General features: G+C 35.9%; 1 protein-coding gene, 2 long non-coding RNA genes, 1 other non-coding gene and 1 pseudogene across 6 annotated transcripts in view; 2 read left to right on the top strand and 3 right to left on the bottom strand.

Annotated features, from left to right (window-relative positions):
* Positions 1-8,286, bottom strand: part of LOC122238402 — a 51,446-nt gene extending 43,160 nt beyond the window's left edge. The window contains exons 1-2 of one of the 2 annotated variants that reach the window (XR_006217316.1): positions 8,233-8,286; positions 628-674 (exon numbers count right to left, since the gene is read on the bottom strand). This is a non-coding gene — a long non-coding RNA (uncharacterized LOC122238402). The remainder of the gene's footprint in view (positions 1-627; positions 675-8,232) is intronic. The other variant, XR_006217317.1, reaches the window with a different exon arrangement.
* A 35,392-nt stretch (positions 8,287-43,678) lies between these two features.
* LOC122238870 lies at positions 43,679-43,779 on the bottom strand (annotated as a pseudogene).
* Positions 43,780-109,126: 65,347 nt separating this feature from the next.
* Positions 109,127-470,531, bottom strand: LOC102972589 (adhesion G protein-coupled receptor B3). 2 transcript variants are annotated; one of them, XM_042986617.1, is made up of 22 exons: positions 470,460-470,531; positions 453,527-453,595; positions 449,725-449,833; positions 422,088-422,237; positions 421,225-421,300; positions 407,338-407,440; positions 394,746-394,789; positions 271,338-271,464; positions 269,619-269,722; positions 265,586-265,688; positions 177,632-177,782; positions 175,030-175,099; positions 172,428-172,494; positions 169,840-169,925; positions 162,599-162,697; positions 162,105-162,276; positions 151,733-151,828; positions 150,273-150,312; positions 144,781-145,424; positions 133,955-133,990; positions 119,738-119,842; positions 109,127-109,690 (listed from the first exon to the last, which is right to left on the bottom strand). In XM_042986617.1, exons 3-22 carry the CDS (start codon positions 449,807-449,809, stop codon positions 109,502-109,504), a joined length of 2,547 nt encoding a protein of 848 aa, XP_042842551.1. In that variant the 5' UTR covers positions 449,810-449,833; positions 453,527-453,595; positions 470,460-470,531; the 3' UTR covers positions 109,127-109,501. The 2 variants fall into 2 exon arrangements, with proteins under 2 accessions (XP_042842551.1, XP_042842552.1); XM_042986618.1 differs by lacking the exons at positions 453,527-453,595; positions 470,460-470,531 and having other exon boundaries at positions 449,729-449,795.
* On the top strand, positions 152,898-159,279 carry LOC122238661. Its single transcript, XR_006217701.1, has 4 exons — positions 152,898-153,033; positions 153,800-153,863; positions 156,578-156,686; positions 158,766-159,279. It is a non-coding gene; the product is annotated as an uncharacterized LOC122238661 (long non-coding RNA).
* LOC122238955 lies at positions 348,122-348,261 on the top strand. The gene has a single exon (XR_006218092.1). It is a non-coding gene; the product is annotated as a small nucleolar RNA SNORA29 (small nucleolar RNA).
* Positions 470,532-576,716: the final 106,185 nt, after the last annotated feature.

The raw sequence follows: 576,716 nt of genomic DNA, 5'->3' as shown, positions 1-576,716 counted from the left end.
GTCCATTTACTCAATGTGATGCCATTATTTGAGAAACTGAGTATCCTAGTAATTATCAGGTGAGGCTGAATTTCGTTTGAGAATAGGAGTTACTATCATTCCTTTCATTTTCATTGCTAAAGTGATATGAGCTGGTATTTAGTCCAATTTTACAGTTTTGGATATATTTCTACTTGGTATGTAGGGTTATTAAAGATTCATTTTACCTGTAGTCTGCTCCAAAAGCATTTATGTTTTATTTTATCTCTGATCCCAGGCCATCTTGCATCTTAAATCCTTTTATTAGACTAGACATCACATCTCTTTGATTTCCCCCTTTGCTATTTATCAAATCATACTGCTTTATAAAAATATCCCCATGTAGTTTTATCTTACCCTCCCATCTCTCCACCCATCCCCATTGTGCTCAAGACTGACTACTTTTAGACCATCTGTTCTTTAGACAGAACACTGCTTCTGAACAGTGCTGCCTCCCTACCAGCAAATCTTGGAAACATCTTTTGTAGGCTTTCCAGTTTATCTGCAGGTGCTGAGAAATTCATATTTTATCATCCCCAAGGGTACAAATGCTATTCAGAAAACCCAACCGTCAACCAAACTTTGTGCTTAATTATTGCTGTCAGTCACCTGTCAGCAGAAATGGTGTGCTCATCTTTGGCTTTTCATCTATAAACCTAAGAATATGGAAGAAGACAATGAAGAGGATGAGGTTAAGGATAATGGCAGGCTAACTTGAGTCTTTACCTAGAGATCCCTGGATGTCCCCTTCCCACTCAAATCTTTCTCATCATCTCCTTGTGATTCTTACAGACTCCTGTGGTTCATATGTCTGCTTGCCTCCCCTGAAACCCAGGCCCTGCCTGGGTCCAACTCTCAAACCCCATAACATAGGTAGGAGGAAAGGAAGAACCATGTGCATCATCAGCTCTTTCTTTTATTATTATTATTATTATTATTATTATTATTATTATTTTATTATTGACATAGAACTGACATATAACTGTGTAAGTTTAAGGTATATAATGTGTTGATTTAATACATTTGTGTATTGCAATATGATTGCCACCATAGCATTTAGCCCAAACCTCCATCATGTCCCACAATTGTCATTTCTTTTCTGTGGTGAGAACATTTGAGATCTAGTTTCTTAGCAACTTTGAAGTGTATGACACAGTGCAGTTAACTATAATCAGTGCCAAGCATCAGATCCTTGGAACTTATTCATCCTCTAACTATAAGTTTGTATCTTTTGAACAACATCTCCCAAATTCTGCCTACTCCCGCACTCCCATTCCCTGGTAACCACCATTCTACTCTCCATCTCTACAAATACTGTATGATATCACTTACATGTGCAATCTAAAAAAATCAGCTCTTTTCTATGGCAGGAGAAGAGTTTTTATTTCCATTAAGAAAAAATTTCAAATGGGGTGGCCTCTTATTATTTATTTGTTAATAAACCACTTGTATTATGTGTTTTATTTATTTCTATCTCCTTTTCTCCAAGATCTTAGGGCAAACTCTGAAGGACTGACTTGGAAAATGAGAGAGACACCCACACTGTCATGCCTCAAATCCATGGTTCCTAAATCTGGCTGCACTCAAAATCATTTGGGAAAGTTTCTTTTTAATTATATGTTCTGAACCTCAACTAAGTTCCTAAAACTTACTGAATGTGAATGTCTGGGCTGGGGTTCAGGAATCCCACCAAACATTTCACCTCTGAGTGACGGTCAATGAATGTTTCTGAACTGCGTTCAAAAATCATATTGTTTGCCTACCTCAGAGCAAGGTTTGTGCTTCCTTTCTCCCGTATTTCTTTCTACAACCTCCTGTTTTGAGCTTTCCCATAAGTGGCCTCCAAACCTCTCCTTCTTCATTTCACATGATTATAGTAGGTAGAACAAGGAAATTAAAGCTAAAGTATAATTGCAAGGACAAACACAAATTAAAAATAAGAGGCCTGATTCTCCCTGTAGAAAATAAGGGAAGATCCCCATCCCTTTCCTTAGAGCATTTACTTTAAAAAACTCATAATTGTATGTTCTTTCTCCTCTCTTTAAAATTTTATAAATCCTTTTGAAAACTGCATAGGCCATTTGTAGGGATGTTTTTCTCAAGGACCCAGGAGTCAGTTCTTTGAAATGTAAACATCAAGGGAAATAGCACCCCTGTCTCTCGGTTTCCGTGGGAGGTCAAAGCCTAACTTTGGTGGGTGCCTTGCTCCAAGTTACAAAATGGCTTCCTGTCATAAAAATATGAAAGGCTTGTTTTTTCTCTGGTTAAAGCCAATTACCTAACTCGGATGGTCTCTTCAACTATCAGGTAAAGTTAGGAGAAACTGGGTGTGATAAATAGTGCTATCAAGTCCTCTTATTTAACGACTAGTTATTTATCTTGAAAACATACACAGAATGGGTTATGTCTGCTTAGCTTTATGAAAGGGTGAGATTTTGTTTTGTCTTTGCAATCCCCTCCCCCCAGCAGACTGCTTGTGATGCACATCACATGCTAATTTTATATTTAGCCAATAATAAAAGTGTTTTCTCTCTCTACTACCTTTGTGGAGAGGATTTCTGTGTTGGGAGAAGATTTTGTTTTTAATTCTGTTTCCCCAACATAATCAGTTAAGGGAGGGCTCATGAAGGAGAGAAGAGTGTTTACAGTGACTAAGATAAATTTCACTGATTGGAGTAGGCTCTGAAGAAGACAGGGAGAAGAAATAAGGGAAAATGGACTGTAATAAAGTATCTTGGAGCAGATGGGGCAGAAATGTAGAGGATATCTAAGTACACCTAAGAAGGGTGGTCATGTTAAAATAAAAGTCAGTGCATTTTGTTCCTATTTTCATAGTTAACTTAGGGTTGAGGTCTAAGAATGAAGCATCTGGAAGCTGTGGCTTTCCTCAAGGCAGGCTGAGCTTGGCTGAGGGCCTGAAAGGGGGGAAAAAGTAAGATTTCTGCCTCAAACCAAAGCTGATGGTAGCCATGCAAACAGTTATAACTTAATGACATATTCTTCTGAAGAAAAAGAAAATTTCTGACAAGCACTTCAAAAAAGTAACAACAACTGACAAAGAAATCAAGAAGATGAACAAAGTGTTCAGCAAAATTGGAAGAGTGAGTCTTTGGGGAGATGGATAGGAACACTTTAACAAAAACAAACAAAAGATTTGAGAGACACTCTGTTCCCATGCCGTCTGACAAGTTTCTGCCTCTTCCATTATCTCACTCCCCTCTGTTGATAGGCAACTGTCTGCTTCCCCAGGGGAGTTTGGCCAGAGAGCTACCTCAAATGCTAAGTGCAAAGAATTGGGAGCCAGCAACTTTCATGCACTCAAAAAATGAAGTTCTCATTCAATTTTCCTTTCAGCCGCTCATGATGCTTATCTGTAGGTAGGCTTTTGGCTGACGCTGGAATCAATTCATTTGTAAGAATGTTCTAAGAGCTCTGCTGTACTCTAATGTGAACAGACAGACAACATATCCCCGTTTAAGAACTGTGGGCTGGGTTGACATAAATGGCCCCATACCTTGTGGTTAAAGATTTAGTCTACCGTCTGCAGTTCCATAGGGAGCACACTGCCTGGATGTTGGTTCAGGTAACATTTGAGTTCTGACATTGGAGTCCTTGACAAGCTAGTACGTTTCTGTTTGCTTCGTGAACTGGGACAAGTATAAACATTATCTGATAAACTTTTTGTTTCTTAGTTTAAATATATATGTCTAAGGTGCTATTACTTAGGCAGAAGGTATGATAGTATAACTTCTGGGGCCTCAAAGCATCTAATAAATAATAAAAGCAAAAACTAAAAGTGGAATTAGACCCATTTATTTCAGTGAGAGCACAGCATATCTGTCCAATTTATCATACATAATGGTAATGTGCATTGTCTCATGATGGCTTTCTTAGGTAGCACATAACTCTTTGCCTAAATGCCCATCATATGCAGTTTTGTTTGACTTGCCCTGGGACAGATCTTTCTTTGGCTGGGCTTACATATTATGGTTCAGGTATCAGAAGACATTCTGAGTTTAAAGGATGAGAACCTATGATCTCATGAGTAAGTGTGGCTCACTTTTGCCCAAATTTATTCAAATAAATCCATCAGGTATTTTGTGGTTGTATACAGTGTGAGAAACCTGGAAATAAAAGTAAAACTAAATAATCCTAATCCTTTAAAAGTCTACACTCTCCTTTAGCATAATGGTTCAAAACACATGATTCAAAGAATGTAATACAGTATATACAATCTTAGTTGTTTGAATATATTGCACTTAATTTTAAGTCGTGAAAAAAAGCATGCCTCAGGATATGGATAGAACTTTAATTGCCTTGAATAGTTTGTAAAATGTGGTCAATGGAGGAGGAGAGAGTGGGCAGTCCAGCATGAGCTAGCAGCATTAGCAAAAGAATGGAGGTGTGGGAATAATCATAGCCAATTCAGCAAGTTATAAAGGTACTAGCTTCTCTGAAAAAAAAATTCCTATTGGAAAGCACATCACCTAGGATGAATCACAAGTGACAGACAAATCCTAATTAATGGAGGATCTTGTTTGACATAGAACTGTGTTTCTCATTCATGTAAAAATCCAGAGGTGTGTGGTCTAAGGATAGTGGAAACACTTTGATGTCAAGAACCCAGTATCTTTCCATTGTGTTGGTCCGCTATATATGAACTCCATGTCCAAAATCATCTTATAGCACATGTTGGCTTTCCCAGTTTTCCTGGCATCATTCTAGCTAGAAAGGAGGAGGCAAAGGGAAGAGAAGGGCATGTTCCTTCCTTTAAAGGTACTTCTTTCCTTTAAGGATTGCTTCCTGGAAGTTGCATACACAAGTCCAATGGATTCTCATGGATTCCTTTGCTTACACCAACATTCAGGGGAAGCTAAGACATGTAGTGTTCACTTCAGGCTAAACACACAGGTCATGTGTTCAGCTGAAAAAAAAAAGAGTGGTTTTATTGCTAGAGAAAGTAAGAATGGCGATGGGGAAGAACCATCAGTGCCACAGTAAGTGATGAGGAAAAAGGTAGAACACTTTGAGTCTAGATCAGGGCTCTGCAAAATTTTTTTTCTGTGAAGGAGTACATAATAAATATTTTAGGCTTTTTGAGCCATATAGTCTTTGGCATAACTATTTAACTCTGATGTAGACAGTGGTACAAAAGCAGCCATAGATAATAAGGATGATGGATGTGTTCTAATAAGTCCTGATTGACACAAAGCAGATTGAGAGTAAAATGTGGCCATGTACTGTAGTTTTCTGATTCCTGGCCTAGATTATAAATGTGATTTTTATCAATAAGAGTCTGAAAATTTCATGTGAAGGGCAATGTGAGGAAAGAGCATGCCATGGCAGAAGGACCACTGAGCTACTATTTGGGAGATCTTGGGTCCAGACCTAGCCAATGACAAATTAGATTTGCAAATTTGAGAACTTTTTTTTTGCCTCACAGAGTAACAATTCCCTCATTTTGATAATGAGAGGATTGAACAGAAACTCTCTGAAGTTACTTTCAATTCTAAAAGACAATGGAGATGGAATTAAGAAGTCTAGTTGGAAAAGTTTTGTAGGGATTCTGATGTGAAATGGTGAAGCTAGGGCAATAAACAGGAAAAATTTTAAAGGCATTTTAAAAGAAAAATAAACAGAAAACAGATGATGATTAATTAGATAAGGGGCTTAACGTTAGTCATAAAATGCCTGCCAGGTTTTGACCAGGGTGACTGAGGGAATGTTGGTCTCATATCAAACAAAGATAGACACATAGAAGGAGATTCCATCTCTAGTAAAAATCCCAAGAGATTTTTCTTCCCCAACCCAGCTTTTCCCTTTTATGTCAGGGATCAGCAAACTTTTTATGCAAAAAGCCAAACAGCAAAATATTTTAAGCTGTATGTCCCATACAGTCCCTGTCACAATGACTCCATTCTGCCCCTGTAGTGTGACAGCAGTCTTGGACAATATGTAAGCAAATGGGCTTGGCTGTATTTTAATAAAATTTTATTTACAGACACTGAAATTTAAATTTCATATAATGTTTATGTATCCCAAATTATTTTTCTTCTTTGATAGTTTTAACCATTAAAAATGTAAAAGCTAGTTTTAGCTTTTAGGCTCTACAAAAACATGTGATGGCCCAAGATTGGTTCCCATGAGCCATAATTTGCCTACTCCTGTTCTATGTGCAAGCAATTCTCTAGCAATATGACTTCAGACCTCTCAATACTATTACCTGGTTTGGGAGTCTGGAGAGAGAAACTGGGCATGTTTAGCTCTACCCCTTCTGTTCCCTTTGCTACACTCCATTCTGCTACACTCCATTCTGTTCCTCCAGAGAGGCTCTGCCAAATTTGGGGATGTGATACACCATGTATTAAGCAAAACTCTGGTCCAATACTAGGTACATGTGTTGATTTCTGGAGTTCAGTATTAAGAAATTCATGGTCTACAGACATCAACTACTTCCTTCAATTGAGATATATTTGGGTAATATTTTGACCTATAACATATTGATCTTATTGGGTTCAGAATTTGAACAGCAAGAGGGGAACTACTTATCACATTACCTCTAGGACCTTGAAAATTGATATCTGTTCCCAGGGATTAACAAATCATTGTTTCAGAGACTTCGTCACAGACATTACTAACTGGAAGAGTGCCTAGAACATATTAGTGCAAAAATGAATGAATGTGTAAATGCTAAAGCATGGGAAGGTCTAACTGGACACTTGGTATAGGATTCTGAATTGAGATGGGGGGACAGAAGTCAGCTGGGTGTGACCAAAACTGGGGCTATCCTCCTGCAGTTTTGAAACTGCCTAGCAGCTGATGCATATGGCTGTCAATACTTCTTAATTAAGTTATTAGGATTAACAGGAAAGACTGAGATGACTGAGAACTTGATTTAAACCATTAGACTCTTCCTATTACAGAAATATTGAATTCACTTTAGAGACATAAACAAAACTAATATATGCTTTTTAAATTTTGAGGGGTTGTTTGAGAAAAATAGTTAACTTCTTTTTAAGAAGAAGTGTGCCTTTGTACATCTCGGAGGCAAAGAAGGAAAATCCATGAATAAAGAGATTTATTTGGATTCCTAATTAATGCATATAAATACAACAGGCAAATTGACAGCAATTACTAAAATTGCCATTCAGATCTAAAACCTGAGTTAAAGGATTTTACATTTTAGCCTTTGTAAGCAATCTGGCTTCCTCTCTTCATTTACTCCCTCTTAAGGCTTCTTCTCTCTTCTAGATGAGTTGGTCTAGAAAAGACCTTGAACCTGTATCCCACTATGTGGCATCTGTGTGTACATAGTATTTCCCACACTTGGTATACTCCACCTCGACTCTTCAAATGAAACAACCCTTCCTTCAACATGCAGTCCAAGTTTCACATCCTTGAGGATGTCCTCCCGACTACCCCAACTCTGATTCATTTTCCCCTACTTTAAACTTATAGCATAAAAAAATCTATTCCATGTGTTCACCAAGATGGATGTTGTTAACATTCAAGACCTATGCCCACTGGGCATGCACAGATCTTGGCAAAACTATATAGGAGTGTTTTCTGGATCTACAGACTCATTTTGTTGCATAGTCTTTATAAAATTATTTAAATGCATTGAGTAGCTATTGACACACTGGTAATAATTTCTTTGTGCAGTTGGGCTTAATTAAAACAGATAGTGGCATATGTTCATTTTCCAGAGTTTTACTGTAACCCCATCCCTTTCTTCCTGTTTAAGAAAGCCTAGCTGAATACCAGTGAAAGTGAGGTTGGGTGTTAGGAGGTATTTAATTTATCTATTGCTGAGAAACAAGCCAGCCAAAATTTAATGGCTTAAAACAATTATTTAATTTTGCTCACATATCTGCAATTTGGGCATGGCTTAGTGGAATGAGCTCACTTGGTGACAGAAGAGGGTGATTCAATGGGGGTCTGGAAGGTCTGCTTCCTAGATGGCTTCCACACATGGCTGGCAAATTGATGCTGGCTGCTAGCTCGGCCAGAGCATGGAGACAAAGGTGTTAGTCCTTTCCATGTGAGCCTCTCCCTGAGCTGCCTGGGCTTTCACACAGGTGATAACTGGTTTCCAAAAGCAAGTATCCCAAGAAAACAAGGCAAAAAGCACACGGCATTTTTATGCCCTCGCCTCAGAAGTCACTTAATATTGATCTTCCCTAGTCTGTTGGTTAGGCAGTCTCAAAAACTTACCCAGGTTTAAGAGTAAGGAACATAAATGCGATTTCTTGTTAGTGTGTGGCAACATTCTAGAACAGGATGTGAGATAGGAGGTATTGTTACAGGCATCTTTGGAAAATACAATATGTCACAATGGAGATAGCTTTAAATGACATTAACAACTGATTGCAACACACTGGTATTTTAACATTTTAATAGAGAATCTGCTGACTTATAATTCTATGTTCCAGATTTAGTTTTAAATTTATCTTATTTTCTCATTACCTTATGTGTGTATATCTTAGACCCCAAGCTAGATTAAAGGTAAAGAACTATACCATGTCTTATAATTTTTTTTAATGTTTATTTATTTTTGAGAGAGGGAGAGGCAGAGTGCAAGCGGGGGAGGGGCAGAGAAAGAGAGGGAGACACAGAATCCTAAGTGGGCTCCAGGCTCCAAGCTGTCCACACACAGCCCAACGCGGGGCTCAAACTCATGAACCGTGAGATCATGACCTGAGCCCAAGTCGGACGCTCAACCGACTGAGCCACCCAGGTGCCCCGTGTTTCATAATTTTTAACTTTGGTAATCAAGAAATACTCATTGAGAGGTGAGCAGAGAAGGGTTTGTGCCATAAATTCTGTCTAAATAAAGAGATGAGACTGATGTTTTGTTTTGTTTTGTTTTTGTTTTCCACAATTAAAAAAATTTATTTAGATTTTTTAATTTATATCCAACTTAGTTAGCAAATAGTGCAACAATGATTTCAGGAGTAGATTTCCTAATGCCCTTTACCCATTTAGCCCATCCCCCCTCCCATAATCCATCTAGTAACCCTCTGTTTGTTCTCCATATTTAAGAGCCTCTTATGCTTTGTCCCCCTCCCTGTTTTTATATTATTTTTTGCTTCCCTTCCCTTATGTTCATCTGTTATATGTCTTAAAGTCCTCATGAGTTAAGTCATATGATACTTGTCTTTCTCTGACTAATTTCACTTAGCATAATACCCTCTATTTCCACCCATATAGTTGCAAATGGCAAGATTTCATTCTTTTTGATTGCTGAGTAATACTCCATTGCATATATATACATCTTCTTCTTTATCCATTCATCTGTCAATGGACATTTGGCCTCTTTCCATACTTTGGCTATTGTTGATAGTGCTGCTATAAACATTGGGATGCATGTGCCCCTTTGAAACAGCATACCTATATCCCTTGGATAAATACATAGTAGTGTAATTGCTGGGTTGTAGGGTAGTTCTATTTTTAATTTTTTGAGGAACCTCCACACTATTGTCTAGAGTGGTTGCACCAGCATGCATTCCCACCAGCAGTGCAAAAGAGATCCTCTTTCTCCCCATCCTCACCAACATCTGTTGTTGCCTGAGTTGTTAATGTTAGCCATTCTGATAGGTGTGAAATGGTATCTCATTGTGGTTTTGATTTTTATTTCCCTGATGATGAATGATGTTGTGCATTTTTTCATGTGTTGGTTGGCCATCTGGATGTCTTCTTTGGAGAAGTGTCTATTCATGTCTTTTTCCCATTTCTTCACTGGATTATTTGTTTTTTGGGTGTTGAGTTTGAGAAGTTCTTTATAGATTTTAGATACTAACCCTTTATCTGATATGTCATTTGCAAATATCTTCTCCCATTCTGTAGGTTGCCTTTTAGTTTTGCCAATTGTTTCCTTTGCGCTGCAGAAGATTTTTATTTTGATGAGGTCCCAATAGTTCATTTTTCCTTTTGTTTCCCTTGCCTCTGGTGACGTGTTGAGTAAGAAGCTGCTGCAGCCAAGATCAAAGAGGTTTTGCCTGCTTTCTCCTCAAGGAGTTTGATGGCTTCCTGTCTTACATTTAGGTCTTTCATCAATTTCGAATTTATTTTTGTGTATGGTGTAAGAAAGTGGTCCAGGTTCATTCTTCTGCATGTTGCTGTCTGGTTTTCCCAGCACCACTTGCTGAAGAGACTGTCTTTATTCCATTGGATACTCTTTCCTGCTTTGTCAAAGACTAGTTGGCCATATGTTTGTGGGTCCATTTCTGGGTTCTCTATTCTGTTCCATTGATCTCAGTGTCTGTTTTTGTGCTAAGAACCATACTGTCTTGGTGATTACAGCTTTGTAGTTCAGCTTGAAGTCTAGGATTGTGATACCTCCTGCTTTGGTTTTCTTTTTCAAGATCATTTTGGCTATTCAGGGTCTTTTCTGGCTCCTGTTTTCCAATTATAGGTTTATTTGTTCTAGCTCTGTGAAGAATGCTGGTGTTATATTTATAGGGATTGCATTGAATATGTAGATTGCTTTGGGTAGTGCCAACATTTTAGCAATATTCTTCCTATCCAGGAGCAAGGAATATTTTTCCATTTTTTTGTGTCTTTTTCAATTTCTTTCAAAAGCTTTCTATAGTTTTCAGTGTATAGATGTTTCACCTCTTTGGTTAGATTTATTCCTAGGTATTTTATGGTTTTGGTGTAATTGTAAATGGGATCACTTTCTTGATTTCTCTTTATGTTGCTTCATTGTTGGTACATAGGAACACAACCAACTTCTGTGCACTGATTTTATATCCTGCAACTTTGCTGAATTCATGGATCAGTTCTAGCAGTATTTTGGTGGAATCTTTTGGGTTTTCCATATGAAATATCATGTCATCTGCAAAGGGTGAAAGTTTGATCTCCTCCTGGATGATTTGGATGCCTTTATTTATTTCTTTGTGTTGTCTGATGGCTGAGCCTAAGACTTCCAATACTATGTTGAATAACAGTGGTGAGAGTGGACATCCCTGTCTCGTTCCTGACCTTAGGGGGAAAGCTCCCAGTTTTTCCCCATTGAGGATGATATTAGCGTTGGGTCATTCATATATGACTTTTATGATCTTGAGGTATGCTCCTTCTATCCCTACTTTCTTGAGGGTTTTGATCAAGAAAGGATGCTGTATTTTGTCAAATGCTTTCTCTGCATCTATTGAGAGGATCATATGGTTCTTGTCCTTTCTTTTATTGATGTGATGAATCACACTGATTGTTTTGCGGATATTGAACCAGCCCTGCATCCCAGGTATAAATCCCACTAGGTCATGATGAATAACTTTTTTAATGTATTGTTGGATCCAGTTGACTTGTTGAGGATTTTTGCATCCATGTTCATCAGGCAAATTTGTCTACAGTTCTCCTTTGTAGTGGGGTCTTTGTCTGGCTTTGGAATCAAGGTAACACTGGCTTCATAGAGTTTGGAAGTTTTCCTTCCATTTCTATTTTTTTGGAACAGCTTCAAGAGAACAGGTGTTAACTCTTCCTTAAATGTTTGGTAGAATTCCCCTGGAAAGCCATTGACCCTGGACTCTTGTTTTTTGGGAGATTTTTGATTATTCATTCGATTTCTGTACTGGTTATAGGTCTGTTCAAGTTTTCTATTTCTTTCTGTTTCAGTTTTGGTAGTTTATATGTTTCTAGGAATTTGTCTGTTTCTTCCAGATTGCCCATTTTATTGGTGTATAATTGCTGATAGTATTCTCTTATTACTGTTTTTATTTCTGCTGTGTTGGTTGTGACCTCTCCCCTTTCATTCTTGATTTCATTTATTTGGGTCCTTTCCTTTTTCTTTTTGATCAAACTGGCTAATGGTTTATCCATTTTGTTAATTCTTTCAAAGAACCAGCTTCTGGTTTCATTGATCTGTATTTTTGGTTTCGATAGCATTAGTTTCTGCTCTAATCTTTATTATTTCCTGTCTTCTGCTGCTTTGGGGTTTTATTTGCTGTTCTTTTTCCAGCTCTTTAAAGTGTAAGGTTAGGTTGTGTTATCTGAGACCTTTCTTCCTTCTTCAGGAAGGCCTGGATTGCTATATACTTTCCTCTTATGACTGCCTTTGCTACATCCCAGAGGTTTTGGGTTGTGGTGTTATCATTTTTATTGGCTTCCATATACTTTTTAATTTCCTCTTTAACTTCTTGGTTAGCCCATTCATTCTTTAGTGGGTGTTCTTCAGTCTCCAAGTATTTGTTACCTTTCCAAATTTTTTCTTGTGGTTGATTTCAAGTTACATAGCATGATCTGAAAATATTCACGGTATGATCTCGGTCTTTTTATACTTGTTGAGGGCTGATGTGTCCCAGTATGTGGTCTATTCTGGAGAAGGTTCCATGTGCACTGGAGAAGAATGTATATTCCTCTGCTTTAGGATAAAATGTTCTGAATATATCAGTTAAGTCCATCTGGTCCAGTGTGTCATACAAAGCCATTTTTTCCTCATTAATTTTCTGATTAGATGATCTGTCCATTGTTGTAAGTGGGGTGTTGAAGTCCCCTACTATTACAGTATTATTATCAATGAGTTTATGTTTTTGATTAATTGACATATATTTGGGTGCTCTCACATTTGGAGCATAAATGTTTATAATTGTTACGTCTTGTTGGTGGATAGACTCCTTAATTATGATATAATGCCCTTCTTCATCTCTTGTTACAGTCTTTATTTTAAAGTCTAGATTGTCTGATATGAGTATGGCTATTCCAGCTTTCTTTTGTTGACCTTTTGCATGATAGATGGTTCTCCATCTCCTCACTTTCAATATGAAGGTGTCTTGTAAACAGCATATAGATGGATCTTGTTTTCTTATCCATTCTGTTACCTTATGTCTTTTGATTGGAGCATTGAGTGCATTGACATTTAGAGTGAGTACTGAAAGATATGAATTTATTGTCATTATGTTTCTTATAGAGTTGGAGTTTCTGGTGTGTTCTCTGGTCCTTTCTAGTCTTTTTTTTTTTTTTAAATATGTATTTATTTTTGAGACAGAGAGAGACAGAGCATGAACAGGGGAGGGGCAGAGAGAGAGGGAGACACAGAATCTGAAACGGGCTCCAGGCTCTGAGCTGTCAGCACAGAGCCCGACGCGGGGCTCAAACTCGCGGACCGTGAGATCATGACCTGAGCCGAAGTCGGCCGCTTAACTGACTGAGCCACCCAGGCGCCCCTGGTCCTTTCTAGTCTTTGTTGCTTTTGGTATGTATGTATGTATGTATGTATGTATGTATGTATGTATGTATTTTTTCATCTTTTCTCCCCTCACAGAGTCCCCCTTAAAATTTCTTGCAGGGCTGGTTTAGTGGTCATGAAATCCTTTAATTTTTGTTTGGGAAAATTTTAATCTCTCCTTCTATTTTGATCACAGCCTTGCTGTATGAAAAATTCTTGACTGCATATTTTTCTGGTTCAGTACATAGAATATTACTGCCACTCCTTCTGGCTGCCAAGTTTCTGTGGATAGGTCTGCTGCAAACCTGGTTTGTCTTCCCTTGTAGGATAAGGACTTTTTTCCCCTTGCCACTTTCATGATTCTTTCCTTGTCTGAGTATTTTGTGAATCTGACTATGATATGCCTTGTTGATTGTTGGTTTTTATTGAATCTAGTGGGAGTCCTCTGTGCTTCCTGTAGTTTGATGTCTGTGTCTTTCCCTAGGTTAGGAAAGTTTTCTGTTATGAGTTGCTCACATAACACTTCTACCCCTTTTTCTCTCTCTTCCTCTTCTGGGACCTCTATGATTCTGATGTTGCTCCTTTTTAACGAGTCACTGATTTCTCTAATTCTTAAATCATGCTCTTTTGCCTTAGTCTCCCTCTTTTTTTCTGTTTGATTTTTCTCTATAAGTTTGTCCTCTATATTGCTGATTCTCTGTTCTGCCTCATCCATCCTTGCCGCTGCTGCATCCATCCGTGATTGCAGCTTAGTTATAGCATTTTAAATTTCATTCTGGCTATTTTTTACTTCTTTTATCTTGGCAGAAAGGGATTCTAATCTATCTTTGACTCCAGCTAGTATTCTTATTATCATGATTCTAAATTCTTGTTCAGACATTTTGCCTGTATCTGTGTTGGTTAAGACCCTGGCTGTCGTTTCTTCTTGCTCTTTCTTTTGGGGTGAATTCCTTCGTTTCATCATTTTGAAGGGAGAAAATGAATTAATGAGGTAAAAAAATAAAAGTAAAAATATTAAAATTAAAAAATTAAAATTAAGAAATTAAAAACAACACACACACACACAAATCATATAAATGATGCTAGATCCTAGGTGTGTTTTGGTGGGTGTTGAAAGCGACTTGATAGATTAGAGAAAAAAGGGAAAGAAAGAAAAAAAAGAAATCATTTGAAAATTTGAAAAAATGAATACACTGAAATAGAATAAGATGAAATGATGGAAGTAAAATAGAATTTGAAAAAAAAATTACACAAAAGTAAACAATACAGTAGAAAAAATTAAAGAGAAATATTTTTAATAAAAATTGAAAATAAAAATGTTTTTTTCTTTCTGTATTCAAGAAAAAGAAAAGAAACAAAAAATAGAAAAAAAAAAACGAAAATTGAATAGATTTACCAGTGAACAGACTGAAATACGATTGAAATTATTTCGTTTTCCCCTAGGAGTCAAACTATGGATTGCTCTATAGTCCGTAATCTAAGCAGGCAGGGACATTTGTGATCTGAAGAGTGAGTCTGGGCCAGCTGGAGGGGCTTAGTGTAACCGTTCCAATCTCCACTAGATGGAGCTGCTTAGCTCACTGGTGTGGATTGTTGTGGCGCTTGTAGGTGTGTATGTGCATGCGTGGGAAGGGTGAAAATGGCATATACCCAGCTACCTAGTCTCTAGTATCAGAACTCTGTTCTTCCCTATTAGCAATCATGCACCTGTCCTTTGTCTTTGGCTTCCATCCACTCCCGGCTTTTATACTGTCTGTGACCAAGTCCCAGGCAGCACATCCTTCCTGATTTCTATCTCAGATGCGGCTGTGTTTCCTGACCCCTTATTTCTGAGGGACTGCAGCTTTGACCTGTTCTGCCCCTCAGCGGGAGGGTCTCACTGAGCAATGGCTGATTGCCGGCCATACCCAGGAATGCTCGCAAGACCGTGCTGCTGCTGATGCCCAGAGACTGTGGCTGGGTGCCAGTCTACCCCAGAGAAATTCATGTGAAACTTGAACTCACCAGTCCACCCCAGAGAAAACAGCAGTGTTTCAGGGATTATGGAAAATCACAACACACATCTGGCACCAGGCTCCACCCCCAAGGAAATTTTTCCAGCAGCAGCAAATGTGGTTGTTCTCCTGGGTCCCCTGGGGCTTTTGCCTATGGGGGGTGGGTCACACTGCCTCTACCAGATGTCCTCCCAGCAGGGGAACTGCCTCTCCCCTTGTGGCCTGAAGACCCTTGGACTTCATTCAGTTCCTGGGGATTTGCCCTTCTCACCAGAGCACCACCGGGTATCAAGCTGCAGAGTTTCAGGCTCTGAACTCCCCCTGTTTATAGAGTCTTAATGAAATTTAAACCCTCTCCTTTCTCCCTTTTTAGTTCAGTCCCTGTGGCTGTTTCCACTTTTCCACTTTTTCTCCAGCTGCTTTTCCTGTATTCTCACCCTACCCCCTCTATCTCCATCCTCTCTCCACAAGCAAAAACAGCTCCCTGCCCTCTGTGGCTTCTCTCTCCCCCAGTTCACCTTTCCATGCCGTGTACCTGCTGAGTTCTGTGGTTCAGATTGTGCAGATTGTTGTGTTAATCCTCAGATCAGTTTTCTAGGTGTGCAGGATGGTTTAGTGTTGATCTGGCTGTATTTCATGGACATGAGACACAAAAAAACTTCCATGCTATTCTGCCATCTTGGCTCCTCCCGAGACTGATGTTTTAAACAAACCTGAATTAAACATCCAATTGAGTACTGTCAGTCATCTAGGGAGGTTCCACATTTTCCCAAGGTAAATGCTCTCACTGACAGCATTTTAAAATTATCATTACAACTTGTTTCATGGACTCTGGCCGATGCTTGAAGGTATGTGAAGTTTGAGAGCTGGAAGCTGGGACAGCAGCCGAAGTAGAATATCACTGAAAATCAATCCTAGCTTTGCCAACAGCCTGGCCCAGATGTACCATGGTTGGCTATTCAAGTCACACACCCACATTTACACATAGTAGAAATACATATCTCTCTATATATACAAACACATAGGTAAATCTTTCTAGATCAATCTAGATAGATTAATCATGAATCTGGTCCCTTCTCAGCTATCATCCTGGATGAAGCCTCTATTATCTCTCATCAGGGTACAGCATTCTCTCTCTTTGTTCTGTTTCCCCCTTTGCACCCTTATTATGGGTTTATACCATAGTAACAAGAATAGGCTTTTTAAAAATGTACATCAGAATTCTGATTTATGTTGCACTATGGATGAACCTTGAAAACATTGTGCTAAGTGAAAGAAACAAGACCCAAGTACGTATCTTGTAAGATTCCTGGTCCCTGCTCACTCTCTGGCCTCGCCATTCACCATCTTCTGCTTTTGCTTGGTGTAACTGTAGCCTACATTGTCTTCCTGTTGCTCTTTGAATATGTTCACAGTGTTCCTCAGGGCCGTTTCTCCTGTGTGCCCTTATTTGGGATACTTTTTTCCCCCCAGAATTTTCCATCATTTACTCTCTTATTTCCTTAGATATCTACTCAACTATTACCTTTACTGAGAGAACTTTCTTCCTCATTTAAGTACACTAAATACTCCACCCCTCAAATTTACAGTTGTTTTACTCTCCTCCCAGCTTTACTTTTTCATAAAAATAACCACTAACTGGCATCACATTATAAATGCTTTTTTGTTTATTTTCTGTCTCTCCAGAGTACAAACTCTCTAGGGTCAGGGGCCTTGTATGTCTTGCTCACTGCTGTATCCCCAGTGCCCAGAACAGTGCTTAAATGGATGAATGAATAAAAGAAAAATATGTTTTTTTATTTATGTAGTACAGTTGATCCTTGAACAACATGGTTTTGAATAGTGTTGGCATACTTCTATGTGGATTTCTTTCAATAAATACAGTGTAGTACTGTAAATATATTTTCTTTCTCTTATGATTTTCTTAATAATGTTTTTCTCTTTTCTCTAGATTACTTCACTGTAAGAATAGAGTATATAATATATATAATATACAAAATATGTGTTAATTGACAATTTATGTTGTTGGTAATGCTTTTGGTCAACAGTAGACTATTAATAGTTAAGATTTTGTAGAATCAAAACTCATATGCAGATTTTTATCTGTGTAGGGAGGTTGGTGCTCCTAACCTTTACATTGTTTAAAGGTCACCTGTACTTAAATAATTTAATAGGCCTGTAACATAGAGCCTCAAATAATCCAAGAATATATGCTCAAAATAATCCTGGAGGATTGTCAGGGATATATTATGTACCTTAAGTAGAATCACCAGTGACAAATAATTAATTTATATTATGTTCTCTTTTTTTTAATGTTTATTTATTTGAGAGAGAGACAGATCATGAGTGGGAGAGGAGCAGAGAGAGAAGGAGACACAGAATCCTAAGCAGGTTTCCAGGCTCTGAGCTGTCAGCATAGAGCCCAGTGCAGGGCTGGACCTCACGAGCCATGAGATAATGACCTGAGCAGAAGCCAGAAGTGCAACTGAGCCACCCAGTTGCTCTATTATGTTCTAATATATGGTTATAATTATTTGCAAACTCCATCTTTACTATCTGTTTACAATGTTCCAGTGACTGAGGTATAAGATTTTTATATTTATTATTTTATTCATTCCTAATAATAAACATAGAACTTACATAAAATATTCTCATCTTATAGATGAGAAAACTAAGATTTAAAGCTATGACCTGCCCAGTGTTACTTAGGTAGTGGCAGTTATTTGAACTCAAATGGCTACTCACTATAATAGCCATAAAATAGATGATGAAAATCAGGGGTCTCAAATATGACTGTGATTTGGAATCATTTGGGGAGTTAAAAAATGATCTTATATCTCAAACCTAGATCTATTTATTAAATTATTATTTTGAATTAATAACTAAAAAATTCTCTGACCCTATTTTTTTCTTATGTCCTTGCCTATTGAGTGACCTTTGCTACAAGTAAGGGCCCATAGATACCAGAACAATAAAAGTAATTTAAAGTTCCAAATGGATTTTTTTGAATTCAAAGCAGACACAATTATCAAAAAAAAAACCTCTTTAATGTGCTTTGGATTTCCAAAACAAAACCAAATCAACCCCACACTCTTGATTGAGAATATTTGGATCCATATCTGTGAAAGAAAGGTTATCAGATTTTGACTATAAGCAACAGACTGAAAAACAAATAAACAAGGAGCCTGTTCCTCCCACAGGGAGAAAAGACAAAAGCTCTCCAGGATTGGCTGCAAAAAGACTAACCCACACACTCTCTCACACCTCACCCCTTTCATGGAGTTGTCTCCTATCCTCTTAAATCGAAGCACAGAATTGGGGAAGCAGTAATGATCCAGCAGCGGTGGAGATGAATCCCAGTGTGACTATGCCCCCTGAGCCATTTGATGAAGCTGCCTAGTTGGGCAGAGGGAAGCAGTTATCAAAGTCAGGTGGCTTTTTTCTCTTTCTAAGCATCACTTAAAGATATTTTTAAGAAATTCTATGCTTTATTGTGATTTTATCTTGGAACTCTAAATTCCAAGCTAATCTCTTTCTTTCTCCTGTCTCTCTCTCTCTCTCTCTCTCTCTCTCTCTCTCTCTCTCTCTCTCTCTCTCTCTGTGTGTGTGTGTGTGTGTGTGTGTGTGTGTGTGTGTGTGTGTGTGTTTGATATCTTGGAATCATTAACTTCAGATGAAAATTACTTTAAATATAGACATAAAATAAATAAGGATTTGGTTTGTAATACTTCTCAGTCTGAGCCTGTTTTAACTCATAATTAATAATTGCATGTGGGGGATTGACTTCTAAGATAGTATTCATGCCTTTGTGTAATCCCCTCTTCTCAAGTCTGTGCTGGACCCAGTAACTTGTTTCTAAGACAGTGTATTAAAAGTGATGGGATGTCACTCCCACAATTGAGTTACCAAAGACTCTGACTCTCACCTTGGTAGGGTGTTCTCCTTGGCTAGAAGATTCTCTCTTGCATTCTTGGCTTTCTTACTTTGATGAAGTAAGCTATCATATGGAAGAGGCTCATGTGGAACAAAACCAAGGGTGGCCTCTGGCCAACAGCTAGCTAGGAAGGCCCACAGTCCAACAACTCACAGGAATTAATTCCTACAATTAACCATAAAAATAAGCGTGGAAGTGGATTCTTGCCCTCAGTGAGCCAGCACCCTGATTTTGCAGCCTGTGAGAGACCCTGAAGTAGGAGACACAACTAAACTACATCTGTTTTCCTGATCTACAGAAACTGTGAGATAATAACATTTTGTTGTTTTAAGCCACTATATTTTGGGGTGATTAGTTACACAACAATAGATGATGGCTATACTGTGATAACTAAAGCAAATCTTAATCCTAACATCTGCAAGAAAGGGAAATGAAACTTTCCTTTGGAAAATATAAATAGCCACCCTAAATCAGGTGATTGGTAAACAACTAGATATTTATTTTCCTTTGCATGACCTTCCATCTTTTCTTGAAAAATGGTTTATCAATGAAAAACTAGTCTTGGACTGAAAAAATAAAGTACAGTAAGTTTAGAAGTGCTGGTCTCCAGTATGAATTATTTCAAACTTTGTGCACTGAGCCCCATACTCAAGGTTTCTGAAGTACCAAGTTTGGGGAAATGTTTCCAAAAGCATTTTTTTTTGTTCTACACTGAATGATACACATTGATATTTCACCTCAGTGGTAATTCTGTCAATACGTCTAACATATATTATAATAAATGCTAATTAAGGAGAAAGCAATAAATGTAAGACCAACAGTGTAGTCTTGGGCCCTGATCACTTGAGTTAGTGTTGCATTAGATATGCACATATGCATGTGTGTGAGTGTGGAGTCTCTATAACAACAAGTATCTATCTATGTTTTGCAAAGATTTCATGGTAACTCTTCAGAAATTCTCCTGCCAATTCCATGTTGGAGGAAAGGCAATATAATAGATTCCCTCACCTCATTAGAGAATTAGAGTCCAGTGATATTAAAATAATGGTTGTCTAAAATGCCAGTTACGCATTATTTCCTGCAAATTTTCAGTCTCACAAATCAAGTTTGGGTTTGCCAATTAGGTTTTACTTGGTTTCCTTTGGTGTGATCAGAGATCACTTCTAATGTGACAAGTTGCATATGGAGGAGTTAAAAGCACTGAAAAAGCAAGAATAAATTAGTTTTTCACTGATGGTAGGCAGTAGCTTTCAGTGGTCTTTGCATCATACAGATGTTTAATAAATACAGACCCTTCATGGTTGGAAACATTCATCCTGGGCTATTTGGACCAGACTCATATTGTTTAACAGTCGTACTCTATGAACTAGATGTTTCCTGGGAGATAACTGTTATGAGTGAGTTATTAAGATAACCTCACAGGAAAAATAAAAAAGAATGATTGCTCTTCAATGATGACACTTTGTTTAATGGGGCAATATTTTTCCTTACAGAATCTATTGCTTTCTGGCTAAGGGTAATGAGAACGCAGGCAGAGCTATAGCCTGACATCAGTTATTTCCAAGGGTGTGAGGGGTGGGAAATCCCCCTCCCCCAACATTAAATGTAACTGACAGAATAAAGCTACTGCATTGAAATGGTTTACTATTTTTTGTTTTTGTTTTCACAGAAACAATATTCATAGTAAAATATAAATCAGCACAGAGGCTGGGCTAAGTTTCCGGAACTTGGTACAAAAAATATATATGAGAAAGATTAATATGACTTTGCATTATGTATGATTAAGTGCATATGTTTTCTTCAGCTCTCACAATAAACATTAATATTCACCTTTATAGTTATATCATTTATTAGATTTATTAATAACAGCTCATTTGGGGGAAATTTAGAGAATACAAAACATGCAAAATAGAACAAAAATGATCCATACTCTTACTGGGTAGAGATCTGTTATTTTCTGACATACACGTGTGTGTGTATGATTGTGCACATGCGTGTGTCCAGCTTTGTCATATACTAATATTGAGCAAATTACTAATCTCCATGTTTTTTGGCTTCTTCATCTCTAAAATGATGATACTAATAGCATTTTTCATAGAATTGTTGTGAAGATTAAATTTATACACATATAAAGCTTATTCTTATGGATATACAGCTTGATTCAAATTAAGATTATATTATGCAAGTAATTTTTTAAACTTTAGTGACATTTTAGGAAAATTATTTCTAGTTCATAAAATAGTCTTTTATGGTATGATTTTAAATGGTTAGACAGTATTTTGTCATATGAATGTATCACAATTTAACAAATTGCTTCTTGTTAGATATGTTATTTTTGTCATTATAAATATAACACCACAACCAACATCTTTTTATCTCCATGTTTACCACAGATCTGGTTCTTTCTTTAAAATAAAGGTATAGAGGGAATCAAATGATATTCATAAATCAAAGACTTTTTGTAAATATTGCTCACTTGCTCACCAACTAACACCTCAAAAGGGAAATCTGAGAGTTCCCTTTCCCTCAAACCCAAACAATATAAAAAATCCTCTTTAGTCTCCTTACTGCTTCAAAAAACAAACCAACACCAACACTTATAACTATTTTACATGAGAAAAAACAATATTTCAATTTCCATTTTTTATTACTAGTGAAGCCAATTTTTATGTGTTTATTGATCCTTTCTATTCTTTTGTTTTTGTTTTTGTTTTTTGTTTTGGTCTAGATGGTCTTCTATGAAATCTTTATTTACTTGTCATTAGATGTAAATTAATAGAGACTGATAAGTAAGGGAAAAGAAAGTATTTTCTTTCTGTAAGTTTGATTAAGGATACATAGCTAATGCCACAGAAACTTGCTACTCTTTTAAAACACAGGTAAATTAAGCTTCAGAAATTGGCAGCCTAACTAAAAGTTGACAAGGGTGATTAAATCAGCTGATATCTGCACTGATCTGGTTTAAGAAAAAAAATGTAAGTGAGGATTTACTGGACTTGCTTCCACACGAGGGCTCTCAATGCTGCTAAACTTCGTTTTTGGAGGAAACTTTTCTTTTTAGAGACATTAAACTAACATGAATGTTTTCTTAAAGTGAATTCCATCTTGATGATTAATACTTTAATTTTTAGGAATGTTCCACTCTTCCATGTGAAACAAAATGTAAAGCAAAATGTCACAGATGATGCGATTAACTGCAGAGAAAATCTAAGAGCAGCTACAAACTATTAGAACTGAGATATGAGATCAAGTTTGCTGATTGCAAAAATCATTACAGAAAAATTAAGTGGGGAAAAACAATTAGGATATGTCATTTTTAAAGCTTATTCAATATAGCAAAAAACATATATGGTATTATAAAATTTTTTTTTAACATTTATTTATTTTTGAGACAGAGAGAGACAGAGCATGAACAAGGGAGGGGCAGAGAGAGAGAGAGGGAGACACAGAATCTGAAACAGGCTCCAGGCTCTGAGCTGTCAGCACAGAGCCCGACGCGGGGCTTGAACTCATGGACCGTGAGATCATGACCTGAGCCGAAGTCGGACGCTTAACCGACCAAGCCACCCAGGTGCCCCTGGTATTTTAAAAGATAAACTGAAGTTGGGGCACCTGGGTGGCTCAGTCAGTTAAGCGGCCGATTCTTGGTTTCGGCTCAGGTCATAATCTCACGATTTGTGACATGGAGCCCTGCCTCGGGCTCTGCGATGATAGTGTGGAGACTGCTTGGGATTCTCTCTTTCCCTCTTCCTCTGCTCCTCCCCTGCTTGCTTTCTCCCTCTCTCTCTCAAAATACATAAATTAAAAAAAATTTTTAAATAAACTGAGGCACATTAACTTTTTCAAAAGTTTATTTGAGCATATTTGGATTGGAATTGCCCAACCAGAAGTGGTTAGGGGAGCTCCACCAACAGGAGTGAGGGGAGAGTTTATATTTTACATAGATGATACAGAAGCCAAGCAAGGAAATTATTTGATTGGCTGTAACTTAAGCAGTGCTCTTATTTGGGAAAGACTTATTTGGTTAAGTTTAAGTTTCATTCTCTCTCTGGCTTAGGTTTTGGTTATTATGTAGGCTACCAAAGCATTAGAATCACCCCAGTATAGTGGCCTCCTTGTTTAATTACTTTCACAGTATCTAGCAATAAATATAACAAAGTCATCCAGGTCTATTTTGGAGATAATTTTAAATCTTTACTGAAGATAGATCTAAATAAATGGAGAAAACAACTACATGTTGTGTGTGGAAAGACTCAACATTGTAACTGTTCTATTTTGCCTAATTTAATTAATCAGTTCAATTCCATTCTAATAAATCTTAGAAGTACTTTCTTAGAACCCGATAAAGTTATTCTACATTTGGATGGGGGAGTGAAAGGCAAAGAATAGCCAAGACAATTTTAAAGGAAATGAAGAAGAGGAGATAGAAGAATATTTATTCATCCTACCAGATTTCAAAACCTATAAAGTCATCATAATTAAAACAGTAGATATCAGTACCAGATTAGATAAACAGACCAAACTAAACAGAATTTAGAAATCTAAGATTAGACCTATTTTTGTAATAACTTACTAAAGGATGAGTTTGCACTAGAAATTAGTGGAGAAAGGATAACTATTCAAATTATGGTGCTGAGACAAAAATCATTATATGGAAAAAAGGAAAATAATACTCTCAACCTGTACTTTATTAACACAAAAATCTCAGGTATATTAAAGATATAAATATAAAAAAGCAAAATTCTACAACTTCCATGAGAAAAATAGGAACCAATCTTTATGATATCAGCATAATGAAGAGTTTCTTAAATAAGAAACAAAATGCACAAACCATGAATGAAAATACTGATCAATTTCTCTAGGTTAAAAGATACCATTGAGGGACGCCTAACTCAGTAGGTTAACCATACACTTCCGCTCAGGTCATGATCTCACAGTTCTTGAGTTCTAGCCCTGAATCAGGCTCTCTGCTGACAGCTCAGAGCCTGGAGCCTGCTTTGGATTCTGTGTCTCCCTCTCTCTCTGCCTCTCCCCTGCTCACACTCTGTCTCTCTCTCTCTCTTTCTCTCTCTCTCTCTCTCTCTCAAAAATAAAGAAACATTAAAGAAATTTTTTTAAAGATATCATTGAATATGAAGATAAATCACAGATTTGGAAAAAATACTTGCAAACCATAGATCTGACGAAGGATTGATATCCAAAACACATAAATAATACCTACCCCTCCCAAGAAAAGAAGCACATTTCTCTCTCTCTGTCTTTCTCAACCTCTTTCTCTTTGTGTGTGGGTATCTCTCGCTACCTACTTCCCTACCTACCTATGATTAATAGCAGAAAGCTGAATGGCTAATAAACACACAAAAATATGTTCAACCTCACCAGTTAGGGATCCATTCACCAGTTGGGATCTATTCAGGAAACATGAATCATAACAGTTTTGAAGAGAGAAATTTTAACATAAAAATAAACTAGTAAAGAATGGTTAACTATAAAAGAAACTAAAAAGAACTCTAGTGGTACAGAAGTTGCCAAGGCAGAAAGCAGTGATTATCTCTAAGCTGAGGGAGAATAAATGGGAAAGGAATTAAGTACTGAAAATACTCTGCCTTCCTTCTCTCCTTAAGCTGCCAATGGGAAAAAACTTACCAGAAGACGTGGACTTGGAACTAATTCATTTGAGCAACCAGGCAGGTGGCTGAGAAGCTTGCCAGAGGGCATGGGTAAGCTGAAGTCAGACCATGGAGGCCACTGAGGTGAGTGTATGCTACTAGGTCTCAGGCATGTTAATTTGCCAGCTGCTGTACTGAACAGGAAAAGCACACTGTATTGAGGAAGAGATGCCCCTCCCTCTCAGTATGGCTTAACACTCCACCCAGTGACCTCTACTGACAGAACCTAATGTAAAAGGACAAATATTTATAGGGTACATCTTTAGTATCACAGAGCAGGACACTAAAGCGTGGATTTCGAGATAAGAGTCAGTAAATTATTACTGGTACACTGGTAATCAGGAAAATGCATGTAAAATAACAAGGAGATACTACTGACAAAACAAACAGGTATGATAATACCAAATATTGTCAAGGATGTGGGGAAATGAGAACTATCATACATTGCTGGTGAGAAAGTAATCAGCAAAACTATTTTGAATAACAAATCTGTTCTTGAGCAAAGCTGAAGATGTGCATACCTTATAGCATGCAATGCTACTTCTAAGTACATACAGTGGAGGAGATCTTGCACTGCACATGTGTACGAGGAGACGTGTATGCTGAGATCTATTTCATACATATTTTTAATGATCCCAAATTGGGCACAACATAAATGTCTATCAGTAGGGGTATTATTAAATAAATTGTAGTGATTTTAGTGGTATTTTAACTACGCAGCAATGTAAGAGGATGAATTCTATCTATAGGTATCCACATTGATAATTTTCAAAAACAATGGTGACTTTAAAAAAAGGAAGTTGCAGGGGCGCCTGGGTGGGTCAGTAGGTTGAGTGTCCGGCTTCGGCTCAGGTCATGATCTCACGGTCTGTGAGTTCGAGCCCCGCGTCGGGCTCTGTGCTGACAGCTCAGAGCCTGGAGCCTGCTTCGGATTCTGTGTCTCCCTCTCTCTCTCCCCCTCCCCTGCTCATGCTCTGTCTCTCTCTGTCTCAAAAATAAATAAAAACATTAAAAAAATTTAAAAAAAAGGAAGTTGCAAAAGACTTATTTAATACGATATTATTTATATAAATTTTTAATACACACAAAGCATCCTCCATATGAAGGATTAGTAAACTTTTCTGTAAAGGGCCAAACAATAAATATTTTAGGCTTTATAGGCCATATGTAGTCTCCATTGCATATATGCCTCTTTTTTCTCCAAACCTTTAAGATACAAAAACTATTCTAACCCTTGGGCCATGTAGAATAGGCCATGTCTAGATTTGGTACACAGACTGTAGTTTGCCAACCTCTGCTCTATAGTGTTTATGGACATTGTATGTATATGAAAATGTGGGTGGAAAGGCTATAATAACAATGTCAAAATGGTGGCTACCTCTCAGGGGAAATGATAAAATCAAATTGGTAAATTATGGTAGAATGTTAATATTTTCTGGCTTCAGGAAGTGAATACATAATATTATCTCTCTTATGATCTTCTGTCTTTTCTGTATATTTAATATATTTCATAATTAAACATAACTTCAAAGAAAGCATAATGAAAACCCTGAGCATACATAACTTGCAGATTGAGACTAGTAAATTGCAGATATGATCTAGTTGAAATAGGCAACAGAATTGTTTTCTATTGATTTTTGTATCATTTATATAAATACCTATATTTAGAATTAAAGCTGTGGCTCTCATTTGTGATATCAGTTTGTAGTTGTTCTCCATAATGTTTAGGAGGAGATAAGGGAAAAACTGTTTAGGAAAACAAAACATTAAAAAGATAGATAGAAGTCTAGCTATAAAAGAGAAAATTACTTGAGGCAGATATTGACTTTGTGGTGAAAAAAGCTAAGGTAGGCAGAATATCAGAGAAACCAACCCTTTAAAATGATGGGTTTAAATTTTGAGGCATTAGCTTCATAAACATGCCCATATCATAGACTGGAGGGTAAGAAATTGTTCCCTATTCTTACCTTCTTATGGGGAAGCAGTAATATTTGAATTGAAGAGTAAAAGTCATGACAGATTTTATTTAACAGTCACAGCATCTACATTTAAAAATATGTTGGAATGCATTTGTTGTTTTGGTAATGATAAAATACAGGTCACAGAGAGCAAAGCTTTATAGAAACGCCAAGGAGACAGTCATAGTACTTTTTCAAGTTGTTGGAGTTCTTAGGTTTCTGTTATATCTTTGTTGAAGGTTACAGGGCATCCATTTCTTATGTGTAATGTAATGTAGTCTAACATTAAATCGAGCCATCTTTTAATTTTAACTTGCCTAACATCTTATTGTAACACTGCCAGGAAAGTAATTTTAAAAATATGATCAAACCAAAAATAGACGTCATTATACAAAGGCTAGTAAATGCTCAAGGAGGTCAAAAGCTCTTTAGAAGCATTAAGTAAAATTTGTAGCTCTCTAGAGAAGTAAATAAATATTATTTTCCTATGGAGCAGTAGTCTTGACCAAGAAGAGAATTGTGTTGTCATGAACCTTAGTTCAAAGTCAAATGGTGAGTCATTATCTAGGATGTACAGGAAATCTAGGATTCTCCTTCATATTCCCTTGAGAAGCTATTGTACAACTAAGACTGGAAATTCTAATTAAAGAAACACCAAGTCAAACAAGCAAACAAAAAAACCCACAAAGAAATAAAAAGACAAATGAAGCTTAGAACTAACTGTAACATTAATTTCATAATAAAGCACTTCATCAGTCATAGTGGTGTTCATCTAGCTTAACCACCTGTACCTACCTCTAGCTTTGATTTTCCTGAGTATAGTTTGATGATGATGGTTACTGCTAAGTACCTCATAGTCTTTCTACATTTATGACATGATGCATGGGAAACATCTTTAGCTTTGGGAGAGAAACTTGCTCTAGAAATGTGAAATTCATTTGGATGATAAAACAGGTAATGCCACTACTGATGTAAATGAATTGCTCATTACCAGCATGCACAAAGTTATGTTCATGGTAAAGTGAAAACCTGTCTTAATGAGAAAATTTAACAATTTACATACACACTTGTAGGATATGCTCTTCTAGAGCATTTAAAAATGTATATTGTTATATTTCAGGTTGAAAAGGTGTTTTTTTTTCAGGTTCTATGATACATGCATGGGTCATAATCATTCAGCACTATTGCTACTTAGCCATATATGTAATTAATATGTTGCAAAATTCTAGAGTTGGTAAAATAGAACAAGAGAAATATTAACAATAAGTTTTTGTTTAGCAATAAGATATTTCACAAGGCAGGGCGCCTGGGTGGTTCAGTTGGTTGAATGCCCAACCCTTGATCTTGATTCAGGTCATTTTCTCATGGTTCATGAGTTCAAGCCCCATGATGGGCTCTGCATTGATGGCAAGGGGTCTGCTTGATATTGTGTCTCCCTCTCTCTCTTCCTTCCCCACATGTGTGCATTCATGCACATGTTATGTCTCTGTCTCTCTCAAAATAAATAAAATTGAAGATATTTTACAAGGCTGTGATAAATGGTGATCACTTACTAAAGTTCATGAATCAGGTGATTTCATTATTAATATTATTAAACATTGAATCAGTAGATTCCAGTTGGAGACTTCATTCAGGGATTTGTTTTCTTAAAAAGGTATTACTATTGCTCCAACCATTTTAAAAACTAACCATAAAATCCAAAGAGTAAGTTGAAGAAAAGCATCTATATTAGAGTACAATATAGCATATTTCCCTACATAATTAATTTCATGGAATATTGCTGGGCTATCATGTTGCCTTGTCCAGCACTCCTGGTAATATTAGAGAGACAGGATAGCTGCACTTAGTGCAGTGTTATAATAATAAGTTTAATTAAGATAAAACAACAATAATTCCATGGTTTGACTATGAAATTGGCAACACTTCTTCCTCTGTGCTGCCAAAGTTATAATCTCATGAGTGTGTCTGTCAGCTGGTTTAGAAGAGCTGAATGAGGGGAGTTTTCCTTTCAGACTTCCTCGAGGAAAGTGTAGTTTCCTCTTGTTCAGCCAGTTTTCTTGTTTACTCAACACAATAACTTCTAAGACTCTCAGCACCAGTAAAGTCCATAGTCACCATCTCAACCTCATACCTATGTTGCTTCTGTAAAATCTAGACCCCTCTGACAATGAATGTTTAATGGCTTTTGCCACAGGATGGATAACTTCTCACTTTTGACCAGAAGGCTAAGAGGCCTTCACATGTGCAGATTTGTCACCTGGAGATGAGATTGAAGACAGTAGTAGATGTGTCATCCAACCTCAGCATTTTACTAATTTGCTGATTATTGGTGCACATGAACCTGTTCAGACTATAGTCTAGGGATGGTGGGCACAAACATGACCCTAAAATCTATTTTTGTAAAGACACATGGAATTAATTAGGTCCAGATTTATTCCCTTCTTGAGAATGCCCTCAAAGCAATCACTCACAAATGAATCTTAGCCTCTCTATAGTAACAAATTATCCCCAAATATATATTTCATATTTATTTAAATTTTGGTGGCTGTGACTCTGCTGCATATGTCATTCCAGGACCAAGGATTCAGGAGTAGCCCAAATTTAGGACATGCTGGTTTTGTGGCAAAAAGAAAAAGAAAAAGATATGAAGGAAACTCAGAAAGCCTCTTAGAGCTCAGATGCTTCATAAAAACTTGCTACTCAAGGTTTAGTCTGATGAACAGCAATTTCAACAGCACTTGGGGACTTTATTAAAAATACAGTATCTCAGGGCCCCACTACACATACTATATATGAACCTTTATTTTAACAAGATCTTCAAGTAATTCATAGACACATTAAAATTTGAGAAATATTGGTGTGCATCCTACTTCCTCAAGATCACTGACCAAAGCCCTTCACATGGCCAAACGCAACATGAATCAGGGAACCATGTAGGGAGAAACTGCACTGCAAAGGGCAGGGATAAATAACCTTTCAGGAAGACAGTAAAAAAAACTTGAAAAGAAACCCCAGAAAATAATCTATAGTCCCTAAAGCTGCTGCATATACTCAGTGAGACTATATCTTGAGGCAGCCTAATCATTGAACATAACTACTAACCTAATTTTCATCCATTGATTCTACTTTTTTCCTGAAGAAAGCTTCAACTCCTAATTTCATATAACTGTTATTCAACAAGTAAAATGCATTGCATATGCTCTTTACTCACCTGAGTATTATCCAAGTTTAAACAGATCTCCTTTCTTCAGCATTTTCCTTGGGTTGTCCAGCCTACTATTCTGGTATAGTAGCCAATATGAATAGCCAAGCCATTCAAGTGGGGTAAACTAGAATTGAATCTGACTCTTTAGTATCTGCCTAGCATAAAAAAATAATGAGGCGGTTTGGTCTTTCCTTATTAATATATAATATTTCTATAATATGCTTGCATCAGATTTGTGGTGGTTGTGCTATTCTTGTGAGATCCTAGTGTGATTGTGCCAACATCATAGAGCTTTTTCATATCAGCTGCTATCAAACCATTCCTTTTCCATTCTGCATCCAAGCAATTGATTATTTGAAGTTATTATTAGCACTTTATCTTAATTATTTTTTTTAATCTGCTGAATTTTCACCTGAATTTTTTAAAATTCCAGTATAGCTAGCATTCAATATTGTATTAGTTCCAGGTACACAATATAGTGATTCAACAATTCTATGTATTACTCAGTGGTTATCATGATAAGTGCATTCCTTAATCCCCATCACCTATTTTACCCATCTCCCACTCATCTCCCTATAGTTGAGTCTGTTTTTTGTGTCTCCTATTATCTTGATCATTTGTTTTGTTTCTTAAATTCCTCATATGAGTGAAATCATACAGTATTTGCCTTTCTTTGACTGACTTATTTCACTTTAGCATTCTACTCTCTACAGCCATCCATGGTGTTGAAAATGGCAAGATTTCATTATTTTTTATTGCTGAGGAATATCCATTGCGTGCACACACACACACACACACACACCCCACATCTTCTTTACCCATTCATCTGTTAATGGACACTTGGGTTGAATCCATAATTAGGCTATTGTAAAGAATACTGCAATAAACATAGGAGTGCATATATCTTTTCAAAATATTGTTTTCATATCATTTGGCTAAATACACACTAGTGGATTACTAGATCATATAGCAATTCTATTTTTAAGTTTTTCAGGAACCTCTATACTGTTTTATACAGAGGCTGCATCAGTTGCATTTCTACCAACAGTGCACAAGATTCCTTTTTCTCCACATCTTCAAAAACTCTTGTGTTTTTTTTTTTATTTTAGCCATTCATACAGGTGTGAGGTGATATCTCATTGCGGTTTGATTGCATTTCTCTGATGATGAGTGGTGTTGCATGTAGCTGTCTAATTTTCCCAAAACTATTTGTTGAAGAGACTGTCTTAACCCCATTGCATATTCTTGATTCACTTGTCAAAGGTTAGTTTGACCATATAATTGTGGGTTTGTTTCTGCACTGTCTATTCTGTTCCACTGATCTCTGTGTCTACCTCGTGCCGGTACTATACTGTTTTCGTTACTACAGCTCTGTGGTGTATCTGGAAATCTGGGATTGTGTTACTTTCAGTTATGTTCTTCTTTTTCAAGATTGTTTGGCTACTCAGGGTCTTTTGTGGTTCCATACAAATTTTAGGATTATTCTAGATCTATGAAAGTTGGTGTTGGTATTTTGATAGAGATTGCATTAAACCTGTAGATTGCTTTTGGTAGTATGGATATTAAAACAACATTCGTTCTTCTGATCCATGGGCATCAGATATCTTTCCATTTGTTTGTGTCATCTCCAACTGTTTCATTAATGTTTAAAGTTTTCAGAGTACAGGTCTTTCACCTCCTTGGTTCAATTTATTCCTAGGTATTTTATTCTTGTTGGTGTAGTTGTCATTGGGATTGTCTTCTTAGTTTCCTTTTCTGCTTACTTCATTATTAGTGTATAGAAATGCAACAAATTGCTGTATATTAATTTTGTATCCTTTGACCTTACTGAATTCATTTATCAGTTCTAGTAGTTTTTGGTGGGATCTTTAGTGTTTTCTGTATATAGTATCGTGTCATGTGTAAGTAGTGAAAGTTTTACTTCCTCCTTACCAATTTGGATGTCTTTTTTTTTTTTTCTTCTTGTCTGGCTGCTGTGGCTAGGACTTCTAGTATTATGTTGAATAAAAGTTGTGAGAATGGACATCCTTGTCTTATTCCTGGCCCTAGGGTAAAAACTCAGTTTTTCACCATCAAGGATGATGTTAGGTGATCATTTTTTTTTTTTTTGAGAAAGAGAGAGAGAAAGAGAGAGACACTGTGAGTGGGGGGAGGGGCTGAAGGAGAGAGTATCTTAAGCAGGCTCCATGCCTAGTGCAGAGCCCAACGTGGGGTTTAGTCTCACGATTGATAACATCACCTGAGTGGAAATCAAGAGTCGGTTGCTTAACCAACTCAGCCACCCAGGTCCCCTCATATATCACCTTTATTAGGATATGTTCCCTGTAAACCTACCTTGTTGAAGGTGTTTATTGTGAATGGGTGTTTACTTTTCCAAGTGCTTTTTCTGCATCAAGTAGACTTGAAAAGCTTTATTTGTGCCCCCATCTGTTGTTTGCTAGTCAGGTCTTTGAAGACTGGAGACCTATGTTCTACATTCCTTCCAAGATTTTCTCATTCCCTCATTATTGAAATGGACCCAAACTGTCTTAGAGAGTTTGACAAGACTTATGGAGCCCTTATCTTAAACCATTGCTACTGATTCTCAGAGGAGATAGATACAATATTATTATCTGGAGGAACCAAGAATTCTTTGCTTTCGCATCAATCTTGAAAGATGAGGCTGAAAAATCAAAATATGGGCTTTATGAGTTTTGTCAAAATCTCTGGGACAGTTTGGATTCATCCTCATAACATGGATAGAGGCATCTGGGAGAGACTTTTCTTGTAGCTCAGGTCACTGTACATATAAAACCAAGTAATTAATGGGAGAGACTGAGAGTTGCAGCTACTTTGGTATAATATGTAATCCTTTATTGATGTGTTGAGATATTGAGGCATCAGTGTCTGAAAATTTCCAAATTAGATGGGAAGACCTATAAGAATAGACTTCAAAAGAACACTTGCAAAATCTAAAAGGCATAAGATTCCATTAAATAAACAGATAGATTAAGATCATACAAAATCACAAATTACTTTTTAGAATATGTAGTGGGTAGGAGGAAGAACATACTAAGATTTTAAATGCTGTTTGTTTCTCCACCTGATCTTTTTTAGAAAATCCTGACCATCTCTGCTAAAAAAAAAAAAAAAAGTATATCCTCCAATAAGGTTTGCATAACATCTGAATATCTGGACTCTTTGTATTTTTTAGTAGTTTTAAATTAACAGCAATATTGAGCATAAAGTACATTTACCTCTTGTCCCTACACCAGCACATCCTTCCCCACCATCATGATTTAGTTCTTCCTTGCATGAGTGGCAGTAAGAATCCGCAGCTGGTGTCTGAATATTCCCTTAAATATTGTATCCTAGTAATCTTTCACAAGGTGCATATTTACCTTCCATGGGCCAAATCTCACACTGTTTTTAACTGGTGATTGTTTCTTTTCTTCTGAATTAAATTCCTTTATTCTCTTACCTCTTTATACTGCCTGTGATTCCCTCTATTCTATTGGAATCATTTTCTTCTGCCTTTCTTCCCTCAAATGGTAGGACCTCTTGTTTTTGTGATGTGCATGATAACTGATGATAGGATTATTATCACTAATGATTGTGCTGGATTATAATAATATCAATTATGCATATTGGTACATACCATTTACAGGTGTTTGCTCTGTGCCAGGTACTATATGAAGCACCTAAGAAATATTATCTCATTTAAATCCTAGCATCAACTCTGAGGCGTAGGTATTATTATCTTCATTGACAGATGAGGCAAACGAGGGAGAGAGGCTTAGTTAGTGATTTTATCAATGGTAAAAGACATACTACACAAGAGAAAAACCTTTTAATGCACTTTCTATGCTGATCAGACAGTGCAATTTGGTCTCCTCACTGTAATATCTTATTTTTGATATGACTATGCTTGTACATGTCATGAGAGGAACATTTATTTCTTTAGCTGACATGTACCTTACAATTACTCTATGAAGACACTTGTGCTTACTGCCCTGGACCAGATTTCAGACCTATATACAGTGACAATCTCTTTACCATAATTAATCCATATCAAATAGACCTCTGTTGAACAGCTGAAAATCATTTTCTTTCAATTTCAGGGGACAGTATCCATTCAAACAGAAGTTTCAGAGAGTTCACATTTCTTTAAAGGGATAGAAAATACATTTGGTTTAACTGCTCACATAGTACTATATTCTTTGCCCCTTCACAGTTTAATCTCTAAAGCTGCCTACCACAAAAGACTGGTCTCTATTGTATAGTGGTTAGGTGTGTAGGCTCTCGAGGTAGTCTCACTCACCTAGTACCTGGTTTCATCACTGCCTATGAAACTTGGGCAGATTACTAAACTTTTCTAACTCTCAGTTGCTTCCTCTAGTAAGTGGAAATCATGATTGAGCCTGTCTTGTAAAATTGTGTGGATTAAATAATCTATGTAAAGCATTAAGTGCAGGACCTTACACATGGGGAAGCACTCAATATATATTAGAACGTATCATCATTATTAATAATAATAAAAATATGTCTATACTCCTTTATGTACAGCATAGTCATTAAAAGCATGGGCTCCAGGGGCAGGTCCACATTTGCCAGCTATGTGACATGAGGAAATCTCCTTCACTTACCTGACCCCTAACTTTCTCATCAGTGTAATGGACATACTAAGAATACATACTCCATAAGATAGTTAAAAATGTTTTGAATTAGATAATATACGTTAAGTACTTGCTTAAAAACTGAATAACTATTGCTATTATTATTCTTTTCATAAAGATTTCCTCCCTAGATGTATCTATTTGTGATGGTTTTCTCCTATAAATATATAAAGGGCATACTATTTATTACAACAGATATCACATGCTGAGTTGCATGGTTTATCTTGTTATAGGAATATACTTCCCTCCATCTAGATTGTAAGTCCCCCCATGAAAGGTATTGTTAACATTGTCATCCACATAAGCTACCCTATTCATATCTCCATTTAAAGTAGATTTGCATATGATTGACTGTGGGATGCACATACTATATGGATGCTTGAGTGAGTCATAAATCATTCATTCAACACAGATATTGAGGCACTGTGTGCCTCATCAACACAGGCACTGTGTGCCTGGCACTATTTTCGGCTCTGGAGTTATCACAACAAATAAAGAGGTTTCATTTCAAGAAAGAGGTTTTGTGTATTTCCTTCTGTGACAATTTGGGGTTGAGAACATGCTGGTGAAAGATGAAAGTGGAAAGATACAGCTGGAAAATTTTTGATGTTGAGATGGTTAGATAGATCATAAGGAGGTCAGGATGTTGATTATGTTACAGGGACGCCTGAGGTATTATTCTTTTGAGTCATGAACTGCTGTACCATGTTCCCTTTAGCAGCTTGGTTTTTGCTTCCCTGTCTCATTACTGCAATTCTGCCCCCGGCCCTGCCTTTCCCCTGTGTCCATCACTCATGCCTATAACACTTATTGGACTTTTCTCTGTGACTCGGATGTTTGCTTAAATTGTGTCTCTTCTTTGATATTTATCTGATATTTTTATGTGGCACATAGAGAACAGTTTATCCATTTAAGGTTGGTAATAATTGATCAGAGGTAATCAATAAAAGAAAGTGGAGGCAAGGGTAATCAAATCTGCATATACTGTTTCTGTTTATGTAATAACCATCTGTGTGGTTTATGAAGATTAATCTGTGCTTAAAGTGCCAAATAAAGTGCACAGTACTACATGTAGATCATTTATATTCTCTCGGTGTTGTTTTATAGGGAATAGGGGTGGAGAGGATAGATTACAAGGTAATGAGATCTTCATCTGAAATGTAAGCCTCTGGTGAGGCAGAGATTTAAAAAAAGCTTTTCTACTTGTTGCAATTGTAAGAAATCCAGTATCAGAGATGCTCTATTTTACTCATGAGATTTTGGGGCAAATGTGGTCCACGACTGTGATTCTGTCTTCCTCTGATTTTATCATATTCTCTCACTCATCCAGCAGCATCTGTTTCCTAAGTTATGTTTCATTCATTTCTTTATATCCCGGTGTACTGAGATATGACATTCAAAGATCTATTTAATACTTCCTGGGGAAGTTAATAGTGCTGAATGACATCTTTTTGGTCACTCTGATACATTTAATGGCAGAAACAGGACAGGAAGAACTGCTTTTCTCAGTTCTGACTTAGTCTCTATACATCCTTTTGACCCATCACAAAAGGAATGAATCTTAAAAAGGCTTCTTTCCTAACCCACCTCTACTCCTTCTGAACCTAAATAATATCCCTGAAAGGAAAAATCCAATGCTTTTTGTGTGTGTATATTTCTTGAAGCTAAAACTCTGCCTAATGTATAATCTTGAAATTGTTCCATGAGACTCACAGAAATCTTAGACAAAATCATCAAGCCAGGCAACTTAATTTAATAATGAAAATAAGATAAAAATGAGGTGGAGTGACTGCGTATTAAACATATACTACATTCAAGTCTAGCACTCAGTAAGTTATCAGATATTTTCAGCATAGCCAAGACCACCAGCTCATCGAAAGTCTTTTAAAAATTATGGATTAATGTAAGGTCATGCCCTGAGGGTAGGATGGGGTGGGTGCAATCTTGGCAAGTACTGGGAATCTTTCTGTTCTGTAGTTAACTTTGAAGAGTCAAGACTGAAGATAGTCCATCAGATTTGAAAAACCTAGTTGGTTCTTAGATTGAGACTGAGATGCTGACTGAATTGTCTGGTAATAAAAATATCTCTGTGATAACTGATTTTTAAAAGTTTGGTTTGTGTATTTTATGTTATTTTAAGGCAACGATTTAGAACGTTTTTGGTACTAAAAAATATGTTTCAAAAGAAAAATTCTATTTTATTTTGTGTTTTATTTTTTAAAACTTTATTTTTCTCAGAACAGTTTTGGTTCACAGCAGAGTTGAAAGTTATACAGTTATACAGTTGCGGTATTATATTAGTTTCCGGTCTTTGTTCATTTGTTTTCTTTCTTCAGTTCCACATATGAGTGAAATCATATGGTATTTGTGCTTCTCTGACTTATTTCACTTATCATTATGTCCTCTGGATCCATCCACGTTGTTGCAAATGGCAAGATTTCATTCTTTTTTATGGCTCAGTAATATTTTGTTGTGTACATATGTCACATCTTCTTTATCCATTCATCTATCAAGGGGTGCTTGGTTGCTTCTATAATTTGCCTATTGTAAATAATGCTGCAATAAACATAAGGGGACATATATCTTTTCAAATAAGTATTTTGATTTTATTTGGGTAAATACTCTAGTAGAATTACTGAATCATGTGGTAATTTGATTTTTAAGTATTTGAAGAACTCTACAATGCTTTCCACAGTAGCTGTACCAGTTTGTATTTCCACCAAGAGTATAGAAGGGTTCCTTTTGTTTCCCCCCAGTCCTCATCAACCCTTTTGTTTCTTGTGCTTTTGATTTTAGCCATTCTGACAGGTGTGAGGTGATATCTCATTGTGGTTTTGATTTGTATTTCCCTGATTATGAGTGACGTTGAGCACCTTTCATGTATCTGTCAACCATCTGTGTGTCTTCTCTGGAAAAGTGTCCATTCATGACTTCTGCCCATTCTTCAGTTGGATTATTCATTTTTGAGGTGTTGAGTTTTACATATTCTTTATATATTTAGGATGTTAATCCTTTATTGGATATTTCATTTGCAAATATCTTCTCCCATTCTGTAGGTTGTCTTTTAGTTTTGTTGATGGTTTCCTTTGCTGTGCAGAAACTTTTTATTTTGAAGTAGTTGCAATAGTTTATTTTTGCTTTTGTTTCCCTTGTTAAAGGAAACATATCTAGAACAATGTTGTTGCCACATCCAGTGTCGGAGAAGTTACTGTCTGTGCTCTCTTCTAGGATTTTTATGATTTTAGGTCTCACATTTAGGATTTTAATCCATTTGGCGTTTATTTTTGTGTATGGTGTAAGAAAGTGGTCCAGATTCATTCTTTTGCATGTAGCTGTCCAATTTTCCCAAAACTATTTGTTGAAGAGACTGTCTTATCCCCATTGCATATTCTTGATTCACTCATCAAAAGTTAGTTTGACCATATAATTGTGGGTTTGTTTCTGCGCTGTCTATTCTGTTCCACTGATCTCTGTGTCTACCTCGTGCCGGTAGTATACTGTTTTGGTTACTACAGCTCTGTGGTGTATCTGGAAATCTGGGATTGTGTTACTTTCAGTTATATTCTTCTTTTTCAGGATTATTTGGCTATTCAGGGTCTTTTGTGGTTCCATACAAATTTTAGGATTATTTGTTCTAGATCTATGAAAGTTGGTGTTGGTATTTTGATAGAGATTGCATTAAACCTGTAGATTGCTTTTGGTAGTATGGATATTATAACATTTGTTCTTCTGATCCATGGGCACCAGATATCTTTCCATTTGTTTGTGTCATCTCCAACTGTTTTATTAATGTTTTAAAGTTTTCAGAGTACAGGTCTTTCACCTCCTTGGTTCAATTTATTCCTAGGTATTTTATTCTTGTTGGTGTAGTTGTCATTGGGATTGTCTTCTTAGTTTCCCTTTCTGCTTACTTCATTATTAGTGTATAGAAATGCAACAAATTGCTGTATATTAGTGTATAGAAATACAACAAATTAATTTTGTATCCTTTGACCTTACTGAATTCATTTATCAGTTCTAGTAGTTTTTGGTGGGGTCTTTATTGTTTTCTGTATATAGTATCATGTCATGTGTAAGTAGTGAAAGTTTTACTTCCTCCTTACCAATTTGGATGCATTTTATTTCTTTTTTCTTGTCTGGCTGCTGTGGCTAGGACTTCTAATAAAAGCTGTGAGATTGGACATCTTTGTCTTGTTTGTGATCTTAGGGGAAAAGTTGTCAGTTTTTCACCACTGAGGATGATGTTAGGTGGGTTTTTCATAGATGGTCTTTATTATGTTGAAGTATGTTCCCTCTAATTCTACTTGTCGAGAGAGTTTTTTTTATCCTGAATAGATGTTTTACTTTGTCAAATGATTTGTCTGCATCTACTGAACTACTCATTGGTTTTTATCCTTTGTCTAGTTAATGTGATGTATCATGTTGTTTGATTTGAAATATTGAACCCCCTTACATCCCTAGAATAAGTCCCACCATTCCATCATGGTGAATGCTTTTTTTTAATGTATTGTTGAATTCAGTTTGCTCATATTTTGTTGAGGAATTTTTCATCTATGTTCATGAGAAATATTGGACTGTAGTTTTCTTTTTTTGTAATGTGTTTGTCTTGTTTTGGTGTCAGGGTATTGCTGGCCTTGTATAATGGATTTGGAAGCTTTCTGTCCTCTTCTATTTTTTGGAATAGTTTGAGAAGAACAGGCATTAACTCTTCTTTATATGTTTGGTAACATTCACCTATGAAACTGTCTGGCCCTGGACTTTTGTGGGGTTTTTTGGGGAATTTTTTGATTACTGATTCAATTCCATTGCTAGTAATTGGTCTGTTTAAATTTCCTATTTCTTTTTGCCTTAGTTTTGGCAGGCTATATGTTTCTAGGAATTTATCCATTTCTTCTTGGTTGCCTAATTTGTTAGCATATAATTTTTTATTATATTTTCTTATTATCCTTTGTATTTCTGTGGTGTCATTGTTATTTCTCCTTTTTCATTTATAATTTTATTTATTTGAATCATTTCTCCTCCTCTCTCTCTCTCTTTTTTAGATGAGTCTGGCCAAAGGTTTATTAACTTTGTTGATATTTTCAAAGAACAAGCTCTGGGTTTCATTGATGTGTTCTATTGGCTTTTTTAGTCTCTATTTTATTTATTTGTGCTCTAATCTTTATTACTTCCTTTCATCTACTGGTTTGTGGTTTTGTTTGTTCTTCTTTTTCTAGTTCATTTTGCTGTAATATTAGGTTGTTTATATGAGATTATTCTTGCTTCTTGGGGTAGATCTGTATTACTGTAAACTTCCCATTTCAAACAGCCTGATGCATCCCAAAGATTTTGGACCATTGTGTTTTCATTTTCATTTTTTTTCATGTATTTTTTAAATTTCCTCTTTGATTTCTTGGCTTACCCATTTATTGTTTAGTAACATGTTATATACCTCCATGTAATGGTGTTCTTTCCAGATTTTTTCTTGTGATTGATTGGTAGTTTCACACCATTGTGTTTGGAAAAGGTGCATTACGTGATTTCAATCTTTTTGAATTTTTGAGACTTGTTTTGTGGCTGAACATGTGACCTCTTCTGGATAATATTCGATGTTTTCAATACATATTGAAAAAGTATGTATTCTACTGTTTTGGGGTAGAATATTCTGAATATATGTTAGATCCATCTGGTCCAACATATTGTTCAAAGCCACTGTTGCCTTATTGATTTTCTGTCTGAATGATCTATCCATTGATGTAAATGGAGTGTTAAAGTCCCCTCCTATATTTGCATTGCTACTGATTTTTCCCTTATGTATGCTAATAATTGCTTAAGTACAAAATTTTAAGTTGAACACTAAGTTACCAACAAAGGGCTACTCTGCCTGAGGTTTGGCCTCTCCTGCTTCTCATGACATACTCCAAGGCATATACAAACAACCTCTGTAGACAACAGTTAGAAAGCCACTATGCTAGAATTTAAATTTCTAACAGGCTACATAGGCCAGTGGTTGAAAGGACAGTCTCTGAAACCAGATGATCTGGTTTTAATTCTAGCCCTGGGATTTTCAGATCTTGTGAACTTGGGAACATCCTTCAACTTTCCCTGCTTCATTTCCTTTAACTCTAACATGAGTATGAAAATACTAATAACATAAGGTAGTATGAATTAAGTGAGATATTTTAAGGGTTCTTAACTGTTTATTGCTATGGACCCCATTGGTGCAATTGAAAATAACATTTTTATCCAATCAAAAAAAAAGATATACAGAATTATAGTAGAAACCAGCCAATCATGGGGCGCCTGGGTGGCTCCGTCGGTTGAGCGGCCGACTTCGGCTCAGGTCACGATCTTGCTGTCCGCGAGTTCAAGCCCCGCATCGGGCTCCATGCTGACAGCTCAGAGCCTGGAGCCTGTTTCAGAGTCTGTGTCTCCCTCTCTCTGACCCTCCCCCGTTCATGCTCTGTCTCTCTCTGTCTCAAAAATGAATAAACGTTAAAAAAAAAAATTAAAAAAAAAACAGCCAATCATTTTGAAATAGTTATCCAATTATTAAAGATCATATGATATAATAATATATGTAATTCTTTACACATTAAAAACAAGATCTGATGATGAGCATAATAACTCACAATTTCAATACAGTGATGAGCATAAACCATTATTTCAAGATATCAGTTGTAGGCGTAATGTATGATGAAATTTACACTGTGATTTATACTGAAGGAAATGCTAAATTTCTATTGAAAGAATTGCTAAATTTCAGTTAAAATTTAGTGAAAATAAATATGTAATTCCCATTCAAATTTATGAATTCCTAAATTTTATTGAACTCTGAATTAAGAACCCTTGTATTAGAGGGTTTAGCCACATATCTCATAGATTAGGGTTTAAGGCATATTTGTTGCTACGATTATTACCATCATCATCACCATTGTCATTATTACAGAAAGTAGGAATATATATTTGGAATTATTAGTGTATGAGTTATGTTTGAAGATTCTTAGGAGACACTAAAAATTAAAGTTGAGTATTCTGCTAACAATACGGAATGAAATATGACAGTATCAACTTTTATTAAAACTATCCAAGGATATTTTCTTAAAACCAAAATACCAAAGATTACAAATATCAACAATTAGGTGACCTGCTATATCTAAAGTGTTTTTCACTTATATCTGTTTTTCAGTTGTTTTTTTTTTTACTTTTCAGTGATAATTCTATGCTGTTGTACCCATGTCATCACTCATCTCCACATTTTGTCATACTGAATAGAATAATAATTTGGCTTTAAAAACTATCGAAAGTTGTATAAATCTCTTCAGAAGTTTCTTGAAGAGGGAGCAACGGCACAAATCTATGATCAATATCCAGTGAAACTTCCTAAAAACTTTTCTTATCCATCTTATCTCTCAAAGACCCATTTATGGGCATTCCTCCCACCAGTGAGTCCTGTATTCTCTAGTTCACATATCATAATGGTATAGCTCAATAAGTTGTTACAAACTTAACTTACCAACACCTAGATCAAGAAACAGAAGTCCCCTCTTGCTCTCCTTTGGCATTACCTGCCCCCAACAATAATATTACCTGACTTTTTAAAGTTTAGATTAAGTTTGCCTGTTTTTGTTCTTTTAGAAACATACCATACCCTTTAGTATGGATTAATTCAAGCAACATTATGTTTCTGAGTTGCATCCAAACTAATTCATGTAGTTGAAGTGCTAAATTGCTGAATAGAATTCCATTGTGTGAAAATACCACAATTTGTCAATTCTTCTTTATGAGCATTTAGATATTTTCCAGTTTGTAGCCATTAAAAATAGTGCTGTAATGAATATAACAGTTCTTATTCTTAGCTGAACACAGGAATGATTTCTGTTTGACATTCACCCATGAGTGGGATTATTTGGTCTAATCGTATAAGCTAATACACAGGATGGAATTATCAAATCAGGCCCACATGAATTACAGAGATCTTATTCCTTAGCAAATTTTATTAAATAATTTCAATTTGAAGGCAATTGACAATTTCAGAGAGAGCAGAGAGAGGTTTAGGACAACAAGGGTAGTTTCTTCAGGACCTGTCTTTGTCCAACATGTGGCTCAAAATAATAGATAAGATCTCTATGTTACATCTGCAAAGTCACTTCACACAGCAGAAGCATTTAAATTGTGAAGCCAGAGAGCTGTGTAGCTTAGGTGAAATTCTCCAGAGGGTCATTTCTTAGATGCCCTGGGTTCTTTTTCTATAGGTAATCCTTAACCAGGACTTCCTGACAAGGGCATTTCAGAGATAAGGTCACTTCTTTCTAGCAAATATCATTAGTCTATTTATCTATAAGTCCATTTATGAAGAATATTAGACTGGATGACCCAGGAGCCCTTCTCTCAAGGATGTTTTCTTGGTGTAGTGATTGCATGAAAACTCAGTTGTTTTAACTCCTTGCTCTCAGCATAGGCAGCTTTAACAGATACTGCCAGTTTTACAAAGTGGTTGTACTAATCTTCTAACAGTAGTATATGAGCATTATGATTGCTCTACATCCTCACTAACACCTATTTCCCATTGTTTTCCTTTTCTTTTTTTTAATGTTTACTTATTGTTGAGAGAGAGAGAGACACAGAGCACAAGCAGGGGAGGGGTAGAGAGAGAGGGAGACACAGAAACCGAAGCAGGCTCGTCTCTGAGCTCTCAGCGCAGAGCCTGATGTGGGGCTTTAACCTGCCCACTGTGAGATCTTGACCTGAGCTGAAGTGAGGCACTTAACCAACTGAGCCACCCAGGTGCCCCTGTTTTCCTTTTCTTGTTTATGATAGGTGTGTAGTGATATCTCTTTGTGGTTTTAACTTACCTTTCTGTGATGATTGATGAAGTTGAACTCATATCTTCATTGGTTTTTTTGGATATCCTCTTTTGCAAAGTATTTGTTCAGCAATTTTTGCCCATTTTGTACTGGATTTGTGTGTTCTTTTCCTATTGATCTATAAAGGTTTTTATATATTAATGATAGTTTTTTAAACATTCATCACCACGCATAGTTACAGAATTTAATTTTTTCTTGTGATGAGAACTTTTAAGATTTACTCCCTTAGAAACTTTCAAAAATATGGAATGCTTTATGAATTTGTGTGTCATCCTTGCACAGGGGTCATGCTAATCTTCTCTGTATTGTTCCAATTTTAGTGTGTGACCGAAATGAGCATGAGGATAGAATTTTTAAGATATACTATAATGAATAACTTTTCCCACTCCATGTGCTGCCTTTGTATTCTTGTTAGTATTTTTTGGTGAATAGAAATTCTTAATTTTATCGTCTAGTTTTCCATGTCTTTTTAAAATCTAAAGTGGCCTACTGACATTCCAATTTTCTTCATCCATTAGTCCTAATTTGGGAAATAAAGGACCCAGGGAAACCTGAGTGAAGATGATGCCTTAGAAGGGAAGGAAGAGGAGAACCATAAATGATTTTATGCTAATTTGACCATTTCACACAACCACATAATTTTTATTGTCACATCTTATGTTCTGAAGGGTTAGCCCTGTAGCCTTCTGACAGTTTTGGCATTAGAAGATCTGAGAATGTTTGTTTTTTTGTGGTTCAGCAGTATCTATTTGCTACTTTTGCTTCAAAATATATTGCCCAATCTCTACTTTCCACATCAGATAAACAGAAAGTGTGTGTGTGTGTGTGTTCTACCCAGCACTATAACCAAGTACATTCTATATCTGCTTTTGTTCCTTAGATACAAGGAATTTTTTTAGTTTTAGAGAAAAATGGACTTTATGACCAAGCTTCCACTTCAGCTCCTTCTAAATGTTTCACTTCTTTGAACAAAGCAAATACCATATGATTTCATTCATGTGTAATTTAAGAAATAAAACAGATGAACTTATGGGAGGGGAGAAAAGGAGAAGGAAACAAACCATAAGAGACTCTTAACAGTAGAGAACAAACTGAGGGTTGATGGAGGGAAGTGGGTGGGGGATGGGCCAGATGGGTGATGGGTATTAAGGAGGGCATTGAGCATTGGGTGTTGTATGTAAGTAATGAATCAGTGAATTCTGCTCCTCAAACCAATATTACACTGCATTTTAAATAATTAGAATTTAAATAAAATTTGAAAAGAAAAAAATAAGAACAAATATGTAACTATGTACTTGTTACTGTCAGGTTTTTGGATTAGCCATTCTAATAAGTATGTCGTGATATAGTCATTGTTGTTGTATAATTTGCAATTCTCAAATAACAAGTGATGTTAAGTGTATTTGCATGTGCTTATTTGTTATCTGTATATTCTCCACAGTGAGGTGTCCAGATCTCTTGCCCATTTTCTGATTGGGTTTCCTGTATTCTTGTTGTTAAGTGTTGAGTCTTTGTATGTTTTGAATACAAGTCTTTTATCAGATACATATTTTGCCTACATTATCACCCGGTCTAGGGCTTGTCTTCATTCTCTTAGTAGTGTCTTTCTCAGAGCAGACATTTTTAATTTTAATGAAAGGCAACAATTTTCTTTCATGGATATGCTTTTAGATATGCATCTAAAAGTATCTTACCAAGCCTAAGAACACCTAGAATTTCTCCTATGTTTTCTTCTAGATGTTTTAGGATTTTGCACTTTACGTTTAGGTCTATAATCCCTTTTGATATGATTCTTGTGAAAGGTATAAAGACTGTGTCTAAACTGTTCTTCTTTTTTTCAATATGGTGTCTAGTTATTCCAGCATCGTTTGTTGAAAAGACTCTCCCTTCTCCATTGAGTTGCCTTTACTTTTCTGTCAAAGATCATTTGACTATATCTGTGTGGGTCTGTTTCTGGGCTATTTTTAAAATAAGTAAAACTGAATATATCGAAAAGTTAAGTAGTCAAATCTTACTTATCCAATGGTTCATTTTACTTATAGGTTGTCCGTAGCTCTTTCACATTTTCCTCCAAGTGTCTCTGATTTGGAGCAATGCTCTTACTCAAATAAGACCTACTCAAATGGTTGGGAGTGGGGAAGAAAGAGAAAGAAAAAAAAATCCAAGATCCTTTTTTTCTGTTAGAAACATAAGGTGAACAGTGAGGAACGAGGTTGAGATAAAGTGAAGTGTTAGGATTGTGGAAATGAATTATATTCTTTCTCAGGCCCCTATTATCCCTAATTGAGTAGTCTATATAGAAAATAGGAGTGGAAAGAATTTGGTGGATGCTATTAAGGGAAAGACCTTGCAAAGTGTGAGATTCATTCTCTTCACCTTGTGAAATTTTTCACTTCATTCACAGTGGCTAACACAGTTTTCAAAGCCTTTATGTCATATTCATCACCAGAGAAGGCTTGGCCTATTCAATATTTGATAGTCTTAAAGACCTACTTCTGTAATAATTTGCCTTCACTAAAGAAGGGTTATACATTAGTATCTGGGATGTTATATCACAAAATCTTAATTTTTTTCTCCCTGCAGATTAGCAGGTGATATCCTTGGAGTGTCTTTCTGAAGAGTATAGTATAACCTAATTTGGAAGGCAAATAAAATGCCTTTACAAACTTTAATGCTAAATTGGCAATGTACAGTGCTTGACAAAGTATCATTCAGCACATTTTCTAAAAGAACTCTATATGTCAGTTGCCTATTGCTTTTTTCAAATGCCCCCAAATTTAGTGGTTTAAAATCACAATCTTGTATTATCTTTCATTGTGTCTTAAGCCAGGGATTTACTAAGGACTCAACCAGGAAGTTCTCCCTTAGGGTCTCCCCAACAGCTATGGTCATCTCAAAGCATGACTTAAGCTGGAGGATCTGCTGTAAGGTGGCTCACTCCAACTGTAAGCTGGCTGGTGATTTAATGGTGGCTATTGGTCTCAGAGACCTCAGCTCCTTCCACTGGTGTCTCTTCAATGGGTAGTTTGAACATCCTAATGGCATAGTGGCTGACTTCACACAGAATGAGCAATCCAAGAACCCAAACACCCAAAGTGGGACTTATAGTCTTTTTTTTTTATAACCTAGCCTTGAAATTCAGTCACTCACACTACATTTAATTGGTCAACAGTACCATGATTCAGCATGGGACAGTACTAAACAAGGGTATAAATAGTAGGAGGCATGGATCATCAAGGACAGCTTGGAGCCTCACTACTGCTCAAACTTCCATTTAATATATTTTAGAGGTATCTAATAATTTTTATCATTTTAAAATGTGTATATTTTAAATTACTTTTTCCCCCACAATAGCTCCTTAAGTGTAAACCTGTTGTTCACTATTTTTAATACTTCCAGAATTATTTCATGTTTCTGTAGTTGCAATAGTCTAATAATTTAAATTCTTGTTCTTCTCTAATATTCTTAAAAAGTTAAGGGGAAAATATTTCTCTATAATAGCAATGTGAAAATTTAGAGCCATCTACTAAAATCTAGTCCTGTGCCTTTTAAGGAGATAGTCTATATCGGTAGTTTGTGTGCAGTAAGTTTTAAGATTAGATACAGTTAAGCTATTATGGGTTCCACAAAGTTAAATACGCTTTGTTTTCTAGCTGTATTATTTCACAGCATTACCCTTCAATAAGTTACTTTTTCTGCAGATCTCCAAGAGAGGGAATAATCAACATTTCCCAAAGTTATTGGACGCCTTAACCTGAGGACATTTTGCATTTGCATTTCATGAAGCATAGTTTAGAAAGTATTAAATGTCTTATTTTGTCCACATCTTCTCCCTATTTAAATTTCAGTATTAACAGCAGTGTTTATGTTTGAATTTTTCTCCGTGCCTTTCTGAACTTTATTTCCCCTTGCTACAGCCATCATGTTTGCTTTTTAATGCAACTGTCACCCAACTACATACAAATCTTCAAACAATCTCCCAGTTTTTCTTAGGATAAAAACCAATCTCTTTAATAAGCCATTGCATAGTCTGGCCCCTTCACCTGTGCCCCTTTCTCTACATCCACACTGGCCTTTTCTCGGTGTCTAGTAATTGCTATGCTCTTCCCACACCAACAGATTTTCATTTGCTTTATCTTCTGCCGAGACTCCTCTTACCTTCCCTTTATACCTGATTAATTCCAACTGTTTTTTTTGTATCCAAGATCAAATTTTACTTGAAATTTCCCTCACTAATCTTACTCAGTGAAAGCCCCCAATTATAAGCATGTTACTTTGAAGTACCTTGTATTCATTTGTGTTATTATTTGATTACAGTTTGTCTCCCACAATAAATTGTAAGTTACATTCAGGCAAAGACTGATGTCCCAACTGGGGTTCCTCCATCTCCTAGATGCTGTACTGCTAATTAGCGCTAAGACATTAAGGTGCAGTGTTATGTTTTATATATTCATAATTTATGACAAAAATTATTACTATTTGCATCTCTTATTATAAAAAATATTCTCCTCATTTAGTAAAAGCATAGTATTTGTCACTTTCTTTAACAACAAGCAGCCACTTAATGAGAAAGAATGAAATATGGCTTTTTGTAGCAACGTGGATGGAACTGGAGAGTGTTATGCTAAGTGAAATAAGTCATACAGAGAAAGACAGATACCATATGTTTTCACTCTTATGTGGATCCTGAGAAACTTAACAGAAGACCATGGGGGAGGGGAAGGAAAAAAAAAGTTAGGGAGAGAGCCAAACTATAAGAGACTCTTAAAAACTGAGAACAAACTGAGGGTTGATGGGGGGTGGGAGGGAGGGGAGGGGAGGTGATGGGCATTGAAGAGGGCATCTTTTGGGATGAGCACTGGATGTTGTATGGAAACCAATTTGACAATAAATTTCATATTTAAAAAAAAAAAAAAACAAGCAGCCACTACTATCACAAGGTAAAAATGTAGCGAAAGCTCCTTGGAGCATTAGTAGTTAGACTGAAGCCAATCTTGAGATGAAGAATTCATGCTATTTGCATGCTATCTTCTTCAGTGAAGCCATCAAAGCAATCTTCTTCATTACCCCATTCTCAATACCAATATGTACTCATTCGATTAACTATGTTTAGGAAGCTATAAAACTTACAACATTTAGTAAACTTATAGCATTTAGTAAGAAAGTACAGCAAAAGGAGCTGCCATCCTATCCCACAGGAAACAGTGGATAGTCCCAGGAAAAAGAATATTTGAAATCTGAAGTAGAGCGTTATGAATGATGATGGTCTGGAAGGTGTAGAAATTGAATACAGTAGCAAACCTATTTCCAAGAAAAGTACCGCAAAAATCCTGGAAATAATCCAGTGGTTAAGCATTTTTGAGCTGGGTTGGCAGTTTCATTAGTGATTGAATAGAATCTGAAAGGCCTGGAGTGGTGGTGTGGAAGAAATGCAGCAATAGCAGAAAGTAATACCAAGTCAGGACTTCGATGTTACTGTTGGATTTCAGAATTGTTGAACTATAAAACTTGCCATGAGGAAGTGACTCATATGTGTTGCCCACTTTCATTTATATGCTCTTCTGGTGTTTTATTTCAAATAACCACAGTGTCTTACTTAAAGCAAAATCAAACTGTTCTTATAAATAGAGATACCAAGTTCTTGGAATTTATCTACTGTTGTGCCTGTGGTATTGAGCCAGTCATTATGAATCTCTCTGTTTCATACCAGAAGTAAGCACATTTATTTAAAAATTGCACTGGAGAAGGTTCTTAAAATTCTGTCAGATTTTGAAATGGAAATTTTATATATCACTTCTGTAAATGGTGACAATGAGACCATGTATGTATTTATGGAGGACCTATTAAATCTGACATTCTGCTGTATAGTTTACATAAGATATGTCTGTTATATTATTCAAATTATCATGTATAATTAATGCTATTGTTTTCAAGGTTAAGTATGCTATTTTGTTGATTTCATATACAAAGACAGCCTCTTTGTTTTTGTTCATTGATGCAAAGTCAATTATGATTTCCAGTACCTTTTCTCCCCACTAGATTCTAGTTATTCATTGCTGTGACATTTAAACTAGATTGGCCTACTCAGCAGCATTTCCTCCCTCTTCTATATGGCCTTCTTATATTACAGAAATAGTCTGGTACAAATTACACTTTGATACTCCCTTGCAGCTGGGGTTCTCTACATCTTTAGGTTCCTCCAAGCAGATACACCCACAGAAAACTTGGAGGCATAAATGAGCAGTAAGAGGGGGACAGTACCTTAAAGGCAGAGGGGTTCTTCTGGCTGTATGTTTGAGAAAACAACAAGGCCTGTGTCCTCGAGCAGAACAAATGAGGGGAGTGGATTGGCGATCATATCATGTAGGTCCTTGTAAGTGATTTTAGATACTTTGGTTTTATTTGAATGAGCCTGGAAGCCATTGGAAGATTTTGAACGAGAGACCTGTAAATGTAAATGACTTGCATTTTAAAGAGATTGCTTTAGCTGATAGATTGAAAAGAGGTTGTAATGTGGCAAGGTTGGAAACAGGAAGACCAGTTAGAAGATGATGATGGCTCCAGCTGGGTATTAGCAATGGTGGTGGTAGGTGTTTTCAGATCCTGTATATATTTTGAAGGAGTGTCAAGGGATTTCCCGGATTTTTCTCAGCCCAGATGAAGGATGACTCTTACACTGAAAGAGTAGAGTTGCCAAGTGTATCAAGGAGGAAAGAGCTCACCCCTATAAAATGCCATCCATAGGCAAAGGAGGATGAGGACTGAGAAATAATTGGCAGTGTGGATGTTATATGTGACGTAGACAAGAATAGTTTTGGTGAAGTTGAGCATCAAAGATACATTTAATAGTTTAAGAAAGAATGGGAAGAAGGCAAATGGAGACAGTGTAGACAATACTTTTAAGGAAGTTTGCTCTAGGAAGACAAAGCGATATAGTGCTTCCTGGCAGCAGTAAAAGAAACTTTTTTTTTTAGAGATAGGAGAAATAACCAGGCATTTATATATTAATATACTAGCAGATAAGATGTCTTAATGTAATAGAGACAGAAGAGAATTGAGAGAGAGATGTCCTTGAGTAGTAAAGAAGAGATGGAATCCAGTATTCATGTGGATGGCTTGGTTTTAGATGGATATAGGCATAGTTCATCTCTAGTAATAAGAAAGAAGGCAGAGCATATAGGTTATAGATGCAGGTTGGGATCTGGAAGTGCTCTTCTAATTGTTTCAATTTTACAGTGAGATAGGACCTAAGACCAACAGCTGAAAGTGAGTTTGGAAGAATTATTGGATCAATTAATAGGCAGGTGATGATGATATATGTCTCAGAAGGTTGGTTCAGGCTAAATCAAGTCTCCAGCCAGTGCCTTTGCAAGACTGGATATAGAGTAGGGGGAGGTGAGTAGAGAGAATTGAGTGTGAATTTTGCTAGGAAGGTACTAGTAAGAACTAGGCAGGACATCAGAACACCAATCAAGAAAACTAGGGCTCAGGGTAGGTAGTGATTGCAACAGTGGATGGGATCTGGAAAATACTCAGAAAAACAAGGCAAACAATGAGGGAGCACTGGATAAAGAAGAGAGTCTCAACTTTGTGTGTATGGGATGCAGAGAACCCACCCCAGGGAGAGCTATATCCTAGAAGAAAAATAAGCCCCCTTTCTACTTCTAATATTCTGCTCAAGTACAAGGCAGGCTGAATTGACATGTGGAAATGCTTTGTTGCTAGAGCTTGAGGTCACTGGAATAAATAGAAAATTGCAGAATTCAGCTTGTTTTTAGTCCATCTACATAATGCCAAATGGTGGATTCCTATCAATTATGTTAATGTTTTGTCCACACAAGCATGTAAATTAAAGCAAATAGTTGAATATTGGGCTTGTTCCAGCATGGTTCTGATATCAAAAGAAGACAGTAATTTCTAAGTGAAGCAGATAGTAATTCAAACAATTCAAATGTTTATGTATGCTGTAACATATTCTGTAGGAATATACTGTTATATTAGATGAGAAAGCTCTTGATAGAGAAGCAGAATATCCAAGATCACAAAGTGGTAAGTGATAGATTCGGAACTCAATTCTGATTTTTGATTAAATGAACATTTACTGACTTGCTATGTGCCAGACACCCTGCAGGGCAACTTGTTTGGTCTCATTTCCAGTCCAATGCCTTTTCTAAACAAACAAACAAACAAACAAACAAAAAGCAAAATTAAAAAGAAGGTTCAAGAAAGCTTCCATCACCAAAAGAACTATTTTTTTCTTCATGCCAGTTAATGTGAAATAATGCTCACACCTTATATTCATCAATAGATTCCTATTATTTTCACTAATAAGTGATTTCAACTTAAATCTGTAAACATTTTCATAAGAGTAGCTATCACTTTTTCTCATGCAGAATTCTAATGCCCATGTTGTAACTTTTTTTGCTTAAAATATCATCTTCTTAAGCAGTCTGCTATAAAATGAAGACTGTTTTCAATTTGTCAAAGAGGAAAAATGTTGGTGGTGTTGGTATCAGTGCAGTTAATATCAGTGAATTCATGCCCTGCCGTTTCTCCAATGAACACTCAGTTTTTGACTTCAGACTAGTGTGCTAACTAAGAGATGGTAAGAAGATTGCTCCCACTTTGCACCTGAATTCATCTTGTAGGCAGGTGTTTATAGCTACTTTAAATGAGTGTTCAGATAATATGGTGCATTTTGTCATCACTATGCCACAGCAAGTAATCAGACTTAAGAAAGAGATGTGTGCTTGAGGAAATCTGTCAATAAGTTGACAAAGTTGATCTTTATAAAGAGCTAATGGCTTGACTATTTAAATGCTTGCTTGGGAGAAGCATTATGAAGACAAAACTTCTAACAATGACTGTGGTAGTGCAAGCTAAAGCTCCAATTATTTACTGTACTAGTATTTTAAGATCAATATTCCTTTAATTTATACAGTTTAGAAGCAAGATGGGACTTTATGTAGCAGTATTTCACTCTACCATCTGGGGAAGGTTGTTTTTTAAGAATATATATGACTACTTGAAAATTCCATCATGATGTGTGAAACTTGGCATGGGTGATAATAAAATATATATATATTAAAGGTCTTTCTTTAGGAAACATGGGACTAGAAATTGGTATACTTGTTCTAAGTGTATTGATCAAGATCTCTGATTATCCTTTGCCGAACCTTGTTGCTTTTCTGAAACCTAAATGGCTTCTTAATAGACCAGTGCAAGTATGAATTGGCATAGTTACTTTAATAAAGCGCTAACATATTAGAGAAGATTCCAAAGAAATTTTCAGAGACTCTTATTTAAAAGCTGATTTGTGGTTAAAAATCCTAAACAAACTAGAATTGAGTGATCACTCAGTTCCATTGCTAAAGAAGATAATTTTCATTATTTAAAAAAAACACTTTTGGTGAGGCTGCCCTCACTGCTTCTACCTTCTACCTTCTATCTTTAAATTTTGCATATGATTTTACCTTAGCTTCATTCATTTTTTGAATGAACAGTACTTTCATATGTTTCAAAAATTAAAATGAATCAGAAGGTGTAAATTGAGACGTTTTGGTCCTTCTGTTTCCTTCCATCCCCAATAAAGGATATTTTCTTGATAATATTTGTAGGCCATCTCTAAGCTATCTGGGGATTCAGCCCTTCTCCTCAAAGGAAGAGCCATTACAAGTCAGTGCTAAGTGTACTTGCTAGTTTTTTCATTGAATAATCACCATAGTACACAGGCAAATTATAGAAAGTGTCAATGTTTCTCTTTTCCTCTTTGGTTTGTGTAGAGTCACAAATATATCCTCTCTAACAGTGGAGAAGTCCATCTCTCTGGATTTGTAAATATAACAAAATCAATGTGTACATGGGATGATTTAGTAGTTCAAAGGGAAAAGACAAATCAGACAAAATGGTCCCTATGGAACTGACTTATTCAAGAAAAATGATAATTAAGAAAAATCAAATGTGTCCACTCAACAAGATTCAAGGTGATCTTGCATTTATGTAAATAGAATTGGAAACTAGGAAAGCTTTATTTCTGGTAACTCATGATTACTGAATTTGAAAAAAACAATTGAGTCATTGGACTACATTAGATACCACAGAAAACTGGGGCAGGATCCAGTTTCTTGAGTTGTTTTTCTATCAGATAACACAGGGGGAAGAAAGTAAATGAATAGGATATAAACAGCATGGACAATAGATTTAGAAAATCATATTTGGCAAAGCAAAAGTAATATGAAAACAGAGAGGGAGAAAAATCATAAAAGATTCTTAAATACAGAAAACTGAGGGTTGCTGGCTGGGTGTTGGGTGGGGATTGGCTAAATGGGCAAGGAGCATTAAGGAGGACACTTTGTTGGGATAAGCACTGGGTGGTATGTGTAGGTGATGAATCACTAAATTCTAATCCTGAAATTATTATTAAAAAATGAATAAACATTAAAAAAAGAAATGTTTAAAAATGTTTCCCAAATGTGCTTGAATGTAACAGCTTTCTGAACACTTCTGTAAAATTTCTGTTTCCTGTGCCCCCTCCTCAAAGATGCTAGTCCAGTATGTTGGGATTTGTACTTTGGTATATCTATTTTTCAAAATAAAAACACTAAGTGATTTTAACGATATGGGTATTTTGGGAAACACTGCCACAAATGAAAAAATAAAAAACTAACTTCAAAAGAAAATTTAAAAACAAATACACACTTATTATTTCTGAAAGTTTAAAAAAGACTTATCTTTATAATAAATAGGTCCATAAAATACCAAGCAAAATTAATAAAAATTAATATATTCTACTGTAAATTAAATTTCAAAAATAAAGGGGAACTCCTTAAATATCCAATCAGAGGGGAACCTGGGTGGCTCAGTTGGTTGAGTGTTGGACTTTGGCTCAGGTCATGATCTCATGATTCGTGAGTTTGAGCCCTGCATTGGGCTCTGTGCTGACACCTCGCCACTTGGAGCCTACTTTGGATTCTGTGTCTCCCTCTCTCTCTCTGCCCCTAACCCGCTGACTCTCTCTCTCTCTCTCTCTCTCAAAAATAAACATTAAAAATTTTTAAAAACTAAATAAATGTCCATCAGAAAACCTTATAAAAGTCAAAAATCAGTTGTCCTACTTCTGCAAAACTAAATACCAGAAGATGAGGAAGAAATGTCAACACAGTTACGGTAGGAAGACTATATTCCCTGGAAAGCTGTTGTTCGTTGGAGGGATAAGAAAGACATTTGCAGATGAGCAGGTCAAAGCATTTTATCTGCTTACCTCTCCGGAAATTATTTTTAATTTTTTTAACGCTTATTTATTTATAACACTTATCTCTGTCGACGGAGAGACAGAGAGAGACAGTGCATGAGCAGGGGAGGGGTAGAGAGAGGGGGAGACACAGAATCTGAAGCAGGATCCAGGCTCTGAGCTGTCAGCACAGAGCCCATCAAAGGGCTCAAACTCATGAACCACGGGATCATGACCTGACCTGAGCCAAAGTCGGATGCTTAACCGACTGAGGCACCCTGGTGCCCTGTCTCTCCTGAAATTATTACACAAAGAAGAATTTTTATTAAAAATTAGAGGAAATCTCATAAAGGAGACACAAGAGGGAACCCTAAAATATGTGTATGAAATCAAATCCTTGGCTGATTCTTGGACTGCATGTGTGTGGAACAAGACTACCCATCTCAGGCCCTACCACCACTTGGCCCTATCTTTCCCTACCTGCTCCAGAGAAAAGCTGCATAGAGATTTTTAGCAGCTACCTGGATGCTGGGAAGATAGAGTTTGCAGTTTGATTCCTACTGATTTAATGGTGTTTGGAAAAGACCTCAGACTGTCCATGGAACCTGGAGGGTCATAGCTTAAGAGTAAGAACCATGTCTCAAGTGTAAGGGCAAAGTGAAATGCACCTGCTTTCACAAAGCCTGAAACCACACCTCCACACCCTCAAAATGATCCTCCACTAATTTAATTGTTTGTTGGAACAAAACTCAATACTCTTCAAAGGAAAATAACAGAGTTTTGTACTGGAATCCAAGTGGGGGAAGAATAGATCAAAAGAATGGAATAGCTTCTTTAAACAAAGCTAAACAAACATACTGTAGTAAGTTGTACTATATGCAGTTGCATTCAATGGCGCAGGAGGTAGCTGTGACTTAAAAAGCAGTGGCTTAAAAAGCCACTCGAGATAGCAGTGGCTAAAAAGTTCTACAGTGTATCATTTGCAATGTTTAGTATATAATAGAATAAATCTATGCATATGAAGAAACAGAATAATTCATAGTCAAGAGAAAAATACAATTAATAGAGACAGAACAGATCATTTATTTTTTAGTTTTTGGGTTTTTTTTACATTTATTTGTTTTTGAGAGACAGACAGAGTGTGAGCAGGGGAGGGGCAGAAAGAGAGGGAGACACAGAATCTGAAGCAGGCTCCAGGCTCTGAGCTGTCAGCACAGAGCCTGATGCGGGGCTCGAACCCACAGACCGTGAGATCATGACCTGAGCCGAAGTCAGGTGCTTAACTGACTAAGCCACCCAGGTGACCCCAGAAGAGATCATTTAGATGATGAAATTAGCTGACACTGATTTTAACATAACTATGGTTGAGTGCCTGGGTGGCTCAGTGGGTTAAGCGTCTGACTCTTGATCTTGGCTCAGGTCATGTTCTCATGGTTTGTGAGAGCAAGCGCTATGTTGGGCTCTGCACTGAGCATGGAAACTGCTTGGGATTCTCTCTCTACCTCTCTCAAAATAAATAAATAAACCTAAAAATAAATTAAAATAGCTATGGCTAATATCTTAAGGAATCTACAGGAAAAGATGGAAATAGTAGGAAGAAAATAAAAAATTTTCAAAGTGCCTGTGTGGCTCAGTCTTTAAGCACCTCACTTTGGCTCAGGTCATGATCTCATGGTTTGTGAGTTCAAGCCCCACTTCTGATGAGCCCCCCCTTCAGGTGAGCCCTGTTTTTCTCTCTCTCTCTTTCTCTTTCTCTGTCTCCCTCTTCGTCTCTCTAACTCTCACTCACTTGTGCCCTCTTTCTCTCTCAAAAAAGAAAAATAGAGAAAGTCTAAAAAATTTGTGACAGTCCTAGACCTAAAAAATATCTGAAACAACTTAACTGTATGTTATTAATAAACAGTATAGGAACAACTGTTTGAGAAGGGAAAAAAATTAGACTTCCCCTGACACTTTGCAGGCAATATGATTTATGTGTAAAAAATATGTAATTTTTATATCAAAATATTAAAGTATTTAAAGTGAAGCCATATTTTTAAATATAAGTAATATTTCCATTATTTTTCATTTCATAAAAGTTTTCTTTTTTTGAAGTTTTTATTTTAATCCCAGTTAGTTAACATAGCATTACATTAGTTTCAGGTGTACAATATAGTGATTCAACAGTTCCGTACCTCACCTGCTGCTCATCACAAGTGCACTCCTTAATCCCTCTCACCTATTTCACCCATCCCCCACTCTTCCCTCTGGTTACCATCAGTTCTCTATAATTAAGATTCTGTTTCTTGGTTCCTCTCCTTCTCCCTCTCTCTCCTTTCCCTATTTTGCTCATTTGTTTTTTTCTTAAATTACACAAATGAGTGAAATCATGTTATTTGTCTTTCTCTGACTTATTTCACTTAGCATTATAACTCTTTAGCTCTGACCATGTTGCAAATGACAAGATTTCAGTCTTTTTTTTTTATAGCTGAATACTATTCCATTGCACGTACACACACACACACACACACACACACCACATCAACTTTATCCACTCAGCAGTCTATGGACACTAGATACTTGGGCTGCTTCCATAATTTGGTTCTTGTAAATAATGTTGCTATAAACATAGTGATGCATGTATCCCTTTGAGTTAGTGTTTTTATATTCTTTGGGTAAATACCCAGTGACACAATTTTTGTATTGTGGGGTAGTTCTTTTTTTGAAACTATTTTCAACTTTTTGAAAATCCTCCATACTGTTTTCCACATTGACTGCACCAGTTTGCATTCCCACTAAGAGTGCATGAGGGTTCCTTTTCCTCCACATCTCCCAATACCGGTTGTGTCTTGTGTTTTTTATTTTAGCCATTCTTATAGGTGTGAGGTGATATCTCATTGTGGTTTTGATTCACATTTCCCTAATGATAAATTATGTTGAGCATCTTTTCGTATATCTGTTGGCCATCTGTATATCTTCTTTGGGAAATTGTCCATGTCTTCTGCCATTTTAAATTGTATTATTCATTTTTGGGTATTGAGTTTTATAAGTTCTTTATATATTTTTGATACTAATTCTTTATCACATATATCATTTGCAAATATCTTCTTCCATTTCATAGAGTGTCTTTTAGTTTTGTTGATTATTTCCTTTGCTGGGCAGAAGCTTTTTACTTTGATATAGTACCAATAGTTTACATATTTTTCTCTTTTTAAAATATAGTTTGTACATTGGTGCCATATTGAGGATGGCCTCCACCTCAAGATAGTTTTATTGTAAAATGAATATCCCCCAAATTAAAATACAAACAAGAAAAGGATCTTTAACATATGTGTACCATTTTTAATCTAAATTTACCAATTAATAGATCAAAGTTCTAATAGAAAACTTGGCAAAAGTAAAAAAAGAAAAACCCTTGTAAATGATGAAATACATATGGTGAAGAAATGTAGAAAATATTCAGTCTCAGAAGGAGGAAGAGATGCAACTGAAAACAAAGGAGATGACATTTTTTGCTTATCAGAATGGCAAGTTTATATAGTTTACAAAATAGGTTGACAGCAATGTGGGCAACTGGGCAAATATACTCTGTGGCTAGGATGCGAGCTAATACAACTTTTCTAGAAGGCATTTTGTGACATTATGTATAAAAATCACTAAATATGGTATTCTCTTTGACTTAACATTTTCATTGTAAAAATTTATCCAAAGGAAACAAGTATGTGAAGACAGATATTCAATAATACACATATATGTATATTTATAATGCAAAAAGAAGCAATCTAATTGCCAAAATAAAGACATCCATCAAGTTATACTTATTTAATGAGTAAAGCCATTAACAATTACATTCTAGATATATATTTCTTGCTAAGATATCTGCAATATGTTAAGTGAAGGAAAGCAGGTTTGAAATGCATAGTGGTATTATGCTTTTGCTAAAAAATGGCATTACACATATTCATATGCCTATGTGTTTGAACAGAAACAAATCTCAGATAATATGCATCAAAATAGTAAACAGTTATAAATGGGTGATGGAATTATAAATGATATTTTTAAATTGTTTATCTTGGGTTCCCTAATCAAAATGATGCAAGTTAAAGTTAGTTTCTGTAGATTTTATATACTGTTCCTATGTTCTGGGTATATTCCCTGTCATAAGCATGCTAAATAAATAAATACCCTTTAGCAAAATACCAATGTAACAATTAGCCCCACAGTTGAGTTGCACTTTGGGCTAAATAGGTTTCTGTGTGCTGGCATGTCCACCATGTATAATGTTGACAGTAGGAGCAAATGTATCTGAGAGTCCAAATAACATCCTTTGGAATAAAAAGTATCGTAGGATAGGAACTTCATGTTCTGTTCTTGTCACTCTGTCCCTTTGGCAATCACTTGCTCTTTGGGGCCATTATGAGTCTGAATAAACAAGAGACAATCTGTGTTCATACTTTGGCAAGTTTAATTTAGACAATCTGCAAATTTGAGAAAAATATTCCACCAGCTCCCTGTGAGCTCTTTTTACCCTCAAGTTGGCTAAAGCTCTTCTAGTCTTTCCACAGCCATGATTGGACTCAAACATGTGTACATAGACCTCTCAGTGCAATTTAGCATCGGCATCCAATGCAACTCAGTCAATTGTACGCCCTGGAGAGCTCCTTTTAGAATCGCATCTTTGGTTTCCTGGGTGATGTAGACATCTGCACTCATGTGAGAACAATACACAACTTTGTTACCAGAAGTGTAAGCTACTTGAGTTGTGTACAGGAAGGAAGAAAATCAGAACCTGCGCAGCATTTAGATTAAGCTTCTGGGGAAAAATGTGGAGAATTAAACTGGGAATATGCTCTAGGAGACTGAAATATTAAAGTTGAGTTGTTACAGTGTAATCAAAGCCCAGTGAATGAGTAAACTTCTTTCCTCTCTCCCAGGTTTGGAAATAAACCTCTAGAAGGAAACCACAGTCCCCTTTTAGCAATTTGTATTAAATTTTTTGTTGTTGCTGTTGTTACAGGTAGTCTTTGCACAGTAGTGTAGGAACACTGAATGGTTGTGTAAGCTGAAACCATGTATTGTGATCTTACTAATAAATGAAAACATTTATGATCTGTGACCACTAGAAATTGTTGCCAAACCATTAAAAAGCTCTTTTATTGTTTTAAGTATATAGGAAAATGCCTTTAAATATTAAAACTCCTATTTAATGGTGCTATTTAAAATATTAGAAACATTAATAATTAAAGTGTTTTATTTGTAAAAAAATTATCAAGGGTAGTTTAAGCAGTGATTGCCTTCTTGTTGTCATATAAATTCTAATACGAATTGAGCATCCTCTCATGTGTTGGCCAGTTGTCATACTCCTTTCTGAGTTTGGATCAGCTTTCAATATTTTATCCTTTGCTCTTTGAATGTTGTGAAATACCTCCAAGAATTCCTTTAGAAGGAAGTTTTCGCCAGAGTCACTTCCTCTGGCACACGATTGTCCTTTTTCTCACAACTACTTTCCTCATGTATGTCAACAGCTTCCACTTCACCTTCCCTGTGTCCTCTGGCTACTTTGAAGCCTCACCAATGGTGATAAGTGTCAACCTCCCCACAGTCAGCCAAGACTCCATTTGAGTTCCATTCAAATCTCTTTCCCGCTGTTACTTTGTTTTCTTTGCTGCACTTTCCTTTATATGGGCCATTTACCTCTTTGATTATCCACTTTTGTAATAAGTCACATAGATTTAAAACTGGGAAACAAGGGGGATAAACAAGCACGTGTTTTTTTATGAGTGAACTGCATGGGGATATCACTGACAGACTTTGAAAGAAGTGATGTGATTGGCCACTGATCATGAAGCACATCTGTTATTTACCTTTGTTTGTGCTCACAGTTGTTATAACATGGTAACTGAAATTTCAACAGCACAGTTAAATATTTATTTAGATAATAAAGGCATTATTTAACTGAGCTGTGCTAACTAGAATTCTTGCAAAGTGAGAATGGTTGGTACTAGATTAGAATTATGTCCTCAAAATGTAGATAAGAGAAGACAAAGTTCTTGGGGGAAACCAGAGCTTCTCAACTTTTGGCATCAAAACTCATCCAAACTACTTTATGTGTAAATGTGGGTGAAACAACAAATCATTTTTTATGGTACTACAATCCAAAAGACACAGTTGTATTAATAGAGACGATACATACAGCTGATGTGGACCAAAACTGACATTCAAAGTGAGTCTCTTGGCACAATTGTAGGGTTAGAAAAGAATTGTTTGTCTCTGGGTATCAGAGGGAGATAAGGAAAGTTGGAAAAGTTGGTGGAGTGGTTCTGAACATCATAAGAAAAGTAGACACACTCCAATTTCAACAAGGCAAAAATATTCCACAAGGGCCCCTCATTATTTAAGCCAATTACATTAAAATTTTCCCATGGTTTTATTTCTTTTGTGGCACAGTGAGTTCTTTTCCAGGGGTCTAAATATCCAGAAAAATAGAACATATTTTAAAAAAAGAAATGAATAGCATAATCTCTGGATGACTAACATAAAATTTGAAAGAAAAAAAGTTTCTAATAAGGCAAAGATTGTGTAGTGAACATGAAGACTTTTAAAAAGTGGGTTATGCTCATTAAATCAGTTAACAAAAACATTTTTTTATATTTTAGAATATGTAAGAATTTGTCAAAACAGCTTTTAGAAAAATAATAACATGATCAAGAATATTAAAATAGTGTCAATGGATCAGATCCTTGTTTTAACACATATTTGTGAATCTCCAGGACTAGAGATTATGAAAGGCAAGAATTCTGTGCAGCACAGAATTGTTAATGGCAGCTTATGAAAGATAGGGAAGCATGTAAACTTCCATATGAGGAGAGATGATCATAGAAAAATGTGTACATATAAGAGCAATAAGTAAAGTGATTATGAGAACAGTTAGGTAGGAATAAATTTGATTTAATCTTCAGTTTTTATTCTTTCCCAATGGTATTGCATTAGTAAATAAGCAGAATGTGGCTCTGCTTCTGAGGTTTGCTAGAATAATTGATAGAGTATCTTGTGAATTGGATTTATTTCCCAAACTGGGTTTAGCAGGCTTGAAGAAGAGCAGTTGGGAATATTGCAATCTGGCTGACAAATCAAACCCTGATGATAAATGTGAGTAGGTCCAGTTGGAGGTAGGAAGGAGCTGGTGGGGTGCCTCAGCAGTCACTATTAGATATGATCATAATTAGCATTTTTATTAGGGAATCTGAATAAGGAGTAAATATCAAGTTAATGAAACAGCTGAAAAATGAACTGGGAGCATTACTTTATAGCAATGGGTAATGTAATAAAATATAGGTAGGTGAAAACTGAAAAACTGTAAGAAAGAAAAGAAAAACAAAACAGAAATTTTGTTCAGTAAGATGATGAATCATTTCCACAAGGATTTTAATCTGAAATTCAATTATAAAGTACTCTAAAATTGCAAAATAATAATAACCAAAGTTCCCTGCATAGACAATAAACCTGGACTTTATAAGCTGTGATCAGGATTTTGTCATCCCCAGTAAATTATTTTCCATGCCTACACCCATATCTCATCTGTGGCAAGAGAACGCTGGAATGAAATGCCTGGGATTGGAGCCTCTGTGGCCAGAATATCATGCTTATTGTCACACAGACATGCAAATAGGCTTTGACAACAAAGCCCATAAATATTTCCATTGCTTATGAAGTAACATTGGACTCCCTTTTTTTAATCAGATGTAGTACATAAGCATAGATGTCCTAAGTGCAAATGGAGATTATGATTTAAGAATACTCTCTCAGGTTAAGCCCCGAAAAAGTGTTCTGATTAGGAGGAGCAAGGGTGCTACATAGCTAAAACAGAAAAATTCCAAAGGAATAGGCCCTTGCTTCTTTTCTCCTCCTCCTTTGTCCCTCTGTTGTGTTTTTCCCTCACACATCTGGATATTCAAAGAACATATGTGGTACTGGCCATTTTTAATCTCCAAACTCTCTTTTGCACTAAATTTTTTTTTGTTTTCTGATTAAATAAGTAAGCAGTGTTTCCTAGGCTTTTGATGGCAAAGCAAGGACCAGCTGGTGGTAGCTATAATTTAACACCAAAGCTCAAATACAAACATTTTTCTATTATTTAACATTGATACAATTGCTCCTATGTGCATTTGAAGACTGAACGGACAGGTAACTTTTTAAATTGAACAGCAAAGCTAATATAACCAATGAAAACCAAGTCAGAACCACAAATTCACTTGAAAAGTCTTCCCTAGGTTACTCTTTAACCTCCCCCCCTCCTCCAGGAAAAAGAATAGCATTATTGGCAAAGAATAGAAGTTAAGGGTAAATATTTTTCTGGTCTTGATGGGATAACTTTTCTTCAAATTTTATTTTGTACTCAAGTCAATCAAAATTGCAGTTATAAGAGCAATTATGTCTACTTTGCCTTAACAGCCAAGATACTCAAATCTACCCAAATCTAGTCTGTTCTGGTGTAAGACTTGTTCCGTTTTTTACCTCAGAATGTAAGTCTCCTCAGCAACCTGGAAATTCTTTGGTTGTCTCATTATTGCCTCTAAACAAAGGGTGCCCTTTCCATTTTGGAAGTCAATATAAAGAAAAAGTGAATCTTTTTTCTTTACAACTCTACTGGAATTAAAAAACAAAACTCCAAAAGTAACCAATCAAAACAACCAAGACCACCACCAGCAAAAACAGTAACAAGACTTCAGAAATTTTAAACAAAGGACACTTTCAAGTCAAGGCAGAAAATTTAATAGAAAGCACAAAGCAATTTCTCACTTATTCTTTTTAAAATTATTTTTTATTTTTTAAAAATTTTATTGAAGTATAGTTGACCTAAAATAGTGTATTTGTTTCAGATGTACAACATAGTGATTAGACAATGCTTTCCATTGTGCAATGCTCACCACAATAAATGTAATTAACATATGTCACCATATGATGATAATATGGTACTATTGGCTATATTTTTCATCTCTATGACTTATTTATTTTATAACTGAAAGTTTATACTTATTCCCCTTTACCTATTTCATCCATCTCCTGACCCCTCCCTTCTGACAGCCACCAGTTTGCTCTCTGGATATATGAGTCTGTTTCTGGTTTTGTTTATCCATTTGTTGTTGTTGGTGGTGGCTTGTTTGCTATTGCTGTTGTTATTTTAGATTCCACATATATGTGAAATCATATGGTATTTGTTTTTCACTGTCTAACTTATTTCACTTAGAATAAAGCCTCCAGGTCCCTCCATGTTGCTGCAAATGGCAAGATCTCATTCTCTTTATGGCTAAGTAAATATCCCTTTGTCTGTTATACACCACATCGTCCTTATCCCTCCATCTATTGATAGGCACTTAGGTTGCTTCCATACCTTGGCTATTGTAAATGATGCTGTAGTGAACATAGGGGTGCACATATCTTTTCAAATTAGCATTTTTGTTTTTCTAAATACCCAGTAGTGGAAATCTTGGAGGGTATTTCCATTTTTAACTTTTTGAGGAAACTCCATACTATTTTCCATAGTGGCTGCACAATTTACATTCCCAGTAATGGTGTGCAAGGGTTCTATTTTCTTCGCATCCTCACCAACACTTGTTATTTCTTTTCTTTTTGATATTAGCCACGCTGTCAGGTATGAGAGGATGTCTCATTGTGGTTTTGACTTGCATTTCCCTGATGATGAGTGATGTTGAACACATTTTCATTTGTCTATTGGCCATCTGTATGACTTCGCAAAAATGTCTACCCAGGTTCTCTGCCCATTTTTTTAACGGATTTTTTGGGTTATTTTGGTGTTGAGTTGTATCAGGTCTTTATATATTTTGGATATTAACCCCTTATTAGATAGATCATTTACAAATATTTTTACCCATTCAGTAGGTTGCCTTTTTGTTTTGTTGCTTGTTTCCTTTGCTGTGCATAAGCTTTTTATTTTGGCATACTCCCAATTGTTTCTTTTTGTTATTGTTTCCCTTGTCTGAGGAGACTGATCCCTTAAAATCCTGCTAAATGCAGTGTCCAAGAGTTCCTGCTCAGGTCTTGTCCTAGGACTTTTATGGTTTCAGACCTCCTATCTTTAATCTATTTTGAGTTTATTTTGTGTATGGTGTGAGAAAGTGGTTGAGTTTCACTCTCTTGTATGTGGCTATCCAGTTTTCCCAGCACCATTTATTAAAGAGATTGTCTTTCCCTCATTTGTATATTCTTGCCTCCTTTGTCATAGATTAATTGACCACGGGTTTATTTCTGGTCTTTCCATCCTATTCTATTGATCTATGTGGCTATTTTTGTATCAGGACTATACTGTATTGATTACTATAGCTTTGTAGTATACCTTGAAATACAATATCTCATTTATTCTTATAACCTCATGAGAGTACAGTATCATTGTTCCTACTTTGCAAATGGAGAATGGGAAGCACAGAGAAATTCAGAACTTGCCTAGAGACACACAGCCTGAGAAGAAGGTTTTGAAGAACCTACACTCAACCAGCTGTGCCCTACCCAGCTAGCTCCCTTTATGTCCCATTTTTGGTAACTCCATGCTCAAGAACTTAAACGTATCTCACTCATTTTGTAAATGAAGTTCAACAGTACATGTGGCCCAATGACAATTCAAGGTGGGACTCTTCAATGCTGGGTAAAGCAAGTTTATTTTGTTTTCAATTTTCTAGTTGCAATTGGATATCTTATAGCACTAACTGAGTACCTATGTTGTGCTGCCTAGTCCTTGGAGAGTAGGCAAATGGATAGGGAACTCTTTAGTGGACAGATTTATGTTAAAATATATTTGATGGAAAGGTTTTCTGCATTCTTTCTGCTGAAGAGAAGAGGCTGATTATAGACCTTAGTTACATCTGTAAAATCTCTTTCGAATATAACTTAACATCATCAGGGGTATGATATCCCATTCTATTAATAGTCGTGCTCATGCTCATGGTAGAGGGGTGTATTATACAAAGTACGTACAACAAGAATCAGGAATTTTGGAAGCCAGCTTAGAATTCTGCCCATCACCGAGTAAGAGAAGCTTCTGTGAAATTTTTGTTGCCTCACATACAATGAAGAAAAATTCAAGGGGCGCCTGGCTGGCTCAGTCGGTTGAGCGTCCCACTTCGGCTCAGGTCAGGATCTCACGGTTTGTGGCTTCCAGCCCCGCCTTGGGCTCTGTGCTGACAGCTCAGAGCCTGGAGCCTGCTTCAGATTCTGTGTCCCCCTCTCTCTATGCCCCTCCCCGCTCATGCTCTGTCTCTCAAAAGTGAAAAAAGATTAAAAAAATTAAAAAAAAAATTCAATAAAAACAAACACACAAAAAACCCAACCCTGATTATCTGTATACCAACAATTTTGAATTTTACCCAAACCCCGGGATTATGGAAAGTAACTATGGTTAAGAAATGCCCCACCCTTTTTAGTTTGGGAAAACTGCTAATGGAAAGTATCACCGTTCCCTCTATGAGTTAGATTAAGACTCAGGAATACCTCCTTTGTTTACCTCTGACAAGGCCAGATAAAGACCCTCTAAATTCCCAGTCTTTGCGTCATAAATGATTAGCTGAACTGTTTTGTCTCCACTAATCAATCGGAACAAAACACCCATTCATCTGATTTGATCAAAGTTAGTTAAACTTCTCTCCTTCCCTGAGAAGCCTGAACTTTGGCCCACCCTCAACCTGAATCCGCAAACTGCTTCTCCTAAGAATAGGCTCACCTCAGGGTAAAAGGTGAGCCTACTAATCTACTACTAATCTACTAATCTACTGTTCTATCACTGCACCCCCATCCCTCTCCTCCCCCCCCCCCCAACTCTCCTTTCCCCCTCTTCCCTATGTCAGGCTCTATCTAATCCTATTTATTCCTCCTATAAAAGAAAAGTCCCCTTCTGTGTAACTTTGAGAGGCTTCCCATCTTAGAGTTAGAGTGCCCTTCCTATTGCAACAGTCTCTTTTCCCCTCTTGAAATAATCCTTTCAAATACCATCTCTCCTTACCTAAATTCCAATTTGTGGGATTTTTTGTTTTTGTTTTTGTCCTGTTTTTTTTTTCTTGATACATCTGTGCCCTTCAAGGCAATATTCTATTCAACTAATGTCAGTGATTTTTTAAACCATTGCTCTGAAAGCAAGACAGTTATTCGTACATCTCACGCTGTTGTGTACTGAGACAATGACCCACGTGAGCCACGCAGAAATCTCCGCACAGCTATAGTTCCTTTCCTTGGATTAGTTAATTAAAATTAGCCTTCTCAGACTTCAGTAAATTTAATCTGGTTATCTTAAATTAACATTGAACTAAAATTAAAGTAAGAATTTTAAGGAAGAAAACTGCTAGGAAAGGTCACAACAGTTTTAAATTTGTGAGATTGTCTTAGATGTTGGCAGTGTGGTAAAACTAGTTTTATTTAGAGGCTAAGTCAGAATAAGAGATATCTTAATCCTTTGATTTGGTTGTGCCCTGGGATCTCTGTGAAATAAAGCAAACCTTATCAAATCCATGGTCTTCAAGTGAGGTCTTACAGTCTACTCTAGGAAATATTAGTCATACTACATTTTCATTTGGGATTTTTTAGATTCCTGTTGAGAGCAGTATGAAATTATAACTGATTTTTTAATATATTTTCAGAAATCAAAATGTTTTTTCTTTTCCCCATAGTAATTGATCATTATTGCTTTATTTAATGACCAACTCCGTCATGAGACACAAATAGAAGATGCCACAGTTAAAATTATAAGAAGACTAATTTGTTCTTTGATATTAGGTAGGTTTGAGGTTTTCAAAGCTTGAATTAATAAAACTCTTTGGAAAGGAAAATTAAGGAAATTTAAACCTTACCTTTCAAAGTCTCAACATTCTGTTCAAATTTTAAAGGCTCCATTTCTACCCAGGAGAGTTTAGAGATTTAAAAAGCAAGACAGGAATTAAAGCTTAGAATTAATGGAGTCAAGCAAGTTTTAAAATCTCCACTGGGCTGAATTCTCAGTAATAAACACTAGATTTTTAGATTTGAATAATGTCCATTACTATACAACATCTGTAATCTGGTCAAATTAACTTAAAGTGTATGTGGTGTCAAATCTGATCTATATCTGTAGCCACTAGCAAAGCAGAAAATCTGCTTGATTTAACATCTCCTATCTCATGTTAGCACAAATGTGGTGGTAATTTGATAAAGAATATGGGAAATCTGACTTAATGGCAATTAAGTGGATCTGTGTCAAGTCATGTTATAATCTTCATCTGTTTCTGTTTCTTTTCTAGCTCATAGCTCATGTTTGAGGACACTGAACAACACTTACTTGTAAGCTTATACAAAGGATTAATATGAAATTGTTTGGAATTTGAGTACTTGGAATTTGAGATTCTCTGAATCTCATTAAATCTATAAAATCAGATGGAAATTTTATTGATTAAAGCATTGAAATAGTAGCATAGTAGGATTTTTGGCACAATGGGACAAAGAAGAAATAAATTTTCTTCCTAAAATGTAATACTTCAGATACCATTTTAGAAGAAGCAGTAAAAGGTATCAATCTTGTCTAAATATTGAATTATTAGAATATCAACATTATGTTTTAATCTTATACCTATGGATAGATAACCATTATCAAGCAGAGTGTCATATAATGTTGAGAACTACCAAACAAGCTATTTTAAAACTTCCTTTTTTATTTCAAAATTTCTGCTTTTATTCATCATATTCTTCATGTCCATCCTAGAATAAGGAGTGAATTCTTTATTTCATATCCTCTTACTCCCTTGGGTACTTTCTGTGTTTATTAAATCCTATTCCACTGTCTCCTATCCATCTGCCTCTGGATATTTTCAAGCCATTAGTTTTCTCTTTTTCCTTCAAGGCCGATCTTTCCCTTGAAGGCCAATTTTTTCGTAAGTTTATATATGCCATTTACTCATTAGTTATGCAAAACTCTGTCCTCTGTGGTCTAGCTATTTCCCAACCATTAGTGACTGTCAAAATCTCTGCTGATTGCCTGGTTATCAAAGCCTTGAGAAAACAAAAAAAAAAAAAAAAAACAAAAACAAAACAACAACAACAACAAAAAAAAGAGTAGCCTCTGATATCCAAAAACATTCACAGCTAGGCCTTGCTTATTGCACACTAGTCTGACTCTCACAACTGGACCCTGTTGTTCTATTTCTGGACATAAACCATCTCAAAGAACCTCAATATCAGACAAAGTTACTCTAAAACCTTGATAAGGGGGAAAAAAGGTCACTGTGCAAACCTACAAAACAGCAAACACCCCCCCTTCTCTCCTATGAGTGACTACTATTTCTTTGACAACTACAGCTATATTCTCCCTCTGGTCTGCCATCCTTATAGATAAGATTTATCGAAATACCCAATCAGAGGGTTGGTTGTATGTGTATGTAAATAATGTGCATGCAGTCAGAGTAATCCATTTCCCCAACAACAATGTCATGTTTCCTTTCCATGTGGAGAAAACCCCTTGGTAGTGAGGAAGGAGAACGAAGCCAACAAGTTTTATAAAAGCAGGGTTAGATACGGAGTCAGTGTCCTTAGGTCTCCATTGAGAGTCTCATCTCAAGTGTTCCTGAGGCCCCATGTATCTGCCTTTGCCAGAGTTTGCTAGGAACAGTTCGGCTGTTCCTTAGATTCTGAGAATTTATTAGTTTATCTGATTTTCTTAGTTCCAGCTGGCTTTCTGTCACAGGGAAACTATTCTAAACTGATATTCTCTTTCCTCTGCTGGTGTCCATCCCAGTCTTTGGGGGCCAGAATGCTACAAAAGAAGGTACATTGTGTTTCTGGCAGGAGAATTGTAGAGGAGGGGTGTGTTTAAAAGACAGACTCTGCTGACCTTGACCATGATCTATAGTTTTTGTAAATATTCATTGTTATGTGTAGTTAAGACCTATACTAGGTCTTTCTATGATCCTCCAGACATTTTTTTAATTCTGGAAAAAACATTCTGAGTGAAAAATGCCTTTTGTTGAAAAGCACCATCCTTAGAGGAATTGTATGGGATGAACACAGTGTGAAAATGAATGGCACATAAACTTTGAAAAGGAAAAGAAGACACCAACATCTAGCTAAATAAACTATGTTCTGATTTGAATTTCCATTTTTTCTAAAGTAAAATACATTTAGTATTGAAGGTCACAGCTCTGCAATTTTCAGAGATAATAAACCTGAATCTTTGTAAATAAAAATAAATGAGCATCACTAACATGTTTTGTTTTGTTACCTTATTTCTTGCCCATCTAGAAAAAGATTTTTGTTAGTTCTAACAAGTGGCTAAACACAGGGGAAGGGCAAGCTATGGTTTTCACATTTAGTTCTAGGCAACTTCTCTTTGCAACTTCTCTTTACAACAATGTTATTGTTGTAATGAATTAGCTCTTTGAAGTTTCATGGTTTCTAGACAAAGCCCTACCAGAGACTCAGAAAAAAAGGACCAGAAGAAAGGATTTTTGATTTCTTGAAGTTAAAATGGCAACATGGTCAATTGGGTGTTAGAATGAAAGAGCGATAACCATGTAAAGAAATGTAGTTTCTTTTGATATTTCCATGTAATATGGTCTGCTAAGGAGTCCTGAAAGACACTGTTGATTTCTTGAATTATTCATTTAGGAAGTATTTATTGAGCACCTGTCCTATGCCATGGGTTATTTTAGGTATGACAAACAGAACATCCAAGGCATCTGCCCTCAAAGAGCTTATATTCTCTAGTAGACAGCAATACACTGAAAACTGAAGATATGGCTGGTCTTCATGCTAGCAAGTGGTTCTTATGAAAATGACCACTGGGGTACCTGGGTGGCTCAGTCGGTTAAGCGTCCGACTTCGGCTCAGGTCATGATCTCATGGTTTGTGAGTTCAAGCCCTGCATTGGGCTCTGTGCTGACAGCTCAGAGCCTGGAGCCTGCTCTGGATTCTGTGTCTCCCTTTCTCTCTGCCCTTCCCCTGCTTGTGTGTGCTCTCTCTCTCTGTCTCTCAAAAATAAATAAACATTAAAAACAAATTAAAAAAAAAAAAAGAAAATGACCACCATCTCTCTATTGCACAAGAAATCTGTATTGCCCACAATGGAAATACAAAAGCAGGCTTCACTTAAATGTTCCAGCAGAAGCAAGACCCTTGGATATGCTGTTATAACTGAATACCCATTTTGCGGATGTATCAAGGCCTGGTGATGTGGGTGAGGTCACCAGCTTTCTGTCTTCTAGTTATAAGGGACCTATGTAATTTATTTTCCAATGTAGGAATCCTTGCAAAGTGAGAGGAGACACTAGTAATAATTATGCTAGGACAACAAGCATAAAGTCAGCTCTTGTGCTGGACTAACTTGCCAACCTTCTCCTGATCCCTTATTCTTGTATGTTCACTCTGTTGATGGTAGCCATCTGGCTGGGCTGGGCTGGGCTGTCTTTAAACAGCCATCCTGTTCCCCTGGCAAGACTCTTGGGCTTCAGAAGAAGCTAGTTGACTCTGGGGATACACGGGAGATTACAACTTTAACTTCCCCTGTTTGCAGAGCTAGACAAAATTGGCAACAGGGAACCCTGGGTATTTTGATGCCTTCATCCCCCATTCCATAAGGAAGGAGATATTCTTTCCCCCTAATGACCAATCTTTATCAACTTAAAACAAGGATAAAGGGAGTTTTTGAATTTTTGGTTCTTGGGGCCTATAAGCTAAGAGTGAATTGTGTGCAAGCTCTCTACCGCGCTCCTGCTTGGTAGCTTAGCACACTGAAAAATTCCTAGGGCCGCCACCCCATTTGAGTGAGGTAAGATGACATGACTTATAAAGGCCTTTCAATTTCTAATCTTTATGATATAATATGTAATGCTTCATGAAAGTGACACTTTTACTAGACCAGGCAGTAAAACATGCAATCATTTTGCTTGACAAATGTTGCTGCAGTAGATTAAGGACTCTGGATGTATTGTTGTTATTTATTATTATTTAACTGGACTATGCTCCAATGGTATTGCTGTTGAGTGAGACACATTGTGTGTGTGCTTTAAGAAACATCTGTTGTGCAACTTAAAACTCCTATATATGTGAAAATTGGGGTCAGGAACAGGGTGGTGAAGATTTAGCGAGAATATTATAGTGCCTGGGGGTAATCTGGGGGTCATTTCATCTGATGAATTAACCTACATTTCCTTCTGGCCCCGTTTCTTCAGGCCTCTTTCTGGCACTTTTCCTTTGGAATTTTATGCTCCTTCCCACTAGTCTTCCCACTAGTCTTTGTACCACTTCCAGAATTGTCTGGAAGACCATATCTGTTTTGTTCTCTATTGAAGTCCCAATGCCTTGAAGCTTATGACACAGAAGTTATAAGTTATAAGCAATAAAAAATGTTCAGTAATTTATGTGACTCGATACTGTGCAGGATGTTAGCAACATTGAAACACAGAATTTGTTGGGGCACCTGGGTGACTCAGTTGGTTAAGTGTCCGACTTCAGCTCAGGTCATGATCTCGTGGTTCATGGGCTCGCTCTGTGCTGACAGTTACAAGCCTGGAGGCTGCTTCAGATTCTGTGTCTTCCTCTCTCTCAGATTCTGTGTCTCCCTCTCTTTCTGCCTTCACCCGCCTGTTCTCTCTCTTTCTCTCAAAAACAAATAAACATTAAAAATAAAACTAAAAAAAAAAAACACACAGAATTTGCCAAAATATGATCTATGCTTTTAGAAATTATTTGACCACACTGTTTTCTCATGGGCATACGTAATTTCAGTTAATATGTTTTCTTCTATACTTTGGATATTAAGCAAGATCTCTGTAATTTAATTGAGGTATATCTAGCAAACATTCCTAAAACATAAATCCTAAGCTATCATTTTAGTTTATCTTTTGACTTGAAAGACTTCCTTTGCAAGTCCCCATGCAAATAAACTTTTAACTGTAATAACCACCCCAGGCTGAGATTAGCTCCCCAGGGGCAGAACCTGAATTAGAGGAACAGGGTGTCGCCCTCAGTGGATGCCTCCAGTGTGCCCACAGGGGCCCACAGTAACGTTTCGCTTGGTTCCACAACACTCGAAAACCTGCAGCTTTGTGAAGAAAGACTCCACAGTAATCAATATGTAACATATTCAAGATTATAGAATTTGCAAAATAGCAACCGTAGGCATTATTTTTTCATTTTCGAATCCACAGCTGTTTTTTTGGGATAGCACCCATGGATCAAAGGGAGGGAAAAGATTTACTTCTTGTTTCAAATTAAGATGGTCATCATCAATTCTTAGAAAACTTATGGGGCGCCTGGGTGGCGCAGTCGGTTAAGCGTCCGACTTCAGCCAGGTCACGATCTCGCGGTCCGTGAGTTCGAGCCCCGCGTCAGGCTCTGGGCTGATGGCTGGGAGCCTGGAGCCTGTTTCCGATTCTGTGTCTCCCTCTCTCTCTGCCCCTCCCCCGTTCATGCTCTGTCTCTCTCTGTCCCAAAAATAAATAAAAAACGTTGAAAAAAAATTAAAAAAAAAAAAAAAAAAAAACTTGTAAGTGGAGGTATCAGTGCTGCATTGAAGTCTTATGTTATTAGTTTTTCTTTATATTTAACTTGTTTGAAAACTCAGTATCAGTAGTGAAGATGAGGTTTTGATAGATGGGATGAAGACTTGTTTTTGCCTTTGAAAAATGTGTTTACTCCTTGAGCACTCAAATTTTCCACGGCAGCACTGATAATTTAGAGAAAGTTGGCATTCCAGTTAGGTTTCTGGTTATGAAGGACAGAGCATAGGTAGTACCTGTGAACATCAGATTTTCCTGTCTGCTTCCAGAAGCACAGTTACTACTTTATAATTCAGTTGCCTTACTTAATCAGGAAAATGCTGTTAGGGTGTAAAAATTTCCTCTGTCCTACGGTGAATGCTCTGCAAAGCCAAACTATTCTAAATATGTACTGTTGATTCAATGGAAATATTAAAATGAAAATAAAAAGGTCAACCAACAGGTTACAAAGATGTTGAAAGCACTAGGTCGATGATGGTTTATAGAGAGTATAGGGAATTTTGGATGACATGGAAAATGTACCAAGGATAAGAAGGTATGCAAAATTAAAATTATGAATCACCCTTTCTGTCTGCATAAATTAATTTAGCTAATTAACATTATGAAATCCTGGGCTTGTTATATATTGACTGGAATGATGTAAGACTGCTTTCACCTGGCATTGTCACCATTGCCATTTAGATATTCTGTGTGTATTCAGCTTGCCTCTACTACATTTTATAGGCCCACATGTTCATCTTCCATCCAAATGTAACGCATCTAAAATGTGTCACCCAACTAGGAAGCAAAGAATGTCAAGCCTGAGCTCATCTCTGAGGACAAATTTCTTAGCTCTTCTGAAAAACAAACTAACAAACAAAAAACATAGAGTTCTATTTGAAACGGTGTGGTGCTATTATGGGCAAGTCATCTAAAATAGTAAATCATATTTCAGATCTGTTTATTAATGTAAGATGAAAGATAACACAACATGAAAAACAGTAATGTGAAATGTAAAATAAAGCACTCGCTACAGATCATTCCTTAACATGAAATCTCACTATTCTTCTGGCTCTAATATAAAGGTTTTAGCTTTTATTTTACTTTTGAAATTTATGCATGCCTCTCTACTCTTCAATCTGTCTTCTTCTATTTATATATTATCATATCATGGCAAGAGAAGATGCCAAGGATATGCAGAGGCCAAGCCCGCCCAGTTTGATATTCTAAAATACAGGTGAAAAATAACTCCTGATGATGTGCAAAAGAAAGGAATTCTGGTTCTAGGACAGAAAGCAGTCTTCTGCCACTTTTCTGCTACTTATTTCTTCTGGGCTTGCTTAAAATATGTAGTATTTATATTTTTGCAACAGCATAGCAAAATTCAGACATCAATGGTTAAGCTGTGCTGCAGAGATTTTATTTCTGCTTATTTCTTTTCTATATTGCGAGTTCTTTGTTAGGGTTGAATTTATCTATCTATCCATCCCTCCATCCCCACCACTTAGCAAAGTAGTACATACAAAGTCAGTACTCAAATTTTTTAATGGATCAGTGAATATGAGACATAAAGATGAGACTAAGAATGACTGAGACTAGGCAAGTGTAGATGACAGACAAAGGGATCTGTAAGTTTGCAACCCTTTACGCACATGTCTTGTCAATGTGAGTTGCCACAAACAGGAAGGTGTTAGTCCCCTTGCTCTCTCCCCTTCTACTATTTGTCTTCATAGAAAAATAAGGCACATTTGCTTCACTCTGTTTTTTTTTTCTTTTCCCAATTGTCTGCTGCCTGGGGGTTCTGACTCTTGCTCCAAAAGAAAGCATATTCTCCTGGCTTTTTTTTTTCTTCAGAAACTGTTCTTCTTATATTTTATCACAGTTACCATGACCCTGATCTGAGTGTGGTGGTCTCTCATGTTGAGGACTCAGGAGAGATCATGAACATATGTATACATCAAATTGCTGAACAAATCTACTTTTGCTCAAGTGTTCTCTGTAATCCATTTCCAATTAACGCTATCCTGTTTTTCCCCATATACTTTGTATTAGCAAAGGGTCACATTTGGAGTTTTTCTGTTTCACTGGAGAGTTATACTGACAAAAATATCACCTTGAATTCCTTAAGTTTAACCTTCTTGGCACCTATTTTCCAAAGGAAAGGTATGACATTTATTTAAATGTGTTTTTGTTCACATTTTATGCTATTTAAAAAAAATTTTTAGTGTTTATTTTTGAGAGAGAGACAGAGACAGAGCATGAGCAGAGGAGGGTTGGAGAGAGAGAGGGAGACACAGAATCCAAAATAGGCACCAGGCTCTGAGCTGTCAGCGGAGAGCTTGATGCAGGGCTTGAACTCATGAACCATGAGATCATGACCTGAGCCAAAGTCAGACGCTCAACTGACTGAGCCACCCAGGCACCCCTTATGCTCTTTTTATAAAAAACAACTTTATTCTAGCAAAATTGGCATACAACAAACTGCACATATTTTTTAATAAAATTTTTTTAAAGTTTACTTATTTTGAGAGAGACAGACAGATAAAGAGAGAGAGAGAGAGGGAGGGAGGGAGAGAGGGAGAGAGGGCACAAGTGGGACAGGGCAAAGAGAGAGGGAAAGAGAGAATCCCAAGCAGGCTCCACACTGTCAGCACAGAACCCAAAGCGGGGCTTGAACTCACAAACTGGGAAATCATGACCTGAACTGAAGTCAGACGCTTAACTGACTGAGCCACCCAGGCACCCCAAACTGCACATATTTAAAGTGTACAATAGGTTAAGTTTTGATATATGTATTATAGGAGAGGAAAAAAATTTCCTTTACCCTTCTAGGTTTTTTTGGCTGGTAGTTAAGTAAATTGACATTAATGGGAGAAAATAAAATTTAATATCGTTTATACACAAAGACATGAGAAGCTCAAAAATAGAGAGTTGAGGCTTATGAAGGAGTTGAGGTTGGTGGGGGTTAGCGGGTGGCGGGCGTGGGCTTCAAAGAAAGGAAGACAATTCACAGAAAGATGAGAAGAGGAGATGTTTGGGAAACAAATGTTTGTCATGCCTCAGGGAGACAATAAGATGCAGAGAGGAATTTGAACAGGCCCCACAAGCTCCCCCAACTTACCACACCCAGCCTGTATTCTGTGTAGTTATAGCTACTCTGGCGGTAGCTTTTTTTCTGGACCAGGCCCTCTATCTAAATTCTTTGAGGCAGTTTAGGGGGGAGATAAAAAGCTCTTCCTGAGTGTTTTGGGCCTTACTTGCCTTCTTCAGCTCAAAATAAACCACATGCCAAAGTGATACATTTCAGGGAGGCTCATTCTGAACCCCCTTGGTATTCACAGGTGAAAACCATCATTAAAATCAAGAGAATTGACATATCTGTCATCTGTGAATTGCATTTTGATCCCCGGGCCCATTCTCTTCCAGCCGTGAAAGAAGTGAGTTAAGGAGTAAACTGAGTTGTTTTTTGTTCTGTTTTGTTTTGTTTTTAGTTATTTTCTTTGTCTACTTCCATTCCTGGGATATTATTATAACTTATACAAATATTTTTTTTTTTTTTTTTTTTTTTTTTTTTTTTTTTACAGTTTAAGATAATTCTATTAGTCCTCCGTACAACATTGCTGAGGATTGCCTTTTTTTTTTTTTTAATAGCAAGGACAGTTAGTTGTCCCTGAGTATCCACACTTCTGCTTTCCCTTTATAATAGCTACCCTGAGTTTTAGCTGGATAGACACCTGTCTTCTCAATTAATAACCACATTCTCCAGTCTCCCTTGAAGTTAGGTGTGACCAGGTTCTGTCCCCGGGAATGCAGGCAGAGGCAGTAAGTGCAATTATCAGTTGTTCCCTCGAGGGAAGGAGTTTTTGTGCACTTTCTTTTTAGCCTTCTAATTGGCTAGAATGCATTTTAGACCATGAGATAGAAACTACAAGTTGAAGGTGGCAATAGAAACAGCAGAAACAACTGTATCAGCTCTGGACTTTTATGCCAAACTGTTATGTGAGAGAAAAATAACTTTCTCTCTTCTTTTAGAGGGTGTTACTTGGGGGCAGGGGTGCCTGGGTGGGTCAGTCATTAAGTATCTGACTTCGGCTCAGGTCATGATCTCGTGGTCGTGAGTTCCAGCCCCTGATCTTGTGGTCATGAGTTCAAGCCCCACGTCAGGCTCTGTGCTGATAGCTCAGAGCCTGGCACCTGCTTCCGATTCTGTGTGTGTGTCTCTCTCTGCCCCTCTCCCACTCTTGCTCTGTCTCTCTCTCTCGAAAATAAATAAAAATTTAAATTTTTTTAAAAATATGGTATTACTTGGGTGTTTTGATTACCAAACCCATATTTTAATTAGTATACTTCTGTTTTATAATTAGGGAGAACTTCAACACAGTGGATGAGTGAACAAAACTGTGCTTTGATCCATCTTATTACAATAATTATTCTAAAATAAACTCAAGGGTAGAGAATGGCTATTTGAAATCATTTCTAATGAGTTTACTAGAAACTCAGACATTTACTTAGGAAAATGTTTTAGCAAGATTGGCAACCTGAAATACTTACATAACTGCTGCTTTTCAGACATAAGTGTAGTTCCATGAAAGTCAGTTCCCAAGAATTGTCCTTTGGACAAATACTTGGCTAGATAGACTAGCCTCATCTATTATATACAGAACATTAATATTCTTATTTCTCTAGGCCATTGCTGCTTTACCTTCATTATAATGGCAGTTAGAAACTTTTCTAGAATGATAACAAGATTTGATTCGATACCATCAAGTAAATAGCCCAGCAGGATGCTTTTTCAGTGCTCTGCCAGGAAGGACTGAGTGTTAAACCTGTCATCATTTTATACTTTTTATATGCAGAAAGTCTAGTTTGACATTATCTCAGTGCCACAGCTGCACTGATTTTCCTTGCTACCCTCACACCCCTCAACACTTGGAGCCCCTTTATTATAATGGTAGATATTATGTAATGAAGGTAGTTTGGAAAGGCCATAACATACAGACGTTTACCGCTGCCGAATTGAAATATCAGGCTCAGCAGATGAACAGGTTGCCTAGCAACTGATACTGCAAGCTCCAGCGACTGCTCATGCCCACTGAGATTGACAAGGGAGCCATCACACGCTGTCCGTACCGTCCTGTTTAGCAATTCTGACCGTGAGACAACACCCCTCTCCCCCCCCCCCCCCCCCGCTAGGGAGGATGATTACTAGTAACATTTAAAGAACAAATACATATATAATATATATAAGATAGTTAGAAATCTTTCTTAGGAAAATGCCTATGTTGAGAGAGCGAATCTAGAGAATGAAGGAAGTAGAAAAATGAGTGGAAAAGAACAAGATAGAAAATGGACCTACTGCGGGTTTTGGCTTTCCAATTTATATTGAATTGCAGTTTATTTTGGCTGAGAGGCATGTCTAAGGCACGCATGACTAGGCATGTCCGAGAAAATTTGTCTTAGCATATAACAACCATGAAATGACTTTTGAATATTTGAGCAGGTGGAGCTCCATGTTTCTGTACTGTTTTATGTGCAGTCGTACTTGTTGTGTGTTGTGCTCAAATTGCCAAGCAGCCCCAATAGTCTGATTCAACAGTTCAAGTTTTCCTCCATGGGGGACAAGATTTTATTTTTTCTTATGGTCCAAATAATTAATTCCTATGAAGGATTCTTTTCTAGACTGTTTCACAGATACTATTTATTTTATGGAGTTTGTGAAATATGTAAACATGAAACACTGTTCAAAATGTATCTTTTTAAAAGAAATTCAAAGTCCTATTGTTGCCAGGACATCCTTTTGTGAAATGTGGAAGCCAGGAATTGACCTCTTGTTTCAAAGGAAAAGAAAGAGTTCATTTACAGATCTGTCATATTTTGGAGGAAAATCATCAATTATAACTTCTCATTTCAAATAAAAATAAATTCATATTTTTCTATAAATTTCATCTAGAAATTAATACTTTTATCCTCATGGATATACAGCACATACCTAGTTAACATAGTTTAAAAATATGTATACCTTCTGACAGAAATTCCACTAGTAGGAATTTATCTTAGAATAGGCTCCTGACATATGAAACATGTAGGGTTAAGGACTCTCAATGCAATATTGACTATAAGAGCAAAAACCTGGTAACTTAAATGCCCATTAATAGGATACTAGTGATAAAATTATCGTATGGCTATAAAATGGAGTGCTGGGGAATCATTATAAATAATGTGGATGCAAATTTTTGTTCGAAATATATCCGATATATTATTATGCAGACAAAATTTAAAGAAGATAATATAAAGAAAACCCCAGAGTAGATAAATATGTATGTAATGTGTGTGTGTGTGTGTGTGTGTGTGTGTGTGTGTGTGTGTGTGTGTAAACTGCTTTTATAGAAGTTATTTCTGGAGAAAATGCTTAGAGTACATTGGAAGATAGGGTAGGGAGGAATATTTTCCTGTTTACCATAAACTCTTGGGTCTTCTAAAAAAATCACAAGCATGTATTACTCCTCTAATAAAAAAATGCTAAAACACATATTGCTTAGTACCAATACTATCAAATATTTTATTTCTGCTTTGTGCAGACATGCAAACTGAAAAAAAAATCCTATCATTTTAGCACAGCATCTTCAGAATCATCTTGTCTTTAATAATCCTGTTAAGGAAAAGATTATAGATGGTGTCCCTAGGTCTTCCTTGGGTCTTATGTGTGTTTCTAGGGTCTTAACTAAATTAACATATGAACTTTCTGAATTACAGGCAATTATCTTTTGAAGTTGTGAGAAGAGTTAGGGGATTAGGAAGTAGCAAATGTAATACTGATCTTTCTTCCTCTCTTTGGAGCCCCAAAGCCAGTAATATAATTATCTTCTTTTAAGTCTATTTCATCCTCCAGTAAAATAATGAAACAAATATTAATAAAGTGGAGCTACAGAACTTGTGTCATCTCTTATACAAAGAGTATTTATGCAAGAATCCATAGAATAAATATTCGATTTGGGAGGACAGTGTGTGTCTGCCTTGGATGATGATGGCTTCCACATAACAACTTCCATGGAAACAGCTGAGATATTTACTAAAGAAAAGTGATGACTGACTTAGTTGCCAGGAAGTTGATGGTTTAAGAGAATATACAGATTTTATGAATGGTTTCCTGAACTAGGTCAAAAAGGAGATGGTTCAAATATAATCAGTTTGGTTTTTAATTATAGCAAATGGATCTGGCTTCTGTTTACCAAATATTTCTGAAAGGAAGGTTCAACTATGGAGCCTCCTAAGTAAATATGGCACACAACCTGTAGAAGGGTTAAGGGGGAATGTGTGAGTTACTTATGAACTTGCACAGTAACAGTACCGAATAAGCATGTCACCCTTGAGAAAAGGACCCCATTCAGCCATCTGGTCTCCTATTCGGATGGTCTATTTTGTTCTGGTTTGTCTATTTTTGCCTCAGTCATCTCAGATTTGATCATTTTAGGTATCTTCATCCTAAGGCAAACCCTCTGACAATTGCCTACACAAAATAACACTAAGTGTCTCAAGTCAGGAAGCTTATTGAGTTCAGAGATGAACTCAAATGAGCCCTTATCATCCTGGGTTTGTCCTTTCTTCTTATCCTGCACCATAGGGCTGACCAGTACAGCTCATCTTAATAGCGGCACCAGGAGACTGAAGAGAATATAATGTTTGTGCATGGTTTGTTTCATTTGTGTTTAATATTAACAAGTTGAACTTTAAAATAGTCATGATCTAAGGCACATTGGTCTAAAACTTGACTAAATCATGGAGGCTGGGTACTGGTATCTCATCTGTTGTTCTCAGCCTTCACCTCATCCTCTTTCTTAAAATGCAGGTTTTGAAGCCAGACAGATTTGGTCTAATATCTTGACCTTGTGACTGATTGGTTAACCTCTGGGTTTCCTCAGATTCCAGATCATTAATATGGGGATTCTAATAACAACACTGTTGGACTGCTTTGAGAATTAAATGAGATAATACTTGGTAATATGTCTTGACATAGTGATTGGTAGATATTAAGCAGCTGTATTTTCTCCTCCTCCATTAAGAAAAATATATATCCCTTTTTCCCCCAAAAATGAAGAAAAGAAAGTGAAGTAAGGGTATTTTGTATTGTCTAAACTATCTTTGAAATATTGATGTTGGCTATTTTACAAGTTTATAATTGACAGTGAGGTTGCCACTCTGTGACCAGCTCACTAAATAGCCCATTTTGCTCCCACTTCTGTGCAATTTCTTGTGTTCTTCTGTATAGTCCAAGCAAGCCTCCTGACTTCTACTCTTCTAAGTATGGGCCACCTCCTTCTCGTCTATGCTTTTATTCTTATCATTTTCCTTCCTGGAATGACTGTCTCCATTTTTTATCAACCCATCAAACTTACTCACTTTAAAAAGGTGTAGGTTAGGTTCCACCTAGTCTATGAGGCCTTTTTCTATATCCATTGACCTTTCCATTTCTTATACTCCTACAGAGGAAAAAGAGCAGGACTGAACTTTGCCTCTTAATTTTTTTTTTCCTACAGTACTGCTAGAGTTTGCTTGACATAACCTTCTCTCTTCTACCACAGAAACCCCCAGACCCCTGGCTTATATGTTTGTGTCCTTTCCCCTTCTATCTAATCTACCTGAAAAACTCATTCAAGATTTCTCTGTAGGTGCTCTTTCACCTTCTCAGCAAAGCTGTCCTGTGTTCTCACTGTCCCATGATGGTTGGTTCATTTCTCTGCTAGAGCACTTGCCTTGTTATAATGTGATGCTTTATGTGACAATACATCTGTCTCTTAGACTATAATGCAAGCCTCTTATGGGTAGGGGCTTTGTCTTATTCTTTTTATCCCTGGAGCTTCTAACTTAGAATATGCTTCATAAGAATGAAATAAATGAGTATGTCTATCAGGATTCTGTAATTGTGTTTTGTGCCCAACCCATTTCTGAAAGATCCTGAGTCCTAGACTTTCATAACCACCATAGTACCTACCATGTGATGGCACACAGTAGGTGTTCCATAAACACTTGTTTTTGGTGTTCTATCAATTCCTACCATTCATCACCAGATATGCATAAAAGGCAATCGATGGTTTCTTGTTAGAGACAGACTGTCCACAGGACAGGAGACCAGAGGGGACTTTTCATCTTTGGTTACATTATGTTTCATGCCTTGGCCCACAAGAGCCAGCAGCATTGAGGGGCCTGGCTTTTTTTTTCTCTACAATCACATTTTTGCTTTAACTTGTTGATATAAAGAAAGCAAGCCCTGCCTGTATTGTGGCACCATATATCTTATTTAACAAGAGGATAATAATATTATACCTAGATATAAAAAGGTAAAAGCTAATTAGAAATTGCAAACTATTCACATGTCTTTTTAAGAATTGCACATAATGTATACTTTTCCAAAAGCACTCAAAGTTATTATGTAGTTGAAACTCTATAAGAGAGAATAAAAGAATATCCTAATGTCTGTTCCTGGTTTTAGGAATAGCTTTGGGCAGTTTTAATATAGGATAGGGGCTTACTACACAAACTAACTCACATTCATTTCTTGCAATATCCAGGTTTCCCTGGATAAAATCACAAGGTCAATCAATGTCAAATGAATAAATGGATAATGTTGTTTTACTTATTTATTTTTTAAATGTTTATTTTTGAGAGAGAGAGAGAGAGAGAGAGAGAGAGAGCGCACACACACACACACACACACACACACACACACACAGGAGCGTGTGGGGGAGGGGCAGAGAGAGATGGAGACACAGAATCCGAACAGGCTCCAGGCTCTGAGCTGTCAGCATACAGCCTGATGTGGGGCTCAAACTCACTATTGTGAGATCATGACCTGAGCCAAAGGCAGACACTTAACTGACTGAGCCACCCAGGAACCCCAGAATAATGTCGTTTTAAATATCCCGGTACAGTCCTCCTACTAGGGACTACCTTAAGGTAGATTTTCTTGAGCATAAAAAGGTGTGCATTAACCAAATGTCATTGTAGAATACTTGCTCCTATTCTATCAGTGTCTCTGGACTACAAGTAGCTATGACCTTTCTTTCATGCACACTCTACTGTAGTAACTGATTTTTCCCCCACATAGATTATAAATTTTGTTTATATGTGAAATGTTACCCTGTCTTGGTTATTATTATGAAACCACCATAATTTAATTATGGTCAGAGATTCTGCAGCTCAGGAAATTGGATAGGACATAACAGTGATGGCTTGGCTCTGTTCCATGATGTCTAGAACCTCAGCTGGGAGGACTCAGGTTGGAGATTATTCGATAGCCAGGCACTGACTCATCTGGAGTTTCCTTCACTCACATGTCCTGGCTGGGTGACTCAAAGACCAAAATTAGCAATCAGTGTGGTGACAATATGGCCTCTCCACGTGGCTTGGTTTTCTCACAACATGGTGGCTTCAGCTTGGTCCAACTGATGTGATGGCTCAGGGCTCTAAGCACAAGCATCCTAGAAAACAAGCAAAAACTTACACTACTTTGTAATACCCTGCCTCAGATGTTGCATAGCTTCACCCCTGCTGTACAGTATTGATTGAAGTATGCACAAGCCTGTACAATTTCCGGGGGTAGGGACAGAGACCCCACCTCTCAACCAGAGGAATATCAAAGAATTTTGAGACTATTTCTTAAAATAACCACATTCTTATTTACAGAAACAGATCAACACATTATGTTGACCATAGAAAGTCTCTGAACATCAGTATCTACAACTACACCACTGAAGGCATAACTGTTGAGTATCTGCTTGTTGCCAGCCCTATATAAAATCCTGATATGCATCATTCTATTTAAGTATAGTACTTTCAAATTAGGCTTGAGAAAAGCAAACCTTAGAGTAGGTAGAGTAGACTGGAATTTAGAGGTGATTTGATTTAACCTTCCCACATGATACAGAAGCTGTCTATATTATCTTGCCTGTCTCAACTAGATTCCCTTTGGATACTTCTACCATAGGGAGCTTCCTTGTTTGTGAAGAGAACTATTTGCTCACAACTCTAAATACTATAATTGTGTTTCATTATACTGAGTCAAAAGATGCTTCTTCTTTGGTCCTGATTTTTTCCTCTTATAGCAATGCAAAATAAATATAATCCCTTTTTGTGTGATTGGTTCTTTTTAAACAGCTGTAGAAAACTAATATATGTCTTATGAGTTTTATTTTTTCTAGGCTATCTACAGAGCTTCAGACTTTAAGTCAAATATCTAAATGTCAGGACCTCTATGTTCCTAACTGTCTTCCCCTGAGTGCTTTCTGTTTGCCCATGTTCTTTTCAAAATGTAGTTCCAAAAGTAAATTCAGCATTCCGTGCTTAGGTTGATTACTGAGCAATTGGCTACAGTTGAAAATTACCTCCTCTGATATGGACAATATATTCTTGTTACTACAACCCAGTATTGTATTTGCTATTTAAATTAGTCATATCCTGGGGCACCTGGCTGGGTGGATGGGTCAGTCAGTTAAGGGTTGGACTTAAGCTCAGGTCATGATCTCAGGCTCATGATCTCATGAGTTTGAGCCCTGCATCGGGCTCTGTGCTCACAGCTCAGAGCTTGGAGCCTGCTTCAGATTCTGACTGTCTCTCTCTCTCTCTCTCTGCCCCTCCCCCACTCACACTCTGTCTCTGTCTCTGTCTCTCCAAAATAAATAAACATTAAAAAAATAAAAAAATACATTAGTCATATCCTAAAACTTGCTTAGCATTGCTCATGCTAAATAGCCTTGCCTAGTGATTGTGAAGCCTCAAAGTCAGATGGCTTGGTTTCAAATCTGGTCCATCATTTCTATCTATATGGACTTACACTAACTACTCTGGGCCTCAGTTTCCTAATCTGTAAAATGAGGATGATAATAGTGTTTCTGTGAACTAAAAAATGACACTGCAAATAAAGTATTTATCACTATACTTGGAACAAAATCTATGGTCAGTAAATACTGGATATTTTATTCAAGTAAACCCAGTTGACATGAGTCACTATTTAATCAGCCCCCTCTCTTCCTATAACACTTGTTCTTGTGCAGTGTTTTGAACATAAAGTGCATACCTTCAAATTATCCCTGTGTATTCCATTGGGTTAGCTTGGAAATAGCCTGCTGCATATTTTATTCACATTCTGTGTTTTATTATCTTAAGCATTCGCCCTGTATTGTGTCATCTGCTGAGCTATTTGATGTGCCTTCTCTTTGTCAAAGCCACTGATGAAATATTGAATATGATGAACAAAGGTAAAGAACCAAGCCAGTGGAAATGCTTTCTCTCTTTCTCCCACCATCCCACCTCCATACCCCTCCCTTACCCCATGCTACTCCTCGTCTTCTGAGAGATACTCCTGGAGTGTTCTGTCCAACCATTAATACCCTTACCAAATGGCCTGGCCTTGGACCTGTATTATTTCTTCCAGTTCTGAATCTCCTGGGCTCTGAACAGTCCTGGTACATTGAAGGCCCTGAAAATAAAAAAAAAAGAAAAAAGAAAAAATGAGCCAGCATTGCAGTCAAATTGTTATGGAAACCCAAAGGAGACAAGTACCAATTTTGGCCTTCAAGAATTAGGGAAGACTTGTCACAGGTAGTCATATTTGAGCTGGGCCTGAGAATCAGTAGCATTATAATTGGTGTTGGTGGTGTTTATGAAAGCAGTAATACAGTAATTCCAGCCCCAGAGGGAAAGCCTTGTGATTGTGATATGGCTCTGAGGGGGTAAAGGTTTTTTGTTTATATTTTGAAAACTTAGCCTTTGGTGATTAATTTGTTTTAATGTTTATTTATTTTTGAGACAGAGAGAGACAGAGCATGAATGGGGGAGGGTCAGAGAGAGAGGGAGACACAGAATCGAAAGCAGGCTCCAGGCTCTGAGCTGTCAACACAGAGCCCAACGCGGGGCTTGAACCCACAGACCGTGGGATCATGACGTGAGCTGAAGTCGGACGCTCAACCCATTGAGCCACCCAGGTGCCCCTGTGGTGATTAGAATATAGACGTGTGTGTGTGTGTGTGTGTGTGTGTGTGTGTGTGTGTGAGAGAGAGAGAGAGAAAAGAGGAAGGGAGGAAGAGAAAGAGGAAGTGAGAGGGTTGGAGATAATGCAGCTAGAAAAGTAGATCTCAATTCTTAAGGGCTTTGAAAGCTTTCTTAAAGAGCTGGCCTTCATCCAGTTGGCAGATTGGAACCATACAAGGTTTTCTAAAGTATGGCTGTGAAATGATTAGATTTTTGTTTTAGAAAGATAACGGCAGACAAGAATGGATAGGAGACTGAACTAGGGAGGTGGCAGAGAGGAAAGAAGTAATAGAATTGACTGATACAGGAGAATTTTGGAGGTAATATCAATAGGACTTTGTTGGCTGATGGAAAGGAGGAAGGGTACATGGGCAGAGAGGGATTCTGGTAACTCTGAGGCATGTAGATTGATTATTGTAAAGGCAAAGTTCTGGAACCCGTGCTATTTACCTGACTTGCTAACTCTTGGCAACAGAATCTTAACTACACTTATCAGGAGGGGTCTACATTATCCAGATGACTTCACCTATAACAACACCAACAGGCGGTCCTTCTTCAGGATTTTAAGAAGACAATAGAAGAATGAGTTGAAAATAAAAGAATTTACACTAGAAAATTAGAAATGAATACAGTTAAGTTCAATTGAGTCATGGGAAGTCGCTAAATAATAAGTAGCGACACTCAGTCACATCCAAGACTGGATCTTTTACAGTATGAAATGGTAAAAATCTTTAGTGAGAGGTGGTAAAAATTATTTTCTTCCAGGTTCTCTTGTCTTATTCTATGTTACTTGCTGTTTTTGTACCATACCAGAAAGTGCCACCAAGAAATTCATCTGTAATCACTCACACTTCACATTTAGCACACAACCATTATGATGATGCTCAGAGGTTCCTTATTTCATGCTTTATATTCAATATATGCTCTCAGTTATTAATCCTGAAATTTCTTCTTTTCCTGTGTAACTGGTCTGCTCCCTGCGCCTTCAACTTAACTATCTCTTCTTTGTTTTATCCTTGTGTTCTCTGTATTCCATTCCAAGGGGAGGAAGAAAGAAGAGTTGAGAAATAGTGAGTAGAGAATTAAGAAAGTATTCCTTCTTTTTTTCCACAGGCAGATTAACTTCCCTGTTGTGTCCAAATGAGAAACAGTTACCCCCACTGGCCTGCTATTTACACACTATAATGCTTCCTGTGTAATTGTATTAAAATGCTTCACAACCTCTTCTACTTCTGGGGTTTCACTGACTTGTTGGCTCCCCATGAATAGTTGTAGTTAGAGCCATGAATGTATATGAGCTATCCTGCAGATAGACAGATGTGGAGCCAGCAGAGACTTGACGATGGTCTCCTGGGAAACAACAAAAGAAGAACTGGCAGACGAGAGTTAGAAGGAAATTTTACTCTGGTAGTTGAGATTATCAATTCTACTCCTTTTTTCCCAAAATGCTCATAGGCCATTCATTTAATAATCTATTCTAGACTTCCGCTGGAGACTGATGTTAAGCTCACTGATCTATAGTTTTTGGAATTCCTGGGATGTTTGCCCATCTCACCCCTGGCACATTTCCCAGGCTCTGTTATCCCTCAGTGAATACACGGAGAGGCTCTGAGTTCACTGCTGCTTGTTCTTCAGCATTTCTACATACCATTCATCTGTTCCCTGAGGCTTGTGTCCACTTAAAGGGCTGGGTGCTCTATCATCACCTCCTTGCCCCTCTTGTGAAATTTAAATTCAGATTTTTTTTTTATTAATCTTAGAAGCAATCTCAACTCTATGCTGTGGAACAGGAAATGTTATGGGAAAATAAGTTCAAAAACTATGAAAAACAAATTTAAAAGGACATGTAACATAGACGTTCTTTGATCTACCTATATTAAATTTCACATGCCAAAGCTGATTAATTTGACAGAGAATGGAGTCTTTCTTTGAATCTGTTTAATGTTCTTTTAAAACATTATTCTGCTAACCTACTGATTTCTGTCACCTCTCCTCACCTTTAAAGTCTCATATAGATTTTACCTTTTTCTCAGGTCATCACTTTAGGCTGTTAGGACTAGGTCCAGTTGCCTATACTAGAAGCCCACCAAAACAATGCTTAACCCATCAAGACATTCATATTTCTCACAAGGGAAAGGAGCTTAGTGGCAGGCAAGGACTCTTATTGTGGTTCAAGTATCATCAGGGACCCATCTACCTTCTCTCTTGCTTCTCCTTTGTGTTTAGTGTTTGTTTTTACAGCCCATGATGGTTTTCAGTTACAGCCTTCATATTTCCATTACAGCCAGAAGGATGGAGTAGGTAGGGCAATCTTTCCTTTTAAACAGAGCTTTTAGAAGTCCCGTAAAATACAGTACTTCTATGTACATCACATAGCCACACACAGCTGCAAGAGTGGCTGGGAAATTGTAGTCCTTTAACGGGATAACACTATGATCAATTAAAAATCTAGGCTTTGTTTAAGAAAGAGAAGAAAAATAGATTTCTGGCAGGGAAAACCAGCTATCTTTGCCATATTGTCTTTCCTGAATTCATATTCTACTTATAAGGGATGCTATTTATTCAGGATTGATTTTAAGCAGCCTTGCTCTCCTGAACTTGAGGGTAATTTTTTTTAAACAATCATACTTTTTTCCATAAGCTGCCCAGCTTCATAACTACTTCTTAGCTCATCACAGGATGTTCTTGGATAGGTCAGTCTCTGATTTCCTCGACACTATTCAGTCAGTCTTTCGTGAGTCAGGGATATTGAAAGTGAGCAAGAGTCTCTTGATTTTTATATTAAGTTGTTGATGATCTGTGGTCTTTGAGAGGAAATAATTCCTGTTAGGATTTGGTAAACACTAGAGAACAAGTCATGAGAGAAGAGCAACTTTCAAAATCACACTTGTGGGTTCTCCTGTGTCTCCCATGAACCCTCGTTCCTACATGGAAAAGATATGCAGGGTGGGATGGCCCTGCCCAGCACCACACTCTTTCTCCTTCCTTTTTGGTTGTTTTGCCTCTAACACTATTAGGGCTCCCCTTCCTCTGCCCCTTTATTATTATGTTAGAGGTCACAGTTGGTAGGTCTTATCTCCTGACTCTGCTCTCTTGAAGGTGACATCTACTCTATAAGTTCAGTTGATACCTATGGGCAGATTGTTCACACATGTATTTCCCCAGTGCAGATAACTCTTCTCATTTGTAGACTGACTACTCATCTCCCTATGACACCTTCTGTTGAATATCCTGAAGCCATTTTGAATTTAATAAGCCCCAAATGAAATTCATAGACTCTAGCCTCTCCTTCTTTTATCCACCCTAAGACTTTCTTCAGGTGTTGTGTGTTCAGAGATTGTCACTACTATCCATCTGGTTGCAGAATCTAGACATCAGTGACCATTTTTGATACCTTTCTTTTCCTCCCTCCAGATACCCAACCCAATCTAAGTTCTTCTGATTTTACTAAGTAAAAATTAAATCCAATCACTTCTCTCCCTCTTTTTGGCCACCATCTTATCTCAGATGACTGTCACCTTTCACCTACTTTGCCATATCCTAATTTGTCTTTCCCAACTATCCCCACCACCCCAATTCACTCTCCAGTTCTGTCCAGAGTACTGTTTTCAAAAGGTAGATCAGAACACATCATGCCCTTGTTTAAAATACTTCAGAGTTCCTCATTTTTTCTTGGGCTAAAGAATTCCATAGAAAAATCTACAATGCTCCATTTGGTGTTGCCATTGCTAAGCCTCAAACTCTTGTGCATTCTTCAACACATGGCTTATTTGAACACTTCATTCTCTGTCTTACCCTTTCACCAGAAGGACTTGGCACATGCTGATCTCCCCACCTTCTGTTTTTCACCCATGTAACATGTAATGCCTCCTCAGAATATTGATGCTCAATTATTACTATTTACAGATGTGCTCTTGAACTTTGCAACCGGGTCAGAACCTCCTCTTCTGTGCTCTCATGGCACTGTGTACTAGCACTTCTTTTCTTCATAGCACTTTTTATTTTAGGAATTTCTGATTAACAGCAGTCTTCACCACAAGACTGAAAGCTCCACAAGGTCTGGGGACATATATGTTTTCACCATTGTGTCTCTACCTCTCAGAGAAGTTCTGGGCACACAGGAGACAATGACTATTTGTTGACTGAATGGGTCAGTCAGTCAACTTTAAGGTTAAGTCCTTTAGGGCATGGGTGAGGTTAAAGCAAATCTCCTAAACCTGGTGAGGCAGCATTGGCAGATGTATTTGGACTGGGCTTTGTGTGTATCTGTGGGCAACAGCATATTGGCTGCAGATTTTACTTGTCCACATGCAGTTGATGGTAACAGAGCTGACTCTAAGCCAAACTGTGAAGTTTTTTTGTGCCTTCTCTGTGTCCTTTGTTTCCCGTTTTGCTCCCTATTCTCAAAGCCTTTCCCTTATATTAAAACAGGAAAGCACCCGCCACTAGATATTTACACTTGTTTTCATCACTAGTCTTCACTTTCTGTGCCATTGTCTCCCCTTGGTATTGATCTTTACTTTGTCACCTTCAAAGTATGACATTTTTAGTATCTGTCTCCCTCTATTAAAACAAGTATGGGTCTGAGACTGGTCATTTTGCCTTTCCTTGCCCTCCATTTTTTAAAGCTTTATTCTAGGAGGGAGCTAGGATCTTACTGGGCCAGGAGCTGCTGGAAACACATTCTCAGGGCCTAAGGAGGGTGAGAAGAATGGGTCCTGTTATCACTGACTTCCCCTAGGACTCAGCTATCAGAACTGCTTAAGATGGTTTGCGTAGGATTTTTCCTGAACAAGAACACTTGGTCAAGTAGATGTGTATGATATGAGAAAATGGCCAGGTTTCAGTCTTTTGCATGTAGCTCTCCAGTTTTCCCAGCACCATTTATTAAAGGAACTGTCTCTTCTCCATTGTATATTCTTCCCTTCTTTGTCATAGATTAATTGGCCATATAAATATAGGTTTATTTTTCAGCTCTCTATTCTGTTCTTTTGATGTATGTGTCTATTTTTGTGCCAGTATGATACTGTTTTGATTACTATAGCTTTGTAGTATAGTTTGACATCTGGGGGTGTGATGCCTCCAGCTTTGTTGTTCTTTCTCAAGATTGCTTTGGCTATTCTGGGTCTGTATTTTATGTTTATTAAAGTTATATGTACACAAGTTGAAAAGTGAAATGATTCTGTAAGTCTTCCTATGAGAAATAGCAGACTCTTACCTGTTATGCCTATTTCCTATTCTTCATTCAAGCATATATTCAGCCCATATGTATTAAGCAACTTTATATGCCACACACTGCTCTAGATGCTTGGGATACATTAGTGAATAAAATAGACCAACATCCCCATCCACATAGACTTCTATCAGACTGGGGAGGCACAGACAAAAAAAATCATATCATAAATAAGTATATTATTTAGTATGTTAGATGTGGTAGGGACTGTGGGGGAGAAAATAGAGTACAGGAAAGGGAATCCTGAGCATGGGAAGGAGTTGCAGACAAAATTCTAAAATGGGCTTCATTGAGAAAGACCTGAGAGAATGAGACATTAAGGTGTGCAGATATCTGGGCAGATTGTGGTCTAGGCAGACCAGAGATCACAGAACAAAGAAGTAGGCAGCAATGACCGGTGTGCACTAGGAAACCTAGGAAGCTGGTATAGCGGAAACAGTGTCAGCAAAAGTAGAGGAAGAGATGAGAATAGGTAGTTAAGGAAGGAGTAAATCATGTAGAACACTGTGGGTCAGAACAACTTACAACTTAGAACTTTTGTAGCAGTTTCTCTTAAGCATATTTTGTAAAATACTAGTATTATAATACTTTTTTAGAATATTTGTTTAAGAAAGAGAGAGTGTGGGCATGCAGCGGGGGGGGGGGGGGGGTGGGGTGGGGGGAGGGGAGAGAGGGAGAGGGAGAGGGAGAGGGAGAGGGAGAGGGAGGGAGGGAGGGAGGGAGGGAGAGAGAGAGAGAGAGAGAGAGAGAGAGAAAGAAAGAATCCCAAGCAGGCTTCACACTGTCAGCCCAGAGCCCCATGTGGGGTTTCACAAACTGTGAAATTATGACCTGAGCTGAAATCGAGTTGGACGCTTAAGTGACTGAGTCACCCAGCACCCTTGATTTTTTTGTTTTTAAGAGATAATTTCTTCCCATTTTCAATGACCTGGTTTAACTCTTTCACCTCATCTTACCCACCATCAACACACATCACACCCCCTCCTTTTCCTAATATAGTTACATTGTAATTTTATTTATATCAAAATCAATGACTCCATTATTATAACCATGTAAATACTAGTCACAGTTGATATGTATAGTATACTTTCTCTTTTTCTTTTGATTTCTGGGGAGGTTTTGCTACCTCCATGGTTCTCAATGTGTGGTGTCTGGACCCTGAGGGTCCTTAGGTCCACCAATTCAAAACCGCTTTCACAATAATACCAAGACACTTGATATTTGCACATTAATGGTATTGTAAAATGGTGTATAGAAAAGTTACTACAACTTTGTAGTACCCTGCAACTTAACTTAGTTCATTTATTACTTCTAGTAGTTTTTTAATGGAGTCTTTAGGATTTTCTATGTGGAGTATCACATTGTCTGCAAATAGTGACAGTTTAAAGTCTTTTGATCATTACAGATGCCTCTTATTTCTTTTTCTTGTTTCTTGTTTGTAAAATGGTGTTTTAAAAATAGTGGTAAAACTTCTGGTGATTTTTAGTGCAAATAAAAGCAGTGACATCAAACTTACTAAAAGTCACTGTGTTATTCTTAGCCACAAAGCATTCTCAGTAGAAAAACAACAAAAACAAAAACAAAGCACAGCACCAATCCAGTTTCACATAAGAAGAGCATTAATGAATCAGTAAAAATTTTTAATTGTATTAAATCTCAACCCTTGAGTACAAGTCATTTTTAGTACTGTATGTGATGAAATAGGAAATACAGGTAAAGTGCCTCTGCTATCTACTGAAACATGATGGTTGTCTCAGGAAAAGCCACTTTGCAATAGAGTTATAAATGAATGAGCTACGTGTTTCATGGAGCAATATATTTACTTGAAAGAATAAATTACAAATATGCAGTCCCCTTGGGCATTTAGGAGAAACTTTCTTGAAATGAACAAAGTGAGTCGGTCACTTCAAGGAAACCAACTGACAGTATGTGCTGCCAATGATAACATTTGAGTTTTTAAATGAAATTAGAATTTTGGAAGACTTGTGCCTGCCACCATGAGCTTCATAGCTTCCCAACACTTAAAGACTTTTCTGATGAGATTGAGATGCATGAATGTGTTTTTTTGAAATTTTATAAATAAAGTGTTTTAACATTTAGAAGATTTGCATAACTCAGCCAATATTTTCCAAATGATCAAAGTGTGATGTTACAAAATTATGTAGAGTACAAGATCCATTCAAAGTATAGGATAGATCAATATATTTTAATGTAAAAGAATATGAAAAATTTATTAATATGGTTTCAAATTTGACATTGCAACTAACTTTTTTTTTTTTTAAAAAATACTTATTTTAAGAGAGAAGAGAGTGTGTGTGAGTGGGGGAGGGGCAGAGAGAGGGGGAGAAAAAGAATTCCAAGCAGGCTCCATGCTGTCAGCACAGAGCTCAATGAGGAGATCTATCACATGAATGATGAGATCATGACCTGAGTTGAAATCAAAAGTTGGACCCTTAACTCACTGAGCCACCCAGGCACCCCAGCAACTAACTTTTAAGATAATCCAGTTGCTGCCTTTTGGTAGTATCAAAGACTACCCGAACTATCTAAAAAAAATTATCAAAAGACTACTCCCTTTTCCAATCACATATGTGTGTGGAACTTGGTTTTTTCATACTTTCAACCCAAACAACATCCCACTGTACATTAAATACAGAAACAGATATGAGAATCCAACTTCTATTCAGCCATGCATTCAAGAAATCTGTAAAAAATATAGAAGTGCTATTCTTCTCACTAAAATTTATTTGGTTTTAAAAAATAGATTTATTCCTAAAATATATTATTTATGTTAATAGGTTATGGGTGTTATCTTGCCATTTTAAAATAAATGAATAAAATTTAAAATGAGGACCTTACATTTCCATATTTTGTATATTTTAAATATTTTTATAAAGAAAATTTGGGGGTAGTCAGTAACTTTTAAGAATGTATAGAAATCTTGGGGTGTCTGGGTGGCTCAGTTGGTTAAGCATCCAATTTCAGCTCAGGTCATGATCTCACAGCTCGTGGGTTCGAGCCCCGCATCAGGCTCTGTGCTGATGGCTCAGAACCTGGAGCCTGCTTTGGATTCTGTGTCTCCCTCTCTCTCTGCCCCTCCCCTGCTCATGCTCTGTCTCTGTCTCTCTCAAAAATAAATAAACATTAAAAAAAAAAGAATGTATAGAAGTCTTGAGCACAAGAGAAATTTGGGACCCACTGAGCTGCAGGATACGTAGGGATGGCTGTTCCCTCTTCATAGCCCTGCAGCCCTTGTTTCTACCCCCTAAGAACTTCGTACAAGACATGTTGGCTCTCTTGATGATACACAAAAGAAAGAGTACTTTAAGGTTCTTTAGCCATAAGAAGAACTTTTTGATTGCTAAGAAACCTGAAAATAGTTTGTGAATTGAGCAAAGTCCCCATCACTTTTGGCAACCACAGCTCCAAGCATTCTATACGGCTTCATATGGATCAAATACCTAGGACAGGTGTGTGTTGACTCCAAAACTAAAGCAAAGCAGGAAGTGAACAAATTTGCCAGAATGTTTTTTAACCTTTAATTATCCTTTAATTGTTTTTTTAAAAATATCTTTCTGTAGTACATGATAATTCAGAAATAATTTTCTTGTCAGCATGTTTTCTTTCTTATTTTTTTAAATACTTGAGTGATGATAAGGGGAACTTGGGTATATGCCAGGGAAAGTTTTGTTCTAAAATAAGTTGTGAAGCTAGCATTTTGAGTATTTAATTAACGTATTGGTTTTCGTTTGGAAATTGGAGAATTAAATTTGGGCCCACACTGGTCATAAAATTGTGGTCAAACAGTATCTATGAAGCTCTAACTTCAGTCATTTGATGAAAAGCAACTTGCCAGATGAAGACCACATTTTATAAAGGGCAAATATTCCTTAAATGTTTTGTCAGAGAACTAAATTGCTTTGTGATAATGGTTATGTATTCTCACATACTCAGTGCTGTTGACAGTGACATTAGGCAGAGTATCTGAATACAACAAGCCCTGTTCTATCTTAACAATTTAAATCATTCAAATACCCGTCCTTTATGTAAACTTAAAACATTCACTTATGGTTTAAAAAATCCATTACCTGAAAATCTTTTGAAGTGTTCCAGAAAGGTCTAGACTGCAGGTAAAGTGGCATGTTTTTTACATGGAAGGAGTGAGATTGAAGCTATCTTAATAATTATCATTACCTAGTTAGATAATGTTTATAAATGTAATCACCAGCCTTCATTGAGACAATAAAGAACTGAAGGGAATTTTCCACATTTCTGTAGCAGTTCAAGGTCCAGTACACCTGCTTATAGATGTATTTTCAAATAAACATTGGCAGATTTTTCTTTTTGTACAATGTTCTTTTTCTAAGGACTAAGTGATCCTTGTGTTTCTTTTAGAAATAATAGATCAAACTCTGAGGTCAACAAAACAGGGAATTGCTGCATAGTTTGCAAATGTTCCATTCTGTGGGGGGAACCTGGGGTTAATCATTGCACTGGAGGTGCTTTTCTAGAGTGCTCTTGACATGGTGTGGTAGGCAAAGCAAGGCTCACACTCAGGATCAGGAAAGGTTTGGAGATTGCTGCTATGACCCTACTGAGCGTCAAAGGTCTGGAGAGGAGAAAGTCAGGTTAGGCAGGGCTCAATTCACCAGGAGCTGACTTTAGGGAAAAAATAACCATTTACTGAACACTATTACTTTAAGTTAGAAAACCTTATTTGAGAAGCCAGATTCAGCTTGGAATCAAATGGAGAAGAGAACTTTTATAAATAAGGCAGAGTAAATCAGTGACTACACCTTGTAAGGATTTGTGTACCTTGTTATTAACTAATATCAGTGATATATTTCACTTCCTCATTGACATCCCAAAATACTCTTTTAGTTTTACTGATTATATCAGGAAATGAGTCTCTGAGCTGATAATCTATTTTTTAATCACTTAGTTCTTACTAGCTTTTGTTATCCTAGTGAGAAAAGAAAAAGATTTCTTTATTCTCAGAAAAAAAAAAGAGTAAATTATTGTTGCTGGTGGGTATTTATACTGGGCCAGGTGAATCTTACTGTACACTCCCTGGGGAAAGAAAGCATTTTCATATGACATTTCCTATCACATTATGTAACTAGGTTTTGTTCCCAAAACATCAATGGACTCCATCCTGTTTTCTGTGATGTGGTGTGCAATGATAGACAGAAAGTGCTAACTTAACTTTCCTTTTTTTCTTTTTTCTTTTCTTTTCTTTTCTTTTCTTTTCTTTTCTTTCAATAGAAACAAAAATTTGTCTTCTTTGTCATAGATTAGTTGACTATATAATAATGGGTTTATTTCTGGGCTTTCTATTTTGTTCCATGGATCTATGTGTCTGTTTTTGTGCCTGTACCATACTGTTTTTATTACTACAACTTTGCAGTATATCTTGAAATCTGGTATTGTGATACCTTCAGCTTTATTCTTCTTTCTCAGGATTGCTTGGCTATTCAGGTTTTTCTGTGGGTTCAGCATTATTCTAGTTTTGTGAAAAAATGTTGTTGGTATTTTGATAGAGATTGCATTGAATCTGTAGATTTCTTTGGGTGATATGGACATCTTAACAATATTAATTCTTAAATCCATGAGCAAAGAATATTTTTCCATATGTGTCACCTTCAGTTTCTTTTATCAGTGTTTTATAATTTTCAGAGTATAGGTCTTTCACTTCTTTGGTTAAGTTTATTCCTAGGTATTTCATTCTTTTTGGTGAAATTATAAATGGGATCATTTTCTTAATTTCTGTTTTTGCTAATTCATTATTAGTGTATAGAAATGTTACTGATTTCTGGGCACTAACTTTGTATCCTACAACTTTACTTAGTTCGTTTTTTAGTTACTTCTGGTAGTTTTTTAGTGGAGTCTTTAGGATTTTCTATGTATGGTATCACATTGTCTACAAATAGTGACAGTTTAACCCCTTTTTACCATTACAGATGCCTCTTATTTCTTTTTCTTGTTTTGAATCCTGTGGCTAGGACATCTAGTACTCTGTTGAATAAATGTGATGAGAGTAGATACCTTTGTCTTGTTCTTGATCTTAGAAGAAAAGCTCTGTTTGTCACCATTATGAAGTTAGCTGTTGGTTTTTCATATGGCCTTTATTATGTTGAGGTATGTTTCCTCTATCCCCACTTTAAGAGTTGTTATCATGAGTAGATGTTGAATCCTGTCAAATGACTTTTATACATCTACTGCGATTATCATATGATTTTTGCCTTTTGTTTTGTTGATGTGGTGTATATAATGGGACAGATGGTAGCTATACTTGTGGTGAACATAGCATGGTGTATAAACTTGTCTAATCACAAAGTTGTGTACCTGAAGCTAATATAACATTGTATGTCAACTATAATCAAATAAATTTAACAAAACCAATTTGCTAAAATGTTGTAAAAGCAAAAAATGTTGTCAATTTTCAAAGGCCTTCTTAATCAAACAGTAAAACAAGCCATGAATTTCTCCCTTCACACAAAAGCATGGAACACTTTTATATCACTTTAGTAATAAGGTAGCATCCATGAAGAAGGATTCATGTTCTAGGGAATTCTGCCACGGAATACAGAATCACATGGCTTCTTCACTGACATATATTTTCCCAATATTATCTTCATATATTTTGCTAATATGACTAATCCCAGTATTCTAAATTTTCTGGGTCAAAATCTTACATTGGAATCACAGACTCTTTAAGTTAGAGTAGACCTTAAGACATCATATTCAACACTCTCTCCTTCAGTTAGTAAAGTTATTAGCAGTCCTAATTTGCTGTCCCACTTCCTACACACCTAGAAAAATAATTATGTCCATGAACAAATCCCCTCTCCCCCCCCCCACTTTCCCTATTCTTACTTTCTTCTCCTCTGCCACATTTTCTTATCCAACAGATTTTCGTCTCTTAACCATAAGTAATCAGAACGTTTGTTCCTTTGGGCCTCTGAGAATAGTTGGCATTTGTTTTTACCACCAGTCAATAGCTGAAGCTGAATGAACTCTGGAAGATAAAGAATCTTAATCATTTATCAGTCCTTTGGCAAAATATAAAAATGGACTTCAAGCAGATTAAAAAACAGCATTAGTTTCTCTAGATACAATATTTCTGTGGTACCCTAAATATATTTCCCTCATGATTTAAACCATTTACTAGAGATCCAATTTTCCCCAGACAGATAGGTAAAAAATCTGTATTGGAAAAGAAATTAAGCTTTATTCATTGTTCATGGCAGCAACTGGAACACAGCTGGAAACCTCCTGGAAACCAGTTTTTACAAAGTACTCTATAGCTGAATAACCCTGTTGGTCTCTCCATATCTCATCTGCACCTCCATTACCTATCTACTTTTCTTTCCCTTACAATGCCTACCATGCTTGGCCATTCAGTGTACTTAAAATGCTTCTTGGCCTGTCTTTTTGCACAGTGTTTTACCCAAGGACTAGATGCTTTGTAATCCCCATGAGTCTTACATGCTTTTGGCTAGCAGAGAAGCACACATTTGTTTCCTTGTCCCCAACGTGCTTTTACATATGCCTTTTATATTTCTCCCAGTTTAGCTGTCAGTTCTCATTCTCATACTCCCTCCTTCTTCCCTCCCTCTGTCTCTCTTTCTCTTTCACCCCCATCCACCAGCTGCTAAAAATAAATGGTCATGTTTTTAATCCATTTATTGCTGAAAAACAGTGATTATCATGCAGAGTAGTAAATGGATATTCATTCTCTATATTTTTGAATGCATCTTTTCCACTTTTATAATTTTTTTCAACAGCAGAAAAACTTTGATATGTAGAAATTTGAAACTTATGTAAGGCTTATGTAAGTATAACCTGACAGGAGAAAGGGAATCATTTCTAAATGATTTTAATTTGTGTATATGTGGTTGTGAGTAGGAAGTAGAATGGATTGCTCAGCCTCCTTCACCCTCAACATAGCAACTGTTTCTGGGGCAGACCTTGCTTGACCAGAGGGTAGATGAGCATACACAGTTTTGCAGGAAAATGATGTAGGACTAGGCAGATGCCTGTCAATGCCTACTAGCTTTCCTTAGATGCATAAAGGAAGCAAGATTTCTTCTCACAATAAAATAATTTTCAAAGAATTTTCTTTTTGAGTGTCAAAATGATAAATTCTGAAAAATATCTACCATGCTAGAATTATAACTTTGGAAGTTAATTATACTAATTAAAAGAGGGTCGGGGAGGTCTCTGCACAGCTGTGGTGAAGTGAAGCATTTGAAATTGTGGACAAGGGCTAGCATCCGGCTATATAAACACATGGTTGTCATAATGTCGATGTTAACAGAAAAGATGTGCAACCTCAGCTCTGAGATGTCCCAGAAAACATATTGGGTAAACATATAGGCAGAGGGTCTCTGCTTGGGCTCTTCAGAAATCTGAATGCAATGTGGTTATTAACAACTTCTTGGCTATTCCACAAAAGCACTTAGAGAATTATTATTTTTAAAAATATATAAAAAACAATCTCTAGGGTATGATTCTCTTTTGACACCTTCATAAAAAAAGATTAAGAAAAAAGACCACACCCCTAATCACAATTCAAGTATTTTTAAAAGCCTAATAAAGTTTTCCATTAAATAAATGATCTACTCAGTCAAACTGTGCTGATGATAAATGCCTGGTCCCTGTTTAGGAGTCCATAGAATGAATTCCTACAAAGTGCCCTCTAGTTTGTTGCCAAACTTGGCAGTGATATTGTTTTTGACTCTTCCTCTGTGCCTTTCTGTGGCAAAAGAAAAGCACTTGACCCACCCTGCAGCTGGTGTCCCATCCCAAGCACCACTCCACCTAAGTCAATCAGCCTTGGTATAGTTTCATATGCACCTTCTCGTGTTTCCTTCTTTAAGGTGGTCTGGCAAATGAGCTTCCCAGTAAATGAGGACTCAGAGTGGTAAAAGTGCAGGGCTGATAGTTAACTGGAGAGTTTCAATATAAAGCATGGCAAATGGCATGCTTTAGCCTTGTACCTCTCCATGAGGAAAAGTGGGTCCAGTTATCACCTATCTGATGAATGACCAAAAATGAAATTGTGCAAATAAAGTGTTCTATCCAAAGTCTCCCATCAAACGGGCCATTTGATGTGGCTTATCTGTCTGGAGTTTGGATCTAAGGAACTCTGGAAGTGAAAAGGAAATGGATAGTTGCCAGAAAGCTGGCTACATTCCAAAATCATGACACAGAGTAAAGAAAAGTCCTCAGTGGAACAGCTTCATGGTGGAGGTTTGTTCCTGGTGGAGGTCATTTGACCGGAGTGATTTTTGGAAAAGGTGGCAGCTGAATCTGTCATCTGAAGTGATGAGATGACTGGACTCTGAAGAAGAAGGAGGCTCTGCCATGAATTTGCTCCACTTTGTTTTATGTTTATTTATTTATTTTGAGAGAGAAAGAAAGAACAGGAGCATAGAAAGGAGCAGAGAGAAAGGGAGAGAGAGAATCCCAAACAGGCTCCACACTGTCAGTGCAGAGCCCAATGCGGGGCTTGATCTCACAAACTGTGAGGCTTGATCTCACAAACTGTGAGATCATGACCTGAGACGAAATCTGACTGACTGAGCCACCTAGGTGCCCCAAATTTGCTCCATTCTTGATTCCGCTTTTCTGATCCATGGGTCACTGGGAAGTTTAGGCAGCAAAAGTTCTCACCACTTTCTTCCAGTGTTCAATTTCCCTCTATTCCCATGAAAGGGAAAATTGGTGAGGAGCTACCACAAAAAAGCCCTGGACAATCCCCACCACCTACCACTCAGGCTCAGACATGAGATATTAAAGATATTACATGGTCAGAGCTTGTACTGAAATATATCTAAAGCCATTCAAATTAATTTGCTTATATAATTCAAATGACAACTATGGATTATAAATCTGTAATGATATGAAACTATATCTGTAAACATTTCTGGCCAATTTGATATTTGTATCATTACAATTATTAAGCCTGCCCTGGGTTAATGCTGAAGAAAGTTATTGGCATAAATTTTTTAAGAACAACATGCTACTCCTCTCAAAATTGGAAATATTAATTGCTAGAAATTTTGTCCAAAATTTAAGACAGTTTGCTACAGGGAAAAATCACAAGTCTGGTCTTCTTGGGCCAATATTTGAGAGAATTCTAGTAAGCTTTGGATACAGCTAATCTTCCTTTGATGATTATTATGCTCTGTTTTACTTTTATGGGAACTGTATGAGGAGATAAAAACATAAATCCTAAGGCTATCTGTAGTTTTTTTTGTTTTGTTTTTACCTTTATGATACCCTGGATGATGATGTTTATACATAACATATGTCTTAATTTTATCTTGAGACCAGTTTGTGGTAATTGACTTTCCAAGGGTCAGAGAATTTACAGTGGGAAAAAAACCAGGCTGTGTCCTAGCTCCTTCTTCACATTAATGACTTGAGAGTACTTCTTGATGAACTATCTTACCATCCCTCTTCGCCAACTTATAGAACAGAAAGATATAAATAATCTCCTGTAGTACCCACTCTGAATATGACTTTATGCTCATGAGATAATATGGCCGTAAGTGATCTCTCACCCTCTGGTGTGATCATTATCTGCAAGCATGACTTTAAATGCACAATTTCAAAGCCCTAATTACAATTTTTAGTAAATATATAATTGAGTAATTAATACTAATTTGTTACCTTGGGTTATATTTCAATTGTAGTTTATCCTACAAGATTCACTGAAAATTAAATCACTTCCAAGTTAGATTTTCCATACATACAAAACTAAAAAAAAAAAAATTAATGAACATAATGTGGTTCAATAATCTGATGACAATATTCTCTAAGCATAAGTTATTATTTTGATGTTCTATGATGTAGAACTTTGGGATCTCAGTCTCTCATATGCCCTTGTGTTGAACCAAACCTAAATCTGTGTTTTGAGGAAGTTCTTGGTGGTTCTTCCTTGTACTATTTTGTGTCAGGGGGAGTGGTCTTCTGGATATCCATCCATATCTCCTTCATCCTACCCTTAATTCTGCCCTTAATTCATCCCAAATACTTGCCAGCAAGTTTCACCTTGAACTTCATGCTGCCGAAAAGTGATTCAATTTTCAGCAGAATTATTTGGAGCTTCAACTCTGGGGCTAAACTGTGAGGATGAATCATGGCTTTGCCATTTGTGATATTGGCAAAATTATGGACCTCAGTTTCTTTATTTGTAAAATGGAAATAATGACAGAACTTGCTTTAAAGGTTAATTTGTTGGCTTAAGTGGATATTTATAAATAGTTGTAAAGTTTCATAAGCACTAAGAAAGCTTAAAAGTATTACCCAAACCTCTGTTTTGAGAAATTTTATTTATGGGTAATTTCTTGAAGTAGAATGTTCTCTTTTTTATTCATCCATATCATGGGATAACTTTGTACTTGTAGCACAGTTTTTTCACTCTGTGAAAAACTGTTTTCAGTGATTGTATTTGGGCGTTAAGTATCTACTTGTATTAGGATTCTCCAAAGAAGCAGAACCAATAGGATGTGTGTATGTATGTGTGTGTGTATGTGAATATAGATTTATTTGAAGAAATTGAATCATTACTTGTGGGCCTGGCAAGTCTAAATCTGGAAGGCAGGCTGGCAGCTGGAGACCCATGGAAGAGTTGATATTGCAGCCCTAGTCTGAAGATTGTTTGGGGGAAGAATTTCTTTTTACTTGGGGGACCTCAGTCTTTTTCTCTTAAGACCATTAACTGATTTTGTGAGGCTCACCCACATTATGGAGGGTAATCTGCTTTACTCAAAGTCTGTCTAGTTAAATGTTAATCTCACTTGAAAAATACTTCACAGTGACACCTAGATTGGTGTTTGACCAATATCTAGATACTGTGGTCTAGTCAAGTTGAGACAAAAATTAACCATCGCATTTCCCTTTAGGAAAGAACATAAGAATCACCTTTATAGAGCTCAGAGGATTTATAAAGAGGTTATTGATAAAGAATTTAATATGTAATTCAGCATGTTTTATGAGAGGCACTTCTTGGTTGGTCTGCTTCTGTAGGGAAAATGCGGGTTTTTATCTTAGGAACACTGTGAACTACATAACTAACTGAGGTTTCCATGTGTACATTAGTCACTGGGTAGCTCAGAGCCATCACTTGGCACAGCTCCAGACAGCAGTCTAGGACCTTGAGGCATACATTTGAGGTACTAAATTAGTCTCTGTGTCACTTTGGTTGTCTTTGCTCATATTATTTATATATATAATCAGTGTCTTTTCCAAATGTTCCCATTACGTGCTCTTCTTTCTTTTCATTATAAATACATCAAGTTATTGTTATTCTATTTGTTGGTATGTGTGTCCCCCGAGATGCTAAGTCCCTTGAAATAGGGACCACATTTTGTTCACTGTTGAATCACCACTTCCTAATACAGTATGTAGATAGCAACCGGTTCTAAATAAGTATCTGTTGATTAAATACCGTATATATTTTATAAACACCTTAAATCTACTTCAGGATAAAGCACAGCATACTTACTACATAAAATTATCTTCCAATCTCTATAAAATGCACTAGGAATTTTAGAAATGCAATTCTAGATTTGAGAGAAAAAGAGGTACTAGATAATGCTAGACATTCATCTGGAAAGTTGACAAAACTCTGAACTAGTTAGAAGAATAGGATTGGAATGCTGACCTTCAATTCCGATCTTTGTGACTCTTCTCTTTGGTTGAAAATTACTTATTAAGGGGCACCTGGGTAGCTCAGTAGGTTGAGCATCTGATTTTGAGTCAGGTCATGATCTTGTAGTTTGTGAGTTCAAGCCTCACATAGGGCATGCTGCTGTCAGATTGTCAGCCTGGATTCTGCTTCAGATCCTCTGTCCCCCTCTTTGTCCCTCTTCTACTTGTGCTTTCACAAAAATAAATAAATATTTTTAAAAAATAGAAAAAGAAAATTGCTTATTAAAAGCAAGCTGGCCCCTCTTACTGGAGTTTCATGGTTTTGGTGAGGAGTAAGTTGTACTCACAGATACCCCTCAAAAGGCTTTAAGGCCTTTTACATAGGTGGTTGCTATCAGAAGAATCATTTCCACCATGAATTGCTTGTCTTTATGTAACACTAAGAAATGCTAGATGTATCTGGCTAGGTGTTTTGAGGTGACTTTAGTGGATGAAACTCATAGATGAGTCTTATCAATTTAGCTGGTTTTCAGGTGTTGATCTGTTAGTTTACCTATGATCAAGAAAGCCTAAATATTCCCCTTAGCTTAACTAAACTTTAGACAGGCTGCTTCACTCTAGACCACTAGCCTCTCAGACTAGAAAGTCATGTGGTATAAATGTACAAGCAGGAGTCCAAATCAAGAGATTGTTGGTAAGCTGAGATTAAAGAAAATTAGGTGTTCTTCCCTAGTTGGTAATATTTACCATTTTGACTTTGGAATTATTTTTGTTTAAAGAGCCATAGCTATTGTCTAACATGAGAAAATCCTTTATTAATCACTACTAGCTGAACATTAATTTTTGAAGAAGTCTTTTCATTTCAGTGGGCTTAGTTTCTTCCCCTATGACAGTGTTGAACTTTACCTGAGCCCTATGCGCTTGGAAAACAGCAATAGTCAGGGGGTCCCCGTAGCCTTTCATGTTCTGTGAAACAACTTACTGCAAAGATCCACCCTTCTGTCATTCGATAAGACTTTCAGATGAATCCCCTGTATACTTGTGACAAAGTCAGAAACAGACCCTCCAAATTCCTATTCGTTGTCTCAGAAATTACTAGGGCAATCATTTGTTCCCACTGACCAGTCTGAACAAACTACTGCTAACTTAACTTGACCAAACTTCAGTTAGGTGTCTTGCTTTCCACAGGCCCCTAAACCCTGGCCCATCCTTGAGTTTAAATAAGTACTGGAAGACTAGCCAAGCACTGGAAGGTGGAACAATCCCCCCTGACAATCTCTCCCAGAGTCGGCTGGCCACAGAGAAAGACACTTCTTGTTCAACTACCTGATCACACCATCTGCTCACCCTTCTTCCACATCTGGTTCTTTCTAGTCTTGTTGACTCTTCCCTGTAAAAGAAGAGTCCTTTCTGCCTGGCATCTGAGATGCTCCTAGATTTTACAGTTGGAGTGTTCTCCCTATTGCAATAGTCTTTACAAATGAAATTTCTCCTTACCTAAGTCTGAATTTGCTTCTTGACACCTGAATATAATTGCCATTTTCATTGACTAACCAAATTTCTTCTATCTCTACATTCTGTGATTCTCAGTTCTGTTGTTGCCAGCCCAGTTATGGATTTAACTACAGAAGTGTTTAGGGGAAGATGATTTTGTCATCCTAGAAAATTTTGTGCAGACTGACATGCTGAAGATATATTTGTTTTCATATTCTTCAGTGAAGTAATATTAATTTATAGAATTTAATTGATTTTGACATAGGTAACTTGAAAAAACTAAAACTTGTAACATTTTCCAAGAAGCTGAGAATGATTTAAAATTTACAATCTAAATTTTCTGAAGCAGTGGTTTATTGACTTCAACTTTTTAAAATTGTGACTGTATGTTTTTAGAGAGTTGTTTGAAGCCAGCCTGAAAGTTCAGGTTGGCCTCTCTCTTCTGTCTCCTGTTGCATATGTGCAAGTAATCACCAAACTAGTGAAACAACAACTACATTTGAAGAGGATTTGCAAGGTAAAGTGGGTGCAATAGAACCACACAATGGACTATAGAACCAAATCTATTTAAGATCGCCTGCTATTTTACTTAGCCATGCTTTTCTGCTACAATTAGCTACTGGCCTCACCACCCCCATGGCAGCTGATGATGCATGTTTTCTGTTTATGCCTCTACTACCAGCCTGAAGAACATCTCCATGGAATTTTTGGTTATTTGATTTGGGGACTTAATAATCTAGGAGGAACAGTAGAAACTTCATGGTACCATGAGAATGACCCCAGAGTAGAAGAAAGAGGATGTGGGCTCTAACACTATGTGTGTCATTTACTTATGGTGATCTTATGTTGCTTAACCTCTTCTGAGTCTGTTTCTATAGAATAATTAATTCCATCTTCATGTGACAATCTTAAGGGCAAAAAGACAGTATAGGGTAATAAGAGCTTTTAATATTGAAATATTTTTACTTTCACATTTGTATTTTCCATCTTTAGTAGATTGTGAGCTACCTAAAACAGAGGCCCTATATTCTTCCATCTAGCATAGAGGCAAACACGTCATAGTTATTCAGTAAACACTTTTGGATGAGCAACTTGCTGTGAATGCATGACTGGAAGCAATGCTAAAATAAACTCCGCCAACAATTCAACAGACATTTATTGTGTGAACATTATTGTGCTAGGTCCCTTAAGAGATACAAAAATGGATCAGACATGAATCCTGCCCTCTAGGCACTTACAGTCCACCAGAGGATATCAGAAATGTGTTTAAATAACAAGGTAGAAGTTTCTTTAAAAGTTCTAAGAGAGGTACAGAAGCATTGCCATAAGAGTTAACAGGAGAAATTATTTTTAGCTTGGAGAATCATGAGAACTTTCACGAAGATGAAATATGAGGTGTACCTTGAAGCATAGAAAAAATGTGGATGTGGGGGAAGGGGAAGGGCTACCTCTCCAAGGGCCCAAAGATCTTGGCAGGTCAAGAGTACAGTGGGCTCAGGACTCAGAGGGAATGGCCCAGGGCTGTCTAAGGGGACAGCTGCGAGGCAGTTTTGGCAGAGGACGCGGATGTGCGTGTGCAGTGGAAACTTAGAAGGAGTAGACTCAAAAGAGAGCTTCCTTAAAATTAAGATGACTTGATACTTATTGACCTGCCTGTACTTTTTCCCTTCTAGATTAAAAAACAAACAAAAAGCACCACTACAACTTGGCATCCCTCTTAGAGTAACAAATAAGTTACCCTAACATTTTCAAGTATGCAATTTCTGGTTAATTTTCATACAGTAATATTGAGTTACTAGAACTGGAGAAAAATAGAAGTGAAAAAAATGTAAGATTTCATTTTATGGCAGTGACTGTTGTAGCTTTACAAGAAATATTAGTCTAATATATTGAATTTGTTTTTTAAACATAGAATTTATGTTTTCAAATATACGCTTATTAAGGGTTTTTTCCAATCAAGATCTTACAGTTTGAAATGGGAAACTGCCTACATGGTTTTCATTCACTCAATGGGTCACTGAGATGGAGCTAAGCCTGAGTACACATATGTATATCTACACCTACACATAGGTCTGTACATATACATATATGTATATATATGTGTGTATTTATAGACACATGGATATAGGAAGAGAATGAGAAATTGACTAAATATTTCTATCACCAGAAAGTCATCTTATAAATTTAATAAGCATTTAATATTACAATTACATTATAATTGGCATGAAGTTTATTCTATAGAAAAATCACTCCTTAGTTATGTTATATTCTGATGTTGCTTTTATTTTTTAAAATATGGTTAAAAATATATTTTTAACATCTTTACATTGAGAACATTATAAGTATCTGACAGGAGTTCAGCCTGAGCTGGGCATTTTTAAGGCTCTAGCTTAGTGGTGCACTTGAGTGTTGAAGCACCTTTGTCTCTGCCTGGACTCATGGCCTTCAGGGCCGGGTCCCCCAGGTCATGGGTAGCCGGAGCCAGCTCACTTGGGATTCTGACAGACCACAGAAGACCATGCAGTTTAGGTTTAACGACAAACTAATCTAAATAAACATTCTCGGAAGTTTGAAGACCCCGATCTCCTTTCCACTCCCTATAGTTCCTCAGCCTGGAAGTCACAATCTCATCATCCGTTAAAAGGATGGCAAAATTGCTGAAATCCTTTGTGCCATGTTTCCTTTCATGAGACTTTGAGAAAGCAGGAGACATCACCGGTGTGGCTTTCCACAACAGAGGACACTGGGGGCCCTTTTGTAGTCAGCTCACCTCAGACTTCCCACTTTTCAAACCAGAGATAAAGTGTCTACCAAACACATCCACACCCCTTTTCCTTCCACTAGAGAATATACAGATAAGATTTTTTAAAAGTCCTGAATAAGTTCATTTTTTGTGTATGCTATGAAAAACTATAGTACAAGTAGTTTCTTTTGTGAAACATGCAATGGACTTCTTACTTCTAATAAACATTTTCCCTGTATTATGTTTTGTATGGCAACATACTGTGTCCTACCAGTAGTTGTCTTTTTGCCACAAAAATATAGAAAAAAACATAATATTTAGGTAAGAGTATGATGGCAGATTTCTGACAAGCCCCATTTACATGGTACATTGTTCCAAAGGATGTTTGAGTAGAAAATACAGAAGCACTATACAAACCTACTATTACATTTGAGAAATCATTAGCCTCAAAGGAGTAATAACGGTATGCTATTAAAACTGTGAATACATTTTCAGTATCTGTATTGAAAAAAAATTTATAAATATGTAAATTTCTGTTCAACAAATCCAAAATAAAATGCACTAAAAAACTGATATGTAGACAAAAGTTTATTTACACCATACAACATTTTAAATATTTTATACACAGTTGCAGCAGAGAAAGCTACTCAGAGCTTTCTAGAGAAAACTGCAATAATAAAGATGTGAAATATATTATTCATATAAAAGTGAGATTATTACTTTATTGCATTTAAAGCAATGAAGAATGTAGCTCAACAAACATTCATTTAATGACAAAAACTTTGCTTTTATATTATAAAGTAAAAAGTGTAGTAATGGCCAAACAGACTGTTATAAACTTTAAAAACTGCATAAATATATACATTGTGCTTCATGGTGAAGTTTTTTGAAAACTAAACCATATGAAGCGGTCACAACATGAATCGTTGCTTGAGGTTTATCTATAAAGATTACCTTACAAATCCATTCCACGGGTACTTACAACACAGGATGGTCAGAACTGTACACCTGGTCCTCTCTCCACTAGCCTCACTAGTGAGAAGTTCCCATACGCAAACACCACTGACACTTGGCACATGAAGGTCCTGACACAGCATAGTCACACTGTCCAGATAGAAATGTCAGGCTTCCCAAGTCTTAAGTGTCAGTGCAATAAATTTTTTTATGTCCACCTCAGTCCATTTTGACTTTGTTAAACTTCTGTTTGAAAGTCACCCTCCTGCACGTCCAGAGGCAAATTCAGACACTTCTCCCACTCTGCTGGCCTCAGTTCCAAAGCGTCCTTTGCCTCTGTATCTAAGACATTGATTGTGGTATAATGTTGGTATTCACTGGGGTTTTTGAAAGTGTCCCATGGATTCTTGTTTGGTGCTGGGTTTTCCTGTTGACAAGAGAGGAGAGGAAAGTCATTTATCTGATGACAAGGACTGCCACTTGTTGAAGTTCCCAGGAAGACAGCATGCTTGTGACCTTAATCCAGTTTGTATGATTCAGAGATGATTTGAAATTGTGGCCAGCTGCAGGAAATGGTTTTGATTTTAGTTTTCTTTCATTGAACAAACTGATGAACACCTTCTTTATGTTATTCTAAAATTTTCCACTAATCAAAGGAATGGAATAATTTTTGGAAGGCAAAGTAGATGATGTTTTGTTTTGAGTGTCTTGTGAGATGTCAGTATAGCTCTATACTCAGGTAGGAAGGAGCATTAGTGTTAAGACTAAATGTAGAAAATTTGGGGTGCCTGGGTGGCTCAGTTGGTTTAGCGTCCAACTTTTGATTTTGGCTCAGGTCATGATCTCACAGTTCATGGGATCAGGCCCCATATAGGGCTCTGTGCTATCAGCACGGAGCCTGCTTGGGATTCTCTCTCTTCCTCTTTATCTCAAAATAAATAAACATTTAGATGTAGAAAAATTAAGTATTTTGGCTGAAGCTTTGGTGAGATAAACAAAATTTGAGGATATGTAATGGGGCATATTATGTAATACGAAAAACAGTCCCCAAACTGGCCATAACTAAATTTCATTAACTTTGCTTAGTTACATACAGATCCAAATTCAAGAAATTATCCTTTTTTAGAATATTAAAATGCTACTGTGTCCCTTGTGTAATCTATTTTCTTCCCTGCTGTAAGTTCCCCACAACTTTCTATATATTTGGGTAGCACACTAATTTAGCAAAAATCATTCTTCCCTTCAAAGAGCACAGATTTTTAGAAAATATATCCAGCAATATAAGGGGTTTTAAATAATGTCCACAGGCCAGCCTTCATTATGTTTCATAGTACACACCCTCTTACTACCTAAGATTTAAGATCTGCTTAATTATGACTCCACTCAGACCTCCATGTTGTAGGGGCTCAATAAATATGAATAGACATTATTCAAAGTTTCTATAGCCTGATATTTTGCTAAGATTTAGCAGTGAACTTATTTTACATAGTGTTATTTAAATATTTCTGTAAAATGAGGGAATTTGAATGTGATAGACTAAGCTGAATAACATCAAAGAACAAGAAGGAAATCATGACTGAATTCTCTTTAGACCAAGTTAGACTACAACACTTAACCAGCTATAATTGTTGAATGTGTCCTTTATTCCTCCCCCTTCTACCCTAAATTCTAGCCTTCAACTGACTGTAATTAATTAGCAGGGGGAACATAAAACAGGTACTGGAATGATTATCTGGGTTCCCCTGACTATATTAAAAATCATTCTCAAGTATAGATCAACAGAAGAGACAAACTATAGAAATATTTATCATAACTAGAAATTAAATTATACCCTTCAATACATTAGATAGTTTTTAACACTTATTAGCCTTAATCATGAAGACATACAAGAAAATAGCTACTTGTTAAGACATGATAAAATTTTAATCTTTAGGATATGTGCACGGGATTAATTCTGATTTAGTCTATTATCCTAAAGTATTATGAACTGTATAGTCTTGTAACTCTTCCCTTCCCCCTCCTTCCTTGCTCCCTTCAACTAATATTTATCAGCTGCTCTGTGCTGGGCATCATATTAGACACTAGGGAGAATAAAGATGGAAAACCAACATGGTTCACTAGGAAGCTTAAGATTTAAAGCCTGACACGCGCAGATCCAAATTCCAGTTGTTCTGTTTCATATGAAGGTAATTCTGAGTAATTGACTTGGTTTCCATGAACCTCAACTTTAACGTTGGCAGAACAGAGATATACTTTGTATTGTGGGCCAAAGGAATTGGCAACATGTGCAGATTACCTATATAGTGGGGTTGCAAAAACAAAAAAGTTAAGGGGCCTAGCATAACACCCAGTATTTAATAAATGGTTACTATATATAATAATACTTACCATAAGGTGTTTATAGTTAAATGAAGGTATAAAATATATAGTTATATCTGTGTCTATAATCTAGGAAAAGTGTGGAAGGAGGGCAGATAAGGGTGGAGATAAGGCTTCCTTTTATGGAAAGCATATAAACCTTTCTGAGAAAAGTGACATTAGAATTGTCATAGAAGGATGAGCTTGGTCATAAAGACGTGTGATTGGAGGTTGGGTGGCTGAACAGGCATGCATACTGAGAAGTAAAAATCCAGAGAACATGCAAATAGGACCACTCTGAGAACAATTTATTTTAGTTGGAATGAAAAAGAACAGAATAACTAGGTAGAAGGTGAACTGAAAGCCAGATCATAAGGGACAATGTATTCCAGGGCACTCAATTTGGAATTTACTTTGTAGGCAATAGGGAATGGTTGAACATTTCAGGGCACTACAGTGACCTGAATAATCAGTCACTAATTGAAAGGTTCACTGATGTGAATTCTGCTGAATCAAGCCACAGCAAGGATTTATCCATCTTAGACAAAGGCTGTGTCTTAAAGGAGCTTTCTGGGAATCCTTAGTTTGACAAAGTTCAATTAGTTCAGTCCTAAAAAAATTCAAGGTATCAAGGTATTTGCTCATTTGCTTTGAAAACAGGGATTTCATTATGTTTGGAACAGATGCGATTTTCCATTTATATTTTGAAGATCAAGCACCATGGATCCATGAACTAAAATGATGAGTTTAAGACTTTGTCACAATGTCTAGACTCTAATTTCACTGTATTATTGCCAATATATGACTGATTGAATTTCTGAGAGGTTCTATTACTGGGTAATAATAAGGTTGGCTTTCTTATTCATCTCCTCTGGCCTCCCATGGTATTCCCAATTGTACTGTGGTTCTTGCCATTGTTCACAAATGTGTGGACACATTTATGTCCTTTAGGTCTGAGGCCCATACTGCTTTAGTTGTGAAGAGCTACTGTATCCAGCAGCAGAACTCAACCAAACAGAGAACCACACATAAAATATCAAAAAGTGAAGATAGCTTAAGGGACCTGTAGGACAACATCAAGTGAAACAACATTTCAAAGTGCTGAAAGCAAAAATCCCAACCAAGAATACAAAAATAGTAAAAATAATGACTACAGCAATTAGTTATGGAATACATACACACACAAATGTGAAATGTAACATCAAAAACATCAAATGTCGGGGGGAGGCAGTTAAAATGTAGAATTTTAGAATGTGTGCAAATTTAACTTGCTATTAATGTAGACTGGCACATATATAGGCTGATACGTGTAAGTCTCATGGTAACAACAAAGCTAAAACCTATAGTAGATATGTAAAATTAAAGACAAGCATCAAACCACAAGGGAAGGGAGCAAGAGAAGACAAAGGGAACAGAGAAGAACTATAAAAACAGGCGGAAAACAAATTATAAAAGTGGCAATTAAGTACATACCTATCTGTAATGACTTTAAATGTAAATAGACTAAATTCTTCCACCAAAAGACAGAGTGGCTGAATGGATAAAAAAACAAGACACATTTATGCTGCCTATAAGAGATTCACCTCTGTTTTAAGGATACACAGGCTAAAAGTGAAGGGATGAAAAAAGTTTCACGCAAATGGAAACCACGAAAAAACTGCGGTAGCTATACTTAAGTCAGACAAAATCAACTTTAAAACAAAGACTAATAAAACACAATGGGCATTACATAATGATAAAGGGGTCAATCCAAAAGAAGATATAAATTTGTATCTATGCACCCAACCTAGAAGCATGTAAATAAGTAAAGCATATATTACCACAGACCTAAAGGGAGAAATTGATAATGATACAATTATACTAGGGGACTATAACACCTCACTTATATTAATGATAGATCATGCAGAAAGAAAGTCAAACATCAGCCTCAAATGACCCATTAAAAATGGATTTAATAGATACATGCAGAATACCCATTCTTCTCAAGTGCTCATGGAACATTCTCCAGGATAGGTTATTTGTTAGGCCACAAAACAAGTCTCAATAAATTTAAGAAGACTGAAATCATCTTTTTAGAACACAATTGTATGAAACGGAAAATCAGTCACAAAAATAACATCAAAGAAATAAAATACCTTGAGACAAAAATTAATATAAAACATAATTTATGTGATACAGTAAATGCAGTTCTAAGAGTGAAGTTCACAGGGATACAGACCTACCTCAAGAAACAAGAAATATCTCAAACATTCTAACTTTACACCTTAAGGAATTAGAAAAAGAACAAAGCCCAAAGTTAGCAGAAAGAAGGAAATAAAGATCAGAGTGTAAATAAATGAAATAGAGATTAAAAAAGACAATAGTAAAACCGATGAAACAAAGAGCTTGTTCTAAGAAAAAAAGAGAAAGGGTTCAAATAAATAAAATCAGAAATAAAAGAGGAGATGTTATAACTAATATAAAAAAAACGATCATAAGAGATTACTATGAACAATTATATGCCAAATTGGACATAACAAATGTAACAAAATTGGACAGCCTAAAATAAATGAAAAAATTCCTAGAAACAGACAATTTTCCAAGACTGAATCATGAAGAAATAGAAAATGAATAGACTGATTACTAGCAAGGAGATTGAATCAGTAATCAAAAACCTCCCAACAAACAAAAGTCCAGGACCAGATGGCTTTACTGGTAAATTCTATCAAGTAATCAAAGATTTAATACCAATATTTCTCAAACTCTTCCAAAAAATTGAAGAAGAAGGAGCACTTCCAAACTCATGAGGCCAGTATTACCCTGATACCAAAACTAGAAAAGGATGCCACATAAAAGGAAATTACAGGCTATTATCCCTGATGAACACAGATGTAAAAACCCTCAACAAAATATTAGCGATATGAATTTTCAGCAATACATTAAAAAGATCATTAATATACCATGATCAAGTGTGCTTTATTCCAGAGACACAGATGGTTCAATGTCTGCAAATCAATGTTATACACCACATTAATGAAATGAAGGATAAAAATTATATAATCACTTCAATAGATGCAGAAAAAAACATCTAAAAAAATTCAACATCATTTCATAATAAAAACTCTTAACAAAGTGGTTATAGAATGAATGTACCACAACATAATAAAGGCTATATATGTCAAACCCACAGCCAACATTACACTTGGTGGTGAAAAGCTAACAGTTTTTCCTCTAAGATCAAGAACAAGACAAAGATGCCCACTCTTGCCACTTTTATTCAATACACTATTAGAAGTCCTAGCTGAAGCAATTAGGTAAGAAAAGGAAATAAATAACATCCACATTGGAAAAAAAACATAAAATTATGAGTAAAAAACTGTAAAGAGGTGCCTGGGTGGCTCAGTCAGTTGAGCACCCGACTTTGACTCAGGTCATGATCTCACAGTTTTTGAGTTCCAGCCCTGCATCAGGCTCACTGCACTCTGTGCTGAGCATACTTGGGATCCTCTGTCTCCCTCTCTCTCTGCCCCTTCCCTACTAGTGCCCTCTTTCTAAAAAAAAAAATAAATAAAATCGAAACGAAACAAAAAAAAACCCATAAAGAATCCACCAAAAAACTTACAACCAACAAATTCAGTAAAGTGGCAGGATACAAAATCAATACACAAAAATTTTTTGTGTTCTTGTACTCTAGCAACAAAGTATTAGAGAAATCAAGAAAACAATTCAATTTACAACTCCACCAAAAAGAATAAAGTATCTAGGAATAAATAGGGGTAAGAGGTAAAAGACTTACAAAGTGAAAACTATAAGAAATTGATGAGAGATATTATAGAAGACGCAAATAAATGGAAAGATATGCCATGCTCATGGACTGGAAGAATTAATATTGTGTAAATGTCATATTACCCAAAACAATCTATAGATTTGATATAATCCCTAACAAAAGAGCAATGACATTTTTCGCAGAAATAGAACAATTCTAAAATTTATATGGAACTACAAAAGATCCTAAATAGCTAAAGCAATCTGGAGTAAAAAGAACAAAGCTAGAGCCCTCATGCTCCCTGATTTCAAACTATATAGCAAAGCTATAGTAAGCAAAACAGTATAGTATTGGCATAAAAACAGACATATAGATTAATGGAACAGAATAAAGAGCTCTGAAATAAACCCATGCCTATATGTTCAATTAATTTACAACAAAAGAGGCAGGAATAGACAATGGGGGGAAGGACAGTCTCTTCAAGAAATGGTGTTGAAAGAACTGGACAGAGACATGTGAAATAAGTAAATTGGACTACTGTCTTCTACCATATACAAAAATTAACTCAAGATGAATTAAAAACTTGGAAGATAAGATTAAAAAGTATAAAACTCCAAGACAAAAACATTGGCAGAAAGCTTTTTGACACAGGTCTTGGCAACATTTTTTTTTTTTTTTTTGGATCTGACTCTAAAGGCAATGGTACGAAGTGGAAAAAATAAACAAATGGTACTACATCAAAATAAAAAGGTTCTGCAAAGCAAAGGAAACCATCAACTAAATAAAAAATTAACTGAATGGGAGAAGATATTTGCAAATAATACATATGATGAGGTATTAACATCCAAAATATATAAAGGACTCATACACTGAATAACAACAACAACAACAAAAAAATGGGCATAGATTCTGAATACATGTTTTTCTAGAGAATATACAGATGAATAATAGGTGAGGTGCTCAACATCACTAATCAGCAGGGAAATGCAAACCAAAACCACAATGAGGTATCTCATGCTTGTGAAAATGGCTATTATCAAAAAGACAAGAAATATAAAATGTTGGCAAGAATGTGGAGAAAAAGGAAAGCTTGTGCACTGTTGGTGGCAATGTCAATTGGTATAGCCACTGTGGAAAACACTGTGGAGGATCCTAAACTAAAAATAGAACCATCATATGATCCAGCAATTCCACTTCTGGGTCTTTATCTGAAGAAAATGAGAATACTGATTTGAAAAGACATTTTGCACCCTTATGTTCATTGCAACATTATTTACATAGCCAAGATATGGAAAACATCCCAAGTGTACAATTTATGGACAAATGGATAAAGAAGATGTATATATATACACACACATACATATAAACACACACACAGTGAAATACTACTCATAGAGAATGAAATTTTGCCTTTTGTGACAACATGTATAGACTAGAGGTCATTATGCTTATGCAATAAGTCAGACAGACAAATACCATATGATTTTGCCTATATGTACAATAAAAAAAATGAAGAAATAAAACAAAACTAATAAAAGAATAGCTTGGTTACCAGTGGGGAGGGGGTTTGGGAGAAAGCTGAAATGGGAAAAGGAGGTCAAAAGGTACACACTTCTAAGATAAGTCATGGAGATGTAATATACAGAATGGTGACAATAGTCAACAATATTGTATACTTCATACCTTTCTATGCTGATAGGAGGAAAGTAGATCAACTGTGTGACCATTTTGCATATATACAAATATCAAACCATTATGTTGTATGCCTGAAACTAATGCTGTTAATTGTCCCCCAATAAAAAAATTATAAACTCAATATAAGCCAACATACATGAAGCTTCCAACAATGCTAATTTTGGTCTTTGGCTGTATACACAGAAATGGAATGTTAGCTGAATATGAGAATTCAGGGCCAGCTGGACCACATCAGGGCCACCTGAGAATTTTCCATAGTTCATGGGTCCAGGAGCAGACTAGCTGTCACTTCTGGGCAAGTCCCTCCCTTCCTTCATCCGTCCATTTCTCTTTTCCTCCTTCCCTTTCTCTCTTCTTTCTTTCCTTCCTTCTTCCAACCTACCAATTCTGGGGACAAGGGAAAGAGAATATATTTATTCTATATTTTAAAAAAGCAAGAATTTGGAGAAGTTCCTTGGGGGAAAGACATCTTGCTGGTGAACAGTTTGTGAGACACACTCAAAATAAGAGAATTCTTTTAACACTGCCTTTTGTTTGTAGTGTTATTTAGATGTTGTCCTGCCTGGAAGCAGGGAAATGGACTAAATGGTCTTTTGGGTTCCCTTTGATTCCCCAAATTCTACATAATTACCATCATTTGCAGTGCTAGGCAGGTGTTGTGAGTTAGTAGCCAGAAAAAAAAAAAAGGAAAAGACTTTGAGATTTTTTGTTTTGAAAATGTCTTTCTGTATCCAATTATGCAATTTTTCATTAGCAATGTGCCACACGAATTATGACTGAATTAAGGATAATGAACTCACTCACATGTTCATTATTAATCAAAACTGAATAAGGAACTCTTTTTTTCTTCTGTTCTCATATTTAGGACAATAGTCAAGCAGCAATGACAACTCTATCCTTCCCACTCCTAACCTCCCAAATGATAAATATTTATAAATCTTTTCTAGAAAAGGCGTGCTGCTGCAGGGATGTAGTGTAATTAGGAGGCTATTTTGGTTGTCAGGAAACTGAGATACAGATATTTGTGCCATTAATGATTTAATACCCAGACCATACAACTAGGGGAAATTACAATCATATTATAGCAGTCAGCCAGCTGTAGCTGTTGCATAAGGCCTTCAGATTTGTAAACATAACCCTCTCCTTTTTTTTAAACAAATGACGTTTCTTCAATTTATTTCAATGTTAGCTTTCAATATTCCAAAATGAGTAGCTAATGTGTTTAGGTCTAATCTCAAGGGTGCAATTCTCATTTGCCTGGAAAACTAAAAATTGACGGCCCAATATTTGGAAGAGTAGATAAGAAAGAACCACTCATTACATATAGGTGTCTTCTATATGCCCAGGATTGTGTTGATGATAACAAATAATGCATGGTTCTTGCTGTATGGAGGAAAAATAGGTTGATATAAATGTGAATTATTTACAGACTAATTAAGAGTTAAGGTCTATTGTATTTCTTATAATCTTCATTTAACAAACACAGATGGAACTATCAGAAACATTCAATAAATTAAGAGCAGCTTTGTACTGATAAATTACCATGACCAGCATTGTACCAGTACTGAGAGGAATACAAGAAAAATAAAAGTATGTAAATTCTTGTTCTCATAAGCTGATGTTACTAATCAGGAAGCTAGGACTTAGATTCATAACACACTATAGAAGACTCACTAGAGTTAGAAGGTGATCAAACACCATGTCTCTTAGAGTTATTTATATACACCATATATATATTGGGAGGAGGGGGAGGGCTGCAAAGGTGTAAGGCAGAGCAAAAGCATTATTTTTGGAGTGAGGAACAGTGGAGTCAGATGGCAGTCAGGTAGAGCTGAATCTCAGCTTCTTAACCTAGCTGCTTTGGAAAGTGTTATGAGAACCAAAGAAGGCATTAATTAATTATTTATTTCTATGTTCAATGTAGGAAAAATTGAGCTGGGTCACTTGCTCAAGATCAGATAGTTCTTGGTTGAGCTTTTCACTGGTATACTGATTTCTGGACTCCCCATCCAGTGCTCTCACAAATAATTACATAGCCTTCTCTGGAGCTATCACTGTGTCACGCACATGGTAACTGCAAAATACCATTTGATGAATTCCTAATACTCAGATTGTAGTAGTGCAGATGAATGAGAAGAAAATGGTTCAATCAACAAAGTCTCCAATGTTGATGTGTTTCTCAAAATTCTTGTCATAAAACAAGTGAATCTCCTGGAGACAAACCCTAATACTTTGTTTCAGGTAACAGAGTGTATATTCATATATATGTATATATATGAATATATATACACATTTTATGTGTGTATACACACACATTTTATGACCTTAAAATGCCAGACATTCAAATGAAAATGGAAAAACTATTTGAGTATATGAATTAACTGACTTTTGATGATGAAAAAAGGTGAACCTAACACATTTTTGATGTATAACTATTTCCAATTAAGGCTTATAAATGAAAATGTTTAAAATATGAATAAAAATGTTTAAAGAGTATCATTCCTAATTCGTTTCTTAGTAAATACAAAATACAGTTCGGAGCATTATTTTTTTTTTCCTGTGTATGCCACTTTTGGGTTCACAAGACAATTAAAAGCTCCTGGAGAGCAAGGATAATAGCTGGCATGCCACATCATCAGTGTGGTGCCGGGCACTGATGAGGCAAAGTGTACTCACCATACTGCTTGTATTTGGTATATCCCGAAATCTGTCCAAAGTTTGAAATTTCTGATTCAGCTCCTGAAAGAGTTCCATATGCCTCTTCCTTGTATGCATGACCTTCTGCAAAAGAGAACAGAATCATTCTCATTTCTAATTTGATTTATACATTTTAAAACGAGCTTTAAGATGTTCACCTTAACTAATAAGGAAAATCAAGTTTGGCAGGAACCAGGAAGTCCCCAAAGACACCAAAAATGCAAATGAGTTGCAGCCAATCCTTGTTTCCTACTCAGCACTTCTTAAACATGAAGAATTGGCTTTATTTCCACTTACAAGATTACCAAAACATAGTTTTCTCTTGTGGGTGCATTAAAAATGTAGCAGTCATTCCTCTGTAAGATTTTCATCACTCAAAGTTAAAGCTGTTTTACAAAAAATTATAATATAAAAAAATGTTTAAAAATTTGGACTTGTAAAGCACCCAAGTCTCTCAATGTTTGTCATGGGAAATATTACTTTTTTTATGTTTTATTTCCATAAACACTAAAATCCTAGCCGGCTGTACTAAAGGGGGAGCAAACTCCCAGGCACTGCCTTTTAAGGCTGACTCAAAGCACTAAAGTGTCTGAAATATATGTGAAACCTAAAATCTTACACTTTCCTTGAATAATGATTGAGCTTTGCAGAAGGAAAATCTGACCCATAGGTTTCATATATTTGTTCACGAGATGGTACGGAATTTTAATGAAAGGACTCAGAGCATAAATTGTGTAGCTGATGAGCTTCTCAAATCACTGTTACAAATATCTTAATACTCTTCATCCCTGGTTACATCCTTGTCTCCCAACTTCATCGTAACTCAACAAATACAGTCCTAAATAAAAATGACCTCAGGGTAAGTATCATGCACTGAATCTTTCTCTATTACAGCGCAGCTTACAGAGGAGATAATAAATCCCTTGTATTTACAAGTGTTATTTTAAGGGAGAAAATACCTTCTTCAATTTTGGTTTTAAAAGTTAAAAATCAATATTTCAGTGATTTTCCAAGATTGTGACTCCATGTTTGCGTAAGATTTTATAGTATTGTAAAGCATGTGCTTCATAACTCACCATTTGCTCATATGGGTTTTGGAGGTGTATGATATTCATGCTTCAGCTATGGTTTGAACATGTGGTTTATTGTTTTAATTACCAAATATTTTCAAAAGGAAAAGAAATATATCTTTGGGGGAAGATCTATAATGCCTGGTTTTCTTCTAAAAAGACACTTGTAGAGAACACTATCTCCTTGAGAAAAAAAAAAGGCAAAAGAGAAATGCAAATTAAATCTTTAACATACTTGAAAAAGTCTTATTTTGTTATGCCAAATTTAATTTCCTATATTTAATGAATCTGTGTTAGGCAATACTTTGTTTAGCTAATTTGTTCTATTTTCATTAGCCTACTTTTATGAGAGAATTCCGACATTTTAAGTCTTGCTCTAACCGAATTATTTTCATCGTTGCTCCTCTTAGTTCTAGGAGTTGGCTGTTGACAAATCAGGTGGTTGAGGATGAGAACATGGCAACATTACTCATGATGAGGACATGAAACATAGCAAGCAATTACAGAGTGATTAACTTCCCATCAGTTTTGGGGAGAGTACAGGAAACAGATTTGCAGGATTTACAGAGAAACACCAGGCAAACATAATTTGACTAGCAATGGCTGATGGAGATTTATGAGAGGGAGGATTTGCGTAAGCAATTCAGTGGAGGGATTTTGAGGACCACGTAAACTGGCAAACATAATGAAATACATTCTATCCCTGGGGACTCAAATATTCCCTTGCAGTACCAGGGCCTAAGACACTGATTAAAATGCTGATTTGTGTTACAAGGAATACCTTTAAAACAAAACTATAGTCATCAGAATATTAACTGTGGCTCTAACACTACAAATAGTGTTTCTCATAATAATGAATCTTACCATGTAGCTATTATCTGCTAGGGTGCAGTAGGACTAAAGTCACGCTACTGACATTTCTCTAAAGATACTTTGTTCTGTCAGTTAATACATATTCATGAGCACCACAGATTGTGCTAGATGCTGAAGTAACAATGGTGCGCAAAATCCGGTACAGTCTCTCCCCTCTTACAGCTTGAGGTATGTAATGGAGGACATAGGCATTAATCACATAAGAACTCAAATACATGTTATTTTAGAACTGAGATAAGTAAAACAAATGGTGTGGCTATGAGAGTAAGTGATAGGGGAATTCGCTAAAATAAATGCAAGGGAGGCAGATTCCCAAATTTTTACATACTCTTTTTTAAGTTGAAAATTCTCAAATCAGTTATTCTTCATCTTGTTTGTTCTCTCTTCCATTTTATAAAATTCATAGAATTTCTAGTATAATTTTTAATCCTATGCCCTTTCCTCAGTGAGATTGTTTTCCAAAGACGAGAAACACATTTTCTTGTAAGATAATTGATGTTATTGGCACAGCTTCCTCATTTTAAGGTGGGCCTATGATGATTTTGTCTGTGCAGTCTCCATTTACCTTTCATCATGAGAGGACCCAACTTTGCACCAGGGAGTTATGCTTTGTCATGGTGGTGGAAATGTCAGTGGAGGTCCCTAATGTCTGCTGGCTAAGTCAGTTCATCCATATCCTTCCAACAAAGCTCTCTTTTGTTAGTCAAAGTCGCTCTATGTCTCTCGCAACCAAGTATTTCTATTGGATAAAGCATGTTTAATGAAGCAAAGTGTTAAATATATCCCACGGCAATTAGGATATGTTAATTGATAGGACTTTTTATAATCCTATTGACTGAATAGGCCACAGCTGATTCTGAACTGAGCGGATTTTATTTTGAGGAGCTATGTTGCTAGAACATACTCACAAATATATATGGTGGACTCAAATTTTATATAACCAAGAAACATTTGCAATGTTCTACATAGAATGATGGAAAGAAAAATTTGGATGCTGAAATCTGGGCCCCTTCCTACCTAGATACATTAATTGCAAATACATCCTCATGCCAGATAGTCATTCTAATTTGAAATTGTCACCTTGGCACAACCAGAAATCACCATACCAATGATGGCCTGATGGTTCTGACAGAAGTACCACATAAGAGCTGCCAATCAAGAGCTTACATATCTGTCATGGGCTCAGTTTGATTTCCATGCATGATTCCTTCTTGTTCACTGACTTAAGTACACCTTTCAGCTTTTGTAGTGGGGAAGCTTCCATTGATATGAAAGCCAGTATCACAGTGAATATTGGAGAGTTTCCAACCCAGCAATGTTTTGGGATAAAAACATGCTGTGGTTTTAGTTTCCATAAATAATAAGGGTTTCCCCTTATTTATTTGTCTGAATAATTATTTATCTGCAGCACACATGCCTTTGATGGTCTTAACCACCTAATTTGAAGTTTCTATACAATAAATTCTACTGGTCCATTTTAATGGCTACTTTTGGATTTTACTCACCTTAAGTGTCTATCTGTTCACTTTTTTTGTTCTTTTGTGACCCAAACACATCTTGTGTCCCAAAGAAATTGATTTCTGTGAAAAACTCAATTTTCTAAAAACCTTGTGAAGATGATAAAACTACACCTCATGTAGATTTTCTTTTTAAATAAAAAAAACATATTCTAATTGACACTATATATAAAATTCAGGTTGCTTTAGTTATAATACCTGCCAAATAACATAGGTATCTTTTGCAGTAAAGAGAAATGCTAGGTAACGCTCTCTCGCACTCGGGTTATTGTGACATGTTTTGAAGCTGTGTATGAACCCCCATCCTGAGAGGACCAGCAACCTAACTGCACAAAAGTATCTCCTGAAACTGCTTATTTCATAAAACTCTTATCTTTTATTTTATGTCTTGGTAACTCAAGGGAGGCTGCCTTAATTGTTTATATAAAAGAAAAAGTGATAGGTTGTAAAGTGCTTTCATGAAATTGCAGACATTAGACAAAAAAATCAGGGTGTGAACAAACCTGTATGTTTTGAACCTCTACCCTATCTCAGGCTCTCTTCTAGAATAAATACTTGGGACATGTCAAATCTAACAGCTCTGGGCCTGGACACACTTGAATTTAGATCTCAGTTCTATCACTTTCAAATTGTGTGGTCTGAGGCACAAAATGCCATCTCCTTGTAGCTCCAGTTTTAGTAGTCAGAATAACCTTATAGGGTTGTTCTGAAGAGTTAAAAAGGGATATAAATCATTTATCACTGGAGGACACAGGTTAGAGCTATGTAAGAAATGGTAGCCATTATTACCTTTCTCAATCCTCACAATAACCAGGAAGGTAGTAGTCATTATCACCCTTTGTTGATTAGGAGGAGACTGAAGTTCAGGTAGGCTAAGTAAAGCTCCCAAGCTTGCATCAGTGGTGAGACAGCTGGAACGCATTTTGAATCCAAAGTAAATTCTTTTTGTGTGCTGTTTAGAAACATTCCATATTCAGGGAGCACCCTCCTTTAGATTACTCAAATTTGTGATTATGCCCTATTCAGATAGAAAAGCGGGTGAAACAAACAAGGGTAGGTTTGGTGCTTTCTGTAGTAAGTCCATAAACTGGATATTGATCACCCTGCAACTGTCCCGTAAAGTACTGCAACTATGTTTTAAAGGGCTGATCTCCATATCTTGTCTCTGAACACCTTGTGGACATTTATCTTTGTATCCCTGACACCTAACACAGTGTTTGATATTTAGTAGGTGCTCAAGAAATGTCCACAGGATAAATGAAATTACTGTGACGGCATAGGTATACAGGCCAGGGAAGGTGCTTGTAACATAGAAGGCTATCTATCATAAATCTTGCCTTCTCTCCCTCCAGTTGAGGTCTCCCTGCTGAAGAGAAGACTTCTTTCATTGGCCCTGATGGAAACCCTGCCTGCTCATTCTGATGCTGTTGTGATCTCTTAGTTTCCATACAAGTGGAAATAAAGGGCCTGCAGGTGGGTTTGAAACAAACTACTTGGAGGTTTTCTTTTCCAAATTCAGAAGTGTGAATCACTAAGTCTAAACTACAGATAAGATAGGCATTTCTATATGTAGAATTTTAGAAACAGATTGTTAGAAAAAGTTGGAGAATCTCTCAACTATAAACTTTAGAGTAAGGGGCCTGGAAATCATGTGCTACAGAATTTAGACACTACTTTGCCTAAATTACCTTTTCTAGCCTTAGGAATATAGACACCTATACTGTCATTGTCCATATTTACTAGTATACTCCTATGGTTATTTTTCTTCTTTTTTGCATTGCATAGGAGTCCTCAATACAGAGTGGGCTGTTGAATACAGTCTGAAGTAAATGAAAACTAATGTTAAGGAAGCAACATACACTGCAGGAATTAATCTTGATTCTTGAAGTTGTGTTGTGAAAAGGGAATGATTTATATACCTTTCTCTGGCCAGAGCCCCAGAGTATCCCTAAGACAGAACCTGGAGCCCCATGGACTGCTTGACATTACTAGCATCTAGTTATGTTTCAAGCATGTTTCTCTTTGAATAAATAAATATTCAGGACTTAAATTAGACAAGGGATCTAAAAAAGAACTGAGTAAGGTCTATATCATTTTTTATTTTGTCACTGTCACTCAAGGATATACTTGGCTGCAGATATTTGCAACAGTTTATTTTAGTATTATAGAAAATATGGATGTAGCAAAGGACTGGGTTGCTCAAACATTTCCTCTCAAAGTGTACTGATTGCCTAACAGAGTGCACTTACTGCAGGGGATCAGTGACAAAGGAAATTGAAATGCTTTATATTTAGAACATAATATAATTTTTATCTTCTGTGCCATAGCTTAGTTGTGTTAACAATATAAAATTAATATAAAATATTTTATCTTACTTATGTTCCCCCAAATCTAAAAATTCAAGTCCCCACAATGATGGGCCATGATTATCCTGGACTGATGCCTTCTTGTGCTCTCTGCTCACCATGACTTCTCCCCAGTTTGAGAAGCATAGGTTTACTGGATGTGTGGAGTTCATTAGGAAATTCAAAGGAACATTCTAAGGTGTTTTTAAGAGGCTACATGTTTCCATGGAAGAATGTGTCAAGGTTGATCCTCATGTTTTTAGAAGGGAAGATAAAAATAAATACCTCTCCATCCATTTTATATGTAACATGGAAAGGATAATATTGTCTATTGCAGTTGAGATATTTGTAACTGCATTCCTAATCATTCCTTGAGATTTGCCCTCAACTCAAGACAGACAATTTAAACTACCTGCCTGATATTTCTGATTTACCATCTTATTAGGCACCTTAATCCCCAAGGTATTAGAATGCAACTTGGCTTAACTAGATGTCTGCTTGCTTTTCCTAGACCTGTCAATGTTACTACTGGAAACTCAGGCTCAGACCTGCAGGGTCCTCTTTTTTCTGATCCCCTATTTTCAGTTAAGGACCAAATTCCCCAGATCTGGACTCTACCATGTCCCTTCATTCCTTTCTTTTACTACCACCTCATTTTTCTTGCCTGGACTGGTCACTTCATAATTTGTATCTCAACTTCTCCATTCACCCTACTCCACGTTCTCCTTCCTATTACTGCCATAGTCATCTTTCTGAATTCCAGATCAGGGCAAGTCATTCCTCACTAAAAAGCAAACAGAACACAATAGAACAGAACACTTTAGCAGCTTTTAGTAATAAATTAGATAAAAATTCTTCGCTTTGGGTGCAAGCTCTTTACTATATGGTTTCTTAATTACTTTCTCTTTTTATCCATAGACCTCATGTTTCAGTGAATTATAATATGCTTCTGGTTTCTTGAGCATTCCATACTTTAGCCTTTAGCCAACTACCATTCATCTCCTTGAATTGTATATCATGTAAATATCCTTGAAGTCCAGTATGGCTGTCTTTGTTTACTCCATAGTAACTGGTCTCTGCTCCAAATCAGATATAGAGTTTGATAACTTTTTATTAAAGAAAACTAGACTAATTTCAATTTTATATCATTCTTTCCATAGTAATTTATTGAATATCTACTACTGTGAAAATGAATAAAGGAATCCTCATTCAAAATGGAGTGAGGAATCCATGAAGGGAGAGTTCTCATGCACCATGACTCATCACAGTCTGCGTACCCAGCAGAAAGAAGAAAGATTTCCTCTCAGCCTGGCAACAGCAAGCTGCCCAGACCTGCAGTCAATGAGAAGCTGCCACCACTTCAAACTCTTTTTCCTCCATAAAAAGATGCTCTCCCACTCTGTTATCTAGACTTGCTTATTGTTCACCATAGTTTGCATGTCCCAAATTGCAATTCCTTTGCTATTCCCAAATAAACTCATTTGCTGCTCAGTAATCTTTGTTGTTTGATTTTTAAGGTTGACATTACATGGTGTCAGAAGTGGAATCTGAAGAAGATGAACCCCTGAGGAACTAACAACGCCAGGCATGGTGTATGGTACCCACTTCAGCCTCTTGCACTCTCTCTGAGTCATCTTTTTCCTTTTGTTTTGGTAGGCCTCTTGTCAGAGACAAGCCTTCTTTTGGTTGAGCTCTATGATTTTATTCTTGAAGGTATCAGCCTTTTAGTGGCTACCCATTTTTTTGCCGAACCTCTGGTTTTAAAGTATGGAATCTAAATACTTTCCAGAGGGTCCTCTTTCTGGGACCCTGGCCAGTTTTGTGTTCAAAACTATGGCTGTTCCTCATGTACATTCTTAACCAAATGGACCAACTTAACCAAAGATAATTTAGAACTCCAGTGGCCGCTGTGGAGAACTGTTGACCTCACCGAACTTGTTTTTCCACAACCAGATTAGAGGACGACAGCTCTAAAATTAAACAGACTAAATAGGATGCCTATTTTAATTGGTGTGTGGAGTTTTCCAAACATATCCAAGAGTCTAAAATCACCTCTTTGCAAAATAAGATTTCTAAGTTAACCAAGAGAAACAAACAATTCAAAGTAGAGACAAGGGCTTCTGAGGTCACCTTTTCCCTTCTCTGTCCTCCTTGTCTCTATCTAGTACCAGCTTCCTCTTTCCTTCCCGTACCACTCCCACATCCTCTATACCTCCTACTTCCTTATCTACCAAACTATGGGTCATAATTGAAGAATTTACTTAACCCAGGGAGAATCCTTAAAATTGTTTATAAATGGATTACCTTCTGAGATTAGTGAATTAAAAAAAACAAAAACACCTTAAAGTATCTTCTAAGGTCTCTTTTTGCATTTATCTATGTGTTTATGAATGTCTATGTATGTACCTATTTCTCAGAAATACATATGTACGTATTATTATTTATTATTATGTACATACCTGTGTATGTACCTATTTCTCAGAAATAAATAGACACCAACCCAAATGTTTTTCAGGTTCACATGATTTGTAAAAATATTGGGTATAAAAGCTATTTTTAGCTTGTTAGTTCAATTAAAATGTGTGTCCTTGGAGTTCTCACCATTAAATATAAAACTTTTGCTCTACCTAGGTTTACTAAAAGTACAGTAAGTTCATGTTATTTCTTTTACAAAATTTGTGAGCAAGAAAATAGCTTAGGCTGATGGCTAGTCGTCTAATGTCTCATTAAGTTTTTTGGGTAATCTAAACATAATTGTTAAGAACAAGTAAATTAAAGTAAATTTAAGTAGGATAAAAAGGTTTTAAGTAAACTTTTTAGTTTCACTAATACATTTTGGTCACCTGAAACTTTAGTTTTGCTAAAGTTAAAATAAATGATAGATACTCATTGAATACTGCCATTATTTCTAAATAAGATAGAAAATGGAAAAATTACTGAACATAGGTTTATCCAATTTTGGTTTCTTTTTACAGAGAGACAAAAAGATATTTGGGTCTATAAATGAACATGCTTTGTGCCACACTGAAAAGTTATACTATGAAGAAGCATATGTTTCTAGAAATTTTGAGTTGTATTCATGAAACCACCAACCTACATGCTAATGTAAAAGTTCATAATTGCTTGCTTGCTTAGTTTTCACTAAAAAATAAGGTTTCTAAGGGTTAAGGATTCTAGTTAAGGTTTCTAAGTGTTAACAATTCTAGTTAACATATGTAATTAAAGCTACTAGAAATAATAAGGGAAACAACTCTGTATACAAAGAAAGGAGGGTATGTTTTTTGGTTAGAAAGGTATGAGGAAAAAAAGAAAAAGTATGAGGTGGAGATACATTTTTGTTGAGGGAAATAGAAAGGACAGACTAAGATGGACATAGAAAGTTGTAGAAGGTCTATAAAAATGAAATCTTGGGAAAAATTTTTATGTATGATCAAGCTAGATAAAATTTTTTATAAGGGTTTCAAAAACAAGCTTTAATATTAATAGGGTATTTATGTAAAATTAAACCTTAATTTTTCTTTGATAAAAGGACAAATTTTTCTTGGAATACTGGTCTGCTTTTAATAACAGATTGTAAAAAGGTTTCCTTTATCTTTAAAGTAATCTGGCTTTTAGGGGTACCTGGGTGGCTCAGTCGGTTGAGCGTCCAACTTCGGCTCAGGTCATGATCTCGCGGTCCGTGAGTTCAAGCCCCGTGTCGGGCTCTGTGCTGACAGCTCAGAGCCTGGAGCCTGTTTCAGATTCTGTGTCTCCCTCTCTCTGACCCTCCCCCGTTCATGCTCTGTCTCCTCTGTCTCAAAAATAAATAAACGTTAAAAAAATTTTTTTTAAAGTAATCTGGCTTTAAAAAAAAAAGGATTGTTTCATTAAAATAATTTTATGTATTTGCTGTCTTCATCAAGTCTTTGAGTATGTAAGTTTTTACTCAGAACAATGTGACTTTCTATATTTGCCTTTTAACATCTTCCCTTGTTACCATGGTTAAACGGATAACTAAGTATTGTTTCATAGACTTATGATCCTATTTAACCAAGTGTTTTAAAACCTTTTGATATTTTTGACAAACTTCCCAAAATCCAATTCTAAATAGTCTTTTTGACCTCGAACTAACTTTGAGTTTTCTAAGAGGTCCCTAACACAGATCTCAATACATTTGTTCTTTCTCCTTATAAAAAGAGAGAGGTTAAACCGATTAGGCTTATTTGGTATATTAAATTACATGAGAAACATTTTAAAATAAGTGATGATAAACCATCTTAGGTCATGTGATGCAGGTGAATGTGATTAATATAAGTATTATAGAAATTATACGAAATTTCTGAAAATCTGGTATCTTGGTATAATGTTATCAGTCATAATTCCAGTTATTATCTTAAAATCTTATACAGAAAACCAAATTTTCTCGTCAATTCCATTATTATGAACTTGCATCAGATCTTTAATAATGGGCATTTTAAGTCTTTTGTCATTTTCAGGGAGTTACAGTTTTACTCTAATGCTTTTACAAAAGTGAACCTACAGAAGTGATTTATCTTCAAAGAGACTCAGAGCTCAGAAAAAGTGCAGGTTTCTGATAACTTTGAGATCATAAAATTGAACTGGGTACAAATTTCCAGAACTAATGAAAAAACTGGATTCAAGCGGAACAATAACAACATGAGAGAATGAACTGAGGAGGATGATTATAATTTTTATGACTTCTAGTTTTGACACATTGTTGGTCCTTTACTGTTTTGTTTTCAACATTAAAAGGACACCTTCTTCTTTTTAAAATTACCTATGAAATAGAGCAATTTGATAAAATATAACTTGGTAAACAAAGATGTATCTACTTTTTCTCCCTACCTGGTCCCTTCAGAATTTGGATCACATGGCAATGCAGTTAGTTATTTGCATAAATTCAATGAGAATCTGTTCTCCTTGTAATAACAATTGGAAATATTGGCTATTTTACCAAGGCTCTGATTGTATTATTTTTGAGAGAGATGTGCATAGTCTCAGATTTGACAGGACAGTTTTTAAGAAACAAAGGCTGACTTTATGGAGCCAATAAAGCTCCTCAGAAAAATCACCCTGGCACCTTGCTTACAAGGTTCTAGCAAAGCAGTCTTGAAAAGATCTTATAGGGTCAATCACTATTCTTGCTACGCTTGTGGAAATAGGCCAAATGTAATGCAAACAAATTAGTTTTGCTGTGATTATCTTTGGTAAGAAAAAAAAAAGGGTAAGTATAGAAAGAAAAATTATGTTTGCACTTTTGTCTATATTAGATTCTAATCCTGTTAATAAACTGTTCTAGATGCTAAATTCTGGTTTTCTCAAATATCTGGCTATGACTCTAACATGTCTGATTTTTTTTTCCCCATGCTTCTGATTTGGAATGAATAAGAACAAAGACTGCCCTTTATCCTCCTTGAAAGGAACTATCCCAGGTCCTCCTCATTACCCAAATGATAGCCAGACTTCAGGGGCTCAATAATGGGGTATACATACACAGCTAAACATCTTGTCCTGTACAAACCCTGGAGATTTGCAAGAGAAGCAGCTGACATCAAAGCAGACTGCTTCCACTCAAGACCCTGATCAAGACTTCATACTTTAAACATAGTCTTTCTTTTTCCCCTGGCATTGGCCTGGAAAAATAAAATCTCCACCTATATCTCCCAGGCCATTGCTAAGGGGAGCAAACTCTGGAATTTAGAACAATTTTTTTTTTTTTAAGGCTAAGATCTTGGCCAAAGGGAGAGATGTGAAAATAAACAAAGGAATGGGGTTGGAATTCCTGAGTGGGGAGCTCTCTCATATACTACCAGTAGTTACAACTTTTGTGTTTCAACAGAAGGAATATTTCCCCTGGGCCCAGCAGCAGCAAGCTGTCCTTTCCTGCAGCCAGTGTGAAGGTGCCACCCCTTGGAACTCTCTTATTTTCCTCTAGTGAACTGTTGTTCAAAACAGTACCTCCCAACTTCTTTTCTCCTCTCCAGGCTTGCATGTCCTGAATTGCAATTCCCAAATAAACTTGCGTGCTGCTTGATAACCTTTGTTGTTTAATTTTTAAGTTTGACACTATATACCAGATCTCTGCTTGGAGCTGGGAATGCAAATCCAATAAAGGGTTTGGTCACAGAACAAAGGAGTATCACTACAGTGTTCTCTGTATCCTTTCCTGAAAGTAAGAATGGATGTTAAACCATTTTGGCTAGTCAACACTTTGCTCTATTTATTAAAAAAAATACAGTGTTGTCTTGGAGACTGGCAACATGAAAGGGCTTTTCTCCAGGTATAACACTTACCAGGCAATGATTTATGAGTTAAGAGAATATTGTTATTGTGTATAGACTCTGGGGAGTGTATGAGGCCTAAAGGGAAGATATTTTCAGGAGCCTAGGAGGCAAATCTGCTTGCCAGTGACAAAAATGCCTAAGTTGGCCACTGTGTGGGAAGGGAAGGCTTATGGGGTGGGAGTTGGGGGACTATCAAGTAGTTTGATATAAACAAAATTTATCAAGCCTGAATTAAAAGGGAGGGAGGCAAGTGAGGTTCTTCATCTAGGACAATCCACAAAGTACAAATATATCATACTAAAATATATCAGCATTTAAAGCCAGGAGTAATTTTTCTGAACACCATTTCTGAGATAACTGCCACATAACTGTAATTGCACATAGACTAAGGGGAGTGGCACTAAAAGGTTTGCAAAGAAAATGTACTATCTCAAAATGCCCCCACCCCACCCTCAAATTTTACACTTCTCACAATCATGCAATAACTACAGCAATTGAAGAGCTAACTATCTAGGGTTGTTGTGTTGCAACATCCTTCCATTTTCAGCAAATGTTTTGATAATACCATGGCTATACATTGAGATACTAAGCAGCAGGAAAAAAGCATCAGCTTAAGGAATCGTCTACCAGTTGCCACAGAGAATCTATGAAAAAGGAATAGGTTTTCTAATGCTCCAAGTGACACAATATGATTAGATTTCTTTTCAGAGCTTGTGATTACATAGCTTTGGTTGGTTGCACTGAGGCCTAATTGTAGATCTAGGTTTTTACTATATTTTGTCACTGATGCCTTGTGGGTTAATTTCCATCTCCTTTCCTTTGTACTAACATAACTTCGTGCTTTAAGGACAAAAATATATACACAATGATCTTCAATTTTGGGTTAACTAAAGAAAAAGGGGAAAAAAATGTCCCTTAAAAGGCAGTAAGAAATCTAAAACTGAAGATTGCTGAATGTTTTTTTCTTTGTAGCCTGAAACAAGATATAATGACGTTTATTATCCCATGCCAGGCTGCTACAACTGAGACACATCAGTAGGAAATTTGGCATATAGTCATTGAAGCCAGGTTATCATTACTTTGTTTCTTGAACTCTAAAAATTTCCTAAAAAAGACCAATTCTTTAAGGACTCTATTCAAGGTAAAACCAGAGCCTGTTTACCATTGTAGTAAATACAAACTGCTAAGTCTCACTTTTGATACCTGATTTATTGCTGAGCTACAACATTCATCTCCATCAACAAAATGATTTAGGAGTCCCCATATTCCGAGAGGTTTCCATAATTTTAGGAATACCAGCTAAGAGTATCGAGTTCTATGTAAGCATCAACACAGTACAAATATGCTGGAGAAATTTATAATGTATTATATCCAATTATGTCAGCAGGCTATGAATCATATCTAATTATCAAGATGCATAAGTGCCTTTTATGTGACGCTCAAACATCATTAATTTTGTGCTTAGCATAAGCTGCTCAAATGGTATGATTTCGGTAATTTCTAGCATCGATATTACAACATCAATATAAATTCAATGCAAATTGGAAAATGAACATCTTCATCTTGTTTATATCTGCAAAAAGGCATTTACTGAACATAGGAGCACACTGAACCAACACTTGCTATTGAAAAAAAGAATCTGGAATGTAGCGCAGAGAACCTGAATAAGAGGAATCAGTACATAAGGCAAGTCCCAGAGAAAGCCTAGCTAACCAGCCAAAGCATTCTTACAGGCTCTCTTCAGGTAGTCACTGAGGTGAAACCAATGTAACTGTTGTAAATATGAAAAACGAAGAAACCAACATTCTTACCTCACAACAAACTGAATTGATCTAATTAAATCCTCTCCATAAATTGCCCATTTATCTTAGTATTTATAAAATGGATTCCATGTCTGGAAAATCTCAGTTTAGCATACATCTAAGGCAATTAGAAGTTAAAATTTTTTTCTACTAGTTTTACAATATGGATTTTAATTAAAAATGTTTGACTTCTCATTTAATTTTTAAAGAGTAGAGCCCCTACAGAGTGCAGAACAATATGTTGAGTTGTATGTCAATTTTGAATCAAAGCAATTAAAATTATTTAAAAATCCATAGAAACTTACCTCAAAGTCAAGGTCTGAATATCGTGATTTTCTTCTCTGTTAGATTTTTTAAAAAGAAGAAAAACCAACATAAAGTTATGTTTAGTCATTCAAATAAGATGAAAATTATTATTTTCAATAAAATATATTGTTACCTTTGTATTACAAGTATTTCCTTCACATAAGAATGTGGGAATTTTTATGATTTCAAATTCTTTCATCCATATGATTTCATTTTTACTTTGAACTTCCATTAAAATTGAAGAATATAAAAATACAGAATATTTCTCATCCTGATCTCTTAACTTTTTCAGCAAGGAGAATTTTTTTAAATGTGAATTCTCACAAAATTTTCAATCTTAAAGCAGACTTGAGGTCTGTAACAGCAAAACTATAATTTTTATTTTAGAGACACAAAGGAGTAAAAGCTATATAGGAAAACATCATATACATCTCTCAAGACTTCCCACCAGCCTATCTCAGTCTTCATTTCTATCAAACTCTCTCTGGCCTTCTGACTCCCAAAGTTCTGTATGTCTCACCCACAATTTTTTTGGTATTTGATGGTTCTCCATGATAAGAAAGTCCTAACTGCTAGTTCTTAGGAACTGACGTATTTATTATAATTTAGTAAAAAAAAAAAAAAAAAAATAGCCCACACCCCAGTGATATACAAGTGTAGATGTCCATTATCTCAGTGTTCCTCTATGCCTCTGACTCTGTCAAACAGTTCCTGAATCTAGTTATAGATCAATATGTATTAATAAAATAAGACAGTAGGCCTGATAAAATCAGGAAACATTACTTAAATGAAATTAATGTGATTCTATGAATATTAGTGTAAGGAAGGTATGCTTAGCATGTGCCAAGAGGGATTTAGTATAGAAGGAGATATCTGGTAAATATAGAAAGGGTCCTCAAAATATTTAGAGAACAAAACAAGTTTCCAATAGGAGGTTTTTTTTTTTAAGTTTATTTATTTTGAGAGAAGAGTGAGGGGGGAGGGGCAGAGGGAAAGGGAGAAGAGAATCCCAAGCAGGCTCCACACTGCCAGCACGGAGCCCAGTGTGGGGCTCAAACTCACGAACCGTGTGATTATGATGTGAACTGAAACCAAGAGTCAGATGCTTAACTGACCAAGCCACCCATACACTCCAGAGTTTTGTTTGTACTATGAATTTTTTTTTTTTTGATGAACTGGGGACAAAAAAATAAATATTAAAAACAATAAGCAGTTGAATATGTAAACCTTTAGGCAAATGTCTTTTATATTTTTCTCTTCTGCTATCCCAATACCTATCTTAAGTTCAATAACCTAACAGGGAACCCTAACCATATAGTTGAGAGATTCTTGTAACTGCTAAATAGTAGAGACAGGCACTAATGTAGTTTATTGACAAATATGCCCACATTTCTACAGCTAGAGTTACAATGTAACATAGAACCAGAACCTCCCTAAATAACCACCTCCCCAAAGCATGCTTCACTAGACAAGAAGATATACTAAAAGAAAGATTTTGTTAAAAAGTTGAAAAACTTTGAAATTATTTGATTAGAGTGGAGCTGGATCATGGAATCCAGTCTTCAAGTATCAAAGAGAGCATTGAGAAGAGGATTGCTTTATTAAAATTTTTTTAATGTTTGTTCATTTTTGAGAGACAGCGACAGAGTGTGACTGGGGGTGGGCAGAGAGAGAGGGAGGCACAGGAACTGAAGCAGGCTCCAGGCTCTGAGCTATCAGCACAGAGCCCGATGAGGGGCTCCAACCCACAAACCACGAGATCATTACCTGAGCCACCTAGGTACCCCTGAAGACACTGCTTTATTAAATGAAGGCTGCATGTTGATGTATGTCACTTCAGTTCTTGTCTCTAGTGTCACTGTGGCCTAGCCCTGGTGACATACTGCAAGGAGAAAAGTGTGTAGGAAGGCATTAACCCGGGCCTCCTTTGCCATCTCCCACCACTATTGTTATCTGTGTTGTAAAAAAAATCAGGCTCCAACGTAGCGCGTTGCACTTTGCTGCAATATCTATTCTACATGTCAGTGTTTCCATTCTGCTCTTGAATGCTTCGCTTTCTTGGCACTGTGACTCTGCAGGACGTTTTTGTAAGTATATGTTAAGCAAGATTCTTTCATTCATGCAGCAACATGCAAGCATGGAAACAGTTTTAAGCAGCTAGAACATTTGTCATGAGCTTTGAGTTCCATTTGGAAATTAGTGAGATCTTATGAGAAGTTTCAGCTAGCTAGCAGAATAAGAAGAGGCCTTTCTACTGCTGGTGTTGTCTCTTTGCCAAAGGTTGCAACAGCAGTATGTTGTGTTGTTGCTGAATGCAAAGCTGTGTAGCCTAAGGACCGGACATGCTGATGGACACATGTCACATATTTTAGGAACAAGAACAAAAGACGGGAACCTAGAAGACCATCAGAAATAGATTCTGCTTCTGACAGATGTCACCTATGCACCTATGTTGACATGAAATATGAAAAAGAAAATGGATATATTCCTACGAATAGATTTCTCTCTCTTCTAATTTTATTAAAATTAAATTCTAACATAAAGGTAGAGCAGAACTAGCAGCCTCAAAGGATTAGGCTAAAAAATAAATGAAGCAAACAGATTTTAATCAAAAGAGCCTAAAGATGGTGGGGGTGGGGGGTGAGCAGTGAAGACTTAAAAATTAGAGAATGGGAAAAATGTGGTAGATTTTCAGAGCCCAAGGGAAGTTAAAATTTGTGACATCTAATTCATATCCCCACAAACTGACCAAGTGTTCCAACCTTTTATAGTTTATAAAGTGCTTTCACATTTGAACATGGTAACTGCCCTGTGGGATGGTCAGGAAAGTATTATTTTTTTATATCTATTCTATGAATTAGGAAAACTGAGTCCCAGAGTAGTTAAAATGACTTGCTCACTTCACCTGGGTAGTAAGCAAATGAGCTGGGATTCACACTCAGGTCTTCTGACTCCAAACCCTGCATTTTGTCCACTGTCTCTCACTACTTGTTCAGTGGTAAGGGTGGTAATATTTTATAGCCAGGATGCCTGATATAGTTTGCTGATTGTTACTAGAATTCAGCAAGAATAACATTTGAGGACCCAGTCAATCCAAGGCTGACAGCAGTGGGACAGAGATGCTTTCCAGCCATAAAGTAAGGTCAAGCAGAGTAACTTTTGTCAATTATATTTTAAAAGAGAAAAAGCATCAATATGATACTTATTTGAGAAAAGAGCTAATGGCATTATAATTTGTGATGATTACAGTAACTTAAAGACCATTGTAATACTTCATGACCAATGATACAGTCACAAACAGTAGCCAACCTCCACTTCCATGATGTGTCTCCCAATGCAAAATCCAGTTTATTTTGAGGTATCTGGTACTGAGAAATTGTGGTATAATGCAAGAACCAGAGTGTTGAATTCTGTTACCCTTGGTATACAGGCAGTATATTGGAAAGTATTTCAAAGCACTGGTTTGTAGAAACTGTGACGGACTTACATGTTTATTCAAATGTCCCTCTGAGCTTGCTGGGAAGTTATTGTAATGTATGAAAGTGGTTACAAATAGTGGTTATATTTTTAAAAAATGAGAATCAATAAAAGTGATCAGGTCATGATAATTTTTTTCTGATTAAGTTGACAACTGCAGAATTGGTACATATAAGTTTAAAATAAGCCAGGGAGGGGGCGCCTGAGCGGCTCAGTCACTTAAGCATCTGACTTGGGCTCAAGTCATGATCTCATGGTCTGTGAGTTCGAGCCCTGCATCAGGCTCTGTGCTGACAGCTCAGAGACTGGAGCCTGCTTCAGATTCTGTGTCTTTCTCTCTCTCTGCCCCTCTCCTGCTCACATTCTGTCTTTCTCTCTCTCTCTCTCTCTCAAACATAAATAAATGCTAAAAAAAAAAAAATACGCCAGGTTGGTACTAAAATATTTTATGAAGATATAAATCCCTCTGTCTCTAGATCCCCAACTTCTCAAATAACTTGATACAAATAATCCTTTTTGTCACAGTAGGTGATAAAAAAAATCTCTTCAGTTCTTCTATGTGGTTTCCTTTTCCTAATTTTCCACTTAGAACTCATCCTAACTTGTATTCTGTCCTCAACACTCCATTAAAATTCTTCTTGTCAAGGTCTCTGATGAGCTCCATCTGGTCAATTTCCAAGGTCAACCTTCTGTCCTTATCTTGCTGGACTCTCAGAAGCTTTTGAAATTTAATCATTTCCTCATTAAAACACATCATTTTAGCTTTTCCTCCCCCCCACCCCACCCCCCGCCTTCCCTCGCCTTGTTTGCTGTGGCTCATTCTCAAGTGTTCTTTGCTGGCTCTTCCTTATCACCCTGCCTTCTAAGTGTTGAGTTCCTGAGTTCTCTTTTTTCTCATCTTCTCTCCTCGATAGTAGCATTCATTCCATGCTGGCAAATTCCATCCTTTAAGTTCCAAACACCCCTTTCCTCTTCATGTCTGTCCAATCACAGAAAATGTCAGCTATCTAGCTGGTCAAGTCAGAGACTTAGGAGTCATGCTTTGTTCCCCACATCTCTCATCCTGCACATCACATCCACCAGAAAGTGCTATCTATTCCACCTCTGAATTCTCTCGATCTACCTACTCTTCCCCATCTTCACTTTCACCTCTATAGTCAAAGACATTCTCCTCTCCTGTCTGGGTAACTTCAGTACCTCCCTAACTGTCCTCAGGCTTTCTGCTGTACTCTCTCTCCTAATATTACTGGATCCTAATTCTCTTTCCCAAATCATCAAAGGGATGGATGGATGGATGGAGAAACGATCATGACAATCTTTCACTCAACAGTTTTTGCTTGCTTCCGTTGTTTATACAAGGCTCTGCAAAATCTGGTTTCTTTTTCCTATGCCAGTGACATCTTATGGAGCTCACCCCTTGTTCTGCAGGTCTTCTAATCCTGTGAAAGTATCCCAAGCTCTTTCCTATCTCAGGACCCCTGCACTACAGCTTGTTTTGCCTGAACCATCTCCTCACCCTCCAGATCCACATAGGCCACGCTCCTTCTTAGCTTCACCCTACATAACCCTTCAGAAAGCTCAGGCCACTTTATCAAGAGAAGTCTCTCCCTCACATTCCATGGTTCTTCCCCAGCCCAGCACACTCTTTTAGAGTATCCATTCATTAACAGTTAGTTATCTATCTATTCCATAGGGTATATTTACCACAGGGAAATTTACCACATCTGCCTTGATCACTTTTATGTCTGCAGCATCTACAAAAGGGCCTGGCACAATAATTCACAAAATTATGGATGAATAATTGAAGGAGGTACACTATGGCAGCTAAACAAGTCCAAAATAATTGGACTTGTTTCTTATTTTTGTTTTGTTGTTGTTTTTCTCATTCTTTGGGAGAATTTAGATAAGCAGGCAGACTACACAAAGAAAACCATTATGAATGGATTAACTGACAGCCAAAAGGATCAAGACAATTTAGGGGAATGCAGGCTTATCACTAATAGAAGGGAAAAAATTTCAGGATGATTTAAGTGTAAGAAAATGCACAAGAGTATGAGGCTACACAGAGGAATACTTAGCAAGTATATGCATTAAGGCATCTCTTCATATCTAAATCCTCTAGAATGATGAATAATTTCTCAAAGGGAATAATTCATTGTTTGTGTCACTTCAAATTAAACTGGACAAGACACTAGAAAATTCACTGCAAGGGATAAATTGCACTGACTAATAAATGGCAATATGACTGCCATTAAAACTTTTATTGCAGAGCGAGCAATGGACACATTCAAGGAGAAAGCTTCGATACCAAATCCATTGAAAACATCTGTGAAAAAAAACCTTGAGGATAATAAATATTGCAAAATGACATATTTCGCCAGTTTTGTTTGTATGTGTGCATAAACAAAATTCCCTAATAGAGGAGCAAAAACAAAACACTAAAGAAGGGCGAGGCGCCCTTTCACCACAGCTATGTGAGAAAAAAATGTAAAAAAGAAAACGTAGCTTTTGCACAATGGTCAGTTTTGTAATGGTTTCTGCTAGTGACAGTCTCCCAGCTCCCAAGTAAGGCCATAATATTTTGTCTAAAATCCTAAATATCGATTTAGCACAGCATTCAAGCTTCTTCACAGAAATTCAAGATATAATGGTAATGATATAATAATAACACAACCTTACATCTGAAGTGCTTACAATTTTCAAAGGTTTTTCACATCCATTATCTAATTTGATCCACACAGTAGCTCTAAGGGAGGCAACTGTAATGTGACATTATAGCTAAAATGTTTTACCTTTAAAAACCATTATAGCGAAAGCTCTACAATTCATGTCCAGAGGAAAACCGGAGTATAAAAATTTAGCCTAGAATGGCGTCCCTTCGTACCCATTTATAAATTGAGAGGGATTTTCAGATATATAGTTAAGTTCACACCAACGTGGTCAGAAAAGTTCGAGTAGCAAACTTTCTACTTTTGATAAAACCATTTCATAATCTACTACCTAACTCTGATTAGTCATTAAAAGTTTCTTCATGAATAAGAAAAACCAAGGCAAAGTCTGTCAGGAGAATGAGAGGGACCACTTAATGTATTTACATCTGAGTAAATTGTTCCATAAGAATTCAAGTGATGGTGGAGCTGAGAAGCCACATACAGGATCATGAAGCAACCCAGAGATTAGCAGAAGAGACTATCCCCTAAGGCTGGACAAAGGGAGATGACCTTGTGACCTAAGCCGGGGGCTGAGGCACCTGGAAGAAGCTGGAAGCCTTAGGGAACAGCAGCTAAATAGGCACAAGGTGCTGCTTAAAGCAGAAAAAGTGAGGGAGAAATATACTGGATTTCTCTCTTCTGCCCACCTCCAATCCCTCCCCAGTGCTTCTTAGTGGCCAATCTTCTCTGTCAGCCAGAGGCACAGGAATCGGCATCAACTCTTAGTGATGCAGGGGACCATGTGCCAAATAAGCCCAGGACATGCTTAGAAACTGGGAAATTTTTTGAGTGAGGAAATGTTTCCTATTTAAATCTAACAGCTATAGGCTGTGGAATAAATACCCCTGTTCCAAAGATTCAAAGCAAATACTGACCTGTATTCTTACAATGGTATCTCTAGATTTTTTTCAAAACAAACAAACAAAAAAAAAATAGAACTGCAATCCAAAATTTAAACTATGTTTCATAGTCCTCAAAATGGCTTGAGAACTAGGATACCTCCCTTTCCCCCCCATCTGATCCATAGCACCTAGTGGTTATTTGCTTTATGTACACACCAAATATCAACACATTGTTTTCTCAGTTATTGAAGGTGAATGACTTAAGTGCTAATGACAATTTTATTCTTCTTAACCTTAAAGCACTTTGAGGTCATGGAGGTCTGGAGCCATTGTGAGGATTTCTACCATAAGAAAATTGTAATTACCCCATCATTGTGGAAACTAAATCTTTTAGAAACTAAAATGTTCAGAATTGCTTATATAGTTTAGAAGATGGAAGACCACACATTGAAAGAAAAAGAAGGTAATACTAGGCAGTAGAAAAGGAAAGTTCATGCATTTATCAAATTTTTTTATACCCAATAAATAATTGGGGGTTAGCTAAACAAAGTCCCCTGGAGGCTGGAACCTTTTCTGCTAGCACTGCCTTCAGGGCTGGGGAGCCTCCCTCTTTCTTTGTTGCCTCCTGCTTATTTGAGTAAACATTTCCACACACACACACACCCACTCCTTGGCTTTCTTTTCCTCTCCTTCAAATCTTGTTTTTCCTTTGCCTTCTCTTTTTCTTATGAATATCACATCCTGTGCTACAACTGACAGCTTTTACCTTCTCTTTTTCCCACTCCGCCCCACTTCTCACCATGGCAATTTGTGAATACCCACCCCTCTGGAGGAAACTTCCCGAATTAATATGAACATCATTTTTATTATATCCTTGGAAGGATCCTGATGCACCTGGCCATCTTCTGCTGATCCAGCTTCCCAAGCTGGATGTTCCTGTGGCTGCCATCTTCCTTCTCACGCAGAGGGGGAGACGACTCAAGTTGAACTATTGACCCCCTCTTTATGTAGATACTCCAGTCACCTTTTGGCTTTTTCTCTAATGTCAGGATATCATCTCCCCCACTAGTTGTCCCTACAGATACAGTCCAGCAGAACTGATAACTCGACCTGACATTGCATCACTCTGCTAATAAGGAAAGCACCACTGACTTTGCATGGCCCACAGTCCTGTCTCCAAAATTTGCTAGTTCTGTATACCTATACTTTATCCATTTCATGTCTTTATTCACCATAAGACCATGTGTCTGTTAAGGGTTAAAACTAACTTTAAAGTTGCTCTCCTGCTAATGTCCAGACACATTACTGTCTCTTTTAGACAGCATAAAATTGATCAGGACAGAAAGATTCTTTTCCTAGATGTGCTATGCACTTGCTCTGTAACCTTGAATAAATGACTTTACTTCAAGGATTATAACAACTTATCCATTGCACAGAGGTGTTGTGAAGATTAATTAATTCATGTTTTTAAGGTGATTTGAGGATCTACTAATGAAAGATGCTATATAAATGCTAATTTTTATTATTCATTCCCACATCTATATATTCTCTTTCAGCTGTCTCCTAAAATGGTCACCCATAAGCAATTACTATTAAATTCTCTTAAAGAATGAAAATGAGGACCTGAATTTTCATTCTGAATCCTGCATTTTCTTCCTTTTCAAGATGTAAGCCTTGTGATCTCTAAGTCATTTAAATGTAGATCTTTTGGCTGAATCGCAGTTATATATGATGCTTATAGTTAGTAATAAGGATATGGAGATTTGGAAAAATTACAAACCGAACAAAGCAGCACTTGGAAATTCAGTCTATTGTTCAAGCACACACAACCTGTACAATCTCAAACCTGGAAGGGTTTTTAGGCTTTAGATGTAAAGCATTTTTATAATAAGCAAAATATTTTAATATAATTCCATTCTAACCCCTGTAGCACAATTTAAAGAGCCATTCCATATAGAAGACTCCATACGATCATTATGATTTTCAAGTAGTACATCAGAATTATGATTACTTAGGATGTTATATTATTATATGCACACTCACAGAAAATTGTTTTGAAACTTTTGTGATTTTATATAAACATTATGTAGCTTGTGCTTATGTAGTCATTACTGTAGTAATGCTAGTCTCTGGGATACCAGTTAGACACAGAGAAATAGTAGCTATTCTGTTAATTGAGAAAGATGGAACACTTTTGTCTAGTGGGAGCTCCTGCCACTCTAGATTTAATTTGGCCTCACTGTCCCTATTCTTTTGGTTCTAAGGGATGGTTCTTCTCAGAAACCCCATTGTATTTAAGGTTGATCTAGAATCTAGGGATTTATTCTGATCCCATTCACTTTCCCATTTTAGTCTAGAAGTTCCTTGGTCCAGGTGGGGAAAAAAAATCTCAAAATCATACCACTCACCAAGTTACTCTAGCCTTACAGGATCTCTCTTCATGTTGATGTAGTAGAAGGAATGGCTTTGTGAGGAGTAGGGATGTATAATTGTCTCTGGGCACTTTTGAACACTAGAACATACAGTGATCATCATATATCTGATGGAAAGGGGAAGCAACCAGTTCTAGTATCTTTCTCTAACTAGTGTCTTATGAAATGATCTAGAATATTAAAACAATTGGCAAGACATACAAAATAATGCATGTATTGCATTATATATTGAACATATGTAATAGATCAGCACTGTATACTGAACATATGTAATAGAATACATGTAGTTTACAGCAAAATTTCAAGATACAAGATATAAAAGTCACTTATAAAACAGTGATATGATGCATGTCACAAAAAAGCAAGACACATTCCTTAGATCTTACTTGATTAACTGAAGTAAATTATGAATGATACTGCTAACAGTTGACTACTCTGTACTTCACTTTATGAGCAAAAAAGAAGCTGAGGGGAATATGCTTTTTTTATAAAAGCCATGTGGTTGGACCTGAGAGTCCTGACTCTTAACCTGATCAATGTACATCCCTCCTGAGAGTTCACAATTTAAGATGAAAAGTTTTAGCGGTCATCATTATGCAGGAGCTAAGATCACAACATTTACTCTGAAAGATATTGACCTAACATAATAATAGAGTTTATAATTAGTGTAATGGAAGACCCCACAGAAACATTCCAATTTTTGGTATTTCTAATGGATGCTCTTATACAGAAAACCCAGATTTTGGTTTGAGTTTGTAATACCATCCAGGAACTACTTCAACCACCAGAAGGATCTCCAGTACCTGACAAACATCAGGAGGATCTTCTATTTTTTCTATTGAGTGCTCTACTTGGTTCCCATTCTGAAAGAATTATGACTGATAGTTATCCTTTTAATTATAGAGGACTCCTCTTAAAATTTTTTTCTTACATTTATTTATTTTTTGAGAGACATAGAGAGACAGCACAAGTTGGGGAGGGGCAAAGAAAGAAGGAGACACAGAATTTGAAGCAGGCTCCAGGCTCCGAGCTGTCAGCCCAGAGTCCAACACGGGGCTCGAACTCACAAACCGTGAGATCATGACCTGAGGTGAAGTTGGACGCTTAACCAAGTGAGCCACCCAGGTGCCCCTAGAGGACTCCTTTTTTAAAACGTGATCTTGAGAAAGGGCATTCTGATGTACTACTGGAAAAAAAAAAATGTCTAGAATCTTAATCCCAACATGCCTAAAATATTTGTGTGATACATAACTTTAAGAGGTAATGTGACTCTTTTCATGTGACTCAATCCAGTGTCACATGAATCAATTTATCAAATATCAACTGTTTAAAATATCAAGGAAAGGTTTATTCTGTTGCTTACCTCTAATGAACTCATTGATATCGTTGACCCAGTTTCACTTCTTGATAGTCCTGCATTATCATCCAACTCAGAGGCCATGAAATTCTTCACAGCTGTGCGAGGCTCAAAGGGCAAATTCTGCATATGTTCCTGGGGTGCAAGGTGTTGATCTAAGTTCATATTGAACTGGTCCATTACAGGGGGATTCATGTTGAATTCAGGATTCACTTTGTAGTGCAATAACCTTTCATGTGGCAAGGTTTCCATACCAATATTCATTTTGCTTTCCTCTTTCATTGATGGCTGGGTATTTACAGAACTTCTGGGCATCACAATATAGTCACTTTCCATCATTCTTTCTTGAGGATGGACTATATCCATTTCAGCTCCTCTCAAATTGTCATCCGTACATAAGTACACAGTTCTTCGCAATTCACTGTTCTCTTTTTTCAAACACTGATTGCCCAGCTCATTCATACTCATGGGCATGTGCATACCCGTGGGTTGCTGGATAATGACTTTGGAAATGACGTTTCCCGGCAGTGTTGAATAGCTTAGCCCTTCAGGGTTTGTTCCCTTTTCTTCTTCATCATCATTTAGAGAAATCCTAGAGAGTGTTCCTGTTATTGTTGCTGCTCGGCAAGGACCAATATCCTTGTGAAGAACTATAAGTTAGGATATAAAAATTCAGAAAAGACAATGTGTTTTTATTTTTTCACTGCTGTATTTTGCTATCTCTCTACTAAATAATTTCCTTAGTAAACGAAAAAACAATATTTAAGAAACTGTGTATCTATTGTTTGTAGATGGTCCAGATTACTCAATCACTCTTCATTGATTCTGATAGGTAGTCCATAACTAAAACACATCGGAAAGTTGATTAATGGACTTTCAAAAATCTCAGTACCCTATTCTTACACAACTCTGCATAGCTTTTCAGGGAAAAGGCAGATTACCATGGAAGTTTCTCCATCAATCTACTGCAAAGAGTTTTATGAAATTATGGATATGTTCACATGAATTTGACTTTTTCTCAAGGCTTTTCCCCTAAAGAATTCTGCAAGTTCTATTCATTAAAATACTTCTCGAGAGAGGTAATCAATGAGAATTTCATCCTACTGCATCAAAAATTCCTCTAAAATTATGCATGTTGAAAATTAATGAGCATTTATCTATGAAGTCCATATGGTCAAGGTAGATACAGAGTTCAAAAGTATTTATCATCTTCAATTCCATGTGGGAAAAAAAGAATTCCTTTACAAGATCAATCCATATGCTCAAATGCCCTTGAGGGGGTATTAAAATTGCCACTGACTTTAAGCAGGAAACACTGTATGAGTCTCTGACAACTCTATTCAATTTTAAGCTTGAAAAATAATGACTTAGAAAAATTAAAAATGCATGCTAACTTGTACTAAGAGAGGGGAAAAATGAAACCAAACCAAGCCAAAATAAACCAACAAAAGGTTCAGAATTTCTGACTGAAATATATTTTAGTTTTTTTCTTTTGTTTCTATATAAGAAGAAAGTCATATATTATGAGTAATAGTAGCAGAATGACTTGAAGCATGCTTAGTTGTAAACAACTGTCAGTTTTGAGGTAGGAAAGAATGAAATTCTAAAAAAATATTCTTGGTAATTTTGGCATTGAAAGCACACAGAACACAAATGCTGTTCTATGTACAAAGCAGAGCAATTGTCAATGAAAAGGTCATTAGGCATAGATAACTATAAAATATTTGGTTTATTGTTTCCTCATGAAAAGTTTCAGATATACTGAATTTTACCCTTTGTTATCCAATTTTCAAATAGCATCATAATTATGCATTAAAGCAGAGGTTGAAAAACAGATCACGAATGTCTTTCCCCACTATAAAGAAGCCTTCAAAATTACTGCAAAATATGCATCATTCAAAAAAAAAGCATCATTCATGTAATCTCTTATCTTTTGAGATACTGTATATAATTATTGTATTAGGTTTCTGTTTCAGACACTAAAAATCAAGTTAAACTTACATCTATATATTTTTTTAATGTTTTTTTTTTGAAGGAGAGAGAGAGAGAGAGAGAGAGAGAGAGAAACAGAGCATGAGCGGGGGAAGAGCAGACAGAGAGGGAGACACAGAATTCGAAGCAGGCTCCCGGCTCTGTGCTGTCAGCACTGAGCCCGATGCGAGGCTCGAACTCATGAACAGGGAGATCATGACCTGAGCCGAAGTCAGGTGCTCAACTGATCGAGCCACCCAGGCGCCCCTATATATTTTTTATTAATCCACAATTTGGTTGTAACTTTTTGTATTTATTATATAAAAAGGTAGAATCATTTAGTTTTAAAAAGTTATTTCTAAACCTCTTAATAGATCAGTGATAAACTGTGGTTGCTAGGAACAATTTGCATAAAAACATTAATGGGCAAAGTATGTTAAATTAATAGAGTTAATGACATTCTAAATAAAATACTTTTAAAAAATCTCTAAATTTTTAATCTTAACTATATGTAAAAATTAATCCAAAATTTATAGAAATACAATTTAAAGGCAGTTACAGGCACATGTCTTTTGACATTAAGGACATACAGATAATTTTATACTTTTATGAACATATTGTAAACTATAAGTGAAACTTTGGTACTGAATACTGATTTTATGATCTGTATTTGTACAAGCTACATTTAGTTTTGTATCAGTTAATACCATTTGTAGTTCTACTCACAACATTTTTATCAAATGACACAGCTATCTTTACTGAAAAATTATATATCTTAAATATTTGGGGAAAGATAATTCTTCTTATGAAATAGTGTCTACTCGATATTAAAGATAGGTCTTCCTCTTAGACTTACTTAAAATAGATATCCAAATTTTGGATAAACATAAACAAATGCATGCCACCTACACATACAGACATGATGTTGAAGGGATAGGACTTTGACGAGAAATTAACTAAGTTGTGAAAGGCAAAACCCAAACACGGCACAACAAAACAAAAAGCACCTAAATATTTTGCATTATCAGATATATATTCTACCTTTTGGGAACGTGAATTTCAACATAGAGAAAGATTACTCAGAGTCCATGAATTGAAACTTTAAAATTAAATCTATTTGTACATGAACACAAACCTCTAGAAAAACTCAGAGGAAAGTTCCCGATGAGCTTAGTTAAAAAGGGCCCAGACAAAAAAATGAAAACGTTACAAAAATATTTTCCAATAAAATAATGGTAGGAATAATAAATCCCAGAATGCAATGAAGTCTGGGGCTAAGGGGTCATTTAACAAAAGAGCAGGATGAATACTGATGAATGAGATCACAGCTTGGAGAGGATGGTCTAACACGGTGGTTTTGCAACTTCAGCATACATCAGAATACCTGGATGGCTTGTGAGAACACTGATTACTGTACCCCAGCATGTAAGTCTGGGGTAGGGCCTAAAGTCTGCAATTCTAACAAGTTCCCAGATGATGCTAACACTGCTGGTCTGGGCAAAACTAATTGTTCCTATTTTGATTCTCTGTCAAGGAGAACTGTGAAGAGTACACCAAAAGAGACTGAAAGAAAACTAAACTAAAGGTAGGAAAATAGGAATCCAATGAATACTTAGTTATTTTAAATAAAGTCAGGCTTCTGGACCCCAGACAGATCATGTCCCATCTTGGAACACAGAGGTGGAACCTGGCACCATGGCTAGTGATCTTTGAGAAATTACGGAGGCGGATGGAGCAAAGGAGAATGTTTTATCAATTTTCCAAAAACAGAAATGGTAGACTTAGAAATCCAAACACCAGTAAGATTGTTTCTTAGCAATACTTTGTTAGATATTAAACAAGAAAGAATGATTCCTAATACCCTATCCCCAGGCCCACTATGTGCTCCCAAGTTATGACAGTTATTCTGCTCTGCTAGTACCATATTCTACATTGAGTATTTTCAGTAAATTCAGAACTGAGAATATGGGGGAACCTGGGTGGCTCAGCTGGTTAGGCATCTGATTCTTGATTTTGGCTTAGGTCATGGTCTCATGGTTCATGAGTTTGAGCCCCACGTCTAGCTCTGTGCTGACAGTGCAGAGCCTGCTTGGGATTCTCTCTCCTTCTCTCTCTGCCCATCCCCTGCCTCTCATAAATAGCTAAATAAGCATTTAAAAAAAGAGAGTATGAACTTAGTCTCTCATATTCTTGTGATTATAACAACTCTGTAATCTCTGAGCCTGCATAGATGTTTAATGTTTATCAGTTGAGTCTGAAAAATATACTTAAAGGGAGTCAGTGTGGGGTAGGTGGGAGGTGCCCTACTGAACACAGCAGGGATCTATACTCTTCTCCCATCCCACTTTTTTATTGACAGTTTGAATAAATGTTCAGAAAATATTCTTATCAAACTTTCAATGGCCAAAAAATTTCAAATGGATAGAACACTAACCTGAAACTAGCAAACAGAGATAAATGCAAGGCCAGATTTTTCTTCAAGGGAAAAAAACCCAGAGCCTTTATATAATCCTATACTGGTAAAGTTGTGACAACTACTATAAAAAGTCTTTGAGGTTTACATGACAAGTTGACAGTAGTAATATACCAGTTGCTATGAAATAATATGCAAATGTAGATAACATTAATATAAGCAAAGAGCCAACTATGAGAAATGTTGAACAAATGTGTACATTTGGGCACCATAATTTAAAAATTATTGACAAATTGGAGGCTATGTGGGGGACCATGCTTGCCGGTGAGGAATGCTATGAGGAATGAATGAGGAAACATGGTTTGTTTAGTCTGGAGAAAAAGGACTTGGATTGGACTAAATAGTATTTGCTTTTAAACATCCAGATATTTAGATGAAGTAGATATCCAGTCTTATTCTAGAGAGTAGCACTAAAGTCAATGAATACAAGGTAAAATAAGGTATGTTATATATCCCAATATAAAGAAACTTTTGCAACAACTGGAATTATCCAAAAAATTAAACAAATAGTTTCCTTTGAAACTCTTGAATCATCTACTCCTGGTGAGGGTTTAGCCACAGGCTGAGGATAGCCATCAGAGACCATGTCCATGGGACGGACCCTAGCGCTCTAAGGCAGAGACTGCTGCATGGTTTCTTCTGGGCCTTGCTAAGAATATAACAATAGCAGCAGTATGATCCACACAAACACAATGTATTTGATCCTTGCAACAACCCATATTTCACAGATGATAGAACTGAGGCACAAAGAGGCTAACCTGGCCTTACACCTGACAACCAGTAAGCAGTGGAATGGAAGTGTTAGGTCTCTAAGTCAATGCTTTTCTCCTGTTGCTGTGCTTCCTAATTCTTAGTTTCTCAATCCTCATTCGCCCTTCACCCCCCCACCCCTCCCTCTCCACCACATTCTGCTACTGAAATGTTTCCCTTTGGAAGATTCTCTATTCATCCGCAGTAATATGTGGTATGTAAACTGCAGCATTTTCTTTAAAATAAAAATCATAAAAATGATTTAACATCCCTAATGATATTTTCAAAATCCAAATATTCTTACCTGATCGACAAGCAATGTCTACATCCTTTTCAAAGTCTGTCTGTAACAAGAAATAATAAGGTATAGAATCATCATTTGATGAAGACCTCAAGTGACTTTTACTAACTAGATTAACTGAAGTTTACAGATATCTGACTAGGCAGCACTAGATTATTATTTTGTGCAAAAAAAAATTCTCAAGGAATAATCAAATTGTGTTCAAGACTACTTCCTAGAGACCGAATGCTGAATAAAAGCAGTGGAAAAATGGCATACAATTTTAATAAAGCAATACAATACCCACTGTCATCTTCAGTCAGGAGACTGACACCATATACAATAGGATAGAATTTCAAGGCAATTCCTTAAACCACAATAAAAAAGAATCGCACTATTACAAACATACTTAAATACATGTCTTTTTGTATTCTCAAAGTATTCACTTTGAATATATTGTTTATAATATAGTATCTTATAGTACAGCTTTGTCAAACCTTGGTAGTCAAACTAGGCTCTTCTCATGATCCATTTTCATTCAAATTGACAAAAGACTTTTAGGTTTAGGAATTAAAATGGAAGATTAAACAATACTAAGCTGGTCTACAACCTGCTAGGGTTGAGTTTCATCTCCGTATTTTCCTAAAATTTTATTTTAAATAACTCATGTACTTTTTTTAAATGGTAAAATTAAATTAGCCCATCTTAATCAAGCTCTTCTGGTCATATACTGGACGATATTATTTAGAATTTTTTAATATTTTAAATTAGAAATTTCAATATTTGTTTTTAACACAGAATTGATTATTCCTTCTCAAGTCTTAGCTACTAGTATATAGCTTACACTATTTTATGTTGCCTAATCCCAAAACATTCATAATAAATTAAATATATTGTAAAAGAAATCTCTGAGCCCTGATTTTAACAAATCATAGTTTAAATCTTATTTCTAAAAGATACCAAAGTGCCGACGCCTAAAGTACCCCTTAATCTCAATAGTTGGAGCCCATGTATAATGACAGCCCTTTTAGTGGAATTGTGGCTACCCTCTTCTATTTGAGGGCAGTGGTTCTAATCTTAGGCTGCATATTGGAACCACTGATATGTAGGTCCCACTCCAGAGATTCTGATTTCATTGATCTGGAGTGTGGATTCTAATACACAAACAAGGTCGAGAACCAATGCTTTAAGACCAGAAGTGAAGGTCCACAGTATTCTGATCTGTAAACAAACATATTCCTGTGGACAAACTGTTATCCCTAATTTTGTGCACGGATGAGAGTACTCTGATGTTGCATGGAGACCCTATACTCAAGGCACCAAGGGGCCAATAACAGATCCTCTCCTCCTAAGCAATCCAGAGAGAATGGTTATCTGGTGTCTCTCAGTCTGTTCATGAACTAAAGCCAAAGTCACTCAAAATTTGTTTATGCCCTTCACAAATCATGACTTAATCAACCATCAGAAGAAAAATAAAAGCTCACCATTATTTGAGCATGCCCATTAGGAAAAGAACTTGAAGAATCAGCATTGATTGGATCCTGACAGTTTCTCAATCGGCATCTAAATGCATCCTGAACCTGTGGGGGTGAGGGAGAAACATCAATTTCCTTCTCTCTTGGTAATGACAAAATACTGTCTATATTGGCAATCAACTGAGAAAGCAGTTATCATTGTTTTATGATCTAATACCCATTTTGTTTACTTCTTAAAATGTATACTGGTATACCTGGACTTTATGCTAAGGAAATTGATCACTTGCCATAATCTATAGAGGGAAGCGCTGGGAAGTCCTCAGTTATCACAATGGCTGTGTCTGGCTGAACAGCAATTCTTGCCAGCGGGCAGATTTTATTTTCACTGTTACAAACAATGTGTGTGTCTTTCAAGGGGGATTTACTATTTGGTGTGGCATAATCTTCATAATAGCTTTAAACATTGTGAAAATGAGATTACTCAATGATCTTCAACTGGAATTGATTTGGGATTTTCCCATTATGTCTCATGTAAGGGATCCTACTGGGGAAATGATTTCTTATCTCCCTTCAAGTACTATGTGCCCTGGTGTAAAAAGAAAACACAATGAAACAGAAAGATAACAAAAACACCTTGTCTCTGGTTGTTTAAGAAGAAGAAGAAGAAGAAGATCACTTAGCAAAGCCAAATTTCCTTAACACCCATTCACAATTGGATTCTGAATCAAGAAACACATACCACAAGGAAATGTGAACATTAAATCCTTTATTAAACGAGTAAACATGAATGGATGAATAAGAAACACACAAATCAATTGAGAGTTATTCTGATCATATGATGCCTTTGCATCAACAGGTCTTTTTTCCACTTCCTGTGGCTCATTAGGCTCCTAACAAGCTATTGATAGACATTATCGCAGTTGCTTCTTATCCAAGTCAATGGCAAGGTCATTTTGTTCATATTTTGTTGTTTTGGCTTCACAGTATTGATATTCTCCCTCTAGTTTATTCTAATCTGTTTTGTTGGATTAAAAAACAAAGCAGAGATGATGTCACATATCCCCTGTGTGACAGTAGCGCCATCACACAGACGACGAAAGTGAACACATAATGAATGATCTTTACTTTTGAGAAGCACTGGCATAAAATATCCTGTCACTGTTTTACTGTGAGATGTGCATAGTATACATGTTGGCCAGAAGAAAACTGAGCCTATTAAGTTGTTTTCAGCAACTGAAAAGATTGTCATTACTGAAAGATTTGGAAAGTGACATAAGGTTTAGTCACCACTGCACACTCCAGGCCAACCAGTATGTATGATGAGACCTTGTCTATTTCTTTTTTTCCACCTTAGGTTCTAATCCTGGTGATGGGATCACTCTTGCCATGAATTTAGGGAGTGGAGGATGAACTCAGTGCTCTCCGACCTCTTTTCTATCCTATGATTCTGTTATCTTTTAATCTGAGATTTACTGGGAAAAAAGGATGAGAAGTTCCCTGATATAACTGAGCAAGATAATTTCTTCTTTGGTCTTTAAAACACATTGGTATAAGCACAGGCTCAGTGAAATCTACTCTCATCATCTTTTCCTGAAGAATTGGATAAATATTGAGAACTAAATCGTACAGCTTCTCCCTTGAAAGAGACATGACATGGACAAAGTTAGATTCTTTGGATGCAAATGCTTTCAGGCTCCTCTTTAGATTAAGAAGTAATATCTGTAGGTCCTAGAGTGACACACTAATAAAAAAATTGGTAATGTGTCTAGTGTTTGCCAGACGATCACTGTTTGCTACACAGAAATCTGCATTGGGAGAAAACACTAAGAAAGTATATTTGTCAGAAAAATAGGTACACGCTAATTTTCTGTTTGTGCCAAAGGCAACTGTTAAAGAAACACAATTTATAAAGGTAGATAAGTAATATGTTCAAAATATTGCCTTCCAGGAGCTTGTCACATGAAGATTTTTTTTCAAATCTATTTCTAAATACTGGCATATATAACATATGAGAGTGGCACTTGGTAACACCAACAGTAATTGAACTGGTACCCACTAACCACTCTCTATTTTCAGACCTTCAGAGTGTAGCTGCCAAGGCTATTTTTGTCTGACAATGAAATATGGAAAAGCAACTTCTGTAAGTTTCTCTTCAAAATCCACTATCTGATCGTGTGAAGGAGATACAGAAGAAATCTTACTCTTTTTCATAACATACACATACAAAATCAATACTTTAAATTCCCCAGTTCCCAAATATGACAATGGATTAAGGGCATTTCTACTCTGGAGAATGATGTCAGCTTTGTGAATCAGTCAATGCTATTCAGAAGAAATATAAAACAGAAAAACATAAAAATTCTCCAGTAAATTCAAAGTCATTTTAGTGATCATATAAATGCTGTAATTTAAGTGCTAGACTCTCTGACACTTTTAGGGCTTCAGTTACTTCTAATTCAGAAAGCTCTGCAGGAGAAATTCACCTCGATTCCAAATGCTCTGTTCGATTTTTACAAAATTTTAAAAGTGCATTCAGGCGATCTAGATGAATTAGCCTTAAATATTTGTCCAACACTGTCAGGGAAGAATGATTAGGCTAGATTTCATAATGCATATTCCATGTCACAGAAAAGGGTGTTTTAGGCAAGACAGTAGCTGGGAAATGCATCTGCAGCTATTTGGAAACGTTTTGATAATTAATTGAATTTTCCATCAAGTAAACAAAATGACTTTTATCTTTGGTGAATCAATGTGGATTGAACTGTTGGGGAACAACTGGAATTGTTTAAAAAGCAAGACCACAAGAAATAGTATTAATTCTAGATAACAAGGAAGCACAAAAAACAAAGACAGAATCTCTATCAGCCTATTCCATCCTGATATTGAACTCTTCTGTGCCAACTGTCATATTTACAGTGCTGGACAATAACAGTCTTGGTGTTTCTTGGCTTGTGATTAAGACTGAAGAAAAAAATTGTTAGAAGATTCATAGATTTATTATTTAAGCTCTTTCACCTAACTTATTACTTTTCATAGGGAACAAGGCACTTATTTTAGGTAGCAATTTAATTAAAAATTTTTATGTAACTCCCACATCTTGCAATGTTATCATTTTTTAAACTTACATAAGACAAGTAAATACAATTTTTAAGTAAACTTGCCATGAGTAATTAGACACTTGCCTTATTCTGGCACAATTAAAATCTAGTCTCCAAAATGTCCTCTCTTTATAATACTCTGCAATGGGTCTTTCGCCATAAGTGACAGCCAGACAGAGGGTTAAAAAGTATTGGGGGAGTAGCAAAGAACAGGTATGTAAATAGCCTTGGAATATATAGGGCACTTTAAGGAAATCTGATGTCATGTTGTGGAATGAAAAAAGCATACCAAGAAACATCTTCAAAAACAAGATGAGGTAAAAAGAATATGCTATGGAGGCTGTCTTCTGAAAGTATCTACCAGGGGCACCACCAGAGTTGTCCCGGCTGGTTCCAGCTGGGGGCTGCTCTAAAAACTCCTGCAAAGCTATATGCCCATTTATTGTGGATGCATTCCTGGGTGAGACATGAATTCAAAGAAGTGTGCAGGGGTGTGTCTCACTTCCCTCGTCCCCCACAGGAGAGCGATCTGCTTCCTCTCAGGAGCAGCAAGCTGAGAGCCTCTCGGTTGGTCCTCACTCTGAAGGCAGTTGGCAGAGTGTCACTGTGAAAGCTGGTGCCAGATTTAGAGATTGCTGGGGAAGAGCACTGAGCGGTGTCTGGCAGCGTTGCAATTCAGAGAAGCCGCGCAGGAAAGAGCTGCTCTGTTTGAAATGGGCTCTGTATTTAGCTACCAAGCAGCTCAGACCCCAAATCTCTACCTTTTAAGAAGCCAGTTTTACCTCCAGTTATTCCTCATTTCCTACTCCGGAGATCATTTTAAGACAAGAAAAGAAATTGAGTTACATTTTTATAATTATTTGAGTGTGGTAGCTTAGGGGAGGAGGGAGTTTTTTATGTACTCTGTATTTTTTTTCTGAATCTGATGTTTATTATTGATTCATATTAAACAAATGACTCAGCTCTTTTTAATCATATTAAATTCCATGTAATTTAATCATTAAATTAACCAATAAGGTTCTTCTCAATTTCATGTGTATTACGCAACTGCCATAATCAACACGAATGACTTCACGTTATGAAAGTATTACCTGACTTCTCTGAGAACAAAGGGAATAAAAAATGGTTTGTTGTTTGCTATACATAGAAGGAAAATAGGGACTTCAGTCCTAAATTTCAGTCCTGATGACTTTCTACTGTAATCTTTTAACAGCTAAAGGATCACTTACTCTCAAAACTAGATTTTTAGCTTTTTTGGTATCAGTTTTGGGCACAGCACAAGCTTCCCTAGAGGGCAAGTCACATATGTGATCTGAAAAACGGAACAGCATTTCTTTGGCATGTGAATGAGAAAATGGGGGAGGAAGCTGTGTGTCAGATCCAACACCCCTACCTTCACAGAAGATACTTCATCTGAGCCTCTTGCCATCCACTTTGAGGCAGGACCTAAAATCCTAATTCATGACCTCCACACTTCCATTTATTTCAAGCCTCTATTCCAGACATACTTGACTTCCTGCCACCAGTTTAACAATGTTGCAGAGTGGAACCCCAGGGAAGTGGCAGGAGTGGGAAGTGGGATTTGCCTATCCACTTGGCCAGATACTCAGAAGAATTTTAGGTAAAGCAAGACATGGTTGGGTACCGCCTAGCAGACATGCCTGAGTTTGGCAATCTCTGCCATGAACTCTGTGTTTCAATTTGTTCACTGATGCCATTTTACTCATCTGATTTCGTGCTCTTGTTAAACTCCTAGATCTCTGCATGGGCTTGGAGAACCAAAAGTGCAGATTCAGACTGATGTAAATATTCATAATATAACTGCAAGTATGCTCAGGTCAGGAAAGCCTACTCTGGAAGGAGAGGTAGGATTTATATATTCCCTTGCTTAAGAAGTGGAATGAGCTGATTTCTGGAAATAAGTATACAGTAATATAAGCTTATCCTCCTTGTTTATGTCCCATCCATGTTCCTATTTAAAGGCAGTCTTTGTGCTTTCTATTCTCTGTTCTGATAAAATTCAGTTTTGTTTTGTTTTTTAATTTTTTTTAACATTTATTTTTGAGAGAGAGAGAGCGAGCGCGCCAGCAGGGGAGGGGCAGAGAGATGGAGATACAGAATCTGAAGCAGGCTCCAGGCTCTGAGCTGTCAGCACAGATCCTGACGTGGGGCTCAAACTCACGGACCATAAAATCATGACCTGAGTGGAAGTCGGGCGCTTAACCAACTGAGCCACCAGGTGCCCCTGATAAAATCCAGTTTTATTGCAGTACCATGAGCTAATCTCCTATTCCCAGAAAACAAAACAAAATAATCTTTAAATGTTTTTCTTCCTGAACTTTCAATTCAGCGTGACAAAGACAAGGCTCTTAGCAACGTACTTCCTTGTTAAATCTTTGTTCTTCTGAGCAAGCTGAAAATCTTAGGATCAGTAGTACCCTGACCCTCCCATCCTGGACCACTCACTAACTTTATAAAATCTACTGAGCTTCTTCATGACATGACACACAGTGGCTTCTTACCATGGCCACTGAACACTCCCATGGGAAAGCTCTAAAATATCACTTAATCAATGCTATGCCCTCAAATGTAAGTATTGCCTTTCTCTTGGTGTTACAGTTACAACCAATTTTTTTTTAAATCACTCAAGTGTCTAGGAACACATCACTTGCTTTATTCCTCCATGTACCCCAGATGGTCCCAGAGAAGACCACTCTATATTCACCATAGGTGCATTCCATGGAAACCACATGCCTAGTAATCTCTCTCCATCTTCCCTTACTTGAAATTTTCACTCCCTTAATCCTCTAACCCCATTTTCCCTCTCAGGACCCCATTATGTTTTGAAGTTTCCTATCACCCACTCCCTCATCTCCAAAGACTAACTGAAACTCTTGCTGCCTTTCAGTAAGGGAGTGCACAGATACACGTTTCTATAATAAGGAGTCACACCTAATTTCCCTGTATATGGTCAGGCTTGGAGATTCACGCAACTCTCCATCTGAACTATATTATATGCAATACGACTGCTTTTCAAATTGCTATCTAGTTATTTCACCACTATTGGCTTCATTTATTTTTTTAATGGTTTGAGAGAATATTGGTTTTAGATAAGATAGGTAAGGATGCTTGTCTGTTTCATATATTCACTGCCATGTGATTGTAAATCATTTTGTTTATCTGTATCCTTTATGGAAATAGACCAACTGGAAATGGAAGAAAAAAAAAGGTAGAGGGGAATGAGAGAAAGAGAGAATGAGGGAAAAAAAGAAAGAAAAAGCTGTGCATGTTTATTTTAAGCATTTTATTACAAAATCACTTTGTGGGTTGGATGAAGATTCTGGGACCTCATCTGGTGCAGCCTAGACCTCCTGCCAGTGCTGGGGGAAGAGAAAAGAGGAGCTTGGCCCTTCTCCTTCCACTACAGAGCAGCCACGGGACCCTCACATACTGATACAACAAAATTATCTATTTAAGTACTTGCCTTTTTCCTTCCATTTAGTGAAAGGGTTTTATTGTAGCTTATTTTGTATCACAATCTTGTTATTTTCCCCCTCTGACATTAAGCTGTAAGATTGTCTTAGAGCCAGGCACAGCCAGAGACAGGAGAGATGAGAAGAATGTGCAGGCACTAAGAAAGTGGTTTCCTAGCAACAGTAACTATTTCAAAGGTTTCATAACTTGTGTGGTTTGAATTTCCATAGCAATGTGGAGAATAGTAAATAGTAGATGTCGTTATGTGCTTAATGCAAATGAATTCCAATCATGAAATGACGAATAAATGAAGGAAGCAACTATATTTATTCTATTAGATTCTGTCTTATGAGGTATTATACATATTAGCTTCCAAGACCTAGTTTTTGTTGCTGAAAGTAATGTGTGATAAATCATTTGGTTTAATGTTTTTTCTTCTTATTCCCCCTTTCTGTTTTCTCGTTTGTCAGAGGCATCTACTAAAGCAATTCAATAGAGAAAGTTGCTCCAGAAAAAGAAACTGTATTTTCAGGAATACAAATTTTACAAAATTTACATATTAAGATGTCAACTCTGAAGGTCACAACAAATTGTTATGCAAATAATCAATTTGCTTTTTTTTTTTTTAATGTGGAATATAATTGACAGCACCAAAGTGAGCATTTCTCCCTTCCCTTCTGACTTGAAATGATTTGGTTTTAAAATTGGATCCACTAAAAGCAAAGGCACATTTAGAATAAATCAAGCCCCATATACATCACATTTAAAATGCCAGTTATATGGTTTCGTTTCTTTTCTCCTTCTTAAACTGCAAGGCTATATTCCTCCACTGCATACACCCGCCTCCTTCACAGGAAGATTGCAAAAGTAAATATGGGAAAAGACTTTTGAATTCATATTGGAAGAATCAATAAAGACTACAAATGACCAAATTATGTTACTGCGTGTCAAAAATACATAGAAATAAAAATAAGTATACCTGTATCCAGTCTCCCTCTAAATCGAAGGAAATATTTCTTATATTGCTTATACATTTTTAATAAATAAAACCCATACAAATTGTCTTGGATTATTGTGAAAAATAGTTTGAAGTGGAAAAAAGCAGTAGAGGTAAAATCATATTTCTAAAATCTCCTATGGGATAATCAAGTAGTTGATAGGAGTCATTACCCAGTATTTTACAGGTAGGTAGCTAGTCCATTTGCTCCAGTGTATTTCTATGGCACTTCTGTTCACAGGAGACATGAGGATATGGGAAGATGCTCCTATTCTCTTAGACCGTGGCCAATGTTAGTGTGGTGCATTCACAGGTGGTAGGACACACACCTGTTGCTGGTGTTAGGCAATATGAAGTTAGAAGGTCAAAAAGAGTTTCTCTGAACCCCATGAGGCCTCCAATGATGTGGTCTTTGGGATTTGCAAAGCCCATTTAAACAAGGTTCTTTTGGTTTTTCCGTAAAAATTTCCTTTGAGAAATTCTGAAAAAGACTTGCCCTATAACGGAAATCTGCTCTGTGTTCTTATAGCACTGTTACAGGGTATTCTTAAGGGTCAATGAAAAAATAATGGATATGTCATTGTTCATTTCAGTGTAAGAATGAAGAGTTCTGAGACTCTGCTATTAATTTATCAGCTATAAAATTATTCAATCCGAATTATTGAAAATGCAATAATAATGGGGCCAATATTCATATTTTTACTCCCCGCTAAAACAGAAAACATATATTTACAGACATCTATTTTAACAGAAGCACTTATATGATTTGATTTAATTCCCCATAAATAATCTTTTTGACAGTTATTAGTTCAATTAGCAAGTATGAAAAAAGTTCTGATGGAAATAAATTTTTGTGCCAAATAAAATATTTTTCTTCATGTAAGGAGCAAAAATCTGATAATAAGCCATCAAGATATGTCACTTTAAAACCTGAATATTTTTATCATAGCCTAGGGCTATCTGAAAAGCTTATTTCTGAAGAAAAAGAGAGGCCTACTTAGAGATGGGACACTTTTCTCCTCTTCAACACCTCAAGTGTTAACATCTTCTGAAAACTGTGTGTGGATATATTATGTATCTTGCTTAAAGCCCACAAATGTTCAGTCTTAATTGTCAATCAAAAAGGCATCATGCATCCATTCACTTAGAACAAATTTTGTTACATAAACATATTATAGATAATATTAACACAGAAGACCCACAAGATAGCTATAGTTCAAGAATAGCATAGCCCTAAATTATACAATTTCTTTTTAACTTTTACTTAATTTTGGTCTATAAAGAATTGAATACTTGAAACATTTTTAATCTTGATACTCCAGGTAGACATTAGTGATGAAGGAATTATAAGGCTCGGCAACTGTAAGCTAAATCACATTTTATTTATTTTTTTAATTTTTATTTTTGAAGGAGAGAGAGAGAGTGAATGGAGAAGGGGCAGAGAGAGAGGGAGACCCAGAATCTGAAGCAGGCTCCAGGCTCTGAGCTGTAAGCACAGAGCCCGTTGTGGGGCTTGAACTCATGAATGGTGAGATCATGAGCTAAGCCAAAGTTGGATGCTTAACTGACTGAGCCACCCCGGCACCCTGCTAAACCAGATTTTTTAAATGATGATATACTGCCCCCTTTACAATGTGAAGTCACTCTTCACCCTATAATGTTCTTAGAATACACATGTATGGGTTTATTGCTGACATCTGTACTTCACTGAAGTAGCTCAGAAATATTGTTCTCCCCATCTGGTTAATCAGGTAAAAACCTTTGGTTACCTTACACATCACTGTAAAAACCATGTGGCATGTATTCATATGCACATGAGTATTTTTGCAATGTGTACATCATAATAAAGTTCTCAAACAAGCTGGATAATGCAAAATGACAGTGTGGACCATTTTCTCAAAATTACTCGCATGGCACTGTGTCATTGTGTTTTAGTCGCCACCATCCCCAGAGTAAACACTAAAATGACTCATAAACCTTATAAATACTGTGTCAGTGCTTTCAAGCACTCAGCATAATTTTTGCACTGGTTGGAAAACAATATTTTCTCCCTAAACAAATCACGTCTGACATCTATCACTGCTCTCAGTGGATTTGGTGCAGGTTGGCATCTCAACTCATGAAGCAGGACTGGTTTTCTTCACTGCTGACAATAAACCTCAACCATGACCTGGAGAAAGGCTGTGATTATAGATCTAGAGTTCCTGAGGACAATTACTGCCTATCCCTTCTCGACTGGGCACATTTTTGGTATTTTCTGAGAATAAATATCCATCTCAAAATCATTCATCTTTAGCAAACTTAACTGAATTTAGTATAGAGACACAAGAACTGCCCATTAATCTTCAACATTTTCTATCTAAAATGAAATTAGTAAAGTATGAAGGAATGGGGATATGCTGTATAGAAAGAAACATGGGTTTGGGAGTGGGTGTAGGAAATATCACTGTATTATGTTTATGAACTATGCCTCTTAAAAATATGCCACCCCACCGCGTCTTATCCACCAGTGTCTCTAACAGACTCGTCTCTGCCTATGACCTCTCCTGAATCTACTCTCCCTGATTCTTGGCACCCGGGCAGCAGCGTCTTCTCTTGCACGGTTCCATCTGTTTTAACTGTCACTTTCAGAGTCCAAGGAGCCCGCTTGAACTTTGCCTTAGAGCTTCCCTTTAGTTTTAACTTTCAAATGACTGTCTTTAGGGGAAATGATTTTAATCTGAAGATATTAAAATAAAAGATCATATTTGTTAACAACGAAATTAATCGTCTAACCATCCTGCCTCTCTGCCAGAGGAATTCTCTTTCTTACCTCTCTCCGAAGAATGCAGTGGACCATGACTATCACAAAACCTTGCAATGAATCAAACACGGCAAAAAGTATCTGAAACAATATGGAGCGTTTGTCTGTCATGGCCAGAACCGCAGACATCCATGTCAGAGCCAGAAGGGGCAACACCACACAGGAACTCCAGAGGGACGCCCTGTTGAGAGACAGAGAAAGCAACATTACGTAGCTGCGTGTCACGCCCCAGGCAGTAACCAAACCCCCGTTCACCAAAGCATTCTTGTATGTGGCACCAAGACCATTAACTTGGAAACCATAAAGCAGATAACATTGGATAGTTTTATTTATTTTTTTATAGACAATCCCACAACAGTTTTAAAAGCAGTTGCCAATTATAAATATTTAAGTATCATCTTAGCTCCAATATTAGCAAACATGATTTTTTTTTCCACAATAGCATTTTCTCACATGCACTGTAAAAGATTTGTAACAAGAAGATGTAAATGATTGGGACTAACATGGCGTTACTGGCGGTGGTGGCTGACAAAGCTGTTGTTGAAACTACTCCACACTTGGCACATTTGAGCGTCAAACCGCTATGAGGCTCACTCATCTGACTGCAAACAAACAGAACACCCACAAAAAGAACAAAATATTGAATTGTCACCAAAAAAAAACGCTGCTGCAAGTTAGCTTTTAATACGATTTCATGCAGAAAAGTTTATTTATCAAAGTGAATGCTCTAGGTTGTTTTAAAGACGCAATTAACACCACACATTATTTTTGTAACATTATACCTTTCAGTAAGATGGGCCTTTGTTGCATGCAAAGCATATACCCATCAATTATACCATAAATGGCCCTTGTATCTACAGATCAAAACTGCCCAATACACTGAGTTAAACATAAGCATGTGTTTGTGTAGACATACGGTGAAAACCCTTTATTCAGACCTCTAATTATCAGACGCCTTAGGACTCCTAGCTTCAAAGATTTTCATTGTCATTTGCAGAAGGGACATCATACCAACTAAAACCTTCTGAAATGTAAACATGTATCTCAGAAGCCCGATATAGGAAGATATATATTTTAGGTCTTTAATCATTTGTGGAAGATGTAGCCTTCATCTCAACAAATTCATTATTTTGAAATTTCTCACAGCCATCAATATATTATCTATATTTTAGGATGATCTGAATATAGGAGCTGATGAAATTTGATGAAATATTAGTTTATAATAAGAGGGGTGACAGTTGAATGCTTTAATAAAACACTTTAACATTAAGTTCAAAATATTCTTTCTGAACATTTTTTCATAGACTCCAACCTAACAGCATTTAAATGGTCTATTCTAGTCTGGAGGATTTTTCAGATACAAATTCAGATGTAAATTCAGATACAAATTATTCAGATTCAATCTACTATATCATGGAAGCAAAGTCATGCTATACAAAAAAACTTTACACACATTTTACTTTAGAAAATAATCCCTTGAAAATTACTGATTTATTAAAATACAACTTTCTTATGAAAAACCAAAAAGAAATTACTTGATTCAAAATCAAAACATCTTGAAATAATTTTCCATGGTATACTTCTCTCGTCAATTCTCTTGTGCAGTTAATGTTTAAAATATATGTTTTCCTAGTGTGAAGGTTCCTCAAAAAATTAAAACTAGAACTACCCTATGACCCAACAATAGCACTACTAGGAATTTACCCAAGCGATACAGCAGTGCTGATGCATAGGGGCACATGTACCCCAATGTTTATAGCAGCACTTTCAACAATAGACAAATTATGGAAAGAGGTTAAACTCCATCAACTTTTTTCACTAATTCACATAATTGCCCTAACTATATATTTGACTGTCTTCAATCTTGTTAAGTTCCATCAGATTAATATTGAAAAGACATGACTTGTTTATTGTTTCCTTTATCAGAGAAGATATGCTATTTGGTATGATGAATGGATAAACAAGATGTGGTTTATATATACAATGCAATACTACTTGGCAATGAAAAAGAATGAAATCATTTCATTTGCAGCAACGTGGCTGGAACTGGAAGGTATTATGCTGAGTGAAATAAGTCAGTCAGAAAAGGACAGATATCACATGTTTTCACACATATGTGGATCTTGAGAAACTTAACAGAAGTCCATGGGGGAAGGGAAGGGAGAAAAATAGTTACAAACAAAGACGGAGGGAGGCAAACCACAAGAGACTCTTAAATACAGAAAACAAACTGAGGGTGAATGGGGAGTGGGGAAGAGGGGAAAATGAGTGACAGGCATTGAGGACAGCACTTGTTGAGATGAGCACTGGGTGTTGTATAGAAGCCAATTTGACAAAAAATAAAATAAAATATACCTACAGCAAACCATAGGTGACCTATAATATTTATAATTAAAGTACATGAGAACCATAAAAATAAATAAAAATAAAATAAAATAAAATAATAAAATAAAATAAAATGTTTTCCTAGTAGGTTTTTCCAAAATAATATTTAGTGGGCATGTGTTAATAAAAGTGGCAGTACAGAGAAACATCTTAAGATGGTCATAATTCAGAATGTCTGGTTTGTTTTAAAAAGTGCACTCATTTGTGAACAGTGCTTGGATGAGATAATAAATCTGAAAGCTATTAAGTAGATTGATCAGTAGACCTCATGAGAAAAATCAAAGCTTTTAGAGTTAGATGTGAGGGTGGGAAATTATGATACTAAATTATTCATTTTACTGATTCAACCCAAGACTTATGTACTGGCACATGTGCCCAAACTTTTCACAATAAGTAAGCAATAGTCTATTCAGTTTGGATCATGAGTGCCTCAACAGGCATGCTAATGTGTTTGAAACTTCTCCCAAAGGAGTACCTATACCAGTATTCTCCACAGTAGCTGCACATCAGATATATCTATCTATATATCTATCTATATATCTATATATAGATATCTACATATCTATATATAGATCATCAGATAAATATATATCTATAGAGATATCTATATATCTATCTCTATCTCTATCTATCCGTCTATATAGATAGATAGAGATAGAGATAGATATATATCTAGATAGATAGATAGACCCCAAAGACTCCAATTTAATAGGGTGAAGGCATTTGTGTTTTTTAAAGCTCCATAGATTATTCTGATGAAAAGCAGGAATTCACATAATTGCAACTATATATTTGAGTGTCTTCAATCTTGTTAAGTTCCATCAGATTAATATTAAAAAGACATGACTTATTTATTGTTTCCTTTATCAGAGAAGATATGCTATTGGGTATCTGTGCTTTAAATACAAATGTGGCTTTCTCAGTTTAAGGACTCTTTGTCTCTAGGCTCTAAAACAAGATTGAAAAGCCAAAGGTGACTAAAAATTAATTTTACTATATGGTACGAATATTTTAGCTTTGAGAAAAACTAATTTGTTCTAAGTATGGACTTTCCTGAAAATAAATCTGAAGTCAGTATTTGAAATGCTTATTTCTCTTTAGTTGAGATTGATTGTGACTAAAAGGCTATACATACTTCCTTCAGTCAGGACTAACTGTTGAAAGCTACACTTGATGATAACTGGTTGGGCACTTTTGGAATTTGACTATTAGATGTATATGGAGCAGAGGAAAGATACGTTATCCAAGGAGACAGAATATTTTCCCCTAGTTTGTATGACCACTACAGAAATTAATACAGTATGAAGAACACATAGTCTAAATGCAGAACAGGGTTGCTGCAATGGAAATAAAATCTTGTTTCTTTGTTACAGGGGAAATTATACATGTATAAAATAAAAAGTGTCAACGGTTAAAAAAATTGAATTTCCCATAATTTCAAATGTTACCATATTCACCAGGGCAGCAACACAGTCATTTCACCCAGATTATGCTGTCTACTCGTGCAGGGTCTTGAGGTCTACAAGTTTCCCTTCCCAATTTTGTTTTTCTTTTGCTTAGAAAAAAAAAAATTTGTCCGATTGGTTTATTGTTGATACCATGTAAACTACCTGAAAAGAAAATATTACCCTTTCCCTTTGGAAAAATCTCATGATACTTGTACAAGATCCTGGTAGTTTCCTTAACTTATGTAGATGAGATAAAACCAGTTTAAAACAGTAGATAAGAAAGTCCCATTGAAGAAAAAGGGAAAAAAAAGTGAAATATTTTGCTTGAGATGTTCTAAGAAGACACATGCCATTTTGTCTTTTCATTATTTCCAATTTTTTTTTTATATAGGATGTGTTAATTACAATCAATCCCTTTTGGGTAACTATATTTTACATATTAGAAAAACTTAATATAATTTGGGTATTAATAAACTTGTCAAGACACTGTATTTTTAAATATTCATTCACTCATTCCTTTATAAATAGTTATTGAGCATAAACTATGCTTGGTTAGTTTATAATGATTAATTATACAATGGAGGAAACAAAGAAAAAATGGGAAGAGGAACATATTTGAGTCTAAATAATAAACAATGTTTCATAAACATATCAAGTCATAAACATGATATATATATTTTTTCAATCTGAAATGGTCAATATTTACAATTAGGGGCATCAACTGTTAAGTTAATTAACTTCCTGCTCAACGTTTCCATAGTTAATTCTGATTATTGATTGTTCACTGAAGTCTTTATGATTGCCTTCACTAATTCTCTGTGAAGTGAAATAGCTTCAAACACTTATATATACATATATTTTTAAAGTATTTTTTAATGTTTATTTATTTTTGAGAGAAAGAGAGACAGAGTAAGAGCAGGGGAGGGGCAGAGAGAGAGGGAGGCCCAGAATCTAAAGCAGGCTCCAGCTCCAGGCTTGGAGCTGTTAGCACAGAGCCCAATGAGGGGCTCAAACTCTCGAACTGTGAGATCGTGACCTGAGCCAAGTCGGACTCTAAACCCACTGAGCCACCCGGATGCTGCTTATCACTTATATTTTCTAAAAAATTTCCTTCAATAACATTTTGAAATAGCAAATTTCAATCTATACATACTTCGGCATAAATTGCATTTTATATTATAGAAAGACTTTCTTAACACCTAGAGTTATTAACTTGTTGATAATTCTTTTCCGCTTTGAACAGTAATCAACATTCTGCTTTTTTATACACATATTAACATTTTTATTTCTTCAATAGTGGCCTTTGAACCAGAAAAACACTGGCTCCATTTTGCCAGTAAAACAGATGTAACTTCTAATACTATTTTTATAAATAGACGTTTTAAAATTATTGTGTAGATTAAAGTGGATAATTTCTAAATTCATAACATGACAAAGCTGTCATTTCTCTTAAACATATGTTTTCTCTTACAAAGAGCTATGTGAATCAAACTGGATATTACATATAAAATGATTAAATGAGAAAAAAATACTAACTGCAAATGTAATAAATCCTTAGCTTTATACTCATTCTGATGATCTCATCTCTTTTTTTTTTTTTTTTTGACCTCAAGGTCATCAGTGGTGGAATCATAGATGCTTGATTGATAGAAATCAGGGTTTTTTCTTCATTTAACTCATCATAAAAATAGCCACAATTGGTTGAATGAGTACTTGCTATTTGCTACTCTAATGAATCCTTTATACACATTACTCTATTATGAAGCAAAAATGATTATCCCCATTTTACAGGTATGAAGACCGAACCCCAGAAAAATGAAATAACATGCCGAAAGACACACACCGCTAGTAAACTACAGAGCTAGATACTGAGCATGGCTTTATTTAAAAACATTTTTTTACCTCAAAGCTTTCTCCTAACCACTAACCCCCACGCCTCCAATTAATAATATACGTGTGTGCATGCCACTAGTTGCAGAAGTGAGTTTCCATACACCATACTCAGTATGGTCAATTTATTCTTATATAATTAATCTGGGCAGAAATGCTGAAGCTATTGCTCCAAGTCCAACCATACATGGCAGAATAATAGTGTGAAAGCTTCAAGTTCAAGTGGTACAGAAAGCAGTGTCTGTGCAGGTTCAGGTTTACCTGGTTAAAGATACTATAGAGACTCATCTGAAGTGAAAAGTCTATGGAGACTCCTCTGACGTGTTGGCCCCTCTTTGAAGGGAACCTCCAGTGATGTTTTGTTACATCACTGCAGTTCTAATGTTTGATATTAATGGTATCAAATTTTTATATTTATATTTATATTTATATTTATATTATTTATATTTATATTTATATTTTATATAAGCATTAAACCTAGTCTTTTACTAGGGGAAAACATACCTTGGTTATCTTAGAAGTCATTGCATAGATTATAAAAACATAAAGGACTTAAAATTCTCACTGGTCAGTGATCAAATACTATGACTATTAAATAGTACTATAAATTAGTAAAGAAATAACAATTGTAGGGTAAGTTTTGAATGAAAGTACAGCTAAATAGAAAGGAGAAAGCTATAAACTTTTTATAAGAAAATATACACAAGAAAATTCAAAAGCATTAAGATTTCCTTTAGATTTCTACAAATTTGTAAGATGAGGTGACTATGTAACCTTAAAAGGCTGGTATATCAATCTGCTTATGGAATGTTATTAGTCATTAAATGTGGTGGTATCATAGTAACAGTAAAATTAAAGGAGATGCTTTCCTAAATTTTATAAGTGGTTAAAATGTGCAAATGAAAATTAAAAATAACTCTTCCTAGCAATTTATAGTCAAAACATCATAAAAAATGAAAATATATGACAAGAATACTGTTTCATTAGTGATTGTTTCATGTGAAGAAATTTTCTGATATATACAATTAATCAAAGAGAATCTAGTATTTTTGCCCTAGTAGGAATTGTTTGTCTCGATTCCATTGTGTCACATATCAACATTATGTTTGATCTACCCTCCTGTCCATTGTGATGCAAACTAGGGGGACTTTGAAAATGTTCAACTAAGGAGAAGTATTTTTATACCCCAATGTTTATAGCAGCATTATCAACAATAGCCAAATTATGGAAAGAGCCCAAATGTCTATCAATTGATGAATGAATAAAGAAGATGTGGTATACACACACACACACACACACACACACACACACACACAGTGGAATATTACTCGGCCATAAAAAAGAATGGTCTTGCCATTTCAACAACATGGATGGAGCTATAGAGAATTAAGCTAAGTGAGGCAAGTCAGGGAAAGACAAGTACCATATGATTTCACTCATATATGGAATTTAAGAAACAAAACAGATGAACATAGGGGAAGGAAGAAAAAAGAGAAGGAGGGAGACAAACCATAAGAGACTATTAGCTATAGAAAACAAACTGAGGTTTAATGGAGGTCAGCAGGGGATGGGCCAAATGGGTGATGGGCATTAAGGAGGGCACTTATTATGATGATCACTCTGTTGTATGTAAGTGATGAATCACTAAATTGTACTCCTGAAACCAATATTACACTATAGATTAGCTAACTGGAATTTAAATAAAACTTGAAACAAACAAACAAACAAAAGAACAAGTATTTTCACTCCAGCCTTAACATCTTATCTTCTTATCTTACAAACGAGCAATACACACAAATAAACCCAGACTTTCTAATGGTCTTAAAATTATTTTTAGATATTAATTGCATTACTTAAGAATAGCACATTGAAAAAAAATCTGAATGGCAGACTCTACCAGACACATCGGTTCATCAGGAACAAAATTCAAGGCACAGTTAAAATGCAGTCAATGATGATCTGGAATTGGAGTATGGGATTCACTGGTAAGGAACCTACAAAATCCACCAATTGCAGCTTACCCGGCTCTGTGTTTGAGCTTTTTATCTAGGATCCCATCTCTGGAAACAAGTTTATTAAATACCAAAATGCCAATCACCATGTTGACCTGTCAAACAGAAACAAAGGTTGACCTTTCAATGATATTGAAGGAAATTAGGTCCCTGTTTCTCCTGAAAACCCTCTTTGATTAATTTATAGCCATTTCAGAATTATAAACTCACAACAGTAGTGATAGAAAGCACTTGTCAAATATTTTATAAGTGCATAAAGGAGAACAATTTAACAATGGTGTGTTAACTTTAAAGTTTTAAAGTACATTAAGTACATTAAATTTCCATGCTTTGCAGTTAACACTGAGGAGATTAACATTCAATTGTCTACCTTTTAAACAGTGCCATAATATGTGAGTCTGGCATTCTAAGTCACCCCTGATTAAAATCAATTGTCTAAATGAGTTTTACCCTATGAGAGTCAAAAGATTTTCAGTCTCACAGTGTGAGACTAGATTGAGCCCTGGCAGCCAAAGGTGCTAAGAATTTGTCATTGTCCCCAGAAGTGAGAAAAGAATGTCTAAATTCCTCATACTGTGTAGCTATCTCTCCTATGGGTTGGGGGAGCATTTTGATGTACCATGCTTTTTTAGACAAAAGAGAAAGCCTATTCAACTCACCAGCATCCTTTAGGAGATGGATACTAACATCAACTCTTAAAATGTGCTCTATTGAACACTTCTCAGCATTTTCTAAGACTCTCTTACCCTCACTTAAAAGATCTTTGCGCATAATACATCTGAAATGAAATCACACATATTTTTCTCTCTCAAGTAAAATTGTAAAAAGCTGTAGAGATGGCTGTGGTCTATTTGTAGCAACTTATTATGATGAGCGCCCACAGTTCTCTAACCTACCAGCACTTCCTGACAAAGGAATCCAGTCCAACGCTGAGACCAAGATAATCAAGGAAAAATATTTTCTTTTTGCCTTCCTGCCCCTTACCCTCCATGATCAATGGAATCTTGGTGCGTCCCCCAGTGCAAATGATGAAGCCTTTACATTGAAACTAGTGGTTCACAAAAGTCTGTTTTAAATTAAACAGGATGACTGGTTAAGAAAAAAGAAAAATTCCTTTTTCCCAGAACATTGGCCAGATGAAATATAAAGCTGAAATCTGTTTAACTGCTGGTATAAGGAAGATCCAAAGCAACTGATAGGTAGGGACTTATTAGGAAGTGTCACTCTTCATAGCTTTCTGACAAGATACCATTTAATCAAGAGAAAGACTTACTCATCTTCACATTTCTCATTATATGAACTAGGAGAAAAAAGTGTATTCCATGGATTCTATTAATCTACAATTTAATCATGAGGGAATCCATCACTACTCCAAAGACCATACTTTGGTTTTTCAATTATACATATACTCTTTGTTTCTCCATTTTAGGGTTATATGTATATTAACTTGGTACCTTAGGGAAATAATTCAATTGATTAAATAAGAATTCGATGCAGCAGACAAAAATGTGCCTAATAGCTTCCATCTCCCTATGCTCTTCTCTAAGACTGATGCCTAGATTTTGTCTTGTGAATCATGGACAGTTTCTGCTCCCTGCTATAGTTTAGAGGATGGAGAGCAAATGTTAAAGAAAGAAAAAATCATATAGAGTTATTAATAAAGATATTGCTAGCTTCCATATATGCAATGAATTGTTCAAGAAACCAAAGGGTAGTTCTCCAATTAGAACTCTAATTGCACAGTGATGTGGATCTTTGTATTTAATTCAGACCATTTTCCCCCTTACATTTTCATTTAAAGATTTATTAGACAAGAAAGATTTGTATTGTAATCTAGAATATCAAAGTGAGAGAACGAAAGGTAAATTGGTAGCAAATTCCATGTTCCCATAATTAAATATGTAAAGGAATTATTTAGTGATTCTAAAAAGAAAAAAAATTAAATCCTTATGCACAAAATACGGCAGGGGTTCTCGACTCGGGGGTGATTTTTGCCCACAGGGAATATTGGGAAATGTCTGGAGACAATTTTGATTTTTGCCAACCAGAGGATACTACTGGTATCTATCTAGTAGGTAGAGGCCAGGGATGCTGTTAAACATCCTGAAATATACAGGACAGCCCCACAACAAAGAAATATGTTATCCAAAATCTGTGCACTGAGGTTAGGAAACTCGGACACATGGACATAAGTTTTCTTATTGACATTTGGTAGCAGCAGCAGTTACTAAGATTAAGCGATCTTAACAACGATGGAGATCGCACAGAATGGTGCAAAGTGAAATGATAATTGATTGTGTACAGTAACAATGAAGAATCGGTTGAAACTTACTCAAACTTCTTCATAAATGTGAAATTACTGTAAGAGAAATCCCACACTCGCATGTTCAGTATTCTTCAGTCTTCAAAGTAAGAGTATTTTAGAGTACTAAAGGACTAAAGAGCAGCTGGTATTCAAATTTAAGTAGTAATTAATAATGAAGTTATAATACATTCTACGTTAAAGTTTCTTTACAGTGAACACAAAAATTGTCACTGTAATTGAAGCCAAGTAGTCTTTGATAAGAAAACAGAATGAGTAGATTTTGATGTTTTACCAGGACAACAGCAGCTGCAGGTCCAACAAAAGCGTAGAGTAGTCCTCCTTCAAGAGAGAGCCAGCAGCTAAAAACAACATCAGATAAAAACTAACAGAAATTAGTGATAAGTGCTAAACCATTGAAGTGTGATACAAATTACTTAGCGTTCAAATTTGGGCCCATTTTGAAGGTTTGTAATTAAGCAGAAATGCATGGAAGAGGTGGAAAAAGCGAAAATGAGAGCATTTGATGCGTGAGAAACACTATACACCTTTCGCAGAAAAGAAACTTTTATTATAAGGCCTTACTTTCAGGCAGTTAAAACATTTTAGACAAATTACTCTTCCAGTGAGATTTTTATATTGACTTTTAGTACAAAGGTGACTATCACATAAGTTTTGTAAAATGGTGCTCTGTATCCATTATGAAAATTTTCAAATGCTCTTTCAAGCAAGAACAGCATGCTTTTAGAGTCTTGCGTATGCCATTTATGTGTTCTTCCTTGAGGCCATTGAGATATTGGGAGAAATTGGTTTAAAAGCCATCACTGAAAGGAACAAATAATCTATATTTTGTGTGCTTGTTTTTTGTTCTGATTTTACTTTTGCCCCAGACTACTAACAAAATTCAGTAAAGATAAGCTTCTGAATAAAAATAAGTGTGGCTGTGTTTATTTCAATTACTAAATTCACCAGGAGATGCAGGTTTGTACTGATATTGACATGGTAACCCATTTAGGTAAGAACATTTATTCTCTCACAGTAGAGAGGCATGAAGAAGGCATGGGGCTTGGCACTGGAGGCTTTGCAAGGTGGCCCATCTGCATGTGCATGGTCCAGGAATATAAGGAAATATAAGGAATGTAGGAAAACACCAGGAGATGTTTTATCTCTGCTGATGCAATGAGTCACACTTACTACTTCTTGCATCTGCTTTTGACATTTGACCCTGTCAATATTAGTTCTAGGTCCACAGAATCATCATGCTGCCTCCAAAATTAACAACAATTAACAATAACTGTTGTATATTGCTTCTAAGGATACACTTTTTCTATATTGGTTGTGGTGGTGGTTACCTGACTTAGGCATTCGTTAAAATTCACAGAACTACACACTTAACAGTGTGAATGCTGCTCTGCATAAATTTTATCTTAATTAAAAATTTTAATCTAGTAGTTATACACACACACACACACACACACACACACACAGCAATGCATGTATCGATATATACCTAAAACAAATGTGTGTGTATGTGAGTATTCAAAGTCTGCATTTAGTTACTTCTCCTTGCCATAACAGTGAACAGATAAAATTCTACTTTCCTACTTTGGGGGTGATAATTTAATATCTACATTTTAAAATAAAACACCTGGGCGAAAAGCCTGTAGTCTGATAGAACACTGTAGTTTGGTGTCTCTGAGACTGCCACTGATTTTCTACTGTATTTTTGTGAGTTAATCTTTAAACTGACATATTACTCATTATATTGTGCTCGGTTTCAATCACAAAACTCTTTGAAAGTTGGAACCATATCATCCATAATTCCTACCTCTTGCTATATCTCCAATACAGTGCCTTTCAAATACTGGATTTATACTGAAAGTCATACTCCTGTAAAAGGTAATGGCTTAAAGGTAATAGTGCTGTAGTAAGCACTACACTACAACATACGCTATCAGGGAGTTTTGCTTGTTTGTGTGTTTATAACATAGGTGGCAGAAGAAAAACAAGTGCTCTAATGACATGAGTTCTTTAAATTCTTTGGAAATGTCCTTTTGTTGGGCAGGTGAAATGATGTCTCTTCTCACAGTCTCCATTTGGATGGGCCCACTAGAAGGACTAATTAGCACTAATTCCCATCTCAAACCTGAAGACAAACAGAAAATCTCACTTTAAAAATTTATACTTGTAAGAAGATGCGCCCATCTTTTTCTCCACTTCTCAACTGCTTCCTCACCTTGAGAGAGCAGATGAAATAAAATATGAAAGTGCATTGTTTTAAATTTTAAATATTTCAATATAAACTTTATTTATAAAATCTCTCTTGAATTTATCAGTGTTACAGCTGTGATAAGGATGGGCTGATACCCCACCCTCTTTCTTCCCTCTAATTTCTCCCACAGCCTAGGCATTTTCTGATGTGTAATTTACTGATCCCCCTGATCCTTAAGTTTCAGTATTACCCTAACGCCGCAACAAAACTTGAGCTGATCTTTCACAACTTGGTTGATACTAATATACATTATCATCAGTGAAATTAGAAGCTCAAATCAGGATCATATTCTAAAAGGTAAACATCAAGATTTATCCAGATCTAAACAAATGCATTTGAGATTAAACACACAAAGTCAATATTGAAATATTTTAAAAATAAAATTCATTGTCCTTATGAAGAAATGTGAAATTGAAACAAGGATTCTGAACAGGGCTTCACCATTTACTTCCTAACCTCTGCGCATTTCAGCTACCTTATATCATTCCTCACTAATGTGATTTCTACCATTGTTAATGACTCAGTGACAAAATGCAAGCCATCAGCAGTGCCAACCAAGACTAATGGAGCATAGATGATGATTTACTTAATTATAAACATGATTTATCACTGTGGATGGACTTACTAGTGATCAGTGCCATATCCTTTCGTCCTTGTGAAGCCTACTGATGTGGCCACTACTAATGCTGGTAAACCTGCAAGAAAAACATGGTCAGACTTCACGTTCAGCTGTAACCACTGTGCACTCTGGCTCAAGAAAAGCTAGGACAGACTCAAAATGCTTACATCGAAGCAACTACATTTGGATGAATTCCTTCATAAAGTATGTTTCCATTACAAAATTTCTTTCAAGTACAAAAATATGAGAGCGACAGCTGGGTTTTTAACTCAGTGCACTTCTCTAATGTTGCTAGGTTACCACCACATTTGACATGGGTTTAAAGGAAACTAATAACAGAGATTTAGTATATCTTTTAAGTTATTTTTTCCCTAGGGGTTTACACTGTTATAAAGGAAATTTATAGTTATAAAATCAGAAAGGCAAAAAATGGATGTTCTGCTGTGATAGAATATCACAGAAGTGGAACATTTCAGGTGGCCCCATATTGATTCATATCAAGTTGTACTTATTATAAGACAGAAAAAAGTAAAGCATTCATGTAATTCTTTCTTTATGATTTACTTATAATAACAAGAGTGTAGGGCCAAATTAAGGGCCCTAAGGAATTAATTTTGGGGCTTCTTGGTCATACTCCTTTTAGCAATCCTGAATGAAGGTCAGAAAATATATGCCAGTTTCGCTTCATGCACTTCTCGGTAAGTATCACTCCACACATTGCTCAGTCCATTTTGGAATTCAATTGCCCGCATACCTGTGCCAATTCTGACCTAACAGCTTTTAGTTTATGTTTGTCTGAATCATGCTCTCCTTACTCAAGTTCAAAGGAATGCCCCTGTGTTTTGGTGAACAGAGCTCAGTCTAATCCATGCTGTTTAATTATTTTACAAAAATTGTGGTCATGTCTTCTTTTCAGGAAGGTGATGTTTGCCTTTTCAGGTTGAAAATCCATCATCTAATCACCTTCTTGAGTCCCCTCCACCTACCTTCTTTCTTCCTATCATTTCCCCTCCTTCCTGCTATTCTCTTCTGTGAGTCTTTTCAAGTAACACCACATTCCTTCATGAGGTTTAATGACAAAAAATATGAAGGGCATCTCAGAGGGACACATCATATTTTTAAACAAATATGGGCCTCCCCCACCCCGTACACATACATACACACACACACACACACACACACACACACACACGGATATATATAGTTGACTTGTTGACTGACTACATCAAGTTCATTAGAAAAAAATTCTCTTCTGGGTCATAGCTAAAGCATTAATAGTCTTCAACCTGTACAATTTAGGGTAATTATTTCCCCAAATTTATTACATTGCATTTTGCTGTACAGAAATTCACATGCCACTAATCTGCCACCTCCCAGAATTCTTGATAGTCTAGCACCACTGCCTTAGCTTTTTTGCTATTCAGAGTAGTTTAACATTATCTGTAAACTTAGCAACCAGCTGTGAGCCCTCTCCTCAAGATCTTTAGTAATGACACAAAATGAGGTAGTTACCATTCTTGAAAACTGCCACTTTTTATACTTAGGTAAAGTCACTTACCTGCATTCTATATTTCTTGGATCTATGGCACTGATTCATGACAAAAGTGTCCCCTGATTCAGTACCAATTTAACTTTAGAAGGTCTTTGTCATGAAATTCAGACAAAAGTTTTATGAAAGTGCAAGTAGAATACACTCTCCCATTTGCCTGTGTAAAGAGCCCTAATATATTAATCCTACTTTTTCCAGTATGAATTATTCTGTTATTGTAATAAGTCCACTTATTTGTAATTTATCAGCCTCCATCAAGCATTCTATTCTCCAGTCTTCTGGTCTATTAGGTATCTGTTGTATATTTGGTCCAAAATTCCCCATTTTTTTTAGTTCAAGTATTTCAGAACTCAAAGGCAAAAATGACAAAATCCTGAGGTTTTCTGAAACTAGTTTCTTTAAAGTAACTAATTAATTCTAATGAAACTAATTAATTCTAATTAAACATTAGATTGGGCCTTATGAAATGCACAGATCTTCAAGATGCCCATTTTGTAAGGCAATTTGACGGAAACTTTTCCTAATAAAGAAAAGCAAACAACGAATTAATTCTCAGTCTGTCAACAATTCTGTTTTTCCTTTGAGGATCCCACACACTAGTCACAAGGTTTCATTCACTCTTTAAGTGGACTTTCTTCCTGTGATGGACAGCTGTAGTCCTTAATTGTTTTGAGCTCTCTTGGAATGGACTTCTCAAAGTTTTCTTGTGGGGAATATGTGACTAGCACCTGTTTTGAGCCCTGAACACTGTAAGACATTTTGCATTTTCAGAATGTATTAGCAGAGAACACTTTGCTGTACTGCCTGTAGCTATCCTAGGCTTCTTCTTACATCACTGCTTAACTGAATGGCTATGTGGTCATCCAATATTTACTCCTTCTTAAAGTTCCAAATGCCCAAAGAATGTTCAAAAATAACCAGCTTCATGTATTTCCACTTCCATTTATCAAATTGGACAAAAAAAAGTAGCTTGGGGATAATCACACTCTATTGCTTCATTATATGTGTTCAAAGTCATTTTAACAACAAGAGCATGAAAGGGCATATTAATATGCTTACCCCATCCAAGGCACAAAAAACGTTTCCTTATAAGCCGGGTCCTAATTTTTCCAGTCACAGCCATATAGGACTGCCACGCCTCAGTTAAAACCCAACAGAACGAAGCCAGGAAGAAAAAGTGCAAAAATGCAGTGGTGGTTGTACAGATGCTCTGTGGAAACAGAAAAGACTCACACTGAATATAGTGGGGGGGGGGATGGGGGGTGGGGGGTAATCTTGTGTCCTCCAGGGGACTGTTCATCTTCAACTCATTGCTTTTATTTCAAATATCTACCTCTCCTGTGTGACAGAGTAATTATTTACAGAAATTAGAAACCCTGCAGTCTTTATGCTGCATATGATATGTATGATAGAAAAAAAGATATGTCCTAATTCCATTTGCATGTTCAATTTTTTATGAGGAGAAGCCTGAATGTAAATTAAAACCCAAGGGAGATTACAATTACTACTTTACTTGGAATTTTTTTTTTCTTGAAATGTAATTATGGGAATGGTCCCATTCGGTTTAATTTAAGTTGCAGACATCTTGCATAACTCTTTTGGCTACGTTCTTGATCCTTCCATTTTATCTGATAATTCTTTGTTATTTTATCTGGGTTGATGTTAAGATTACAACCCAACAGCCATCCAAAAGGAAAAATTGCTTTTATACAAGTGTGATATTCAAGGTAGAAAAGTATAAAATGAGATTTGGCTAATAGCCTAGTGCAAAAATAACATAAGTATTTTTAAGTACTTAATACATTGTTCTTTATTATTGCATTACAATGTGTTGTATGTAATCAAATCATTTTGAAAAGTTAATCGAGTCACTGGCAGTACACAGCCATGATTTCATAGATATTTCACTTTACACAAGTTAATCATTCTGAATGTGCCAACCATTAGTTACTCGTGACTCATCTGCGAAGGTGAGCAGCTGAATTTTGGTAGAAGCTGCTCCTTATTTCACTACTAGTATAATGTCTTTGTGTAAATCTTGTTAAAATGCAAGTCTTCATAAATCAGAATCAGTAACTAAACTAAATTTAGTAACTAACTAAACTTCCTCTGTCAGTCTGTCTTGCTATTCCCCAAAACTGAAAAGAGCAAAACACAGAACTAGAAAAACAATCATAAAAAAACCTCATTAACAGAGAAATAAAAATACAACTCTCATCTTCCCACCTCCACCCAATACACTGTTAAAGCCAAATGTCTTTTAAATTTTTGGCCCAAATTATTCATATTATTTGTTTATTCTCTTGAAATTCACCAGATGTTAATTCATCTTTTCAGTTCTTTTAATCCTATAAAAAGAACTTCACCATGCTTATCTCTCCAGGTTGTTTTAAATGTTGAGAGATAATGTACAGAAGCTGAGTAGCACCATGCTAGGCATATAGCAAGTGCATCAACTGATTATGACCATAGTCATCATTATTTTAAAAACAGTACTAAAGTGTTACCAGTTGGTTTTCAGCATGTGATTCCTTATTTCATGTAGCACTTAAAAATCCTAGGTTACTTATGTTTATCCTCACAAAGATGACAATTCTCAGTATGATAAAGTCATGGATTTCTAGAACCCTTTCCTCATACCTTTACTCCTATTTCAGGCATAATGTAGTCACTTGAACCAACTGTGATTCCTTCTATACTTGAGACATTGAGACTTTTCTTCCAGGTAAGGGTTTAAATATCTGCAGGCTGACTACTTTTGTTCACTCCTGATCTACGGTTCCTAATCCCAATCTGAATTTCAAAGATAACTCTTCCATTTAATACCCATAGTTACACTTTCTAATTCACCTGTCATTTCCTTCCACCAGTTGGTCCCATCTCAGTTGTATGTGCTAGCAAAATTATTCCTTCCCCATTTTAAACTATCAATATAAGGTTGTATAAAACAATGTAAAAATATTGCAATATTAAATGCTTAGTACTAGATGCACTGAGATTTTATAAGAAATAATAAAATGCTCACTGTGTCAATACAGAGACTTTTAATTTGCTCTTTCTATATTATGTTTGTTGCTTTGGGACTCTCTGTTACACACTTTAATTCTAATACAAATTGAAATGGATGCAATTTGGGGCTACTGACATTTATCTCAATAATTCATGTCTCTCTAGACAAGAATATGGCCACAGTATGCGTGGAAAATGTGTAGTAACTACAGAACTAAGACCCATTTTTATGAGCAATCGCATTCTACTATAATGAGATGAATATTCATATATGTCTAGAAACTGTTCTATGAAGGAAAGCTGTCTCAACCCAAAGAATGTATATATATGGAAAAAGTGGTCTAAAGTCACAAAACTAATCTTATGTGAAGAGTACAACAAAATCTATGTTCCTGAAAATAAAGAGAGAGCTAATTTTTCTTCATCATATGAAGAATTACTATAAACTCAGACATTGCACATGAGACACACATGATTTTTCTGATAGATTCGATAAGCTGTCTTTTTAAGATACAACTTTTATAATAGCAATTTTCAAATAAACTATTTTCCACATGTGTCATCTCAGTTTCCACATGAGTAGCCTTTCTAATATTCAGGGTTCAGGATTCCTTGATTTCCTTTTTCCACATAACCTATATCCCACAGTGACCATCTCTTGGATCCCCTCAGTACTAGAGACTTTTACATTTAGAAATCTCACTCTGGTTCTATTTTTCTATAAGCAGATTTATATATTGTCATCTGTTCAATTTTCCTACTACTGGACTCACTGTCATGACCTCTAGTCTTACAGCCTCTCCTTATTCACCTGTGTGTCTACTTTTGACTCCCACAATAAGTGAGTCTTGACAGCTTGCCATTCCAAACCTGAGACTCACTAGCACCTCAAGTTCATCATCCAATTCTTCTGCTACACCTGCCTTGCCGAATCTCAATTTGGTCCTTTACATGTGCTGAGTGTGGTTGACAAATATTACAAAACTTGAAAAGGTATTTAAATTGGCAAACTGAGCACCGTTCATACCTGTCACCCTCATGTATATTATTCACCCCAAATCCTCAGGGATAATAGAAAAGATTTCATAAAATTAAAGAAAAGAAGTATAAACTGTGGTAGAGTAGAGATTGTGAGAAATATCTAAAAAACGAGCAGATGATGGCAGACAGAAGGATACCCCAGCTCAAAGCTACACATAAGGAGCAGAGATGAAGACATGGAAATAGGGGAGTAAGATACACAGATGACACACAGTTCTAACATCTGTTTGAAACCACGTTCAGAAGGAAAAAATAGAGAAAATTTCAAGGAAAGGCAGCATTTAAAGAAATATTATGGAAAAACTTCTCAGAACTTCAAAGATCCTCTGGTCTAAAGGATAAATTGAAGATAAAACACACACACACACACCCCTAGTTACAGTGTGATGAAATTTGTGAAGATCAACGATAAAGAGAAAATCTTAAAAAGGTGTCAGAGTCAAAAGAAAAATTACTTACAAAGAAATAATCAAGTTGGCATCAGACTCCTTGTGAACAACCCAGGATACAAGAAGACAAGTAGAATAATACCTTCAGCATTATAAGGGAAAATAACTTTGAAGATAGATTTCTACACCCAGCAAAACTATTATTCAAGTGAGAGGCAGAAATAAATATATTTTTATAATTAAAGGAACCTTGAAGTTTACTACTTCAGGATTCTCTCTGGGAGAACTGGTAGACAACATAAGCCAATAATAAGAAGAAATCCAGGAGGAGGGAATAGGATAAAAGAAGTAATGGGCAGCAAAGAGAGTGATGAAATACATTAAGTCTAAAAAAAATGTTTATTTAAAAGCTTAAATATATTTTAATTTTAAAAATATGGCCACGTGTATATAAAATTCAAAATGATAGTAATGAGGGTTAAAAGGTGAGAGAAATAAAAGTTGCAAGGAATTGGGGGAAAATGAAAGTATGCTAAGCCTTTTTTTGTTCTCAGGAATATTAGAGATACTAATTGACTTGAGATGTTAGAAAAATACGCTTGAACATGTATGTTAACAATGTTAAGGTAACCACAAAGAGGTACAAACAAATAATATATTTATAAAATAGTAGAGGAAAAATAGAAGAAAAAAATTATCAGCCTAATAAAAGGCAGGAAAAAGAACAAAAACAAACTAGAAAATATGATAAATAAAAAAAATAACAAAAATAGTTCCAAACATATACGAAATTATAGAAATGGGAAGGTTTTAAATTCATTAGCTAAAAGTTATGGACTTTTTTAAAAATTTTATTTCAGAAGGAGAACGTTTGAGTAGGGTAGAGGGGCAGGGGCAGGGAGAGAGAATCTTAAGCAGGCTCCACACCCAGCACAGAGCCCGATGTAGGGTTCAATCCCACAACCCTGGGATCATGACCTGAGCCAAAATCAAGACTCAAACACTGAACTGACTGATATACCCAGGCACCCAAAAGTTAAGAACTTTCATATTGGATAAAAAAAAATCAAAATCTAGTAATTTATTTACAAGAGACATAGCTCAAACCTGATGACACAGGAAGACTGGGAATAAAGAGATAAAAAGAGCTATATTAAGCAAATGCTAATATGCAAAAATCAGATGTCACAATGTTAATATTGAAAAAAAGCATTAAAAGAGATGAAGGACTTTTCATGCTGATAAAAGGAGTAGGTGATAAAGAAGTTTCCAAAGAACACATCTCTGTGAAACTAATAAGAATTTTTCAAAGTGTGTGAAACAAAAACAGAGAAAACTACAAGAAAAACTGTGAAACTAGGTTTATAATGAAAGACAACATACAGCTTTCATAAAGTCACAGGAAATTTGGGCTCTTTCCATAATTTGGCTATTGTTGATTAATGCTGTTATAAATATCAGGGTGCATGTATCCCTTCAAATTAGTATTTTTGTATCATTTGGGTAAAAGCCTTGTAGCACAATTCCTGGATCCCAAATGCCCATCATATGATTAATGGAAAGATGTGGGGTACACACACACACACACACACACACACACACACCGTGGAATAGTATCCAGCCATAAAAAAGAATGAAATCTTGCCATTTTCAAGGGCATGGATGGAACTAGAGAGTATTATGCTAATCGAAATAAGTCAGTCAGAGAAAGACAAATACCATGTGATTTCACTAATATGTGGAATTTAAGAAACAGAACAAACTTGGTGGTGGAGGAAGAGAGGCAAACCAAGAAATAGACTCTTAACTCTAGAGAACAAACTGATAGTTACCAGGTGGGAGGTGGGATGATGGGTTAAACAGGTGATGAGGATTAAGGAGGGCACTGTTGTGATAAGCCCTGGGTGTGGAAGCAATGAATCACTAAATTCTACACCTGAAACTATTACACTGTATGTTAACTAACTGGAATTTAAATAAATAAATAAATAAATAAATAGTAACAGTTATATACAGATACACAGAGTCACAGGAAAAGTGGAGAAAATGATAACATGGAATATTATAATAACAATAAAAGTGATTAATCTTTCTTTGATTAATTACTATATGTAAGAAACAGAGCATGTGCAGCTCTTTAACATACAAAATACAGAAGTTAACTACTCCTAAGAAAGTAAAATAAAATAAATTTGAGGAAGTTTATTGCAGGGCACTTTTTGCAAACAGCAATATGATAAAATTATAAATCAAAAACTAAAAATTATAATACTGTACCTCTTGCGGTAAAAGCTTTTAAATAGTTCAGGAATTAAAGAGAAATTAAAACATAATTATAAACTATTTAGAACTGAAAAACTAGGCAATATATATTTACATCAAAATTTGTGAAATTTTGCTATGATAGTACTCAGGATTATTAAAGCCTTACATAGAAAAATAATAGAAAATGAAAATTAATAGGCTACTTAAAGAAATCAGAAGAAATGTAATACAGACAAAACCAGAAATAAAGTGTAAATAAAACATACAATAAAGTTAACCTAACCTAAATAACCTGAAGTTAATAAAACGGAGGATAATTCAAAAGGCCAATAAAATAGGTAAACCTTTGGCAATTGTGACCTTTTTAAAAGATGGAGAGGAGACAAATAACATTAGAAATCAAAAAAGTTATTAAAAGTATCATAGAAGAATAGTATGTACTATGTACACATGAAATTGAAACCTACATAAAACGGACATTCTTCTAGAAAAACAATCAAAATTGGCATGAGAGATAAAAAATAATTTTGGATAAAATTAAAAGGTAATAAAGGAAATAATCCTCCAAAAATGACAAAAACTTCAGAAAGATTTACAAGCAAATTCTCCCAATCTTAAGGAATATATAATCACCAGTTAATAAGACATTTCCAGGAAAAAGAAAAATACTAAAAGATTGATTCATTTTATAAGGTTAGCATAACACTGACACCAAAAAGAACAAGAAAACTGTAAGCCACTTTAATTTATCTACATAAATGAGGAAGTATTAAGTAAAAGATCAAACCCAGAAGTATAGTAAAAGCGTAATAAATCATTATCAGGTAAGAGTATGTCCAGTAATGCAGAATGATTTTACATTAAAAGTGACCTCCATATAATGTATTTATTATATTAGCAGATTAAAGAAAAAAATGTGATCATATCAAAATATGGGAGAGAACTTGTTAAAATTCAAAACCCAATTGTCACTTAAAAAATCTTTATTGCAAATTATGAATAGAGAACATTCTTAATAAAGATTATCTCTCCAAAATTTATGACAAAAAACATATTTAACAGTGAAATATTAGAAGAATCCCCATCAATTATGAATAAAAAAAAGTAGGTCCACCATGACCTCTACTATTCTAAGTTGCACAGATGGTCCTCACCAAAACAATACAAGAAAAAGCAATAGGAAAGGAAAAGACAATACTGTCATCATTGTAGAAATGTATCTCCTTACTGAAAACAAAAATACTTATTCAAATGAATACATGCACCCTGATGTTTATAGTAGCATTATCTATAATAGCCAAATTATGGGAACAGCCAAATATCCATTGACTAATGAATGGATAAAGAAGATGTGGTATATATACATTAGACACATAATGGAATATTAGCCATAAAGAAGAACGAAATCTTGGCATTTGCAAAGATATGGATGGAGCTAGAGAGTAATATACTAAGTGAAATAAATCAGTCAAAGAAAGCCAAATCCCATATGATTTCACTCATATCTGGAATTTAAGAAACAAAACAAATGATCTTAGGGGAAAAAAGAGAGAAACGCAAACCAAAAAACAGACTCTAAGCTATAGAGAACAAGGTGATGGTTACCAGAGGGGAAGTGGGTGGGGAGATGGGTTAAATAGGTGATAGGAATTAAGTAATGCACTTGTGATGAGCACTGGGTGTTGTATGTAAGTGTTGAATCACTAAGCTGTACACCTGAAACTAATACTCCTTGTATGTTAACTGGAATTTAAGTGAAAACTAAAAAAATAAAAAGAAATATATCTCCTTATTAGGAAACCCAAAAGGATCTATTTTTAAACTATTAGAAATAATAAGAAGAACCAAAAAAGTAGCTAGATACAAGGTAAATATAGAATAATTACATTTCCTGTACACTGAGATCAATATACAAAATTAATTTTTCTATACATTAACAATATCCATTGGAAAATGTAATACAAAATTCTAATTAATTATGACAGCTTTATCTCTCCTCCCTCTCAAACCATACTAGAATGACCACGTGTTTAAGCCACAGGATAAAGAATAGACAGTAGACAACAGTGAACTCAAGATGTTCGCAAATTCAGATGTTGAGGGAAGATGGCATAACTGACTTACAGTGGCAGAGAATGTTGTAGCCTAAGTGCTTATAGAGTGTGGGAGGTGGTGAAGGAAATATTGATAGTAATGGGCCCAATTCACTCTGCAGGCCTTCAAAAGGTTATAATATTTGGAAACAGAAGGAGGACCCAGGTTTGCATGGGGCTGAAAAAGAGAGAGGTTGGTTGAAAAATCTATATACAAAATAGCTGAAATTCTGTGTTTCCTCCCCAACTTAATGCAGTCCAGCACTGTCACAGGGAGGTTAAGTCTCTGGAAAATTGAATGCGTTGGGTTCAGAACATAAGCATCAGTCTCATTAACAGGTAGGTGTACAAGGCAGATACAAGTGTAAATATTAAACAGTAAGCACTCTCCTCTCATTTTTCCCTTACTTCTGCTCCCAGAATGCCAAGTCAGAGATTAAAATTCACCCCCAGAGAGGGGGAGGAATCTTCATTGCTGGCTCATCCAAGAGGAGCACACTGTGAAATCTGAGTTTCTTTCTCCTCTCTTTCCTTCTTTCCTCCCTCCCAACCTTCCTTCCTTCCTCCCTCCCAACCTTCCTTCCTTCCTTCCTTCCTTCCTTCCTTTTATCAGGGTGAAATCTACCTTTCAATAAGTCCATCTGTCTATATAGAACTTCAAGTCACTTTTTAGGGCCTTGCTTTTATATATGAACACACAGATAATTGAGAAAATCTTCCAACATGGAAAAAAAAAAAGGTCAAGAAAAGAAAAAATAGGGTACTAAGGAGAGACAATAGAGGTAACAGAAAAATAAAAATTTCAAAAAAGTCTAAGTTCTTCAGAAACTGAGAAAAGAAATTGCACCTATAAAACAAAATCACTAGGGAAAGATTATCAGATAAAAGAATAGGTCCTATTTGTAATGACAATATAAACTATAAAACAACTCAAAAACATTTAACAAATATGTGCAAGAGCTTCATGTAGGTAATTATAACATTTAATTAAAGATACAAAACAAGACATAAGTAAATGGAAAATATATTATGGACATGAATTGGAGACTCAGTGTCATATAAATGTTATTCTTTCCCAAAATGCAGTTCCCATCAGATCTTAATTTTATTTATTTATTTATTTATTTATTTATCTACTTATTTATTTATTTATCAAAATAAGTCAACTCTAAGTCATAGAGAAAAACCAAATACAAAGAAATAGTCCAAAAAGTCTAAAATTAAGAAAGAAGCATAGAGGTTTTCCTAATGATATAAAACAGAATAATATGTAGTCAGATGATTACTATCCCTGTTTTGCACATGAAGGTTTGGAGAGACTAAGTAACTTGTCCAATCTCTCATTATTGATCAGTGAGGAGGAGGAGTTAAAACATGGTTTCCACCTCCAGGTCTTGTGTACTTCCTTAACCACCTCACTCTGCTTTCTAACAATATTTTTTGCACACCCATAGTCTAATCTTCAAAATCATTTTTATCCCCTCATTTTCCTCCTTAGTCTAAAATCAGATAACCTTGCCTTCAACATTACTGATGAGGTACAGGCTACCCATGTTGTTGAGATCTTCATATTCCCTGTGCTCCTTACTTTGAAATTTCTCCCTTAATTTCATCTATTCCTTTCTCCTTTCCAAAGTTAGAACCCTCCCCTTCCAGGAGATGGTATAAGAGAACCAAGACAGGTCCCCGGAGTCACACTGTGGGTTCATACCCTCACGGCTGCATTTACTGTTTGTTACTTAAAATCTCCTTGCCTCTCTCTCCTCATTATAAAAATGAGCATAATAATAGCATCTACCTCATAAGGCTGTTGTAAAGATTAAAGGTCATTATACATATAAGCTTGATACATAGCAAACACTCTTGATCCTATATTTGGTCAACTGTATACTCTCCTCCTTTAGTTAGTTCCCATGTTCCTATATACATAATCTCTTAGCCTACAAATCTGTTGAAATCTATCTTTATCCACTCACGCACCCAACCAACCAATCAGCCTTCTTTTATTGGTTTATTCACACTGGTTCTCATTGGGTTGTTCTCTTTCTTTCCAATCATGGTCAAATTTCTTGAAGGGCTAAGCTAACCATCAACTTCTTTACTACCAACGTACATATTTTTTGTCTATCTAGCATCTCCCCTAAATTTCTTTCTTACAGGAATCACCCATGGCTTTCTAATTTCCAAATCTAATAAATAGAAGTTTCTTAGTTTGCCCCAAATACTTTGGACCTTAACATTCTCACATATGTTATGAGATTTTTCCTCTATGATATTTAAAGATTTCCCTAGCTCTAAAATTCTACAATATCATGAATACTATCTAATTAAAAGTCTAACTGAGCTATTCATGTCTTCTAGAATTAATTCTGGCAACTTATATTTTACCAGAAAATTATCCATTTCATTTATATTTTCCAATGTCTTACTATATAGTTGTATATAATGTTCTCATAAATTTTAATACTATTTTTTACTTCTAAGTTTGCTTATCTATGTTTCCTACTTCTTATTTAGTTTATCAAAGACATCTGTTTTACTAATTTATTTCAAATCTTAATGATTCCTTAAGTCCAACTACAAAAATATTATTACATTATTACTGGGATGAACCTTTTAAAGTGTAAAATATAACTATTCTTTTCATTTGGCAGACTTTCAAGGATTCTAAGAACAAAATACTATGTTTACCTTATTCCCAACCTTCAAATAAATCAGAGCGTTAGCATTTAAAAATAACCAATCATAGGCAACAATTATGTAAATATTTCAAAAAACAAAAGAGAAAATGCTTTTGATGAGATATATATTAAAAAATTCCATGGAATATAAAATGCAGAAAAGCTTGCTTTTGCTAGAAATATGGAAAACAGAATTTTGAGATGAAGCACTTAAGGAGAATATTTAGAAACTCTCAAACAGTATCAATATCTGCATACTTTAATTACAGTATTTATGGAGAAATCAAGAATTACCAAAATTACTGCAACATTTAACAATCTTAGACAAACAAATCATTCTTCCATATGAAGCAATTCTTATTTGAATTATTTAGATAATTTTCTCCACTCACACACTAATTTGTCTAGAATAAATAACCAGACAACATGATGACTATAGTGAACTCTACTGTATGACATATGTGAAAGTTGAGAGTAAATCTTGAGTTCTCATCATAAAGAGAAATATTTTTTCTTGTTTCCTTTCTTTTCTTTTTATTGTATCTATATGAGCAGATGGATGTTGGCTGAACCTGTTGTAATCCACTTCACAAAATATGTGAATGGCTTAAATTTATACAGTGATGTATGTTATTTATTAATAAAACTGGAAAAAGTAAATTATAAATACATATGCCTTGCTATTTATATTGAATAAAACATGTACAAGATCCAAAGAATAAAAGTCTGAGATGTACCTGTAACTCCTTACATGTGAATGATGCCATGGGAAGAAACTCTGGTGTATCACCACAGTGATTTCAAAGACAGTTTTTTTTAATTTTTTTTAACGTTTATTTAGTTTTGAGACAGAGAGAGACAGAGCATGAACAGGGGAGGGGCAGAGAGAGAGGGAGACACAGAATCGGAAGCAGGCTCCAGGCTCTGAGCCATCAGCCTAGAGCTCGACGCAGGGCTCCAACTCACGGACCGCGAGATCGTGACCTGAGCTGAAGTCGGACGCTTAACCGACTGAGCCACCCAGGCGCCCCTCAAAGATAGTTTTTTAAAGGCTGCACTAATAACTGCCTATTCACATTTTTCAAAAAAAGTGGTTTTTATAGGCTTAAAATAAAATTACTGTAAGAGTGAAGTAAGGTAACAGGTAAAAATGGCTTGCACAAAGATCACATATAACTTCACATCTAGTAAGCACTCAATAAAAAATACTGTTAATAATAAGGTCATAATTAAAAGCTTAGTCAAATACATGGGTTGATTTTTATTTGGCAAAACAAACATAACTGAAAATGTTTGAGATTATGTTTTAAAGGAAGACAAAAAAACTAACTTATCAAGTTACTGCTCTGCCTTAAACATCAATTTTGCAACAGTGCTTCAAGGTAAATATTTTATAAATTAGGAAAAGAAGCTCAGAGAGATTAAATAACTTAACTGAAGATACACAGGAAGCAAATGAAGCAGCATGCCCTCTTTCCATTACAACATGTTGTTCTTTGCTGTGAACGGCCCTGATTTTGCTGATGTTTATATTTATATGGTTATACTATACTATATACTATATATATAGTATAATTTCAAGCCAGTGCAAATCTTTTTGAAATAGCCATATATAGATGGTAATAAATAGATGTTATTATATAGAAACAAAAACCATATTAAATTATTAGTCTTTTTTTTTCCCAAATCACCACCAACAGAAGAATGTACCATTTAAAAGCATAGTTTTGGTTACATGGATTCCATCAACACATGTGCAAATGTACTTTGAGGTTATGTGGATAGAGCACCTCAATCCCAATGAGATGGATCGTTAAAACCAGTGTGCATTGTGACCATAAGCTCCATCATTTCATAAAATTAAATTAAAGGTTTTATTATATTAAGACTTTAATCAGAGCTTTCTGCTAATGTCACTTCATTCAACCCCCTTCATCCCCTAGCTGCTGTGACGTGCTAGATCAACAGCAATGTCATTTGTAGACAACTGACAAATATCTCTCGTAGACCCCGATATTTAGCCTGTAAATTTTTCCTCTTGGATATAATGCAAAATATAGATAGAAGAAATATGATAGGCTTTAGTTTAATCTTGAAAACTCTTGGTTTTTCATTAAAAAGTTGCAATATTTGCTCAAAAACTGTGGCACAAAACTATGATAAGGAAACATTATCTCTCTGAGCCACCTTTCTTTTTTTTTAAAAAAATTGAAAAACAGAATTGCTAATATAAAGTCATGTATGATATGAAATAGTTAATAAATGAAGAAACACAAATAGTTGCTAAATGGGAGTACCTCAAACAATAACAATCATTTGCTAGTACTATTAAAAAGAAAGAAATGCTAGATAGAAGTCAATAGAGATAAAAATCTGTTTCACAGATGTCAAAAATATGTATCTTGCAGAAAACATGTTCATATTTTGAAGACCTTGGAAAGTTTGTCACACATAACAGGAAAATCTGAGTCTTTGAAATGTGTCCTTTGGGAATCCAAACATTTGTACATCGTACACAGCAGATGCTTCATTATACACTGTTATCTCCAGGCTTAGAAAATAACAATTTTATTCAAAATGAAATATAATTAAGGCACTTGCTAAATAAGGCCAAGAGTTCAACTAAAGCTTTACTAATAATTTAGAAACTTTAAAATGTATTATAAGCTTTAAGATACCTCTAGGAACTGATTTACACTGTGTTCTATAACTGAAGAGAAAATCAAGTGTCAGTGGACTTATATCCTCTGGTGTAATTAAGCACCATATATAGTCACTCAGAAAGGAAGAATAGCAATGGAAACATTAAGTTGCCTTAAACTTGTATGATGCAGAACAAACAAAACTCTGTAGCTCTGTTGGTGGGGTTTCTAGACAAAATATTTCTTTGAGGAATTGAAAGGCAAAGGGAAGTTAACGCTTTAATATCAAGAAGACATTTGATTATTCTATGTATCAAGTTTAATCAACAGTTAGACTTGGTGTCACAAGATTATTTCAATGAAATGAAAACAGTTTTTGATTCAGAGGCAGCATATTATGAAAAGGTCCTAGACTTTAGAAGCAGGCTAGCATTTCTCAACCATGGTTGCACAGTGGTATCACCTGGGGAGCTCTAAAAAATGTGTATCTATTAGAGTTCTCCCCTAAGATCTGATCTGTTCATCAGTCTAGGGTGGAGTTTGAGCATTAGAATTGCTAAAGCTCTCCAGGTGATTCTAATGTGCAGTCAGGATTCACAATCAGCAATTTGAACCATCACAGACTGACTCCTTGCAATGGAAGTTACCAAATGTGTGACCTTACACAAATTATTTACTTCTCACAGCCTTGAAGTCTTTCATCTGTCCGATAAGAATGAAAGTACTACATAGGATTACCTTAAAATTACATATAATAAATGTAAAGCGATTAATTCTCACTAGGCTCTAAAAAGTATTAAACAATAATGACTATTTATGCAAATTTTCAACCCATTATAGTAACTTATCTAGTCTTAGCTAGTTCCTAAAATTCTGGAAAGAGCAATGAAAATGGAGCCCTCTGCTATGCATTCATATTTTAATTTAGAATGTCATTAGAACTGGTAGACTTCTTTATAGAATCTGCTATGGAAAAAGAATCAAATAGCTACCGATGAACAGTGCAGGGGGTGGAACGGAGCAAAAACAGAGTAATGCTGGCCTTGATGTTATTCTGGTAGAAGGCAGATTATCATCTGATCCTATCCTCTGGATTTCTCCAGATACCTGAGGAGAAATACCTAATGTTGAACAACCACAACAGTTGAATTGTGCTAGATGTGATCACTGGGCCAGAGTTACAGGATGCTGGACATGATAATTTAGGATCTCAAAGAACTTCTACTCCAAAACAAAAATGTAAATCCTGAGATTGAATAGTTCCATTTGTGCTTACCTTTCAAATCCCTAATTGCATATCTCTGAGCCACGCAACCCCAGATATTTCAAACCCAGCATATTTAAATGAACTTTTCACCTTCTCTCTTAAGCTAGCTTCTCATTTTGTGTATTGACTCCACCGACCTCTCTATTTTCTTGGCCCTAGATGGGGCCTTCACTCACTCCGTCATGAGCTATTAGTGACAGAGGGAGATTTCTGTGAAGAGACCACCCTTCTATTGGTCCTACCTCCTTTGGCAAGAATCAAGTGAAGCTCCTGAGCTAAGTATGGCAAGATGTTACCACTATCTCCCCTCTACAATGAAAGAAAGATCTTAGAATATATCTGGCATATACAAATAATAAATATGAGTCATAGTCATAAGTATTTTTATAATCATTACAAAAGGATATGGGTACAAGATTTACTTTTACAATGAGAAATACTAAAGTATGTTTAAATGTTAAGAGTCAAGTAAATAAAGTATGAATCAGGAGAGAGAACCAATTGCATCAAGTACAGAAGATATCTGATAAAAATAAAACCTGAAGCACATGAGAAGAACTGGCCTTTGATAAGAAGAAAGTCCTCTCTTGACTTAACACATGTAGGAAGTAACAAATATTAGGTGAAAATGTAGATAAGGTAGCATACTTTGTGGTGGGAAGGTAACATGATGGCTACCAAATTCTCTTTGGAATAGGAGTTGAGTCCATTGTTAAAGTTAAAAATGTTGGAGGGCAATCAGTGGTTTGGGTACATTTGAATACACAGGAAATTCTTTTGGTTGAGAATTGGAAAACCTGGTAACATGGAATTTCCAGGCAGCACTGAAGGGTCCATTGAGCTGAGTAATCATGCATACTAACAGCTCAAAACCAGAGACCTATAGTACAAACCTCCATCCACCTCGGAAATCACAAATTCTAGTCCCGTGAAAAAAATAAAGAAATACTGGTTTTGCTATTTTTCTGTGAGGGGTTTTCTCTGGGTTCTTGTTGTAATGGATATCTAGTATATGGTTCTATTTTATTCCCCCTTTGACTACTCATGACACACTCTGCCTAAGAAGACAAACCCACTCTATGGAAACAATGGAAGCTACTCCAAAAACAAATCAAGATTTCAGTCCATTGGTTGGGAAATGCTGAAATCACATTGTAGCAAATCCCTTATTCTGAAGCAAGACTGAAGAAGTGTCTCAAACTGCTACCTACCTTTTAATAAACAATTACCTTTGAAAGTTTAGAACCCTGCCAGGCTAGATGCTCAGTTTCTCAGCAGGTGGGACAGATGACTATGGTGAGAACACTATAATCCAGATTGGACAAAAATGACAGATGGCAAAACAAACTATTTCTAGTATCATTACTTTTACAAGCAATTCCTATAAATACCTTTTTGGAAAACATTTATTGGAAAAGAACAGCTTAGTCCAGTCAAATGCAACGTGATCTTTTTTCTTTACCATGTCTTAACAGGTATTGTCACTGAGGAATTTAGGGTCAAAATATTTACTGAGTACCCAGTGTATGAAAAATTCCTGTATGAATCAAATTTTAAACATTTTACACAAAAACATAAAAATTATATAAGCACAAAAACACATTTGTAAGCAATTATGACATATGAATGTGTTTAAAATGGATTACTGGAATGAGTAAAGTCAAGAAGATAAGGATATTTTAAACTCTGACTTTATTTATTTTTAATAAAAGATTCCTGAAATTTATTTTATCAATATAAAATAGAACTAAATTTTATTAGTATAATTCACTTTTAAATCCAGAGTCTAATTGAGACCTCAAACTTTGTTTAGAAACGGTGACAGCTGGATCACATGGTTTCTTGGTTGATCCCAAGCTTTATTATTAAGCTCCTTTGGTTTAGTACAACATGTCATGCTTTATACCATTTCCTCTTATCATATGTAAAATTTTTATTACAACCAAAACAGAAAAAAGTGTCAAGAGGAAAATAGAAGCAAAATCCCAAAGACCATTATGTCCAAAATAGATTTTACCAAATATTTTAAGTATAGTCTTCTATTCTTATATCATGACTTTAAATTATACAGTTTAAAGTAATGTGGATGAGCTGAGAAACTCCCTCCATTCTTACCCACAAGCATAACAGTAGTGTAGAGAGAGAAAGAAAGATCCAGGCCCAAGGTTGATGGGGAGAGGGTGAGGAGGGGTGGAGAAGAAGTTGAAATGTGTTCCCAGGCTTCTCTAGAGAGCTATAATTTCATTCTCCTCATTTTAAGAGGGTGAAAACTGTTCCTCTCACCCCACCTCCAACCTTGCCTCTTTCTATTTTTCTCCATACATTTTTGCCTTCTGAGGAGAGGCGTGGCAGTAGTCAAAGTTAGTATTGGAGCAAGAAAAAGAGAAGAAAGAGAATCCAATTACATCCAGCAACCTGTCCTCCTACTTTGACCACAATGTCTTAATGCCAGGATTCCGCAAGGAAGAGAGCTTTGTTAAGAATCGACTTGATTCAAATGAACCAAATACAGTACTTTATAAACAACTGAATCATTTCAAATCAAGCTAATATTATATAAATAATATCCGTCTTTTCCAAGTACCTACTTATTTATATCATTCAGTTCAATATGAATATGCCAAATGTATATTTGTAAAAGGAATCAGATTATGATTCATGTTCAGTTCTCAATTACAGCCTCTCAATGCATGAAATACTCTCTTGTAGTAAATGAAGCACTTTGAGAGGAGTACACATTCTTTCAGGTTTCTAGGATCCCATTTAATGCATGACTATAGCACATAATGATTGTATCTCAGAATAATACATCTTTTTTTTCCTCCATGAATTCAAAATCACTTTCTCTTATATTATCCTATTATCTGTTGGAAATTCCTACTCTTATGCTTATTTCATAGATTAAAGTTGGTTAGGGTCAGGTTTGTTTTCCCTTTTTAAGTCTAGTGGAATACCTAGCATGCAAATTTTATCCTGTAAATATTTGTTGGATGAAAAAATTAAGAAAATAGCTCTGTTAGTAATAATTTCAAAGGAGGTTTTGATCTGAATATACATGCTATTGCTTCATGTAATTAAGTATGAGAAATTCTTCATCATTGTTGTAGAGACGCCTAGATTGCTCAATACTCACTCGCTCCTTGCCCACAGAACACAACCTTAAAAAAAAAAAGTAATATCTGGGCACGTGGGGACCCAGAATAAAAACTGAATTTCCCATCCTTTCTTTTAAGGTCATATGATTAAATTATTACCAAGAGAAGATTAACAAGAATAGTATGGAAAACTTTGAAAAGTGTCTTTTTCATGTTTCCCTTTTTCCTGTTTGTTATGAGATGGAACGTTTACATGATGGCTGGAGCTGGAACAGCCATCTCAGACATGAGGTGGAAACTGCAAGTTTAGTTCAGCAGAAAAAAGTCAGGGTCCCTAACGACCAGGGAGCTGCCTACACTTAGGTGAGCAAGAAATAAGATTTTACCATTTTTAAAATCTTGTTGGGGCACCTGGTTGGCTCAGTTGGTTGAGTGTCTGACTTTGTCTTGGGTCATGATCTTGTGCTTCGTGGGTTCGAGCCCCATGTCAGGCTCTGTGCAGACAGCTCAGAGCCTGGAGCCTGCTTCAGATTCTGTGTCCCCCCCCCCTTTCCCTCCCTTGCTCACACTCTGTCTCTCTCTCTCTCTCTCTCTCAAGACAAATAAGCATTAAAAAATTAAAATATTGTTTTGTTTTTTTTTCCATAGTTCAGAGCCAAAATTAAGCCTAAATGTTACATTTGGTATCAATACATAAAAGACAGATATATTATTATGCTCTCTTTTGACAAAATATTATATACTGTGTTTAAATAAATGTGACCTGTGAACCAACTGGAATAAATTATACTTATTTTCCAAGCTCTGAAATGAGTCCAAATATTCACACTTCATTTAATAGTCTCTGAACCATATAATCCTCAACTCCACTAAACCCCCTTCACTTAGCAATAAATGGTATCTGTGAAGTATGGTAAGTTTTACATAGAACTTTAATACTTGCTATCTCACGTGATCTTTATACATAACAGGAAAAGTAGGTATAATTACTATATTTTTTATTTTATGCATGAACAAAACATGCCCAGTGAAATTCAGACTTTCCCAAGGTCACACAGCAGGAGCACAGCAAGAACCCAAAGTCATGTCTTTTGATTTATTCCATTTCTCATTTAGTTTCCTTCACACCAAATGGTCTTAGTGGATCTATCTGAGTTGGAAATGACCAATATCATCTAAAATTATTATACTGGAACAGATCCTAGACATCTAAAAAACTTCTCATTAAACAAAATTCTCACCTTGCTCCTTCCTGCCTTTGTAGCTGGTGCAGGCCCAGGTTCCTGGGCTTCATATTTTTTTAAATTACATTTTATTTTATTTGTGTGAGAGAGAGAGGCAGAGGGAGTGAGAGACAGAGAATCCCAAGCAGTCTCCACACCCAGCACAGAGCCTGATGTGGAGCTTGATCTCACAACCATGAGATCATGACCTGAGCTGAAATCAAGATTCCGATGCTTAACCAACTGAGCCACCCAGGCGCCCCATCCTGGGCTTCATATTGTCTTAAGTGTGATATATCCATCAGAATTTACAGTTGAGTTTAAAATTTAATTCATAACATGGATCGGACCACCTCACAACCTTATTTGGGGTTGAGAACTTTGTGGCAAAAAAAAGAGTGTCAAGAGTGCCAGCCACACACCCCAATTATTCCTTCATCAGCAAGACCACATCCACCCCTCACCCCAAGTTATTCTGCTAGGATGTTCACTTGGCCTGTAATGAATTAGAACAATTAAGTATGTGATCCTTCTGGCATCTTTTAGTACAGTTCTTGAACCCAGAAATAGAGAGGCTCATAAGGAAAAATATCTCTACCTGTTTCAGTAAATAAAGGCAGAAGTAGGTCAACTTCCAAAAGTGTCTGGGAAAGGTTTAAAAGAACAACTTAGAAGATACGGTTATAATGTAACATCCACTTAACTCTTAAATAGGATATTGTCGGGACTCGAAATATATCAATATCCAAATTATTAAAAACCCAGAAATTTTGATACCTCACTTTTTTTTAAACTTGACTTATTTTTAATGTGGATCACTCAAGAATGGAGACATCTTTTAGCTTTGTTTAAATTGTAGCACTTGGCACAAGTGTGATTCTGAAATCCATAGGAAATTTAGCTATGTTTTAAAATCAGTTGCAATAGGGCCAGTTTTTAATATCATAACTTTATAAAGGATAATGACATTAAGATAAATTTTTAGAATCAAGTACAAAGTAAATAAAAAGGAATCATTACTGAGAATTCAATGTAGCTGTAATTCATACTGAACTTTGAAACTAGGGTATAAGCATAGTTGGGAAAGCAAGAAAGTTGTTGGTGACAAAAAAGGCTATTTTTACAAATATAACTAATACAGTGTCTTGGGAAAGAAATAAAGAGTGAGAAGAAGGAGAAGGTTTCAGTCATGTAAACCACAAACTGCAGTGTAGTGTGATAGGGGCTATTGTAAGAAGCTGTAATCTCTGGGAAATCTTGTTTGACCTCCAAAGTCTGTGATATACCCTCATATATTCCACTGGTCCCTATCCTCCTGGATAAGCACCATCAGCTCGTTTCACACTTAATTATCATAGCTTAATTGTCTGTCTCTACAGTCCCCCCCACCACATATACATTAGGATTAAAGTATCAAGGAGAGAGTTTCTATTTGCTCTAATTTTGTGGTTGCCAGTATTATAACCCCAAATTTGAGTACTGAGCCTGACCTGTGTTAAAAAATAGAAACACGCAGTTGCTGAATTAATGAGTGAATGAGTGAGTGAATTATACTGGATGAATGAGCACCTTCTGTCTTTGCACTGTTATATTTATGGTTATTGATATGCCTGGCTTATCTCCTTGAATGTAAGCTTCCTAAAGAAGGTCTATTTCCAGTTCACCTCTCTATATGTTACTTTGTCTAGCATATGGGTTATCAATGAATCCATAAGTGAAATGATGTTCTTATTTTTTCCATGAGTAAAAAGAGGCAACATGTTATATTCTATACATGATAGAGACTAGAGACTTTAGATAAAGGACAAACAAAAGATAAATATTACTGACCTTGCTTTTAAAAAGAAATTATGCATTGGATAATACATCAAGACACCATCAGGCTTATATAAATAGTATTATCATAGTTCTAGATGATTCATTGATAAACACTGACTTTCTATGGTATAAAAGAAAATGCACAGTAATTTACTAATCCTCACCCTAACATGAACATATATTTAGAATCAATGATAAAAGACTACAATGATAAAAGATACAAGGGCTTGAAGAGTAGAAGAGAGCTCTGTGGTCAAAGAAATAGCCCCATGTTGATTATTTATATGAGCCTAAGGCTGAGTGGCCTATTTAGTTAGAACTCGATAAATATGACCATGGCCATGGGTCTGGTGCCTATGTTGGTTTCACTGTTTGTCCTGTCCCGTCCTTCCCATCAAAATTCTGACATACTAATCGTTTTTTAAAACTTCTTTAATGTTTATTTATTTTGAGAGAGAGAGACAGAGCACAAGTTGGGGAGGGGCAGAGAGAGAGGGAGACAAAAGGTCCAAAGCAGGATGCAGGCTCTAAGCTGTCAGCACTGAGCCTGATGCAGAGCTCAAACCCACGAACGAAGAAATCATGACTTGTAACGAAGTCGGACGCCTAACCAATGAGCCACCCAAGCTCCCCTCTGACGCACTAATCTTAATTGGCCCCGGAATAATTGTGAAGGAACTTCTGTGCAGAAAGATATTAATCTGACCTTAGTCCTAAAAAAACAATTAAAGTGAGTTAGAAGCATTTTGTTCATAGAAGAAGGGCAGCAACTTACTATAAATGAAAGACAATCTCACAATTCTTGTCAGTTCCATCAGAACTCATGTTTTATCAATCTCTATTAACCTGAAAAGTAAACTTTGTGAAAATAACAATAATCACTGTAATAATGGCTTGTGGAACTCTGTCACAATTTGAACATCTTGTGATTAGTAATCAGAGAAGGATTAAATGATGTTCCTTTGTCTTAGGATCAAATATATTCAGGATAAATATAATTTAGGAAAATTGTATTTTTGAGGGACATTAAAACTTGTTTTATTTTATTTTATTTTATTTTATTTTATTTTATTTTATTTTATTTTATTTTTTTCTTTTGATTTGAGTAGCTACCATGTGCCAGGTACTACACTAAGTGGTTAGCTACATTACTCCACCTTTACAAAGGTGCTTTTAGAAAGTATTACCATTTGTTATTATTGTTACCATATACAGATAAGGAAAATGAAGCTCCAGTAGATAAAGCCACAAGATTAAAATCCCCAAAAATGTAATGAGCTATGCTGGGATTCAAAGTCAGACTCACTGAACTCCTCAGTCCATATTCCTATAGGATTCCATACTCCCTTTTAAATATTTGAAAACTACAAATTTACACATGATCCATAACAGATTTGGAGACTAAAAGATGCTATTAGCTAGAATCCTTCATTTGCAAACCATTTTTAAAAATAGAAAGACTGGGGCACCTGGGTGGCTCAGTTGGTTGAGCATCCCATTCTTGAATTCAGCTCAGGTCATGATCCCAGGTTCATGGGATCAACTCCCTCATTGGGCTCTGCACTGAGCATGGAACCCACTTGAGATTCTCTCTCTTTCTCTCTGCTCCTCTCTCATTCTCTCTGTCTGTCTCAAATAAAATTTCTAAAAAATTAAAAGAAATAGAAAGACTAGTACATACCTTCAAAATTGAAAATTTTCATAGAAATAACTGCCCTATCTAGAGGCAGATAAACTGAGAAAAATAAAGAAATGTTATGCTTCTGAAGGCAGGAGGAATCAGTGGGAATTAAGAATATAATTCATTACCAACTTCTATATAGTTAACTGCTGCATTCAGTATGGCAAAAATGAAACACAAGAAACAACCGGACACATACCTTTGACATACAAAGACTGACAAAATATAACTACCAAAACAGCAAAAGGTAACTTTTACTTGAGTTTAATGTACCTAAGATTCCAAATCAATATAGTTCAAACATAAAGATGACAAAAAGTTGCAGCATCTAAGATATCTAGTTTCATTGTTATTAACATCCAGTAGCTATTTTTACCATACTCCCACTGCTAATAGGAAAAGAGTCTAAGCAACATATTATTCAGGAGAGAAGAGAACATTTTAACTTCTTCTTTTAAAGTCTTTCTCTCTTTTTTTTTTTTAACAAGTCTTTGAAGTCCTTGAATTAGGGTTTGAACTTCTTTAATACGTTCAGGGTTTGTGCATGTTATTTTTCCATTGTGATTTGACATCTGGAGAAAATAAATGGGATTTTTCCATAATGATTTAATTATTCAAAAGCTGTAATTTTTTAGGGAGAAAACCTACAACATCAACAACCCAAGGTTTAAAATGTTCAACTTGGTTCGCTATTCAGTTATAAACCAAGGGTGTTAAAATTTTGGCTCAACTTGGAAACTAGAAAATAAGCATAAACCTCATTTGTTTGTTTTCTTTAACTTATGATTTGGTGGAAATTTTTTGCTTAGAATATTATTAAAAGAAGAACAAAACAGAAAGAAAAGTCAAAAGCAGATAAAAGTGTAAGGTGGGCCCATAGCAGAGGCACAGTTGTGAGAGCATTTGCAGAGCAGGGAAAACACTCTGAGGTCCAGGAAAGTACCTTTGAGAGGGGAATTGTAATTCATGGGAGACCATTATTATTAAGCTGATGATAGGGTTCTATTTTAGGACTAAACCAAACCCTAAACTCTTAAAATATAAAAGCCACCTGTGTGGCTCGGTCGGTTAAGTGTCTGACTTCAGCTCAGGTCATGATCTCGTGGTTTGTGAGTTCAAGCCCTGCGTTGGGCTCTGTGCTGACAGCTCAGAGCCTGGAGCCTGCTTCAGATTCTGTGTCTCCCTCTCTCTCTCTGCCTCTCCTCTGCTCCCTCCCTCCCTCTCTATCTCAAAAGTAAATAAACACTTAAAAAAAATAAAAAAATATATATATGAAACCTTTTTTCCCAGGCTTCTCATTAAACAAAAGGTGCTTCAGAAATAGGTTAGCATTACATGAAATTCAAAAAAATAACATCTATTGTTGTGTAGGAGAGAAGACTTAGGGTGAAAATGAGCACAAAACACAGAGCTTGAGACGAGATGAACTCCAAAGGTATCAGGTGGTATGAGGGGGACTGAATACAGGCCACAACTTTGTAAGAAGGAACATGTTGAGTGTTACAAATGGCAGGATGTAACTAGTAAGAAAGGTGACCTACCTAAACTTCACACAGCCTTCTTTCTACCTACAGGCCCACCTCCCTTTCCTTAGAGTGTTCTCTTTGGAAAACTTGGAATTATAAACTTTTTCTTGGCCACTTTGAGATGTAAACCTTCTAGAGTTCAGGAACATCTTTCTTAAGAACGTGGAAACCATCTCTTTGAAATGTAATCATCAAGATAATGGTTCCCCTGTCTTCCAGTCTCTGTAAGAGGGTAGGAACTGAATTTGGGTAAGCCTAATCACATTGACCAACCTTCCTCCATCACCCTCCAGTACTTTCCATTACCTGACCCTACAGCTTAAATAATTCTCCCTCTTTTTGTTTTGGCAGAGTTGAGTTCAATCGCTTTGCCCTATTGCAATTGTCTTTCTCCTCATTGCAATAAAAAGTCCATCACGGTGCTTGGGTGACTCAGTAGGTTGAGTGTCCAACTCTTGATTTTGGTTCAGGTCATGATCCCAGGGTCATGGGTTTGAGGCGCTGGGCTCCTCACTGAGCAAGGAGCCTGCTTGAGATCCTCTCTCTCTCTCCCTTTGCCTTTCTCCCTGGCTCACACTTTCTTGCTCTCGCTCTTTCTCTCTCCCCCCTCCCTCCCTCCCTCAAGTTAAAAAAAAAGTGTTCTTTAACAAGTGTGCAGTACAAATTTTCTTTTACAAGAGGAGGAAGCTTAGTGCCACTAAGTACCTACATGTGTGATCCTATCTGACTCTCACAATAACTACTGAATGGTGTGAGGACACAGAAACTCCAAGAAGCCAAGTAACAAAAGTAAATATACTCAGTAAAAGGAAGAATAGAAATTCAAACTATTTTTTTTTCTCAGCAAGGCCAAGTTCTTTCTACTCTTTTAATGTAAAGGAAAAAATTAACAACACAAATGATACATGTAAAAAAAAGAAATTTGACAGAATTTGATTTTGAATATCTTTTCCTCACTAAAATCATACATCAAAACAAAACTAAAATTTATATTTGGAGTACAACCCAAAATAGTACCTTTTTAGTGTTCATTTGCTTGGTTGCTTATCCTATTTTAAGGTACTCCTCATTACCAACCGATGCCTTTCTTTCTGAGTTCATCTTGTACAATTCGTGAACCATTTTTAGGGAATCTTTTGTTCTCCTCTCATTTAAGCCCCTGAAAACCAACATTCTCCCTCCCTTCATACCAGCTTTAGTAACCTGACTGCTGAGGGAGAAAAGTTCAGAGCTATCTCCTCCTCCTCAGATCTTAATGATAGGAAATGAGAGTACTTTAGGTAGCTTTTCTTGAGGTACAAGTTTCCTTAAGCTTTTGTAAGTAAGTGGTCTGTAATAGAATTCATGCAAAACAGGAAGTAAGTACAGACTGGGATTTCCCTAGTATTTCTTGAGTTGGCATGTATTGGTTCTGTGGACTTGATACACTGACAATCTCCATTTGAAACAACTGTGACCTCCACTATCAACACCACAGCAAAATCCAGAGCACCAACGGTTGCAGACCAAAGTCTTGGAGTTTCCACTGCTGATGCCATTGATGCAGTTGTCCATCAGTTATGCTGCATTTATTCCTGAGTGAAAGTCTGAGAAAGATAGGAGTCAGGCTAAATGCTGCTTCAATGTGGCAAGACTACAATAGAAGCCTATGATATAGCCAAACTGTGATTTTACCCTGTTGATATCCTTAATCTTTGAAAAAGGCGGTAGCAAATTTTCAGAAAGCACAATGTCTATAAGTGGATCAACCATAATCCTAGCATTATGAGCCTTGAGATTCCCTTGAAGGTGAGGACAAGTTCAGAGGCTGGGCTCAGACTTTTCTGCTGAGGTCTCCATAATGTATCATGTCTTGGTTGCTATCTCCCTCACAGGAATGGTATGAGGATAACATGACATAATTCAAGTGAATATATTTTGAAATAAAAGCTTGGTAAGTTGGGAGAATTATTTTTATTACTAAGAGAGTGGCCATCTGTTTCTGAAGAACTCAAGTGAGAACATGACTATTTTCTTTGTGTGGAGTAATTTTCAGATAATACGTTTTCATTGCCTCCCGCACTGGAACGTTACTTGAGCTGAAAGATACTCCGTCTCATAATTATCTGACATGTGTGGGGCTCTATTTTTAAGGAAGACATAGATTCATATTAACTCTTGATAAATATTGCCATGTCCCAAAATGTGCACTTGGGAGATGGGAAAAGTGGGATAAGCAAGCAAAGATAACCTAAGTGAACAAATCATGATGAGACTGGAAACACTGCGGAGTCTCTTGTTTGTAACTTGTTATTATAGAAAATAACCATCCATACTGTTAACTTACATGATTAACCTTCGTGCATCTATTTAATTCCTTGAAATTTTTAGTGCAACTCTGTTGATTGTACTTACTACCGCTGTTAACAATAATAACTCTATCTTCCTTTGGCCATCCGTCAATTGAGTTCGTATGGATATTATGACAAAAGGTTCCATATGTGGTGGGAGTCACCAACAAAGTACAGTTTGTTGTTTGGCTTAAATGCCCACAGAAGTGGTGAGGGTAACACGACTACTCAGGCTAGCTATAAAACATTATGAACCGTTTTACATATGTACATAGGATGCTACTAGTAAATCAGGTAGGAAATCTATTCTCAGATTTTCCCCCAAGATGTCAACAAGATTTTCTGAATCATAGACACATTCTAGTCTGGCCCCAAATGTGAATGAGGAGACTATGCCGACATTTGGAACAGAACAAACAATTGAAGGCAATGAATTTAAACAATAAACCCTTTGTGGCACTGTGGTTGATTATACAGTTTGCAGATTACTGACTTTCTTCCTTCAATTCCATTAAGAATGGTAGCTACTGTCAAAAAGAAAGGTGGGGGCACCTCGATGGCTCAGTTGGTTGAGTGTCCGCCGATCTCGGCTCAGGTCATGATCTCATGGTTGTGAATTCAAGCCCCACATCAGGCTCTTTGTTGTCAGCAGCATGGAGCACACTTTAGATCCTCTGTCCCCCTCTCTCTCTGCCCCTCCTTCCCTTGTGCTCTCTCTCTCAAAAATAAAACATTTAAAATATTTTTTTTAAAAAGGTGGAATACTGCACATCTCTAATAGTTCAGGTGCAAGTGGTAGGGGCTACTGTGTTCCCCACATGGGTGTTTGCGTGAGAAAGCATCTTCTCCTGGATGGCAGAGTTACCACAGGGACACCTGCAGTCACCCTCACTCTTGCCTCTCTCTATTGGGTAGTTAAAGGAGCGAAACACTATTGTTCCGGGTAGTATGACCTTTTTCTCAGCCTTTGGAACACTGCCCACTCTCTCATCAATGCACTAGATTGGGTCCTCTGGCGAGTAGCCTCAGGTTCTCCAGCTGCTCTTCCTGCATTGTTCCAGAAAGGAAGCTCAGTTTGAGGGTTAGGGAAGGGGGCAGGGAAGTAGGATGCTCATTACCTAAAAATGAAGTTCTTTAATCCAGCCCCAGTAGCCACAATTCTGACCTAAGGCTTAATCTGCTTCTCAACTGGAAGCCAATACAATGATAGGCAGAAATCCTGGTTGACAAACACAGAAGACTGCAACCATTGATCAAATGAAGCTCCATTGTTTTGTTTCTGTTGTTGCTTTGTTATTTATAGATTGGATCTTGATTTCAAAGATCCTTGCATCTACTGACATAGATAATTGAAAATTGGCTGCAGTTTTTAGTAACATCAGGCAGTAAAGTTGATTACTTTCCTTCTTCCCCTCTATTGCCAAATCTTGGCACTGCCTGCCGGGTCAGTCAAAGTAGGTCTGCTGCAGAGAGTTACAAGCAAAAGCTCAGAAGCCAGGAGTGACAGAATATTACCAAACAGATTCTTGATCTTTCTCAGCAATTATATTTTCAGTGATGAATTGGACAAGGTGTTACAGAATGGAGCCTGTTAAGTTTTAGCACCAAAATAAAAATATAATAAAACAATGTTTGTTAATAAAAAATCTTATTTGTTAATAAAAAAAAATTTGAAAAAGGAAGGGGGCAAAGATCAGAAGTCAGATATATGTCAAATTCTTGTGCCTTCCAGGAATAAGAAAACGACTAACGTAGGAACTGAATCATTATGTAACCCAGGCAGTATCTCTCCTGAAGCATTATCAAGAGACCAAATGTGAACATTTCCAGTCCCACTGCACAGGTTTTATCTTCATTATATAAGTACCATATGTGTAAGTCTTATTTTAAGAGCTAGCACTGCACTGCCCTAGTAGAATGACACGTGAAAAAGATTCAATGTGGGAAGTGTCGAAGCGGATTGTAGAGAATCCAAAGGCTGCAGCTTGCCATCAAAGGCTCTATATTAGGTAAGAGACAGCATTTACTCAAATCACTATCACTTTCCTGTCCCTCTGTTTGGCGTGTTGAAATATTCCACTTCTATTTTTCTCCATCTGTCCTATTTACCTTGTAACTCCACATGCAAATTTAGGTACAGCTAAATATACAATGCCTTTTGAAATATGACTTCTGAAATGTGCATGTGTTAGAAAAAGATTTAGATTTTCAGAAAACATTTTATACCTCTGAATCTATCTTTGAAATGGCTTATTCTCTTTAGTTCAGATGAATACATAGAATGACCAATTGTGCACTGCAATCCAATGCTTTTAGAAACGATTTTAAACGAGCTATGTCAATCAGGGTACAGCCAGGAAAACAGAAACTTTTCAGGTATTTCAAGAAGAGTAAATTTAACACAGAATTGGTTAAATAAGGGAGAGAAGAGCTGAGGGGAAAGAAATATGACCCAGAGATTAGCAATAGTAGGAAGATGCCATCACCACCATCTTCAGGGGGCTTCAAACTTGGTGGTAACCTGAGACCCAGACAAGATGAAACCCTGCTCTGGGTTCTCCACTTTAGAGGGCTCCACCTTGTTCCTTCCTAGCTGGGAGGAACTTTCCTTCCAGGGAAAATAAACCTCTGAGTCAAGAGGACATATATACCCAGACTCCATGCCTGACTCCTTCCAGACTACACTCTGGGTATAAAAGTCCTTGGCTTTCCCTACCCAAGTGGAAGAAGTCTATCCACAGGGCCTAAATGGACCTTTCCCCTAGGTCTATCCTCTTGAGGGCAACACAGATCTCTAGAGCCAAGAGGAGGCCAAAATGAAGCAGTTATCTTCAAGAAGTGGCAAGTGGTAGTGGCAGTTAAAGCTTAGGTGTGGCCTAGAGCGTCCAAGCAAATGCACTCAGCTCCTTACAGTATGGAAAGGAGTCAAGAAAGAAAAGTGGGGTGGGCCACAAGCCTGAGGCTAGAGAGTCTGAGAGTTCTAAATGTGAACACGGCCTTCTAACTTCAGTTTCCTTTGAGGAACTTGAAGATTCAACACCAATGAGGCTGTGGGATTGAGGACATCCTGGGCAGAGAATTCTTGGTCTAGACTGGCTGGAGTCATAGGATTCTCATAGCACCTAGTCAGTGGGAAGAGAAAGGACTGATAGCTAGATGAGTAGCCAAGCTTTGGGTGTGGAATGAGTAAGAGAGTATGGGAATCTATCCTGTGGATTCCCAAACAAGTGATTTTTTTCTTTTAATTTGTCATTATGAAGGTATATTTGCCAAAACGGAAAATACTTTAACCATCTGTAGTCAAGTATAATTTTATTATATATATATATATATATATATATATATATATATATATATATATATATTTGTCATTAAAGTTTATTTATTTTGAGAGAGAGAGAGCACACAAGAGAGCAGAAGTGCTCACACGGGTGGGGAAAGGGGTGGAGAGAGAGAGAAAGAGAGGGAGAGAGGGAGAGAAAGAGAATCTAAAGCAGGCTCCACCCTGTCAGCACAGAGCCTGATATGGGGCTCAAACTCATGAACCCGTGAGATCATGACCTGAGCCAAAATCAAGAGTCAACACCTAACTGACTGAGCTACCCAGGTGCCCCTGATGTAGAACTTTTAAATATTGGACATAGATATGTGGGCCTCATTTTGTACCCTCACCCTGGGTCTTACAAATGGGACAGGCTGGACAAAGCCCAACTGTTAGATTTTCCAGTGGGGGCTGGACTCATTGTGGGGAGCTGGTGAGTGGGTCATGGGACAGTTGAACAGGAGCCAGAATCACAAAGAGGCGTAGTTACTGTCAGTAGAGAGGCACTCTGACTTCTCACCACCTCCTCTCTCTAGTCCTCCTCCATAGCACCCCACTGGCAGAGCCAGTCCAGAAACCTGAAGGCAATGGAGTGAGACATATATAATTCCCTAGGAATTGGAACAGAACAGAGCAGTGAAAGGGGCCAGGAAGAGAAATACGAGCAGACAGATGAAGGATGTCACGCAAAACAAATAAATAAACTAATGCATTCTGTTGTGAATTACAGTAGTCCTCCCCTATCTGTGGTTTCACTTGCCACAGTTTCAGGCATCCACTGGGGGTCTTGGAATGTGCCCCTCAAGGATGGGGGAGGGGACTGCTGTACCTGGTTTAGAAACTCTGAGAGAAAAGAATACATACTGTGCCTATCTTTGTCTTATTTGTCAATTGCTTTCTAAATAAGGGACAAAGAACTGGGGTGATCTGGGGGATAATTTGCACCCTCTCACCATACTCAACAATGACTAATCATCCCACTATCTCTAGAAAATGTTTGCCATGAGGTTAGGGGATGCACTATAGGCTTACTCATCGAAGGAAGCCACAATATATACAAAGTAGGACAGCTTCTGTAAACTGCGCTTCAGGTCAAGGAACACAGAAAATATTGTTATGGGTAACTCCATTCTGAATCTTGAAAACAATGCAATTACTTAATGTTAATGGTATTAAGGAAGTTGGGATTCATAATAGTAATTAAGAAAAACTTAAATAAGAAGCAGCAGGGAATTTGGGGGAAACCCATGGATTTCTACACTGGAATCCTAGTTATGCTGTTCATTAATGGTTATTATAAATCTTTCAGTGAAATACTAATGCTCCTGTAGCCTGGTTCTCACTTATTGCAAATAGGGAAAATAGTATCAATCTATTTAGTTACAAGTTATAATTCACAGGTGTAAATACTCTCGCACATGTCTGTCATCAACCAGAGGCTTCAAGTAGTGCTTAATAATAACCATGACGATAATAATCACAGTAATAACAGGTAAGCATTGATGAAATGCTGAGGCTTATCTGAAGGAGGGCACAAAACCACAGGGCTCAAATAGCCCTCATTTCTATTTTCCAGAAAAGCATATGAAGACATTCTTACAAAAATTAATGCAAGAAACATTAAGAAGAGGATGACAAAGCCTCCTTTAGAAACCCATTTCCAGTGTTAAATATTTTATTCCTCACTGCTCATCTTAATGCTTTTGCCAATATTTTTCTGTCTATATGATCAGATATGACTAAAATCAAAAGCTGAACATAAATGGAATATCAGATATCTTTCTGGTAAAGATAATAAACTTTGGCTTAGACTCATCATAAGAAAAAAATACTAGACGTTTAGAAAACTTCTTTTAAGTAAAGGTCAATCTTATGTTCTTGTTTTAGATATTTTCATATTAGCTTAAACTTTAACATATTTAAAAAAAATATTAGTATTTTCTTAAGTAGATTCATAAGATTTTTCCTGAGGCACTGTTCTATAATGTAGGCTCTTATGGCTAGAAAATTCATTATCTAGGGTTTTAGATTTTTACTATGACATTCATTTACTTATTTGTTTGAAATAAAGACTCTGCTTTTATTATAGCATTTAAGGCTTGCCAAAGAATAACAATGAGATAGAACTGCATAAGTATGTTTGAATATCACACATTTTGAATGTAAGCAGCCTTAGTCGTATGTCGACAAATATAATTAAAGACTTAGAATCTGACTCAGGTCAATAAGCAGCCTTCAGTACTGCAGTACAAGGAGAACTTGAATTGAAACCACAAGGGACCTTCGGTTCCAGTGGTGCCTGTGTGTGTCTCTCTCTTCCCTCTCATCCTCCCCTACCTCCAGCCCTCAAGGGTTAATGTTTTGACAACTCCACCATCAGCTCTTGTTACTAATGACTTCAGGACTAAGGCTGCAGCAACTTCTGCTGGTTGCGATGGCTGCTTCCTGTTGCTGTCACTCCCGTCTGTAATTAACCTTGCTATTTTTAGCTACAAAGCACAGATCTTGTGCCAGGCTGCTTCAGGATTCTACTTTATATTTCAGGGGCCAGTTACGGTCTGATTTTTCTCCTGGGGAAGGGTCTATAATCACTCACTTACACTAATAATGAGGATGACTCAACCTTTCACCACCACTCTCCTTTCACCCTAATCATATTCAGCACAATTAATTCTGAGTTTAGCAACTGGAACTGACATAATTTACTCTCGGCCAGACCTGCCACCATTGTGGTCCTGAAGTATGTACGCCTCGGTCACGGATGAAAGTAAACTAAGAAAATCTAAGGTTTCTTAGTTGTTGTTTTTTTTAATGGGCATCTTTCCTCACAGCTTAGGGGCTGCATGCACCCCAAAGACAAAAAGGTGATTCCTGAATGGCTGTGCCATGCATAGTCATATTTCACCGCAGCTGCCCACGGTGACATGTCGGCAAACAAGAGGCAGAGGACTCGGTGCAATTGGCCAGTGATGGACACGATGGAAAGGCACACCTGGGAGCCAGAGAAACTGCTCTCCCGGCTCAGAAAGCTCATGCTCCTGTTTGTAGCTGAGGTGAATGCCTGGCGAGGATGTTTATGGGGACAGAAAAGCACACCTTCATTTGTCACCAATCAAATGCCACAAGGCCTGGTCTGTCATAGCTGCACAACCTAGCTGAAGCTCTCTTTGGTGCCACATGCATGCAAGTGTCACTGAGGCAGAAAACAGGGCCATATAATTGAGTGGGCTGGACATGAAAGAGATGTGGCTGCAAAGAGAATCACCCTGTTGTCTTGGAGTGCACGCAGCCTCTAAGCCGGGGGGCCCTCCTCTCCAGTGTTTTTTGTTTTGTTTTGTTTTGTGTTGTTTTGTTTTTTAAGTAAACTCTATGCCCAACATGGGGCTTGAACTCACAACCCCAAGATCAAGAGTCACATGCTCTACTGACTGAGTCAACCGGGCACACCTCTCCAGTTATTTTAGTATTTCATTAGCTAACTGCCTCTTCTATCCTTTTATTTAAAGGCCGAGGGGTTGCAAAAAGACCACAAAAAGGGGAAATAAACATAAGATGGAAACATTTCACTTTGAGGGGTAGAGGTTGTGAATATATAGAGAATGTCATAAAGAAGGAAGTCTGAAGTACAAACAGGGACTCTTCCTTTGAATGACAGTTGACTCTGTAACAATAATGCTACTTTGACATATGAAGAAAACTTGACAGGGACACCTGGGTGGCTCAGTCACTTAGGCATCCAACTTAGACTTAGGTCATGATCTCACAGTTCCTGAGTTCAAGCCCTACATCTGGTTCTCTGCTGTCACCACAGAGCCCATTTGAGATGCTCTGTCTCCCTCTCTCTCTCTGCTCCTCCCCTGCTCATGTGCCCTCCCTCTCTCTCTCTCTCAAAGTAAATAAACATAAAGAGTCTGCCTCTCTAAAAAAAGAAAACTTGACAGAAATTATCTTTTTACCATTCCACATATAGAGGTGCATTATCAGCAGAAATTGTGCACTAGACCTGAAGGTAAGGTCTTTAATTAAAAACAAATAAATAAACAACTACACTGGGAGAGCTAAAACCAAACACTTATCCAGAAAGTATACCAGTGTTTAAAGCTAATGACTCTCTTGGGGAAGACATATCTGCAGCAATTGCCATTGGATTGTTGAACCTTAAACCAATCTATCAAGATGTAACAATGTAAAAACATCTGAGTGAATATTCATTTCAGTTGCTAGGGAAGGCTAAGCAATGAACTTAAAAGAAAGAAAACAGTTTCAATTGCAATATAAAAAGTATTGTCATTGGGGGTGCCTGGGTGGCTCAGTCGAAAAAGTATTGTCATTGGGGGTGCCTGGGTGGCTCAGTCGGTTAAGCATCCAACTTCCGCTCAGGTCATGATCTCATGGTTCCTGAGTTCGAGCCCCACGTCGGGCTCTGTGCTGACAGCTCAGAGCCTGGAGCCTGCTTCGGATTCTGTCTCCCTCTCTCTCTGTCCTTCCCCTGCTGACACTCTGTCTCTCTCTCTCTCTCTCTCTCAAAAATAAAATAAACATTAAAAAAATTAAAAAAAAAAGTATTGTCAGAAACCAAGTTTTATTGCTACAGTGTTTCAGCCACCCAAATAACAGACCCACAGAGCATTCAAATCCCTACCTCTCCCCCCTTCTTAAAGCAAGTTCCTGAAAGTTCCTCCAGGTTTTAAAGTTACCTTCTCTGAACAGTAGAAAACAAGAATTACCACACTGAGACTCCTGGAGGTAACATATATTAACTGGAATTTCTCAATTATAAAAAAGATTCAAATAGAAATTTAGGCAATCATACAAATCACTTTTGTCCATAAGAAGGATTTGGTTTATTAGAGAAGAAACTGATGTTAGTTTGTATTCAAAGAGGTGTGTATAATGAAACAGATATTGGGTTTGGAGTCCAGGGCAGCTGGGCTTAAATCTTGACTTTACCGTATATTTATATTACCTCTATCACTAGGCCTTCATGAGCCTCAGTATTCTCAAAACTAAAAAAAACAAAAAAACAAAAAAACAAAAAAAAAAAAAAAAACAAAAAAAAAAACGGGGACAATTACACTGTCCCTGGGTTGTTGTGAAGTTTCAATATATCAACATTTGTGAAGGTACCTGGCCTAATGCTTGCTACATAACAGGCTCTGTTTTCCTTTCCTTACTACAATAGTTTCTTCCATGAGAAATGGTGTTGAATGCTGACATAATTTATTTTATTTTTAAACCAGAATCCACATGTTAAAAGTTTTCCTGTCATTCCCTCAACCCAGAGGAAACCTTAATTCATTTGGGCACTGAAGGGGTTCGGCCACCTCTTCTCACTTAGTTGTCATTCTCTACTCTGAGGGTAAATGTTAATACAGGCACAAAGTACCCTCAGAAATTAAAAAAACAGGCAGCATAACCTTGAAGGGGAGAGGTAAAACATGGACACATGGACACTATATACATTGCACACACACATACTCAAAAAACTATCACCTTCAAGGTACCTTCAGTTTTTCTTTAGAAAAACTTATGTTCATCTATTCTGAACAAATATAGGCATAAAATATTCTATCTTGTGAATATAGGGTATCTAATGCTGCAAGCCTTGAAATGGCTGTTCAGTAGGAAACGGTTCAACATACCCTGTAGAACTCTATGCCTTACCATCACAATCCCAGACTTTAGTCTCTACTACAAAGCTGTAATCATCCAGACAGCATCGTATTGGCACAATAACAGACACACAGACCAATGGAATAGAACAGAGACTCCAGAACTGGACCCACAAAAGTATAGCCAACTAATCTTTGACAAAGCAGGAAAGAATATCCAGTGGAAAAAGGACAGTCTCTTTAACAAATGGTGCTGGGAGAACTGGACAGCAACATGCAGAAGAATGAAACTAGACCACTTTCTTACACCATTCACAAAAATTAACTCAAAATGGATAAAGGACCTGAATGTGAGACAGGAAACCATCAAAACCCTAGACGAGAAAGCAGGAAAAAAAACCTCTCTGACCTCAGCCACAGCAATTTCTTACTTGACACATCTCCAAAGGCAAGGGAATTAAAAGCAAAAATGAGCAATTGGGACTTCATCAAGATAAAAAGCTTCTGCACTGCAAAGGAAACAATCAACAAACCTAAAAGGCAACCGATGGAATGGGAAAAGATATTTGCAAATGACATATCAGACAAAGGGCTAGTATCCAAAATCTATAAAGAACTCCCCAAACTCTACACCTGAAAAACAAAGAATCCAGTGAAGAAATGGGTAGAAAACATGAATAGACACTTCTCTAAAGGAGACATCCAGATGGCCAACAGGCACATGAAAAGATGCTCAATGTCACTCCTCATCAGGAAAATACAAATCTAAACCACACTGAGATACCACCTCACACCAATCAGAGTGGCTAAAATGAACAAATCAGGAGACTATAGATGCTGGAGAGGATGTGGAGAAACGGGAACCCTCTTGCACTGTTGGTGGGAATGCAAACTGGTGCAGCCGCTCTGGAAAACAGTGTGGAGGTTCCTCAAAAAATTAAAAATAGATCTACCCTATGACCCAGCAATAGCACTGCTAGGAATTTACCCAAGGGATATAGGAGTACTGATGCATAGGAGCAATTGTACCCCAATGTTTATAGCAGCACTTTCAACAATAGCCAAATTATGGAAAGAGCCTAAATGTCCATCAACTGATGAATGGATAAAGAAATTGTGGTTTACATACACAATGGAATACTACTTGGCAGAGAAAGAATGAAATATCACCTTTTGTAGCAATGTGGATGGAACTGGAGAGTGTTATGCTAAGTGAAATAAGTCATACAGAGAAAGACAGATACCATATGTTTTCACTCTTATGTGGATCCTGAGAAACTTAACAGAAGACCGTGGGGGAGGGGAAGGAAAAAAAAGTTAGGGAGGGAGGCAAGCCATAGAAGACTCTTAAAAACTGAGGATAAACTGAGGGTTGATGGGGGGTGGGAGGGAGGGGAAAGTGGGTGATGGGCATTGAGAAGGGCACCTGTTGGGATGAGCACTGGGTGCTGCATGGAAACCAATTCGACAATAAATTTCATACTAAAAAAAAAAAAAAAAAAAAGAACTCTGTGCCTTACATGGGCTTGGGAAATATTAGGTTAAAGAAAACCAGCAGTATGTTGTCATGCTAACATTAATCTCATTAGAGAGGTGGTTGGTCACAAACATGCCACATCTTTAATAGCACAGGTATGATGTAGTAATTTAATTCCTTGAAAGAATGTGAAGATTTTACAAAAACTTGATTCTACCTCCTGTTTCTTTTCTTTTTTTTTTTTAATGTTTATTTATTTTTGAGAGAGAGGGCATGAGTGGGGGAGGTACAGAAAGGGGAAACAGGATCTGAAGCGGGCTCATGCTGACAGAAGAGAGCCCTACGTGGGGCTTGAACTCATAAACTGTGTGATCATGACCTCAACCAACTGAGCCACCTGGGTGCCCCCTACCACCTGTTCCTTTTTAAGAGCTAGAAGTTTGAGTCTCTTTCCTTACAAAAGGCTGTTCCCAAACCAAGAGCTAGATGGGTTTCACTGTGGATTTAAACCTGGGAGCTTTTTACACATAGTATTTATGCAGGTTTCTGGTTTGTAAAACACTTCAATACAGCTTCTCCCTGGTCTAATATTTGTGATGGCAACAGCTGCATTCTCTATTTGGACCCAGCGTCATCTGTTTGGCAGGGCTTCCTTCAGATCTGTGGACTTGCTGCCCATTCTAGCCTCATTTGACAGCTTGGTCTCGCTGCACCTGGGATGTCTGGCACTCCCAGCTGTTGGTGATAAGACAATTAAAAAGGGACAGGTAAATAGCATTTCCTCTGCAACTTGGAGCTCCTGCAATGCTGTCAGAATGAGCACTTGCAAGCAGGAAGCAAGAGGCTCCAGAGGAGGCTCTAGAGGAGGACATTAAAGAAAAGGATTAAGAGAAGGGGAGGAAGGGGCAAATCATACGAGGGAGAAAGAGTAAGCAAATGTTAAAGAGATATGGGAAAACACAAGATTTAGAAATGAAGGCAATATTTCTAAAAGGTGTCTAGAACAAGAAAAAAAAAGAGTGATTAAGGACGAAGACTGTCAAGAAAAGTTAGCCAATACCAGCCTTTCCCTAGGCAAATCATTTCTTATTTATTTATCCTTATTTGCTTTTGTTTTTGTTTTTAACAGCCTGGTTTTTTAGAAGCAGGAGTGGAACAAGAGTGGGCCAAGGTCCCAGGTGGGCCCAAATTTCAGAAGTGAGATACCACACTGGGTAGAAGCCATATAGGGAGGCAGAGGAACGATTCCTTTGCTTCCTTTAATTGAGGAAGCATTTAATTAAGTATCTTCTTTTACCTAAACCTAGGTAGAGACCTATGTTGGTGTACCTGGAGGTAACAGGTAAGAAAAAAGGGAAGCCAGACTCAAATAGGTCAGTGGGTAAGAGTCTGAGCTAAAGCCAGACAGGAGTAAGGCGTCGAGACATTATGCAGAATCTCGAAGTACAAGTAAAATTATTGAGGAGGGCACCATTACAAGAAAGTACTATTTTAAGAAGACTGTGAATAGGGTGGAGGATGGCTTGCAAGAAGAGGCAACTGTGAGGCTGCTGCAGGAAGGCAGCTTTGGAGAGACAGGGGACTGGACTACAAATGAACTTATCAAGAGTCAGGCTCAAAGGCTGGTTTATGTTTTCATTCCTAGCCACTCTGTATAGGAGCAAAGTCATGTCTGTTTTCTTCGGCAGAATTTCTTCTCCAGACTTCTTAATACTGGGAACTAGTACCACTATCTCAATCCCACTGGATTATTTATACATTTATGCCTCTTGAGCAAACAAACACAAAGTAAGAACTCATAAATTCTAAAGCTTTCTTTGGGCATCTTACTATTCCCCAAAGGTGTTTTGTGTTTTTTTTTTAAATTGTCAACTTTAATCATTTTTTCATTATTTTTTTTTTACATTTATTTATTTTTGAGAGACAGAGAAAGACAAAGCACGAGCAGGATGAGACACAGAATCCAAAGCAGGCTCAAGTCTCTGAGCTGCCAGCACAGAGCCCGACGCAGGGCTTGAAGTCAGGAACTGTGATATCATGACCTGAGACGAAGTCAGACACTCAACCGACTGAGTCACCCAGGCGCCCCATCATTTTTTTCTTTTTTAATCAATAACTGTATTCTTAATGCTATTTCTCGGCAATTTCTTTCCAACTTCATTTGTTGAATCTTAACCTTTCTTTTCTTTGTGTTTTTCTTACAGTTCTCAATCCTCCTTGCTGGTCTTCTGTACCTACTATAAGCTATTATAATGAACTTTTCTTTTTTAGTTCTCTCCATATTTTTAACAAAGAAGATAAATCATAAACATAAATAGCTGGTTATACATGTGTGACTAGACATTTCAGGAAGCTCCTTTAGTCAATTGTCAGGTCAAGTGGCAATGTTCATATAAATCTAAATAAACCCAAGTTATTGTTGAGAGCAATATATACAATGTCAATAGAAAAAAAAAGTCCTGCTTCAATTTGCAATTATATTCCTTTCAGAAAGATTCAGAGAAGGGGCCAGATGTTGAAAAGCAATAACCAGGGCTTCATGCCCAATTTTATGTGATGCCTATTGGGTCTTTGTTGAGTGCCTGGCCAAGCTTACAGTCTTAATTCTGACAGTTCACACCCCTCTCAACTTGCCAGTGTGGGAATTACGAGGCTCACAGTCAAGCAGGTCAAGTCAGCTGATATAATTCTATTCTCTGACCTTTACCAAGAACACAACAGGGATCAATTATTTTCATTGCCCGGTAGAGTCCAGAGGAGAGCTGGACTACAAATGGAGGGGAAAAAATGGGATGACTACGTGCAAAGTGTACGCATAAAGGCAGTGTGCCAGAGAGAAGTGATGAAAGGTAGGCAGGAGGATGGGGGACAACTGAGAAAATCTCGGGATTCGGCTGCAGGCCAGCAATGCCAGGTAAGATGCATGGTGATAGATGCTTAGTTTTGCTTTGCTTCTGACAAGCCTCCAAATATAAATCTAAAGGTGTTTTTTTAATGTTTACTTTTTTATTTTTGAGAGACAGAGCATGAGTGGGGGAGGGGCAGAGAGAGAGGGGGAACACAGAATATGAAGCAGGCTCCAGGCTCTCAGTTGTCAGCATAGAGCCCAACACAAGGCTCAAACCCACAAACCGTGGGATCGTGATCTGAGCCACCAAGGTGCCCCCAAATACAAATCTTAAGAACAATGGGATCAGAGCTTTTTCAACACCTACATATAACCATAGCAAAAGTAATTTTGGGTAAAAGAAATAGGCATCATTCCACACCCCCTTTTGTGGAATAAGCCAGCAGCTCATGAATCATTGCTGTTTTTTGGTTTTGTTTTGTTGTATTTGTTTGTTTGTTTGTTTTTGTTTTTCCCAGGGAAAGGCTTACAGACTAGAGTAAGTATCTCATGTTGCTGCATTTTAATGGGGGGATATGTGCAAAGCTCAGTCTTGTAGGTGATGCCACCCTGACTGAACATGCTTAGTTGGTCTAAGCCAACGTTTAAAATGTGAATGCCTTACCTACTTGTGGTGAGACTTCCTTAGAATATCTGTGAATATCTTTGTTTGTATATCAAATGAAGTACAATACACATTGGTTTACTGAAAAAAAAAAATCATGGACCCAGAGTGAATTTACCATGCTCTAATTCCTATTTGTAATCATAGCTACTAGCTATTGCCTTTTCACCATATGCCAAACAACGTGCTAACCTTTCTTCACAAGAAAACTGAGGTATAAAGAAGTCAGGTAACTTGCCCAAGTGCACACAGCCATGATTTGAATATAGCTTCAAAACAATGTCCAGCTTCTCTGGGAAGTCTTCCCTAGGGGGAAGAAGAAGCAAAGCCTCCCACGTGACCAGGAGCATGATGACCTCTCCAAAAAACATGGCGACTGTTATACAATCAGATGGATGGCAGGCTGCTCCCTCTCCCACCCCCGAGAAAAAGGGTGAAGCATGAAATTGCTCTAGGCCCTTGGGCTTAGCTGTTGTCTGGGGTATCATTGATACATTAGTCTTACTTGATTTTCATTACAATCTAATCTCTTGCTCAAAGCATTTTCTAATTGTGTCCCTACCCTGTTACAAAACAAAAGAAAAACAAGTATCTTCTACTATATCTCCCAGTACCCCTAGCAATTTCCTAAAATTCCATTTATTTTCCCAGCTCATCTCCCTCCATCCTACTTCTGACATCCTGTCTTTGGAGCAGCCACTGGACTGCTAACAATCCTTCTGCTCTTGCCTTGTTTTTTTTCCTGTGCATGTTTGCTTCCTCCATTAGTCCATCTCTATTATTTTTCTATCCTTTGTTCAGACACACCTGATCTGCACTTACATCCCTCCCTGTGCTCTCACAGAATTTTACCTGAACTTATTAGCTCTCCTGTATTGTATAGTGCTTTGAATGCTAAAATGACTTCACTTCTGTATTTTAAGCTAAATAAGGACAGAGATTTTTCTATTCCCATTTTTCTCTCTCTTACCTAGTACCTAACATAGTGATTGAAAAATATTAATATAAATAACTTACTTGCTAAGCTCCTATCCCACAGAATCAGATTTAGTTCTACGTAGCTTATGTTCACCCAATAAATATTAGTCAGTTTAAACCTCAACAATCCCATTATTAATGATTTTTCATATTTTCCACCCTCCCATCAGTCCTCTATGAGAAAAAAAACAAAAAACAAAATAAAACGCCAAGCAACAAACTCTACCATAATTCTGACTGACGCTTTTTAAGTGCTTTTTGAAATTGAGATTAAAAAAAAATCAAATTCCGCAAATTATATTACTTACATGGGGGCCTAAGTGCATTTCAATTTGCTTTTTACAAAAGTAATTTAGACTTTTCATGGCATTAAGTCTCTCTCCCTCTCTCTTTTTAAGTTTAGTGAACTTGTGGCTATATATTGGTTGGGACATTTTTTATTGCTCTTTTATTTTGGCATCTATTATCCTTTTAGTCTCACAAAGCCCCTCTCATCATTTGGTTCTGGGAATAAATATTGAGCGTCTTATGGCTTCTCAAAACAGTGGGTGGGTTTCCATGTAAGCCACTTTTTAAATCAGATGTTCCCATCCTGATTTTCATTTCCTTTGCCAAATGAAAATCATTTGGCACTCTTTCTCTTGAGAAAACTGGGTAGGAGGTAGAAGCAACACTCTTTGGGGGATTGAGAAAGGACCAATTTCCAACTTAAGCTCCCGGTACATAGGGAGAACCTTTTGGCGGAAGCACAATGTGAGCCACACTTTTCTCTTTGTGAGCCTTGCATGCTAGTCAGCGGACTATGGGAGATCCCCCTACTGACGCTTTACTCTTTCCCCCTCCCCTGGACACATCTGAATTGGGATGCCAATAAATTCTTAAGGAAGCTAGTTTAGCCTGTCACCAGGGAATTTACCTCTTCCTCCAGGGATTGGATATGCTGCACCAAATTTAATAAATTTCATTCTTTGTTATAGCTATCCATTGTGTAGTTCACTTGGTACCCAACACAGAGTAAGGCTTTTGTATTTGTTTAAAAGTGGATCCTTTGAAAATGAGCCCTTCTCAATGGCCTCACTTATCTACTCCTTCTGGACCTTGGCAGGACTGGCTGTGCTCTGATCCAGACTAGTTCTGGCAGCACCGTGTGGGATTCCTATCTAGCGGCACCTGGTTACAGGCTGAGGTACGCGGCAGGAGCAGAAAGCCCTCTGCAGGGGCACGGACCCTCCCCATCCACGGGTGTCAGGCCTCTAGGGTTGGCAAAGAAGGGCATCTGCTCTATACTAAGTGCAGCTCTTTTTTTTTTTTTAAAGTGTATGTATGTATGTATATATCTATGTATGTATGTATGTATGTATGTATGAGAGAAAGAGAGAGAGAATGAATGGGGGAGGAGCAGAGACAGAGGGAGCCAGAATCCCAAGCAGGCTCCACATTGTCAGTGTGGAGACCCACATAGGGCTTGAACTCAGGAACCGTGAGATCTTGACCTGAGCCAAAATCAGGAGTCTGACACTTAACCTACTGAGCCAGCAACTGGGGCCACCCTAGGGTGCAGCTCTTCTATGCGAGGATTCCACAAGCAGCAAAACAGTCCTACTGGCTGCCAAATTGGGTAAGGCTCTCTCACATTACCCAAGGGATCCTTCCTCTAGCTTCCCATTTATTCTACTGAATGTTTCCTGGAAAGTGAGTAAAAGTGCTAATGTTCTATGAATCACTATTTGTGACTGAAAATAGACTCAAACTCCCTAATAAATATGTGCAAGAGCCTGGTAGTATATCCCTGTTGGACCCACTGTGTGGGCAGAGCATGCTGTATTTGCCTGTTTCAGAACACATCTGACCAGCAGAAAAACAGCCATATAGAAGACCTGAATCAGAAAACACGCTCCAGTGGAAATGTATGCTCTAAATTACCAAACAAAGTTGTTCCTTGGTCTGTGGCTTAATTAAATGCTGCGAGGCTGACTGAATTGCTTAGTTCTCCAGGTAGCATTGTCCTTTTGACTAAGCTTTCATACTAATTAATTGGCCTGCTGCTGGATTTTCAGGAGGGGATTCTGAAAAACTGGTTACTAGGACATTTTAGTTTGATAGAAAGGAGATCCCACTGAGATTCTGTTTCCTGTTACAGAGAACTTGGGTTTTTTGTTTTTTGTTTTTTGTTTTTCCTTTTTCTATTATGTTTCTTATACATTTTGTGTTTTTTGTAGTTATAGGAATATACAATTTTCTTTTGCCATTGAAACCTGCCTCACGTGTTTGTCCCTTGGAGCCAATAGATACCTTAGTCTTTGAGAACTAGATTAAATACTCATTATGTGCCAGTCATTAAACCTGCTTCTTGGGATTGGAGGCATTGGTTAAAACTGGTTTTCTGCCCCCAAGAAAGTGAAGCAAAGCTTTGGTTGGCACTTAATGCATACCAGGCACTCTTCAAGTGCTTTACACATATTAACTCATTTAATCTTCGAAACATTAATGTGAGGAAGGTATTATTTTTCTTATTATATATGTAAGGTAACTGGGACACAGAGAGGTTAAAACACATGCCCAATGTCACATAGCTAAGAAGTGATGGAGCCAGGATTCAAAGTCCGCAGGCGGAGGCCAGGGTCTTTGATCGTAGTCATAACAGGAAGACACAGCCTAGAGATAAATACACAACACTGACACCGGTTCCAAACCAGGGTGGAGATACTAATGGGAGGTGGGGCAATGCTACCTGGTGAGATCAGGGAAAGCTTCAAGAATTGTTAACCACAATAGGAAATATTTTGTGGCTTTGTCCAGTGAGATCCACAGGCGATCTGGCCCTGCTCTTCCGTTATAATGAAGAATATTTTTCTGCATACGGCAGAAGAGAGAGCAAAAGTGAAAACCAGGAACATAGATTTTTTTAAAGTCCCACTGTTTTGCCTTCTTCCTGACTCCTAACAGGAGTCAGCTCTCCTCTGTCGAATGTATCTCCTGATGATCACTGTGGAGCCCATCCAGGAACCAGGAGCACAGATGCCCCACAGCTGTGGGAAGCCGATAACTACAGCAGCGGAAAGCAGTAAGATGCTTTTCGCTAATATAGTTTTTTTTTCTCCTTGGAGGTTTTGTTGGAAAGACAAGATACAAGGGGGGGGGGTGTAGAGTGGCTGCCTAGTATAAAAAGATGAAATGCAAAAATGGTTTCAGTTTAATGCACAAGAACAGGACTTTCCTATCTTCCTATTTGCTCCTTCCTTGATTTCTAGGCAAAGGAAATGTTGCAAGGGTCATCAAAAGGACATGACCACCAGGTGACCTGTGAACTGACCCTAGCAATCAGGGGCTTCTCACTTCCTCCCCTGTCCTTAGGTTGGGTGCTCCACCTGTCTTCCCTGTTCTCACACTGACTCAAGAGATAGAAATGTGGTGCTGAGACATCTGGACAGTATACATGACTAAATGCAGTGAAAATGGGCAGATGCAGAGATCTACATGTCTTGCAGCTGCCCAAAACAAGCTTCATAAGTTCCCTTGCTCATTAAACTTGCCACCTAGCAATGTGAATTGGTCTGCATCTCCCTTCCATCTCTCCTTGCCCTCTGTTTATGGGACCAGTATGGGAACCAACTGCTGTCGAACCAGCCAAGGGATGGAAGAAATGAATGCTGGGAAAGAAGCATCCATGAGGGAAATCCCACGTTGGCCATGGACCTCTATGTGGGGGGAGGGAGCATATGTCAGATGCTTGTGGACTGCCATGTAAAATATGGGGATGCCCCGAAAACACGGGCTGGGCTAATGTGCTTGTTTGAGGAACTTTGCATTGTGTATTGCAGCAAAGAAGAGAAATGCACTGTTGCCACAGTGGGCTGGCCTGTGCTGTGGGCAGTTAGACTGGACACAGATGCCCAACTCTAGGCTGAAGCTCAAGTTAGAAAGGTGGAAGAAGAGCTGAGACAAAAATGTCCACTACTGTGCTGGCTTCAGGGATAGCAGACAAGGAGGGAGAGCAAGATAAGAAATTAGAGACCTTAGCATGTCATTTGGCAAACTCAGGGAAGACCAAGTTGTCTCAGATTATGGTCCAAATGCTTGTGACAGCCTGATTGGACGATAAAAGGTGAAATTCCTGAAAAAAAAAATGATGAGAATGAAGAGGATAGTGTTATGGTGATTTGATGAGGAAATGGACAGAGTGCTCCATGCTGTCCAACCCCTAAAACAAAGGAAAACTTGATATAATAATTACCCTAAACTTCTGATAATAGAAAAATACACCCCGAAATCCCTAGGAGAAAACTTAACTTCTTTCTCCTCCCCTTGAAGTTATAAATCTTATCACGTTTTTAAAATCTAAGCACACTAGGAGATAATCCAAACACTGCCCACACGAACTGAAGGAAAAAGAAGGAGGGGGAAAGAGGTTTTTAAAATACAGACTGCTAGAGAAAGCTCTCTTAACCCCAAATCCAGTCCACGGCCTCTACAAGGTTACTCATTAAGGGCTACAGTTTTCAAAAAAAAGCTATGGGTCTGTGTCTGTCAGTGTGTTTATATATGTTTATGAATATGTTCTGTGCATGTGATTTCTACCTCCAGAGAGTATTGTGAAAATTGATTTGTAGAAGGGTTTTTGTTTTTGTTTTATTTTTACAAAACTGCTAGAAATAATAAGGATGAAAGAAAGTGACTGTATACAAAGAGTAGTTAAGGAAAATAATGTTTTTGGGGGGTGCAGGGCAATAAGGAAATATACGAAGGACATGTTTCATTAAAAATTTTTTTTAAGTATATTCATTTTTGAGAGAAAGAAAGAGAGAGAGAGAGAGAGAGAGAGAGAGAGACAGAGTGTGAGTGGGGGAGGGGCAGAGAGAGGGAGACACAGAATCTGAAGCAGGTTCCAGGCTCTGAGCTGTCAGCACAGAGCCTGATGCAGCGCTGAACTCACCAACTTTGAGATCACGCCTGAGGCAGAGTTGAAAAAGACTGCTCCAGGATTAAAAAAAGAGAGAGAGAGAACAAAAGCTGAATGGATACAGAAAATTGTAAGTTTGTGAAAAAGTAATAATGAGAATTTATATGTAGTTAAGCTAAGATTAAAATGGATTTATTTAAGTTAAAAAAAGAATTTTAATATCAAAGGTACAGTAGTACAAAAGTAGAATTTGGTTTTATTTCAGTGAAGAGGACTGAGTTTTCTTAGGGGTGCCTGGGTGCTCAGTCAGTTAAGCATTTGACTCTTGGATTTGGCTCAGGTCATGATCTTGCTGTTTGTGAGTTCAAGCCCTGCATAGGGCTCTGAACTGACAATGTGTAGCCTGCTTGGGATTCTCTCTCTCTCTCTCTCTCTCTCTCTCCCTCCCTCCCTCCCTCTCCCATTCACAGTCTCTGTGTCTCTCAAAATAAGTAAATAAACTTAAAAAAAAAAAAAAGGACAAAGTTTTTGGTTTTGTTTTTACATTATTGGTCTTCTCTTATTAAAAAATAGTAACCAAAGGTTTTTCTTTACCTTTAATCTGCCTGGGAAACAATTCTGTGTTCTACCTCTATCAAGTTTTTGATTACTTAAGAAAACCAAGTCTTTTCTATTAAAAGAGCTGAGTTTTTTTTTTTTTTAACAATTATGTAGTTTTTTGTATGTGTTAAGTTTCACTGGAAACATCAAGTAAGAAGTGACACTCTAAATCTTTTTTATGGGCTATTTATCGGAATCTAAGAATCTGACATGTCCTGATATATTTTAAAATGCATGGCACGGCACAGAAATGACTAAATTCCCTTATCACTTGCACTATAATGACCTCTTATCAGACAGTTATTGTTTTACTCTGATCCTTTTGCAAAAGTGTTCCTATAAAGGTGCTTCATCTTCAAGATTCATGGACAGTACTGGCAAGTACAGGTGTCTGCTAACTAAGATTATACCACTGACCTGAATCAGAATTAATTACATGAGATGATAACCCAAGACTTGTCCCTGTTCTCCTCCCCTCAGTAAAATAGGCTCACTGCATTGATGATACAACGTTAACATGTGAAGACTTGCCTCTGCTGCAGGACACTCTGCAGGCTTTGCTGGAATATCTGTGAGGGATACTATGGGCAGTGGATGCACAGAAAATTGAAGGTTCAGGCACCACCATAAAGTTTGGGGAAGTCATTTGATCAGGTAAGGCATGTGTTATCTTGATACTGTGGTTAACAAGATCCAAGCCTACTCAACCCTTAAAATATGCAAGAGAAACACCCTTTGTAGGTATTTGGTGTTTGGGAGGACTTTTATTCCTTACCTGGCACAATACCTCCATCCTCACTCTGCCTGGTAAAGAAAGGGCACATGTGGACGGGGCGCCTGGGTGTCTCAGTCAGTTAAGCATCCAACTTCGGCTCAGGTCATGATCTCAGAGTTCATGGGTTCGAGCCCCATGTCAGGCTCTGTGCTGACAGCTCAGAGCCTGGAGCCTACTTCGGATTCTCTCTCTCTCTCTCTCTCTCTCTCTGCCCCTCCCCTGCACTCTCTCTCTCAAAATAAATAAACATTAAAAAAGTTTTTTTAAAAAAGGGCACATGTGGGACAGGGAATCAGAATAGCAAGCCACCTTTGAGAAGGCAAAAATACTGGAAATGCATATAAAACTCTGGGCATCTCTTAAGCAGGGCTACCATTTCAGGTAGATGTGTCTGTGACTCCAGAAAATACGGGTCCAGAACTATGATAAAGAAGAGAACAAGAAAGTACCACTAGGATTTTGGTCCTAGTTCTGGAAGGGGGCAGAAACCTCAGAGCCTTCACAGAGAAACCCACATACCCTCACAGAGCAACAGTTCCCAACCGTTACACAGCACTCCTCCAGACAGAGCTCCTCAGGAAGGAACAAACTGCAGCAGCCAATGGGCTGGATCCTGACCAGTTTGGCTCGTGATGGCTCAGGGTAATCCTTTACACTGAAAGTTGGGTCATTCTACAGGAATTAACCTATAGCTTGGGCAGAGTCAAGGGGTAGGCTCAATATCTATGGGGAATATTTGCTTGCAAGAGCCTGAGGCAGTCCTCATGGTTTTCCACATCCCTGCTTATGAGGAACTGGCACCCCCTGGTCATCAGGAAGCTGCTGCACTACTCTGGGTACAAGCCTTCGCAAGAGACTGGCCCTTCAGTAGATATAGTCAGACCTTGTTTTATTGCACTTCATAGATACTGTGTTTTTTTGTTTGTTTGTTTGATTGATTGGTTTTTTACAAATTGAAGGTTCAAGACTTCCGTGTAGGAAATAACTGCAGATGTGGTGGAAACAGCAAGAGAACTACAAGTGGAGCCTGAAGATGGCCTGAATGGCTGCAGTCTCATGATCAAACTTGAACAGATGAGGAGTTACTTCTTATGGATGTACAAAGAAAGTGGATTCTTGACATGGAATCTATTCCTGATGAAGATGCTGTGAAGACAGTTGAAATGACAAGGGATTTAGAATGCTACATAAACTTTGTTGATAAAGCAGTAGCAGGGTTTGAGAGGACTGACTCCAATTTTGAAAGAAGGTCTATTATAGATGAAATGCTATCAAACAGCATCACATGCTACAGAAAGATCATTCATGAAAGATGGGTCAGTCGATGCAAGAAACTGTCTTATTTCAAGAAATTGCCACAGCAACCACCACCCTGATCAGTTAGCAGCCATCAACGTTGATACAAGAACTTCCACCAGCAAAAAGATTACAACCCACTGAAGGCTCAGAAGAATGGTTACCTTTTTTTCCTTTGGCAATAAGATATTTTTTAATTAAGGTATGTACATTGTTTTTTAGACATAATGCTATTGTACACTTAATAGACTACGCTATAGTGTAAACATAACTTTTATATGCACTGGGAAACCAAAAAATCTCCTTTGATTGGGTGTGCCTATATTACAGATTGGGTGCTTATGAAGAGTGGCTACTGTTGCCCCTGGATGAGATGGCATATTGCCAATGATGCCAAACTGTCCTTTAAATTTAGTGACTTGGTTAATGCAGTACCAGTGTGTCCTGTGCATTCTAAACTATGTCCAAGGCAACTGCCAAAGGACTTTGGAGCCACTTGCCAAAGTTTTCAACTGGTAAAGGATTGGCAAATGGATTATACCGGCCCCTTCCCTGTTAGTGAGGGTCTAAATACACCCTAGTTTGAGTGAACACTGTCTAGCATAACCCAGCGTTTCCCCTGTCACCATACAAAGCAGGCTGCAACCATTAAGAAACTAAAGAACCTGAGTACCATGTATAAATACCCTTATCAAGTACACAGTGATCAAAGGTCATGTTTCAAAAGTCATGATATGCAAGACTGGACAAAACAAAACAAAACCACATGACATTAAATGGAGGTTCCATCTCCCCTATAACCCACAAACAGGGTTGGTAAAAAAAAAAAAAAGAAAACCGAATATTAAAACAGCAGATTAAATTACTAACAGGTAAAACTACTTGGCTGGGTGGACTAACGTACTGCCCCAGGATTTCTTACATTTGAATGATCAGCCAGCAAGTCCTATTGCCCTATATGCTACACTGGAGACCCCAGCCGAGGCACCCAATGCCATAAAGGTAAAGAAGTCGAGGGAAATAGCCATTGCCTTGACCTTCAACGTGGATTAACATGCTGTGCTGTTGAGACCACCAAGCCCCATCACACCTATGAAAGGCACTACCTACTGGCATTTGCAATGAGATGTCCCACCAGGGTGGATGAGTTATTTCACACCCCTGAGTGAAGGGGATCTACTCATTCCCCACTAGGATCTTGTTGTCCTCCTGCAAGTCAGATCTACTGAAATACACAGCACCTGGAATGGAACACACACCACTGAAAGAGAAGAAAAGGTGGGAATTCTGGTCTGCCATATTCTACTGTGAATCCATCTTCTCGCTCCTGACAGTGCTGCCTCCCCTGGTAAACACGTATGGCATGCACAATCAGGTCAAATTCCTAAAGCTGTCAAATTCTACTGGTATGATTTGGGGGCACGGTCTTTGCTCCCTCCATGGCCTGGAGGATGTTAGAACACACATAGAAGCCCTCACTAAACCCACCAAACAAGTCTTAAACAATAGCCAGCAAAGCCTGTTTTTACTGAGGCCTGAAATATTCTAAGGAGTATAGCTGCCTTTCAAAGTAAAATGGCCTTAGAAATTGTCACTGCCTCTCAAGAAGTCATCTGTGTCATCTGTTAACGTATCATCTTTATTAAATCATATAAGGACACAAGTAAATGCCCTAAGTGATCTGACTCCCAGCTTAGGAAACTTAGTAAATCAATGGTTTGGATCATGGGGCTCTTAGCGAAAAGAATTGTTACTCGTTTTGGGAATCATTACTTTAATCTGTGTTTTCTCTTGCATGTACCTGTACTGTTGCTTTGGTATCTGCCTTCAATGTAGCCAGATGACCACCAAAGGAGCCACCTTTATGCTAGTAAAAAAAAAAAAAGGTGCAATGACCCACATTGCAAAAAAAAAGGGGACATAAAAGATTGTAATAGCAAGTTATGAAAAAGAAAATGTTGGGGTAGGTCATCGAGAGGCCATGACTGCAGTTGGCCAGTAAGCTGGACTCCAGCAATCAGAAGCTCCTCTCTCCCTCCCCTGTTGCTGGAATGTGGGCTCCATTTGCCTTCCCTGCTCCCAGAAGATGCCCTAGGAAACAGTCTTGAAATAGAAATGTGGTATTGAGACCATATGGAAGGTATGCATGACTGAACCCAGTTAAGGCTGCTATATAAACTTTTAAGATTCTGGCAGGTATGTGAGGGGATCTACTTGTCTTGTGGCCACAAAACAAGCCTTGCAAGTAACTTTCCTCACTTACTAAACCTGCCATGTACCAGTCTGGAGTAATCCACCTCTTTCTTTGTTTTCTCCTTGTCCTTTGTGTACGGGGCCAGTTTGTGAACCAACAGGAATAAGTTAACATCTCTTCTTAAAAGGGCTGGAAAGACATCAAGATTTTACTATTTGGCCAGAAAAGGTCCATATTTTAATTGAATTGTTTATGGTTTTAACTTTGAAATTGGTAAGGCCAGGATGAAATATATTTTTCAAAAATTTCAATATTAAGTCTTTCTGGGATATACAAAAGTATTTATTACATGATAAGGTCAGAATCAGAGTCAACTTTTAAGTTTTTTTTTCATAATATTTATTTTTGAGAGAGACAGAGACAGAGCATGAGCATGAGCATGAGCAGGGGAGGGGGAGAGAAAGAGGGAGACACAGAATCTGAAGCAGGCTCCAGGCTCTGAGCTGTCAGCACAGAGCCCAACACAGGGCTTGAACTCATGAACTGTGAGATCACGACCTGAGCTGAAGTTGGACACTTAACCGACTGAGCCACCCAGGTGCCCCCGGTCAATTTTTAAATGTAGGCAAGAAAACATTTAACAAACAGCTAGATAAATAAATGCTATAATATCTACATTATATATAATGTATTTTTACATATACATATTTTTTACACTGCAAAGTGAGATACGGAGGGAAAAAGGAAGGGGAGTAATACATGAATCTTTGGAATAGAATTCTTGCTATAGGACTGTGAAGATTGGAACATTAAAAAATCCTTCTTTTTCTTTTCCAAGAATTCCATGAAGTTCTTTATCTCTGAATCATATCTAAATGTGATAGTAATGATAGTTTAAATATAGTGAGCACTTTTCTCTATGCCAGGGACTGCTATATTTTTTATCTTTCCTATCATCTTTAATCCTCAAATAACCCTCTAAGACAGACAGTATTGCTACTCCCATTTGATAGAAGAGGAAACTGAGGCCAAATCAGAGTGGGAAAGGAAAGACATAAGAAGTTGAACGTGGAGCCCATGATTTTCACCAGGACACTGATTTGTTTCTTACAGCAATGAATAAATGTTTACTAATTTTTTGTAAACCTGTAAATACAAAAGAGCCACAGATGCAGGAGGGTTAATATAGAATTTGTTGACTTTTTGCTTATAATTAGCTGTCAATGTTCTTTGGCAAAAAACATATTGGGCAAGGTGAAGAGAGATACAAGGTATCAAACAATGAATAGAAAACATTCATGAGACAATAGGGGAATTCTAATATCTCAATTGTTATACCAAATGAATTCATCACTAATATACTACTGCAATGTATCATCAAGAATTTATCAGGGTTCACTAAATAAAAACATATGATGATTATTTTTTAAGTGCCTTGGTGAAACAAGGAAAAAGTTATGGTAAAGACTTTCTTGATTTCTCATAAAACAACCAATCATAATGTATAGATACTTTTACTGTATAGATTGAATTATTTTTCCCAGGATGCCACACTATATAGAAGACCAGCCAGCCATTTTTTACCCCCACTCTGTCACTATAGAACATTAACATTGGAATTCTGTGAATGTGGTTATGAGTTTTGTATCTCAAAACCCTATTCTTTGAAGAGACATCTTCTTTCCCCTCAAAGATGTGTTCGTAAAGCATCATTAAGAAATGAGACACCCTGGTGTCAACTATACTCAAATTTAAAACAATTAAAAAAAATAGACACCTTGTATGCAAAATGTAGCACAATTCTTTCCAAGGGTAGAACATTATTCTTGGTATATCATGCAATAATTAAATGGCAACAACAGTAATAATTAACATCCACCAAATTCTTGCCATGTGGCAGATACTGTTCTAAGCACTTCACTTGTATTTTCTCTATTACTTACAACAATGCTATGAAGGGATTACTATTATTGCCTCCATTTTACAGATTCTGAAACTAAAGCCAGAGTGACAAAATAACTTTCCCAAGGACTCAGAGCAAGTGGTGTAAGCCAGGAAGCCATACTCCTGGGCCCGTGTTCTTAACCATGATTTCTTCCATTTCTTGATGATGGTGATGGCAATGATGATGATAATTGGGAGTGAGGAGAGCTTTTGCTCTATGGAAATCATTAGCAGATCACAAGTCTAAAATGCTGCTAATGATGCTACCTGAACCTGACATTGTGGCAAATTTATGAAGGGACAGCTGCAAAACCCTTTGAAGTCCTTCAGCAATGCTTACTCTAAAACCAACAGCTCCTTCTTGAGCTGCGCAAGCCCTATGATTACACAATCTGGTGCCTTATTTTTACCACTGTATTAGATGTGTTTATGCTGGATCTTATAAAACGGAGGATAATGCGCCACTCTACTCACAAAAGAAACAGTGACTGGTGTAGAACAGTGTTCCAAAAATCCATTTTTAGGTGAGTAGGGGTTTAAGACTGTAGTAACATTTCTGTGTTCCTCAAGTACCCTACAAATAAGTAGTCTCCGTGAGGCTGCAAGGTCCTAAGGCTGACAAGCTACGAGGGGAAAGCAGTGGGAGAAGCTAATTCACACCATCTGCATTTTGTCAATTTACTCCTTCTCAGAAGTAATTCTTTCTCCCTAGATCCTCCTCTGGTGGCTGATGAAAAGATTTTGGGATGCCCCTCCTGGGCCCCAGAAGAAGACAGAGTAAAACTAGAAGTGCTTCACATAACATTATATATGTTTATTGAGGAAACAAAGTTTGACAGGAATTTACTTGACCATTTTTCTCATAGAGGGACTTCCTTTTTCCTAATCTGCCCTGGGGTACTTTTTATTTTAGTTTGATTCTGATTTGGAATGACTTATGCTTGAGAGGTGGTTTATTTGCTTCTTTTTCAAAACTCATTTCAGTGTCCCCTGACCGCAGTCTGAATTCATAAGACTGCTTATTTTAATTTCTTCTCTTCCATTTGCCTCTTTGTTAATATCTTGATATTTAGTGTCATTTTGTGACCATAATTAAAATGGTTCTAATTTTCCTCTTCTTAATGATGTCCATTCCCTTTCCCTAGGCATAAATGAAGATATTTCATAGAAATAGGGTAAATACCAGATGCTATAGAAATCCAGGAGAATCCTGACTGTAAGTTATTATTTTATATATATATATATATATATATATATTTTTTTTTTTTTTTTTTTTACAATGCTGTCGATATTTTTTACCTTAAGGGAAAGCCAGCCCAGTGTTTATGCCAAATTTGAAAGAAGTAAAATTTTGTTACTTAATAACATTTAACATCATGCAAAGAACCACAATTAACACTTAATTACCACAGGGATGCTGCGATTAAAGTGAAAAGGAAGAATGGCTAGGGCTTTCTTGGATTCGGTGAAATGACACTGAAGAGAACCTTACAGCATATATATTTGAATATGTTGCTTTCTTATTTTTTGAAGCCTTCTCCTTTTTTTTTCCTTTTCAGTTTATTTATTTATATTGACAGAGAGGGAATCCCAAGCAGGCTCTGAACTGTCAGCACGGAGCCCAATGTAAGGGCTCAAACTCACAGACTGTGAGATCGTGACCTGAGCTGAAATTAAGAGTTGGATGCTCAACTGATGAGCCACCGAGGCACCCCGAATGATTCTCCTTTCCTCAAGAAAGTATTGGCCCTTGAAACTCAAAAGAAATTATTCCATTAACCTCTGAATACTTAGATATCAACATAAGTAAGTATTGTCATATAATCACATGTACTGAGAAAATATCTGTAGGTCTATGAATTTTGTAGAATTACATCTAGCCCTGAGCATCGTTTAATACGATGATTTTTATTTTAAGGGTCTTCTTTAACCAAAATATATCAAAAAGTAATGGTGGGGGGCATACCTGGTTGGCTCAGTAAGCGTCCGACTTCCACTCAGGTTTGTGATCTCACGACTCTGTGACCTCAGAGTTCATGATTTTGAGCCCCAAGTCGTGCTGACAGCTCAGAGCCTGGAGTCAGCTTCAGATTCTGTGTCTCCCTCTCTCTGTGCCCTTCCCCTGTTTGCACTCAGTCTCTCTCAAAAATAAACATTACAATTTTTTTTTAAAAAGTAATGCATGAATGGATTGTTTCATGTATTTTATAGGAAAAGATTTTAATATGTTTCACATGGTATCTGGATCATACATAACATCATCTCAGTTATTATCTTCCCCCCCCATGTAAAAAGAAAGTTAGAAAACAAAAAGCCTTACATAGAGACTATAGTTGGGATTTCTAGGCCAACAAGTTATTATAATTACTAAACACTAATATTTCTTCCTCCCTTTTTCCCTCCCTTCCTATTTTTCTTTCCATTTTTAGAAAACCTAAGTCAGACTCATAAGCATTCTTTCCTAAAGAATTTCAGTTGAAATAAAGATGGAAAAGGTAACCATAGAGTAATGACAACTGAAGTTCTGAAGCAATTTTTAGATTGTGCATAAGGAATTCACCATATTCAGCGTAGTGGTGTGTGGGATTCTGGAAGAGGTAACATTAGATCTCAACACTCTTGGCACTCCAAGCCTGCACTGTAGAACAGTGAAGCTCCCTCTTTTTAAATCCCTGATATCCCAAACTGTTTACTTGAAAATTTTTTCCTCTATCTTTTCTGGTCAAGAAAAACAAATCTTCTCTAAACCAATGGGGACTAGGTAATAGCTAATTGTTTAGTCCACCAAATGAAGAATGCTAAATGCAAATAGGATGGGATGAGGAGCATGACCAGTACATTGGTATATTTCTATGACTTGGTTTCTGTTCTTGGCCAAGGATCGTGTTGATGTTTTATCCCTGCTCTGTGCAGACCCTCCTTCAGTAAGTAGCAAATTCAAAGACAAGACATAAGAAGGATTTTGAGCACCTTTTGTTGCCAGATTGACTTCTTTCAGAGCACAGCCTCATCTGTCCAACCGGATTTAACTCTCTATTTTGGCTAGAATAAAAAAAAAAACCCACAACTACCAACATGACAGGCAACCCCTTTCTCAGCACATGCGATTTCCCACACGGCTGCACACTGCTTCTCTAATGAGCTCTACAGTTCTTTGTTTCTTGGCATGAACACTGCAAGTCAGGTAAAAATGTTTAGCTGTGTGTGACCTGGGAATTGAAGGGTAAAACTCACAAAATTGGTTTGGCTTAGAACCTAAGAGTTTACCCAGAGGTGAAAGGTTTGTGTATCAGCAGAGCCAGCACTGATTTTTGTTTTTTTCTTCTCAGACATTTTAAAATGCAACTTGGAACTGCAAACACTTCAGTGTATGGATAATCTTTTCATCTTGAACTTGTTTTGCTCAAAATGTCCATTTCAGCTCCTCATAGGCTTAAATAGAGATTTGTTGACCCAGGATGTCTCTATTTACATTTTTACCCCACCTCCTGAAGACATCTACCACTACCACACCTCCACGCCAATTCCAACACATACAGCTTAGTTTCCAGGCTGTCTTTTCTATTTCAATTTAATGCATTATCTATTTTAGGTGGCTGGTGACTAATAAGAATCTATCCAGTAACACATTCTCTTCCATAATCATAGTTTATACGATAAAGAGATAAATTTCAATAGACTACAGGCCCCCCCCTCCATCACCTGCAGAAACACATTGCATTGGAAATCTGTATGAGCATTCCACAATTACTCAAGGCTGCCTTGTTGGTTTTTCCTCAGCATTAGTGGTTTTATAGAGTCACACAAAGAAAGTTGAAAGCTGCCACATTATTTTTAAGTGTTCAGCATGTAAACATTCCAAAAATGGAGCTATAAAGAAAATAACCAAAACCAAGAGGAGGATTCTTTTAATTCTTATAATTCCTAAGCCCATCCTCTGTTTGACTCTATCTCCTACACACCTGTCCTATTTTTAAATTCTTGAGTTCTACAAACAGCCAACATGAAGGATTTCCAAGTTATAATATAGACCACATGGAACTAAGTTCTCCTTTTTCTAGATTGTATGCATTTACTTTTCAAAAAAAAAAAAGTCATGCTGTATGTAGCCAATAAAACCACTCTTCTCAGTAGCCTATTTGTCTTTTTAAGAAAACTGAATATGATAACTAGATTTGCATACATTCCCATATGCAAATGTGAACTTCAATTAGCAGAGCCCAACTTGATTACCACTCACAAAGTAAATTTTTATGGAGAATAATTATTTTAAAAATGGTAATAAAGCAAATAGTTATCAAGACTCTAGCACAGAGGGGAAGTATCAGGCATATGGAATGACTTAAAAATTATTTATTGGGGGCCCAGATCTTCTTATTAGATGCAGAAAAACAGGTGAGAGTGCTGGTCTCATGTCAAATCTTTTCTCTTCCTCTGTCCCCTAAGGTCCTCAATGCCTTTACGGCTGCTCTACTTGTAGGCTCATCTCTTACCTGCCTGTGACAGATTTGCATTTTGCTTCCCTGTTTCTAGTCTACCCTCATTCTACTTCATCCTGCACATTGCAGCCAACTTTGTGTGAGTGCTGTTCTCTTCCAACATCACTACCCTGCCACTTGAGGCCCATCTCAGTCCACTTCCAGCTTCCCTCCTTCCTTTCGAGGTATGCTCAGTGTCGTAAACACACTGTCATGCTAGTCCCTGTCCACTCATTCTGTATCTCTTGTTGGCATGGAAATAAAATGATTTCCTATCTATAGATCAACTCTCTTTCCAATTCCATGCTCTCTGTGGAGCTTTCCCTAATTTCCCCTTTGAATTCTCACCTTTGCTGTGCAGCATTCCTTCCTGTCTTGTCTCTTGAGCTAAACAATAACCACACTGTGTCCTAATTATCTGCTGACCTGCCTGTTGCCTCCAGGGCAGGGACTGAAACCCATTTGTCCCTGTGCCCCTAGTACCTGAAATAAAAGAGAGCTACAACAACAAACCTCAGAACATATTTCAAATCCAGATGGGAATTCTTACAACTATTTTGAACACGGGTTTTTTTTTTTTTTTAACATATTTTCCTACACCTATCCATTGGCCAGGCTGTGTGTGTGTGTGTGTGTGTGTGTGTGCATGCACATGCATGTGTATACCTGTTTTTTTGTTTTACATCATTTTTAAAATTTCTTTTATATTCTTAATTACTTTTATTCTTAATTTACTTTGAATTTTTTTGTATGTGAGCTACCTTTTACTTTTGAGTAAGTACAGATGTGTGGTGGTATATGCAACACTAAGAATTGATGCCTTGTACACTGCAATTTTGTTAATGAGCTAGGAAAGATCCAGATGTTCCTAATATGTCATCCTTACTAAGTCAAGAATGAACTCCTATTTTTTAATGTTTTATTTATTTTTGAGAGAGAAAAGGACACAGAACGTGAGTGGTGGAGGGGCAGACAGAGAGGGAGACACAGAGTCAGAAGCAGGCTCCAGGCTCTGAGCTGTCAGCACAGGGCCCAAAACGGGGCTCAAACCCATGAACCAGGAGATGGTGACCTGAGCTGAAGTTGGATGCGTAATCAACTGAGCCACCCAGGCACCCCAAGAATGAACTTGTATTTAAGAACACAAAAACCACATAACAAAGCTGAAACAAAAAGTCTTCCTGGTTAGCCTGAAATCGGAGTTATAATATTTCATCCTGTTATTGGAAGGATGTGTGTTTGTGTCTGCATGAGCTTTCAAGTGTAAGTGACAGAGCTGAGGAGCCCTAGAGTAAGTGGACAGAGACACAGTCAGGGGAGAGGGGGAGAGAGGGAGAGGCAACGAGAGAGGGGTGGGGAAGAGAGGGAGAAATCTCTACATTTCTGACTTGAAACAAGTTAGATATATTTTACATAGCATTTTGGCTTTAAAGAGAAAATTAAAATTCAGAATAAGGTACTACATAATTAAAAGAAGTTTGATGCATTTTTGTTGATTTACACAGTATCCAAAATACTGTAAACAGAAAATGAATCTGGGTGAGCGCATTTAAAAAAGTTTTTGTTTTTGGACCTCCAGTGTACAAATATTGGAATAATCTTAATCACTGGTCTATGAAACTCTCATCAGTGATATATCTACACATGGCTTTCTGTTTTCATTCACTGATCCATTTATTCATGATGTATTAATATTGTAAGGTACCATCACTCAACCACCCAACACCAAAGATAGAACCTTGAAAATATTCGTATATAGCTATCTGGTCTTCTGCCAACCAATCTCCTAGACTCTGTCAACTTGTGGTAACCCAAATCAAACCACCATCTTAACTGTCATCCCCTTTCCTTATTATTCAGTTTTATTTCATATTTAAATATTCTGACATTTGATCCCACCTATGGGTAAAGGATGCTGTTCTAGTTAGTTTTCCCTAGAACAACACTGGAAAATTCATTCATTAATGACACCAATGTGTAGCTTCCCTAACTTAATGCAAATTATGTATCTTCATGATAACTGATTATTTGAAGGAGAATACTGTAATCTGATCTAAGGTCAATGAAGAGAAAATTATCATGTTACCTTTTACTGAATCGCCTGAAAAATGTCTATCTCACGTAAATTTTTCTATGGCAAAATATTACTTGTCATATATGCTATAGAAACAGTATAAAGACAAAAATAAAGATATATAGAAAATCAACTTAAGTTTATACACATCACTGACTTAATCTGTGTACAGTATCAAGTGAATGTGAGGAAGGTGCCATTACTAACCAATGAGGCATGAGGAGAATTTGAGATCCTAGCCCCTTTTTCCCTGGTGATTTATGATTACAGCTTACAGCTTAAATTGTTACTAAAATTTGATTGAGTCAATTAAGTCAACAAATAGATTCGAGTTGGATCAACTCAATCTCTACATGCTTTAATTTCCTCTTCAGCATTACATGTATAATCTGTTCTTAAGAGAATAATTTTATTATTCTTAAAGATTCTTTCAAAATAATATATAACCTTATTTTCTTTTCTTAGTATTGAAGCCTTACAGAGTGATACATCTTAGTGTTAAAAATATTTTTCATTTCATTTTAGTCATGCCCAAAAGCCTACTTCTGGAAACCAAACCCTCTAAAGTTTACTCAAGGGACACCGGCCAAGCAAGAGCGGATGTTTACAAAGAGCAGAGGAAGTATTCCAAATCCCAAGGCTTCTCTCTGTGACAGCCTTTCTTCTTGTTGCTGTGTTAACAACAGTATGCTCATTTGCAATTAATTCATTTAACTGATGAATGTACTTGACATTATGTACCAAAAGCTCTAATCATGGAAAGCCGAGTGATCTAAAACCCATATCCGACAAGAGTTCACCGCTGGAAGTCTAACATGAAAATGTCAGCCATAATGGAAGAACCATGATCATTAAGTGTAACAAACCCATGACAAACTCCAAAAACTGCCATCCCCATGCATGCCACGTTAATGAGCCAAGGTATAAAGATGAGAAACATTCTACTTTATATCTTTGTTTTATAGCAAATGATCTTAATTAACAAATGTGCCCTCAAATCTTTAATTTTACAGTCTTTACTAGTGCATTAGGACTACAAATGCTCCTCATATTTGGTAAAAGAAGTCTATAGGACAGCGAAGTATAATGTAGCTTCCACAACATTTGTTTCTAAAATTCAAAAGGAAGGTCTATAGGCAATCCTATTTAATAAGTCTAAAGTACCAAGACATTTTTAGTATGCTAAAAAATGACATTAGAGTAATAAATTTTACTTCTTGACCTACTTCTGAGTCCTTACCTTTAAAACCATATGATACTACAAAATGATTATTTCTGTGAGCACACCAGTCATGATATTCCTTGATTCGGTTTGGAATGTAAATAATTTAGTGCTCATATTGACTCTTAAAAATATCGAGGCTAATGCTATCTAAAGAAATACAAAAATTTGATAGATACACGTTTATGCAATTCAAATTCTGATTACGAGAACCAACTGAATTATAATTTTGAATGCACAATTATAAGCATAAACTACTTTGTCAAAATGTGCATATCAGCTTAGTTCAAATGACAGGAAAACTTATCACTTGAAAGTAATTTTTTTTACACTAGAACATTTTTAAATGACGGAGCTTTTTAATATTTTTATCCTCTTCAAATGAAATCTCAAGGAATACCTTTATTCAACAAAGACAATTTTTAATACATCATTTTCTTTACATTTTAGTAAAAACCTCTATATTCTTTATTCTGCCATAGTTAAGAGTATTATTACTAGAATTAGACAAACCTAAGTTCAATACTTGGTTCTGCCTTATACCAGCTGTACGACCTTGGGCACGATATTTAACATATGGAGGTTTCAGCCTCCTTATTTCTAAAGTGGGGGAAATAAACAACCCTATTTTAATGAGTTGTTTATGGAATAAGGATGATGGTTTATATAACACACTTGGTATAACGTGTTGCAGAAAGTAAATGCTCAACAAACATTGGGTATCATGAAAATATGTATGATAATGATTTCAAGCAATGGGAGCATCAGTCTAAACTGTGCATTTGAAATATCTGAACCAGAAAGGACCTCCATGATCACCTTGTTCATCTTACTTTAACAAGGACAACATCAAGGCCCAGAGAGCTTCAAGGCCCAGAGCATCATGTCAGCCTTTCCACTCCCTGTAAAGTGTTCTATTAACTAGCTTGCCCTCAGTCCTTGCTAGCCCATTTTAGGAGTGGGTGACACAGGGAAAGTACTGCTAAAGGTGAGGTGAAATGAGGCTTTTCTCTAATGAACAGAGGAATCTAATATGACAGACGAGCAGAGTTAAATTACTCTATTGATTGCTCAGAAAATCAATATGAAGTTTCTATCCACAGAAATGCTCCCAAGCTGAGAACAAGGGGTCTGGAAGCCTGAGGAATAAAGGGCAAAGGCCCACAAGACAGGATGTGTCAATACTTCTGTGTGTGGACACCCATAGTACCTTGGAAGGCTGAAAGCAAATCAGCTCCTCTGGCTACCTTAAAATGTTAGTGGGGTCATCTTGTCAAAATGGTGATTGCTTAGACAGAAGTTTAATAGGAACAGTAATAAATTCAACTGGATATAATGTCATAACTGTTTAATGTAATACATTGGAACGGACTTCCTACGTATCCAAAAGAACTAGTCTCTTTGAGAGTACTCAGTTCAATAATACTGCTCAAGAAAATAAGATATAATCATTCCTTAGCTTTAAAAAATTTTTTATTAATGTTTTACTTATTTTTCAGAGAGAGAGAGACAGAGAGAGAGAGAGAGAGAGAGAGAGAATCCAAAGCAGGCTTCAGGCCCTGAGCTGTCAGCACAGAACCGACACGGACTGTTGAAATGAACTGAGTCGAAATCAGACACTTAACCGACAGAGCCACCCAGGTGCTCCTCCTTAGTTTTTATATAATTCTATTACGAAGTTGGAAATTATGTCTATAATTGCACATTATAAACATTTATTAAAATTATAACTGTACATTATAAAAATATCAGAAAAATTATATGACAAATCTCTGCAGTTACATATCCAAGTATAATCAGTATACTGTTCAAATCCTTATTGTCTGATTACTATTGTTTTTAAACTTAAAAAAAAATTTTTTTTACTGTTTATTTTTGAGAGAGAGTGAGACAGAGTGTGAGCGGGGGAGAGGCAGAGAGAGAGGGAGAACAGAATCTGAAGCAGGCTCTAGGCTTTGAGCTGTCAGCACAGAGCCTGAAGTGGGGCTTGAACTCATGAACTGTGAGATCATGACCTGAGCTGAAGTCGGATGCTTAACTGATTGAGCCACTCAAGTGCCCCTGTCTGATTATTACATTTAATAAAATTATGAAGTAGAAAGTAATACACACATATAATTGTAAAAAACATTCTAAGTGCTTTTTTAAAGTTAGTAAAAAAAATCTTCAAATCATCGTATTTTACAAATTGTGAATAAAAATATCTTTGAGTTGAGTATGCTTTCTGGTTTGCAAATATATGTATTCTACATTCATGAGCATTTTAATATAAATCAGAAACACAACTATAACAAATCAGAATTTATTTATTGATAAATGAGCCATCATACAAAAGTAACATTGGGGCGCCTGGGTGGCTCAGTCAGTTAAGCGTCTCACTCTTGATTTCGGCTCAGGTTATGAACCCACGGTTTGTGAGTTCGAGTTCCACTACCAGCTCTGCACTGATGGTGTGAAGTCTGCTTGGGACACTCACTCTCTCTTTCTCTCTCAAAAATAATAAATAAACATTTAAAACAGTTATTACCCTCATGCCATGATTTTCAGGGCTCACTTAAGATTTTATAGTTGTCAAAGTGAATGATGACAACATCACCAATGGATTTACTGCCCAGTGGCCAGTCAACATCACACACTTATGCCAGGATAACAGGAGTCTCAAACCTAGTTGCACATTGCTTAATTTAAATCTCATTGAAAATTAAATGGAACTACAATCAATTTTCAATTCAGTTTTAGATAATGCTTATTTTATTATAGCAATACTTTTTAAGCTTCAAGTAGCTTCTACATAAAAGTACATTGCTATATCAAATTATATATATTATATATAATGTGGCTTTTTAAAATAGTCTAATAGGAAAAGATTATTATTGGTTATATTGCTAAAATGTAACATTGAACTGGTGAACAGATTAATACCCAGGCAAACACAAATGACTCCTATGTTCTATCTGTCACCATAAATCTTTGGTAGACAGAGATTAGCCTTTTGTGCCAACATCTCTAGAGAAAGTAATGTGCACTGGGCCTCAAGGGAACACTTTCTATCTACATCTAACTAATGCTTCCAGAGACTTTGGGCTGCTCCCCTTGCTATCTCAAAGTATACATAAATACTAAAAAACTAAAATAGATATCCTTGAATTAAAAACCAAGCAAACATACAAACACGTTCAGATTTTGTTTTTTACCCATTACTGTTGACAAGAGACAATTAACACCCTACAAAGTCCTTTGAAAATACATACACAAGTATCTAATTATTACCTTCAACTATTCAGTAACATTTCATGTCAGTAGCCCTGAACCATATTTTCCTTTTCTTTTTTCCTCCTTTTTGAAATTATCAAGCAGAAAAATTTTAACAAACCCTATTGACATGAAAACACTGTCCTTTACTCAAAATCTAAAAGAAAGCTTCTGAAAACTGTCCTTTATCTTAATATAATTTCTGAAAGGATTCAAATAATTTGAAATATTTCTGTAATTTTTTTCAGTTATTAAGAAAGTAAATAAGGGGGGCCCAAGTTATGATTGAGACCCCCCTCAACTCCGCTCCACAAAAAGAATGTCAATAATGGACCATGGAAAAGAGCAAGGACTGAGAAAAACAAACTACATTTGCCTTGAAGGAGTCATTTGTCTTTTGTAGATGAGCTGGTTTTTCAAAAAAAGAGGGCAATTCACTTACCTCAGTCTATCATAGATTTGGGTTAAGCTAATTGAAATGTGCTTCAGGACATATGAAGAAACAGCATTTGGGGAAAATGGCTGGGAGCATTTTTTTTTTTCAGGAACAATTTCTATTTCAAAAATTAATAACCTCAAGGTTTTGAGGTATTCAAATACAGAAGTAGTATTTTGGAATTTTTAAAAAGTTGGATCAAAATTATTTCATTTTTGGAATGTAATTTAATAATTTTCATCTAAATTAGTTTCATTTAGAGATATTTCCATAATAAAGTTAAATTTTAATCAAATTTAGAGATATTCTTTTTTAAAATGTTTATTTTTAGAGACACACAGAGGGGTAGAGAGAGAGAGAGAGAGAGAGAGAGAGATTGAGAGAATGAACAAGCAGGGGAGGGGCAGGGAGAGAGGGAGACAGAATCCGAAGCAGGCTCCAGGCTCTGAGCTGTCAGCACAGAGCCCAACGCGGGGCTTGAACTCAAAGACCGCGAGATCATGACCTGAGCTGAAGTCGGACGCTTACCCAACTGAGCCACCCGTTTACCCCAAGAGATGTACTTTTTAAGAAAGGCATATAATGTTAGGCAGTTTCTCCAGCTGGAAAATGGGGGATAATAATAAGGTCCATAAGGCTGTTGTAAGAATCAAATGTGAAAGAAATTTTGGCCACACACTCATGAAAAGTTTTCTCGTGGAGGTGGGGAGACACTACATAGAGATATTTATATTTGCTCTATGGACAACAACAGCTCCACCTTATCAATCACCCGTCACCTTACACGCTCTATTATAAACTATGTGACTGAATCCTGGCTGTGCATCACTTGTGATGCTTTGTTTACAACTCTAGTTTCCTGAGCTCAACCCTCAGAGGTTCTAAATTGAGTTGATTTCACAGTTTAGGTCCCAGGACTCCCAGCTCTAAAAACTTTCTGGGTGATTCTGATGAGCAGCCAGGTTGAGAACCACTGTATAAGGCAATCAATGTTCCAGTTTATTTGTTCCTGCTGAAAGGCTATTACCTGGACTTCAGTAAGAGATAGAAAAAAAAGAGGGAGAAAGTGAGGCAGTAAAAAGACTAATTATATTTTAGATAGTGATCTTACTAGGAGATAAACCAACAGGAATGTGTTTCTTGAACAATAATCCAGGCTTTCCAGAAATTTAATGCATCAATACAAAAAATGAACAAGACCATGAGAATACTATAGGACAGCTAGTTTAGAAACAAGTAGATATTTCTGGGGCTCCTGGGTAGGTCAGTAGATTAAGAGTCCAACTTCCACTCAGGTATTGATCTCACAGTCCAGGAGTTCGAGCACTGTGTCAGTCTCTGTGCTGACATCTCAGACTCTGAAACCTGCTTTGGATTCTGTTTCTGTCTCTGTCTCTCTCTCTCTCTCTCTTTCCCTCCCGCTTCTCAAAAGTATACATAAAAAAAAAAACCATGTAATATTTTCCTAGGAATTCACTGCTGTTATGTTGTGTCCTGCAGGATAGCTTGGGGAGTATGTGCAGTGTGAGTCTGGATGAGTGCCATCACTAGGCACATTTGTGAGAAGACCCAGGGTGGTAATGCAAGTAGGAGTTCAAGCAGGATAGTGAGACAGTGCAGGCAGCACTGATGTGACTTTTGTAGCAAAATACTCAAGTTATTGCATCAATCCAAAAGAAAAGGGAGAAAAAGAAGAACTTGCTTGTCTAGGGAGAAAGATGGTCTTAGAACAAAGACACACAGAAAACAAAAAGGATGAAAGATATAGTTAAGAAGATACAGTAATAAAGCCAGAAGAAAGCATAGATTTTTAAGACTGGCAGTTCAAGTTAAGACTCATCACACTGAGAGTTTTTAGCACATGAAAGCAAAGCCCTACTGGGCTTGAAATAGCCATGGTTGGTTTCTAGGTGTAAATCTCCTTAGCCTATAGATCACAGATACCGTATTTGTATTTAACTTTTGTACTCCAAGTAAAATAAATTTCCCTAGAGAGATTCCTCCTCACTTTGTAAATTGGCTTTTTCAAGAAATCTTAATTGGATATAGTTTTCCCACAGTGTTTGTCTTTGATTTGGTTAAAAAAAAAGGGGGAAAAGCAGTGAATAAGGATTGTAATATATGTCCCCATCTCCATAGAGGAGTGTAGTTCTGTGTCCAAGGATATTGCTCTTGCAGGCTTTTACAGTTTTGACTCTGGAGCTGAAACTGCATGCCAAGAGAGGTGTGTGTGTGTGTGTGTGTGTGTGTGTGTGTGTGCGTGTGTGCGCGCGCATGCACGCGCAGAAAGGGGGGGAGGAGGAATATTTCATTAACACAGAAGATATCTAAATAAAGTCCACCTGGGCATCAAATAACCAGCCAAGCTGAGTTTTTCTTCTGCTTCTGTTGCCAATTCTTTCCTTTGATGGACTACGTATGTCTCAGTTTCCTGCATTTTCCATTTGTAAAGGGTCTTGAATGAATTTAATCACTAAGACGTTATGTGAATTCCTACAGGACATCACATCCATCTCCCTTAGCATTTAATCCACCTGAAATTTCACTTACTTAGAAGCCTCCTCCAATTAATAAAAAAAAAGACAACTGATCTCCCCACATTTAAAAACAGGCTTGAAAATTTGAGGTTAGCTGTTTAAAATTTTAGCTTCAATTTCTTTTTTAATGTGTGTGTGTGTGTGTGTGTGTGTGTGAGAGAGAGAGAGAGAGAGAGAGAGAGAGAGAGAGAGAAAGAGAGAGAAAATATGAGCAGGGGAGGGGCAGAGAGAGGGAGACACAGAATCCAAAGTAGCCTCCAGGCTCTGAGCTGTCAGCAGAGAGCCTGACACAGGGCTCAGACCCAGAAATCTTGAGATCATGACCTAAGCCAAAGTCAGACACTTAACCAACTGAGCTACCCAGGTGCTCCAAAATTTCACTTCAATTTCTAAACACAGAGTTATCACACACAGTCTTACACATGAGGCAAATATGACCCGTGTGTCACTGCTAGATTGTAGCTGCTTCCAGAGGGTACCGTCCAACACTGTGCTGTTAGAAAATGTGAATGCTGCTTAAGAGAAACAGTGACACCAGTTATAAGTCATCCAACTTCCTTGTGTCAAATGCAATAGTCATTTAGGTGCCATCATATGCATAAATCTCCCTTCTCACCATCATGATCTTTCAAAGAAAAACTTGAGAGATTTTTCTGAAGCATAACCAATTATATGTCTTAAATATAGCAGATGATGGAGAATGGGGATTCGTATTCCCTGTGGGCATCAGTGCTTGCATAAAGAACATTCACTGATGTCAGCCATGGTTCTGCACACGTTAGTATGTAAAGAGAGTTGCTTCATTTCCTTGCCTGACAGTCAGTGAACTGAAGAAAGTCAGTAGAGTGATGTTTGTGGTTTCCTGAGAGCTATTTTTTTTTTACTAACGATAAATGAGACAATTAACCCTAACTTTAGCCTTTATTTTTCAATAAATAGATTCATAATACTTCCTGAAACTTTCCCAGTTGACCAAATCCAAAATGACTCCCTTCTAGAGAAACTGGACATCTGTATTCAGAAAACACTATGTGTGAAGTCTGATACAATATTACATTTAAAACTCCATTGTTGGAGGGGACGGTTAAGTGTTCAACTTTGGTTCAGGTCATGATCTCATGGCTGGTGAGTTCAAGTCCTGCATCAGGCTCTGGGCTGACAGCTCAGAGCCTGGAGCCTGCCTCGGATTCTGTATCTCCCTCTCTCTCTGCCCTTTCCCTGCTCACGCTCTGTCTCTCTCTTTCTCTCTCTCTCTCTCTCTTAAAAAATAATAAGAATTAAACAAAACTCCACTGTTGGAATTTTCATAGGAAGTTGATAAGAAAAATTGAGGAACTGCCAATAAATGGTAGATTCTTTTGAAACACAATTAAAAGTAACTGAAAATAAAGTATCATCCCCATGGTTCTAGCCACCCACTAACAAAGCCATTTGTGTCAGTTAAGGACTGATATTAATAGGATCAAGGGGAACATGGGTAAAGAAAAAATAAAAACTCCTCAAAAGTACTGGTCTCTCACATACTTTCAAGTCTGCCTATATTTTATACAGAAGGACTTCTAGTTTCTAACTTGCCAAAATTTATATTGTTTATTTTAAAAATAAAATAAAATGAAGAGTCAAGAATAAACAGGCAAATAAAATTATCCTTGTTTCTTTAAGGTAGGATCTCTGTGAACCACAGTGGTATCTCTAAATAAGTATTGTCTTCCATAGCAGAAGCCAACATTTGATAGAGGCCATTGTGTCTTGGATCTTATCCAAAGTATATTGAGTTAATGACCAGAAAGAGTTGATTAGTCTTGGTCTTTTGTGGTATATTATACTACTTTTTCCCCCCAAAAAAGAAACTCCCCCATTATCCATGTATTCCTAGGAGATGTAGAATGCATTACAGGCAAGGCATGCTGACACTGACTATAAATGCTTATAACCTGTTAATAAAGATGGACCCTCTAAATTGACCTACACTGTTTCATATAACAGGCTACATACTACACTTATTCCAGCATTAAAAAAATAAATACTAATGTACATATGGAATTCTCAGCTAGCCTTAGGTTCTTCCAATTCTGGTCATATTCGGGTATATACTGTTGAATTTTCCTTTACTCAAAAGTATAAAAATGCTTTGGCCTTCATTAATAATTTTCAGTTTGGTTGGTTGAAAGAAATGTTACCTAGCCTAAACCAAAGAGTTACCATGAATGATTCAATATTAGACGCTACTGTATATAGAAGCTTGAAAGATAATTCCATCCCATGAAACATGAATCCATATATATATATGTGTGTATGTGTGTGTATATATATGTGTATATATATGTATATATATGCTTATTCATTTAGAGCTTTTTTATTCTACATGACACTTGGATCAAAGAATAAAAACGGTTCTTGAATAAAACACTTGAATGATTTTACTAAGCTCTACAATTTTCTAATAGATGTAATAAACATATAGAAATTAGCTTATTTATATAATGATCTATTATATTCTGCAACCATTCAATTTGTATTTTAGGGTCAAACTTATTTTCAGTTCTCTACATTAATAGTTTTTATTCTAGAACAACTTTGATTCCAAATGAACACCTTAAAGAAGTTTTTTCATTCCGCTCATAAAACCTACAAATCTATTACAAGCTGAATTTAAGGCATTTCTGAAAGTCTATCAGTTCTAACAGCTTGAGACCTTTTTCTTACAAAAACATGCATTTCCCTGCAGGGTTCTGAAAAGTTTCCCAGCAACACTCATTAAGAGAGGCCACAGCTATAGATTAGCCTTGCTGCTACCATTTTCCTTGTAAAGTGTTTTTTTTTCTGGTGACAATTTTCTATTCAGTAGTGCAACTGCATATAATTATTCAAATACAAAAGCCTGTTGTAAAAGAATGTGGAGATGATGGTAAAATCACCAAAAAGCAAATAAACTGCTATAACTTTAGACACAATTTTGTTGTTCACTGTATTTACTGACAATTACCATTAGGAAGGATTTTTGTGTGAGAGACTCAGGGCAGATTTGGTCCATTTTCCGAAAGATACTGTTCCTAAATACAGTTTAGACTGGTTCAGATGTATAATAAACAAAATAATTCACATCTTTGATATGCTGATGTATCATCACTAAATTATAGGGAGAAAACACAATAGCTATTTTTAATGTCTACATTTTAATACAGGGCTCAGGAAAATTTGAATATATGAATAAAACAAATGCCAGTCTAAGATGGAATTTAAGGAAATCACAATAAAAATACTGGACAAGGAATGAAAATCTGTTTTTTTTTTGCTCTAGAACAGAATCCTAGACTCAAAGGTATAATGAAATTAATAATGAAATTAAATTTTCCTTTAAGCCCTCCCAGTAGAGTCCAACACTTCCCTTGTTACACCTTAGCCATCAAACTTCCACCAAACCTATTTACATATATTTGCATTTTGATGCTAAGAAAATTGATGCTGAAAAGGCTAATGGCTTACCCAAGATCTTCTTCAGTTTAGTGACAGGGTTAGGGTTTGAGACAGGGAATGTTTGTGCTAAGCCAGGTTGACTCTGAAATAGTATCCAGAAGGAAATTCTAATACTGAGACAAAGTTAATGGATTTATTTCTGTTCCCACTGAAGAATGCTGCTCTCCTCCCAAGGTAAATGCACTTGTAATGCAGGGACTATGATTTATGTGTGTATGAATTACTGATTTCAGGAAGATAGGAATACGAGAGCCTGGTGAGATGTATGGGAGTATATAGCTTCACTGTACAAAAACAGACACAAAATATTTTTCTCAGAAGCTATCTGGTCTACTGTGCGTTAACAAGACAGGATACATTTAAAAAAAAATTCAGTTTGACTCTCAGTATGTCCCACTCTCACATCTTCTAGCCCATCACAGGAGAATTATAAAAAAAAATCTGTAACTGAGCACAAACCACATCACACACATTAAAACACACACGTACATACATACAGTTTTGTGTATGAAGTAAAAGGACTTTATACAAGGCATCCCTATGGAAGAGATGATGTTTAGTCATGTGAATTTGAGTTAAACAATATTTTTTGGCTTCTAGTTAACCTTTTCTCCAGTTTCTAATAATAATTTTGTACGATCGTTTATTGTAACCTACAAGGAAAACAGTAACCCAGCTGAAAGAATTCCATTATTTACTTTTATTCTCACTATACTCAGGGCCTCTTTAAATCCGATTCCATTAATATAATATGTGTATATATAATATTTGCTGGATAATACTCTATGGTACTGTTGCAAATAGACAAGTAGGGGGAAAAACAATGAATGTGTTCTTTTTTAAACTTTACAAGGTTAAATCTAACCAGATGTTCTTGAACGCAGGCGCAGGAGAAACCATTAAAGACATGCGTCAGAGGGCTGACAAATTGGCTACAACAAGGCTAGTTATCGAAGACTTGTAAGTTATCTATTACTTAAAATTATTCCCCGTGTAGGCCCAGCTCTTTTTGAATCTCATCTGCTTGGAGCTAAGAACTTGCATTAATTTACACTGTACTGAGTCATTTTCTTATTAGGCAAATTTGAAATGATATGATATTTTTGGCTTTGCTGGATTTCTTTCTCTTAATACCTTGTGCTTTTCTCCAGGAAGGTCAAAGAGTTTCATATTAATCTTCCTAACATTGCTGTGGTATATTCTTATCCTTATTTGACATACAGTAAAGCTGAGGTAAGTAGAAGATTACATGGAATAGACTAACACAGGAGAAGTACTGACTGTCACACTTCAGCCTTCTATTTCTTCACCTTTCCATTTTCTATTGCAAGCTCCAATATCAGTGATTCTGAACCAGGATACCTATCAGAATCACTTGTGGAGTATTTTCAATCTAGTCATGCAATTTCCGAGGGCATGGAATTTGGAGGGGGTGTGGGGAATGCAGATTGAAAACTCTCCATGGGGCTCTATTTACAGCCTGTCTCCTTCACCCTGGTTGAGAACCACTATTGTCTTAGTATAGTTTCCCAATATATGCACTTTTGTTCTTAATATACTTTCCTTTATAAGTCATCTTTTTTTTAACATTTATTAATTTTTGAGAGACAGAATGCAAGCTAGGGAGGGGCAAAGAGAGAAGGAGACACAACATCTGAAGCAGGCTCCAGGCTTTAAGTGGTCAGCACACAGCCTGATGCGGAGGTCAAACCCACAAACTGTGAGATCATGACCTGAGCTGAAGTGAGATGCTTGACCAACTGAGCCACCCATGCACCTCATAAGTCATCTTGTTTTAAGTGTTTACCCTATTATAACAATTTATAATTCCTACTCTGGGCCCTGGACTATACACCATTTAGTCTTTAGAAAAATGGTTGTGGAGGGGCATCTGGCTCAGGTCATGATCTCATGGTTCGTGAATTCAAGCACCGCGTTGGACTCTGTGCTGACAGCTCAGAGCCTGCTTGGTATTCTGTGTCTCCTTCTCTCTCTGTACCTCCCCCACTCACATTCTATCTTTCTCTCTCCAAAAATAAACAAACATTAAAAAAATTAAAAGAAAAATGAAAGAAAAAAACACAGAGGTCAAAAGAGTAGAGAGGGGTTAAGACTTGGCAGTATTTGCGTTCCTGGTCCCACTGGCTCTTGAAAAAAAAAGGGGAAAGAAAAAGTGGTTGTGGGGGCTAACATTTTGACATATAAAGGTAGTTCACTTCTTTAATGATTTGGTAATTTTCTCTTTGTTAAACGCATTAAATTTAATATTTTCATATTAAGCACTATCTCCAACTGTTTTTCACTTCTATATACATGTGGATTAAATATGCAGACATTTCTTATGCTGCCAAGTTACTCCTTTTACCAGTAATTTACAAAAAAGACACCAATATTCCATATTACTCATGTCCCCCTTCAAGTTCCAAAGAGAAAGAAATAATCATGGCAGGATGGGATTTTTAAAAGTAAGAAAATCAGCTCCCTTCCATCAACATTATTCTTAACCATGAAAACTGCTAGCTTTCCTTTCATCCCCAAGAATTCCTTTACTGATCTTAGGATTCTCCCTACAAGCAGAAATATTATCTCTTTTAAAAATACTTCTCTGTGAATACAATTCCATTTCCGAAAAGTGGAGCTTAAGCATATTCTTTATATTGCTAGCTACAGAGATTTTGTTCAAATTCCTCTCTTTTCCAGCAAATGGGCTTTGGAAGCTTAATAAGGATCCTTCTCATAGCTGGCCATGAGATTGGGGAAGTTGATATTCCAGTATCTCCACTATAGAATTACAACCACATCTCTACAAATAGATAGGTCTGCCAACAAGCATTAAAGATACTGTGATGAGCTACCCTACATGATACTCTGAACAATCTAGTTTTCCCTTGATGTGTATAGCTAAGCTCTATTATCACCAAAAAAATTACGAGTCGGTATCCAGGGGAGAATGTATACAGAAAATGCACCTCTCTCACAAAATCCACACCATCTCCTTTTGAGGCCCTAATGTAGACCAGTCAACTAAATCTTGAACATGATCAGCAGACAAAATGGAAAATAATGAACTTTTACTCCATCTGTGTATTGCATTTTTGCCATTTGTTTTCAATTGAGCTTACCACCGCTTCCTAGCATTGGAAATGGGTAAACAGTATTTTGTTTACTTCAGATGGCACTTTTTATTTACAACCAATAGTTAATGAAGCCAAATGAGAGGACTGATGGATGCAGGATTTGCAGGGATGCAAATAGATAGAGGATAGAATACAAACACATTTCAGAAAAAGAAAAAAATTAAAACATAAGTGGCTTCTAGACAGAATATTCATTGATGGGCTTTAAACTTGTTCTCATTCACTGGAAGTGAAGTCAGTGGTGGTTTGCTTGACATAAATTCTGTTCCTCGTGTTCTTTCCCATCTCCCCCCCCGCTTATTTCCGGAAATACTTTGCTCCCATGTAAGAAATGTGCCACCAATATCTGATTTCCTGGTGAGGGGATATAGCTGCTTACTTTCTAACTCTCTGCAAATACTTTTATTGTGTGTACCTAGTCATAAAAGACATAAAGAGACATGTCTACATGCCTGAGGAGAATGTGGGCCATGAACTTTTGATCTTAGACACAATTTTTCTCTCATCTGTTTATTAACAAACTCAAGAAATATAAAGAAAATCCATTTAGTCTGCAATTATATATGTTTTGATAGGTATATATATATAGCATTAAAAAAGTTCTACTTTTTAAGAAAATATCTTTTGGAAGTAATCAAGTAAAAAGCCCCAAAAGAGTGAATGATTGAAGGACAACAAAGGGGAAGGAAAAAATTGCTTGGATTAGAATATTTTCCTTAGAGAAGGATATAGATTACCCCATGGACTCCTGATTCTCTTCCAGTTTTTCTTCAACTTAAAACATGAGCATTATGTCATAGCCCAAAGGAACACTGAAATTAGTAATGTCCCCTTCTTTCTCAGTAACCTTATCCAATTGGTCATAAAATTTTTATGTTTTTTTTTTCATGAAGCCAAGCCATACCCACTGCCACTAACAGTTATTGAAAGCAGATAAAAGTTCTAGACAAAAGGATCTCAACAAAAGGATCTAGAGAAGACAAAAAAAATCTTGAAAAAGAAGAATGAAGTTAGAAAATTCAAATTTTCTGATTTCTAGACATAATTTTTTTCAAAGGTACTAAAGCAATTTAATGGGGGAATCAAGTCTTTTCAACAAATGGTGCCACAACAATTAGATATCCATATGGAATAAAATGAACCCAAGTCCCTATGTCATACACAAAAAATAACTAATATATCAAAGATCTATATAAAAGATGATATAAAATATCTTCATGACCTTACAGAGAAAGCAAAAATAATATATAGAATATCTTCATGACTTTACAGAGTAAGCAAAGGTCTCTTCTAGAGACCTTTTGTGAGTCTCTTCTCACAAAAACACAAATAAAAGAAAAAATATGATAAAATAGGCTTCACAAAATTAAAAGCTTCTACTCAGCAAAAGATGCCATTAATAAAATGCAAAGTTAAGCCACAGATGGAGAGAAAATTATATTGTAGGTTTATATGTCATATATATGAAAAACAATACATGTAACAAAAGATTTATATCCAGAATGCATTTTTAAAACCCCTTACAAAGCAGTAATAAAGACAAACAACCCTATTTATTAAGGGAGGAAAGACTTGAACTTAGACTTCCCAACAATGAACATAAAATGGCCAATAAGCACATGAAAAGATGCAAAGCCTTATTAGCTATTAGGAAAATGTAAATTAAAATGTTGGCAAGGATATGGGACACTGAACTATCACAAAAATTGGTTAGTGTATAAGACAGTACAATAATTTTGGAAATCTGTTTAGTTTTTTTTTTTTTTTTCAAAGTTAAAAATACTCTAACTTGCCTTTAACCCAGCAATTCTACTCCTAGGTATTTATCCAAGAGAAGTAAAAACGTATGATCATACAAAAACTTATATACGAAGTTTAAACTTTTTTTTTTACATTTATTTATTTTTGAGAGACAGAGAAACACAGAGCATGAGCAGGGGAGGGGCAGAGAGAGAAGGAGACAGAATCTGAAGCAGGCTCCAGGCTCTATGCTGTCAGCACAGAACCTGACATGGGCTTGAACCCACAAACCACAAGATCATGACCTAAGCCAAAGTCAGACACTTAACTGACTGAGCCACCCAAACACCCCAACGTTGAAAGCAGCTTTTTCATAACAACAAAAAAATTGAAAGCAATCCAAAGATCTACCACTCGGAAGATGGATCAACAAAGTGTGGTATATCCATACAATGGAATAATACTTGACGATGTAACAGAATTAACTACGAATATACACGATATAATTGCTGAATGAAAATACGCTGAATGAAAAAAGTCAGAGCAAAAGGTATTCCTATTATTCCATTCATATGAAATCCCTAAACAGGCAAAAACTGATGTATGAGGACAGAAATCAGAGCAATGATTGCCAATGGGGGGCAGGGGTTACCTGGGAGAGGGCAGAGATAACTTTCTAGGGTGATGGTAATCTGTATTTTGGCTCTGGTATTGGCTACATAGGTATGTGTTGGTCAAACCTGTCACATGATTCACTGTGCATTTCACTGTATGTAAATTTTACCTCAATTAAAAGTTTATTGTGTGCCAGTTTACCATGCTCTAGGTGGAATGTTACTTGATCCTCATAACATCACCTCCCCACTGCTACATTAGAAAAGAACAATCACAAAAGAAAATTAGACATTTCCTTCATTCATTGAAAAATATTAATGAGTGCTTGCTGCATGCCAGGCACTGTGCTAGGCACTAGGTATGTAATATATATCAAGTAGAAAATATTCCTTCTCTTCTGAACTTGAATAAAAAAAAAGATGACAAATTAAAGCAATGGTTAGAAAGAAAATACTGGGTTTCTTGAGAAAGAATAATGAAAAAAACTTTTATAGTGTTTTGATTTGGGGGGAACAGGCTTTCAGTGAAGTCATCTCTGAAAAGGACGTGTGTAAGTTAACTAGGCTAACTTAAGAAGAATGAAAGAAGACTAACTGTGGCAGAGGGAGGAATATGTGAGAGTCTTAAGGCAGGGGAAACATCGTATGCTAGGTAAAGCATATAATTGGTGGGATATTTTTGTCAGTGGCCTTGCTAATAACTGCACCAGGACAAGAGGCACAAACCAGACATATGGTCCCCTGGCTGATGGCTTATCAGGTACTTGTACAGTTCTAGTGGAAGGCCAGCATGACATGAATACAGCAATAGGAAAAGTAATGAATATGAGGTGACGAGGTAGGAGAAGTACTTAGAGGCCAGGCCATTTAGAAGCTTGTGGGCCATGTTATGGGTTTTGGATTTCATTCCAATTATACGAGAAGCTTCACTTACTTTAACTGAAGGGTTTTAAGCAGACAAGTGTCATGATCTGATTTACAATTTAAAAAGATCACTAAGCTGGTGTGTAGAGAATGGTTAAGTAACTTGACAAACGGTACACAGCCAGTAAATGGTAAAGCTTAAAAATCCTTGTTTAGAATAAGTGAAGCTCCCATTACACCTGGAAGGATGAGCCACCTAACACAGATCCTCCAGCCCCAATCAAATCAAGTCTTCAGATGACGGTGATCTGACCTCTGGACTGCAGCCTCCTAAGAGATGCTGAGAGAGAACTGCCCAGGGAGATCACTCCCAAATTCCTGACTCATAGACAATAGGATTATAAATATTTATTTTTAAGTCACTAAGTTTGAGGTGATTTGTTATATAGTAGTAGATAACAGATTACCTATTCCATTTCTATGAAGGGTGTCCTTTCTTAGGTATAGACGATTCACTTTGTAACTTTATTTTGAAAGTTAGGAAAATATGTAACAAAAGCTTCTCAAATCAAATAGGGGATGTTATTTCTAACAGAAAGAAACAAGAATAAATATAGGAGGAAAAAATCAGAAAATTAGAATTAATTCATATTTTATAAAAGCAATATATAGCATTCCTGTCCATTAGGAAAAACACTTTGAAATACAAATAAAATTTAATTAACAGTAAGAATGTAAAATAGACACAGAGAAGATTCATTCAAAATCCCTTGTAGTCCTAATCATGTACATATAATGTTATCATCTACCAAAGACACATCTATAGGGATATATAAAAACTATGTGTATAGTAGTTTAACACAAAACACAAACACAAGCTCTCATCATGAATATTCATGAATTAAGATTTATCATTGTATTTCTCCTGTTGCAGTTAATCATTTCTTCTTTACATTACAACTGAAATCTTAATCTTTGGCTCAGTACACTAGCAACCTAGGGTTGCCTTAATTTACTCACTTTGAATTTCATACATCTTAAATTTCATGGTTAAGACCTAGACTCAACTCAGTTATATGCCTAGTTCTTTTTTCAAGTTAAAGTTTAGAATTAACTGACTAACATCACAAAAGAAGTGAAAACCAGAGTTACATCTTCAAACATGCTTATGTTTTTCTGGTAATAGGCATAAGTGTTTGTGCTTTAGTTCCAAAGTTTACTATAGCAATGCTTATGATATAATATACATAATAAATCTAGTTTTTAGGATACAGTGAGAACCAGAGGCTGAGAGTTTAAAAATTTATATATATATATATATATATATATATATATATATATACATATATATATATGTGTATATATATATATACATATATATATATGTGTATATATATATATACATATATATATATATGTATACACACACACACACACACACACACACGTGTGTGTGTGTGTATGTGTGTGTGTGTGTGTGTGTGTGTGTGTGACTCTGTTCTGTCTATGGGTGACCTTAATGAAGAATTAGCTGGACTCTGCCATCTCTATTTTCTGTGTCAGATGTTACTTTTCTGCCCAAGACTGTCAGATGAGAGACTTTCTTTAATAGGGGTTTTAACATTTATGGCTGAACTTTAAGAAATTTTTCTTCTACAAAGAGAGCCAGCTTTGTTGTCTCCTGCATTGGGCATCTGTTACTTGCTTTTAGCTTCTTCACTTCATAAAATGTCCTGCTTGGTCGAGACTGATTTGATTCATTTTATTTTAATTTTTATATACTGGTAACTAATAGTCACCATATGTGAAGAAATTCTGTGTTTAGTTCTTGCTCGAAAGAATTCAAAGTACTTTTCATTCCTTTTTATCTCTGCAGAAGCCTTTTCAGAAACTGCCAAAGTTCCCCTGTTCCAGTCCTGCAGGCTCCACAGACTAAACCTTGGGTAGACACTTCAGAACTGAAGGTCATTTTTACATAAAAGCATCAGCCTAAAAATGGCCTGGCCTTACCTTATATTATACTTCTTCTATTTAAATCCTACCACATTCATTTTTTTATGTCTAGGATGGCTTTTGAGCTACAACAGCAGAATTAAGTACTTGTGACAGAGACGGTAGAACCCACAAAGCCTAAAATCTTCACTATGTGGGCCTTTGCCCCCAATCTTGCCAGCCCCTGAATTAGATTCTGAAGTATTTGTGAAAGGAGTTCTTTCCTGTACTCTTTACTCTGTTCCAATCTCACACTGAGACAAATTTTGCCTTGGTCAATGATCTTTAGTGATAACCTCAATCTTCCTCTCTTCATCCCATATTCACCCTAGAGACATATAGCCTCAAAGTTAGTATAATGGGTCAGTGAAAACTCTATTATAATCTTATCTCAAGGGCCTTTGACTTCTGTGAGAATATAATTTAAAATAATTCATTTTATGTGGGTTTTTTAAGCACTTCAATACTTTACAGTGTATTCAGAATTCATAAACATTATCAGCTCTAATTATACCATATGGTTCCCCTGTTGACATTAGCCAAACTTCTGACCAGATCATATTATGTACTAAGAGGGAGGGTGAGGTTTGATTCTAGGGGAGAAAAACAGATAATCTTCAAACTTTTTGTAAGACTCTTTGAGAATAACTTAACTTCTCAAATTCTCTTTCAGATATTCCTGCATAAAGATAAAATCTGATTCAACTCAATCATCTCTCATCAAAGGAAGGTCTTAAAAGTGTTCTATAGTCTTTAGTCTTCTACTCAACTCCTTTCTCTCATCATAAAACAACATTAACACACACAAAAATTGACCTAGGTTGCAATCATTTCAAATAGAGTCCTAATGTAGAAGTGGCTATACTCCTGATAATATAACAGAGCCTCATCTAACAGCCAGAGCTTGCTTCATTCATTCATTCACTCACTCATTCATTCATTCAACATTTATTAAATCTATAGCATGTATAAAGCAAGTACTAGTATTAGTGGTTTTAAGACCTACAAACAAGAGAAAAATACCACCCTTGAGAATCACAGTACAGTGGGCAAAGTTGATCAGAAAATTAATAGTAAGCATAATGTGATTGGTGCTCACAACAGAGGTATATACCATGTTTTATGGAAGCAGAAAGGAGTGCTGATGGACTTCACTAAGATGACTCATAAAAGCCAACACCTAAAAGGTGGTAGGAGTTTATTAGGCAACGTAAAAGTAAGTACAGAAGCACAGGGCAAGAGTGGCTCCAGTGGACATGGGATACCCTGGAAAGCACAGAGACAACTTCCTTTCCCCCAGGAGAGAGCAGAAATGGGAGACCAAAAATCTCTGATAGAAGCTATCTTAGCCTGGAAAAAGAAAGGTATGTTCATAACTCATCTACTCAAAAGGAATGCCCTTTTATTTCCCAGAAGTTAGTTTATGTACTAGAGATATCTCTGAATGTGGCTGATGTTCAGAAAATGCAGTTAATCAGGGGTGCCTGGGTGGCTCAGTCAGTTAAGCATCCGACTTTGGCTCAGGTCATGATCTCACAGTTCGTGGGTTCAAGCCCTGCATCAGGATCTGTGCGGACAGCTCAAAGCCTGGAGCCTGTTTCAGATTCTGCATCTCCCTCTCTCTCTGCCCCTCCCCCACTCACACACACTCTCTCTCTCTCTCTCTCTCTCTCTCTCTCTCTGTCTTAAAAATAAACATTAAAACAATTAAAAAATGCAGTTAAATCTCATGAGTCCTACAGACCCACCGTAGAGTTCAAAGCTGGGAATGGCATAATTGGGCATTTACTTTTTATTTAAATTTATTTTTCACAGTAATATGAAGGATGAGCTACCACAAATAAAAGCTAAATGAGCAGCCCTATGTCAGAAGAATGTTATAGTAGTCCAACTGAGAAATCATGAAGACCAAGTCTAAAGTGGGGGTGGCAAGGATGGAGCCTAGGAATCAGTCACATCAAGGAGTCTCTTTACATTGCCTGGAGGAGAGTTCTGCTGCTTGAGGATGAATGAACAGAAGGTAATCAAATTACGCCTGGCATCTCCAAAGCAACTACCAGCATTCAAGCCTGAGACTTATGATCTACTTCTCTCTGCTGAATTGATGCTCACTCTGGGACTTTTGCCCAGCTTTGGAGTTTGACCTAAGAACACACAGTGAATGTATAAACTGGTCCTCATGGTTATCTGGCTCCTGATATCTCAAACCATTTGAGGAACTCCTCTTGTCAAATAGTTTCACTTTCATATTCTTTGCTTGTTTCAAACTGATCCTTCATATTGATCTTTTGCCCTATTTTGAAATTGACTTTGATAACGTGATCTTTGACTCCTAGCATACAAAACTAGAAATGTATAATCAGGCGATAAGAAGGTTAAAGCGCATTGTCACATTGTGAACAAAATAATCCTTCATCGCTAGGAGCTTGGGAAAAACCAGGAAATTATCCAACCATTCTGTTCTCTGGTTAGATAAAGATTTTCAGGCATCCAGAAGAACCTTGTCAGAGCTAGTAAGATACCTCAAAATGGACTCAAATGAATCACACATAAGCTTATTACATTCAAATCCTTTTACAAACATCATAGCAAGTCAATAAATTAGATTTTAATAAATCTAAATAGGAAGCTTTAGCTTCAGCCATTAGGATCACACACACATTTGAGACATAATAAACATGTATTTGGGACATTATTGGCAGGAAATGAGTTCTATGAGAGGAATTATGAATAAGCACATTTCTTTTGAAGATTATGAACATTATTTTACACAACTTATCAAGTGAGAAGTTGCACAGTTGCTAGGTTTCAGAGTCTCTTTCACTAAAACCCAGGAACCAGATCACCTTCAAATATGCCATCAATCACTTAGAGCTTAGAAAAGGCCCTAGGAAAATACTACTTGTCACCATATTGGCTTAGATTCTGTGTAGAGTGGGAAACCCTAATCCTTATAAAACTAACTACAGTTACTAGCTTCAGAGGTATAGGCCCAAATGATGGATTCAAATAAATGTATTTATTCATTCATCCAATAAATATTACATGCTTAATGTACTCAGACAACATGTTGGCAATAAATTTAAGAATAAATGTAACCTAGCCCTGCCCTAAAAAGAGTATAGTCTGGCCAGAAACAGGTAATATAATACAAGATTGTGAGTATGCACTGGAAATCATGGAGCCCCAGAGCTGGTGTACCTAAGAGTGGAAGATAGGGAAGGGCTTCCTACAGCAGCAGGTAAGGATTGGGCTGTATCAGAGAATGAGCCAGATAAAGACATTTGGAAAATCAGGTGGGTGGAGGAGAGTAACAATGCTCCAGGCTGAAGAGTAAGCAAGGAACAAGAAATCCTAATTTTGATGAATAATTTTGACAAACCTTAAGCAGTTTGATGTTGCTGGTATGATTAAAGTCAGCAGAACAGAACAAGAATGGAGAGGTCACCATAGGTCATGTTTAAGGTTTTTCAAGTTTTATAAGCTACAGAACTCTTTCTCAATAAAATTTTTTTCTGAGCCCCAGTATACTAATGTAAGAAAATTAGTGAATAGAAACCCGCGTAGATAAATAAAACATTTGTCACTGCTTATGTCTGAACAGTTTGAAAATAACTTCTGTAAAGAGATGAGATAGCAATAAATGAACAGAGAAGTGAAGTGGTGGTCAGATTTGAATTTTAGCTCTATCACTTGGGCTACAAGATAGAGAGTGTGCTTAACAATGTTGGAAGTGGTAGACCAGTGAAGATGACTACCACCTGACAAAGGCAGAAAGCTGGCCTTGAGAAGCATGTGAAGGGTGCAACTGGCACAAGGGGGAGACTTATTGGATGAGGGAGGAGGAGACATTAAGGCTAACTCTCAGAGTCCCAGTATATGTAACTGGGTTGGAGCCTACAGAAAATACGTTCAATTTATATATAATGTGTTGGGTTGTGGGGCAGGGAGACAAACGGTGAATTTAGTGGTGAGCAGAATTGGACAAGAGAAAGTCTGAAGCTCTGAAGAGAACACTAAATCAGATGTACATCTGAGAATCATCATGATCATCATCACCATAATTGCGGCTACTGTTTAAGGAGTGCTTTTAGAGTGCTTCATGGGTACTACCCTCATAAAACCTTGATGACACCTCTATAAGGGAGGCATTAACATGAAGCTAAGGTATAGAGAGGCTGAATATGATATTCAAGATCATATAACTGGGAAGTGGCAGGCTTAGTATGCTTAGACCCATCTGGCTTAAAATGCCTGTTCAACTATCACCACCTGAGAGATGCAGATCTCCAGGGAAGCAGATAGAGCACTGAGTCTCAAGAAGATAGGCAGACCATTTCAGAAGGTCCCAGGAGGGACAGAATGGGTGACTCAAGACATATATTCAATATTTCTTCTCAGAAATTGAACACATACACATTCAGAGGCCAGACATGTAAGTAAATGGGGGAAGAATCTGGATCTCTAGCAGAAGAAAGTCATGGAAGAAATAGGTGCATTAGAGGATGCTTCACCCAATTACAGGTATTCAAATTCAAGATTTATTTCCTTTTCTTTTAAATATTTTATTTCTAAAAGTAACATAATCCTTACAACACAAAAACATCTTCCATTAGAATGACCACTGCCTTCTAGTTTGGTCTATATCTTTACTAATTATCTCTATACAAACTACAGAACAAAAGCAACATTTTATAAAAGGTAAATAAGCACAAGATGAAGAAATAAAACTTCTTAGAGTATGTGACTCTTTTAAAGAGTGCTCCAACACAGAGAATTTTGGTATTTTATGCAAGACTGAATTAAAAGACAAAGCCCATTACATAATTCAATGGTCCATATATAAAGAAACAGGAGATGCATTTCTCCTGAATAGTGCTAAGGAAATGTTTACACCTATGAAATAATTTGGGAAGCTTCCCTTGATAGATCAATGAGAACTTCTGCTAGGTCTCTTAAGACTAAAGTTAGTGTCTAACTTTGCCTTCTCACAATTGACTACAATTTTTCAAAATACTTATCTTTTAGGATGTCTTTTTAGGATGCCTGTAATTTATTTTATAACACTTTGGTATTCTCAGTATGATGCTATATATGTGCCAGTTAGTGCAACCTTTAATTCTAGGAGCTGTCCAGAAATGCATACAACAGAGTGGTCAGCTGGCATTACATTCAAAACGGCCATACTCTAGAGATGGCAACTCCAAGTCCTTCTGATCTAGGTAGATTTGCCCATAATCAATACTTGACTCATCAACCTGAATATAAAAGGCTCGTCTTTATTGATAAACTAGTGTGTGGTTAATCACTACAGTGGGTGTATTCATTGGCTCCCTCTGATGAAAATAAAGGCTTGAGAATATGTGGATTAGCTAACATGGTTAAACAAACACTTCTTACTCTTGATGTGACTATATGAAAGATTTCATGGAGGCCTATATCCAGCATATTTTAGAGATGGGGCCCACAGTTTTATCCCCAATCATTCTGTGTCCAGACATTGGATTAGGAGGATTTCTGATTGAATGATCCTGACTCAAGAGCACAGAAGACTGCTTCTAGACTGTTGCTATGTCTACCTCAAGTGAATGCTGCACACAAAGTGTGGTCCAAGTACCTAAAACAACAAGGCCCTAGGATTTTCACTGAGCTTATAGAACAGGTTTGTTCCTCATTTGCTAAAACAATTATCTAAAAAATATCTAACTATTTGATAGAATCTGGACTTGACTTGCTTTCAGTATAACCTGGTAGTGAGGTTGTGGGAAAGAAGCTATCTCTTAGCATTTTAAAGTTCTTGGATGGCTACTGTTGTCTAACCAAGAAAAAAAAAAGTTTTGCTAAATTTGGCTTTTATCACTTTTTAAAAAGAATTCCATGAAGTCTTTAATATCATACATCATTTCAAAGTCTTTTAGAAAGAAGCAGGGATATATTTTGTGATTAAGAAAACCATATTCTGAATATATGTTTCCAAAATAATCTTTGTTTTCTGCAAAACAGTAGGACCAAAAAGAGTCTACATGGTTCAAAAAAAATTGCCTACTTTAGGGTACCAAGGAAATTCTTCACAAACAATAACATTTCAGTGATATATGAACATCCTGGTTGAAATTACACAAAGATATTAGAAGGCAATGACCCTTTATGAGAAAGTGAAATATAATGAACTATAATGAAGTGAGTTATCACTAAATTGTATAAATGTATTTTAAGAGATATAAGAAATTACATTTGATTCCTTACTTTGCTTGTAATAATTGACTCCATAGCTTAAAGATTTGAATACATCATACTTTAAATAATGAATTATTTCAGTTTGTTTCTATCCCAACTCAAAAGAAATACTCAGTAGTGACACAACTGAGTCTATCATATTTCAACAAGCAGTTCAGAGAAAGACCCCAGTATGACACTGCAAAACTATTCTGGATCAGCACCAAATAGCAGTTTTCACACAAACTGGCCATGACAACTCTCAGAGGCAGCACCAAATAACTTGTTCATCAAGAAACTCTCACGTGTTTCCATTTATCCAAATGAAGAATATTAAAGCATCAATCAAAACTGACCAAGGAAGTCAAAGATAGGAACCTGATCAATTACAAAATGCCCATAGCAGCAATGGGGTCCTACACACAACCTAAATAAAATGCTGTAGCCACTGATCAATATATTACTTTTTAAAAATGTAATAGGATCAATGAAGTAGGATCAATTTAATTAGCACATGATAAAATATATTATTTTCCCCAGAAACTTGGTATTATTAAGAATGGCTGAAAACAAAATCCCATTGTTTACATTTTTCCCTTCTAGTCACAATGCATTAGTGAATTGTTCTAGGCTTGCAGAATCATTTACTCAGAGGGCAGTAAAGCAAAGTTAACATAGCATAAGAGAAAACCAGTACTTTCTCATTTTCTTCACCATTACTACCACCTACCAAACCCTTCTCCCCACAAGTGTAACTGTGGCAGCAAAAATTAGCATAGGCTATCTGGAACAAAACTACCATGATCCCAAAACCACATGGAATCTACTCTGCAGTTAATTACCTGAGGCAACTATTTTTTTTTTAAGCCCATACCAGCCATTCTTTATAATCAGAAATGAAAAGTAAAACTAGACTTGTCTTATCCTGCCTTTGATGTTCCTAATATTTGTAAATATCAAAAAGACATCTCTATCAAAAAACAAGGACACTGAAAAGCTGGGAAAGGCAAAATGGGCAAGAATCATGTAATTTCTAGACTAGTTTCTGAATATTATTACCATTTAGACCTACATAATACGGTAGTCACTGGCTGCATATAGCTGCTGAGTACTTGAAATGCAGCTAGTCTGAACTGAGATGTATTATAAGTATAAAATACACATCAGATTCTGAAGACTTAAAAATTATTACAAAATATTGTATTAAGACCCAAAAATGTTAATTGTATGTTGAAATGGCCATCTGTTGGATATACTAAGTTAAATATATTATTAAAATTAATTATTAAAAGTAATTCTTGTTGCTTTTTTAAGCTGGCTAATATTATAATTATATACATAACTTGCATTTGTGGCTTACATTATATTACTATTGGATAGGAATGATTTAGACAATCATCACTGTAATATGTAGTAAACCTTGCGAAAAAGTCTACCATTTAAACATTGGGCTCAGCACTTGTAAAAACTTTGCCATACAGCACGAAACAGTTTTAAAAGCACATTTTGTATTGAAGATCCGGTAGTTTTCCAAATTCTAATGAGTGTTAAGAGGGTAAACAATGATAGAGCAAAGGGGGCTTGGGTGAAAACAAAACAAAACAAAACCAAAAACTTCAAACTATGGGCTTAAGCTACCACAAGCTTGACTTTTTCTGATTCCCAACCCAATAAATAATTCCTATGTCAGAGGAAAAGCTCTGCTTTTCTACCTCGAGTCTTAAGGACAAAGAATTGTAAAGAGGTATTGACAAGTAAATGAGCATTTCTAAGGGATCTGAAGCCCCGCCCAGGTAAACAGTCAAAAAGGTAAGGGTGAGATGAGTAATTTAGTAATTCTTTAGGGTTTACAGTTCCATCTTTTCTCCATCTCTCCTTACTTCCCTTTACTTTTCCTCTCCTTTCCAGCTTGTACCAGTGTTTACACCCACTTTCTCCGATGTTGGCTATTTTGTACATTTCTTTCTCTTCTCCTAATTCCGTCTGGCATGTTCCTCAACTTTGGTCTTTATCCTTTCTTCTTGTTTTCCCTTTTCATATTCATATATATGTTTGTTTGTTTGTTTTAATTCATGTTATAGTCCTAAATAGGAGAAAAACTAAATATTCAAGTACATGAAAGTACTTTTTCACTTCCACAGGGCCCTTTATTGGGTTGTTAACTGTTTTTGTTTTGTCCTTCAGGGTTAGTGATTCCCCCTTGGGTTCTCCCCCTGGCCTAGACCAATATGGTTCAAGAAGAAATCCTATCAGAATCACCTAAAGAACTTCCTAGGCCCTACCTACCCAGATCCAAAATCAGATTCTTTGGATTCTTTGGTGGGAATCAGCAGTTTTAGGAGCGGAGATTAGCAAAACAGACCGTCTATAGTTCTTGACATTGATACCTCTCCTACAAATATCTGATCTATCAAAAAAGACATGCTGAAAAGTGTATTAAATTTTTTTTTTTAATTATAGCTTCTAAAAAAGTTCGATAACTGGCCTTAGCACTTGACAATAAAAAAGCTGAAAAAAACAACAGGCCTGGATTAATCAACAAATATTATCAAAGCAATGTTTACCAGAATTCCTTTGAGATTGGGGTAAATTAAAGATTGCTAGTATGGGTTTCTTGCAATGCATTCAGAGTAGTTTAGTAAAGAGAGCTGACAGTCATGTCTGGAAAAAAACATGATCATTCAATTCAAGTCAGTTCTTGTAAATAGGACCTATACTTTCACATTCTGCTGAAAGTAACTGTTCACCTAAAGAACTGTTCACCTAAAGTAACTGAACACCTAAAGTATCAGTGCTTTTTGGTTAAGTAAAGCTTTTTGAAAAGCATAAAATCTAGTGTTTTTAGCTAATATTGTCTTCAATTATTGCAATAGATAATTTTTGGGTAGATGTTCATGTTCTACGTTATACTTGTAAGCATTTTATAGTTGGCTTTTAGGAATCAGTGTGTTAATAAAGTAGACCAAAACAGGGGCAATTCTATTTGCAATTAGGATAATGAATCAAAATTTGTGCTTTTGATGTTCCAAGGCTTTGAACTCACAGAGCTTTGATATAATACTTAACAAACATATTTTTACTATTATAAACAGCCTCTCAATCCCCAGGAAATTAAGCCAAGGGAATGTATTTCTAGTCTAGATTAGGCAATACTTTTATTTAGTAAGCAATGAAATAATTTTGTTTTTAAAAATAATTTTTATCAGAAGTTCTCCATTTTATCTACAATGTTTAGATTTTCAATAATCAACTTTATGTCAAAACATAAACACACATATAGAATCAGAATAATTACCAGTCATACCTTATTATGTGTCTGAGTCTGTCCAACCAGTATGAGGATGTTGGATGAGATGATAGACAGGCAGAAGTTAATTAGAATTATAGACCTCTCAGAGCGTATGTACCTAGCCAGAAAGAGAGAGAATGTTCAACTTTAAAATTCAGAACATGAAGAATTATGAATTATGCAAATTGGTGAAATTCATCCAGAAAAAAAACACTAAAATATATCCTTCATAGAATAAAATATATGAAAAACTTTTTTTAATAAAGATTATTCTTAGAAACCCAATTTTATAGTGACATGGCATGTCCTAGAGTCCTTTAGAATAATTTTTTTTCTTTAGACATTAGTGTAGACAACATGGCATTTCTAACAGAGTCTAAGTTGTACATCTGTTATCAATATAATTTTTTACTAAAAATATAAAATTTCTTGGAAATATATCAATTACTATAATTACCATTATTTATATGTATATATAATATGCTTATTATCATATAAAATCAATAGGAAATCTGAAAACCAAAAGGAAAAAAAATTCCACATAGATTCTCAAGTATTCCTTTGTTTCTAGAAAGCAGCCATTACTTTCATGAAACCATGAACACTCATCTACCATTTCATACACTCAAATATTTTTATGTCATCTTCTACTCTTTATATTTTTCTTAATTGTTCAAAAGCAAACCAAAACCAAAACCAAAACCAAAACCAAACCAAAACAAAGTAAAACAAAGCAAAAAAACCAAAAAACTTAATCTTCATCTCCAAAAACTAGTCCAATCCACAAATGATAATTCACCACCAGGCTGGAAAATTACTTGGTGTCTGCCATGTTTTACCCTTATGAAGGAATGTTTATACAAAGTCTGTTACATAATTTTTACATGCACCAAGAATGTAAGCCATAGAGAAAACGGATCAGAATCAAATGTTCTACCAGCTGCTTACCCTGAAAGGGTAACAGTTATTTTGCTCTACTGTACCTTACGGTAAATTACTGAGTGACAGTAACAAAAAGACATACTTGTACTTGCTGTGTGTTTGAGACTGTTCAATTTGTATTAGAACATGGAATCACTCTCCACAGCAGGCTAGGGCTTTCCTGTGCAGTGTCAGATGGGGGTGCCAGAGATCTGGAGGCACTCTTTGGAAAGTAAAATCTATCAAAGTTCCTTCTCTATCTCTGTCTTTGAGGAATATTTAGGCAGAAGCCTCACATTCCATCATATATTTCAGAAGAGAAAGCAAAACGAAAACAGAAGTAACAATAAAATACAAAAAGCAATTTTTCAGTATGAAAAAATTTCCTTTCTTCATAAAACAAACCCAAATAGGAATAACCTAGGACAATTCTCAATACAAAATGTCCTCAAGAGTTGCTTAACCTTGTCCCTGCATCATCACTATCTAAAAATATAATAAACCACACACTGGGAAGCTAAAGACATCATCAAATATTAAGTTGTTTCTTCTTTCATGAGTGGGAGATATAACACATAAAGTTTAAGGGCTGCAAAAAATTGACCCTTTATATGTAAATGGCTTTCATGACAACATAAGCACACAGATGACATTATTAAAAGGGTTTCAGTGATATCATTTGCTCTGTAAATAGGAAAATCATGGTGATAAAAGACCCAAACTGACCACCGTGAAGAGACTTCAGATGTTTCTGTTATTCATCAATATTGAGTCACATTATTGCTTTAAAAATTTCTATAAAATGTCTCAACTTCCAAAACTTTTTATAAACATATTTGGGGTTTTAAACAAAATTTGTAAATGCATCATTTCAATACACAGATTAAAAAGATATGCTCAGGTGTTCTTAGATGTAATAATATAACTCTACAGAACATATTTGTAAATGAAGAGAACATAACTTAGTGTATTAACTTTTTGATGAACATTTCTAATGAACTATAAGGGATACCAATTTTCAAAATACTATCATATATAAAATAATTCTGATGTTCATACATCTTGCAAATCATTGGAAAATTTAAAAATTTATACTTTTTAATTAGAAAAAAAAAACATGAGTATTACCATACAGTAATACCATCCAGTAATGTAAGGTAAATTTAATGTTTATAAAATTCATTAAATTTGTCACGCTACAAGATTCACTCAATAATTTATGAATCTTGAAACTTCTATAAATCTATTAATATTATTTCAATCATTCTATTTGTAGAGAATGAGTTGATTAGCAACTAAATTTTTAGGAATCAAAATTTATGTTGTTTCTTAGTACTGTCTTCTAAATTTCTCAATTTCACATCAAGTTTTAATAGATCCTTTCAGGTGTTTGAGTAATTCTTAGAAAACTCATAGGTGATTTCTCTGGATTTTCTGGATTAAAGAAAACTTTATTACGGACTAATTAATCCTGTATTTCCTTATATATCATTTATACTGGCAGTGGTTTTGCTAGTTTTACTATAAGTATTGAGAGGAGAAAAGAAGGTGGAATTGGTGACTGAACCCTAAGTATTGAGAAATGGAACTTAGTTCTAAATACTTCAGTGAGTATGAATTATGATGCAGTTGTGATTACCTAACGTCCTGGCCCTTAAACACTGCCTCATTTTCTGAAAAGTGCCATTTAGGTAATTGTGGAAGACAAAGGTGTCTTTTTCCCAGCCTTTGTGCATTTTGTTCTTGTATTACCAGGGCAATGTCTGCTTGACTGACCAATGAAGCCTGGGTTCTATTGTCTACAACGCCGTGCCTAGGCCATTTCATGGGACTGGCCATATTTTATCAGATAGTCTCACTCTGTCAGTGTTTTACTACCAGATAACTCCTCCACAGGAAGGCAGAACCTCTATTATGTACCTATGTCAATGGAGCAAGAATGTGTACATATTTTGCTTGAAGCATGAAAATTTTAGTATCTCTGACAATTTAATATCCTGGAAAATTAATTCTTATCCTCAAAAGAATATAAAATATGATGGACAATTAGTTTTTTGAAAGGATGTTGAATGAAATGACATTTCTTTATTAAATTATAATTACTTTTTCAACTGAATTGTTCTTAAGTAACAGTAAACCACAAGGACTAGCTACTTGTGCAATTTTAATATTACAAGTTTTCAGGAAATAATATACAGTTACCTAGTTACTAATATAACAACCAATTTGGGGACATTTTTAAATAATCAAGATGGATATAAAAATGTCTCACACTTAATATTTTTAAATCCATTTGGAAGTTTGGCCATTTGGTTAGGTACTGTTTACCAATATGTGAACAGATATAATATAATGTCTAAAATACACAGGTCTAATTTTTATTAATAGAACACATCTTCAAGAAATACTAAGTTTCCATGCACTATCAAGCAGATGCAATTTCAAATACTGTAGAACAAAGTTTTTCAATTACATGCCCTTGTTTATGTATTTTTCACTTGTAATCAGTTTGCCAAAATATGACTTTTTGGAAACATTCAACCACAAGACTTTCCTATAGCATTGTGGTATTTGTGTATTAGTAATACAGAAGATTTACTCATTGTCTGGGATATAATGAAAGCATGTGCTTAAATTCTTAAGTTTAAAACTTAAAACTTAAGAATTTGGAGAACATATTTATATAACAGAGATATTACTTTGGCTGTACCAATTAAACTCTAAAGCTCAATGGCAATTGAAATAAATAGAAACAAACATAGACTAAACTTGGAGTATTATGGATACCATGTTTGAGGACAAGCAACTTGTTGAAAGCTACCATCATTTGAATTGGGAAGGAAAGTGTGTCTGTTCTGTTTATTTTCTCATCATAGGCAAAAACAGACAAGAAATTTAGTAAGAACTTTTATTATTATTATTTTTATTATTTATTTATTTATTTATTTATTTATTTATTTATTTATTTATTATTAAGCTCATTTATTATGGCTCAATCACTGCAATAACTCTGCTCTAAAAATACTTCTTTCAGTAAATTAAAAAGGAGACATAATGATGATCATATTGCCAGGTTTAATCTGAGTAACAGAGCATTCCAGTGCAAGTGCATTAATTGATTACATACCTCCATAATGCTGCATAGACAACTGCGAGGGTGATCAAGGCCAAGCAAGAAAGGCCACTGCCTACTATTAGGGTAACTGAAGGTGTACCAGAGGATTCCATGATCTGTAAATTAAACAAAAGAAACAAAAAAAGGAGAGATAACGTTTTCATAAATTGAAATAACTTCTAAACTCAGCAAAACTACCCTATCCTACTCAAAAACAGCCAATAGAGTTGTTATAGTTACCAGATAATTACCCAGTAACCACTCAGTTCATATATTCTCAACCTCTAAAATGACTAATTCTAGCTCCCCCCTCTCTCCCACTGTGAAGTAATAAAGGCCTGAGAGTTTTAAATGCTTGATTATGGCATACTACCCACTATGGTTTTCTACAACAAATTACTAAAACTAAAACTATGGTGAATATTCACATGTTAAATTTTCTCTAGCTGAAATTTGAAGCAGCATTCATTTTTATTCAACAACTATAGTTCAGTTATTTCACAGTATGTTTTTGGGTAAAATTTACTTTGATCTTCTCATTTATAACTCATTGCTTCCCCAATCTGGTGCCTAGATATTGAAAATTGTTCAAACTTTCTGACTTTTGACAACTTTGTTCTAAGTCAAGTATTCTCTTATTTAATTTCACTTGCTTGGCCTCTAAGGATATAGAAGAAAATCAGATTTCAAAATCAGGAACTTAAAACATATTTTGTGGGTTTTTTTCTATATTTCTAATGAAATATGCAGAGATGATTTTCATAATGCCAGTATCAGTCCCTGAAATACATGACCTTGACAAATAAGCCTTATATATTTTGAAACATATATAAAGATTATAAGCAGTCACTGATTTGAGAGGTTTCTTTCTTTAGACACTAACATGATACTAACTAATGAAATCTATTGTTTTTCTTATTTTTAATACTGGAAGTTTGAAGAAATACACTTTAAGATCAAGTGTATTCCAAACCTTAGGTATGCACATTAAATTATATTATGTATTTCTGTCATCAAAATAAGTAAGAAGAGTGAGGCATATTTAGGCCAAATTTAGACAGAAAGCCACATTCATCTAAATAATTATTTTCAATATTTCAATTTTTGAAATAATCTTCAAACTGCATTTTATGAGGATATTATTTTTCTTTTAGATAGTTTATGCAGCTGTCTATTTCAGAAACTAGTTTTTTACAAGCCTATACACTTTTAAGGAATGATTTTACAGTTTCAGGCAGTCTGTGCTTTCATGAAAACTTCATTTGTTTTTTTAAAAATAAATATCCAAGGACACCCCCAGAAAACCTGTACTGAAAATACCCAATGCAGATATGCAATATGTTTGGCTTATAGTGTCTGGGGTCTTCATTCTATTACCAACAGTATTCTCACAAATTCCCCAGACCAGCTTTTCAGTTCCAAAATAAAGGTTAAGTTGGCAATTATTTTTATTTGAAAGTTTGCAGCATATTAGTAATATGATGGAGTACATCCTCAAAACTATACTGCAGAAATTTCAAGTTAGAAGACATAAAATTGAGTAGTATTTAGTTATAACACACCAACTAGAATTCATTTTACCAAGCTACTGAAGCTAAGGAGGAGACGAACCCAATTTTGCCACCCTGCAACATTTTCCATTTCCCCTTTTAAAATGCAGTTCCCTGGAGAAACCCTCGCCACAATGTCCCTGCCTTTGCATTAAAGCCTTGTTTTCCCTTTGTTACTTACTATTTCTCTAGGTTGCTGAGCCAAAATGGCGAAGGTAGAGAGACGATCACATAAGCATTTCGTATGGGATGCATCGGTAAGCACAGTTTTACATCCCTGGGTGGACCACGTTCCCAAAGACTCGTTCCTGCAAAGGGGGGGTGGGGGGGAGATCGGGATAAATACGCCTGACGGCCAAATCCGTAAAGAAGAAAATGCAGTTTAATTGAGAGAATCGTCTACTGTAATTCCCGTCAGGAAAAAAAAAAAAATCTACTTGTTGTTGAACAGAACGTAATTTAGATGCATCTCCAGTAATGCAAAGCGAGAGTGTTTGGAAAAAGCAAGCAGGAGCGTGCAGAAGAGCTGTCCAGCGCCGGAGGTGCTGAAACCGGGACTAGCTCTGTCCAGCCCTCTGCGAGGAACAGCAGCGGCGGTGGCAGCACGAGCAGCCGCCAGAGCGTTGGCAGCCACTTCCTATGCTCATCGGATCGTTTCAAACACTCAGAGTGTAAAGAGGCTTTTCAGATTTTCATACCAGCTCTGATTCTCGTCCGTATTTTTGGATCGTGAACGCTGGATTTTAAAATGCGGATTTCTCTGAAAAGCCTGCCTAAAAGGTTATATAGCTTGGGTTGAGTGATAGGATCTTTTCCTTTGCTGGTTAGGGATTTTTCCTCCCTTTAGAATTAGCTGCTGTGAAAATTTCACCCTGGAAACGGGAAGCAGCAGCAGCGGCATCAGCTGGTTACGACTCTCATTGCCTTTGCCTGGTATCCAGGGGAGGGGTAGGTTTCAGACATAAGCTTCCCACTCCACACTTCATTCAGCCCAACACGCCTCTGAAACCCTTGACATTTCTTCCCCTGACCTGCCTCTCTGCCCTGGAGTAGAAACACTAAGCTAACACCAAGTCTGCTAAAACATTTGGAAGAATAACCATACCCCAAAGTCCGGTGGGAAGGGGGAAAGAGGGCCTGCTTCAATTTTGCCTTTGGTCTAGTCATTCAAAATTCTAAAGCATATGGTTTATTTCCCACCCCAGCAGAACAATAAAAATGGTATCAACCTACGCTTTCTTAGTAGGGGCATAAGATGGGGGGAGAACCCTTCCACCCCCAACTGAGCTACTCTACAGGAAGAGGAAGAAAAGAAAAAGAAAAAAAAAAAGCTAGAGAGTTCGACCAATCAACTTTATTACCATTACACGTGTTATATACTGAATGCACCAATTTTCACCTCCCCTCCCCCAGGTATGGAAACTCTCTAACTAGCAAACCTGTGTATGTGTGTGTTTTAATTTCAAACCACGTTATTATCTGTGTTAAAAACTACTCTAAAATTTGAAGAAATAACACATAATTTCGATAGGATACTTTTGATTTCACCTACTCTATCCTTGAATGCCTAAAGCTATTGGGTTAAATATGTATGCAGTATATTTCTGAGAGATTTCAATGAGAGAGGCTTTTCTCTGACAGTTGAACCTCCAAGATGAGCTACAGAATATAATTCACACTATGCTTTTTGGTATCTAGAAGCAATGTTTCTAGTATTTGTGATTTTTGTATCATTAATATTCATGACTCAAAATACTCTTAATTACGAATTCTTTTAAGAAGGAATACACTGCATTTGAGGAGGACTACATAAAATATTTACCTAAGTTCAGCCAAAGAATTTTAAGTATTACCAATTCAAAATTAGGAGGTCTCTTTTCTTTCTCATGATATCATGCAGCCATGACAAATTTAAAAATATATATCACTTATACCTTCAACCAACTGCAACAGTATTAAATTTCAGTTCTTCCTAACCATAGCAGCACTTCAATTTATTTCATTAACTATCTGTCTTCTATCTTCTTGAGACAAACAGTTAAGGCCAAATGAAAAACATTTATCTTAGTTGATTAAAGTTTAAAGAAGAAAGATATAGTTAAGGGAATCTGACGTGTTTTAAAACATAACCTCTGCATTATTCAGCCTGGATGGCAGCTCTACTTTAATGCTATATCTGTGCTTTCAAGATGGAGTCTAGTACTTAAACTTTTCACATTATGTAGCTATGACAAATAAAACAAAGTCTTAATAAGGAAAAACTTTACTGTAAATAAGACCTCATATGAGACAGTTATATATTTATATCCAGGTAACGAAAGTTTGTTTACTCAAGAAAATATTAGCATCACTAAACTTTGGCTGTCAGATATAAAGTCTATGTTCAATACAATGCTGCTAGACTCTGAAGATCATGTAAATTTTATATGACATCTTAAGAAAAGTAGGTCAATTTAGTCTGTTTTGTTTGTACAATGATTGCATTGCTGACCTAGCCCAGCCTCAGGCAAAATTGGAAAGTAAGTGACACCAGTCTCACTCCACCCCAAGCATGAAATGCTTCAAATCTCATGGATCCCCTCTTCATGTGCACCTTCCTGAGGCTACTACCTAGCCTATGTCCCTACATTCCTTTGTAATTATTTTCCCTTTGTTGACTTTATGTGATTAAACTAATAATAATATGAGTGACTGAGTATAGTATAATGTGCACTTCCTGGTTTAAAACAAGGTAGAAAATACAAAATAATGTATCTGATAGGAGAACATCAGGATTTGGAGATGAGTAGTGGAGAAGATATTGAAAGGTCAGAGGCAATTACCCAACTTCTACATTTGGTAGAAGCTGAGCAAAAAAACATGATGCCATTCTCATACTATACTTTATATTATTTCATAAAACCTCTTGATATTTTAAAACCATATAAACTCTTATAAATTAGTTTTTAAATACAAGCATACATGTCATTATTATTACAAAACCTACAGTATGTGTCATTTGTATTTTCAAACATTTCATAGCTTATTCCTACTATACAAAATTCTTTGAAAGCATGGTACATGTGTCTGATTGATTTCAGGGAGACCTTGTAAAGCAAACTGATATTTGGTAGAGCTACTGTGAAGCAAAATACTTCCCCAGTCTGCAAAGAACAAGATTTTCAAACATGTGGACTATTCCAGCAGTCATATTATCCTTCCAATGTCATAGTTTTGCATGTTATGATTAATGGGTTATCTGTGAATTGTTTTTAGTTACTAACTCCAGGTTTCCATCAATAAGGCAAACAAATACAACAAAATATGTACGAACAGTAAAGATATAATAAGGAAAACAGACTGATGATGTCAGAAGTGAACACAGAATGATGATACAGATATACATATTATACTGAAAATCAAATATTTCCTTTTAACAATGTCTTTTCTGGGCATTAAAACTTATTTCAAATAGCTTTCAAAAATAACTAGGCCTGCAGAAATTCCATACAGCCAGCACATTCTTTGTTGGTTACACCTACATTCACCCATGTTAGCTGTTAGCTGTCATCTGTACCTCTTCTCCTTCTTCCTATTATTAGGCTGGCTAAAAGAAGAGTCTGCCTGGACAAAGTATTCAAACGTACATACCCACAAGCACAGAATTCTGTGAAAATATGAGACACAAAATCCATTACTTTCTAGCTTAATATTTATTTGAGATCTTTCCCAAATTTCCTAACAATCTATCTGGTTTCTTTTTGGATCTGAGTATATCATTGGGTTCTTGATTTCATGGGAGTTTTAAACAATATAACATGTGGCTATTCATTAGTACTTAAGATTACAGAAAAAATGATCTGTTCCCTGTGACAAAGTTGCTTAGTAAAACCTGATAGAAAAAAACTTAGTGACACATTTCACGAAATGAAACTTTTACCTTTTAACATATCAATACAACCAGGCGTTTCACTTGAATCATTCTTTTATAAAACTGTCTATTCTGTTTCATAATAAATCAATACATAAAGTATTTATTATGAATAAGTTATACACTTTAGGTGATTTATTATCTTTTAGGATATTAATACTCCATTTCTCCAAAATCAACATAGATACAATGACAATTCAAAAAAAATCTACACACAACCTCTGAGTATACTATTTTTACAATGAATGTGTACTGAAAGAAAGCAATTGTTTCCCATCATAATGGTCATTAATATCTAAAAATTAGTTGAATCTGTATTTTTTTTAATTTTTTATTTATTTTAAAAAATTATTTGGAGAGAAAGAGAGCACAGAGAGAGACACACACACACAGAGAGAGAGAGAGAGAGAGAGAAGAGGGGGAGGAAAGAGAGAGAGGGGGAGAGAGAGGGGGAGAGAGAGAGAGAGAGAGAGAGAGAGAGAGAGAGAGAGAGAGAGAATCCAAGCAGACTCTACACTGAAAGTGCCCTGACACGGGGCTCATTCTCATGAACTGTGAGATCATGACCTGAGCTGATATCAAGAGTGGGATGGTTAACTGACTGAGCCACCCAGGTGCCCCTGTACTATTTTAATGTATATGTTACACCCAAATAAATGATGTATATATGGCTCTTGGTGTAAATTACTCCCATAGAACAGAAAATTTTGAAGTACAAATGAGAACATATTCTCAATTTTGTATTGAAACAGTATTTGAGGGTAATTTCTACTTTTTAGGCCATACAAAAACTGAAAATATTGTTATCTCTAGCAATTGTTACTATGTCAAAACACAATGAATATAAAATTAGAAAGTTTTGGCAGAAGTAACCTTAATGACCATCTAGCCCATTGGTTTTCTACACTTGATTCCATTAATCTGGAGTCCTTTAAAAATTAAGCCCTAGGGTGGACCCCGGGCATTATTACTTTTCTGATGCTCCCCAGATGATTCAAGTGTGCACCCAGGGTTGAGAATCACTGATCTATCCCAACCACTTAGTTTTATAGATAAGACAAGTAAAGTACAGTGAATTTAGGAAACTTGTTTTAAGTCAGACTGAGAGGCAAAGTTGGGTTTCTCACTTCCATACTAGAGGTTTTCAATGCTAAATTTTAATTGCAATCTGTTTTAGAACAGAATGTAACATATCCTATGAAGTTATAAGAATGTCATGCATATTTACACTTGCAAGCATTGTTGCACTACTGTCACAGTTTTAACAAACTGAGTTATCAATGGAGAAAGTTAGCAAAAGGTAGATAGATTGTCATACTCTATGGTTTATAACCTATATTTAAGTAATGTATCCTATGATACATTAAAGAAAAACATTGATTTTATACCAATTTTTCATTATGTGAAACTTCTAATATCTCTTTAGTGAGATCATTTACTGTTTGGGTGATACAGTAAAAGTTAAATTGCAAATTCTGAGGGGCGCCTGGGTGGCTCAGTTGGTTAAGCATCCGACTTCAGCTCAGGTCATGATCTCACAGTTTGTGGGTTCAAGCCCCACGTCCGGCTCTGTGCTGACATCCCAGAGCCTGGACCCTGTTTCGGATTCTGTATCTCCCTCTCTTTCTCTGCCCCTCCCTTGTTTGCTCTCTCTCTCTCTCTCTCTCTCTCTCTGTCTCTCTCTCTCTCTCTCTCTAAAATAAACATTAAAAAAATTAAATTGCAAATTCTGAGAACACAATAATGGGTAACAGTTGTAAGTTCTTTTTCCTTCTAAAAATATTCTCTGTATTATGATTCAATTGTTATTCAAAATTATTTTATGTCAATCATAATGGTGTCTGTATATAATATTATATACTAGTGTGTGTGTGTGTGTGTATCACAATAAATAAAGATTAACACCCACATAAAGCATATATACTTCATTCACTAGGATGAAATTTAGAAGCAGGTACTTTGCTACCACCAAAAAGAGCACTTATCATCCATCATACTGGGCCTGGAATCAATAGTAATGCCTCTACCAAAATACTAGATTTCTAATTTGTTATAGAGAAATGAAGTAGTTCCAGGAATACTCTATATTTAGATCCTCCCCACAATCCTGTGTGTCTACTCATGCTTTCTATCCAACACCAGAATATTAGGTGATAAATTTACCTCACTTTCTTCAATTATAAAATTAATACTCTTTATGCCATACTAGAATATTAGTGTTTTTGAGAATTGTATCTTGTTTGCCTTTGAATCTCTGCCATACTGCTTTTCACTTAGTAGGGACTAAATGATGTTTGTTTAGTTAATTTAATGATTATTTGCATTCAAGAAATGACTAATACTGCTGGATCCAGACAAATCGTTTCAGTTCTAATTCATTTGTTGTTCTTCAGCATATAGTAGAAATGTAATCTGAAGAGTATCAATGGATCTTAACAGGCCCATCTATTTGTTTTTGGTCTTCAAACATCATTTGATGATGAACTCTGAAAGATTCAGCATGATGTAGTGATTATTTTCAATCCAGCAGCAAGACTGGAGTCTTCACTAATCAGTCAATAAGTATTTAATGTGCTTTTGAAATGCTAAAGACACATTAAAAAATTAATATAATTTCTTTCTTAGAGAAGCTGACAATCTGGATGGGAAGACTGCACACAATCCAGTATATGTTTTCTGCCTTATTACAACTTATTCTAGAAAATGCTATCAGTTCTACCCTTTTATTCTAAGCTACCATTGTCTCTTGCCTGGGTAAATCCCATCACTGGGTTCCTTGTTCCCATTTTTGCCACATAACCTGAAGTTCAATTTCAACATGGCAGCTGGAGAGATCCTTTTGAAACATTTGTCAACTCATGTCACTCTGTTCAAAACTCTGTCAGTGGTTCTTCTGATCTCAATTGGACTAAAAGACAAACACCTTACAATGGCTTATAAGGACCTATACTATATGGTCTGTCATTGCTTCTCTACCTTCATCTCATAACACACTTGCCTCTGCCCATCACTTCTAAGCACACTGAGCTTTTTGTTGTCCCACCTTGGCATTTTTTGATGGGAATTCCCTTGGCCCAGAATGCACTCCTCAAGAATGTTACATTGCTTACTCCCTCATATCATGTAGGTCTCTGCACTATGTCATCCCACCAGAGACGTCATTACTGACTTTCCACTATAAGATAGTAACTCCCTATCTATAGGTTAAAAATGGCCATGAGTTCTATATAACTCTTTCCATCAAAAGGTACAGTCTATTTCCTCTTCCTTTAATCTTGGTAAGCCCTGTGACTTGATTTAACCAGAAGAATGCACTGGAAATGATTTGTGACTTCTGAGCTTAGGACTCAAGAGATCTCATAGTTTCTACTCTCATCATTTTGAAATTCTGCCATCATGAGGGATAGCCCAGGTGAGCTTCGCTGAGTATGAGAGACAGCACCAACTACCAGACATGTGAGTGAGACTATATTGGACCAGTCAACCACAGGCTGAACTCCCAGAGAGAACTGCAGTCTCATGATGAGACAATCCTTCTGATGGTTTTATCTGGTGTCATTCATGAAACTGCAGTTTTGTCGGTTCAGCCTGTGGTTGGCTGATCTAATATAGTCTCACTCACATGTCTGGTAGTTGGTGCTGTCTCTCATACTCAGCGAAGCTCACCTGGGCCACCCCCCATGATAGCAGAAGAACCAACCAGTTGAACTCAACGTAACAAGCTGAGTCATATAATTATGAGCAACTAAAAGGTTGCTGTTTTAAGCACTGAGATTTGAGGAGGTTTGCTGTATAATAATTGATACATTATTCAATATTTTTCCATACGCCCTTTGTCTTTACCTTGATCTGTTGGTGCCCACAGCACTTATCACATCTAATGTATTATGTATGTATTTTTTGACTCATTTGTTTTTGACCTGTCTTTTCTTACTGGAATGTAAGCTTCTTGAGAACAGGGATATTGTTATGTTAATTAATTTCAGAATTCCCAGATCTTAAAAGAGTGGCTGACACATAATAGATGCTCAGTAAATATTTGTTGAGTAAATACCTGGTATTGATTTTGACCTGATATAGAAAGCTGGACTTTCCTACATCATTAATTCATTTGTTTATTTAACAAATATTTATTCAGTATCTAATATGATGCAGATGCTAAGCTAGGTTATTTTGTGGATATATTAGATTTGCACTTTGTCTTTTGGAGCTTGAGGGCTTCAATGGAAATTATCTTGCAGGTGTAGTGCCTCTTTGTCATAAAATACACATTAAAACCATGAACATGTTGCCCTTTAGGGGTCACTGAACATCATTTACAAGAATGGTAGCACCAGCTCTATTGCCAGTATTAGTTTTTATTTTACTTTCTTACTTACTTTTCAAATTGTAGTAAGAATACTTAAAATGAGATCTACTTAATTTTTTAAAGTTTTTTAAAAATTGTATTTATTTTGAGAGAGATAGAGGCAACACAAGCAGGGGAGGGGCAGGGAGAGGAAGAGAGAGAATCCCAAGCAGGGTCTACACTTTCAGCATAGAACCTGATGTGGGGCTCAAACTCATGAACCCAGAGATCATGACCTGAGCTGAAACCAAGAGGTGGATGCTTAACTGACTGAGCCACACAGGTGCCCTATCTTCTTAATTTTTTAAATGCACCATACAACCTATGTTGTACATCAGATTTCTAGAACTTATTCACCTTGCATAACTGAAATTTAACACCTGTTAAATAGAAACTCTCCATTTCCTCCCCACCCCACCCCCTTGCCACTGGCAATGATCATTCCCAAAGTACATTCCCAAAAGCAACAAAAGCAAAAGTAGACAAGTGGATTATATCAAACTAAAAGCCTTCTGCACAATAAAGGAAACAAATATCAGAGTGAAAAGGCAACCTATGGAATGGGAGAAAATATTTGCTAACCATTGATCTGATAAGAGGTTAAAATACAAAATACATAAGGAGCTCTTAAAACTCAATAGCAAAACAAAAACAAAAACAAAACTGATAAAATGGGAAAACTATTATCTTTTTTGTTGTTGTCTTTAATTTTTTTCAATGTTTATTTTTGAGAGAGAGAGAGAGAGAAACAGAGTGTGAGTGGGGGAGGGGCAGAGAGAGAGGGAGACAGAATCTGAAGCAGGCTCCAGGCTCTGAGTTGTCAGCACAGAGCCTGACATGGGGCTTGATCTCAGGAACCACAAGATCATGACCTGAGCTAAAGTCAGATGTTTGACTGAACCACCAAGGTGTCCCTGTTGTTGTTTTTAAAATTGGAAATAGTAAGAGTAGAAAAAAGTATGGGAAGAAATATCACTAAGAAGGCCAATCTACTGGGTTATAAATATGTATAAATATCCTCACCATGATTTATTAATAATTAAAGGTTAAAATATGCTAGCTGCCATCATTAATTAGTCAATAGGCAAATATAATAATCATGGTAATGAAAATAACAGCTAACATTTATAGAGTGTATAACTCATTGATAGGTCCTATGGTAGATACTTTATATATTTTTTAATCCTAAATCTAAATGTCAAGGTAGTTATTGTTGTTATTTTCCCAGATAGGAATATTGAGACAAATGGACCCAATGCATTCATCTAGAATCATGAAGATCCTAGAGATATAAGAGCCTAGAGTTGGAAGTTGCCTAGATACCTCAATCTGTATAATAACCATACAAGCTCTGGACTGCCTGTCTTTGGCTTTATTGTTATATGTTTAAAAGAAATAAATGAAGCCAAGAAATTATGGCTATAGTAAGGCTGCCCAGCTGGTAAAGGGCTGTACCAGGAATTGAACCCAAGTCTGCAAGACTTAAAAGCAGATTCCCCTTCCTCTGTTTTCTCAGTGAGGGGTAGATACAAAGAGAGTACACAACCAGAGTTAAGAACATGCAGGGACAGTGCTCAGAAAAGGTGACAGTATTTTGAGAATTAAAATCTCAAAGTCGTCTATGTCCCATTGTTTCTGCTTAGCCCAGCAAACATTTGTTTGCATTTACTCTTTTACATCTTCCTGTGAAGTGTGTTCTTTCCCTTTGAAGAACACAGACTCCTACCCCCTTTCTCCTAGGTTCAGGATTACACATATACCTCATTTTGCCTGACTGCCTTTGGAATTCTGTGTGGATTTCCCGTACAGAAGAAATTACATTTGATTTTCTCCTGCTAATCTGTCTCATGTCAATTTGATTCTTAGTCCAACTAAAAGACTCTGAAGGGCAGAGGAAAGTCTTCCTCCCTGACAATACCTTGGGAAGAAATTATTAGAGTTGTGAATTCTCCCATAGTTCTTAATACCTCTAAATCAAATCACTATACTGTTTAAAACATTATTTGTCAAAAGCATTTCCTAAAACACTCTAAAAGGTACACCAATGATTCACAAAAATTTTCTGTCGGCTAAAACTCTGGCACAAAAACATTCAACAGCAGAATTACTGAGTAAGCGTCTTAGGCAGCTATTTGTATTATACAACTTTTTTCCCCCATTCCATTTGAAATTATAATTATGATGTGGCTTGGCTGTAAAGTGATCTAGTCATACTTCTGGCACTGGGTCACAGGTTAGCTGTTTTCTAAGTTAAAAATTTGAGCATATGTCTGTAATGTTAACCCAAAAGAAGGATAGATCTCAACAACTTACTACTACTGAGATGTGAAACTAAGACATCAATTAGAAGGTGAAGTTTAATTCACTCAAAATCCTGATGCTTTGTTTCTGGGATAAAGCTGGGAATATGCAATTTTGATGTCAGATTTATTAGTTTCAAAAAATAGAAATTTTAAATCTTGAGTTAATCATACAACCAAAAATATGATTCATCATTGCTTACATAGAAAATGCAAAAATCAGGGATCGTTGAAGATTTATATGGTTTAAATGACTATTTGGATGACATAATATTCTTAGAACTCTGACAAAGGGAATCTGGAGTATTAGGGCAATGTTTCTCTGCTCACTCCCTCAGTATATTATGTGCAATTTGGGAACATGGTTATAAGTAGAAAGGATATGGAAATGATTGGAGTGGTAGAACAAAGTATTACCATATACAAACAGAAATGAAATAAAGTGGCCTGTATGTGAAAAGCTGGATTCAATTAAAATATAAACTAAGAAAATAATCTGTTCAAAACCAGGTGGTTCATAGTCTTATATTTATTCAAGTAACTTTGCACTGTTACAATATCATTCATTTGCAACTATCGAATTCTTTAAAAACTAATCAATATCCCAGCATTATGGTGTTTAAAGTGAAAAAGCTCATTCAGTAAAAGCCATGCTGCAAACATTTTGTACCTATGTGATGACACAGATAAGTATATGCACCACATCAAATTCATAGTAATGGCTTCAGTAAATATTAGAATAACTTTCCATCAGGTTTTTTTTTCCCTTCTAATTAAAATTATACCTTGAATTTGCTTGTGACTAGTTTCAAAAGAGTTTGCCAATTTTGCTCCCCTTTAAACATTATCTATAGAATCTATGGGAAAACAAGTATCTTTATCCTACAGATAGTTTCTGTTTTTGTTGTTGTTTTTTTAAGTCACAGATATGGCACTGGGAAACTTGGCTTCTGGTTTCAGCTACACCACAGCAGAATACTATTATCTGGGAGAAATCCTAACCTACTCTGGCACTCAGTGTCCTCATTTATAAAATTTGACAGGTGCATGTTCTACCTATCTGATAGAGATACTGTGTTGATGAAACTGAAGATAATGGTATCTTATACAACTATTTATTTAGTGGTTATATGGACTAAGCATTGTTAATGGGAATGAAAATCGTATATCTAAAGTTAACATTCCTAAATAAACGCAATATATTGTGATGATCACATACACCATTTTATTAACAAGAGACCATGTCAGAAGAGTCAAGTAACATGAACAAGATTATCCACGAAACATTATCTCTTATGGTGGCATCATAACATTTCCAGGTTTAAGAGGGGAATGCCAAAGTCCATGTTCAGAAGAACCAAAGTTAAAACTAACAAAGTAACTAACGTCCTCTATGAAGAAGAAAGAGATAGTATGAATTGATTTTCACCATGAACTTTTTTGTTGTTACTATAAGGATTTTAAGAACTAGAAACAGAACCCCAGATTACTAAACCTTTGGGATCATATAACCACATGGCCAACAGCTAAATCAAATTTTACATCACTGGTAGGCTAGTGAAATATGAAGAAGAAAAGTATCTATTACCAGGGAAGGAATCCATGTCATATTCTGACATGAAATGCAAAGGATGTAATCTTTCTATCTCCCAAACGCTGCCATTACCATGAAATTATCAGTGAAAACCTTCCATTCAAAGTACTTTCTTTGGATATTAGGACTATTTATAATAAATGCTCTGATAAGTATAGGTCAAGAGTAATAATATACGAAATTAGAAAAATGTAGGGATTTCTACAAACTTCTGGCTTTTAGGGATCTTGAGGACAGATCTCTTTTGTCGGATGGCATAAGTTACCCACTCCCCACACAGCAAAAAGATGTTAGGTAAGTGAGGGTAGAGTGGGTGCTACAGCTGACACAGGTTCACAGAGAAAGCATCGTTCTAAGACTCCTGAACATCTCATACCACTGATTTGCCAAGCTGTACACTCTTGACTACATGGCGATTTGATCTCAGAGTAGCAATGGAAAAGCAAGGATAGCCTGTGCTTAAATCCTCAACGGTAGCACATGCAAAAAGGATAATAAAGAAGCAGGAATGTCTATAAGTGAATTACATAACATGACTTTTTAAAGTGCAGTGCTTAATGATGCTTAATGCTTGATTTTTAAATTCTCATGAAAAAATTTGAAAGGGCAGAATATATTCTATGAATTTATAGTCTCTGCCCTCAGATCGTGGAGACAAATATAAGCTTGTCCATTTCCATCCCAATTAAGAAAATCCCAGAAACGTCAAACACAATTAGAAACTGTAGGGGTGTGGCTAGTGCTGTGGTGACAAAGGGGAAGAAGTACATGAGTCCATTTCTCAAAAGTCTGGCATGTAAAGAAATAACGTGTTGCTGTACATTTAAATAAATGTGCATTCTATCTTCCTATCATGCTGCTGCTCCTCTGGAACTATAGTTACTTTCTACATTAATAAGGCAAGCAGTGAAAATTCATGGTTGAAGGACAGCATTGAACCCTCCACGGCATAATTAACATTTTAATGAGCAGTCAAGGCCTTTCCAGTTTCGGATCTCAACCTTGTGTCTCCTGAGTGGATCTCAATCTGTTGAGCTCAGAGAATGAGGTGATTCTGTCTTAGTGAGATTTTAAACAAAAAGTAGATCATATAGGCCACTATTTTAGCTTGATACTGCTCACTCCTTTGTTAGCAGAGCTCACTTCTATTTGACTGTGTCATGTCAGTGCCCAACAACTAATTTTCAGCTCTAGTTTCTTTTTCAGCACATACAAAACTGTACCCACAGCACTTACATTCTAGGAATGGCTAATTTTCAGTAACTGACTGACTAATTGCAAGTTCCCCTCATTTGTAAGGTGCAGTGGGCTAACTGCTATTTGGGGACATAATAATTTGCAGAGGAAGCATTGGGTAATGCTTGTAATTTAATTATTTGCAAATCAAACTGCCTAATACACCAAAGGCACTAAACTTCTTCATTGGAGACAAGTTTGAAGGTCATTAAAAAGCTATTTGTTTTGAGGATTCAGAAAGTAAAGTACCTTAAAACTGTTCTAATGGATCGAAAAACACTTTTATTCCCAGATAAAATCTTTCAAAAACATTAAAAACCAATCTCCTTATTTTCATTAGTAGGACAAAAAAAAAAAAAAAAAAAAAAAGAGAGAGAGAGAGAGAGAGAAAGAAAAAGAAAAAAAAAAACCTGTCATGAGAGAAATTCCTGTGGGAAAGTTTTAAGCATCTTAAAAATGAAGCTTATAATAGAAAAACCTTCTCTGTCATAATTAATATAGCATCACTAATATAAAACCCTGGCTGCTTCTCCCATCTTCATATCTCATTTCTGACGGCTTCAGACCCATTACTATAATGTACATTATATGTATAGCATAATATGTTATATTATTCTTATTAGGTAAAGGCTGCAGAATCTCTGGGAATTTTGACATTTATTTCTTGGTGACAAGACAGCATAGCTCAAGTTCTCTTTACAGATGTGAACATTAACAATCCACATAGATAGTGAAGTAGTTCAACCACCACTTTAAATTTTGCTTACTGATTCAGTCGTAAAAACCAAGGACATCATACACATTTACCTATGCGTTACATAATCTTTTAGCAAAGATTGCAGACTGTAGTTGTGTTCACTGTATCCTTCAGTTATGTTTCTCTCTTAACCATAGTCAAGCATATATATAAAAAAGTGAAAACATAGATATGTCTGCAATATTTGGTAGATAAATTTTATGAATAGTTGTTACACGTTATCTGCTACTGAAGTAAATTTCATGTAGAGAAGAGGACTCCAAGTTCTCTAAAGAGAAGCAGACATCAACATAATGTTCCACAGTATAAATAACCCAGTTTCGTAGCCAACTATCTAGAATACGTAGAAAACCCCCAGGAAATAAGAAGTCTTCTTATTGAGGATAAATTTGAGAAGACTGGTATGAAGATTGGTTATTCTCAGAGTGGTACACAAAACTTATTTTGCACAATTTCCAACTTTGCAATTTTAACACAAAGAAACAAATTAGGTATGTTCATACCTCTCTGGTTCAGGCCATTAAGTGTATCTTGAGTGTTCTAGCATTTAACTGTGGCCATTCCCAGGGACAAACAGGTTCAACAACAGTTCTGGGAAGTATCTTAACTACATTCTGGGGCAGTAGTTTTATATTACCAACGTGGCTTCTGGACCTTTTAATGAGTGACAAATGCTGATAGAAATCCATGGCACCTCCAAGTGAGAGTGAGGATATTTCATGAACTAAGTGCTGCTTTGGGAAAATACTGAAGAAATAAGTAGATGTTCAGAAAATCCATTGTGAGTGACCCCACAAATTCTCAGTGGCTACAACTTCTCCTAGTGAGTGCTACTTCTTTCCCCCTTCTGAGCTCTCTTCACTTCCTTAGGCTCCTTTTACTACCAGGCTTGCCAAACAAAGACTCCTATAAAGGCAATAGATTCTACATAAAGAATGTATTGCCTTTATAGGAAAGTCCAGCACAAAAAGAGAGGAAGAAGAGGAAGAACTTGCTTTTGGAGTCCCCTGTCTATATTCCAGTAGTTGTGTACAATTTCGTTTAAGTTCTGAGTACAGATTATCCTTACAGTAATTCATTTATTCATATTCTTATTATGTTTTCTTTCAAATCTTATATGACAGGACAGAAAAGACTATCATTCACTGTTACTCAGTTGCTCTTTTTTTCTACTTTCTTTCCAGAGAGTCAAAGTATAGACTGAAGTGATTCCTGTTTATACATCTCCACTGGGACTGGCCAGGGCTGCAGTTTATATAGAATCCTGACAGAAATGGGGAAAATGTCACTAATGGATTCTAAGACTGGGCTGTTTTAAAAATATAAATAGCTTCTTTTGGTACCAGACTCAGTAATGGCATTAAGGCCTTCAAAAATTCAACTACAAGTACTTATGAGCCACTTTGGACCAAAGTTTTCATATCAATAGAGCAATGACTGTTTTGTTTTACAATGTAAGACTTAAAAGGCCTTGATCTTTTTATCAACTGGAGATGAGGTTTTTATGTGCCCACCCAAATACATTAATGTTAAACACACCCAAAAATATGGATATTAGAGGGTCTTGTGTTCCTATGTAAGAGTCAGATACTATGAAGCAAATTCCCCATCACCAACATCATATTCTTTTCATTTTTTTTTTTTTTTTAGTTAAATATCTAGCTGGCTTCAGAGGGATAGAGGTAGGGGGAGGCTATGGCCACATTACTCTTAATTCTGCATATTCAAATCTTACTCTTAGATACACCTTAGGAAGGACTCAAGGACAGAGAACTCTTCCACTTGGCAGCCAAGGGGGCTGTGAAGAGAACCAAATAGGGGTCTTTAATCATCTTAGCAGCACAAAGGAGAAAATATGCTAACATCAAATCATCCATCTCCTGCTGCATCGTTCAGCTAAATCGAAGGCCCTGTGGGACCAGAGCTGAGATATGCCATAGCCCATGGGACAGTGGGTGACATACTGCTTCCTTTCCCCTGTAGCCAGGCCACCTTGAACAAAACACCGCATTCCTGCTGTATCACACAGCCTTCCTTATCAACCATGTTACTCAACTATAGAAAATTTATGACTGCAACACTCAGGAATAAGGGACAGGAAAAACAGATGCTCAAGGCCAGGTTTTGCCAGTTTTCTCTGTGGTGCCTATTGCTTCATAAAAATCAACCCCCCCCCCCCCCCCACACACACACAAGTTTAATTGCAATCATTGTGTAGATGGTTTTTAGAGACTTAAGGTAAAGAGGCCAGTCCTGATCTTAAACCTGGACTTCAGTGCAGTACTAATAAGCCCTCTCCCTTCTCAGTGACTACTGCCATGCCTCCAGAGGGCTCCTCAGTGCTAATAAGGACCACACTGCTGCTGTCTTCCCAGGAATCTTTAGTGAGACCCCTTCTTGAGGAGGCATTTACACCACTCACCCAAGACTCAGAGAAGCTGAAGGTATACTCTTTTCAAAGTTATTCAGACAGACTGAAAACAGAACAGCTAAAAGGAGGCAAGGTTATTTAAGTACCCCTAGTGTTCTGGGAATTAGAATCATGCCCCTCTGAGTGTCTTTTTCCTTTTTCCTCAATAAGCCCTGCTAAAAAAGAGATAACAGGTCCATAGTGGAATAACTTGTGCTAAGGCCACATCACCAAAGGAGACTTAATATCTAACCTAATTGCAAATTTAATCTCCTCCAGGAATATAATCTTAACCAGTCAGTCTGGAATTTCCTGGTCAGCATTAGTGATGTAATACACTTAATAAGACCCTGTTTGTTCCCTGAAGGATGGTGACCTTCCTGATACAATCCACACTTTCCTTGTCCCTCCCTATTTTCTGTCTACAGATGTCTTCCAGATTGTATCATTCCTCAGAGCTCCTATCTATTTGCTAAATGGGATGCTGCCTGATTCATAAATCATTGACTAAAATGAACTTGATCTTTTAAAAAAACGTTTTTTAATGCTTCATTTTTGAGATAGACAGAGCCCGAGTGGGGGAGGGGCAGAGAGAGGCAGACACAGAATGTGAAGCAGGCTCCAGGCTCTGAGCTGTCAGCACAGAGCCCCACGACGCGGGGCTTGAACCCATGAACTGCGAGATCATGACCTGAGCCAAAGTCGGACATTTCAGTCACCCAGGTGCCCCAAAACCAAACTTGATATTTAAATTCAATCAGTTGCATTTTAAGTTTTAACTGCAACTTCATGGTTTCAGGACAAGATAGGCTACAGGTGGAAGTAAGGCTGGTGGTTCTGTGCCCTCTTCAGCTCCAAACCCACAGGCATCCAGTTCCTCTGCTGATTGACAGCCAATACCATCCACTGAAGACCATCAGGTTCTGATCAGTGTTGCTCTACAACAAATAGGTGGGGTGTTTCTAGTTATTCTTTTCAAGCAGACACAGTCTTGGGACTTCACAGGACTTTTCTAGGTTTCTCTAGGCTACATTTGTTTCTGCAGAACTGATAGCCATGGGGCTTCATTTCACACATACTTGCAATGGCCTTGCTCAGGGGGTTCTAAATTCAAATGTTCTCTCCTTCCTCTGGTCTCCCACAGTAGACTCCATGGTTCTGGACTATTATTCAGTCTTACCATATTAACTGCATGGAGTTGGCTCAGCCTTACTTACATTTGTGCTTTCCTTTGTCTGGGTGGACAGCACAGGGAACACCCACTGATAATCCCAGCAAGCCCCTATTTGTGACTCTACCTTTAACAAGGTGTTAAAAGCCCTTCAAATTACTTAGCTTCTCAATAGGAACCTTGATCTTGAGTCAGTCTTAAGCAAATTTTCTCACTAACTCTAGGTATTCAAATGTAAATGACCCCAGGCAGCAGTCTTTGGAGATGGAAAGCAGTTCTGTTTAGACCCATTAGAGCCTCTCAATCAAGCAAATTCTTTAGCTTAGGGCCTTCCATCCATCCTGTTAATAAAGTGCCTACTATTGTCAGACATTTACTAGATTTTTGGGGAGATGAAAAAGATTCTCGGATGCTGAAACCTTTATAAATATTTAAGATGAGGTCAGTATTTAGAAGCAGCCTAAAAATATGAAGTGGGGGGAATACACATTTATTTAGATTATAGTTTCCTATGCCAGTAGAAATTTTGAAAATTTGCATTCGCAAAACTAGCCAAGGCAGCTAAATCAATTCAGGAGATTTGAATTCATTGTAACAATCTAGGTCAACTGTAAGGAGTTAAAGGGCTAGCAACGTTCTGCTTAAGGATTATCAGGACCTAAGAAGTATATTTCATTGTGTGAAAGACATACTCCTCCCTCTCGAACAAGAAATGAGAGAAATTTTGTTTTAATGGTGGGAGGAGGTCTTTAAATCAGCCCTAAGAACATTACTATGAGAGGATAGACAAGACCACTACTAATTCTGGAAATTTCCCTCTCCCACTGAAGTCTATAAAATGTCTCTCATGAGAATTGTGGGGATAGGCTACATTAGTGGTCTTGTTGGTCTTACACTCTTTAAGCAAAAAAGCTTGAGTTCGGTTAATATATTCTTGAAAAGAAAATAACTTTTGAAAGCAATAAACATTTTGAAAGATGAAAGGTTGAATTAAACAGGTTTATATTTATGTTTATGTTCATTTTGTTAGCTTTTTTTAAAGAATAAGACTAAGAAGAAATGGAAATGGGAAGAATCATAATTTATATGTTCTCTTTCTTAACATTTTGAAATAATTTTAGACATAAAAATGTTGCAAAAATAGTACACAGAATTCCTGTATATCCTTACCCAGCTGTCTCCACCATGGTAATCTGACATAACTACAGTATAATTACCATTAGCATATACTATTAAATAATCTATAAACGTTATTCAAGATTCACCAATTGTACCTCTAATGTCCCTTTTGTGATCCAGCATCCCATCCAGAATCCTGTAAAGGATGGAGTTGTCATGTTCCCTCCATCTTCACTGTGGGACAGTTCTCTTTCTTTGCCTTTCTTGGCACATTGTATTAGGAGATAAAGGATATGCTTAGCTCTTATTCCTGGTAATATTGACTCATCACTCAGTTAAACTGCATCTGGTAGATTTCCCCACTTTTCCCATTTGTAATTAAGAAGTATCTTTTGAGGAGATGTATTTTCTTCTGAGGATATGCACTTTTTTTTTAAGAAATTAAGACATGGATGATACGCTGAGGGACCTCTTATAGGGATAGAAAACTTATTTCCTTCTAGACACCAGTATACTTGAAAGTCACCTCCCTATGGTTCCACTGGAGAGTGTTCATCTTAATTTTAAACCTTAGCAGATTTGGGGAATCAGGTCTGTACAGCTAACATCACCAGTCTGGTTGTTATTTTAGGCACTTTTTAGGTTGGCCTTTGCCAGAATTTCTTTCCACAAATATACTTGAACTCTTGAATATAATGTTTGGTGCAACAATATAAAGGCAGTCTTCTGACCACCAGTCAAATAAAATAGATCTGAATCATCAGGGATAGAGGATGCTTTATTCTGTACCCTAGTCAAGCAGCAAAGACTGCAATATTCAGGGGCTCCTGAGACCCTCTATCAGGTCCCATATATGGTCTTTTATTATTAGGCTGACATGCCAGTGCAATACCATTCTCCATTGACAACTGGGACAAAAGGAGAATTGAAGATTTTTAAATTCATCATGCATACTCATGTCTCTGTGCCTTGGCTAATGTCCCTCCGCCTTCTTTTGCCCTGCTGCATGGGATGTTCTTTCTTCACTAGTTCAGGTCAACTACCATGTCCTCCTCGAAACCTTCCCTGATAGTATCATGCCTCCAGGCTGCTGGGTGTTCCAGCTTTTTGTGTTCTGACAGCATTCTTTATATTTATTTAGAGCAAATAGCATATTGTACAGTGGTTGATTACAGGGGTCTCTTTCACCCCTACTCAATTTTCAGGTCCTCAGTATCAGCGACTATAGTATTCTACTTGGAACCACAATAGTTTTAAACATATAGGATGGTAAATATTGAGCAAATGGACTACAAACTTCAAAAATTTGAAAAGAATCAAGGCTGTATTATATTCTCTCCTATTGATCTATTTATTGATCCATCTGTCTATGCAATCTTGATTTACTTTTATGGTTATAGAAAGATTTAAGGTAATGTTTAAATGTATATAATAAGAAATAAAATAATATTAAGCAAACATAAATATGAAAAAGTGAGGCAGGAATGAAAAGCCAGGAGTGTATCAAGCAAAGTACATGTTATAATGTCCTGCATTTTTGCTATGGATGGAATCTAAACTAAGCCCCATGACAATTATGAAAAAAGTTCCAAAAAAGTTATTAAAACTAAGGGACTATGCTGTGTGGCCACAGAAGGTTCTGCATGAGGATTTCCTTATCCAAAAGCCAATATATGATAAATGTTAATTTCTAAAAACAAAACACAGCAATAATCCTAAATCATGCACAACTATTTCATAATTGTCAGACAATGTTTGTTGAAGCAACACACACCTATCTCTCATTCACATTTATGATTTTGGAACAAAGCTCCCTGGGAACCAGGACATGATACCTATGAGGTAAATGCTGTGTAAAAGTTAACAGCAAATTAACTTTCCTATTTGTTGGACTTTTCTTATTCCTAGAATTAATAAATCTATAGGGAAGAAGATTATGTCCACCTGAAAGCTTTTTGAGGGGGAATGGGAGACTAAGACATTAACAAATAGCCAAATTTGTTCATGTGCACGCACTTTAATTTTGTGCTAAGTATTTGCATTTATCACAAAACAAAGTGACTTCTCTGTGAAATGAAGACCTTATCTACAGCTTTTACCTACTCAGGTATCTCATTAGATTAGTGGGTTAAACAGAAACATTATTTGATCATATTACAGAAACACTTTTGTCAAGCTATGCATCAGCTTTGTTATACAAGATGGTATCATATTTCCCTCTCACTGCTTTATAAATTTAAAACTAAAATAATGTCTGCTACCTCCCACCACCTATCTACTGCTGCAAAGAGGCAGCTCAGGCCCACAGATCAACTAGAAAGTTCTAAAATCAGCATGATGAAAAACTGGTTCATACTTGCTGATAAAGGTTACACACAAAGACCTTTAATCAAACATTGCCCATTCTTCTTTTCTAACACATTAAGTTTTCTTATCAAACCAATAGTTTCATTGTATGCAATGGGATTTGAAATAGGAATAAATAGCCAATTAAATATTTCAAATATTCTGCCCACCAAATCAAGGAAGGAACAGTACAGTCAAGGAGTTCAATTTTGAGAATGTTCATTAGTCTGGAGGAATAAAAGGGCATATTTCAGTTTCTACTGGGGAGTGTTGTTTTCTAAAATAAAATTTTTATGAGAAATATACAATAGATAATCACCTTTAGCCTTAAATTCATTTTGAGAATGCTGTAAATTAGCTTTCTTGTTAGGTCATTTTTTGAAAAATTCAGTACTCCACATAAAATGGAAACTCAAACTAGTGTGGTCTCAATTACTCTTAAATATAAAGTCTTGGGCTTCTCCCACTTCAGGGTAAATAAACTCTTGCACTCACTTTAATTTTTCAAATGTAGCTGCATGTGATTTATGTTTTCAACAATTCAGCAGAGCTAATTAGAGGGCAATATTGGAAAAGGCCATCACCAAGCACATTTCCCAGGCAAATGAGTTATCAGCAACAAGTAGAATGAGTTTTGATGCTTTTTCAGATGCTTTACTGTTTTAAGTGTGATTACTGCAATCTTATTTGATTTCTTGCAAATTCTCTATGTCAATCCTGGAAATTAATTATACTCCTACATGAGGATTTATAGAGACCAGAAAATATTAAGCTTCCTTTTATATTTAAGAATAAAAATCATTCCACTAAATAAAATATATCCTTGAGTTTCTTTGCTTTTCTGCATATATTTCTCCAGATTATGTCATTTCTAATATGTAAAATACACGTAGCCTAGTTGTAACCCACAAAGAATTAGTCATGAAAGTGGAGAGCAATATAACTTGGTGTGTAAGATATAGGTTTTGAGCCATCTACTCATGTATTCAACAAATATTGTTCCAGGCCCAGCTGAGGATTCTGTGAACAAAACCACATTCCTGCTTATCCATTTGGGTGGGAAGCAGATAATATAAACCAGTAAATATCTAATATAATATAAAGCAGAGGAAGGCAAGGGTGACAGAAGGCTGGGGTTTCTACTTGGGCAAGCTGGCCTCTTTTAGTTCAGTTTTTATGTATTTTATGATACTGCCTACCTGATAGAGTTGTTATAAATTATATAATGCAAGTACAATACTATGCAGCACCTGACACTAGATGGATTAAAAGAAAATATTATGGATTTACAGGACTAGGCTTGGCAGAAAACTCCAGACAATATTCTCTTTCACATAAAATCTGAAATAAGGTGTCCCAGTACTGGTATGATCCTCAATTGTGTCAGGGACCCAGGTTCCTTCTCTTTTATTGTTTTATCATGTGACCTGTAGTTCAAGCACCAATGTCATCACAAACTTATCCAGCTTCTGGCAGATCACCTCCATTCCAGCCAGTATGAAGAAATAAATAGAAAGAGAACTTTCTTCCTTTCCTTAAGGATACTTCCTGAAAGCGTATTTCTGTTTGGGTCTCACTGACTAGAGCTTGGCCAGATTTAGCCGAAAGGAAGGCTGGGATATGTAGGGATTTTAGTTTGTTTCTAAACCAGAAGATTATGTTCCAGCCAAAAATGAAAGGGGTTCTTTTTTACTGAAAAAGGGAAGAATAATGGTGGGAGTGTCAGTCTCAAATACATGGGACCAGCATTATTGAGGAGATTTATTTTACATAAGAACCTAGGGGCGCCTGGGTGGCTCGGTCGGTTAAGTGTCTGACTTCGGCTCAGGTCATGATCTCGCGGTCTGTGAGTTCGAGCACCGCATCGGGCTCTGTGCTGACAGCTCAGAGCCTGGAGCCTGTTTCGGATTCTCTGTCTCCCTCTCTCTCTGCCCCTCCCCTGTTCACGTGCTGTCTCTCTCTGTCTCAAAAATAAATAAACGTTAAAAAAAAAAATTATATAAGAACCTAGGTAGGAAGAGTCTCTTCTTCCTAGCAAGCTGTGAAATTCTCCTAACATCTTAGCAGGTAGATAAATGAGGCAACAACAAGGGCCCCAGATGATAGGAATTAAATTCCTATTTAATCTCGTATTGAGTGGACATTAGCTACTTATTTGAGTCAATATTTTGATGGTAAGAGCGCTAAGCAATATTTCATTCCACCTACATGATCCTGATTTAAAGAGGTTTATTTCTGTCTGGGTTTGCTATATGTTAAGAATTTTACAAATTATTTAGCATTTGCTTGGGCCATGTTTTAAATGAAAAAAAATTTAACAGTATGTAATATGAAAAAATATTAACTTAATATGTAGTGAACCTAGCTTTATTACACTAGATTTTACTGAATATTACATTAGGAACATATTAATAAGTACACCATAATTTTTAGAAATTGAAAACTCTGTTAAGTGCACAAAACCTACTATCTACTTTCAGGTGTTTTTTGTCCATTAGTATCAGAGCTATAAAAGAAATTGGTGATAATTTATAAAATTTCACAATTTTACCATCCTGGAAACTAGGGATCAGAAAGGTTAAAGGACCTGCTCAAGGAGAAAAAACTAATTGTGGCAACTTAAAATGGAGTCTTGTGATTACTGAGTTGCTTTGCTAAAAAAATAAAGAAAAATAAATAAAGAACTAGGGATAGGGAAAAAAAAACAGCCAAACAGATGAATTTTATGAACCCAGATCTTATCATCATCCTTAGAAAACTGAATTCAAGAGCAAGGAACACATAAGACATTCAGCTATCTCATAGCTATCCATACGCCTCAATTTTGTATGAATGGTTTTTTTCAGGTCTTTACATACTTTGGATTTGTTTGGTGTTTTTTTTTTTTTTTTTGTAAATAAGAATGTAATAATTTTCATTATTGTTGCAGAAAAAAAAAGAATTATGATCTAAGTGTCAACTAAAAAAAATATAATGTCTAATGAAACACTTTTGCCTCACGGGGAGGGAAAATCATTTTGAGGGCTCTGGGCGTTTCTAGTTCACACAGAATGTTTAGGCTTGAAAGCCAGGGTGAGTCTCAAGTTTAAGTTAATGAGTCCAAAATAAAGGTTAGTGCTTATTCTTAGCACACCACTGGTCATCCAGCCAGTTGGGTCAATACCATTTATTGAAAACTGAATGTGTACAGGGTACAGTCTTGAGAAAGTTAAAGAAATACATGGCAAATTTGCTTCTCTTATCAGGACAGTTAACTATTATAAGGACAACTGAGAAACTTTTTACATGAAAAATTAGAGGTGAAATATATATAAAACTAGTGGCAACTATCTTGGCCTCTCTACTTAAAGAGATCACTGAATTATTTACAGACAAAATTTTGGTAGTGAATTGAAGAAAATTAAACCATGACATTGCAAATGATGCACCCTACTAAAAGGGATTTCCAGGTCTTCAGAATGGCATAGGATACTCAGTTTGTGTGACTTACACATGCCCATATCAAAATGTTAGGTTAGAAGAAAGACGTAATGAGAGATGAGGGTAGATAGGTGTTGCAGAGAATAATGGATAAGGTGGGAAGTAGGAAACATTGTGGCTGGAGAGATGGCCAGGGGCCAGTTACTGAAGGAATATAAGGGACACATTTTCAAGAATGGTCTTTATACTGTAGATGATGGGACAACATTGAGAGATTTTAAAGGACAATGACCTGACTTCTACTAGCTCCAATAATTCTTAACAGGTATGCAATCTTAGTATAATTACCTGTGAGTAAAAGAAAAGGATGAGGAAAGAAAATTAAAAGAAACAGAAAGAGGACAAGAAAAAGGGCTCTGCCATTTTTTGACCCTAAAGCCAAGATCCTGATAATGCCTCTTTTGCTAATGAATGATGTAGATAACAAAGTGTAGTTGCTCAAAAATAATGACAATAAACCTATGACAATAACAAGCTGATGTACCAGATAATGACTTTGTACTTTCTAGGATTAAGGTGTGAACTTAAACTGTTTTCACAACCTCTTTGCATAATGCTGTGCTAATTTTACAAGTAGTTTTTTTATTAAATGTTTTTATTATTACCTGAGGTTTTTCAGGCACCTGTACTATCTCCTTTAGCAGTTGTGATCAATATGTTATGTTACCATGATTACTCTCTGTCATGGTGTTAATTTTCACATAATATTTGCTATTATGATTATGTGCTAGCAGCTGGGAAGACTAATTTATTACTTGGCTATTACCATTGAAGGTCATGTAACTCCAACATCCTGTTAAAACATTTGATCCCATTTTACATGTTCTGCCAGAGAAAGGCTTTCTTCTGGCAACTCTTCAGACTTCTGTGGACTTTCTCACTTTTTTAACCAATGAAGCTGAAGCAAGTAGGTTCTTATTTCTGGTGGCTGCCAATAAAGAATCAGATTTCTCAAATGCCCTCTGTTCTCATACCCAGCATTTCTTAATTCAGTGGTTGAAAGAGATGGGGTTTATAAAAATTCAGCTACCTATACACTCAACCTTCAAATACTAGTTGGAGACTAACTTGGTTCTAAACATTACCTGAAAACCACATTAGGAAACTTCACTGTATTATTTTGGGTATATAGAAGGATACTTTCAAGCATATGGAAAAGTAGAGAGGTTTTTGGAATCTGTCATAGATATCACAGAAAGTTTCAACTAGACATTAGCTCAACCTCAGAATTATTCTTAATATTAAAAAGTGAAATGGGAACCTAAAACATTACTTTCATAAGACAACTTGCCTATCAACATTAGAATATTTATAACTAAAACACAGCCTCACTAGATTAGACATCTGTGAATAGAAGCAATATATCCTCAAGACAAATCCAAGTTCAACTTCTGATACATAGAAGAACACTCATAAAGGACTACAAATCACACTTGCAAAGCAAGCTGGCAAGGAGGAATCATATGCCACTGGTACACTTTGAACATAATTCAGAAGACAAAGAGCTGTAGGACAGAACTAGCATGGTGATGCCATATTTCTGGACACCTTATTTGTGTAATTTCAAATCCCAAAGGGTAGATAATAAAAGACACTGGTGTTTGCTGAAATGACAGGTTGGGTTGAAGAGTGGCATATTCTGAAGGTGGCTGAAGTGGTCTGTTCAGGAAAGAGTAGGGTCCAGGTGGGAACTCTAGTATACAAAAAGTCTTGCAGAAGGAGAGACACAAGGTAAGATGGACCTAATGTGAATGGTACTGTGTAGTTATAATTCTGGAATGGACAAGAGAGTGGCGATGGTGACAATGATGAGGTTAAGAACACAGGCATGTAAGGCAGATCAAAGTATCTACTCCTGATATTTTAAGTCAATAAAGGATAACTGTATAGAAGAGAAGGAGGTCAAAGAAATAACTTTAGGGAATTGATCATTTTTAGAAGTTAGGACACACACAAAAAAGGAGAAATAAGATAAAATGAGAAGGATGGAGGAGTCAGAGAAAATAAGAAGAACGAGGCAAGAAAAATATACACAGAAGAGGAGGTTGGAAAAAATGGTAGAGAATTTCAAAACAGAGTAAGTACTCAATAGTGCCAAATGTTACAGAGAGAGGTCGAGAAACAAACATCTGAGACAAGGTCCTGGAGACTCTGAGGAGCCAGAGAAAGAAGCCAGATTCAGCCAGGGTGGGAAGCATGAGGAGGCAGCAAGTGTAAACCATCCTGTGAAGATATTTTAGTAAAACATTTTAAGAAATGAAGTGTTAGTTCAAGAGAACCAGAAAAATATTTTAAGATAAGGGAGAAATAATGATGGTATTATTGGTTGTTCATTTCTTCAGAGGGAAAGAATCTGGATGGAAGTGCCTGAAGAAATAGAGAAATAGAAAGTATTTTATGGAATAAGGTCCTAGGAGGACAGACAGAATGGAACATGAGTGGTGATTTCTATGTTAAAGCTATGGAATCATATGTTCTGTGAAGCGTATTTGTCATCTTATGTTATTTAAATCAATGTGTTTTGGCTTTTTTGTTTTTTTTTGTTTTTTTGTATGTCTTTAGTGCATCAATAGCTACAGCAAAACATGCTCTAACTTCCCTTTTGAAACTGCACAATGGATTCCAGCTTTGGCTTAGAAAAAACTTCTCTTCCATTTCTTCTTTTATTTCCGACTGCTTTTAAAATTCCACTTTGGGGATCTAGGAGTTGGCTTCTTCTAGTTTTCCAAAAACCACCTGCTTGCAGATTTCTGTTTTAGTCTACAGCAAGTGGTGATGTGTCACTTGTTAAAGCCATGCAGGTCTCCAAGGAACTGCAGCTACAGAAACTTGCAGAGGCTTCACAGATCTCACCAGCTGCTTTCCTCGGGTCATAAAGGCCACTTGCTTTTCTACAGATGTTTAGATGTCTGTTTTGAACAGAAACATTTTAACTTTGGTCACAATCTTCAGTCAAATAAAAACTGCATGTTGCATATAGACAACACCCTGTTGGTGGCTTAGACCTTGATACTCAACATTTAGTCTCAGGTGTCATCAGGGATTGTGTGCTCAGGTCTTTGCTCCTTTCTAATTCACACATCGCTCTTTTTAGTAATTTGATCTGTCAATGTGGGTTTAATTTCATTTGTATACTGATGACAACAGATTGATGTTATAAAATTAGCCGTAATGTTCTCTCTGCCACATCTGTGCTATATGCTTGCCAAACTAATGTCAAGGATAGGGTATCTAGAGATTTTCTTCAAGTTATTTCCAAAATTGCTTGTTTTTATGAAATGCAAGTACCATTCTTACCTTTTGGTTTCTCCCTCTTGGTTTCTTTAAACTTCATGTTATAAACCAATACCTTGAACATGAGAGTACCAGATCCAATAGAGTTTTCTCTATTTTTCTAATTAAAAATTCATTTCTGCTTAAAAAAAAAAGTATACCTAAACCAGAAAGCCACTGACACCAAGGTGTAGCAATCTAAACATAAAACAATATTTCACTTCTGCTTTAGGAAATAAGTGCCAGACCTGTGTGCCTTTCATCTCAAGAAACACTGTTTTGATCCACATTGAGAGCTCAAGAACTGTAATACAAAAAACCCCTAACATTTGGTTAGGATTATATAGATTTCAAAAGATATTTATGTACATGATCACTTTTAATTCATATAAAAATCTTGCAATGCAAGAGAGATATTATTATTACCCTCATATTGCAGCCAAGACCATAAAGAATACAGAGCTCAAAAAACCTTCACAAGATCATCTGTAAAGTATGGAGCTGAGCTAGGGACAAAGGCCAGGCATTTTGGGTTTAGCCCTCATGATCTCTAATTCCACCTCACCTCCAAGTCATGTGTACTGTTTCTAAGAATGTTCATGGCTTCTCTCACAGTAATGTTTTGTCCTGAACCACTGCAAGTTAGAACAGGATGTGCCTTTCTTCTCTTGAAAAGAGGCTAATCCAAACTTAGCTTTTAGAAACTTGAAGTAATCTTGGTAAGGCTGAATGTCAGGGAAAATTCTATCTTTTCCTGGGTTATAATAAGAGAAGTTAATGTTTCTTGAACAATTATCACATACTAGGAACTCTATTTAGTGCTTTAAGTGAATTATCTCATTTACTTCTCACAATAATGTTATGGGGATTATTATTATTGTCTCCATCCTACCAACGTGGAAACCATACCATGGCAATTTAACTTGCCCAAGATCACCCAGCTGGCTTTAAAAAACAACAACAAAACAAAACAGACACACAAAAAAACCAGTCTAATTCGAGAGCCTGTGTGGTTAACCTCTGTGCATAGTCCCTTTCAGCTAAAATATAGGGAAAGCCAGCCACTGGTCTATTGAGAAAGCTTTTCTACTCGAATAGTAATGTGGCACCTATAGGAGTGTTGGCAGAGATGTGCTGAGCAATGAAAAAGAAAAGTGAGGGAAATAAAGTTTTCGAAGTGAGTAAGTCCATCCCCTCTAGAGATATTTACTGACATACCCATAGCTGTTGGGAAGGGCATCATCTATCAGCACATTTCAGCTTGACCTCCACTTGTACCCTTGGTCTGCTTTGGTGGCACCAAGTAATGGATCTGTATTTGGTCACACATTCTGTTGCTCTACGGTCATCAGCATTTGCTCCAATGAGCCCACCCCTTGAGCTGGATTCATATCAATCTAGATTCATATGACCAGATGTCTTTTGGATCTTGCTAGATGGTGTGATTAGTATGTATAAAATGATATTATACCAAATAATCAGTTAATTGATCATAAGTGTACTTGGATTACAGAATATTTGGGTATCACTGACTCACTTACTCATTTAGACATTAATTCAGTGGATTCACAGCATACTCAAAATAAAATCCAAACACCTTCCAGATGACTGTAAGGCCCTACAGGACTTGGCCCCTGTTAATCACCCCAGACTTACCTGATACAACTTTCCTCTGTGCTCCATTATTTCCCTTTTTTCTGTTAAAAATGCCAAATTTATTCCTGCTTCAGAGCGTTTGTAGCTATTTCTACCTTTGCAGAATGCCTTGACCTCCCCAGTCCTCAGATGCTCAGTTCATTCAGCTACCTGTTCAAAGTCATTCCTTTCAAAGTCCAGAATCCTTCCTCATCACTTTATCTAAAACGCCATTCCACCATTACCCTATTCTCCATCTTTTCATACTGTTTTCCTTTCTACCACTTATCCTAACTGATGCCATTGTGTGTGTTCATTCCCATTTTTGTACTCTAGAATATAAACTCATGAGAGCAGGGCTTTGTCAGACTCATTCATCTCTATTTCCAGTGCCCTGAATGATACTTGTCTTGTTGCAAGTGGTTGAGAATTTAGTTTTTTTCCTAGGAGAGTTAGATTCTGGGATATAATTATAAACAAAACTGACAAAGTCTTCCTCTCACAGAGTTTATATTCTGATGGGAAAGATGGATATAAAAATAATATTTATTATGTCAGATGGCAATGAGTTAGTAAAGTGAATACCACTGTTAAGAGGTTCAGAAGCACAGAAACAGAAAATACTATCTACCTGATGAACTTACAATTATTCATATAACACAAAAGAGTCAAATGGTATGAAAAAACAAAGCAATGACTAGGGACGGGCAAGGGTGCTAGAGAATCAAAGGAAGCAAGTTTTTTTTAAGTTTATTTATTTATTCTGAGAGAGAGAGAGAGAGAGAGAGAGAGAGAGAACACATGAGCAAGAACAGGATAGAGGCAGAGAGAGAAGGAAAGAGAATCCCAAGCAGGTCCACACTGTCAGTACAGAGCCCGATGGGGGGCTTGAACTCACAAGCCTGAAATCAAGGGTCAGATGCTAAAGGGACTGAGCCAACCAGGAGCCCCAAAGGAAGTAAGTTTGAATCAAATAAAGGAAGATGGAATGGATGTATGTGTATGAAAGGGGGGAAGCTTTATGCACTTGACATTAAATCTTTTTCAAAGTACTTCATTAACTCTTTTTTAATTTTGGATTATTTCCACCCTGGCCTTTAAATTGCCTAGCCTCTCACCTTTGGTTGACATCATACCTATATCAATAAAACTATACTCAATAGTATTTGTAATAGGAGGGCTTAATATACACCTGGCTTCAGTTTTTCTGTGCCTCAGTTGTGAAAAGTTAGATGACAGAAGGGACCAGGAGTCCCATATTTAGAACAGGTGAGTAGAAATATAAAGTTTTAGTAGTCAGTGCAGACTTAACTTATCTCTGATATAAGCATATCAAGAATAAATATGAACATATCTGATATGCTCTATTTATTCCTTTTTCCATGAAATAGCATGCTCAAGGATTTATATGTGTTTGTGTACATTTTCTTATTTTGAAATCCTGAAATGAGTCAATATTTTATTAGAGTTTTACTAAGTGTGTAAGTGGGTAACTGAAAAATCCAACAGTGTAAAAAAAAATAATCTTTAGAATAATGGTCATAAGAAGGTAGATCTAGGGGCACCTGGGTTGCTCAGTAGGTTAAGCCGCCAACTCTTGATTTCATGAGTTAGAACTTGGCATCAGACTGAGTTGACAGTGTGGAGCCTGCTTCGGATCCTCTGTGTCCCTCTCCTCCCCTCCCCACTGGTCTCTCCCTCCCTCCCTCCCTCCCTCTCTCTTTGAAAAGTAAATAAATGTTGAAAATAAAGAAATAAGGTAGATCTATGTTAAGTATTCTTATCATACACAAAACATAATAAATAGGGGTGGGAGGAAATTTTGCAGGTGACAGATATGATTATGGCATAGATTGTGGTGATAGTAAGTTTATACTAATGTCCAAATACATCCAGTGGTATAATACCTCAACAGAGTGGTTTAAAAAATAGGCACTTTGCTTTCAAATTTAGACCAAACATAAATCTACTTACTGAATATAATGTACATATATGCAACATTAGAAACAATTACCATGTGTAAAATACATACATTAAAAAAATAAAAATGCTAAAATATTTTGATCTGAGAAAATGGCAAATAAACTATCTGAATATTAACACTACTGAATATGAAAATGGAATATTAAGTTGAATAATCAAAGTTCAATGTAGACAAACATCTGCCAGAATTTTTACCTTTAATCTCTGTCTTACCCTCAAGGAACAGCAGTGTATGTAGTATTATGATTAATAATATAATGATAAGCACTATTAGACACCACATATACATGTATAGATATGGTTGGCAGAGTGCAAAGTGCAATTATGTCTAATTCTCACAATCACCTGACAGGGTGGTGGTATTGCTTCCATGTTGTAAGGATATACTGGAGCTCTGAGAGGTAAAAGTAACTAACTGGCAATAATGCATCCAACTTCAGATCTGTCTGATCCAAAAGGCTGTGCCTCTTCCACTATGCCTCACTGCCTTTTGTTGGATGGCAAACAACATTTTGCGATAGATAAACCAAGGAATTGTCTCTCCTACTCTCCCTCTTTTTTAAATAGCAAAAGGCAGAATGGATAGCCTGTGTAAGGGCAAAAATGTAGGAGAGAATTTAGCTTGTGGCAAAGAATTCCCCATGCCTGGTATGCAGACACTGAAGGGTGTTTCTTCTGTGCCAAGATAAAAGCATTGGATTTTATTGTGTATAGAAAGTTGTTATTGAACAGTTTTGAGCCAGACAGTGATAAGATCAGAGACTGGATTAGAGGGGTAAGTTGAATGTAACAGCATATGGATGTACTGGAGATTACATGTGCTCACATTTGTGAAGTACTTAGAACAGAGCTTGGTGCATAATGATTGTTTAAGAATTAAATAATCGATCCCTTTATATTATGTTTTACTATTCAGTAGAGAAGCTCTTATTCTTATGCACATTACTTGCTTTTTCTTCTAGGGATATATCTAGACATATAAAATAGTATGTCGACCTTCTGTAACCACACTTTAAAAAAAAATTATGTTTATTTATTTATTTTGAGAAAGAGGAAAAGAGCACAAGCAGGGGAGGGGTAGAGAGGAGGAGAGACAGAATCCCAAGCAGGTTCCACACCATGAGCGCGGAGCCCAGTGCGGGGCTCAAACTCAGGACCTACAAGAACATGACCTGAGCTGAGCGACCTTGAGTTAAGCGTCAAGAGTCTGACGCTTAACTCACTGAGCCACCCAGGAGCCACTAAACACAACTTACTTTAACTAATTTTTTATTGAGGTATAACTGACATATAACATCTTAGTTTCGGATGCACAATGTAATAATTCGATATTTGTATGTATATATTGTGAAATGATCACCACAATAAATCCAATTAAGTCTTTATTTTTTACATTTTTATTTCAATTAAAAATTTTTTAAAGTCTCTTTTTAAATAAAAAACAAAGCAAATTAACAGCAAAGACCTTTTTTGCTCTGCTCTTCCATTATGTAAATGTTATGGACTTATTCTTGACCTTCCAAATTCATATGTTGAGGTTGCAAACCCTAGTGTCTCAGAATATGACCCTACTTGAAGAGAAAGCCTTTAAAAGAGGTGATTAAGGGGCACCCAGGTGGCTCAGTCGGTTAAGTGACTGACTGGCTCAGGTCATGATCTCGCAATTTGTGAGTTCAAGCCTCACAGCCGGCTCTATGCTGACATCTCAGAGCCTGGAGCCTGCTTCGGATTCTGTGTCTCCCTCTCCTCTTTGTACTCTGTCTCTCTCTCTCTCTCTCTCAAAAATAAACAAATGTTAAAAAAATTTTTTTTAAATAAATAAAGAGTTGATTAAGTTAAAATCAGGCCCTTAGGGTGTGGTCATAATCCAATAGGACTGGCATCATTATAAGAAGAGGAAGAGATACTGGATGTGGGCTTGCACACAGAAAAGGCCAGGTGAGGACACAGGGAGAAGGCGGCTGTTTACTAGCCAAGGGAAAGAGGCCTCCGGAGAAACCAAATCTGTTTACACCTGATCTTGGACTTCCAGCCTCCAGAACTGTGAGAAAATAACTGTCTGTTGTTTAAGCCAACCCACCTGTGGTATTTTGTTGCTACAGCCCTAACAAGCTAATGCAATAAGGTTGACCTGTCATTTTATGAAGACCAACGTGATGGATCTATTATTACATGGAACTCTAGTTTGAGCTTTAATTCACATAAAATTGGCAAGGGAAATGATTTTTGCTATGCAAAAGTTTATGAGGTTATGCACTTGTGTAATATATTATACACATCATACAATGAGTGGAGACTTCTGTTTAGAAGTAATTTGAGATTCCCTGGGCAGTATACAACTTTTACTAATAGAATATTCATTTTCCTCTGAAACCAATAGTTGTTTATTAAACTCCAAATTTCAAAAGATAAATAAGACCTTGTGACATATTTATGCTTTGGTGAAGCATAAATTTAAAAATGAGTTTATTTCAATTGATGTTTAGAAAGACAGTGTAGGCCAGGGGAGAGAGAAAGGGACTGAAGACAGCTAGTACTCTGGTCAGCCTAGTCTTTTCTGGCCCTGTATGTATAAAACCTCTTTGTGTACTGGTTTCTTCAAATTTAAAACTAAAATAAAAACCTGACCTTCCTAACAGGAGGCAAGAAGAAGGTGTGGGAAAAACAGTAAGAAAATAATGGGTAAAATCAGACCTTTCAATTGTTTCATGCTCTATGAAGAAAGATCCAGCCAGTCTCTCATACTTCAAAGAACAGTTTCTGCCATTTGTGCAGCTCTGAAATATTTCCATTCATGAAACTGAGTGCTGAAAGGATTCAAGTCCAATCTTTCCAACAAGGATCCAGTGAAAAGTAGGTACACATGGGAAGGCCTGTCCCTTACCTTCTAAGACACTTGGGGTATCTGTCTCTCTAGTTCAACTACTGCTCAAACACAGTGGGCCCAATTTGTTTGCCAACTGTAAACACACCCCTATTTCTGACTATGAAATCCAGCCATTTGTCCACATAGTAAATGGAAAACATTAGCAGCTAAAATTTACTGAGTACATGCCAACTGCCAGACACTGCTCTCAGCACTTTACATGTATTAGCACATTAAAATCTCATAACCTTGTACTATTACTATACTTTGTTACGAAATGAGGTGAGAGATACTAAATGCCCAAGGCCAAACAGTCCATAAGCATAGAGGTAGTCTCAAACCCAGGCAGTGTAGACCCAGAAGCTCCACTCAAACATCAGGCACTATAGGCTTTAGTCGTATAAACCTCTATTTTTGAGCACCAAAATCTCTCTAACAAGGTTAAGAGGTTAAGTGATTCAATCACGATCACCTGACTCATAAACAGCAGAACTGGGTCTAAAAGCCAATACATCTCACATCCAGGTTTATTCTCATACAATCAAAAACTGTTTTTGGCAACAGAGACTGGAACTCAGCACTAATTCACCAATTTCCCTTGAGCTGCCAAACTATGCCCTTATCAAGAAGGAACCAGAGAGGCATCAAAAAATTCTGCCGATCTTCTGGAAAACCTGAAGAGGATCAAGTTTTAGCATCCAGCCCCAAAGAAAAAAGCCTTCTCAGCAATGGTATAGCCCAGCCAGGATCATCATTACCCAACATAGAAGAGTTCCCTGTGGGGGACAGAACACTGTACTAACTGCTGCATAAGGCACGGTTAAGTAAAACTGCATACACTCTCAGTTTCCATCTATTTGGAGATGCTATATCCCACTGCTCTTTGATTTTGAGTAAGCTTCCTTTCCACTTCCTTCACCATCTGTCATACAACTTACATTTAAAAAAAATTAAAATGAATCCAAATTTATTTTGTTTTAGAAGTTTATGGCAACTCCTGAGGTAAAAGGAAAAATAAGAAAGAGAAATTCCAAAATGGAACTCACTAGCTTACAGGTTTACAGAGAGAAGTGATGAGGATGAGAAAGGGAGAAGGAATTATTAGGAAAAGTAAAATGAATATAGTGGATGGGGAAGACAGACAAGGGATAAAATGGTACCTGGAGGAAGGAAAAGGAGTACAATGGATCAGGGAATGGGATAAACTAGAACTTTATCTCTTTTGCTGGCTCTATTTTTTCCCCCTCTAAGACTTGACATGGGCTTCCCATGGTTCAAGTCCTAAAATAATGTCATCTTAATTTATGCCCTACTTCAGAGTTCACATAGCACTTTTTGTCTGCTAATTCATAGAACAATCCTATGACATATTCAAAGTAGGTTATTATTTTCCTTTGGAGGTGAGAAAAGAAAGATTCAGAGGCTGAAGTGGCTTTGCAAAGGTCACACACCTACTCATTGGCAGAGCTCAGGTGTTTTAACTACACACGCTGTGTTCTTACTACTGCATGATGCTGCCTCTGCAGTGTGCTCTTCTAATATGGTGTCACAGTCAGGAAAGGTGAACTAAATTGATTTCTCTTCATCCTCAGCCTCTCTGTCTCTCTGTCTCTCTGTCTGTCTGTCTCTCTCTCACCCTCTCTCTCTCTCTCCCCCTTTCCTGATTGTGTAGAAGACTGAGCTGAGAAGAGAGGCCTGAGAAAAAGTAGACACTGAATGAAGCACACCTGTACCCACTAATGGACGTATTTCTTTTCCTAAAATTCTTTCTCATCAAGGCAACAAATGCAGACAAGGCCCCCAAAAATCACAAAACATAGTTTTTGTTTCAGGTGTTTTATGGCAGTACGTACCTGCAACATAGCTATGAGGTTACCTCACAGCCTGCCAGCCTAATCTCTGAGAAGAGGGGAGCCACCCGAAGACAGAATGCTGAGTCAGAGGAAGACATGACAGGATCTGGAGGGTGAAATTGGCCGTGGATTGGGTGGGATGAATGTGGAAGATAGGGGCAGGCAGCTTAGGGAAAAACTGGCAGAGTACTTTACACAAGAATCTCAGGAAGTAAATTTAAGCTTTGATTTAAAAGCAAAAAGCAATCTAGTTTAAGGTAACTTGATGGTTTGAACTCACCATATTGAAGCATAAGAAAAAGAATGCCCATCAATATCAATTTTCCCATATAAGTTTTAGGAAAATAATAACCAAGTATATGTTTCCTCCCCAAATTAACTGAGTTTGTAGCAAAATGTAGGCAGCAGTGAAAAACGCTGATAAATATATGTAGATAAAAGCTCTAGTGGGCTGGGAATGGGTTTGTCTTGTTCATTGTTGGATCCCTCCTACCTACTTTAATGTGGAACATAGTCAGCCCTCCAAAATTTGTTTAATAGAAGACTGAAGTAAAATAAAGGTAAGTTTTTCAAAATAGAACCAAGATATCATAAGAAGAGAGCAGTACCACACACACAAAGCAATTGAGAAATAAACCACTGAAAGACTCCAAGTTTTAGAACCATTTTATACTGTCAATGACAGAGAACTGATAAGCCAAAATCCACAAGACTGAAGCTAAGGACTGTTAGATCACCTCAGGATCTTGCCTGACAAGTTGTCCTTCCCTCACTACTCCCTCAACCTAGTTTTTAAATTCCCTCCTCTAGATGTAAAGACATAGCCACTGACAGTTCCTATGAGTGCACGTTGCTGCTTTCCTACCAGTTTCTTATGAGTTCCTATGAGTGCATGTTGTTGCAGCAAGGTGGTGTCGAAAAGACATTGACCTCTGAGTAAGGAGCCAGGGCTTCCAGTCTCAGATTCACCACCACTAACTGTATAATCTCAACTAAGATTCTTCATATTTGGAGGCTATTTCACTTCCAAGGAGGAAGCAATATTTGTTGACAGAATCAGACGGAATTCAGTATATAAAAGCATTTTATCAACGCTATAGCATCATACAAATTTAAGATATTATTGTGGTTATATTCTGCAAGGGACCTCTCTTTCCTAAAGTAAGATTAGATGCTATTAGTAAATAAGATGCAATAGGCTGTATGTAACTTACAAAGTAAAGAGACTAGACTTTTATTGATGAACAATCTAAAGTCAACTGCTGACTCACTTTAGCAGAAATTGGCTTAAATTATAATAGATGTGCCTATTTATAATTCTGAGAGATTCCCTGAGGAGAGTCATTGAACTAAATGGTATTTTTACCAGACAGAATTCTTTTCCACAAAAATGAATGTGGATATTAATATGTGTTAACTCTGGTTGCAGTCACATTAATAATATTCCTAATAAAGCAATAAAAGATGTTTATGCCTTTTCTTGTGCTGAGTCAATAGTAAATTCTGAAATCTTTCACTGCTGATGCAAAGTCTTTAAAATGAAACAGCACCACTGTGGACAAACAATAGTAGGAACTCTAAGCACAGAAAGTGCTGGTGTAAATGCAAACATCAAAATATTCTTAAACTGATAATCATTTCTTAGGTGAATAGTTCCCAAAGGAACTGACCCAGAAGTAAGGGGGAAAATACTGATGAACCATACCCATCTCAATTCTGACTCCACTAGAGAAGATAGGTTACTGATAAATTTGGCAGTTTCTGACATTCATGTGTTATTCCCAAACTGTTAACTGTAGTATTTCTTCTACTTTCCAATGTTTTTTTTAAAATATATATTTTTAAAATTTTTGGAAGGGGGAGAGAGAGAGAGAGAGAGAGAGAGAGAGAGAGAGAGAGAGACAGCATGAATAAGCAGGAGAGGGGCAGAGAGAGGGAGACCTAGAATCTAAGCTGTCAGCACGGAGCCTGACTCAGGGCTCAAGCTCACAAACCCTGACATCATGACCTGAGCCAAAGTTGGACGCTTAACCAACTGAGCCACCCAGGTGCCCCTAGTGTTCCAGAAGAAATGATGCTACTTTTAATGGATATCATTTCACAAAGTGACTATGTGCAGGAAGAACATGAAAATACTTCTTGTTCTATTAAGTTTAAAAATCAACATTTTAAGTGTAAAATACCAGAGAGCATTTGAGGTAGTATCTTTATTTTATCTTACTATATACACTTAATTTTACTACATATGAAGAGGCATTTATAACTCAGTTTCAATTATTTGTGCAGTCCAATAAAGATAAATGGAGACAGATGATTTATCCAGACATGCACATCCAAAACACATGTGTCTGTTGTAATTAAACAAAACAAATTAGAAAATGATTAAACTCAGACACCCAGATATTTAAAATGAGTTTTATGTTTTTAAATATTAAAACCATGGACACACAATGTCCAAAAAATGTATCTGTTGTGAAAAGTCATGAATCATATACCCAGTAAAAAGAGACTCCAGGAGGGAGACACAGCAAAACTGCCCTTCAAATATTTCTTGGCTAATAATTCTCAGAATAAAAGGCATTTCATGGAGAATATTCCTTTTTCTATGAGGGTAAAAATTAAAAACCAACAAAAAACCCTAGAAAACAACCTTGTAGTTTTATTAAAATGATAATCTCATGCCGTTCTCTAACCACATCTAGATCAAGGTGATATTGATCCCATTATTGGCTATCTGAGTAGATACTTGAGAAAGAGTCCTCTTACAAAAGAAATCACATCTCAACATGATTTCTGCAAAGAACCAGTATCTTTAGTTTACCAGCAATTTAGTCATCACTTGGATAAGCCATAAAAGAATTCACTTTCCAAATGACCCCAAATTAAAGGGACGTTGACAGCCTCTGGGTTCTTTTACTTTTGCTGATTTCAGGACTCTCTGGGCAAGAAGAACTTGGTGACCAGCCAATGCTGGCTCATTCAGTATCTCTAGCGGCTACTCCCTTTCATATCCACTGTGCCTGCAATCTCTTTTCAAGAGCCAGCTTTGTCAGAAGCTGTGGAAGCTTCATAGAAAGGCGGGCTTTTGAAAGTCCCTGTATGTAGAACATCTACCTAGACAACGTCCTTCTTTGATTTTTGTTGAAACTAAAGTAACTAATTTCCATTCTGCTTTTAAATTGGCTAAGCTCCAGGAAACAAAACTGATCAGGTAGCAACTTCAAAGGGGATGTAAGTCACAACATGAATAGTGCTACACGAAATTATTATTGATGGTACATTACTGCCTGAGTTTGAATGTTACCCGAATTACATAATTTCCCTTTAAAGATAAAAATATCATTCAATAAAGACCTGATCTAATACAGGTTATTGTCCATTAGTTCTGTCAGAAACCATCATGATACAGATGTTCTCTTATAATTTTAGTGGATCACCAGGCCTTCTCAGAGAAATGATAGCAGCTGTTTATTGCCCTAAGTCTCATATCAGGTAAAAATCTTCTGACCTATAGGGTTTCAGATCTAACATGAGTAAATATGCTACCTTTTTTTCAGTTTTAAAATTGTTATTTAAATGACCTAGAAAATTTTTAAAAGCAAAAATTATTTCATTTTCTCTTAATCTTACTCCCTATCCCATCCCCTGCTCCTCATATAGGCACATACATTGCAAAACACAAAGCAGTACAAATACTGTGAAGAAGTAAGTGTTGTTTTTGATTCCTCCCTTATAATTTCAGGGAAAAAAAATCACATTTCACATATCACTTTTACCATCATAATTATTGTTATCTCATAGCTGAACCTGGACATTGACAAATCAATTCAGCTTCATACCTTCTTTAAAAAATCTTGCTATCAGTATACATGGAATTAGAAGCCAAAGCAATTTGTCATAGCACAGCATGGTTTTTTAAAAAACGTACACACACACACACACACACACTCACACACACACACACACACACACACTCACACACACACACACACTCACACACACACACAGTTACCATGCGTATTTTAAAAACTAGAATTCTGATTTCCCTTCTTTTGCTCAGTTTCATCACTTTGGTCCTTTTGGCCTACTCTGACTTGATGTGTTTGCTACTTAAAAAGAGACTTCTTAACACACGGATATTTTATTGGAAATATAAATTCACAATGCATCAGATGCCAGATTCTTGTATAAGGCTGTCATTTAACATTTGGGAATCCACAATATGCTAATTGCTTCTCAGAGCACACAGAAGTCATCTTGAATTCTTTGCAACTTAAAAGGCAATGATAAGTAGGCTCTGCCTTTGAGAGATAAGGCACATACACATATTTTATTTCCTTCAATTACATGAATAGAAACCTAAATAGAGCCTCCTGAAATGAGATCAACATATGCTCCTTGTAAAAGAAGTGATAAAAATGAGTGAGGTCCTTTAAAAGTTCAGAAAGCATTTTGCTATTCAGAGAGCATACAGTGTGAATAGTGACAGATAAAACGAAAGCAGAAATTCTAAGAAAGAATACCCTGGTACTTGCACCAATATGCCATGTTCTGTTCTGTGCTGAAAATGTTCCTGGATCTGGTCTAATCTGGTGCTTTGGTTAGAGAGTAGTTTTAGTTCATGAAAGATGTGGAAGGGCTTGTACACTCTGCTAGCAGTCCTGTGGCTAAAGGAGCTACAGTCGAACCTTTTACTATATCAGCAAATAAAAGTCTGTAAATCTATTAAGACGAGTTTTCATGCTCTATTTCCCTGTTCTGGATAGGCCACCTGCACTTTATCAATATTAGAGTTAGAGTATAATATACATATATATGTATATAATATATATATTGTATACATATGTATACTTATGTATATTATATATATATATATATATATATATATATATATATATATATATATTAGTACAATTGTAGGTTTTTGAATTTCATTAAACCTAGCTTCCTAAATGGCATTACAAGTAAAGGCACACTTACTGCCTGTGTTCTTCTGTATGTGTAACTTTCCATATGTTAAAGTATTTCCGGTAACTGGCTCATCCCATTTTAGGTCATAAAATAATTTAAGTACTATTAAAAAATAAAATAACTTAAGGATATTAACTCTTCAATAAGTCTAATTCCCTGTATGTGCCTGGGTGGCTTCTTGTGCTTTAATTAAAACAAACACCGTCATACAGAGAACATTTTAAATCAGACATTTTAAAAGATGACTTCTCAAGTAACTGTCAAGTAAGTCTTAGGACATATAATTTCCACCCCAACAAACATGTTCCATGAAAACGGTGAATTTAGGATAATGAGGAACTTTTTCAGAACATTTTCCCTTCTATTAGGAGGGTTCATATGAAAGTATCTTTTATCCTTTTCATAGATCTGTGTGCACTTTTTTTTTAAAAGAAATCAATATAAGATAAAATATTTTAAAAGGTCATATTCTTCTGGTAAGGTGATAATGCCAAACCAGTTTATAACTTCAAAAATAGAAATAATGCTACTTTTGGAGTTCATACATATCTTAGGATAGCAAATTCTACATGTGACAGAAAGTTACAAAACTCTATGTACAACTAATGTACATACATGGATCAGTGATGATTCTGCCTTTTTTTTTTTTTTTTGTTACAATCTTTGCTGATGGTCATAGTAGCTATTGGTGGTGATAGCTGTTTTTTATTTAGTCTGGAGGGAAGAAAATTTACATCTACATTTTTTTCCAAGTCACAGGAGAAAAGGCAAACTGTTGCATTCATTTTTTTCTTATAGTACTTGAGAAACCTATGTGCCAAGTGATGGAAATGGCGTTAGAAGCCAACGGACAGGGACCCGTTTCTTTGTAATGGATAGACCTACAAGAGTCACTGCCTTCAGTCATGATTTGCTAAGGCTATAAGGAGGTGGAAGTACTTTGAAATTGTTGAATCCATTTTTTTATGGATGAACATAAAATGTCATGGCCACCAGCCTCACTTGTTATTTGATTTATGAAGATTAAAAAAAGAGATTTACTATTTTGCCTACATATTAACATTCTCTGGGGTTAGTACACTAGTTTTTGTAAATTTATTTTCATTTCAACTGGAATAAGACTGCTGTGCTAATTAATTTCATAGTGACTGTTACAATACACAGAATATTAAGGTCACAATTTGTGTTGTTCAGATCCATAAGGCACAAGAAATAATATTAGAGTGTTTTCCATAAAAGCAAGCTTATTCAGACCTATGAAAGTTATCTTCATTCACATCTTTTCAAGTCCATAGTGTTTCAGAAAGTCTCATACAAAATCTTCATCATAGAAGAATCAAAACGTAAAGCTAGGAGTTGATAGTTATGATTAAAATATGGATCTACTTTTATTTTTCACATATATCATTTAAAGTCTTAATTGTAGATGGAGGGAAAAAATAGATTAGTAATCTGGCTGTGTCCTCTTAGAATTTGCTGAATGATTTTTAATGTATTATAAGTACTTTGGTAAGGAGCTCTGTACCAGAATCTTGGTTCTACAGTATTCAGCAATTTAAAATTACTGAAGCACTTCACAAATTGGAATTCCAATTTGAAAGAATGAAGGTCTCCTAAAAACCTGAAGCACTCCAATAATTTTAAATTATTTTCTACTTTGTAAGTTCAGAGTTCCTACTACTTACAAAGAGAAGTACTTATAACCAAAAGGAAAGTACCACAATAATTTCAAATCACCACATATAGTGCAGGACAGTTTTAAGTCTCTGAAGTACTTAGAGGTTTTCCCATTTCATTTGAAGTCTTTCAGTTTGAAAGTAAGTCAAGCAGTTTTTATAATGTAGCAATTCAAAATGCACTAAGTGATTTCAAAACCAAAACTGTGGCAAAAATATAGTGCATATGGTGAGAGGAAAATATAAACAAAAAATAATATATATCCTTCAAAAGATACAAGGAAGTTAAAATGTCCTATAACTTAACAGGCATAACATAATGGGATGGGAGGGGGGGTAACAATCATGTAACAGAAATATAAGATTTTTAAAAAATAAACTCTAAGACCAACATGGGGCTCGAACTCATGACCCCGAGATCAAGAGTTGCAGGATTTGCTGACTGAGCTGGATGGGCACCCCCAGTAATATCAGAATTTTAAAGTAATAGCTCAGAAATTGTTACTGACTTTTATAAGGAAAGATTAAAAAAAGAACAAGATCTGCATGCTTAAGTTTAATTTTTAATCCAGTGTTGGGCTGGAGTCAGTTTATACAGTCTCAGAATCGGTCACGTATTTCCCAATTCTGCATTTCCTGAAACATGTTGATAGTTTGAAATAAGTCATGGTAGGAGTAATTTATGCCATCAAAATTGGCAAATGCTGCCGATTAGGCCTCTTTCTTCCTAAGAGTCTGTTGTTAAACATTCACCAAAAGAACACTACTGGTTTGTTCTATACAATTCATTTCTTTGCTAGACTCTTTCTATTTTTTTTTTAATTTAAAGTTTATTTAGAGAGTGTGCGTGCACGCACACAAACACACACATACACATATACGTGCAAGTTGGGGAGGGGCAGAGAGAAAGCAAGTGGGTTTGGGAGGGCAGAGAGAAAGGGAGAAAGAGAATCCCAAGCAGGCTCCACACTGTCAGCACAGAGCCCAATGGAGGGCTCAATCTCCTGAACTGTGAGATCATGACCTGAGCCAAAATCAAGAGTAGGATGCTAAACCCACTGAACAACCCAGGCACCCCTGCTAGGTATTTTCGATTGAAAGGGACAGTGACTCACTCTGCTTGTCTGAAATAATTGGGGGCATAATGGTGGTTTTGAAAGAATAAGGGGGTAATGACTCATGGCCAAGAGTCCCAGGTCAAGTGGGAGGAACCAAATAGTGAGGAACTAAGAGCATTAGTGAAATGATAACTCAAAGGTCAATGGTTCTGATTCCAAGGCAGCGAGGTTCCTCAGCAGTAGGATCTTAGCTTAGGATTCCTTAGGTAGATTTCTGCTTCTGTATGCAATCCTATGCTTATCTTCCCACTATTAGCTTCTTCTTTAAACATTACTCTGCAACTTTTCTCTATGTCAGGGCTTATGGTTACTCATGATTCTGAATTACTTATAACTCTGTTCTACACATGTCACTTTAAGATCCCTCCTGCTTCATGTGTGTCTGTGTAGAGCTTTCCATTTTCAGTCCTTGCTTGCTGCTGAATACTTGATTCTTTTCATATTCCTAAGCCAAAATTACTGAGGTTAGGAAATCTCATGAGCCAGTTTCTGTGATGAACAACTTCCATGGAAGTCCTCTAATTGAATCACTAGATGATATAGAGTTTAATTATTTATTGTATATATTCTCCAGATAGTAATGGAAACACAATGCCAAGTAAGATTATCCCTAAAAACCAAGAAATTATGAATGTTTTTGATTATAGAAAACATAGTGACTAAAGTATTATAGTTAAAAATGGAGGGGCGCCTGGGTGGCTCAGTCAGTTGAGCGTCTGACTTCAGCTCAGGTCATGATCTCGCAGTCCGTGGGTTCGAGCCACGCATTGGGCTCTGTGCTGACGGCTCAGAGCCTGGAGCCTGCTTCGGATTCTGTGTCTCCCTCTCTCTCTGCCCCTCCCCCGCTCATGCTCTGTCTCTCTGTCAAAAATAAATAAACATTAAAAAAATGTTTAAAAATGGAATAAGATAAATAGAAGAGATACACAAACAGTGCTATGGACATTCAAACAAGGGAGACTTTCTGGCTACATTCCAAGGCAAATTGTTTTAAATGGCCTTTGTAGATAGATTGTTAATAAAACAAAGCTTAAAAAGATGGCATTCTAAGCAGAAAGAAGAATCTGGAAGTTGTTGGGGATAATTATTCACAGGTCTGTCACATTTTTCCACGTCTTGGGAGCCAAGTCACTGATTGACATTTTTTTCTGGAATCTGTGCCAAGATACAGATAATATACTCCTTTGGAGCAAGGGAGAGGAGTTCCCCTCATTCACTATAAAAGATTAAAGTTTCCTAAGCTCAGGGTTCATTCGCAACCCACCGTTAGTACTGGTATTGTCCTGCTCTCTTTGTGTTAACCTGTGTGAAATGGAGCTTGAGGAGCTGGCACAGAAAAATGCTCATGATCTGGCTCCTGTTTTTGCATTGAATAATAAACTGTCCTCTGGCTCTGTTCCAGGAGTCTCATGCTGTCTACCAGCAACCATGAAACGAGCAGGCTAACTTAATAGACTGCAAGTAGGGGGAAAATCTCAGATTCTTCATAGTTCTTGACAGAAGCAAGATGTAACAGTCCATGTTCCACATACAGGTTGGATACAGGAGACCTGCAAGAAAACTGGAAAATCTACCAGGAGCCACTTAGCCTTACCATGATTCCTAATTGGAAGTCACATCTTCCCCTTCTCTGACTACCATACAACTCTTCCTGATTTATGGCAGAGAACACCCTTTGCTTTATATTACAGTGAACTGTTTATATGTTTTAGCACCTCTATAGACTTCATGTTTTCTTTTCCGGGCAGAGGTTTTGCTTCGGAATCTTTGTATCTTCCCTTAATCCCTTGGCTGTGATAGGAGTTTAACAAAATATCTGTGGATGAGAGAATAAATGGTGCTGCTGTGAGAAACAAAAGGGACAGATAGGCCTATTCTGGAAGAAAGGTTGAGGAATTAGAGAGAGTGCTGCAGAAAAAGCAAGAGCCCAGAGGTCTTTTGAAAGTGATGAAATACCAATTGTGTAGCATAAAGAAAAAGAACACTTCCTATGAAAGCTAAAAGTATGCAGTTGAGAACCCACATCATTCAAAGAATCTAGATCCAGGAACTTTTTAAAAAAATGTTGTTGTTGTTGTTTTCCCCTCCCCACCCACATACACTTGAACTGAAAATGGTTCAAAGGAAAACATCTTAGACTTGACCTCACCACAAAAACTTGGAAGTTTTTATACTTTTGAGTCTCTCAAAGCAATCTGGCCTAAAACAGTAGTAAAATGTTCATGACATTTCAGCATTCTGGGGTCCCTTGAGAACAGAGGTAAAGAAAATCCATCCATAGTTTCTCCTTAAGGTCAACTTCCCCCCTCATTAATGGTACTTAGAAATTGCAGTGCTTCCTGAAGCCTGAATGATCTTCTTCAGTTGACCTCCTGGTAGAATTATTAGGTTTCAAAAGCACACCAGAGAGCCTTTTACCCAATTCTAAATTTTTCTGCACTTAGCTAGCCAAGGACCCTAAGTGTGCTAAGACCTAGCAGAAGCTAAGCATGATAATCTGATTCAAGGTCAGGTTTAAACTAACATCTAACCAGGACACAGTTCCCAGGAAAAAGTTCATAAGCCACTGCATTAGACTAGATTGAATCTTCCCAAGCTCTTAAATTGGAAACTAATAGTTACAGAATACTACCCTTGTTTAGTTTTTCCCTAGAAGATCTTGTTTATATTTACAGTCAAAACTATCATCTTCAGCACATTCAACTTGAAGACCTCTCAAGAGATCCTCAATACCTATTGTATTTAATTTAGACCACACTTAATACTTACTTTTCTGAGATAGCTTACAGCATTGTGCAACATAAATTTAAATAAGAGAAGCAGGCAAAGAAAAAAAGGCTAGGTAAGCAAACTCTAACTTTATTTTGAGCATAGAATGCATGCTCATACTTGCCATGTGTGGGCCACATATTTTCAAATAAGTTGCATTTTCAAAAGTCATTTGTAAAACTGTAAATGAGAATTTATTCTAAGTGGACATTTGTTTTTCAATCCATCCATCAATCCAATCTTGTATTCTCTACCATCACTACTTATTCCCTTTTAAAGTATATTTGTCCTCTAGACAGGATGGCGACAGAGGAACTATCTTTTTGCCTGTACGCACTTCCATCTGCTCTATTTAGTACAGCAGATACTCATTACATTATTAGAAAAAGTCAGTTGAAAGTAAAAGTGAATCCCTTTAAAACATATCGCATTTCCAAATTTCCATTAATTATTTCCAATAATTTCCATTATTACAAAATAATAACATATTCAACTGAGATGTTTTCTTTAAAGTAAAAAAAAGTTTATAATATGTTTATTTTGTTTTTAATAAATTTAGTTTATAATTCAACTGTGCATCAACTCATAACAATTGTGGACTGAATTAAATGCGGATTTTCCAACAAAAAATTAAGATAGGACAAATGGCATTCTGTCAATAATTCTGGTATAATGTGTGTAATGCTCCATTACTTACAGATACTTCATGAGATTGGACCTTGTAAAATTTGAAATTTCAGTTTGCAATTGAATTCTAAGTTGGATATTTTATGAGTCACAATCAGTTAGGGACTAATAAAAGGCTTTGGACTGGTGGGGAAAAATGCTACTGTGAATTGTGTATAGAGTGTTTTAATTGGTTAAGGGATTAGTTTTATAGAATATTACTCAGTTGAAGAATATTCTCCTTATTTTAACTTTTGGTTCTCCAACAACATCATAACTTGGGTACTCCGATAGTATTTGGGTAATTAGTATACTCCTACATTAACTAGTCAATTAACTTTGTTGCTTCTCCATAGATTTTGTTTTCTCATGCCAGAACTCTGCTTTTTTTTTTTTTTTTAATTTTATGTTTTATTTTATATTTGAGAGAAAGAGATAGAGTGAGAGCGAGCGCAAGAACATAAGCAGGGGAGGGGCAGAGAGAGAGAGACACAGAATCTGAAGCAGGCTCCAGGCTGTGAGCTGTCAGCACACAGCCCGATGCAGGGCTTGAACTCATGAGCAGTGAGATCATGACCTGAGCCAAAGTTGACGCTCAACAGACTGAGCTACCCAAGCACCCCAGAACTCTGCCTTTAATTCCATGTTTAATTATTCAGGTAACCACAGTTGTATTAGCCTGAAGCTGCTTTTTAACTGATGAAATTGAACTCAGCATTTTCCCTTTCTCACCTACTTGGTAGCCTTCTATAATCTTCTATTAATTAAGCAAATTTCCTTGATAGTCACAGACTCAATTTTTAGATTCGAAACTATGTAGCTGGACAGAATTTCAGACCAAGTAGTTAGGTATAAAAGATGTGTAAATTTCTTTAATTTTCTAAAATTTAATTTCTAATATGAATCTTAATTCTTCATCCAGGATCCAGTGACTTAATCTTTCAGTATGAGTAGATCATGCATTGTCTCTCACTCCAGACTGCAAGGCCACTCTTTAGATTTATCTAACTCTCTCTCAGCTGCTTCTCCATTTCTTTTGGGCACACAGGAAAAATTCTATTGCTGTGAGAAACTTACTGAGGTTGCATAAGAACATTAGCCCCCTTAATGCTAGAAACCCCTGCCCCTTATACCAGCAACTAAGAACTCAATGAGGGTGACTTAGGCCCTTTGTCCAGCTCTCATACAGGCTGACCAGCCATTTCCATGGTGCAGTTTCTGTACCCTACTGAAAAGCAGAAAATTCTGGGGTTGGTTTTTGTTTTGGACCCTCTTCAGGGAATATGGCACATGTTCCTTCTGTTCTTATATTCACAAACATATCTGGGAAAATGTATTATCCTTCTAGCCAGGGAAATGTTATTTAGAATTGGTGTGAGAAAAAAAATCCCAGGAAAAGCCAAATCAACTGAATTTAGATGTTTGGCAAGGATATATAGGGAGAAGCAGTGGAAGATCCTAAACCAAATGGGATTAAATTGTATAAACTAGAAGAATGGAGGCATAAAATTGAAATTATGGTCAGCTTTACAAAAGAAAGCTTTTTGCTGGTCTGAATTTTTTGTCCAGAAGTTTGTACCTTCTAAAAACACATATCTGATTATATCACTTCTTTTTTTTTTTTAATTTTTTTTAACGTTTATTTATTTTTGAGACAGAGAGACACAGAGCATGAATGGGGGAGGGTCAGAGAGAAGAAGACACAGTATCTGAAACAGGCTCCAGGCCCCGAGCTGTCAGCACAGAGCCTGATGTGGTGCTCAAACTCACGGACTGCGAGATCATGACCTGAGCCGAAGTTGGCCGCTTAACCGACTGAGCCACCCAGGCGCCCCTGATTATATAACTTCTTGCTTTAAAACCTGAGATGAATTTCTACCAAATAAAGAATAAAGTTCCTTCTCCTCAAAATCCTCCTGATCTGGCTCCAAGCTACATTTTCAACCAATTTTCTCTATAGACAAGTATGTATTTGCCAATTTGCAAGTACAGAAGCATACTTCTACACAACCTGATATCTATAGGTGATGCAGAAACCCAGCAATGAAGTGCCAAAAACTTGGGAAGAGAGAAGGAAGGCCTCCTGTTCTCAGAGTTCAACCAAGTCAACATGCACCAGAACAGAAAAAATATGCAAATCTTCTCCCAGGGATGGAAGGTCATCAGACCAAGACTTGAAAATATCTAATCATTAGAATGAACATCACTCAAGAAAAAATTTCTTAAATCTAAAATAGATTTATTATCAATGACAGAGGATCAATAGGGAAGGAACAGTCAGGGAGCAAACATTGGGAGTTGTCTGTCCTGCTCAAAAGAGAGTTCCTTGTAATCACTATTAGCACGTAATGGGGTTGCCCCTATAATGTACATGGAAGGATAGGATTACAGAAGCTAATGATGTAACACTAGTAGTTAATATCTGTGAGCATGGAACCTTGGTCTTTTTTGATCACTGTTATGTCCCTCAGTGCATGAGTGGCATATAGAAATACTCAGTATTTTTTGGAAAATTAAGTCTCACCAACTCCCACAGTTCTGATCTCTGTGTTCCTGGCAATATTTTTAATTATGATGTAACTTCTCACACAGATAGGACAACAAGGAATGGATGTACTCATCAGTGAATGGATTGTGAATTACTAAAGCATTTTATTTTTTATACATTGGTTTCTAGTGATTATGTTTAAATCGAATCAATCTTCTAAAAATTAATGACCCCCATAAGCACTAATTTTTCAAGTTTGCAAATCTACAAAACTCAGAGTGAGACCATGTGATCTATAGGGTGAGACTATGTGACTATACCACGGTCCTCATTGTGGGGGTTTCTGAAAGACTAAGTGATGTCCTCTATTTGACATGCCTACAATGCATTGCACACTTTCTCCAGGCTACAGAACCTGCCCAAGCTCAGTTTTCATTATCTTCACCCATAGACTGGCCCCTCCAAGAAGTCTTCCCATGGCTTCCCTCCTGTGTTTTCAGATTACATACAAAGCAACCTGTCAAGGGATTAAATAGAGGGTGTACTTCCTCTGTTGTTAAAAGTGCAAACTAATACCTGTTTTGCCAAAGTATGGTGAGTATTAGTGATAATGTAAGGCAAAATTCCAAGTACACAGTGAGAGTACTCCTCTATCAGCAAATGGCAGCTATTATAAGTATTGTTTCAGCAATTTGCTGATATTTTTAATACTGCATTTTACTACAACACATTTTAATAAGCATTTTTAAGATGAGTTTCTTGACTCAATGAATTAAACTTAGCCTCTTTGTACCTTGGCTTTTTTGACTATAAAATATAGATAAAAATAACACTTACTTCATAGAATTTTTGTGAGATTTAAATTATGTTATACATATAAGTGGTGAGAACAGTGCCTCATGTAATTGTAAGCTCAGACTACTAGCCATTATTAGTAGTAGTACTATTTCTAGAGTTAGTTAGATTAGCAACCCTGTAAGTATACAAAAAAGACTAGAGGCAGCCCAAAGAAATAAAAGATGCCTTTTATTAATGTTGGAAGAGGTTTCTGGAAGAAGTAGAATATGAGTTGGTGTTTGAAGGATAAGATTCACTAAGCAGACAAGGGATGGGGTTATGAGATGAGAACACCAACTCCAGGAAGATACATGGAGTCCAGAAGAACATGGTGTATTTGGGGAAGTAGACCAAACTGGTACAGCTGGTGTGTAGGGATAGCTTGGGGGTATGGATGTTGGGGAGAGTGCAGTGCCAGAAGAGGACACAGAGATGACAGAGATCTTATGTCCTAATAAACAGTTTGTATTGTATCCTGGGATTCTTAAATTATAGTTCTTAGAGCTCTGTTGGGCTTAGGAAATGGGCTTCAGGAAGACTATCAACATCTAGAAATTAAGTGCAAGATTTTGTAAATGCATTAAAATTTTTTTTAATGTTTACTTTTGAGGGGTGGGGAGAGAGGGAGAAGGAGAGAGAGAGACAGAGACAGAGAGAGGCAGAACATGAGTGGGGGAGGGCCAGAGAGAGAGGGATACATAGGATCCAAAGCAGGCTCCAGGTTCTGAGCTATCAGTGTGGAGTCTGATGCAGGGCTCAAACCCACCAGTCGTGAGACCATGACCTCAGCGGAAGGTGGATACTTAACCAGCTGAGCCACCCAGGTGTCCCTTGATTTTCTAAATGCATTTTAAGTGGGAAAATGTTCCACGGCTTTTATCAGTTTTAAAAGGCTCTCTATCCCCAAAGTGAAGAACCAGTTACTGGTTGGAGAGGACAATAAGGATTTTAAGCACAATCAGGCTTGGTTTTGGAAAGGTCCCTCTAGTGCCAGTGTGGAAGATGGCTGCCTGGGAGAGATCTGGAGTGATACCTGAAGAGTCTGTTGATGGTCTCCCTTGAAGGAGGAGGGACAGGGGTGTAGAGAGGAAAGGATGACCACCCTCTACTCAGTATTAAAATGACTAGTTCTTTCTATAAGGATTTGTGCCATGTCCAATATGTGCCAGGAACTGTGCTAGCTACCAGAAATAGAAAATCCTAGCCCTTACAGAGCTTTGAAAGGAATAGAGGAAACAGACAATGGAAAATTATCTAATTATAATTGTGATTAGTGCTAGGCCTCCCTTTAAAAAGAAATTTCCAGAGTTCAAGAACTATGTTTTATTCATCTATCTTCTAATAGTAACTTGCCCACAAGAAGTACTCGATTAATGCCTATCAAATAGAATAAATATTTTAATTTATCCTGGCCTCATGACTTATTCTGAGTGATTATCTGTCCTGATAATAAACATATCTATATAGGCTTCCAAGATGGTGCTAATGCTGGTCTTTTTATCTTTTAAGGACAAGATCCTGCTTTGTGAGACAAATCTTATGCTAACTTAAAGTTTACAAAACAATTATAAAATAATAAATTTATTTCTTCAGGGAATCATTTTAATTGCTAGATATATCTCCCTGCCTCCTTTATACTTTAGAGAAAAATACTGAGGATACAAAGCTGAATTAGACATTATCTCTATCTTCAGAGATGTCATAACAACATGGAAAATTTTGCCTTTAAGAGGCAGGGAATAATGAAGAAGGAACAGGCTCATACCTGGAAGTTGTCTCAACAGGGAGTTAGAAATACTGACCTAGAATTTAGGAGAAAGTCATGGTTGACACTAGAAACAGTTCAAATAATGTAATACTTTTCAGCTTATGTACTTCTTTTCTTACTCAAATACAGCAATATTCTTACTAATTTAATGAAAAGGTTACATAATACAATTCAACGAGCTCCTTCCTCTATCCTCAGGTGATTTTGGTGACAGATATCTGCCTGCCCGTCCTATTTGAAATGGACTTTGGGTCACTCCAGAGCAGTTTGTTATGATTCCCTAACTGAACTGATTAGCATTTGTAAGGCCAAACTAAAAATGCAACTTGTCTCTGCCTTTTAAGTTTTCTCATATAGTTTGCATGGTTTTACTTGCTAATTTTCCGAGTAATATTTAGCTTCTTCAAAATCCAGTCCACTTGTACCTTGCTGAGCATTTATTATTTATCTCATGGTAATATGGGTTGGGTGGGGAGGCACCTGATTGCAGTAGAGATAGAAAAAAATTGTTTGATTAAAATAAAGAACCAGGTCTCTGATATATGTATAGATACATGAACTGACTTTTCTATTACTATTGCTATGGCTAAAGTTGTGTAAAGGAAAACACTTATTTATAATTGAGCCCCTGTCTGTGGAATGAATGACCTAAAGCAATCTTGGGCTGATGTGCTGGGTAATGGTTAGGACATCTTTGCTCCCTTCTCTCTTTTTGAAATGATTAAGAGAATTGATAACATGTTGAACTAAATGTCAGCCAAAATCAATAACCAGGAAGTTGAGAGCAGGCTGGAGCAAGTGAATTGACTTCAGACATAAAAGCAGGCTAAAGGAACAGAATCCCTAGCCAGAGAGGCTAAACTGCCCTCTGCTGCCATGGCAAAAGAATACAAAATCTGCTTTTGAAACTGGATGTCACCCATTCCCAGAATCCGGGTGGGAATGGCTGATGGGGTCAAGCAGGCTGCGTGCCCCAGTGAACCAGACAGCTTCTTGGTGCACAGTCTCAACCAGACTGTCAAGCTTTAGAAAAAAAATATAATTACAGCATCATGTATTCCTATGCAAAAAGAATTCTAAAAATAACATTCAAGTTTACTCATGCTGTACAATTTCCCACACTTTTAAAACCATTGACTTCTACTTTTAAGTTAATTTTCTCTTCATTTTATGGAATGCTGGCCCATTTTTATGTTGATTTTCCTAGCAATTTTAACAGTTATGTCCTTGATTGTATTTATTATTAATTTGCAGTGTAGCCTAAGCTTTCAGAGAGAATGGGGGGGGGGGAGAGAGAGAGAGAGAGAGAGAGAGAGAGGTTTGTTTGAATGTCCATACTTCTATATCTAGAACCATCAATTGCCTTCATCTCGGGATGTATTAGTGGCCAAGCCCAAAGTACCTTTCCTAATGGTCTAGGCCGAAGCTGCTCTTGATTTAAATGTATGCTCAAAGGCAAATAAAAGGACAAGATTGTACTGAAGCCCTTAATGGAATTTAACTCCACCCAGATCTTTTTATAAACCTTGACAGCTATTTTCAAATATTTCATTTATGGAGGAAGTTTAGACCAAAATTTGGAGGTATGATTGTTAAATATATTGATTAAATAAGACTATTGATTTTCAAAACATACAAAAATATTAATTATCTAAACGTTTGGGTTACGTAGATTACTGGAATAGCTTCCTAAGTAGTCTCACCTCCATTTCCAGCACCTCTCCAGTTGGATCCATTCATGGCACTCACTTGCTTAACGTTCTTTAAGGCAATGGTTCTCTAATTATAGTCCCCAAACCAGCGCCATCATATCACCTTAGCCACCACTGATTCCTGTCTCCTAGAATTGACACCCATGCGTAGTTCTCTTCTGGTGAGTGTGGGCTGGATTTAGTGACTCACTTCTACCAAACAGAATATGGCAGATATAATGGGATGTCACTTCCAAACTTGGGTTACAAAGAGACTGTGCCTTTTATCTTGAGGGCTCTCTCTTGCTTGCTATCTCTGAGGGAAGCCAGCTGCCATATTGTGAGTTCCCCTGTGAAGTGTCTACATAGCAAAAGACTGAGGGAGGTCTTCAGCTAAAAGCCAGCAAGGAACTGAGGCCCTTAGTCCAACAGCCTGAGTAATACAATCTTTCTAATAACCTCATGAGTAATCTTAGAGCAGCTCCTCCTTCAGTTAAGCTCTCAAATGAGACCAAAGGCCTGACTGCAATCTTCACCTGGATTCTTGACCCACAAAAACTGTTTTAAAATAAATGCTGTTTAGGGGTGCCTGGGTGGCTCAGTTGGTCAAGTGTCCAACTTCACCTCATATCATGATCTCATGGCCTGTGAATTTGAACCCCATGTCCGGCTCTGTGCTGACAGCTTGGAGCCTGAAACCTGCTTTGGATTCTGTGCGTCCCTCTCTCTCTCTCTGACCTTCCCCTACTAGTGCTGTTTCTCTCTCTCTCTCTCTCTCTCTAAAATAAATAAACATTTTTAAAAACTAAATAAATGTTGTTTTAAGCCAGTTAGTTTTGGGATTGCTATGCAGCCATAGATAATGAATATCCTGGGAACTTGATAAGAATGCAAATTATGAGGATTTACTCCAGACCTAGTGAACCAGAAACTCTGGGGGTAGGGCCCAGCAATCAGGGTTTTAACAAATCTTCAGATGATGCTGATGCATGTTCAAATTTGAGAATCATTATCTTATAGAAGAATGTCTAAAGCACTTAGTTAAGCCTACAAGGCCCATTATATAACTTTTTTTTTTAAATAAACCTCTGTTCCCTCATCTTGAGTCACTGATCCCTAAGAATTTTCCATTCCAACCAATTTCAGCAGCAGCCGTTGCAGCTGAAAAGGTTTTAGAAGCCACCGACTGGCTTATTAGCTACTGAAAACTATGCTCACTTCATATATTATCTCATTTATGATAATCAGGACAGTAATGATAGCTATCACTTGTTGAGGGTACACAGCATATCAAGCCACTATCTGTATAATATCACATGAAAACTTGCTACCCAAACCCTATGAAATCTATAGTATTATCATCCTTATTTTAAAACTAAGAAAAACAAGTTTCAGAAAGATAAAGTAACTTGCCTGAGATCACATGGAGAACTGTTAGAATCAAGATTTGGCATGAGTCTGACTGCAGAGTTTGCACATTGAGCCAATGGGTCACAGTACTTTCCAGTATATACAGACTGCAGCTCTTGAACTCTGTCTGCCCTCTCAAATCTCAAGGCCTCTTCCATCAAACTAAGTTCAGAGGTAACTGCCTTTATGAAATTGTCCCTGACTCTCTGGAAAATATACATGCTCATTCTTCATGTTTATTGAAAGCTTGTTATATGCTTTAAAACATTCCAGATAGTATAAATTTAGCACTGGAAGAAAAAATAAACAAACCAGCAGACAAAAATTATTGCTTTGGAGCTTATATTCTATTTGGGGGTTAGGGGAGACAGCATAAAAAGAAACACTTGAAAACAAATAATTATTCTAGATGATAATGAGGAAATAATATATAATAACACAGAACGTGTATAGAAAATCTGGTAGTCGTGGAAGAGGTGTGTTCTGATATGAAATATAATAGTTAGAGAGTCTCATGCTAAAGGATAACATTGGAACAAATTCCTGATGTAGACCAAGAAGGCAGTTTGTGGTAGAATACCACAACTAGAATACCACAACTAGATAAAAGCAAGTGCAAAGGTCCTGAGGTGGGAAAGTGTCTGTCATGTTGGGAAACACTAAGGAGACCAGTGCAGCTGTATTGGATTGAGTTAAAGAACAGGTAGTAGGAGATGAAGCCATAGAGAGAAAGGAACAGAGATATCAAGAATAGCCTTATAATCCATTGTCAAGAATTTGGAGTTTGCTCTGAATGGGATGGGAAATCCCTGAAAGATGTTGAATACAAAGAATGTCATGGCTTAATTTGTAGTTTAGCAGATCACTTTGGCTGATGTGTGGAGAATTAGACTGTATCGGCAAGGATAGAAGGAGACAGGTTTCTAACTACTTTAACTGGTCTATTTCAATAACCTAAGGTCTAGACCAGTAATCATGGAAGCTTGGGCCACGATAATAACAATGGAAGTGCTAAGAAATGATTAAATTCTGGATACATTTTAAAGACAGAGCTGACAGTCTTTATTAAAGTATCTGATATGGAGTGTGGAAGAAAAAGAGTCAACTTTTTTTGGTTTGAGAAACTAAAAGGATGGAGTTGTCTTTCACTGAGATAAAGAATGTGTAAAATGAAGGTTTGGGAAGAAAGTTCAAGAATTTGGGGTTGGAGTGTTAAGGCTGTGAAGTGTATTAGTTATCTAAATGGAGATGTCCAAGTGGAAATCGGATACACAGAAATTCAGAGGAGCAGTTGGCACTAGACGCTTACACTCTCTCTCTCTCTCTCTCTCTCAAAAATAAACATTAAAAATTTTTTTTTGAAAAAAAAAAAAGACTTGAGGTAGGAAAATAAGAAAAAAAAAATCAAACAATTATAGCCCATACATAATATGATGACCATGGTTAAAAATGCTGATGGAATATAAGGGAAGGCCATTCATTTCAGTCTGGAATCTCTAAATTCTATTTAATCATCAAAGATGTATTGGGACATAAAACTTAAAAGTGGGTAAAGATGCTAGGCCAGTGTATGGAAGGAATTTCAGAAGCAATGAAAGGAGATGCATTAGAGGGAGCTGAGGTCCAGTTACTTACGTGTGTCTGCATTGCAAATTCTACACAGGCATCCAAAGGACATCTTGAAATTTCAGACATTAGACTATAGACCTACTCTCTCCATGTTCTGCACCTGAGTAAATCTGAGAATAATTTTACAAGACCTAGCAGAGAGGAGGGGGTTTGGAACCCGAGAGAAGGGAGAGAAGATATAATAATGATGTAAAAAAAAAAAACCCAACTAGAACTGGAAGTTCGATTCTATCTTATTTAGATCAAAAAGATTGAAAAATTGTGATAATCAAATGAAATTATAGTCCACATTACTGTATTCTTTACTTTGGAGTTGGGAGAAGACTAGCCCACTCTGGAAAGTGCTCTCATGTTCACTTTGAAGTAGATGAGAAAAAGCTGAATGGAAGCAAATGAAAAAAATAATGTCTTCAAGCAGTTTTCAGAGAAAGCTATCACAACACTTCAGCAATGCTGAAAGACTTATGAGAAGGGCCATTTATTCCCCCATAATATCCTTCCCTGAGCAGGGTCATTAAAAAAAATTTATCAATAATACATATTCAAAATAAATTTTATGTTTCTTTTTCGATTTCTATGAGGCTACATTTAATTTGAGTGAAGCATAATTCTTAGCCAGATTGTCTTTCAATTAGAGCAATACTTATCTATTTGCATTAATTCTGAGATTGCTCAAGCTTTTTCTTTTTTTTTTTTTTTTTTTGTATTGCTTTCTTTGAACTTTAGCTGAGGGTGAGAAAATTAATAATGTAATATATATTTTTCATTCTAAGTGTAATCACCTTAGATTATATGAAATTAGAGCTATAAGAGATGGGGGAAGGAAGATTCAATTATCCAAAGCTATTCAATACAATTCAATAAACATTAGTTGGCTTCATTTGGTGCCCGAGGAACTTCATCACTGTTGTGGAAGGGTGGGGAACAGGCAAAAAAATAAATCCCTGACCTCAAATTGTTTACAATACAGTAGGGAGGAATCATGGAAGGAAATAATAAGAAAAGCATCATAAATGTTATTTTGATCCATATATATTCTATTTGAATACTAAGATTAAGCAAGAGATGGCATTAAAGAAATTAATCACTATTTGTTGGAAAGTGAATGATTTTGGAAAGTGCATCAGACAGGATGATTCTACCCCAAGTAACAAAACAGCAGCCCAAACAGGCCTACACAAGAAGAATTTATTAACAAATTGCACTTAAAAATAACTCCAGATATAGGTAGTTCTGTGGTTCAGGAATTTAGTAGCTCAATAACTACAGAGTTCTAGGCTTTCTGTAATACACTTCGACTTTTCCTCATTATCACAAGTTGATTGTCATCATTACAAACATCATGGAAATACCTAAAATCATGGAGAGGGAAATGGAATCTTTTTGGGATAATTTTTTTTTAATTTAATAAAAGAGGTCATTTGTTACCAGAAGCTTGCCCTTCCTCATCCTCTGTTATACACACACATGTTGCCCTCTGGTACTTAGCCAGAATCAGATGGTCAAGCCCAGAAGTGAAGTCTGGGAAAGAATATGTGTAACATTTGATTTTTTGTTGGGAGATATGAGCTCAACCAAAAAAAAAAAAAAAAAAAGGATATTGCTGTTTGGGAGGAAAATTATGGATGCTCTCAGAAATAGCACCCCTTCGGGGCACCCGGGTGGCTCAGTCAGTCAAGTGCCCAACTTCACCTCAGGTCATGATCTCATGGTTCTTGAGTTTGAGCCTGCATCAGGCTCTGTGCTGACAGCTCAGAGCTTAGAGCCTGCTTCAAATTCTGTGTCTCCCTCTCTCTCTGTCCCTCCCCTACTCACGCTGTGTGTGTGTGTGTGTGTGTGTGTGTGTGTGTGTCTCAAAAATAAAAGATTAAAAAGATTAAAAAAAAGAAAAGAAATATCACCCCTACAAGTATTTTCTTTAAGCAATGTATATTATCCATCATCCCCCTACTGCAAGGCCCTCCCTCAAGTTCTCTACCGGAACACAAAAGCTCCCCACAGAACTATGCCCATGCCTCTACCCCTGGTCTTTGTTATTTGGTGCTTGGAATATTTGACATTTCCTTGCTCAAGTGGCCTACTCTTTTATATTTTTAACAGCCATTTTATAATACTTATCAAATGTTGTTCTTAATACTTTATGAATACTAAGTCATGCAATTATCACACCAACTCTAGGAAGTGGGTGATTATTATCATCTCTGCTACAGATGAGGAAACAGAGGCTCAGTGAAATTAGGGACCTGGCCTCTAGTTACATTGCTAATAAAGTGCTAGGTGGGATATGAAAATCAGGCCATTTGGTTCCAGATTGGGCATCTTTTACCACTTTGCTGTGCTAATTCCTCAATGACTTGAGGAAACCTGGTGTCTGCTCTCACTTGTGAACTCAGGCCTCCTGGAAGGAAGCTGGTTATCTTGACAGTGTTAATTAAAATTAGGTCTCAAATCCAACTAAAGTCAGGTCTTAGATTTTAGAATATAGTTTCTACACCACACCCCAACCACTATCCAAAAGTAGAGCATTCCTATGAAGCCTTTGTAAGCTGAATGGTGGAAATCAAAGAAGCAACTATCATTTTATAAAAGTAAAAATCCTTTTCGGATTTCCTTCAGTCAACAAAAGTAATTACTATTGTATGTCTTTCAGGAAAGTGCAGTGGTGTAAAGCAGATTTTCCGATAGAGAGGGAAACCTGCAGTTGTAAAGGCGATTGAGAGTTTCAGGGCTACTTAAATAATCAGATGCATGCAAGAATGTATTTTCAATGTTCTTGTCCTTTTTATCACTTTTCACCTGTCAAAGCTACTGCAATTTTAAGATTTTAAGCTGATCATTTTTTTACTTATAAAGAATATATGTGATCTTAGTAGGTAGCAGCGGCCTCGGTAAACACAATGAAATCCAATACCTGTGGTGTGAATAAATAGATGGAGGGATAGATGGCTATATTGTGGCAGATACTAGTACCATTTGGCTCAGCTCAACATGTAATGAGAATGTAATGTGAGCTAGATTATGTCTAGGCAATGAGGAAATTCAATTGAAGGGCCAAGTCTTCAACCTGTAGACCTGCAACCTGTAGACCTGGAGATGGACACTAACAGAAGCTCACAACCATGTGCTATGTACTGTGTTAAGTGGTAAGTGAAGGGTGCTTTGGGAAAACAGAAAGTGGGCCTGAAGTGTGGCCTTAACTGGCCAGGCAGAGATGAAGTGTATGAAGAGAACTCTAGGCAGATGGAGCAGCATGAAGTAAGGTGTGAATAGTGTGGTGAGTGGGGAAAAGTACAAATGGATGACTACTTGACATGACAAGACAAGTGCAGGAGAAAACATAACAATGGGAGATGGGGCTGGATCATGGAGGGCCTCATCAGTCACGTTGAGGAGCTTGCCCTTTATCTAATGAGGTGTTGGAGAACCATCAAAAGAAAAAATATTCTGGTGGAAAAAAGGAAGGTAGATTCCAGATCCAAAGAGTCAATTCACATCTTTTACTGCAATTTTACATTAAAAATGCAGGTCTCTCATCATCACATGAAAAGTAGGGGCTGTCCTTAAACCCTGACTTTGATCTACTATGGAGACAATGAATAAGTAAAGAACTGCGGGCAAAGCAAGTGCATGTACAAAAGGTGACTATAAAAATCACCAGAGATCAGTTCTGATATGTGGCTCCAGGAATCAGGTTCATTATTACCTCATTACAGCTCATTTTGTTTTATTAAAATTATGTAAGACCTACTTCCACTATTGTCTCTAATGTAATTTAAGTTATTCTTAACAAATCCACTGTTAAACTTTTGGGGGGGTTGGGGAGTCTGTGATATCTCAATGATCTTTATCTGATGCATTTCATTTGAAATTTCCCACATTTTTATATAGCCATGACATTAAGCTTGACTAACTCTTCTTTAGGTTGAAGCTATAGTGTTATACTGTTTTGAAAAAGAGCATCCCATTTCTGTCAAAAACAATTACAACATTATGGAAATCAAGGTGTCAAATTCTGTCATCCTTTGTTGTTCTCTCCATTTACTTTTTCAACCTATTCTTCTACAGTGCTTCCTGGGCTCCCCGGCTCCTCCCTGCCCCAACTTGTTATTCCATCTGTTTGTGAGTCTTTAGGTCTTTAGAATTATCAAGATTGAAAAAGACTGTGATATAATTCCTGGATCTCAAAGTCATGTGTTCAGAAATAGGGGAAGGGTGAATCTTTCAGGACAATTTTATAAATGTTCTCCTTTGTGTCCTGCCACGAGTCAATCTGTCTCCATGCTATATGCTTCTTCGGTCTTCTATAAATATTTTCTGCTTTTTAACAGACTTTAGAACTGAAAATCCAACTCTTTACGTGGTTGTCTTCGGTTTCCTACATTATAGAGACAGTTTTTTTTTTTAATATCTGAGAGGATACTTTATACAGAATTCATTTCTACCCATATGTGTTATTGGTTAAGGACTTCACATACTATTACAGTAGAGTTATTTAAAAAATGTAGATGAACACAATTTCTCTACTTGCTCCACTAGCTTCTTAGATGACCAAATACTGTTGAAAATACTATATAAAAATCAATATAAATGTGTCACTAAACAAGTTCTTAAATGTGTGTCAGTTCTGAAGGGTTAACTTTGATAACTTACAAAACAAAAACACATACCCAGTTCTGCTTTTGAATTCAGGCACTTAACACACTTGTGGATTTAAAACCTGTGAAGCCAACACAACTGCCCCTATGAGTGACTTGGGACACATAGAATTAGCTATTTGTGTTCTTGTGATGAGGGGCAAGTCACTAACAGCACCTGTAATTAACCACCTGCTCATCTAATTACAGAATCACAGATTAGATATTCTGGAAAGCAATTCGCTTTCCACATTTCAGATTAAAGATACAGATTTACATAATAGGGGAACATTTATCCCCCTAATGGTTTCTAATAAATTCACACTCAATTTGCATTAAGGAGAGTAACATTTGGGACTGGAATTTAAACACTATCTTTTCAAGATATGTCTTTGGATGCTGTGGAAGCTACAAGAAACAGTGGCTACTTGAGAGATATCCATTTTGAGGGATAAGTATGGAGTAATGTATGTATTTTTGACAAAGTCAGAGTCAGAGCTCGAAAAGAAATAAAGATTATTTTTTTTGTCACCCCAAAATACCGGCTTTAAAAAACAGAATTAAAATGTATTAGTGATATTTGGTTGGGCCTTTTCAGATCATATAAACCAACTAACCAAACCACTCACGGTATTAGAAATATATGGACAGGAGTCCCTAGGCAGGATTTTAAGAAAAAGATTAGTTTCACTCATTCATTCATTCATTCATTCAAACAGTGAGCATCTACTCTGTACGAGGCACTGTTTAGGTGTAATATAAAAGAATATAAAAGAAATCTCTCCCTCAATGGGGCTTGCATAGGAGCAGGAACAAGTAATAAGCAGGATGAATAGGTAAAATAATATAGTATTTGGCCAGTAAATGCTGAGGAGAATAAAGTGGGGGAAGGGAGACAGGAAGAGCAGTGTGGGGGCAGGGGGTTGACACGTCATTAGAGTGGCCAGAGAATTCCTCGTTGAGGAGGGGATACTTGAGTAAACAGAAATGAGAAAGCAAATCTCCCATATCTCCAGAGAAAAAGCATTCTAGGAAGTGCAAAGACTATTCTGAGGGTGGCTGATGTGAAGCAAAGCAAAGAGCAGAGTGAAATGGAGAACAAAAGGGAGAGCAGTAGGAAATCCAGTAGGAGAAGGTAACGGGAAGGAAGAAATTCATGTAGAATCTTGAAGGTAATATACAGAGGTGGGTTTTTACCCGGGGTGAATAGTCTGGGGGAAACTTTGCTGACTGACAGCATAGGAAGGGAAAAGTATTTTGTAAAATTTTAGAAATTGAGAAATTGGGGTACCTGAGTAATGAACAAGCGTTAAGTACTCCATTTTAAAATGAGGCAATCAAAGCACAGAGCAATTAGGATTTTCCCATGTGTAGTTAGTAAGAAGCAGGGTTGGAACGCGAAGCTAAATCCTAACTCAATAACAGAAGCAGTCTCAAAGCTTCACAGGTTCAGGAAGAAATGTGTCTTAGCTTCAAGGAGACTGGAGATTGGTATTGATGAGTTTCAGATCAGTGACCCTAAGCTGAACAATCGAATTAACAAAAGTGTTGGGGGAAAATAGAATTCTCTAACATTACACTTTGATCTTGCTTTTGCCAAGTATTTCATTTATTGGATATCTTTAAACAGAACATGTTTCACAAAGATTTCAAGTGGTTAAATTGATCTGTGCCCACATTTTCTCTTTGGGGGTTAACTTAAAGTGGTCTCAAAAATTGGTTTAGGGGACATACAATGGTCCTCTGTGATTTGCATATGCAAAATGTATTTGTCTACAGTTGGATAGGAGTGTATATGCATAGATAGGCAGGACTTCATAGGAAAGTGCTCTGTGGCCATTTAGCTCAGTTGGTTAAGGCCTCAAGGTAATTAAATTGGAGGAGTTCTTCCCTTTGTGGGCTTGTACCTTGGCGCTATCACAGCTGCAAATATATCCCAAACCCTGACCAGTTGTCTTGAAAATGCATGCCCTTGACCAGAAGGACAGACTTGCACAAGTCAATCACTACAGACAGAAAACAGGATTGCTCAGAGAATAGGCCATATTCATAGTGGGTCAGCAGCATCCTATTAATACTCATAGGCAACCCACTGATTACTTTGGAGTTGGAGTAAAGCTGGTTATTTCTCTGGCTCTTGACAACAAAGGCAGATGAGCAGCAATTTTCTTTCTCGGTGTGAATGTCTCCTCATGTCTGCGGGGGCCTCTGTTGAGAGTTTCTCTCTCAGTGGGTCCCTGTGTGGGAGTATGTGCATGTTCTAATCTGGGATGTGATCAAATAAGATTGCATTTTGTTTGTTTTTCCTCTGTGCTCTTCTTGAAAGGCTGAGTCCAACTACAATTTTCATGAATTGTTCCACTCTAATCTTATATATCAGGCACTAGAGACTCTTGAATTCTGAGCACAAACTAAATGATATAATATTGCCAACTAGTATGTTGCTATTAAGTTTAGAGTCTTTATACATTTTCCAAGATGCTATGCTTGCATCCAAGATGCCAAGTTGCTAAAAGCTTTTGACAAGTTTTGACAGAGATCAGTTTCTAAAATGGCACATTCAATGAATCATCTAGGCTATGGTTGCAGGAGGCAACATGTGATAGAGACATGGATATTGACTTCAGGTCTAGTCTGTGCTGTGGTGCTCAACAATTAAGCTGCTTTGAAATGGGGGCATTTTATTTCTATGGATCTCAGTATAATAATTGCTTTAGATAAAGTGATCTCTGAATTTCCTTCAAAACATATTTTTTTCCAGTGGGTTCACTTCATATTGAGACTCAAGGTGAAAAATATATATTTGAAGTCAAGATAAACTTGTTGTTACTAAACACCCTGAGCACTGGCCCCAGACAGACCTGCATGGTCTCTGGTGAGCTTGTTCAATGAATAGAACCTAAACTTACCTCCTCATTTGTAAAACAAGAATAAAAATCCAGAAACAATTTTGGGGAGGATTAGTTCACGTAACATAAGTGAATGGCACATAATAGTAAAAAAAATGTTAGCTATTGTTATCTCTTTCTCTACATATTTCTACATATTTTATGTAGATAATTTCACTGCATTTAATGAAATGTATAGTATTGTACAAACAAAACCAGTTTGTCACATAAAATGCAACCTTATCCAACAGATACAGGTCATAATTTCAGGGACAATGAAGATACACCCACAATAATGTCTGAATGCAGAATACCTGAAATTCCTATAGCAGCAGTTCCTTTTTAGACTAATAGGGAACTAAAGAACCCATCCTAATATTGCTGAGTCACAAAGGCATTTGTTGGCATTTGATTGCCTGTAGGAACAATTCATTGTAAGGCTGTTGCCAGGCTAGATGAGGGCTGACAAGCACAGGAGGTGAATGGCTGAGTAAACATGAGCTGTATGGTCCCAGGCTAGAAGGGCATGTCCTGTAAAGCACTATACCATAGGGAAGCCCAGGACTATCCAGTGTCACCAGGTATCTGGTGCTGGGAAAGGGTGAGGTGAAAAAGCATGAAAAGAGGGTTAAACCATTCCACAACAGCTGGGTCACTACATGTTGAGTGATAAGACTTGGCTAGGCACTGCTTTCTCCCCCGCCCAACAGACATGGCTGCCAGTTGTCTCATGTCCAGCCATTTTTCAGCTGTTCTCAAACAGCCATTGGTCAGTTTCAAACAGAAATTCTTTGGCTTCAAGGAAACTCACAAATCAAGATCTGCTTATTCTGAATAAGGCCATGCACTAGTTAATTTTAAAGTAAAATTCTGTTTTCCTCTGGAGTCTTGATAGGCATAAAGTAATGTTTCTCACACGAACATTTTTCTTCTTATAACCTTTGCTTTCCTTAGTTATTTAAATTATGATGTGAAGTTCTCCCCTTTTAGTATTTTTTTACTGTTTATTTTTTGTTTTGAGAGCACAAGTAGGGCAGGGAGAGTGAGAGAGACAGACAGACAGAGAATTCCAAGTGGGCTCTATACTGCATGGGGCTCAATCTCAGGAACCATGAGATCATGACCTCAGCCAATCAAGAGTGAGACGCTCAACTGATCGAGTCACACAGGTGCCCCTCCCCTTTTAGTCTTAATGGCAACTTTACAATGGAATATCCTTATTCCTTACTATAATTCATTAACTTATCACTTTATAGAGTTAATATTGTAAATAACATTAACTTGGAATTCAAGGAAGAAAAACTAGCAACCTCCAATAAAAAGATAATTCATTGTATCTGATAACTCATTTTAACCATCAAATAGTATCACTGGGTCAGTCTCCTTTCTCCAACAAAAGAACTTAGGAAAGAATCAAATAACATGTTAATGAGTATATGGAGGTTTGGGGTCGTTAAGTTTTGTTTTAAATCTCACTCTAATTTTGGCACATTTATTTTGTGAACACTGGAACATTGGCTGCCACTGAGTAAGTTTATCAGTAACCTGTAATGATAGAATGGTAGTATCAGGTCAGAACTATTATATAGCTATGTTTGAGCCTCAAAATGACTCTGGAAATTGGCTCCTGAATATACTTCAGGCACACTAAAGATCCTGAAATAGTTAACTACAAACTGCTGGTAGCTACTGTCTTCTACAACAGCTTTCCAGGTTCTAAGATATATTGCTGAGTAAAGTAGATGTGATAGTGACAGCCAGCTAGTCTCCTAAAAGCTTCTTCCTTCTTCTTCCTGGGAACACAGCACACCATATATTCCAGGCTTCTTCCTTGTAGTGAGGTATGCTAATTATGTATTTGTTTGTTTTTAATTAGGTAGGATATACTTTTAATCAACAGGATGTACATAGAAGTAATAGGGGTCATTTCTAGGCCTGGGTCATTAAAACCTCCCATAATTATTCTTCCATGTTATTCTCTACTTTCTGTTCTATGGAATAGACTTGGCCCCAAAGCAACCTCTGAATACATGTTGAGTATAGAAACATGTCCATCAGGTGGATTGCTGAATGACAGCTTGGAGAAGGCCATCTTGCCAGCCTCCCTAGCTATATCATCTATCTCATGTTCTGTCAGCATGAGGAAGGGAAAGATCGCTATTGTGTTTGAGCCATTGTTAAGGAACTATGTTTTTTTAAGTTTATTTGAGATAGAGAGAGAGAGAGAGAGAGAGAGAGAGAGAGAGAGAGGAGAGAGCACACATGAGCAAGGTAGGGGCAGAGACAGAGAGGGAGAATCCCAAAATCCCAAGCAGTCTTTGTGTTGACAGCGTGGAGCCGGATGCGGGGCTCAATCTTACAAACCAGTAGATCAGGACCTAAGCTGAAATCAAGAGTCAGACGCTTAACTGACTGAACCACCCAGGCACCCCTAAGGAACTATTTCTGATAGACACTAGCATACTATAACTAATATAGTGAGTACTATAATTTGAGAAAATGCTCTTTTAAGCCATGGAGATTTGTTTTTAATTTATAATATAGGCTAGTTCATTTAGAATCCCCATAGGAAATGTATTTTCATAGGTCAATTTTAATATATTATGAATTGGTAAGCTCTTTAGCAAAAGATTAAGAAAAAAATCACTGAATATAACCTATTGGGCAAAGGCTAACATAGTTGTTGGAGAGAAAAAAAACAAGTCTGTATAGTGACAAGGGGAGAGTGCAGGCATTTATGAACTTCTGCGTTCCGCACCTGACACTCACGGAATGGAGGAGTGTAAGGGAGCACACTGGCTTATCTATTTTTATTTCACGTTTGAGGCTCAGAAAAACCTTATGAAAAAGAAACACTACTACATGGTGGTGTAGGGAAAGGAAACATTTTTTATTGGAAAAAAAAATTTTTTTTAAAAGGACACCAACAGTGAGGGATTTAAATCTGCTTTTTACTCAATGAAATCATTGGCCCAAAAGAAGATATTACCTAGTCATAGTAGATTATGTATTTATGCAACAATAAAGTGCCACAAAGAACATTTTTCAAGGTAGAGGAATATTCTTCCATAACTATATATAAAAACAAAATAGGCTGTTACTTGAAGTTCTGGGTTCTAAATGTAGTCTGGCTAAGGGAAATGAAGACATTTCCAAGAGGAACTAAAATGATCAAAGAAAACAGGTTAAAGACAGAAGAAAAAAAAAAGAATTCTTCACTTTGAAGATGGGGAATAAAATGATAGTAGGTAGAAAATAACCAAAAGGAATACAATCATGAAGGGAATTTTTAGAAGAAAATGTATTCGTTTGTGGAATTCCAGATTTATAGACCTATAGAAGTAGATAAGAATTTCAAATAATAAATCAAAATAATTACTCTTCAATATAGTAGGATGTATAATTCTATAGCAAAAAGCCTTGGTAGCATTTAGTATGGGCTGAGTAACACATAAAAAAGGACTTATTTGTACATGATACATTCATAGAGAAAAATAGATGTTAGCTATATATTCCAAAATTTTTTGAGGTTATCATAGATTATTATTTTTTTTCCTAGAAATTATTTTATGATACTTGTATTATAGAATATGGGAAGGAAAAAAAAACCCAATGTTTTACTCAGGATGACATTACCTATGTTATAATATTTAAAGACAATATTTTTAAATGTTTATTTATTTTTTGAGACAGAGAGACCGACAGAATGCAAGTGGGGGAGGGACAGAAAGAGAGGGAGACACAGAATCTGAAGCAGGATCCAGGCTCTGAGCTGTCAGCACAGAGCCCAACACGGGGCTCCAATTCATGAGCCATGATGAGATCACGACCTGAGCTGAAGTCAGACACTTAACCAACTGAGCCTCCCAGGTGCCTCTATGTTCTAATAATTTTTAATAATCTAAGTTTGTCCCTTATTTAACTATATATATATATATATATATACACACACACACACACACACACATGTATATATATGTATATATATACATATATGTACATAATTTGTATACACATAGACACATGTATATATATTTCTACACCAATTTAAATATGTATACATACTTGTACATGTATATGTATATTCATGCTAACTAAGGGCATGTTTCTGAAACTATTTCCTTTGATTAAAAAATATGCTATGAAGGAACTATCACAAACTATTATTTAATTTTGCTTCTCATAATTTTCCTCCTTCCTCAGTAAGACTAAATCAAAGTTGGTACTTTTCCTTATATTTCACTTCAATTACACAGGAAATCTCTTGTAGAAAGAACATTTTCTGTTTTACGTTCAGTTTATTGCCACAGACTAACCTGTTATGGCTTTTCCAAATTCAACATTTGGCATTTTTTCTTCTTCTCCTAATTGTCCCTGTAGTGTCTTTTCCTGTTTATTATGGACCTTTTTATCCTCTGGCAGACTTTTGATAATCGTAAGTCAAGAACACGAGTTGTGGAATTTTCCAAGTCAGAGTCAAAATTGGTCCTTTGGTATCATTTAGACACAAGAGATTGCAAATTTCTAGTAATTATGTACTTTAACTTGCTGGCTTTTTTAAGCAAGAATTTCTTAAAACAATGACATAGAAAGTATAAATGCCATGTTTTTCTGTACTCACAAAATTTATGTGTAAAAATTCATTCATGTATAGCCTTTCTCCTTCTTAATATGACTACTTTATTCTGTTGAATTAACATTTAAAAAAAAAAGATAACTACATTTTTGTTGGCATTAGCTTATAGAGGACATTTTTATGCACCCTATTGAAATCAATGTCACCTAGGTGAAAATCTGAAAACTCTTTACTTAAAGAGGCTTGATATAATGCATTCAAATTGTTACCAAATAAAATATACTTGTGATTTTTGCTGAATAGTACTTGCATCTGTTAGGCTACTTCTGGAAGCAAACAGAAGATAAGAAGTCTATAATGGACAACAAAGGTCACTGCTTAGCATAAGCAGCTCTGTTACTTATTTGGAATTCAAAAAGCTTATTTCAACATCTATGTGGTAAATGGTCCCTCGTGTCAGTAGGGAGTATTTCAATGTGCCTCTTAAATGAATTTCTCAATATATTGAAATTTATGCTCCTCAGAAAATACTATGAAAAAAGAGGAGCTTTCCATAAAACAAAAAAATAACACTATCAACAGGGATTGCTTGTATGCAAAGGTGAAGTTTACATTTAGAAAATATACACATTAAAACCTAAGTAGTCAGGCTTTTCTGACTAAATGTATTCTATGGAGAGGTTGTTCTTCCAGTGTTCAAACCTAGCTTGTATTTCCTTATTGCCCATGGGCTCATGTATGGTCTTCAAATTACTCTCAATTTATTTCGGGTATATATGTATGTAAGTCTCCTCAACTCAAGAACTTACTTTATTAGTCTCCTGGAGACAGAAATGATCTTTTTGATTTACTAGTATCCTCCTGTCTACCTTCTTCTGAGCTGACTAGTTTTTACTACTGTCAGAAAAAAATGTAATTAAGGATCACATGTGTAACATGACATGCCAAGTGCCGTGTGGTTACAGAGAAGCAAAAGGCATGATCCCTCGTCTCCAGTATGTCAGTTATCTGACAACAATGTAATATATATGGTGGCCAAAGTAAATACTCAGTGCTCTAAAGGTATAGGAAGTGATGCTGAAGAAGAAAAGTTTTCAGGAGAAAAATGGGACTTGACCCTACCCTTCACTGAGTCTGCAGTGAAGATTAGTTGAACTGATAGAGAAGAGTAGAGAGCACAAGTGGTGACAGCAAAAGAGGGGACACTGGGGGGGAATTGTATACAGGGAAAGTGTTTGGGTATTTAGCGCACATGCACGAGTGACAATTGCAAATGGTCCCATTTGAATCCTGTGCTTCAACTGTGAAGACAACATGTATACATGTTGTAATTATCTACTATGGACTTGTATTCAAACTTAAAACTACTTCCCCCAACATCGTTCGGTGCTAGACATAATGAGAATTTTCAGTGTCATCTCCTACCTCTGTTTTAAAGATAATTTCCAATATTAGCTCACAGTACTCTACTATTTGACCTCCATGACAATTCCATGATTTCTAATTAAATGTCTTATACTGAAAGGCTTCTGAGTTAAACATTCACTTTTTCTAATTTTGAGCTAATTTATATTAGGTTTTAATCTTGAAATAATTAGAGGCTATCTTTCAACACTTGAAATTCATGGCTTCTTTTCAGAACATCTTTCTGTTTAATGGTTCTTAATTCTCATCTGGACACTTTTTGTAAAAAAAAAAAAAAGTATAATTAAAAACTGGGAGGAAATAAGCAAAAAAAAAAAAAAAGTCTATGTTCCAGATCATTTAATATTGCATAATGAATAAGAACAGAAACAGACTTAGAAGGGTTTCTAGTAGGATTTGCTGGGTGGAAGAACTATTAAATTCTCAGGCAGAGGCAAACTGATACAGTAGGAAATAGTGGAATATAGAAAGAAATCATGGGCAAAGAATTTGCTAATCATATGGAGATAAAATTTAACAAGCACAGATATTTGAAACTGAGATAACAATGAATAAATTTGGGAAGTATAAACTCAAGGTAGATCTAAAGGTTTTGGAAACAGTAATGGATAAGGCAAGAGTACATAATGACAAGAGTTAAAGTGTTTCAAATCTGTGTATTGTTCAGGAAAAAAAGCTGATAGCCAGATCCACATTAGACTCTGTTAAATCAAGCTTACAATTTAAAAATAATAGGTAATCATTAAAAGAACTTCTGAAACCAGAGAAGGGAGGAATGGGAATTGCAAAGCCTCACATATTCCAAAAGAAAGACAAAGGAAGAAAAAGGAATCTGGGGTGGTGGGACACTTGCAAATGTATGGAATTCATAATAGCACCTTCTCTTCCCTTGGAAGGATATTAGAGTTAATGAGTGATATGGGGCATCTAAGAAAAAAATATTTTACAAATATGATTTACAAATCATATGAAGTTGTGAATTGGGCTTGTTAGTTGGTCAAGGCAATGCACAAAAATGATGAAAACTAAGGGGGCGCCTGGGTGACTCAGTCAGTTAAGCATCTGACTCTTGGTTTCAGCTCAGGTCATGATCTCACCGTTCATGAGATGGAGTCCTACCTCGGGCTCTGTTCTGTCAGCATGGAGTCTGCTTGGGATTCTCTCTCCCTCTCTCTCTGCCCCTCTCCCACTCTCTCTTTCAATAAATAAATAAATAAACTTAAAAAAGAATGATAACTCTTTCCCGCCATCTTTCTGACCAACCAATCTCTTCAAAAACTGGTTAAAAATATTATAATAGAGGGGCGCCTGAGTGGCTCAGTTGGTTAGGCGACCAACTTTGGCTCAGGTCATGATCTCGCAGTTTGGGAGTTGGAGTCCCACGTTGGGCTCTGTGCTGCCAGCTCAGAGCCTGGAGCCTGCTTCGGATTCTGTGTCTCCCACTCTCTCTCTGCCCCTCTCCTGCTCACATTCTGTCTCTGTCTCTCAGTAACAAACAAATGTTAAAAAAAAAATTAAAAACAATTACAGATTATTTACTGGGAAGGGAAAACATAACAAGACAGAACATGGAAAAGGCATTTAAGATGAGGACTAATCATGTATTTCTGTGCCATCAAAAATTCTTAGTATAAATTTCTCTTTTTTTGATTCTGTCAAATGTAAAGACTCCATGAATAGTAAAAGACCATTGACAGCTGCAGTTCAGTGAAAGGATTGTCCTAGGATTTGATCTGAGCTGGTATCTGCTATAGATTCACATGGGACCAAGATCGAGAGGCTGAGAGATTCCAGTGAGTATAATCTGGGAAGCATTAAGAGCAAGTACATAACTATTTAAGAATAAAACTTTTTTAATTTTACATTTCCAATTTGTGATACTCTTTCCAGCCCACTGATAATGTTTTCTCAGACTTTTCCTATTTTATACCCTCTTCTTTCAATGTCCTGCCATCCCCTCCCCCCCCCCCTTTTCTTTTCCTAAGCAGGCTCTTTTAATTCTTTTCTCCATGAATTCCTTCATTTGGGCTAATTTTCTTCTTCATTGTTTCTTATTCCCTATTTCCTCAGTGCTACTCTCCAACTTCTTTATTCTATCATTTTCTCTTTCACCCTTCTTTTCTCACCCCATCTGTATCATCTACAATTTTTATAAGTTCTACTAGGTTCCACAGGAGCTAAATTCCTATCCTCCACTAGTAGACAGTAGAAATTAGGATTTAAGAGCTGCCTGGGCTCAGATCTTTGCTACCTCACATACTAGTTGTGTGGGTTTGGCCAGAGCACCTCTGCATTTTAGCTTAATTTCAGATTAACTCAACTATAAAATGACGATAATAGTAATACTCTTAAGTTGTAAAGATGAAATAAATTAATATATGTAAAGAGTCTAGAGCAGAGTATGACATACAGTCAGCATTTTATGTGCTATTATTATATGTTCAAGGCACCGGGTTAGTCTCTAAATACACAGATGATTCAAATATAGCTCCATGTTCACAGGGAATTTATCATCCAGTGGTGTTTCAGCAGGGTAAATCACTGACCTAAGAAGAGGCTGACTAAAATGAGTGCTACATGGGAAATAATTCATAAGCTGGTCTTCACATTCATTGTAGCATTATTCACAATAACCAAGGTATGGAAACAACCCGAGTGTCAATGGAAGAATGGATAAAGAAGATATAGTATACCAGCATACTTCTAAATGTTCCCAGCCATTTCTATAAAGCAAATATTGCAATAAAGTGAGTTTAATTAATTTTTTGGTTTCCCAGTACATAAAAAAATTTATGTTCATATTATAGCATTATACCTAAAAAAGTGCAACAGTGTCTAAAAATCTCCAGTGTTCTTAATTAAAAAATACTTTATTGCTAAAAAAATCCTACCATCACTTGAGCTTTCAGCAAATCATAATCACTGATCACAAATCACCATAACAAAATAACAATTAAGCTTGAAATATCATAAGCATTACCAAAAATGTGACACAGAAACACAAAGTGAGTAAATGCTATTGGAAAAATGGCATTTATAAACTTGTTCCATGCAGAGTTGCCACAAACCTTAAATTTGTACAAAATACAATGTCTGTGAAGTGCAACGAAACATATTTGTATATCAGAATATTATTCAGTCATGAGAAGGAACAAAATCGTTACTTGTGACGACATGGGTGGTCCTTGTGTACATAATGCTAAGTGAAATAAGTCAGAAAGCAAAAAACAAATACAATATATTAGTGCTTATATTGGAATGTAAAAAAAAAGCCAAAGTTAAAGAAACAGTAGAATCATGGTTACCAGGGCTGGAGGATGGGGGAAATTAGATAATATTGGTCAAAGAGAACAAACTTCCAGTTAGGTTATGAATAGCGTGGGGGCTCTATACACAGTATTATTATAGATAATGATACTCTATTACATACTTAAAAGTTGCTAAGAGACTAGATCTTAAATGTTCTTACTACAGAAAATAAATGGTAATTATGGGACACAATGGAGTTGTTAGCTAAAGCTAAGAGGGTAAGTGTAGCAAATGTAAGAGTACCGTAATGTATGTAAGTGTAGCAAATCAACAGGCTGCACAATTTAAACTTACACAATGTTACATGTGGATTATATCTCAATAAAAGATTTAGATGAGACCCGGTTGACTGAGTATAAATTCAGCAACTAGAAAAGGAAGACATTTTCAGGTTGATCCTGAGATTTTTTTTTTTTTTTATATAAAGGTCAGGTATTGTAAAACTGTAAGAAACAAAAATTATGATTAATGTTTAATGGGTACAGGAAGGTCCCAAAACTGGAGTAACAAATTCCCTGAAGATAGTATGAAAATCAACAATTTAAACAATGTCAAACTTACACATTGAAAAACGGTGTGAGAAGAAAGTAGCACCATTGCATTTACATTTTTATTGTGTGGCTTGTTGAGAAAGTACTAAAAATAGATTGCTTGGCTTCAAGCCTAGATCAATGATCCTTGGAGCTTCTACCCCTCCTGTTTTTCCTTTGGGGTTGGAGTAGGTTTATATCTACTATGTGATTTGCCAAATGGCAGAAAAAGACTTCAGAAAGCATTCAATGATTACAGTTACTATATATTAAAGGCAAAGAAGGAAACTTTTAAATGATCAATATTACGGCAGAATAAATAATTGTCTTCGAATCACGGACCACAGGATCCCCTAACAGCTGTCTTCATTTAAACGGAGGCTTCAAATTTTAATAAATGACTCTAAGCTGTGGATTTTGTCATTTTGGCTTTGGGGAATTAAGTCTTTAAGTAAAATTGATGTGGTAAATTTACAGAAATACATTTGACTTTCAAATAAAGGGATAGCTCTTAGATACTTTTTCTTATGAACAGGTTATAGTGAGTGTAAGTAAAGGGGTCTTAAATACCAATAGTAAGTGTACACAGTTCACAATCAGCTTGTACCTTTCATACAGTTGGTATAGCTTAACTCTTTCCAGTGAGAAAATGTAGATAACTACATTTTTTTTTTAAATGGAGACTCTGTCCTTATGCGAACACATTATGCTGATTCTTAGCATTTGATTTCCTTTCTCTATAGAGAGACAGCTCTGTTATTTCTTTAGTGGGTTTGTATGAAGGAGACATTCAAAGGCCTCTGGAACAAAACGCCACACCAGAAGGGACACTAATATCTTGGCTCTAACTTTGCTCTGTGGGCCCTGTGTCACACAAATTCCCAGGCACTGGAAAACACAAGTGACAAAAGTTTAACATTTAGAAGTTGGGAAAAGCTGATTCTAAGTGTTCTCAATGTCAAGAGTTTTTGGAAGAAAGGTTTGAATAAGAGGTTTGGAAAAAGAGGTCTAAATAAGAAATTGATCCATTCTGGAATAAAACTGGATTTCTGCAGGACAAAGATAAGAAGGAAGGTTAAGTTTTCTGAATACTACTATGATCCAGCTGTATTTTGTACATTGTACTTAATATATTTTGAGTGGTTGATATTATAATCTCGTTTTTATAACAGAGGAAAGACAGACACAAAAAGGCTATGATAGGTCCCAAATTACTGAGTGATTGGGTAGAAACTGGATTATAAGCCAAGTTTATGGTTTCAAACCTAGAAATAAACAAACCATCAATCACCCTCACTTGATGGTTGAAGAAAGTGTCACATTGACTGACTGCATATATTTTAAGATTTTGGAGAAAGTTTTCTAATATGGATGATGCTAGTCATACTTATGTTCAAATAGAAGAAACCAGGAACCACATAAGCAACATAAATTTACAACAGCAGTCATTTCTTGTAGGCTAGAAAGAAAATAAAAATTATGGAAGTCTCCCTTGGGAGTAGGTATCAGTTTAATTTCCAAAAAGAAAAAAAGAAAAAAGAAAACACCAGGTGGTTAGAGTTTTTTTCTCTTGGTATTTTTAAAGCAACATAGCCTATCAAGACTTGAATATGATTATGAAGGCAGTAATTACTATGTGTGGAACAAAAAGCACAAGGCCAATCTTTATGGCAGATTTAGACAGTATCTAATCTTAAGGCTTCAAACCTCAAAAAACAATTTTGTGTAGTTTATGGGTCACACTGACCTGTACAGGACCAATTTTAACAGAAGTCAGAGATCAGAAATAGACTAATAAAAAGAGAAAACACAGCTCAGGAACTGTCATGACAGAAAGAACCATGTAATTTTGAACCAAAAACATTTACATAGGGTGCTGTATATGGTTTTTCATACAACAGATGGCAAAAAAAAAATCCAGTTTGGAAATTACAACTTAGGAATACCATCTTTGATGGCAAATATTCAAATACAAAAGCAAAAAAAACAAAGTTTGATTTGCTTCAAATTCGTAAGTCAACCCATATGCAAACAGTAATTAATATGAGGATGTTAAGCAGGAAAGTATCCCATAAATGCTGCGTTACCCTTTTCCCCTAGTACTGAATCAATTATTATTACTGATGACCTAAAATATGTTAAGACCTGGTTTGGAAGTCTAAATAGAAGTAATAAGATGTGTCTTGGTGGGCTTGTAATGAGTGTATTAATATCACTTCTGGGCTTCAGGTTTTGGGATTGAGAATGGAAGAGGCATCTCAGTTTCCAACTTTCCTTTCAGTTTTTAGAAGTATTGGGCAGTCCCATTTGACTACCACATTTTCTCCCAATAATAGATTTTGGTGGCTATGCTTATGGGATAGATTAAAATTGCCATGATCTGAAGAGGGAGGATTTATTTGTGTCCTCCTTCTATATGAAATGGCTGAACAGAAAATTAATTCAAATAAAATATTGACAATATTTACTAAAAAAAAAAAAAAGAAGTATTGGGCAGATGGTTTGGGGGATATCATAAGTGACTTGATCAGTCCACGTGATAACTATATTTATGTCTTAGATGATTATATTTAGGAAGTCCACAATAACATCCTCAGTCATTGGTCATCTCTAGGCCAATAAAAAAATTACAGAATTCCTACCACACAGGAAGAAACAGCAAGAAAAAAAAATACATAATTCCCATAATCTTCCTTTTGACTTTTCAGGAAACTGTGGGAAGGGGAATTTTTGACATTTTCTACTTTATTTTCCCACTCTTTAATCTCACTACAGTCCTTTCATGATATAATGGGAGTGGATTAAAAGGTCCAACAGCAAGGTAACTTTTAGCCAGTGAACTGGAAGCTAATTCTCCTTGCTAGTTGAAATCTTGAAATGTGCTAGGAAGACATGTCCAATACATATACCCATGGGTGGAACAGGGAAGACTAATGTGGCTCACTTTTGTTCTTGTCTTCAGACTCCATCTCAATCTCGTTTCCCTCAAGACTTCTATCTTCCTGGCAGCAAACTCCAGGACATCTATTACATCTAATATTCAACCTGGGAAGAATAAAGTCTGAACTAAGGGGAATAGAACAAGATTCTTTGATTTAAGAGTGGAAGGGCTTAAGCTCTATTGTTCTCTGCTTGGAGATCCCTCTCCAGTAATCCAGCATACTCATTTTACAGTCGAAAGGGTCACACTCTAAGGGAAAAGGAGGAAGGGAAGTTCTTGATGATACACACCTCTTTTTTTGCGGCAAACTATTATGTTAGGCCTTAGACTTCTACCCCATATTCAGAATCAGTTGCTGAGGCAAAAATCACAGGGAGTACAAATTAAAAGATGTGGATTTGACCTGGCCCACAGGTCAAGTGGGCAGAGTACAAGTTTCTTCATCTCTTTGCTGCTTACCCAATTCACTGAAAGGACATAAACTGTATTCTTGAGACAAGACCCAAGGGGAAAGTAGAAATTTTGAGAATATGGATGCAGATGGAATTAGACTAAAAGAGAAACCAGAGCCAACAAAACTGCTTTCAACAGAGAGGTAAGCATTGCGGTTTTCAAGAAGCACTAGAGAACTTTGAGTCTTGAAGAAATGAAACAAACAATTGTTGACTAATTAGCTCCCCTCTTCCTCTGTAGATACATACAAAGCAATCGAGTTAAGAAGTCTCCAAAGAAGTAACTGATCTGTTTGGAGAGAGTTCTTAGTATGGTTTTAAAGCTAAAGAAAGACTTAGAGTGGAGGCTAACTGGGAGTCTGGACTTCCATAAATTAAATGGAAGAAGCACATGCACAAGGAAAGATAGCACCTTCCAATAGGGGCATTAAGTTGGCAATTGTCTGGTCTGCCTGTGAATCCTAAGAAGCCTGTCTATCTCCACCATCTCCTGGTGATGCAGACCCTACAGTGAGCCTTTCCACCCAAAGGTGGGTGCTGGAGGAGAAAAAGACTTCCATTATAGATAGGATTCCTCCCTGTCAGCTATCTATGTACAAAGACAAGACAAAAATCCCACATCTTTCATCCATTAATATGGACTGGCAACTGAACTTCCCAAGGCATTTGAAGAAAACCAACAGAAAAAAGAAAAAAAATATCAGGAAATAGAATGACAGACTCTAGAGGAAATGGCAATAATTTGGAGAAGAAAATAACTTAACACTTTTTTTCTCATTGTCTTCCTCAGGGAGACTTGATAGCACACTGCATACATGAGAAAAAGAATAGGCTGCTATGTAGAAAGAATGAGTCAAAAAGAAAACATCCTTGGAAACTGAAGTTATAATTGCCTTAAATTAAAAAAGAAATCATAGGAATTGCTAAATAATAGAATAAAGATCCTGAATACTAAATTAGCAACCTGCAAGATAAATAGCTAAAAATTTATCAGCCCATATGAAGTCATTAACACCACACAACATTTCTATAATGTAGGTGTTATTATTACTACTACCCTCATTTTATAGACGAAGAATCACAGACAACCTGGAAATGGAGGAACGGGCCCAAGGTCACAGAACAAGCAAGGAGCAATTACACAATTCTAACTCTGCAGTCAATAGTATGTAAAAATTATAGAAAGAAAAGTTATGAGACATGGGGAGATCCAGAAAGTCCATCATCCATCTTACAGGACTGTTACAAAAAAAGAGATAGTAAAGAAGAGGAAATAATCAAAGAAATAGAAGAAATTTTCATTGAGTTGCAGGAAGAACAGAATCTTTAGCTATATGAGACCAACTTTGGAAAAAGGAGATAAAACTACTCCCTGGACACAAACTATGTATAACATAAAGACCGTGAGAAAAGCTCAACATTATAGAGGTTTGAAATTATCATCTACAAAAGAGCAAAAATCAGTCGCATGCAATCCTGCATGGTTGGGTTCAATGGTGACTCCAAAGTTTATAGGAGAGATGATTTAATCCTAGAAGTTTATTTCTAGGTAATTTCTCAATCAAGTTAAAATGCAAAAGGAAGAGACCTTTGGATGGAAGCCAAATCATGTATGCCCTTGTGCTAGAACTCTCCAGGGGTTTCTATTTCACTCCAAGTAATTCAGCCTTTACAGAGGCCCACAAGGTTCTCTATTTTTATATCTTGTTGTTCTCATTTCATTGCTTAAGTCTCACTGTCACCCCACTCTGGTAACATTGGCCACCTTGTTGCTCCTGTACCTGCTCCAACTCTGGACCTTTGCAGTCCCTCTTCTCACAACTCTCTTCCCCAAATATCTACATGGCTTACTCTCTCACACCCATGAGGTCGAGACTCAAATGTTGCCTTCTCAGTGATTCCTTCCCTAGGCACTCTATGTAAAATTGCCTTTCACTCACCTCCCCATCATTAATATCCTTTTCCCATTTCCTCTTTCTCCATATAATTTATTATATAGCATATGTAGCATATTCTAATAATTTGTTGATCTTATTATCTGCCTCCATCCACTGGAGTATCATTTACAGGGGGGTGTGGATGTGTCTGTTAAGTTTACTATCACAAGCATCCAGAACAGTGCCAGGCACATAGGAGATGCTCAACATGTACTTGCTGAATGAATGCTGGACAATCTGCAATATTATTATTAGAAAATTTCAGAGACACAAAGTAAAATTTTCCTAAACAGGCATACGAGGATTGACTGAAGTTGTACTTACATAAAAGAAAGTTTTTAAAACTCTATTATTTAATCCTGTATATATTACCTTCACTCTCTATTCAATGTATGAAAATACATAATGGTAGTTAATTTGTAATTTCTCAGACCAGTGAGGTTTAGTCCCTATTCTGAAAATTTATTCTTCATTTCTATGTACACCATAATAGCTCCTCAATCAGAAACCCAGAAAAGTCGTAAGTGTAACTAGTAGGTGGCACTTTTGTCTGAAAATCAATATGACAGAAATAAGCTGGTTTCCAACATGTTTGAAATGTTTTAATAAAAAACCAAACAAACAAAAAACCAAAATGTCAGTGACCTCAAATGTAAAAATTCATGTCATGTAACAAGTCCTTTAAACCTTAAAACTTTGCTTTCCCACCACATAGACTTGGTATTAGCAAATAGCTTAAGTATCTTTACTTGTAACAAATGAAAGAATAATGAGTTTTCCTGGAAAAGAGGTTCCAAGACTATACCTTTTATTTTTAAATTATCTGCAGACTTTTGTAAAATTCATAAACCTCATACCCTACTTTGTAGAAAAGTAGAAAAACAAACCTAAAGATTACAAGCCAAATATAAACAGATGTAAAATGATAAATGCATACACTTAGAGAAGAAAATGCATATGGAAAAAGTTTTTTTTCCTCTTTTTTAGTAAAAAAAATATACACTTCTCATTTCTATACTCAAGTAGGGTAACTAAATTATTAAATTCAGCCATTCTGCCTCCTGAATCACACAAGTAGCATCATCAATCTATTTGCCAAGTAGTCATCTTTATTACCTGTGTTTTAAACATCTAGCAGAATTTCAAGAAAAACTCTGGAAGATACTCTTACAGAAGATCAATTGTAATTATTATTTCTTCTTGAAAGCAAGAAGCTATTAGGAAAAAAAAAACAGGCAAATTCAATGACACCGCTCTGCCCCTCATCTCCAGCCTTCTGTCTCCCATCCTCAGTACTTGCAAGGTGCTTTATTTGTATAAGGTTAGTAACCTACATTATTTTATCTCGTTCCTCATATCAATTTGGTGACCCACATATCCTTATCTACCTTTTAAAGGTACAGAAGTTAAGGCTCAGGTAGAAGGACCACCTTGCCCAAGTCAGTCAGGATTTAATCCAGGTCTTCTAACTTCAAAACCCATTGTTTCCATTCTGAAAAAGTGATCCCTGGTTCTGGTCTCTTGGAGACAATATACAATGTTTCTCAAACTTGGGCATGCATTAAAATCACCTGGAAGAATGGCTAAAGGACAGACTGCTTATTGAGAAGGTCTAGGATGGGGCTCAAGAGTCTGCATTTTTAACATGTTCCCAGGTGATGCTGATGATCTAGTTCAGGAACCATACTTTGAGAAACACTGCAGTATACAAATACGTATCTCCTAACCTTTAACAAAATGACTTGGAACTCCTGTTCCTATCCCACAAATCTAATTCATGTGTGGTTTTCTCCATTTCATTTAATGGCAACTCCATTCTTCCATGGCTCACACCAAAGTCTTTGAAGTCAGTCTTGAAGTCATTTCCTACATACTCTAAATCTAATTTTTCAAACCGTATCCAGAATCTGACCACTTCTTACAACCTCTACTGGTACCATCCTGATACAGACACCATCATCTCTCACCCAGATCACTGCAATAAATTCTCATTTGACCTCCCTGCTCATACCCTTCCTGAACCACAGCCTGTTGTGAACACAGTAGCTACCACATTTTAAAATGTAAGATTAGGGGCGCCTGGGTGGCGCAGTCGGTTGAGCGTCCGACTTCAGCCAGGTCACGATCTCGCGGTCCGTGAGTTCGAGCCCCGCGTCAGGCTCTGGGCTGACGGCTCGGAGCCTGGAGCCTGTTTCCGATTCTGTGTCTCCCTCTCTCTCTGCCCCTCCCCCGTTCATGCTCTGCCTCTCTCTGTCCCAAAAATAAATAAAAAACGTTGAAAAAAAAATTAAAAAAAAAAAAAAAAAGATACATTAAAAAAAAAAAAATAAATAAAATGTAAGATTATATCACTCTTCTGCTCAAAAGCCTGAAATGAATCATGTCCTCAGAGCCATATCCCAAGTCCTTATAATAGTATAAGGCCCTATAGAACATGGAGCTCTCCAAGCTTAGCTCCTGTCAAGTCTTCTCCCTCACTGCACTTTAGGCACACTATCCTCCTTGTTTTTCCTTTCGGAAAGCCTGGCACTCTCCTACTTCATGCCTTTTACCCCAGCTCTCCCTTCAGGCTGAAATTCTTTTTCCAGGTAATCACATGAATAAACTTTCTCATTTTCTCCATCTCAGTGAGGGCTATGCTGACCATATCTCATCACAATCCCCAGCCATCTCACCTTATTCTACTTTCTGTGTGTTTCTTTGTAGCATTTATTAACTTCTATAATTTGCTTATGTTTCTTGTTTATTCTCTGTCTACACATTTTAGAATTATATGTTCCAAGAGGACAGGAATCTTTGTCTGTTTTGCTTACTGATGTATTCCAAATCCCTACTATTGCCTCACACACAGTAGGCACAGATAAATATTTGCTGAATGAATAAATGAATGAATAGCGTTTCATCAGTGTGATAAATCCATGCTAAAGATCTGATTTTATATATTCTCTCTGAAACAACTTTTTAGCTCAGATAGATACAGAAAATACAGTTATCAATAATTGCTGACTTCTATGTAAATCAGAAATTTTTATGGCAGTGATTAACTGGCAGAAAGGCATGTGGACTCAAACCCCTATTAATAACAAATGTCAGCTTTGAGAAATCTGCAATGCAAAATACCAGTATGTATCCATTACAATAGCAGCTCTAATTCTTTCTGAATAGAATAAAATATGACCAAAATTATAACTTAATGCCTATTATATTCTTTTAGGGAATATTTATCATATACTCTTCACTTGAAGGAAAAAAATCATGATATTTAGAATACTATTACCAAAAAAGCAATTTAATTATGGATAGACCCATTTGGTTATTAGTTATTAAATAATCACTTTCAAAACTTTATACAGTAACATATTCCCATTTAAAATAAGTATATTACTGAGACATAAAGGCATACTCTTTTGATAAAACAGTGGCCTGTGGATTTCTGGTACCAATCAGATACCTGACATCTGGTACGACGATCTGACTCTTTTCAACATCTATTCCAGTCTTCACTGTAATGTGATGCCCTCTACTGCAGAGGCTGGAAAACTAAAATATGACCAGTTCTGGAGGCCCTTGCAGCTAGGGTTCGGAATGCAACTCAGGTTTCAATTACATGCACTTAACTGAGGACTGATTTCAGAACTGAGGTAAATAAGAAATGCAGCAGGGGGCCAAGCTGTGCAGATAGGTGTCCTAAAACATTCTCTCTCCTATGCAGCTTCTGGATTACAGCAGAAACATCTCTTAACTAGGTGCTGGCCACATTCTGGGTTGAGGCTTCGGGGTCCCTTCTAGACATCAGCTCAGTCAATTCAATAAAGCCACTTAACACCATGTATTAATGAATTGTTTTTCAGCCATTCGAGTCTGACCAGTACAGAATCCTAAGCCTGTTACTCAGTCATCAATGCACAAGTTAAAAGAAGCTTCTGATCTCCACAGGGGTGTACGAATAGTATAGTACGTATAGAATTATACCATTTCTGGAAGGATCTCAGGGCTCATTGTATTCAACCTTCTCATTTTACAGATGATAAAGTGGGAGCCAGCTACTTTCTCAATTCAATTGATGATAGAGCCATAGCTAGACTCCAGGGGCCCCTGCCTACCTGTTCAAAGTAATTCTTGCTACATCACATAGATCTGGGCCTAAAATTGGTAATTACACTGTTGTTGTTTTGGTTGTGAAATTGGTAGGAGGGTCAGAAAACTACAGAAGGAAAATGTTGCAATCAGACAATATTGTTGCGTGCACCTCCACATTTTAAGATAGTCATTCTAGAAATGAATGAGACAACTTTGCACTTTGGGTATCAGCAATACCTAAAACAGGCAGTAGTGAAGAGAAAGTATGCTCCTTGGAGACCACTGCATAATAAACTCCCAAACTTAATTTTTAATCTAATTCAATAAAACACATCATACTCAGACACAAAAAGATAAGACAATAGTTAGAAGGCACTGAAAATTTGTCTTGGGTTTGGAGCCTGCTACCTTAAAGCTCAAGATGAAAAATTTAAAAAATAAGCTGTCCATGATTCACTCTTATTTCTGAACTTGTTGAGATAATTAAATTTTAAACTAATGTTTACTCCTGAAGTTATTACCTATTGCCTGCAAGAGTTTGGCTTACTGTAATATGGCTGTGATACTACTTATTAGAGGATGATGATTTAGAATGTACCAGTATATCTTTTTGTATTTCCTCCTGCTTAAAGACAGGGAAAAATATATGTCTGGTAGCCTGAGAACTACAAAACCCTCTGGATTTTGTGTTCCAGTGGAATAACATACTTTATACTTTATCAGGGGATTATATACTTCAACATTAGTAGAAAATATAAATATAATGGGATTCTGGGCAGCCCCACTAACACTTGGAGAAATAAATCTATTGACATGGAGCTCTGTTAATGATACAAAAAAATGAAACAGAATGTAAGCATAAACCCTTTTTTATAAGTATATTCTACCTATACCCATAGCCAGTTCCACATTAACATTCATGCTAAATTAAAAGGTTTAAGAATGTGCACAAGCATAAATGGCAGGATTATACATACTTTTTGTCTCTACATTTTTCCACATTTTATTTGGGAAATACATATTGTTTTCATAATAAAAAAAATAGTTGGAGTAGAGAAACAAAAATATTTGGAAGTATCCCCACTGTTTTGACTTCTGAAGTCAGCATGGCTCAACTGGAGGGAAGGGGCAACTAGAAAGAGGCTGCACAAGGCCCACCAGTCAATGGCCCCTCTTGCATTTGTTTGGTGCCCCCTGACCGGCACTAATGAAGGATGCATAAAAGGGAGGCACATTAGTAAGCTGAGCACGCCTACTGCTGTAATATGCTTTCACAAAGCTCTGCCCCAGGCAACAAGCCACCTGCCAAGGACAGTTCTTTTGTTAATGAAAGTTTTCTTCTGAAAACCATACACCTTCATCTCACTCTAGCAGTGTTTTAACCTTAAAACAAGTCACAACCCTTGTTTAATACTATAGCTTTCAGAAACTCCACCTTCTTACTACCTCCTTAAGGCAAGAAATTGTCTTCAGTTTTCACTGTAATCAGTGGAAATAAGCATCCACAATCCCTTATTTTCCTGATCCCTCCTAAGGCTTACATGGGTATGGCCAAAGAAAATTTTATTTATTGCAACTTTGAGGCTCATCTGGATCTTCAAAAATAACTGTTGTGCCCAATAACTTTCAGGCCCAATAATTCTATCCAAATGCGGGAAGCCTAAATGCAGTTTCTCTAATTTAGTTTTAGTTTTGTGTCCTTAATGCCTAAAAGTAGATAAAGGGGTGAAAGTAGGTGTGTGTGAGGGGTTATTTTAAAACTAACCATGACGGCTAATTTTATGTGTCAGCCCAGCTAGGCTATGGTCCCCAGTTGTTTGGTCAATTACTAGTCTAGATGTTGCTGTGAGAGTGTTTTGTAGATTTGATTAATATTACCACCAGCTGTCTTTAAGCAGGTTGCCCTCCATAATGTGGGTGGTCCTCATTCATTAGGCTAAAGGCCTTAAGAAAGAAAGCTGAGGTTTCCTGGTGAACAAGGAATTCTGCTTCAAGACTGAAACACAGAAATCCTGGCCAAGAGTCCAACCTGATGGCCTGCTATATGGATTTTGGACTCAAAATTGCAAATTAACTCTTAACCTAGATACTGAGAACTACCCCCTTACCCAAATTCAAAAGAACATGGTGTTGGCATAAAAACAGATACATATAGAATGTATACTTAATGGAATAGAATAGAGAGGCCAGAAATAAATCCACACATATATGGTTAATTAATTTACAACAAAGGAGCTAAGGATACATGATGGGGAAGACAGTCTGTTCAATGAACGGCATTGGGAAAACTGGACAACCACATGGAAAAGAATGAAACTGGACCATTACCTTACCATAAACAAAAAATAAACTCAAAATGGGTTAAAAAGACTTGAATATAAGATCTGAAACCATAAGACTCCTAGGAGAAAACACAGGCATTAAGCTCCTTGACATAGGTCTTGGCAATGATTTTTGGATCTGATATTAAAGCAAAGAAAACAGAAGCAAACTAAACAAGTGGGACTACATCAAACTAAAAAGTTGCAGTACAGTAAAGGGAACCTTCAACAAAATGGATAGGCAATATATGGAATGTGTGAAAAATATTTGCAAATCAAATATCTGATAAGGAGTTAATATGCAAAATATATAAAGAAAGCATACAACTCAATAACACACACACAAATCTTATTTTAAAAAATGCAGAGAGAAAAAATAAAAAAAATAAAAAATGCACAGAGGATCTGAAGCAAAGAAGATATACAGATGGCCAACAGGTACATGAAAAGATACTCATAACCATTAGTCATCAGGGAAATGCAAATCAAAACCACATGCAAATCAAAACCACATGCAAATCAAAACCACATGCAAATCAAAACCACATGCAAATCAAAACCACATGCAATCAAAACCACAATGAGATATCACCTCACACCTACTAGAATGAGAAAAAAAAGACAAGAAATAAAAAGTGTTGGTAAAATGTGGAGAAAAGGCATTGGAGTATGGGCATTGTCGGTGGGAACATAAATTGGTACAACCACTATAGAATACAGTGGAGGCTCCCCTCAAAACTGAAAAACACAACTACCACATGATCCAGCAATTCCAATTTGGATAATTATCTGAAGAAAATCAAAGTGCTAACTCAAAAAGATATATGTTCCCCACATTAACTGCAGTGTTATTCACAATAGCCAACATATGGAAACAACCTAAGTGTCCATCAATGGATGAATGGATAAAGAAGATATCCCCGCCCACCACACACAATGGAATGGTTTTTTTTTAGCCATAAAAGAATGAAATCTTGCCATTCACAAACATACAAAGAACTTGTAAGGCATTATTTTAAGTGAAATAAGTCAGAGGAAGACAAATACCAAATGATCTAACTTAGGAATCTAAAACAAACAAAAATGAACTCACAGATACGGACAACAAACTGGTGGTTGCTATAGGTGGGGATGAGGGGTGGGCTAAATGGGTGAAGGGGGTCAAAATGTACAAACTTCCAATTGTAAAATAAGTCATGGGATGTAATGTAGAACATAGTGACTCTATTTGGTAATTGCGCATTTGAAAGTTGCTAAGGGAAAAAAAAAGACTGAAACATCAACTCTTACCTGAATTCCCAAACTTCATTCGTGAGGACTGGGTTTTGCTAGCTAGATGGCATGAGGCAGACTCCTTATGAAGGATGAGAATGTGGGTGGAGGAATCTCTGGACTCCCCTGCTATTCCTGTAGAATTCCCGAGATCCCACGAGATCAGGCTTCCTCTGGGAACTGCCAGGAGCTGTCTCAGCAGCAGTGCCTAGGACCCAATTCTGCCTTTTCCTGAGCAGCTCCTCACAGCTCCTCCCAGTCAATCCTCTCCTTACCACTCCATCAGGACCTGTACTTATTTCCTCAATAGAGATTAAAAAAAAAAAAAAAAAAGGCTCTCTCTGTACTGCAGGCTTCCTATTTGTAAAACGGTGATAACAGCACTTACCTAACCACTGTTCTAAGGATCAGAAGTGAAGCAGTTAGGTTAGGACACGGTGATTACTCAGGGAGTAGTGGCCATGCTGAAATGCTATGGTGACACTCCAATCTTCCTCCCCAGATGATATTCTACACGGCTTGTACACTAGTATTACACTGGGAGACAAGAGATCAAGTCATGCAAATCTGTTTTAATATGCACTTGAAAGAGAGCCCTCAGGCTGTATAAACTCACCACACAGGTTGATTCAGGTGATATGATTAATGTCTAAATCAGAACTAAAGTAATAGTCATTCAATTATTTGATACTGCAAAAAACATTATTAGGAAACGTCATAAGGATAAAAATAATGCCCACTGCTGTTCACAGCATATTTATTTGAATAAATCACTTCCCAGAGGCAAAATAATTGACTAATCGTCTCAATCACATAAGTTTATCCCTCATATTTTCATGCCAGGAAAATGTAACAAATTATATAAATTTCTGAATTTAGGTAAGATGTTAATATATTTAGTCATTTCATATAAATATTTACAATCTATTGAAATGAAAATTTACTTTCTCACTTAATTTACTTACAATTATAAAGGAACTGAAATTAAGCATTCTATTGTGGTTACTAATTATAACTGTTTTTTAAACTTGAATTTCTATAATTCGTAAAGTCACATAAGAATTAGAAATAGTATTTCTCTGGAGAATAACTGGAAGGGATGCATATGCACATGTGTGCATGTGTATGTTATGTGTAAAACATACATAGTATAATGTACATGTAGATATGGGTATATAGATACGTATATGTATAAGGAGAATATGGAGAAATATGCTTGTAGTGCATGCTTAAATTTTCCCCAACGCTCTTATCTCTATAGCATCCTAAAGAGTTTTAGAGACTACATTTCTCCCACTTTTATTGAAACCTTGTAGGATATGTGGTTTTGACTAAGTTTTGGTCCATGGGATTTGAGTGGAAGCAATATGAACACACACCAAATCACATTTTATAATGGAAAATGTTTACTCTCCAACTATTTTCCCATTTTTGCTGTCTGGGAAAAAGTTACTGGTGGATCATCTGCCTTTGATCCACAGATGAAAGCAAAGGATCATAAAGTAGTACCATCAGCCAAATGGGTCAGGAGGTACTCAGATGACCACCTACCTTTCTTGGTCTGTCCGCCCACCCATGAACTATTACGATAAAAAGAAACTTCTTCCTTGTTTGAACCCTGGATTTTTAGGTCTGTTTGTTATAGTGGCTTACCGTATTCCCTAAATATCACAGATTCCATTTGCAATCAAGAGATTCTTGGCCCCAAATGACTGCATAATTTCTGCCCAGGAAAGGATTCCAAACCATTAGAACTATAACTGATGACTTCATGTCTACTGAAAATGACCCATACCTCAACATACCAAATATGCCACTCAGCTGGAAAATAATTCTTTCATACTTTCTATTAATATTACCATAGAAGGACTTTTGAACCCAATGATTCATAAGTGCTAAATTGTTTTGTTTCTTCTGCTTTTCACAAGTCTGAACTGAAATGACATTTTTCATTAAAAAGGAGTTTATTGCAACAATTACAATTTCCTTGCTTTCATGTCACTGAAAACTCAACTTAAACTGACTAAACAATTAGACAAACATGTTGCGTTAGTGCTAAGTTAGGATGTGACTTGAGTCAGAAGCTCCACAACACCAAGGATATGCTTTTATTTTTCCTGTTTTCCATGTTGGTTCCCTACATGATAGTTTTATATTAATGCTAGCTCCCCAAGGTTATAAGATGGCTACAGGCAGAGACTAGGGCTATGTATTATTTTATTCAAGCCACAAAAAAAGGGAGATTTGTTGTTCTAGGAAAAGCCATGTAGTGTGGTTTTATTGGACAGCCTTAGATCATATGTCTACCCCAAACCTATTCAGTAGCCATGATTTAGGCCAGTCAACATATCCCACTGCTTTGGTAGGAATGAGGTCAAATTTACACAAAACACATGGCTTTATATGGAAGAGTTTTCCTAAGGACAGCTGTGTGATTCTTCCCAGGAGGCATGGAAATATATGCAGGGCAGCAAAACACCACTTAATATATTTCAACCTCAGTCTATTCTAAGATCCCTAAATGATTCTGATGTGCTTAAACAAGATATGATTCTCATAACGTTTCTAGGTGAGGAGCATCCTATATATTCATAAAAAAAACATCTTTATACCATATCATTGTCTCATTAAAAACTAAATCAGAAAAAAAATCAACTTGATATTCTGAATAATGATAAATATATGTTTTATTTTTTCAAAAAAACTTTTCCTACATGTGTTCTACTTTTGTGTAGTTGAACATTTCCACAAATAGGAAGTCTAATCATGCATATTCCACTGAGAATCTGAAGAATGAGATTTCAAAATGTTCACCATATGTAAACTGAAGATAACAAATATCAATATTCTGAAGGTTGTTAATTTTCCTGCTTCCTTTATATATCCTTAGTACTATTAACAGTCTAGAAATTATGTACTAATTGTTTATACTTTATCATTTTTGATGGGCTTTGTGTTATTATACAAAATAAATGGGTTCTTAAAATTATTGTTAATTTTAAAAATAATTTCTTATCTGCTACCATTTTAATCAGAAAAAGGGAAAAGAAAAGGATGACACAGGTTTCAGGAGAAATGTTAAAGACTTGATTACATAGTCATTATCAAAATAAATTTTACAACAATCAATGAGATTTCATCTACACAAGAGACTTTTAAACTTTATAGCAAGATCTGTTTTTCTACAGCAATTTCATATCTAAATGATGATACCTGTTTTAAATTCTTTTTTCAGCAAAGTAAGAGTGACTAGGCAATCATAATTACCCACTACTGTTAGGGATATTATGTCCAAAATATGGCCTTCTTCCATCTTTAACTCAATACATGGAATATTTTAATCTTATATTAAGTGTGGGAATATTCTAGGCTTTGTACTACAGATTCAAAAATATAGCAATGATTCATCTGGTTAAAGAAAAAAAGAAGGCACTCCTGGTATCGCTGAGTCATTTCCATTTTGAAAATATTATGGCTATTGGCTATTAACAATAGTGACAACGACACCTTAGGATAGCAAAAGCTCTCATAACACTGTTTGCACATCAATTGGCCTTAGAAACTAGACTTGCTACACTAAGTCCAGAAAATGGTTGTTAATCTTATCCCTTTCACCCCCCACTGAATCACCAAAACAGAGTTCTGAATAGTCACTGACCTGCCACCCCCAGTGTAGAGTTGGAACAGGGATTCTGCTATCAGATAACCGGGGATGAATTTCAACTCTTCACTTGCTACTTATGTAAGTTGGACAAGTCACCTAACCCCTATAAAGCTCTATTTTCTCACCTATAAGATGCGGCAAACAGTACCTACCTAATTTGAGAATTAAATAAGACAGTGAATGTGAGGCTCATAGCATGAATTCTAATAATCAATATTACTTATTATTATTATTTACTTTTTTTGAGTTACATGAGGCCTAGTACAACCACATATTGAGGTATAAAGGAACAAGGAAAATGAGGGGCCAAGATGGATAAAGCTGGCAGACAGTATTGGCTTTATAACTCACTGCTACTGATTTTGGAAGCATATTCAAATACTAAACCACAGTAAAAGAATTTCTACATCCTTCTTCAATGTACAAGAGACACTTCCTCTTCCCCATTTATTTCATTAATGATATATAATTTCAAAAGAAATCCAGCCTTAGCTAAAATATGTCATCAAACTGACTTTGTTTTATTTATACTAAGAGAAATATTACAATCGCAGTGGTCTTAGGGGCCACTACAGTGGGTTGTTTATATTAAAATATAAATCAGAAAATGTCACCCTCAAACTGAATGCCACCAGTGGCCTCCATTGCACTGGAACAAAATCCAAGCTCTCTGACATGGCCAAACAGTAAGGTACCCGAGCAGTCCTGTGTGCCCAAGACAGTCCCTGTTTAGCTTACTCTTCCTCCGTAATAATCAGTAAAGTCCCCTCCCCACCACATTTACTCTTTATTGGGTTTCCCAGCTCAAAATATAAGTTATATAATTGGTCTTAAAATGAGGCACAATTTATTTCCCATCATCCCCCATCCCTACCACACCACCAGCATTTCAAACCCTTGAGGGCACCTGTCTGAAGGCCTTCCAGGATTCCTCCAAGTTTCTTCCAGGATGATTCTTATCTGTCATTCAGACCTCAGTTTGATTTTATTTCCTTAAAAAGGCCTTCTTGGATTTGCCAAACTAATTTTGACCTCTACTCCACTCTTCTCTCTTATAGCATCTTGTTATTTACTATCCTAGCCCTTACCACAATTTGACATTACACACACACACACACACACACACACACACACACACAACTTGTTTAGTGTATGTCTTTCTCATCTCGACACTGTAAGCTTGAAGTGGTTAGCTGTCTGCATATGATACTTGAATTATATCTCCCCCAAATCCACTGTAGAGTCATTATTATCCTAATTTCAGAGATAAAATTCAAGAAAACAAGAAGCTTACCAGTTACAGATGAAACTGATGTTAGAACTCAAGTTCATTTGATTTTAAATACCATACACTTGCCTAGACCATGTTGATCTAGTAGCTTAGGTAAATAGCCATTTTTCTGTACTTAATCTCAAGGAGTGGAGAGATTGCAGTGTTAAGAAGAAGTCTCTTGGCCAAGGTTAACATTTATAGTCCCTCCTAAAAGGAGTTAACTTTTCACTAGCAACCATCTTTTACAGGAGGGAATTTACCAAAGATTATAAAAAGAAATGACTGGATTTGGAACTTTCCCCAAGTGTATCCATGGTACTGTTGTCAGCAGGAAAACCAACTATATCCATGGTACATTCTTTCAGTGGAGACTTTTTGACATTGTTGGGGACAGTCCTTTATCCATTCCTTGCCATCTAGAGATTGATTAGCAACTTTTTATTTAGGAACCCTCCTGCACAGACCTCTGTGAGAGCAGCAGCATCAGAACCTTCCAACTTTGAATTGTCTAGCAACGCAGAAAAAAGTGAACAAGTCAGGAAAAGAGTGCCGGAGAGATGGGGGGAAGACTCTAAAAAGGACGGGAAGATATATAGATTGAGGACTCAAGATGATGGTGAAGATGAATATTAGGAATGGACATTCTACTCAATAGATGCCGTGTGACAAGTGCAGTATGTGCAATAATCATCATTTCTCTTATTTAACTAAAATTCTACCAGAGAAGTGGCAAAATAAGGTGACCTGAAGCTAGAATTGCCAATCCTTACCCAACTTACTCCAACTTACTAATTGAGATAGCTCTTTCTTCCTTGGCTGTCACTTTTTAGTTCAGTGATATTAAAAAAAACAATAAATATTAGTGTATTTTGTGACTGTTAATAATCCACCTACTCTTGGTTGATTTTCACAATGAGAAAGCTGCAATCTAAGAGGGAGTATAAGAAACAAAAACCTTTTATTCCCAAAGCCTTGTAAAATGGCACATATTAAAAACAATAAGTAGTTATTAAACAAATGACTTTCTTACAGCAATGTATGTTTGAAACTGATCTTTATATATACATTCAATTGTACTAAAAAAGAAATATCGATTTTAGGAAACCTGGATTTTAGAATCTGTGGCTTATATGGCAGGAATGTATTTAAGGTTTTTGCTCTTTAAAAAAGTCTAATCAATAAGAAAAGCACACTTACACACACCATGTAATTTTCTTACAGAAGGTTAACCAAGATTAGTCATAGCCTCCATTGTTTTGCTATTTAGAAAGAACATCGGAGATTTATTTAGAAATTCTTTGATGAGGATAATTATTGAACAGATTTATGTATAATAGTGGCGTGAAGATCCTTGATGAAGTGATACAAATTTTGAAAGCCTAGAGAAGTGGGCTGGACTTTGTTCAAGTGAGCTAATGTGACTGGAACAAAATTACTTCCATTTTGTTTTTTTCTGATAGGGAGTTTTCCATACTGAATTTGTGCAGAATCTACAGCTACATTGTGATGCTCCCCTAGTGGAAGACTCTAAGCATATTTAAGTCCTGAGGTGATCTGCCTTCAGTTATTTAGACATCTGGTTTGTCTTTCACATGGCCACTAGAACACTGGTCATCTCTACACAACCAAATAGTGCAGGCAGGAATAAACAACTCATGATGAATGCTACCCCAGAAGCACAGCCCTTTACAATATAAGTCCCTCAAGGAAAGTGTCTTTTCTCACTTTACAATATAGAATACTACTAAAGCCTCTGGAAAACTGCTGAATCCATTGAATTCTCCTGGCAAACAAATGGCTCTGACCAGTGAGGATAACTGAAATAAGTTGACTGGGGAACAAAAACTTTTACTCACTTGGATACTCTTCAAAAGGTGATATGTGTTCTCTTGGGGGGAAGGAGGAACAACGAACACATTTTCTCACCTTTTTAGTGCTGGTTAGGACAAAAAAAAAATAAGACCCGATAAAAGTAGTATGTGGCAGAACTACAACTTCAATGTAGGCCTGTCAGGCTACGCACCACCATTCGTCAAATGTCATTTACACTTCTTTACAACCATGTTTGGAAGTGCATGGCTGGACAGGGATACCTCAGTCAAGTAATAGCAATAGTGGTAAAATAGTGTAAAAAATGTAAAAAGGTGACAGGGCACCTGGGTGGCTCAGTCAGTTAAGCGTCCAGTTAAATGATTTCAGCTCAGGTCATGATCTCACAGTTTGTGGGTTTGAGCCCTGCAATGGGGCAGTGTGGAGCCTGCTTGGGGTCCTCTCTCTCTCTCTCTCTCTCTGCCCCTCCCCCACTCATGTGCCTGCAGCATGCTCTCTCTAAGTAAATAAACTTAAAAAAATGTAAAAATGTGAAATGTAAAAAATGTTTAAAAATGTTTAAAAAGTAACAAATTATCAACTTTGACCATTCTTTAAAAGTCATATTCTTAGGTCATTATTGTTTTTTGACACAATATTGAACTTTTGCAGATGTCTTTGGTTTAGGTAATCTGATCAAGAAAAAAAAAAGCTTTTGGAAAAGTACATTTCTTAATGGGATCATGATAATCTGTGTTTACTTTTTTAATATGACTATTTCCATACTTTCTAGATGAAGGTCACTTATTTCTGTTTGTTTGTTTATTTTAAGTGTATTTATTTATGTTGAAAGAGAGGGAGGGAGAGTGCGCCCATGAGTGGGGAAAAGGCAGAGAGAGAGAGGGAAAGAGAATCCCAAGCAGGCTTCTCACTGTCAGTGCAGAGTCCCATGCTAAGCTTGATCCTACGAACCGAACCGAGCCACAAGATCGTGACCTGAGCTGAAATCAAGAGCCGGATGCTTAACTGAGCCACCCAGGCACCCCTCATTCTGTATTTATTAATTGATTCTATAGTATATCTAGCAACTAGGAAAAATCAACTTTTTAGTCAGGAAATAAAAAGTATATGAGGTACATAATTTTCTGCAAACCAATCTACAATGTTGCAAGGAAAACCAGCACAGGTTGTGAGGCTCATGAAGGATAAAGCCAACCTTAGATTATTTAGTAGCTGTGGCATGGAACAGATTTGCAGATCTGAGACCTAGAAGATGGAAATTCACAGTCTTACAACAAACTAGTATCCTGGGGTGACCTGTTTTACCCTAACAACACCTTATCATGATAGGCTTGCAATTAGAGATTAAAAGGATATTATACTAAATTGACCCATAGTCAACACATGGAAGTGTATATTGATGTCATAATTAATTGTATATGCATACATCTAGAGCAGTGGTTCTCAATTGAGGGTGATTTTGCCTCCCAGGGAACATTTGGCAATGACTAGAGATCCTTTTTATTGTCATGATTAAGGTGTTACTGGCATTTAGTGGGTATAGCCTAACGATGTTGATAAACATCCTACAGTGCCATAGAAGAGTCTTGCACAAAAAAGAATTATCCAACCCAAAGTGTCACTAGTGTTGAGGTTGAGGAATCCTGATAAAACACAATAATTTGCTGAGATGTTGATTTATTTCTTGTTCTTGTATTTTTTCTTTCTCCATTCAACAAGGTCACCAGATCTCCCTAGTGCTGGACTGTGTCCAAATCATAGTTCTGCCACCAACCAGCTGGGTGGTCTTGGACATGTTACTCAACCTGTCTTGTTCTCCCATCCTCAGTTTTCTCACCCATAAAATACATCTACCATAAGGGTTATTTTGCATATTAAATAATTTTTCTTTTATAAAAGTCTAAACTCACTGAGAAAGAATAGTAGGTCTAGTAAAATGAGTCTGGGAATGAGGGCAGGGATAAGAGAAAGTGATGACACTGAGCCTGGACTATACAGTAAGAGAGATTCCTCAAGAATAAGAAGGAGGCAGAGGGTTTCATAGGCTTGAGGCTTACTGGCTCACAACACTGCTAGAAGAGGGCAAGAAGTCAGGGAAAAGGCTGCATGGTACGTCGGTGTGTCCAAATCAAGCACTGGAAGGATATCCATGCCCAGAGGTCAAAAGAAGTAGTAGAGGCACTGCTACTTATCTCTGGTAGCCAAAGTGAAGTCAATACCAGTAGAAGTCCCCATGTGTCCTCAGTAGATCCCTGAGACCTTTAGAGACTCAGATCAACAGGAGGGCAGGCTGGGAGAAAGAGAAGAGTAGTATAATAATGGTAGACTGATTTTCCAGGGGACTCAGAGGGAATCCAGGGGATTCAGTCTGGAATCGGGTGACATTTAATTTTGAGAAAAACAAATGATGGGACATTTCTTGCAATCCAGAGTTGGTGGTGCACAAATTATATCCACCATATATCCATTCCTATATCACTTACTACTACCATTAGTATTGACTTTCTACTTCACTTACTTGAGGATCAATTCTTAAGTCATTTTGTATAAACCACAACATTAGACCAAGTTCATTTTCCAAATGTTATCAGAACTATAAAAAACTCATATGTTGATTTTTATTTGGAGTCACCCAATATAAAGGTATTAACAAAAGAAAAATATCTTCTAGATGAAATTAGTAGACAATGAAATAGTAAAAGAGAATGCACGTATTTGTTTAAATTTCTTTTTTGCCGGCCACAAATGACTTGTTTAAATATGAGTTTTTCCTGGAAATTTCCACAAAAGTGAATTACCAGAAAAATGGGAAGATAAAACAATGAAATATTAGATTACTGAGCAGCTAAGTTTTTTACTGAAAATATGTTTTGAGCATTATTCTTTGGTTCTTTAACACAAATGTGGTTGGCTAGTATTTTTCACATGTTTTTTCTTTATCATATTAAAGAAAAGGGCAGACATTTTTCACACAATAATTTTATTATGTGTATATATATTTTTTTCATCAAAAGCCTGTAAGAAATTGAATTAAACAAACAAAAAATCCCAAACTAAAATTTAACAAGCGGAATTTATGCTCTGTCCTGCACCTTTAACAAATTAAAATATGAAGTTTCAGGGAATCTAGGATACAAACAAAAATTCCAACTTCATAACATATTATTATTCAGTGCCTGGCATATTCATGTATAATTTAAATATTAATGTCAGCACCCATGAAAGCCTTGAGATTGTTAATTAGTTTGTCTATAAATTCTCCCACTGTCACCACCTGATAATTTTTAACACAAATGCTTCTGCCTTAATGTATGCTACTTTATAGGAATATTCTGTGCCAGCTCGCTTGGGTATATAGATAACAAAGAGAGCTTTTCTGAGTGCAGATCAAAAAGGAGCCATGTAATCACCCTTCCTCACTACTTATACAGTTCACTACAGGATAGAACTAACGATAAGGTAACTATAAGGAAAGATGGTTTAAACCATGTGGGCCATTTTAAGAGATGATCAAAGGTTTTTAAAAACTGGATGAAAGCCATAGATTAGTCACAATTAAAAAATATCCAAAGGTTTATTGCTCAATGAGGCTTTTTTCCCCTTTAACCAACAGATTAAGAAAATATGGTTATGGAGACAGAAGACAAGGACATTTCACTTGCTTGACAATTGGTACACTCTAGTTATGACGTGTGTGATCGAATCTATAAAAATAACTTGTTTAATGTAGTCATCTAAATGGAGTTACATAAAATAGTTTTTTCAGTACCTACTTTGCTCAACGAAAATTAGCTTCTCTTGATATACTGGTATGATAAATTTCTAAATTTCATTCCAGAAAATACTGTAACAATTTAATAGTTATGACCCATTTCTTTTGGCTGAATGAAACAGACTTTCAGCATACCAGAAACATTTGGACTCTAAAGTTCAATATAGCTTAATTTCATATGCACGTGGCCCAACACAGGTTATGCCCTATTCCTTACAGAGGTCAGCAGATTTTTTTATTTGTTAGTTTTTTGAGGACAACATCTGAGCAGTTTGAAATTTTCATTTTGAGAATACCATGGAAATGAGTTCATTCAAAGCATATTTTTCCTGTTGGAACTGTTGTCATGAGAACAAATACACAATATAACACAATGCCTTTTTTTTCTTTTTAACAGAAAAAATTCGGTAGGAAAATAACAGTAAAAGAATGAAATGAACTACACTTTGGATTCTGTGGTTGTCTATTCTTATGGACCTGTTTGAATAAATCTCAACATAAGAATGAGCTCCAGAATAAAACGAAAAACATCCATGATAATTTATTCATGAGCCCACACATGAAGCATATATATATATAAAAAAGGTTACAACTTCCTTTGAAAGAGGTCAGTTATATCTGGACTCTCATTACAAGTCCAATCTGTTCCATAAATCAGATGTGGCACCAGGTATACTCTTTTCTACCAAGTAATCAGTACAGAATTACTGAAGCTCTATTTTCCATTTGGGTTCCACTGGTATGCCTCTGTGGCCCTGCTGTTCACTGATCCATGCCTCAACATCACCTTATACTCATGGTGACATAAATGCCTCGGCTCCCTGTTAGCCCAGGGACAGAGGCCTCAGTCACAAGGCCAGACATCGCTCATCCCTAACACCATGCATTTAGATGGCTGCGTCTTAAAAGCTAAAACACATTACAGAAATAAGTTGGTGCTTCTTGAAAGGAGTTTCATATGCACATTAAAAACATTAAACATGAACAAAAATACATATATTTGAAACATCTTTGCAGGCTTATTCTCACCATACTGACTTATTTAACCCTCGATAAAAATTTCATTTTTCTCTGTTATTTGGTATCACTTTACCTAGTTCACCATAGCAAATTAAAATCATTCTAATGTGAAGGCTTCAAACTGACTGATTATGCAAATTTTGTATTTAAATATTTTAAAAATACAGATTCTTAATATATTATATTAGGAGGCAATAGAGTATTCAGGCTGTAGTAGTCTGTCTAGGTTCAAATCTCATTGTACCCTTACTAGCTTAGTGATATTGGACAAGTTTTTTTTTTTTTTTTTACTTCTTTGCACTTCATTTTCTATTGTGTAAAATGGGTATGATACTGTCTTATAGGGTTTTTTGAGATTCAGTGTGTTTATATATTGATTTGTACCCTGCACATAGGAAGTGTCATATAAATTTTTTCTGTATAGTATGGTAAATACAAGTTAAAATCTATTTCTTTTACAGTCTACTTTTATAAGAAAGATATAAATGGCAAATGAAAACCAAATAATTCAGGGCCTAGTCAACTCAGTCCTGTATTTTCTTCTTCTTCCCACTGTTCTGTGGTGCATATACATGATACTGCCTGTATCTGACATTCACATTTATAGCCCTAAAGATCTTCAGTTCTCACCAAATCCTTCAAAGTCAGAACAAAGAGATAAAATTGTTTCAAGAAAAATTTTAGGCAAAAATCCATGTAATACACAGCTTTAAAGGGCAACAATCCATACATGCCATATGCATTACCCCGCAGTAATTAAACTATTAATTACTTAAATTAAACTATTAATTTAAGCAGTTTTTCACTGCAAGTATTTTTAGCTTACTTGAGGGGAGTTAGACATCATGGAAACCACTAAAAAGTGGTTTCAGATCCAAGCTGCCCTTAATCTGGACACAATACAGGAAATGAAAACTTATTTTGAAATTTAGGAAATGCTCTGTCTCCTGTTTCCTGGATCGTAACAGCATTTATCAGTGGTCTCCACAATGCCTCCTTCCTTTCTTCTCTCTTTCCTTTTTTTTTTTTTTTTTCTTTTCTTGCTTTCATTAAATCTATACTTTTTCTAGGAAGGAACTTGAAGTTAAAGGCCTTTAAAGGCCAAACATTTAACAGTTATTATCTTTCTGGAATTATTATACAGATTTTTAAGGTATCTTTTGAAGAAGTTCTAGCAACTGGAACAGTATCAGGGCCTTACCTTATTTGAAATTAGAAGCCAGTAAATGACTGAAGATAGGTCTGCTATGTTCCCATTGGTGTATACAGTCTCAAGCATTTAATACAGGAGAAAGTCAACTGTTCTATTTGAGTAAGTACTTCTTGGTTACTAATTAAAAAATGGGGGAATTTAGATTTTACCTTTCATTCTTTCTATCTCCTAAAACAAAAGCAACTTTTATTAGGGATCTAAGAAAAAAGTCTAGAGAAGCATGCGGTTTTCATCTTTTATGCTAGATGCTGAAATTCATAGCTGTGAATACCGCTGTCTCTCTGGTTATTGCTCTGGGTATAAAGAACCCGGTATACACTGCACTAAATTGGATGTACCTCTCAACTGTACAACAGAATAAACAGAAGCATAAAATACACAGTGTTTGTTGAAGGTTATCCGCGCCTCAGCGCATAAATAACTTTTTGGGTGTTATTTTGAAGACACTATATTCTCAGTGAACATTTATGGATTGGAACAAATGTTGTTTTTGGTTTTTATTTTTCAGTTGTTCTGCATCCAGTTACAACCCTCCAGGTAAATCGTGAATAATATGTGTGTTTCACAGAATGTAAAGGACAAAAGCAATTGAAACCAAGAAGTAAGGAAGATTAAAAGTTAATATCTGAGATATATTTAACAATTATAGATGTACACAGAATGATTTATGGGGAACTCTGCACCCCAACAGAGGCAAACACATTTACACATATTTCTCTGCAAATGGGCATCTTTAATAAAAGTTAAAATAATATCTGGAGGGAGACGAGTAGGAGTTGTTTTTCATGGGAAATACAATTACTTAATTTGCTCAGGTGGAAATGACTGCTATGTCTACATCTAATAATAAGGTTTACAAAATTGACTTTAAGAGTATTTTCTACATTTGGAATTACTCCACTGTTTCCTACCTTGTGGATATTTATGGATATTTATGCAAAAGTCACAAATATTTCCATAAGAAAACAAATCAAAAATATTGCATTTTCCACATGTAAATCCCTACAAGTGATCTCATTAAGCCTGATTTGCTTAGTTCAGCTTATGTGATACCAGGCAAGGAATGGTTAAGCAGAATCAGCTTTGGGACCATGTCACCCATGTACAGAATTGCATTGTACTGGTGATGGAGACCACATTTCTGCCTCGCAGGAATGAAGGCAATGAATTTTCACCTCAGACTCCCATTTGGTAAACACAAATGTATGCAGGGTGTATATATTTTGGGTAGAATTAATGAATAAAGACCTAGAAGTAACAAGTATCACATAGGAAGGCCATCCTTTTGTGGAACATACTGGAAAGAAGCAAAGCCTCCCTAGGATACTATGAATGAAAGTTTTATTTAAAAGGAACTCTGCACTAATTCATAAGCAGAAAAGAGGGACTTTCTGCTAATAATAGCATGGTAGGAGTCCTTATAAACAAAATTGCCATATGTAAGGAAATCAGCACCAGGCATAGGTTTTAATAGACTCCGAAAGCAGAGGAAGTTAGGCTCAATCAGAAGAGAAACTTTACTCTTAGGCAATTTGACTACATGGTTTCACCAGTTCCTTAAAGGGGTGAAACTTTACAAAGGGTTCACAATCTCGTCACTACTGACGTTTTAGACTGGATAATTCTTGTTGTGGAGGACTGTCCTGTGAATTGTATGTTGTTTAGTAGCATTCCTGTCCTCTACCCACCAGAGGCCAGTGGCACCCACAGCCCTGTCGTGACAACCAAAAATATCTGCAGAAAATGCTCGATGTCTTCTGAGATGCAAAGTCACCCTCAGTTGTGAACAACTTGCAGGAACCTGATATTGATATCAAAGCTGCACACACCATATTTTTACAGATGTAGATATTTAAGTTAATTAAAAGATTTCCAAACACTAGTTCTTAGAGCATTGGCACTGATGGAAGTTTTCACTGAGATGAAATATAACGAGAAAAATAAACACAACTTAGTGACTTTTCATCATAAGTAAATGTACTTTATAATTTTTAATTACATTCTTAAAAGTTACTATGTGAAAAGTGTCTTTTTGGTAATGTCCTTATGATGCTAATGTACCATTTTATTTGGATTTTTTCTAGTAAAATAAGAAGTTGATAACCATTTGTTGGTAGCCCATAATATCCCAAGTTAATACATAGTAATTATGAGTATATATCTCCTAGTGTGGCTTCATTCATTCTCAAAAACTTCTTTTGCTGTCCTCATGGAGACCAAAGTTAACAATACTTGCATTAGGTGGTTGGCTTTAGCTGTGATGCTTGTACTCAAAGTAGCAAAACCCACGTAGTCTATGCTCCTACTTGAAAGTTTTATGTGAGTGTGTGTGTGTGTGTGTGTGTGTGTGTGCATGTGAAGTAAGATAAATAACTGATAAAGTTGGGGCAGTTTACTTAAGATAGAAATCAGTCACTGGGTAACTCAAGAAAATAACCCATTTTACCTAAATGATCTAAATCCAACTGTATAAATGAGGCCACAGAATATCTGGTTTTAATGCTAAAATAATTATACTTTTACCTTTTTTATATGGATTATGGCAACTATTTCATTTAAAATAACTCATAAAAATTAAAAATTTTTATCTATTTCCTAGGGTATTTTGAGGAAAGACTATTATTTTTTAGCTATGGTGAATATATTTGAATATTAAAATAATTTTAGGGAATCTCCAAAGTGCTTGGTATATCCAGATTTTTCCAACATCTGCAGCAGCCTACAGTATATATAAAAAAATCATCATTTTGCAATGAAACGGCTCCAATATGAAGCCTGAAGAAAAGCATGTGGTGATGTTAGAGATGGCTTTGGAACTTAGAGCTGGTCTTGCTAATGTAGAGAAAAAGTCAAATCTATTGAGAAAAATTGTTTTAAGCCCACAGATGTGATTGGTCAGGTATACTACATTGATGCAGGCAATGTTTCTCATTTAACAGTTTGAGATCCCCCCAAATAGAATGTAGTCTCAGCAAAAGTTTAATTAATTTATCCATGATCTAGTAATTATTTTTAAAAAGTACTTTCTTTAAGTGAAGTCATCTAGCTTAAAGCTGTTCATTTAGTAAATATTGTCATTCATTTGGAATGTTTAATTTTTTTTTAATGTTTTTATTTATTTGTGAAGGAGAGAGAGAGAGAGAGAGAGAGAGAGAGAGAGAGAATGAGCAGGGGAGGAGCAGAGAGAGAGGGAGACAGAATTCTAAGCAGGCTCCAGGCTCTGAGCTTTTAGCACAGGGCCCGATGCGGGGCTGGAACTCATGAATGGTGAGATCATGACCTGAACCAAAGTCAGACACTTAACCAACTGAGCCACCCAGGCACCCCTCATTTGGAATGTTTAAATCCACAGATTCATCTGTATTATTAAGCTGGTCATCATCGTGTATAGTTTAAGCTGAATCACAGATACTCTAATCTCATAATGTAGTAAGTGGCATCAACATGACCTATCTTTAAAAATTATTAAACATTCCCAAAGATAAAATGAAACAGAATGTAATGTTTAACTCTCATTGCCAGTTATAGCTTTTAAAGTGAAATCGCTTTCTTAGTGTCCTCTTTAACTCTAACATTAGGGGACACCTGGGTCAGCTTCTAATACTTATATACAGCAGGAATTCAAATAGCTAACTCACAGAGAGAATGTGATTTCACTTTCTTTCAGATTCAATGCAAATTCCATTTGGATTCCTGAGAGACCTTGAGATTCACTAAACATTCCATTTGAAATGTACTGTGTAGCATGGTTAAAACACAGGAGAAGAAAACCTCTGTGTGCCTGAACTGTTCCCTGAGATTAAATGAGGCACTTATGGAGGTCAGAAAGATATTGCCGGCTTCGTGGTGAAGCTGAGATTTAATGTATTTGAGCAGGGTGTGCCAATGACTTTTAAAACCCGGTAGCCGCTGAGTGCGGGGTCATGCACAGAAATGACCTAAGCTGATTTTTAGAAAGAAGAAAGTAAGGAACAAAGTTAAGCCAAAGCAAAATTATATGGCTTGGGCTTAGAAAAATATCAGATTTTAAGTTTGAAAAGCTAACAGCTTATGTATTTTTTAAAATAAGGCAGTGCGAGAGCTAATATTCAGAGGGTTTTTTTATTTATAAGTATTTTATTTAGCAGCATCAAACAATTAACATAATTGCTAATACTTCCCTTACTTTCAGGGAAAATCTGGATGTGCATAACAGATGCATATAATAAATGATGCATTTAACAGATGATGGAAAAGAAAAGGGAAGAAATCCTCCTTCTTGAGCAAAATACAATTGTCTTTAATTGAAGCAAGCTGTCATAGCTTTGAGACTTGGGTTGGTTTTACATCCTGATGTAAGGCATCATCACATAAAAATGGTAAAGTGAATTTTAAACTTTTGACTATAACAGCTCATAGTGAAAAATTTGGAAACTTAAAATATTCATTCATGTCCTAAAGGGACTTCTGGACTTTGTCATGTTAGAAACACTTCAACTGGATATTTAAAATGTTCTAGAAAGAAATGGAAAGCTCCACTAAAAAATGCAATGTGAGTCACAGAAAAATCTGAGGGAGAACAATGAATACAATGCTGAGTTTAGTTTGTGTTCTTTAGTCTTTACAGATGTTCTAAGTGCCCTGATCTTTATATTAGATTATTGTTCATTATTTATATCTACCCTGTGTGTATGCAATATTAACAAAGAAATAATCAAAACTAGTGTGATATAGGACATATAGAAAGAAAAAAAAACAATATGCAATATAACACTACAAACAAGCCCGTGTGTGTGTGTGTGTGTGTGTGTGTGTGTGTGTGTGTGTTTGAAATACCATTCTGTGATATTGAAGCAATAAATTGCAACAAGAGTCTCAGTTTGCCTAGTTCCGGGAACCACTTCATGATTGCTTTGTGATGTAAATAAATGTCTTTCATATGTCCAGAACTCATAGACTAAAAAGTAAAAAAAAAAAAAATCCCAAAGCACTGCACTTCTTCCAGAAAGACCAAGCTATTAAAACACGTAGGCAAACTGAAAAATCTTATGCTAAACCCAATTTTCTTAGCCTGGGCTTTAAAATTATTCACTAACCAGTCTTCCTTGCCTTACTATCCTAATTACCATTATTTCACTAACTATGTTGGTTTTCATGTGTCTTTGAACAAATTTACTATCCCTTCTCAATGTATAAGCTGTTGTCAACCATGCTTCCTGAGGTCCTGTCCAACTGGGCAGGCTCCTTGACAAAATCCTTAACTCTTCTCCGTTGAAAGCCTCCCATGATCAAATTTTCGCATTCTTATTGCTAGTTTATTTTTTAATTTATTTTTAATTTTTAAAATGTGTATTTATTTATTTTTGAGAGAGAAAGAGAGAGAGAGAGAGAGAGAGAACACAAGCAAGAGTGGGGCAGAGAGAGAGAGGGAGACACTTAATCCGAAGTAGGCTCCAGGCTCCGAGCTGTCAGCACAGAGCGCGATGTGGGGCTCAAACCCATGAACTGTGAGATCATGACATGAGCCAGAGTCAGACACTTAATTGACTGAGCTACCCAGGTGCCCCCTTATTGCTATTTTAAAACAATTAGGAATTGCAAAACCAATCCAGTAAATCGACGGCTCTTCTACTTATTGTTATTTAATCCAGATTCTTCTTGAATGTTAGAACAGCCTGCTGACATAGTAGGTGCCATATGTGAAAAAAGGAGCCTTCAGAAAATCATAAGGCCATTCAAACATACTGGGTTTATTAATTCTGACTTGAGGTATTTAGAACAAAGGAATTACACCCAAGAGGGAGTGAGTTATGAAGCATGCCGGTGCTTAACAAAGTCTTTAAACACAAAGGGCACACTGATGCCTTCTAATAGGTCCACAGCTTTGGTTTTCTTCATGTTGCTTCAGTCAGAGGTAGCTTGTGATCTGCATTATTTTAAGCCCTCTTAAAAGTGTGCTGAGACTTGCATCTTAAAATGCTCTAAATAAGTTTTTCACCTTAGATAGGATCAATCTAGGCATTGCTGGTTACTCAGTTAATGGGAAGGTATCCAAATATGGACCTTAAGCCACAATATCTGGTTAGAGATTTAGATTTTTTATTTTATATAAACCAATCAATTTAAAAAACTTTAATTTTGTGTTCTATACAGATAATCAACCGTGAATATTTGAATGATACATGAGAAAGAAAGTGTATTTGATGGAATAATGAGAGCAAACATCTGATAACCACAGTTAACAAACCCAGAATGACATATAAATTTCAATATCATCTGAATAATTCAATCTTTGCTCTCTGGGTGCCAATTTAATTTGGATGTATGTATCCAAATGCTAAATATTAATCAGTCTACTGTTTGTGCTCAATCAGAAAGTAGTTTGGCTTAATAAACATCACTACCAGCACCTTTGTTAGTAAGCAGTAACAACTAATAAATGGATAGTATTGAGAAGAAGAATTACCATCTTTAATCATTTCAACAATTATTAGGTCAGAGCATGAGAGAATCATCAAAATTTCCTTCCAAAATAGAGGAAGAGTCCACATAGATAGGGCATTGCATAGACCCTCTGCCTGGGCCTACCTGTGAGTCATTCTTGACACTTCTCCCTCTCTCTGCCCTACATCAAGTTGACCAACTGGCCAAACTCTGTTGGTTTTAACTTACAGACACCTCACAAATCTGTCCACATCTCTTCATCCAATTTCCACTGTCCAAACTGCTGACTCACTGACCTGGATTCCTGTAGAAGCCTCTGGAGAAGCCTCCTGCCTGCAGTCGGAACCCCTCTCGTTCAGTGTCTTTTCTCCATTACTATCTAAATTATTTAAAAATGTGTTTCCTTGTACATTTCTCTGGTTTAAACAATTTTTGTGGCTTTCCATATCTTTTAAGAAAAGTCCAAATTCCCTAGCAAGGCAAACATAGCTCTTCCCTCTCTGGCCCTGACTACCTTTCATTCCTGGGGTGCCCAACCTGAGCTTAGGGTACAAGCAGTTCTCAGCAAAGTAGTCACTCTAACACCTTCCTACTGTCATAACACACTGCTTACTCTGTTTTGGAAACTTCTTTCCCCTGATCCCCAATCCCCTACCAACATTCCCCTGTCTATTTAATGGGCTAATACCTTCAGGAATCAACCCAGGCACCATCTCATCTGAGAGATCATCCCTGGATCCCCTAGTCCAACAGGTTCTGTTTTATATGCACTCATTTGCTTATCAACTGTAACCACATGTTCACTTCTCTGTTTTTACCGATTGTAAGTTCTCGAGGGATGGGTCTGTGTTTATTAATTTGTAGCTTCTCAGGGCCCAAAACAGTGACTTGCACACCAAACTTATTTCATACATGTTGGTTATCAGCATCATCAACAAATCAAATTTCCAAGGTATTTTTTTATCATTTACTGTGAACAAAAATGTATATGAGTTTGGCATGGGGTTAGAGGTGGATGCAGAGGTAAATATAATTGACACTCTACCCCTCAGGCATTTATAATCCAGTTGGTAAAAGAAGCAACCCCATGAGAAGTTCATTAGAAATGTTACTTCAAATAAACCATTCAAGAAGCATATAAGATATTGGGTCAGCTCTAATGTTTCTCTTTCTTTCCAGAATAAACATTGGAACCAATAAAAAGGTGCTGGATGTTTCTGGAGCTCATTAAGACAAGTCATCAATCTTGACAAAAGACAGAATAGGACATAAAACTCAAGTCTGTAAGGATAGTTACAGAATTTATATAGGAATTCATTTTTAAGGTGAATGGGACTTGAGGATCTTACCAGCCAAGGAGAAAAAGCCTGTGGGGAGGGCAAAAATAAAGAAACAGGAGGAGAGGGTGTAACTGCTAGTACTTTGAAGTCCTGAGAGAAGCTAAAGAGGAATCCTGGGCCATGCCCACAGTCTGCTTGGAGGGAAATTGGCTCCAGACAGAAACTTAACCATGAGTAAAAGTTATTTCTTTTTCACATTTTTCTAGACCTGTCCAAAAATCTCCAAAAATACTCTAAACTTTTAACACAATGATTTCTTATTTAAAATTAATGGAAGATATGAAAGACAATTAAAATTTTTAAAATATTTTTTAATGTTTATTTATTTTGAGAGAGAGACAGAGAGTGAGCAGGGGAGGGACAGAGAGAGCAGGAGACACATAATTCGAACCAGGCTCCAGGCTCTGAGCTGTCAGCACAGAGCCTGATGTAGGGCTTGAGCCCATGAACTGTGAGATCATGACCTTCACTAAGTCAGATGCTTAATGGACTGAGCCACCCAGATGCCCCTGAAAGGCTATTTTTTAACATCCTTTTATGTCTAAAATTAAACTATTATGTTAACTTAATTAAATTTCATAAAAATTTCTTCTCCCTAGTATATAAGAATATATAGAACATGTTTATAGTACTGTTAAGCTAATTTCCCCTACGGTATTAATTGTGACCAAACCAAACATTAGGTACTAAATTATCTTTTCCAGAAAATTAGGGTACTATTTCTTTTGCTGCATAGATAAGTTGCTAATTAACCTCCCCTAGCTAGCTCAGTTATAGCCCTCTGCTAATGAACAGCGCTGTTTTAATCCTCAAGTGGTTGTCAGGCTTTATTTGACTTTGTGGTTACATCTCTAACATTTTCCCCTAAAGACTGCCAGTCTTGCTCACTATTTGTATCCTCCGGTACTTAATAAGTACTTGACATGTGGTAGGTACCCAATGAATAGTTCCTGAATAAATGAATGCATGAATGTATGAAATAAATAACTGAATCATGTAGTGAATGAGTGAATGACTGACTGAATGAATGTTATGCCCCATCCACCATGGTTACCATTTTATTTGATTAGTCTAAGAAATTCATAAGTATTGGAAGACATGGTTGCAGTATACTTCTGGCCAAAGAATAGTTTGTCCAGGATATCCCCTGTCACTTTGATAAGTATAGGACACATTACAGTCAAATTTCATGGTGACAAGGCTTCCTAACAGGCCCAACAAAGCAAAGGACCCAGAAGTACTGAGGATATTCATGATTTCATAGTCCATAAACTTACCTGGAGGAGAGATCTAACAAGGGTTCAGAAGTATATGTAGAATAAAGTCTATAGACTCAATTTGGGTATTTGGGTTTGCACCTAGGTAACAGAAGTCTAGAAAATGAAATGTAGTGAGAGCACCTGAATAATGGTTCTCAAACTTACTGTCTGTTAGACCCACTTAGGAAGTTTAATCTGCTAAAAAACAGTGTTCTTACATAGACCCCAGAGTTTGTGATTCGGTAGATTGAAATTGCAGTGAAAATCTGCATTTTTTGGTAAGTAGCTCTATATTAGTGGTTCTTACCCAGGAATGATTTTGCCCTCCTCATCCTTGGGGACATATGGCAATATCTGGAGACATTTTTACTCACCACAGCTAAGGGGGAGTGGAGTGCCATTGGTGACTAGTGGGTGGAGGCCAGTGATGCTGCTAAACATTGTATAGTGCCAAGGTTGAGAGACGCTACCACTTGGGGGAGAGAGAGTGCACTAGGGCAGCAACACTATCTCAGCCTGGACCATAGCCATGAGGCAGATGTAGGAGGTACAGTTCATCTAAGGAGGATTTTGATTAAATGAGTAGGATTGGAAACTGGCTCCTCACTTAACTGTAAATTCCTTTACCAGGATAATGCTGCATAAATAAGGTGTCAGTAAATCATTAATTTGCTTAACCCTAACAATAGAGGCTCAGAAGAGTTCCTCATGATTCCAGGTATACTACAAGGGGGAGAATAGCTCTGAAGAAGAAATGATGTAAATGTTCACTTATTTTTTCATTCATTCAACACATACACCTTTAATATATAATTATTGACTAACTAATTGACATATATCAAAAAAAGTACACCTTTTTAAAGTTAATGATTATACCTATGTTCAGAATAAGTCTCAATAAATATCTTGTGTTAATAGTTTTTGACAAGTTTAATTACAGTTTGAACTGATTCCTGTCCCGCTGACATCCTACAACACTATTTAATAAAAAAATACTATTGTCTACTTTCAATAATAGCAGAACTATGTAAATGACTTTACTGAGAGCTTTAAATATCAGAAAGCAATACAATACTTGCTCTTCAGTACTTCAAAGAATTTCCACTAATTAACCCTTTATCTCCTCAAAATGAAATTATCACTCCTTAGCATTTCAAGACAACTGTAAGCCTCCTTTTCTAAACCTGTAATATCAACATACAAGAATTGCTTCTTTCACCAACTGTGGTTGATTTACCCTTTAGCAGAACAAATTAAGAACTTATCAGTAATTATGAAAATAATTTCCTCCTTTTATTAAAATACTCTGCAGCCAATGCAGCTTAGCACATTATTATTCTGGGTGGCGTAGGTGTTTTGAAAGGCAGTGTGAAAATAAGAGCCTGAATTATGAATTCCTCCCATGAACACTGAATCATTTTATATTTTCTGTGGCAAAAAGAACTTACTTTTCTCTTGAAGGGAAAAACAACAAGAACATTTTAACTTTCAGGAACACCTAAGATTGCTGTATGGTTTACATTGCACCAAATGACCTATTAACTCTGAAATAGTAATTTATTTTTTATATATGTCCACGAAACTTACTATTTTTGTGTGACGTATCTATATAGACAAGGACCTGTATAAATTTACTGTAAAATAGAACACTGCTTTCAATTTTAATTCAGTAAATATTTCTTAAATACCTACACTGTTCCAGGAACTGTGCTAGGTGCTGGGAAAGCAGAAATGGAGTCAGACAGCAAAAGGATTCACAGAAATCCAGGGATGAGGAGAGCCTCCCTGAGAAAACCAATGACATCCAACACAATCTATTAAGTTTTGCCCGAAACTGCAGAAGATATACTTTCCTGTCCTTATTTTTTGAAGGGGATCTTACATTTCAGCCACTTGTGATCTATACTCAGATCAGGCTGAGAAAACCTATCAACATAGGACCTACATTGAGCTGAGGCATACATGTCTTTTAGTTCCAGTGATTATTCAAAGGATTGCTGCTCATCTGTGACATAGACTCATGGATGGCCTGAGGTCATTCCAAACAAAGGTGTTGTATTTCTTTTAGCTGCAGCACAGGCTAGTGTCTCTAGGTTATTTTCCAGTTTTCTCTATCTATACCTTTTGCATAATTTCTTTTGATTTCCCAGCATCAGTTCAATATGCAAAGCTGTTTGGATAACCAGATGCCCTATCTTCCACATGCTTCTAATGTAGGAGAGGTGGAGGGCAGTGAGTTTGGGACAGGAATGTTACACTTTCTATCTTCTAAGTCTCAGCTATCTTGTCCTGAGACTTGAAGGTGACAAAAAGAAAATAAATGAGATTCCCTTTGTATGTAGCAGATACAGATGGGGTCTAGGTCTGCTCTCTGGCTTCAGTTTTAGTCTAGGCTTAGGTTATAAGCTGTAAAGGATCCGTATATGTGTATGATTCCAAGAAGAAGCTGAGTGGTTGTAGACTTGGTGAGCAGTACTTTTGTTGGACTGAGTTCTGAGATGCCGTGGCACATTGTTACAATTATGTTTCTAATACAATAGCTCGGGTTGTGTGGAAAGTACTCCTTGCAGACCCAAGCAGTCCTTTTGGGCTGGGGAGGGATCTTGTTGGGTTAATAAAATTTCAGACTTTATTTAGTTGAGTGTATATTTCAAGCACATAGACATCCACACATAGCCCATTCCTGGGTAGCTGCCACTGTGATACTTGGGATGATTACAAATCATTGATTTCAAATAGGCTCTATTGGAAGAGTGTCTTCAGTGCTACTCCCATTTCCCTCTTCCCCCTCTCCATCAGCTTATGATGCTGGCAAAAATTCAGGGCAAATAAACTTGCCCAATGCTTACCAAAGCCCAGTTCTAAAACAGCATTAGAAAAGCAGTCACATAATCATACCGGTACATACTAAAAGTGCTGCTTGCAGAAAGCAGAGAGAATATGTAGACAATTTTTTGTATGTTATGTATTGGCAATACAGTGCTTTAGTTTTATACTGAAGATATTGATCTTTTTAAGTGCAGATTTCCAACTTACTTCTTTATAAACCACATTTATACGTATTTTAAAATGACTTCTCTTGTTGTCAATCTTTGCAAAATAATGTCATCTGCAATAAGAACTCAGTTTGACTCCAAATATAATTTGTAAGATATGGTTGTTATAGTTGCTACTTGATTTATACTTCTCAAGTAAAATGGTATATATCCATTATATCAAACTAATACAATGATTAAAGAGTAGGTTTAATTTTTTTAATCAGAATCATTACTATTACTACTATATCCATTTTTATCTTATTGCTTTTCCTCAATGGCCTCCACAGTTCAATCTATATCCTATGTATTTATTACTAAACCTTAAAATAAGTTTTTCACATTGTCCTCAAGTTTACTAATGCTCATTGAAATCTATATTTTAATAATATGTAAAATAATATTATTAAGGGTTTAAGAGATATTTACAAATATAGAGTGTATTGCTTGTTTAACAGTGTCTAAGGAGAGCCAACATTTGCTACCTTTAATTACTGAATGTTTCTAACGCCAAAGCTGTAAAATAGTTATTAACTATGGTATAAGTGGACAGTTCTGAGGCATAAAATAAGAGGATGAAATAGCCAATTACATATTAAGGAAATTTTCCAGTCTGTTGTTTATAGTATATATAAGTAGAGGAAGTTTTTAGCCTGAGTCATTCAAAGAACTGAAAAAGTATAGTTCTAAAATTATCTAATATGTATCTTCAGCAATTCAAACCTGGAGCTTTTCTGAAATAGAACTACAGACATTAGCAAATTAAGAGAGGTGCAACAAGGGCATATCCTTACCAGTCAGCTCCAGGTTGCTCCTATTAATACTATACCCATTAATATTTTAACAATATAATTTTAAAAATCCTGGCAAAAAGGTCTCTTGGATCATCCCAGGGCCCCTAAGAACAGTATAAATATGGTGAGAAATGTTGGATGAATTCCCAGTTTTGATTTTATTGATTTTTAAAACATTTAGTTTAAGTAAATACTTTGAAAACTAACCTCAATGCCTTTAGAGGATGAGGGGGTAGAAGGGTCTGTGGGGCAAGGTGCAGATTGTGCATAAATCCTGATGAGAGCTTCCTGTGGCACGTAGGAGTTTCTTGGTCAGCATCTTTTGGCCATTCTTTGTCCAGGTTATTTTTTTTTTTCTTTGCATACTAATAATCCTTCTCCAGGTATTTTAAACCTTAAAAAATTACTTTTCCACCAAATTTTCTTTGAGAATTAAAGAATGCCAAATATCCAGGATAATAGTACCTGTGCATCACAGATTTTAAGATACCATTGATAGCAGGAAGCACCATTATTTAATGTGTTTAGATGGAAAAATCAGTGCTAATTAATCTATGATGATGTTTTACTGTCACAAAGAATAATACATTTATATGTATTAAAATATTTTAATACAAAATAAATTACTTTTCCAGATACATAAAGCCATTATTCAGGCAGGGGAAGATATTTTGTAAAACATCTGCCATGTTTTAGTCTCTAGGCCAAGTTTGTTAGAGCTGTTTTTTTTCTGTTGATCTTTATGCCCATCACATGCAATATTATGCCCATTTTGACTTTAAGATATATAGATTTTAGAGTAATTGGGTATGTTGGAATGACTTTTATTATCACATTTTCTTTCTGTATTACTGATTAAAAAGTTGAAGCTAATTTTCAGTTTCATATAAGCAGACAACCTTACTGACAAACTGAAAACTCTTAGTTCTTGTAGTATTTTCATTGAACTATGAAGAGAAATATTGAACAATATTATCCTTTCAAAAACTGTGGACTTTCCAGATTATTATTCACCTTGTAAATAATTATCTATACAAAATTGGAAGCTTGGGGTGCCTGGGTGGCTCACTGGTTGAGCGTCCAACATCGGCTCAAGTCATGACCTCGCAGTTTGTGGGTTCAAGCCCCACATCAGGCTCTGTGCTGCTAGCTCAGAGCCTGGGGCCTGCTTCAGATTCTGTGTCTCCCTCTCTCTCTGCTCCTCCTCTGCTCACACTCTGTCTCTCTCTCAAAAGTAAATAAACATTAAAAAATTTAAAAATTGGAAGCTTAAATATCATTGGTAAAATTTTAGATTTAGAAATATCTATGAATAAGGTCAAGAAGTTTTCATTTCTGAATTCTAATACCATGTAGAAAATTAATATTAATGAATAGACTGCCCCTTTAGGTTTTTTTTTCTTTTTAATCAACAGACATGGCTTTTTGATTTAAAACCCCTTTTCTTTTTATATAATATGAACATCTTTAGGCTAGAATTTTTAGCTGTTTCAGTTTCAGAAAATATTTAACTTTCATAGTTTATGTCTACCATTTCTCAGGCATTATACAATTTAATTGGATAGTTGACATAGTAACTACTGTGGGGCCAGACAGACAGACATTTAGACCACAGTCAGAATATAGATGAATATGGAGGATGAAACACTTCAGGAAAGCTAGCTATAATGGGAAGAGAACTTCTCATCAAATGTAACAGTTAGGTAGCATAGGAAAGCACTTGGTCAAACATGAGAAAACGGAGATGGATACTGAAGTGACTGATACCTTGCACATTTTGGGGACTTGTTAAGTAAATATTGTATAAATGAATGGGATCTTATCTTGTGATAAGGAATCAAAGGAATACAAATAAATCAGCTGAATTAAATGGCATTCTCTATTCTATCTTCATCAACCACCCTGCCATGAATTTTTACTTTTTAATACACTATATAATTTATTTACCTATTATATTTATGTTCTTATGACCCTCCCTGCACTCCTTCTACATCTAAATTCCATAAATCAGGTATTTTTGTCTGTTCACTAATATATGTGCCAGGTACTTTGAATAGAAGAACAAATACTAGGTTCTCAAGAAATATGTGTTATGTGAATTAATGAATTTACAGAGCTCTATTTGCAAATTTCTTTGCTAAGCATAGCAGAAATTACAAAGATAAATGTGACATACTTCAGTTACCAAGGCATTTAAATCTAAAAAGGAATATCAAATTGCTATAATATAAGGCAGAAAACATAAGAGTTATCAAAGGCATAGATAAAAAGTACAGTAGAGCAATGCTTCTCAACAGATATGCTATGAGAAATGGTGAGGTGTTCAGGTATAACAGGTGTGAGAAGATGTTGCTTTAGATTTCCTATTTTTAGCAATAAGCTTTTTTTTCCCAGTGTAGTTCTCCCATTTGAATACTGCTAGAAATACTAAAATAAAAAAAAACATGTGACAGTGCCTCAGCCCTAATGTGGATTTGCAGTTTGGGAAAACATCACCTGGGCAATCCAGGTAACCTCTAGACTGAATTTAGTTTAAGGGTCTTTGGTGCGGGGGTAGTATCGCCAGGTGGTCTGAAGAGGCAAATACAAATTGTCTTTGGAAGAACATATCTTTATCCTAGGCATCAAAGAATCCTCACGAATAATATTTTAAGGACAATAAGCATGACATAACCTAGCACACTAGGATACAAGGTACTATGAGTGAGAATTCAGAGGGAAAAAAAGGAGCAAAAACAGACCGACAAAAATTTCAAACATAGGAATTATCAATCATAGATTATAAAACAATTGTGCTTACTAAGTTAAAATAAATAAAACACCTGCATAAATATGAAACTCTACAAAGCAATCTAGTAGATTTTTTTTAATTCTCAAATGAAAACTCTAGAAATGAAAAAAAAGACAACTTAAATAAAAACTCTACAAATAATTAAATAGTTAGAAAAAAAAAGTGAAGAGAGAAATACTGAATTGAAGGTTAGGTTAACCAAAATATATCACTGAGAGGGAAGAAAAAAAGCAGAAAATCTGGAAGAGAGTTCATGATACCAGGTGAATAGGAAACAACATTCTTCAGAGTTCTGCATGAAGGTGAGACAGGTTGTATAGGTGAGTCTATGTTTGAAAAAATTATGATTGAGAATTTTTCTTAACTAATAGTTATTGATCCTCTCTACTCTTGGGCAGCCTACTTTGTTTCTGCTTGCAAAGATTTTTCATTCATTTACCCCTATGTGCTTTAAAATTATTTTCTATGTATGCCAAGACATGGAAAATGCTGGAAAACATTGTTTTGGGTAGGTGTTAACAAATTTTTTTAAGAAACAGACAGTAAATATTTTAAAATTTGCGGGCCATATGGTTTCTGCTACAATGATTCAACACAAATGGTTGTAGGATAAAAGCAGCCACAATTTGTAAACAAATAGGTGAGACGTGTTCCAATAAAACTTTATTTACAGAAACAGATATCAGTCTGCCTTTGTCCTAGCCTAGAGGCTATTAGTTTTCTAACTCATACTTTAGAGGATCAAAACATGGATATAAAAAACATGTGGTTCCATTTTACTCCCAATATCAGCTCTCAGAATATTGATGAAGGCATAATGCAATGTTTCTTGAACTTTATTGCCCACACTCATGGACATAATGAGTTGGTAATAATATTAGAGGTACATATATAGAATATATAAGTTAAAAAGGGATAATTTATCCACTAACAAAGCCAAAATTATACCTTAAGGAAACTAAATTCAATACCATAAAATCTGTGATGGAATTCAAAACATCCAAAGAAAATTTAAAACATTTTAAAGGATGAAAAAGAAAAAAAATTCTGAAGTAAGCTGAAACAAGGTCATTCTGAATTATAATGGATTTATAAGGAAACACACAATTGCAGATGTAAGAAATTTTCAAAAAGTAATGTACAATCTAAGACAGAAAAAAAAAGTAAAGAAAACTCCATGTAGTTTCCTACCAATGACTCTTTATTGTATTGCTATTTCCTCAAATGATTAGGTTTTTTAATTGCTTTTTGTAGTACTTTTAAAAGAACATGGTTGTTTTGCAAACAAAAGCAAAATTTTATCAGTTATAAAACTGAAAACAAATAACTATTATAAATTTGGGTATGACTATTTAAATTACTGGAGACTAGGTAAATTTTAGTTTACAAGAACCAGTATTTTGATAATGTGAAAGTCTAATGTTCTCATTTCTGTTAGTGTGAGTATAATGAAAGGAAATAAAGCATAATAACATAGTTTTATACTATTTGAGAATTGATCATTGAACCTGAATGAATAATGGGAAATTCCATGGAATCTTGACATCTTAGATACAAACACCAAAAATTTAACTCAATTGCATCTGCCTTGGGCCCATTTGGGCTCTGAATATACCAACTGAGATAAAAGTATACTAAATGCCAATCAGAAATAATTATTTCTTACCATTCACTACAGAAGAGCAAACACAACCTTAGAGACTATCCAGTAAAAATGAACATACTGATACCTAGGACATATATTGGTATACAAGGAGTTACACATAATAATGTTAATTGGGAAGACTGAACACCGTATGTTTGTAATATAATCATGTAATTTATTTCCAGAGTATTGACTACCATGATGTACTTGCAGTCTAACAAATTTTAAGCAGACCAATCTATGCAATTAAATTAATAACATTTCTTGAAGTTAAATAGTTTTAAAATCCTATGTCTGGTTAATTGAATTACTAAGAAATTCTAAAAACAAATCTACTGGAATCATGGCTATATGTATGCTGAACATTTTAAATACAGAGTTCCTTTTTTCACTGCTGTTCAAGAAAAGACTTCAGTTAGGTAACTGTAGGTGTGTAAAGGATACTTCTATATGTCCCCTAAAACAATAGGACCATCATATTACTCTTGCATGAGACTCTTGATGGCAGGGTTGTAGGTTTGAGCCCCATGTTGGGTGTAGAGATTACTTAAAAATAAAATCATATTACTGATTTACATAGCTGTTCTTTTTCTGTTTTGTTTCTTAACTATTATATAAATTAAGCCTCCAACAAGATCTCTCCCTTGCTCTTTTTCACTCCTTTATAATAATCATGAAAATACTAAGTTCTCTCCGTATCAATTTGCCAAGTCTAACTCAGTGTGAATAGAGTCTTATAAAAGAGCTTTATGATTTGGTTATCACTTGGAGGGGAAAGTTTGGTTACCCAATTATAGTAATGCTCTGTATAATTGTTTTGAATACCTCAAAGCTAACAGATCTTTCTTAAAGTGTATGTCCCTAACGTTATAACATCATGTCTCCATAATGGCATGAATTTGTCAGTTCCCTGAAGAGCAAGGAAAATGATGGCAACCCCTCTAGAGTGATGGCATGAGGCCAGAGTGTTTGTTTTATTTTTTTTTAGGAATCATATTGCCAGGTAGATGAAATGGTGACTTCCAATATAAATGACAAAAGAGAGGAAAAAATTCTGGGTATGAAGAAATAAGGATAATAGAAGCAAAGGAGAGGAATCACTTCAATTCAATTACTTAACTTTGAGATAAAACAAGCCAGTATCAGTCTCAATTAAAATGTGACTACTGCTACTCCCAACTGTAATAAATCAATTTGAAATGTAGGAAAGACCATTAAAAGTTTTTGTTTTTGGGGCACCTGGCTGGCTCAGTCAGTAGAGCATGCAACTCTTGATGGCAGGGTTATAGGTTCAAGCCCCACGTGGGGCTTAAAAATAAAATCATGTATATACATATAGATACATATATATATACATATATATATATGTATCTATATGTATATATATATATATGAGATTACTTAAAAATTAAATCATATATATATGTCATATATATATATGATTTGTTTTCAATCACAAAATAGGCATAAAAGTTATAAATGGATTGATAAAACTGCTTAGCAATAGTTAAGAAATTATAATTAAAATTTATGCAATTGACATTCTAGAAACATTTTCTGAAAACAAACTTGATCTTTCACAGACAGACCTGATAGCATCAGATGGTGCTACTAAGAACCATAGAGAAAGTCCACAGGTTAATTAAAAGAAAGGATTAGGGTTTTTCTAGGGAATGTAGTCACCACACATGATCTAACACTCAAAATCCAAATTTAGAGTATCCCAAAGGATGTGCAAATTATTTCCCTAAGTATAGCTTTATAAGCTATATTAAAAGAAAACATTTAAACATTTAAAAAGAAACACTTCTAACCAAAAAAGCCTATTTCTGAAGTGAGAAAGTACTTTCAATTTATTTCATGGGTCATCCATAATGAAACATTTTCTGCATCCTGTTAATTAGTTATCCAAAGCAAGATAAAAATATATTTTAAAATTGTCTAAAACTATTGTGACCAATCAGACTAAAATAAAAATATCTTTGCTTGGGATTATCAGGGTAACAGATTATCATGAGAAACAAAATGGATTGTTTATAACAGACCTCAGTATTGTACCAAGCTGAAGTATTCTCCCTTCAAACTTCCAATATTAGGTTTAATAATTGCTAGAGCTGTATGTCACTAATAAGATGGAACATACATGGAAATAATTCTCAAAGAGAAACCGTAGCTGAGAAATATTTGAACATTTATTCTTGTACAAAACTAATCAATTGAAGAACTTATTGAATATATGCTACGTGCAGATGTCCTAGGCATTAAGGATGCAGTAGTGAATAAGAAAAAGTATCTCTCTCATGGCACTTACTTTCTGGTCAGGGAGACAGACAAAGAGAAATAAAATAAATACTAAAGTAGGAATGTATGCTGTGATGAATACAAAATAGGGTGCTATAAAGAGAAGAACAGTGCAACACTCTGGACTGGATGGTCAGAAACAACTTCAAGAAGGGATGTACAAGGAGATACACAGAAGCACAGTTCATTTAACAAAATAAATTTAAAATCACCTCAATGCCATCAATATTAGGGATAATAGATCAATTATGATATATTTATACAATGCAGCACGTACAAGAAGTGTAACATATGTAGTAAAGTTTTAAAATTTCCACAACGTATTGTGGATTTAAAAATTGAGGATGCCAGTGTTACATACTGTGTGATAATATTTATGTAAAAATCGTATTAATTTCTATGGCTGCATACATATGTCAAAGCATAAGTGGATACCTGGAATTATACATAACAAAATATAAATAGAAGTGACCTTGGGGAGATGGGTAGATATAGACACCCAAGTTGATTAAGATGATTAATTGGGACTTCTGCCTAAGCAATTATGTTTTAAAGTTTTATACCTAAAAGATACTCAGGCATTAATTTTGCAATTAAAAATTAATTTAAGGGGTGCCTGGGTGGCTCAGTCAGGCATCTGACTTCAGCTCCGGTCATGATCTCACGGCTCATGAGTTCGAGCCCCGTGTTGGGCTCTGTGCTGACAGCTCAGAGCCTGGAGCCTGCTTTGGGTTCTGTGTCTCCCTCTCTCTCTGCCCCTCCTCCACTCACACTCTGTCTCTCTCTCCCTCAAGAATAAATAAACATTAAAAAAATTAAAAAAAATAATTTAAAAAATTAAAAGTAAGGCAAGAGGGGAGGGGGATAAAGGGTGGGCAAAATGACTGAAGGGGGTCAAAAGGTAGAAACTTCTAGTTATACAATAAACAAGTTACAGCGATAAAATGTACAGCATGGTGACTATAGATGGTGTTGCATATTTGAATGTCGCTAAGAGAATAAATCATTAAAATTCTCATCACAAGAAAAAAAATACAACTATATGTGGTTATGGTTATTAACTGGACTTGTGGTGATCATTTTGTAATACAAACAAATATCAAATCATTATGTATACCTGAGACAAATATAATGTTATATATCAATTATACCTTAATGAAAAAGGCAAGACAATCTGATAACATAAACCAAAATTAAAAGACAATTTTTTTTTAAAGTAGGCTTCACACCCAGCACAGAGTCCTATGATGGGGCCTGAACTCACAACCCTGAGTTTAAGCCCCTGAGATTAAGACCCGAGCCATGATCAAAAGTTGGATGCTTAACCGACTGAGCCACTCAGGAGCCCCAAAAGACAACTTCTAATTTCAACTTTATTACTACAATCTTGAAAAAATCATTTAAGTCAACTCATTTCTATATAAAACGTAGTAGCCTTATCCCTTCATAACTAACTATACTTAGAGCACTTATACTTAGATTTAAAATCATTACATTGGTAAAACTATTGTGTATATATATGAACATGATAAAAATAAATCAGCTGTGAAGAAAATAAATACAGTTGTCTTAACCTTCATTGTTTAAAACTCACCCAGAAAAACAATTTAATGATAAAACACTCTGGTAAGAGGGTGATGGGACAGAAGTTCTGTCAGTTTTGATTACTTTTCAAGTACATCAAAGAAACATGAACTGCACTGATCTCTTCAGATAATCTACTTTGAAAGGCAGGTAACCACACCTCTGACTGGATAGTTTTCTTCAAGGACAACTTAACAGTTGAATTTTGTAAGGCTAAAATATGTTTTTGTTTGTTTGTTTTTTTGCGTGACAGGTAAGAGTCATGTTTTAGCAGATGCTGGAGAAAGAGTGTGATTGATTCCTAAGACTAATGCTGACCTCAAACACTAATATATTTATATATATAAACTAAACTTAAAACCTTAGACATTCTGTGAAAGAAAACCAAAAGAGTCACACAATAGGAGAATGCTGTTTCTTCTCATAGTATTCATTGAACAGTCCCAAAGGTCTTTCAGAATAACTAACACTTCCCCTTTTTAGATTGACACTGAAGCATGTTCTACCCACTAAAAAGATAATAAAACTAAATCCAGGTTGGTTATTATTCATGAAGATATGCAAGTAGCTATAAACTGGAGTTTAAGATGGTATATTTTTCTTAAGTAGAAACCATTTGATTAGATTTTTGTGGTGTTTCATTCTTTCTTTGGCTATACAACATACTAAACAGTGCCTTAGAATATACTACTAGAGTCTTTTCTGGCTATTGGTAAAGAGCAAATCTTGCAAGAATTCTCCTACCATGGACTTCTGTATTGGATTTCAAAAGGAAAAAAAATTATGACATCAGTGAGGACATCCACCTGATGTTATCACCAGGGCAAGTTGGGTTCTTTTTATGGCACTAGGGTTCTTGCGAGAAGAGGATCCCTAGAATATCAGAATCTATAGCAAATAATATGCCCAATGTCACTTATTAATTATCCACATAAATACTGTAATTTAAATTGCATCCATTCCCTAAAAATAACCACATTTTCAGTAGGTTTGCTCTTTACCTAGAAATTCTAATCATGCCCTTCTCCTAGACCCTCCAATAACTTGTGAGAGGCAAGTAAAATAATAAAACCTCAGATGTAGATCAGATATGGGGTGAAGAACACCGGGAAAAATCTTAGAATACCTAGTACTCAACAATGTGGTGCCCTATCTAACAGCATCAACATAGAGCTATTAGCTCTATGGGATTAATTGATATTTATCTCCCCTTCATGCAAAACAAAACAAAACAAAACAAAACAAAACATTGTATAATCTGGAAATAAATGTACATAAATATTTAAAACGTAAGAGTCTAATTAAAACTTAATCAGGACATTTCTGCTCTTTGAGTCCTTCCTTAAAATCTTATAGAATTACTGATGAGATTAAGATGATTTTGACCAGATATATTGCAATTACTTACAGAAAGGAATCATTGGAGAATTATTAATCCTCATTTATTACAATTGTTTTCTTTTGTCTTCATGAATTCATTAAATAGGTGAATAAGACAATTAAATGTCACTCAATGTTTTTACAATAAAATAATCTGGAAGGGCCATATAAATATTACATTACTCTGATAATAGATTCAAGGTCATGCAAATAATATAGTGGTCTAATGATCATAGAGATTGCTATTTTAGTGTGCAATGCTAAGCTGGAGTACTAGGGCAAAATGTTGAAATATTATTTGAGCTCCTACGACTTTAAAATATTAGAGTTTCTAAAAAATCCTCATGAGATTTGCATAGCAATGTGTCTTACATATTAGGTAATGCAATCCTATCTTGGGACATAATCTGATGGCATCATCACACACAAACACATTCATCATCTTGTCCTGCAGATTCAAAAAGCAAAATGTTTTCTGAGTATAACACACATCCCACTAACTTATCATTTTCCTGTTGACTAGCAGGCAACTGAAATAACTTAATGTGCTTTGAATATATAATCCAAAGTAATATAAGAAAACATCTGTCACTTACGTTTTTGAGTCATCCCACAATACACAATAGGGATTCAAAGTACCCTAAAAATAAGCAGAAAAAGAATAAATGTATCATGAATACACACAACAAAAATGTAAGTTTTATGTGAAATGCAAACAGAATGGTGGGTTTCTTATCTTGCAGTATGAAACTCTCAAGATTCCACCTCCATTTTTTTCCTTGCGTAAAAAATTTGTATGCTTTTTCTCATAGACTTGGTGATGCATTTTATGAAATTCTCTTCATGAAGACAATACATTTACCACAAATGTCATAACCTATGTTTAGTTATTTTGAAAATTGAAAGTGAAGCTCTAATATAGCTCAAGGTCTATATTTCAATGATTTCTATTTCATCCTTTTACCTGTAAAATATTAATTCCTGGATTATTTCCTTTAGGAAGACCAAAGTATCTACACAATTTAAATCATGGTGAAACATTCTGTATTATGCACATGTACAAAACACCACTGACATCCTCATTACTCTCTAGTTGGTCACTTTCCTAGGGGCAAGAGATAGTAACATTAATTGTCCATTTCTGGAGAGTGTGTTGGCTTGCAATAGCTTTTTTTCCCCTAAAAATGGGTTTATTAGGTATGGCTGTACTTTTTAAAAAGGAACATTTTATTCAATAATGATGACGATGAATGAAATAAAAATTGATGCCCCTCACAGCATTCTTTGAGTTGGTTTTCCCTTAAAGTACAAAGAATGTGAGTGCCATTAAAAGAGATTTTAGGTACAAATTTGTATTTGATATGCAAACTTCTCTGCCCCACACCCCCTTTCCCCTACCAAGTCATTCATAGCTGCCCTCTTGGGGTGTAGTTCACAATTAGCATGAACTAAACCAGATCCACTATTTAATAGTCCCTTTGCATGTCTCCTTAATTATAATAATTATACCTATTGAGTGAGATGGAGATGGAAGCATAAAATGGGATGTTCTTTCGAATTTGGAAAGAAATAAAGTTTAATCATTTCCTTCCTATAAGCCTAATTTAAGATGTAAAAGTGGTAAAGTCTCAGTAGAGCTATTCTTATCTCTTAAAGACCATCTCATTCTTTTGAAATCCAGAAAAAATGCAGACATGACCACATCTAGACCATGGCAAAGTGTTTCTTTTTTTTTAATAGTTCACAGACAAGGTTACATTGGTTTTGGGTGTACAACATAGGCATTTGACAAGTTTATATGTCATGTTTTGCAATATCTTCTTAATCCACAGATCACTTTTGTATAGATCGCGTCTAATGAAACTATGTAAAAAAATGTCAAATCTTTATTGGTTCAATATTTATATATGTATGAGTGGCTACCATGACCTTCAGGATGATACAAAGAATATTCTCCGCACTGGATTACCTTGGGTAGTGCTTTCTGTTTTGAAGAGTACTAACTGTTGAAATGTTTTCCTTCTGTTTGTCAGATTCATTGGGCTTTATTTTGCCCTTTTGAAACTAGCCTAATAATTATTCCTTTACATGATATCTTTAGATAGCTACAAATGCTATTATATCCCTGAAGAGTCTTCTCTATTAAACATACTCCGTGGATTTCAAGTTCTCTCATTCCCCACATCACTCATATGTTGGAGCACACGTTTAAAGCGCATTTAGGGCAACTATCCATGTATAGAACCTACCTGTATAGAACAAAGTGGTGCTCTTTCCATCTCCTTTAGGTGCCACATTCTTAATAATGCAGACTAAGACTACATCAGATATATTTGTAGTCTCTCCCTCAGCTTGATTACATATACACTGAAGTCTCTTAGGAGAGACATTCTGAATCCTGATTTTGACATCCCACACATTCACTATTGCTTCAAAACTTTTAATCATTAGAGGATTAAGAGACAAACATGGTATCTATGACCTCATCCAACCAAGTCTTTAATAAAAATGATGACTAGGCCAAGGCAGATAAAAGTTACAGTCCTGAAACACGCTACTGGCTCCATTCCACAGGTGGACATTCTCCCCCATGACAGCCAGCTCCCAGCCCTCAGTCTTGTCTTACATGTAGATAATCACTGTCTTCAAAAGTCTAGGCAGGCTCTTTGTGAAACATTCCCTTTCTAAGTGCTGTTTTCTGGGTCCATTCTAGAATTTCACTAGAAATAAACATTTAAAATGGTGATTCTAAAATTTTTGTAATCCACCCCAATTTTATTTTTTCTTTTAATTATAACATTTGACTAACTCCAATATTTTAGCACTATTACCATTCTCCAAAAATTCCTCAAAGGCCACATTAGCCAAGGTATCTTACTTCTTATCAAATGTTCATACCTATAAACTATGCTGTTAGAACAAAAACACTTCCTTCCCTGAAAAAAGTTACAGTCTTATAGAAGTTGATGAGAAACACACATGTGGAATGTTTATATAACCATAAATAGATATGTTTTTATAAGTGTTACTAGTCATAATATACTGTTTAAGGGACAAATGAGGGGCATCATGGCTTGTGTTAGATCAAGTTTCATGGACTAAGTGTATCTTTAATGTGAGTCTACAGGAGGCATAGATCTGGGGAGGGTCACAGAAGGGAGTGGTGTTTTGAATTGTTTTCTTTTTCTTCTTCCTTTATTTTTCCTTTATTTTTAAAATTGTTTTCTTCCTTGGTCTTACGAGATACTATCTGGTTTTAGCTTAAATTTTCATTCAATTTGTGACTTTCTAAGAAATCCTTAGCATAGCTACAATGTTGTATCATAAAGTTATGGTGTATTTATCTGGGATTTGTTCAAAGAACTCAGAGCACTTTATAGAAAACAAATTATCCTTGAAATATTACAATGAAGGATATGAGTATATGTTTAATTAATATAGAAATTATTATAGAAAGGTGATACATTCACCTTTTGAAGAACCAGAGATAATGGTCTTTAGAAGAACCACAGATAATGGTTCTTCTAAATCTAGTTCACTTCTTTTAGTAATATATGGGTTAGATAAAGTTAAACCATTACAGGATACTGATTATAGGATTAATATTTCATATTTAGTGTTCCTAATAGTTTACAACAAAAGAAAAATAATATTAGAAAAGAAATATAATATGAATATAATTGTTTGAATATCTCTTTCTTTTTTACTCTCCTAAAGAAACTTATTTCTACTTTCAGATAAAAATGTAAAGGTGAGAAATGTTTGTTCTACTCTTAATCCATGCCATTGTTAACCCTTCATTTTATCCTCTACCTTCTTCACCTCTCATCTCTTGGATCTTATCTCATATTGCTCTTTCTTTTTGTCCTTGTGAAAATTTAAAAAGCATCCACGTGAGGATTATTAAAGGTTCCAAAATGCACTACTCACTCTTGTGCTTCACTCTACATTCTGGAACCTACACGACAGACAGACACTGCCCTCTGTGAGTTCTAGTGCAGTTACCAATATGGAGGTCTGTGAGCTGCAGTCAATTATTTAAACATTTGAAGTTTAGAAAAATAAGCAGAACAAACAAATCAGAAGAATCTTAGTATCTGGATAGACCAGTTGCTTAAAGGAAAAAGAATGTGTGATGGGAAACATAAGGCAAATATCAATGACAAATGAATACTAAACATGAAAAAAAAAACTGGCTAAAAAGTTCTGCTGAGAAATCACTTATAAAATATTTGTTATAATTTTTAGATACTTTTCTCAAAGGTACTCTGCTACAAGATCTGTTATGAGGAATTTACAGGAAGTCAATAACAGGAAACGGTGAGCCCAACAGAGAGTAACAAATGTGATGACAGAAACAAGGGGAAAAGAGTTGAGCTATACACTAGCCGATGGACGTAGATTTAAGAAATGCACTAAGCTAAGGAAACAAAAAAATTCCCAGGCATATGAGATAAATGTACGTAAGAAAATTCATTTTCAAAACTGTTAATATCATTGACACTTAAAATATTAAAACTTCACGTTTTTGAAAACTTTTGGAAATATACTATCTTCTTGAAAACCACATTTTTGGTAAAACAAGCAAGCAAACAAATAAAGAAACAGATAGCAACAGAAAAAAAAACTGTCTCTCTTGATCCCAGTCAAAATAGAATAGTTAAACTGAAGTTAAATATTTCTACTCACCTACATTTAAGCATTTTAAAAATGTACCATGACTCAAATTTCCTAATTACCATAGGTACTCTACATACTACTTTCAAGTGTCTTTAATAGTCTTTGCCTTTTTTTTTTTTTACTTTTACTTTTACCTCTCTCCCTTTTTCCACATCAACGAAACCAATATACCCATTTAACAGTATAATATAGCACTGGCTTTGTTAATTTATTTCTATGGGTGGTTCTCTCTTTTCCTTTGGCTGCATAACTTTCTTTTTTAAATTTTCTATAATAAGGGATTTGAACATCCTTTCTAGATGTACACCTCAGTGATTCATGAATGACATTCATAAAATAATTCCTTTTCTTCTTTCAAAACTCTATTTCAAGTCTTTTTCTTTCCCTACAGAACACTTTAAATACATCTCACTGTGGTAAATTACTCTTACTATGGTAAACTTCATTTAGTCATTCATGTAAAAGTCACTTAGTAAACCCCTATTACATTCCAGGTACTGAGGATACAGCATTGAGCAAATTTCTTGCCTCATAGACTTAACTATAGTGAAAGGGGCAGGGAGAGAGACAAATAAACACATAAATGCATAAAATGCTAGATGGTAATCTGTGCTATGATGAGAAAGTAAATCACAATGACAGGGAAGTCTGGAAAGTGAATGAGTTGCAATTTTATATATTGGGAAGCCTTCACCAATAAGATGATATCTGAGCAGAGATCTGAAGGAAGTTGATCACAGAAAAAATAAAAGTCACAATAAAAATGAATGAAAACCAAGTTTCTCTAATTTTTCCTAATTTAAGTTCTGAATAAATTCAATTCACACACTATGTTTATTACACTCTTGCTATCTTAGTGTTTGCCAAGTGTTTTCTCCAGACCTACTCCAGAATCAACTGGGGTATTATTTAAAATGTAGATTAGTTGTCTCCACAAGTTCTGAGATTGGGGCTATACCTAGGAATATGCACTGTAATTATTACTCCCTCCACCCACCATAGTTTCTATACACATCAAATTTGAAGAAGTACTGCTCAAGATGCACACAACAGAAATCATATGGTTTATTTACCCTTTTTTTTAAACTTTCAAATGCTTAGTGCTCATATGTCATAGCAACTTCCATATCTAGAAACGTCTTAACTTTCTGGTACCTTTCATACTCCTGTTAAAATATTTAAACTTAAAAATATATTTAAAAATATATCCTTTTGTCTATTGAAGCAAAGCAAGTGAACAGATGAAGCATTAAGGGCATGAAGAAGGGCAGTGACTTCATCATAACTATCTCAGCATTTCCAATTTTCTGACTCAGATGTTCCAGAATGACTGTCTCTGTCACACCTTCTAGAGCATTGCACATTGACTTCTTGAATGTAGATGGGAGAAAGACTGTTCAGAGGACACTACACTGTCTCTCTTTAATTTTCAATATTTTGGACATAAAGGCATTGCATTAAGAAGACCTGGGTTTTGCTAAGCTTATCTTCCCTTTCTTTCCCCACTAAAGCATAATTGTAGCTATTACATATCACTGCACAAAAAGATTTTGGGAACTCCTTAAGAACATTTCTAATATGATTGACTTGACCCACAAAAGACTCATTTATAATCTGTGTATAATTCTACTACTATTTGAGAAAAGACACATTAAATAAAGTCTAAGGAATGCATGGTGGAAGGGAGCGGGTAAGATCTTAGTGTATGTAATATTTCCATAGTCAAATCTATGAAATGCCCCTAAAAGCTGATCAGTGAGAGTATTTCTTTTAACATATAAACAGCTTCATAGTACCTAAAAGTGTAATATACCACCCAAGGATATGATACAGTTGAAAACTGTATGAAACTGAACTGCAGAAGGTAATCTGTTGAATGTTCTCCAAATCTTTTTTTCAAGGTTATGGTAAGTACTATTCCATATTTCCATATTTTTAAAGGATACTTAAAAAGAACTAAATTGGGTCTAACACTTTTTTCTTCTTCTTCTTTTTTTCCTTTTTTTTTTTTTGAAAGGGTAGCTGACATATACCTGAAGTCTAAAGAGCATCATTACAAATGCAATACTGTGTTCTTACTTAATACAATCATGGAGATAAAGGAATTTTTGAATAGATTTATGAGGGTTCTACAGAAAGCATCACATTGAGGACAAGTCAATATGGAAAAGAAGGAGCTGGCTGTAGCTAAGGCAGACTGATATAAAGACCACCGAAGTGAGAAATGCAGAATATTGTTTTATCAGGATGAGTCACATCCATGTTGCATAGCTTTTCTTGAGGAGTTGGCAGCTATTTAATTGGAACATAAAGAAATAGCATATATTTAATTCAGCTTCTGCTATATGGTTACTCACTAGCCCACATTAACCAGATGACACTATTTTTGTGGATGTGATAACAGCTTGCTTCCCTAATTTCTGAGATGTATCACTAACCTGAATGTACATTATTTCCCAATGAATACTGCCTATTTGACATATGGAAAACAGTAAAAAGTAGAATCGCTATCAGGGATTATTTTTATGTGTATTCTTCAGAGAAAATCATTGCCTTCATGTAGATGTCTTAGAGTGTCTTACCCTTATATGATCACATGATTATATCATTTCCAACAATGGCTGCGCAGGAGCCTGGTGCACCTCTCAACAAACACATGGGTTTCCTAGGAGCAGAAACTCTCCAAGTATTTCTTATGAGTTGGAGTGGCAAATAACTTTAATAAAAATAGTTAAATAACTAGATTTCATACAGGTAAAACATACAGCTTAAGTCTTTTCCTTTTATAGCCAAGAGGATATCTTAATAAAACTTCTATGGGATTGTAGCAGAGGCAAAGGCACCAGAAGTGTCTGCGCTACTCCAGTCTATCAGCTGCCAGCAGAGAAGTTTTGCTAAATTGCTTCAAAAGCACAACATATCTGCAAATGCCAGAGTTGCCCCTGACATCCAGCACTTGGTTCCACAAGGCCCTTTCTGTGGTGGAGCCTAGGTGGTGCTGCTCGTGGCATCCTCCGATTTTCTCTAATATCCCACCACCACTTTACAGTGGCCATTCTCACTGTCTGGTGATTCCTTTCATCAGGTTGCTAAGGTGCTGGAATAATAATCAGCAGGACAAAATTTAATCTCTGGTTGCTAATTAATTCTTATTGAATAATGTATCATCAGTATTGCATTATATCTGATTCAAAATGGCACTCTTAATGTTTACATATACATTTTCTTCATAATCTAAAATTAATTTTGCAATGTTCCAATGCAGGGATATTAGTTTTCTATTGCTATTGTAACAAATTACCATAAACCGCAGCATAGAATAACATAAATTCATTATCTCACAGTTTCTATAGGTCAGAAGTCTGATGAGCTCAGCTGGGTCTCTACTCAAGAGATTCTCAAGGCTGAGATCAAAGTATTGGCATGATATCACTACTTCCTGGAGGATCTAAGGATAAATCCATGCTCAGGTTCATTCAGGTTTCAGTAGAATTAGTTCCTTGCAGTTGAAAGGCTGAGGTCTACATTTCCTTCCTGGTTAGCAACCAGAGGTTGTTTTCAGCTTTTACAGGCTGCCTGTGCCCATTGGCTTGAGGCCCTCTTCATTCATTGTCAAAGTCAGTAATGGTAGTTGAGTTTTTAGTATGCTGCATTTCTGACCATAGCCACAGGGAAAACTACTTTTAATGGTTCATGTGATAAATTAGACCTACCCAGATAATCCAAGATAATTTCCCCATCTCAATGTCCTTACCTTTATTCACATATGCAAAGTCCCTTTTGACATGTAACATAACTGGTTCTGGAGGTTAGGACATGGGCATTTTGGGTGGGGGCATGATTCTGTTTACTATATAGGGATTGACTAACTCTATAGCCCAGAATCCAAATCTGGCCTGCCACCTATTTTTGTAAATAAAATTTCATTGCAGAGCCACACTCATTTGTTTAGATATTGTCTGGCTCCTTTCATGCTCCAACAGCAGAACTAAGTAAATGGGACAGAGGTCATTATAGCTCATGTCTAAAATATTTGCTACCTGACTCCTAACTAAAAAGATTAGCTCACCACTGCTCCAAAAATAGCAGAATTATTCTAAAATCTTTTTGAAAAATGTTGACTATGTATTATTAATCAAAATAAACTGAATTTGAAATGTAAGTGGGAAGGGTGCTACTCAAACTGAGGAATTTAGGATATAATCAAGAAAACACACACACACACACACACACACACACACCCCAAAAAACCAAAACCAAAACAAAACAAAACAAAACAAAACAAAGCAAAACAAAACAAAACACCATACTAACTGTAGCTAGGGAACAAATTCTATCTCAATTTCAGCTGGTGACAGAGCCATCAATCTGTCTGTCTAGTCAGCATTTCAAGACTCTTCCATAAAAATTACCCAGAGCTTTAAGCAGAAAAAAAATCAGAAATCTCTTTCAAATGGACAAAAGGTAGGGTAGAAAAGTGATTCAAAACATAAAGGCATACAAACACCCCTTTGCAGAAATTATAGATTTATAGACTGGACTTCCTTAAGCTTTGTCAAGTGATTTTTAATTCCTTAGGTTTTTATCAGCCTTTGATATTTTCAAAAATACCCACTGATGAGTGTTTCAAATTTCTTCTCATTGTTTCTCATGCTTATCTAATGGTAACAAACATATTCATTATAGTCTTCCATTGTGTTTGCAGCTATGATTTACAAAGGTCATGGCTCATGATTAACTTTAGTTTATACACATAAAACAAACTCCTTAATTTGTTAGCTGATCCTATTAGTATGCAAGCAAATATGGCAAAGAAAACAAAACCCACAAGCCCAAATTCCCATGAGATTCTTTTGTGAATATGACCAATTTGAGAACTACAAATAAACCTCATGGATTTTTCTCAGTCCTGAAAGACAGCGGTATCATGCTAACTAGATCATTAAAGTTTTTACTCAGAGGAAGAAATAAAAAGAAAGGCAAGACCACAGAGACTGCAGGCAAGCATAGCCCAAACTGCCTCTCCAAAATGGAACAACCTAAAACTCTTATCATTTGGAAAAAGAATTCATTTTCAGAGTAACAAAGTTGATAGAGCATGAGATAACTAAAATGTATGCACTTACTTACTCTTCTAACTCATCTTTAAAGGTGGAGATGCTATCCACCTTAGAAAGTCATAGCAGCTTAGATCTGTCAGATCCAAGGCATCCAAACAGTGGGTGTCTGTACATGCGTGTGTGTATACGTGTGCACTCGCATTTAGGGTCATTCTATTATATTCGTTCAGGTCTCAATAATTATTTTCAATAAAATTAGTAACTTTCCTTATATATCAGATAATCTAATAATATTAATGAGCATAAATGTCATCCTGAAGAAATCTTTAGTAACACTAAAAATAAAATTCTTTTTCTGGGAAAGCAACTTTGATATTTTTTAAAAGCAAGTGATTGCTATACCTAAACACGAAGGACCATAAACTCTGACTCTATAGGTCATCACAATAAAGCCATAGGCTCCCTAAAACTGAACTAAGAATAGCATCTTAGTCATTAATGATTTATGAGCTGGATAAAACTGCAATTGGCTTTGCTAAATACAATTTGGAATTTCAAGATTCCATATTCTATTCCTACAGTTCCCAAGGGCCTTATTATATTTAACATACTTTAAATGCTATTTGTTAAAAAGCTTTTTAAAAGAATACATTTAGTTTGGAAAATGTTAACAGGCTTTTCCCTAGGCTCACTATAACTGTTAATTCCCATTCTTCATTTTTCTTCTACATGGTATATGAAACAGATATACTTTGCAAGTCATTACTGTTTTCTGAGCTCAGGAAAGTATAGCACATACTTTTGATAGAAGTAAATACATGAAAGTAGACTTGATATTAAAAATATATCTAAAATAGTTCAATTTTGAAGGCAGTAACAATGATAATCTACATCTATGTAGAGTTATATTAAAATTTCAGCTTTTCTAATTAATTTCTATTTTCATGTTTATGATGTATTCACATTAGTGAAGACTATTACATTTCAGTGTAGGGTCTTTGATTATCTCTTCAATGGAAACAAACTAAAATCAGTATACAAAGTATATAAGACTGGTAATAAATACTAAGATACTCAACAAATCTGTTATATATTCTTTCCCTCAATGAACAGTACTTTACAAACTCTAATTTGGATGGTAAGATTAATACAATAAGCATTAGAAATTCAAACCAGGGGAGTATGAAGGACTGTATATATTGTATGGACAAAGTGTGAAAGGTATTTATAAAATAAAGGGAAGAAGTGAGGAATCCAGCCATCCAGAGAGGCTTCATTGTGTGGTGGTTAATTGGGGTGGCCTCTGAAGACAGGTGGGCACTGCAAGCAAGGGGATAATAGAAGTGCGTTAGAATACTTGGTGCCATTTTCTTCTCCAGTGTAAGCTTTTCTTCTTTGTCTCATCTTCTCTCAGTCCCCCTTTTCAAAAGATTTGTCTATATTCCCTTAAATGGAGATCTTCTAGAGTGGAGACTGTATTGTTTTGAAAATCTGGTCAACTCATTCACTCAAAATTATGAAAGACAGATTTAGTTCTAAGTGACTTGTGATAATTATTTCACCATTCTTATATCCTGACTTTCATTGTCACCCCAGTGTCTAGCTGGTGCTTAATAAAGTGTATTGACTATATACTTGGGTTTTCATATGTACAAAGTTATTTTCTGTACATGGTTTATCTCCTTTGTAAATCAGCTGACAAAATAAACCCCCAGGAGAGAAGTTTGACTCAAAGCTTAAATCTCTGTTCATTTCAAATAGTTTTACTGAATTGAAATAGTGAGACTGTTTCATCAATGCTATTTTTGAGGTTACTCTTTCTTCAATTTATGAAAAAAAGTCATTTAATTAATGTATTTTTAAAATTCTCAATAATGAGTTTATTTAGGAAAGTATTGTAAAAGTTCATTTACATAAGTGTTTTCTCCACAAGAAACATGATATATACTCAGACATTGTACTGCTTTTTTAGTAAGCAATTCAGGGAACTAGGATCTCTTACTATTTTTTCACCAATGTTTATAACTGGATAGACATTACCCTAATAAACAATAAAAGCAAACACCTAAGTAAATAGTTTTTCAACAAATTTTGAACCTACAAAAAATAAAATCCTTATTCAAAAGCAATATTTAAAGTAATTGCAAGTTTTCAATGCAGTGATGAGATTAGGTAGAGGTAAGATTATTCTTAGGTGTACAAAGGTAGATTTTATAGAAATAAAACACATTCTTGAAATTAAATAGAACCAGTATGGTCATATTTTGGCAAAAGTAGAAGACCCAATAGTTTAAGTATTAGTTGTGATGTTTAAGAGCTATTGCTAAGAGATTTGAGATTTTCGCTAAACAATCTAGGAAGCCCGAAGCATGTTAGTAAAAAGTGGTTTACAGGGAAGATAATTGTCATTTTTTATAAAACCAAGATTGATTTTCTTTTTGGAAACAAGAAGTTATAAAACAGGAGACAATACATAAGTTTTGTAAACCAATTGATGTGACTATAAATTCCATTATGTCATTCATTAAATTTCTAGATTTGGGAAAAATGACACTTTGTGTTTCTGTTATTTGTATGTAAAGGTCAACTTCCCAGGAACTTTGCAAGGAATTAAACCAAAAAAAAAAAAAAAACAAAAAAAAACAACCCAAAAAAACAAAAGAACAAAAACAAAAAACAAAAAACCAAACCTGTGTACACAGAACGTAAGAGAGTGGCTCACTTTAATACAGGAAGTATAAAAGCATAATTAGGAGAACCTTAGTAGGAATCACCTTCCTTGTCTCCACTCATCAATGATTTAAGCATGTAAAGTGAATGTATAAAGGATCAGTAGATATTTTAAATTTCTACAGGAGGACTGAAAAAAGATGAAAAGAATTTCAGTTGCAGTTAGATAGATTCAGGAAAGGGTTCTTGTCATTCTGGAATGGGAGGTTTAGATTTAGATTACTGAAGCACCCAACTAGTTATAAGAAGCCTACTCTGTTCTTTGACCTAGCACTTTTAAATGCCATCCCACCCATTCTCCTGCTCTAGGGTACCTGAAGTTAATCACTCCTCTTTGTATTATGTTTATAACTTCAATTACTGCATGCATCTTAAACCTATGTAGTTACATGGCAGTCTTCCCCACCACAGGTGAGACAGGTTCTTATTCATTGGGTCTCCTCCGCTGATTAGCTCAAAGCCCAAAAAAGATGTGTACGTGGATAAACAATTTAATAATTGTTATCATGGATAAACTGAAGAAAGTTTTATTATGGACAAAAGCATAGGATAATCTGACATTTTGTTTCTATATAATATAATCTTCATAACAAATTACTCCATTTACAACTCTAAAAAGTCCAGAAAATGTGTTCTGATATTATCAAATGTGTGACTGATAACTTATCTTTAAAGGTAAGTTCTATAAGCAAGTCGATGTCACATGGATAATACTTACATTAGCCAAATGAGCTAGTTCTATCTCCAGGAATGAATCAGTTGTTTTGGGTTCAGGCCTTATTGTGACCACGATGATTTTGGAATTAACGACAGTGTAGTTTCTGAAACAGAGTAATTGTGATTAAAAGGAGAATGGATCAATAACAAATATGAACTCTCACTGCTCCATACATGTTTGGATGCATGTTAAGTAAGGAAATATATCCTAATGCATCCTAAGGAGAACAGAGAAACAATGGGCAAACAGATTTAAAGTGTGATACTAAATACTACTTATGGAAAGCTACAGTTCATTTTTTGTTATAAACAAACCCTACCTGGAACTAGGAAACTATGAGGGGAAAAAGCTATTGCTGACTGTTACCATTTTAGATGCAGGAAAGATGAAAAAGCAACAGCACTTACAAGCTTTCGATTACTTAAATCTGATTCACCTGCAAGAGAGATGGACTGTGAATTCAAACCTTCAGGCAATCTTTAAATGAATATAATCCATTTATCTCAGGTGGACTTAACGGTTTTGTTCTCCAGGAGACCAAATATTCTTCTTGTAAAGTGCTATCTTAGCGTTTTTTGGACTATCTCAAAATTCATTACGATGAATGATTAGAATGTGGTTTAGCATGAGAGCAAGTAGAGTTTAAATATAAATAAATGCTGTTGCTAATCATTGACCATCATTCATTTCAGCAATAGAGACTTACAGGACACTTCTTTAGCTCAATATGCTCAAAGTAAGGAATATATTCACCTTTTGAAATACCTTAACAATTACAGTTCAGTAACAAAGGAGTTTTAAACATATTTGCAACCTACAAAAATTATCCATAACCATGAGACAACTCTTTCTTGTACATACAAGTTTTTATACAACATGTGTAAAATGCCACACACTACCTGTTACAGATTTAAAGTTTTATTGTACTTTTAGCTATATATATATATTTCTTTCCATCCCTTCTTTTTGATTTGAAATAAACTACAGAGCATGTTCTTTCATAGAACATGCACTATTCTGTGGAATTCGTAACACGTACGTAAGATGAATTCATTTAATATTATTCCTTCTTCTTTCTTGTTTAAGGCATTATTTGCAGATAATAAAATTCACCAATTTTAAGGGGGAAGTTTAATGCTTGTTAGTACTTGTTTAACCAACTGAGCCACCCAGGCACCCCATCTCTTTTAGTAATTGTATACTACTATGCAAGCATCACCACTGATTCCTCACCCTGAATGGCTTCCGTGAGCCTCTTTGCATCTTATCCCTTCCTGCTCCCAAGGGTCCAGGCAACCATGAATATGCTGTCACTATAATCACGTCTTTTCTAGAATTTCACTTAAATAGAATCATACGGTACATCGACTATTGTGTTTGAGTTAATTCACTTAGCATTATGTTTCTGAGATTCATCCATTTCGTTTCTCTTTATGGATGATATGGATATAACAGTTTGTGATCTATTCATCAATAAAAGTAAGCAACCTGTGGGTTACTTCTAATTTTTAGCATCTATGAATAGTACTATTCATATTTGGCTATTATGAATAATTGGCATACATACTTTCTGCATAGAAATCTATTTTCATATGTCTCAGGTAAATACCTAAGAGTGGAATTGCTTGATCATGTGGCAAAAGCATGTTTAATTTTGTGTTATTGCTACACTATTTTCCAAAATGACTGTATCATCAAAATCATATAATTGTAACATTGTACAAAAATGTTGAACCTCACATTATTTGTGAAAATGTCCTCTCTAATGGAATGGTCTTTTCCATGATATTTCACCAGAAAAGAATGCTAATATGTCATTGTGTGGAGTTTACTATATTTAGTAGTAGAGTAACTATATTTTGAGTTGGATAACATTTTAAAAAATTTAATGTTTATTTATTTTTGAGAGACAGAGCATGAGTGGGGGAAGGGCAGAGACAGAGAGGGAAACACAGAATGTGAAGCAGGCTCCAGGCTCTGAGCTGTCAGCACACAGCCCCATGCAGTGCTCGAACTCAAAAACCGTGAGATCATGACCTCATGACCTGAGCTGAAGTTAGAAGCTTAACTGACTGAGCCACCCAGGCACCCCGAGTTGGATAACATTTTTAAATCCATCTTTAATGTATGTAGTAATGTCAAATAAATTCTTTCTTTTCAAAGTTTTAAATGTCTTGATTTTTTTTTTTGAGAGAGAGCGAGCAAGCACATGAGTAGGGGAGGGGTGGAGAGAGGGGGCCAGAGGATCTGAAGTGGGCTCCATGCTGACAGCAGAGAGCCCAAAGCGGGGCTCAAATCCATGAGCTGCGAGATCATGACCTGAACCAAACTGGGATCCCCAACCTGCAGAGCCACCCAGGAGCCCCCAGGTAGCAAATTCTTAAACACTCAGGAAGCTTCATGGTATCCAGCCTAACAGTAAATAGTAAGAAACAACACAGTATAAATGTGTCTTTATATTTCTTAGGGGAAGGTAGTTGCAAACAGAGAGGGCTGGTTAACCGTCCTTTATTTCACTGAATACTAATTGAAGGTAAGTTGCACTGGGAGTGATATGAAAGTAAGCTCTAAATGCCAAGTTCCCTTTACAAACTTATTGTTCCCTGTTTCTCCGTGAGTAAAAGTGTTTGGGGGATCAAATGAGAATAGGTTGAATTAACAAAGCTATGAAGTGACACTGGTTCTGTTTATAATCCTATTTCTCTGCTATAAATAAAACCAATGTTAATTTAACTCAGCTGCTAATTTTAATTAATAAATGTTAGTTAAATTTGATAGCATACAGATATTTTGTATTATTTTAAAAGTTGCATAAGTGGATAGTCTACTGGAAAATTCAGATGTGGGTATTCTAAATAGGAATTTATAATTTTGTCAAGATATTTATGAAGTTCTCTTTCTGTGTTTGGGCATGTGGGAATTTTGGCCCTGGGAAACTGGGGTATGGAAAGCAAAGTAGGTAAGATAAGCAGCCTTTTGTAGAGTATGTTACATGTTACTTTGTGTCAGGTTTATCAGCTTCTCAACTGGCCTGGCGGACGAGGTGACTCCTAGAGGACAGAGTCTGCCTTATGACTTTTCTTAAGTGTGTGTGTATGTGTGTGTGTGCGTGTGTGTGTGTGTGTGTGTGTGTGTGTGTGATTTAGAATCCAATTGGGAATGGATGCATGCCAATATAATTATGCAGATGGATGTTCTTATCACATTTATGTGAGTACCCTCCCCCACCTTGCCCTACTAACATGTAACTATCACTACCACAACATCAATTAATGGTATGTATGTCTCCTTATAAGTTCAATGAGGGCAAGATTTGTATCTAGCCATCATATATCCTCATTTGCATTTATGCTTTGCACATTTTAGTGCTAACACAGATTGGAATATCATATTAAATAAACACATAGTAAACAAAAATATCAAACTTTTGGCCAACTTGGATTAAAACATAATGCCAATACCATGGCGTTAAAATGCATAATGAAGGAAAAAGAGGCAAATTTACATTATGCAATGGCTCCCTCTTTAAAACGTGTACAGTGTATGAAATTATCTTTAATTTATTCCATCAATTTATTCTAATTTGCATAAGTGAATAGTTGGCTCTTTATGTACCATGTCAGGCTTTGTGATCTACTAATGCTTCCTGGCTGGTACACATTTGTATTCACTGCTAGGAAAGCAGATCTTAAAGCCAAATGGATTTCATGACTAAAGTAATAAAGTTCTTTTCTATTTTTGAGGTTTGTGCTAGTTGGTATCTAAAACATTAAAAAATGTATAGAGTTATTCATTCAAAGGAGACTCAAGTTATTTTTCATAGTTATTACAAAGGCTTAAGGGGCTTCATGTATATGAACCATATCTTAAAGAGAGTAAAAACATGAGTATAAAATGGAACACAGCTGTTTACAAGAGACTCACTTTAGGTATAAGGACATACACAGGCTGAAAGTGAAAGATGGAAAATGATGGTCACATACATGGTAACCAAAAGCAGAGACGGCCATATTTGTATTGGACAAAATAGACTTTAAGTTCAACACTATAATAAGAGACAAAGAAGAACATTATATAATAATAACTGGACCAATTCACCAGGAAGATATAATAATTATAAACATATACGTACCTAACAGCAGAGCACCCAAATATATGAAGCAAATATTGACAGAATGGAAAGGAAAAACAGACAGTTACACAATAACAGATTTCAATTCAATGCCTGACTTTAATAATGGATAAATCAACCAGATAGTGTTTCAATAAGAAACAGAAGATTTGAACACTATAGACTTCTGTACCTAACAGCCATATAAAGAATTCCCTCTCCAACAACAGCAGAAATACATTTTTTTCAAGTGTATATAGAGATTCTCTAGGATAAATCACAGCTGCCACAAAAAGAGTCTTAAGAAATGTAAAACAACTCAAATCATACTAAGTATCTTTTCTGACCACAGTGGAATGAAACTAGAAATCAAAGGCAAAAGAAAAACTGGAAAATTCACAAATATGTGGAATTAAGTAAAACACACTTGAACAATCACTGGACCAAATGATAGGTCACAGGGAAATTAAAAATATCTTGAGACAAATGAAAATGAAAACACAATATACCCAAACTAATGAGATGCAGCAAAAGCCCTACCAAGACAGAAAAATATATGGGTAAATGTCTCCATTTAAAAAGAAGAGAAGTGGGATTCCTGAGTGGCTCAATTGGATAAGCATTTGGCTCTTGATTTGGGCTCAAGTCATGATCTCAGTTGGTGAGTTCCAGACCCAATATTGGCCATGCGCTGACACTGCAGAGCCTGCTTGAGACTCTCTCTCTTCCTCTCTCTCTGTGCCTCCCTCCACTCACACTTGCTGTCTCTCAAAATAAATAAATAAACTTAAAAAAATGAAAATAAAAAGAAGAAAGTTTTCAAATCAACAACCTAATTTTAAAACTCACAGAACTAGGAAATAAAAACCAACAATAAACTAAAACCAAAGTTAGCAGAAAGAGGTGAATAAGATTAAAACAGAAACAAATGAAATATAGAGAATAGAAAAACAATAGAAAATATCAACCAAACTAAGAGTTAGTTATTTGCAAAAAATCAACAAAATTGACAAATTCTCAACTAAACTAATAAAAAAGAGAAAACTTAAATAACAAAACCAGAAGTGAAGAGAGGAGACAGTACAATTGATACCACAGAAATAAAAAAGGATTACAGGAGAATACTAAAACAATTACATGCCAATAAACTGGATAGCTTAGAAGAAATGGATAAATTCCTATATATATATATACAACCTACCAAGACTGATTCATGAAGAAATTTTAAAAATTGAAACAGACCTATCCTATAACTAGTAGAGATTGATTCTGTAATCAAAAACCTCCCAACAAAGAAAAGCTCAAGAATAAATGGCTTCACTGAAGAATTCCACCAAACACATAAAGAAGAATTAACATCAATTCTTCTCAAACTTTCTGAAACACTGAAGAGGAGGAAATACTTCCAAACTCATTTTGTGACACCCTCCTATCAATATCAGAAAAAGATACTGTAAGAAATCAAAACTACAGGCCAACATTCCTCATGAATAGTCATGCCAAAAAAAAAAAAATCTAACTAAAATACCAGCAGACCAAATTCAACAACACATTAAAAAGATCATACAACATGATCAAGTGGGAATTATTTTGGGATGCAAGGATGGTCAACATATGAAAATCGAGGTGATATAACACATGAACAAAACAAAGGACAAAAACAACATGATTATCTCGATGCAGAAACAGCATTTGAAAAAAATTCACTCTTTCAGGATGAAAGCTCTCAACAAATTAGGCATAGAAGGAATGTATCTCAACATAATAAAGTCCGTATATGAAAATCCCTCAGCTAACATTATACTCAATAGTGAAAAACTGAAAGTTTTCACTGTTAGATCAGGAACACGGCAAGGATGCCCTCTATTGCCACTTCTATTCAACATAGTATTGAATTCCTAATGAAAGCAGTTAGGAAAGAAAGAGAAATATAAGGCCATCAAATGGAAAGAAAGAAGCAAAATTATCTCTGTTTATACGTGAAATGATCCTATATGTAGAAAACCCTAAAGATTCCACAAAAAGACCTGTCAGAACTAATACACAAATTTAGCAAAGGTACAGAATACAACAATAACACTCAAAAATCAGTTGCATTTATACACAGTAACAAATAATCTAAAAAGTAAACTAATAAGACAAATCCATTTATAATAGAATCAAAAAGAATAAAATACTTAGGAATTAATCAAGGAAGTGAAAGACTTTGTTTTAAAAACAATTTCTTATGATATTTAGTTATTTTTGAGAGGAAGAGAGAGAGAGACAGAGCATGTGTGGGGGAGGGTTAGAGAGAGAGGGAGACACAGAATTCAAAGCAGGCTTCAGGCTCTGTGCTGACAGCTCAGTGCCTGACATGAGGTTTGAACCCACCAAACATGACATCATGACCTGAGCCGAAGTCAGACGCTTAATCCACTGAGCTACCCAGGTGCCCCAGAAGTGAAAGACTTCTACACTGAAAGCCAAAAACAAAACAAAACAAAACAAAACAAAACAAAACAAAACAAGAACAAGAATAAAAACAAAAACAAAAAACTTACTGAGAAAAGTCAAAGAAGACACACAAATATGGGAAGACAATCCATGTTCACAAATTGGAACACTTAATATTGTTAAAATGTCTGTACTACCTAAAGCAATGTACAGATCACTGCAATTACTATGAAAAATCCCAATGACACTTTTTAAAAAAAGAAATAGAAAAAAAAATCCTAAAATTCATATGGATTCTCAAAAAACCCTGAATAGTCAAAACAATCTTTAGAAAGTAAAACACAGCAAGGGGCTTCATATTTCCTGATTTGAAAACATATTACAAAGCTACAGCAAGCCAAAATAGTACGGTACTGGAATAAAGACAAATGATAGACACATAGACCAACTGAATTGAATAGGGATCCCAGATATAAACCCTCTCATATAGGCTCAAATTATCTTTGATAATGGTGCCAAGATTACACAATGGGGAAAAGATAATCTCTTCAACAAATGTGGCTGGGAAAACTTGATATCCACATGTAAAAGAATGAAGTTGGACTCTTACATTGCACCGTATAAACAAAATTGACTCAAAATAGATTAAAGATTTAAACGTAAGACCTGAAGCTACAAAACTCCTAGAAAAAACATAGGGGAAAATCTTCATGACACTGAATCTGGCAAAGATTTCTTTGATATGACACCAAAAGTATAGGTAGCAAAAGCTAAACTAGACAAATGGTACTACATCAAACTTAAACATTTCTATGCAGCAATCAATAGAGTGAAAAGGTAATCTGTGGGATAAGAAAGAATATTTATAAGCCATATATCTGTCAAAGGGTTAATACTGAGAATATATAAAGAAATCCTAAAACTCAACAACGAAAACAAATAATAGGATTAAAAAATGGACAAAAGACTTAAATAGATATCTCTCCAAAGATATAGAGATGGCCAGTAAGTATATGAAAAGATGTTTAACATCACTAATAATCAGGGAAATGCAAATCAAAACCACCATGAGATATCATTTTATATCTGTTAGGATGGCTACTATCCAAACAAACAAACAAACCAAAACAAAACAATAAAAAACCCAGAAAATAGCAAGTGTTGGCAAGGTTGTAAAGGTATTGAAAACCTTGTGCACTACTGGTGGGAATTTTGCTTTGGAAAACAGTATGGAGATTCTTCAAAAAATCAAAAACATAATTACCATATGATGCAGAAATCTCATTTCTGGATATACATCCAAAAAAAACGAAAACAGAATCTTAAAGAGATATTTGCATACCCATGTTTATTGAAGCACTATTCATTATAGCCAAGAGGCAGATGCATCATAAATACCTACTGATAGATCATAGATAAAATATGGTATGTACAGACAGTAGATCATCCAACCTTAAAAAAGAAGGAAGTTCTGTTGTATGCTCCAAAAAAGATGAACTTTGAAAACATCATGCTAAGTGAAATAAGTCAGTCACAAAAAAAAAAAAAAAAAAAAAGTAATGCATGATTCCATTTATATGAGGAAGCTAAAGTAGTCAAAGGTTTAGAAACAGAAAGTTTTGAGAGGCTGGGAGGAGGTGAAAAGAAAAGGATGTTGCTGTTCAAAGATATACAGTTTCCATTTTGCAAGATGAAAAAGTTCTAGAGATTTGTTGCACAATAAGGTGCATATAGTTAATACTACTGTGTATTTAGAAATGGTTAAAATGGTAAATTTCATGTTATCTGTTTTTTATCACATGAAAAAATGCAATGCAGTATTACAAAAAAACATCAGTGGAGGGGACTGTGAAAGTAATTGTGCAAATAAAGTGTAATCAGATAAGGTACAGTGAAAATATGTTAATGGTTTAATAAAAACATTAAAATTACTGTAGTCTTTTTCCATTTTTAGAATTATAGTTCATATAGCTTCTAAAGTGAGAGTTTTCATAATTATTTCAAAAAGCCCCTCAATTTAAATAAAACCAAACCAAAGTAGATGATTTCACATATTGTAGGAACTGAGGACTTCACTGAAATCATTAAGCTAAATATATTTGCTTTTCAAACTAAAATCAGCTGATGGCTGCTAAAAAGTAGGATTCAGCTAACTTAGAGCTTTAAAACTAATTACAATTTCAAAGTAGGTTTACTAAGGGATACTACAAAGAAGCTAAGTGATCAGAGATTTAAATTCACTTTCAAAAGGTGTGTCCAAATTAAATTCAGAGTTTTGTAAATCATATACTGAATGCATAATAATATTCATTAATATTAGTCATGCAAATTTGTTACTTCCATAGATGATTTTAATTTCTAGTGTTTTCACAATAGGATATTATAAAACGATACAGGATATCACAAAACTACAATATGTCATTGCAAACTCAGAATGAAGAAGCAAGATTAAAAGTTTAGGTCCTGAAACTGAAGAACAGGTGCTCTTAAGAGAACTCAACAATTTCAGGTTGATTGCCTTCAGAATGTATTGGTTTAAAAGTAATTATGTTTTTCATGTTTTGATTATTTCTAATATAATTTAGTTCAATTGCTTTTCCCATTTGCTTTTAATTCCTATAATATATGAACTCAAATGAGTTCCATTTTCTAAATATGAAAAAAATTCAGCATCATTTATCTTTATTCAGGCTGGTGCACTTGACATCACATTCATGTGATTTTGCATTATTGAAAAATATTTTTTTTCCTTTTTGAAAGATAATTTTCAAATCACTACTGGCTTATGAGAACATTGTTGCTTTTGGTTCATCTTTATTTTCCCTGGCATTTTAAACTATAGTGGAATTTGCATATAATTTTAATTAGATCCTTTACAATGTCGTGAATATTAATAGCTACATTAAAATGCTCTTCTTTTTAAACAGGCTATATTTTTCACATGTCCTACAGGAAAACTACATATTACTCCTACATTAAAAAGTATTGTGAATTCCTATAAAACCAGAACCTATTAAATGAATCAGAAAATGGATTATTTACAACTGTTTCTTAAACTCTAGCTTGAATATATGATTGGATACACCTTTTCTTCCTTGAAATAATTTCAGTAACATAAATTCCTAGAAGTGGCTGCTTCAATGACAATGCATCTTTAAAGCCTCTTGAGATTGCCAAATCATCCCACTAAAAGGTTGTTTCAGTTAAAAATCCTCACCAGCAGCTTGGGAACTTGCCAGGCTGTGAGTGGTTTTTAGTTTCCACACACAGGGAATGAGGCATGTGTGTGGGTGGCCTTGCCTCTCCCAAAAGACCATCTGTCCTCTGCTGGCCAGCTTTCATCTATCAGGCCCCAAAATGGTCATGAGGGGCTGGGAAGAGTAACAGGCTCTCGTCTTGGTGTCAGTAGCTTGGTTCGGAGTGACCAAGTTGACTCTCAAGTATCCTTGAGTCTGTTCATACATGGTCACCTCCTCCTTGACTTTACAAGATTTTCTGCAGAACAGCAATATGTATTCACACTAACATAGAGGTACACAGTTTGTACTGCTCAAATGAATCAATACAAGCATCATAGAAGCAGCAAGACAGTGGAAGAGTCCTGGTTTGGGTAGAGAAGACGTGAAGTCAGTCACCTACTGGGCATATAATCTTGGACAGGTCACTGAACTAATAAGGACCTTAGCTTCTCATGTGTAGAATTGAACTTCTAGATGGTACGAACCGTTAAAGGGCCTTGTAGCACTACTATCCTGGTTCTATGCTTTTTAACCATAGAAAACTATTCTAAAGAGGGATAAAAAGTAGAAGGCTGAGAATAGCACATATTTAGCTTGGACTTGAGTAGAGCACATTCTTTCAGTTGAAGGGACAATCTGAATCTACTTAATTGTAAAAGGAAGACAATCCAACAGCAAAATAAAAATTATAGCTTGAAGAATAGTTGAATGCATATTAGGGCAAGAGAAGAAAATAAATCTCTAAATAAAAGAGTCAAGATGCAAAGTTATTTCTGCCTGTGTGTGAAGGAAAATTTCTAAATCATATCTATTCAAAACATTACATCAAGTTCTCCTTCCTAGTCCCCATGAGAGAAATTATGCAAAGTATTGTTTTGAAAATGATTATATCAAGATATAAAATTTCTGGAAACTTAACAGCAAGCCTAACATTATTCTGTGTATAGGAAATGCGGTTTTTAAAGTTTCAACAGATAATTAGTAAAATGATCACTCAGGAAAATGTGTCATGAAAATTTGGTAAATGATGACTAAACATAAAGAGCAAATTTGAGTATTTTTTTCATGATGAATAAGAAGACATTTCCTTTCCTGCGGCATCTGGGTGGCTTAGTAGGTTAAGTGTTAGAGTCTTGACTTCAGCTCAGGGCACGATCTCACAGTGGTGGGATTGAGCCCCATGTCAGGCTCAGTGTGGAGTGTGGAGCCTATTTGGGATTCTCTCTCTCTGCCCCTCCCCCACTCATTCTCTCTCTTTCAAAAATAAATAAGCTTTAACAAAAAATAAATAAATAAAATATTCCCTTTCCTATTGGGTTCAATTCACATAGTACAATTTATACAGTAAAACAACAAGATATATATATTTTATTCCTCTGCTCCTAAAATAGTTGTACGGTATATACCATAAATGTCTATGTATCTAATTATTTTAAAAATGGCTTATGTAGAATATTCTATCAGATAAGACAATTAATTATTCCAGTAAACATTTCTGGGACCTTTGTTACTTACTAAGCATTGTTCTGGAGTTTCAACAGTAAAGCAGATGTAAAAGAATTCAGACCAGTAAGGTTAGCTGGGTTGCAGCTTAGTAAATGTTTGTTCAGTGACTTGAAACAAAGACATAACTCTTGTCGTTTAAAAGGCTTATTCTTACTTAGCAGATCTATAATTGTACAGTTACTAACTCAACTTTCTGAAATAGTTTTTTGAAAGGAAAAAAAGCATGCCTGAGAATGCTTCATGGTTACATTTTACTGTACAAAATAAAAGAAAAGGAGAAGTAAATGCTAATGTTTCACCTTCAAATAGTACTTAAACAAACATCTAATCCTGCATGTTCCATTATCATTATTTCTTGTCAATGAATCTAAATGTGAATATTGTTTTCCTTTGGTCATTTACCTAATTACTTTATACATAGAAACTCTGACTAGGTATACATATTCAGAGTTCTTATATAAAGGTTGTTGAGGACTTTAAAGAATATATCAGAACTGCACAATTCTACAATTTTACTACAATAAAGACAAGGAAATTTTGAAGTCAGAAAGAACCTTTGAGTTCAACTTCACAATTTACATATTAAAAGTTCAATGATTTGCCCCCAAATTAATCTAAATCCGTTTGCTTCACAGATGGTATTACAGGAGTCACTGCTCTGGACAATTCCCTGCTTTATCCATTAAATCACTCATTAAAATACCCAGTAGTCTACCCTAAATAAAATTTCAATTCCCTTGACCATAAATTTAAGAAGTATGGAATAACCTGGCTTTATTTAAGTGAGTGAGTTCCATGGTATTATACAAAACATGATTAATCATAATACAATCTAACTTTGTTAGTTCTGTAGGAAAAAAAGTAATTCACTATCTAAAGCATTTTATGTTGAATATTTTACTTGCATTCACTATATCACTCAGCAGCAAAAAGGGTGGATATTGCACATCACGCTGCTTATATTTTGTTTGTTTATTTATTTATTTATTTATTTATTATTTGTTTATTTATTTATTAAGGTGCTTCTATTTTACAGCTGAACTAAAGGAAGGCACTTGCTGAGTGACTGGGGCAAGTTTAAAAATTTCTTGTTATGTGAAATTAAATTTAAAACCCGAGTCATCTGATTCCAAGTCAGCGTCTAGTCTAGAGTTGTTGAAAGATTAGCTTCATACAAATGAACTCCTTATGGAAATGAGGGTCTAACTTTGAGTATCTGGGTACGTTTAACTTTACCACATTTCTTTTCAAATAAACAAAATACACAGAATTAGAGGCATGTAACCAGAAATCCATTTTATCTGTAATCCTGCATACCAATGTGTTTTAATCAAACCAGTGGAAAAGTTGAGAGAAAACTTACTTGTTTTGAAATCTGTTGTTGGTAGAACAAAAGCAAATACGGACTGATTCAAATTCAGAATGCCCAAATTCCATCCAAAGAAAAAGGAGTTAAAACTACACTTCCCATAGTTGTCTTTCTGGTTGAATGTGAACCTGCATTGCATCTAGAGGGTCACTCCATGACTCACCAAGTAATATACTAATAATTTGCTGCACATGGAAAGATTTCTCCCAAAGAATCATAATTAGTCACTGCCGCTGCAGAAAACTTAGTTGCTTCCTTGCAAGGCTTTTTTCTGTTGGACTGAACTCTAATTGTGTTTATTTACAATGCTATTTGTTATGCCCCAGGTATAACTGTACAGATCATTCAGCCTTTCTTCCCTAAAAAGTGGAAGCTTTATTCATGAGGGTGTGAGTAAGAGCTCACAACTCACTGTTGTGCTAACTAAAAAAAAAACAAAAAAAAACCCAAAAAAACCCAAAAAACAAAACAAAACAAAAAAAACAAAAAAACAAACCATTGGTCTCAGACCTCCTGAAGGAGATGGGGTGAAATGAAAGAAATGGGTCATCCTGAGTGATAGCATCACTACCCAAGTAGGTGTGAATGATGTTTTCTGTGAGATCAGGTAAAGTAGTTAAGACAATAGAGCAAATAAATTAATGTTGGTAGAATTGCTATGTGTAATTGTTTCCTTTAGTGTCTGGGAGGAAAGAAATCAATGGATTTCTTCCAAAAATAGTTCTCTAATTGAACAACAGCATTTTTTCTTAATGTAGCTATAATTGAATATTTATTTAGAAGCAAATTGAGATCTTGTGCAAATGAAGAACAAAGCATGCATTCCCAGTCATCGTGGCACTCCTTTAATTTCATGTAATGCTGATGAACAGTACCATTAAGTGCAAATAAAGAGAGAAGACAGATTAATTTTAAAACAACCCATTCTATTACAGAGACTTCAATTTTTTCTTTTTCTTATTTTTTTCCCTCAGTCTTAAGGCAAGTCATGATTAGTTATAAAAGAATTGCAGGGCTATAATCAGAGACCAAAATTGTCTTTTCTAGTTGTTTTGAAGTGCATAATATGCTAATAAGCTGTTCATTAAATTGGTATTTTCTATTTAATTTAAGAAAAGGCTCTTTGTATTAACAAAGCTTGTTTGACTACTTTCATAGAATGGGCTATAATCACATTTTTGGAATAATTTACAAAGATTATAACAGCTTATTACTTCGTAGCTTACCTCAAAGTGGGCAAAATTAGATCTAAATTTTTGTATAGGACTGCTCCAAGAACAAATACCGATGATTCATCTAATTCTAGAAAGAATGAAATTAAAAATATTAGTGAAACGACAAGAAAAATACTGTCTTATAAAACTTTAATCTGCTCATTACAAGGGGATTGCAGTACTTGCTGATGCAAAGCCGAGTAGAAGAAATGTTTTCTTAACCATGCATGGTGCAGATAAGCCCACACACCATACATATTAATGGTAGCTCTAAAAGATGTGTTTTCAGTGGCTTTGTGTCTTATGAAGTAACCTTTCTTCACCAGGCTGAGACCAGAGGCAGCTGTAGGTGCAGCTAAGGAGCTTCAGAGACAACTTTCTTTTGGAGTTTAAGATATATGGTCAAAATCTCCAAGGTAAAAATCAAGACTACAACATCGCTGTTGAAAGTAGCCATTAATTTTAGAGGCTTCTGGAGATGTTCTTAAAACTTAATTTTTTCTTAAATTTGCCTTTACATACCAAAATAATAACTACAAACCAAAGCAAAATTAAAAATGACTGTAGAAAGTGGTATGTTTCCATACCTCAAATTAAAATATTATGCCACATGCTTTACATTGGGATAAAACTGACATTACTGAGACTTAATTATGTCAAGGGCATATCTATAATTTGCATTTTTCCATTTTAATAGGTCCTTTCCACCAGTAAATTCAGATTTAAAGACTATGTGTAAGTCTTCTGTATTTACAAAATTAGACTCATGATTGCAGACTAAGTTGTTTAACATAAGCAGATTTGTATCTAGTGTACTATTAAATAACCTTATTAGAAATGTTTTGTTCAAAGCTCAAATTATGTCACATATTTACCTTTTGATGATACAGGAGTAAAAATGCTTTTTGGAATGACTACCCTATCTTCTGAGTTTCTTGCCCAGTCAACCATTCCTTTTCGTCCTTTCATTGGGAAGTTGATGTCTGTTAGAACAGATGCTGCAGGAAGTTTCTGAATGCTAGCCACTATTAGAAAAGAAGTAATAATGTTAACTAAGATCTTTCAGTGGAATCAAAATTGATCAAATTACACCTTGCAATATATTCAAAAAGTTTTGAGCCAAATTATATTTATTAGAGCTACAAAACAGACTTATTTCCTAATATTAGACAATAATCATTAAGGTTGCCAATTCTTTTACTTATCAATTTAGATTTCTATTGCTTTCCCCAGGAATCGTACACATGGTCAATGGGGTGTATTCTGAGAGCAGCATGTACTGCCACGCGGTTGTTCAGAGTTGACTTCCATTCTAATGGTTATAGGTTCATACTGTGTTTTTTGCTAAGCATTTTGATTAACACATTTGATTCATAGACTGAAATTTGTGTTTATATCTGAACTTTGTTCTCGGAACAAATTTTCTGCATTTACATGTGAATGTCATCTTTGAAAGAAATTTTTCATGGATTAAATGGGATACCATGAAGGCATGGAAAACAAAGGCATATTACTCTTGAAGACAGAACTGTCATAATCCAACTAATAAAGCACCAGTAATGCTATAACCACAGAGACAGTGTAATATGCAAAAATATTTATCAAGTAGATTAATAACACAAACTTTTTAAAACAGCCCCCTCCGTAATTGAAAGTAATAAATGGATACTTGGAGTGTAGAATTGTGTCTTTACTTGCAATAAGTATTTTAATATATATTGAAAAAAGTCATGAATGATATGTTTGGTAATGCCTGATTTTTTTTTATTATATCTAACAATTATATATGCACACATATATACATATATACATACATAATAAAATTATAAATACTTAAGTACTTATTAATTATATACATTTTCAATTAAGAAATGTAATTTGTACAACTTTTACAGAGGTTCATACTTGTTCTACATGAAAGTTTCAGGTATCTCATGGAGGATTTAAATAGATAATGAAAAAAAAACTATAGCAGCCATTACAATAGTAAGCTAAAGTAAGAAACCATCCAGCTCCTCATAAGTGGATTTCATTCTGAAGAAACTTGTAATTCAAATCGAGAGAATGAAAATTAGAAATTTAACAATATTAGTTGTATAAATATATTGCAACACTGGCTTAGTTCCAAATTGAAATGGTTATGTATTATCGTACTTTACTAAAGCTCTTTCGGCTATTATAGACATCCATTATCAGCATAGGATGAAATTTCATTTGGCCTGTAATTTGACATAATAAGCTTAAAAAAGGATTTTGCTACTAAATGTTGAAAGAAAGAGGGTGCTGGGTAACACATAAATTAGTTATGGATGTTACATGCTGGTTTTGAATAACAGCTATAATTATTCTGCTTTCTTTAATTTTTCAAACAATATAGTCTTTGTTGTCCATAAATAACCCAGTTCACATGTCCTAAAAGGTCCAAATCCTCCACTGCAATTAGATGGACAGGTCAGCAAATTGGTAGCACATTCTTTCTTGAGGGTCCTATAAGTTTTATTTAATCTGCAAAATTAAATTCATTTACTTCCAAATTCCTTGGCTCTCACTTTGGTTTTCTTGATATTTAGAGGAAATTTATTTCACCTCTTTGCTCTAAAAATTGATGAAAAGAAATGAAGATGTTTCTGACTGTCACACAATTGGTTTCTGTTATAAGGGAAAATAAATAAGAGATAAATTGTTGAACCCTGAAGTCTAATAATTCCTCTGTTACTATATTCCTTGGATAGAAAACAAAAAACAAATGACCAAAAAGAAGCAGTAACAAATGGAGGAAGCACATTCTTTACCAACTCTATCACTTTATCCTGAATAAGCTCTAGACTAATGGCATGTCCTTAAATATACAAAAATGATAGAATTAAACATGCATGCATCTCATATTATGAAATGCACTCATTCTTCAATCAATGGTACACTGGCTATTGAATTATGACTATATAGGTTATATTGTACTTTTGAACACAGTCTAGATTAAACAAATATAAAAATCAATTAGGATCAGCATTTAATTTGTGCAAGAAGTCCTCTAAATTGCAGTCTTGAGCATAGGGAGTACATGAAAACAAACACTTATTCATTGATTTTAGTAGAAATGTAATTCTTAAAGTAAGATGATATTTTCAATAAATGCATTATAAAAAAGGATATGACTTCATAGGCTGATGAGATTCAAATGTTAGCCTTCAAATTATCAGTGTATACACGTTCTTTAAAATACAAAATATTTATAATATTACATCTTTACCTTAAAGCTACCTAGGAAGATGCCTTAGGTGATACTGTGGTTCTTCATGATCCTGACATGATTAACAAGAAAACCCATTTCCATATAGCAAAAATAGTTCAAAGATGACTTTTATTTCCTCCTTCTTTCAGTCCCTGTACCAGACACTTGGACCAATCCAATCCTCAATCTCTTCCCTCCTTCACTGAGTTTGAGTGTCCAAAACCTTTAGGTAAAACTCAGATGTAGTCTTTAGGGAACTGGAAAGCTCAGATGTTAAGTGAATACCAAAGAGGTAGGATTAAAAGTGAATGCTTTAAACTATGCCAAGTTTATACAAATATGTGTCCAGTGCTGACAAAGGAACATAAATGCAAAGCATAAGTGCATAGTCTACACTCTGTTCCTGCAGTAATTGCTGCATTAAAACCAGTCATTGTGGGGGGTTAGATAATAGAGCATCTTTCCTCAAAAACTGAGAAAACGCCTTTCTTACAGAAGATTAAAGTGCTTAGAAGAAACCACAAAGGACACAGTGTCCCTGAACAAATAGGCACATCTCGAATGCTCCAAGAATTATCCTAAATTCACTGTATCGTGTTTTCATTACAACACTAGATTTGATTTCTTATGCAATAAAAATAGGTGACTCATCACTGATAAACCTTGCAGCAAAACCAGCTGCACTTTCATTTTCCAATTTTAAAACTTTCATTTTGAGTTTGGATATGCAGCATAAAATTCCTCCTCATGAGAAAGCATAAGGAATCCTTGCAGACTCTAAAAGCACAAGGTCGGTTTTTTTGTTTGTTTTTGTTTTGCTTTTGGTTCATCAAAGCAGGGTGGAGCTTTGAACCTTGTCCCTGAGGAAAATCACGAGGTTTTAGCACTTTGCTCTAATTGAGGTTCTGGAGAATGGCAACTCTGTCACGTAATGGCATGTCAGGTAATGTGAATGGCCCACATACAAAGGCTCAGGTTAGTTAATATGATGCAGCAGTTGCATCATGGACAAGAATGGAGGCACGTAAAAGGAAAAGACTAGAGAGCCAAAGTACACCGATGAATGCTGGAGGGATGAGAAAATGGGCAAATGAGAGCTAACAGGGAAAAACCACAGTTTTCCAGATGGCTTAAGTCTGGACTCTGAATCTGGCCTGGGATTCAAATCCTAATATTGTAGAGTATAATATCTTGTTTGTTTGTTTGTTTGTTTGTTTGTTTGTTTTTCTGGGCCAGTCCCAGTTTCTCTTTGCTATTTTGTGTAATTATGGAAAGCATACCCTACCACTCCCAAAAGGCTCCTTTTAGAAGACAAATTTCATGTCCATCTTATAAATTGTGCAACACTGGGCATTGCCTAACTTCTTTGTTCCTCAATTTTTTCTTCTGTAATATGGGAATAATATTATCCACCTCACTGAGATGCTGGAAGATGAAACTTACTACGTGTCAAGAGGTAAGTCAGATGCCTAGAACAGTATGTGGGTAATGCTGTGTAAGTGTTAGCTATTATTTTTTAAAATTTTTAAACATTTATTTATTATTGAGAGACAGAGAAACAGAGCATAAGCATGGGAGGGGCAAAGAGAGAGAGACACACACACAGAATCCAAAGCAGGCTCCAGGCTCCGAGCTGTCATCACAGAGCCCGATGTGGGGCTCGAACTCACGAACCGTGAGATCATGACCTGAGCCGAAGTCAGAGGTTTAATTGACCGAGCCACCCAAGTGCCCAAAAGACATTCTTTTTTGATTGTGCTTCAGTGACTTTGGCATAAGATTATGTATTTAAAAGTTTATGTTGGTTATCCAAAGGTAGGGATTGCATTTAACCAAAGGTAGGGATTATACTTAAAATAGAGCTCATCCTTTAGTACTTAAATGTGTCACCTAGGGAGCTAAGGTACCTTCTTACTCATTCTCTTTCCTTTCTTCCCTCCCTCTCTCCCTCTCCTGCCCTCCTCCTCCCTCCTGCTGCTTCTTCTCCTTCTCTCTCTCCCCACCTCTATGTCTCTCTCCTTGTCTCCCTCCATCTCTATGTCTGTCTCCATCCTTCTGTCCCTCTCCCTTTCCTTTTCCAATAGAATCTTCCAGAGGGAAGAGGTTGGGTTCTCTGGTTATTTGGCCACACAAAGTCAGCCAGGTTAAAAATCTCAGTTGGAAAAGAAACCTACTGCATCCTAGGTGACAGATTCAGTATTGCCATTGCAGCCAAGGCCACAGTCTGCAAAGAGAACTTCAAAAGCACTACCCTTATGCAGTGACCTAACTTAGTGCAGCAATTCACATCGTATAAATGAGTAGCGGAAACTCCCAAACAAGGGAACCTATCATAAACAAAAGTGTAGATGGATACAGAAAAAGAAGTTTAAGAGATGCCTTAAAAGGGATATTGACGTTTCCAAAATATTTAAAGTTTGCATCATTTTTCATGTTGATTCAGAGGGAACAACTGACAAATTGGGTCTTGACTCATCAATATGAGGAAATTGGCTAGTTATCAAAATGGATTTGCTTGTGGAAAACATCACTCAATATTACTAGATAGTCACTCCACAGTTTTGATATCCCATACGAAAAATATGGCAGGGAAGGAAGTATGCACTGCATCAGTGTGTTAGAAAGCAACAATTAGTTTTGTTTGTGTACCTAATGCAAGCACAGAGGGGCTGAGCAAAGCCTACATGTAGTGTTATCTGTTGGCATTTAGCGGCTTAAAAAGTCATGGTTTTTATATTTATATAGAAATGCTGAGTGCTTTATAAAATACTGAGGGCATTTGGGAGGGAAAGGAAGGACAGCTGACATTTATTGAATAGTTGCCATGACCTTGGCATTTGTTAGACATTCCTTAATCTATTCAACAAGTATGTATCAAATATCTTCTCTGTGCTAGGCACTGTTCTTAGCACAGCACTTAGGCAAGTGCTTTACACGTGATATCTTATTTAATAGTTAAAACAACCCTTATTTAATATTTAAAGCAACCCTAGGAGGTGTCATTATTATCAGTATCCTCATTGTTATTATCCCTACATTCATTTACAAATGAGGAAGTAGACTCTGTTAAAGTGGTAACATTGTGATTCAAATCTCAGTTTGCCTACTCAGAAGTATATGATTTTGCACTGTGTGGTGCAGTTTGATCTTAACCTAACAAATCAGCAGCAAATTTACTTTGTCTTACTGTAATATTTTTGCACTAAATATAAAAGACAGACATAATAATTCAATGAGAGGAAATGAAGCTATTCTCACTTGTCCAGCAAGAAATCAAAATTAGATACTACTGAAGAATGGTGATTATCAAAAGGGCAAACAGACACGTACTTTAATTTGTCCAGCATATCTTTACGTTCTAACATCTCCATGAAAAATCACATTCCTGTGAGTGGTTTACAGGAAACAGACAATCAAACGGCCAGTTTTGGTCGTTTTTCTCATTACCCCGTCTCCCCCATTTACTCTGTCTCTTTTCCCAAAATGCCAAGATTGGAATGCTGAGAGCCCAAGAGAAAGAACAGGTTTGCTAGAAAGTAGCGTGCAGCCATGGCTTCCCAGGAAATGGAACCACTAGGCAGGGGCATCTGAAAGGACCCAGTGCTCTGACAGCACTTATCAGTTCTATCCCGCCATCACCACTAGAGTGAAGCATCCCCAAGTCCCAGGACCAGCACACAGAGATTTAGATGAGAAATACTCTTCTCTTTAGGAATTTACAGATTTTTCTTTTTAAGAGAAAAAGTAGGATCCTCTGATTTTTTTTAAAAGTAGACAAACTAGACGGGCAGTCAAAAAAGGACCTATATGGCATATTGAGCACACGGTTTTCAACTTGTTACTTTTTAATGACTTACTATGTATAATGAAACTTTAAATACTTAACCATTTTGCATATTCCTTTCCAGCATCAAAATTAAAAAAACTTGCAAATTACTTGTGAATCATTAGCTTCAGACTCTGCTTTTTATCCATTGGCTGCTTTGTATCCAAGCCTGGGAGACTCTGCACAGCAGGGCACATTCTTATTCCTGCTCACAGTACTTTTGCCAGATTTTAGTGCTCTCCATGGAGGACTCCCGTGGCTTGCTCTCAGGTCACCCCTACCTCCCCAACATGTAATCATGCCTATGCCCATGGTACATCCATAGCCTACATGTGACTCTCATTAAAGCTAAATCGTCTCAACCAGGAATTGGCAAATTATAGCCCACAGGCCAAATCTGTCCTATTAGCTATTTTTTGCATGGTTTGCAAGCTAAAAATGGTTTTCACATTTTTAAATAATTGAAAAAATTCAAAAAAATAATAATATTTCTTGGCATGTGAAAATTATATGAAATTCAAATTTCAGTGTCCACAAATGAAGTCTTGGAATACAGCCATAGCCATTCATGTACTTACAGTCCAGGGTTGCTTCCATGCAACAATGGCAGGGTTGAATAGCTGCACTGAACACTGTATGTTCCACAATCCTAAAATATTTACTGTTTGGCCCTTTGTGGAAAAAGTATGCTTACATCTGTTCTGGACATATGCTGAAGAGCTATTTTTAAATATTACAATTTACCTTTAAAGAGAAACACATTCTAAAAAACACATGAGTTTCTGTACTTATTCTGTTATCTATTACATGTTCTTCCCACCTTTTCTTTCAGTACTACACTGAATATAGTGGGGATATTTGAGCTGATTCCACCATTTTTCTTTTAGTTTTCAAAAAGAGTATGAATGAGTGTTTTACAGTCTTACAGAAACAGTCATTTTAAAAAAATGTTCATCTTCTCTACACAAGTAGTTCATGATTTTACTCCTAACACGAATGAAAAATAAAATGTGATATGGTTAATCATTCTTGTATGTATACCTGAATAGTAAAAACAAATCAATATAGAAAATTTTTTAGGAAAGCAGTTTTCCCTCTTCTCCCAACCAGTTAAATTAAGAACAGGATTCCTTCAGAAGGATCATCAGATGATAATCAACTCAGTATTGAGACAAAGAGAGAGAGAGAAAGAGAGAGAGAGAGAGAGAGAGAGGGAGAGAGAAATATTTTGTACATGCAACATTATTAACTTCTTTCTCTTTATATACACACATATGCATGTGTGTGTATAATAAGAAAGTTTTGATATTTAAGGGACTTTCAGTATTACTAGTGAAGAATTAAGCCAAGGACCTACTAGGAATTAGGCACCAATGCAGGCAGCAAACAACTAAAGCCAACAATTCAAGGACGTCCCAAGATAGTGACTCATCCATTCCCAGAAAAGTAATAGCAACAGACAGTGCCAGGAGGTGAAAAGGGAAAAGAGATCATTGTAGACCGAGAAATTCATTCTGGAAATTCATTCACCCAACAAATCTCTATTGAGCCCTGAGAATATTCTAAGCACTATTTTGATACTGAGTATTTAGCAAGTGAACAAGAGACACAAAGTCTTTGCTTTTAAAGAGCTCACAGTGGGGAATACATGCAATTAGTAAGGGAACAAACAATTCAGATGATGCTAGATTGAGAGAGGTGGCATAAAAGAAATAAAGGATGAGATGGAACACGCGTGGCTAAAGAAAGCTTCGTTGAAGAGGTATGGTCTGAGCTGTGGTTTGACAGTTAAGTATGGCAAAAGGAAGAGGAAACTGCCTATGCTCTGCGAATCTAGAGCCTGAAAAAGGTGTGTAATGTTTCATACATATCAGAACAGTAGCATCTGGGTAGGAGGAGTGACGTGAGACTTTAAAGGCATGAAGCAAGGAAACTTAATATGTCCTAGAGATATAATAACATTTCTAATAGGACAGAAAGGTTTAGGCAGAGAAATAGGAGAAAAAGCAAAATAAGATATTGTAGGCTAAGGGATCTAGAGCATGATCAAATTTAGAATTTGAAGATATAATTAGATGCCTTCTAATTAGAAATTATAATTGACAATGTGGACATGGATAAGTCCTCCTAAAGAGAGAATATAATGAGCAGATTCATTTATTCAGCAAATATTAATTGAGCACCTATTACATGCCAGGCACAGTTATGGGCACTGAAAATAAACCAGTGAACAAAAAAGTCAAAGTCTTTGCCCTCATGGGACTGGCATGATATCTGGGATTGGTGTGGGGGGGGAGGTGGAGAAAGACAAGGAACAAATATAACTAGCCAGAATGTCAGTAATGATAAATGATATGATAGATAATGAGTGAGGTTGAGAAGGTTTACTAAATAAGGAAAGCTTCTTTGGTAAGCTGGCATTTTTGCCAACATCCACAAGAAGTGAAATGGTGAGTTATGCAGATATTAAGAAGATAACAGGAAAAAAAGCTGAGAAATGTAGTTTAGGAAAGGCTCACTTTAGGGGGTAAAGAGAAATAAACATAGAAAGACATAAAAAATTATGGGGTGCCTGGGTGGCTCAGTCAGTTAAGCGCCCTATTATTGATTCCTGCTCAAGTCATGATCTTCTGGTTGAGATATCAAGCCCCTCATCAGGCTCAGCATAGAGCATGGAGCCTGCTGGGGATTCTCTCTCTCCCCCTCTCTCTGCCCCTCCCCTAACCCTTTCAAAATAAATACATAAAGTTAAAAAAAAAAGACACCAAAAATCAGTGGAGAGAGAGAAGAAAATTGCAATCATGAACTAAGTTAAGAATGGAGAGATGCATTTTAATAAGGAGAAACTGGCTTTATGAGGGGTCAAAGGTTTTATAAAGATTATGGAGAAGAGCCATTGGTTTGGTTTAAAAAAAAAAATGGAAACAATACTCTAAGATTAGTTTCAGGACATGATCTATTGTAGAGATTGGTAAACTTTTTCTATAAAAGGCTCAACAGTAATTTTTTCAGATTTGTGGGCCATTAGGCAATTACCCAATTCTGCTGGTATTATATGAAAGCAGCCATACACAATTCATAAATGAATGGTCATGCAAGAAAACATGATGTTTAATCATGTTTAATTGTCTTCTGTGATCAGTATTGTATTTTTTTTTAATTCAACAAATGTTTATTGGGCAGAACTCTTGCCCAATTTTGATTTCCTACCACCAAACCACTGTCTTCCCCAGTGTCACTCACCTTAATAGAAGGTGCCACCATTTATTCAAATGTTTAAACCAAAAACCTAAAGGTCATCTTTACTTATGGTTTTCCTTTGCCTCCTATGACATCCATTATTAACACATGCTCTCAGTATTATTTCTAGAGCTAGAAAATGTCTTAAAACCCTACCCTTCCCTCCATCTTCATTCCAATACCCTCTAGAAACCACCAGAATCTCTAACCCAAATGAATTCAAGAGTTGCCTAACTGGCCTTCTTGGTTCTATTCTTTTTCCCTGAATTTATTCTCTCAGAAACCAGAGTTATCTTTTAAAAAATATAAATCAGATCATGTTGTTCCCTTACTTGAAATAATTCAATGGCTTGCCAGTGTTCTTGGACTAAAATCTAAATCTTATACAATGGCCTACAAGGCCCTGCATGGGTTGGCTTCTCTCTCTGCAGTCACATTATACATGGCTGCTTGTTTACTGACCCAGATCAAGTGGTACAGGTCTTTTCTTTTCCACCACAGGGCTTTTCCTTTCTAACGAGAACATTATTTTCTATTCTTATCCTTGAGTCTCTGCTAACTTGGTCTGTTTTAACTGCCCTAGCTAAAGAAATTCACCACCACCCCTTCCCTGCCATTGCTATTATATCATCCTGTTTATTTTCTGTATGGCCCTGCTCACAGTTAAAAATTGTCTAGATCATGTAGACTTGTTTATTGTCTGTTTTTTTATATTAGATTATAAGCTCAAAAAGAAAAGGTATTTTCTCTATTTATCATTGTATGAAAGGATCCTAACATACAGTAGGTCTGACACAAGTCCTCACATATTTTTTTTTATTTTTAATGAATTTAATTTTATTTTTAATGAATAAGGTCTACCAAAGACTCAATACAAGGAAATAGGGTACAATGTGATCACTTTTGTGCCCTGGAGACAAAAAAAAAGATCTAGTTTTCCAATTACTTTGTGATCTTTGGCATGATATTTAATTGCTCTTCAGTTTGACCATCTGTAAAAATCAGTAGCCTTTCATGAGGATTAGTTGAAGGCAGTTGGTTCATTCCCTGTACATAGTAAGACACAATATATGCCAATTCCCTTTTATCCTTTATCTCAACCATTCTCTGCCTTGGGTAAAATATGGTGGAAGATCCAAAATTAAGAAAAGACAAAATCCTGACACAGAAAGAGATTACAAGGGAGACAAGAGATTACAAGAGATTACAATAAGACATTTATTTCACATAAATATCTTAAATATGAGCCAAGTAGGTAATAAGAATGTTTCCTCTGAACTCCAAACCTGTCTACTGAACTACTCAATTCACTGTCTTCAGGAATCTTAAATGTAGCATATCTGAAGCTTAACTCTTGATTTCTACTCAGCCAGCATATAAATATGCTTTCAGTATGTAGTCTTCCCCATATCTATAAAGGGGACCTTCATCCCACCCTTTCCCCAAGATAGAAAATGGGAAGTTATCCTTGACATGTTCATATTTTCATCCCCAGAATCTCCTTCATCATTGTGCTTGCTGTTTCTCTTCCAAAACACATCTTAAAGTTGTCTTTTTATCTCAACTATCTTTACTTTGACTGCTACACAATAATCCATCAAGTCTTTAAATTAAAAAAGTCACTATATTCACTGCTCATTCTTGTGCCACTTTACACACTGCAGTGAGAGTATTTCTGAAGCAGAGTTGAATCATTTTACTCCCCAGGGAGTTCCCATTACACTTGTATAAAATACAAAATCTCTCCAGGGTCTCCATGACCTGGTATTTGACTTTCTCTTCAATGTTATTGCATGACTTGTCCCATTTACAACTACTCTCCAATCACAGTTGCATTCTTTCATTTCATACCAACCCCTCCCTTGGTTAATTGTTATTCAACATCAAGTCTTGGCTGAATGCCAAAAAGAACTTTCTAGCACTGAGCAACTACTACCCCCATATCTAAGTTGGAAATCTTGGTTAGTCTCTATTCATATCATTTACCACAACTTAAATACGTCTATGAATTTATTTATTTATCTATATGCATTTTGGTTTTAAAAGTTTTTCTTTTCCATTTTTCCTTATATAATAATATAAATTATATCTTCATTCATCTAATAAGATTTAAAAAAATAAACTTATTTATTTATTTTGAGAGACAGAGAGAGCAGGGAGGGACAGAGAAAGAGGGAGAGAGAATCTCAAGCAGGCTCTGCACTGCCAGTACAGAGCCTGATGAGGGGCTCAAACTCCTGAACCATGAGATCATGACCTGAGCTGAATGAAGAGTCAGATGCTTAACTGACTGAGCCATCCAGATGCCCCATTTATCTAATAAGTTTTATATTTAAAAACCTAATATCTCTGACTTCACTCATATGAGGACTTTAAGAGACCAAATAGATGAACATAAGGGAAGGGAAACAAAAATAATATAAAAACAGGGAGGGGGGATGGGCTAAATGGGTAAGCGGCACTAAGGAGTCCACTCCTGAAATCATTGTTGCACTATATGCTAACTAATTTGGATATAAATTAAAAAAAATACAATTAAAAAAAAAACTTAATATCTTCCCTACTAGAATGTAACCTCCATAAGGACAAAGACCAGATATATTTGGCTCATCTTTTTGTGCCCAGAGGATAACCGGTATTTGGCAGGCACTTAATAACTATTGATTTGATATAATGAAAGAAGAAATGAAGAACAAAAGACTAATTTTAACTGGGGAGGGGGTACTGGGCAAGGTTTAGCACATGACTCTAAAATAATATAAGAACAAAGAGGTGATTTCAAGTTGTTTGTAGAATTTTGGCCACTTCATCTTACCAAAAGGAAACCATGAGCCTTATGCCTTTTTCAAAATAAGAACTGAGGTTAGACATATGTGCCTAACCAAATTTAATTTTTTGAAGAAAAAGGAGGAACAAATAGCAGTAACAAGAGACCATCTACTGAGCAGTTAAGTGCCAGCAATAGTGTGTTACCTCACTTGGCCCCTTGACACACTCTGAACTAAGTACAGTCAATCCCATTTTGCAGACTAGTTTTGGATCATTATGTTGCAAAAATGTTCTTTAGTTCTAATGGCATGATAGTAAAGATTTATGAGTTCACAATCTAATCTAAACAAACTAAAGAATGACTGGTGGAAAAAAGGTCTTACATGAGCTCTATATTTGTAAACATCATTTCTTTCCTGTAAGTTCAGAAAACATTTTTGGTCTTTGGATCTTAAAACCAAAAAACAAACAAACAAAACAAAAAAATCCCTAAACAATAATTTACACCTCCTCTCCATACACGTGCATGCACAAACACATAAAAATACACACTCTGGGATTAAACTGAGTGCTCTATTTCACTATAACTTACATGTAGTTTAAAAAGGCATACCAGTTACAATTTTCTTTCATCTATGTGGTTGAAATTATACTACACAATATATTTACTTTTAAGAAATTTAAAAAGTAAATAATTATATTCCATATTTCTAATATGCTATGATATTTTTGAAATATTATGGATTTTTAGAATAATTTTAAAGACATTAGAGGTTACCTTAATTAGTAAGAATATTATTATATTTTAGAAAAAAATTTTAAAAAGGAAGGAGTTAGGCAAAGTTAATTAATTGGGCAAAGAGTTTGGGGAAAGTAAAAGGAGACTATCTAGAAAAAAGAGAGGTAATGATTAATGCTACCAAATAACAAAGACAGATTCTTCAAAAAGAGGAAAGTTCATATTCCAAAAAGTAATAAAGTAGCCCAAGTGGGTGTTGAAGTTAATTATTAAAACATTTTGTAGTGGCAAAGAAAATGTTTTAGCATCTTTGTCTAAATTAATATCCCTCTATATTCCTACTGCATTTTAGAGCCCTATTTCAATGTATCAGGCTTTGATTTCAGAATATATATATGGATATATACCAATTATCCAAAGTAAACCATTCCCTTATGAATTATTTAGTCCCTACAACTATAACATTCTATTTTGTAGTTATTAGCTAAACCTTAAATAGAATATTATCCTGTATATAGTTATATATTCTTTAAAGCTTGTTACTATTGGGTACTCAATTTAGTTTAACTTCTATTAAAAGGCATCTTCATACTTTGATCTAACTTAAAGCAAAGCAAAACAAAACAAAACAAACAACAATACTACTTTTCCCCTAAGCCCAGAGTATAAATTTTAATAGTGTCTAAAACAACTGCATTTCAGATTTGAACACTGACAAATATTTTAGAATATACACACACAACCACACCCACTCACACCTGCTCTCTCAAATTCACATGCCACAAACCAAATCAGAAGATCATATTGAAGAAAACACATTGAACTAGCTACATAAGTAGTTCTATTTCTAAAGTTAAAACTCTTCATATGAAATATTTAAGTAGGTAAGAAAAGCAGAAAAATAGTTTTGACTGTTCAGAAGCCAGTATTCTAATGACAAAGAGAATAATTCACTTGTAAATTCAGAGTATATAATTCTGCTACAGAATTATTTGACGCATCTATAGGGATAATTGATGCAGTTTTGTAGACTACAGGTGATGTATTACATGTTAAGGAGAAGAAATTATAAAAGTAAAGCAGAAAAGATTCCTGTGTGTTAACTGGATCTGACTAATGACTAATAAGAACAAGGAAGAGAAGAGTAGCTTCTTAAGATAGAGAAGTGCAAATACTATTGAAATGTTTGTTGGGTCTTTAGAATCATCACACTACAAAGACAATTGGGTAAGAAACTCATTTTAAAATAGGCAAAGCACAAATATATTTTTAGGTTTAATTATATTATCTGCCTAGAAGTCTGGGATCCTGGTCTGCTTTGTGAAATACTAGTGAGATTAGAAAAAACAAACAGAAACACAGGGTATTAAATGTAGGTAAGAACTTCAGCAGTTCCCTAGAGGGACAGTCTGTGGCTACTGGAGGTGGAGGGACATGCCAACACACCCAGGAAGGTGAAGAGCCCATATTTCGCCCTGTATTTGTTCACTACCAATTACCAAGGGCCTAGTACATGCCAGGTGCTAAATATATGTTATGTTTAATATTTACAATAACACTTTAGGGAAGATATTATTATCTACACTTTAGAAAGGAGCCTACTGAGGGATTCAGAGATGAAATAACTTGCAGAAGGTCGATTTGTTGTGGTTTAGTCAAGGTTTGCAGCCAAATCTAGCTCCAAAGCCAGTATATTTTCCTAGATACAAAGTTGGATCCCTGTTAGCATTGACATCAAGTCACCAGTGTTTAACATGAGTCATATTTTTCAGGTGTCAGATTCAGATGAGAACTTAAATAAGTTTACTCTTTAGCAAAAGAAGCAATGGAGAAGGGGAATAATTTAGCACAGAATTCCTGGTATAACCAAATAAAATAAGACTTTTGAAAAAGTGAAACCATAAGAGTAGAAAAAAAATAAAACTTGTTAAAAGGGAATTGGTGCCTCTTTTCTCTTCACTAGTTATTGTTACAGAGGCAGACTACTATTGCCATAGAGAAAAGCAGTTATTGCCATAGTGACAGTTAAAATGGAATTGTTTTTTGTACTCACACAAATTCGCAGCCACATCCTCCTAATTCAGTTGAATAGCAAAACCAGAAAGAAGGCATCAGTATGCTAATTTTAGCAATATCAAATCCTTATTGCATAAAGCAATGGAGACTAGAGGTATTATAACATTCAAGGTTTGATTTTAGTTGGCTTTAAATTTTATGTTTCTATTCTGGCCTGTAAGTGCCTACCAGATTCTGAAGGAATTAACTTCTAACAGAAGAATGCAGTCACACTGCGAAGATTTATCATTCCAACATGTTTTACATACAGCATTCTTCAGGGAGCTAGGGAGCCATGTGGCCCTTGTGTTAATCCCATCTCTAAAAGCCTTTCCCTAGTTGGAGTTTTTTTCTGGGTCTCTTGAACTGAGGCAAGGCACTGATTCCTTTACACAAAACTCCTCTTCATAGCTTCCCTAGGACACAGAATCCACAAACAACTCCTTTGCAAAAACTCATGTTCTTTATAGGGAATAATTAAAGAAAACTCAAACCCAAAATGTTTGTGGTTAGGTTTATGTGTCAACCTGTGAGAAACCCATGAATTCTCAATCTATATTCTCACCAGAAGTCTTAAATTTTGAAATTGTGTATCTCCATTCAGGACAGCTTTCACAAACCATAGCCAATAATATACCAAGATTTATCATAAAAGTATGTATCTTCACCATCTGTGTTACATGTATTTCATCCTTGAGGCTTTGAACTCTTTCTCATAGGTATACATAGGTAGGGAGGAGTCAATATTTCATCTCCTTTTCCTATTCATCTACCAGTACTGCTGAGAAGTACTGTGCATTCTATGTTGTATATTTCCATCTGAAATTCATGTGACCTTATTAGTTTTCCTCAGATCATGAGGATTTTCCCAGTAAATATAAAATCCAAAAGAAATGATATGCCTTAGAGCCAAAGAGTTGGTCTTTATCTAGACATTCTCACTAGACAGTTACTGAAAGAATGGAGACTGAATGAGTAACAGGTTCAAAAAATTTTCACTGGCTTAGAAATGTCATAAAAGATTCATTTAAGGTATAATCATATATCCTTTAAAAATGTGTAATTAGCCAGAAAACAATTTTTAAATTCCTAATAAAGTAGATATATATGAAAAATATCACTACAAAAGATAATAAAGGTCAGGAGTCGTTTTACCTTGACATAAAAATACAGAATACACGAGTAAGATTTCCCCAGAGTCACATCAAAACTACAGTGAAGTTCTTTATATAAAGAAGTAGGTTAGAGTGTGGTTGGCTGAGCAAGATAATGAAACGAATCTTTAACTTTCAATTACAAAGATGCAAAGGGATAAAAATGCACTGACTCTGAATGGAAAGCACTGATGTAGGAAAAATTGTGTGGGTGCCCTTAGCATTGTGGCAGCAAGGTTGTTAGGAGTAAATAGTACCATGAATATTTGTGAAAGCATTAATTTGGGAAGTGCTATATAATTAATGCAAGGGATACCTTACCAAATATTTTTTTTTGGAAAGCCTGAGGAATAAAAGGAGATAAAACAAAGACATTTTTGTACATATTGTACTCAAATGGTACTTCTGTAAAGAGTTCCTTAGAATAACAGCCACTGTCTGATACTCGGGAATTTTAATTAGAATATATATTCAAGTAATATATATGTAAGAAAGTATAAGTATATATATGAAAGAAAAAAGGCTTTCTAAAGTAACAACATGTAGACCCTATTCTTTCTCAACTGTATTTAAACTGGGATAAGAAGCAAAAGCTGATAAAGATCTGGAGACGAAATGAGAAATTCACAGCAGAGCAGTAGTTAGAATGAGGCTTAGGAGCTGGCATAATACAGGAATAATGGGGAGAAAGTTTAGGGCATCTGGGTTACTGGAAATGAAAAATAATGGCTATTAACAATGCTTTCTAAGTTCAAGATTTTTAAGGACAATAATCATTATTTAATGACCACATCAATAATTGTGTCCTTAAGTAGGCTGTATAAAACAGATTAGATAAGCCTAAAATATTATGTAAAGATATTCACTCCAGTTATGTTCTAAAAGAACACAGGCCTACTGATAACGTACAACACCATGATATGATGTCTATTTTCTATGTCACAGTCCAGGGTTGTAACCAAGGTACTAGCACTACTGAAAATAACGTTTTTTTAAGTTGTAGAGACAAAGGTACTTTTCGGAGACATTTCCACCTGGATACTTTATTTTTTATTAAAAAACACTTTTACTAAAAAAAAAAAGAAAAAAAACAAACCTTGAACAATACTTTATGTAGAATGGAGCTGACAAGTTTATGGCTGGACTTGGTTGACCCCTAAACATTCTTCCATTCTTGAGCTTTCATGACTTTATAGAGAGAAGAAGAAACACAAAAATGATAGGGAGAGTAGAATTTATTTCATTTGATAACTGGCAGCTCAATCTGAGTTATAGCTTTAAAAAGACACTTTAAGGAACAATTTCATTCTAGCTTCTGCCCAGGGATTCAAGGGGTGGTATGAGGACAGAAGACTGATAGCTTCACAGGGTAAAATTTCTTAAACTCCAGGAGCAAGGATATGTGTCGGACTCAAAAACAAGAATATATAAAACATAAACAGTGTCGTGACTATAGTTAACAATAGTGTATTATATATTTGAAAGTTGCTAAGAGTAGATCTTAAAAGTTCTCATTCCAAGAAAAAATTTGTATCTAAGTGTGCTGATAAATATTAACTAGACTTACTGTGTTATCATCTCATAACATATACAATTATCAAATCACTAGTGTGTACACTGAAGTTAATACAATGTTATATGTCAATTACATCCTAATAAAAATTTTAAAAAGAATAAGAAGAGAAAAAATAAATAAACCAAGACAAGCTTAAATGTCTTTAAACTTTGGAGACATTTAAATGGTTGCCAGAGTAGGTTTTGACTTTTCTTTATAGGATACAGATTTCAACATAAATCTGTTTTATTTTTGTAGTTGAGTTCTTGGAAATGTAGTGGAGACATTTTCTTGAACCCTCTCTTCCTTTCACATCCTGTTTCTAACCATTAGTACATTCTGTAAGATCAGGCTTTAAAATACCTCCAGCATCTGATCTCTTGTCACTATTTCCACTAGCATCCGGTCTAAGCCACTGAGCTCTCTCATCTGGCCCACTGCAATAAATGCCCAATAAAAGCCTCTTTATATCCAGTCCTACCCTACTATGGTCTGTTAGTTTGTTTTATTATTATCATTATTATTATTATTATTATTATTTTGAGAGAGAGAGAGAGAGGAAGGGAGAGAATCCCTAGCAGGCTCTGCACTGTCAGCACAGAACTCAACACAGGGATTGATTCCATGAACCTTGAGATCATGACCTGAGCTGAAATCAAGAGTCAGATGCTCAACTGACTAAGCCACTCAGGCACCCCTGTCTGTGTGTTTCCACTCCATAGTTAGAATGATCAGGTCATGTTTCTGTCCACATCTTTCAATGGTTTTTCATCTCATTAAGACCTATATTCATATGCCTTCCACAAGCTGGCTCTCCACTCCTTTCCTGACTTCATTTCCTCTCCCGCACCCCACTCAGCCACTCCACCACCAGCTTCTTTAGTGCCTCTAACATATCAGGCACATGGATACATGAATACCTTGTACTTGTTCTGTTTGAAATGTTTTGACCCCACATATCACCGTGTTTCATGCTCTCAAGGCATTCAGGTCTATATTCAAATATCGCTACTTTGATTAGAGGTCTTCTCTGAGCATCCTGCCTAAAATGACTCTCTTCTCTTCATGCTCTATCCCTTTACCATAATGGATTACTGTATTTCTTTTCATATCACTTATAACCACTGGGCATGTTAGATGGTACTTGTCTGACATCTGTCTCTGCTATGAAACATAAGTTTCATGAGAGCAAGAGTGTTGTCCGATTTGTTCCATGAGAAATTCTCAGAACATAGAACAGAACATGGCATGTATTGGTTGAATAGATGTCTAGGACCCCTTAAGCCAAATAAATCTGTGAATCATTAGCGGTCTATTATAATGACACTAGGAAGCACCTAAAATAGAGTTCTCAGCTGGGTGGAAAGGAGCCCTTAAGCAGTATGTCCCGCTTGATACTAGAGGGGTCTGATATGGCCTGTCTCAATAACCTCCCCAGCGCTTCCATTCCCAGCCATTTGGAATAAACAGATCATAGGAAATACTCTCAGATAATTTCTATTAAATGAGAAGTAATCAAAGAACACATAGTGCTGCATATCATTCCAAGTCATAGTTCAAAAACAGTGTTTGAACTATTTATTTTCTCAAGGGAGCCAGTATGCTAGTACCATTTTAAAAAGAAAAGACAAAAAGAGGTGAAAAAAAAAGCCAAGTATTTTTAGTTTTTCCTTTGTGGTCTACATAAAGACACACTACTTGCTTCACGTGTCTAGCAAGAAAGAGCGATAAAAAGCCAGAAAGAAGGCGAGGTAGAATCTGACGCTTTCAGACTCAAGTCTAGCAGACTGAACCAACATCAGGTGCTACAGATAACAAGCAAAAAAAGATAGTGAATTGTGTATTCCTCAGGCTGGGTGTCAACTGACTGCAAATGTCTGATTTTTAAAGAAAGAAAGTTAAACAAGCGATGGAGGTGTATGAACCACAAACCCAAGCAGTAATGGCAAGAAAAATAAGGCTAGAAATGGGAAGCCACTTTATTTTGTAATTCATCGTCAGATTGAAGGTTGGTTTTTCAACCGAATATAAGATATTCTACCAAAAAAATGATTAAATTTACCAGTGAGTGTAAGAAATAACATAGATGTGATGTTGATGAGACAGCATTGCGGAGAGAAAAGAGATGTCACAATTGTATTATGCCACTCTTCAGATTGAATTTGGATTCAATTTCAGAAAATATCAAGTATGAATGTTCATTCTGAAAAGCCCAGTATTTCATGTTTCTAAACCAAGAATAGACAGTGATATTTAGCTTGGCAAAGAAAAATGTCTTAACTTTAATGTTTTCAAGACACTGGCCTTACTGGATTACTGGGAAAGAACTGAAACTATACTCTCCAGACTCATATCTCTTAGGGTTTGTATATAGGGGCAACTTTTGAAATTCCTTACAGCTAATAATTAGAACATTCTTTATTTTGAAATATTATTAGCCTAAAAATACTCCCTTTTTATCTAATACTGTCAACTTTGAATAGTTCCTAAGGAACAGTTGTGAGACAGTAGTTAGTGGGTGTCTCAACATTCATCTATGCCAAGTAAATCCTTGGAGATAATTGTATCAAAATGCCAAGGTTGTAATCCATTGAAAGCAGCTAAAGAGTTCAGAAATTTAGAGCCTGTTCATTGTGTCTGCACTTTACCTGGAAAACTTTTAAGTTATATCATCAGCGATCACATGAGCTTTTTCTTAACTCTTAATACTCTGATCTTGATTAGCAATTGATACTAACTGGAGTTCATTTTGAAATATTCTCTCTTCTACTAATTACAGGTCACTGATTTTATTCTGCCCTATCTGGGACTCTTTGTACCTACTACCTCTGACTATTCTTACTCTGACACCTGCTATGATTATGTTTTTTTTCCCCTCAGCATTTATTTTTGTTCTATAACTTACATCAACCTTCTAGTATAACATCTAAATTTTATTTGAACACAAAATATATTTCTTAATCTGGTTTACTACTATAAATACTTGTTTTTTCAGGTAATAATTTATCCTAGGGGGCACTCCATAGCCATATACAGGGAACTTTAATTGATATATAATTGACATAAAACACTGTAGTAGCTTCAGGTATACATAATTATTTGATATCTCATAATAAATTTTTCAGTATCCACATGTAACTACATGGAAACACATGTACTTATAAGTTTTTTGTTTTTAATAAAGGCATCACCTTATATCTTTCCTTTCTTACTACTGTCTTGATAGTTGAAAGAAAGTTTTATGGCTTCAGCTGTTACTTTTATGCAGTTTATTTTCACATGCATACCATAAATTTGACTTCTCTACTAAAGCCCAAGGCCACATTTCATTTTTTCACTTGAGGGTTACACCTGCATCTATACATTAATATGTGAAAGACACTCAAATATCTGTTGGATAAATATAATCTCAATTACTCCTTTCTTTCTGAGACCTTAAGGTATGAAATGTTATCATTTGTACCTCAGAGTCTCAATTCATAACCATGATTTGGTTTCTATTCTCACTACTACTAACTCAAGTCTTCATTATCTCTTGCATGGATTGTAAAAGGCATTCCAATTTTCATGTTTAAAGTTTTTCTCAGTCAAAAAATAATCCTATTTCTGCCCTAACATAATGTCTTACCAAGCACAGTTCTCATCAGTTCAAGCTTTGGTTAGCTCCCTGTTGTCTTTAGAATTTAGAACTATCCTACACCATGTCTCCGCATGCTTCTCCAATTTTATTTCATTTTTCTTTACTTCTATGCATATGTGTTTTTATCAACATAAACCACTTATCTGCTAAGTACAATCTCAACTCTGACAACTCTATACTATTTTTGCTAAAAGACTGTTCTGGAATGGAAGCATCTCCTTACCACTCACTCTTTTCATGTTGAACTCTCAACAATCCAGTCATTCTTCAAAATCTACACTAAATGCTTCCTTCTCTGAGTTTTCTAGATCCTTAAAAGAGAACAGCATCTCCTATAAGGGATCTCTGTGCATTTGTTTTGTATGACACATACCAAAGTGTATTTTATTTATTTATGTAATTCTTTTATGTCCACAATGAGGCTGCAATCCCTTTGTAGGCCAGAAGATTAGTAATTTATAAACAGGAAAGGTTTTGCTTATACTAAGAGGTAATTTTCTTTTGATTTTAACGAATAGAATCAGTGGGCTAGCACTATGTAACACATCACTGATCTTCCTTGAATTCAATTTGATGAGTACAATTCAAGTTCTTTCTTTTTTAATTTTTCTAAATGCTTATTTATTTTTGAGAGAGAGAGAGAGAGAGAGAGAGAGAGAGAGAGAGAGAGAATGAGCGGGCAAGGGGCAGAGAGAGACAGAGACACAGAATCCAAAGCAGGCTCCAGGCTCTGAGCTGTCAGCACAGAGCCCTACGAGCTGCTTGAACTCGTGAACTGCAAGATCATGACCTGAGCTGAAGTCGGATGCTTAACCAACTGAGCCACCCCAGGTGCCCCTATACAATTCAAGTTCTAAGTCCAAAACTAAAACAATTAGCTTCTAAAGAATAGTTTATTCTTACCAATACATAAAGTAAATATAAATGCTACCTGAAGTTATTGTGGAAAATTGATGGCTAAAAGCATAATGATAATAATAATAATAATAATAATAATAATAATAAACCTATAAAATACTTTGCTAAAGGTTTAGACAAGTTTTCAGAACGATGGAAATCCATGCACATGCCCCATGGCTCTAATTATGTGAGATCATGAACTGAACTGAAATCAAGAGTCAGAGTCTAACCTACTGAGCCACCCAGGCGCCCCATATCTCACACATTCTATTCTGCCTTTGGAACAGCAAACAGCTAGCCCTCAAATAATGTACTTTTCCCCCCTTTCAGTGCTTCACCTTTTTTGTTTTATGTTTCTGCCTCCAAAAAATCTAAATATTTCTGAATCATGAGTCTGATTGCTACCCTTTGATTCTATTTTATGCTGTAACAAACATAAAAATGGTAAAAGAATGAACAGTTTCAAGAAAGAGTGGTTAGCAAGGCACGGAGGAGATGAAGGTTGAAATATGGGAGGAGATTTAATTTGGCGATTGGGAGTTTCCAGAAAGCTTTTCTGAAAAGGAGTTTCAGGGAAGTGATAAGGGAAACACTGAGCTGCAAGGGATTGAAGAGAAAATATTTACAGAGGAAAAACAAAAAGTATGTTTAAACAACTCTTCAAAGAATATTTTTGTTGAAGAAAACTAACTTTAACTCCTATTGGATAATATTAAGATATGGGCCCTCTGATCTAATTGACAACAATCATATTTTTAAAAATACATAGACAACTTGTCTTTTACTGAAACAAAAACCTATACCTATACAGCATATTTAGACCATTTAGAATACAGTTTTGCAACAAAAGACCTATTGCTAATTGGAATATCTGTGCACAATATCGATTTTTCATATTTATATATATTCATTATATAATTATATAAGCTACTAGTAAGTGTTCATTAACTTTCACTTACTATAATTATCATGTCTATTTTGAATGTCACATTCATATGTGAATATGACAAATAAATATTCTATTTAAGCTCAATTATTTTATAAGTATATTAGCTTGTTTGACATCTTTGTTCATAGAATATATTTTTCAAGCTTTGTATTAAACTTTTAAGGTGATAAGTCTTTTGATAAACTGATCAAAGCTATGGACCTGCTCCCTCCAAAAATAAACATGCATGCATTTATACCAAAATGTTCATGGATTTTTACCATATAATAGCATTTCATTTATCAACAACTGATATAGATAGGGACATTTTTCAGGAAAAAGAAACTTCAAAATTTTTCATTAGAACTAATTTTGAAGAAAATCTTTCCAAGAAATGTCACCCATTTTCTTTCTATCTTAACCAGATTATAGGCACTTTTATCTTGATGAATAAAGGCCATGATTCTAGACATAAATTATTACACTAAGTTTTCAAACTAATGTTCTCAAAGGTGAGGAAAGAGTTTGTTCCTATATGACAGGTTCCATACTCTGCTATATTCTTTCAGTACAGTTTTGTCTTTATTATTTCAGCCTTTCAGCTTTTATATTTACTACGTATGTGCCTCTAATAGCACTGTCTCTGCTTCCAACTCATTTTACCTAACCTGGGAACCAGAAAACAGAATTCTGAAACTGTGTTCAAAGTTTAAATACAATAGGCTATCAGCAAGGTTCTGAGACACTCTTATTACACTGTATGGTCTTTATGATATTTATTTTTGGCTTTTCAACTCTGTCTCTCTTCAGGAACGTATCTATATCCCAGAAAAGTGAGGTGGCTATGTATGTGGGCTTTATGGAAAAAAAATTAATCTCTTTAAAAGATATGATGATCTCTTATGGTTCTTTAAGTAGTCCTAATCCAACATACCCTGAAGAAAATGGCCCTAAGGAATAAGCGACCTTTCTTAGTTACCTATTCTCTATTTATTACTCACAAGCTGTGGGTACATGTGCGTTTATATGTGCACACACAAGAGCATGTATGTGCATTGAATGTGTGTGTACGTGTGTGTATGCTCAGTATAATGAGCTCTATGTTGGGTAATTAATATTTGGACTTAGGATGTAAGACAAATGAATGACAACTCATACATTTCACACTTTGCTACTGTAAATTATTCTCTATGTGTGTCCTTCTCCAAATCATTGGATATATCAGACAGAACAGTGTCATCATATTTTATATATATTAGCACCAAATTGGATAACATGAAGAACATGTAGAATAAGTAACTATTATCTATATTATCCAATTTGATACTTGTGGATTGTGATGGTTCATTTTATGTATTAATATGACTGGGCTAACGGATGCCCAGATAACTGGCAGAACATTATTTCAGGATGTATCTATGAGGGTATTACTGGAAGAGATTAGCATTTGAATCAGTAGACTGAGTAAAGAAGATCTGCCTCACCAATGCAGGCAGGCATCATGTGATCCACTGAGAGCTGAATAGAACAAAAAAGGCAAAGGATGAATGCTCTTTGCTTGAGGAGAGGCATTCATCTTCTCCTGCCCTGGCACATTGGTGCTCCTGGTTCTTGGACTTTCAGGTTTGGACTGGAACTACCTAATCAGCTTTCCTGGCCTCCAGCTTTCAGACAACAGGTGGCGGGTCTTCTCAGCCTCCATAATTGTATAAGCCAATATCCCCAAAATAAATCTTTCTGTATACCTACTTATATCTTAGGGGCTCTGTTTTTCTGGAGAACCTGACTAATATATGCATACACTTTGGAAAAATTCCAAAATATTATTGAGAATAACCTTCTAGTCATCAAACTACAATAAGACAGTCTCTGGGCTAGTATTGGGAGGAAATCAATAATAAATAAGATCTCTTTTAGCTAGTATAATAATGTTATACAGAATATAACCTTTTTCAAAAAATATAATTAATTCCACATAAATGGCCAGAAGGCCAAATCATACTGTTCTTAATACTGGCTTTATTTGCAGTACTTAATTGCTTTGGGTTACTATGCTTAAGACACTTCTTAAAATTTAGTGATGGTAAAGGAAGTAGCCAAACCTATATAACAGAATCTTAATGCAAAAAATAATACACAAAGTTTTCAAATACGTAATTTTGGTAAGTCAAAAGACAGGTAAAGAGTAGTAAGTGTTAGGGGAGCCTAGGGGCTCAGTTGGCTGAGCATCTGGCTTCGGGTCATGACCTGAGGGTCATGATCTAGCGGTTCCTGAGTTTGAGCCCCGTGTCGGGCTCTGTGCTGACAGTTCAGAGCCTGGAGCCTGCTTTGAATTCTGTGTCTCCCTCTCTCCGCCCCTCCCCTGCTCATGCTCTGTCTCTCCCTCTCTCTCAAAGATGGATAAACATTAAAAAAATTTTTTAAAAAGAGTAATAATTGTTCATAAATCATTGAATTTCCATAGTCAATTATGCTAGTACTATAAAGAATTTCATTCTGTTATTCAGTGTCCTTTAAGTCTGAATTTAAGTTTACTAGACTCTGAGATTGGCATTGCTTCTATTATAGGTTTTTCCAAACTGAGCAAATGCCATGTATCAATCTGATACTTTTAACTAGCAATGCCTTTAAGAATTAGATGTTAACATTTATAAAAAAAGAATTAAGAAACAATACCTCCGTGTGTTTTCCCCTTAGTTTTTCTTGTAAATGACTTTGCGAATGGGCTAATTTGCCAGAGCAGACTTCACGGGTCCCACTTGCCACAGAAGTCAGGAATCTCTTTGGAGAATGGCTCCACCTTGAATGACCAGCATCTCCAGAATCTCTCTAGTTCTTCCTTCTTGTGCCCCAAAACCCAGAGCCCGATACACTATCCCTTTTCCTGCAGGGTTGATCTTTCCTCTCTTTGTTCAGCCGCTTTTGGAATAGACGTTTAATTTGGACTTTTTCCGATTTCTGAATTTATCCTACAACAAACATACTATTTTTGGTCCCTTTTTCTTCTCATCACTCATTGCTTAGAGCAAGGGACAGTTCACTCCATTTCTGAGCCAGCACAAGCTGCTAAACCCCTACTCAGATGATAAATCTGGGCCCTCAAACTGACTCAGAAAGCATATTAAGACATAATCTAACCGTAAGGCCTTACACTGTATGAAGATGGTATATTGGCATGGAAATGGCTCCTTTAAGGAATTGCATAGGCCTTCCTCAACTAAATAATATTACCAGTAATTAGCTATTATCCACTACAACTTGAGGTTATCCTGATGGAAAATATCTTAGGATCATACAAGTCCCTATAGGGCTAAAGTACCTTCAGAAGAAATCAAGTGTAAAGTAAACAAGCAAAATCCTTATTCATATATATATATATATATATATATATATATATATGAATGATACATATATCTTATATACATGTGTGTGTTTGTGTGACCTGTACTAGTTGTACTCCTCTAGTTAATCCCTCTACCAAGTTAGGTATCTTCCTGATCCAGAAACTAAAAATTAAATATACCATGAATAAGAATCTGAGGTAAGATATGTTTATTTAAACACATAATTATCTACATCTCAGTGGTCTTTATGTGAACACTACTAAAGCATGACAAATGACAGAAAGTCTGAATCACAGCAATATTATGAAAGGAAGCTTTAAAGAAATGAGAAAACTGTAAATCTATATCAACTCAATGTGTACAATATTTAAGAATTCTGTTTTTTTGCTCTTGTCGTTTTTTTGTTTTTTCACTATAGAGAGTAATCTGCCATTTGGTTAACATAACTGCTGTTGGCTCAAAGTAATTGTTACACTATGAAAGTGTGTGCAGGTTTTGCTTCTCTGTGTAATTCTTCCCTATTAGAGACAATTTAAAAGCAACTAAAGGAAGAAATATGTCTTCACTTCTCTGGCATCACAGAATCCACTACAGAGGGACCTGAGAGATCCACTGTGTCCTAGAAGTTACTCAGGAAAACTGCAGCAGCACCAACAGCACCATGACCTTGATCCTTACAGGTATTCCACAACCCATGATGATTCACTACTTCATTGGGACAGCTAGCTAAAAAGTAACCTGGCATCCTCATCAACAACGTATGAAGATTAGGAAGACTCACTTTTTTAACAAAACACACAATATGTATTATGTATTTTCAACATTAGGTTGGATAGCAATGAATATTTGGCAAATGGAAGAAAAGGACACATAATCTCCTTTATGTATACATGTACAGATAAACACAAGGTAAACGCTATATATGAACCCATGCAAATGTGTGTCTGTCTGTGTATAATGTATATGCAGTTGGGTCTATCTAAAAATCATACACCAAGTATCCATAACACATTACTTACATATACCTGAAGATATGAGCAATGGATATTACACTTAGAAATGTATGGCTCAGATACTTGCAATTTTTTTTTTATTTCAGTAAGATTTTGGGAAACAATCTTATTTCTTACCTACATTTCCAGTCATTAAGTATGAATTCTGAAAGTCCATCATCCCCATTCCAACAATGTGTATAAAATCTTCAATCACCTGCATTAATTCTATAGAGCCAGGAAAAATCTACAAAAATAAGCAAGGGTTAGAAGGAATAAAAAGTCTATATAGTAGAATATGTAACAGGAATAACAAAAACTACATAATGAGGTCATAAATGAACTCTGTTTTACTTGAAGAAAATTCTGCACCTGGCAACAGTTGTGTTTTTGAACCACGGGCTGAGAATGATACCAGGTGTCACACGGCAAGAGCTTCGACGGTGATATGATGCAGTGATTAATCTCCCATAAGTCTAAGGAAACTAAAAATATCTAACAGATTGTATACTTGGAAATTGTCTGTCCTTACTTTTGATGGGATCTTTTCCTCACCTAATTATGACATAGAACAAACACTGAAATCTTGAGGCTTTTTGCCTTTTTTTACTTAGCATCTATATGATGGACATTGGAAGAAAACACAATTATTATTGTCATCGTGAAGATATTTACAAACTATTAAGTTCATTCAGTCTTGGGAGGGGCATTCACTTCCATAGCTGTAATAGCCATGATATGAATAGCAATGTTAGCAATAATTTCAGGATCATGATAATAGTGCTAGTGTTGGTGCTTCCCTTGCATATATACAAAGCAAACCCAACACCATGCCACCTCACGCATTGCAAACAGAGGAGTTTTTCTCCTAAACAATCTGATTCTGGAAATAGTTCATAATGTGTAGGAAGTGAAGGCCATTTAAAAAAAGGTCATATGACTGTTAGTATGCGTAACCCCTAATGCGTATAAAGTCAGCCTGCATTATATAACCACATTAGAGCAGAAAAGTCTTTTGAAGTTAGGTTCATTTCTTTTAGCCATTCAGTACCACTGCCACTTCTAAGCATGAAAAAATTAAGTGGATTAGAGTTGTAGTGGCTTTATCTTTGCAAAGCCTAGTGCAGAAGGGTAAGAGACAGTCTGATTAGCAGAGAAACATACAGTCAGAGCTAGAAGGGGACCAGAGTAGGAGGAAGACACATTGGGCAGGGCGAATAGCAGGTGTGGTGTGTAAAGTCGACTGTGCCCAGCTAAAATGCAGATACTGAGGGTGCATAGTATAGTCACCCACATATATTTGAAGACAAAAACAATGGCTATGACACTTAGAAATCTGTGGCATAGATACTTGTAAAATTTTTTTTTAATTGTTTTTAACGTTTTTATTTATTTTTGAGACAGAGAGAGACAGAACATGAATGGGGGAGGGGCAGAGAGAGAGGGAGACACAGAATCGGAAGCAGGCTCCAGGCTCTGAGCCATCAGCCCAGAGCCCGACGTGGGGCTCGAACTCACAGACTGTGAGATCGTGACCTGAGCCGAAGTCGGACGCTTAACCGACTGAGCCACCCAGGCGCCCCGATACTTGTAAATTTTTTAATATTGGAAACATTTGGGGAGAGATGTTCTTTCTTACTAGTTTCCAATCATTAAATATGAATTCTAAGAGTTCATCATCATCATTCCAAAAATCTGCATGAAATTTCCATCAGCTCCAAGCTTTCTGCTACTACTATATTTTTTCTACTATTTTTGTGTAGGTGTATATGAGTGTGTGTCATGTAAGGGTAAACACAAATTTAAAATAAGAAGCTTAATTCTCCCTGCTGAAAATGAGAGACTCCCTCTCCCAGCCCCACATCTTTCATTCGCTTTCTTAAAGCATTTGCTTTTGAAAACTAATAATTGATAAATTCTTTCTCTGTCTCTTTGAAATGCATTTAAATGTTTTTAAAAAGCTAAATAGACTCTTACCAGCTGAAAGACCCAGGGATGTCTTTCAGAGAGAGACAGAGGTGATAACAAATAAGACAGGGCCTCTGTCTCAGTTTCTATGTAAATGTAACTTCAGCAGGCACCTTGCTCTAAGTTGTAAAACTACCTTCATGAAGATAGAAAAAGTTTATTTTTTCTTTCTTTGGATAAAGCCAGTTAACTAGCAAGTGGTCACCCCAATTGCCAGGTAAATTTGAGATGAACTATGTGTGACAAATGGAGTCCAACCTTTGTGCCACCAACCTGGAGTCTCATTTCCCACGTGGCTGCATTTGAAGGAATACCTTTTAGTGAAAGCTACAAAATAGTTGTTTTTTTTTAAGCTTCAAATAGTTACCTTTAAAAAGTCATTAAAGAGTATCACTACTGAAGAATTTAAAAATAAGGACATAGCTAACTCAAAATCACAAGTAAATAGATGGATTATGGATTCAGGATTTTCCATTGAAGAGAAGTTGTGCTACCATTCATTATTTGTTCAAGTCGGGACCTCACAATAAATAATGTGATCCAATGAATTGCAGTCTTGTTTTTAAAAGGGTATTATATATTTGTTCTAAATATAGCCATAATTAATAGTCTCCAGCATTCTGGAAGGATGTGCTTAGTCTCTGCAGCTGTATTCTAGGGAAAGACACTATTTCCTTACAGTGAGTGAATGAGGCTCTCCTCTAGAAGAAAGCCAAGGACAAATATATAATTCAAACTAGCAGAAAAAGATAAATTCAGGGTCTTAAACTAAGGAGTGATCTTTTTTTTTTTTCCTATGGCCAGAAGCACAGAATTTGTACCTGATAATGAGCTAGACCCACACTGGACTATTTTTAGAGTCCCTATCATACAGGAATAAAGGGCATGCTTTGCTCCTGAAGGCCCAGAAGATGATTATAAGGGGAGAAAGGGATAGATGGCTCACTTGAATCTCAGTAAATATTCTTATTTTCAAGATCACATTGTTCTCTTGGAGTTAACAAAAGTCAATCAGAAAACTTAAAGAATTCAAATAGTCAAATTAAATCTCCACAGTATTTTTAAAAACATGTTTATTTTCCCTTTCTTAACCTCTAACCCACTTATTTTTGTAATTTAGAAAAAAAAGTGTTATTAACCACACATAAATCAGTATAGCACAAATGGCTTTGAAAGGCATTTTAAAACACTAATTAAATCAATAGGGTCACTTGCTACACTGATCATGCATGGCAGAAAGAGAAAAAAAGCAGAATACAAATTCTCTTATGATAACTAATTTTTACAACTCTTGGCTTTGAATCCAAATGCACATCTGCATGTCTGATCCAGACTCTACATAATGCTATAGTAAATGTAAATGATTTTCCTTGTCAATACCCCCCAGTTTGGTTTGTAATATGTGCTTTTGGATTTGCTCTTTCTCCCATAGTCTGTAGATAGGACGGACTATGGTTGGTAAGGCATATAGTTATTATGTACTGATGCCTCAACGTTACAAATTACTCAAACCTGTCCAGTGTTTTCACATTCATAATACTCATTCCATTAATTGTTAGGATAGAAGAGATCACTTATTTTCTCTAAAATTAGTATAACGCAACCTAGGATGACTTCTAAGTGTCTAATCAAAGTCTCCTTTTATGTTCTGGGAACAGAAAACTATTAATTTCTTCACATATTAAAACAAAATTTTAAAGTTTATTTATTATTGAGAGACAGAGAGACTCAGAGCGTGAGCAAGGGAGGGGTAGAGAGAGCAGAGACACAGAAGGTGAAGTAGGCTGAGCTGTCAGCACAGAGCTGTCAGCACAGAGTCTCACGCGGGGCTTGAACTCACAAACTGTGAGATCATGACCTGAGCCAAAGTTGGTCGCCCAACAACTGAGCCACCCAGGCGGCCCTCTTCACATATTTTTAAAGCTTTCTTTAGCCAACTCTGTTTTAGGTTTTGAAACAGCTCCAATCTTACCTGTTGTGCATCCTCCCATTTTTCCTTGTTTTCTTCATCTAGAAGGTTGCTAACTATTTGAAAGAAGTTCTGCAAATTAAATTAGATAAAGGATTTAATGTTACATGAGAGAATACACTTTTCAAAAACAACCATTCGAACTGGTTATGTGGTAAGGATGTACACACTTTGCCGTATTGTTTCATGACCCTAACATATTCTAGAAGAGCTCGGAGGGCCATTTCTCAGCACCATACTTCTGGGATTTCTATGTAACTTCGCATATATACCTCAGAAGACAACAGAATAGGTAAATTACTTATGTTTACCTATAATTATTTCTTCCATTACAGTCTTTATATTGTATTCTGTCATACCATCAGATAATTATTCCTCACAAGTAAGTTTTCTTCCTTCGGCAGTGAAAATCCCTGTGTGTGTCTAGTTACAAGTTATCCAGTTAACTGTGAACCATGATTGCTAGTTCCACTGCTGTTTTGAAGAACACTGTAGTGAAGACACAGACTGTGGGCAAGGCTGAAGTGTGTGACAGGCTTCCTCATTTGGATCCGGCCTTGCCCTTCCGGGCTATTTTTCTTTGGCTTTTATCACTACGTACATGGACTTTTCCAAGTACCTAGCAGATAGCACACAGTAAGTGCTCAAGAAATCCTATATTTCAAATAATTATTCTTTATGCTACCTTTTGCCAGCAAGCCAAAATGGAAGAATTGGAAGACACCATAGCACGTTCCTATTCAAGCGCCAAATTCTTGCCATCACCTTTCTGGCCTAACTGCTGAAGACCTACTGGCTTTCCCTTGTCTAGCTGTACCCCCAGTGAGTTTGTGGTTTTCCCTTTCTGTGCAGAGAGGACATTTGGGCACTCACTTTTTATTTCTCTCCTAAATAAGGGCAGAGACCAGGGCTCTGTTCAGTTCATCGATATTAGTGCCCATTTCACACATGAGGGATCTCTCGCAGAGAGAGACCTCCCTGTCCTCCCACATGCACTGTGTCTTCCGAACACAGGAGCCAGGAGAGGAAGACCAGAGCGCCTGTTGAAAACGAATAGTGACTTGGGGTCACAGGAACCTTAGAAGTGCAAAGTGAAACCATGACATTTATCTTAAGCTACACACCCTTGGCTGTGTCTTCAGAGCCCATCTCTTCTGCCTGCTTTGTATGTAATTTAGCAGGAGCACTGCCTCATACTGATACATCAGCTCAGGGCAGGACTCCCTTGAGGGGGAAATAATCGACATTTTTTTTAGCCTTAGCAGCCTTCCTCTCTATTTGAATAAAGAGGTATTTATTCAAATTCCAAATAAAGTCACCTGGGTGTTTTTGTAAGAAAAACAAAGCTGCTTCATTTCCTCTTCTCTTGTGTTTTGAAGCTGTGAGTATCTATATTTAAATGTCTTATTTGTGCTATTTATTTTAATAGTTCCTGGTAATCACATGCTTGAAACATGTTTCAAGTCATAACCTCTGCAAAAGTTACAGAATATTTTATGCAACTCTTGAGAAAACTGCAAGTCTGCTTTAGACCTGTTTTCAATTCGTTTAACCTTTTTGTACTACCAGCCATTTTTTCCACTTAAAATTTCCTGGTTGGAGTGATAACATTTTAAGGGCTTAGTCCATTGAGCTGTAACTCTACCTATGGGCAGAAAGAATTAACCTTCCGAGTTCTCCAATTGCCTATGGCTGGTTAACTCAGTAGGGGACATGGTGCTAATGAGGCAAAAGTTGCAGATTTCATCCCTGTACATGCCAGTTAGCTGTGCTGAGGTCCATGACCACAGTCTGTGTCCTGACCCCTGCCAGCTTTCACACAAATGCATGCTGCTGCTAACAAGAGACACCAAAAGGACGGGAAGCAATTTGTGCAAATGCATCTCCATTTCTGAGAAAACATTTCACAAAGCATGTTTTACTGATAGTGGGTCAGTGACTCTGGGCTGTACATGATAGCCAGTGAGCACACACGATTCCTGGATCAAAGTGATGAACTTAGAGTTCAATCTTTTTTCCTAAATTGCCAAAGGGCATATATAAAAAACACAAATTACTAAAATATACATTCAACTAAACAAACATAGAGTATAAGAAATGTTTTTGTATCACCTTCCAAGGCAATAAATTAGACTTTGCTAAATCAGGGGGGAAAAGTAGTACAGAATGAAGTTCTCCTTCTATCTCCCAGTCAATTGGACTGGAAATGATCCCTTGTGAGACCAGGCAGGGCACAGTGAGCTAAGCCTGAAAATCCAAGGAGGGAGAGGAGGGCGCTTACAGGCAGATTGTCTTTCTTACGTGCCAGTGTGTCCTTAACACATACAATGCCTTGTCCTTGGCAGGTATTTAATAAAGTCCTAGCTTAAAGGAAATAATGAAGTCACACAGCCACTACATGTCAGCTTCCCTAACAAGGCTCGGGCATCATTCCTTTGAACTGACCCTGCTCTAATCTACCAATTCACTTTGACATTTGCTCAAAGATCAGACTGATAGAACACAGCAGAATCAAACATAACAGTATTTTTTGAAAAGGGGATTCATAACATTTTAGGCCATTTGATTGAATTTTTGAAAAAAGTATGAAGCAACTTCCATGGCAGCAGATGCACTAGTCACTCGAGTTCTTTAGGAAATCTGCTAATTCTGGTAATCTCTCTCTTTTTTGGGGATTTACAGGTCAGGTCATTATGTGAGCTCCTGAGTTGGCATCTAACAGTAGGTTTGTGTTTTGTCTTGTTTTGTTTTTATCAGCCCTGATCTCTATGGCCTAGACTGTTTTGAAAAATTAAGTGTCCTTGGTCGAATCGAAGTTTGGAGTGTGAACTGGGCAGACCAGGTTTAAAACTTTCCCAACATTTATTAACTGTGTGGTTGTAGGCTCATGTGGCCCATCTATGCTTTCTTTCCCTTACACATAAGATAGAGAGGATAATAGCTGCCTGCCAGAGTCATTGTGAAGCTTAGAGCTAATTCTTAGCACAGTATCTGACACATGGTAAGTGCTCAATATATGGTGCCTTTATGATTTTATTCCCTTCATGTTATCTTTTTTATGACCGGTGGCATGATTTGGATTTATGGCCACATTATGGTGAATATGCACCTATAATGCTGCTATAGACTTTCACAACCACTGGAGCTCTCTTCTCTCTTTTATAGCCTCTTTCTCTCCAAGCAGTATATAGAACACAGAGATTATTCATCACTAACTTCAGGGCCTATCGTTTGTTCTGGAGAAAACTCTCCTTCCTAAGAGATATGCTCTGCTCTGCTGGCAGGGGCGGTGGGGGTGTCAGTATTGTTATTATTGGACACCTACTGTGTGAGAGGCATTGTGCAAATGTTTGTTGGGCACAAAGGTCAGGGGACATAATTTTTCACATATTCCTTGCAGGATGTATTACGAAAATCAGTGCAGTAAATGTCTGTTATAAAGAGAAGCCATAAATGTTTCTGCCACATTCAAAGTGCAAGTCCTAGGGGCGCCAGGGTGGCTCAGTCAGTTGAGCGTCCGACTTCAGCTGAGGTCATGATCTCACCCAGTCTGTGGGTTCGAGCCCCATGTACGGCTCTGTGCTGACAGCTCAGAGCCTGGAGCCTGCTTCAGATTCTGTGTCTCCCTCTCTCTCTGCCCCTCCCCTGCTCATGCTCTGTCTCTCTCTGTCAAAAATAAACATTAAAAAAAATTAAAATTAAAAAAAAAATCAAAGTGCAAGTCCTAGATTTGGCCTATGAGACTAAAAGGTTACTCTATTTTATGGAAAGTGGTAAATAATTATTTGTTTTACATCTTATTGGCTTCTGCTTGACAAATTTCTCACGTACCATATAAAATTTTTTATAAATAAAGTGAAGCACATCTGAGCATTTAAGTTTTGCTGAATTCCATGTGGGAACAGAATTATAGATTAAGCTAGTGATCTGAGATATCTGAGCTCCAGGAAATGTGTTCTCCTCCTCTTAACCCATCAGCAAAATGCTTGGGCACTGAGAGACAAATACAAGCCCTAAGGAATATATTTAATAATGCAGAACTGAAAGTTTTAAGAAATCACGATGGTCCTGACTAGAAACATAGGAGGACCATAAAAAGGTTTACAGGCTAAACAAGGAGGCAGGGACAAGACATTAGGATAAGGATGCACAGAACAGGATAGGCCATTGATTCCCCAATCTGGAGAGCTGTAAAGCCATGTATGATCTAGTCTCTTCTAATGGCTCTAACTCTACCTTAAGCTATCCTGCCTCACAGACTCTATATTCTAGGTTCATCAGACTTCTTCATGTATCCCAAACTCTTTTCTGTTTAGCCTCTGGACCTATATAATGCTGTTCCCTTTCTTTGCCTGCTCTATTTCCTGTTCTTCACTTGAATAACTCTTTCTTGTCCTTCACTTCTGCATTCGTATAAGAGGGCCTATCAGATCACCACCACTACCACTACACTGCAAGATCTGCATCTTTTTTTCCTGATTTTAATCAGTGAACATTTTTATTTTTCATTTACCAATATCTTCATCATTCAAACTTGGCAAAAAATCCATGGACAAAAGAAACAACCAGTTCATAAAAGAAATCAACCATAAAAGTATGATGTAAAAGGAATGGTTATCTAAGGGGCTCTTGTTCTGTGTCCTGACAGTAGGTTTCCCTCAATACGGGGTGAATTTGTATGAGACTCTGGCTCCTCTCCACTTCTACATCCATGCATGAGTGACTCAGCAAAACTGCTATGCATTGACACAATGGTGGACAACTGCACTTCGCATTACCATAAAAGAGAGGATAGTAATGCAGGCAGTCATCTGGTTGTATAGCACCCACCCACAAATATGCTGACTTATAGTTGCACTTGTAGTTTTGTTTTCAAGTATATCACCATTTTTTAAATTATGATGTACTTGCATGATGATCAGTTGAGAGCTTTTTCCTCTACCAGCCTATAATACAGTTGGGATTATTTCTATTTTGTTCACTCTTATGCCCCAGTGCACAGCATAAGCATAAAAAATGTTAATACTCAAATATTTCAAATTGGTTGACTGTGTGCCTACTGTGTATAAGACAATGGGCTAGGCATTGAAAGAATTAAAAAAAAACAACAACATAAATGGTCCCTACCTAATTTTCTGCCTCCTTTCCATTTCATCACCCTCCTCTGTCATAAATCGATGCAAGGAGCATCCTCACCATGTCCAGGGAAGGAGATATGACACTTATTTTTACAGATAAAAAAACTGGTTATCTTGAATAAATATGGGATCAAACTCTTTCCATTTAAAATGCATACTGAAGTCATGGGACCATCATAAGCACAGATATATACTTTTTAGAAGTTGTGGGGCCTAATTAATGGAGAGGAAGCAGCTGTCGATATTTGACCCTGGTCCTCAGGTTTAAATTCAGCAACAACCAATGAAGAAGCCTGCCCTTCCAAAAATACATCTCACTCTTTGGTAAACAGAGCAAACCCTCCCTCCTGCTACAGCTGCTACTATCCCACCCCTGGAAGAATGCATTTGGTCATAAAAGTGCTGCTTTGTTCAGCAAAAGAACGGCATAAAGAGTTATAAAAATATAACCCAGGCAGCAAAGGACAGGGGGCTTTGGCAAGGAAGAAGATTAGGGAAAGGAACATCAGCAGGTAGCTTTTTTGAAGCCCAAAAGAGCAATCATGAAGATCTAAAGTAGATATGAGAAAGGAACAATGAGGGAAGACATGGAAAATACTTGAGAAACATGAATGCATCTACTTATTTTTTTATTGAACACCTACTATATACCTGGCTGTGTTCTAAGTGCTGAGAATACCACAGTAAGCAAGGCATATGAAGGTTCCTACTCTCATGGAGCTTACACTGTAGTGGGTAGTGGAAGCCAATAAATAAATAAATAAACAAGATGATTTCAGGTGGTGATATAAAAATAAAATGGTTTATGGGAATAGAGAGTGCCTGGGCGGGGGAGGGGTGTGTGCATGTTTATGCAAGGCTGCTTTGGGTTGAATGTTCAGCAGGAAACACCTTTCTAATGAGGTGACATTTAAGCAGAGAACAACAGAATGTTAAGAAGGAGGTCACCATGGGAAGACCTGAGGAAGAGAGTCCCAAGAAAAAATGGGAAGAGAAAGTACAGCTTCCCTGGGTAGAGGGGGCAGTCCAGGTAAGTTTTAATAAACAAAAAGCCATTACAAACTGTAGTAGTCTTAAACGGGGGGGGGGGGGGGTGTTGGGTGGGGTGTAGGAGGGAGAATATTAACACAGAATGGAAAAGATAGGCAAAAGGTCTGATAAAGTGGGACCCTGATTCCAGGCTCTAGTTATATGACATGAGTTTCATGAGAAATAAAAAAAAAATGTGACTTTGGCTGCTGAGTGGAAAACAAAGTGCCGAAGAGTGAGAAGGAAAATAAGGAGGTCAAAGAGTAGTCTGTCTTGCTTATTGAGGCAGAGATGATGGTAGCTTGGGTTAGGGAAGCAATATTACATGGTGACAGCACAAGAGGGAAAGTACAGTATCAAAGATCAGTCTTTGGCTCCCAGCTCAGGCAATTTAGAATGATGATGCAGTTAGCCACGCTAAATACCAAAGAAGAAATGGCAGTGTTGCAAAAGAAGACAGTCAGCTTCATTTTGTTCAGTTCGGGTATGAAGAGTCTATAATATATCTACGAGAAGAGGACCAGCAGGCTGTTTTAACTACAAGTTGGAAACTTAAAAGGTAAACATTTGTGAATCATTAGTCTTAGTTGAAAACTGGAGGCTTTTGGGAATAAAAAAAAAATAAGAAAAGATAACTAGGAATAGAGTGGAAGGGGAAGAAGTCAAGGTTAAAACACTGGTGACAGACTAGAAAGGAAGAGGAATTAAGTAAGAAGGATGAGAGATAAGGAGGTAGGAAGAGAAGCAAGAGTAAAAGATGACAGAATCAAATAAATTCAGAAAGAAGATACTCTACTGGGGAGATTAATCTAGAGAAGACAGATGAAACATTTAATAAGGGTAAAAACCCAAAGCGGGTTCAAGGTGTAGCACAGTACATCTCATGTATTTTTTCAGCCTCTATGCACGTAGCCAATGACATATGCATGTGGGATATACAAAACCATGAACACACCCAGATTATAGGTGAAGGCGTGGATAACGTGTCCAACTTCCTCTGATCTGGCTGTGACTCTACTTCTTAGTCTTCTATTCAAAAAAGCATACAGAAATGAAACTGAGTAACATCATTATACAAATAATCTTCAGTTTGTCATAATGTATTTTTTTAAAAAACTAAACAACCCTTAAAGAGAATATTAACTATTTTTTATAAAAGGTAAACAGACAAAATAACACAACTAATAAAATAACACAACTAAAGAGTCATGATACTGTGGTTTAAATCTTTTATCTAGAATATTTACCTAAGCAGCACATCAACTGGCCACTGGCAATGAGAAACTATCAAGGTTTCAGGAAGGCAGGAGATTCTAACCAGGATGCCCTCTGGTAGTTTCTGGGACCAAAATATATAGGGAATATGAGATAAGAAACTGAGCCACTGGAAAGCCAGGGGATGAACGGGGCACAAAAGGATTAGGGTGTCAAGGTCAACAGGTCAGTCGTGGGATCCACAGCAGTCTGGGTGACCTGACTTGGCAAGCTGTGATCAGAAGGTTCCTCCTGCCAGCAGAGCTGGACTCTCCCAGCATGACCACTGCAATCTGCCAGATCTAGAGGAATATAACAGCAGGTTCCTGAAGCAAATATCCCTTAATGTTCACGAGTTTCAGGGGGAAAAAAAAGCCAAAATCTTAAAAAATGCCTTTGTTGTTATTTTTTTTTTTTCTTCTTTAAGTCACAAATCTCACAGAAACTCTGACTCATTTTGAAAACTACATCAGAACATTGTTCCAGGAACACTGGCTGTCTTTCACACTAATCTCGTTGCTCTGCCATGATGTAAAACAGTTTGGCCTGTGGAGTTTCCGAATAGCTTGGATGGGCAATTTTTTACACAATGCTACCAGTCTTTCTGGGCCAAGTTTAGGATCAAGTGCTCTAGCAAGAGGTAGAAGGGAGGGGACGCTTTGAGGTGCAGTGGATGGGGGAGGCTAAGGGGAAAGAATCCATCTAAATTTCAGTGCTTTCAGGCATGAGATTGGCACTACTCTATGATCCTTGTTTAAAAAGGAAAGGTGAGGGGCTCCTGGGTGCCTCAGTTGGTTAAGCATATGACTCGTGGTTTCAGCTCAGGTCATGATCTTGCGGTTCCTGGGATGGAGCCCTGTATTGGGCTCTGTGCTGTCAGGTTCTCTCTCTCTTCTCTCTCTTCCTGTCTCTCTCTTTCTCTCTGCCACTACCCCCCACCAAATAAATAAATAACCTTTATAAATAGGAAAGGTGAAAAAGTTAGTGATACAAATATGATAAAATATGCTAAGTATTATTAACCAGCGGTAGTCTGGTAGAGCAGCCAAAATTATACAAATATAACTCTGTGGTGAAATCATCCTCAGATCCAGACAGGGGCTGCTTCTTAAGAAGCCCAAATTTGGGCAGGCCCGGCTGATACATCAAAGGACCAGTGTGTGTAAGATGCATGCACATATCCTGAGTTTATCCCTGGCAACTCTATAGGTGGCCGCCACAGTAGGTTCTGTCCCGGTGTAAGATCCTGGCACATGCCTCTGCTAAAGGGAAATTCTCAGAGTCTGTCAAGATTCCCCATTATGGGCTGATCATGACCACCCCAGATCTGTATGTTGAAGCTCTAACCCCCGGCAGTGTCTCAGAATGTCTCTATATTTAGAGACAGAACATTTCAAGAGGTAATTAAGTTATAATGAGGCTGTTAGGGTGGACCTTAATCCAATCTGATGAAAGTCCTTATAAGAAGAGGAAATCAGGACACACAGAGATATTAGCCTGCACACACAGAGGAAAAGGCTCTGTGAGGTCACAGTGAGAAGGCAGCAATATGCAAGTTGAGGAGACAGGCCTCAGGAGAAACCAAACATGCCAACCGCTTGATCTTGGATTTCCAATCTACAAACTGTAAGAAAATAAAGTTCTATTACTTAAGTCCCCAGTCTGTGGTATTTGTTATGGCAGCCCTAGCAAACTAATACGTTCCCCAATAATTTTTTAAAAGAAAAATCTTTGGTAATAAAAGGAATCACAATAGGAAAATGCCTATACCTTGTGCTAATGCAAATCTCAGTATTTTCTTAACTGCAAGGGAAATAATGAGAAATTCTGATGGGATAAAACTATTTATCAGATGTTTTATTGCATTTTTGAAACCCAACTGGAATCATTTATTTCATTACATGGCATTTACTAATTGGTAGGCAGTACTACATATACTCTGGAAACTTCTTTGCCCCCCTTCCTCTTCCCACCTGATTGTTGCACAGACTTTGCACTCTCCTGTGGAGATGGTGAGTTTCCCTCAGCCAGCAGCCACCTTCTAAAGTTTGTTCTTGGTGGGATTTAATCACGTTGACTTGTGAAGCAAGAGTTGTTGCTTAATATCTCACCCATTTAAGGAAATTATTTGGTGTTGAATTTCTTATTTTCACCTTTATAATAAGGGCAGGGTTTAAATACTACCTAGAAAGAGCTGTTAGTTCTACAGGGCTCCCTTTGCCACGCACCATAGGAAATCCTCTCAGGCTGTTAAGCATTGAAAATAGTAGCCGTTTATGACTTGGAGTGATTGTCAGCTTGCAGTTGAGGTCCTGTTCACAACTTGGTTCCCACTGAGCTAGAAATCCTGGTTATTGATGAAAGCCACTTTCTACATCCACCTGCTCTCTATCTTTCAAATGGCCTTGCAATGTCGACTTTAAGGACTAATGCTTCTTTTCTGACTCCTATTTTCCTTGACACATTCTCTGCCCTTCTCCTCTGTGATAAGTGATTAAAAAGTACCCATACTTCCTAGGTGGTGCCACGAGAAACATCTGACCTTCCTTTCTTTGCAAGAGAGAGACCAAAGTACACAGGTGTACTGGCAACCCATACCTGTGATCCAGAGATACTTCAGGTTTTTGCTCCATCAGAATTTCACCTTCTCAGATAATAAAGGTAGCTACATTCCTTGAGCTTTTACTATGTGCCATGTAATATGTAAATTTTACATATATAATTTAACTATGAGGTAGGTGATATTACCCCATATGATGGAAGAGAAAATTAAGTCATAGAGAGGTCAAATAACTTGTCTAGCATCCTATAGCTTGTAAGTGTCATAGCTGTCACCTGAGGTCCAGGATTCTGCCTCCAGGGCAGGCACTCTTAATCATCACACTCTAATGCCTTCCCTAATTCCCCTACTTATGTTCAAGGAAACTATTAATATTTATGATTGCACAGAGTTCTTTGAGCAAAGGATTTCAAGGCACCAGGTTGTGCCTTGAATGCTAAAGCTGTGTCATGATTTCAACCCTAAGAGTCCTTGCTGGATATTATTTAGTCAAAAGAATTTGATTATTTGCACAGATGAGGCTTATCAGTACATGATAGTATTATATTATCATAGTAATAGTTGCTTCCACATTTATCAATCTAGTCTTTTGTATGCAAAAGGTAAAAGTGTCTCACACTGAAACCATGGGAGAAGCAATGCCCAAGATCTCACTGGGTGACCTGCCACTGTTGATGGGCAGCATGAAGCAGGTCCACAGTGTAGCATACATGTTTGCTCATCAAGAGTTTTAGAAGAGAAGATGTTTGACTAATCTGAAATCACTAACTCTACTTTCCATTTAATTCCTTGGTCACGTAACTCTGAAAATTGTATTTAGAATATGGTTTGCATTTAAGAAAGAGACTGGAAGCTGAGGTTTGAGCTCTCTGTTTCATCTCAATGTTTGGGAAATACATTTCTGAAGCCTAGGAGATGTGTTAGATAAACAAGTGACTTTCAGACATTAAGTGGTGACCTGATAGAGGGTTGTGACCAGCTTTTCATAACAAAAAAGAAAAAAGAACAGAAAATTCCTGAGTGCATCACACACACTATAGGTAAATATTATTTTGTAAAACTCCGGTTTTCAATTATATATGGAAATGAACTGTGTATCCTACGGTGGGTCACAGTCAAAAGAATTTGCAAAACACTGATTTAGATCAACAGAAGTTTTGTTAGGAAACAGATGCCTGGATAGAGATCAGTCCATGCTTTCAGTGAGTTTGAAGGACACAACACATGATGAGTTTTTGTGGATGCCTCCATTCTTTCCAACATTTTCCTTCTTTATTCCCCAAATATAAATTATCTCAAGGGCCTCCCTTTCTTTCCATTAAAAGATTACTCATCCTTTTCTGACCCACTGTCATTAAAGCACGTTTTCTTCTTTCCTCACCTCTAGATCACTGCTGTAGCCTCTCCATGGGGTTCTTTCCCCCAATCTTCCTCTGTTCACTAATTTACCTTATCTACCTCTGCCAGATCATCTTTCCAAAAATATCACTTATAAAGAATCAAGTCCAAACCCTTCTCTGGCCTTGACTCTTCCGTCCTTATGATCTGCATTTTCCAACATACAACCTGTTTTCTAGAAACCTTGATCTTTTGAACGTGCCACACTCATGCCGTTTCTATGCCTTTGTTTACACAGTTTGATGACTGTCTCTGTGCTAAGCTTATTTCTCCAATTCTATTTCAAGTCCTAAATCTCCCACAAATTATCTTCTTACTGCTGCACTCCAGATCTCTATGTTTCTAGAACTTCTAGAAATGAAACATACTATACTTACATCTCTCTTCTTCATCACTATAGGCTACTCTCATTCATAAGGTTTTTTTTTCCCCATTCCATGATATTGTAAGTGGCTTGAGAACAAGAACATCTTTTACTTTTATATTAAGAGTTATAATACTAGAAATAATGGAATTATGGAGTACCTATGTAATCTGCCAGAAAATTTACAAATATTTTTTTGCACGGATTATTATGTATTTAACCTGTATTATTGATAAGCTTCACAACAACCCTGGAAAACAGTTACTGTCAATCTTCTTTTTTCATGGATTCCATATTTGCAAATCAACTACTTGCTAAAATTTATTCGTAACCCCAAAATCAAAACTCATAGTTCTTTTATGGTCATTCACAGACATGTACAGAGTGGGAAAAATTTGGGTCACCCAATGCACATGTAACCAGCTGAGGTCAAACATAGCAATGCCCTGACTTTTTGTTTCAGTCCATATACTATAAACAAGTTCCTTTTTATGGCCAATTTAATGCCCGGGTTGGTTTTGTTTGTTTGTTTCATTGTTTTTAATGCTTTTTGTTGGCGATTTCATGGTTTGAAATGTTCCCCAGCACAGTGCTGAAGGACTATCTAGTATTCCTAAACTCAAGAAGACCATCATGTGTCTTAGAGAGAAAATGTATGTATTAGGAAAACTTTTCCTGGCATGAGTTACAGTTTCTTAGCTGTGAGTTCAATGTTAATGGTTAATAATTAAAAATTATGTCTTTTAGGGTGTCTGGGCGGTTCAGTTAAGCATTTGACTTTGGCTCAGGTCATCATGAGCTTGGCAGTTCAGGAGTTTGAGCCCCATATTGGGCTCTCTGCTGTCAGCTCAGAGCCTGCTTCAGATCCTCCTCTGTCCCCCCACCTCTACCTCTCCCCCTCTCTCTCTGTTTCTATCTCCCTCTCTCTCAAAAATAAACAAGCATTTAAAAAATGATGTCTTTTAACAGTAACACACATAAAACAAGGTCACGCATTAACTGGTTGGTGAAAATGGTATAAACAGATTCTCAAAGGAATTTCATCCTGTATTTTCCATAGGAGTAAATCGTTCATTATTCATTAATTCAGTGTTTTCTGCAACTTTACATAACTGCCATGAATAATGAGATTAGACCATACTACTATTTCTTCTTTATTTCTTATTTTGATATGAATAAATGAGGTAGAGAAATATTAAGTTATGTGTTTGAAGACACCAAGATAGTTATTAGACAAGCTGGAATTTTAACTTGTATATGACTGATTTAATTCTGCCAAGCCTTAAAGTTCCAGTGTGTGCATTGCAAACTCAATCCTCTACTGATAGAATGAGACTCACTACAAATTTTCCCAGGGGCTAAAAAATAAGTTAATGGACATGCTTTCCACTCTTTTTCTTTCTCTCTCTAAATTGGATGTTCTGAGTTGTATGCGTGTGTGTGTCTGTGTGTGTGTGTGTCTGTGTGTGTGAACAATGTAAATTTCCCTAATATTATTATGTTATTTCCTTATTAATTCCTTCAACAAATATTGGAACCTCTACTATGCTTCCAGACATAATAGTCTTTCAACAAGCTTAAACTCCACTGCTGAAAAAAAGCACTGGAAACAAATAAATAGAATATTATGAGAGCTGTTACAATGTTATGTGAGAGATATACTATAAGCAGAGATATTTACAAGGTTTCAAGAAGCCAAACAATTAGGAAAAATTTGAATTATGCTTGGGATTTGATGAGAAGACTTTTGAGTAGAAGGGAGTTTTGAGCTGGATCTGGAAGAAACTTGAATCAGAATTGGAAGCAGGAAGGATAAACTACATAGAGGATGAACATAGTGAGACAGAGATATGGCAAAGCACCAGGGTTCGGAAAAGAACGTCTGGAGGGAAAAGACTTTTGGAATATCTTTTTCTACCAGTGTCCAAAAATAAAACTACTACCATGCTTTATAATTCCAAAACATACAAACACACTTTGCTGTTTCCCCAACTCTAACAGGTTGTAGCTACTCTATCTCATGCTCATCAATGCATCAAATCAATCTTGTGGTGAATCCAGCATTACTAGGCATTTTAACTAAAATGTCTTGCTCATAACTACATTGAAAAGAATGTATTTTCTTTAAATAGTTTTGGTTAATCTTTCTTTGGTCTTTGCTCACTTCCCAGTTTAAAAAAAGATCAGAAAAAACATGTATTACCTATGTAAGTACTAATTTCATTGTTAAGATTCTATGTGAAATCTTGTTTGAGGAGGGGGATGTTCTGGAGCTCAGCTGAGATCCAAAGATGGATCAGGAAAATGTCTTTTTCAAGATTTAGAAGTGAGTAGTGAGTTCTAATAATATTAGATATAAAGAGATGCAGGAGAGAAAGTGCTATGAGAATTCAGAGGCCCAGAGTACCAAAAAATTACTTTAGATAACTGGGACAGACCAATCCAGTCTGAAAGCCCAGAAGAGGCAAAGATCAAGGGCTAAGAACATACAGTGCATTAAAGAAGCGGGAAGTGGTTCATTTGGCACACGTCTGTGAAGAGGAAGAGTAAACCATGCATTTGGCTATAAACGTAGGTAACTAACATACTGTGGATTGTACAGGAAGACAACATAAAGACTTTGGGTTGTCATTCAGGAGGCCTTTGAGGTCTGATGAAAGTTTCTGATCTAAGGAGTGACATAATCAGAGCTGTCTTAGGATAACCAATAGGACTGTTACATACAAGATGAACAGAGATGTAGTTAAAGATCTGAGGGAGAATGAAAGGAAAAACACCATGGAAATAACACAGGCTGAGATAATTAATGGCTAAATTAGGATAACAGAAGTGGGAAAAGAGAGGAAGGAATGGTTAGAAGAGACACTGTGTAGGCACACCTATAAAAAAGGAAAAGAAGGAAAAGTCAAGATAACATTTCATTTCCAGTGTAAAGACTGCTAAGTCTACAAAGAAAAGTAGAATATGCAAGAACACTTGCAATTCAAGATAAGTTTAGTTTTGCCATATTAATCTGAGGTGCACCCATTCAGAAATGCCCAGGGCCCTTGGAAACAGAAGGGCTGTTTCAGAGACTGAAGTTTAAAGTAAGGTACAGGTGATGTTGAGTAAGGCTATAAACCAGAGATTATAATCAAACAAAGACAATAAGTATGTATAAAGGATTTCTACAAAATGGTGAAAAGTAGAATAAAAGAGGTGCAAAGCTGTCTGAGATTTCAGAAAAGAGAAAGATCATTTTCAGATGGAGTTTGTGGCTTGAGGGTGTGGCATGCAGAAAGACTTGCTAGATCTGGGCTAGGATTTTGGCAGACAGAGATGGAAGAAGAAGGAATTCCAGAAGAGGAGGGCATTCCAGGGGTCTGAAAAGACACAAGTAAAGACAATGAAATAGAAAAATGCAGTTCCTGTTTGTGAAGGGATGACTAGGACACCAATGTGCTGAGAATTTTGTGTAATGTCGAGGATTAATGAGAGCGTGGGATGGAAATGGAGGGACTTATTTCTGGCTATGCCAAAATGACAACAAAATAATCAGCCAAACTGCTCTATTTAAGTCAAGCCAGCTAATGTCCATGACTAAGCTTCTGGTTAAACTCATTGTTCATTGAGTCAATGCAGTCTAATGAGTAGCTCAATCAAAATATGTTCCCAATATAACCTGGTAATCTTAATTCCTTCAGTTTCAGCATCTAAAAAAATCTTAAAGCCCTATACTCTTTGAAGGTTAAAGGAGGCCCTAGAGATTATTTGGTTCAGCATTTGCCTGATGTTTCAATTATGAACATAAGTGTCTGAAGTTTTTTGAAATTACTTCTATTTTGCGTCAAGGTCTTCAGACATTTTTTAATGTAAACTCTAATGGATAGAAGTATTTCAGAACTACAGAGAAAAGATCTACTTGGCTTACTTTATTAATTTTGTAAAATTGGAAAACTGTTTCATTCTTTATTAAAAAAGAAGTGCTTGAAATGCTCAAATGATGGACGGTAATCTTCCATCCCACATATTTTTACAATTAAAACTGTATTCCTGGACGGTGGTGATATAATATAAAACGAAGCACCAATAATTCTCGTGGCAGTTACTTTCAGCAATATATGCATATAATTTAAGTAAAACATGTACCTCTATACAAATCAGGGCATCAATATCATTTATAACGATTCCATGATTTCAAAAACTCTTCTTTTCCTCTTTCCCTAAATAGCTGATTAAAACAAAACAAAGCAAAACAAAACCAACCAACAAACAACAAAAAACACACTCTGCATTCCCCAAGTGAAATGCAAATAAAACTCCCAAATGAAGAGTAGGTTGAAAGAAAACTACCTAATCCGGGAGTTTTGCCAAACTTTTCTTTTAATGAACTTTATGCGGAGATACAGGAAGAACATTATGCTGGAAACGCAGAAATCAACTCAGCATTCTTGGCAGGAGTATATTTTAGCCTATAGCACAAAAAGAGTTAATCTGAAATGCAAACAGGAGCTGCATTAAATGTGCTTTGTTTGCCATTCAACGAGCTTTGTTTTAATGGCAAAGGCAGTACTGAAATTGGGTGAGTACTTAAACTTTATTATGGAAATAAACGATGTTGCTCTAGAAGTCTTCCATGACAAGAAAAACATGCTGTGAGGAGTTATTGAATTTTTTATTTTCCTATCCAGAACAATTCTCTGTTTGCTTCAGATTTTCAGACCATGGTTCCACAAAATTAAATATGGCCTTCCCCTTCTAATAGCAAAATCCCAAACAAAACTTAAACTGTGTCTTCTTTGCATGTTATAGTTAATGTGCTTTCATTACGCTTAATGTATTTTTAATAGTCTCCTATGGCAAGATGGTGATATTAAATGTGGGAATAAAATATCCATGATACAACCTTGGATTTGCTATAGTGCCTTTTATCTTAGGGCTCAAACCACTTTACACACATTCTCATTCAGTATCTCCTTGAGGTGTATTATGTGCATTTTATGGTTGAGGACACTGAGGTATACAACGGCTAAGGGAATTGAGGTCATTTCCAGAGCTCACACTAAGCACAACCTGAATATGTCTCCTGCAGCAGTGAGCACTCTCTCCCTGCAGGCCAGAATGTCTCCAAAGTAGCTGCAGCACTGGCTTCTCAGGGCCAAAATCTGAGACCATCTTCACTAGTCTTTTCCTTCAGGGGATTGTCTCTCTTACCTGGACTCCATCAGACGCAGGGATGTAACTTGCCCTTTTAAATGTGTCTGTCACATTTCTGAGAATTTCCACAGACATCAGAAGATCGCCTGCATAGAAATTTTTCCTCTGAGTTAAATCCAACAGTGTCTTGGTCACCTGGGACATTCCATCACCTGCCAGCATTCTTTGCCCCTTAGCAAGGTGTTCTTTGATCTGTGATGGTCAAAAGAACAGAATGAACATCAGAATCTTCATTACTATTAATTTACGTATTTTCACCAGACAAATTTATTTAAAACTGCAGAGTCAACTTTAAAATAGCATTGCAATAGTTGGGAGGATTTCAACACTGTAAATTTTGTGTATCCCACACTCAGATGGATAAGTATCTGGCATGAAAAAACCTGACAAATGTATACACTTTGGCAGGCGTGACAGACTTGCCTTTTCTAGTACTCAGAACACACATTAGAATGCATTGGGGAAAGTCTGTATTAATTTGAGTTTTTAACAGAAGTAAAAATAAAAGATACTTTTGCATGTGATAAACAAGTGAGATAGTTCAGCAAGATGTGATCAAAGACAGGAGATCATAAACATTTCAAAACATCCATTTTTCAAACTTCCAGGTAAGATGGTGGAGTAGGAAGGCCCTAAGTTCACCTCGTCATTTGGATACAACTAGCTAACACCCACATCAGTGTAAACAACCCAGAAAATGACCCAAACACTGGCAGAACAAACTTTCCACAGCTAAATATAGAGAAGAGGCTACATCAAAGAGGATGGGAAAGATCGAGACACAGGACTGTACATGGGAGGAAAGGAGCTGCAGTTGAAGAAGAGGGAGAAGAGACTGTCATACCAGGGAGCATGCACAGGGAAGATAAATCCCCATAACATTTGGCTTTGAAAACCAGAAGGCCAAATATTGAATTTTGTGAGTTCTTACAATCAGCAGTGCTTAAAACTTGGAACTGTAAATAAGTAGGAGAGCCAGGAGAGTGAGAGGAAACTGAATTCCTTCCCTTAAAGAGACAACACAACAAACAGCCCCACAGAGATACAGCAGAGAAGCAGCAGTCTGAAAAACACCTGGGGTTTACGGGAGGAAAATTTGTATACTAATCTCAGAGCTTGTGCTGGAGGGGTAGAGATAATTGGTAGACTTCTCCAGGAACAAAGAGCTGGAATGCTCCATTTCCCTCCCATGCCTTCCAGCATAAGTATACAGCCACCTTTAGGAAACAGCTCCAGGCCAACAACACTCACTGCCCAACTTGCTAACAGTACACCATGCCAATGCATTCTCTTGCAGACACTCTACCTCTAGCCAGGACTCCAGTCCAGCTCTCCTCCCATAGCAGAATCACACAAACCTTCCTGAGACCAGGCATTCCACCTGTGCACTTCTGCACATGTACCCCCTCGAACCCAGCCTGCCTTGGTCCCCAGCAGCTGTAGGTTCCCTCCCATTTGAACCTTGCTGGCACCACATGCCTCCTCCTGCATTCTCCTTTATTTTGGTACTACTGCATCTCTGGCAAATGCCTGGCCTGAATCAACTTAAGCCCAAGGCAGTCCCAGAGTGGCCAACTAACAATACAGGGATCAAACCCTGCCCACAACAGGCAAGAGAGCCATTACAGACTATGGGACTGAGGCAAAAGTGGCTCAACTACAACAGTAGGATGCACACAACACACATAGGAGATACACCTGAAGCACCAAGTTCTGGTGAACAGGGGACCTTGTAATATGACCTCTTCTACATAGGCCACTACTTTCAAAGAACAGAAGTAGTTAACTTTCCCAGTACATAGAAACAGACACAGAGAGTTAGAGAAAATGAAGAGATAGAGAAATATGTCTCAAAAGAAATAACAGGACAGAATCATAGCAAGAGACCTAAATGAAATGGAGATAAGTAATATGCTGATAGACAATTTAAAGTAATGGTCATAAAGTTACTCATGGGACTTGAGAAAAGAGTGGAGAATCTCATTGAGATCCTTAACAAAGAAACAGAAAACATAAAAAAGAACCAATCAGAGATGAAGAACTCAGTAATGAAATAAAAAATACAAAAGATGGAATAAATAGTAGACTAGAGGAAGCAGAAGAATGGATTAGTGACCTGGAGGAGAAAGACTGAATAGGAAAGAGATAAAAAATGAAAATAAACTTAGGGAACTCAGTCACATCATCAAGCATAATAACATTCACATTATAGGGATCCCAGAAGGAAAACAGAGAGAAAATGGAGGCAGAATATTTATTTGAAAAAATAATAGCTGAAAACTTCCCAAATCTGGGGAAGGTAACCAAAATCTAGATCCACGGGGTACAGAGACTCCCCAACAAAATCAACCCATGGAGGTCCACACCAAGACACATAGTAATTAAAATGGCAAAAAGTAGTGATAAAGAGAGAATTTTAAAAGCAGCAAGAGAAACGAAAAGTTACATACAAGGGAAACAACATAAGGTTATACGCTGACTTTTCAGCAGAAAGTTTGTAGGCCAGAAGGGAATGCATGATTTACCAAGGTGCTGAAGAAAAAAAACCCCCCAAAAAAACAAAACAAAACAAAACAGCAGCCAAGAATATGCCATCCATCAAACCTGTCAATCAGAATAGAAGGAGAGATAAAAAGTTTTCCAGACAAACAGAAGTTAAAGGTATTCATGACCATGCAACCAAAACAACATGAAATGTTAAAGGGGACTTTGAGTGGAAATAAAAGACCATAAGGAGCAGTAAGAAAAGTAGGAAATATAAAAGCAGCCAAAATAAATATATCTATAAAAATAACTCAAGGGATTCACAAAATAAAAGGATGTAAAGTATGACATCATGCACATAAAACAGAGGAAGAGGAGTAAAGAATTAGTTCAAATTTAAGTTAACTTAAGTTCACTTAACAGAAACTGCTATATGTAGAAGATGCTATATACAAACCTAATGGTAACCACAAATCAAAAACCAGTAATAAATATGTAAAAAAGAAAGGAATCCAAGTATATCGCTAGAGAAAGCTATCTAACTCTAAGAAAAAGGAGCTAGAGAGAACAGAAAAGAACTACATAAACAACTATAAAACAAGTAACAAAATGGCAGTAAGTATACACCTGTCAATAATCACTTTGAATGAAAATGGACTAAATGCTCCAATCAAAAGACATAGGGTGATGGAATGGATAAAAAAAGCAAGGTCCATATATATGCTTCCAATAAGAGGCTAATTTCAGACATAAAGACACATGCAGATTGAATGTGAAACAATGGAAAAACATTTTTTATGCAAACGGCATTGAAAAGAAAGCCAGGGTAGCAATATTTATGTCAGAGAAAATAGACTTTAAACAAAACTGTAACAAGAGACAAAGAAGAACACTATATAATGATAAAGGGGATAGTTCAACAAGAATATATATATAATAATTGTAAATATTGTACTCCACATAGAAGCACCAAAATACATAAAGCAGCTAAAAACATATAAAGGAAATAATTGATAATAATACAATAAAAGTAGGGGACTTTAATATCCTCTTGCATCAATGGACAGATTATCCAAGCAGAAGATCAACAAGGAAACAGTGGCTTGTAATGATACATTGGACCTGATTGACCTAACAGATATATTCAGAACATTCCATCCTAAAACAGCAGAATATACAGTCTTTCACATGCACATGGAACATTCCAAAAGAGATTACCTATTAGGTCACAAAACAAGTCTCAACAAATTAAAAAAGATCAAAGTCATACCATGCATCTTTTCTGGTCACAATGCTATAGAAATAGGAATCAACCACAAGAAAAATCTGGAGAAACACAAATACAGGTTAAATAACATGCTACTAAACAATGAATGGGCCAACCAAGAAACCAAAGAGGAGGAAAAAAAAAGATGGAGACAAATGAAAATGAAAAGAAAATGGTCCAAAATCAGTTCTAGGAGGAAAGTTTAAAGCAATACAGGCCTCAAGAAGCAAGAAAAAACTCAATTAAACAATCTAACTTTACACCTAATGAATCTTGAAATAAAAAAAGAACAAACAAAACCCCAAACCAGAAGAAAGAAGGAAATAATAAAGATTAGAGTGGAAATAAACAAACTAGAAACTTAAAAAAGGAAAAAAATAGAACAAATCAATGAAACTAGGAGCTTGTTCTTGGAAAGATCAACAAAATTGATAAACTTTTCAGCATACTCATTAAAAAAAAAGAGAGAACTTAATAAAATCAGAAATGAAAGAGGAGAAATAAAAACTGACATCATAGAAACACAAAGGATTATAAGAGAATATTACAGAAATTATATGTCAACAAATCGGACAACCTAGAAGAAATAGATAAATTCATAGAAACATTTAAACTCCTAAAACTGAATCAAGAAGAAATAGAAAATTTGAACAGAGCAATTACCAGCAATGCAACTCAAACAAACACAAGTTCTGAACCAGATGACTTTACAGGTGAATGCTATCAAATATTATAGAAGAGTTAATACCTATTGTTTTCAAACTATTCCAAAACAAGGGAAGAGGTAGGAAAGCTTCCAAATTCATTCTATGAGGCTGGAATTAGTCTAATACTGAAACCAAATAAAGACACCACAAAAAAAGAGAACTATGGGTCATTATCTCTGATGGACATAGATGCAAAAATTCTCAACAAAACATTAACTGGCCAAATACAACAATACATTAAAAAGAATAATTCAAGTGGTTCAAGTGGGATCAAGTGGGATTTAGTCCAGGGATGCACACGTGGCTCAGTATTCACAAATCAATCAACATCACATTGATTGATATTGATAAATCACATCAATAAAATAAACAAAAAAAAAAGTATGATCATCTCAATGGATGCAGAAATAGCTTTTAACAAAGTACAACATTCATTCATGATAAAAACCCACAACTACGTATGTTTAAGGGGACATACCTCAAAATAATAAAGGTCATACATGAGAAACCCACAGCTAACACCATACTTAATGGTAAATAATTTAGAGCTTTTCCTCTAAGGTTAGGAACAAGACAAGGATATTCACTCTCACCACTTTTATTCAACATAATACTGGAAGTCCTAATCACAGCAATCAGACAAGAAAAAAGAAATAAAAGGCATACAAATTGGTAAGAAAGAGGTAAAACTTTCACTGTTTGCAGATGACATGATACTACATATAGAAAACCCTAAAGACTCCAACAAAAACTACTAGAACTGAATTCAGTGAGGTCACAGGATACATAATGAATATACAGAAATGCACTACATTTCTATACACTAAGAATGAAGGGGCAGAAAGAGAACCTAAGAAACAATCCCATTTACAATTGCACCAAAAATGATAAAATACCTAGGAATAAACTTCACCAAGGAGGTAAAAAAACCTATCCTCTGAAAACTATAAAACAAATGGAAAGATATTCCATACTCACGGACTGGAAGAACCAATATTGTTAAAATGTCTATATTACCCAAGCAATCTACACATTTAATGCAATCCCTATCAACATACCAACATGATTTTTTTCAGAGACTAGAACAAATAATCCTAAACTTTTTATGTAACCACAAATAGCCAAAGCAATCTTGAAACAGAAGAACAAAATCGGAGGTATCACGTTCCCAGATTTCAAGATACAGTACAAAGCTTTAGTAATCAAAACAGTATGGTACTGGAACAAAAACAGACACATAGATCAATGGAACAGAATACAGAGCCCAGAATAAACCCATGACTACTCTTTGACAAAAGAGGCAAGAATATGCAATGAGGAAAAGACAGCCTCTTCAAAAATGGTGCTGGGAAAACTGGACAGCTACATGCAAAAGAATGAAATGGGGATATTTTCTTATACCATACACAAAAATAAACTCAAAATGCATTAAAGACCTAAATGTGATACCTGAAACCATAAAGATCATAGAAGAGTTCAAAGGCAGGAATTTCTCTGACATCAGATGTAGCAACTTTTTTCTACATATGTTTCTTGAAGCAAGGGAAACAAAAGCAAAAATAAACTATTGGGACTATACCAAAAAACAAACAAACAAACAAACAAACAACCCCCAACAACTTCTGCACAGCAAAGGAAACAAACTAATAATGTACTAATTAATACTAATGAATATACAATCCAGTGAATGGGAGAAGATATTTGCAAATGACATATCTGATAAAGGATGAAAGAATTTAAGCAACTAAACAACAACAAAAAAAACACTAACAACCCAATTAAAAATGGGCTGAAGGCATGAGCAGACATTCAAGACTTACATATATATGGCCAACATACCATGAAAAGATACCAACATCACTAATCATCAGGGAAATGCAAATCAAAACCACAATGAGATATCACCTCACGCTGTCAGAATGGCTAAAATCAAAAATACAAGAAACAAGTACTGGTGAGGATGTGGAGAAAGAAGAACACTGGTGCACTGTTGGTGGGAATGCAAACTGCTGCAGCCACTGTGGACAATAGTGTGGAGTGTGCTCAAAAAAATTAAAATAGAAATACCCTATGATCAGTAGTTCCACTACTGGGGATTTACCCAAAGAATATGAAAACACTATTATTCAAAAAGATATATGCATCTCTATGTTTATTGCAACATTATTTTCAATAGCCAAATTATGGAAGCATCCCACGTCCACTGATAGATGAACAGATCAAGAGGATGTGGTATATTTATACAATGGACTATTAGTCAGTCATAAAGAATGAAATCTTGCCATTAGCAACAACCTGGATGGATCTAGAGAGTATAATGCTGAATGAAATAATGCTAAATGAAACTAAAAAAAGTTTCAATGAGGACATTTTAGCTTAAGAAGTTGTCTCTAAACTTTAGAGATGTTCAGTGACATGGATGGAAGCTAGATTACTTTAGCTTTATTTTTAAAATAAATAAACAGGGCCATCTGGGTGGCTCAGTCAGTTAAGGGTCCAACTCTTGATATCAGCTCAGGCCATGATGTCACAGTTTGTGGGAATGAGCCCCACATCAGCCTCTGTGCTGACAGTGCTGATCCTGCTTGGGATTCTTTTTCCTTCCCTCTCTCTCTCTACCCCTCCCCTGCTTGCACTCTCTCTCTCCCCTTCAGAATAAAAATCTAAATAAATAGATAGATAATAATAAAACAACCAAAAAAAAAATCTCTCAGCTGGATCTTCAGCAGCAGAATGAACTAGTAAGAGGCAAGGCTTAAACTGATGGCTAGGGAAATATGCCACCAATTTTCATATTTGTTTATCTCACAGTTCAAGGGAAGAATAGCATCTTACAATGTCGAAAAATGGCAAAGTAAGAAAGGGTAAAGAGATAGCAATGATCTATTATACTTTTACTTGTTTATAAAAAGGTCAATCTTTATCATCCTATTGCTACATTTATTTGTGATAAAATTAAATTATCAAAAGGGTATGAAATAATAAAGAACACACCAGAAAGTATTGAAATAGAAAGGTTAATACATAATAACTATAATTATCAATTTCCCATTAAGATATATGCCAACAAATCTTTTAAAGTATGCAATCAATCTGAACTAATCCAAAAGTTATGAATTTTCTAAAAAAAAGTATGTAACAAATCATCTTGACACTTCAGAACCTTTTCTTTAGGCTCTAAAACTTTGTCTAAAAGTATTTTGATAAAATAAATATCTCCAGAGACATACTCTATTTATGCTGTGTTATGCTAAAAAACATATTTAGGCATTTTATTTCTTCCTCTTTTAATCTTTCATTACTCTCCCCATCTTCCCTCAGTGGCAGCCATCAACCAATGATCTAGCCCTTGCATACCTCTTAAATCTCCAAGTGCCTTGCTGTGGAGTGACATTAACATATTTAACCATGGTACAGACACAGCGTGGGCCACTGACCCTCAGAGTAGAAGGCAGCTGGCTTGTCAAGAAGATGTGTACCACCAGGTTGAACTCCAGTCCTGTCATTGATAACTATTTGCAATTTTCTGTTCAGGTCATGTGTTTCATACTTCCTATTTTTGGAATGGATATTCCACTCTCCTCCCTTACACTAACCTATGTTTATACACCACTAAGATTTATTCCTGGCTCTTCTAAATTTCTAAACAGAGGCACAGCATTCTCTGTGCTCTCTTATCTTACACATATATCGCTCGTATCACACTGAATTATAATAAGTTGCCTATATGTCTTTCTGCCTCACTAGTCTTTCTGGACCTTGAGGGTAGGTTCCCTGCCTTATTTACAGTCTTAGAATATATTACAGTGAAAGTTTGTTAAGAGTGCATTCAGTTATGATGTCCTAACTGTACCTTCGGGTTGTAATATACTGGAAGGGGCTTTGGAACCAGAGCTGCCTAGATTTTTATTTAAACATTTCAACTTATTATTTATGTAATTTAACCCAATAAAGACTCAGTTTACCATGTCTCTTTTAAGATTTGAAAAATATATCTAAGAGTTAAAATTTCTTTTTATTTATTTATTTATTTACTAACTTCAAATGAACCCACACAAGCCTAAGATAGCACGAGTTACTTCAAACAGGAAAGCTTGTTTCATCAGTCTGTGTGCCCTATGTGAAAGCCCTGGAGGCTTTCAACATTTTCCCCTTCTTCACTGTGCTCTAATCACTCTGCTATTTTTCAGTTTCCTCAACAATATTAAGTAAATGTCTGCCTCAGGGCCTTTGAACTTACTCTACCTTTGGCCTGGAATAGTCTCCCCACAGAGAACCACATATGTTTTGAGCATGTGTGTGTGTGTGTGCGTGCGTGTGTGCACGCGTGGTGTTTGTTTGTTGTCATTTCCTCAGAGAAGTTTTACCTGACTTTCCATGTAAAATAGTTTCCCTCTCATTCTCAGCCAACTTACCCTTCTTCACTGTGCTCAAGCTTACCAGCCATTGTACATCTATCTCTTGGCTTATTTGTTTTCCTGCCTTTTCCATTAGAATATAAGCCTTATGAAGAAAGAGGTGTTGTCTATTTTTTTAGTGTTATATTTCCTGCGCCTAGAGGACTTAACTCAGTATATTGAGCAAATGAATTAAAGGAATGAATGAATAAGTTAATTTCCTTTCACGTTTCTGTCAGATCAGAGGATTAAGTTAGGCACACTTGAAAGCTGTCCTAGTTTGTTTATCAACATGGAAAACACTGAAAACATAGAAAATATTGGTATCAAATAGCATGAAATAAATAAATTTTTTTGACTTAAAGAAACAGTGCAGTTTCTGGCCTGAAAAGTGTCCTGTTAAATAGGTAGAGTGTGAGGAAAATTGTGAAGAGAAATGAAATTAATAGGGTCTACCTAAAAAAAAAAAGAGTCATAAAACTCAGTCTTCAGTTTTGTGCTGGCAGTGCAAATCACAGCTGTGATACTCAAAGCTGCAGAGGACTTGAATGTTCTCCATTAGGAATAGAATGTAGCAACGGTTGCCAAGGTAAACATCATCTAACTACTTCAGATCAGCTCTGTGTCTCTTATTTTGGCAACCCCGACCTATGTCTGTGAGAGATTTTACTGGTACAGATCTAACATATCCTTCCATTCAAACAAAAAAATCACAACACTGACTTAAATTTTAGGAATACAACATTTAGACATGTATTCTATTTGCAATAAAAATAGTACAGAAGGTAATGGATGGTTCAACTAATCAGAGATAGGGAAGGCAGTCTTTCATGTCTGGGTCAGCATCAAATGCAGCAAAAGTCGGTAGTAAATTAACGTCATTGCCATCTGACAGCTGCTTAGCAGGCTTATGTAGAATGAATTGTTCTCAGTCCAGCTCTTTGCAGACAGGTGCCCAAATCATACCACCAGCTCTCACAATTGGCACTAATTAGTATCCTTCCTGGCATTGTCAGTGAAAAGCACCCAGCACATAATACCTTGTAATGTTTGTATACGTGAGTGTAGACTGTTGGTAGCATTTATAAAGGGTATAAAGAATGTTCAGATAAGGCAGATTTCCATTCAGAACATATTTAGTTGAAAAACAATTCCAAGTGCTTGATCTTCCTTTCACAATACAAGTGTACTGTGGAAGTGTCTCTCCTTACCTTCTGCTGCCTCTTTTGCTATCTATTTCTAGATTAACCAATCCATGTTTATCTGCTGGACTGTTTTTCTCTTTCCTGGATCACGAAGCAGTAGAGTTCAGATTGGGTTTGCTCACCTTACTTGTTCTGTATTTAAAATTGTCCTTTATTTGCACTCCACCTCCTCTTTTGTTTTTATCTCTATGATTTTATGACTGAACACTATGGTTATCTCTATGATTCTGGATTCCATCCCATCCTCCTCAATCTTTTCCTCTCTCAAAAATATAGCCTGACACAGCATACCTTATTTAAATACTGCTACTTTCCTTTCAATTACGTCTTCTTTGTGTTTCTCTTCAAAATCAAAATCAGAAGTATCAAATCTGACTTGAAACGCACAACTCTTTGAGTTACACGTTAAACTCAACAATTACCTACTAAGCATTGTCTCTGGAAATCTTACTAGTATATTAAGTTTAAAGAATAGCTGGAGTCATAAAACCTGGATTTAAATTGTGGTTCTACTATTTACTACATAGGTCAGTGAACAAATTATTTGTCACTTCCTGAGGATTATTGGATTTGTCTGTGAAAAGAAGCAAATGTCATTACATGGTTGTTATGATGGATTAATACAAAGATAGAGTATAAAAGTAGATAGTCAGGGACTGCTATCCCTTCTTATCTTCCCATCTTCAATTTCTAAGTCCTCTAAATACTAGCTATGTATTGTTTCTCATATCCATCCCTTTTTTAAAAAAATTTTTTAGTGTTTATTTTTGAGACAGAGAGAGACAGAGTATGAACAGGGGAGGGGCAGAGAGAGAGAGAGGGAGACAAAGAACCCGAAGCAGGCTCCAGACTCTGAACTGTCAGCACAGAGCCCGACGTGGGGCTCCAACTCATGAACCAGGAGATCGTGACCCCAGACAAAGTTGGAAGCTTAACCAACTGAGCCATCCAGGCGTCCCTCATATCCATCCTTTTTACCTATAGGCAAGAGATTCATGCTGGTCCAGATCTTCAGTACTTCCCATCACACTCATTACAATAGTCTCCCAACTTATATCACTCAGTCTCCCCATGCTAACCTATCCTACTTTCTCATCTTGAACATGTCACTTCTCTGCTCAAAACACAAACAAAATCAAATACATTCAACATTGTTCGACTTGCAAGGCCATCCAAACCCTAACCTATAATTCTAATATTTTATCTCTTTATCTTATTGTATCCATCCCAACACTATTCTCCCATTATTTCTATTGTTAGTGATTTTTTCAGTCTTAATTATTTCATTTCTATTGGTGTTTAGTAATTTAATCCACTTTGCTTTTGGATTCTTCAAATTACTATTTATTATTATTATTATTATTATTATTATTATTATAAATGTTTTTTTAAACTAGTAATACTTTTTAACCAGTCTATTTATTCACAATTGCTTCTTAACCATTGTTTCTTGAATTAGCCTCTTCAGAGTGTATTTTCCTTGTTTTCTAATCTTTACGTGAGTATTTTGGTAGGGTTCTGTGAATGGTAACTCAATCTTAGTCTTACTTTTTTTAAAGTTATATTCACTTTCAATAGATCTTTTAGATAAGGATGTTTTTATTTTCCCCATAGCATTTTCATAATGTGATTTTAGTGCCCTATTTGTTGCAAGTGCAAAGTCTCTTGTCATTTAAATAGCTGATCTTTTGTAAATTACCACTATTTTTGTGTGCTGATCTTTTGCAAATTACCACTATTTTTGTGTGTGTGGTAGCTTTAAATTTTTTCTTTTTGTCTTAGTATAATGAGGATTATATTTATTTGGATTTGCTTTTATTTTTTCATGACTTTTTTCAATCTGAGTATCTTATCAGCCTTCAACTTTAAAAAAATTTTTATAAGCTAACTCATAGAATGCCGCCTCTCCAATAACTTTTTGTGTTTTCATTCTGGAATTCATTTCTATTACATTATATACATTTCTATTAAGTGCACACTAAACTTTCTCATTCTATTATTTATTTTTCTAAGTTCTCTTTTATATTTTTCATTTATCTGTTTTGGCTTCTGAGTGACCTTTTTCTGGGTCTAAATTCCAGATTACTAATTCTTTCTTCAATTGTGTCTAGTTGGCTATTTAGTCTCTTCTGTAATTTTAATGACAATATTTTCCACTTATAGAAGTTCTATTTAATCTTTTTCATTTTCTTCCATTCCTTAACTGTGTTTTCTGTTCCTTTTTTAATCTCTTAAATTAGTTTAAACAAAGTTATCTGTTCTTCTATATTTTCTACTATTTTTACTTCTTTACTTTCATTGCTAATGGTCCTGATTTGCTGATTCTCCCAGTGATATTTCTCATTATTGTCAACTCATATTCAGTGAGATGCATTTATTGTTTGGGAGCCCAAAGTTGCTTGTTTGTGAAAGAGTTGTTACAAACTAGTTTTGAGTATGTTTCTTTTAGGGTGGTGGTCTGAGGCAATTCAATGATGCTGAACCATTTTATGCTAATTTTCATATTAATTCCTTCTGTTTATAGCTCAGACTAGAAATTTCAGTTTGTGAAAAGTGATTTGTTTCCTCTTACTTCTAAAACCTTGTATAAACTAAATATTTCTTAGACACATACTAGACCTATAGTTTTTCTAGTCTGTGAGGCCAGCACAGTCAAAATAGTTCCAGGTCATTGCAAGGGGATAGGTATAGCATCACTGCTTGTGTGCAGGGTGTTGTATCAGTATCTGCAAGAGGGCTTTAGAATCTTAGCCTCCCATATAATAATCTCACATATAATCTGAAATACTTATAGGTCACTGAATCATCAACTCTCCTGTAGAGCTCTAGTTTGACTTTTCTTTTCTAAACTTCTGGTATCTAAGGATTTCCCCATCTTTCTTTTGAGCCCAGATACAATGCAATATTTGCAAATACATTCTTGCTTATAGTTTACACAGAACTCAGTATGATCTATGAAGTGTTAGTTTCGTCTTTCTACTGTTCCACTAGTGCTGCAGGTTCCTAACACTAATGAGACTGAACTACTCACCGTTTCTAAAAGAAAGTCGATGGATCCTGCCTTTGCTCCCTGACTCAGGCTCTTCTATAACTTCAAATGTTCTCCCCAAATCCTTTTGTAAAATTGTTATTTTTCCTTTCTCCTTCCTGAATTCTTTTCAGATAACTGCAATCATGATATGATCTCTGCTTTCAAGCCTCATAGAAGTAATCTTGCTCTATCATATAATATTATAGTGTTTGTGTTCTTATCTATTATACCAGACCATAAACACCTAAAGGGCTTGCAGTTTCTTATTCATCTATGTGTCCCCTGTAATTTCTTTCTTATTGCCTGGCACACAAAGGTAACTTCTCAAAGGGCGTGCTAAATTAAATTGAAATTACAGGAGGATTTTCCCTTTTTTAACTATCAACTTCATTAGTTGACAAGGTAAAAACATGGCAGTTCTGATTATTCAATACAATGGAATATGTAATAATGGGAAACTTCTACACTTCCCGACATAATTATCTTTTAAAAGATATCCAATTAATATAAATAGGCAAAAGATTTCAGAAGTTTTAAATATCTATAGTTATAGTTATATAACTACTACCTTTTAAAACAGAATAACAACAATTGCAACAGTGATAAAGCATTTATTGAAAGCCTATTATATGGCAAGCATGGGACAAAGTGTTTTTGCATGAATTACCTCCTTTAAGTTTTAAAATGTTGGAGTGCCATAATTATTCAAATTTTATGGATAAAAGACTATTGACTTAACGTAGTGAACTGCATCCCCAGGATTGTTTGGCTCTTGAATTGTACTGAGATTTAAGCTCAGGAAGTAGATTTCAGAGTTCCTACTCTTAACTACTACATGCTTAACTCAGGTTTTATATGTGCTTTTGTTAGAAACTGTCAAAATGCTTAAATATTTAAAAATCGTTCTCAACCATGTTTAAGGAGACACTAAATCTTTTTCACATGAAAAAGAATATGAGAAGGAAGAGACTTGAAACAACTTGCCAGACTGTTGAGGTACTGCCAGTTATTTGAGTAGTGGTCTTTATCTTGGAATGTAATGTGTAAATGTTCCTAAAGTCATTTACCAATATCTATAAAAGGTTTTGTAAGTAGTGCTATACAAGTGGAGGGAAAAAGTCCACCATGGATAAGTCAAGGATTCTATTTCCCTTGGCCTATATTTTCTAATTCTCTTAATTTTGTCACTGAAGTAGTTCAGAAAGGTTTATAATTTTAATATTTCCTTTAAAAATTATAATTATTAGTAATTTACTCTGCTCACACTGCAGCACTCTATGAGGATCTTAGCTCCAAAGGGCAAGTCCTAAAAGTTTCTGTGTCATTCACATTTAATACTGTTGACAAGATCGACAGTGAAAGGAAAAAAAAACACTGAAGTCCAAAAATAATTGCTTTTTATAGTTCTTGTTCTTTATATAGACAGATATCGTGAGGGTCATGTTTTAAAGAGTAGGTGTGTTTCTGAAATAACCTTATTCTTTTCACTTTATGCCTCCTACTGCCAGCCACAGTTGTCTCTATTGTGTGAATCTTAAAAAAAGATTTATCGTAGTCACTTTGTGCAAATGACACACTTTAAACATCATATATTTATATATTATTTTCAGCATCAACTCCTACAGTCCATCTGTAAGTTACATTAAAGGTTCTCACAGCTCTAAGTGGCTTCAATTAAAAGATAATTATATGAGAAACTTCTTTTCATAAAACAATAATCTAAATATATGCCTTTGTTTCAGTTCATAACTATCATTTTCTAAGACCAAAGTCATTCATTAGATGATGATATTAAATTATTTATAGATCTATCTCATGAAAAAGAGATCATCCTGTATGGAAAAGAAAGCACATTGTTCTACTATACCAATGGTTCTTAATTTCCCCTAGACTTAATATAAAAAGCTTAATATAAAAACACAAGCCAGAGTTGTCCTATGGCTAGGAGTTCAAATTTGAAAAGAAGCCTCCTGCCTAAATTATAATATATAATTACATAATTATATGTAACTAAATATATAATATATAATTACATAATATGTGTGTGTGTGTGTGTGTGTGTGTGTGTGTGTGTGTTGCACAGAAGCTGGGATAAAAATACTTTGGCCAAAGGGTATTTGGTATCCCAATTTCTTGCCTTAGGAATTCCTGAAATGAGAGACAGGATGCCATGAATTTCAGAATTCCAATTTACTGTTATTAGAATAAACTAAATCATGAAGAAAACTGATGAAGAAAAGTGAGTTAGGTATACACTATGCTAACTTGTAAATTTCTAAAATAAGAATGAGAGCATAGTAAATTTACCTAACAGTAAAAACAAAACAAAACTAGAATTAGCTTTAATTGCAGAGTTTTTGGCTAGACTTAGTCAAAAGTACAGTTCCTGAGCAAGAGACATGGGTAGATTGGATTTCTTAACAACAAATCTAGAAATTCTTATTAATATTCTGAGCTAGGGGACAGAACTAGATAGAGCATGTTCTACGAATTCAAAGCAGATAATAATCAACAGACTGGGACCCAAATTTTTCAGGAACCTCCTCAATGAGAGACAGAGCATTACCTAACCTAATATTTCTCTATGGCTTTTTCAATTATATTTCCATCACTTAAATCTCCTAATCCTTGTAATATTGCATCAGTCAGAATGGGATATGTTATGCTGTGATAACAAACAACTTTAAAATATTAGTGCCTAAAAACAGCAAAAAATTATTTCTCACTCACACCACATACGCAACACAGGAACCAGGAAGGCTGTATTCATCATAGTCATTGAGGGGCTTGGGGTGGTGGAGTTTGAAAGATTTTGCATTGGCAATGACATTCTCAGGCCTGACATGACAAAGACCACTTCCATACACAACCAACTGATGTATTCTAGTCACAGTTCACACCTAAGTTCAAGGGGTGAAGTAACACAATCCTCCCATGTGCCCAGAAAAGGAAAATTAGGTATCACCTGATATGGTTATGCCTTGTGATGCCATGGAACTGGCTAGCAATCATTTAATTTCTTTGCAGTCACCCACCAAAACATTACTTTCTTTACATTTTACATTTTTTACATCATTTTCCATTTTACTTCTTTGCATTCTTCTGCCACTGTGCTCCTTAAACTTTGATGCACATATGAATCACAGAGGGAACTTTTCAAAATGCAGATTCTGATTAACTTGGTCTGGAATGGGGTTTGAGATTCTACACTTCTAACAAGTGCCCAGGTGCTGCTGATACTTTTGGTCTTCAGAAAACATTTTGGCTCTACCAAATGCCTTCTCTGCACCTGCATCCAAGTAGCTCAACTGTGTTGAAGAAACATCACAACTAAACTGACTAGCTAGCTGTACTCTAAGTTCTTTATTTCAAACCTTAGTACAAGACAACCTTTGGCAACCCCTAAACACACCTGCCTCAAACTATTCTCTATTGTCCTGCCTTCCTCATTTCAGAAAATGACTTTACCATCACCCAAATCTGCTCATTCAGCCTTAATGAAGGATGACATCATCTCTCATCTGGATTACTACAGCGGGCTTGACAGCTTCCAATCCTGCTACCCTATAGTCTGTTCTCCATAGAACACCATATAACACTTCAATTATATTGAATCACATCACTCCTTACTGTCAATGGCTTCCCATTGCATTTAGAATAAAAGCCAAACTCCAAGCAAAGGTCTTTAAGGCACAGAATTATTTTTTCCCTATCGACTTCTCCAACTTTATCTCATGACATTGTTATTGCTCACTACCTCTGCCCACTAGATCATCTTTCACTTCCTTAACGACTTCAAAGTTTTTCCAGATGCTAGTGCCTCAAATGGAGTGTACTCTTATTCTCTGGGACACTCATTCTCTCAAGTCTTTAATGCCTAGATTCATCTCATTTTTCAGGCCACAGCTATTTAAAGCTATTAAAATCATTTCCTCATGGAGACCTCTCTTACTTTTTTATCTAAAGCAGTCCCCAAACTTTATTTCCTATGTTGGTACTTTGTTAACTTCCTTCAACATATCACAATTTGTAATTATCTTATATCTTTTCCTGTCTACTTTACTTGTATTTGTGTATGTCACATTCAAGATGTATCCTCTGGTCCCTGCACTCTGTTGCATATAGTTAAAGGTCAGAAGATATTTGTAGGGTAAGTTAATGGGTAGTTGAATTGATAGATGAATGACTGAATAATGGAGTACACTTTCCTTTTTAAGATTTTTTCATTTGACAGTAGCCTAATTCTATATAAAGTACATTCTATTAAATCATCCTATGACGAAGTTTCAAGTCAGTGAATTTCCATGGCCAAAACTGACCCTAACATTTCTTCTCCAAGTCACACTAAATCCATAATCTGGGAGAATCTTAAAAGCCTCCTTGGCTTTTATAGTTATAATCAGTAATATATTGTGAGTCTTAAAAAAATGAAGTAAAGTGTAACTTGAGAAGTATTTCATTATATACCTGTATAATAGACACCTTTAAATTTCCCTAGGAAACACTGTTATATGTATTTAAGACTTTTTTATAATACAATTGAAATGTATTTGTTTAGTATAGTAATTCCTCTAAAGCTAATGCTTTTGCCACTAAAACTAGAAAAATCCACACAAATTACAAAAATCATACTCTTTAGAGCATCAGAGAACTATGGATAAAATAACTAAATTTCCAGAAAAAGGAGATCTTTCCTATGGTACCCAACAATTTTAGTCATTTGAAGGGGGGCAGGCAAGAAGTGAAGGGCAGGTATAATCCTGGAAGAAAACTTCTAGTGACGAAAGAGAAACTAATGTTTTTCAGTTGCCCAGGGCTAGAGAAGTGTACTGGAAAACTGATGGTCCCTAAAAGCCTTACTAGAATTTTTCTTCATGAGACATTGGCTGAAGTTTTGAAATATGTAGGAAGCTGAGAAATTAAGATGAAAACTTCTAAAATGCAGAGTGAACTTTTCTTCATCCTTGTAAGTATGTATTTAGAAACAAATTTGAAGTTGCTTGGACAGAAATCTGGAACACTGAGCTGGTACCTTTGAAGGAAAGAACTGAATCTTCTACAGTTTCTAAGGGTTGATGGGATAGGCAAAATAGGATCTTTATCCAAAGCCTTTAAGACACACAGTGGAGGAAGGAGGACTAAGCAGAGATAGTTTTACTAAAACAGCAAATCATCCTTAACCCAGCTCAAATCTTGATTGCACTGAATTATCAGCTCCTCACTGTATTTGAATTAACAGAAAAGGGGGAATGCTTTTTGGTGGACATCAACACTGTCTAAAGCCCCTATATGTGTTTTACACAATGTCTGATATGTAACAAAAAATTAGTAGATATGCCAGATGATGTGACTGATAAAATAAGTCCATTCACAGATTCTCCAAATATTAGATTTCACTGATAAGTAAATTAAAATGACTGTGGTTAAAGTGTTTAAGACAACAGAGGAGGAAAAAAGGAAAATTCTAAAAGACTTGAAATATTAAAAAACAAGACAAAACAAAGAAACAAACAAAGACAATTTAAAAAATATATATTCTAATCCAGAAGTTAGTGAATTCTCACCTGTGGGCCAAATCCAGCCCACTGCCCAGTTTCATATAAAGTTTTACTGGAACATTGTTATGTTTACTTACTGTCTATGACTGCTCTTGTGTTAATCGTCAGAGTTGAATAGTTAGAACAGATGCCATATGGGATGTAAAGTCTAAGATATTCATTATCTTCTCCTTGAAATATACTGTCAACTTTGAGATATGAATTTCTTAGAACATCAATATTTAGTTAACATATTACTTCTATTTTTTCCCCCATCAGATCCTTTAGGGTAGATAGCATTCAATAAATGTGAATTATTACCATTTGCTGAACACTCAGTGAACTCATAATTTTATTCAGGACCACCTGTTAAATACTGCAAAATTACGAGGTTGAACTCAGATCTTGAGTTCTCTCTGCCTTTGTCCCTCTTGGTCTCTTTCCCTCTCTGACTCTACCCTTTCCCCTCAAGTTTCCCCTAAAGAAAGATATGTCTATTTTTATCTCTCTGTCTTAATACACCACCCATAAAAGTAGACAAAAACAGGAGAAACAAAGTCTTAATATCAGGATTCAAACTCCCTGACAGCCCTTTCCACAGTCAACTTTTCAATGACTTAGATTATTAATCTTACTTCCATATTTGTTTTTTTTCAAATTTTTTAATGTTTATTAATTTTTGATAAAGAGAGAGAGAGAGAGAGAGAGCAGGAGAGGAGCAGAGAGAGAGAGGGAAACACAGAATCCAAAGCAGGCTCCAGGCTCTGAGCTGTCAGCACAGAGCCCGACGTGGGGCTTGAACTCCCAAACTGTGAAATCATGACTTGAGCTGAAGTCAGATGCTTAACAGGCTGAGCCACCCAGGTACTCCTATTTGTGTGTTAAATGAAGGTTTGAAAAATAGAAACAGAGGTGTTAAGGTACAATGACTTAAAAGGTAACATTTATACCCAATTCTACATATGTCCATATGGAAGGACTTCTATTAGAGTAATATCTATCTTTGATCTTTTTCAATCCCATCACTCACTCCTCTCCAGGGAAAGAGTAATGACATATACTGGATGAATTTAAGAAAAGGCATTGGTATGCGTGGTTCAACTTTTGCTTTAGAACTCTCTACATGCAGAGAGTATATATCCTACTAGTTCTGTCACTTCAAGCATAGGAGTGTGTATGTGCGCGCGTGCCTGTGTGAGCATGTATTTGTATGTGTGTAAAAGAGACAGAGGGAGGGAGAGAATTAAAAAAAGAGAGATGACTGAGGTAGGAAGAAGTTGTCTGTGATTGCCCAGATGTACTAGATACAGGGTGATCTATTTCATACAGGGAGAGGCTGGCCCTCTTTGCCCACAATATTCATCCTTCTTCTTGAAAGAGCTTTATGAGTAACAAGAAAATGTTTTCTCAATTTGCCTGACTCCTGTGCCCATTTCTCAACAGGTTGTAAAATTATTTCTACTTTGTTTGGTACAAAATTCAGAAAATATCCCAGAATATGAATGGAAATATTAACAAGTGAGAAAATATCAAAATTTCAAGAATCCTACTACACTTTATTCTTCTCTCCTCAATTTTTAAAAATTGTGTGCATTTGTTTGTGGTTTGTATTTTTAATAAATAACAGTTGGGTCATGTTTAATTTTAGAGCTTATAAGGTTTCAAACAAATTCATGACTATTAGCTTATTGAAATTCTGCAATGGCCAAATAATTTCATAAAATAATGTCATCAATCACTCCACATTTCTAGATATTTTGGGGCTAGGAAAATTGCACATGAGGGATAATACTTATTAATTTCATGTGGTTAAAATTCATGAACATTAAGCCTGGTGTATCACCTGAGAACCCTCCAGCTGCCAGTATGCTCCTACTGATTAGAAAAGTGGCAGAGACATTCTTTATAAGTGTCTATGGAATATCTAATATATGCTTAGTATATGCTAGTATATGCTTAGTACTGTGTTAGTCACTAGAGAAATAAAGATTAAAAAAAAAAACTCACATGGCCTCTGTCCTCAAAGAGTTCAAACTAAATGTTCAACGTGATGGATTAGTGATTTTATATATCAAACTGTTTAACCAACCCATTCTGTCTACCTCCACTGGCTTATAATTATGAGAGTTCATAGAAAAAACTCATCTAATGTTTATTAATGATAAAAAGTCATTACAAACTTGGTTTATCACTGTAATTTTGCAAAATGGGTATTTAAAATATTGTAATCTACGTGGGTATTGTATCTACATGTATTGTAATCCATATGTAAAAGAGTTGGAAAACAGAGATCTACCTATTTAAAATAATTCTCCATAGTAGGTAGCAATTAACATTTTAATGAGCTTTCCGATTATAGAGGGGGCAAAGAATGAAATCCTTCAAAGAAAATAGAACAATTACATTGTGAAATAATAAATTCTACTAAAGGAGAAGATGCAGAGTCTTTAAAGTGATTTTAGAATCTGTGGGAATCAAAACTGTTCTATATCACAAGCACTATCTAGCTTTGCTACTCAGACAAAGCACGGGAAGCAATAGGAATAAGAGTATGAAGGGAAGTTGGTTTCATTTCCACCTCCAATTGACTTTTTAGAGTACACATGATGAATTTGATGGGTTAGGTAAGCATTATTTAAGGCACAGATTGGTCCTATACTTCCCTAAACATGTAAAGGAAAAGATCATGATCCGTAGGCAAATACTAGATGTGTGTATATATATGCATGTGTAAGTGTGTGTATATTTTTGTATAGGTATATAAACATAATTCATGTGCAAAAATCCATGTGACATCAATTTTATACTCCCATCCCTCTATTAATCTATCTACCTATCTATTCCTCCATCTGTATTATTTTTCCACATGTGTAGTTCACATTAATAATAGGTTGAGTTCTAAAATTTTACTTTTTTTTAAACAAATTTTTTTTTAATGTTCTTTATGTTTGAGAGACAGAGTGTGAGCAGGAGAGGGACAGAGAGAGGGAGACACAGAATCTGAAGCAGGCTCCAGGCTCTGAGCTGTTAGCACAGAGCCCGATGCCGGGCTTGAACTCACAGATTGTGAGATCATGACCTGAGCCTAACTCAGACACTTAACCCAGGTGCCCCTTAAAATTTTACTCTTATTGAGATAATATTTTAACTCAATGTATATTCTGTACATGTAGATATTAATACCTCATGGTTACAAAGTTCTTTTACAATTCATAAGATTTAATATGTATAGTATGTCTTCTGCTCTCCCTTGAAACTTCCAGAGATGTTAAAATGAGGCTACCAACTTCTTTTTGCAAAGCCAAGATTTGAGATTACATGACTTTTCCAAAAACACACCACCCAAAAATTATGTCTTCAGTACCAGAATCTAAGGGCAGATGATTTCAAATCAAAAGCTCAGGAGGTGGCATGGCCTCCAGAAAAGAGGTTAAGCTTTGGAACAACTATAGCTGGACACAACTTTCACTCTTTGCCTCGTAAAACTGGATTATTCCCTTGTAGATTTTCAGTACTTTGTATGCAAACCGAGGCAGGGATATTCACCTTGCAGATTCTTGTGAGCACTGGAGTCGGTTTATCAAAGTGTCCAGGCTGAGTGTCTGGTACTTTGTAGGAGCTGAGTACACTGAGATTGCTTTTTATTCTATAATATCACACATCTGATTTATGTATGCAAGTCAACCAAGGCATATACAACTGGTTGTGAAATTATTGACTGAATGATTTCTATGGAATTCACAGTTCAAGATCAATTCTTGTATTTCACACAGTGTTTCTGTTTCTCTCCATTATCAGATGAAATGCAAACTCATTAAATATTAGTATACAAAACACTGAATTTAGGAAGTAAAAATTTTCTGTAAAAAAGTGATATTACTTATTAACAAATTCATAAGGATTGACTTATGATTTATTTAATCCCTGCAATTACTCCCATTCATTACTATAGATTAACAAGAATTGAATGTGGATATTATTAAGATTAAGTAAACAAAATCAAATGTCTAAAATTAGGGAAAAATAAAATTCATTAAAATTAAATTCATAAGGAAATTTTTGGTTAATCTTTTTTTTTTAATGTTTACTTATTTATTTTTGAGAGAGAGAGAGAGTAAGCAGGGAAGGGGGTAGTGGGCAGAGAGAGCGGGAAAGAGAGAATCCCAGATAGGGTCTGCACTGTCAGCACAGAGTCGGATGCGAGGTTCAGTCCCACAAACTATGAGATCATGAGCTTAACTGAAATACATATTTTTAAATCTAGGGTATTTGTATGTAACCAGCATATATTGACATGTATGTCAGTACTTGTATGTAACTCTCCTATCTATATCTATAGCTATAGATATGACAGGAATAGATAGATAGATAAACAGATAACAGGAATAAGGCTCTAAATGGTAAATAATCATCAATTCAATTACTACTACCGATTTGGTAAGCAAACATATTAGCATTTCGTTTTCAGATTTTTTTAATGTGATTTTTTTTTGTTTTTTTGAGAACTAAACACATTTACTTAATCAATAGGAGTTATTATTGCATGAACCGAATTTTCATCCACAAGCAAGAATCTTCTTTAGATTTTTTAAAAAAGAATTATGCATTGTTTTGAGTGACAGTAAAAAAAAAAATGAAAGAAAACATAAGCACAACAAAACTTGAAAGTTCTTAACTAAATATCATCCCTGTCAATGTCTAACTTTCCAGCTGGCTCATGATCATATTTATTCTAAACTCCACAATGTTTATTCATTGATAGAGTTCCTCTTGATTGTCAGTATGAAATGACAACAGTCTCCAATAATGACAATGACTTGCACTTCTAAAACACCAAGCAAAATTTAACTGTGCTCAAAATATTCATACATCATAGTTTGTGAGAAATTCAGTGATGTGTGGGAACAGAGGGGCAATTTTTGAAAAATTTGGTCCACTTAATCTTTTGCAAGTAATTAATTTTCTCTGGTGCAGTAACACTATCATTTTTTCAATGTCTTACTGTCAAAATGCAGTGAGAAATTTGATACCTAAATGAACAGCTTATCATTTTCCGACTACTAAGAAATATAATTTAGAAATAAACAGTATTTTGCAATGTCTTAGATATGATTTAACACAGACCTGTGCTAATTTTAACATACAGTTTAATTCTTCCAGGTAAAACTGAATAACGAATTTTGTTCAGGCCTTGTCCCCATTAGACAAGGAATTCCTTCATGTAAATAGCAGGATCCCCAAAAACCCAAGCCCTAGGAACAAAACAGTTTAGCAGTGACTTATAAAAATGAGCTTTCTGTCACATCACTTTTTCCTTCAGGCATTTTTTCAGAGATTTTGGCTGATTTGATTATAAAGCAGAAGGTTAAATTCTCACACAGTGATCATTAGGAAAAAATAAACAGAGCAAGTACGAAAGCTGGCTTTGCACCTACTGAATGCTGCAAGTGTCTGTACTCATTGGATATGCATCTTGCAAAGCTCGGCTGTTCCCAGAAGGCCACTCCATGAAGACTGAGAGAGCAGCGTCTGCTAGTGGTGCCTGTGCGTCACAAAGAACAGAGAGAAGCTTTATAACAGAGATGCTAGAAGGCATCACATAATTGGGAGGCAGGCTGAAGAATTGGGTTTGTACGTTTTCTTGCTTAGAAAACATGCATATGAAAATGTTACGTTGATTATCTTTAAAGTGCACGTTAATGCCACTGAGAAACCATTGCACCAGCAATAATTTCTAGGTCTCTTCATTGGCTCCATTTACGAAGCACTTTACGAAGATTGTCTCATTGCTTATTGCACAGATTTATTTATGGATATAGGACAAAAGCATGACTTCATACACAAACATAGCATGCTGTTCTTAGAGGGCAATCATCATTTGGATTTGGGTGGGTCATTCGTACTTTACCTGTGGCATTCAGTGGGCACTGATTGAATGCCAAGTCGCCTGCCGGGGTCCTTTTCCACACCATCGACATCAGGTAATCCTCTGGGCATATTTCATAAGGTGCTGCAATTTAAAACAGACGGAACTGAATGCCAGCAGTGTTTATTTTTCTAAATATTCGCAATAAACAGTCCTCAAATGCATCTATCTGCAGAGTTCTTTCATTTTCCTTAAAGTATATCATTTACTGAAATGTTAGCAGTGTTTTCATAAAGAAAAAAAACCACCAGGTTTCATTTCATTATCTACAAAATCTTCACAAAAATGTGCTTTCTTTTGAAGGTGCTTACTGTTCAGACTTTTTAAAAAGTCGTTTGAATTTGCTTATAAATTGAACATTACATTCAAACACATAAATCAAAAATCTTTCCAATATTCATGATGTTTTGAAATGTTGTGAAATAAAATGATTTCCAATAAACTGAAAGCCATATTAGAATTACTAACTCTAAGTGTTAAGAGGAAATAAACATACAGGGCAAAAATATATAACTTTTTATTCTTCATACAAGGGCAATAATGTCAATCATACTATATCATGTAAAAATAAACTGATTTGATCTTTTGGCCTTATAATTTTCAAAAACTCAATTGAATCACTGAGATGAGAAACTCAAAAGGTATTTCAAGAATAACAGATGTATACCAGAAATAATTTAATAGAAAGCCAAAGGATTTGTGAAGTCTATCTGTACTGTGTTTTGTATTAAACCTCACACCGTGCTCCTAAAAAGAACATACTAGTCCTTTCTCTAGACACACCTACTATTGTGCTTTTCACACAGCACTGCCGTTTATATTCTATTTTCACATATTTGTGTTCACTGTTTTCCTGGGATCTTGTTGTCTTCTCATCTCTGTATCTTGTACCTAATAATTTGGCACACAGAAGTTGCTCCAAATTGAATAAATAAATGAATCAATATATGATTATATACATACCTTTAATAAATAAATAAGGACCAAAAATAATAAGTACCTAATATATTCATGAGTGTCACTCCCTGGGAGAAATGTCTTCCTTTGAGGACAATATACTATTTAATCCATGCTAATCATAATCTACTGATCCTGATTCTACTTCAGAATTTATGAGCTTATTAGGATACATTATAATTATTAGTGGGGAAGAATACAGTTTGAGACTTTTTGATCTTGAAACAATGCTTTCTTTATCTGGGGTAGCAGGGCCAGAAACTTCTGCTCTTCCTGGGGTGGGGATTGGACAAAATGGACAAAGTGGTTCCCAGCTTGCTAACCTCCGAGATCAGTGTGGAAGTGGGTGGTTGCATGTGCGTGGCTGGGGGTAATGGCTGCTTCCCTTAATTTGTTTTTCTGTTACTTCTATTCTTGCAGTATTGGAGGAGGGAGCCCTTGTAGGGGGCTGTCCCTATTTCCACCTGAGTTATACCATGTTTTTGTGACATTTTTAAAAAAATATATTATTTTATGTTTTTGATTTATGGTGACTCCACCTGTATTCATCACCACCACTCCCAAGCCCGACTCTGGCAAATCCTGTTCTTGGATCCTAGGAAAGGGCCAGGCTAGCCTCAGCCCCCCTGCCTCCAGTGGAGCTGGAGGGAACAATTTCAGGAGTGTGGAGTGACGGGCTGGTGGACAGGCTAACATTGGTGGCTGCAGGGTCTCACAGGCAGCCACAGAAGGGTTTAACAAAAGATCATGATTCAATTTTTAATTTTAAGAAGATCAGTTTGCTTTCCCTGGGTAAAAGAGATGGGAGAGCAGTAGGTGGGACAAGACAACTGAAGAGGCTAATGCAGTGCTTCAGCATTGAAGTGACGGTAGCTTTAGGTAGGATGTTTGGACTAAAGATGAAGAAAAGGTGGATACAAGATAAATTTAGAAAGTAGTATGCAAAATGATGGGGGAATGAGGGACTAAGGAGTTAAGGATGATGCCTGCTTTCTGAGCTAAAGAACTGGATATTAAGTGGAACTATTTATTCCCTAGTATCTTCTACCTTTAATCCAATTTTCATGCCACATTAACAAAGTAATCTCCAAAATGAAGCTTAATCCCATAACTTGCTGCTTAAAACCTTTCCATGGTTCTCCAGTACTGACAGGATAAAGATAACTATGCTTTCTGTGATAAAAAAAAAAAAAAAAAAAAAAAACGAAAAAACAAAACAACCCTTCTAGCAAGCTCTAAGTTAGCATTTCAGTTATCGTTCATATTTATTCTCCTATGCATCAGCCACACAGAATTAACTGTCATCTTCCAAATATTCTACACCAGGTCACATTCTCCTGTGTTTCTGTAAATGTCAACCAAAACTACTACAGAAATATGAAAAAGAGGAAAATCATAATAAATGTTAAAACTGACAAACTACATCATGCATAGTTTATTACATAACTGAATTCTGTGTAAAACAACTAGTCTATTTTTAATGAAGATATAGCAGTAACTAATCTAATAACACCATTACACTTAATTACTATTTTTTGTTCCATCTATACACCCAACTTCTGTTGATTATCTTCCTCATTAACTCTTCATTTGTAACCTTTCATTTTCACTTCACTTGTACTTTTTTTCTGTTTTTCAATGTTTTGAACTCCAATTTTCTTTAGTTCCATTGATGAAATTTGAAATACATTTCATAAAATGGGGTGCGATAGCATTCAGGCTTTCTTTCTGATTTAATCTTGACACAAACCAATGAAGAAGCAATCTGCACCCTAGACTTCTTCATCCCCCTGTTGTGGCTTCAGAAAGTTTTTCTTTTCTATTGTTTCTTTTCTATTGTTATTCTGCCAAAAATTAGCCTCCTTCCCTTAGCCCTTCCCCCACGGTCTTCTGTGTGGTCAGAAACTCTGGTAATTGCAAGCGTTAACCACTAGATGGCAGGGGTGGGCCAATAGGGTGAAATGTTTACTGGACTCGCAGCTGAAACCGAAGAGGTTCAAAATTAAGGTGGGCAGAAGTAGTAACTGTCAGCTGGGGAATATGGGTCAGCGATTCATTTTTTTTTAAAGGTATAATACTTGGGAAAAATAAAATTTCTTCTCTCCCAGGAAATACGACGTTTAGTGATAAAACAAGCCTCAGCTACAAGGCTCTTCAATCTAGCCTCTTATCTCAGCTCACACCCTCTCCACCTTCAGCCCCCCACCCCCCTCAGCTACACTGACCCCTTGGATGCTTCCTTCTCCAGTACTCCAGGAAGGCTCCTACCTCAGACCTTGTACACTTGCCCTTTCTTTCTAGATATCCCTACCTCTGCTCCCCAAATGTCTGCATGGTTTGTGTCTTCACTGCCTTTAACCTTTACTGAAATCTTACCTTCTCCGGGATTTCCTGACTCCTCTCAAACACTCTTAAACATTCCTTTGTTTTACTCTTCCCCCAAAGGCTTATTCCTTATAACTTCTATGTTTTTTCCCCTAGCTTTCTTATTTTACAGTGTTATTATTATTATTTTGTTTGCTTGTTTATTTATTTATTGCCTTCTCCTGCTAGAGTGTGTGCATCATGAAGACAATAATTTTTCTGTTTTGTTTCATTTCTAGGGCACAGAGTACTTACAAATCTCGCAAATGATAGGTAGATACCTATGAACACACACATATATTTTAAGCCAAAATTACCAAATACTTTCAAAAGATCTGTTGTTTCCATACCTCAGTAGTTAAGATGACAGAAAACGAGGATGATTCTACAAATTACTGAGGACAGTGTGTGTGTGTGTGTGTGTGTATAAGTAGACCAGCAGTAGGTAGGAATGTTCATTTAGGAAAAGTAAGAGAGGCAGTTAGCTATACAGTTTTCCTAAAAATTAGCCAAACTGGGTTTCCAGGGTGCTGGGTATTGACAAAAGTTGACTTTATAAGGCTGTGTCTGACTTGGTAAGAGTCCATGGGACCCAGTCCAGAATCCCCCAGTGTGTTCTGTATATATCCTAACTAGTTCAGAAAGAAGCTGATTAACTTTTTTTTCAACCACAGCCCTCAATTACTAATACTCATTTACTTAAGACAATCGGTATGGTCTACTTCAACCAAACCAAAAAAACCAAAACAAACAAACAAACAAACAAAATCACAGTTATTTTTAAACCTAGAAAGGTCAACAAATTTTGCTTTACTCCACCATAAATTTATAAAGCCTTGGATACACTGTGCTCCTTATAGATGGAAACACAGTACACAAATAATAAGAAAGGAAGATGACAGATTTGAAATTTGCAGGATTTTCAGCCTTTTAGTAGTAGTGTCAAATCCCACATCTGCTGTAAATATTCTTTTTTAATTAAAAAAAATTAATGTTTTATTTATTTTTGAGACAGAGAGACAAAGCATGAGCAGGGGAGGGGCAGAGAGAGAGGGAGGCACAGATTCCGAAGCAAGCTCCAGCCTCTGAGCTGTCAGCACAGAGCCCAACACGGGGCTCAAACCCACAAAACTGTGAGATCATGACCTGAGCCAAAGTTGGACGCTTAACCACTGAGCCACCCAGGCGCCCCTCTTTTTTAATTTTTTAAAAATATTTATATTTGAGTGACAGAGACAGAGTTTGAATGGGGGAGACGCAGAGAGAGAGGGAGACAGAATCTGAAGCAGGCTCTAGGCTCTCCGCTGTCAGCACACAGCCTGATGCAGGGCTTGAACACACAAACCGTGAGATCATGATCTGAGCTGAAGTCAGATGCCTAACTGACTGAGTCTCCCAGGTGCCCCTGCTTTAAATATTTTCTCAAAGGTGATTTGGCATTCTTGGAAGATGGCATCTTTAAAAAGTTTAGTTCAGAAAATAGGTGTATTTATGGTCATACCAAGAGCAAAACAGCCTAGGTATTAATAAAAATTTATTTTCTTCCATCTTAGGTTTATGAAGCCCCCAGTAGTAGGAAAATTTCTGAACTCTCCTCAGTGCCCATTATGGAATTCATTAATTCTACAGATATTTACTGAACACTCATAATGTCCCAATCCCCTTGTAAAATACCGCACATAAAAAGAATGAACAAGAATAGCCAGGGTCTCTCAACTCCCAAGATGGTGAGGGAGATAATAAGTGGAGAAATTATAATACAGCAGGATGTCCACTATGATCTGAGAAGTTCTGGCTCCTCTAGGAGTACTATGGGGGAGAGTATGTCAGTGGAAGACTTCCAGAAGCGATGTCCAAGTTGAAGTGTAAAGGATAAGTAAGAGTTGGCCAATGAGGAAAGGAAAAGTGTGCCTTGGGAACCACAGGTCGGAAGACCCAGGGGGCAAGGAGAACCTTGTTGTATCCAGCATTTCAGAATGGCTAGAGTATAAAGTTGGGGATGAGTAGAAGTGAGTAATTACTAGAGGGAGAGGGGTGATAAATAATAAGATAAACTAGGAGTTTGAACTTAAGGGCAAGGCGTTTGTTATTGTGTTCTGAATGCTATACATGCAGTTTGGGGAATGGACTGAAGGAAGGTGAGACTGAAGGCAGGAGGGCCTGTGACAACCTAAACGCAATAATCAGGGAAGCGGTGTGGCATCACAGGAAATGGCAACTGGAAGTAGGTGGATTCAAAAATCTATCTAAGATGTAGGATGGTCTCAGCAACATGGCTGGGTGTAGGAGGCGAGGAAGTAAGAGAAATGAAAGATGAAACTCAGGTCTCCAGGAAGAGTACCTGCTGTGCTACAGCGTCAGTTAGAGCACACGAGGAAGACAGGGCTTGGGAGAGAAGATGCTGAAAACAGTTCTGACTTGGAGATATCTGAGCACATTTGATATTGTCACAAAGGCATTTGGTGTATGAAACCAAAGTTCAGGAGAAAAAACATAAGCGAAAGAGAGAGATTTGTGTTAAGTTTTGTTTTCCTGTTTAATGCTACCTATGCATATTTTGTGAATTATACATAGGGGTACCTGGGTGACTCGGCTGGTTAAGCTTAAGCATCTGACTCTTGATTTCGGCTCAGGTCATGATCTTGCGGTTCATGGGATCAAACCTGCAAGTGCGGAGCCTGCTTGGGATTTTCTCCCTCTCTCTCTGCCCCTCCCCTGCTCTCTCTCTCTCTCTCTCTCTCTCTCTCTCTGTGTTTCAAAATAAATAAATAAACATGTTTTTTAGAAAAGAAAATACATAATTAGTACACATAACTCTCTGTGCTCAAAATAAAAACATTATTGTAGGGCCATATGAAGGATTATTGTTTTTTATGCCTTAGCAAAATGGAACAGCAACTCTGTTCATCAGCTGAAAGATCCCACCGCCTGCTATGACTAGTGCAAAGATATACAAACCCATTTGTAAGATACAACTGTACTTGAAGTCACAAGTATGTAGTTAGCATGCTGTCTTAAAACAAGGTAGCAATTACCTAGTGATTAGCTGTTAATCTGTCTATTCAAACTGATTTTCTGTCTCTTAAAAATAGCAAAATTATACAGGGCTTAAATCAATTTGATGTGGAAAATTAGTTTTCACCCCTATGCTAGAATTTAAGCATTAAAGAGAAATTGATTCTACACTGTAGAGTTGGCATGCAGGGGGAAAAAAAGAAAGAAAGAAAAGAAAAAGAAAAAACATGTACTACACATGACCCCAGTTTCAAATTTCACTTGCTGGCAATTCATTAATTCTTATGTTTTGGGAATTCCCCATGCTGGGGATGCAGAGGTGAATGAGATAGATCCGGTCCCTGTGCTCACACAGTTTACAGCTCTCATTTCAGCAAGGGAACCCACTCAAGTGAAGAATTCATGGTGCTGCTAAGGTCTGAGGGAAAAAGAAAGGCGTTTATCAAATGTGTTTTGTAATAGCATTCCTCACACAGAAATGGTTTTTATCAGTGTCGAGTTGAAAGAACATACAATTACAACAGCAATATGTACATATCATTGTGACTTAGGCACTCTTCTAAGTGCATTACATTTTTAATTCATTTCATTCTCATCATAAGAATGAGGTAGATAAACTTATTACTCTCTTTTTAAACGCGAGGAAACCAAGGCATAGAGAAATGACTAGGCAAGGAGGTGGTAGGTAGACCTATGTCAATCAAACAAGTCTCTCAGTCCATTCTCTGGGAATCTTACACTGTCTCCAAGCATCTGTTGTAGTGGTAAACAAGGTATTTAAATATTTTGAAAAAAGTGTATCTCTAAATCTTGAAGGTAGCAAGCTGCACACTTTATTTATTATTTTAAAGATTTTACTTTTAAGTGATCTCTAAACCCAACGTTCAACTCAAACTTACAACCTGAGATCAAGAGTTCGTCAGGCGTCCCAGCAAAGCGCAAGCTTTAAATCCATGAGCAGACAGTGCGTGTTGCACTGCCTGTTCAAGGACTAGATAGTGTTTATACATACATACCTAGGAAAAAATCTGAGTAACTTAGTTTTAGTCCTCTATTTCAACTTAGTGGACAAGGTCACTCTAGTGTGAACCTGTTAACAAGATTAATAATAATAATAAAAAGATAGCTAACTTTAATTGAAAGGATTAATTCTAAGTAACTATTTACTAGCTTTAAGTGAGACAAAGTTTTATATTGGGGTACGCTCGATGTTTCCAGCTAGAGAATTGCATTTACTTGCCTTTTTATATGATCTTAGGAACTGTTGATAACGGTGGTTCATAGCTTTTTCCTGGTCGTTGCACATGTAGAAAATGAAAACATTTGGAAGCACACTAGGGTAATGGGCAAGGCTACTCTAGGCTAGGCTAGAGACTGCCCGCCACAGCCTCCTCCTGTCAGCTGCCCCGAGGCCTTAGGAATCCCTATTTGAGTATATCTGGGACCAATCCTAGCCTGACAGGTGGCTGTGGGACTGCCTTGAGGAGCTCTGACCTAAAAGTATTAGCAGGGCTGAGATTGGGAGAAATTGAATAACTTGCTACAAATACACATATTTTTCTTAATTCTAACATCTCAATGATTTATTTCTAAAGAAGGAAGTCTCATGCCACAAACTCTACTATTCAAATTCTACTTACATAAACTAACAGAATTTTGAAAGAGTAAAATGATTATAAAAGGTAAGGCGTTATGATCATAGTCATTTTGAATTTTTTATTCACATGCTTTTATACAAATTGTTGTATTTTGAATTGCATATTTTACTTTATACAAATAGTTCAGTAACAATGTTTATGATATGGAATGAAAACTTCAAAGGAGCATATGTTTAATGGCCTACATTCAACTAGGTTCAAAGCAGAGGAGGGGATTTGGGAATCTGAAAACAGATAATTCTATAGATATAGATAATATAAATAATTCATTTGTAAATGATCTGGAATTCTAGCTAAGAGATATAATAACATATAATAATACAATATAATAATAATAATATATAGTAAGGGAAGCACAAAGCAAGTCTATAGAGATTCAAAGAAGAAAGCACTCATACAATTGTAGAAGAAATAAGAATGATTAAAGAAGTAGACAACTTTTGATGGATTGGACGCCCAAGATATTCCCATGGAGTAACAGCAGGTAAAGAAGAAGGGGAACAGGGACCCTATAGGAGCCCAGGTGAATAAGTAAGAGTAAGGAGAGAATATGTGTCCCTACACCCAGGAACCAGGTACTAGATCTGTTATGTTATGTATATGTTACAACCTATAAATGAGTAGATGGTGATGACCTTGGAAAGCTAATAAACTGATAGACTGAGATACTATATTACCAGGGATTCCAATAAGCACTGAACTGGGCAAGTAATGAGTAGCCACAGCTTTTTTTTTTTTTTTTTTTAGCAAGTGAGTCACATGACTAAGGTCATGAAAAGGGGAGAATAATCAGATGAACTTGTGTGGAAGAGTTTAGAAAAGGTGATTGTTGTAGTAATATGGGTAATGGAGAAAGAGGGCCTGGAATGCTATTTAATAATTCTAATTACCTATAGCATTGTATCATTTCATACTTGACACAATCCCCTGAGACACATATTATTAGCCCCATTTTACATATGAGGACACTGAGGCCCAAAGCCAGACTTTGACTCCCCTGCCGGGGCACTTTATCCACAATGCTCCTTCCTACTAGTAGGCAGTGTCCAGGGAAACAGAAAGCAGGCCCACTGAGGAAAGATTTGATGGAGATGGAATCCATCACTAGGAAAGGTAAGAATTAGAAATTACTTTAGATGAGGGGTGCCTGGGTGGCTCAGTTGCTTTAGCATCTGACTCTTGATTTCAGTGCAGGTCATGATCTCGCGATTCATGGGTTTGAGCCCCGCAGCAGGCTCCTCACTCTCAGTGTGGAGCCTGCTTGGTATTCTCTCCCCTTCTCTCTCTGCCCCTCCCCCATCACTCTCAAAATAAATAAATAAACTTACAAAAAAGTACTTCAGATGACAAGAAGGATTTGGTGGTCAGACAAAAACGTTCTCCTGCTGACACGGAGAATGATTTGATACCCCGATTGGAAAGGTCTGTCAGGTATTTGCAATAAATTAGGCATAGAGATGAAAATTTGTGGGTGCTTCTCACAAGTGATAGCTGAAGAGAGAGAGCAACCAAAGAGCACCAGGAGCACGATCGATGATCAATCGTAGGGTCATTCCCAAATCAGGACATATAAGGAGTGGATGAGAAATGTCAAGGACTAATTAAGGTTCAGTGTCTTAGTAAACATTGAACCCAAAGAGCAGTTTTACTAATTGCTTGAATTTTATTAATCTACAAATAATTAAGTGGTTCCTAATATATTTATTTTTACTATAAAAACAATGTGGGATGAAAGGAAGAAACAAAAACATAGTAAAAAGTGTTGCTTAAAATTTCTGTTTCAGTTTGAGAATGATCAACATATTCCCAGATAGTCCTAAATTGGACAACGTAGGAGAATATAGGATTACAGTGAATTGCTTTTTAGGTTTCTACCGTGACAGAAGCTATGAGAGTTTTCCCAAAGTCTCATCTGATGAGCAACCTGATAAGACAGATTATGACAATAATTTTCTCCATAGCAACAGGTTTGAATAATGGATACATGGTACTATCTGGTATACACATTGATTATTTTAGACCCCAGTGGTTCTTTTTTAATTCTGCCTATAAAATTTAGCTGATTTGTTGCAGAACTGCAGACTGGAGTAGGTAATAAAACCCATGTTTTTCAGGAGGATTGGATACTTTCTTAGATATTTATTAAGCAATAGGTGATCTCTCTCGCCTATGGAGTATCTTCAAGTTCTAATTTATTTCCCTGCTTTTTAGAATCTATCTGAGGTGACTTGGCAAGAACAAATAGAACACTGAGCTGAAAGAAGTCAATACTTAGTGCCACCTACTGTCAACACTGAACTCAGTGGTTTTTTTTAGGTAAGAGAACACTTGGGTGCAACATTGCTGTGTCCAAAAATCTTCTGTGCAGACATTTGCCTTAAATGTTGGAAACTGAACAGGTATTAATATAATTCCTTATAGGATATACACATAGCATTTGGTAGAAAATAATAAAAATTCTAATGGAGTAGGGGTGTTAAATAGTGTTAAATACACTGTTAGTGATTACTCTTGTGGTTTGGAATGAAAAGGGAGAGTAGGTGCCAATTCGTATGTGAATATTTCAATACAGAGAAGTATATATTTTTTCTCTTTAGAAATGTAAATTTTACCTCACATATTTGGGTTTCTAATCATGATTACGTTTAGCTTTAAAAATGCGGTGGTCCACACAATGTAGAAGGCTAACTTGTTAAACTTGTCGCTAACAGAGATAAATGTGGTGATAGTGATTGATTCAACACTCCTCCAAACTGGAACTGAGTAAAGAATAAGTCAATGTAAGCCAAGACCTCGTCCTACTCTCTGATACTTGTCCCCCACCCCACATACTATATACCTGTGCATATATTATGTAGTAGCTAATAACCTTGAAGGATAAGAGGCAGTGAAAATGAACTCCTGGGGCACCTGGGTGGCTCAGTTGGTTGAGCGTCCGACTTCGGCTCAGGTCATGATCTCACAGTTTGTGGGTTCGAGCCCCGCATCAGGCTCTGTGCTGACCGCTTGCTCAGAGCCTGGAACCTGCTTCAGATTCTGTGTCTCCTTCTCTCTCTGCCCCTCCCCCACTCACGCTTTGTCTCATTCTGTTTCTCAAAAATAAATAAATGTAAAAAAAAAATAAAAACATTAAAGAAAATGAACTTCTGCACAGGAAGAGAGCTGCTGGGATGGCAGCATTACAGATCTGTGTCCTGGAAGTGCACAGCTTTATAGCAAATGTGTTCAAACAACTTTATATCAAGTTGTTTCTTCTGCTCTCCATGAAACAGGAACAATAGCAATTGGAGAACTGAAAGTCAAAAAATGACTAAATCATCCTTTTTTGTCCACAGTGATTAGTTAATAGCCCTATTTTTTAAGTGACAACTATAAAGAGATCTTATTTTGGTTGAAGAATGAGTTGGCTAGGGAGATTTGAAATGGATTGCCTGTATTAATTGATTACAGGAACCATCCCCTCATCATTTAGGAAGTGATATAAACAAAATAAAATTCTATAGTCTTGTTCAAGAGATATCTCAATTTTGACCAGTGTAGCTGAGGCAGAGGACTGTTTTCCACTTTATGGTAATTTTATCATCTAATATTTATTTATTTATTTATTTATTTATTTATTTATTTTTATTTATTTACTTATTTTTGCTACAGGCAGTGTTTGGGTAATTTGCAAAGGGTAATCTGCAGTATCATCGATATCACTTGAGAGTTTGTTAGAAATGCAGATTCACAGGCCCATATTATACCTACTGAATCTGATTCTCTGGGAGTTTGGCTTAGGAAACTGTGTTTTGTTTTTAATATTATCTTTTTAATGTTTATTTATTTTTGAGACAGAGACAGACAAATTGGGGAGGGGCATAAAGAGAAGGAGACAAAGAATCTGAAGCAGGCTTCAGGCTCTGAGCTGTCAGCACAGAGCTCAATGTGGGGCTTGAACCCAGAAACTGCGAGATCATGACCTGAGCCAAAGTCAGCTGCTTAACTGACTGAGTCACCCAGGAACCCAGGAATCTGTGTTTTAACAAGCTCTCTGGATGATACTTAGATCTGCTAAAATTTGAAAACACAAGATTGGATAATGAGGAGAGGCACTCAAAGAAGTCAGGAAGCTTAGAGTAAGCAAACTTTGTGATTCCTTTTTCCCACCAAAGCTGAATTAAAAGAAAATCACTTAGCAAATGAAAGTCTCTCTTGTCTCTAGAGAAGACATAATCCCATTGGACAGCAATGTAACAAAGATAAGGAACAGTCGTTTGCAGAATGGCATTTCTCCTAAGTGGGGAGGGGGCTTTTAGTTACGGTATTACAGGGCATAATTTTTTTTAATGTTTATTTATTTTTGACAGAGAGAGAGAGAGAGAGACAGAGCATGAGCGGGGGAGGGGCAGAGAGAGAGGGAGACACAGAATCCAAAGCTGGCTTCAGGTTCTGAGCTGTCAGCACAGAGCCCAACGCAGGGCTCCAACTCACAGACTGCGAGATCATGACCTTAGCCGAAGTCGGATGCTCAAAGGACTGAGCCACCCAGGCGGGGGCATAAATTCTAATACGAATGCATTACAATGTTCAATACAAGTTTGGGATTACAAACATTACTGTTGACTTCCTTTGGTATGAATACTTAGAGTTAAATATCACAATAATTGCTACATCTCTGATCTAAGTTATTAGACCACAGTACATAAATGTACTGTGTACATATTTCCAAAGTTTTTCTCAGCACATTCAACCTATGGGCTTCACTCATCACTTGCAGACAAAACACTGGTAACTCCAAAAAAGAGCATTTTATTAAATTATTAATTTAATAAATTAATTATTTTATATTAATTTTATTTATTAAATTTTAATTTTAATTAATATTTATATATTAAGTTAATAAATAAATTTATACAAATTAAGTATAACTTCTACCCGTGAATGGTAGATCCCAACTAGCATTACCCTTAATGACTAAAGAATAATAGATCTAAGAACTGGACCTAGAAATAGCCATCCCCTCCCCTGGGAACGGAGCAAGGAGGTCCCCAGGAAGCCTGAAAGTTTACATAGGCCAATCCACCAGTAACATCAGTAACATCTGCCTTCGGAATGATATTAACCAGAAATATCGGAAATATTGGGGAAAAACACAAAAGCTAAAAATAGTTTTCATATTGTAGCAAAAAAAATCAGAGAAGCTATTACCTTTCAACTGTTTTAACCCTCAAAGTCTGGGGATGTACAATGAGATTAAGATCAATGAAATCACTAGTTGGTGAATTGGACCAATTTAAAAATTAACCAACTTAATTGTCACTCTGTATCTACTCTATTCCTCAGCTAACAGTATTTAAAATATACATATGTAATTTTTTCATCCCTCTAAGTCTCTTTCCTTATGAAGACAAAAAACATTATCTTATTTTTGGTAATGATGCTCTTTTTAATTTTTTTTAATTTTTTTTTTGAGAGAGAGAGAGAGAGAGAGAGAGACAGGAAGGGGCAGAGAGAGAAGGAGACACAGAATCCAAAGCAGGTTACAGGTTCTGAGCTGTCAGCACAGAGCCTGACACGGGGCTCAAGCTCACAAACCATGAGATCATGACCTAAGCCAAAGTCGGATGCTTAACCTACTGAGCCACCCAGGTGCCCCGTGATGCTCTTTTTAATACGTGTATTTTATGTATTTACTAGTAAAAAAAATCGTATTCTCTTTGGGAAAATATTTTTCATTTTCCATTTTTAGTAGACATCATAACAGCTTTTGATTAAATCCAGATGATTAATCATTATTTTCATTAATTATCCAGACAAAGATGTGCGTACATTATACTTCTACTTCCTGACAACAGAGGGTCTCTTGGCAAACTTGATTAATTTGTTTTGCATCCAAATTAACTGAAGCATAAAAATAAATACTAGTAATTTCCAGGAATCTGAAGAAAAATTAAAGATAAACAGTAGGAAAAATAATAGTAGAAAAAAACACATTGTTTTACAAGAAACATTTGTTAAGGCTTTGTCATTGACAAAAAGAAAAAAAATGCCTTAGTAACGAGAAAATATGAAAGTTTTCTCAATTTATATTGTTAATATTTAATTTTGGAGCAATATAATGGTGGAAATCAGGAGTGCTTCTTATCATTTTGAATTCATATGGCCTCAAGAATTAACAAAACTAACTTTAGATCTTTTTTAAGCTCTAAAAATCCCTGCTAACAGATCATTACTCTTAGAGTCCAGTATGCTGGACACAAAAATAATGTATACTGACCATAGGGAAGCAATTGTGCAGAGTTGGAATGCCAATATAGAAATCAAATCCACTATGGAAAACTTAGTTATTTATTTACAATCCTGCTCTCTTGACAAAATAATGTGGGAATAAGGGGATTGCACATAGAACAGACAAAGGGTTCTGAAAGGAACCTTTCAGAAAGGAAATCTTCCTTCATTTTGATAAAAACACTCTATACAGATGCAGAGGTATATTTGAAATTAATAGTCATATATAATTTTTGAGGCATAACTCTGATTTGTATAAAGGTACCAGTTTAAGATATTTTCAAAAGCCTGGCTCATATATTCATTTATTTTACTCCTGTACAACCACTAATTTGTGAATTAGTTAGCTGATTTCAATACTTCATTTTAATTAGAAAACATTATTGCGGCACCTAGGTGGCTCAGTCAGTTGACCTGGGATCTCGGCTCACTTCACGATCTCACGGTTCATGGGTTTGAGCCACAGGTCAGACTTTGCACTGACAGCATATTCTCTCTCTCTCTGCCCCTCTCTGCCCTCAAAAACAAATAAACATTAAAAAAAAATTTCTTTAAGAAAACATTATTTATACACTTGGAGGGAATTTCAAGAGATTTCAAATTACATTATTGAAAAGAGTAAAATGAAAATGTTAAGGTTAATACCATATACGTGTGTGTGTGCACATATACACACATATATATAAAATACAAAATACTATAATTTTATACAATAATTTTTCAACCTGCCTTAAATCATGAAGCCAGCAGACAAACCTAGTGTATAAGGTATACTATCTTTTTTGTAAATAGATATGTAAAATGTTTTTCAAACAGCAGGTGGCAATCTTTGTAAATGTGATTGCAGCAACATCATTTTTAACTGTACATATGCAGGTGAAAGACGCTTTTAAATGGCCGGTTAAGGTCCTTAACATATTCACAATAGTTTAGATAACTTCAAATATTAAAAGGGTCTTATTTAATCATGTCTTACTGTTCTAATGAAATTTCTTTTTGGGCAAATAAGTGTTTTGTTTAATGTTTCTTAATTCTTATGGAGCACAGGTGGAATTTCACATTACTAATCTTGTGTAGGTATCCTCAATAAAATTCTACTTGCTGGTTATCACTTATCATTCTGAATTCAGGTGGTCTTAAGAATTAACAAAGATAATTTTAGATCTTTTCTAAGCTCTAAAAAAATCCTACTGACATATTGTTACTCTTAGAGCCCAGTTTCTATTGGTATTAGTGTTGAACTGTGAGAAGTCTTTAGAATTCTAACTATGGAGAAAAACAAAGCTTTGACTCATGAATATCTCTTAGAATGCCTTGTTTGTTTTTTCCCCAAACTGATGCAGTCACATTTGGAAATCCATTGCTTTCTGAACTGAAAAGGAACCTTAAACAGCTGTACTCTCCACACCTATTGGAACTAGATAGCCAGAGAGATAAGCTAGCTTGCCCACAAGGCATTACTAGCAGTAAGTGCCTCTAATAGGGTCTTCAAATTCTTTTAAGTTTTCAGCACTTCCTTTATATACAGCTATGAAACTTAAAAATTTCATCCTATCATCTTTTTAGTATGTTTACAGTAATTTTGTCTATGGTATCATTCTAAAATCCTAATTTTCAATTATTTATTGAGTCCTCAGTATGTCAATAATATTTTATGTAATGTATGCACAATTAGGAAGGAGTCTTTGTTGTAAAATAGTCTATTAAAATATATGATCAGTAATCTGGGCAATTGTTGACTTTTCATTTTTTTCTATCCTTATATGTAAAATCCTTTAATATAGTAACATTTCCATTCTTTCACCACTAATTAAGACCTTATGTTTTCATTTTAAAATGCATTCCTCCTAGCAGAAAATGGGACAACCAGGGCAAGTTAATGGGGATGCCCAAAGTCCTACATGGGGATGGATTAACAGAGAAATTTAAAAGTTTCTGAATTTCAAACATCATCTCTTTATTTTCTCACTCAGCTATCTAACACTTATGTCTTTCTACTTCTATCATAAATAATCTAAGGCAACTGGTTTTGTGTTCTCAGTCAACAAATACTTCAAGAACATAGTGAAAAATATAGTACCCCAAACTAATTTAAATCCTATCTAGCCATGTTATTGTTCAATTGGGCTTCCTTTGTATAATCACATTTTTCAATGTGATATTACAGCAAATAATTAAAAAACTCATGGAGGCAACAGTCTATGACACATAAACAGAGGAAACCTCATACATACATTACAGAAACAAGTAAACTGCCACTTATCATTAGCAATCCTTCAATTGAGCAATTATTGCCCTTAATGACAATATTTTTAATCTTTTTTTTTAAGGTAACAAAATATTTCCATTGGGATAAACTCAGTTCATTCTCACCAGGACATCGTTGCTCACTGCATCTTCTCACTTCTTCACCTGTTCCTTCACATTGCTGTCCTGTTATTGCTGCACCCTGACAGGTCCTTATTCGCCTTTCCCAGCCGCCATCACAGGACTTGGAACATCCGCTCCAATGACCCCACTGATTCCACTGACCATTGGCTGAAAGAAATGCGTCATGGTCAACGGCAGTAGCCTACTGAAACTGTTTTAAGAATTTTGAAATCTGAGGACCATTACTGTCTGTTCATTTTTTATTAAGCTACCACAACAAACAAGCTGTATTCAAATATTTGGCTTGCTAGTCAAATATAGAGCACTGTGATTAACATAAGTTTATATAAATTTGTCAGAATCTTCAAATGGGCATTGAAACTTGTAAAAAGGACAAGTTCAGTGATAAACTTCATCAACTTAATTTGTATTTAATCTAAGAATCTCCAGAATTTTGTTGCTTTATGAGTATGGCATACAGTAGAATTAGCTCTGGTACAAGTGGCATCATTTACCAGAAATACATAATCATCTCATTGTCCCATGATTGTCTGGCACGGTCCTGCCACATTTTATAAATGGCAGACATTCTTTAAATGTAGTGATCAGGCCTCACCTGTACACTCAGGGTTATAGCACTCTCTGCTTTCTGCCCATGGCCCTCTGCATTCAGAGCCCCCATGAGCTGCTGCAGTACACTGCCGGCTTCTCTGCTGGGTCCCATTCGAGCATGTCACTGAGCACTGACTCCATGAACTCCACTCTTGCCACTGCCCATCAACTGCCAAAGCAGAAAGAGAGACAGTGTAAGGAGATGGTCCAATAGAGAGAGCTGTCCAGAAAGTATAAATTAAAATTAACCTTGGAGATGAATCTCAACCAGGAAACTCTAAGTGAATACAATGGAAAGTCACATTGGCATTAGATTTTATTATTACCCCCCTAAACTATTATTACCTTACTTTCTCATTTCTATTTCCTTTTATGTATCCAGTTTCTCTTTTGAGCCACTATTGCTTCAAAAATATTTATTGATTACTCAACAATGAGAGATCTCGAGCTAGGAGATGAGTACACAGAACAGTGAATAAAATAAATCCTGACCAATAACTCATAGAGCTCATGTTTTAAAGAAGGAATGAAACAACTAACTAAAAGCTAAATAAATAAAATAATTTATTTATAGCATTGTCTCAAAGGATAATTTCAAGACACTGTAAGAGTTTGCAGGGCCTGAGGAGTCTTCTTTGACAAAGTGAAGTTTCAGGCAAGCCTTGAAGAATGAGAAATAACATGACAGATGTTACGAGAAATAGGGAAATAAAAGAATAGGAATCCTACCCTCAAAAAATTTGTAATTTAGTAGAAGAATCACATTATGCACACGAATACATAAATAAAAGGTTAAAAGCAGTAACATCTTAACATGGCACATAAAGTAAATTATCACATCTACTTAGGGATAATTATGTTAGATTGATATGGTGAGATCTGGATAATTCAGACAAAGGAGACAGCACCCACAAAGGCATAATCCTATAGACCATAAAATACAAGTGAGCAAAGGAATCAGGCAAAAATATTTATCCAATTTAGAATGCATAAACTAGAATATAAGTATTATAAATGCACTGGTATATGACTGTCTGCTTTTTTCTCCATATCATTCCATGGTTCTTAGTTTCATTGCAGTGAGAGAGAATTCACCATAAATCCAGAACTCCAACATAAGATAATACTGCGGTGAAAACTCATCCACCCATCCAAACAAACAAAAAAGACTGGCAGAATATGAATAAGTATTGTCAACCTAATTTCAGGCCTTGCAGGTAGCTATTAAAAAAGAAGATTATTTAATAGGTATCTACCTGTACTTAATAAACCCCTTGTGAGATTAAAAATCATGAAATACCAATTTAATCATCCCATTCATGTAATTTTAGCCTTTCACTTCATTAAAAGTATACAATCCTACTAGCTATGTAGTCCATTTGCCAGACAAAAAAAGAAAAGGCTAGTGAACCAATGGAATGTTATAAGTTACCCATTTCCTCTCTATTTTGGCTTTAAAGATGAGTGCATTTCTCACTTCAGAAGTTTGCTTTTCAAAGATAGTATCTCTTGAGCTTGCATTATGAGCTCTCACTATACCAGGCATTCCTAGAAGAGTTTACAAAAATAAGATTTGTATCTGCACCTTATCATCTTTTGGGAAAAGAATGTACAGGTATTCAAATTTGTGACAATATTCAGAAAGCAACACATAAACAAAGACAAATTAGAGGATTTCAACCTGACTGAAAGCTGAGTGACTAGAATAAAGGAGTATGTGATGTCCTTGAGAATTCTGGTTTGAGGTAAACTTGTAGTTATCTTTATTTTTTAAATGAATGTAACAGTTACAGACTCACTGGCAAAGAAGAGAGGATAAGTCTTTCCAGCTAAGAAGATGTGGAGTCAGGTATGAGCAAATCAAAGGTGGAAATCAGAGAGAAGATAATTTGGCAGGGTGTTGTACTATCGGTGAGGAATAAGAAAAGACCTTACTGAGATTAGGAAAAATGAGAATATTTGTGAAGTGTTTTGCTCAATAGGGTTTTCCTAAAAGAAGACTTTGCACCACCATTAGTAAATAAATAAATAAATAAATAAATAAATAAATAAATAAATAAAGTAAGTAAGTAAGTAAGTAAGTAAATAAAAACATTTTAAATTCATACATTTGTAGTATTAGTCATTCAGTCCTTTCTGCCAATGTACACATTCTGTTTTGGTTGAAGTTCAAGAATGGGTTAACATTAAACTTTTGAGGGACTTTTTGAGGTTCAACACAACCAAACACGTCAACAAAACATATATTTTAGATAGGTACAGTTTTGCTCATAAAGTTAGTTACAGAAAAGAAATAGCAATGAAACTGAAGTCATATCAAGTGGATGTTTTCACACTGAAAACTAGTTCCTTTTACTGAACATTATCTGCACCATTATGAAAGACCTGATTTGACAAAGTGACTGAGAAAAAAGAGGAAAACCCAATATTCCTTTGGAATGTTAAGTCAAATTTATTGGGAAAATGGAAAATTGACAAGTTAGAACCAGACAGATACATCAATTTAATTTAAAGCATTAGACAACAGACATACACATGAAAGAATTTCTTTTAGTGCCAAGTGTGGGACATTGTTCTATTTAAATTTTTTTTTCAGTTTGATACCCTTAAATTAAAAAAAAAATCATTTAATTGTGTTCTTTCTAGGGACATCAGACTCAAGACCTTTCAGGAAATGGTAGAGTTATTTTACCAAATTGGGAAAAAGTTGAGGATTTTGAGAGGTGGAAATTAAGAGTTTTGTGTTAGACATTTAGCCATTTCTTTTTTTTTTTTATACTTTTTTTTTTACTTTTATTTTATTTTTTTTTTTTGAGACAGAGAGAGACAGAGCATGAACAGGGGAGGGTCAGAGAGAGGAAGACACAGAATCTGAAACAGGCTCCAGGCTCTGAGCTGTCAGCACAGAGCCCAACGCGGGGCTCGAACTCACGGACCGCGAGATCATGACCTGAGCCGAAGTCAGACGCTTAGCCGACTGAGCCACCCAGGCACCCCAACATTTAGCCATTTCTAAGAAGGACATATGTATTAATATTTTAGGTATAAATGTCAAGATATTTAAAAGTAAAAACCATTCACCATATGATCTATTTTATATTTATTTTTATAACCACTTATCTAAGTACTACAAGAAATGAAGTGGCTGCCTTTTTTGTTTTTATCGGATGCTTTACTGGGAATCTTTCATCCCTACATTCAGGTTTCCTTTCCACTTGGGTGAGTATGGAGGCAGCAGAGAAAACCAGCCCTTTTCCCCACCACCCACCTGCCCCTGTATACCACAGACTTCCAGTATTTTTAAGAGATACACTCCAGAAGCACTGCAAATCCACAAACCTGAAAATACTTCAAAGTTTCTTTCTAAAATTGTGTTCCTACTGAACGATGATTAACATCTTATTCGGTCAGAAAAGAGGTCTCAATAATTAGAGAAAATGTAAATACTCCAAACCTCTTCCTGGAGTCCTCTAATTCACTCATAGTAAAGGAACAAAGAAAGTACACTGTGACACTGCTAGACTTTGGGAAAACTGTAGTGATAAAGACCCACCAAGCTGTCTTCTCACGGAACATATAGTCTGAGAGGGGAGTGAAGACAGATGATAAACAAGTAAATAAATGAATGAACAAGAGAGTTTCAGTCAGAAGTGTCATAAAGACAATGTGATGAAAGAGGACAACGTGTTAGGGTATGCTCAGCCATGCCTCTCAGAAAAACAAAACAAAACAAAACAAAAACCCACATATTAGAGCGGAGTCCTGAGTCATTAACAGGAGCCAGAAATGTGAAGATCTGTGAAAATCTTTACACAGGTACAAAGTCCTGAGGCCAAGAAAATTTTGCGTATTCCAGGAAAGAGAAAAGGCAGGGGCTTCTGGGGATCACAAAAAGGGGGGGAGTGGCAGGAGATGGGCTCGACAGTGTGCAGAAGCCAAATCCACGGGGCCCTCCAGTCCTTGTGACCAGGTCATATCAGAAGCCATGAGAGGATTTGAAAGTTGAGAAGTGATGTGATGTAATTTATACTTTAATATTTACTTTTGGAGTTGTGATGATAATGGATTGTACAGGGCAAGCTTCAGTCTTGTAAGATAGTAGGGGACTATGCTGTAGCCCAGACAGAGGTGACAGTAGCTTAGATTATAGTGCCATCAGTCGAGACAGAAAGAAGTGGATGAACTTGTGGTGCTGTCTAGATGTACAGCTGATAGGTTGGCAGTGGAGCATAGTAAAACAGAGAATCCTGGTCGACTTTCAGATTTCTGGCTTACTGAAACAGGTAAATGGTGGACCCTCATGCTGAACTGTATTAGACTAGGATTCAAACACATCAGGGGGTATATAGCCCTGATATCAAAATGTCTATTTTGAATATTTTGAATTTGTGATACCATTATAGTCATAATGCAGGGGGTCCTATATCACATTAACCCTGTTTAAAATTAGGCCTCCCAAAAGTACTTGAAATGTAATCATCCCTCCTCTCTTTTCTTTTTTTGGAACACTGTTTGGTAAATATTGCATTAAATTACGTAATTTCTTCTATAATATGTAGCTCAGTTAAGAACACCTTCTTAGGCTTTTTCCATTTCTCTTCATTTCCATCATAAGCATTTGCAGTTGCATTTTTTTTTGTAGTGTTATTTTTCAATTTAGAAACTCCAATTGCCTATTATTTTATGAGCTATCCTACAAAGGTGACTAAGAATAGAGAATAATAAGGCTGTATTTTGAAGCTGGGAGAGTGCTGAGAGATCAGCCTGTCTTACCATCATGCAGTGTGCTTCCTTATACAACAATGTCACCCTGGGGACAGTTAAAGTTTCGCTTCAGCAATGTGATACATTACTAGATTTTCTGGACCCAGAATAATTAAAATTGCAAAGTCTAAATTGCTAGATTCCTGGGGTTTACTTTGTTATATGAACTTCCTCCTGCCATATATAGAGAGTTGCTATTGTGTTCACCTGGAAGAAAATCCTGTCTCCCACATACGGAGGCCAAATTAAATTCTGTGATACATTTTAATGAAAATACCATGTTTCACTATATTTTCACATCCTTACCAATAACTGTTGACAATTACAATAGGTTGGAGAACAATAACCACGAGATAAAGTCATGACTATTTTGGATAATAAAACTATCATTTTGGCAACTGTTTGGGGTTGATTATTGCTGATTAATGAAGCTATCTATATTTGGGGAGAAGAATTCTATCTTGTGGTATAAGATTTAGTAATGGTAAATTTAGAAAACCCCAATTTTTATTGAGTTGGGAGTTACCTAGGGAACTGGAAAGACCCCTAGAGTGTATAAGACTGAAATGTCACAAGCCAACCTCTTGCTTTGGGCATATGCTAGAGAGCATAAACTTGGTTCCCATTTGCTATTTTCAAATAAATCACAAAAAGGGGAAAAAAATGAAGTATCATTTAAAAAATTAAAATTAAAAATAGAAGCAAGTTATCATGGTAAGGTCAACAAGAATAAACAAATAGTTGGGAAGTAAGTTAAGAGAAAGTTTACATGAGAAAAAAAAATTAAATAACAAAAGAAGGCAAGCCAGGATTAATAAAGACACAATTTTTAACAGTCTCATAAGCTAATACTGAAAGATCACTAGAGTAATGCTAAAAATTTGAAATGACACAAAATGAATACAACGGCCATACAACAGACTAGAAGGTTAAGAAGACAAAAATGTAAATTAATTAAAAAACAGGTTAATGAGGTAGCATTTGAACTACAAATTATAACATTCTCATGCAGAGACAACCAGGGACTTTTGAACCAAGGTCAGGCAAATGTTTAGCATCTTCCCACTGATTGCCCTCACTGAAAGGATTCCCTGCAGAGGGACTGTGGGCAGATGACCCTCTCATAGATGCTGAGGAATCAAACTTTAGGTCAACAAGATACTGAAGCCTCTTGCTCTAGATAACAGACATACTTGGGTCTAGCTGTGTTCCTGAGGACTTATCCTTGGGTGATTCTTTCATTCTTCTTACGGTTTGCAAAAGACTATGAATATATCTGAAAAATACAACCTGATAGGATCTCTCTGGGAGATTCTGGATTCACAGGAATGCATTTCTTAAATGCAGGACTGACCAACCAGTGTGACACAGCCCAGCCCCACAGACTGGCTTGAGCCCTTATACATGTACTTCTCCCTAGTACAAACCAGGCAGAAGTAATCTGTATGGGGCAAGGTCAGGTCACCCCAAAATATGCCACTTTGGTATGTTGATTATTTTAAATAAAAGTTAGTTAAAAAAAGAATACTATGCCCCTCCCCTTGTCTCCAGAAAGCATAAAGTAAATCTCCCATGTGAGAGGTATCCTCTCTATACTAGGAGGTAAAGAGACATTCCTTACTACCTAAAATAGGGAGTTTAGAGCCTAGAAGGCTATATAAATAATTCTTTGTTACTTTTTTCTAATTTACTACCCCAGCCCAAATTCTATTTAGAATTCCTTATTGACTGAAGCTCCCAAACTTAAATTTTCTTTGTCCTGTCAATTCCTCACAGATTTATTGTCTCTGTCTAAGAAGTATAGAAACTTCCTGCCTTGGTCATTTCTTTAGGACTCGATTTCATTATTGGGCCTCTGTGTACATGTAATAAAACTTTGAGTTTTTAATTCTTAAACCAGCTGAAAAACCTTGAAGGGTAGAAGCGAAAATGTAAAGTCCTCCTCTATAAATCTCTTTGAGTCTATGATTAAGGCTGTCCATAAGAAACAAAAACTATCATAATGTTCTGAATTTATTTCACCCATTTCTTCTAAATCCTTTACTTTTAAAGTAATATTATCATAAAAATCATGATAAATATCCTCCACTTTATATTGTTTTATACTTTTCAAGATTCTGTCACCTAATTTTAATCATTTAACAATCCTCTAATATAGCAGAATAATGAATGCTGGCTCCATTTTACAAATGAGAAAATTGAGAGACAGAGAAGATGAATACATCGCTTAAGTAAATACTTATAATTAAAGATTGGGACTGAATCTTAATCCATGTCTTATGAATTCCAGACCACTGTGGTTGCCACTGAATCATTTAATTCATACGTACTTATATATATTTCAGCCTATAAATGAAAACTAATTTGTCAATAATTCTTTCATTTCTTTTAGTCTTCAATCTATCTCTCAATTATTACTTATCCCCATTCTCTTTATTATTTGCACTTTACTATACAAATTATATCAGAATGAGAATTGTCACAACTGAAACAAAGAAGACCAAACTTGACATCTTCAACTACTGACATAGGGAAATATTTTAACTATTACTCCAAAGTAACATAGTATACAGAAAATCACTATTAACCTTGAGGCTTTGGACTAAGAATTTAAGATTTTATTTTTCCATAAAAAACTTAACTTTGGAGAAGGTTCTGATTTTATTTTGGGTACATACATCTATATAATTTTAGTGGAGAGCCTACCTAAGAAAGGTGAACATTCCATCAAATCTAACACTTATCTTTCTCCATTTGAATAATAATAAAAAATCAAAAACATTAAAAACAGAAGCATGTAAAGTGATTAAATCACACTAGAGGAGGAATCACCATCAAGGTGATATCCAGGAACTGGTCTGACACCTATAGCTAGACTCAGTGCTGTTAGCAGCTTTATTGGTGCTCATAGCAAGTCTGTGAATCTAAAACCAGAACAAAGAACATTAACAGTAGACAAGGTCATTCTGAGACTGTGATAAAGTGAGATAAAATGAAACATGGTCACAGTGCAACCCACAAAGTTCTAGACATTCTCTTCTCTCAGCTAATATGACTGACTACCACTTCTTCACCAATTGCAGCAAGTTTTCCTTCCTCCTGGATTATTTATTAAGGTACCTAATAATAGAATTCTCCCCCATTCCTGACAGTCTTAAATCCAGAGCAAAGTCCCACTTCCTAACACCTTCCTTGAAATCATCCCAAACAAGCCCAAACTCTTAGTAAGTCTTTCTAACTCCTCCTGAGATGTCCACAGTTCCCTATATTAATTTTTCCTCAGTGCCAAGAGTAACAAATTAAACTTGTTCAAGTACAAGTGTCATACAAATGGACTTTGACTATATATAGGGTACTGACAGAATAATAACTGATACTTGTACACCATCTGCTGTCTACCAAGTTGGTTCCTTTACAGCATCACACAAGGTCTTCTCACAGTCCTGTGAAGTGGGTATACTATTGTTCCTGTCTTATAGAAGAAGAGACTAATAATTGGGGGAGTAACACAGATATTAAAAGGTGATACCTAAATTTAAATATGTGTTCTCTTGTGAAAGTCCAAGTTCCACTACACTACATCTATGTATTATTAAATAGATCCAGAAGATGTCGTATAATTTTTAGGGGGGATGAGTACTAAAAATTTGGATATGTCTATATCAAGAAAATCCATTCAATAGAAATGTATTAGATATGGCTGGTACAAAGTTGCACAAAGAGATAAATAGGCAATGAAAACAAATTTCCTTGTATACACTAATTAGTACTATACTGAATTTGATGCTCAATTAGGGATTGCAATGAAAATTCAGAGAAAAGAAAAAAAAAACATGGGTTAGATTGCCAGAAGTTCTAAGTTTTATGAGATAAGAAAAATAGACCAAAAGACAGACATACCCATACATACACACACCCTTCCATAGATCACATTTAATTATTAGAATAGATGAGAAAAGGAGGGAAAAGGGGTCACATTATTTTATAGCCAATGAATGAGTCATAGTGAATCCCTTTTGTTGCTCTATGCCTCTTGCCCACCTCCCTCCACCACCAGTATCTGTTCTTAGACATGGTACACAAATTAGTAACTGATAACTCACACTAGGATATATCATATCTACCTTTTCCTTTCTTTCTTCTCTCCCTATATGAATTCCAGGCAGACAGCTTTCCCTCACCTCAAAAGAAGTGAGAGAAAGGTGGACATTGACTAAGGAAAGTACCTGATGAAAATAGGATATCATCCCCTTTCAAGCTGATATAAAAAATTTGCAAAGTAAAACATAATTCATTATTTGATGTGAACAACACACATCATAGTATCCACTTCATTATAGTGGTTATATGTATTTCTTAAAAACATGATGCTGGAATGCTGATATGACATGATCCAACACTAAAATATCACTGCCCATTACCCTAAGACACATGGTCAGATCTTGGAAAGGTGGTGAGTGGAGACCCAATTTGTTGTTTCAATTGTTTCTTCTGTTCTATTCTGCTTTTCACCTGACAATTGGCCTAGCCAAGGGGAACCAAGGGTCGGTCTTGGCTCACTTTCTTCATTACTGATACACGACCTATCACAGCCTTATACCTTAAGATGGTGTCTCTAGGATCTCAGGTTGGATGGCTACTAGAAATATAGTTTGAAATCACTGAGTTCTCAAATTATCACCTTTCATTGAGGTTGAGTATTTATATGTGTTTTTCAGAACTGCATTCAACTTTCAAATGCTTATGTCTGTATCCTCTGAAGAGATTGCAAATTTCTTGAGATTCTTCTTCTCAATAGTGTCTTGCATCTTGTTGACACATGATGATGCTTTTATATATAATGAAGGCACCTGAGTTTAGCTATAAGACAGTTCTAAGGAGAATTCCAAATTTTTGCACCAAATAAATCTTACATATTTCAAAGACATAATGTCAAAATGTTCAGTAAAGTATAAAATCTTTTTTTAAAATAATAGCCATTAGAATTCCCTTTGAAATAGTAGGGAAACTGGGATACAACATGGTATGAGTTTTACATCTTTTAAGATATAACTAAGTTTAAGAATGGAAATAATAGGAATCAGAAACAACACATAATAAATTTATTAAGTACCCAATATGGATCCATAATGCTCACGTATAAGAGAATATGAGCTAGGCCAGATTTACAAATAATGCAAACATACCTTCCAAAATTTAAAGACCTTCACAAAAGAAAGACCTAATTTTAATGGCCCTAAAGTGATTCCAATGACAGAGTGATGCTGCTAAAACACAACTAGCTTGAAAACACTTGTTTACTACTTCAGTGATGAAGCAACAACTGTATCAACTTAGAATAATATGAGTTTTCTTATCTGAATTCTCACAACTTAGCATCCCTATCTACTGACCCCCAAACATTTTACTCCTAGAAAAGCTCATGGAAAGTAGACTACAAGAAACATAGTTAATAACATTTTAACTGATCAGTGTCTTTTTCTTTATACCTCTGGGATTAGCTGAGGTAAAAGATGTAATAAAAACTAATATATTAAAAAAGAATCTATAGTTAACTACTATTTTTCATTTCCCCACATTACCTATTTTTTCACATTCCATGGACAAATAACAATGAACTATAATTGACTTTCTGTAAATGTCATAGCTTAGCAGTTAAAAAAAATACCTAAAATTTGTATAAGCTGGCCCAAATCTTCAGGAAAAAAACAGTACATAAATATATTTGTATGTGTCCATATGCTTGTCTGTATGTTTATAGAGACACAGAAATAACAGAACATAACATTTCATAAGTATTTTTTCTGGGGGTGATTTGCAGATAAGGAATCATAATTTTGACTCCCTGATATTCATAATTACATGAATATTGAATTATATAAGTTATATTAATTCACAGAATTCATAAAATTCTAGGAGTAAATATAATGACTATATCTTTAAATGTATATTGTGATATAGGAATCTAGACGTCTTCTCTGAAGTCAAAGGGAACAAGTAAGCTTGTTAAATGACTTGCATATCTATATTTTGGGTGGCTTTTCACAGTTCAAGATGTTTTAGATACTTAAAATTTCCAGAGGAACCAAATCATTGCTTCATGACATAGGATAATACCTTGGGGAACTGAAAGTACAAATGGGACTGAATGTAAGATAGATAATATGTTTGGAGTACATTAACGGGATCCCAGCTATGTTGCTCACATGCCGAATGGCCCAATGAAGAAGTCTCCCAAAGAAAAGATGAATATTTATATTGGTCTTTGCCATTCTTCTTAGCCTTTGCCATTTGCTACTCATGTCTATCTCTGTAAGATATGCCTTGGCTAGTCCTGGGAGATCCTATCATTTCTTTGTGTGTATTTTCTGTCATAAGTTGCAAGCTCCTTGAACTGAAGACCAGTCTTTTTTTATTTTGTAGTTACATAACAGATAATAAATATATAACAGAATTATAAAGACTTCTGTCTGTAATAATGGGTGCAATTATCAAATTCAGGTAAAATAGCATTGGAATATTTTAAACTAAAGAAAAATTTAAGATAAGAAATATACTGTATGAACAGACTATGTAGTCTTCATAATCACATGAAGTTATATGTCATTTATGAGCTAACCATCTTATGCATCTAGCAGTGAATCTATAAAGTCTGATTTCCTAGCAAGTATCTATCATTTCTATACATATCAGTGGTGCGCCCCTACTCCTTAATTGAATGAGTGTGAGACAATAACATCAGAAGGAATGCCTCTAAAACAGTCTCTCCAGTTATAGTATCAAGGCAATAGCCAATCTCAAGTCTTTGGGACTCCTTATAATTTTTCCAGGGGGGAAACCAAGTACAGATAAAATCTTAGTGGAAAAAATTAATATACGTATCTATAGAAACCTAATAAAAGTGAGCTTTGGTACTCAGTCGAGGAAATATTATAAACCATTGCATATGATAGAATCAAGGAAAGTACCCAGTTTTAAACAAGAGACGGTAACCAAAGGACACATTTTCCAATGTGACTGAATAAAGGTTGTACTTTTAATATTTCATATGTATACCAGGGCCCATATACAAAATACACAAATACAAAGTTCACTAAATGCAGAATACGCTCACCTGGGCACAGAGCAATATTACAAGGCTTATGATGTGTTTCAGGTCCTTCACACGGCCTTCCTCCATACTGAGGAGGTGTGCACGACCTTGTTCTTGTTCTTTGGCCTCGACCACATGTAAATGAACATAAACTCCATGGTGACCACTCCTCCCAAACTCCATGTACTGTAATAAAGCAAAGAAGCTTCAACAACAAAAGCAAAGAGATAAAGTCATAATGATTTTTTTCTTAATTATTAAGAAAAAAATCATCTAGTAGACAAGTATGAAAATATTTTAAAAGTTCAGCTGAGTTAACATTCTTATTTGCCAAAATAAATGCAAAGGGTAATTCAAAAATTCATTAAAAAATGCAAAATTGTATGCATTTTTCTGTACTTGAACAGTTATTTATGTCATAAACTTTAAATATTTTCTTTTTTAATGGAAATGCACCTCTCTCCTTCATGGTAGAATAGTCATGAATTATTTTTAAATAAATGTAATATAAACTTATAAGGTAGTATAGAAAACTAAATTTCTTATAACAGATATGATCTTCTAGAGTTAAGTTTGCATTTAAATATGTAAGGGCCAACTTAATTCTTCCAACAATTATAAAATTTCAGTATTAATGACCTTGATGGTGTCAAAAAATGAAAATATGAGAAATTAATGGTACATATTTTAAATAGCTTTTTAACATCACATTTAGAAAATGCAAGTATCTAATACAAGTACCAATACTTCAACTATGCCATTACAATGAATTCAAACTAATCATAAATATTAACATAATTTGTGCTCCTCCATAATAGCCACTGTGAACAAATATTGATGCCTTTTGCATAAAGTCCATTAGAGTTCAAAGTTTAGATCCTTTCTTTGCCACAGTCAAATAACCAATCTCCTTTCAATTTTTAATATTTGGGATAGTAAGGAATAGTAAGGTAATATAAATAAACACTCTGTGGATAATACAAATAAAAAGACGCTGGGCAAAATGTGCTCTTTGGTTCAAAAGCTCCTGTCTTGAGGTTGGTCCTACCATGCTCTTAGAAATTCATGAGCATAGATGTTTGGTATGACACCCACTAGAATAAGGAAGGGGAATAGAAATTTATAATGGATGATAAAAAGATGTTCACTTTCTTCTCAACATTGGTAGGGGTAAGCAGAATCCATATAAAGTGTCAGAGGTGTTATGCGAGTAAATATAGCATATCTAGAATCTTTTGCATGTATATGTTGACCACGTTGTTACTTTAAAAACACATATATGATACTTTAATTATGAGGCACCCATTCTCTTCTATCTATGCTATTGAGTCGCCCTAACTGGTTGTGAAAATATATTCAAACACTGAAGCACCCAAATTTGAGTAATACTCTCTGAAAAATTCTTCAAGTTTCTGTGAAAGTTGCTGGAAAACTTTCTCATTTAAGTTTGGAAAACCAAAGCTACTATGTATCCATTGGTATAAGAATAAATAATGAGTTTGTATTTAACTCCAAGAAAAAAATACACATATCCATATATTTATATATAGGTATATATGATCAATGATAGCAAAATATTTTTTAAATATTGCATACAAATGTATTTTGCCATATAAACCCTATCTTTAATTAATTTTTGCATTTATTTTTAATTAGCAATATTTCACCATTTAAAAACAACCTTCTCTTCCTCTATTGTCTATATAGTGTTAAAAGACTATATTGTATTCATATTGATAGTTCTGTTAATTTTCTCCTCAATCAAATCATACTTCTCTGTATTCATTGAACAAACCCTGAAAAAAAAAAGCTGCTAAATTGGCAGATTTTTCTCTATTAATCTCAAAGAAATGTTAATTAATCTTGATTAAATCATAAAGCTGGAATCCTTTGAATAGTATGTCACTCCCTACTTTTTAACACTCTTTATTGTCCCATGGTGAAATTTCATGACTCCTTCATCATTTTAAAAAATCAAAAAATATTTTTTTTCATTTGAAGGGGAAACAAAATTATTAATAATTTTAGATATTATTGAATTAGGAAATTATAACAGATATATTATGATTTTATAGATGCTATTTATAAAATGTATGTTAAAGAATAAAGATATTTTTATTTTAGTGGCAAATTGTTATATAGATTCTTTTACCTTTCAGTAAAGAATGAAAATCTGTAAATAATCTAGTCCATTTGAAAAATGTGCCTCATAAAACCAAGAAAATTAAGTCAAATTAATCCATTTTTAGAGTTTTCTTCTTTACTTAGACATTAGCTATATTATCACATGCCTATGCTGTATCATCTAAAGATGAAATGAGGAATATACCATATACAAATTATATTACTACTAGATTTTGAAATAAGTGTATGAATTACCTTATAATTTACATTGGGATGTATAATAAAACTCCTTTTTTTCTTAAGAAATATATAGATGTGGATACTGTGACATTTACAAAAAAACAAAATAGTCAGAACCATTCCTTAGCCCAAATAAACTTCTAAAGGATTAGAAAACATAGAGAGTAGACCAAGTGGTTCTCAACCAGAGGCAGTTTTGCCCCCCAGAGGACATTTGGCAATGTCCAGAGAAATTTTTGATTGTCACAGCTCAGGGCAAGGAGGGATGCTACTGGCATCCAAGAATGCTCAGGACAGCCTCCCACAACAAAGATTTATCCATGTCAAAATGTCAATAGTACCGAGGTTGAGAAACCCTGGAAGAGATCATAAAACTATAAGTCAGAAACCAGGACAGTGAATTCACAATTCAATGTAGCTCTCTACTTTCTCAATTTACTATCTGTTTACCTACATCATTTTCTGCTCTAAGTAAAAAGAATTTTTGAAGAGACTATAATGTCAAAGCAATAATTTGCAAAAAGCTGAATGTCTTAGTATCCATATTAGAAGTAACACATTATCATGTAATTTAATTAAGAAAACCCTTTTGAAATTAGAATAATATGTGTGAAAGGCAACTAATTTATAACACTATTGATTAGGCTTTAGTAGTACAAATAAATATGAGCTCAAATTCTATTATTAAATATATTTTATGGAAAGTGGCTTTGACATTCATTTCATCCTTGTGTCATTTTCATTAATTAAATGCCAAACACACTTGAATATCCACAGTGTGACAACTGGGTTATTGATTTCTGAGCTAATCTTCTTCTTGGAAATTTAAGGCATTATTTTACAAAGATATTTACACTGGTTATGTGCTATTTTAGTTTTTATAAATTTACTTTTGGTTACTGTTTTCAAGATATGTTATGTAAAAAAAGGTACATATTTAGCAGCATGTCAAGTAACTGAACAAAATATTTAACACAAAATATTTCATAACAAATACAGTAACCATCTAAAAGATATTCCAATTTCCTATAGTGAAATACTTATTCTACATTTTTAAAATAATGAAGTTGCTAAATTATTGTTCAGTTTTAGAAAAGTAAAAAGAAATCAACAAAAGTCTCCATTCTCTTAAATTTGACATCTGAACTAAAACAATGGTTACACGATACATTATTTCTTATCATCCGTCCTATTTAACCAAATTTAGAAAGACAAACCTATAGTATATGAAGGTGAAGAGGGGAACTAATAATTAGTATGTATTTCTTCAGTAGGAATAATGGTAGGAGGTTTAAGAAATTGAGGAAAAACATTATAATCAGAATATTATTCAGTGTTCTATAAACATCAGACACAGAGTGAAAGGAAGAGCACTCTGATCCCACTACAGATGCTCTCCTTGCCCAGCAAAGGAATTAATCAGCAGTGTCTGGCAGAAGGATGGAGGTTTCCATATGTCAACCATATGAATTGCATAATGAGTGGCTGGAGAGTAAGCACTGAATGGAGAATTGTGGAGAACACTTTAGCACCCTCTCAGACTTCCACTCGGGCATCCATTTGCCATTAGACTCCATCCTTGCATACTGAAGGGAACTTCACTTTTCCAAGGGATGCCGACAAGATAAATGTATATATCAAGCACAGCTTAATTCTCTATTGACAATTTTCTCATTGCTCAGGAAAGGAAACTTGATCCTAGAACCCTTAACATAAATACTGTAAGTAGGGGTGGGCTTTAAGTGTGAGACAATATACTCTACCCACACCCAGCTGAAAATCCACAAACATTTACTCATGAGGTCATTTTATGTATAAAATTTAGAAATTTTGTAATTCCTAAAACCTCCAGGTCTTGGAGGTTTTCCTTCTCTTGACTAACAGACCTAGAGTCTTTGTTTGCTCACTAGCCTGTTTTTGTCATCTTCTGTCATTGACATCTTCTGTGACCTCCGTAAGCATTTTTCCCCTCTGAATTTTCTTTTCAGTTGATGTTCCTTCTCATCTAGTTTAATTCCTACTGACTCTCATTGATTTCTCTTGTTTTCAGTGGGAGTTATTGCTGTTGCCTGCTAATTCAGTCTTCTCTTCCTCATAGTTCTCTGCCCTGTTTAGCTTTAACTTCGACCTTCATCTGCTGCTTTGAATCTCCTAATTTCATTATAGAGGATTTCCCAACTCAGTGTGCCCTCTCCTCCACATTCTGCCCACCACTGCTTTTCCCTTTTGTTTCTTCCAGATTGTCTTTCCTTTTATTGTGATAAAAAAATACATAACAGAAAATTTATCATCCAAACTATTTTTAAGTGTACAATTCAGTGCTGTTAAATATATCCCCATTGTTGTAAAACAGATCGTCAGAACTTACTCAGTTTGCAAATCAAAACCCTGTACCCATTAAACAATAACTCCTCCAGACTGTCTTTTAATGGGTTGCCCTTGCTTATTCAGCTGGGAAATTAGGATTATCTCTGCCCTTCCCCCATGCCACCCACTCTCTACTCTTGCCTTTAGCAACTGCAAAATCAGCCATCTCTGGAAACGGAATTCATCAGAAAATTTTTACAGCTGAACAGCTGCTGCAGAGCCAGTCCCTTTCTTTATGCCCAGCCCCTTTGGGGGCCTATGGAAAGGCTGTGAATGCAAGTCTAGGGTCAACTGCAGTGGTTGATGGTTTTATCACCCCTCCACCAAATACTTGAGCAAAAATATAAACCTGGAGATTCACAGTATCATGTGCTTTGGACTTCTTGAAAGAAAGCCCAAATTCCTTTTAGTACTTATTTTTAGATGAAAGCCAGTAATTTGAGAAGGCAAAATGCCTGTGATATGCATGTAGGCCTCAAATGAGAACAAAATGTTGATGTAACATGGAAAATCTCACCCTACCTGGGTAAGCTACCATGCTGTGCACCATTTAGCATTAAAGATTTTTTCCTCCATTAATGACTTTAAAGTTTACAATGTAGTGGATGGCTCTGATGAGGACAACCAACTGAGTGAAAGAAATGAGCAGGAATTCCTTTGGTCAGGGGAACTATGTTCTCTGATAGGGTCAGATAAGTGATAGGAAAACAACTGCCAGCTTTAAAGACTATATCAACCACTGCCTTTAGTAATGGGTACAGATCACATTTCCAGTATGCCTGTAAGTCACACTTTCCTCAAACATTCAGTTGGACATTTTGACCACCTAAAATAAGGAAAGATATTGCAATCTTAAAATATTATTAGAAGCAGAGAGATAAATTTCAAGCTTCTAGCTGCAGTGGGTAGGGGAGTCACTTATGCAATTTTCTGACTGCTCTGAAAGCAGAAATAATCACTTACATAACAAAATTTCACAGTTGAATAAGAATTAAACTTAACCACTCTAATTAAAATGTCTATACCCGGTTCATACGAAAATAACAAATCTTTCCAAATGACACAATTCAATAACATCCACAGTTGTAGTTGCTGCTAACACTACCTGGACAGAGGGCAGTGTTATTGCAAACCCTTGATTCTCTTAATGGGCCGCTGCAGTGTGTCCCGTAAGGTGATACACAAGTTCTGGTTCGCACCTGCGACCCTTGACCACAAGTAACTGAGCATGTGCTCCACTGGGACCACTCTTCCACACCAGATTCACCTGTGTGCAAGACAACAAGTAAACATGAAATACCGTTTTGAATATTCATTCACTAAGCATCATACCAAACTGATACTATGACATGAAAGAATAATTTAAATGTAAAAATATGACATTACATCAAAAGGTACAAGAAAACATTTCAGAGCAAAATAAATTTAAAGAGAGATACATATTACACTGATGCAAGGTCCAAGTTTGCTACTACCTTTTTAGCAAAGCTACTCTTCACAAAGGCACTGTGCCGTGGACACTATGAAGGGACCAGTCAGCATTTTACAACAAGAATGGTTGCTGAAGCAATTCTCTTCAGGCCAATCTAAAGCTTTGTACTTTGGATGGGAGAGGGAGCAAAATGTATTGCTAAACTTACTCTGGCTTGGGTGAGCAGCAATATATTGATGTATTCTTACCTAATCTTTTATTGCATGGTCTTTCTAATGCTGGATGAGGTGGGGCCCTGGGAGTCTGGGCGTATCTAATTTTTATTGTGTTAAACACTGACACTTATTTATAATTTATTCCCAGTGCTATTCTTACTTTTTTCATCCTGTGACAGCTATTTATCTTGTGATAATTTGTTTAAAAGCCTTCTGCTTGCAATTTTCCTCATGATCTAGAGCAGAAGAGTGAGTTTTACTCAAAATGAAGGAAAATTTCTCTGGGATTTATATTAATTTATTCAACATAGGGCCCTAAAAAGCCAAGGAGTGTCCGAATTAATTGCTTTTCTTAGAGTAAGCATCACACTAAAATTATGTCTAGTTTGCATTATTATCTAAAGTCATGTCCTAAACGACTTAAAGTCAAGAATTTCTAAGTCCATCACAGTGGGCTTTTGATTCTATTCTGATATCATGTTCAGGATAGATTCTTAATACTGATTTGAAAACTTGCAGTTGCTTTTCCCCAAATACGAAATTGGGGCATTTACCTGCTAGTGGGAACTATTTAATTATTTAGTTGTGGGAAAGGTTTATGGTTGAAGTGTTTCTGAACACTTTGTATCACTTATTACATAAACAAAGGAACAATTTATACTTTATAAGTTCTGTTTAGAATTTGCCTTTGGAATATAATTAAAAAATAGAATATGATAATCTATTTGTCCATCTTTATTATTTTTTTTGAAGGGTTAGTAAATGATTTAGAAATTACTTGCAGTGCTACTCAAGACAGCGGGTCCATAGACTGGTACTTCAGGACAGAAGGAGGCTGAACCAGAATGTAACTCAACTTGCTGATTTCTTCACTGAGAATTTCTTTTTTTCCAAACAAACAAACAAAAAAGTCAGCTGAAATTAAACGTGTGTTTGATAATGTAGTTGAATTTACATCCTGGTATATGCTTCTTATTTCCACAGAGGCCCATAAAAACTAGTTCGCAGATAAACACAGGTCCACCAACCACACTTGGGGTAGCACTATTAGGAAGATTTGTTCTTACATTGATCTGCATTATGCACCCAGAGGCATAGATTTTAATGCATTTATGACTAGATATATATAGTAAGGGCACAGACAGTGGTTAACTGGGATGACATATTACATTAAATAGGACTTATTTTGGGTGTTGGATCAGTGTTTGTCCTGAAAATACTCTGTAGATTAATTACCCTTGATTATTTTAGTCTTTTTGCCATCACCAGTTTATATTGTAACTACTTCTTAAAAATGTTATTGGATGACCATTTGAATAATATTTAAAGACATGCCTCATAATATTCTTTTACATTAAAGAATAGTCTGAAGATAAAAAAATCATTATTCTAGACCCCAACAATATGGAAATAGTTAAAAAATATCCACACATATATGTATATATGAGCATATATATTTAGCAATGAAACTTTTTAATGTAAAGTTAGGAAAAACATAATGCAAAGCTTTTTCTTTTGATAATTCAATATGTGTTGTGATGACAGTAAGTGAAGTATAAATATTATGGTTGTATGTTATTAATTAAAAGCTAGGAAACCTTGAACAGTGAATTCTATAAATAAAATGATAAAGGTTATGAATAAAATTAGTTATATTTTTCCACAAAAGCAGTCCTTCTCTTACCCTTGCATTGCTATTATGGCATTAAAAATGTTTTTTATTAAATTGAACAATGAATCAGGATCAAGATCTACTTTTAAATGTATTTCTGTACAAATATTTAAAAATCGAGGTTCCTTCTGAATGTATACTATAATGATGTTGAACAGGCTAAGCAGTGATGTGTAGACAGATCATAAGAAATTGATAATCAGTGCTAAGAACTGGCCTTCTTCACTCACTCAAACTGATGATTCATTTTGTTGATCAAAAACAAAATAAATAAATGAATAAAGTCTATATTGGCTTTAAAATTATGAATCAAATTTTGCCACTGAATTACCAGCCTACCTACCAAAATGACCTCATTATATCTCAAATGGTATAGTTTCAAGTGACATTTCCACTAAATAGATATGATTTCCATGCTGCCACTTCTTTACTACAGAAAGTGTGAAGCCTGTTCTAATGAGGCATATTGGATCCCTGTAAGAAATAGCTCATATACTTAAAAGAAAGGTATGCGTATATATACACTTTTAAACTCAATGACATTAAAATAGTAAAGTATAATACAAAGTATACTATTTTTAATATGTGTATCTTTGGAGATAGCACAAACTAATCTGGTTCCTTGTAGCAGAGAAGGCACGTTAAACACCATGTAGAACGCTTCAGTATCTAAGGCACTATTAAGGCTCTTTATCCTGACACAAAATATAAAAGGGGACTGGGAAAGCACTGTAATTAAAGTCAGAAGGTCTGTTTGATGGAAAGCTATTGAATATTAGCTCTGTAACCTTGAGAAAGTCACTTTATTTCTCTGAACCTCTCAATAAAATGAGTAGTACATCTACCTCAAAATGTATTTGTGAGGTTTAAATGAGATAATGTATAAGAGTGCATTTCAAATTATAAACAAAATATTAATATAAAATTTTCTAGTATGTTAAAATCATACTAGAAACATTTTTAATGTTATACTTCTCTTTTAAATAACATGCTATAATATATATTTCTAATATACGTTATCTCCGCCACTGGAATACAGGACCACTTTTATAAACATGTTTATAAGATCATTGGATGACTATGCTGTTAAAAAGCATCAGTAAGTAAAATTAAATTGTCATAAGCTATCTTATTGGAATTTAATTTAGATGTCTGTATTAAATATCTGTATCTTATCACTTCATTTCATTTCCCTTGAAATGAAATATATATTGCGATACACATAAATTGTGTCCTAGGCTATTTGAGCATTGTTCATTTATATTTAAACTAGTCTATCTCAATTATTGGACTGACCAAAATGATCAAGTTATCTTGATCAGTAATGCTATTTTCCCAAACGTTACCCCTTTAAAAACGATTTCCATTCATGTTATTACTTTATAGAGAGCAAGCTTTTCAGATACAGGGTATACTGATCATACTGGTTGAAGAAGCCAGGTTATTCATTTTGAGAAAGAATTCTTAATTCTAAAGGCTTATAGGTTTTGCTTTGTTTTCTCTCATGACTAATATAAAATACATATTATATTGTCTTTCATCATTCAGTTTTACCTCTATTGCATTTTTCTTCATTCTCACATTAATGTTAGCAAATGTCTATGATTGTTTATATGTAACACAAATCTCCTGGTTTGAAAGACAAATAGAAAAGTTTTATAGAAAAAACTTAATTTTTGTGAGATTTGATTGTGTGACACTTGTATTTATTCAGACTAACTACCTTAACACCTAAAGGAAGTATAACTTAGAAAATATCTCAGGAAAATAAACAGCTCCTCTCTTAACTTTATAATTGCTTCATATCAAATTACATATTTTTAAAACCATTTAAAATAATGCAGTTTTCCAGTCTTCTATCAGTATTGTAGTAATTTCAATTTAAAATAAGTATTATATGTGTATTTATATTTACCTATACTATTTCTGGTTTAAAACAAAACAAGAAATATTTAAGAACAATCAATATTTTCAGAACTTTAATTTTGGAGTTCATTGCCTTTTCTGAATCATCGTTAACAATATAAGGAAATGGTTTTAATGCTCCTTGTGGATCTATTTAATAAGTGTTTCATCTACTTTACCAAATCATGTGTTAATATGTTTTAGATACAAAACAATGCTTGTAAAAGAACCAGTAAATGAAAACAGAATTTAGTAATTTCTGACTAAGTAAACATAATGTTCCTTGTGATTTGAATTTGTAAAAAAGGTTTTGGTCGAAAACTGAATTTTCTTGGTTGATGTCATAGGCAAATCCAAAAACTGAATTTATATAAAATGCCCTGGCCAAACTGCATAATATTTATGCATTAGCAAATTTTACTACATTACAGGAAATTTAAAACTATGGCTCTCCATTTCACTTCCAAATGACCCCAGTTTTAAGTAATTTCGGGAAGCCAATGACTGCGGCCTCTTTTGCAGAAAAGGAGAAAGTCTTTAATTTTGCAGCAATGCCCCGGGTGAGATGGCATCTGAAGGAGGCTGAGTAGTTAGATCATGTTCTATGCCTCTATGTAAAGTCAAATATTCCCTAATCTCTGGTCAGTGACTGAGACTATTTTGCTCCATGTAAGGGAGAAAAATACATTTAATAATTTGAAAATTTACCTGACCCTGGCAATGCACTTTCGGATCTGTACAAGCAAATAGTAAACATATGTCACCTTTTGTTAAATAAGAAGCTGCACCAAAAGCAATCCAGATAAGCAAGTTTTGTTCATTTCAGGATCTAGCTCAACGTGTATATTTAAAAAGCTAAAAATATGTCCTTAATGTAGAATTTATTGTAAACACTCTTCTTGTTCTGAAGAATTCTTTGACCTACTTGTAATAAGGTGTTAAACTCTCCAATTACTCACCAATTACCAAAGAGCACAATCCATTAAGAATATTTGCATTTTTAAGTTGTAGATTCAAATCTAGTGTTCAGAATAAATATCTTAAGAAAATATAAACTAAAGGAAATATTCATTCTTCAGGAGAATTTCATCAAAATCAATATCATGTCAAAAAGCTGATCGAGTACTTGAAACTTCTGTATTAATGGTAAAACAGATGATCCAGATTGGAATGAATAAAACTTTATATAAAGACATAGATAAGATTGTTAGTTTGCAATTTCCTGAAATAAAAGTGACAGCTGAAAATGTTTATAACACATTTTAAATACATTTTCATCTAAGAATGTACTACATGCAATGTAAACAGAAGGAATTATAGCCCATTTATTATGATGAACCAACATATGAATGCATTTACTTGTGTATATATATATATGTTTTTCTTTTTTTTAGGGAGGTATTTGCAAAAAAATCTAATGAGTTTAGAATTAAAAATTTTACAAACCGGAAAGTGATCTTTGTTGATATTTAATTATTTGGAGTATATTATGGCTTACTAATAAAGATTGTCAACTTTTTATTATTTAGCTTCTATAACAAAACCTTCTTTTCAAATAAAAAAAATCTGAAACAATTTTCTAATTTCCATACATTTTAATAATTAATATTTATATGAAGTATGGCATTTAAAAATCCAACATCTTATTGTTAAATTAAATTTCATCATTTAAACTCCTATTTAAATTCTAATTCTGAAAAGTCCTATAACAATCAATTATTGATGAAATAACTTTGTTGAGTTCTTTAAAAGTTTAATGGTACATTTAAGTAGTTAGTTAACATAGGTAAATAATAACATGTAAATCCTAAATGTCCCAAACTAAAAGCAAAATAAATCTTACACATATTTTTGTGCACTTTTCAACTCACAGCTACTTCATTTATGGACTTTAACTGGTGACAAAAAAAAAATGGCTCAAAAAAATATCAGCTCCAAAAACTGACAAATGTGCAGCAAAAGATTATGAAAACATGCAGTGGTTTCATTAAATTAACAACAATAAATAGAAAAATGTAACTAACGTATTACCAGTTTGTGCCATAAATTTAGCAGCATCAGCTTGTTCCTGAGGGACCCTTTTTTCATGAACAGATCGAGGTCGCTGACTTTTAATTGTATGATCTCCCATCATTCCAAATTCTAAAGACAGAATAAAGGTATATGAAAGCTTGTGTGTAGACATTTCTCACAAATTACATTACTGTCTCATGCAATATGTTCCTACACATACCTAGAAGTTACTGATTAAATTTACAATTCTAAATTTGCTAGGCTGATCTACTTGGAATATTTCTAAACTCAAGTAAAAAAAAAATCTATAAACAAGAACAAGTTTTCAAGAAACAATAATAACAGTCAATAGAATGACACATCAGGTTTTAAGTCAGCTTAATTAACAAATAGTGTACTCTTTTCTGATCATGTTTTCAAGCAATACATCGGAAAAAAATACAACCACAGTGTTAACTGTTGTTTTTCAGAGACAGAATCCTGACTGTATAACAGCTGCTGCTTTGCTGAATAGTAATCACCCCACAAGTTTTTCAGCACTTTTCTTGAGGAATAAATAATCCTTAACCTAGCTTTCCTAAGGTAAGCATTCACTTAATATAGTGTTTTTCCAAAGATGAGGTTGGCCTTGGTGTCCTTAAAAGCTCATGGATACGTGGTGGTTGAATTAATTCTCATTCTCTCCTGCCCTGCCCCAAATAGTTGTTCATCCCTTTTCTAACCACATGTAAGACAGTGTTTTTTCTTTTAAAAGTTATGTTTAAAAGAAATGGATGACTCCAGGTTTCTGTGATTTAATCCTTTAATGTTGTACCTCCTAGGACAAGCAAAAAAAAAAAAAAAAAAAAAAAAAAAAAAAAAAAATCTGGCCCTAAGTCAGTGACAATGGGGAAAGAAAAAATAAGTTGAACAAAAGATAGACTCCATAATATATTTTTGAAAAATTCATATGCTTGGAATTCTGCAAGAGTTCCATGCTTCTAGTACAGTTATTGTAAAATAATTTTAATGAAACAAATGCCTAATTTATGGAAGAGTTGTTGATTCTGGCTTAGAGAAATGTGTAGGGGAAGGGGATTCCTGAAGGGTGAGGGGCATCATGGTGTTTCTGTTACATTAAGACAATTGTTGGGCCCTTAAGACCAGAACTTTAATACATGACAAAGATGATTGAGTAAAATATGTTCTAATGATAGTGCCAGAACCAATGTCAAAATTTGGGAATGTTTAATTTTACCTTCTCCTATCAATCTTTAATCTTCTGCTAAAATATTACAACTCACTTTGTATAATTGAACACTGTATTGTGTAAGCACTAATTCTATTAACTTTTTAAATTTTATGGGAAGAGAAAAGACTAGCACATGTTTTTGTCCATCCCGGCAAAACCCCACATAATTATTAAAGTATGGAACTTGACAGATTAATTTGTCAGAAATTCTTTCCCGATATTCTACCCAAGAGTACATCCCATGAGAAATCTGAGAAATCTAAATGTGTGTTTGTTTTTGTCAGTTTAGATAAAATCCAAGGCAGGAAATGGAAATTTTCATAAAATGTCAGTTGGCTTAATCTTGTAAAATCCATCATTATTTTCCATTGCTGCCAACATCCTTTCATTGCATTCATTTATGCAGGATGTGCTGCCTCAGCTATGTTTCATTATGCTAATAAGACATATCTAATCACATGTCATTTAATGATTTGGGAAACTGACTACTTAGAAAGTTTGTATCTGGACTCTTATGTACTACCCAGTATTTTAAAGTATTATATGTAATTGAAAATTTTCTGAGTCTGAAACAGCAAAGGAAATTCAGTAGTAATTTTTATTAACAGTATATTTTACCTTCTCTGTGTGTGTGTGTGTGTGTGTGTGTGTGTGTGTCTACACTTAGAACATTTAAGTCAGAGTTTATGTATGCATAAATAAGCTGCAGGCTCTAATTGTCACACTAAGGTAGTTTTGGCACTGGGCAAAGGATAGAAAAGAAATTTTTCATAACTACAACTTCTTTTTTTTTTAAACAACTTCTGTTAGTAAGTAACTTTATTACCTGTTCTAGTAGAAGAAATTCTTCAACTCAGTGGCAGCATGAGAAGAGCCTACACTTTATTTTCTGAGAAAAAAATAGTTTATGTGTTACAGGGACTATAATCTTGAAATCTGCAGTTCTTAGTTATGTTGGTGGACACTGCTGAAATAATTTTTAAAGTGTCATATTAAATTTTTAATTCTTTCTGGACTTTGAACACAAGTACTCATCTTTAAAAAGAGGTGTTTGCATTTATGTGAACTATCTCATATTATTAGCTGGAATGTGAATTAAATATCTCAAACATGAGTATAACACAAATTAAATTTCAGTATTCTTCACTGTCGTCACTTTTGCTCAATTCTACTCATCATCAATAATTACTGTTGTGTGAGCATTAGTGCTGATATTTAACATTGGGATACTTAATAATGGACCACAGTATTTGAAAAGAAATTATTCAATCATCTATGAACGTGACTATATATTTTTCTGTACCTAAAAGTTTCAATTGAAATTTTTTATTATTTCTGTCAATATAATTTATCTGAAAAATAACTTCTAAAAAGTGGAAACTAATATGAGGGCTTGATATAACAAAATTCCCTATAAGATAGAAGACATACTCACAATTTATTTCTTTTTCTCAGGTGGAAAAACAACACTATGGTGGTATTTTTTGAATGTTCTAGACCTCTTGTTTCAGACCTAAAAGAATCTGAATTTGTATGTGAATCACTTAAACTATTATCTAACCAAGTGAATTTCTTTTGCCAATGTTTATGTGCCAAAGAAATCTTTATTTTAGGGTTGTTGTCAATGGTAAGATTTAACAACAAATGTTATGGGTCCATCCATATCTCACAAAGGGATATTTTCAAAACATTCGTGTTCTCTTTTGTGATGATTTTACCTTCTTCACTTCTAGTGAAAATAAAGGCCAGTGGATCATTCACACTTAGAAAAAAATTAGGCTATTAATTTTGCTATTATTTTCTTATGTGGTGAATGTGGGTTGAGGTAAACCTTTATCATATTAGGCTCTCTGAATAATAAAAGTTCTTCATGGGTTATTGATTTATACTCATATGATTCTGAGTTGGCAAAGATAACATACTACATTAGTTACACAAGGAAAATAGCATAACCAAATAAAAAGATGATTTGCTTTGTATAAGCGATGGAAAGCAAGTTATGAAATCAAATGAAGTAATGTACAGCATAATATTGTGTATGTATATATGGTATATGGTTTATGAAAATACAGGGTTATTTCCTATATCTTTATATTGATGGTATCAATGAAGTGGTAGGTAAATAACTGTATGCATTATAAAACTCAAATGACTGGAGATGACTTTCATATTTAGGCACATTTTCTCATACAATCTTTCAATGTGCTTCTTGATAAAAAGCAGGAGTGTCTGAAAGTAAGATATACTCAAAGCTACATGAAAGAACAGTTTTGAAAATTCGTTAAGAATAGTTTTATGTCTTCTCTTTTCCCATCCAGAAATATATAAGTAGATCATGAAGAAGCAAATAGATTTGAAAACTGCCTCTTGATAGTCAATTGTCAGTTGTGAAGTTTTTTTTTCCTGGAAATCAAGGATTATAACAATGTGAAGTTGAAGTCATCAAGAAGTGAAAACACACACCATTTGCTATTTTATCATGTGTTTGTCAGTGTGCAGGCAAGCAGAGAGTTAGATTAGCTGATAAGTTATCACTGCAATCTATTTTGCAATATAAATAGTAACTTCACTTGCTAGCTAACTTTTCTTAGAATTTCTACAGAAACCACCCTAGCCCAGGCCATCGCTGCTTCTCAACAAACGCTCAAAGTTATCTCTTACTTACATTCTATGATCAAACTGCACCATTTTTTTTGTCATGGAAATCGTCAAACCACTGCATCATTTCTATCATCTTCCTCCATATGAAATATCTGTTCTTCTGTCCATGCCTGAGGTAAAACCCTTCACCAAGACCAACTCCAAAGCTACCTCCATGAACTATTTCTTAATCAACTAATAAGTGGCCTCTGTCTTTTAAACTTCTATTTTATTTTGTATCAATAATGGACTTTCATCTTAATTTTCATATTGAATTCTTCCTACTAGATTATAAACCTGTGAGAAGGAAAAATGACTTATGAGTTTTAAAATCACCTCCTGATTTACACATAGCTGGAGTTCATTATTTATCTTATAAATACATTTCATATGAAGAGTTGTGTCTTTATTTTTTTTTTAATTTTTTTTAACGTTTATTTATTTTTGAGACAGAGAGAGACAGAGCATGAATGGGGGAGGGGCAGAGAGAGAGGGAGACACAGAATCCGAAGCAGGCTCCAAGCTCTGAGCCATCAGCCCAGAGCCCGAAGCGGGGCTTGAACTCACCGACCGCGAGATCGTGACCTGAGCTGAAGTCGGTGTTTAACCGACTGAGCCACCCAGGCACCCCAAGAGTTGTGTCTTTAAAATGCAAGTTTCTAGATGTCTGGAATCCTTTATTTAACCTGCTTGGTGAACAGTCCGATGGGAAAAAAAGTAAAATTCTTCATGAAGTACTTGCAAATTAGTTATGTATGATCATGAAGTTCAGTATTTCTTTTGTCAGCAAGGAATATTATCCATAAATACATTCAGGTTCTTATTTAAATAATTGCAATGTTATTGTTTTAAAAAGAAACTTAAATCTCACTGACTTAAAACAAAACTTAATGCCTTAAAAACAATGGTTAATTTTTATTAATAACCATTTTTTAATTACTTGCATGTTAGGCACTAAAGTTACAAAGGCAAGTCTCTAATATTCTGAAGCTCATAGCCCAAGGAAATCCACTAAACATGGCTCGAACCTTTCAAATATGTAAAATTATTTATTTTAATCAAAATAGTAAGCTCCACTCAAAACCCACTTACTAGATTAACTTCCTAAATAATATATCACTCTTTTTTTTTATTTAATTTTTTTTAACGTTTTATTTATTTTTGAGACAGAGACAGAGCATGAATGGGGGAGGGGCAGAGAGAGAGGGAGACACAGAATCAGAAGCAGGCTCCAGGCTCTGAGCCATCAGCCCACAGCCCGATGCGGGGCTCGAACTCACGGACTGCGAGATCGTGACCTGAGCCGAAGTCGGACACCCAACCGACTGAGCCACCCAGGCGCCCCAATAATATATCACTCTTAACTAGAATGACTTGCTAACATGTTTCAAAAGAGAAAATACATCTTTTAAGCCATGCAACTGGACATTTGAAGTGACATTTCATTTGTCATCATAACAAGTAAGGATATTAAATGTATAACTTGTTGGCAGAATAAAGATTCTATCATCTGACTGGATTATGGTGGTATAGACAAATTCTGTTACGAAGCAACAGACATTTTGTGAAATAAGATAATTCTATTTAATGCATTCTTAGTTCATATGTTTTCAGAAACATATTATTAAATGTGTTCATTCATTTCCATACTTACTGGAAATAGAGTCGGTACAACTATTTTGCATGCACATTCTTTATGCATATTATAGCTGGGAGGTATTCAGATAGTGAAGAGCAGCTCAGATTATCAGTCATTAGGATATCATTCTGTTTTCTGAGGTTTTTAAAAAAATGTTTTTTTAACTTTTGATCAGACTTAAATATTGTATTTTCTCACTCAACCATTTGAGTGCCTATACAGTCAGGTGCTTTATGAAAGATAGAAATGTTGGGGAAAAGTCTACAGTATCAAAGACGTTTCTAGAACTGGGATGAACTGTTAGAAACAAGGAATTTTAAAATTAGACATCATTAGTTGACATTCTGAATGTCACCGGTTAAAAATACTATTATAATTTTACTAAATTTATTTTCCCCCAGAATCAAACATGGAATAGCAATGTGGATAGAAGACAACTTCCAAAGAACTTAAGAATAAGAGTTGGATAAAAAAACAAATATCAGGAACTATTTAAAATAATTTTTGAGAAAATTAATAATTAATATTAAGATGTATTTAAAATAAAGTAAATTAAGACATATTAAGAAATATTAGAAATCAGAGAAATACATCTTTAAAATTTAAGAGGATAGGGGCGCCTGGGTGGCTCAGTCGGTTAAGCGCCCGACTTCAGCTCAGGTCACGATCTCGAGGTCCGTGAGTTCGAGCCCCGCATCGGGCTCTGGGCTGATGGCTCAGAGCCTGGAGCCTGTTTCCGATTCTGTGTCTCCCTCTCTCTCTGCCCCTCCCCCGTTCATGCTCTGTCTCTCTCTGTCCCAAAAAAAAATAAACTTCCCTTAAAATTTAAGAGGATAATTGAAATTCTTTCCTTCAAATTATTACTTGGTTCCATTGCCATAGTTAGACACCTGGTTATAGGGACCAAGACACTATTTCTTATAATAACAAAGTAGAATCATGCTTTTCAAAATACCCCTACAGGAATTAATTTTATCAGATAGTTGGACATGACTCTGTTAAGGAGATGGGTACTTTTGTGCCAAAACAGAAAATTGGTCAAAAGGCATACTGGTCGTACGTTTATAGAGAAATTTTAAATGTTCAGGAGTTTTCAGTTTTCAATTAAGTTATTAAGTTATGAAACATAAAATCTTTTGTAGAAGCAATTATCAAGTATATTTAGTGCACATATTCTTTAACAATGATGTTACACTTTAATTGATTTTTATTCAAAGTAGAAACTTTGAAATATTTACATTTAATGATGGATTTTTTAAGATGTCCTCAAATATGTATCTGAAAAGTATATAATAAAACATCTTATTTAGAATAATTCCAGAACATTTAGGGTGAAAACCCTTAAATCATTATTTTTATTCTTCTTCTGTCATCCTTCGGCAAAAGGTTAGTAAATTGGATACACCATTCCATGTTAGAAATCATCAATGTGTGTAATCATGTAGGAATTATTTGTTAATATTTCTTATACATTAGCCAATTGCATTTTATGACTTCATCTCTTTTTGAGATAACTATTGACTTTTTATAAACTAGCCATAATGGTTTGCTTGAAAAATGGGTTTTTTTTTGTTGGTAATGAGGAACATAAATGCAGAAGCACATAAATGATGAATGCAATTCGACTTCTAAGAGTAAACTAGTAGCTGGGTGTCTTGTTGACCTATGTCCGAATTTAATTTAGCACACTAGCACATCAGGGCAAAGTAAGATGCTTTACTGTAAGCTTTAGCATTTCTGGCAGATGACTAAAACTCTTACACTATAGGCTCTGAACAATTCTATTGCTAAAGCAGCCCCCTAAGATCTTAAAAAATCTAAAAAAAAAAGTAAACTAAATCTTCCCTGGATATCCTATATTTTCCTAACAAGAACAGGGCTTGGTTGTGTTTCTGTCCAACTTTCTGACTTGCAGAGTGATCCCTGTGGGCAAAGTAGATTCCATAGGAATTTCCAAATGGAGGGGGTTGCTGCTTTGGAAATGAGAGAAGACTTTTCTTTCAGGCTTCCCTGGCAGGACAAAAATGAATCAGTCATCTAGTGATGAGAGGCCAGATTCTTTTGAAGGGAAAATGATAGGCTCCAATAGTGATCTAAGAACTTAAGAAATGTGTGGCAGGGGATATGGAATTGAGGCAGTGGGATATTCAGGGTTTAGTACCACAAGTTGTCATTATTAACAGAAGATAAAGTATGACGAGGAGGGGTAAGAGATATTCCTGAAAGGATTGGTGGGGAGGGAATCAGAAACCTCTCTTATGCCTAAGAACCCTGGAATGTATCTCTATCTTATTAAATGTGAAACCTTTGAAGGGGACTAAGAAACAATGATCAAGGAATTATGGTGTGATTTGAACTTTAGAGAGATTAACTGAAGAACGGAGAGCAGACTATGGGGAAACAAAATAGGGCAGTATATTAGGAAGCTATTGTGATTGTTCATTTAAGACTATTTGTGATTGGGCTGTGGGGGTGGGTGTTTGAGGGATAGCTCACTGGCAGCTCGTAAGCTTGGGTGAGAAGGTGGATGGGGGTACTCCCACTAGATAAAGAATCAGAACCATACACAGAACCCTGACCAGTCCCAACTTACTGCAAGCTGAGTACATCTCTGGGCCACTGAGTTCAAATTATTGGTAACTAGAGCAATTTTCACTGCCTCAAAAGTTTACAGGAAAAGTGTTTAATAAGGAAGTATATGCTTTAAAAAGGTGATACTTTTTAGCGTGGTATTTTTGATGGATGTTAACCTTTGTATATATTATATTATACATATTATATTACATATGCTCTATCATGTATTTATTTTGATTTTTTAAAAAAATGATTCCTCTATAGTTTTTAAATTAAAGCTCATATTCATATGGTACTTTTCAACTTGCCTAAGCTCATTCTCATTTACTATCACAGTATAGTACAGAAAAAATTTAACTTAAAGCAATATCACTGTATGCATATTGACCAAAAGAAATAATTTAAAAAGATAGTCCACAAAAATAATGAGTGCATTCTATACCAAAATGGAAATTAAAAGGTTAGGTAAGTGGTTGCTTGGCCAAAACATTTCAACACATGAACAATGGGTAATCTCTGAAATGCCTGATTTTTTTCATAAGGCACTGGCATCCGGATAATTCTGACAAATCCTTATCACATTTATATTCAACTGAGTTGCAAGGTCTCAAGGTTTACTAAAGGTTTACCTGGAGATAAAAGAGAAGTACTTTTGTCTTTTTTTCTTTTGATGTTTATTTTATTTATTTTTGAGAGAGAGAGAGACAGAGACAGAGAGAGAGTGGGGGAGGGGCAGAGAGAGAGGGAGACACAGAATCCGAAGCAGGCTCCAGGCTCTGAGCTGTCAGCACAGAGCCTGGTGTGGGGCTTGAACCCATGAATGGTGAGATTATGACCTGAGCTGAAGTCAGACACCCACCTGACTGAGCCACCCAAGCGCCCCAGCACGTTCGTCTTTCATACTATTTTACTTATCTATTATGTTCATGCAGAATTTTTTTTGAGAATCTATAAATATCACAATAAATGCCTCTGGTCATGTTTTACAATTTACCTACTGATATATGTCTACAGTTATTATAGAACTTTTTAGTTTAGAGCAGTATCGTATACATATCTTCTGAAAGAAACATCAAAACTAACTTTCATAATGAAAATGATTCTACTAAGACATGTATATAGTGTTTATAATATTTTCTAAAAATAACTATAATTCCATCTTAACTACTCCCTTAATATTTTAGCTTATTTCTCAGGCAAAAAGATACATAGAAAATATTTTTAATATTTTCCTAGGATATTAATTATCTTTAAAATTAATGAACATATATTCAAACTTGTTTCCGTAAGTTATTATTACTACTGAAGCCCAAATGGCATTCTACAGAGAAAACTAGTGTTTAGCCTTTTCAAAGCAGTGGCTCACATACCTAAAAACAATTAAGACCATTTTAACTAAAATGTAGGCTAAAGCTGAACATAGAGGGTAGGCAATAAATGGGCAACCAACATGAGCACCTCTTACTTCAGAGCTTCAAACCTTAAGTTTTCTTGGCCTCTTTGCTCTTCTTGCAAAAGGGGATTCTAGGAACATGATTACTAAGGTCTTTTTAAGCTCTAAAATTATGGTTTTTTTCTCAGGTCAGAAGTTGGCCCATGAACATATGGATTATCTCTCAGCAGACAAAGAGGTCTAGAGGACCTGACCAAAGGTTAATTAATGGGTCTGTACACAGATACACATACACTGGAGTCTACATAAGACAGAGTGGTAGTTGCTTCTAAATATTTTCTTAAGTCAAGCAATGTTGAAAAGTTAACTGAATCCATGTCTGAGCACTAAACTGAGGTTACTTTGTATATGAGGTCCCAGCTTGCCTAATATTTATTTAAGCATATACATCTATGCTGTAGCTAGCATCTATACTGGAAAGGCATTTTTTTAAGATTATATGTTTCCAAAGGTATTTGGGAATAAATGAATTCAGGTAATTCAACAAACATTAAATAGGCACTTATTATACTCTAATGGGTTTTAAGTGCGTATATTGTACATAACATATATAGTTGAATTTAAAAAAATCCCATCTGAGCCTCTTCCTTTTAATAGAAAATTAAACCCACTGACATTTATTGTTAAATTTATTAAAATGTTAAAATTATTTATTCCATCTATATTAGAGTTTCTCTTAAGCAAGTACCTTATTTTTTCATTTTTCTGCTTTCCTAATATTTTTGGATCAATAGAATGTTTTTCCCCTCTAGATAGATACCTTACTTCAATTATTCAAGCATTCTATATAAATTTTGTCACATGTACATAAAAATATTTCCAAATATATCAATGTCTTTAGTGAATCAGTATCTGTATTCTTTCCCAAACAAAGACAAGAATTTGGGTGTGCTGTCCGTTGTCCTCTGCTTTGATACTCATATGTCATTTATTTCCCAACTGCTATATTTATGCACTGTGCTTCAATAATTTAGACTGAATCATCAATTTTGTTTGTAGATCTCCTTTCTTTGACTTATTTTTTTTTAAACAAGATAAATTCATTTTTCACAGTTCTAGAAGTTGAGCTCCAAGGTCAATGTGCCAGCATGGCTAGACTCACAGGGCTCTCTTCCTGGATTATAGATAGGAACCTTCCTGGCTTATAGATAGGAACCTCACATTGTGGGGGAAAAAAATAAGCTCTCTGGTGTCTCTTCTTACAAAGGCAATAATGTCATCATGAAGGCCCCACCCTCAAGGCCTCATCTAAACCTAAAAATCTCCCAAAGGCCCTGTCTCCAAACACCATTACATTAGGGGTTAAGGCTTCAATATATGAATTTGGTTTTTAATTTTGTTCCAGTATATCCTATAACAAAGAAGTATCTAAAATTGATTTATCTTGCCCTCACACTTGAATTTTGGTTTTTCTAGGCCTAGAAATTTAAGGTCAAGAAGGTTTTTTGTTTTTTTTTTTTTTTTTCTCACTAAACTTTGAAGATACCTTTCACACTGAATCCTGGGATCCGGTATTGCCTCTAAGATGTCTTTTGGTAAGAGAATCTGCTTTTCTTTCTGGAAGCTGTTCCAGTATTTTTTATTTTTATCCTCAGAGTTCTGAAATTTTACCAGTATATGTCTAGACATTGGTCTTTTCCATTCAGTTTGCTTGGTACTCCATGTTTGCTTTCAATGCAAGGACTGGTACTTTAGCTAAGTGTCCTGAAGGAGTGTTTTCTCCTGAGCCAACATTCCCTCTTCTTGGTTTTCTTCCATGTTCGTTTTGGATTATGGGAGCTATGCAAGCTACACTATGCTTCCATCTCAATCCCCTACATATTCACTGAGAACTTTCTCTGGGAAAATTGAGCCCCTGATTTTATTTTATTTTTTAAATCTTTATTTATTTTTGAGAGAGAGAGAGAGAGAGAGAGAGAGAGCGCGCACAAGCAGGGGAGGAACACACAGAGAGAGGGAGACACAGAATCCAAAGCAGGCTCCAGGCTCTGGAGCTGTCAGCACAGAGCCCAATGGGGGGCTCGAACTCACGAACAGTGAGATCAGGACCTGAGTTGAAGTCAGACACTTAACCAACTGAGCCACCCAGGTACCCATGAACCTCTGATTTTAAAGAGGAAGTGCACAACATATTTCATTCTCTGACCACTTCTCTTTCCTACTTATAGAAACGTTTCCAAAGAGTCCCCTCTAATTCCTCACTTCCCACTCACCCAACTATGTCAGGCAATCTGACTTCAACCTCCTTCCTTGAATGAAACTGCTCTCTTGAAAGTCAGCTGCCTCTTAAAAACTGTCACATTCATCTTGATTCCTTCAGCATTTGACACCCTCCCACCCTCCCGTATCCCACAACTTTTCTTAAAATGCTCACCTCCCTTGGCTTTCAAAGCTGACAATTTGAACTTCTTCCTCCTCCTGACTGCTTTTCTGCCTCCTTCGTTACCTTAGTTACGCTTCATTCCCTAATGTGAATTTTCCCACAGCTCCTGCCTCAATATTCTTTCCCTTAGAAGTTCCAACCTTTCCTAGACTAAAGTATCACTTTTAGGCAAACAACTACTCCCATGGGCTGATCTACATCTTCCAGGCCATGTATACTACATCACCCAGATACTTTGCTGGCAAAGTTAGCATTTATGAAAATAAGCTAATCATTTCCCTTATGAGAGCTGCTCCTAGCTATGCATTTCAAATTTATCTTTAATAAACAATACAGTGCTCAAATAAATAGTTCATGAATAAATAAATAGCAAAATAAAACTAAAAGCTGACCAGAAATAATGCAGAAAACTGTCTTCAGCTTATCAAAATATCTTGATAGGCCAGTTTGGTAATGTAAAAATAGGCCCCAGGGCCAGAGCTGGAAAGTTGAATAACATAACAAGAAAGTAATAATTTGAAATTTACTGAAGCTGCCAAGTACAAAAGGTGAGGCTTACTGGGGACCAAAGAAAGAGGGGAGTTGAAATTAACAAATCTTGGGAGAGGAATAAAGAGAACTATCCATAAGTGTGGAAGAGACCAGAGGAGAAATCAGAAATTCCTTAAGGAAGGACTATCAGCAGCAGTTTTAATAGCAGTGATATTAAGGTTTAATGTATGTACTAAGCTGGGGTAAAATACACTCCCTCTCCACTCGAGCCAGCTTTTATTAAAAGCTTACTTAACCTGTGTTAGAGATATTTCAAAGAAGATGGTGAAGGAAAAAGAAGATTAATTTCATGTTGAGACTTGCAAGGGACAGAATAGAAATAATGGTCCCAGAACCAAACTACAAAGCAATGGTTGATAATACAGCTAAAATAAACATAAGAGTGGATAGGAAAATATATCAGAAATACACATAATCCATCCCTCAAAGAATCCCAAGAATATTAGGGAGATATTAAATTTCTAGTTCTAAATTATGTGGCAGAACAAGCCAAGGGCTTGTTTAAAATTTATATTAAAGAGAGTTGTTAGAAGGCTGGAGAGTTCGGGAGCATGTTGATGACAACTCCAGGATTATGAGTTGACATTCTTAAACTGGTCTCTGGGAAGCTCATATTGGTAATGTCAATTAAACATAGTCCTTCTGCTGAGTTTGTATTTTTGCACCATATGTTAATCCTAACATAATTTAGCAAGGGGTCTAAAGTTGTTTACTCATTATCATAGGACTAGGTTTCTATGGGGCTGGTGGCCAAGTGGCCAAGAATAGGCAAACGAGGTTAAGGATGGCATCTCTTACATGCTAAATCCTTCCCTATTTCCATGTGGGGGTTTTCCTCCTCCTTCATCACAATGTTCGCAGGTAACACTAGCTCTGATTACCCAGTTCTACTGAATTTTCCCACCAAGACTTACGTGGGAGAAACAATTAAGATTTTGCTTCTCTGTAGGGAAAATGAGGTCTCTTTTGCATTGCAGTTTTTATTTATTTTTTAATGTTTTAGCTGCTATTTTCCAGTTAATTATAATCTCTCTTTAAATCTATGTATTCTATATATTATTCCTTTGTCAGAAGTTTGTATCAGAGTGTATGCTCCCAGCTGGGATACACCTGACTTAACAATTTATTTTAAATGGATATACGGTTTTTTTGATGACTATGAAGTTTGATGAGTCAACGTGGTAAAACAGTTGTGACAAATCCCAATTTAAGCTTTGGTTGCGTTTTTTAAAGCATGGAATTCAGAACTTTTGGACTACTTAGCACTTAGCTGTGGCTGTCATTATTCTAAAAGGAGGAATACTGGGGAGCCTGGGTGGCTCAGTTGGTTAAGCATCCAACTTCAGCTCAGGTTATCATCTCATGGCTAGTGAGTTCGAGCCCCACGTGCGGCTCTGTGCTGAAACCTCAGGGTCTGGAGCCTGCTTTGGATTCTGTCTTCCTCTCTCTTTGCCCTTCCCCTGCCCCTGCTCACATTCTGCCTCTCTCTCTTTCTCTGTCTCTCAAAAATAAATAAACATTAAAAATAATAATAAAAAATAAAAAGAGGAACACTGGTAAAGTAAAATATGTGGAAAGAAGGGTTCTCAGAAGGTGAATGATCTTGGGGCGCCTGGGTGGCTCAGTCGTTTGGGCGTCCGACTTCAGCTCAGGTCACGATCTCGCGGTCCGTGAGTTCGAGCCCCGTGTCGGGCTCTATGCTGATGGCTCAGAGCCTGGAGCCTGTTTCAGATTCTGTGTCTCCCTCTCTCTGACCCTCCCCCGTTCATGCTTTGTCTCTCTCTGTCTCAAAAATAAAAAAAAATTAAAAAAAAAGTTAAAAAAAAGAAGGTGAATGATCTCAAAAATTATAGTTTAGTGTCAGGCTTATTTCGGAAATAAAATTTTGAGGGCCCAATGATAAGGCACTTCAGAGAATCAGATCTAATAGGAACGCTATGGAAAACTTAAAACAATCAAACTTCAGTATAGACTTACAAGTGTTATAAGTGCCGTACAAATAGATTCTTATTAAATAAAAAAAAAAAAAGCCTGAGAATATTTAGCTTGGATAAAAGAAGAAATGGTACTTTTCTTTGATTATTTGGAAATTTGTCATGTGGCAGAAGAATAATAAATAAATTACTCTGTTGCTTATTAAGAACTCAAATCCATAGGAAGGACCTTCTAGCAAGTTGGGATGCATAAAAAGAATGAGTAGCCATACAAAATACTAGACTTTGGATTGCAGGAAATGCTTAAGCAGTGGCTGTGTGACTAATGAATATTGTAGAGATAATTCATACATGGATCTATCCCTGAACCCTAGAGTCTATGATACTTCTCTTTCCCTGAATCCCATATTCTCTCAATTTTCAACTCCTGTCATATCTCCATCCACAGCATGTTCCAAATATGTCAATGTCTTTCTCTCTCTATCCCACCACTCTCCTCCAAACCCCACTATCTCTGGCACTTGGATCATTGCAGAGTCTCCTACGTGTCTACCCCTCCACCCCTCCCATCATTTCCCCTGCTTACAATCCATTCTCCACATAGCAGATAGATCCTTTAAAAGGTAAAACACATCACGTAAATCCTCTTCTTAAAGTCCTTTTATGTGTCCCCAATTCTTAGAATGAAATTCATATTCTTTATCCTTGCTCTTGAAAAGCCCTGTACAATTGGTCACAGCCTACATCTCCAGCATCATCTCATATCCTTCTCCCCATTACTCACTATATGCTAGCCAAACTGGCCTTCTTTTAGTTTCTTAAAAACACATGGCTCATTTTTTCTTTGCGTTAATTGATTTCTTTACCTGGGAAACTCTTCTGATATTTGCATGGCTGACTTATTCTTGTCATCTTTATCTAAGCTAAACTTTTACTTTCTTCAAGAGGCACCACATACAAAGTATGTATATAGTTATTTTCTAAGGCCTGATTTTAATTCTCTGCACAGGATATACCAATATCGGTTTTATTTTTGTTGTTGTTATTTGTTTAATAACAGTATCCATAAACCCACTAAAATGTGACCTTCATAAGAACAGCAGTCCTAGGGCGCTTGGGTGGCTCAGACGGTTAAGCGTCCGACTTTGGCTCAGGTCATGATCTCACAGTCCGTGGGTTCGAGCCCCGCGTCGGGCCCTGTTCTGACATCTCAGAGCCTGGAGCCTGTTTCAGATTCTGTGTATCCCTCTTTCTCTGACCCTCCCCTGTTCATGCTCTCTCTCTGTCTCAAAAATAAATAAATGTTAAAAAAAAATAAAAAAAAAAAAAAACAGCAGTCTTGTCTGTCTTGCCCATCACTGTATATTGTACCTTGTTAAGTGACTGAAAAATGTTTTGGAACGGAGAAAGAGGAAAAAGAGAAAGAAAGGGGAGACATTATTTTTATTAAATGACATCATGTTCTTAATCTTATTCACTGCATTCCTCAGATTAATCTTTCAATTCACAAGCATTTTCCTCAATCATGCCCAAGTTAGTCCCTAAGCAATCTAATGAATTTTTAATTTTAGTGACTGAGTTTTATTTTTGATAATTCTAGTTTTTCCAAATTTATTTTCTTCCATGATGTTCTATATTTATTTTCTTTATTTTTCTTTACTCTTTATTATTATTTATTATTTCTATTCTTTTTAAAAATCACTTTAAACCTATCTTTTACGATTTACTTAAAGATTATTTTTTTCCCTAGCTCTTAGTGTGCTCCTTGTGTTGTGTACACAGATTCTCTTCCATAGTCTTTGTTTTCTCCGATAGTTCATTTTGTTTTATTTTATTTCATCTTATTTCTATGGAGGGTTCATCTTGCATAGTACTTTCCCCGCAGTGAAACTGCTATCAGGCCTCAGTGTAAAAATGCCCTTCCATAGCAGTAACTTTCTGGGTTTTTGGTTGCTACATCAAAAATATATAAATGTATAAATTCATACCTTACCCTCACGTGGTATATGCTAGTATTTGTTTCTGTTTTGGGGGGGGTGGTGGGGAGGATTCATTTTTACCTTCTGAATGAAGGCAAGCTTCCTTTCCACTGCTTCCCAGAGCCATTGAGAGAAATTTCCCTACAACTCCTTTTAAACAAAGGGTAGTCTTTGAGGCTCCGGGCTTTGTGTAGTTGGATTGATTTAGTTCCCCAAACCTACACAGGCCAAGGACACTCTCCTCTCTATGAAGTAGCACTGAAATCCTAATTCTTAGCCATTTAGAACTCATAACTGTGCAAAATAGTTAACATCCCACAGCTCACCCTTAATATTTTGTCTTTTATCTTTTATCATTGCAGGTGTCTTTTATAGACACCTATACATTTCTCTTTCTTTTAGTTTGGTTTATTTTTCTGTCTTGACATTTTATCCAGACTTTTCATGAGTTTTTAGCAGATCTGAGATCCATTCATATCAGCTCATTCTGTCATGTTGCTAAAATTCTTTCCAATGAGTTAGACACTATAATTAGGTGCTATCTTTCTTATGAGTTAGGTTCTATTATTAGACCCATTTTGGATACACAAAGTATGAGGTTTTAAGAGGTTGTGGCATTTGTCCATCATTTTACAGCTAAGATGTGTTGGGTCTGGGACTCAAAAAAATCACATCTAATTGTTGCTTAAACCATTTTCTCACATGTAAGGCCATATAGTTAATAGGACCACGAGAATCTTTTTCAACTTTAAAATTAATTTTATCTCCTTGCACTTTGCATGGTTTACTTCCCTAAATTGGAATATGTGGTTTTATGGTGTTAACCATGGTAGAATATAGAATCAGACTAACACATGCTCAGAGTTTTTATAATCTCAGCTGCGAGTCCCTTCCAACTGCTTTGTAGGTTTTCCTTGATACTCCATGGGAAGAAAAATATCCTAAATTAAGAGCCTCACAATGCAAATTGATATTAAGATGCTCTAAAAAAGAGCAAAATCTTACAGTGTCATTAAATGAGGTTGGATATAATGGAAATACGTTAATGGTGAGTAATGTATCACACTGCTTCTTCCCTGATGTTTTCACCCTCGGCAACAGATGTCTTTTTAATTTTGCTTCTACTAAAATTTCCTTTATTGAGCGTAAATAAGAAGATGCATTTATATTTTGAATGAAGGATTTAAAAATGTGAGTACCAGGCCACATTAGATTCACTCTGGAGGACATTTATATATTCAATCCTTAAGAGAAATTTATATATTCAATCCTTAAGTTACTGAAACTGAAAAGGCATGAATTTTCATGTCCTCTATAGACTGTAAAGGTTTTCTGAGTCTAATTCTAATAAAAGGATAAAATTCTCACAACAGTACTCAATTCTTCTCAGTAAATGGCTGAGAAAGAACTGAACTACTTTACCAGACAAGCAATCTGTTAATTACTCATAAAGGTCACAACTGAATCACACAAGGATTTAATTTGTCTGTGTAACAGTGCTCTATGTTTTCCTCAAACCCTATGATTTCAGAGAACCAGAATTTCCCACTACCTCAAAACACTAGGTTGACCTCAAAAACAAGCTTGGAAAAAATATCCTTGCAAACATTAAAAAATGAAACACGAACAACTACCAAATGATGTTTGACATTTAAGAATGACCTTTGTGTAGCAAATAAAGTCATCTTCCAAAAAGCCAACGTTCAAACTTTCCCAGAAATAATTTGCAAATGAAAAGAGATCACCAGCTAAAAAAGTAATTACTAGCCATAAACCTTTCCTTTTTTGCAAACACCATTGAAATTAGTGAAGTTAAATGTCCAGATTAAGTAGAAATGCTCCATCAGTTCTCTCATAACTTTTTTGACATTGCTGAATCAGTTTTGATAACTCTAATGAATGAACATTTTAAGTTTTAAATCTCCTTCTCTTGCAGCCTCCCTTATGGATGGAGAGATCCTATGTTAGCATCCACAGTGTCTCACTATATTTAGTGACTTAGACATCTAAACAAAGACAGGTTTGCTGTCTCTTGACCCCAGGTTTTGCCTTCCAAATCTCACACTGATTCTATAAAAAACAATCTCCAGGCTTTAAGCAGAAGATTACATGGAAAAGCATTTAAATCCCACCCTGAGACCAGCCAGTAAGTGATATGAACAAATACATTAACAGAATTAACATAAAGTGATCTTATGAACTTCAACTCAGAATCTCATGTGTGTCAATAAATCCTTTCTTTTGTGCTTAAGTGAGGATACCAACATTTCTTCAGCACCTACTGTGTCACTACCCTTTGGTAGAAGAAATTCACTACCTCATTTATTTATGTGTGAAATAAAAATTCTTACTTCATCATCCTATGGATAGGTGAGGAAATGAAGGATAATGTAAAAATATACAGTTACACTAGAAATAAAAAAGCTGAAATTGAAAATTAGGTATGTCTGTGTTCAAAGCCAATGTTCTCTCTTTTACAATACTAAAAGTAAATGCACAAAGGTAGGGTATCCTTCACCCATATAAAAGTAATTCAAGCTCATTACAGAAAAAAATATGTGTATCCTTACTCCACTACCAAAAAATTCTTACTACCAGTGTTTTCTGTTTTAGACTCATTTGGGGGGAGTGGCATATGTCATAATATGTTATGATGCCCCCTTGAGAACTTGTGCCACGAGTTAACTAGTGCAAAGATTTCACTGTTGAGGACAAATTTACTGAATTAAAATCTCCAATGTCTCCTAGCGACAGAAAGGCAACTTTGACCATTGAGAGTCATCCCAAGGTAAGAATATTGACAATTTTTTTTCCAAAAGAAGAAAAAGAGGAGGTTCTTAGGGAATCACTGGTAAATTTAGGGGAAAATAAAACATTTCCTGATCGGACATTCATTTAAATCACCAGGCTTGCTTGCTAGTTCAGGTGCTGTCAGATAAAGAGGAGAGAGCAGCAGTGGGAAATGCTTTTATGAGCCCATGTCAACTGCAAATACAGGAGTGGATTAGTATCTGCAGCTAAGGAAAGGGGATAAGGATTTGGAAACCTTCAGGATTTAAAGATAAAGAGATTTCGAAGCAACAGAAATGTTACACTCTGTCATCAATCAACAAGTCACAAATGGAATTACTTATGAAAAGTTTATGGCTCTGCTTTGAGTTGAAGGTGAGAGTGAAACTTCTTAATGGAAATGTTAGCAGACAGGCTGAGAAAGTGGATACGAGGACACAGTTTTACCGACTTTTTGCTGTGATAGGAATTTAGGTGAGGTTTACAAGGTAAATGAGGACCATGAGCTGCTTTTGGAGAAAGCCCACAAATTGGGGTGGGAAGAGGAAAGCAGAACTTTGAAGTAAGATGAAGAGAAACAAAGTAGCCAGAAAAACTAGGAGTATTTCGGGAGAGTGTTTCATCAGAGAAATCCAGCTGAAAACATTCAATGAATAGAGGGAATGCTTTTGGGGATTCAGGTCAGGAGATTTGGAGATTAGGTAGTCATTGCGGACCCACAAGAAACAAATAATTTCCAAAAAGATAAAAATAAAGTAAATTGATTAGAAACAGAAAAGGCTTAGAATTGATCATTGATTGGTAAATCCAATACATGTGTCTGAGACTCTACCAAACCCAATGAGGAAATAAAAATACATGTAAAATTCAAAGGACAATAAATAACTACATAATTCATTGATTTAATATTAAAGAGAATAGTATTTTATTTACAAATATTATTAGGATTTATTTGAAATTAATAATTTTCAGAAAAAAACAATAATTTAAGAAGCAGGAGAAATTTGGTTGTCCAATAGACCAAGAACACAAAAAAAGTTGTTTAAGAACAATATGCAAATAAGGACCATATTCATATACATTGGGGTGAGGTTTACTCTTAAACTTTTATAACTAACTTATTTTCTGATACATACAAAATGTTCTAGGACTTGAAAATGATGAAAATCTATCTAATTTGTTTTATAAAATTGGGAAAACCCAGGGATAGCAAAATAATGACAAAAATGGTTACAATTAAAAACCATGAAGCAAAACAATTTATATGACAATCCTAAATAAAATACTAACAATATGACAATCCTAAATAAAAATTAATAGTGCATGAAAGGAAAAAAGTATCTCTCACAACTAAGTAGGGTATTTGAGGAGTTAAATATGTATTAATATCAGGAAGTTTTTGAGAAAAATACATTTTAATAGAACAGGAGAAGCATTAAATTTGCCAACTTTTCCTAATTAAAATTATTTTAAAACTAGTAATCCTTAATATAATTAGGAAAAACAAGTCTCAATCAATAGTCTTATCATACTTGGTAATGAAACTCTACAGACATCCTCATAAGTAAAAGTACAAAACAAGGATGCTCATAAAAACAATAATTATTTCATACTGGTTTGGAAGTAGATTCAATACAGTTAGACCCAAAGCATTTATACAACAGACGATAATGGGAAAAGAAACAAATTGTCCGTATTTGTAGACAACAGAATTATTTAGCTAGAAAGACCAATTTTATAACTGGTGGAATTAATAAGAGTTCATTATGCCTGAATATGTGATAAAAAGTACTTACATTAATGGTTTGTGACATCAACAGTAAATTATAATTTTTAAAAGCATACTAAAAACAAAGTGTGAAACAAACAATTTAACACTAAATATTCAAAAGCCATTTGAAGCAAAACTACAAATCTTAATCAGAATTATTGAATATGTCAGACACTGTGCCTAGTGCTTCAAATTATTATCTTATTTACTTAATTATCCTTTGTTTACTTTTTATGTTCCTTTGAAGTTTAGAAAGATGAAAAACTTGCCTAATGTCTCACAGTGAAGTGGCAGGAAGAGGACGAACGGAGTGAAGGAAAGAGGAAGGAAAAAGAGATGGAGAGAAAGAGATGGTGATAACACAGGCAAATACTCACACAGATGTGATAGGCTTTACTGTGAGAGATGTACTGTATGTAGTACAAGATTTCGCAAGATTTTGATGTCACAAACATCATAAATATGATCTAAGATTGAAAAAGAACAAAAGATATTTATGGCAATGTTACCTGTGCACACAATTAACAGACCAAAAAAATGATAACTAGTAAGCAGACTCATTCTCACCTTAAATTGAGAGGGAAGAAAGATTGACATTCATAATAGTCCTAACACTGCTGAAGTGATAGAAATCACAACTAGCAACCCAAATAAGATGAACTACAATGAGAATAATTATTTTAATCTAGATTAGCAAGAGTTAAAAGTTAGACAATACTTTTGAGAGCATAATGAAATGAGTGCTCAAAGAATGCTATTGGAATCTAAACTATCCCAAAACTTTGCTTTTAGCATTTTGGCAACTTTTACTAGGAACTTTACAATTGTCAATATCCTTTGACTTGGCAATTCTTTCCTGAATATATCTGATTAAAAATAGTAGAGACATGATCAAACATGTATGACCAAATGTTTATTACAGAGTCACCTGTAATAACAAACAATTAAAAATTAAAGAACTAGTAACTAATGAAATTAATGCAACATTTGAAAACCATTTTCAAAGAAATCTTAATGGCAAAGGCAAATATTCTTGCCACATTTAGAAGCACAATAAAAGAAGAAAAAACTAAAAAGAAAAAAACACAGGCCCACAGTATTTATTTTTGTGAGACTATAGATAATTTTTGTGTGTCTTTATAATTCATTGTCTTTTGTAGGTTACCTACAATGATTATGTAATATTTCTAAAAATCAGGAAGGGAGCATTTTAAAAAAATGGTGTTTAGCAGTTTCTCTAAAATATAGGGAGGGAAACTAAATTCATGTATTTAAGGAGACCGTGGTCAAGTTCATTCATTCTGTAGCTGAAAAGAAAGGAGTAAATTGGGACAATAGCCAGAGGGGAGACTAGAGTTTGAATATTTGGGAAACTTTTTAACCTAATTTGCAAAACTCATTTACAGTTTGAAGACAATCAAAGAACTGCTGTGAAGCAAGGAGACATGGGGGTGATCACGATTTCTGCTCAGTGCTGTGGAATGATGAGGTTGAAGATGGAGGTCATGGACCAGCCTGCAGCAGGTAGTCTCTGAAGTGGGACACCTGTAATTGTCTGCTTGGCCAACCAAGCAGAAAGGGAAGCCTGCTAGAGTTCTCAATGCCATTGTGATTAAAAGAGATCACAGCCTATTTTGCTGCAAAATACATCTATTCACAAGTAGCCTTATAGTTTTAGTCTACAATACAGAGTGTTTTTGCTCAATTCTTATGGACAGGAAATGGAGAGATGTCATATAGTGAGGAACAGGGTTAACTTATTAATTACTCTTAAAGCTACAATCTCAGAACAGGCTTTGTGGAGTTCACATGAGCTGGAGAAAGGATAAGAGTAGCATTAACAAAGTAAATCCAAAGACTAACTACAAAACACTTGTATATGTATCCTAAATGTTTGGTTTTTTTATCTTTAGGAATAGAGTTCTAATAAACCACAACAATATTTTGGACCTATTTGGGACTATTAATAGATATAATTCTTGCATAATGACACTACACATTGGCCAGATAATATAAAATATGAGAGACAGTCTCAATGACCTAAACATTCATTTTCTTCATTATGATGGCATTAATATGAGGTGTCTCATATTGGTGGTCTAAAAACAGTGGTCCTATCCATCTTTATAAATGGAGTAAAATTCAGTTCCCATGTAACATCATCAGTTTTATAAACATGTCTCACTTTAAATTGAGAGGGAAGAAAGATTGACATTCATAATAGTCCTAACACTGCTGAAGTGATAGAAATCACAATAAAACTTCATTAGGTTAGGTGTTTGGAGAAGGAATGACATTGGGGATTAGTTTCAGTATTTTAAACAGGGAGAGATGTGAAAAACAGGATGTCAAAACAGAGGGTCTCTGGATGTCCATGGTTGAAAGTATTTCCAAGGAAACACCTTAAATGTTTATCAATAAGCAAGAACTAAATAAACTAGGATACAGACAAAATACACAATATTTTGCAAGAAATAAAGTAAGAAGCAGATTTATGTTCAGCAGTATTTATTGGCTTGGAAGGAACTCGAAGGCACACTGTCACGTGAATAAAGTGTCAGATAACTTACAGTGGATTCCAGTTATTCAGATCTTCATTTAAAAGTGTGTGTATGTGTGTGTGGGGGGGGGTGGGTGTGTTTGTGTCTGTAGGTCTGTGTGGATGCACACACAGAGAAATGTCTCAGAAGAATCATATCAACCAACTGTTAATATCAGCTATCTCTTTGTAGGAGAGCGTGATGGGGGAAGTAGAAAAGTATGTACTCTTGTACTCTTTTGGGGTTTTTACAATGAACGTGGGTGTAATCATGTATCATCTAGGTTAATAAAAATTTAAAAATTGGCACTGAACAGTTTTTGTAAAAGTCAATGGATTACAAAAAAAAATCAGTCAAGTACAGGAAAATTCAGAAAGGTCCTAATCCTTCTAAGTCTAAGTAAATATCATAGAAGACTCTGTCTCTTACAGGCAGTTGTAAACGAGGTGGCTGTGGTTTTGCTAGCACCTACAGTAAGCTGATTATTTAAAAGATGAATATTAGGGAACTATGACCAACAGAGGGATTCTCATAGTAAGAGACCACTGTGAAAATTCACTCTTCACCTGCACAACACTCCCCTGGCTTTGGGAATGATGTGGCTATTTCTTTTGAGTCTGAATTTCTGAAAATTTCTGGTATATGGGGAAAAGTAGTGGGCAATACTTTTGATTAGTGATTCATAATGAAAAAGGCAAACAATCTCCAGGCTACTGAAGAGATGACATGCTGTTTCTTGCTTAATGAAAGATAAATTAAAGTCATTTGACACTGCCAAATGTTAACAATCATTTCCCAAGCAGAAAAAAAACATTACTACAGATGGTTTGGTTTAGTGTCCTCGAAAGGTGGCAAGGAACAAACCCACTTTCTGTTAGTACATTTTTTGGTGGGATAATAGACATGGTCTTCAGTGGATAAAATAATAAAATATGTATGGCTGTACCTGCCATTTTGAATAAGAGCTGGCAGTATGAATAATGCCTAATTATGTGTAGGCTGGTGTCAGAATATAGATAAGAAAACACATGGTACAAAACTGTGGATTCTATACACACCAGAATGATGTTACTAGAAACCTAATGCCATGAATGATAAAAGATTTGCAGTGAGTCATCCATACTGAGTCATGCATATTTTAAAACACTTCCTAACATGAATTTATATATTATAAATAATGTTTCTTACAGATAAAAAGTAAAAAAATTAACACAAACATTACCAATATAGTACAATTTCTCTCATTTAAAATATGTAAAATATCTTTAACAATATTAACCATTTTTTGAAAAACAAAACCCTTAACCCTTAACCATAATATTACTAATCTAACTTGACATATTGTTTTGACTTTTTTTTTCCAATTTTTTTATTTTTATTTTTTAATATATGAAATTTACTGTCAAACTGGTTTCCATACAACACCCAGTGCTCATCCCAAAAGGTGCCCTCCTCAATACCCATCACCCACCCTCCCATCCCTCCCACCCCTCATCAACCCTCAGTTTGTTCTCTGACTTTTTTTTTTTATGTAGGCTCTATGCCCAATGTGGGGCTTGAACTCATGACAGTGAGATTAAGAATATCTTGCTCTACCTACTGAGCCAGTCAAGTGTCCCTTGTTTTGCTTTTGTGACTTCCTTTCCAAGCTTTGTCCTTACATATATTTGGATAATTTTGTTTTCTGATTTTCTGTTTAAGATCATTTTATAAGTCTTCCATTATACTATGCAGTGTACATGATTATTTAAGTATGTTTTTTTTTTAAACTTGTACTTTAATGTATTAATTTGTTGCTCAATTGCTTGGCATTTAAGTTGTTAAAATTTCACAGCAGTATTATAAGTCATGATAAAAAGAATATTTTTAAAATATATTTCTCTCTTTTCAAAATCTTTATTGTAACATGAACATTTAACATGAGATCTAAACATGAGATCTACAGTTTTAACAAATTTTTATTTACTTGGAGTGTCAAACAGCACCTAAAATGACTCTCAATAACCTCCACCTCATGGCATTCACACCCCTGTGTAGTCCCTTGGATTTATGCCTCCAAATAGACTATGGTAGATGTAGAGGGATGTCACTTCCAAGACTGGGATAGAAAAAGGCTATGGATTCTTCTACTGAGTGTGCACTCACATTCTCATGGATCACTTGCTCTGGAGGAAGCCAGCCACCATTTCCTGAGGGTCTATGGAGAGGCCCGTTCTGACCACCAGAAACAGTGACATAATAAATGTTTGTTATTTGAGCCTGGGTGGCTCAGTCAGGTAAGTATCTCACTTCAACCCATGTCATGATCTCATGGTTCTTAAGTTTGAGCCCCACATCAGGCTCTATGCTGACAGCTCAGAGCCTGGAGCTTGCTTTGTATTCTGTATCTCCCTCTCTCACTCTTCCTCCCCGGCTTGCACTCTGTCTCTATCTCTCTCAAAAATAAAGATTAAAAAAATTAAAAAAAATGTTTGTTATTTTAAGCTGCTAAGTTTTAGGGTAATTTGTTATCCAGAAATAGATAACTAATACAGACTTGGGGCATGTAGGATGCACAGACTAATAATTCCATGAGCATGGTAAAAACAACATACTCTATTTACTGGGGAATAAATTCCTATGTTAGAAGTGATGTTCTTTATAGTGGATTAGACATTGTATAAACCCACAGATGATAGTTTTGGCAGAGCCATTGTAGGGAAGGAAGGGAAATTCATATCCAGAATAAGTATCTATTTTAGTTAGAATAAGTACTGTCCTTTCCATAATGGAAGTAGTCCAATTGGTTCAATCTCTTAGAGAATAATGGCACATCATAGACACAGTGTTAGGCTCTATTGCTAGTAGACTGGACATTCAGCATTGGAAGTAGCCAGATTGTTGTCTATGAGTTAGAAGTCCATTTACTGAGCCCATGCATAACCTCTATCCTTGTCACCATGGTCACTTTGTTCATGAGCCCATTAGGCAATGATAGGAGTGGCTGGTGGGGGAAAGAAACTGACTGAATCCCATAGAATGAGTCATCCTATCTTGTTTATTAAAATCCTTCACTGTTGAAGTCACCCTTTAGTGAGTATTCAAATGAGATACAAATACAGTAAAACCTTCGTTTGCAAGCATAATTCATTCCAGAAACATGCTTGTAATCCAAAGCACTTGTATATCAAAGTGAATTTCAAGAACACTGACTCATTTGTGATCATGTGACACAAGTCCAGCATCAGGTACTATTCGTACTGCAAGACATCACTCTCTTATCAACTTAAAATGTATTAGAAATGTTTGCTTATCTTGCATAACACTCACAGAACAAGTTACTCATGATCCAAGGTTTTACTGTATCTTCAAACTAGTTGCCTATCTGGAGAAGTCTATCCAAATATGTCTTATGCAGACCCTCTTTTGACCAATTTTCCCATCATGTCTTTCCCAAGTCCCTGACAATCTAGCCAAACATTTAGACACAAGCAATGAAACTCTATAAACCTGCACTTCTGGTTATGTAGGGATAAGAAATACACTTAAGACAATTCTTAAAAACTGGATAATAAGATAAAAATTATTATTATTATTATGACTTTTAGTTATTATTTTCACACTGCTATTTAATTTTTTCACTGGTACCAATAATATGTGAGTACATTCACTTCACTGCCATCTTATTAATTATATACATTTTTAAATTTATATATATATATAAAACACATGATATATATATCATATATATAATAACACATGAAATATATATATTTCATATATATTTCATATATAACATACACACACACACACACACATATATATATACACATATATATATATATATATATATATATATATATGTTGTTCTTAGTTATCTGTTGAACTCTTGATTTTAAAATATTAATTCAGGGCTCCTGGGTGGCTCAGTCAGTTAAGCATCTGACATCAGCTCAGGTCATGATCTCATGGCTGGAGGTTCAAGCCCCATTACGGGCTCTGTGCTGACAGCACAGAGCCAGGAGCCTGCTTCAGATTCTGTCTCAGTCTCTCTCTGCCCCTCCCTATCTTTCTCAAATATAAATAAACATTTAAAAACATTTAAAATATTATTTCATTGGACTTCTTTATATATATATCTATATATATCTATATCTATATCTATATATATAGATATAGATATATACTTTTTTTTTAAGTTTTAATTGTGTTATATAATGTTTCCCATTGTTTAGGCAAAGGTTTAAAAGACATTTATATACTAAAATTTATAAATATTTTTTCTTTCTGACACATTAAACCTTAGAAAAATACTTAGCTGAGTCACATTTAGTCTTATTATTGCTATATTTATTTTTTTATATTTAAAATTGTATTCAATTTAGCCTACAGTTTGGTATATAAATATCATCATAATTATATAAGAATGGCAGAAGCTTTAACTAAGGAATAGTTTCATCTGTCACAATTCTTTTTCAAAAAGTTTTTAATATCAAGTTGTAGGTAGGTGTGCACTAGTTTTTAAAAAATAAACTTTTTATTTTAGTCTTGGATTTACAGAAAAGTTGGACAATTAGCACTTAGAGTTTCCACATATCCCACACTCAGTTTCCTAAGCTGGACAATTTCATACACCATACACAAAAATAATCTCAAAATGTATTAAAGACCTAAATGTGAGACCTGAAAGCATAAAAATCCTGGAAGAGAACACAGTCAGTAATTTTTCGAAATTGGCTGTAGCAACATCTTTCTAGATACATCTCTTGAGGCAAGAGAAACAAAAGCAAAAATAAACTATATGGACTACATCAAGATAAACAGCTTCTGCACAGCAAAGGAAACAACAACAAAACTGAAAGACAACTTACTGAATAGGAGAAGATATTTGCAAATGACATAGCTGATAAAGGGTCAGTATCCAAAATATATAAAGAACGTATACAACTCAACACCTAAAAAACAAATAATCCAATTAAAAATGGGCAGAAGACATGAACAGACATTTCTCCAAAGAAGACATACAGATGGCCAACAGACACATGAAAAGATGTTTAACAACACTTATCATCAGGGAAATACAAATCAAAGCTACAATGAGATATCACCTCACAACTGTCAAAATGGCTAAAATCAAAAACACAAGAAACAACAAGTGTTGGCAAAGATGTAGAGAAAAAGGAACCCTCATATACTGCTGACAGGAATGCAAACTGTTGCAGTCACTGTGGAAAACGGTATGGAGGTTCCTCAAAATACTAAAAATAGAACTATCCTATTATCCAGTAATCACACTACTGGGTATTTACCCAAAGAATATAAAAACACTGATTTGAAAGTACATTTGTGTCCCTGTGTCTATTGCAGCATTATTTACAATAGCCAAATTATGGAAGCAGCCCAAGGGTCCATCAATAGATGAATGGATAAAGGAGTGATGGATATATGGAATATTATTCAGCCATAAAAAAGAATGAAATCCTTCATTTGCAACAACATGGATGGAGCTTGAGAGTATGATGCTAAGCGAAATAAGTCCGTCAAAGAAAGACAAATACCATATGATTTCACTCATGTGGGAATTTAAGTAACAAAACAAAGAAGAGAGAGAGAGAGAGAGAGAGAGAGAGAGAGAGAGAGAAACCAGAAACAGAATCTGAGAACAAACTGATGGTTACCAGAGGAGAGGTGGTTAAAGGGATAGGTGAAATAGGTGATGGGGATTAAAGAATACACTTACTATGATAAGCACTGAGTAATTATAGAATTGTTGTATCATTATATTGTACAAATATAACATTGTATAAAACAATGTATATACCACTGAATGCTAACTATACTGGAATTAAAATGAAAAACCTATTTTTTTTTTTTTCAATTTACTATGCTACATTTGTCACCACTAATGAACCAATGCTGTTACATTATTAGTAGCCAAAGTCCATATCTTTCAGATTTCCTTAGATTTTAATGTCTTTTTCTGTTCTAGAATCCCAGCCAGGATACCACCTTAGATTTAGTCACCATGTCTCCTAAGGCTCCTCTTGGCTGTAATAGTTTGTAAGAATTTCCTTTTTTGATGAGATTAACAGTTGTCAAGAGTAGTGGTTAGGTCTTTTGTAGAATGTCCCTCAGTTGGAGTTTACCTGCTATTTTCTTTATTATCAGATTGGAGTTGTGGAATTTGAGGAGGAAGGTCACAGAGGTAAAAAGCCTTTCTCATCACATCATATCAAGGGTAGATGTTACCAACTTGTTGTTGTTGACCTTGATCACCTGTCTGAGGTAGTGTTTCACTGGTTTCTCCGCAGTAAGGTTATGCTTTCCCCTGTCCATGGTGTATTCTTTGGCAGGAACTCATTATGTACAGTCTGCATCTAAGAGGTGAGGAGTCATGCTCTATTTCCACTTTTAAAACAGTGCCAGAAATAACTTCTGTCTGAAAGCAAATACTCTGCAGTTTTGCTACAATGTATTTCTTTACATTTCTTGCAGTAGACCTATTAAATCTGAAGTGTTGTTTCACAATAAAATTATCTCCATCTCTTCTTTCTGCAATCCTTTTCCCAGGATATAACCACCCTCTCACTAGCTCCACACACCAATTTAGATCAATTGGTTGGCTTATGGCTAAAGGTGTCTTAGCATAGGTAAAGCAGGGCTAAGATTAAAGTCTAATACTTCAATAAAACTGGGGGGGGGGGGGGAAATCTAAGGCTGATCTTGTAACATAAAAGAGCTTCCTGGAGTGGTTGTTGGGTGTGGCCAGGAGACCAAGAGATTTACTGATTTTTCAGATAACAGAATTAGTGTTTTGCTTTGTTTGTTTACAGCTATAGGTTCTGATTCCATAAATCAAGTGTTAGAAACCAGTTTCCTTAGCAAGAATGTTATTGAGGGTGACAAGAACCAAGGTGCCTAGCCAATAGACAGGAATTTTTATGTTTGATGATAAAATTGGATGAGGTGACAATTTTAAATATCACTTCCCTTTAAAATTCTTAAATTCCCATCTCCATCCTGATTCCTCTTAAATGAATTTCTCCTTTCCCACATACTTTGTGTTTGCTATGCAAGAAACAGGGTTGTGTCTATGAAACTCACACACCTATGAGATTTTATCTTTGCAAGTATGATTAATTAAGGCAGTAAGGTAATAGTTTGGAGAAGTTATAGTCAATTAAAAAGAGAAGAACTGGTTCTTGGCTAAAGCAAAATTCTTCTCAATATTTTCTGCTTACTACATTACTTTAAAATTTTCATTAAAAAATAGTTATTTCTGTCTCTGTCTCTCTCTCTTTTTTTTTTTTTTTTTTTTTTTTTTGCTAGCTAAGAACAACTGTAGGATAATCAGGGAAAACAGAAATTATCACATCCTTTCATGGCACTCTCTGTCCCAAGGTAATTTGGAATTTTTCATCTGGTCTTCCCTCTGCATAGTATGTATCAGGACATAGAGGACATTCAGAAACTATTATAAACTCTCCAATTCTTTCATTTATTTTTTCAAAACTGTATGTGATTATTAGCTGTCAGGTCAACATGTTATAAGAGAAGTATAACTTTCAAGCATTACTTGTACTTGAATACCTACCCTTCACCTGTTCATCATTAATTGTATATGTTCCTCTTAAAAGAAGCTTCCAGTTCCATTAATCTTTTAAATCCACAAAAAGATTGTACTAACTTTGTTTTTGACTATTGTCCTTATATCAGAACTTTAAGTTCTTCATATGGAATTGTTGTCCACAAAAAGATATAACATCGCTATTTGTTTTGCCTCTTGCCCTCAGGTCCATAATTTCTTTTAATAACTAATAATCATGTATTTTGTTTGTATAAATTATTACTCTGATTCTTTATATCCTTTTCTTGTCTACTAATGCAGATGAAATCTGTTACTAACATAAACTGTTTCTTCAAAAATATATAAATTGAGGGGTTGTCTGGGTGGCTCAGTCAGTTAAGTGTCCGACTTTTGACTCATGGTTCATGAGTTTTAGCCCCATATCAGGCTCTGTGCTGACAGCTTAGAGCCTGGAGCCTGTTTCGGATTCTGTGTCTCCCTCTCTCTCTGACCCTCCCCCATTCATGCTCTATCTCTCTCTGTCTCAAAAATAAACACTTAAATATATATATACATACATATATATATGTGTGTGTGTGTGTGTGTATACATATATATATATATATATATACACACATATATATACATATATATACACACACATATATATAAATTAATGACCATTCAACAGAAAAATGGTATCACTTAAATTCTCAGGTCCCCCCACCCCTAGGCATTTAGATTTCATTGATCTGCTGTGGGTCGTGATGTTTTTTGTATTTTTAACAAATTTTTTGGTGGCTTTAATCACCAGAAAACACTAGGAAGCATTAATCTGAATAACAGATGTACAGTGTAAATATATTAATCTTTTATCAATATCAAATTTCAAGACAGAGATATTCTTTATGACCATGTTTTAAAATATGAAATATTTTCACGTGAGGGAGAATCAGTTTATTCTTCTTAAGTAAGAGCATACAACCTCCCCTCCGACAGAATACACAACAGATCTGTAGAGTGGTGCACAGGCCAATTTGTTCAATTTTACCCTCTTGGTTGCATTTTTGAACCCCATACTCAGATTTATATCTTCTTAAGCATCAAAAAAATTTGCAAAATTCTGCACAGTGAGTACACATTCCACAAGACTTGCAAAATGTACACAAAGGAAAATGCAAATGTACAAGACATTGTATTTCAAGACAGTGTGACTTGTTTCAACACTTCCAGAAATGTAGTCTGCACAACATTGAACTTAGAAAATAATCAGACTTATCAGATTCAGCAGATTGTGAAGTCAATAGAATATTTTCTGAACTCTGGAAAAAGGGAATGCCAAAGTAGAGTAATATTTGGGGAAGGATCATACTAATGACTATGATCTGTTGCAGAAGAGAAAGCCTTCCAGAATTTTTGTTTCCTATGTTTAAATGTATATATATGTATATACATGTATATATACGTATATACATATATAATGTATATATATGTATATATATGTATATATGTATACATATATAATGTATATATATGTATATACATATACACACATATATAATATATATATATATAGTTTTTCCTTTTGCCCTCAGGTTCACAATTTCTTTTAATAAAAATAATCATGTATTTTGTTTGTATAAATTATTACTTTGACTCTTTATATCATATATATATATATATATACACACACACACAACACATATATACCACCCCAATTATTTTTTCATAGACATATATATATACATATATACACACATATATATATATAATACCACTCCAATTATTTTTTCCACTAACTCCTTTTAGCTAGGAGAACTTGATTTTGACATCAATGAGGTTTTTGTTTTTGTTTTTTCCAAAAGTGATGCTTTTCATAACATAAAGTTGGTTAGGGATTACCAAATGATAAACGGAATTTTGTCTGATTACACGCAAGGAATACTGACATAAAAAATATGTTAATTCACATAGCAAGTGGATTAATAGTTATTTGAAGTAACAAATTAAGCTTGTATCTTAACTCTTATGATTTGAAGTGAAATGTTTATGTCAAAATTACTGGGGCACACCACATGTTCCTTCGACTCATTTAAATTTTTGAGATCAGAATGAGTTAGTGTTTTGACGGAGCTATCTAAATAATTACTTCATCTGCATTTCACAGGCCATTAATGCAATTTCTTTTCATACTAACCAATCCGTCTGTGTATACAACATGAGTTCACAAGGTAATTATCTACTTTCTAACATCTCCCTTTGGGCAAGGGAAGCAAATAAAGGAAACACATAGTCTTTTGAGGACTCATGCTGTAATTTTCACCATTTGAGAGTCTTCTGCTTTTAATTTTCTCAAATTCTCTACCTTAGGAAGCATAGTTTAGCAACATATTAATGATATGAACTTTGTAACTCACATAATATGAGAATCCTTTCCCAGAATAGACATTCTGGAAATACCACGTTTATATCAGGAAAACCTTCCATAGCTCAAACAAAATGTCCCATTTTTATGCCCCACGTTATCATTAATATTGCTAAAACAAAGACCCATTTTCCTTTCACTCTTTAATTTGGGACTTTAGCCAGAAAGTTCAGTATTTCCATGTGGGGAAGTTTTATGATTATCTAATTTAAAACCACAGCCTGTGAAGTAAAGGGTCAAGGGGTGACTGTATTAACTCAAAAAGAAGATGAAGGAATTAGAAAAAATATTTCAAAAGAAAAGATATTTTATACGATTATTCATAAGATTATCTACAATTTGGGGACAACTTTAAGGACTATTTGTTTTAATAATCAAAGCTTAATTTTATATTATTAAAATACCATTAAAATACATATGTTATCTATACTTATATTATCTGTACCCATTTAATAAATTTAATGCTTTTCTAACTGATTCCTGTAGTCACCCATTTGGATATGGGACTAAGTCTCAGATGAAGGAAGATCTAAAAGTATTCGAATAAAGTTAAAGTTAGAATCTATTCTTAGAATCCATCTTTATTTCCCAGACCCTTAATATTCATAAAGACTATACATTAGCATAAAAAAATTAAATACATGGAATTTAATTTTTAACTTATATTTGGATAGATTAAGCATTTATTCAACTCATACTTTGGAGGTAAAAAGTTGCCCATTTCATACAAGCTATTTATTTATACTATGTTCTTTCTTCCTTTCTTCACTTTCCTTTTCTTTCTCCTTTTTTCAATTTTTGTTTTTAAGACATTGATAACAGTCGAATGGAAGCATAACACTGAAAAAACAATCGCCTGGTTGCCCTGGAGATAGGGTTTTGGTTTTTCATTGTCAATAGACAGGAGCCTTCATTTTAAATCTAAGGAAAAATACTGATTTTTGTATATGTAATTCTTTTTAGGTTTAACTTTTAAAAGACATAGCTTAGACATAGGTCTTTTATTTTAAAAATCTAAAAATGTTGCACCATCAGTTTCATTCCTAGTGAAATAAAATTTTATTGAAAGTATTATTTCCTGGTTACTTAACTAATGGAAGCAGTTCAACAGGCCAGCTGCTTTATTTCACTCATACAATGAAAGTACACAACTGTTTTCCTGGGTGATGAATTGTCCTTATTTCTCAAGAATTTTCAAGCAATAACAGATCCTTTCTTTTTCTTTAATAAACAGCCAGTTTGAGAATCACAGGTTTTATTTTATTTTGTTTTCTACGTAGTTAATAACAGTAGTGTCAACCTTCCATTATTATTGAAAACTCCAGAAAATACCCTGAACAAAAAGTTTCCGGTGCTTTCAAGGGTCATAAAAGTTCAAAGGATAAATCAGAAGCAGGCATTAGAGGAGTAGCTAAGAAACACAATCTTCCCCTAGGGTAGGAAGAAGCTGGGTAGAACTAGAGAGGCTAAACTGAGAACAAACTGAGGATTGATGGGGGGTGGGAGGGAGGAGAGGGTGGTGATGGGTATTGAGGAGGGCACCTTTTGGGATGAGCACTGGGTGTTGTATGGAAACCAATTTGACAATAAATTTCATATATTGGAAAAAAAAAGAACTAGAGAGGCTAGGAATTCTAGACTTGAGGCTTTAAAAGTTATGCAAATTCCTTCCCCATTAAATACTCTCCAAATTGTATTTTTCAACTGATATTAGTTTAATTTCTTCTGCTTAAGTGGACTTTTCAAGGTATATATTTTACCCATCTGTGTAAACTTTGCTGAGTATTCACTGAAATGTATTCATTTAACAACAAAAAATTATTTATGGAAACTTCTGTTTAGTAATCACATATTCTTTCATCATCAGGCAGTCTTTGTTTTGTTTTGTTTTGATATTTTATCAATACTCAACCAATAATTACTGCACACATACTATATGCTAGGCACTCTGATAGGTTTAGGAACTATAAGACACATGATCCCTGCCCTTCGGAAATTTACAATCCAGCAGGGAGGCTGAGGGAACAAATAAATAAATGAGTACAAATTATGATCAGTGGCATAAAAAGAGTAAATTGAGTGTTAGGTTGGAAAATTATAGGGGCAATCTGGCTAACGTAGATAAGGAGCTCAAGGAAGACCTCTCTGAGGAATGACAGTTGAATGGAGACGTGAAAGACCAAAAGGAAGTGGGTACTGCAAAAAGCAGAAGGAAATAGCATGAAGCATTGGAGAAACAAGGACAAAGGCCTTGACCTGGAAAATCATCGGCCTATTTGGGGAACTTGGCTGTTGTGGCTAGGGCTTTGGTCAGGGACAGTGAAATTGGAGACACCTTCTTCAGCCATGATTCAGTAGTTTGGATGTTACTCCCAGACACTGAAGGGCCACTGGAGAATTTTAAGCAGGGGAAGGACATGTTCTAATTTATATTTCAGGAATGTCACTTGGTGGCTGAGTGGAAAAGTGACTGTAGCAAGACAAATGTTTTAAGTCTCTATAATGGTACTTATCCATTCAGTAGCCACCAGCCACACATGACTATACAAATTTAAGTTTATTAAAATTAAGCAAGATTAGGCTCCTCAATAATCATATGTGCTTGCTGGTCATCATATTGGACAGCACAGAGAGAGAACACTTTCATTAGTACAGGGACATTTTCTCAGGTTTTCTGCTCTGGAACATCATCCATATCTTCATGGTCTCTGTACTTCAGCTCCTCCACCTAAGTTTACTCTTGGCTTCCTCATTGTCATTTTCCATATTCCTGACTCTTCCATTTCTATGATTTCTTCTATGCCTCCTTCCTCATCAGCTCTTCCCTTTTCTCTTCTTCTGTTCAAGACACAGCTTTCTGGCAGCCTTCAACTTCACAGAGCAACTTAATTTCACCATGTTCATAAATGTACTGTTTTTTTCCCTGAGACCATTAACTCATCCTGTTTTTTCATTGTGGTGCTACTAATCTCTTAGCCACCAACTTCAAGTCATCTGTACTCCTTCTTTCCCATTCAGGAAGGTGTTTACTAAGTTCTAAATCATAAATAATCTACTTTCATAATGCCTCTTACATGCTTTTAATTCCAATATTTCTTAATTGATTCTTGCCTAGGCTATAGTTATAATTTTCCTGATAAATTTCATTCCAAATCAGCATTGGTAGATTAATCTTAAACTAGAGTTTTAACCAAGCTCTTCAAAGATACCTGTTGCTCAAAGAAACATACTGTTTTCCCAGTACTGCCATAAAAAATGATGTTGGATTTCTAATTCTGCAGTTTTTGTTTTTTTTCATAGCTTGTTTGCTGTTCCAGAAACCTGTCCTATGTATTTCACCCTCACCTCACCCCATTTATGATTGTCTAAACTTTCCTTATTTAAGATCCATCATAAATGCTTTTTGCTCTCTGAAGTTGTTATTAGATTTAAGAATAGCCTATAAATATTTATCTCCCAGGCAGCAACCTAGTATAGTTACTTAAGTGAATTAAATAGAATATACAACATCCCTCAATTCATTACAGATTTTATTGTGGCTGTAAAAAAATATCCTGCCTTGATTTATCTAGGTATCAAAATAAGTCAAATGTCTTTGTAAAGATTTTTCTAGTATAACAATGTTCCTTTAAAAAAGTTTGGGAGTGAGAATTGAAGTCTTCAGTCACTTTTGAGTCACTCAGTTGGATTGTTCTTACCTGTAAAAAGAAGCATAAAATGTTCTGTTTCGTCAGGGCAAAAGTATTTGCTAAGGATAAATTGAACATCATGTGTGAAATTTTCAAGTGATTGTACCTACCTGTAAGTCAACCTCTGCCAAGATTTCAATTCTCAGTTTAGTCCAAGATGAATGCCTGAGAATGTAAAAGTCATGATTTGCTCTTGGATTCTTAGCACAGTTCTCTTGATGGGTGGCAACACAATGAAGAACAGATAAGCTGACATCTTGATTAACTAATTGCATTACTGTTTCCTTAGGATTTTATTGAATGAAGGAATTTCAAGAAAAAAAATGATTTCATTTAAATCATAAATTGTACAGAAAATATTACTGAAGTATTTTATTTGCATATACATTTGTAGAAACCACTTGAAATATTTCAAAATTCATAATTAGTTGAAGGTCATCTATTGAGTTTCCCAACAATACTTATTACTATGCATATCTATATATAAATTTAATACTGTTTATACATAACTATATATACAAAAATATATGTAAAGACAAAGGAATATGGAAATTATATCCCATAATTTTGGATTAATCTGCAAGTGCTATTGACAAGCTCCATGTTCCATGGCCATTGTTATTCACTTAGATGTCAGAAATAATTATTTGATCTCAGTCTGAAGAAACAAACAGTATAGAGTCTAAAATGTAGATATCATATAACTGGTTTTATTAGGTGCCCACTGTAATGGGCACCTAATAATCTCATAATCTCAGCTTGATTAGCCATCAATAAAAATCCCAGAACCAGATGTGGATATAACTTTTAGAAGAGTTATTGTTCTAAGATGCTACTGCTTATTTTTATTTATTTATTTATTTATTTATTTATTTATTTATTTATTTATTTATATTTAGTTATAACTTAAATCAAGGAGGTCAAGATGCTGAACTGAAATAGGATCTCAGCTTCAATATTTGGATAAGCAGAACGATGTTAATGCATTTAGTGATTACAGGTTATTAGTTGCACCAATAAAATACTTTTGCTAAAATTTATATACTAACAAATTATATTTTTGTCCAAATATTATACCTATCCTAATTGAGTCTTTCCTCTGACATCTGCATTAATCAACCTTTATTTGTGAGTCATTTCTAACATTAAAAATAAAATTAAAAACTCAATGTGTCTAAAAGCAAATCCCTTAATGAACATAATTTTTATATTTCCTATTTTCTATCCATTTGGACCAATTAATGCATTTGATGTTACTATTAATTCACCTACAGCTACAATTACATAATACAATCCTAGAAACATTAATTCAATAAGAAAATGAGGAAGTAATATAAAGTTTCCAAATAATATTTGAACATGCTAAAATCCAAGCATATGCTTGTCTGAGGGCCACCCCATTTGCTGTTCCTTCAGCTTTAAATGCTCTTTCCTCCAGGTACCTCTAGAATTCTCCCAGGACTTTGCTCAAACACCATTCCCTCAAAGTAATCATCACTGACCATCCATAGAATAATAAGAATTAATTAATGGGTTAATATTATTAACCCTTATTACATTCTATAACTGGTTGTTATCAATTTCCAAATTATAATGTAAGGGGAGGGCAGGAACTTTGTTCTTTGTCGTGTATTCAATTCTCAAAATGTGTCTCACACCTGACAAATAAGCATCAATTAAATAAATAATGAGACCAAAATAATTTATCATATTTGACAATTCAAGTCTGTGTGATCAAATGCACAAAGACTGATGAGGTCTACCTCTTCCATAATCATATAGAAGATTTATGTTCATAAACAAATTGTTAATTGTGGAATAAATCATTTCATACTATTACCACATCTCTACTTATTAATACATAAAGGATTATTAAGCTGCATTAATAAGGTACTTTTGTCATTGATTTCCTGTGAATACTTGAGAAATGTGGTTATGTATGCTTTGCAGTATTTTCTTCTTACCCTTCCCTGTCTGCCTTGCTCTCACCTGACTGATCCATGAACACCATCATAACCTGATCTTCCACAGTGAATCTCAACTTGTTCCTATATCCCTAAATTTCCACCTAAACTCTAGTTATGAGAAGACTAAATTTTCTTACTCTTTAATTAAGTAAGAGTTTCTGTCAGAAACTGAAAGTCACTGTTTTGGCAAGCAGTAAACACAACACTGGGGAAAAAGTATCAATATGAAAAGTGTAAAAACTCACCCCCTTTTGCCTATCAGATGTATGAATGGAGATTTTAATTTTTATGATTATTCATGCAAATGAACTTTGAAATTTTCTGCAATATGCTGCCTGTTCATATATTGGTGATTATATGGTTCACCCTCAATGGTGGTGTAGGGCTCCCACTCAACTTTTTAACTTTTATAAGATATAGCCTTTTCATATATTTAGGTGTTTTTATGAAGATAGTTCTCATAAAATAAAAATAACTCATATAAGATAATGTTAGTAAATGTCACTACTTTAATAATTTTAATTCAAACAGGTATTGAATAAAGAATTTAGTAAAATAGCACTAAATTACTATAAAAATTAGCATTAAATTATTAATGTTGAACAATATCAGCTGTTTACTATCTTGTTTTTTTGCCATGGCACAGAAAATTATTTTGCAATGTAAGGACAAATATAATAAATATAATTATTTTAATAATCTTTTAAAACTGGTTGTGTTGGTTGATGATCATAAAAGAATATTTAAGAAATTGATTTGAACACTTCTGGAAAATGGGCAAAGAATATGAAGAGGCAGGTCAAACAGAAAAAATATAAATGAGCAATAATACAAGACTACAATGTTCACCTATAGTTCACTCTCCAAATGGAAATTAAAACACTAAGATATATATGTTCTCTCTAGTAGATTGATTATTGATTTATTGTTGAGGAAATGGATATTTGCATATTCTCTTGGGGAAATAAGACAGTTTGAAATTATGTGTGGCAAGTCTTAAAACTGCACAGATTTAGGCCCCAAAATTTCACTTTTAGAAATAATATCACTAAAGAAATAATCAGACAAGTGTGTGAATATGCACAAACACGTATATAGATGCATATGTATATGTATATGTGTGTATATACATTAAAACAGTTTTATAATAAAATATCCTGTATCTCTAAATATGTGACAATGCAAATTTTTACAACTATATTTATAGCAGAAAACACTGAAAACCATCTAAACATACAAAACAAGAAAGTTACTGAAATGAAATTTCAAAGAGCTTATAGGGATGATGTTGATTACAGTCATTCATTGAAAAGACATTAAAACTAATTATGAATTGAGAAAAGCATATCATACAACAGTATATATATAGAATGATATTTTCATTATATAAAATATGAATCACATTTCTTTAACAAAAGTTATATTTTAGGTATATGCAGAAGAAATAAGCTGGGGGGGAATATATGCTAACACATTACCAGTAGTTATCTCTGGATGGTATGATTATGGTTGATTT

This window comes from Panthera tigris, chromosome B2 (assembly GCF_018350195.1).
Source record: "Panthera tigris isolate Pti1 chromosome B2, P.tigris_Pti1_mat1.1, whole genome shotgun sequence".
NCBI classification, from domain to species: Eukaryota; Metazoa; Chordata; class Mammalia; order Carnivora; family Felidae; genus Panthera; species Panthera tigris.
The sequence above is the reverse complement of the archived record's forward strand: the minus strand, read 5'-3'. Positions and strand labels throughout refer to the sequence as shown.

What these genes read in the sequence shown, in the direction of transcription:
- LOC102972589 (XM_042986617.1), bottom strand. Translation starts at nt 449,809, where the DNA reads ATGCAGGTGATTGAAGATTTTATACACATTGTTGGAATGGGGATGATG. An exon ending in TTGTGGGATGACTCAAAAAC is followed by an intron (nt 271,465 to 394,745) that starts GTAAGTGACAGA and finishes CCCCCTTTGCAG; the next exon opens with GAACGAGTCTTTGGGAACGT. An exon ending in CTGCAGCTGCTGTTGTCCTG is followed by an intron (nt 169,926 to 172,427) that starts GTAAAACATCAA and finishes TCTGTTTGACAG; the next exon opens with GTCAACATGGTGATTGGCAT.